This window comes from Diorhabda carinulata, chromosome 5, assembly GCF_026250575.1.
Source record: "Diorhabda carinulata isolate Delta chromosome 5, icDioCari1.1, whole genome shotgun sequence".
NCBI classification, from domain to species: Eukaryota; Metazoa; Arthropoda; class Insecta; order Coleoptera; family Chrysomelidae; genus Diorhabda; species Diorhabda carinulata.
The window spans coordinates 10734266-11285271 of NC_079464.1; the positions used below are offsets into that span (position 1 = coordinate 10734266).

Genomic DNA, 551006 nt, shown 5'->3' on the forward strand with positions numbered 1-551006 from the left:
CCACTTATAGAAACTGTCCATATAGAAGTATTACATATTTGATGTTCACAGTATGAAAACGTAGTGTCCACTGACACGGCCAAACGCATTCGTAACTCACGACTGACTCGAACTTGCAATGCGTTTCGACTTGCGAAATAAGACGCATATAGAGTTGCGCGACTAAAATACTTTTTTAAGTCTATGAATATGTAAACAATCAATTGAAAATCAAATGAAGTCAGTGCTTTCACTACCGGGATTTATGACTCGCTTAGCAGATTGTAACATCATAGTAAAAGCACCCTAAGTTACGGGAGTTTGCCTGCTTGATTTAATTTTAAAATGGGTCATTTTGTTTTAAGGAAAAAGGGGTGGACAACGTAAAAGGGAGTGTCCATTTATTTTAAGGGGGTGTCAATACACCCTGGATACCCTCCGTTGTTGCGCTGCCGGACTGAGATAATAACGAATAAAATGAACCCGTAGTTATTCTCAATAACCACATAAAACGACCTTGCTAATGTAATCCTATTTATAAGATTATTTACATCAATCACTGTTTTCAATAATTTAGTATGGTGTAATTACTTGCTTATTTTGATGACAAGATCTGACAACGTAATATTCTTAACCTTACTTTCAATCGTGAGTTCACAAAACTCTTTAAAGCACACGGTCTCAAGCTTATGCAGATTGCAGGTAAAAACTCGGTTAAGTCCAAGTCTCACTCTTGAGATTGGAAACAAACGTGCATTGAACTGAGCTATGTATCACAAGTATTAACAGTTTTGATCTAAATGGAAAGCAGCTAATATAAATATGAAATAGTTGCTAATAATATAATGTCAAAGTTGTCAAAATTTAAGAAATTGAATCGTGTTTGAGATTACATGTATTATTTTGCGTTAAATATCACACCATGGAACCATGAAAATTAACTGAATAATTTTGTTTCTTTCTACGCTTTATGTTATGGAAAATATTGAAATTTTGTTATCAGAACAGAACATTTCAGCCGGAGATGCTCAACTTTACATAAAAAAATCAGGTATGTACATTCATTATTAAAATTTCTCCTAATCTAAAGCTAATAAATTCCGTAGGAAATAATGAAATAAACCACGTTCAACAATGCGGATCTATTCCTTTAACCTTCCAAAGTGTAATTAATTTTATTCGTGAGGTTTTTTTACCTTTTGGATATCCAGAAACTGTTAGTGAAGATTATTGGAACTATCAGCTTTGGGACACTGCACAAGCCTTTTGTAGTACTATTATTGGTGCCTTCACTACCAGATCTATATTGAAAGGAGTCGGTGTTGGAAATAGTGAAGCAAATGCCCTATCAGCAGCTGTAACATGGATTTTGAAAGATGGAATGGGGATGATAGGAAGAATATTTTTTGCATGGTGGAAAGGGTAGCTACTAAGGTTCCTTAAGGTTTATTTGGGCTTATTTTCATAATATAATCCCAAAATATAAATTAGTTTTTTTGAAAGGTGATTTTTTAATTTTTAGCAACCAATTGGATTCAGATTGTAAAAAATGGAGATTTTTTGCTGATATTTTGAATGATGTTGCTATGACTATTGAACTGATTCTGCCCTATTTCTCCACCTACTCTATGGAAATTTTGTGTCTTACCTCAAGTATGAAATGCATTGTAGGTATTAAAATAAAACCTTATGAATAATTATTCATAAGATATAACATTTTATTTTAAGGTAGGGGTTGCTGGTGGTGCTACTAGAGCTTCCATAACACATCATCAAGCAATTAAAGATAATATGGCTGAAATATCTGCTAAAGATGGTACACAAGAAACCCTTGTAAATTTGATAGGAAGCATAGTTAGTCTTTATTTGCTGACAATTTTTAACGACACACAGTAAGTATGCAGTAGTAACAACAAACAACTACAGCCTTGGTAAAATTTAATAAATCATTCGACTAGACAGTCTAACTATTCATCAGAATTATTTTAACAACCTCTTTTTCTATTTGCAATCTGTAAAATTTACAATGAGCAAATGGTTCAAAGCAGTCATAAGTTATCCTGTAGAAAGATTGCCCAGTGGCAATTTCCTTTCACTTAAGGAGGCTCCCATGTGAAATGTCCTGAAATATGATATATATTTTTTTATAGTATGAGAGTATGAAGTACCCCTCTTTATATGTGTTATTGATTTATATCGAAAGAAAGTTCAAAGTTAGCTTCTTTATGCACAAAATTTAACCATTTTTACAATCACAAACTAAATATATTTCATTGTAATAAACAACTATAATAACTGATGCTGTTATTCATATACATACAGAGATGTCTACATAGATGATGGTCCTTATGCATTGAATCTTTTAAAGACAGCAAGGCATTATACTTTGATGCTTCAATTTTCAGCTGTTCCTTGTACAATTTCTTTGGAGGATGGGTATTGTAAATAGGTCTACTTTGGAGCAATGGAGTCCTTTCTTCACTATGTCTGAGTTTGTAAGAGATTTTACCATTTTCATTAAGAATAACCCGATATTTGAAACTGTAGGATCACCTGTCTTTTTCCCTGGCCTAACCAATGAAACATTGTGTGGAACTGTGCGCTGTGAAGTAATGTTCTAATGATGACTGTACAGAGTCTACTTCCATCATAGTATGACCTATTCCAAGTATGATTTGTTCAATTTCAGTTGCTGGATTTAAAACTTTGTAATTTGCTAGCGCACTCACTAGGATCTTATTTTTATTTTGATATGCGCATCCATCAGAAATTAGGATAACTTTTTCTGGTCCCATAGTGCCATCAGCTTCATGCTATACATAACAGTGTGTGTCCTTGTTATTATTTATCTGAAGTTATGTATCTTGAGCTTCTGTTTGTAATATTGTTTAAATACTAATAATATCAAAGTAGAACCCGTTGCGCATCCGTTATGATCACATTGTTTTATCTGAGCACAATGAAGATATGAAGATCATACTCTATATCGATATTAACAGTGATGAATTCAGCACAAAAGGGTACTTGCATTTTTTGAAAAGTATTTATTATTTTATTTATTTTATAAGTTCTGGATATTAAGTAATGTTAAAAAGTAACATATTTCAATAAAAGAGAAAAAATAATATCTAAATATTTAATTGAAAATCGCAAAAATATAAAATTTTTCTATATATAAGAATAAAGTGAATAAACCTTTTATAGGTAAATTATTACGTAATAACGTTGAAAATTAGAAGCATAATAAACTTAATTACTATAAAATATTGAAATAAGTTAAATTTAAATCTTACTTACATTAAAATTATCCTGGCAAACAAAATAACTACATCTTGCAGGATCTTCAAAACGACCAACACATTCAAACCATTTTTGTTGTATATTCGAATTTCTTGGTATCATAAAAAAAGTTAATCAGGTGTTTTAGTCGTGGTATTTTTCATCCTGGTAGAAAACACGATTTATATACCATATATACCAGTGTGTCAATTTTGGTATCACTTTAAAGTTTTAATTTTTAACTGAAAGATGAAGATGGTCGTTGTCATGACTGCATTGAAAATATGGTCGATATACTATAATTTATTTTTTATTTAATTTCAGTTCCGAGTGGTTGTTGATAGTAGCACTCATCTCTCTCCATTTATTGACCAATTATTGGGCTGTAAAATCTTTAGTCTTCAGAACTTTTAATGATCAAAGACTGATTTTAGTACTGAAAAGTTATTTCAATATTGGAACTGTTCTGAGTCCAACGAAAATTAATGAAAATGAGAATGTTATCTTGGGACGGGGTATTAACAGTAAGTCAATGTTGTATTTTAATAAATTTTACTCCTAAGCTAATTATAATTATCTTTTTAGTGCAACAAATTTGTGGTTTTCAAGTAGTTATTGGTAAATCGCTCAAAACCATTTTAAATAAATGGACAGCGGCAGATTTAAAAGAGATCTTGACAGTGTATCAAGAATATAATTATTTACTTTTAATTAATTTAAACAGTAGAGAGATTTATATTATTCTCAACAAAGGAGAATCTGCAGAAACTTTAATAGCTGCCTATTTTAATGCAGCCAGTTTAGCCATAGCGACTTGTATATACAACCATATGAATTTGGTAAGTAAGAATTGGGGTAGGCAGAAGTCCTATACCATCAAAACATCAATTTTTACTAAATTTGGCTTAATTAAAGAGACCATGGTGGTTTGATAACAATAGATTTTTAAGGAAGTTAAAGGCGGCAACATGCTGTTTCAGAAAGAGCTGTGGTAACGAAACTATTTCAGGAAAGGCAATAGAAATAAGTAATCAAGTAACTCATTTCTTCAATCAAATGGTTAGGTAATGAAATTGTTAGAACACCTGTAACAATTCAACTCTGACATAAAACAGAAAGCAGGAAATCTCAAACTAAATGCTGATGCATCATCAAGATGATTTTACAGAAATCTTTACGTAAATTACCAGGAGAAATTGAGACCTGTGACAAGGACAACTATTGAATTAATACTGCCAATCCCAAAATGATGGATTTGATGTCACCAACCACAGCAAGAAATAAATGCATGCATTTCAGATGTAAAATCGTATTGAAACCAGTGAAACTTCCTGGAAATAAAATTAGTCTTATGTTTGGAGACTTTGAGATTAAGAATTATCAACTACATATGATATTTAATGAGTTATGTGTTGGGTTAGGGGAATTATGTGAAATATATGATGCAATATGATAAAAAGTCAGTAAATGATTCTTTTGGGGAATTAGAAGATGTAAGGAAGCGGTGTGGCAATTGTGAAGTATGTACGAATAGATTTGAAAATATAATAGGCCCCTTTCTGATACTATCCCCATTTTAGAAAAGTAGTCACAATGGATGTTTTAAATAATATGTCTACTGACAAGTGACAAACAAAACCACTACTTTTTTCGATCTTTTGACAATATGGTGTAATGGATTACCTAATTCATTCATTTGTTAGTCATGGTAGGGGATCTTGTGTGGCTACATAACCCGCATAGATGTCACAGTCAAAGTCCCAAACTTCAGTGACAATTGGAAAATCTTTTTACAGAGTTGAAGAAAATAAATCTTGTTGCTTATTCAATCAACAATATGCCCAAGGGAAAGCCAAAATTTGTATATAGAAACTAAGAAGTACGCCATATAATGGTGAACCCATTGATTTCCATGATTTAAAAAAAATGATATACTTTTAGTACACTGATAGAGATTATTCCAGTCGAATTCAGACTCGCATTGAATTCTTTTTAATCTTATATCAATATGGGTGCTTTAAGAGGTAATTTTATTTTCAAAAAAAAAAACGCTCCATATAAAAATAAGTTTTTCGTATTTTCGGCCATGTTAGTTATGCATTATTGTGGTGGCTGGAGATACAGAAAGTACCCCGCTGATTAAAAGTCTTAACGGACACAAAACTCCAAAACTACTGGAGAGTTTTAGGGTACCATATGTAGGCAGATAATATTTTAAGAATATGTGCTGGCAATCTTACATGAACTTTTTTGATTCTTTATCAATATAAATACGAATGTCAAGGATAAACTTTACTTATTTGTTTACGGAATTTCATAAAGAAAAGTTAATCGATATTAGTGGTTGCCAGTGTCGGAAAAGTAGATGGACCTTTTGATGAAACGGTAGTGGAGGATTTGATATTACAAGAGGAGCTAATCCAGCTGAGCACTAATAAGGAGCTGAAAGCGACATTTAAAAGAGGGTATGAGAAATTTTGACTGCAAGTAGAAATACCCGAAAAATTGTGCAAAACTTCTGATCGGGTTTCCCTCGTCATATCTCGTCGAAAAAAGTTTTAGTGCCGTTACAAACTTATCAACAAAAAAGTAGCAGATTGAATACACAGAACTGGAAGATTTGCGGTTATTCCTTACGGAGCTCAAGCCAAATACTGATAATTTGCTGTCAATCCATCAAGTTCATCCCTCTCATTAAAATTTAGTTACATTACCGTTATAAGTGTTTGATTATGATAATATGACGACTGTTATAACAATAATAATTTATATAGTTCAATAAATACCCACAATACAAGAAAGTATACTATATTTATTTTCACCACTACGAATGGGAAGTTTTCTAAATAACATTTGTTAGAATTGATGGGCTCTTGTGCTGCGAGTCACTGTAGATTTCAAAAAAGTAAAATTGAATGGAGTCACTTTTTCCATTAGCAAACTTTGCTTTTTGATATCCACTCTCAGCATAATCAATCAAAATTTATTTGAAAATTTGTTTATTTAGTTTTATTATCAAATAATTAACCCTATCAAGCAATCAATTCTGACCTTTTTTTCTGAAAACTGTTAATTCGTCGTCGAAACTCAGCCACAAAGCAAGTTTCCATAGATGTATTTAGTATTTTTTTCGAGTTTTGGAAATTTGTAACCCGCCGCACCTAGCAAAATTTTGAAAGTGGTTTATGGAACAAAGAAGTTTGGGAACCAATGGTTCAAACTATTTATCCTATGTTATTATACATGATGGGAAGTGCAGGCATTGTACACCTTACTAAATTATGTTGAATAAATGTTTCTGATTGTAGAAAAGTTTATTTGGAGTAATCTAGTTAATATTTTCCATTTTCTACAAAATGTTTCAATAGAACACACTGTAACTGAGTGAGGAGCTTTAATTTATCTTTTTGGCGAAATTTTGATATTCTAATCTAAAGAATCAACAATTAAAATATTAATAATTGAGTACCCTGTGTAAGAAATATCTTTGACTTAGAGATTAAGAGTTACTTTCAAAATATGTAGGAATATAGTAATAATTATTCATCACTTAATTTTAGGATTTACTTGACAAAAGACAACGTAATCATCGAACACCAGTTAACAGGCTGCAGACTTTCATGAAGTCCTATCAAACGACGTCTAATTTAATGAACATTCCTTATAATAATCTATTGCAATTTCAAGAGTTTGTAAAACAAGAATATCAGATGTTTTACACCGCCCTCCAAATTAATGGTAAGTATTGTAATGTAGTTATTAATAAAAAAATTTATATCACAAAATGGTTGGGAGAATTTATACATACATCTTACTTATGTAATTCATCTATACAATAACTATTAATCAACACTAATTTGTCGGACGAAGTGCGACGCTTTTAAGCCGTTGCGCATGCGTCACTGCTAGTGTTCTCAACCACTGGGGGATAACAAATACTCCAAAAGAAATATCTTCCTCTTAAAAACAATTTTAAAAATTACAACAAAAAAACATTGAATTTTTAAATTATGAATTTACAAAAAATGGTTTACTAATTGTATTTTCAAAAAAGGGCATTAATTAATTTTTCAAATTAATAATTATTTAAAATGTGTATTAATTAAATATATCAAAGTGTTAATTTTTTGATAAATGTAGTCATTAATTTTTATATAAAAAAATATTTTACAAAGACTTCAAAGCTAACACAGTGTCATCTATATTGTAACTATAACCTAAATTATTTTTAAGACCGATTGAAATTTTACTTACGGTTTGTGTTCTGCAAAAATATTCAAATTTCTTTTTATCTTTTTGCTTAGAAGTATGATATCCTAAATCATTAGTAGATTCAATTGTTAATAAAGTGTCATGATATTTATATTTTTTTACAACGAAACAATGACATTAGTGAGCACTTTTTAAATGATGTATTAAAATTTTTACTATTTTTAGACCTACAATAATTAAACGCACTGGAGCTTTACTTATTTATTAACAAAAATCAAGGATTGAAAGAATAAAATTTATAACTTTGTATTATCATTTTTCCATGTTTTTCTAAATTCATAATTTCACCTCTAGGATACCACAAATTATTTAATAACCAATTACATGGTAATAAGAAGAACCTAACCAAATGAATAATTGATTAACTTATTAACTAATGTATTTCTTTCAGGGTGGAACTTGAACTCGCATTCATTAAATATGGGGCAATACAGATGTGATTGGAAGTCCTTCAAGAAAAATGAATAAAATGTATCCTACTATTCAACTAATAAATTTTAGTTCGTTTAATATGTAGTTTTTAATAAAAATTAACTACTACAATTTAATCAATTTTATTAAAAAAAATGATATTATAATTGGTCCTTTTTCTATGTACAATAAATATAATTTTGCTATAAATATTTGACTATTCTCATTCATTAACTCGTTTTCATTATTGAGTGTCCTATTTGTTTTTGTTTCAATTGTAATTCATGCATATATGCCAGAAAGCAGCACCATACTAAACTGCAAGCACTGACAAAAGGTACTCGATTCTTCTCAGGGATATATAAAAAATTTACTGTTTGTACAACAGGCCAAACACAAATTCCAACCTGAAAAAAGAACAAATTTGTAAAATACGTAGTCACATATACATTTGACGAAAAAGACTATAAATATATATAATATATGCACGAATTGAAATTTTTGTACTAGGAATAAGATTTATAAATATATAAATAAATACATATATATATATATATATGTTTCTAAATCTTGATTTTTAGGTCTCTTCGTCAAACGTCAAATTTTCATCTGTCTTTAAAACATAAAAAAACTAATTTTAAATCAGAAGAGACTTAAATAAAATAAGAACATTTAGAAGTATAAACATATACATACTTTCCATGATGGAAAAAATTTTTCTCTAATTTGAGTTTCAGCCTCTTGTATACTTTTTCCTTCCAAAATATTCATGCCAAAGAAAAAACATATCAAGGCAAATGGACCATATGTAAACTGCTCCACTATGGCCTATAAGTAAAAGAAACATTATCTTATTACTATGAATTTATCTAAAATATCATGATGAAAAAATCAAAATGCAAGTCTCAACGTGTAAGTTCTGTAACGTAATTTGCACCTCTTTATATTCTACTTCTCTGCCCCCTATGGGGCAGAGACGCTTACCCTCACGAGACAAACTGCAGGAAAGATGAGAGTGGCGCAACGGACAATGGAAAGGGCAATGTTGGGAATTACGAGAAGGGATAGAATTACAAATGAGAACATAAGAAGAAGAACAAACGTTAAGGACATTATTGAAATTATAGCCCAAAAGAAATGGAAATGGGCAGGCCATGTAGCCCGAATGACGGATAATAGATGGACGAAAAGAATATTGGAGTGGAGGCCAAGAATGGATAAGAGAAGTAGAGGCAGGCCGCCAACAAGATGGAGTGACGATGTAAAGAAAATTGTAAGAAATTGGATCCTTACAGCTCAAGATAGAGATAGATGGTTTAAACTAGAGGAGGCCTATATCCAGCAGTGGATGGAAGATGGCTGATAGATGATGATGATGATATTCTACTTGTCCACAAGCTGAGATATATACATTGAACATATTAATTGTACTTTATTCATTGATACATTTTTCTTTTGTGATATATTACGAAATTTTCTTTTGAGCAAGTTATTGATAAATTGACTGTTCGGCTAACTTAGCAGAGCAATGGAAATTAAATGTACAAAATTAATGAATAATTAAAGTAGAATGTTCAATAATATATTTTTTTTTATTCTTTCATGGACTTTACAGATAATGAAAAAGATTCACAAAAGAAATTACTTCTTCTTAGTGTTCTCAGCAGAACACTATTATTGCCGAGGAATTATAGACAAGTGTGGTCTTTTGCTAAGTCCTGAATAATTAATTAATCGACCAATACTAATTAAATGCTGAGGAATAAATGAAATTTTTGAAGTTTTCACAAAATAACACGATTTTTCCACCCTTGTAAAGTTATCCACGAATTTCTACCACAATTATTTTTTTACAAAATAAACTGAACTTTTGCGAAAAAATGTCAATAGAGGACATAAAATGACATGATAATATGCTACATAATTTCACTACCAAAAAATGAAGATATTTTTATTCAAATATAATTATTACATAATTCACATAAATGTGTACGAAACGTCACATGTTTGATATATGTTACAAGAAACATTTTATTTGTTCTATTTATCATAGTATAGGCATTTGTTGATATATCATCTGTGTTTAAATAAATGATGACTCAAGTATTGACTGTAGTTATTCAGGCTAAAATACATATCTACAATATTTTTAATAATAATATCAGCGTAATATACTATATACACTCCACAATTCCAGGTATCTTGTTGAATGGGATAATTACAATGTATACTTCTAAATTCAAGATATCTGCCGTTTCTTCAACACATGCTATTATCCTTTCAAAGTAATATTTTGCCTTTTTACTGCAATTGACCAAAGGGTAAAAACAAAATAACTTCCATATTTATATGAAGTAAACATTATGAATTCTTTTTGACGTTATAAAAAATACTTACTTCACAATGTGTCATGTTAAAGTTAGCAAATCTACAAATTTTTGAAAAACTTGCACATCGAAAAATTTCATAATATGGCACTTAATTTTGCGCTTATTGTTTTTTCTGTCTGCTCATATTGTTCCGCTAACTATAGTAACATTTTAAAAGCCTAGGTATAGAATGTCATGAGTCAATTATAAACGACAAGGGCTATTCATTAATTGCACATTAGTTGCTTTAGAAGATCTTACAAAAATTTTAAAAATCACCATAGATGAATGAATATGTTTCTATAATATTAGTATAAATTATAATGAGTATATAAAATAAAAACTAATAATAATAAAATAATCCAATTCTATATATTAAAATAAAATTTTTTACTCTTAATATGAGATACAATTACAGTGACCTAAAATAATATATTTGAAATAAAATATTCATATAATAATCTGATATAAATTAAATTCTTTGATTTTCAGATCGTAATATTAATTTGTGAAATTTTTGTTCTCATAATAGAATTTACTATTTGATAAATTCCTTATTTTAATAGTTAATGGTATAAGGAATTCTATGATTTTAAAGTGAAGTGCCATTTTAATTACAGTTTGATAATTTTGATATAAAATTTAGAATATTCATAAGATCTGTGATATATTACTTAAAATAAATATAGTATACCTTTGTTATTGATGTCTTAAAGGTATTTTTAGGCCATATTGCTGAAGATAATCTTATCCATCCATATAAAGTTGGTGCAGTAAAGAGTCCACCATATAAACTAAACCTTAGCGCATGTAGCCAGTCATAATTTTCCCATGTTTTACCAGCAATGGTTTGTTGGATAATACAAGATACGGGCCAAATTGTTCCATATGAAAGCATTCCCCTTATAATGGGGTGTCTATTTGTGAAAGCCACAAACCTAGAAAAAACAATCATTACGAATGTTATTCAATGACATTGTATTATTGATTATATATTAAAATTATGTATAAAAATAAAAAAAACGCCAATTATAAACCATTTGCCAAAACTTTAAACTTCAACCTTGAACCATCATTGTGTCACAAAAAATCTTTGTTGCTTTTCCACGTGCCAGTGGATTCTAATTAGTCATCACAACTCATAGAATTACAACCTAAACAATTCCAAAAGTGTTCTGTGACAACTGAAAGTAAAATTTTTTATTTGTTCCATTAAGAAATCCCTGACCAATCGAAACTAATTAGGACTGCAAACAAAGCTATAATCATGTGCTAATGCTATAAATTTATGCATGAATATTCCATTATTCCGCTGAAATGAATTAATTTGTCATTGTCATTGGCACAAAACCACAAGTGATATTAATAATATGATAATTATTACCAAAAATTAAAAACTGCGATAAAACAATGGACGTAAGCAAACCCTATCAAAATTTAAAATAAAACAACTCGTTTCTAAGATTATATACTCGATTCGTTCTACGCAAACACAGACTTCAAATTGGACAGAATTCCACAAACTTTTCTGACGATTCAAAATAGTTCGAAATCAATTCAAATACTTGTAGGAGTACTGTGCATTAGGCCGGCGGCCTATAAAATAATAATAATATAATGCGTGAAAAATTTATCCTTTGATTAAATGTTGTACAACTTATACAAATTTCAAAAAAATTCGCTTTTTAACTGTTGTAAAACAAATAAGTTAATAGAGTTATGAAAAAATATAACCGTGCTAACAAATATCATTGTTGAAGGAACATATTAACTTTAAACTTTCCATTCAAATTAATTTACCTGTGCACTATGAAAATACCATTGAATTTAAAGTGTAGGAACTATTTATATACATGAAGTCGACAGAAGAAGCCATCTTAAACATTCAAATATGAATTATTTTATTTTGGTTGATAGAGAGCACCAATTTGTTTTTGGAAATTTTAATTAATTTTACAGTGGAATTTATATATTTGAATTTATATAAGTATCCGCTGGGATCAATTCGATAGTGACTGAAATGTTAAAACATTAGTAATTAGATTACAAACAAAATTATTTCCTAATTAGTCTTACTTTTATCATCTCATATAACTGCATACTATTATTTGGCATAATACAAAGGTAACTATATTTAAAAAACTTAATAAGCGCTCCTTACTATACAATCGGCTTCTGATATATCGCATACAACTATTTCTATTCGTATAATTTAACGTTTGGTACTTCACAGTGTACTATTTCTACTTTTTAAAAATGGTTTAAATAGAAGTTAAACGATTAGTTCAAACTGAACGTGTGTGGTCGGCCATACAATCGCTTCTTAGAAAGCTATATGCGCATGCTTCCAATGGTCCCGGACCATTTCTGACTGTTCCGAAAGACCGCGGAATCTTTTATTTATGTACTGTTTTATTGTTTTAGTATAACTCGAGTATATAATCTTTGGTATAACGTTGATAAGTTCGAGATAATATGTATAAAAAACTGGCAGTTTGCTCTCTTCTAATTGCCATTATTGCTTTAATATTACCCAACTATGTAAGCAACGTTATCGGTACCATTATAGGCTCATACTTATTTTTTACCAATGAATCTAGCAATTCCGATGGTACCATATTTACAAAAGAAGAATTGAAACTTTACAATGGTATAGATAATACAGAACTTTATCTATCAATTTTAGGAAACGTCTTTGACGTAACTAGAGGCAAAAAACATTATGGACCTAATCAACAATATAATGTGTTTGTTGGTGAGTACATTTAATGGTTTTAATCATAAAAAATAGTAGGTATCGATACTTCTTATCATTGTGGGTAACTATCTGAGTATTCATTTTCATATTTAGCTTTGTCTTAAGAAAATAGCTGCATGAAGGATAAGTCCAAAAGTAATGAAAATTTTAACTTCGTAATAAATTTTTAATATTCATAGAACAATACAAAACAATATATTTATCACTAAAGGTGAGTATTTCCTGTGATAAGAAAATGTATACTACTTTTAATTTATATACAACTAATCTTTGTAGAAATGAATTGTTCTAGAAATTGTAGGATATGAACAAATTACTGTTAAAATCTTACCTAAGGGATAGAGAGATCAGAACAAAGTACTTTCGGTAATCATCCAATAAAAGCAGGAGTTCCACAGGGGAGCATCTTGGGGCCAACTAGCAATTACTGAAAGCATTATGGTGACCTTTGCCAAACACACTCATATTAGTAAACAACCAAAGTCCAATTGAAGCTTCCAGGATTCTACAGACACATTTATATGACACCTAAACGTGGCTGAGCAAATGGAAAATCAAGACAAACAAAACAAAATCTGTCTAAGTGACCTTCACTTTATAAAAAGATCAGTGCCCTCCTGTTTATATGGACAATACACACATACCACAATCTACTAACATGAAATACTTAGGCATGCACCTAGACACAAGGCTCTTAAGGAAAGACCATAATATTGAAAAACACAAACAAATTGACCTGAAAGGAAAAGATTTATAGTGGCTAATTGGGAGGAACAAATTAACACTTGAAAACAAGCTTCTACTCTATAAACCTACAATCAAGCCTAACTGGATATATGGTGTTCAGTTCTAAAATTGTGCAGATATATCAAATATAGCGATCATACAGAGAATACAGTCCAAAATACTTCCCATGATAACTGATGCACCGTCGTATGTGTCAAACCTAAACCTACATAAAGACTTAATTCTCCGATTTGTCAAAGATGTCTATAAGAAAGAAACATGAAACATCATGGACGACTGGCTAACCATAAAAACACCTTACTCCATCCACTTATAGAACCACAAGATGGTAGAAGACTAAAAAAATTGACCAGGAGACCTACAAAATGGGTAAAGAGGACTTGTCATTGGAGAAGACTTCATCACCTAAAATAGAGTTTATGTACTCTGAATCCATCCCAATAGCATAAAAAACTGGATATGCTTTATTGCTACTAAAGTAAAATGAAAAATAAAAAAAGATTTTCAAAGCCATGCTCCTTTCATATTAACATAAATTTTATCATTGCTGGAAAAATTTCGTTTATTAAATAATGTCCACATTCTAAAATTAGTTATTTGTAGGGTGTGATGCTTCAAGAAGTTTTGTCACTGGTATGTTTGGTAAAGAAGACATTTCTGAAGAAGTTATAGATTTTAGCAAAGAAGAATTGAGCTCTTTGAACCATTGGGTGAAGTTTTATAAGAAGGAATATAATCAAGTAGGTAAAGTGATTTGAATTTTATTTCTGATTAAAAAGTTGTCTACAGAATCAAAAGCTTTGTTTTCACAGGGAAACTTGTCGGAAAGTACTATTTCCAAGATGGCAAACCTACTCCTTATGGAGAGAAGGTGAATAAACTGATAAAAGAAGCAGAACTAGTTAAAGAACATGAAAAGGAACAATTGAAGAAATTTCCACATTGCAATGTTGAGTGGGATGCTAATCAAGGTTCCAAATTATGGTGTTCAAATAAAAGGTACTAACACTTTCTTATATATTTGAAAATTATTTTTCTTTTACATTTTCCAGCGCGCAAAATTATAATTTTTTATTGCAAAAATTAATGCATAAAATTATCAATCAAGCATTTCTGTGAAAACATGATATCAGATATAAAGATGTTTCTTCTTTTTCTCCTCCTCCTCTTCCTCCTTTATCTTTTCCTGTCCTGTGCCAGTATGATCATCTAATTTTTTGTATCTGCTATTCATTCATCCATGTTTTTCTTGGTTTCCTCTCTACTCCTATAGTTCTTGCTTTTCACTATAGTTTTGTTAATCTATCTTGTTCCATCCTTGTTAAATTTCCAAACCAGTTTAAGATTCTCTTATTTATTTTTTCTTCGATTGTATCTTGTTGTAAGTTGTTTCTTATTATTTTATTTCTCAATCTATCCATCCTAGTTTTTCCTTGTATTTTTGTTAGTAATTTATCTTGATTACATTTACTATCTATTTTATTGTTAGTTACCTTTCATATGTGCTGGAAGTGTTACTGTATTGTATATGTTCATTTCTATTTTCTTTGGTTTCTCCTTCTTATTGAACACTGTTTAATCAATGCATAGTATATATTTGCTACTTTTTTTTATTCTGTTACCTCCGCTTTTATTTGCCCTTTTTTGTGATTACTGTTCAAAGATATTCGAAAGTTGAGACTTGTGTTCTATTTATGTGTCTTTTGCTGTTAGTCCGACTACGTTTTCATTTTTCATTATCATTGTTTTAAATTTTTCTATGTTCATTTCCATTTGTAGTTTTTCTATATCTTCTATCCAAATTTTTGTTATTGTTTCCATCTGTGGTGGTTATGAACCGCCGAGGGTCAAAAAGACCAATATGAACTGAGTTGAACTGACGCGAGGACAAGGTTGATATAAATCAAAATTATATTTTTCAATATTTTGTATCCGTATCTATCTCTTTTTTTCTGTATACTGTTCTATATGTTTGATTTATGTTAAGTTACATCTTATAGATTTGCACAATTTTATCAGGTACATGGGCTGTTTTTTCTTAATAGTAGAGTCATAGTTATTTTTATACAAAGTCACCATGAAAATTAGGGCATTTGTCATAAAGAGATAATAGCTTACTTATATCCTCTGCAAAGAACTCTGACGCCATTGAGAAACCACAAGAAAACTTGATCATTTTGCATTAATATTTTTATAATTATTATACTTTGACCACATTTTCAGTTTCCGTTGATGAATATATAATTATGCAAAAGTTGGGAATATAAATATTAAAAAGAGTATATATGTATTTTTTACTAAATGGTAGTAATTTTAAATATTGATGGATTTTTTGATAGACCATTATTTTAACGTTTAGACCTAATTTAGATGTTTTTAGTAGATTAAATTACACAAATAATTTTTTATAAAGTTTAGATTGTTATTCCTGACCGGTACGGTTTGCATGATCCTCACTACTGATTGCATCTTGAATGTTTTCGGCGATGGTGTATCTCGATGTTTCCACTCGTTAATCTGAATGATTTTTAAATGGGCGAGGGGTGGAAGCAAACGGATTAGCCCTCGTATTGTGTAAATTCTGAAGAGCCTCTCGTTGTCCGTAGGCTGGTTTTGCTACTCCAAGCAATTCGTGATGATGATAATGGTGGCTGTGGACCAATATTCGACTTAAACTCATAAATTGTTTTATATACAATAAAGAAGACTCATATTAACGTATAATTATTACTGTACTGATGTTTTTGTTTTGTAGTGGTGGAATTTCAAGAGATTGGGTCGGAGTTCCAAGACAGTATTATGATGTTAATACTAAAAGTTACCGATGTGCTTGCATCAAACAAGATCAGGTGAATAATATTGGAAATATTAAAGAGTATGAGGGTTGTGATAAAGGTTCGAATATTTGTTTTGTTAAAACTTAAATCTATTTATATTTGAAATAAGTATTTTATTGTGTAGGTTGTTATTTTTAATATAATTATGTTATTTAAAATTGAAATTGACTTCATTATCTAAAGATACAAAAATTCAGGATGTGTACTTGTACTGACCTTTGGAAGTGACCACAGAAAGATAAAAAAATTCCTTAATCTATATAAAATGGGCGCATACTAATAACGAGAGAAATAAAAAAACAAAACATATCTAAAACCACCATTTCTCTAGAATAAACTCTTAAAACAATTTTTTGATCATAATATCACTTATAAGGGAAAATAGACATGTTATGTAGATAGCACAATGGAGAATAAAACCAGTACTGCCAGTATGCTATGTCTTCTGAAGCTATTGCAAGTAGTTCACAAACCTTAGTCATTCAACAGTAAAGTAATTTGTCGACCAAAGTGATAACTGTTGGAAACGCCAACGCTGGTACTGGTCTAAATATTTCTATAAACGCAAATTTAACCATTATTTTCAATAATTAGTTTGTTGTATTTTAGTTAATTGTTGGTTTTTATTTTTTGCCATTAAATAGATATTATAATATTTGTCAATGTGTTATATTTTTAAATATAAAAAATATTCATCAAACAGATGAGAAAAATTTTTACAATCACAATATTTTAGAGGGCGGGAAGTGAATACAGCAAATGAGGGCGGTAAGTAGAGGTGTGTAATATGAAACTTTCTAACCTTCAATGACGTTAATAATGACAGCATTGCATAAATGGTTGTAAATAAAATTATATTATTACAATATTCAAGTCAGAAGATTATCGATAGGAAATTTGATTTTTGCAATTAGTAGACTACGTTGTATTTTTAGCGACAATTAGACCTGCGTTGCTAACCAAACTTTTGAAGTAATCAAATAGCTGTCAATTTAATTTTGTGACTTGATTTAAAAACTTGTGAACTTACTGGTTGTTTAGCAGTTATTTTCAATACTATAAAGTAAAAAATGTCTTATTCCGAGTTTTCTTTGACTTAGTAGAAGTATACACTCACAAAAATGACCGAAAATTTACGAAACCGACTTTTTAAATAAAGCTCCCGTTGAAATTTATTTAATCATCAAGGTTGTATTTGGGCAGGAGCTTGTCGAATTTGTGGAATCAACCAGATAACATTAGATGATATTGAAGATTCGGGAACCTTATCAATTGTGAAACTTAAGGAAACAAAGATTGATGTAAACAGGAGATTTTTAGTTACTGAAAATATGTTAAACCGCATTCTCATAGACCCTCGTCTAGCAGCTGCAAATGATCGCCGCATAATTTATGCATATCACAATATATAAGGTTGTGGGTAAAAATCAGTTTTATAAGGTTCACGAAACTGTGGCTGATTTTCTCAATCTTGAAAATTCTTACTCATATACAGGTTATTCATTTCGAATATCATCTGATCTACAATTTTTTTTTATATTATCTCCAATGGCTCGTAATTGCAGGGATACGTTTGTAACCACTGACTAGTTTAGAAGTTAATACGTCTCGTCAGAAATGCACCTCCCTGATATACAGATGGTTCGAAGCTAGCGCAAGGAGCTTCATTGGCCATTTGTGGACCAAAAGGCAAGCTCTCCATACCACTAGGAAAATCAGTCACCATTTTTCAGGTAGAGTTGCTAGCAATAAATAAATGTGCTCAGGAGCGTTTGGATAGAAATCTAAAAAGCACGTTCACATTCTCTCAGATAGCTAAGCGGCCTTGAAGGTCCTGAAAGCTATTGATTACACATCCAAATTAGCGTGGGAGTGCAAAACAAACTTTAAAAGCACTCACTAATACACAAATAGTAACCCTAATTGGGCTGCCAGACCACTAGGGGATAACAGGCAATAAGGAAGCAGAAAACCTTGACAAAAAGGTTACAACGACTCTATACTTTGGAGTAGTACATAAGATGCCACATCAATAACGAATTGAACAGAGGGCTAAGGAATTAGATGGAGTCTCGAAAAACAGTCCTGTCCTAAGACAATCCATACGATTCAAAACCATATCAGCTAAGAAGTCTGTGGAATTTCTCGTGATGACCAGAAACCACATCAAACTGTTCTTCTGAAAGGTCACTGTCCCGTCAAATACCACCTTAAAACTAGGCATGACAGAGGACGACAACTGCATATTTGGCGAATCAGCCATGGAAAAAGCTTCTTTGCGAATGTCTTGATCATTTCGTTAAAAGGCTAGATAGTACTAATACCTTGGGAAGTGGGACACAAAAACCCCAGAAAATAGCCTTCTTTGGGAGGAGTTCACGTATTTTGGAAGCAGAACAATGAGATGTAGAGTCTTGTATAAAATAATTTAGCTTTAGTCCTTATACTCGTTGTTTTATTTACTACAAAAATAGTGCACTTCATGACCTATAAGAATGAATACTTCTGGGACTAAGCAGTTCTCCTAAAATGACACCAGGCAATATTTCTGAAGATCGTTTACTCCCTACATACTAATGTTGATACAGACATGCGCTCTTTAACAGACGTAGAGTTCTTTACTGTAACTGGGGAATGTGAGGAAACGTCTATAGATCCTAGAACATAATTTACGTTTATCTGCAAACTAAACCGGTTTTTCCGTTCTTGGCGGCTTGCCCTTTGCATGTGTAAAACACATAATTGGCTAGTATGTATCAGGTGTGTCAAATAATATTTGAATACAGACTGCAATATAAATGTTTGGTACATTCCAAAGAATAATATGTTTTTATAGATATATGAAAATGTTGAGGTCTATGAGTTGGAAAAATTCAGTGATTATCAAACGGTTTTACGTAATTCCCTCATCGCAGAACGCCACTGCATTGCGTCATGACATCGACGCGTCGTTTCACGTACTAGTACACTTCCCCCCACAATGGCGTTTGTTCATTTTCGCAGTTTATAAAACCGCCTAAAATATCTTCAAATAATCTTTTAATAAAGTGAAAATAGTGTTTTTCCCTTAGCGTTAGATGAAATTGACACAATAGCGCATATAAATTATATTCACACAAAAACAGGTAAGTTACATTTAATTTCACTACATAGAAATGCCATAAAAATTGAATTCACTATTGATAATGGTTACATTACGACAATCTCCTTTAATTTAATCAATTTTTATCTTAGATTTATTGTTTTTATTAAGTAGTGATATTTTGTATTTGTAAACAAATAATTGGGAGTAGAGTATCTCAAATCGATATGATATTAGGTCAATGTAAAATAGAGAACAGTCGTGGTTAGGCACACAAGGGATGAGGGCGAATAGCACGTCTCCAAAATAAGCGAGGGATCTTTTGTGTCAGTGTGATTTAAGGGATCGGTTGTGGCCGACAAGTGATTATCGTGATGATTTTCGTTTTAAATACAATTTCTCGAAGGGTCATGTGGTGAGCCAAGAGAAGTGATGTAATTAATAAAAGGATACCTTTATAATTAACGCCTTATACATATATTGCAACATGAAAGAATAGTTAGAAATTGTTATATTTATTAGTTCATTTATATGAAAGAGGAGCAAGAAAAATAAATGAAATAGGGAATAAATAAATCTGTTTTAAATTTAATTTTCGCAAAACAAACTGAATTGATGTAAGAATGTTTTGTTATTTTTTGATTTGAAGTTCTTATAGGAATGTTCAAAGATCCTCAATTTCCTCAATAATGCTCGCTTATTTTCGTGTTCAAATGAATAATGAAAATGTTTAAAATTCATGATATGTAGTTCATTTCATCTCTAGCATTTTTGAATCTTTTAACTTCGTTTATTAACAAAGAATAAGTCGTTATATTGGGACAATTAAACATACAGTTTCAGACAATAATGATGTGATTACATTTCATAAGTTATTAAGGTATATTTTTGTAGATTTTCAAACATAATTTTACTTCTGATAGTTAATTTAACTCTAATTAATTTTAATTTAAGTTTAATTATTTCTTTCGAAATATTAAAATTTTTTATAAATTCTTCATAAGAATTGAAACTACAACTAAAGTATATATATAAATCACTCACAACAAAGAAATTGAGATCAGATTTCTTCTACTAACCTATTTTCCAAAATTCTCCCAATATTGTTTACACTCAATACATGCATTTTAAACCAAATGTATCGATGAATAATTTCCGCAATTTGTTTGTTGTCTTGCTTTTTATCCTTTCCGGAAGCTTTCCCCTCTTTTCATGTTCGATTTTGGTGTATCATACTTATTTCTGTTCTATTTTTTCTTCATTTTGTTATGTTTATATTTTATTGAAAATTTTTCTGAAAAATATTGTTTCAAATGTAATAAATATATGATTCCGCAATTTATCTTGTATTTTTGTCTTTGAGGTTGTATTTTGAGATAATTTAAAACGAGTCAATTTCGTTTTTTTTTTCAGAAAAATTTGTTTAGACTTTTAAAGATATATCCAATAACAATTGACATTTCTTTATTTTCATTTTTATCACCATTTCATCAACATTTTCATCTTTCGCATTTCCACATTCAGCATCCATCCAAATACGGACATGGATCTTTAACTTTACAAATCTTTAAATTCGATGTATTTATAATTGTTTTCCATATTTAATATAATCAATTACTCCTAAATGACATCTTTGAACACCATAATATAAATATTGTTACCAAAAAAACACATAATGTCTTCAAAATTTAGCATGTGTGGAATTTCGATTGACCAATTATACTATCTGAAAGGTCAAAAATTGGTCATAAAAGATCAATTGGTCTTATTAATTGGTCAGCGTTGGCAACAAAAAATGAAAAATTCCCCAAGTATATAAAATATTTCTAATTTAAAAAAAAGTTTGTATAAAATTATTATAAAAGCCAGTCGACTATTATCCCCCAAATCCCATGCATGCACGTTGACCTTCACACATTTGTCCTATTTCTTTTCCACATATTTACTAGTAGTAGATGTGTAAGTCGTTTCTATTTCCCCCACGCCGAACTCTTGCCCGTTTAGAAACACTTTGAACAAACAGTCGATTTACCACATTCATATTAATTTTTCATCACCAATCTGATAACTCAAAAAATCGGGAACACATTTTTTAACTTTTTTCCAAAGCAAAATGACTGTTTATAAGGAGTTCTTGTCACTTGGTAGTTTGTGGTAACAGTTTTTATTCTACCTATGAACAATCACATTTAGTTTCATAATCTATACCAATAAAATAATTATTTCAATTGGAAAACTACATTAAAAGTTTAACTTTACATTGAAGCAAAAATAATATCTATTTAGCAACTCTCGGTTGTGGTAACAGCATTAATAACATGAAGAGACATTATTCAGTCTTATCAAATAACAAAGTGAAGTAATTTTCAAACCAGTTTTCTAACTACATATAGGACTTTTTCGTTTTCAAAAACATGTTTAATGAATCACAATCAAAATAATTAAAAATAAACCAACAAAAAAATTTAAAAGTAATAAGCTACTAATCAGAATGTTCATCATTAGTAGTACATTTGGGACACAAAATCATTTTGTGTTCTCCACCCAAACTGCTGTTGGATTTTGCACAAAAATTGTTGCCCTTCCTGTCCTTTGAAGAATTATAATAAATGCACCTTCTTTTCTGCTCTAGATTACTTGTTATTGTAGTAGCTAACGATTGTGGCCGTTCCTTGCCCAATATGTCTCCTATTGCGAATCGCAATTCTCTCGAAATGCGTTGATTCTCCAGACGTTGATTCATATATGGCTTTTGAGGAAGTCTGCACGTGCATGACTGAGAATTCTTCACAATCTAAGTTCCATTTGAATATTACAAATGCATTTACACTTGCCATGTCGAGTATTCCAAAAAAATATGCCCAAACCAACGCAGTATTTTTACCCTTACTATATAGCGGATTTCTGGCCATATAACTTGGTGAAATATAATTTGATGAAATCATGATGGAAAATCAAAGAGATACAAACAAATTACTTAAAAATATATATATGAAATTTGAGGATTCCAATCCAAAAATAAATATATGAAATTACAAAATTCACATTCTTAGTTTTATCATTTTCTATTTGAGTAGATTTGGTTCCAGAAAGATGTTTGTTCTATTGACAATAAAGAATAAATTCAAAATTATTTGGCAGTGACTTCAAATAGTAGAAGTATTTCTCCATGTTTTGTGGTTTATTTGGTTTATTTATATTACATTGGTTGCGTTGAAAAGTTACAAATTTTAACGAATAAGGGACAAAATAATCTAACAATAGCTGAAGAGTTGAGAAATATGAGTTTATCTCTGTATACTGAATAGATTTGCATAGTGTTTAGCTGAAAGAGGTGAATTATCAGTGCCCTTTTGACTATTTTGTTTGATATTGTGCTTCATTTAGTTTGGTTCAGTTTTTAGAATCCAAATGATTTTTTTCTAAAATTACATCTTTTATGATATTTTTGTAACAAATAATCTTTTTATTTCTATGTATTTACAATAAATGTCCGTACTTCTGTGGTCTTGACATATACTTGTTTTGATACTGATCGATTTTGATTCTAAAAAGTATGGTACTTAAAGACTCAAGTAGGAAATCAGTGGAACAATTAAGTTATAATTTATAGTGACATTCTAATGTTCCGTGAAATTACGAATTTTTACCAAAGCGAGATTATTTTTTGACTCATTTACATATATTTGAAGAAGAGTTTAGAATTGTGATTTGTTGGTAATACGACTTATTAACTATTCTCCTATCATAATGACTGTTTCAATTTTTCATTTATTTACCAAAATTTTTCTTGTTAAATAGCGACAATAATGCAGTTAGTATACTAAATAATATAAAATTTTCTTATAACTGAAAGAAAATTCAGGTTTTTCAAAATTTCAGTTTTTTCATTGATGAGATATTATCGAATTCGTTTGTTATGCGAAAAATAATAAGCGCCACTAAAGGATACACTGTATAGGTTCACAGTTACATTATGAGATTTGCTTATTAATCTATTAATGTGAAATTTTCTACTTCGCTGATAGTGTAAGGCGTAGACATACCACTAAATGTGTTAGACAAATGAACTTATTTGGAGGACCTTCTGATAAATTTCTCATAATTTTATCTTTTTAAATCATTGGTTATCATCAGTTTTATTGTGATATATATGTGACTTTATATGGACATATCAATAAAATGACAATAAGGCAGGTGGCTTCTTTTCCAAAATACAACCATAAACAGTATCAAGGTAATTATTAGTTTCAATACCATATCAAAATAACATAAAAAAATCAAAAGAAAGACTAGTGTCTATACAAATGCATATATTCTACGAAGTTTTTGTTTCTTGTTAGTAAACATTCTGAAATGTGTAGGTGAAAATTCGGTATGCCGTCTTTGTTAACGATTATTTTTCGAAAAAATAACGTGTGATTTCAGCATAGTCTGTGAAGTGCTTAAAAATCCAATGGAAAACAAGATATACGTTATCCTTTTCAACATCATGGTCTATGTATTATGGGGTGGAGTTTTCCATATCTAATCTTTGTCCGCATATGACAGAACCTACATAAAATCTCTGTTCACTAACTCACTAAATTTAAATTATAGAAAAAATTTGTATCAAAAGTATTTCGAATTTGAATTTATAGTTTTTGATTATATGTTTAAGAATTTAATTACTATGTTTTGTTAACAGTTTCCTAGTGATTTCTTCCTAAAAACCTATCATAATGTAAGTTTATTAATTGAACAATTCAATTTTTTAATGTTAAAAATTATGTCTGTGTTATATAAGGGGGCATAAGAAATTTAGAAAGGCTTGGCTGGGGCATGGCACAAAAAAGGGGAAACACTAGTTTAAACGATTTTTGCCAGGTTATTCATATTTAATGATAATGTGCTACGTAAAGTGACTAAACTAAATCTGTTCTTCCAAATACTGAAGAAGAAATAGGAACATTTGAAATCTGATAGTCAGACACTAGAAAATCTAGATCTAAGGGTGATTAATTTAATAAATTAATAGAAGTTTTTCTTGGAAATGCAGGAAAGGAATATATCCGATTTTTACCATCAAAGCTTCAAATTGGCTGATTTACTATATTTTACTTTTTTACTTTACTTTTATAAAAAGCATTTATAGGTCGATTCGGTTTATATTCCTAAAAAATAAACGAGCTGGTGGGAAACGTTATTTTCACGTATGTCGGCTTTGAAATATTTCAATAAAATTAGATAAAGATTTTTATATTATGACAATTAATCATATTAGATTGTCAAATTTACACTCCTGTTATGAATCAATGTTATTAATCAATAAGTCTGTTAACAATTAAATCATTGTGATGTAGCTACATATTGATTACCAAATTAGCACGAAGGAAAAATTTATATTTATCTTCAGAAAAAACTTTTTGTTAGTTAAGTTGTTATAACTTCCTTTATTCTGCCTTCAAAATATTTGATATTAACACCATATAAGAATGAATTTTTTAATATTCTTTTTTTCCTTCTACCATAAATTAAATTCGTCTTTTACATTGTTATAAAATTTATTGATGATTCTGTCTTATGAAATAGGGTAAGTCAGGTCATAGCACACACAGAATTAATGTTCAAGGAATTAATTTCCTATCCAAACTATATATAAGTATCCAATTACATACTACTTAATTATGCATTCTGTATAAAAATTATCATTCTGCTTCCATTCTTTATAATAAGAAAATTAATTGAATTTAATGGAAAAGACAGGTATCTAAGTATAATTAACCCTAAACACTGTCTCTCTTACATTCTTAATCTATTTAAACTCTTTACACTACACTTAACTAACTTATAATAATTATTTATCACTAACACTTGAATAACTTTTATAATTTATTTAAATTCTTGGGTTACTCTTCTTTATCGTTCCGTTCACTATGATTATTTATTATAAACTAATCAAAAATTCTAGAAAATAAAGAAACGAAAAAAATTAATAATTAGACTTCTAGAAATTAATTGAAAAGAAACAATGTAAACAAATCGCCTGATATGATAAATAACAAACGTATATCAAACGTGCCGAGTCTTCGGCAAATTTTGGAATTCTCCTATAGCCGAACAGGACCGGCTTCAGGACCCATAACGTGGAATTGTTCGTAACAGTAAGCCTGACTGGAACAACTAGGTCATTAGTGTGTATATTTAATAAATATTTGATTTCGTTAACTGACATATTTGTGGTCCTCCCATATTCAACAGTTTTAAATAGATTTATGCTTGTTATTGTTATTATTCATAGTGTATATTATACTGCGTACGCGTATTGAAACATGAAAATACAGTTAAAAAATGTGAAGAGATTAGGAGAAAACGTCGTAATAAATGACACAGTGTTAGCAGAAAGTAATTCCTAAAGATGAAGACTTAGAGGTTGAATTCAATATGTTTTTCTTGTCTTTGGAAACAGACACCTTATCGTAATATTGATAATTTCCCAATTTCAGTTGCTAACTAATACTAATGAGCTGCTAATTAATTGATGGCTAGATTATTTCACTTGAGCACATTCCTTCCTATTAAGGATTGAAATATCACATTTTACAATATTGATTTAATAAATCAATGAAAAACCAGGAAAGGTACAATGATAAGTGATAAGTTTCCAGAGATCATCAACTATTATTTCACATTCCGTACCAGCTCGTTATGAAGGGCTACACAAACCAATGTCAAACATGCAGAAAAGAGGAAATGAAACTCTATGGTCACTTTTCGGAAATATTACATTTTCATAGAATATCCTAAAAGTAAATTCATATGTTATTATCAGGATATACAAACCGATGTATGAAATTGACAAAATTTTAGATCAACATAATGACAATAGTTTGGAGATTGCATCATATCACCTTGATTTTAACTCCATTGAACTTGTTTGGGCGTCTCCTAAACACCACACTTAGATTATGCAATATCATCTCAAATGTGAAAGAAATTTTGATAAATTGGAACCAGTCGAAGGTGTATCAATACATCAAATTATAATAAATCTTGACTAGGATGAAATTCCTGATAATAGAACAGAGTTTTCCCCAAAATAATATTAGGAACATTTGAATACTTTCACAGTGGATGTAACTTGACGTGGTGGAAAGGCTTAATTGCTTCTCATAGTATTATTAGCTACTATGAGTAATGTCGACTAATGTTCTTACATAAAAAAAATAAGTATGTTTGAATCAGGATCAATTAGTGTGATACAGTTCAGTGCCACTTTCATCCTTTGAGATATCAATTCGAACATTTGAGGGATTAGAGCCATAATTAGTCTTCACATTTTCAAATTATTCGAAATCTTACAGGGTGTTCCATAATGCTGTGCCATATCGTAGTCAAGTTTTTTCAAATGAAACACCCTATATTTTATTGCATACTTAGAATCAACTTGACTTCTCCATTACAATATTATAAGGTTATGATGTGTTCTATGCGGTATTTAAAAAGTTATAAACAAAATTTCAAGTTCAATACGCAGTACAGAATAAGAGAAATTCAAGAATGAACATTTGTTGCAACCAAAGCATTCGAATAGTAATAAAAATTGTGGGAAATTATATATTTAGTTAATGTTCATTGAATCTGATACAGGGTGAATTCAATTAATAATATATTATTTTCTAGGGTTTTTCAAATTAATAGTAGTATTTTATGTAAATTTTAAATTAAGTATTTCACTTGAGTATCGAAAAATATCACTAGCATACTTTTTTTTATCAAGCATTCCCTATACCTATAATTATTCTTGAGCTATTTTGATTTCTGTGTGCAAACAATAATTTTGCTCCGTCTATATCTAATCATTCAACAAATAATTGTGACTTGGCTATTATTTATTTGTTAAAAACTGACATTTTATTATTGCCGTTTGGTACGGTAGAGGTTGAATTGCAAATACAAAGAAAAAACGAATAACAAATACATACAAATAAATTACGGGAACAAAACAGTAAAAAACTATCACATTCATGATGTAACATATATTACATTCTTGGCTTTAAAAACACACCTTTTCTCGCGAATGCAATCAAATGTTTTAAATATCACTTTTTAACTGATATCATCTAAAATATCTAAACGTTTTCATATCAATATGATAATTATTGAATTTTTAAATAGTCTGTATTTGTGTGAAACAAAGATAAAGTTTGAATTTTGAATTATGCAGTCTAGTATTGACAAGGTAAATATTTTTGAAAAAGTCTTTTTCTCCAGAATTTCATGAGCTATTTGAAATATGAAACAAATAACAAGAAAATGATAATTATGAAAAGGACAAAATCGGCGTCAACTTGCCTGATACTTGAATGTATTCCTCATATATCAAGTCTATGATGTTATTGATTATAATATTGGATAAATGTGTTAAAAAAGGTTATGATTAACGAATATAAAATTTTTGACCTGATTTGAAACTAATATCTGATACTGAACACATTGTACACTGCCATTATCTGATGTGAGTTACAATAAAAAAATTATCGTCTTCAAAGATAATTTTCACTTTCGGTATATAATTTGGTATGATTCATAATTGATAAATTACGATGAGGTTCTTAGAAATAGTTATCTTTTATAAAAGTTGAATCATTGATTTTTCAAAACGTCTCTTTTGATTCATTATATAATATGTTTTATGTCATATTTGAATTTTTACAAACTGGCTACATGCACTTACTATTCATAGCTTTTAGTTACCTATTGATTGTTGTTTAGTTATTACAATTATTTAGCAATTATCATGGCTGTTTCAGATTATCACAAAAACAAGAAATACTCAAAACGCATTTCATGTGATTAAGAGGGAATTAGAATCAGTACATCATCTTAAACTTCTCATTTCTTTTTAGAGGCCATCAGGACTGTGACTCTATCAATTATAAAAATGTTCTGTAATAAGGTGACCAAAAGAACACGGTGGAAGATGGTCATCAAGGGATGTAACCGTTATCTTAGTTTTAAAATGATTTTTCACAGAAATCTACCAAGAAAATGTTACTAGTAATATATGCTCACTAGCACACCGTTTGCAGTACTAATACACCAACACCAACAATTACATTCTCTGATGTGTGTTTGCATAACGACGTTATTCAGAAAGAGTCTTCAGTCTTTGAAGGTGATAAATGGGTAATAGAAATGCGACTCCATTAATAAGCCAGCATATCTAATATTGATTTTTGATTTTGCAATTTATTTACCCAGTATATTGATATTTTTTTTAAAAGAGTTTTGCTAAATAAGTAGATGTTAACCGAAAGGCCGACCTTTGGAAGATTAGTCATAACGATTATTTCCACGGGGTTCACAGAAATTTTTATTTGATTCATATGAAGATTGTGTTGACGTATTGAAACACTTTATGAAAAACCTTCATCGTTTCTACTATATATCACAAATAAAATGGATTCAATCGATCAACAAATAATTTTTCCAACGAGACTAAACTTGTTGAAATTGAGTCAATTAGAATAACAGCTTTTTATCAAAAAAACATTTTACTACCTCTAATCGCATTATATATAAATATTTTTTTTGGAAACATTTACTTGGTGGATTTCAATAAACTTTTTAATATGAAGGTAATGTTCTTAATTACCATTTCAAAAATCTGGAAATATTGTCCATGGTCTTTTTTTGCTCTATGAATAATAATTTTCAAGATACAAATATCTTATCTGGCCAGTACATACTGTAACAATAGTAAGAGCTTTCGTGTGATCATTTTAAATTGTGAGAAAGGTTGCTTTTTTTTTCAAAATAGCTACAATACTTTTTAGCCTCTAAGTCTAAGTTATCGAAGGAAAAACTGAGTAGATTCAGAGCCTTCGACTTTAAAAGTTGATGTTACGATGGTATTATCATTTCAATTTATCTTTCTATTATTTCAAATGTCTCGTAAAACTTTGTTGATGGACGTGTTTTATTTTCATTTCAACGATGCTCGTTTTTAGATGACATGGTAATTAACTATTATTTATTTTATTTTGCGAATGGAAAGAAATGATTAAAAGTTTATTTTATCGAAATATTATTTATACATTCGCTACATTTAGAATGGCATAATACTCCAGTCTCACAAATCATTAATCAATTATATTTCATTGGAAACCTCGCCTCTAAGGATAAAACTATTGCATTTGACACCATTGTTACTTCCAGAGCTGCTACCTTTACATCCTCCGTTGAGAAGTTGAGAATTAACTAAAAAAACACTTCTAATCTAACTAGCAACTAGCAAGTTATAACTCGCTCGGATTTTCCCTTGTTCCCTTGTTCGAAACAATAAAATTACTCATTTCCTTCACACACCCAATTCCCTCTTTCTTATCCCAAGAAATCAATTTTAGATTCACCGCGAAGGATATCTCTACATAGTGGTGATATTGCATCAAGCTATTAAGCTAGATATATCATAAGCTCCTCTTCACCAACAACTTGGAAAAAAGTATATTATAAATTGAGTATTTCAATAAACTCAACCTTTTATATAATTTTTTTCAATTTCAATATCCACAATACTATTTGGTTACCTAAACATACATTTGGGGAAAAATTGTCGGAAACATTTCACATATTTGGCGTTTGTCTATTAAATACTTTCTCTAATACACATTACAATACCTTCTCAGGTACAGACACAAGTATCTGCAATCTTAAAGAGCTTTTTTTTGATGATCTGATGCAACTACGTTTCCATTCTCATTTCCAACCAAGAATCAATTATTCGTAAGTATTGGAATTCTTGGAATTTGAAAACTTACCGATATCATGATCTCAGTAGCAAGTTAAAGCAAGCAAGGTAAAACTGTATTATCTGCTGTATTCCTCCTTTGAATATATACTCAGTTAATCCAAATCTAGTCGACCTAGAGCTCCAGCATACTGCACTTAAAGTGAATGCTAAATAAAAACAGTTTTCGTAACAAAATTATGTCTCCTAACTAATACTAATCATAATCAAGCCTGAAATAAAATTCAACAAAGGCAGGGCAACATCAACAATATTCCCTACTCTTTCTCTTTACCTCCAATTGGACCGGACAATTAATAACTTTTAATCAAACAATATTGCAGCTTTTTCATTACATAGCAACTTATACTGAGATATACAAGATGGCATTGACAGAATTTGTAAAACAAAAGAAATGTGAAAACTTTGTTGTGAAAATATTGGATAAATCATTTGCTCTATAAAAGCGGACATCTTCAAACTATGCCGTAATCAAGGATCTGCACTCAGAACATATATTCACGATCACAACCAAAAAAGAGGAAGACATTTTCTTGATCGTCGACTCACATGGCAGAAGCCCTACATAATAAATATCCCGCAGACCTACATAGGGATAGGTCTGATAAGTCCAGTTTTTTATTAAAACAGAGGAGTATTCAAGACCGAGTTATTTGAACAGACACTATGAAAGCGTCATTCTTGAACAAGAAATAAACGATAAATGCAGGAAGTCTACTACTAGTCTACAAATCAGTAGAAATTATACACCACATCACAGAGGTTTATCCCGTTCTTTCTGAACGTGCTTATCTGTCCCATCATAAACAAGTGGCAAAAATTATACATAACGAATTAATGAAAAACATTGTTTAAACAAAAACCTCTTTTCATAAATATATGCTAGAAGTTTTAGAAACAACTAATTGTGTTCTATACTGGGACAGACAAAAACGGTGGATAAAAATAGGCCTGACGTAGACTTGAAACTCGAGAAAACTGCCTAAGCATGAATATAAAAAGAAACTGAAAAGGTCTTAGAGTTTGAAAATTTTGCAATCGAAATTAAACGTACATGGAAATTGAAAAGATATAAACTATGCCTATAATGATTTCTCTTTGTGAAGTTATAACAAAACATCAATCGACTTGATCTCTATGATTACTTAAACAAGAAGAAACTGTAATTCTCGAAACGTGCAATTCGATAAGAAAATTTTCAATTGACGTAGGATAAGATGAATTTTTCCCTATTATTGAAAATTATATTAAAATACTAATGAGAGCTGTGTAATAATAAAGCCCCGCGTGCTGATCGTGTCGTGAGCGGTCTTTCTATTATGTCTAAATATGTCAACATCTGCCAGCCTGCGGTAAATCCGTTTTCGCTGTATCTGATGTCATCGTAGTTACAACGTTACCAGTGCATTTTCTTCAATATTTTTCTATATTTCAGGAACAGTTGATTGTATATATACATAATGACCATATTAATTTATATCTAATAATTGTCCATTCCTACTATACGAAAAATAATCAACAATTTTGTTGGTAATGATACTGTAACCATTCATTATAACCCTAAGGACTTTTTGGGATAAAAATGATTTCAAAGGCTTTTTAAAAAAAAACAAACCGGTTACATAAATCATCCTGATTGCAAATATCAGTATACAGTATATATTCAAAGTTATATTAGTATAAATGTGAGTGAAATTTTGCATTATATAATTGAAATTTACTATTATATGATGTGTATTGTAATTCAGTGTTATTTAATGTATTATGTTAATTAAAATCATCTGAAATCCGTGTAATGATATCGATGTAACGCTTACGTTTGATTCGAAGAAGCCCTACTCATCATCACGTTGCGTCTGCTGGTAATTAGGCTCCGAGTACCTACCAATACTAACCTGTCGATTTATGAAATTATAATTGTAGATGAAACGATGGCCATCTTCACTCTCTGCTCGTGCTAAATCAGTCCTCTCTCAACAAAACATCAGTATTATTAGGTGTTGGATAAATATCTGCCTTAATCCATATTTTTTGTATGCTATTAATATCGTCGGATCACCTTATTGGTGGGCGTACTTTACTATTCAATTTCGATGATAACATAAAAGATAATAAGCATAGATGATGCTCTTTTCTCTGATTAACATCAATTATTACCGACCTTCAGAAAACTTTATTCCAAATCTAATAAATTGGGAAGAAAAAAAGACAGAAATACGTTTTAACATATTGACATGGACCCTGTATAATTGTAATCTTGAGAATGCATAAATCTTTTATGATAACATAGAATTAACAGAATGAATTATAGTTGTCATCATCACCGTGGAACGGAAAAAAAGAGATAATAGAAAGGAAAACAGTGCAATGACATGATTTGTGGAATCGTGGATGCCGGTGCCAAAGGCGACATTACGGCGCTACAGACGCAGGGAATGGCGCCAATTTGGAGGAGTTCGGCGCCAAAGTGCCCACATTTTTGTTTTTCTTCACAATGTAGTTGTACACTCTAAAAATCATCTAGAAGTTAGGAAACTGTGTAATAAAATAATAAACAATAATTACTGAGGCAATTTGGATACATTGGATACTTATTAAACATTTAACTGACATGTTATTAGAGTTACTTATTCGATAAAGAATAAAGTTATGAATACGAGGATAAAAGTACAATGCAATCACACCCTACTTTGGTACATATTTCCTTTTAATATGATTATAAAATCAAAGGAAGAATTATATGAATCATCTGGTATTTCCTTCTTTGGGCTTTTTTCGTCAAGTACGCAATGCTAAACATTGTTTTTTCTTTTCCATTTATTACTTCTCCTTAAAATGAATACACTTGTTAATATTTAAAAAAAAGTATAATAAAAATAAGGGACTCCATATTCAAATAGGTATTTGATATTGTTAATATTATAATATACTCTCGACTATTTTCTATAATGAGCACAAAATACGTAAAAACAAGTTAATAAACTATTCTGTTTGTTTATGAATAATAATATACTAAAGCTAAAAACTAATTCTATAGGCTCTAGGTACCAGCCAACCATCTAATTTATTCATAAATCTAGGTTGTAGATGAGCTTTTAGTACATTATTTATCCCATTATCTTTGTTTTCAGTAGAAATAAGTCAAGGACATTGATAATTCTTCGAAAAAAATTTATGAATATTTGAGCATTTATCAATGTTCGAGGGTTATTCGGATAGCAAATTTTTTGTTAATTGTATAAAAAATACAGAGCAAAAAAAATTTATTTGAAAGTGCTAACAAAACAACAATAGTTAACTGATAAAGATGTATTTCCAATACGTATGCAGTTAATAATTTGATTATGATGTAGTTCGACAATATTCAAGTAGAGTTGGCATTGTTGTTACCCATAATTTTCGTAGGCTATTGCTCTTGTACACCACTTTTGTCCAATCGACTAATAGTAGTCAATCATTGGAGGGATTAGTAATTTTTTTCATTGGTATTCAAGCCAATCGCTTTGGCATATGATTTTGTTTAATTTTGAATGGTATTTCTTCCAATGGGCAGATTATCATACCAGTGATTATTGGATTTGTAGTGACGATTCAATCTTAGAAATAATCTGTTGATTTATATATTTGAGCCCCTTTTTGATATCAATTTTTTAAATAATCTCTCAGGACAAACGTTGCTGTCGTTGTTTTCTATTGAAAATTTTCTATTAATACAAATTTTTGAACCACCTTGGTAAGTTTTGCTAAATACAGGTTTATATTCAACTCGATTTGTTACAGAGCCATCGTTGTTTGATTCGATACAATATAGTCAGTAAAGCAAGCAGCATCTTCCCCATCTCGCCAAGCTAATTCTATCGCGGCTATGTGATAAAAATGCCGTTGCAGCTCTTTAGGGCTATTTTCATTCCATAAACAACACTATCAATAATAACTTTCATTTATTTATAATATTTTTCTTGCAACTACTCACTTGTTAGGTTCCTTCACATGCTCACAGCCTAATCCTTTAAAATCAACGTCAATTCTTCCGCCGTCCGATTTTCATCTAATTGATACTTTCTATCGTTGCAAAAGTCCATGGGATCTGTTTTGAGTATAATGTTTTACTGATGGTATGTTTTTGTATTTTTGGTTATGAGCTTCATGATTGTTAAGAATTTTCTTATCAATTTTGTTTCCATCTCTAAAAATTTATTATTCATGTTTTTTCTGTATTCAACTAGGTGCATAACTGGCTTCACTCCATACTGTTCCAATCTAAATTGTATTTTTCTTGTTTTCAGCCAACTGTCTTCCAATTTTTTTGGCAAACGACGAACTGAGGTTCCGAAGAATAAGGTGCAATGCTACAGTACTCTGTTATTGTGCCACCAACAATACCAATCTTCCTGTACTTATGACTACGGTAAGATACAAGAGCTTGTTCCAATGAAAATTTTACTATGCGTATTCAAGTAAACAAATATCATTTGGATTTATCCTAAATATTACAATTCCTCTACTTTTTTCCAAAAATGACTTTAAGAATTTCGAATGGCTTTTGGATTAATAAAATGTTAAGTATAAAGGATGTATTACGTATACTATTTTATGTTGATGATAAAACATTTTATTTAAGAATTCCACTACTAATCAAATATGCCGTTAACAGATTTTATTGTGAAATATTGATTAAATGAATAATGAACGTTCTGTTTGTTCACGATGCATTTTTCTTATCATTGAATTTCGAAGCTAAACGTATCCGACTGATGTAACAACATTGTTTAGTTGCAATTGTCTTTTTGAAATTAATTTTTTTTACAGCAGTTAGTAGAAAATAAATGTGAGGGGGGAGAATGGACATGTTCACCTCCTAAGGAGTGCTGCAAGCAAGGCTGCTGTTTCCTTTTTAATCAACCTTTTGCTAAAGGATCCGCAGGAGCTTCTCTTCAACATGGGACAGTTTTCAACCCTCTATTTCTGGGACATTGGCAAGTAACTTTTTAGAATTTTACATTTGGTTGTTGTTGTCGTCAAAGATTAGGAGAAGGAGAAGGCGAAAGAAAGGTAGAAAAGATTTACATGAAAGCTATTTGAATTAATTGATACGATATTCATGATATCCAATTCTCATTTTTTGCGTTGATTATTACTTAAGGGAAAATCTTTTGAAAAATTTTTAACCAGGACAACTCTATGTATGTAGCTCTTTATTAAGATAAAAAAAAACGTTTGAATGGTATAATTTATACCCTGTGTCACATTTGAGATGTGGTAACTTCTTATTTTCAGTGATTAAAGGAATTCAGATTTGAATTTTCCCACAATAATATAATTTGATGGATTCCATTTTTATGATAATCATTTATAATTTAAAATCGATTTATGTCTAAAACGAGCCGACAAATAGGACCAATTCTTACCGATCTTCGCGTTAGAGGTATCGCAAAAATGTATTGGAAAAAGTATTATTTTTTACTGAGATTATTTTGTAGAGGAGCAGGTATATAAAAAAATAATATTATAAATGAGTAACCGCCCTCAAATTGCTATTTATCTGAATTAATTCTAAACTGAAAGCATTTTTCAATCCTTCTATTTCTCAACAGACTATACGCCTCTACTAAGTAAGCATTATTTTGTCAAAAAATGTCTATCATTTAACAAATTACCTTGTACCCACTAGCAATAAACTTTTATGAGTATCGCATTCTTTTTGAGTATCACGTAAAAAGTTCGGTTTATAGAGCTTAGTCTTCCAGTTTATTATTACCCTATCAATATCAAATTACGAAGAAAATTGTGAGGTCTCATACATGGATTGGCGCGATGTGCCATCAATAGATAGTTATGATCAAGACGAATCTGATAATGGATATTTAGCTTTGTTGGCGGGTTAGATTCTAAATTAGTTTGTAGACCGATCGTATGTGCAAAATTGTCGTTCGCTGCGGTTGAGAAGACAACAATAATTTAGAAAGTGCGAATGATGTTATGTCACTCCGAAAAATACTTTTTAAAAAGCGAAAAATCACAATAAAGACGTTTATTCACTAAATTACAAACAAATAATCTTGGTTTTTATATAACGTAATTGAGGAATGCCAAAAGAAACGAAATATTTTATTAGTGCTTTACTTATAACGACTGCGTATTTTCCTGGAATTAATATTGCCTGTGCAAATTTCGTAAAAGCATCAATTAAAGTTAAAAAATTTTTTCCATCAAAAATAAAAACATCCATATGTTGGCTTGGTGGCTGTTTCTGTCACCGTAGGAGGAACGTAAGGATTATGTCTTGAATATTTTTATTTTTACTATTGTTCTCATTTGCTGAGTGTCTAGTTTCATCGTCAGAGTCGTCTTTCGAATCATGTTTTGTCCAAAAGGATTTGGGGGTATTCAAGCAATTACTATCATTATCTTTTTGAAAATTTGGAGGTTGTATTTGAACATACATAATTGTTTTTTTTTTTAAATTCCGATTTGTCGAGCTGATCTTTCAAATTGTGTTGTCTTAATCTATCAAATACAGATTTCAATTTCTCTAAGTGTGCCTGAGGGGATGTGCTATGTATTAAAATAAACTATGCAAGTCTCGTTAGTCAAACCTCGTACTACGTTATCCATGACATTTTGGAAATTAGATGGACTATTTTTAAGTCCGAAACTCATACGTTTGATGTGAAAATGTCCTTGTGGGGTGCTGAAGGCGGTTTTGTCAATATCTTGCGGATCAATTTCTATTTGATGAAATCCATTAGCAAGATCAAGGTTTGTGAAGTAATTAGCTCTACCTGGTCTATCTAGTATTTCATGTATTCGTGGAATGGGATATCGATTTTGAATAGTCTTTTCGTTCAGTTTTCTATAGTCGATAACAAATCACCATTTCTTCTTGCCAGAAGCGACTTATTTTTTTGGAACAATCCAAATTGGTGAGGAAAAGGGGGATGTAGAAGGTTCAATGATACCTTCATCTAACATTTTCGTGATTTGTCTGTTTACTTCTTCTCTATGAATCTCAGGAATTCTGTAAGATTACGTATATATGGGTGTATCGTCAGTCAAGTTTATTTTATGTTTTATTTCATTTGTAAAACTTTGTGGTATACCGTTATGGTAGGAAGTTCCATATGCTGTTTGTATATTGAAAGGTTCTTGGAAAAAGCGTTGCTTATAACATTTGTAAGCTAAATCTGGAGTTTCAGAATTATCATTTATTTGTTCATTAAAATCATCAATAGCTTGATTGAAATTTACTCATTAGATATGAATTTAGATTTAGTATGAAATTTACCTGTGCCCGATGATGTGTCCATAGGTTCTGGCTTATAATTTTGTGAATTATTAGGTCTATTAACTTATTGTCTAGGAATGTTTTGACTTTGACAATCTAGTTGACGTTGTTGGTTTTGGAAATTCGTTTGACGGTTGGAATTTTGGAAAATCTGTTGACGATTTTGATATTGGAAAAAGGGATGACGCAGAATAGAAAAATTATTATTGGCCGCCAATTGTAAGAATTATTATTATGTTGAAAATTCAGTCTAAAGTGATGTGATTATTACTAAAATTGGCTGAAGAGATAGGCATTGGTTGTCTATAATTAGTTTTAGCAGAGGTCATTCTTAAACTAGGCCTAAAAGTAGTGTTTGAGTTTAATTGATTACTTCTTTGAGTAGAATACATGAAGTTTCCTTCCTCAGTAACTTAACTCATTGCTTTCTCTAAACTATCTAGTACTCTTAATCTAACATTTGTTTGTAAAGGTAAAGGGAATCCTCTTATATAAGTTTTTGAAGTCATTATAATTTTCTAATTGAATTATATGTTGTTAATATTATTCAGGGAATTTAATTTTGAAATAATTAAACTGCGTGCATCTTGGCAACGCATGCCAAAATTATATGGTGGCTCATTTTTGAAAGGTTTCAAATTAATTAAATCTTGAACAAGACAATCAATATTTCGTTGATCGCCAAAACTTAAACTTAAAGCATCTTTGACATCTTTTCATGTTCCTTAACTCTATATCTGAGCTTGTCCTATGATTTTTCCTAGGATAGCTTTTAATAAAAATGTATTTAAAGCTACGTCAGTTTCACTAGCAAAAACTGATATTAGACTTTCACAATTTCCATCGTCAGACGGAGTTGAATCTAAGTAGAGCTTTAGTAATTGATAATTAACTGGTGTAGAAGGCATTTCTAAATTATTATTACTATTATTGAGTGCTGATTTTGCAGGACTATCTGTTTTACTATCAAAAGTTAGACTTCTTTCTAGAATTTTTCTAAATCACTAATATTTAGGTCACTCATAAAATTACTATCGGAAAAGAAAATTAAGGAAAAATATTGGTACTTACAGGAGGACAACTTTTTTCATCTTTTAATTCTACTTCTTAATTCTAATTCTTATAGGTTTAATCGATGTAGTATTGAGCCCAAGATGTACTCTTCGTTTTTCTTTTCTTCTTCAAAGTGATTGATCGGTTCTGAACTATCTGGTTATTTCTGATATTCCCTCGAACAATACAGGTAGCTCGAATTAAACCGGTCAAAAGTTCGATATTTTCGGTTAAGCGTTAATACGAAAAATTAACTGCTAAAAGTTGAATCCCGAAAATCCTACTGACTGCGCCATTGATTTTATGACCGATCTTTGTCGTATCTTAACTTGCGCATAATTCCATTACTCGCGGATGTTATGCCAGAGTGGTCGGAATTATAATTTCGTGTAGGTATCAGATGAGTCTTCCCTTTTTCCTTCGAGTACATTTCGAGTATACTGTTCACTACCATTTTACGTCGACTAAAAGCTTTCAGTTGAAGAGATATATTTCCGAGAGGTCGAGAAATATGGTACAAAAATTGTTGCAGTCTGTGAAGTATACCATATCTGACATTTGGAACTGTTTGTTGGTAAGAATATTTGCATAGAGCATATTTGAAACTGAGACAACTGCAAAATTAGTGGCAGAAAGATTTCTTATTTACGGCGGTAATAGAATGGAAATAGGAGGTAACTAGTTGGGAACTTACTGAAACGACGAGTTTCTCATACCGCTAGTAAAGATAAATATTACAGATTATTTCTAGAATACACTATAGGAATAATTTCCATGAACAATGGGTCAGAAATTATATACATAATATTGCTACCGAAGGGGAAAGAAAGATAGTACCTCAGTAAATTATGTGCTAGTGTTATAAGACGGTCGTGGTGGATCATGGTTCTCTAGACATTCTAGACGTTTATGACACTCCAGTTTACCTGTAGTCTCGTTTGTTATAACACACCGAGAACCTTAATAGTGGGCTTACAAGAAGTATTTTGGGTATATGGGGAAAAAAAAATAAAAACCAGATACTTCTGTATTATTGAAGACAGAATATTTATTTAGTTTGTTCAAACTCGTTAGCTTCAGAACTGCTGTACTAAAAAGCGAAGTTGGAAGCCAAATGCTCACTTCTTCTTATGAAAAAATTAATTTTACAATTCTTCTTCTTCTTCTTCCTGCTGTGTATAGGCATCATTGCCTGTTTTTCTTCACATCATTGCCTCTGCTCAGTCACCTGGGAGGTTGTCACTCCATCTTTTCCTAGGTCTTCCAAGGCTTCTTTGTCCCGCTGGTGATTTGTCCCTTGATATTTTCACAATTCGTTCTTCCATTTTATCTTTCTATCCAGTACCCAGTCATTTCATGTAGCGAAAATTATGATTTTTAATAATGATAAATAACACATTGAAAAAGTGACGTAAACTGTTCATCTTCAGTCTCTGAAGACGATACTTGGTTATCGAAATGCGCGCCAGACAGTGTAATTGTGAGTGTTGGTGTAGTGATAGTGTATACAGTGTGTTTAGTATGAAAATTTCTAGAAATGTTTGCAAATCAGTAATTTCACGAGCCACATAACAAAAAAGTGAGGACTTCGGTCACTCAAGTCTGATTTTTTTCAAGATAAATTAACGAATGAATGTACCAATATAATATATAACTGACTAGGTAGAGATCAGTTGTGTTGACTGTATTAGATGTCATTTGGTTAGTAACGTAAGCTAAATGGCAAAACTTATTAGATGATTTAATTTATCTCCATAAAAACAACGAAATAAATATCGTACTTGAGATTTGTTTCGAAATCAAATTGTAGAAACAAAAATGTATTCAGCTATTAGTAAACTACATTACTTAATAACAGATAAGAAAATAACAAAAAATTATCTTGTAGCATCAATAATTCCAAATTCTTTATTAACTGGTCTATATCCAAAAATTGAATAAATTTTTAGGGTTCAATAAGTTATTTCTTGAATCAACTTGAGGTGATCCTATAGCAAATTATTTACATATGTATAGACTTAGACAAAGTCAACCCAAATCATTTATTTTTTTTTAAAGAATACGATTATACTACAAATAATGTCTCTCATGTCGAAGGCAATCTCAACGTTAAACTCAGAATTTCTTTAGGATAATTCAAACCCTGAATTCACAAAACGAATGAGACCAAATCTAGAGATTCAGAATAAACAACAAAATATGTACAATCGTTCTTCAGAAATTATAGCAAATCCAAATTCCAGACCCAAAAGACAACCGGTAAATCGTACCAACACTAATTTGAATCAACAAAAAACTTTTCGTTTTAACAGAAATCATATTTTCAATGAAAATTCACTTCTTTATCAAGAATATTTCCGTGAGGGGTTTCTGATTATTAAACTAACTACTGCCTCTAATTCGTATAATGGTGTATCAGTTTGCTATAAAAATGGATATAATAACAACAAGTCGGGTTTAATTACAATAAAAAAAATATTTATTATATTTTAGTTGCATTCCACTAACTTACCGGTTTCCACAAATTCAAAAAATTTATTATATTATAAATTATCATTTTCCTTGAACCCGCATCAAAACAAATTTTTGAAATAAAATGCAAATTGGTCAATACTAATACTATACTGGTAATTCAAAAAATAGGGAAACTTACAATTACCAAATACCTTGAATAAAATAATTGTAATGGGAGAAATTTTTATTCCAATATTAATTAACCTTTAATAATAGAATAAAACATTCTATAAATAAACAACATTTGAAACCCACATACGTGAAATCATTTAGGTCGCTATATCTATAAAAAAGAGGTTAAAGGTGAGATCGATGAAATGCTTTGATAAAATACTATACAATCCTGTAATTCTCCTTGGTCGTCACCCATATGGGGAGTTCCTTCAAAAACTCGACACTGTTCTATCCCAGCGTTTACCCATGTTCCATCCAGGTAGTGAATTTTTCTATTTTCTTCACGAAATTTCTCAATTTCAAATTCAAATAATAAACTGTTCCTTAGAACTTTATCCACTGTAGGTAACTCATTTTGAAACGCTAGTAGAAAAATAGGAAATTACATTACTATTTCGTTTATTATTGATTAGCTCATCCCAATTGTTTTGAGCTTCATCATAATCATCATTGATGCTTTGTTGTTCAAATTAGTATATATTTTATATGTCAAAAAAATAAACTTATTCATTTTAAAATCATCTTACCTATCACATTCAAAAAATACCGATCAATTTTATTGACATATTACCAGAATAAATGGTTACTTTGATTTTTTGATATTTCATCCACTGTGTTATCACCACCATTATTTTCCAGTGCTATTTCATTTTGTATACTATCCTATTCTTAATTTTCGTATTACTTTTTCTGGTTTAGTAATGCCTCGAAATTGTCATCTCTCATTTTTCAAATTACATTGTGTTCTGACTAATTCTGTAATTAATTGTGGCAAGGTTCAACCAATTATACGTCCTTCGTTTCAATTCTCTTCTCTATCTGTATTATTTTCCCCCTAGACAGTAACTAGCTTTCTTTGTTAGCCACAATCCCTCATTCTTCATTTCTATTTATTTTCTGCACTACTTTTCCTACCTTTCTTGGTTTTACTTCGAATACTCAATTTCAAGCCATTTTCCTCCAACGTCCTGATTTTACATAATATCACCGTAGCGTTCGTTTTAAGTTACCTGCTTACTTTACCTCTTTTTTTCTCATTAATATTTTTTTTTTCACTTTCAGTCTCCCAAAATTTCTATATGTTATGTTTTTAATTTGTATGCCTCGTTCTTCATTCCTAGTTTATGATTTGTATCTTGCGATTTTTTATTCCTTCAATATTTGCCAGTTGCATTATAATAACATGAAGATTTATATAATTTATTTATATTTATATTGGTCGATATATTTGCACTATATTGCAAATATATCGATATAATAAATCTATTTCCATTAACAAAAGTGGATATCTCCTTTATCAGCTCCTATTCTGTTGAATAAGATTGTTTTATAGAATATATAGTGAATAGTCAACATCTTTTCTGTCCTGTCCAGTTCAGTTTAAAAAGTTTTGTTTTTTTTATCATGCTATACTAATGTTTTAGGTATTTCTGGCTTGCTGTGACAGCAACGGTAGCTGGTATTCTCTGCGCTTGCTCACTTTGGAGGAAGCACAATCAAGGCAGATTCTGTTGTAAGGATCATAGTCGAGATGAAAGAGCTTCTGAACAAGACTCAGTTACTTCGTGTTGCCCTCCACCTCAATATAGTAGATGTAATAGCTTCCATCAAGCACCGCCGCCTTATTCCGAGGTATTTGCTCATTACCATATAAATATCTTTTTTTTCATAAACATATCCTAAAATTGGACGTGTCTGACACATTTAAAGAGAATAATATATAATACTTCTCATTATTATTTACTGTATGATTCGATTTAACAATATCCAATCATTCTGAGGATGAACAATTATTTTTATTCATTTCAGGTGACCTCCAAACCTGATTTATACCCTCTAGTTATTAGCTATAATGCTGAACCAGTAACAAAGAGTAACAACAGTTCTACTGGCTATTTGATGGTACAGTATTTTAGAAATTTCATCGTGAGGCCTGCCGGTAAGTACGTATTTAAATAGAATTTCACAAAATTCTTGTTATTAAAAAAAGTTTGTAATGACTACCCTCAACTGCTCACGGTTTTTAATTTTTTGCCCATTCAGTCCATCGATCTCATATCATTCTGTCGACGCGGTCTCTCCAATATTGTCGTCTCATACAATATCCGGAATTTTCAAATTTTCTCTTATAGTTTTGCTTCTTATTTGGTCTTTAGACTGACTTCTTCAATGGTTGTTAATGTTTTCTTCTCTGCCGAACTCATCATGTTCTTTGCTTTTGTTTTTTTGCGCTTCGAGCTTCCCCTGCATATGTGAGTATAGATGTTACGATTGTTTTTTAAATGCGTACTTTACTATCGGTGGATATATATTTGTTTTTCCATATGAGATTCCGCATAGCCAGAGAATCTTAAGGCTATTTTTATTTCGGTTCTCATGTCTTGTTGTAAGTTTCTGGCACTCCTAATTATGTACATTGCATACATTGGTGAATGAAGTTGTCGTTCACAGCTAGTTTACATCTTGTAGGCCCTTTATATTTTGCAATATTTCACATATTTACAAGAAAATGATTTTTGCTATTTATTGAGTTTCAAGTTAACAATAAACCGTTTATTTTTTAGGGTCACTGTCGGCAACCAGTACGATAGACTCCCTAAGCTCCAGTTTTCTATGCAACGCTGTTAACGAGGTACTATATTAAAATAATGTGAATTTTACAGAAATATATTTTTTAAGTTTGGGAATTTTGATAAAGACCAAATTTGAATAGAATTAGAGACATTAGGTATGATTAATTAATTAATCAAGATAATTATTGTCATATATCAGGAATTGTACTTTAACTACTAGATAAACAAAAAAGTAATGACTCATAGTATTAAAACAGTTAAAAAAATAAATACAGGTTTTTGAATTAACATTTCCTCATTACAGAATGTAGCATCAAATGATAGTCTAATGTGTCACAGTTGTAACTGTAGCAAATACCTTATCTATTATCAAAAGAAGTCGGTGGAGTGTTTTATATTTTTAACTTGCCTCCATGAAATGAAATCCGAAAACTGCATCGATAAAAATGGAAATATTCTATTTTCGATAATTTATTACAGCTAATTGAAAATGTGCTAAAGTATTACTAGTCACGACTATTGAAAAAATAGGAACCCATTACGGGATTTCCACAATCTCACTAAACACATTTATGTTTCATCTATAATGATGGCCCACGGTATGGAACAAATGTCTATTTTCAGTATCATAATAATGAAAGTTAAAACTGTTCACTAGACTATTATTGTGGAATTTAGATTCTGTTTCAGTGACCATATTAGTGACAATATTAATTTAAAGTTCTTCCTCTGCGACTCGATCTAGGACCCATAAGCAAAATATATAAATATTTGTCGTTCATAACTGATTTGTTTTGCTTGGTGTAAGCAGCACCACCTGCAGCACGAAATCTTATTAGCGGTGCAAAATAATGTATTACTAACAGGTTTCTTGAAATCTGAAAGATTTCAATTTACGATGAATGAGTATTTTAAACTTTTAAATGATCAAAAATATTCAAATAATGTGCTTATCGGAGGTATAATCATTTAAGCAGCATTAGGTTATAATATGCTTTTAAATAGCTTGTTCTAGGAAAAGTAAAAAAGGATTGAAAATATAAACGAAACAAAATTGTGTATGTACCTGAAACTACACATGCAAAATTGTTATCGATATGGTCAGGGTGGACATTTTAAGAGAGTCTGATAAAATGAAACTGATATTTGAAATTTCCTTTCATCCACCAAAATTGAAAATGGTCCATTAAAGGTACACTTGAAATAAAACTTATACTATTCACATCGAATCTAAGCGACACAATAAAGTGAATTGAAACGGTTTATTTCGGTTTTTACATGTGGTTGATACTTGATAAATTTTAGACGGCTCATATATAACCAAAAATTATTAACGTTCATGTTTACTCTCGATTCCAGGCGAACTCTATTATACCTCCTCCTTATTCTCATATGGGTAGCTTAGAAGAGATAACAACTGAACATCTAATACAAAATGCACAACAACCGCTAAATCAACGAAATTTACCACGTTCTGCATCTTCTACATCTAGCAGGGATTACTTTCAGGTAAGAATCCAGACAATTGAAATTAAGTCTGTCACTCGAAGTTCACCCAATAAAGTCTTTAAATAATCCAATCTTGTTTGCTTGGACAATTTTTTCTCAACAGTTCAACAATTGAGAATTATGAAAGTAACGATTTTTGGTTACTTCGTTTTGAAAATTAAGCGATTTAAGATTTTTTGTGTGAATCATCCAATTCCTCTTTGGAACACTCTTTCGTCTTTCGATTATCCAAAAACCAACAATATAGGAAAAAAATGTTTTTCGTCTGAATAGTGGGTATATTGCTATAAATTATAATGTTTGGATATTTTATCTCATACTTTCCATTACATGTAACTTACTCGTGAATAAACAGAATTATTATTTGCCAATAAGAAAAATGAATATGTATTTCATCAAAAACACCAAATGACATGTCAATCTCCTCACCCGTCAATGTCTTGTCACATTTTTAAACCTAGGAGTGAAGTGGTTCAGAAAATAGAGACCTAGACTTTGATTAAAGTTCGAAAGAAAACTGCCCTGTAGTCAATAAAAATGTGATTTAAAAAAATTGATATATGGCGAACTAGTACAAAAAAATTAAAACATGTATGGAGAACCTAGAATTTAGAGTTGTGAGAAAAATACGAATTTGAATTAATATCAGCCCTTGACTAGTAATACACTTATCCCAATATTGAATCCATGACTAAAAGCATATTAGAAGGTTTTTTCTGGAATGACTTTTATCACATTTCTTATTAGCGAGCAATGAGTGGATGTATGGGAAAGTAAATAAAAGCTGGCTGTTCACATTATCCACTAGAACGTATATAGTTGCTGATTGACAAACTGAAACAGATTAAAATTTGTTTTCAATTATCTCAAAATATGATTTGTATATAGATAGGGCCCATCTAGATCAATCGTATGCAGCGTGAATAATTTCTATTATTAAAATTCATTCATCGTATGTTTTTAGCACATATTATGGAGTTCGATTATTGACTTTCACAACAACTAACAAATTATTTAAATGAATATAATAGAACAAGTCATATATAATCAAAATATTCCACTAAACTAAAATCTAGAAAACCCAAAAACAAAAGAAATAATATTGTGTACCAAAGTACCTCATCTTAATATTGGAAAAAAGATTGAAAATTCATTAATATGGAAGAAAAAATAAAATAGCATTAACAAAATGATAAAATAGAAAAAAAATACATTCAATTATAAAAATTTAAGAATTCTTAATACAGAATCAAATACAAAAAAAAGAGAATTTTTAGAAAATAGGAACAAAACAGTTATCAATGATGGACAATTTGAGTGAAATATGTCAGACTTGTAACTATTAATAATTTAATGGAATATTTCAAGAAGTATCAAATAAAAATTATGTAAAGTGTCGTTTTCTTAGTGGCAAAGTGAAACAAGAAGTGTACATTTCATTTATTTAATAATTTTATCCTCATTATTTCTTGACGATTCTCAAAATAATTGGTTTATGAAATAAAAAAATATGATTTATAAATAAAAATTTCAATTTGGTAACCAATTATTTTTGCTCAACTGATTGTTATGTTTGCGTTTGTTGTCGCTTTTTTTGTAAAAAATGCGCTGAAAATATAATATATACGTAAATGGTTGAAGAAAATATTTAAACGTTTAATATGTATATTCCGAGCTTTCAAATACTTATTTATGTATTCATAATCGGGATTGAAATTAAGATAAAAAAATTGGTTTTCTTTCGAAAAGTATCATACTCATATAATTCAAAAATCAATATTCAAATAGACACGTGACATCAATATGAAGTTTGTTGATTCTTGTTGCTATTCTATTTGTTTTCGGAAAAATTCAATGCTATCTAACCAACAAAAATTTATACCAATTTGAATTTCAGCAAGAATCAACAAACTCCATACTTGGGGTACCCGAATATTAATTTTTCCAAAAGAAAAAAATCAAATCAACATGTGGACTTATTTCTATAATACAGATTAGTGTTGATTTTTAGTTGTTCAGTTTCTTAGGTATCCTCATCGAGAATAATCCAGAACCATTCGTTGATCTCATGCAGGTAATCTGCAATTTTTAGAATTGTAGATTTTAATTACAGATTACAATATGAAACTATACTGCAAATAGATCCACATCTCCATTATACTGAAGCTTAATTTATGCTAATCGCCACAATTATAGATAGATATTTATCCCATACGAATGTGAAAACTTAGAACATAAAGGACTGCTACCTATCAAGATTATATGCTTCAACATTTCTCTAATAATTTTTACTAGGTATGACACTACGTTTTCAATTTTACATTTAACTCATAATCATAAGTTAATGGAGTATAAGAAAATAAAGAAAGTAAATCAAATATTGGTGAATTTCATTCACAGAGAAGTGAATGGGGACTGAAACATTTTTAAAAATATCGAGAACCGATAATTATCGAACATTCTCTTACTTTTTGAACTAAATGTTTTTTCAAAACTACCTTAATTTTGTTCGATTTTCTTTATGTGTTATTAACCATTAAAACCCCTTAGCTTAGATTCATAGCATTTAGATAATAAACAGTTTACTTAATAAAACCGAATTTTTCAGCTACAACAGAATTCAGAAAGTCCCAATCCGAGTTTATATTCTCAATCAAGCACTCCTTGCTTAGCACCAGTTACTCCAGCACATCAATTATTGAGAACTCCATCGCCAAAACAGCAACAGCTTCCACAGCACCAGGTTCTCTCAATACGAAATAATCCTTGCTACGTCGAAAATAGCACAACGAATAATACCTTGGATACATCTAGTTCAACAGTGCCAAATAATGAATTAGGTATTACCAGAACAGGTACAACACACATAGTCACACAATGCACCTACAAGAAATTACCGAAAGGTCGGTATATACAATTACAAGAATCTATTGTTAAATCTTACGCATGGTATACCTAACATACTCAGGTTCTTGAGAAATAGAATTTTTGAATGAGTAGTTGTCGTTCATGACGATGAATAGAAATATTATCAAGTGATTTACTTCAGTAAAAAAGGTGATCTATTTAATTTTCTATGAAGTTAATTGAGTCCAATATTGAAAATAATTTAAATTTACTTATTCCTTGATAAGCATTATTTTGATTTGTTTGGTTTGGTGAAAAAAGCTAATACTTCCGTGATTCCGTTTTCAACTGTCGTTGCAAGAAAATCGTCGTTGACTACCATTTTTCTCTTGGTTTTTTTAGTCGCAACGGTTTTTCTAGTAACTTTATATGAGATAGTGTTGAGACGTGGTATAGATCATCAAGTTCAAGCCATATGTTTTTATTATTTACCGTCGGTTTATATTCTGTTTTTATTGCAGTTTTTCCTGATTTTCCTGAAAAGTTTAATATTAATAGTGCGATTCTTTTTTTTGAATTTGTATAGTTAGTTATCAATTGCTTGGTACCTATAATAATTTATAACTAATTTTCAAAGTACATAAAGTTTTTTTAATAACATAATTTGACAGAAGAGAAATATTCAATTTAATTAAATGAGCATCAGTTGAAATTAAAATTTCAAATTAAACGTTTGATTAAAAAATCAAGAAGGTGATTATGTCCCTTGGTGGCCATTGTGGAAAATCAGAAATAATTTTCAGAAATTTCTCTTCCCCATAACTTTTGTACACTTCCCGACAATTACTTGTCACAATGGGCCGACTGCATTTTTGAATTAGCCGACTTGTATATATACCTACATTCTAGTAGACACATTCATAATTTTATATGCAATAGAAAATTTTGGATTTGTAAGAGCTTCGATATTCTTGGCTCTTCGTCAAATGTAATGAATCCAAAATTTGTTTATTGATAATGGTTGACTGATCCAATTGTTGCCACCCTCTTATTAATTTACTTAACTTTTCTTGTCTTCTTCGCGAATATCTAGTCATTGATCTCGTCCCAAAAATTTTTTTAATCACAAAATCTGGCGTTTTTCGCGATTTCAGAAACCTTTGAAAATCGAATCAACTTTTTCCATATCTTTAGTAGAATTATTCCGACAGGTGTCGGGTTAGGTGTAAAACTAACTTCTTTGTTTACATCTGGATTCTATTCTGACTTGTTTAATGTTTCTATATGTGTTAAGTTCCATACGTCCTAAGAAGCAGCTATTATTTAAATTGTGATGATCAAATACGATAACCTCTAGCAAGTGCTAATACGACATGTTTGATGAATTTGCTCTTATTTTTTTTATATTTTTTACTTTGTAGGTAGAATAGAAAACAAAAGTCAAAATGTCTGTGATGTTCCGGCTATCGCTTCCACAAAAACGAAGCAGCTGCAGAGACACAAAATAACCAAGGAAGATTCGGAAAGTCAAGAAGATGATCCCAACTTTTCTGATCTATTGAATCTATCGGTGTGCTTACCGAGTAGCGTTCCGCACTTTGAAAATCCTATCCAGACTGTACCCGAAGATCTTCAGTATAGTGTTACTAACAGTATAGGTAAAACTATTAGAATTCTTGTGTTTTTGAGATATGATGTATTGAAATATCGGACAAATTTAGCATCGCGCATTAACAGTTAGATCTTTACTTGTTTTTAAATTATAAATTTGTTCACATTATACGTAACATATGATAACATGTTGGAAATGATTTAATTTGAAGTTGTGTTTCATCGATTTTTTGAAGAATAACTGTGTTTTATATTTCGGTTCGCAAATTTAAGTATAAAATTATTACGCGTCCTGATATAAACATAAAGATAAAAATATTGATAAGGAAACTTTCTATAAGGATACATAAATGCACAGTTTTTAAAATATTATTAGACCACAATTGAAAATATTCAATTCAAAATATTATGTCTGATAAATTATGAGTAAATTTTATTTATTTATTTCAGCAAATCATATGTGGGTAAATAAACAATCTTTTAATCCTACATACATTGCATTAAATGGAACTTTCTTTTTTAAAATGAATGGAACACGTAAATATGTGGTATCGTATCTAAATATTACAAAACACATCAGAACAATTTCTAGAATGATATATATGTAAATTTCCAACCAGACTGAAACAGTTTTTGTTTGCAATTTTACAATGGAATCGACAACAATATAAAATAGGTATAATTATTGGGCAAAAATAGAAAATTTTTGAGTTGACGCCAAGTATTTATTTTTTGGAAATCCAAAGTTTTAATACCTGTTTCTTTGGTATTTCGATTTGTGTTTTTGCATATAGCCACGGCATAACCTGGTATTAGGATCTTAGAATAGAAAGTACGATCTTTAAAAATAAAACAATAACAGTTAAATCAACTCTACAATAGTCTTGATTAATGGCTAAGCTGCTAAGAAAAAAAATATAACAAACACACAAAAACCCGGTAAATACGTACCACTCTAACCTAATCTCAATCTCCCAAAAAATAAACTAATTGTCAAATAGATTTTCAGATATTTTGAAAGGTGTTATGGATTTCTTGGAGATAATAAAGGAGATAAAAAAATTCATTCAGTTTAGACAATTGTATTGAGCAATATTATAAAAAAAACTTACAGACATAACTGTAAGAATTTACTTAATTTGGAAAATACTCCAAATAATACATATTCATTTAACTATGGCATAAAGAACGTGATAGAGAATACGTACTCATTAAAAAGACTATACATATAGCTACATATACTGTATATATACATATACATATACCAAGCATGTTAGCATATGCTACATATAGCTGCTTTTACTACACGCCTAGCTGTACAAGCACTTACACCTAAGTAGTCTCCAACTTGTATTAAAAAACTTCCAGTAGCATAGAAGCGCAGCGTCAGCAGCAATTGTATCATGGGAGACAATGGTTGGTTTCTTAAAAGTATTTATAATTATGCATATAAAATGAAAGAAAAACATAAAATTTAATAACATTATGAATTTAACAACTTACCTATCACTCTCAAATTCCAGAACTCGTTCTATTTTCTCCGATGTTTGCAGAGCGGTATTTTTGCTTATTCGGAAACGTCGAAAAACATCAATCTCTTCAAGAGTATCAAAATAAATTCCCCCGTGGACGAATTATACGTTCTCGCAGCTCTTCATTATCAGATTCTGAAGAATCTAATCTGTCAAAGTGATCTAGAAAACGGGTAGTTCGTATATTTTCTCTAATAGAACCCAATAAGTCAAATACAAAATAATTTTAAGACACTCAAGTCAGCAACGACTACAAACAAAACAAACGAACTTTTGCGGTTAAGTATCACCTAAAAACTTTAGGAAAGGTTGACAGTTGTCCTAAAGTTAGGTATTTCTTACAACTGTTAAGTATTACTTAGCGTATGGTGCAACGCAAATTTCATTTAGGAATTCCTAAATCCGGTTTAGGCATTACTTAACTAATATCAAAATATTTTATTACTCAACAAATTCTCTTCTTAATTGAATACATTTATTACAGCAAACCTGCAACGTCTCTAGACCTTTAAAAAAAGTTTCTTCTTGTTCGGTAATCCTGACCTTCACAGCTTTTATTACCTCCTCGTTGGAAGAAAATTTACGACCTTTTACGACGTCAGACGGAGCCATATCTGGTGAATAAGGGGGGTGTTCTAATAATTCAAACTCTAGATCACGAATTTTTTGCTACCCTTATCCAAAAAATCAATCATGATTACTCCATGGCAATTCCAAAAAACTGAAGCAAGAACTTTTTCAGCAGATTTTTGGACACTAAACTTCTTAGGTCTTGGAGAACCAAAGTGTCGCCATTCCATCGATTATTGCTTTGTTTCTGGATCGTAGAAATGTACACAAGTCTCATCCATATTAACAGCGGTTTAAGAAGTCTCGTTTTCAAATCGAGTACAGATCGAACGCTTTTGGTCAACAACGCATTCGTATGAAATATTCAGTACTTCAGATATCCGTTTTAGCGCAATTTGTCGGTCATGAACTACATCAATATTTTAGGGAACTGACTGACATCCTTGCATATTAAGAACATCATTGTAATATTACAAGTACGCATGAATACACATAATAAAACAACACTCAATGTTGGTCAGAGTGTTACAATAACACTAATATGGTGTGAAAAATATGCGCTAGATGAGAATAAAATATATACCTTTGTTGACGTTCTTACCAAATATACTAACTATTACTAGTTAAGTGGTGCTCGTGCCATATACACACAGTCTGTGCATATGAGTTCAAATGGTTTCATCCTCTTGAATCCTCTTTGATTCAGTTGATTAGTTAACAGGAAGAGAGAATTGAGGAAAAAATTGGCTTTATTGTCGGTTATTGAAGACAATTCTTTGTGAACATTGAACTTTGTATTGAAATCATTTTTGTTTTGGTAGGTACAGAGTACCTACAATTTATTCTCAAGACATTTTCTCAGAGACATTTTTCAGGACCATGAATCATAATAGCGAATTGAGAGTTTTTAGATATATTTTTGTCTACTCAATCATTGTTTCTAAGAAAGGTGATACGCAAAAAGTGTATGAAGAAATACTTATGGTTATTTTTGATATAATTGAAAATGATTAGCCAATAGTAAAGGGACGTAGCAGCATTGATAGGGATGAAGATCGAGTCTTACTTCTGACTTTGTTGGGTTGTACGGTTACCTATTTAAAAATTTACCTAATAGCAATATAAATTGAACTTATTTTCTAGTCAATCTAAATAACTCTCTTCGTTTTGTTGATAATAGACTTCTTTCATTATTTTTTTGATTTCAATAGAATTTTCGTTGAAAATTATTTGTTCTAGTACAATATAGAAATTGAAAATAAGCTTTTCAATAAATATGTCAAGTTTGAATAGGAAATAATGAATGAAGCTTTATTGTAGAGTCAATCCACTTTGGCTTGTTACTGGAACGCAAAGTTGTTTGGACAAATGGAAAGTGCGAGGTTGAAGTTGGTGGAAGAGAGCCCTTTTCTATTGATTTTACGAATTTTTACTTGTTCATTTTCAGGTTCAGATATTAGCAGTTTAGCAAATATGGGTTCACCAGGATCTCCGCCGCGAGCGACTAGTCCCACTGTTGAAATGAGAGAATTATTGGACAAAATTCAACAATTGCCCCAACAAAAAAGTCCAATACCTCCACAGCCTCAAGCTAATCAACAGCAGGCAAGAAACTATTTTCATAAAGTGAAATCAAAAACGCTTTATATGCCTTTGTGCGATGAAACTCCAACAACATTGAAAAGTATTTCAAACGGTAAGTTATACATTATGTATTTTTTTACAGCACGGATAAAATATTTTATTTGATAATGATGGTGACGGTGCTACCTACGTAACCTGACCTAATCTAACCAATCAATCAAATTCAAAAGTTAGTTATTTTGATAATGAGATACTCATAGATCAACTACATCCTATTCTCGTTTCAGCGCCATCTCTTGATTCATTAGCGGTATTAAACGTACATGGAACAACAGTTTCCTTTCTACTTTTGGCGGCATATTACAAATTTAAATTTTAAATTCATATCTTTCGTCCAGTTATTTTTCGAAACAAATCAATAAAGTTGGATCAACCAAAAAGATTTTGAATGATATAACTCTATTATGTTTTACTGAGTCTAATGTCTTGAAGTGTCCATTAAGGCGACAGTAGATAAATACATAATCAGAGAGCTGTTTTTAACAAGAGATCAACCATGTTTGAATCTTTCATATATGCCTTTCCAAACTCTATTCATTTAGTTAGCTAGTTAGTTTGCTTTTTAAACGTATTATGGTCATCACAAAAAAGAAATTAATTATTGTTACGTGTTTTACCTATTGATAGTCCAACTGGAACCGGTACTTCATCGACAGCTTGGGAATCTAGGCACTAAGCCACAAGTGCAGTTTCTGTGACACAAAAAAAGGAAAATGGAGTATGCTCCTCACACAATATGTGTGGAAATTTGAAGGTTTACATTAAACGTAATGGAGTCTTTGAAGAGTCCATATACTCCAATAGTGCCGAATGAAGTACTCGCAATTATGTCTACAAATATTAATAAAGATAGTTATATAGACATTTACAACTTCTCTTATACCTACCTTCAATTTTTTCTAGTTTTTGAACGATTTTTTGGAGTGGTGCTTGTGGTGGAAACTACAATTTATCGGTGGAGTCTCCAAAAACTGCGAAGTCCACGAATAGTTTATGTATTTTTGAACTTAAAGAAAAATAAAAAAATACCTTACTTACACCGCACCCTTTATTAACTCCAAACAAAGAGCTGAAACATTTAGCCATATTTTCGAATTTCCTGTTATGTTGCCCAAAAAACCGGCTGAGATTAGCCAGATAGTTTTTAATTGAGCATCAAAAGGAAGAGCAAACCTAACATAATTAACCAATACTTCCCTTTTATGTATTATATAGAAATACAGATTAGTAACTATTTATATACTTACGTTTTTATTGTCTGACCCCAATTTGACACTAAATACAACACACTCATTTCAGGTATCTGAATAGGTCTGTACGTGAATAAAACGAAAAAGCTTCTTTCTAACTGAACACATGCTACATTGCTACAACAAATAAGTTGTTGATCAAATACGCTTCTACTACGTTATATCAAATGTCAATGCTGTTCTGTGATTGGCTGGAAGTCATAGCCCGTACTATTAACTACCGTCATATTTATAAACGTATTAGTTGTACTAAAGAACCAAGAGAGTACGCTACGGTTCATTTCCCCTCCCCCATCAGCGAGCACAAAATAAAAGAAGTTGTTTTCAAGGAAAGACACCTCAATATTTAAAAAATATATTAAAAAATAATAATTCAATCAAAAATAAAACCGTATTGAAAAATCATGAATTAATTAACAGTAGACATCGATGTTATTGATGTCTACTGTTATTTTGTCTGTTATTTTACTGTTATTTTGTCTGTTATTTTTAAATATACGGATTTCATATTTAATACGAAATTAAGATACCACAATTTTTATTTATTTAATTCCCGATGAATACATTGGTATCCGAAAACTAGGAATATGTACTGAAAAAAATTTAGTTGGGTTTTTCATTGCCACAATCACATTCCTAAAAAAAAATTAGCAACAAAAACATATAAAAGAGTCTACGAAATAAGAAATTCATTCATTCTTACTTTATTTCAGTGTTTTCAAGAAGTTGGTTATCAAGATCAGCACCATGCACACCGTGTGGTAATTTTGTACCAAATTTCCAGGTTAATCATCACAAGGGTAGCCAAAGGGGCAGCAAATCTAAAATTTCTGACGGCAGTCCCCTACTCAGGGAAGAAGAGTCTGAAGATGAACCTCACCGCGACCCTAGGTCATGATGGGGTTTTAATGTAGATATGCATATTTTATAGATCAAACGAATTTTTTTGAGCTTTGTATTATTACCAAATTGGGATAGGAGAATTTCTTCAGAAAAAAAGCAGATTCACTATAATTTATACTTTAATTATTCGAAACTTCAATATTCAGAACAATTTTATGTATACTGGATGCGACAATCATAATGTGTTTTTCTTAAAGTTACTGTATTTCGACGTATACATTTCACATACACAGATTGTTCTCCTTTTCCTTACCCTCCATAAAACAGTAGTTTCAATAAGAATTTATATTTTGCGTTCAATTACAATAATTTTTCATTTAACTTTTACAAATGAACATATTCTACGCCAAAATTCAAATAGAATTAAAGACAATTTGAATGAAGTACTTACATGTTACATTACTTTGAAAAAATTAACTGAGTTGGAAGAATTAACTAAAACGCCGAACAGAAGATTTTAAAGCATCACAAGTACAATTTAATTAATAAAGTATGTCACGATATACTCTTCTGATATTTCTGCAAAATCATATGTTATTAATTTTTTTTGCTCTTAATGAATAAGAATTCAGTCATTCCATTACATATATGAGTGTCCTTCTATCATACACGTACAATTCATTCTGAAAGAAATATTTTTTCAAATAGGAGCGCTAAACGTATTGATTAAGTATAAATAGATACAATTCGCATGTTTGAACGAGCTTTTTTAGTGCCGTATTTTTATCGCTTGAAGTACCAAGAAATTGTCCCATTTACAAAAATGAATCTAAATAGCCTCTAAAAAAAATCAGAAAATAAATTTTAAAATGAAACCCTTTCATATATAATATAAAGCAGGGGTGCTCAAACGGTCGATCGCGAGTGCTTTGTGAGTAGATCTCGAGAAGAAAAAAATTTTTAATAAGTAGGTAGGTAACTAAACTACAAAAATGTATTACGTAATAAAATAACACTGCTTGCGGCAAAAGGCGGCTTTATCAAAGGAACGCGCGGCACTTGTCAATGAAAAGCCGCGTTGTTTCTAGACTTAGACTGTACTGTCTAGTTTCGGGCGGCGCGTTTGACGGGAACATTCGAGACTTTCTTTCACGCCGATATAAATGTTGCGCCTGCATGAATTGGAGTCATTCTGAATTGTAACTTGATAGCGATACTACGTCAATACAAAGTTTATTATTAAATAGTGGAAAATGAGTGCAGTGAAGAAATCTAAAACGTATCATTTTAATAAGGATTGGGAGGAAGAATTTTTCTTTTGTATGGTGAAAGATAAGTGCATTTGTGTTATTTGTCGTGCGTCAGTTGCAATACCTAAGCGTGGTAACTTAGAGAGGCATCATAAAACGGTTCATAAAAACTATCAAAAGGATTTTCCGCCACAGAGTGAATTAAGAAAACGAAAATTAAGTGATTTTATATCTTGTTTGAAAAAAGAACAACCCATGTTCACAAGACCAGCCAAACAATCAAAAGCTGCTACGATATTGGCGAAACACAAGAAACCATTCGAAGATGGATCGGTGGTGAAGGAAGCATTTATTGAAGCGGGTGAGACTTTATTTGGAAATTTTAAAAATAAAACAGAAATCATGTCTGCTATTAGAGAACTTCAGTTATCTCGTCCGACTGTCACAAGGCGTATTGAAGTCATGAGTCAGGACATCGCAGATAAACTAAAACATGATATTATGGAATGTACATACTTTTCTTTACAGTTCGACGAATCCACCGATATGACAGACACTGCCCAGCTGTGTATTTTTATTCGGATAGTATTCAATGACATGTCGGCTAAGGAAGAATTTTTGACAATCATTCCTCTGAAGGGGAAGACCCGTGGCGAAGATATATATGAAGTTTTCTTTAATTTTGTAAAAAACTACGACATACCAATATATAAATTAGTGTGCATTACAACCGATGGAGCACCAGCAATGACTGGAAACAAAAACGGTTTTGTGGCATTGTGTCGAGCTAATGAAGAATTCCCTTCATTTTTTTCATTCCATTGCATTATATATCAACAAGTTTTGTGTTCCAAAGTTTTAAACACTGAGGAAATTATGGGCATTGCAACAAAAATTGTGAATTCCATCCGTGCACGTAGCTTGCAACGGCGGCTCTTTCAGTTGCAGTTGGAAGATAGGGAGTCAGCTGAACACACTGATTTAATTCTTCACACAGACGTCAGGTGGTTGAGTCGCGGAAAGTTCCTACAAAGGTTTCAAGAATTATTGCCCGAAATAACAGCTTCAACATCCAAAGCCACTCTTTAGTTAGGTTTAACACCATATGTAACTCTTTTGTTTTGTAACAACCAATAAACTCGCAATTTTGAATAACTATGAGTTTTTTCATTGATATTGTAGAGAAGAACCTAACTAAACCTAACCCAAACCTTGACTAAAATAATGTACCTATATTGTGCAGAAAGCTAATATCTATATATGCTACGGTACACCCTTCCTAGGTAGGTAGGGTGTATCGTGTATGTACGACAACCCTGCATCACACATACTTGCAGCCTCTCAGAGTCGATCGTAAGTAGTCTAAAAATATTGAGGTAGATCGCCAGCAGTTCAAGTTTGAGCACCCCTGATATAAAGTATTGAAATAATTTGAAAGTTAATTAAACTGATTTCGGTGTTCTGAAATCCAACTGTATTAGCATAATATTATTACATTTTATAAAATATACAAGAGTACTCTTCAGCATGTTTATAGAGCTACGTTTTGTTTTGAGCGCTAAAAAATTAGACGGATATGGTTATGATATGTATCAATATTCACACTTAGACAAAAAATTAGCATTGATGCTGGATTGATTTGAAGATTAAAATATATAGGTACTATCTTTAAAAAATTTTTTTTCTGAAGAATTTCTATATAAAAGTTCATTTACAGATTTGTTGGGCCTAATCAACTTGTTGATATTATGAATTACAGTCGTTCAGCGAGTTATCTGTGATATAGGTAACGTTTTACAACACAGATTCAATACCTACATTTAATGTATACATAGTAAAGTTCATTCGATATTGATAATATGTGTGCTTGTCTTGATATTTTGAGTATTATTGCTTGGGTTTGCTTCCGAATTAGCTTAAAGACCGATCGCATGTACACTTTAAAAATTGCCATTTTCGGGTGAGGGAGAGTTGGTAGAATTAATCGACCGACAAACAACAATTTTTGAAAGTGCTCATGCGATTGATCTCTAAACTGATTCGGAATCAGAACTGCGAACAAAACGTATTAGTCTGTAAGAAAGTAAATCGATTTTACGTTAAAAATCGAATCAACCAGAGATGTATTAGGAGTATAAATACGTTTCAATAAAAATTCGCGGATGAAATTAGTTGATAGAATTCAACACTTTGAATTTTCAATTTCAGTTCACATGGAATTTTATGCTTGGAATGTGCTATTTTTATTTTTATGTTCTGATTTTATCCAACTAAGTAACGAATCTTGAAATCGACTTATGTTCGATTATCCAACCTGAATTACAAATAACAGATTCAATTCTTTGAATACTGAGGCTTAAAAAAATGTACACAATTTTCTTCAAAAACATCGATATAAATAACAAGCTGAGTAATGAAAAATGGTTTAGTACGAGTACACTAAACACGAATCTGTTTAGAATGATTCATGAACATGTACTGAAATGTATTTTTTGAGATACATTTTGAATAAAAAATATTTACAAATACATACGGAAACCACTTGTTTTGTGTTTAAATCCAAGGTTAACACATAGATATGAAATGTATAAGGAAATATCAAAACATCATTCTCCTGTTCATGATTTAATGATTGTTAATAATATTTATGATATTGAATTCTCATAGCCTCAGCTACATGAATTTTTTTGTTCTCTGAAAGGCATATTGGGTCTTAAAGGTTAAGTATATATAACAGGATAGAGACGGTTCGTTCTACTTGATATTGTTAATAGCATCAAATTGAATCAGCTACCTGCTAGAATGGCTTCAAGGGTATGGTTGTGAATAAGTTTATTCTTCTTGTAGCCAGGAAATTCGCGATAAATTCTATAACAGGCTTCCAAACTTAATTACATATTACTTTTTTGAATGAACTTCACTATATAGTTATTTTTGTCATAGAACAATGGCCTATAACCGGCGTGTCAAAAAAATATATAAAGAAATAGATAACAGTTGAAAATAATAATTGTTGAATATTCATTAAAAAGCTTATCTCTAGTTATGGCTTTAGAGATAATTAAAGAACCCGCACTAGAGGTATTAATTAATCGAATATAGATTTATATTTTTAAAAAGTTATTTTGATACAATGGATCTTGGAAAGGGCGAAAATTTTTATGAATCCTAAAAAAATATACAAAAGCTTTGAATTGTGAGAGTTAGAACTCATTAGAATTATTGGAAGTAACGAGATTGACGACTTTGATGTAATATATTTTTGTAGAGGGTAAAATCTTAATTTCTTAATGAACATATTCATGTAGTTCTTACTAAATATGGCTTAACTTAATGAAACTAACGGCATAAAGGTAAGCTGGATAATATTAAAGAAAATATTAGAAACAACTTTAGTTCTATAAACATTTATCTTCAATTATAACGTTGATGTACCAAAAAATCATCAGTGATATATCATTAACATTTATTTAACAGTTACCTTTTTGCTTTTACTAAACACAAATACATGACAGCTCTGGTAAAAATAGACATATTTTTAATTCTACTTTTGAACTGAAAACCTGTATAAAAGGCGAAAGTATTGCCTTAGTATCAGATAATGAAAAACTCTGTTCTCTTCAAGATTTGTAAAATTATTTCTTGATTATTTATATTTATCGCAACAGTTCTAAACTACTACCATTTCGTTATCGACATTTTTCCATAATTTTTAAGCCCAATTGTTTCCAAAATAATTTTTAGAACTGTTTTAGACATTTTATGTGTCAGTCGTCCTCTAACAACTCAGTTATGTGTGGAATCACAGGTAATATTTTACTTAAAAGCTTTTGTACATATTCGGAAAAATGTACTGATGTTGACTTAATCAATTATTGTCAATTTTGTATGAAAATTCTACGTCTATTGCACCTATATGCCCATGAATTTTTTTGACAATACGATACTTATAGATGTACCAAAAAATAATAAATAGATAGAGTAGTTTTGCTTTATATTTTGTTTTAAGGTAGTTTTGGATATTAAGCTATAAAAAGTAATGTCAATTTTGTAGCTCAAATTTTATAAAACGCCTCGTTTTAGTTCCTAAGTAAAATACGTTAACAACACTTTAGAAAAATCGCATAGTATTTTCTCACCAAACGAACAATCAAAATATTATGGAACAAACTACCCCCTTAATAAAACATATTTTTTTTGTATCTCATAGGTATTTGATATGTTTATAACTTTCTCGGGTTCAATATATATAATGTCACAAATAATAGAAGAATGTTGACGGGGCAGTGATGGATTTTACTTTTATACTTACTCACATATCCATTTCAAAGAGTCAGTTCTACATATTTATATATATATATATATATATATATATATATATATATATATATATATATATATATATATATATATATACTACATTACTCTTCTCGGCTTGCAACATCCACTTACTTTAATTTTGAAAACATGACTTTGACGCTATTATGTGTGAATATTATTGTATTTTAAAGAAAATATTAAAAGTTAGTTATGGTTTCTACTACATAATTTATTATTGCGTTCAAAAAATTATGACGTGTGGGCTTAAATCAACAATACAGAGTAAAGTTACAAAACACCCCATATGGCCAAGGATAAAAGAAAATGTACAAATAGGTTAGATACTGAAGTCTTAAGTTATTTCTGTACTAACTTTGAAGAACTAATAAATACTATGTAGAGAATATTTGACTGAAGCTAGTAAGACATATATCTAGAGAGAAGAGGAGCTGGGTCTCAATTTATCTACTCTGTTATTTAATAACGTATGTAACAAAAGTTTTCAGCAAAAATTTGTAGAGCAATTTCGAAACAACAATATAATAACAAATAGTTAAGAAGAAACAAAATTTAAATTGTACATAAAGGGCGTAATTTTTGCTTAACGCGTTGCATCATATGCTGGGGTGCTATTGATAATTTAACGAATTTTTGAAATATTTTACACTTTCCTACTCAATGTTGCTTAAAGCTCTTCAATAATATAATGATAATAAATAAATTCAATAATAATCTCTGTTTATTCTGGCGTACTAACAAGAGACTAGACGTCGTGTGTGTATTGATATAATCAATCAAGGGTAGACCCTTCACTTACCGGATATAAGGACACGTATTTATGTGTGAAATGCCTACTTGAGATATGACGTAACTTCAAATTTCTTTTTGGATTTATAATTCACTTCATTGGGACAATTTTCTACGTCATCTGGTAAAATCTATCATTGACTTTAAATTCTGAATGTGATAAGGTGGAATATTTTTCATCATCCATAATCACAACTCGGTTCTTTGTGAAGTGACGTCTTCTTAAACCACGGCAGATATCGAGATTTTGCGCAACTGATCTTTAATATATTTTGGGCATTTCTTCATTATCTTTGGTTTCGACTGATTGTCATATGGGAAACCCGAAATCGGCGAGCTATCCTTCGAGTTGATGCTTTCAATTTGTCTTCTGCACATTCCACCAATATATTTGACTGGGCATTAGTCTAAATTTTAGCCCGCCCACTTTTTGGAAGGTTTATACGTCATCCATGTTCACATTCACTTTTTGCTTTATAAACGGTCGACACTGCACTATTCTGCTCTCTAAATATATTCACAATGTCAATTTTTGACAACCATCCAACTGAACTGTATAAAGTTTTTCGGATTCTAACTTGTACGCCATAACAGAGTTGAAATTTGACAAAAATTGAATTTTTTCCGAAAACTTTTGTTATATCCGTTACAAAAATTGATAACATTTTCTGAAAACTGAATTCATATGTATTATATAGCTTTTTGCCGCGTTAGACCACCAATAAATAAATTCAGTTAGTTGAATTCATGTTAGATTGTGAGAATAGTATCCTTCAGTTGCATAAATTCGCACAACTTTGATGTTCATTTTCAATTGAGGTGTGGCACTAGTTTAACAAACAGCTGTACTTTATGTGATCATTAATCATATGGAATATAAGTGAATAGTGAATTATATTAGTTTCCGAAAAAAAAAAATAGATTAAATTGAACCAGTTATTGTTACTCGTCAGTAAATGTAACATGGAAATGCTTCGACCAGGATAGGAGCGTTTAAAAAAGATTTAAGGTGAAAAAAATAATAATAGGATGAAGCTCATTGGACAAATAAGAGAATATAATAATAATGAAAGGAAAAATAATTTACTGGTGATCCGAGGTCAGGAAGAGAAAGGGGTGAGCTTTTAACGGCGAAAAACAGTTTATCCAAGTTAAAAAGTAAAGTTGTGGGTAATAAAAAGATCTACAGTTTTTGTATTCATACTGTTCTCACATAACCTCAAAATTTATGTGAAACACACCGTAATTTATTTCATTTGTAACTTTTGTTTTTGCACGTTATTTTGACTTAACATCGAAAAACCCCCCATCATTTTCAATAGAAAATTGTTCCGTCAAAATATCAGATTTTTTTTAAAAGTCGGTGAGTTTTTTGTTCGCTGAAATCGCTTTCTGATGGTGTGGGAAAATATTACCATCAATATAGTGAATTATCCCAAAAAGGTGAAAGAAACGAGGTTTCATTTGAAATTTTTTTAAGCATTACGTACAAAGTTTATATATTTATTGAAATTATAGATTCTAATTATTCATGTTTATCAATGTAACATGAAATATCATGCTTTTCTGTAAAATTTTAATAAATAACTAAAAATTTTACAATTGATTAAAAAAATTTGTATGCCAGGTTTTTCGTTTTTCTTGCCTTTTCTGAGAAATTTTACCATGATGGTGGTAAGTAGAGATTGTTACATGTTTTATAACTTGTTAAATTATAGTCAGGACTTTATAAATACTATTTTATTAATGAAACATATATCATTTACAAGATCAAAGATAAGCGCAGGAGTGCCACTGACGTTTCTACTTGACGTCCGTTCTGCTGCCACCTAGTAGTCATGTGTAATTGATATAGGAGACCATACACTAGCCATCTAATGCTATCTTATGTAACAGAGATTACGAGGCTGGCCCACTTTGAAAGTATTGACAGCATCCCAGTTTTTTGACATCATTGAAAATACCAGGGGTGGTCTACCTAATCCCAAGCGTTATTCTTTTTTCAAATCATCCAAATATTCTTAACATCGTGCTGGTCAATATATAATCCTCACCTCTGTATCTACCGAGTTAGAAATATGGCTTCGACGTACTTTCAGATTATGCAATTCGTGGTGGTGCATCTTGTTGAGGACATATCTGTGCAATTTGGAGATTTCCTGGATTCGGACACAAACTGTCCAAAGATGGAACGACATGGTTTCCAGTAAACGATGTCTTTATAGGACAATTTTTCGTAGATATGTAGTAACAATTTTGACACTTAAAACACTAATCAGGAAACTTTTTTCAATAATATAGTTATGTAACGGGTCCACTATTCGCCCATGCAAATATGTTTCCTATCAAATTTCCACGCCAGCATTTTATATGGATGGGGTGCATTTAGTTACTTCTAATATTTTGTTTTATCTGAATATGGCTAACGTTCAATGTTCTGAATGCTTGTCACCTCGATGTGTGAGGGTTTTCCTCAAACTCAAGTATGACATCTAATTTATTATCATTATTCGGTGCATTGGAAACTCCATATTTATTTGCTTAATGTTTCCAAAATTCGTAAAACCTTTTATCCATTTTATTATTTTTTTTTCTTATGATGTAGTCCTCAAATCCGAAAATTTCTCATGAAATCACTAAGATTTTATAATTATAAAGCATTTTGCTAGGTTATTCTTAACAAACTAACTAATATTGCCACAGAATCTGCTTAATATGTTTTTGATAGATACCAACCAAATAAAACACTGTATGCTTTTAACATAAAAGGAAAATAGGAGCTGAGAATATTGAAATATGTTTAGAGGATATTGCTGCTAGTTTTTATAATTAGAATTTTTTGATTTTTGCAATAAAACGATAATTTCGAAATAAACCAAAATTAATTGTGAGAGAAGTTGCATTATATTTGAATGATTGTCAATATTTTTTATTTGTTGAAAATCGTTTATCTGAATTATGTTTTGTTGTATATTACTACTTTGTCAACTGGCGATATTCTCATTTCAATTTCACTGTTTGGAAGTAGGAACTTGTAAATGTTTCAAAAAATAAAATATAGAGTTCCCAATCTTTATCCTTTATGTATTGTAGAGAAAGTTATGAAGTATGTTTTGAAAAAAATTCATGATTTTCATTGCATTGTAATTTATTTTGTATACTATTCTTTTAAAGTATAGTGAAAATCGTGTTAATTACATTCAAATAAATGTTGAAATTACTACAGAAATCAATTTTTTGTTTTGTAGTTATCAATTATAATGTCCTCAAACAAAGTATTCTGGCTTAAAATATCAAGTTGACACAAGAGCTTAACAAAAACCGTCTTAATTTTGATGTGTGCAAAAGGAATTCTTATTTTTTGCAGCGGCTCAAAATCATTTTTTATCTTGTGTGATGTGTAGAACTGTAAGATTATATTTTGGTCAATTTTTCAGACTAGAACCATATTTAATATTATCTCTATCTTTATATTTGCAGTCTCAAAATACGAGCTTTATTAATATACTATGAAATTGGAAAATTATCAAGACACCAAAACGGATGCCCTCATTTCAAACATAATATAATCATGGAAACAAATTGAAGTAGATAAATAGAATCTGTGAATGTTATAGACATATATTCATTGATCGGGTAGATACGAACGAAATAAATGAAATTTTTAAGAATATTCATATTACGAGAAACTTATTTTTAATAATTCAGAAATTAGATAATCTAGTAAGAATGGATAGTCAAAGGCAGATCAGTAGAAAATCAACAATTCTAAAAAGCATAACAACTAGTGTTGCCAGTAAAACACAAGAGAAGAAAATTTACAGATGATTAGTGAACTTTTCATTGTTCAAACAGCTCAAAATTTAATTCGTAGTATTGTACGCACAATAATAGATAAATTAACATTTAATTTGGCGATTCTATATATGTTTCTAGGCCCATTAAACTGAGTCTAATCTGATTGGTGGTATACAATTGAACAACCTCCTAACCTATGTTATGTTGAAAATTGTTTTAAATGTATAAGGTGAAAACGGAATTTCTCACTATTCTATCATCGAAAGATTCAAAATCGACTTAAAATTAATAAAAAAAATACTAAATGAGAAAGCTTCTAACTAGTGTAACCTTCCGATGGATAATAATGTGAATGACCTAGTGGAAACCACTATTCAACTCTCAATTGTTTGAGCTCTGATCCCTTTATATCTTCAATCCACTATTTTATTGTCAGAGCATGAACAATACTAGATCAGTTAAATCACCAAAGATAACGCAAAGATGTGAACCCAACAGAAATGTGAAGAATGCCTCATTTTTGAAGAGTTGATATATATTTTTAACAGAAATTGACTATAAATATTTTTCAATATAAAAAAATACTTTTGAACTATTTGTATAGAACAACCTAGAAAATGTTCAGAATTAAAATTTTCCCCAAACTCCTATCATTCATGTTTTAAATAAATATTTCCGTTGGTGACTTTTTAATTGGTATTAGTATTCAGAAATAAAAATGTATATTGAATGTTTTATTTGGTATTTAAGTAGAATTTTGTATTGTACTATATAGAAAACCTGAATTGAATGGAGGAAAATAATTTCTATTTCTGCAAATTTGACAAATCTCGTTACAGATAGTAGAAATATTGATCTAAAAGAGTGTAATATGGTTTGACTAAGTGGTCACGCAGAGTTCAAGCACACAGATACAAATTGAGACATTCGAGAGTGTAAGATTTAGATAAAAATAAATCTAAGTTGATATCCAACAATTTACATTTTTCTTCCTTTCTTTTTTGCTTAACCGACATCAATTGTATTTTCGTTATTTGATAATTTCAAAATACTCCATGGCGATAGATTGTGTTATTATAATAATAGCTATTAGAATTAAAGAATTTAAAATCAAAATGAAATAATGAAATTATCTTAGAGGCCAATTCAATATTTTTACTTGACGTAGAGGTGAATAGGGGCTTTTTGCTAATAATAAAAGCACAAGAGAATTACAAGAAATTTATAATCAAAATAATGTTATGTGTTCTGTCTAATGTTAGACAGTCTAGGCAAATAATTGTTTTAGAAGTTTGCTCGGAGGTGATCATTGAGTAATGTTTGGTGCTTTTACAGATATATTTGATCAAACTATCCAATGAGTGAAAAACGTGGGCGTGTTCCTCTAATGAATGTATCAGGATATGCTACAAGACTTTCTATCTCAATGTAACACTGCGATCGCAAAATTTTTCTTTATTGGAATTTGATTTTTATTTATATAATTATCGAACATTCATCACAGAGATGAAAGTCTTTAAGACATGTTTAATATAAAAAGAAGCTTGATTTAACTTATTTTTGAAAAGTATTGAATTCTTCCCATTTATTTCATTGATTTAGTATGGGTTTTCATATCAAAGATTTAACAGTTTTAACAACCATAATACTACTTCATTATCTTTAAAATTGTAAACAAATAGAGGGAAAAGTGAAAAAAGTTTCATTTCTTTTCATACTTGAATTTGCATACATTTATTATAATTATATTTTGATAAAATATTCAATTAACAAGGTATAATTGATAATATCGACAAAATCTTACAAAAAATAATACGGGCAATTGAGTAAATGAAGTTTTTTCAATAAAACTCAGACTTCATATGATTTCTTGAGTTAACTGTAGTAAATAGGCTCATCATCATTAGAAATATACATCACATTGTCAAATTATACCAAATGATATAAATTATGTGCCCAAGGTGAGGAAAGACAATTGGATAGGCATATGGCAGATATAGATATAAGTAAATTGTTGTCTTTTCAATTTGTTGATTTAGTACCAATACCTCTGTTAATATTATGTCATTAATCCATAAATATTGAGCATAAGCAAGCGTTTTGTTTGATGAACAGGACAGCTGGTTTTGCGAATTTGTAAATATAGAAATTATTCTGATAGTTTCTCGCTATAAGATGTTTGCCTGTATTTCCAATATACATACAGTCTACATATTGAGTATTTTTTGTATATGTATTTATTGTTGAATATGATAAGGTGACCTAAATGAAATAGATTGTATTTAGTAATTTTTGGAGTTTTTTTTTGTTGTTCAATTTTAACTCTACCTATAGCAACATACGAAAACTTAATTTTTAATTTCAAGATTGATATAGTCTGGTTTTTGTAAATTAATTTGTTGTATATGTTCAATACCCGAAATTCATATCAACCTCACAATGATAATTCAACTACATTCCATTTTATACACCCCACTATTACTTAACATTTGTATGATATCTGTTACAATGAGTCGACTTACGTACAACATATCCATCTTATGTTATTTTTCAAATATATGCAAGGTTAGATTTGAATTATGTAAACAATTAACGTTTCATTAATATTGAACGCTATACGATATTCATGCTCCAGGTTATCTATTGATTAATATAATTAAGACCGAAATAGGACGAAACTACGAATTTTTTATGAGAGAATCAATACAATTTCAGGAATAATAGTCCAAGAGCCAGCTTAATGGAACATTCGTAAAATCCATTAGAGATTTATATTAATACTCGCGACCGTCAGCTGCGACTCCGTGGGTGGAACGGGCAGTGTCAGCCTCCTTTGCATGGACAAAAAAAGCTTAGTTATTTCCTCCTGTCTGAAAATTTGTCAGATTTTACTTTACCTACTATCTGGAAACGGAAAATCAATGTCTGCGTGTATAGTAAAACATGATTATATGGAAAAATAAAAATATGAAAAAATAATTGATTCCTTTGTCAGGAATCGACGTCGGTAATGAAGCCCCAGAAAACCAATCAAATTCGACTTGGTTGAATTTGGTGAAAATAGGTGGGTTTATAACGCAACTCTAAGAGAGAGTGAAACTTGTTTTATTGAAATCTGAAGCTTTTACGGAGTGTTATGTACGAATTTTGGAGCCATCGATGAACCGGGAAGATTTATTTGTCAAAATTCAAAAAAGATGTATGATCTGATGTATGAGTTAAGAAACATGAGCGACGTTAGTGTTGCATTATTCCAAAAAACAAATTTTTGGAATTAAAATCTAGTTTCAAAAGAAAAACTTAACCATAGTAAGAAGAATAAGAATCGACTACTCAAGACTAACCGATTTAATATCTTTCACCGCCAGACCCATTTGTACCAGCTGTAGTTTCAATTTAACGATAAAGCACATTTCGACTGAATGTCTGAAATACGCCTCCCAATTTACAGTTTCATATAAAACATAATTACAAAAACATCCTAAATCACTCGTACTTCGTACTTTCAAGTTCTTAAGGATGTGAAACTTCACCATAAATTATAGAACAATTGTGTTTTTATAATGTGATATGTACAGGGTGCGGCAGCATAACTTCCTTATTTAAAAAGTTCGCCATTTAGTCGGTAGATGTCGTAACGGAGTGCTAGTGGTCTCGTTCGAGAGGGGGGACTATAAAGTTTTGTCCCGGCACAGTTCAGTCGCCATCATGCGTTGGAACAGTGAGGAGCGTGCGTTTGCCGTTGAGGTTTACTTTTCGAGCGGATGTTCTGTGATCGCAACCCAGCGCGCCTTTCGGAATCGCTTTAATTTAGCCCCCTTGGCCCCTGTCCCGGACCGGAAATCAATTGTTACGTGGGTCACTACGTTCAGACAAACTGCAAGTGTGACAAGACGAAGAACTGGAGTCCCTCGGCCCATTAGATCACCGGAGAACATTGAGTTAGTTAGAACTTCAGTGTTGCGATCACCACGGCGTTCTGCGCGCAAACATGCGTCTGCCCTTGGACTTTCCGATCGTTCTGTGAGGAGAATACTTCATGATGATCTTCATTTTCATCCATACAAGATGGCAATTGTGCAGGAACTTTCTGAACGGCTAGATGAGTTGGACTTAGGGGACACTTGGTTCCAACAAGACGGAGCAACGGCACACACTTCAAGAACATCGATGGCTGTTTTGAGGGAACACTTCCCAGAGCGCCTTATCTCAATTAGGGGCGATTTGGAGTGGCCAGCCCGCTCTCCCGATTTGACCCCTTGTGATTATTTCCTATGGGGTTTTTTGAAATCCCGTGTGTATGTGAACCGTCCAAGGACCCTACAAGATTTGAAGACGAACATCCAGGAAGAAATTGCCAACATAACGCCTGCTATGCTGGCAAGAGTCATGACAAACGCCAGAAATCGGTTTACTCAGTGTATGGAGAATGGGGGACGTCACCTAACTGATTTGATCTTCAAAACTCAGTAAAACAAAACTTTATGTATGTGCCTGTATTATAAAAAACGGATAAAAATTTTCTGATTCATACAATAAGTTTTATTAACTTTTGAAAAAAGGAAGTTATGCTGCCGCACCCTGTATATATTAGTATATTGTTATCGCAACTGTGTAAGTGGCTATAGTAGGCTAGCACGTTAAAAATAAATAAAAAAATGTCTCTTCATTATCTATTATTTTAGGGTAATGAGTACATTATTTGGTATATTTTCTAATATGTTGCGTATAATACAGTAAGTTTGTAATATTTGTATGTTGACGTATCGTATTGGCTCTTGGGGTTTTTAAACGCCAAAAGTCTGTTCTGTAAAAAACAGGTCTCTTATTTTATTAAAATAAAAAAAAATTATTTTATAACAGAATATATCTAAAATCAAGACGATTTAGAAATATGAAATTAAAGAAATTTATGTATGTATGTAGATATTGGGGTGTCATATATACTGCGACCAACAGGATTGTGTCTCCTTTTCTTGCTGTGATATTGGGTAACACTGGGTTCCCCAATAACAGCCGATGTGTTAATCCCACTCTGATGAGAAATTTTAGAATGTGGGGTGGCTGTAGCAGCCAGAGATCTTCGTCTTCTATTTCATACGCTCTCAAGTGTAGTACAATGGTGTTCCTTAGTCTTCGCACCACATTATCTGCTAATTCTTGCGTCTTCAGGTGTCCATTGAGGCAACAGTGCCTCTATAAAGCTCTTGTTAGTATTCGTAGATTGTTCTTACTCAGTTTGATACATTCGGTACATCTTCTGTGGTTATTGTTTCCCAGGAAAGTATCTATCTGTGTCAGCACCTGTAGGTTGTCCCAATAATTTGATTTTGCTCTTATCTACTTCTTTTACAATGCTTTTTCTATTATTATGTAGGTAATACCACAGAACGGATCAGGTTCTATGAAGGGTTTGTCTGTCCCTGCTTTAGCGAGCTTGTCAACTATTTCATTTCCTTTCACTCCGGTGTGTCCCGGAATCTATTGTAGGGTAACTTTATTTTTCTTACCGAGCTCGTTTAATTTTTCTAGGTTGAAATGAAAATAGACTTTTAACAACTAAAAAGGAAATATTAGCGCGGGAAATCGTCCTTACAAGTGCGGGAAGTCGTGTTTGGCAGCGTAACCTACCTTATTCTTGCATCTTATTACCACTGACCCGGCTGTCGATGATAACTCGTGGCAGTGTCGTACTTCAGGCGTGGCAATGGAGTAGAGTAGAGCAAAAGTTTGTTGTCTGTCTCATTTGGACTGTAAGATTGTCTCAATACTTCAATGTTATTGCTAATATACATAGTTATGCTAATTGATATCTAATATTCACTTTTAATCAATATAGATCACAATACAAAATAGCAATATCTTAAAAATTGTAATTTTAAACAATGAATTTATTTTATTATTAAAGTTATCGATATGGAAACTTGTCGTGTTCAAATAAAAAAAGAAAACAACCTGTGTAGGAATCATTATTTATTCACAATTTGTTATATTTCAAGATATAATTACAAAAATGTAACGGATCTGATCAATAAGACAAGAATTTGTAAAATACGATCCTTTTACAAAATTTAAATAATGAAGAACAGTTAGCATTAAATTATTAAGCCCATGAGAAGTTTCTAATTATTTTAATGGCACGTTAGGTTGAGAAAATATTTATAGTAATAGAAAGCACCAAAAGTTCATTTTCTCCAAAGACAAACTAGAACGATATTTAGTGGTTACTGCTATTTAATTTTTTTAGGTGCATTTGTAAATGGATACGAAAACAGGTGAATATTTTGATCTCAAACTGATACCTTTAGTAAACCTTCCAGCTCTGGTCATATTGGATATATTTTGGACATTAGTGTTGAGGTCCTTCACCAAGTTGTCCTTCAAGGTTCTTATTGAAAATTGCCATATGTTGTTATATAGCTGGCAAAGACTTCTTTACAAATCACATACAAATATGGGATACTTCTAAACCATCTCGAAAACTTATTGTCAAACAATATTCAAAAGAAAAACCAGATAGTATATTATATTATAAAGAGTTATTCAGGATTACAAAAAAGTAATTATGGCTGCATCTGCAATGGAGACTGATATTACGACAACTTGACCCAAGCCGAAAGAGAGGCGCTAAGGGACACAGAGATTGGGAAAGTAATGTCTATTTATGAGTTAATAGTGGGCAAATTAGGTCCAATTGGCAAACCTCTTATAAAAAGTTAAACCGGGACCACTATCGATCTAGACCTATCCAACCAAATAGCGGAAGTGCTAACAACAGTATTCACATACTTTAGGAGACTCATTGAACAGCTCAGGCTCAGGCACAGCAGATAAATACAAGGCATATGAAGCTAATGTTTGCTCCACGCAGATAAAGATTTCGGAGGTCGCTGATTTAATTAAACAGGGAAACCTTGCTCCAAATTCCTTGTCGCCACACCCATAATCATAATCATGACCTGCTTCAATGTTCATTCGATGAGGTAAGAACAGGAGTTAAGGGACGAAACATCAAAGGGAATAAAAAGGTCTGCATCTGGAACAATTAGAGGGTCCGGTCAAGATCAAAGAATACTTGGCCAAAACAGTCTGATTGATTATGGACTGAACAACCTACACATTCAACTAATGCAAGGAGTAACTTTCCCACCTGAGAGTCGTACGGGGGGGCTCCTATGGTGGTCTATGGTGCAAGCAATATTATTGATAAATGAAAAAAGATACCATAATAAGATCATAAACGCAATCAGAAATTCCCTTCAAATGTTACTGACGAAGGAAGAAGTAATAACAGTATTAAGATCCGCATTAAGTAAAGGAGAGGTTACAGGCATTATGAAGGAGCTAGCGGACTTATTGATCATAACAAGAAAACGCAACGTATCAAATCAAATGGTCCTTCTCTGAGACCCCAATGTAAGCCTAAACACGACTGTGATAAACAAAAAGAAGGTGCAATACAGGATATACAGCAGGACCAACTGAACAAATGAACCAAGTAGTATTTCATACTATTTGGCCCAAAAGGGCAGAGGCAACAAAAAAGACTTACAAACTAATACTCTTAACGATATACTGAAAAATGGCTCAAGCTCTTCTCACAAAAATGTTGAGAAATGCTGAACCTACCTCAACAAGTAGGCCAGCTTTCTCAGAACAGAGATCTAGAAGCTTTTCCACGGAATTTCTACCTAACTACCTAAAAACGGGGAAATCGGTAACAACATATAGCAGTGATCCTGCGAGCCTGCAATTTTCAATAAGGTGGTGAAAGACCTCAACACTAATGCAGTAATTATAACAAAGTGGTTCGTTGTTCAAGAAAATACTTTGGTAGACCCAGACTCTGTGGGTATTTGTACGTATGAAGAAGGAATTAAACTGCCAAATAGAAACTATACAACAAGTTGCACTATTGGGAGCTCAAAATTTGAAATGTTGTCATAGATGAAGAAGTGCACAGATAATGTCAAAATATCCTTCTGTAGTATTTTCCAATATTTATCAAAACCAATTTTATATTCTTCACTGGTTAGATTTGTTTTAAAATGGCACAATGTTAAAAGATAATCAATAAGTTAGCGCATATTTCGAATTGACATTTCGATTATAGAAGAAAAAATTATAGTAATTATAAAAAATATACATTCGACTAAACACATGTACACACGCACACTCCATGAAAATAAATTAAAAAATCGAGTCTTTTATTCGTGTTAAGAGGCAGTAAGTCAGCTACCAAAAATTTCACTTTTTCCTAACTAGCTCTCTAAAGTGCTTCGTCTCCGCTATGGTATCCATTTCTGTTCAACGGTTGTCTTTCTGGACCTGGGGCTGGCCTGTTTCTCTTGAAGAAGCCACACTATAAAAATATAATGTCAAGTATTTTATGCTAAATAATATTTATAAATACATTAAGGTTAATAGGAGAATTTGGCGATATGGAAGTTAATCGAGAATATAATTAAAATTAAAACTTTTGTTGCACAAAATATGAACATTTATTGTTGAAAAATATTTTAATGTGAAATCCGCATAACCGACATTTGGTGATCTAAAGCGTTTTAGGGGTGTGAGTTGAAATTGTTTATTCTTTTTGTCAGATACTGTGGGTAACGAATTTCTTCAGGATAACGCTGCCTCAAAAAAAAATCTTAGAGTTGGCTATTAAACAGGGTTTTTTCTTCTAATCCAATGAACATGAAACTTGTTGAGAGCTTCAGAACGATAAGGAAACAGTAAAATTCAGCTTGATGTCGATGAGTCCATTTCAATTGTTTAAATGTTATAAGTGGTGGTATTTTAAAAGTTAATTAGTTTGTGAACATTTATAATGTAAAGAGTTACATCATTGCTGAATAAAACGTTCTTTAGTTTTTACTGTCTTCGATGTTATTCAACATTTGTATGGTGAAGTCAATACAAATAGGCTACTTTGCTGTTTTAGTAAAATTATGAAAATATGTAATTCAAAACGCAAAGGAAAATAATTTGAATAGTCGTATAACCATTTTCCAAACTGTTAACGGCTTCAGCTAATAACTATATACACGTGGATATCCTTCAGATTTCTCAATGCAAACTTCTGGTTTCCTTAAACTGCTTCAACAAATATATAGTTTTGTGTATAAAAACACAACAAAATGAGTATTGACTACGTATATTTTTGTGTAAATTGAAAAGTATAGAACAATTACAGTAGATCAGATATGAGAGACCTCATAGGTATTGAATATGCCCATTTTATTTTTTTTTCAGGGTGTACAAAACCGTAATGAGATAAAAAGTTCAATCTAGTTTCAGTTTAAAGAAACCCGTAAGTCAGGAACTGTACGCACCAAAAACTAGTTTAAAGTTGAAAGATACTCACCTTACTTAGCAGCCAAATTAATAGTAATAACATCACGATTCCAGCTACTGCTGAAACAATATAAATCCATAATGGAGCTACTTCAGGTATCAATTCGACTTCTTTGGCAGGTATTTCGGTAAATATTTCGTGCTGTATCATTACTTGTTTATTTTTATCTATACGTTTCAAAAATGGAAGTTCTGTAATTGAGCCCACCATCATGGAAGATAATTTTATACTTTGATCTTTAGCAGGAATCTGGAAAAAAAATGATTTTCCATATTCATGACAAAAATTCAAGAAAATTTAATAAAATGGCAAGACACATAATCAATTATTATATATAGTATTTTAAACATCAATAGAAAATAGAGTTAGATCTCTCATATGTGAAATAGTATAGGTTTCTTGTTTAAATCTTTAGTATATTGGAGAAGCATAATGTTTTATTTATTTGTTAATATATTCATTATGATAAAATTGTTTATTCTTTAAACATGGCACTTTTTTTGAACAACCGCGACTTCGAATGTGAGTACACTTATATACACGATTTGGTATGGGACGTAAGTAATTCTTAATTGTCATCATAAGTTTCGAACAAAATCTTCTAATAATTGCAAATACGCCAAATTGTCCAGTGACTACAGTCCAATTAGAGCCAAAATTCACGAAAATTGGTTAGGTTAACATCAAAATTTTAGCCGCTAAGCGATATATTTTTGTTTAAATTTTCAAAATTCCAAATTTTGCAAATAGCTCGGAATTTCTGCCGAATTTTGAAAAAAATGAACGGTTAAAAAATGTAGTTCAAAAAATTTCCTGCAAAAAAGGTTCCCTGTGGTTTTTTACTAATTTCAAAATTACTTTTACAAAAAGCAAATTTCGTGTTACTGCATTTTTCAACATTTTTTGCGGATAACTCAAAAAAGACTTGAAATTTAGAGGTAAATTTCTAAAAAAAAATGCCGAGCAGGAAATTACCTTCGAATAAGCTCAAATAAACACGGATGAGAGTCGTCGGCCTCAAAACTTCTTAATGCTCATAAAGGTTATAGTAAAACAATAGAGAAATAGAGATATAAGCGTTCATACAATGAGAACCCCGGAAACCGGATTCAAATATGCTGAAAATTGGAAATAAAGACTATTCAGGATCAAAATTGGTCTGATTATCAAGAGGAAGCTTCCCAATTTTAGGGTTCGCTATTTAGAAGTTTGAAATTCGTAATAACACATTGAAAAGTTGGTACAATGAAAATACTTGAAGCAAGGCCAAAATTCCTATTTTCTGATCAATTTTGTGAAAGAGAGTCTTTACAAACTCAATTTAGCTTTGTTTATTAAGATAATAGCTCAACGTCGTAGAGTTGACCATTCAGAAGCTAATAAAATGTAAAAACACATTGTAAAAGTTGGAACAATGGGAATAGCTGAAAACGTACTCGAACAAAGCTAAAATTCCTATTTGCTGATCAATTTTATAAAAGAGAGTCTATACACACTCAAATCATCTTTGCTTATCACGAGAATGGCTCAACTTAGTAGAATTCACCATTCAGAAGCCCTCTAAACCCGTAGAATCTTCGGCTGATGTACTGAAGAAACTCTCACAATAGAAAGAGGTTTCTTTTTTGTAATGGATATCTATATCCATTATGGTAACTGTGCTCATCCGATTCTCTATCACGTAAGCTTCCCCCCATATGATGCGTTAAAACCAAACCCTCGAAAAACGCAAAAAGATTTAAGAAAAAAATGTTGTTTTGGAGCTTTTGGCGAGTTCTGAAATTTTTTATGGGAAACCGAAGGTTTTACGAAGTTATTTGAGGAGGAAATTGAAGTTCGACAAGTCAGCCACAAAATGTATGCTTTAATTTTTTCATTATTTTGCGAAAATGGATATAATGGATACATTCAATAACTTAAAAAAAAGTAACCAAACTTGTCAAAAAAATCTAACATTAGTAAAAGTAGTTTTTTTTCTATTACAGAGTGAGTTCAAAGGTATATTTGGTCTCATATTAAAGGTAATTGTCTAATAGACGGACGACCTTAAGCAAGGGTTCGTAGAGTGGAGCGGATTCTCAGACACATGTGTTTTAAGTTCACCCAGGTAACCAGCAAAAAACAATCTCGTTCGTGTTGTTTTCCAAGTCAGATTTTTTTGCAGATACAGTTGAAAAGCAGAGACTCTAACGAGCCGGGGACATAATTTCCCTAAGACTCTATGTAGCGCGAAAACTTCTCAGTAAGATCCGACTCCGAAGTTTGAGCGCAATCTAAAAAGAAATGACAGGAAAAAATCACAGAGAACCTTTTTTGTTGAAAATTCCTCAAACTACATTTTTGATCCCTTCACTTTTTCTGAAATTTGGCATAGATTTCGAGTTATTTGCTAAATTCGGAATTTTGAAAATTTAAATAATTTTGATGTTAACTTTCACTGTATCGGTAAAGCAGCCTGAAAACTACCTAAATCCAGAAAATGAGCGACATAACTAATTTTCGTGGGTCGGGAGCTATGATCACTGGACTAAAACTTTCTCGATTAAGTCGAAGTATCACTTGAGTAGGTACAGTGATTACAAAAACTCCCTTAAAGATAAACTCAACTAATACTACTTCCCAAATTGGCGTTTAATTTCTTTTTCCGTTAAAATGAACTATATCAATGTATGATCATCTAATTAATTCTTCAGTATTTTATTCATATCTAAAATTCGTCTCAATGTAGTTTTCTTTGAGACGACCTTTATGGGACTGCTTCTTGGGGAAGACCTTGATGTAAATGTTCTATCAAAATACAATTTATATTATTTGTTGTTCATAACCATTAACGATTATCTTCAAACTTGACATAAGTGTTTGGAATAAAAATGTCTCTTTAAATACTCAATATCTGAAAATTTCGAAGAGTTGAGAGAATAAAGGAGATTTTATATTTGATTCAGGACACTCAGTACTTACATCTTTCAATGCTCTCACATTAAGTCTTGATCTCAAAGCAATATAAACGTCCTTGTTCTTATCCAAAGCTCCTACGACGCATCTGATGTAGATACATTCAGTAGATTTACATTTAACAAGAGCTTTGATGTATTCATACGGATCGTCCAACGCTTGCCTTTTGTCTCTCGATTTAGAGTGTCTGATTGGTTCGTCGTTAGCTACATCACTTTCTATAGAGTTGTGGAAATAAGTGGTAGGCAGCTTTCCACTAGTAAACGAGCTACCCTCTGATGACCATTCTCTTCTGTAGGTTCCCGATCCTGAATCCGAATTTCTTTGGCCGTAACCCCCACTACTTGTAGCACGTGAACTTCCTCCATAGTTGGAACTACTTGCATAGTTTGATGTTCTGCTGTTGCTGCTTACGCGTGATTCTGCACTATTCTTGTTATTTGAATCGCCGTTACCTCCCAAATTCAAAGTTTGAACTGTAAAACCAGATCCTAAGTCATCGAAGTTGCTGCTAAAAGTACGGGAGTCACCGGCTGTGAATTCTATTGGGTAAGATGTGCTACTTTCTACGACAAAAGTCTTGTTGAAGATAATTTCGTCTGTAAAATGAAAAAGAACTAGTTACAATTTCAAGAAATACAAAGGTGATAAGGAAAAGTGAAAAGTACTAAAAAAATTGTTTGGATGATAATACCTTTTTTTATCGAGAGACTAAATAGAAAACACAAAATTTTGCAAGAACAGACGCATAAACTCTTAGTAGAAATACGGGTAAATCGTCAAAACCAAATGAAGAGTTTGGTTTTAATTTTTTGAGTTTAGATAAAACGTCATACTTAGTAAATATGGAGTGATCCATGGTAAACTTTTACATTGGAAAATAAGCAAAAGCATTTACAATTTCATCTGGTTGTTGTGGTTGTTTAGGTGGTAAATTTGTAGGGAAAATATATTAACACAAAAACCAAACCTTTCCTATCAGTCTAGACTTCAATAACATCAACTATAGGAAGCTTTTTACTTATATCTCACAAGTCAACAGAGTTGGGACTGTAATGCTTCCTCAATACAAACAAAACTGAGCCACTACTTTTGGTATTGGTTGATTTTAAATTTACGCTCTGTCCTGAAGGTAACAAAATTGTCAGTAAAAAGTTCAGATTCAAGCTCAGAGGGATTTCCGAAATAGCGATTAGATTGGAGGAACAGACAATAGAAGCCTCGAACATTTCAATAATACACACTGTTTACATTATCATCACTCCCACTCTCACAATTACACTATCTGACGCCTGTGTGGGTAACGAAGTCTTGGTTTCAAAGAATTGACACAGCACTTTAATGATTAAAAGGAAAAAGGCATGACTTTTGGTTAGGTATGTTATACAAAATGTTCCAAGAAGTTTTATGCAAATGGAGAAAAACTCCATCTTATATTTCAGAAAAAAATTATTTTTTATGATAAGTACTGCATGGCTTATAGATCCATACCAGACCCAAATAAAAATAATGATTTGATTAAAATATAATATTAATTAAATAAGAGATAATGATGAAGTCATTAGGATACAATTAAGAGTCTTTCATTTTAAATGATCCTTTTTCGTCCCTGGGAGGTTAGAGATCTTTGGTATCTGATTTTCTATCATCAGAAGTAGTCCATCCGAATCATTAGATGCAGAAAGAACTTATGAGTTCACGGTTTGTAGTGCCTATGCAACGGACACCGGACTAAGCGAAACTTAGTCTCTTCTCTGTACAATTGCGGTTTTAATACTACTAATATCAGAATGGACACTTTATAAAACATTATTTCTCTTCTGATAGTATTTGAATTAACATAAAGGAATCTTTGAGTTTTCAATACAGTTGTTATCATTTTACTCACTTGGATTATTTGAATCATGATAATTCCCTTTTGAGTCAAAATAACCCGTAACGACTCTTCTATTACCATATTGGTCATAACTTCCAGAAGTGAAACCTGTTGAAATAAAAAAATTGCAATGAATGTCTATTCTTTAATTTCTATGAATTCAATCGATTATCATGATTTCTAATGTTAAATAAAAAATGTTTTTTTATGTTTATATTCTCAGAAGAATTCCAACAAATCGGATTACTAAGTTTCATTGTAATGGTTTCAAAGAAAATGACTAATACTATCACATTTTTGTTTAAAGTCATTTACTCTATTAAATTTACTGTTGTATAAGTAAGAGTTGAACAGAATGTCACTATTCCTTAATTTTTAATTCCACCGGTAGTTAAGAGTTACTTCTGTTACTTTTTATCCACCGTTCATTTGATTTAAACAAAACATATTGATATACAATATTAATGTGAAAGAAAGTACCTCCAGAGTTTTCAGCATGTTCCCTTCTCCTGACTTCTTCGAAATACCTCCTTATCTGTTCTTCCGTCCAACCGTTTTGTATCATTCTCCTTCTCTCATCTTCTTGTCTCGCTCTGATTTGCTCCTGTTGTTTTCGCCATTGTTCTAATCGTGCTTGCTCTTGTCTTCGTCTTTCTTCAGTAACTTTTATTTGTTCTATACGTCGTCTCTCTTCTTCTCTGCGTTTTTCTTCAGCTCGCCTATTTTCTTCCTCTTTTCTTCTTTCTTCATCGTACCTAAGACAGAAGATAAAAGCTAGGAAAAGGAAAAGTCCGAATGGAAAGCGATTTACCTATTTTGATGTGATGGGAATCTATTTGCATTGTACCTCGCTTCTTCTCTTCTTCTTTCTTCTTCTAATCTTATTTCTTCTTCTCTTCGTCTGGCCTCGTTCTGGATCCTTATTTCCTCTCTTCTTTTTTCTTCGTTCTCTTTGTTTATTCTTGCTTCTTCCAATCTCCGTCTTTCTTCCTCTCTTCTCAATTCGTCTCGCCTACGTAGTTCATCGATTCTTCTTCGCTCGTCTTCTAGTCTCTTTTGTTCGGCTATTTGTCTGTTTGTTTCTGCTAATCGTTTTCGTTCATCTTCTAGTCGCCTTTCTTGCTCTTGTTTGAGCTGTTGTCTTATTTGGTCTATTCTCATTTGATCTTTCCTCAATTGCTCTTGTCTTCGTAAATCGTCTAAGCGTTTTTGTTCCAGCTCTTCTTTTCTTCTCATTTCTTCTTGAATATTATAAATATTTCCACCTGAAAATAATCATAAATTTAATCGTTATGAAATAATTTATATTCACGACACTTACTCTCGTTAATAAGTGTAACTATACCAGTGTTTTCATCCCAGTAATAGCTCCTCAAAATATTTCCATTAGAATCTGTTATGATGGTTTTATTTTGCCAAGTAGTATGTGCGTTTCCGTTTTCATCGTACGTGATATGGTAATTAGCTTGTCTGTGTTCAAATTCACCTTGCTTCAAGTCAAATTTGTAGCTTAAACTGTCCATATTGTTACCGTATTGATCATTTGTGTAATCGTTGAAGTATAAAGTTCTTAGAACGTGACCTTGACGATCTCTTATAGTTGTGGTGTTTTCCCATGTCTTTACTGGTTGTCCGTTGATGTATCTCTAGAAAACAATTTCAACAAATGATGAGATATCGTTTAACAAATATTAATACAGTAATAGTGATATATCATACAATGCAAGTTTTTTTCAACATTATTTTGTTCCCTTCCTAAAAAGTAGATAGTGGCTAATTAAAAAATTACTGACATTTGAAAAATGACTCATGAAGTAAATTATATTTTATGCAGTATAAATTGAATCTGCAAAACCTACAATCTTCTGCTCAAATTTCCATTCATTCATTAGAAAATAGTTGGTTATTGCGTCTTCAAGAATGATTTGAATAAGATAGTTAGCCTACAAACAATATGTCATTTCAGAAGTTTGACTAAGGGAATACAGAAAAACGTAATGAGAAATCTTACCATGCATACTGCAGTAACAAATTAGAAAGATTAAGAGAAGATAAATTTTTTTAGAATAAATTTTTAGAATAAATAATAAACTTACCGTGAAAGCTTTACTAACTGTTAATTCATACTCCCCATTAGGATTAAGCGTTCCCCATGTTCTGAAATCAGTTGTACTAGTATCCGTTTCATTATGTCTTTGTTCCCAAATACTAGAAGCATCACCGGTAGTTTGATTAACATCTAAATTGGTTCCCTTGTTAACGACACCTATTCCGCTTGTTATACCGGGTCCTATCTCAATCGTATTTTCTGGAGGTTTCTCGCCAGTTATTTTTTGAGCACTGTTTCCGACTACAAATGCCGAAATATCTATGTGATATCTTTCCCACAGGGAAGATGACTGCATGTCTTGCTGAAATGAAAACAATGTTATTATAGAAATGTTTTATGTTGACACAGAATTGTTAGGTTCATATTTAATAGTTGGTAACGTATATCGATGTCTTTGACAAATGTAAAAGAAGTGATCAGATAGATAATAGCTAATCCATTGTGTACAAATTGATTAATGAAGAAAGAAGTATTGCATGTGTATGAGGTCAATATATTGTAAAAATGAATATTACACGTTGCTTTAGATTATGCAAGTTCTTTACCATTGCGACATGGCTTCTAGTAACAAAAATTCCATAATTGAATTAAACAAATACCTTAACTAAGATTTTATTCAATATTTTGTGATTGGTTTAAGTTAACTAACCTTGACTTTCCTGTAATTGACCAAAGGAACGTGATCGCATTTGACATTTCCTTGAGTATGTGGTTGATCCATCAAATACAACAAGTCTTCGTTTCCCAATGAAGTAAGGGGCCATAGAATGAAAACTTCAGCTTCTTGAATCGGAGATGGACCTTTGTTGGTAACGTAATAGATGTGGACAACTTCTGGTCCGATTTCTGTTTCTTTGCGTACTTCTTTCATTGTTTCAGATAAGGATTCATTATAATAACTGAGAGGTTGAAGTGTTGGATAGCTTTGTCTAAACAAATGGTCGTACAATTGAATTTAATAATAATTTCAAGTTTGGTTCACTTACCCTTTGACGTCCAAAGTAGCATCAATCCAAATATCTATAACAATATTTTTCTTATTATCATCCCAAGTTTCTTTTGGTTCAGGATTAGTACTGTTTACTAAACAATTGAATATGTAGCTGGAGGGTAATCCTTCTTGGTGGTAAGGCTGAAATAAGACTTTGAAGTTTGCCTAGAATCAAATAAAAGAATCTCAGACATTAGCAAATAATATAGAATGGAATAAAATAAGAAAGTAGTGATCAATTTAATTCCATAAATCAGCAAAACGAAAAAATAGAGAAATATATCACCATATTAGAACCTTCCAACCACAATAGTAAGAGATTCTTAACTCAATTACTACCACTAAACCAACACTCAGAATTACACTGTCTGACGCGCGTTTCGATAACCAATTTTCCGTCATCAGGGACCGATGGTAAATAGTTAACCTTAATATCATCCATATTTCTAAATTTTAATTAATTAATAAGAGAATCGATAAAAATGACCAAAATAAATGTTTCCTATATAATGAGATTATAAATCCGAGAAGGTCGCTAGAAGTATGAAGAGATCTTATCAACGCGATTAGATCAATAGCTCAAATTATTTTATTTACATGTGGCATTCTTAAAGCTCTATACATTTTGTCAACTATCGCTCCAAAAAAAATGATAGAGGACATTATATTCTATTTTTGCAGTAATATATTTTTCCGCCGAACCAATTCTTCAAATTTGGAACAATAAATTATCATTCGTGATAAGCCAGATAAGAGAGCATGTCGCTTTTTTCAATGTTTCCACTCAGAAATAATAGTTAGCTGCAGTAAGACTCCACATCATACTGTTTTGGTACGTAACTAATTAAACAACGTTTATCCAAACCCATAGATAGGTCTAGAAGGAACAATGAAATGGCCGCCTAGTTGACCTGATTTACTCCACATGATTTATTTTTATGAGGATACTTGAAACATAAAGTGTACCAATATTGACCACAAAATATCATTGAACTCAAAAAAGGATTGAGATTGCATAAATAAGTCCTGAAGTTATAGAGTAGTTCGTCTTTCTCATTGTATTTTAACTGAAGGTAAACAGTTGGAGCACCAAATTTAAGTTTCGTTGTATTTAATGGATAATATAATAGTCTTATAATAAAAGTTGATTAATTTTTTAGACATAGACAAACATCAATTACTCAGACATATTGATATGGCTGGATTGTTATGAGAAATAACTTACAAATAATGTATTACAATACCTTCCCACATTTCTATTTTAGCGTCATCTTCATCATGCTCACATAGATGACATCAAAAATAAAAAGGTATCCTTACAAATAGCCTGTATAAAAATAAAAATCGACGGTTTCTAGGATTCTTCCTTAAAGTCACTGGTTTACGATATAACGAATCGTGAGTCTGTATATAATATAGAAATTTGCAGGTAAATAATACAGAATAATCCTCTCATTTGAGCCCACTGTTATAAAGAGGCATCATAAATTGATAGAAATTATTAAATATTATAAGGAAAATTTTCAAAAGGAAAATATCAGAAGATGTGTATCTATCTATCAAACCTTAAAAAGGAGCTGCTGCTAAAAAACGTAAGTCATTTAGAAATCATCTATAGTTTATGAGTTATAAAATGACACACATACTTTAAAAGCAAGGGAGTGAGTTAATTATAGTAGTGATAGTGGTGCTATTGAAGGCAATCCACTCGTCCTCTCTGCTGACGGATCTAGTGTTATTTCGACAAAGTTCATATGAGATATAAAAAAGTTAGGTAATACATTTGGGGCAAATTGTCTGATGTATAATGAACAAGTGTGCATTTTCCCATCCCTCCAATGTAAAATTGTTTTTTATGGCCAAAAATATAGAAAAATTGTAATAAATTCTCCATAATTATCAAGTTGGCAAAGACCTTTGAATTAGGTACGAGGAGCTGAAACAGGAAGTGTTTCTTTCCATTGAAATTTTTTTAGTTTCCCATCATATAAATAAACTATACCATGAATTTTTTCGAGTATCTTCCATTCTTGTATTCCACAATTCACTTTTATAAATCACTTTTTTACAATAGAAATAGAAGTTTTGGTATTCTCAAAGTACTGTTTAAGCTTTTGTCTGGGTGATGGTTATAAAATAATGCTTACCAAGCACCAAGCACACTTTTCCTATTTTCTCCTCACATCAGGAGTTATATTAATAGCTGTCAAACATGAACTAAACAAAGTAAATTGTTTAAATTTCAACAAAAACCAAATAATAGTTGCCACATGTGGAGTATTATTCTCTTTCGACACAAATAATATTCCGTGGTCAGAAATATCTTTTATATCATTACTCTCCCAGACCCCCAAATAAACGGCTAATAGTCTAATCCACTGCTACGTAACGATCTTTTCCAAACCAAAAACAGTCAACAGAATTATTTGCTAGTCTAGGCTCAAATTTAATTGATATAATTATATTCATCACCAAGTGAGTATATGCATGTATAATGTGGTGCTTTCAAATTTGTTCATTTAATAAAACATTGGTTCTCTGTTTTCAATATGATATATTTGAAAAAAAAAACCGTAATTTCTAATTTCAATAGAGTAATTTGATTATAAATTAGATATCTTAACATTTTAGATAAATCTAACATATACAATCAGATACAATCAGATCGAGAGATCGTTTTAAATCTTCTTTCACCTTGATTTAAATTTTGTATTACAGTTTGGAATTGTATCGCTTATGCAGAAAAAGGAATAAAGATCAATGGATATACTCACAATTTTCTTACTAGGTAATGGGTTTCCAATTTCGCATAAAACTGTTCTGTTTCCAACATCATTGCAAAGCCAACCAATTTTCTTACTCCATCCTTTATAAAATACTCCTTCAGGATAAGTAATTTCGAAAGTAGTTTCAAAAGCGTCTTCTCCGAAGTTCGATACTATAACGTCAAATTCGATTGTCGTATTTGAACCAAGAAGATATTTGTCAACATTTCTGAAACATAAAATGTATAAATGTCTTGTAACCAGTTCCTAAAAAGAAGCTTTAAATCAAAAAGAGTTGCAATTATTTCAGAAAAAATTAATTCTGAATAACATTTTCTATGCCAAAGAAAACGAAAACGGTAACGAAAATGGACAAAATGAAGCAAATGGAATAGACAAAAAATTTAAGATGGACTAATCAAATAACCAAATGTGGAAATACCTTGAACAGGAAGTAAAATGTAAATAAATGGAGGAATATATCAGAAATACATAAGTGAGTGAATAGCTAATATAATAATAGAAAATTAGTTCCCACTACTTTCAAAACCAATTAATTCAATTTCTGAGATCAATTTTCGGGATCTGCAAACATATTTGTGAGAGAAGATACCATATTTGTAAGTTGTTAAAAATTAGGACTTTCGATGTGTTGGTTGTGATTTATAAGTAAGAGATAAAATCAATAGAATCTAGAAGTTGGATTTTTTTATTATTTAAGCTCTTGATGCGGTGTATGGCTGTTTGGTTGGGAACCATGACATAAACTTTTTTCTCCGTGACTTTTGATCTTTCGTTTACTTGGTTTCCCTCTATAATTTATACCTGCCATTCTGGTTTCGCGAACGTTTTTTTTTTTGGTTTTGTTTTCGAGCATCCGGCATATGCGTCTAAACCGTCTAAATTATGCTTCATATATCTCATCTCTAACTGGTTTTATTTTCAGTATTTTTCTATATGTTTCATTTCTTATTCTATTTTTTTTGTTTTATTTTTTATTTTCCATTGCATTTATACAGTCTACTTGATTTTGGTTTAATATCTCATAGCTATAAAGTATGGTAGGCTTCACTACTTTTTTCACAATTTGTATTTTTATATTTTTGGATACTAAAAATTGTTGCACTTATTTTATTGAATAATTTACGCACTTTTTCTATTTTGTCATTTATTTCCTGCGCTAGTCTGGATGAATGAATAGAATAGATCAGTCCTTTATTGGAAAAGAAAGTTAATACAGCTTAAACATACTGATATTTGTTAGTAAAATTTGACTAGAGTAATTTTAATCAACATTTCTAATGTTCTTGATTCTTTGAATGTTTCCTTCATTATTTTTCTCATTAATGTCCTTATCAGTTCAGCTGTTTCTACCCAATATTTTTTATTTTTGATTCCTGCTTAGTTAATTTTCTGACAATTTTTGTGTCCCATAAGGCAGTATATTTTATTCGACAGCTGTTCCACTCGTTTCTATACATCTATTTTCCCATCTTCTGTCAAGATATTCGCATGTCAGTACTCTTTCGTGTTGACATTTCTAATAAATTTTTTTTCTTTGTTATATTAGTCGTTTTTATTCTCAATTATTACTATGACTTTGGTTTTATTGATATTAATGTCCATTTTAAATGTTCTATATCCGTAGACCAAACGTAACGTGGAAATCGCTATTGAGAGAACATCGTTACCATAAGGGTGATTCCGTTCTAACTGTGATTTTTTGTATTCAAAATTTCAAGATTTTAAAATTTAACTTTTCTAACTTTTTTATGCATATTATTCATCTATTTTACTGTAAAAATAAAACTCTAAGAGGAATTTACTACAACTTCAAAGTATCACGAGCAAGACACAAATGTCGGATTTTGAGTTCCACGGTACTGACTCATTTATCCACGGTACTGACATGGTAACTTAAGATATTAAACAACAAGTGCATCAATTTTCCTCAGTTTGATCATAAACATTAGAATTTATAAGGTAATTAGTTTAAATCATTTGTTACGACAAAAAAAATTAATAATTTATCGGGAAATTCTAGGAATGGACATGACACGGTACTGACATTCAAGTGATGTAGTATAAGTTTTCTTTAAGTGGCAAGTTATATTGTATAAAAATAATGTTTAAATATCTTAAGAATTATTCAATTAACACAAAATTTTTATTAATTGATTATTAATTAATGACTAGTACAAAAAAACAATACAGGACATTGAATATCACAGTTAGAACGGAATCACCCATATATTCAATTGTTGAACAGAGGTAATCACATTGTCTTTTTATATTCTTGATTATGATCAGTATTAATAGTCATTGTTACTTTGATGTATTCCTCATTGTAAACTTTTCCGATGTTTTCGATGATCAAAATATTTTCAGAAATAGTGCTTTTCCATATAACTTCATAATCTCATCAAAATGAATATTGCCTTATCTAAATTATAGTTTACAAGTCCTTTTTTAAGAAGATATTGCGCTTCTAGTCCATTGAAATGTTACAATTTAAGGACTGAATATTGCATTTTTTAGAGGATGCAATTTTATTTTTGGGACATATGTGGGGGGTCAATAGAAACTTAACTTCAAGTTTGTGGGGTCGCCAATCTTGTAGATGATCTTTTGAGGAGCATTATTCTCTGTATTTTTTTTAATTTTATTCATTTAAAACGCTGTTCGTCAATTCTCCTGAGAATCCGGTCAAAACGAAATGTTTAACTTATTTTTGATTTTTTTTATTGTAAATATATTCTTAAAAATTTTTTATTACCAAATTTAACTTATCGAATGTTGAGTCGGTAGAAAAGGTCTGAGTTACTATATAATAATCTATAATATTGGCAAATTAAAATTTATAAAAATTATGGAGAAACATCCTGGTGGTACCTCGATATTCCTGAGTGAGAAACTAAATCCATCTTTGCTCACTCTTGTTAGCGAACGTTTTTTTGTAGTTTTGTACGGCGGTAATAAAGACGACTCAAGACGGCTTATGATACAAGCGATTTGCCAAGACAGTGAGTAAAGTCCATTTAATTTATCATGGCTGCCTCCAACACAACATATAGCTCGTTTTCACAGTCTCCAAGTATATCACCAGGTCCAGTCGTGAATCGGAAGATATCAAAATCCTGAAGATTGGGGCTGGAAAAAGCATGCAAACATTTGGATGGTAATACAAGCTTCCAAGCCTCCAGTACCCCCCGATCTCATGAAATTAATTTTATGCAGATACAAAGGAAACTTGGAAGCATGTGTAGGTGTAGAAAAGAGGCCCTGAAATGCTTTACAATATGCCTCTATTGTTCTGGTGTAACATACAGTAACATCATGGAAATTATAACTCCAATTTTAACACCTGTCATTCCTCAACCTTTCACATTTGACGGTGATTTAGATTCTTAGCCACATCCTGGACCATCTAAGAAAAGTAGATTAGAGTAGCTAGCTAATAAGTGATTGAAAATGTTGTGATGTTGCAGATTACCTTATAAGCAAGATGTCCGTGGAGTAGGCCTACAGTTACCACAGACCCTACCTTATGGGTAGCGGGGAAAAGAGTTTGCGATGAATAAGTAAAGTTGTACGAATTTAACAAAAATTGTTTAGAATATATTTGCATTAAAAAAAAATCAAAAACAAGTTAAACATTTCGTTATGACCGGATTCTCATGAACATTGACCAACCCGGTCAACTTTGGACTGATGTAACAGCGTTTTAAATGAATCAAATTAAAAAAAATTGCAGACAAAAATTTTCCTCGAAACATTATCCGCAAGATTGCTTTGAGGTAATTTTTTCGTAAAATGTATAGAAAAAGTTATAGAGCAAAAATTTTGATCAAAATTTTATAAATTTTTTGCTTATAACTTCTCTACTTTTAAATTTAGGGCAAAGTTATATTTGTAGACAAAACAATTTGCAACAAATTATGTTTTCACAAAGTTTTTGTAAGACGCATAGTTTCCGAGATATCGCGAAAACGGTGTTTGCACCACAAATTTGAGGTTAAGCTTCTATTGTTCCTCCACACATGTCTCAAAAATAAAATTGCGTCCTCTAAAAAATGCCAAGCTTATGTAATATTTCAATTGACTATTCTACAAACTTCAATTTGGACAATAGAATTCCATTAATATTTTTGGCGTGGCAACGCCTGTCACCAGATTAAAATCTTACCACCTGAGTGGGAGATGATGTTAAGGAGACTATCAAATTTACATCACCTAGTGATGTATAAAATTTCTTTCGAATGTCATATTTTTGTTCTTGATATATGTCATTACCAACAAATCAAAATCGATAGACGTAATAATAAATGTAATGCTTCTAATATCACTAAATATATAATAATTCCGATTCATGCATTAGATATAAGTATTTTTATTTCGAGTATTATTCAATTTTTGTTTGAATAACTTTTTATTATAATTTTATTATGGTGAATAATAGCAACTAATAGTTACAATTTTTAATACTTACGACGTAACATTCACATGTAAATTAGGTATACATATATCATCCGGTCCACAATTCTTTTGAATAGTAATAGAATCTTTTCTTGACGGTGGGTTGTTCAAGTCCAATATCGGTCTCAAAATTGATTGAGGATCTCTAAAGTTATTGGCAGTGGTAGATTCAATCATAAAAAATTTGACTTCGGCTTCTAAGGGAGTCAGTTTATCTTTAAAATCATTTTTCATGAACACTTCCTCACGTTTACAATGTTCTTTGGCATTTATAGCCAGTGAAATTGTGTTGTTAAATGTGTTTGTTCCATAGGATTGGAAGCCCATTCGAGGAGCACTAACTAATGTATCCAGGATGTATTGAACATTTAAATCTGTAAAAACAAGATTTTTTATGACAACGAGACAGGAAGAACCTAATAAATGATCTAAAATAGTATCAGATAAACATAACATAAAAACAGTTGAAATTAGTTTCAAAATTGAATTCTTTTTCAATGATATAGCCCATTCAAAAAGACATTTCATTCATTTAATTTTTAACACATAAAAATTATTGGAAAAAGAATTCACTTTTGTGAGAAAATGCCAGTTGAATATTTAGATTATACAATTTTTTACGAAACTTACACAATATGTATGAAAATAATACTCATTAGCTATGAAATAATAATCATATCTATCTAGGTGTACAGCATAAAACACAAAGAAATCTAAACGTTAATAAATGAAAGGTTATATCAACGTTATGTATTGTACTTGATTGAAAGTGAATAAATGCAGAAAATTTTGAAATAAATACACTTTAAAATATGTAAAAAATACTCAAAAAAATTACTAGGCCATAGTAGAACTATTGTGCTACTGCACAAGGTAGCAACTATTTTAATAAATACTATGGTACATTTTTATATACGGAAGAGTGATAAAACCCAATTTTATAAAATTTTAAATAACATTACAGAATCACCCGAATATTTATTAATATTTTCATAAATGTATCTGAACTAATTCAATTTTTATGCTTTTTATTGGTCTTTTCTAACGATACCGTCCAACAGAGAAAGATTTTTACAGACCAAATCCTTGTGTATTAAATATTACATAGCCGCATTAAAATATTTTTTTAATAAATAGGTACCTATTTGCGAATAAACGTTGGAAATTTTGTTTCAATTCCAAGAATCTCTCCCCAACAACTTTCACCCAAAATAGGTTTTTCCATTTAGTAAGGGGGCCCAAGTTGTAAATTCTTAATAATTTGGTTTAGTGGCGGTTTTCAAAATGCATTTGGTCTTTCAATAGTTAATGGAGACACATCAATATATTATCGTTGTAAATCATTTACAGACAAACATTTATGTAAGAGTGTTGATGGCACAGTGGAATTGATTGGTAATACGCTTAGTGTTAGGAAATCTTCAATTTACAGAGTTATTAAAATAAAGAAATGTGGCAAGTTTCGAACAGCACATCATTTGAAAAAGATTCAAAGTGAGTACATGTGTTCTGAATTACCTAAGCACTATAAAAGAAACCAAAGAAGGAATATATTTTATTTGGATGAAACATGGATCAAATACATTTTGTCAATATGAAACTGTTAATAGTCGAAGACATCATTTGAAAAAGATTTCGAAGTGAGTACATGTGTTCTGAAATTAATAAAATATGGAATTGAAGACATTTCAGAAAATCTTGGAACGAAAGTGGTCAGATTACTATCATATCATTGCGAAGTAAATGTGATTGAACTGATATTGGCACAGATAAAGGGATAAGTTTCAAGAAAAAATGTGAAAATGAGTGATGTTAAACAGTTGTTTTTGATGGCGTGAAATAATGTGAAGTCTAAAAACTGGGAAAAGGCAGTAAATCAAAGAAGAGAAAAAATGAAAGCTGGACAATGATGGAATGATTGAGCCATTTATTGTAAATCTTCTGATTCAAATGTTCTTAAGATATCTTTTAAAAAAATGGAGCATTTCAGTAAAAATTGCACTTTTTTAGCTGTTTGAATGTTATAAGTAGGTTAATTAGGTATATAATAACTAAGTATACCTAAGAGTACACCTGACGTATTATTTCATATATATCATTTCAATAATGGTAATTTTAATAATCAAAATGGTATCGGGCTATTAAATGGGATCAGATAGTTAAGCATAGTTTGATACAGCGAACAGAATCAAAATTTCTGGGAGAATTAACGTATGCTATATGTAACCTGCATGAGGAATTCGACATAGAAAGGTAATGATAGTATCTGACCAGTCTTTTAGCCGTAAATATAGCTTTTATAATTTTATTATTCATACCGCAGATTATGTTATACATTAACATTTAGGTTTCATCGATAAATGTTAACACATAATATTACATACACGTAGTAGCACAAACATATCCTAATAATGAATAAGATTTAAACGCAATATCCCAAAACATAATTACTGGGTTTTTCAGAGAACCTTTTATATATTCAAGGTAATTAACTCAAATTAGCTCCTTTATGAGACTAAGTAAGAACATTATAAAGCAAATTATGCAATATTCAAGAACCGCTTATAAAATATAGAGAGTATTACTCACAAATATGATCAGGTATTCCTTTGCCATAATATTTGATACAAAAATCGATTGATGTACAGGTCCCTTCTTGACCATTCGGTAAATGACAGTTTTTCTGTTTCAGATCTATTTTCTTGTTGATACTCTGGAACTGTACGTAACTATCAATGAAGACAACAGGCCTGGATCTGAAGAAGAATGCGGAGTTTGATAAATAAGCTCCAACAGCCATATCCGGATACTCATTGTCATCTAAATCTAATCCACCTGTCAGTGAGAATCCAAAGGTTGTTAAATATTGTCTACCACCGGAAATGGCCTCTGCGTATATCACTTGACCGAACTTTTGTCTTATACCTTCCTTCGAACCATAATATATATAAACTGCTCCACGTCCATTCGGTCCATCATATGGAGCACCAACTGCAAAATCTGAAATATAATAAAAATGTGAATTAAACGAAAATATTTCACGCCTAAATATCTCACCATCAAAACCGTCCTGATTTAAATCTCCGAGGGAAGCCAAAGCATGTCCAAAGCGACCTTTTGAGTTTATTCCATCAAGGAAATGCGATTTATTGAAACTTTCTAAGAAATTGCTGCTTTGATAGAATACATACACTCTACCAACATCATATTTTCCTTCGGTATTAGGTTCTGTGTGCATCGGGGCTCCTACGATGAGATCTAATTTCTTGTCTCCGTTTACATCGGCGGCAGCTAGTGCGTATCCAAAGTACGAACCTATTTGTTTACTAATGGTGATGTTTTTGTAATTTACCAAATCCCAAGTGAACAGCAGAACCTTGAAATTATTGAGTTGCAGTCTATATGTGTATTATAATAATGAAGACAAGGACAAATTTAATGGATTAATTCTAAAGTGACAGACTTTTTATCAACTTATTAAGCGCTCATGAACACACATTTTTTCTTTCTTTGAAAATTAAATGTCGTCAATGATCTACCAATAACAGTACGCAACAATTTGAAAAGCAACAAAAATCCAATGAACTCCATATTTAGTCACATATTAATTCGAATATTGATTTTTGATTTTTATGCACTTGATAATATTTTTAAATTAAGAACAAATTGATTCTCTTTAAAACTACAAATTCGAATTTTTATATAATACACACAAGAAGATTAATCATACATATCTTCAATATCAATTTTTTACAGAAATATTGTTGCTAATTTTGCTTGTTTCAATCCAATAATTGTAAAAATTTCATTTTTATATATACAAAAAATTTCTAATTTAAGTATTGGAAAAAAACATCTTGAAAGTCAACTATTTCATAGCTCAAATATAATAAACATTAAAGAAAACTTTGATATGATTGTAACAGTATATCACACAAGAATATCCACGAGTATAACAGCTAACATTTTTTCTCAGAAACACTAAGATACATTATATTATACGGCTAGGTAGGTACTACACAATTCAACTTACTTTTCCTCTTAACTTGTTTCCTCTAGGCATCCCTACGGCGATCCCTTCATATTCCTGCCCTTGTTGAAAATGTCCTACAACGGTGGAATACCCGATATAAGAATCATCGTCTGGAGCTTTTCCTTCTCTTGTTGAAAATACAGCTGGTCTTGTTTCTAAACTTTGTTGATGTACAGAGCCTGTAATTTTGTATTTTTTTAGAAAAGATGCAAAAAAATCGAAAGAAGCAATCAACTAGTGTAGCTGTGAGTAAGAACATGATATGATGAATATTGATAAGCTGCCTGAAAAGCTATTTCTATAACTAAATGTCCACAAAAGCGAAAAGCTATTTATTTTACATATTATTAGGACTGTTTTCTGTTTTCTATTGTATTGAATATTGAAGTCAGTAATGAATGCGATGAGAAAACTATATCCACCAGAGCTACTCATAAAAAATAGTTGCTGAAGTGTGTGCAGCCTTTATGCAAAAATTCACTACAGTGGCAGGGTGCGTATTCAAGTCCGTTCTTTGTATTTTTATATCCAAATTATTCTGTTGCAAGTATTTTCTAAGATTAGAGGAGCTGAGGAGGTCAAGACCAGCATTGAGTGTATTAGTGTCAACAGTGATCTTAATGGTAAAGATATTACTTTATTTTCTACTATACTATATTCTACTATTAATCATTTTATATTTTTTTGTTTTAGCTATTCATTTCCTCGAAAAATTTCCAAGGAATAAGCAAATTGAGGCCTTGGAATCAACCAGGAAAAACGAGTGATTCTTTGCGTGGAGTAGACAGATTAAGACCAAGGAATCGGATCACCTCTTATCCATGAACGAATAACCTCCCTTCTCTTGATAATGGCTCCAAAGTGAGAACCGAAACGTCGAGAATTTTTAAAATTTCAACTCGGTTCAACCTAGTTCTTTTGTTCATATATTCATATATATATATATATATATATATATATATATATATATATATATATATATATATATATATATCAAGAGGTTTCTTATTGGAAAAATAGCAATGAAACACTTATGTATTAATCGTCCGGGGCTGATGAAATTATGGTCAAATACAATATACATTTATACATATTTCTTATGTAAGAAATATTTCCATCAAAGTTAATTTATAAAAATATTGAATTTTGAATCCTGTGAATTTAAGAATATTTACAAGAATTAATACAATTCAAAACCACCGGCAATCTTAATGAATTAAATTATATATATATATATATATATATATATATATATATATATATGTATCACCCTGTATATTTTTCGCTTTTCAAAATTCTTAAGAAATACTTAGTATTTCTCATCTAATGTTTTTTAAACCTAAATTGCATAATTTCGGAGTTGTAGCTACATTTGCGTAATCTTCGCCGAAGTTAAAATAATACATTAGATGGCTGCGATTGCTATAATAACAAAGTTGATGTTTCAATAAATTATTATTGTAAAAGTTCATTGGAAGTCACAATGGATCGTTTATCTGAAAAAGAATGAATTGATATTCTAATGATATTAGAAAATGTTTATAGACGTACAAGTCAGCAAGAAACGTATATCTTTAATCATTTTTATCCTAACCGAAATCCCATAACAAGATATACTGTCAATAAATTGATGGAAAAGTTTAATTAAACTAGTTCAGTAAAAGATTTATCGAAATCAGGGTGTAGGAAAACTGCATCAACTGAAAACAAATCTTTAAATATTTGTGTTATGGTAGAAGATGATCCACATTTGAGTACAAGACAAATATCCAGGGAATTTGATATTATATTATACAAAATAGTAAGTTTAGAATTCTTGTACATAGAAAGTAGCCAGTCGAGCATGAACAAAACATCTGAAACATAAAATATCAGTCAAATTTACTCATATTTATAAGCCTTATCAAAGAACTCAAGGGAAACCAGACTTGTTGATCCCATTTCTAGTAACTAAATGCAAATAATATCTAAATAATAAAGGAAATTGAAATCCTACTTAAGAATTTATCATACAACAATTATTATATTCGATTGCCATCTTGCAACCCTATTGCGGATATGTGGATAAAATAAAAAAAAAGTGAAAATCACCATGGAAAAGTAGGGGTTTTTAAAAATATAAAAAAATCAAGGGGTATAAAAAATAGTTGTCAGCTTCTCAGATCTACTGAATATACTTATAAAATTACATAAAAATTTAAAAATCGGTTAAGCGGTTTCGAAGGTAACTAACATTGTGACACGGGAATTTTATATATAAGATTTTTCCAGTTACATGGTTCACTGATGCTTCGCTCTTATTGGTCGCAATATGATGTTATATAGCCTAAAGCCTTCGTTAATAAATGGATTATCCAACAGAAGAAGAATTTTTCGATTTGAACCAGTAGCTCTTGAGATTTGCACGTTCAAATAAACAAACAAAATCTTCAGCTTCATAACATTAGATAAATTAAGGATTCAAAGTTATAATTTTATTTCATAAAATTTCATCTTGAAAAACAGGAATATTGAAAAACATATTTGATTAGTCTATTGCAAGTGCATAGAATTTAAGTTTCTAGCTTTACTTAAATTTTAGAAAAAAATTATAATAAAAACTCAATTTTAGTCACCACCTTTTAAGGGTGATATCTCGGGAAAGGGTACGCTGAAGAAATTTTGTAATAGGAAAGACCTTCATTTCATATAGCAATCATATCCTGAATTTTGTCGCGTGAATTTAGAAACATTCTATATGTAACTTAATTTTTAGTATTTTTTAACCATATTTATGTTATATCGCTTTATATGGAAGAATAATATCTATAAGTCAATTCTGTAAACAAGGTTTATAATTTTAAAGAGTTATGATTAAGTTAACTATAAGCATAATGTGAATGTTAAGAAACCGAACGGAGTGCTTTATGATAGGATTCTTACTATCCTACTATGCCAGTGGGTAATGCAAACTCCTAACGGGTCGTCGATTGTTTTCTATTTATTCAACTTCAAAACTTATTCATTCAGGTTGTTGAGGTTTGTGTTTTTTCACGCTTCTTACTTAATTCTCACCTCACGTTCCTCGAATTCAATTTTTCTCGCTGTTTTAGTGAGTAATGTAGTTGTTTTTTCGTTTGATGAACAACAAACCATATTTTTTCCAAATAATTTCCGAGGGAAATAGTAGAAAACATATTTTGATATATTGTCCCCACCTTATATACCCAGAAAAAATTGTTGATGTTGAGTTTTGATTTGGGTTCAACATTTTTTTAAAAACCGAAGAGAAATGAAAATATTAGCCAAGTTATGTGACTTAATGGACACACTTTATTATGAAAAAAAAAAAATACATTTTTCGTCCAATTCAGACGAACAAGTATGTAATACCTAATACTTCTTGGAGATGTCACATAATATAAACCATGCTTGCTTATTTTTTGAAGAAATGTAACTTTTGTTTCGTCAATATAATTAAGCTGTCTATTGCTAAGATTAAGATATGTAAGCTGCACAAAAATACGAGCATTGTCTTGTGAATGCGTTTATCAATAGATTTATTGGAAACTCACAACTATAGGTTTTATAGTGATCCAACTTGAATAATATTCAAACAAAATCAATCAATAAAAATATGACAATTCATTCATGATGATTTTATATTAACCAGCCTCGGCAATATAGGTAAGTATAAGTCCTTTAACCAGTTTAATATTTGTTAAATATTGAATTTAGTATAATTAATAGTTTTTAATATTTATATTAGTTACATTATTCAGACGTCACTTTGGAATATTGAAAGTGGTCCTGCATATAAATATAATTGCTAAAAAAGTTAGCATTGAAAAATTTAGGTTTACACTATTTACTTTCAAGCTAGTTTGATTAACAAAATGTGGCGGTTTCATTATTGAAAAAAGAATCTTTCATATTCTTGCTATGCAGGAAAAAAATACTTAGAACTCATACATTTTACGATTTCTTTTTTTGTGATAATTTTATTTTGCACTTATCAACGCATTTTTGCAGTAATGTCAGTTGTTTGTGAAACCTGATTTTCTCGGATATCCTAGTGGCTATATACAAATTCTACTGGATTTGTTTCTCTTCAATTTGCATGCAGATATCATTTTTTTCATTTATCATGAAGAACTTTGCAGTTGACTTTTCGCTGGGGTTATGCATTCTGTATTTATATCCCTTCATCACATTAGACATGGACTTCCGGAACTGATACGGACATTAGTTTTATTGTTGAGTGTTAATGACATTTCATTTATTCTTGTTCATATGAGTAAATAAAATTAAGTTTTGTTTTCTGAGATTCACCAATAAAAGTAGAGGAATTTGTATTTCGGAACAGGCATAGAAAAGTATAGCTACTTTATTGCATTATTGTGTTCAGTCGATAACGCAATCATGCAGAGAAAAGATAATATAACATAACAAAACGGTTTTCTTAGTAAAAAATCGATAGAAAAAATGGAGAAAATACATGTAAGAGAAAGATTACTAATTAATACATAACTATATTAAAGTATAAAATATTTTTTATTAATCCAGTAAGTCTCTGCCACATTCGTTTTAGAAAGGTTTCTCAAAAAATAACTGCTAAAACTTATCGTCAAAATTTAGTTCTCAAAATTGTAGGAGTGTTATTGTGTTCGCATTAATCATATTTTATAACTTTTTGCTTGATAACTGAAATTGACAGATGTAGTTTAATGTTCTTGAAACAATAAAGAGACTAGACTTTTATATTAAATGATGAGTGGAATATAGAAGTAACAGGGCATATCTATATAATTTCACTACATTTAGCATAAACACTAATTTGGAGTGTGCCTAAATCAATGCAATATATCTATATATTCAGGTTTATAATTTCAGGTCATTTAAAGTAAGTCGTGTAATTGAAACGAGAACATTTTCTAACTTCAAATCAATTTCTTCTTATCTAGAAATTCCTATTTCAATAAAAATATAAAACAAATGATTGATTTTACTGTATTTTGATGTTAAATTCCTAAAAAAGTATTAAATCAAATGAAAAAAGATACGAAAACTTTTTTGTTGCGTTTTGTATGTTTTTATACATTAATTTTGAACATAAAACACAGTAGTGTAAATCTAAATTCATCGTAGAAAAAAAATCGTGATTAATTCATAAATTTGGTTTAGTTTTGTGTGAGGAGTGATTAGATGATTGTTTTTTTTTGAAATTTTTTCATTGGTACCTTTGGCGCCATAGCCCAAATTTCCGAATATTCCAGGGGTATAGTTAAAATGGGCATGAGCATCTATGGAATACATTTGGCCTGAAACAGAAGAGTAACATTGTTTGGTTCATGTTCAAATATTTGAACAGATAGCGAACTAGGGTCACTAGAAGCCTGTGAAAATAGAATTAATATCACTACATTTCCAAAAATCTTACCTTGCCAATAGTAACTTCCTGGAGCACCTACATAGAGACGATCACCTTCCTGTAACAAGGCCATATGTAAAATGAATTGAATACAATCTCAATACTAATTCTTTCTTTAAGAATTACATTAATTAACTAATTGTAATAATCGTGGTGTGCAATAGTGAGATGAAATATTAACTTCCTCTGCTCCAAGAAACAACTTTCAAAATTGGATTTGTTACATTCTGTTTATATATTTTGTTTTTTAAAATTGAAATCCATTCAATTAAAAATTGTTATCAAATGAACTTACATTTTTATAGATTTTGTTTCTTCAAAATCTTTATCAATCAAAATCTCTTTAAGATGAATACTTTATACTAAGATTATTTAAATCAGCTGATGATATTCTAGTCATCTTCAGCAATATTATGTTGTTTCTGAAAACAAGCGTTTTCGGTAGTTATTTTCTGCTGTTAATGGGCAGATATATTATCCATAGAATGGCATTCTTAATATACGTGCTCAGCAAGTTAACAAAATGTCATCCAATTGTTAAGTGACCTTTAGATTGACGAAGTGTTTTTTGTTACAATTTAAATAAAGACTTTTGACAACTATGTTAGTCAATGCATTAGTTGATATATTATTTTTCATTTGAATATAAATTGGAAGGATTGTGTTGTTTGTCGAAAATATTCATATTATGTCGTTGAAAGATTTCTGATTCTATTTATGATTGAGGAGTATAAACGAGGAAGATATCATAGTCAGTTATTTATCGTCAACTTTTTGTGTATATTTTTGTTGAGCTCGTAGGTTGATATATTGATTTAGAAAAAAATAAAAATTTAAAAACATATCAACCTACAAGCTCGATAAATTTTATATTTGTTAACAAGTCGTCTTGATTATTGTTTTATTTTTCAGTAACTTTTATTGTAAAAATGCATTAAATTTGTAATAGATCTGAAATCAAGACTATTCATCAACTAAAATATATTAAAAGGCACAAGAAGTGAGAGATTTAAGAAACTAATCACCCTAGACTAACTTCAAGACCTCATTTTTTTGTTTACTTCTTAATTGATTGATGAATTTTTCACAGATTAACGAATTCATATATTTCAAAATCACACTTTTTTCCACATTTATTCTTCGTTAAGAAAACTGAAACTTACAAACTATAATAGATTTCATAGAAATCCAAACATTTTAAGACAATTTGGTTACTGATACAAACAAAATTAAGTACCAGTCACATTTTTGTGACTATAATAACATTTCCTATACGATAATAGAAATGTTCATTGTCGGTATTATAAAGTATTATAAAAAGCATTATTTAATACCGATATCGCAATGATGATGTATTTGTATTGTTTGTAATCACCCCATTAAGATAACAAATACAAGAAAATTCTTTAATGTTTAATGATTTGAAGATGATATATTTTATTAGAAAATCTAATGGTTCAGAAAGTCGTAGATAAATCATCTAGTTAGTTTCATAAGATGACCCGGAGATTATGAACTATTTCTATTTTGTTAAGAACTAAAAATACATGGCATATGTGAAGAAGCGATACACTGAATGAATAATTTGAAACAGAAACTGTTTCTTTATACAATATATTAAATTAGAAAAACAATGTTTAGGAATTACCACTGAAACTAAATATTGATTCAATATTTCACAGTTCAAGATTTTAAATATGTGAAAGCATTCCTGGAATGTTGATGAAAATTTTGATATATGAATCCGTATTTGCGTTGGAATTTCTGAAACCATTGGTAATATTCCTACTAAATACCCTATTTACGCTACCACTACGCCAACACTCACAATGACGGGCGTTTTGATAACCAAGTAATCGTCTTCAGGGAATAAAAATAAACTCAGTCTCGAGAGTGTATTGATTTTATGAATATTAAGCGTGTTTTTTCCACCTTCTGGACCAAAAGTCTTGCGTGTCTGAAGTGTTTTGTTTAATTTGTAAGAGATGGAATCCATCTCTTAACTTGCGTATATGCGTTTCAAATTAAAATCACACCAATAAAATGAAGTATAAAATATTTTTAGGTTTCAACTTCCAAAAAACATTGTGAGAAGATATTAGGAGGAAAATTTTACTAGTTTCACATAGTTCGATAATAGATTTGTGAAGAATTATAACATTTCAACTAATTATAATATAAGTTTTCATGTTTTGCATCGTTACCCTAATCATCATATGTAAGGAAATTGAAACTATTGAAAAAGTATAACAAATTGATAATAATAAAATATTGTGTTTGTGAAATCCGATAAAGATGAATGCAAAAAAAAAGGTTCAGTGTGCGAAATATACTTATTTATTATATATATTTCCCTATTAAAATGTAACATCTCCTTTTTCATTGATGGTGATGAACTGTTTAGACAGTTATCTTTATTATTTTTGATTCCTATTGACCATTTTAATTAAGAATACAAAGAATAAATCTGTATTCTGGCTTTTGTCGTCATCTGTTGGAGTATTTGAAGCTTCTTACTAATGAAATCATCATAATTTTTTGATATCGTTCCAATAGATCGTAATCTCTGACTTATAAAAATCAATGTCAGTTGTACCATCCAGAAGTTGTTTCAAAAGATATGAAGGACATAAGTTTTCGTAGAAGAGTTTCTCCAATATCCTTAAGAATATTGGATTATGGGTTTCTAAGAAGTCAATTTCTATGTTAACAGCCAACTAATATCGGAACCTTTTACGTTCGGCATCCCCAAACTGTAAAACAATTCCAGCATGATTATTGTGTTGAAAACAAACAAGTATTTAAGTGGTACTCAAGATGTCCATACGGTTTCGAATTGTTTTCTACAGTGTATACTGTTGGTGTATTCGAAACTTATTAAAGAAAGCATCATCCGTTGTGAAAAACTTTGTCGATATATAATTTTGATTCCGAGGATCTTCCGGCTAATTTATATCTGTAAACAGAGTCTCATTTACAGAATAAGTAAATTAGTTTTCAATAAGGTAACTTGTCTGACGTTTATAATATTTGATTTGGAATTTTTGATTGTTAGGGATAGTTTATGTCTGCCGATGAGAAAGCAGCTGAATGCAACATTGGTATGAAGTCGATGAGGTATAAAATAAAGTTATAAATGATCATGTAAACGGTGATAACCACTATTATGTAGAGTTTTTATTAAATTTATCACGAAGATCATTTGGAAGATGGCAATTGAAAAGCTTCGATGAAATTTTTGTTAGAATGTTTTAGACAGCTTCTGATGTAACCAGAATTGAGTAAGAATATTCTTCTCTCACTGTCTCGTTTGGTCATTATGAAATATTACCTACATGAACTAACAGTTTCTGTAGAATTTTTCTTAACAATCCATCACAAAGCTGACGGACAAACAGTCGTGAAAATCGATATATGAAATTTGTCTCAAAAATATCCGACGTAACATATTTTTTTCCATAATGATTTTTGTTATAAATATGAAGATAATCGATGAAAATAAATAAACAAAATCCAACGATTATAGCAATCTTCATCTCATGTCCGGACAATGAAACCGCTTTTGCTATAGCGAATGCATTTTTTTGACATTCGGGTCCCGTTTTCTATTTTTCTAACCCTAATCAGGCGATCGTCCTGTGCAATTTGGGGACCTTTTTGATGATATCGCTGGTTATTCAAGTTTTTGGCCGTCTGAACGATCGTCGTCAATTAATATGATACGGTCACATTTGAATTATTGTACCCAAAATTTTACGGTCTTAAACAATGGTGCAGAGTCTTTATATACAGTTTCTAGTCTCTTAAGTTTCAGGAAAATAGCCAAATTACTTGAGGTTCTTTGTTTAACTGACCATAGTAGATGCAAAATATCGTAGGTCCATCCTTTTTCTGGCTGATTAGCTTAGAGAACACTTATGGATAAGTATAAAGTAATACTTTCTTCTCTTTCATTGCTCGAATTATTCTCTTCGCTTCCTCTCTCTTAATTCTTTTATCTCATTTATCGAGATTTGATTCTCAATTTACCCTTTTTGATAAAAAATTCGATTTTAGATGCCAGTGGCAATGTTATGTTTCATTGATAACCTATCGGTAGAATCCTTCTCCATGTTAGCATAAAGATCGTTTTCATAGTTAAATTATGTTTGTTCATGTTAAAATTGAAGTAATCGGTTTTGTAAATCGAAATGTTTCTGGATTCAAGGGGTCACTTTAAATTACCACTTTCAGTCTTCCTATTAGTTTATTCTTCTTTCTGAACGTTTTCTACTGGCAGTTTTCCAATTCTACTCTTAGTTATCAAAATGGGGATTCATACAAATATCATATAGGTTATCGGAGAAGAAGCCACCGGATTTACATTACCGACGTTACCTTTATGAGAACCAACGAATACACTCAGTTAGCGGTAGGTAAAGGAATTTATGTTGGTACTTACCAACTACATTTGAAATGATAAAATCTACTCTGATTCTGAATTCACTATATGCATCACGATCAGAAGACGGATGACAGAATTCACTTCAAATTTATTCTCTGTTACTAACAGACATTCACAAGAAAAAACTAAATATAAATATTGAAAAGTACCGAAAAATCGTCGAATTAAATAAATAAACTGAATATATATAAAAGATTTATTTCCTGAAGGATAATCATTCATTTACATATTTTATTGAATTGGACAAAATCGGTAAAAACTGAAAAAAAAAAATATTTGTGCTTTTTTATTCAGCCACAATTATAAGAGATTGATTTGATTTTTTGACTGTATTGATATCTAGTTAGCCTAGACCAGTTCCATGCATAAACAAAATATTGTATTCCCATAGCAACGGACAATAATTTATTAGAAGTGTCAGTGTAAAGTTTGCCGTTAAAAAAGTAAATCAGAGTTACGCAATAAACTAAAAGAAAACAGATGTCCACCGAAATTGTGAAAATCGAAATATATTTAAAAGGGTTAAGAGGTAAGCGAAATTACGAAGATATGCTTACTACCCTTGGTGATCAATGTCCTTCGTATGCGACTGAGAAAATAGGACTGCAAGCTTCAAGAGAAGTAAATTTTCCATTGAAGGCCAGTTTCTGCGTCAGTCCCCGAAAATATCGATGCAGTTCATGACATGATTTTATCAGACCATCGAATTGGGCTAAAACGGATATCTGAAGCACTGAATATTTTATACAAACGCGTTCATCATATAGTTCACGTCAATTTATATATGAGAAAAATTGCTGCAAAATGGATCCCCAAATGTTTGAATGTTAACCAAAAGCGTGTAAGGGTAGAAGCATCGCGTTCGATCTGTGCTCGATTTGAAAAAGATGTAGACTTCTTAAACCACATTGGATGAGAATTGGGTACATTTCTACGATCCAGAAATAAAGTAAGAATCGATGGAATGGCGACACTTTGGTTTTCCAAGACCTAAGAAGTTTCGTGTCCAAAAATCTGGTGGAAAAGTTCTTGCTTCAGTTTTTTGGGATTGCTATGGAGTAATCATGATTGATTGTTTGGATAAGGGTAGAACAATAACTGGAGATTACTATTTGACATTACTGACCACTCTACGGGAAAAAATTAGAGAGATGAAACGTGGGAAGCTTTCCAAAGGTATTTTGTTTTTGCAGAACACAAATCTCATGTTGCCATGCAAAAAATTCGTGATTTAGGGTTTGAATTACTAGAACACCCACTTTATTCACCAGATTTGGCTTCGTCCGACTATCATTTCTTTCCTCAATTAAAAAAAAGTTCAAAAGGTCGTAAATTTTCTTCCAACGAGGAGGTAATAAAAGCTGTGGAGGCCTGGTTTGCAGAGTGAGAAGAACGATTTTTTTTAAAAGGTCTAGAGACATTGCAGGATCGCTGTAATAAATGTATCCCATTAAGAGGAGAATTTGTTGAGTAATAAAATATTTTGACATTGAAATTTTGTTTGGTTCTATAGTAGGCTAAGAATTTTTCAATATATCCTCGTACTTCAAATATATTTATAAAGAAAATGACACTGATGATACGGAGATCCAAATAGATCACGTCTTAATAACAAAAAGAAGATCAAAGATGATACAAGGTATACAATCATACAGAGCAACAGGTGCTGCGACAAATTATCATTCAGTTATAATCAAAATGAAATTAAGAATGTTCAATATAGTACACAATACGATAAAAGGCAGAAAATGGAATGTGTAGAAACTGGAAAGATGTGAGGAAGAATACAGGAAAAAAATAGAGAAGCGACTACAAAAGAGCAAATAAAAATAGAATATTGATGAGAAATCATGAAAGAGATTGAAAAAGGTGTAATAAATGCAGCACAGGAAGTAATCGGTTCAGAAGATACAAGTAATTATAATGAATGGTTTGATTAGTAATATACAAAAACTATTAAGAGAAAACAGAAGCTAAGTTAAAATGGCTACGAATTACGAAACAAGCTTATTAGCATAAATATAGATAAATAAGAAAATATATCACAAAGATAATAAAAACAACACCTTGGAAAATGATAATAATGTGAAGTTATATCAACAAAAAGAAATGGGGTTAATATTTCGAATATTTATTAGCGAAAGAAATGGTATAAGTGATAATGGTATAATACTAGAATATAATAAAAACCGACAGAAGTGAAATGCAATGTCATAATTAACAAATTAACACACAACAAAACAGACGAAATATTGAATGAGCTAATGAAACACGGGGGAGATAATCTAAGGTATAGAATATTAAAGATCTTGGGAAGAGTTTGAAGGGTGGATATCCCAACATACTCAATGTCATATATAAAATACTAACAACAATAATACATGAAAGACTGAAAAAGCTATAGGGACTAGAAATATGAGTGTTAACAAGTTGGAATTTCTGGAACCATTGAAACATTCATACTGAAAACACTGTTTATATTACCTCTACACCAACATTTACAATAACGCTGTCTGAAGTGCGTTACGATAAGCAAGTTATCGTCTCCAGAGACTTAAAGTAAACTAGACCCTATTAACTTGACGTACCTATTGATACTAAATTATTCCACCAATGCACTTGCTCCCGAGAAAAACAATTACTGCGGTAGATCTCTTGGGTCCCTAGATGAACTGTTCTTACATTTAAATATCTCAGTAGTTTCAAATACATCCAACAATCCATTATTCGATGCATTTTTCGATAATTCAACATTATTATGGTATCAGGTATAAGGTATCAGAACATAACCGTCGAGTACAGCTACATCCTCAATAAAAGTCCTTTCCCCATTATATCTTTCGATGTTAAGTGGAAAATGAATTAAACGATGTAAAAGGAAATGGAAACTGGAAATTTTATATTGTATGCAATGAAAAGAATCAGATGTACCTGCACGTAACGGTGTTTTTCTTAAATACGTCAAATTCAAAAAACTTTGACCTTCAAAATGAAATGTTCTACATTTGCTTTTTTCTTGTTAAATATAGCGTTTATAGCATGGGTCCCTTTGAAAAGCAGATTAGTCTAGATTATGTAATCAAGAGTGTTGGTGTAATGGTAGTGTAAACAGTGGAGAAAGTGATTGAAAAATTGCAGTAAATAGCATAATAATGGCATGCATTATCGATGGAAGTATCATTAATAAATCAAAACAAATAATAGCGTATGTTGATGAATTATGTCTAATAATGAGAGACCAAAAAAGTCATAAGACACATTGTATGTGAAACAAAAAAAGAAAAGAAATTACGGAGAGACAAAATATATGGAAATTTAAAGAAAAGCTGTAAATTCAAAAACCAGAAACAGTATATATAAGTACCTGAACTTTGAAGTAGTTGTCTTGTCACCCCTAAGTACCTAGAAACAATTATGACAAAACAAAGATTTTACGAAGTATATAGTACTAAATCATAATGCAGAGTGTCTCTTACCCTGCACTATATAAGGCGAGCAACCAAATTGAGAGAATTAAAGACTGTGATGAAACCAGTAGCTACATACTCGGAAGAAGCTATGAGATTAACAAAGGATATATGAGAGGCAAATAATTAGGAAATTTATGGGCTTCTGAAAGTTGGAGGAGTACAGAGGACTTATGAAATTAAGAATTTATTAGAAAATGAGGATATTAAATATAATTAAAGCAAAAAGAGTACAAAAAGGATGGGAAAACGACAGGATACAATGAAAATTACAACTTGGAGACCCATTGAGGAAAGACTGACAGGAAGACCAAAAAATGGATGGGAAAATCAGATTGTACAAGATATGCAAATTCTAGAAATACGTGACAGAACCGACAAATACAGAAATATAATATAAATAGTGTTTTCAGTATGAATGTTTCAATGGTTCGAGAAATTCCAACTTGTTAACTTCCATATTTCTAGTTCCCATAACTTCGTTCATGTATTATTGTTGTTAGTTATACGGCACTGAGCATAATAATCCCTTAATAATTGCTCCCTAAGTTGGGATTACCACCCTTCATTATCGATATAATAAATCTTTACATTGTTTCTGATTTACAAACTCTTCCCATGATCTTTAATATTCTGTACCTTAGATTATCTCCCCCGTTTTTCATTAGCTCATTCAATATTTCGTCTGTATATTTGAAGTATATAGATCACAACATAATATCGAGTAAATCAAAAGCTTGTGGCATTAATCTGACCGCCTTGACAATTTTATTGTTCTAACCCTGATAATATAATTCTCTAGAATAGTCACATTTATACTCCATATTAATTCAAAGAACTTAGTTGAATACTCCAATTCAATAAAATATGTAAATGAATTATTATCTTTCAGGAATTAAATCTTTTATTCATTTAATTTATTTATTCAACTCGAAGATTTTTCGGTATTTTTCAATATTTATATTTATTTTTTTCTTGTGAATGTCTGCTATTAACAGAGAATAAATTTTTTAAAGTGAATTTCTGTCATCCGTCTTCTGACCGTGATGCATATAGTGAATTCAGAATCAGAGTAGATGTTATCATTTCAAATGTAGCTGGTAGAGATTTTTAAGTACCTACCAACAATTCCTTTACCTACTGCTAACTGAGTGTATTTGTTGGTTGTCATAAAGGTAACGTCGGTAATGTAAATCCAGTGGCTTCTTCTCCGATAATCAATATGATATTTGTATGAATCTCCATTTTGATAACTAAGAGTAGAATTGGAAAACTGCCAGTAGAAAACGTTCAGAAAGAAGAATAAACTAATAGGAAGACTGAAAGTGGTAATTTAAAGTGACCACTTGAATCCAGAAACATTTCAATTGACAAAAACGATTACTTCAATTTTAACATAAACAAACATAATTTAACTGTAAAACAATCTTTATGCTAATATTTCAACTATTCCTATATAAGATTTTAACTATTTCTGCTAGTATCAACGAAATTTAAATTGTACTTTTATTATGGACAAGGATTATACCGATAGGTTATCCATGAAAAAAGAAAAGCGTGAACTGAGAATCAAATCTCGATAGATGAGGAAAAAATTAAGAGAAAGGAAGCTAAGACAATAATTCGAGCAATGAAAGAGTATTACTGTATACTTATCCATAGGTGTCCTCTAAGCTAGTCGTCCAGAAAAAGAATGGACCTATAATATTTTGCATCTACTATTTCCAGCTAAAAAACGAACCTTAAGTAATTTGGTTGTTTTCCTGAAACTTTGAGAAATTACATTTCAACCTATCCAATTAGGTTTTATAGTGCTGAGATTCATAGTACTCTTAACACACATGAAACACACAAGTAATATTTATGCAAAGGGACTGATAAGTCTACAAATTTTCACACTTGGGTGGTTGTTCGAGAGTTAGCAGACCATCAAGTACTGTCGTTGTTTTCCAATTATATCATCGGCCGATTACTAATTCTTACATTGCGTGAACTCGCATTTCCGTGGCGATCTAACTATCGACCGATCAAAAGTTTGCGATGTGCGCCGTCCTCATTAAAATATTAGATTATATGCACATTCCAAGCGTACCCTGTATAAATTCTACTATCAAATATTTGCATGCTCCCGCTCATCGTACTACTTAATATTTAAAACAGTTTCTCTTATTGTCATCTCATACAAATATTTTACTTTTATTGGCGTTAAATTTGTTAGCTACAACCCGGTTTAGTTAAGTCCATTGTTTCCATGACAACGACTGTAAATTAATTGCAGGGTTTTGTTCACGAACAGTGTGTGCATTTCCATTTCGAAAAATACGACTCTTACCGTCTCTTAGCAATTCAATAACTATTAATTTTCTGGATTTTATTTTCTCCTACTACGTCACGAAAATGTAAAATGATGGTGTATTGTTCGATGATGGTAACGATAGTTATTATTCATAAGGATGAGCTTTAAGGAAGATTAAACGCTTGTCTATTGTAAATCATCTTAGTCGGTACATTTATAATCATTTTAAGTGATACAAGATGGCTCAACGGAGCTTTCTTTACATCTGGTAGGTTTCGCGCCTCAAACCAGCATATGTTATATCAAAGATATGAAACACTTGGTATATAATACATAATTAAAAAAGAATCGTATAATAGTATATCGTATCATAAGGTTATGGAAATTTCTTGTTAATTAGCATTTGAAGCGGCGTTTAATTTTATTTATATTTTCATATTTATTTTGATGTCTATTATAAGAGCGTATCTAATGTATTTTGTTATTTTGCAATTACCGAACCGCTCAAGAGCCTAGCGAAGACTATCTTCCTTCCTTAATTAACTTCCTTAACCTATTTCACAAGATATATTTTTCGTAAATGATGATGTAATATCAAATACCATTTTTTTACGATTGTGCGATCAGTAAACAAATTGGATTTCACATTCACATAATTAGGGCACAAATTACTACTAGTTGGCATCAACAGTTTGTAGAACTGTACAAATATCTTGTTCCAGATGTTCATATGGATATCATATGGATAATTTATTATTGAGATTTGCCCTATCTTTCTATTAAGGCGAATCGCCTTTTTCTTGACGTCGTTAGTCTGCACTAACATGTTGTCTATCCAAAGTTTTCGACGGCTTCAAAAACTCCTGGTACCTAATGGAAATTTGTCGAGTGCAATCCTTTCCATCTTCTGTCGTCCATTCTAATGATGTGCTTGTTTCGTTGTCTCTTCTAGTTCCATTTATTAACATTTTATATATTTTATATTTTTGATTTTCTTCCTTTCCAATAATTATTTCGTTATTCTGTGGTACACTCTTATTTCGGTTGAATCTAGTAGCCGCCTTGTTTTTTGCTGTGTCGGCTTGCCGTAGCTGAACACGCCTTCTACATGTTATAGGCATCACAGACGATACAGAATCTCGCTAGTGTATGGAGGAGGTAATTGCTAGAGTATCGGTGATTCCCTAGCACTCATTTCACTCCTATTCCGAGAATATTTGCAGACTTACAATAAAATGTATGATTTTTTGATATCTCATTGTTTGTTAATGCATTTTCATTATTTCTCGTATTGATGACTATTAAGAGAGATGCCAGCGTTATCATTTTTACTTAAAACTCAATGTATTACTTCTTATTTTTTGATGACATAAATATTAATAATGTAAAATTGTTAAAAAATGTATCCAACAATAAATTGTTGGATGTATTTGAAAGATAGATATGAGGGTAGCTTAAATAGGGACAAAGGGTGAATTCCTTATAGCTCACTCTATAGTTTAGTAGTCAAGGAATGAATGTGCCCCGCCAACGAGTTTTCCCTGCTGGAATTAACTTTTCACGGGAGAAGATTATTTATGTCAAAATATTACTTTATCAAGGAGTATATTGGTCACCAAATTTGAAAAAAAAATTCTTGATTTATGGCAAATTTTTGATTTTGATTTAAAATTTGGAACAACCTATATCCCAGCAACTAGGCCCCGTAAGAGTCGTATTCCCATATCAAAATGAATCATTTATTGAGATCTCTCTGTGATAGAGTGTTGTCGGTCTAATATAGAAACACCTTGTATATTATATTTTGATTTTAGCATTTGAATTTGGTATTTATCATTTTTTTAAAATAATTGTTTTAACTCAATGAAGTTTTCACTTTTTCAATAACTGTACATCTAAAATTAGAATTTGGTAGTTGGCGGGCTCTATCAGGCAAACTTTAACCGTTTGAGTACATTTGACGAGTGAGACTCGTCATGTGTTTACTTGGGCGAAGTTACGGTGGACGAGTCTGACTCGTCATCTGAGTTTGATAAGTAGGCGTTGATTTTTGCGACACCCCCGCTAGTTGGCGTTGATCGCAAACAATTGCCTAACGATTTTTCGACATCTTACAGTTGCAAATAAGGTTAATTCCATTTATTATTATTTTATCCCTGTTTTTTTTTGATACGCTATTTTAAGATGTCTGAATTAAAAAATTCATTGAAAGCGATAATGATAGTTCCGATGAAGTAGAATTGAATCTGTATGATAACAGTGATTGCAGTGAATTAGAGAATGAAAATGATGAAAACGACAATGAATTGGAAAGTGATACCGACAATAGTGAAGTAATACCAGTACGTCGAAAAAGCGCGGCTTTTATCGAGCGATATTGATTCTTCTATCGAACAATTGCAAGAACAATGGATTTGGGAAGAAAAAGAAAATCTTGCCGATATAAAACAATTTCAAAAAATAGCTGGAATCAATGCTTTGTGCCTGCGCAAATTAGGTGATAATCCTACACCTTTGAAAGTGCTAGACCAAGTTCTTACTGAATTTTTTTGGAAAATGATAGTAGAAGAAACGAATAGATATGCCAGTCAAATAATTCGAAACCTAAAGTGGTTTCCAGTAACTTTGGATGAAATGAAGGGATATATTGCATTATGTATTATTATGTCTCAAGTAAAAAAATCTAATTTGGGTTCATATTGGTAAAAAAAAAACTATTATAAATACTCCACTATGTCACTATATAGTTTTTTTGATATCTCAAAATTCCTTCATTTTACAGACAACGAAAAGTAGGATAAAAATGATAGAATTAGGAAAATCAGAAATTTAGTTGATTATTTAAATAATACATTCGATCATCTTTATACTCCAGAGAGCGCAGTATCACTAGATGAATCTCTTATGAAGTTCAAAGGACGTTTGAGTTATATTCAATTCTATCCATCGAAACGAGCGCGATTTGGAATAAAAATCTATAAACTTTGCGAGTCTTCATCAGGTTATTGTATTCGTTTTAAAATCTATGTTGGAACAGATAAAATACCGGGAACTGATATACCAGCGTCTGAGAGTGTTGTCCTAGAAGTAGCACAACCAATTTTGAAAAAAGGATACACACTATACATGGACAATTGGTATTCGTCTCCACAATTATTTTCAAAATTACTGGAACAGGATACGAATGTAGTTGGAACTGTGCGAAAGAATAGAAAGCACATGCCAAAAGAGCTTGCTTCCCTCAAACTAAAAAAAGGAGGGGCCAAAATGTTATCATCTCACGGTTTATTAGCGCTAAGATGGAAAGATAAGAAAGATGTATACATGCTTAGTACAAAACATTCAAATATTGATTTAGTTGAGACGGGGAAGCGAAAAAAGAAAGATGACGATTTTGACAAAATTATCAAACCGTCATGTGTAATCGAATATAATACAGGTATGGGAGGCGTTGATAAACAAGACCAATTGCTAGCATGCTTTCCTGTTATGAGAAAATGCGTGAAAGGTTATAAAAAATGGCGTTTTATCTAATAGACATGGCTATTTTCAATTCACACGTTCTATATAATAAAGTCAATTGTGGAAGTAAAACAAGCATTGTCCAATTTCGATTAAAACTTGCTGAAGAATTATTGGAGCAAGTGGTCCTGCCAAATTATAGTACCCGTGGGCTTTCTTCAAATGCCAATACGCCACAGCGTTTGCAAGCAAAAAATTGGGCACATTTTCCGGAGAATATTCCGGCAACACAATCAAAGGAACATCCGACAAAACGGTGCCGCGTATGTTATAAACATAAAATAAGAAAGGAAACCACTTGGCAATGCAAACAGTACCAGGTACCTTTACATTTACCGACATGTTTTGAAAAATACCACACGGTACAAAATTATTAGATTTTAAGTTAGTTCTTGTTCTTTATAAATATTTCTATTTTGTTACATTTATATATTTATTTATATTTTGTAATTAATATGTACTTTCAAAAATATATTTATATCACCAATATAAGGATATTCCAAATAAAATGTATTACTCTGACATATTAATCCATATAGCAAAAAATTAAATCCGTTCCATATGCATAAAAGTCTCCAAATAATTCCGTACTCAAAGGGTCTCTGATATTTTTTGATAGATGTGATAACATAAATGGAAGTTTACATGTCTTCCATAGCAAATTGGTTCTGTATGACATAGTATTATGTTGTTGAGAATTCTGTAATTTAATTTCAAGGAAATTCAATTAATTGTTTAGTCCAATCTCGATAATTATATCTAGTGTTATAGCATAGTGATGGAAGATCATGAGGAAACTGTCTCAAACAAACTAAGAAATAAAATACATATAAACCAAATATTAAATTCCGATATAATGAAACTTTAATTCACAATTAAACAATATAATAAAGTTAATTACTACTTTCATGTCATCATATATAGAATTAATAATAACATAAAAATATAATGGTATATAAAAGCAACTTGGTCCTCAAGATAACTTCAATTCATGTTATCTTCTCACAAAAAGATCAGTAATTATTAATTTGAATGAAGGATACAACGATGAGATCCTGAATTTCGTTGAGTGCCTAATGAAAAAGCAAAAACTGCATTAGGAGAAAATAATTATACCGAGAAAAGAACATGTGTGAAGGGAAAAAGTAAAATAAGCAAAAATTACTCTGTTTGATGAAGAGGAAGATAGACAAGGAAAGAACGGTACAGATACAGAAAACGAATATGAAACCTTGCCAACCAATATGTATATTACCTGCAATAGTTTTAAGCATAGAAAGAACATAAAATTACGTGATACCAGGTACTACTACGAAAAACAGAATAGATTATGTCTTAGTGACAAAAATAAAAATCAGAGAAACAGAGGAACAGGTTTTGAGATTGATGTAACCATAAAATGCAGAAAATGGAGATTAAATAGAAAAACGCCTACAAAAGAGTTAAGAAAAATATAATATTGATGGAGTGATGGAAAGAGATTAAAAAAATATAATAAGCAATGTAGGGAAAGTTATTGGTACAAAAGATACAAAAAAATTATGAACGATCTTGTATATTAAATTAAAGGAAAAAGAAGCTAAGTGAAAATGGCTACGAACTATGAAAAAAGCTGATAGAATAGAGTATATGAAGAATATATGTAATAATGGCACAATGCTTGAATATTTAGAAAAGATTAAAATGACATTGAAACACAAGAAATTACATGGGTTAGACGGAATACTGCAAGAGCTAATAAAAATGGGGTAGTTCATGTATGGAAATCAGAAACAATGCCGATAGAGTGGTCTATTGGAATGATTATACCAATAATGAAGTTAATCCCAATATATGTAGCAATTATAAAGAATTAATTTGCTTAACGCCGTATATAAAATACTAACAACGATACTAAATGGAAAAAAAATTGTGAAACTGGAAAGAAGGGATATCGAAAAGGCTTTTGACAAGGAAAATCAATAGTGGATGGCCATATATATTATAAACCAAGTTATAGAAAAATGCTAGCGTAATTGGAGTGCAAATTCCATTAATTAATTCAACATTGACAAAGCAGTTAACAGAGGTCAGTTATGGAGGACATGAAACAACTAAAAGTACCACATAAGTTATTACGACTGTTGAAAACTATGATGATAAATTCTTGGAGAAGAGTGAACTATGGAATTATAATTGATAAATCAAAGCAAAAAGTAGGATATGCTGATGATTTAACTCTAGAAAGCGAGAAAACGTGAAAGTTTTGTAGAAACATATATGAAAATTGAAAGATAAAAGGAAGTTCACGTAATCTACGGCTTTAAGAACTTATAAAACCATTAACAATAAACATGATACAGAGAACAAGATAAGCCAAATAAATAAATTAAGAGTCTACAAAACTGCAATAAAACAGTAGTTACGTACGCGGAGGAAATTATGAGCTTAATAAATATAAACGAAGAACAACTAAGGATATATGAACAAACAATAATTACGATAATTCATGGATCAGTTAAAGTAGCAAATAAAGAATATCGAGGACAATGAGAGCAAGAATATGTGAAGAAATAAGGATACAGTAAACAAAATTAAATTAATAAAGTTACGATTGTATGGAGGTATTGTGAGCGACATATGTTTGAATTTGAAATTTTCAGTGTTTTCTATTGAATTATTATTAACTAGTTTGTGTTTGCTCTCTATCATTTCTATGAAAATACGACGTATCTGTTTTATCGATTCAATCCATCATACTCATTTCTATTTAACTCCTCCGACAATATGTCCGACATATATTAATACGTCAAAAAAGTAATTACTAATAATAATAAAATTCTATTGAACCGAAACCCCTTATGAGTTACATCCATTTAAGTCCTGTGTATAATATACGCTTCATTAAAAAAATCACTGAGTCATAACAGTGCTTAACTTGATTACCTTTTAATAAATATAATTAAAAGAGATGTTACTACATCCGAAACTGATTTAGTATATGTCTTGTAGCTCTTTGTTAAATACCCTCTCATTTTATTCTGCGGCGAGGAGTCATGAATGCCAATCACCGTTAAAAGATTAAAAGCAGTTTTTAGTTGGGATGACTATAATGTTCTGTAACAAGTTGGTAACTTTTTATTGTGAACTGTACAAACAGATTACGAGAAAAATTGTACAAAGCAATTTTGACGCTTGAAAAGTTGAAAGAGATGAGCCGAAAATGAGTTAATTGTAGGGTTATGTTCGAATTTTTTTCTTTACATTGAATGTATTGAGTTTCATCGGCGGCGGCGTGGATACATCTCTATTGCTATATGTATATGTCCAGGGTAAATCACTTGTATATATACGGTCTCTAATGGAAAAAATTCGCCCATATAGTCATTTCTCACTAAATACCGTATGTACAAGGTGAATTGCTCGTATTCATACATACTACATAATCTTCTTGGAATAAATTTCAATAGATTCCAGTCTAGTAACAATTTTAGAAATAACCACCCATAAGTCATCTGGAAGCAAATCTTTCATGATGATTCGAACTTTCATACATCTCAAACCAAAAAAAAAAAAAATTCCAACTGAACCAATGAGTAGTCAACAAACACATTTATGGGAAACTACACTATGAGTACTCAATAGAAAGAAGAAAATTCAGACTTTCTCATGATACTTTAGACTATGATGATACTATTGAAAATTTTGAAACGAGGAGACTCAATAAATATAATTGAAATCTGTGATATAACAATTCCATATAGTTTTCAAATAAATTAAATAAAATGAAACACTATCGTGTTTTCAAGCTGTGTTAGTATGCTATATGAACAAACAAAAGTTTACCTATTCTTATGTTATTGCTAATTTTATATAATGTGACATCAAGAAAATTGATTTTATTATTTTGATCGATTTCGATTGTAAATTGAAGTTTTTTATGATAAGAATTGAATTTATGTTTTCAATTTGATTCTTTGGTACGGTAGTAATACAATCATCCACATATCGGAAAAAAAAGGAATATTTATATCAACTTTGCTAAGGACAGTTTCATCGAGATCTTCTATTCCTAATAGATTGTTTATTTCATTTTCATTTTTAAAGTACGTTGTCTTAAATGTGAGTTCTAGAAAATTCAATAAGCCAAAACTGCATTGAAAGAAAATAATTATCCGGAAAAAATGATAAACAACATATACAAGAAAAAGATAAACAGATACTACAATCAATTTAAAAACATAACAGAAACGAAACATCAAAACATAAAACATTTTTCCTTACCATTTGTACAAGGACTTTCCCAACAATTATCGAATTATTTTAATAAATATGATATTAGTGTAAGTCAAAAAGGATATAATACGTTATCCAAATATTCCACTAAATTGAAATCTAAAACACCAAAAAACAAAAGAAGTAATATTATATATCAAGTGCATTGTACTAATTGTGACGGGCAGACCTCTCAATATTTAGAAAATAGACTAAAAGGTCATCAATACGATAGGAAAAATAAAAATGCATTAAAAAACCATGAAATATCAAAAAAAACATAAATTCAATTATGAAGATTCAAAAATTCTTGGAACGGATTCTAATATATGAATTTTTAGAAATGGTTCACATTATATATATATATATATATATATATATATATATATATATATATATATATATATATATATATATATATATATATATATATATATATAGTATCTCGTCAATGACAAGATATTGGGACCCAAATTAAATATTACAGCTACAAAATTAACAACCATAATTGGCCTTCCGTTGATCAAAAAGTTTCACCTCATTATTATCTGTATCCAAAAATGCAACAATTTATGCAACCTCTCCAATAATAGAATCAAGTCCACTAAAAGTCTACTGAATGCCGGGAAACAAACAAAGTAAACAACTATTGATTGCAGAAGAAATTGAGGAAATAAGAGATGAAGTGCTACAAAGTCAACAAACGAAATGCCATCTATAAATTAGGGGTAAACTAACATTCCCATGAATTATTAAATAACTTTATAAAATTAATAAATAACTGGAAACATATACACTATTAGAATGAGTTATCAATCAATTGAAGTGTTTGAGGTCGAACACTTCAATTGGGCTGGTGGTAATACACATATATCAGACATTTGGACCAATAAATGATAATGCTCTCAGGTTTGACATTACAGAAGGAGATATTATTAGAATAAACCTCACTAAGAATGGTCATGAATTAGTTAACATACATTATTGCACCATGAAAGAGTCACTATCAATATTTTAAATTGTCATTACACAAAAAAATAAATAAAACATTATTAAACGCGTCACAAGTACTAATGTACCAGATGCCAGACATACGGTTATGGAGGTGAGAAAGAAAAAAATACCACAAGAAAACTATTACTTACAGCTTACATCAAAAGACATAACCAACTTTCATGCACTACGCTTAGGCAAATGATGACTCCAAGAAATGTTGAGTGAAGCAAATTGGTACACTTTTTAATTTACTCACGTCTTCAACAAATTAGTTCAATGGTAAAAAAACTAAAATACAAAATTGCCACTTAGTTGTTATAGAAAATATCCTTCTAAAACCATCATAGAACAGTGTTGGCAAGTATCAGTGTATCAGTACAACTAATCAGAGTAAATCATCTACTGCTATCCGAACCAACTATAGGACCCATATAAAATTAATGTGAAAGCAGAAATAGATTTATATAGAGGTGATAACGTCAAAGTTGATTAGTCACTGAAGTAATACACCACAAGTTATATTTTATCAAAACAAATGCTTATTGCCCAATGGTAGACAACCCTAAGAGCTTGAAAAAAATCTAGTTCGGGGCTTAAATCAAATTGAAGACCACCTAAGATCAGTTAAGATATTAGCTTTGTTCGTAGTTTGTTACGTCAATGTGGACGAAGTCATTATTGTCTTTAAAGAATTATTTAGTTATATTGCACCTGTTTTAAAAAAATTATATCCCGAACTTTTTTATTGTACTTTAATATTACATCCTTATTATCTAGTTTGCACAAAGCTTCGACTGAATTGAAGGTAGATTAGTTAGTTTTCATTCTTGGGACTAACGAAGAGACTTTTAATACCAATTGTGAGGTAAATTTTCATAATATACATTATTCGTCTGTTGAAAAGTACGTAACTCAGTATCAAGGATGCTGTGGTGTGAATCTTTAGTGTGGTACAACTGAAGATTCGTTGGATAAGAGGACCAATTGTCAACATTCAAAATGTAATGGTTTTTCTAGATTCATCATGTGAATTGTGTGCGGTTTGTATAATTATTCTAAGCATCAAATATACTAGGGCTGCACAGACGTACGGCATATAAAGGCCCCGGTTATAACTTAATGTAGTGGAAACTATAGTGTCGGGTACACAGCCACACACCACCTGACGGCTGCTGATAGAATAATAGAAACTAGATGAATTGAGTGATTTTTTTTTTCATCAAAAAATCACAATCCCTGGGAGTGCGGTAGTCGCGTTAGTATACCTATTTAAGATAATTCAACGTCGTAGCTGAAGCTATTCTAAACAATGCACTTTACAAACCATTTCAGAGGGATGAAAAAATATTTTGAATGCTCAGAACACAACATACGTACTCGTTGTTCAGGACCCAATTCACGACCAAAAGACAGAAGACTGACGAAACCTTATAACATTTCCGACATCATGCACTTAGGGAAACTGGCACTTCCATCAATATCGGAGGTTGGTAGTGGAAGTTTTCGCTGATTTTTGAAATATCGAACTGCAACAAGAAATGTAGTTTGCCTAACTCAACACTATTGAAGAAGCACTAGCGAGAGCACTGCAGCGGTCAAAACAAGTCTAACCAAAAGATACATTGAAGGTAATGGAAGAGAATGTTGATGTCAACGACGCCTAACTTGTAAGAGATACCTCTTTGGATCGAAGCACCGAATTATTAGTTCAACTGACTGAACTCAACAAGAAGCTAGTTGAAAAGGTTGAAATTGAATACTACAATTTCTAGAAAAGATAATGTAGGCTTCTGCCTCACCAACAAGGCGGTAACAATAAAGAGAACCAAGAAATATTAAGTTAGTGGTAACTTATTAGGCCCAGCTATTCAACTAAAATTCAACTATCATTCCCATTCCTAAAACAAAGACTGTTGCTCACGGAGATTCATGGTGGTATTAGCGGACTGTACTTTGGGGTGACTAAAGCAATGAAAAATAAGGAAAAATGATTCTATTGGGTTGGAAACAACGACGACGTATTAGATTGGTGTCTTGGATGTTCCAAGTGCGTTGTTAGTAAAGAACCCAGAACTAGATCATAGGAAACCGTGTAACGTATTATAAGGGGACATATTCTGAACGGATAGGGATTAATGTATTACGATTTTTCCCACAAACGAGAACTACTCAGTAATTATACGGAAGCTTACGCATCAAGTTAGTATGAAAAGGGAGGTTGTCGAAGCTCCAAAATGACTAGACGGTTCTTTTACGATGGTTACATGAATCAACGACGAGGTCTTCAGGATACGATGCTTCATGACGAAGATAAAGATCGTTCATTCAGACCGGTCACTCCCTTTCGTCAGTGAATACGATAAATTGTGGACGGCTCCATCTATTATTGGGTAACTATTGTTATTAATGTTTCTGGAAGAAGAAGTTAGCTGAAACTAGACAGAAGTTTTTACAACATTCTGAAACTATTGCAAAAACATATCAAAATCAGAAGCTCATAGAAGAGCTCTTAGTTGGATATTACAAATATTACATGTTTAAAGTGAAGTGATAGTTAATAAATTATTAGTAACATTGTGTTGTAATTGGTATCAGTATATTTAATATGGAGACGTGAGGTTTACATCATTATTTTTAGTCTTTAATCCAATATATTTCTGTGTATAAAGTGAGCACAGTTTATTTAGATTTTAAGAAAGAGATTATAACATTATAACGTGACTTGACATACTCGTAAAGAAAAAAAACAGATTTTGGAACGTAAGATGGAGATGAAAAATCTTTTGGAACAAAACTTTCAATTTTTTACAATAGGTGTTTCCGAGATATTCCATATTTTTGATTTCAACTTTACTTGCAAGAGTTGGAAGAAAAAAAATTTTACTGTATGTCCAAAGAAATTCTCTAAACAAAGTTTTTTTAAATTTGACGTAAAATCGTCAATGCGTAACTAATTAGTAATAAGATTAATTAATCTTCTTGAGTCATTATGTTCATTAACCCTGAAAGATTTACAAAATTTTTCGATATAAATAGCACTTGCACCCAGTTTTATCGTTTATCTACTATTTTCCTTGAACTCCATGAATAGCTGAGATAACAATATAGATAATGAAATTATATCATTATTATTAATTAAAGAGTATAAATGACCAGTGTTTCAATAAAAATGATGAAGAATTGCTTATTATTCTGAATTATAAATATAAATCTGTTTCTCTAGGAGATGGGATTTGTCACATGTGTTCTCAATAAAATTTATATTTCCGCATTTGACTAATCCGTCGAGAATGGCAATTCAAAATTGTAAAAAGTTGTTCCCGTAATTTTAGGCATCTGTTGGTCATAATTCTTTATTCATGAAATTTAGTTCAGGATGCCAGAATGGATATGGTGAAATTAATGAAAAATTCGTAAGAGGACATCTAAAAGATAATATACGATATCTGAAATAGCTCAAGGAATATTGAAGCAGCAAATAATATTTTTCAACTAATATCTCTTATACCTTCATGTGTTAAGATAAACGATGACAAGTTTGAACACATTCCAGCTTATAAGGTGTTAAGAAAAAGTACTATAGAAACTCAAGAAATATTAAAATTTGTTTACGGCGATAATGTAACTGTTTATGTAAGATTTTAGTTCGTTATGGACGAGGAACGGCCGAGAAGACCTTCGACCTCAAAAAAAAGATAATAGATGAAATTTAAAAATTTTTTACATACCATTAAAAATGACAAGTTAATTCGAAAACAAATATTTTTTTAGTTTTACATTTTATATTACAAAAACTATTGGAGCCCTCCAACAAAAAGAATATGCATATGTGTGACAATAGAAAAAAGTCGAAAATAGATGAAGTTTAGAAATTTATTTAGTTTTAAATATGGATACCAACACGAAGAAAACACACGAAGGAGGGTCACGATTTAAAACAGAAAAATATGAAAGCAATTAAAAAGAAAAGGAACAATTTTATTTTTATACTTTACGAAGTGAGATAATGCATTATATATCTAAAAAATATATCAATTGGAATAACGATGACAATATACGAAATGAAACTATATGAAGCTTCCCAATGTCATTCAATTCCAGGTCTAGAACTGTGAACTAAACATTCACGTTTTCGTTTTCTCCAAGTGGGGTAGAGAGACCAAGTAAGAAATCATCTAGGAAACAGAGGTGTAAGGCAATTCAACACTACACTAAAACAAGTAATTTAGCAGTTGATTGAGCAACTAGCCCGTAGCCAGTCTTCTGTAGAATTGTAGTCATTTACGTTTTCGTTCTTTCCCCGTGGGGTAGAGAGTCCAAGTAAGAATTCATTTGGGAAATCGAAGCGTTTGGCAATTTGACACTAAGATAATTCAGCAATTTGATTGAGCTAAATTAGCGTTGCTGTTTAAAACAACACATCAATAATATTAAGCTGGTACCCGTACCAAAAGTTACCTGTAGTATACCACTGAACGCTAACCTTTATAGAAATGGTAGATAGCCACAGTCGGAGTCCTCTTCGGTTACAAATTCTGGTTGGTCCTAGGCAACAAAATCATTCCAGTTAGCCTACAGATCCAGGAGTAACGTCATGAATATCATTTATTCTTTCGGTCTAGGTATCGAACATTCTTAAGCTGTTATCAATTGCATTATCTACTCAAAATAACCTTGTAACTAAATCACGAGTATATCCAAAGTATAGAGAGAGAGAGAGAGAGAGAGAGAGAGAGAAGGGAGAGAGATTGGCCAAGCATATAATTAACGAAATAAGCGACGCAAAATTTGTATAGTTTTGATGCTCCTGTTTTTAATGCAATAAAGGATTATACCATTAGAACAGCGACTGATATATACCTTTCACTACTTTAAACAATGCATATGAAAATTTACTTCAGGGTTTCGAAATCCTTCAACTCGTGAAGTTTTTGACTTTCTTTTGTCGTTGGGGATTTAACAAAGTATTTTTCGTATTTATACGTGTGTGCGTGGTCATAAGACCTAGATACCTGTTTTCAGCTAGGCGTTGGAACGTAAGCGATCTCGGAGCGAACGTAAACGCGAGCGCAAGAGTTTGTGTTTATTAATCACACTTCGTCATTTGTTCAATTTTTGTTTAACGCGAACAAGCGCGTCAGTGCGTATGCGAGCGTAAAAGTTTATAAATTGATCTTGACATTGCCGTGGTATTTCAAATTAATTGTCTAGCTCGTGGATTTAAATATCATTTTGCATTTCTTCTGTAATCTCGAATAATCCAAATATCTTATATGATAAGTGATAAATTATTATAACTTGTATAGATAGTACTTGTTTCTAGGTTTCCACAATCGAGTTAATAGCATATTTTATATATATATATATATATATATATATATATATATATATTCAGCCTATTTTTTATTACATACTGAAATATTTGGTTCCACTTTATTGATATTAGTTTCATTTATATTTCTCTCTTTCCTGGACCTAATATCATCAATCTTCATTTTGATGTAATTTATAGTTCTTGTGATGTGTTACATTATTGTGTAAGCGACTTCTTACTATTTGTTAATTTGATGGATGATGAAAAATCTAACTATCATTATGTCACTCATTCAAATTACCGGTGATTGAAAACAGTAGGAGATCAATATCTGCATTTCGGTTAATTTGAACAGAATATATTTAATTGATAACTGTTCCACTTCTGTAAATAGAAAAGCAATTATTAATACCATACCCAGTGTTAGCTGTATTCTTATTAGATCTATTGTAAATTTTACAGGGATGCATTCAGATCACTGTTACTTAAATTTTATTGAGAGTTTAGCAAGCGTGCCTTTTTTCTATATTCAAATTATGAGTGGTCCTAAGAACCAATTAAGAATCGATTATAGGAATCCATAAGGCTACCTCTTTTTCAGTTGGGTATGTAACAAGACAGAAAATGAGAGGTGGAATCTACAGGTAAAAACAGCAGGAGTCCACCGTTTGATAGTTTAACTAATACATTACTTGGGAAAAGAGAGACCGCCCAAAATTATTAAACAGAGTTATATTGATACTTACTAGTGATTCTCCTAAAATAGTGAATGTTTCAATTATTCTCGCTCTAAATCAAATAATTGGAGAATAATTTCAATTAAGAAAGTATATGTGTATTCATAGAACAATCAAATGACAATATGACTCCTACTTGAAAATCGCACATATGAAAAAAAAACAAAAAAAAAGACCACGAGTAAAAATTAAACGTTACGATCTACTTCCGTCTTTATCAAAATATGACTTGAAAATTTGCATAATTATATAATTCAATAGATCACCTACATTATGAATATCTAAATAAAATCAAAATATAAATCTGTTTTAACAAGAAAAATTACTTTTTTATTAGTTTCTACATCTCAAAAAAATGTAGCGGTCATCAGTTAAATTCTTGCTTTAAAATTTATAAAATAGAATTATAAATTTCACTTAAATTGTTTACGTCTTGTTTACCATTTGTTAATGTATTCATCACCAGGAAATTAATAAATTGAGGATTGTGGGTTGTTAAAATTTATTATAACAAAATTATGAATTTAATAAGCTTTAAAAATCAAAATTCGAATTGACTCGATATATATAATTTTCCTTAGCTTTCTACTCTTAGAACTTCCTATATGTTTTTTGTGATAATTTGTCTCGATTTCAGGACCTTTTTTTACTTCTTGTTTTTTATACTCTAGTAAAGGTTGAAGTAGATATTTTCGAAGAGATATTAAATAATTTTAATTTCTTTAATTTCTTACTTCTTAGACCTTTTGATATAATAATGCTTCTAAATGTTTTTGATTCAGGTCTCTTCTGTTTTAAAATGTTTTTTTTTAATAATTTTTGAAAGATTGATACAAAATTAACGTTTCGACTTAACTTCACTCTTTATCAAAATATTTTAATTATTATTAAAATTATTATTATATTTTATATGATATTATTATCAAAGAAAACCAATTTTAAAACAGAAGAGACCTAAAATCAAGAACATTTAGAAGCATTAATAATTTTAATTCATATATCGCCTATTTCCACCTTATAATTTCAGTTATTTTTGATAAACAATATTGCTACTCCGTGTCTGAGTTTCCGGAAATTAATTTTTCAAAAGTTAATGCCACACATGGTTCACAATCCTATTCAATTACAATAATTTCGAATGGAATGCTTTTACTTTATATACATACAGCCATTTTCAGTTAATCATTTTTTTTTTCGAAATTGTTTTCTCTTTGATGTTATTAATTTATAAGGCGTAGTATCCATTCATTCGACCATAAACTTTGTACAGGGTGTTTCCTTATAATCGAATGTTCATAATAATATGAAATCTTTGCTTACACCTTCAATTAGAGACTATAATTTAGAATACTTAATTGAAATGTACGTATTTATTATTTGATAAAAAATAAATAAATCTTGAAAAACAAGAACAAAAATTCCAAGAATGGAAAAAATGTAATATAATGGAAATATAGTGGCAGGTAACAGTTTAGACAGAAGAGATAGAAAACTACATCAAAACATGATTTTACAATACCAAAAATATCCATAAAGAACCAGACACTCTAAATTAAAATCTTACTATAAAATTTACCACATATTTTTTTTGTTTAAAGGTTTTCAGTTGTATCTATTTAATATACCTGGGATAAAGCTCTTGAGTTGTACCAATGGATGGTAACAAGGTCCACTCTGAAATATTATACATGGTGCTATCTAGTATCGTCAACCACAACTATTCCTAAGTTGGAATTTCTGGAACCGCTGGCGATATTCATACTGAATACACACTGTTCAAACACTCTCGTGAGTGTTGGTGTAGTGGTGGTGTAAACAGTGTATTCAGCACAACTATTCCGGCTTCCAGAGGCAGCAATAATTAATAAGAATTTCTTTGGTGATCATTTAAACATATGGTAGGTTATATACGTTTTTTTAGGTTTGACTCGGTGTCTAAGTCGATCTGAGCAAAAACATTGGAAAGGGGAACGGATTCATTGAAGCAAGTAAAAGATTCAATAGGTCAATTGCCATTACATTTGAAATGTTTGTATAAGAGAAGAAAATTTGGAATCTCAGTAAAACTTTCATTCAACAAGAAGCAAAATAAGGAAATATGGTGGTACCTATTAGATATCTGCATTCAATTTCATTTTTTTTAACATTTTTTTTATAGCAAATTCTATTTTTTTGTTATTATTTCACCAATTAGAATATACTATATCGAATAAAAAGATAAACTTACAATCAGACTGAATAAATTGTGATTTTTAGATACTCATGTGATTTCTGGTTTTTAAGTATTGGTCTTCATATTTAACCATGTAGTCACTAGAATATGTTTTTAGAGAACAAAAGCTGCAGATGATACAAATCCGGAGCTTTAATCGTACTAAAGGTATATTTCTAATTTTGATTTTTTAACATACCTGTTTTGACATACATACCACGAAAACAAACATATTATCTTGATTTTAGAGTTCTTTTAATTATCAATGGAGTTTTAATAGATAAAATTATTCAATAAGAATTAGACAATTGAAGAAATTTGTTATATTTAAATTGAGTTATGCGCAATATACAAGTTACTTTCTAGTTAATCAATTTTAATGCAAATGGTATCCATGTACAGTAAATGTTCAAGTTGGATGTTCCCGACATGTTTTCTAGAATGATTCAAGATCTTATCTTGTCTTGTCAGTCTAGAATTTTCACTAGAACATTGGCATTAATAGGCGAAATACATTCAGATCCTAGATAACTTGATGCTAAAATAAGTAAAATGATTTATTTCTCCTTATGTATGGATGCTTATAATAGTCTATTTTGACCAGCACGTTTTGGCTAAAATCAATAGAGAAGGGATTCATGATAAAAATAGAAGGTACAAAGAGATTTCAGATCACTAAACTTAGATCAAGTGTAACAATGTAATGCAAATATATGGAACAAGCTCGATCATGACTATTATTGAAAACCATAGAGTCGCCTTGTATATTAACACTACTTCAAGAATTCTAGGATAACCTGTCATAAAGCATATAACCAGAGATGCGGAAAATTATATGATAAAAATTTTTCTTCTCATAATCGCAAAACTTAAGTACCGGTGCGATTCTGATATTTTTGATCGTTAAAATACCAACGAATAATAAAATTCTTGTTTTGAGAGACGCTTTCTCTCCTTCTATGAATAAATTTGCATAATTCGAAAACTGTGAATGAAATCGTAACAATGCAGGAATTTTTAACACCTAATACTGAAAAATTAATCACATCAGTGCTGTAAGATTGTGTAGGATGAAACTGAATGAGCTTACGTAGAAACTTTCTCAGATTTTTTCACATAATATGATATGAAAATTCGATTCTACAGATATATATTCAGTTAATTTTGTGACATAATATATTACTAATTCTTGTTGGCGTTATTTTGTGCAATTCGATATAATTGATATGGCTATATTTTATATTCGAACTGTCCCTAGAGTATAAGCTTACGGCTGGTCCTTATTCACTTATATATGGCATTTCTGCAAATATTTTTCTGATAATTGCACTTGTTCCCAAGTTACATGCACAAGGTGCTTTTTCTTATGCCCCTACATTTATCATTTCTTGACGAAACCAGTCTGAAAATTATTTTCACCCTATTCTTCTGTTTATTTTTATTGTGTTATAAATATAGTTAACAATTTTGGTACCATACTGAGCACACATTGTTTATTTTATTCCTATAACGCCATTATTCACAATTACACTGCCTGGATGCGATTCAATGAGTTATCGTCTTTTCACAGTAAAAGTGAGAAAATATCATCTAATTTTGTATATCTTATACATAAAAATTTCTCTGTAGCTCTTTTCACGGAAAATATTACCTGCAGGAACACCCACTGATTTTAAATTTGATTCTTAACTAAAAAATTATTAGGTAGTACTTCTGGAGAGTGGGACATTTATATGGGCGTTAGTCTTAGATTTGAGGATGGTGATGAGGTAGCACAATAATCAAAGTTTGATAACTACCTAAACGTACTATATATACATGAACTAACAATATACCCAAAAATATACACAAAAAGGAAAATTAAAGTAAATCGCGTGTGCCGAAACAGTAAGGGTAGCATAGCTCTGCAGAGATCTAGGCGTTCAAGAGCTGCTGGCTTCACTCTCCCGAGAGAGAATGAGTTTCTCTTTGATTCAAAGATTCAAAACGTCTCGTGTAATTGTGTTGGTTTCTCCTAAACCGTGTACCGGGCGAATCAGAGAAAGAGAGAGGAATTATAAAAGAGAGCTGACTTGGAATTCCCAAAAGGAAGTAGCTTGGAATTCCTCGGATCGAAGGATTATTGTTTTATTAAGGAAGTTGGTCGGAGAAATGTGTACCTGTATTATGTATTTTTAAATGCGAAGGCACATAGCGTAGTCGTCATTTTACAAGACTTTGGATTGCATTGAACAATATATTTTTTGGTAATTTTTCTATCAATGATATATTACTCATTGTATATTTATTGTATATATACATGTTTATAGTTCAAATGCGCTATCTGCTCCTTTGAATCGAACATAATTTCCTCACAATTGCTGGAGCATTTCGTAAATACCCCTGTTTTTCAAAATTCGATATTGTATATTTAGGATCACCCAAAAATATGTAAATTCATTTCAAATCTACTCTATGTAGATAAATTTTTGCAACGTTGGTATAAGCAGGTGTAAATGTATAAAAATAAATTTCTCTTGTCTTTCACATAGATGGATTAGAAAAAATTACTTCGTCTCTGAAGACAATAACTGTGCAAAGTTGTAGTAAAGTATTAAGTATAAATATTACTAATAGTTTTAGAAACTCCGTCATAATTGCTTGTCATTATTTTTAAAATTTTATGGAAATATTTATAATTATTTGTTACTCACTCTATTAATAGCAGCACTAAAGCCAGCTTGGCAAGATCCTTGTCTATGGTATCCCCAATTCACTGAAACAAAAGTAAATACATTTGAAATTCTATTGCGTTAGGAAATATTAAAATGGCATTCGCTTAGTATACCATGATAGTTCAAACAAACTTACTTATTGTTATGATAAAGAAGGAGTTCAATCAATTATTAGGTTAATCGGCAGATTATACAGGTATTTCGTTTTAATATAGGTAAGAAGAAAGATTAGCCCATTTAAGACATATCTTTATACTCTTTAAAAAAATATGTGGTACAGCGATAAAAATACATACTATAAAAATGAAAATGATAACAATTAATTCTATGTAAATTCTTCCACTTATGTAATTATCTGAAAAGGTTGATTTGGTAAGAAAGATTTAGGAAATTGATCAGTGAAAAAAATCGCACCAATGTTTTTTAGTCTTCACAATATGAATATGCTTTTACTACTTAATCTTTCCAAGTACATTTTCAAATATTATAAGAAAAGTTATATTTTAAAATTTTTCAGTTTTTGATAAATCTCAACTTTTTAGTGTGCAGCTTCTCTTAGGAAACTTTACCTGCCAATGTGAAATCATAACCAATTCACTTAAGCGTTTAATTAGTTGTTTTTATACATTGATACTGAACACATTGTTTACACCACCACTATACCTTTACTTACAATTACTATGTCTGACTCGTGTTTCAAAAACCTAGTTGTTGTCTTCAGAGAGCTCTAGCCTCAGTCTCCGAAGACGATAACTTGGTTACCAGACTGTGTGAATGTTGGTATAGTGGTCATCTATAGTACGAATATCCCCAACGGCTCCAGAAATTCCTTCTTATTTTACATTGAAGTTACAATGATTTAGAGTTTTCTCCTGTATAACCGTCCACTAACCTTAATGTTTAGCTCACATTTGTAATCATTTGGAGTCAATTGATTATAAATTTATAGTTTTTGTATTTTATCCATTATATTTTCAATAGTCTACGTTGTCTATATAATATAATACCAATTTCTGTATCCATTCATCGTTTGTGAATGTTGTGTCTTTATTCATCTCTTTGATGCTTTTATTATAAAATATAATTGCTGATGTTACTAAAAGAAGCAAGAAATTCCTGCTAGGTTTATGATTTATTCCACTGTTACAACTATATAAATGTACTTGTATCTTCATGAAAAGTGTCTTATTGAACTAACATTTCTAATTACAGTTTATCCCCTATTTTCACTTAAACTACGTTCATGACCAGTCTATATTGTTATATCTATAAATAGTATACTGAGAGTCTCAGAGATGTAATGAGAATAAGTTTCATGAAAATCACACGGTACCTGTGAAATTAAAGCACAACAAGTTTGTAATAAGGCTCTCTTTAAATTTTTCAAAAATAGCTATTCACACATGGTTATAAATAAAAATATACACAGGGCTTGTCTGCGACGAAAATACATCTATATATCAACACTGTTCTTGTAATTGATTCCTGTTTCATGTTATGTTTAGCTACCAGACCCAATATAACCAACAAAGTGTTGGATTTCATCTTCATGGGTAGTAGTCTCTAAAAGCCCTTATTTGCTTATTTAGATTATGTCAAGACAGATCCTAATGAATGGAGTACGTTTTTTCTCTAAGAGTACCATGTGTTTGTATGAGAAAATCATTCATGTAAACAACAGTAGCGGTACCGAATAATTAATATTTGAATGGAATAACCCATATCAATTTTCAGATGGAAATGGAGCGCAAAATATGATATTGCTAAGTAGAAATAGAAAGTAGAGTCAAACAGAAATTTCTCACGAATAAAATAAGGATTACCCTTATATTATACATCGATGTGTTAGAGATATGATTGCTTCGCCGTCTTGAGACGCTTGAGATGATGAATTTTTTTACGATTCCAAATGCCCCCCCTGAGTTCGTGTAAGTATGGAACAAAGGTTAGGTAGAAGATTTTTCGTTTTCCCCAAAGTCAGGTATATTGTGGTATATTTGCAAGCTCATATGGCATGGTCGCCAACCCTATTTGAAGGTATTCGTAAAAGTTACAAGGTCCTTCTTGGTTTTTAAATAGTTCATTACACTGATTCGCTGTTTACATCGCTAGAATCGCTAGTAGTCTCTCAACAGATATAGCAGGTATACAGAGAGAGTTTGCACACTCCAAGAGTAGGTTCTGATGTAAGAAGCCCTACTACGGCCAAATCTAAACACTTTTTTTAGAGACAATCCAGTCAATCAGCTGTTGAGAAGTATAGTATAAAAGAGGCAAGGAAAGACTCGTACGTCATTTTGAGAATTGACAACCAATCGAACACTATGTGTCAGATTGAGAGCAATTTGGTTTTATATGCTCTGTCAAACTGTAACAGCGACTGGTCCACTCGTCGGGCTTTCAATGGATAACAAGGAGAAAATTTTTTTATACTCTTTATACTTAAACTTTTTCAGTTTGAGAAATTCCAATTGAATATCTGAATTAGATATATAGAATACAAAGACAAATGCAGTCAGTTTAAAATTATATTATTATATAGTAACTGATAAACAAGGAAGGAAAATGACCAATTTAACGACTTTTGTATTTTTTGCAGGAAAACTATTGCCCCTTTGATGAAAGTTCAAATGAACATAATACGATATTATTTTTCGAACATTTCAAGTATTTCATATTTGATGTTAGTTTTATTTTATTTCAGTTTTACTTAAGAATCGAATTTATAATACTCTCATATCTAAATTATTTTGAGTAAACATTTTTTCGCATGGTGAAGTTGTCAACATTTGTAAAGTATTTGTACATTTGTAAAATTTGGATGGTTAGTTTATGTTCAAGTTGAATATTCCTAACTATCTTTATAATTAAAAATCCAAATATTAAACTATTAACTTAATATTGACTTATTCAGTTAATATCGTCGACTTTATTTTAAATCCCTTTAAAATTGAAATAAGTTTATGATTAAAAATGCAGGCTTTTTTAAAAAAGTCAAAAAGTGTGCTTTCTCATTAATAACTAACCTAAAAGACTTCATCGACTGTTTAATTAAAATTTCAAATGTGTCGGAAAATAGAAAATACAAAGAGTTTGTTTATCATCCATATGGTTTAAATCGATTAAAAAACATTACCAAAGTAAGAGTAGGATCAATTGAAAAATATAAAAATCTAGAGACTTATACGTTCAAGTTGCCCAAAAAAGTATTGCTATTTATTTTCTTAAGACCACTTCCCTCAATCACATGATGTCATTTCAGTCCGGCATTTTTAGAAATAAAATAACCAAAACGAAAGATATTATCAAGTATTCAATCCAAATGTTTGAAGAATCAGGCATCAGGACGGTATTTTGCTCAAAAAGGGTTTTTCGCAACCACCATTCACAGCAGAACTCTATCAGCAACACATAAGAGGATGTTACATTGCACAAATTTTGTAACATGGACACCTTAAGGTTCCAATTTCTGATGAGCTTTCAGATTATGGCTGGAAAGAAATCAGTAACCAGATTAAATTCGCAAAATCAATTGTCCATATCAATATTCAGCATAAAGAAGGTAATGATAGTTTTTAACATTTTCATTATACTATACAGTAGATCCCGTCTCCACCAGGTGGAAACTGCAATAGCCTCAAGATCTGTGGCTATTTGGAGATGGGAGGAAAATAGTTCACTAGAATCTGAAGAAACGCTTTTGTTATCAGAGAGATCCTCAGAATTAAGTTGTCTCTTAAGTTTTTTCTGGAGTCGAGTGAGACGGTTTTTCAGAGATCGCTCTTTTGTTTCAGCATAAAGAAGTGATAAATCATTTAACAGTCCTTGGATATTAGGAGTAAATTATAAAGTATCATTGAGAGGATCAGAACTACCGTATGAGTTTTCTAAAAATGCCGTGAATTGAAACAGAAGAAGCTATTTGCAGTCCGATGTCCTTGAGAGCTTTTTCGATAACATAGTGTGGGATAGTAGGGGATACATACGATATTAAAATGCGTTTAGCTGGTGAAATTAGTCTTCGAATAGGAATTATTGTAGAATTGATGCAAATGTTCTGGTGAGTTTTAAGAAGATCATCTAAAATTGCTGTTGAGGAAGATATATGCAAACACGGTTGTTAGAAATTCTTGATGCGAATGTAATGTTTTTTGGGGAAATGATACTCCTATAGATTATTCATTATTTTATGTATTCGAATAAAACGGTGCTGGGGATAGAGTGCATTATATTTGCTTGCTCGCGTTTAGGAAAAGTAAGGGGAGGAGGCTTTGTTAACGTTGAATCAACATATGATTTTGGACCATGAGATGAGTTTTGATGAGATAAAGATGATTGGGTTATTTTATTCACTGTAGTCATTTTTGCGAGTAGCTTTGGATACCAAAGCTACAAGTTCCAGGTTCAGAAAGGAATAGGCGCCCGAGAAGGACCTTGTGGAATAGATAGTAGGAAAATAACAGTTACCTTTCGCACTCCTACGACACTGGTGGATTTCTTGAATTATTTGCAGTTAATAGTTTCATAAAACTAAATAAAGGGTCGCAAATTGAATTTTAATGATCACATGTTGATATTTGGTTTTTAATAGAATTCAGTATAATAAAAACGTTAATATGAAATTAGCACGAAGATAACAATATTTATCCAAATAGAACAATATGCGTGTGCACTCGTCGGCTATCTGAATACGAATGAGTTATTTTTTAAATAATGCTATCGATGAAGTTTTTTAATTATTAAGGTTATAGTTGTATTTTTAATTTTTCATCAATCTTTCAAAAATTATTAAAAAAACTCATTTTAAAACAGAAGAGAACTAAAATCAAGAACATTTAGAAGCTTTAATACATCAAAAGAATTAAGAAATAAGAAATTAAAGAAATTATATATATATATATATATATATATATATATATATATATATATATATATATATATATATATACTCAGTAGTATAGAGATGTTTAAAATTCTAATATTATAATATTAGGGGCAGACAACAATAAAACGGAATTTAACGGTTGTCTAATTATAAGAGTGGCGTCAAACTTATGTATCGAATACATTGCTATTAAATGTAACCAAAAAGCCAATCACGTCTTCAAAAAACATTTTTTCATATGCTTTCAACGTGTTCCGGCCATTGAAAAATCGTCATACTGAAACCGAAAGAAACAAATTGAGGATTATGTTTGTAACGGTTAAGACAAATACTACTACTATTAATTAGACTTCGTTTGGTGCTGAAAATTTTGGTTTTATCTTTTCGGACTCACTTTTTTCATATAATCACTATAAAACAAGGGATCGAAGGGGGTGAAGCAGTCGTTGTTGGTGATAGTTTTGTTTTCACTTCATAGATTTCACAGGAAAAAGACACTCAAATATCATGGATTTATTCGAAAAATCTCTTAAAATTTGTCTGTTGCTTACAATTATTATTACCTACAGAATATCATTATTTATTTGGTGGCTAAAGGTGCCATTATGCATACATAATTATACATACATACCCCTACATAATTGTGGTCCGTCTTATTGAAAATATCTCTTGAGTAGATTCACATTTAATAATAGAATTACAGAGAAATTTCTAGATATTTGCGCACCCATTTTTGAGAAAGGAGTGATCTAAGAAGTCGATCCATTACATGAACTGGTAGTATATACAAATACTTTTCTTCATCATGTTCTTTTCTATTTAGACCTTTATTTCAATCAACAAGGAATAAGTAGTATTTAAATAATATTTCACCCAATGTACCAGATTTTGATCTAATTTTTACCGTGTAGCGGATATATGGCGATCAATCTTACAACAGATGTTCTAGTGAAACTTTTACACGTCCACGCGACGATTCTGTGCAATGGAGCGTGTTTCAATTTCGGTAGCAAACACACCATTACACATAACTTTAGAAAATTAATAAGAAAATCTACAAATCCACTTTTTGGAAATGTAATCAAGATTTTCATCAAACTTCAACCGAAGTTAGTTCATTTGTCATTACCTTCCGATTCTAAACCTTAAGATCTGAACGTCACAATTGAAGCAAAGTATCCGGCATTGATTAACACGTGCCGCCTATAAACATGTCCATTACAAAGGTCTCACATGCCGCGCACATGTTCCCCTTTTTAGGTTTTCGGATATAGTTTAATTTGAAATTTAATGCTGCTCTAACTCATAAAAAAAGCCCTAAAAAATTTATTGTTACTCTCAATACCGGATGGATGTCCGCCTCGTTAACACCATAAAATGAATGTGGCAACACATTTGTCGTAAATTAATAAGACAGTAACAGAAAAATACAAAGAGCACATATGAGTCGAACTGGAGCTCTTTCATATTTAAGTTGCGTTGATCAACGAAAACGTTTCATCAATCTGCATTTCAAAGTTTTATTTAAAGTAATAAAAATTTAACTTTTTAGTTTAAACTGCCATTTTTTCACAGAAGAGATTATATTCACTGAAATATTTAATAACGCTGAGGCAATATTATTTTGTTATAAAAATTTCCTGGATATCTAAGAATATCGGAAACTAATGAATCACGGGAAAGTAACAACTTGCAATATTTATTAATAAAAAAACCTCAAATTTTAAAGTGAAGACTTGACAATGGGATCCTTAGAAAAACCAATCGAAGAAGCATGGAAATATAACGCCTTCATGTTCCCGAACAAGAACAAGTTTTCGTGCTCTTATTGGTTTTTTATATTCATAAGCTGTACAGAACAATAGAAAAAGGTTTGAGGTGGTCAAAAGCCATGTGTCTCCTCCCTACAAATTTGACCGAAAATGCAATTTTAGGTTTAGGTCCAAGTTGTATATCCTTAGCAATTCAGTTTAATTTCAGCTTGCAAGATGAAGTCTGCAATCTTTTGTGAATTCTTGTGTAATTTTGGAAATTTTGTAAGGATCTCGTAAGCGCCGAAAGATCGGCTCTTTAACAGTTAATGAAAAAACATCAATATTCTATTGTTTTAAATCATTCACAGACAAATATTTAAGTGAAAGTATTGATGGCACAGTGGAATTGATTAGTAGTATGCTTGTTTTTAGAAAATCTACGATTTACGGATTTATTAAAGAATAGCAATTTTCATCAATTTTCTTGTCGCGGGTCGAGTCGAAGAACCCTATGGAAACTTTTAAAAGAAATAGAAAAAAACTACATCGTATGCAGAAGGAATTACCTAACGAATATAAAATAAATGAGAAATCAAAGAAGAAATAAATAAATTTTGGGATAATTAATTTGCTACAAGTCGAATACAGGGTTTTTCAAATAATTCATTTTCTGGTTTGTCCCCACCAACAGGAAAGGGGAGCAGTTTGATAATAGTACACATAGGCAGTTCAAACGGTTTGTTAACGGTATTTATCGACTTTTGAATCTACTCGTTCCGGTGACTACCATTAGGACATCATATATTACGGTATTCTGAGACACATGTTGACTCTTATAAGTTTTTACAGAGACTGCCTTGAACGATAGTTACATTTATACATATTGGACACATCGTTGCTGTGGTTTACCAAAATAAAAGACCATAAACAAATGTTGATGTTTTGAAGAAATGGTTCGAACAATTGATAGATCTTTTACCTCAGAACTGCATAATAGTAGTGGATAATGCAAGTTGTCACTCGAGATTTTTAGAAAAATTACCAACAACCAAGTGGTTAAAAAAGATTTACAGGATTAGCTAAATTCAAAGAGTATTAAGTTCTTTGAAAGAAGAATTGTATTTTTGTGTTCCCTTCATAACAAAAAATTTAAAAAATACGAAATCTATGAAATTAATGGTTAATGGTTAATAATTCTTTGATGAGTGAAGTTAAACAGTTGTTTCTTGAGGTTGTAAATAATGTGAAGACTGAAAACTGGGAAAATTTAGTAAATCATACGATTAAAGAAAAGATATGAAAGTTGGACAATATTACTCATTGTGAATATTAGTTGCAACAGTTCATCTTCTGATTCCGATTCTGATTTGGATTTGTAAGATGTAGCTCTACTGTAGCTGTACTGTTGAGTTTTCATATTAAAATCATTCTTTCTGAACGTAAGGTTTTTTAAAAATCAAGGTTTAAACCGTTATACCTAAATACCAGTATGACATAATGTTCTTCATACCTTGTGGAGAAATGGAGCATTGTAAAATTGAACTTTTCCACCTTCAGCTGTTTAAAAGTGGAAATATAAGTATACACCCAGTATATTCACAATATTTATAGAAATGTTTCATACGAACATACTCGAGGTATAACTTGGAAAAATATTTTTACTTTCACCTATGGATTACAATCACCTGTTTTTAATGTTTATTTCTCTCTAATAATATTAATTATTAAACAACCTTTTTGATTTTGTAGAGAAGAAAGAAAGCACAGTCTTATAGATGCGGCGAATATAGTGGCTGAGAGAACACTGGAATCATTTCGAAATCTAATACCTGCGGCACACTCAACGTGCAATAACAGAGTACATTGTCGTGATGCAGCATAAATTGCTTACAATGTCTTGACGCACTTTAATGACATTTTTTCGAAGTCTATCAAGTACTTTCCGATAGAATTCTTGATGCATGGTCTGTGTAGGCGTAATTATCTCCTTATGGACCAGTCCTATGCTGTCAAAGAAATAGATGAGCATGTGATCGAGCAGTGTAGGAACACTGTTCTCTCTGCCTGTTACAAACAGTTTTCTGCAATTGTAATTCGACGTGGTTTTTGATCTTCTCAAAATTTCTTTGGAATCATTTTTGCACAGAGCTTTCTCATCACGAAATATTGAGTTGAAATCTGGCCGCTAGTTTTTCAGTAGATATTTAGTTCGTATGCTTCTACGCACCTCCTTGAATGTTTCATGCGGAATACTTCTGCATTGCTAATAGAGTAATCACCAATCACTTTCAATGCTTCTTGTGCTGAGCTGTTCTATCGTGAACATCAGTCGCCTAATCATTGATTGATTTTGCTTCTTCATTTTAGTGACGAGTGCAGCTAACACACATCTAAAAACTATTTACTGAAAGAGATGTAATAAACGAATGCAACAGGAAAAAAGTATGTGTGGATGAAGCAGGGTTACTATATTATGCGGTAGTTCCAGGATTACTACAATGCGTAAAACAATTATAAAAACATTATTATTATTGAAAAAATATAATTAAAAACTTTATTAGTGTTTCCATTCCCTTAAAATGTTGCGGAGTTAAACCTCGACAATTATAATGTTTTTTTATTTAAATCGTGGCTTTTGGAAACTAACAATCATAATTTATTTCCGTTTAAAAAATTTGTTAGATACGAACTTACTTGTCCTACACGGAGAATATTCTTCAAAATTATCAAAAGCTCCACTTGACACAAAACAAGTTCCCACGGGGTCTCTGCGATTCAAATCTTTTGTAAACCATATATATCTCGGAGCACAAGCCTGTAATGAAAAGAAATCATGTTCAATATCATAAATATTATTTAAATTTTCTATTATCATCAGTACTGTAGAGACATGAACAATTTAGTACAATTGATATTTAGAATCATATACACTCCATTAAAATGATTGAGATCATACTTTTGCAGCTGGCCAAAGTAAGATTGAAGCTATGTTGTCTTGTCTGCTTGTGTGAGTACGTGAGTGCTGCATAGAGTATGTATTTTAGGTCAGGTGTGAATTAATTCTGTAGATCAAGTTTCTCTTAGTAGTTGGGCTTCAAGAAAAATTGGGTTTGGTATTTATCTTTAGATTATACCGGTCTATTAAGCCATAAAATATATTTTAGGATTTGCAAGAGGTAATTTCCTTTCTTTTAAATTCGGAAACTATAAGCTAATAAGGTTGATATTAAGATTTTATTTTTGATTTATCATTAATATATTTACAGGCAATGTCAAGGATTAAGTAGATTTTTGGTAGTGTTTGTATTAGGGCTTTAAGGAAACAATTCAGATATTCAGAAAGATTTTTTCTTGTTCTAGAAAAAATGATGCTGGGATTACCCATATTTGTAAATATTATGATAGATAAGGAAAAAAACTAAGGTATGCATAGAATACCCATATCTTTAGTGAAAAATATCCAGGCGGTCGTCAGTTAAAGTAAATAAAATAAAGTTGAAAATGTGAAATTAGAACGATTTTTTTGTGACAAGATATGTTTAAATGGGTTTTGTGGCAATTTCAAAGACTTAGTCTTAATGCTATCTTATAGGGCAATGAATGATGATGATATCAAAAACTTCATTCAAAAATATTTATTTTGATTTGTTTTACAAGATCTGTTAGAGTTAGAAAAAACTTTTATATACTCTTTACTTTATTTTTATCTAATTAATTTTCAAATTGAATGGAAATTATTTTCTTATTGTATTATTTGTGAAGAAATCACATAAGTCAGATGACATGATTCTATCGACAAGTAGATTTAATCTTTGTAGTTTACTTGGATGATTGTCTGCAGTTAAGTTGTCAATCATTTTTTCTTTTCAATACTATCATCATCAAAAAAGACAAAGCAAAGTTACACTCATTAATTGACTTCTTAATTTGTGTTGGGCAGCTTCTGCAATACCCTCTAAATCAATCTCTATCAGTTTTAAGTTCTTTTAATAGCTGAAGATTACACTGGCCGACCTGGCCGACAAGATTTTCGTAATACAGATGAAACCTTTATTTTTAAAATGGAAAATAACACGTACCACTTTTCAATAGCTTAATTATCCTTGTTCACATTAGCAGGTAGGTAATTTTATATATTCTGTTGAATTTCATAGTAAGTGGTTCTCTGTTCATAGTGCAAAAAGTGATTATAAAGGCGAAAATGTCGAGTCAAACGCGCTGCAGTTGTAAATCTTCTCCTGACAAATTTTGTTATATTTGTGGAAAATTTCTGGTGAATTCGCAAGCCACGCCATTTTCCGAAAATGGAAAAAAGCATATTTCAAATATTTTGGTACTTTAATTTGAGACCAAGACAAGCAGTGCCTCTCCCCCCATGCGTGCTATGTTAGTTGTAGTGTCATTGGTCACTATTTATTGACTCGTCCAAATACAGTTTAAAAGCAGTGTTATTACACAATGGAAATTTAAAGCCGTGTATACCAGTTGCTCATTCTGTGAAGATTAAAGAAAATTATGAGAATATTCACTTTATATGGATCCAAATTACCAACAGTTAGTTGATGAACTTATAGACGCCTACAAATCCCTTGGTGCATGAATATTATTGAAAATTCCCAGCTGACATTTTTTCAGTGGGAGCTGTCAGTGATTAGCAGGGTGAAAGGTTCCTCCAAAATATTAAAACAATGGAATTTCAGTATCAAGGACGATCGGATTCGGCCATGATAGGTGATTAACTGTTGGTTTTTAAAAAGAGAAACTCCAACCTCTCATAAAAGGAGAAAGTAAAGCTAATTAATATTTAATGAGATTTTTTTTATTTTTAATAGATGTGAGGCATGTTTATTAGATGTAAAATATAAATATTGTCAATATATACGATTTCAAAAACGTGAAATTATCTTTTTAATAAATATTAAATATTTTACCAATGAATATGGTTCTATGAATGTAACTTAAAAGCCTTACTTGTTACAATTATTTTTTATATATTTTCGTATTTGTATAGGACCATTGTATCACAATATGCTATTCATTCTTGTGTTAATACAAAACATTTTTTTTATGGATCAGAGTTATTGGAAAGTGCTTCTATAACTAATAGAGACTGAAATGTGGTATGAATAAATCAGATTTCATGGAAAATCTTGTTCGTATTACTACTTGATTCGCAATGCTCATTGATAAATTCTATCGAATTTTTTTTCTTTTTGGGTTTTCTTTAATTTTTCAATGGCTTGAAAATTTAATAATTAAACAAAGCATCCAAAAACTCACCTCATCATAGCACCACACTACGTTTGATGAGAAAATATACGTAAACCACATATTTCAGCAATAAATAGACGTTCTATGTATCGTTGTATTGTTCTCACTTCAAAATATATTTTAGATATATTTTTTACGTTTATAATAAGTTAGTAGAACTAAAATATCACAAATAAATAAAGAAAATGATTTCTGTTCAATATAAAAATTAATTAATAAAAAAATAAACTTTTAAATATTGAAAATTAGAATTAATATTTTTTAATAAATTTTATTTTCAGTAATCTACATTTAATGCTCTATAAGACAGGCTTCTGAAACAGTAAATTGCAGACTTTGAAATTTCTAGTTTTTTATGCCATGCAAAAATCGTTCTAAGTTCAAATTAATTCGCCTAGAACACTTTTAATGTCCCCTTGTAACTCATAAGTCTCTATAAAAAAGTTATTCGTCTGTCAATTTTATAAAAATATAGTCATAGATCCCAACAACCTAAAGTTTTTAGTTAACGAACTATAAATAAATTAATATCTAAACCATTTTTGACTCTATTTTCTATACTTCAATTAAAAACCGCCAGGCTATTTTCCTCTAAAATATGAGTTTTTTATGCATATCTTATTTTTTCATCCAAATCTACTATATTTTCAAGTACGCAAACACAAAAATCATACTTTGCTTTTCCGCATATTCTATGGGTTATGTAGATTACATCAGGTTGTTGATTTTAGTGCTCTACTTAAAATTTGTTGTCTGCTATTCATATCTTACTACAAGATCATACTATATCATATCATACTATAAGAATAATAAAACAGTTCTTAATTCATTTCAACAAACTAACCATAATATGAGTTATCATAAGTGTATTTTATTGCGTCATGTCAGAGTAAAAGTTATTATCGCACTGAGACCTTTCCAGGTCTATTGATTTGACACGTTACGTATTGTTCTATTGATATTGTCGCGAAATCTAATGAAAACCTTGGTATAGCTCTTCCAGTCTTCTCGGATCTCAAATTTTCATATTCGTCAAGTATTTTATATTTTAATTCTCATTTTTATAAGTTATTTTGCTTAGTACTTAATTAATAGCATTTATAACACCCATAAACACTTACACCTTTTTACTGAATACACTGTTTACACCACCACTACACCAACACTCACAATTACACTGCCTGACGCGCGTTTCAATAACCAGGTTATCGTCATCAGAGACTGAAAGTAAACTAAAATCCATATATCACTCTTGACATACTAAATGAAGGTATTGTGAGTACATATTTCTTTTGACTCTTTTAACTCCAGTTTTGGTTATAGCAAGTAGTACTGAACACACTGTTTACCTTCAGTCTCTGGAGACCACAGCTTGGTTATGGAAACGCGCGTTAGACAGTGTAATTTTTAGTGTCAATGTAATCACAACTTACTTATACTTTTTGTTACATCTATCGTGCAAGACTTACTCTGTTTCTTTTCATGTCCTACCCGTCCCATCATCTTTTTGTAGATTTAAATTATTAAGTTTTTGATTTTGATATTACGATATTTCCTACCGAATATCCTACCACTCTATCAATATCTTTCTTCATCTGCGACTTTGAATTTGCTTTTAATTTCCCTAATTATTTTAGTAACTATCCCACTTACTTCACATCATGGATCGCCATCAGATCGTTCTTAAACAGATTCTGATATTATTATCTCAACATACTAAATTTTCTCTAAACTCGAATCACTTATCAAACATTTACTCTTGAACTGTCAATTGCTTTCTCGATTCTTGATAGTTTAGGACTAATTAAAATATTTGCAGGTGAACTGTTTCTGAGAATATTTTTGTTTGAGTTCAAAACTTTTGTCAAATATCACACATATACCTTTTTACTATGGAGAATAGAGGTAAGGAAGAGAACGTCTTATGAGAGAAAAATGTTCATCCGTAATCAGCAAATTATTTTTCGAAGATTTACTTCTTTTCAACAGACACGTTTCGATACATTGAGATGGTTCTCCTTACCTCTACACCCCATACTTTGTACAATCAGGTTACAAAACCACATATAACTCACACAGTGAAAAGAACCTAAATATCAACTTTCCTTTTTGTTGATTATCTTTGTTTTTTCGATTTTTATGAAGTTTTAAGTGAGCAATGTGAGTGAATATTACAGAAGAAGGTACAGAAACTAGTTTTAATAATGAAACAACCCGACTTTCTTCTTGTTCTTAAATTAATTATTTTTTGATGTAACTATACGAGGAATGTGAAATTTAGTAATAACATTTAATATTAAATATTGGATTTCTAATCTAAAAGTTGTTCGCCAGTAATGAATATGCCTTAGATTTTTTTATAATTACTGCACAAAGCATAAATAAAACTGTTTATACCATTACGTTTGGATAAACATGTCCACCATTACAAGCTACTACTTGTTAATGCGTTACTATAAACTTCTAAATTATGATTATGGTATTATAAAATCAAACATGGTATCTTTCACAGTTACTTAAAGATGTGAAGCCGGATTCAAGTATGTGTAGACATCTTATTTAGACCACCTACATTTTCACAGTGATGTAGAACTGTCGTATTTGTTAAGGATTGGTGACTGAATCGTATATATTAATGATATTGACAATTTACAAAGAAATCCATTTTGAACAAGATCATTTCATACCACTGTACATATCCCTTTGTTTCTATAATTCGTTTTTATTTATGATGCTCATAAAATCAATTATTATACATAAAAACAGTTTATTGACTCTATGATATACATCTTACGCTATATATGTAATCAACATTTAATTTTTTAAAAATAGCACTCCTAAAGCGAATTTTGCATTATTAGATGACAGATCAATATGATTTGTATATATCATTTAAATCAATGTCAAATTATAATTTATTTTCTGTCGAATAGTCCCTAGTTCTTACCATATTTTAAAAGGTATTTTCATTTATTTTGTTATATTGTTTATAAAATCTACTTCAATCGAAGATTTTGTGAAGGAAGTCGAGCCTGAAATGTTAGAAACAATCTTTATTAAGAACATTTTATTCATAACAAATAGATCAATTATTGTTCACTATGTGATTGTGAGAATCCTTAACACGTTTTAAAAAAATTAAGTTATTATCCATTGAACGTGTGATTGTTGCCTGTACGTATACATATTCAATTTTATGTACTCGGATATCTATAATACTGTCCAAGAGAACAAAGAGAAAAATCAGGGTTGCACCTGTGAAAAGTATAGCAGCTGCTAAACATATATCACAGATTCTAAAAGTTCTATCCGAAAATAGAAACTTACCAAGGTAAACACTACAGTATAGTGTCATGTTAAATTTCAAAGTCAAACTTTAATTTGTTTTAATTTGATAGATTATAAGAAAAGTACGTATTATTAGGAATCAATATTGTTAATTATGATATTATTATTATTATGATGATTTCTTTATTAAGTATGCAATTTTTATTTATATCACTCAATTTGTGTTATAGAGTTGTTAGAAATTTATTTAAGTGAACAGAACTAAAGAGAGATATAACATCTAAACCTAAGAGAACATGATTCGGTGGTAATAATATAGTTTATTAACTTCTTTTTAGTTTCTTTGTGAATTTCTTTTTTGTTAAGAACTTTTTTAATAAATTTCAAGAGCAGGATTATCAGTAAGTTCTTTATGTGATATATTATTTCCAATTAGTTCTCCAGATAAACTAAATATTGCAGTTTCTCCATTATAACTGTGACATTACCTTTGTTAAATTGTATGACTATCAAATTTAGATTTAACTTTTGAATTTGAATTTTGAATAATTATAAAATGTTTGTTATTATAGCTATAACGATATTTCCTCTTTTTAATTTGTATTAAAATGGATATGTATCAATATTGGCTAAGACAGTTTTGATTGAAATATCTTTAATAATTATAGGTTCAATAGAAAATTTTGGTCCTAGTTATAGAAACTGTAAAATATCCCTAGATATCTGAGTATATTAAATATTTTTAATCTTGGTTTTGGAGAACTGAATAAATTTTATTGTTAATAAGATTAATAAGTTTATTCTTTTGTTTGTTTTTGATTTGATAATTTATTATAAATAACTTGTTGTCTTCAGTTTTCAGAGTGTTCATAAATAAATTCATTAGTTGTATCAATTAGTTGGTTTTTCAATTTTAAAAGATAATTTTCAAGTTTGATTATTGTTTTTCAGTATTTAGAAGTTTTCATATTAACCTATTATAGTTGATTATAGTTAGTCTATATTTGTCTGTTGTTTCTGGAGTATAAGTCATTTTTCATATGTTTTATATTATTTTGTAGAAAAGTGGGAAGAATGTTCTATTTTCGACATTGTAAGAGGAAGCATCTTCTATTATATTCTTTCGTCATATTCAATTTGATTTTGAACCAGGATTTTAAATTCTTAACAGTAACTTGAGATGTTTTGGAAGTATTCTATATATGCATGTAAATCGGAACGAAGTCTTTACCAACTATGAGAAAAAGATTTCCTAAATTTTCTAATCAAATATTTCAAAAATACTTCACAAACTTTTATATGAAAACTTATGTTCTTCATATCTTACTATATATACAATAAGTTACTCTTAAACTCTCCGGAATCTTTGAAGAACATAGTTTGAAGCTAGCTTACAAACAAAATTTCCATCGCATTTACTAATATCAAAGATAGAGCACTATCCAATAAATTGCCTAGCATAGTTTATGATTGTGATTAAGGAGTACATCATCTGAGAGGTCACTCACTTATAGGATAATCTCTCACAAAAGTGACAGCAAATTATATTCAGACAGATGTTCGTTTTCTATGAAGGTCATTCTATGAATTGTGAATCTGTGACAGTTATGACAACTACAGAAAGTGTTTGTTCTTAGAAACAACATATATTGCTCAAAATGATCATTGTATTAATAAAAAATTGATTTAAGTAACCTTAGTGTAATCTGTGCATATCTTTAAAATTTTGAAAATATTCTACGAAAAACTCAATGTCATAACCCTACCTAACCCATGAAATTCAACTTCATTCATAACGACCTATCCTAATCTAACCTATAAAAATTTAATGTCATTCATAATCTGAATAATAAATATTAAACTTCGTTCATAACGATCTAGCCTAATCTAACCTACAAGTAAATTTGAATAGCAACAAGAATCAATTATTCCTAGTTGCATAAAATTGTTCAGGACCTTTTTATCATTGACAGCTCAAGTATGTGAAGTAATTCTAAAAATTCTCTTTTTTTATTATATATATTATTATAACTTGCTTGTTGCTGAAATATGGCGATACTGTCTTTCTCTCGTCTATAATCTCTTAAAAACATGATTCTTCTTTCTGTGACACATTGCGATCGCGGGCCTTATTGAAGGACCCAGGGGCCGGAAGCGGCCCGCGGGCCGTATCTTTGACATGACTGATGTCAACAGCGTAACAATCATTACAAATTACTTGATATATGATTCTTCAATTTATACTATATATTTTCGATATGTTTCAACTAAGGAAACATTATTTTTTTTTTTTCGAAAAAAACAGATTTTTTTATATTCATGTGATCTATTAATCAATATGATGCAAATTTTCAATGGCAAATCAAATTTTTCAAAATTTGATAGAGACCTAAATAGACCCAAACGTCAATTTTTATTATCTTTTGAAAATAATTTTTCATCAAATAAGACTTAAAATCAGAAAGATTTAACAAGACAACATATAGCACGGTCTAAGAAGTACGACAAATTTATATAAGTCTCCAATATCTCCCTAGTTTTATATAACTAAATTTCTTTATATAATTTCTTTAACTTCTCAGTTGTTACAAATGCTTTGATTGATAAATCGTCTTGATTTCAGGTCTTTTCTAGTTAGCAATCGGTTTTAAAAACAGATAAAAATATTAAACAACATACATCCAATTATAAAAATTAGAAAATTCTTAAAACATATCATCATATTCCAGAAAAAGAGAATGGTCCCAGTTTTTTATTTTGTAGTGAGATTAATCACAATTTGTTCATCCACTGAGTATTATCACATCAGTGTCAATAACATTGGATAAACAAAACTGAATAGATTCAGAATTAGCTGATGATTCATAAATATCTATTTTGAACGTCTTACCTAAAATTTCCTCGAGCCTAACACTGTAGACACTTCTTGGATACTTTCCAGTTTCAAGAAAAACAATTGATCATGGTCTGTTTATAGTAGGTGCTAGTACAAAATAATATTTATGAATGAGAAAATCGAAAGATTGAATAACGATAACTTTTATTGGCGCAACAAAAAAATTTCTGGGTTCCTTAGTAACTCTATCTAATGAAAATAATTTAGCTTGCCAATTTTTTCATGTGTTATAGGTTTTACTATAAATACGTCAACATCTAATAATACATCACCTAAAAACTGCTGGTTATTAAGTATTTTATTGCATACTGTATCATATGGTATTTAATGAAACACGTTCCAAAAGTGATGAAAAGGAATTTTTCCATTTTGTAAATAATAATATGCATCAAAATAAGAAATATGAAATATCTATGGAAACAATTTCACAATAAGAATTTAATCCAAATTTAAAAACAATCATGGCATACAAAATAATTCTTCATTAAGAATTATACGTTGTATAATATTACGTTGTAATAAGAATTAGTTACATTACTTATTGTTTCGATACGGTTTTAATAAAAATGTTTAGTTCTATGTCTCATATTTATCAAACTCTAATCTAAGGCTAATCGCCTCGTCGAAACATACTAATCGTACAGTAAAAATTCATTTAGACGAATTTAACTGTTATGACAAAATGAAGCATTCAGTCAATAGGTAATACAATTAAAAAAAATTATTAATTTAGAGTTACAATACAATACAATTCAATACATTACATCATAGACAAAGATATAAAATTTGGGATGCTCTTCATATATTTTCTTAGGTTGTAATGAAAATATTTAGTAAGAACATTCATTTTCATAAAAAAGGTATAGTAAGTGCTGCTATACCTTATTCTACCTACTTTTATGGATACTTTTGGTCAAATATAATTTTAAAAGATGTCTTCTACAATTTTCTCATAAAATGTAAATATATTTAAAATTAAAGATGATTTACTATCTACGAATGGATAAACATGAGTTTTTTGTATCAATAGATTCAATTTTAGATGATAAATTGAAAAAGTTTTGAAAACAAACCTCAAAAGACCAAGATTCTAACTACGAGGTTAAAAATTCCAATACATTAACTATGTTTGATTCACTAAAGAATTTACCTTCGATAAGAATTCTCGACATTTTACATGAAAAAATCAACACGATAATTTCTTACCGGCCAAGGGGGTCATCATCAAAGCCATATTTCATTCGATTTTTTACAGTTCAACCATGGCGAAGAACTATGCTGAATACGGTTAAAATACCGGCTCAAACATAGATAGCTGCTTACATTACTTCTGAATTAATTTCATACAAGTCTTTCAATAGCTTTTGGTATGCCGCGCCTCCATAGCGAGTGTTAAAGAGACCACAGATTTACATGGCATCACTTTTAGGTGTTGAGAAATTTGCGATGAGCACAACACAGAGTCGTGACCATTTTTTTGATTGAGGCAAAATTTAATAAAATGGAAGAAAATGTTAAATGGGTTCTAACGGTTTAATGGCAGTTTGAATTCTAATAAACTAGGAACTTTTTCCTAGTTTATAAAGAATACCCATACGTATCTCCAATCGTTCTACAGTTATAAATACTACCAAACATAATTTATTTTTTTAATCAAAAATGTTTTATCCAGGTGGTTTATATTAATGCTGAACTTTACTTGAATTAGAAATTAATAAGAATAACTATTAAGTTGTTTGAATTGACCACCATCTACTGCAATACACAGTGAAACCCTACGATGAAATTATAATCTGAAATCTCTTCAAATTTCGGGTGTAATTCAATAAACAAATTACTAATTTGAATTTTCATATCATTGGGGTAGGCGGAGTATTATATACTGTACTATTCTATACTAACTGCATGGACCTCCCCTTCTTCTCCATCAATTTTAATGAAATAAGTCATCTATCTGCGGCCACAGCTTTACTCTGATGTTAAAGGGATTATGTTCGGAAAGATCTCCGAATGAATTTTCATCCATTCAAGTGACTTTTGAAAAAAACAGATACCTATTAAGTTATTCTCCATAATCACACCAAAGACATTTATGCTTTATTAATTCTGACGGTTCACAGTGTAGACAAGTATCAGTCATAATAGTAAACGTTACGTATATTCCCTAGACCATTATGATGAAAATAATAATTTGAAAGTACATTCTTCCTCTCGATCAATATCCATAAGTCAATAAACCTATAATCAAAAGCATATTTTGTGGTGAATCATCACCTTATAAACACTGATGCAGGTGAATATAATACGGATGGTATTTGTGCTTTTTAAGAATCCCAGAAACACAGGATTGACTTAAACTTGTATATAACTCAAGTTTTCTGGTGCTTGTGTTCGGATTGTCACCTACTATCCTAACATCGAGAATTAATTCATTGTCTTCTTCGGTGGTACCTGTTATCGTCTTCTTTGCTTCGTGTATGCAACACTACTTATAGCACGAAATCTTGACCAGAACCATTTTAAATCTTATCTTTTGCGGTTGGTCTGATTCAGGATACTTTTGTGCATATACCTTACATGTACATAAAGTTGGTTAATTCTTTCTACAAAGTATTGTCGTTAGAATAAAAACAAAGAAAACTAAAATTATCTACCTAAACTATATAATATTGTAACTAGAATGAAAAATTTTTTTCCCGGATTATAGATAAAGACATAAGCAACGGTAGATATTTGATTATACAATAAAGTCCTTTATATCGAAAGTGCAATTATTGAATGTGCACTGCATGAATGACACGTTTCTTGAACTATTCGGTACAATAGTCGAATTTTAGTTGAAATTATATTTCTTCGGTAAAATTAAACATATTTTCCAACTACAAATCTCCTGTTTTTATCATTCTTTGTTTCCTTAAGTTTCACAATTAATAACATTCCTGAATCTTCTAATCTAATAAGCTTTCTTGAACTTGTAACCTTTCCCATTTTGTCGATGACTTTTGTTGTTTTACCAGTTTCGAATAATAAGCCTATAGCATCGTCTCCGAGAAAGAACTGCATGTTTCTTTTACCTTCCATTTCATGAATTATGAATACACGATCTTGCACATTTTCTGCGATTTATCTGGCAATAATATTTGTAACGTTACTTTGGCTACTTCTACTTATTTTGGCGGTGTCCAAGAAAGCTCGAAATCAGACAATTTCCAATTGAAAATAAGCAATAAAATTGACAGCTATTTGATTACTTTAAAAGTTTTCTTAGCAACACAAGTCTAATTTCACATCGACAATTTTCTGACTTCAATATTATAAAAGATTTTACTTACTTTTTCTCTTGTAAAATAAATAACTTTATTTTGAATGTAGTGTTGATAACTTCACAACGGTTACAAATAGGTTGCATTGAAAATATAAAAGTTCCAATCGAAGTAAAGTGAACTTCACTTGTCTAAATTAATTAAACTCCCCATTCTCGCAAAAAATCGAATATCCCAAGAATAGCACAACATCCAGAAATGTTATAAAAATAAATAGAATACCATTCAAAAAATCGTATATTTGGTTTGTTTAATTATTTTTTGGGACATCCTATATGACTCTTGTTACCCTATATATATTAACCAAAGAAAAACATCCGTCTGATCTTGTTAACGTTACATATCAAAGCGCTACGACATGTTGATTGATATCCTTTATTACTTGTAATATTCTTCAGGTATTTTCTCATGTCTTCCAATAAAAAGTCGGAAACTCGTACTGACGTTAATTTATTATTAATTTTGTATCGTAATCTCAACACACATTCTTCAAATGTACAAATGTACCAAACCTGTACATACTTACACACATGTATCAACTGGATCAAGAACTCATTCTTTTTTATGACACTTAACGCTAATAGCTGGTTGCCAATCTGATATAGATGAATCAAAATGATACACAAATTTTCACACTGATTATAATAAATATATATATATATATATATATATATATATATATATATATATATATATATATAAATATATACATATTTGATATTTATAAACATTTTATTAATATATTCATAATGTTGTCCAATAAATCAATATTTCCGATAAATATATTAGTCGCACCTGTTATAACTCTTAATTAAAGTTTTCTGTAAAATACCATACATTTACAAAGCTTTTCTCTACAAAACTGTTTTATGTATGACGATCGATTATAATTAAAATAATTCCTTCATTAGGGTCGATAATGGCAAAGAGGTAATACAATAATCATAAAAGTTCTCAAAACTTTTTTGAAACAGAAAAGACCTATATATATACATATCTTGAATTTTTTATTTCCTAGACCTTTTAATATAGTTATGTTTTTTAGTTATTCTAATAATTTTTGGATAGATAAAATTGACGTTTCGACTTTTCTTTAAGACTATGATATTGACACTGACATTTTGCGTATTTATATTGATCAATAGATCACCTTAATCTTGAATATCAAAATAAGAATAAAATCAAAATAGAACTTTGTTCTAATAAGAAAAATCTATTTTTCCCTAGTCCTTACATCTGAAATATATAGCAGTAGTCAATTAAATTATTATTATTAGTTTTATTATAATTTACAAAATAAATCTTTAAATGATAAGCAAGACCTAAATAAATAATTTAAGTAAAATTTATATATATATATATATATATATATATATATATATATATATATATTGTTTGTAACAAATTACTGGTTTCGACGTTATTACGTCCCATCAGAGTGGAGTAGCAATCCTTGTTCAGGCTTGATACCCAAACCGAAGAGTGTCACTATTTGGTTCATGTTAAAATTTCCCCAGCGAACGCTAACTGGCACTAGCGTAGTCGCTATATCCTTGGAATTCCCAAAAGATGACAGCAGTCAAGATCATTATTTTATTGAGGAAGTTGTTCGGGGAAACTGTCGAAGGATGATAAATGACGTAAATAAAAGCTTACCTGTATTATGTATTTCCAGCCTCCAACAAGGGATGATGACATGATGGGGGTAATATGGAATGAATTTCGGAATGTTTCTATAGAAATACTTCGTGATGTGAGTAAATCTTTCAATTATCGCTATCAAACATGCATACAAATTATCTGGAGGTTATTTTGAACACCTATTGTGATAATAAATACGTTTACGTATACTGTAGTAAATGTTTTTTATTGTTACGTTCCTGTGATTTATTTGTCATATACTCGTTTTTTCTTTGTATTTCCGATTCAACCTCTACAGGTTGTTAAACACTTTTAAATACCTCATCAGAATGCTATATTAGAGTAATGGAGAAGTCAAGCTTATTCCAAATATAGAATAAAATATAGGGTGTTTCAATTAAAATAATGTAACTTTGATAAGGCACAAAATTCTGTAATACCCTGTAAGATTGTGATTCAAAATGATGATGGCTATAATCCCTCAAGTTTTCAAATTTATAACTAAAAGGACAAAAGAGGCCCCGAACTTTATTACACTAATCAATCACCCTGTATGTATCATCAAAAATAAGACTTTTCACTCCCACTTTTGTAACTTCTATCTTGTTTTAATTATGTTGGCCACTGGATCTTTCGAGAACGACATACCTTTCGGTTTTTCAGTAATTTGATTTTAATTTATTGTAATTCATTTTAATTTACTGCCTATTGTAAATTCTCTCTTCTTTTTCTTTCATCCTTTCTAGTTTGTAGTCCACGCTCAATTTTTGTGAAACATTCTATTTATTCATTTAACCTTTTTTGTTAATTTTTTTATGAGAAAGAAATCATTTTATGACTGAAAATATTCAGAATTCTTAAGAATCACTTTTGAAGCAGTGGTATTCTTAAATTGTTAAATTGACAATCACGTGGAGAACCTCAATTAGCTAAAATACCCGCGACGATGTTGAAATTAGTTGAAAAAAACTCGTCCAGTGGAATTCTCCGAGTATTTCTGCATTATTTCTTGAATTTAATCAAATTGTTGTAAAAACTTGACAAATTGTGAGTAATCATTATCATTATCTCCCGCTGTTTGAAAAGGTCTTTCAAAGTGCCTTTTGTGGCCTGGCTCTATCAACATCAGGTACGGTTTATATAGAATAAGGGTAAGACAAATCCTACATCAGTTTCATGTTTCCAAAAGAAATATTTATTGTATAACCACATTATTTCCATATATATTACAAGGAGTTTTTTTTTCTGAAAATGTATTTCTCATAAACCGTAAGCTACAATTATTGGAGCGTTCATAAAATTTTACTTTTTTATACTAGGGTTGCTACTTTAGTTTTGAGATAAACAAATGAAAGCAAATATTTATAATGGGTATGGCTTTAATTATATTATCCATTAAGATCAATACACTTTTTTATGTGTTTGAACTAATTGTCCCAGCATTTTTCCCATTCCAATTGAGCTACCTCCAAAACATGTGATTTGAACGCATCAACCGCTTTTTCAGGTGTTAAACCTCGCAATTTATTTATTTTTGATCTGCGGGAATAAGAAGATATCATTGGATTCCAAACAAGGACTGTACGGAGGATGACCTATCAATTCGATGTTCTGACTGTTTAAAAACTATTTTGTTTGAACTGATGTGTGAGAAGTTAAGAGTTTCTATTGTCGTGGTGGAGAAAGATACGTCTTCTGCGATTGGTTTCCTTAATTTTTCGAACACTACTGCCAAACAAATACTGATATACCATTCAGCATTGGCCGTTTTACGTTGCTCTAATGGAACGGTGGCGAAATGTTCAAATATTTTGAAAAAACAGGCAACCATTTGCTTCGACGTGTTTAGTACATGAGCAACTTATGTTGGATTTGACTCGTTTTGAGCGATTGTTGAAATATGCCAAAAAATCTTTTTGACTGCCCAATGATCATGCAATATTGAATGTAATTCCCAATTATGCCTCAGTCTCATGGTATGTCACATGACGATTTTGCAGGATCAGTTTACGAATAGCAAAGTTTTCTGGTACATCAACCAATTTTGGATGACATTCACGAAATTCGACCAAGATTCAAAACGGAAAACCAGTGAAACACGGTGGCTCGAGGTAGTGCCTCATTGTCAAATGTAGAAGACATTTGATCGGCACACTGCTGTTGGTTCAATCCACGTCGATAGTCATATAAAATCATCGCACGAAAATATTTGCGATTAAATTCCATTTTACTTTATGTTATATGAAACTTGGTGCTTGTGAAACTGTCTAATTCGCTACCAACGAAAATGTACATTTACATAACCAAAAGATACCTAACTGACTGATTTAAAGGTTGATTCCATCGAAAACAAAAATGGACACATTAATGGATCGATGCAACCATAAAAACCTGAAATCAGCAAATCATTCTGTTAAAACAATTATAACCGCGTGATCATTGTCACTACCAGCATATAAACGATATAAACGCGTAAACATTGTTAACTAGTTGATTCGGTCGGTCGAATTACTGAGAAATATTGACTGTAGATCGTTTTACCGAAGCCGATGGATTAGTATGTATATGTATATAACCACATTCATCAATTTTTATTTTATTTAATGATTCTTTTGTTTGTATTTGAAATAAGTATCTTTCATGAGTTTCCTAACGAACAACAAAATATAGAAACCACTGAAGTAACAAACATATATATGAAATTTTTTTTCAACTTAAAAGGTTGAACCCTATCAGCAAACTGCCAAATAAATAAATCTACATATCAAAAATAATATCTTTTAACATAAAAATCTATGAAATTACCGAGAGGAACGTCGATTTAAATATCAGAATGTCGATCATCTTCCCTACTTGTATGCATAATCCACCTTTATTACTCAAGCTTATGGCTCATTTCGATTTATTTGTTTTGTGAAATTGTATAATTGTATTTTATGTGTATACCATCATTTCTGAATCTCTCGTTATATGTAAAAAGTCAATTTAGTAAAACTTGCGACTATATTTGATGTAGTCGTTGTGGAAAACTGAAAGTAAATAGTTTACCTTCAGTCTTTGAAGATGATAACTTGGTTATCGAAAAGCGCGTCAGACAGTGTATTCTCTATGAATATCACCAACGGTTCCAGAAATTCCAACTCAAACCAGAAGATATGAGGTGATTGGACAATAATTTCTTTAGTGATGAAAATTTTATTGTGTATTTGCTTATTATTTTAATACTTTTCAAAGCCTGAAATATACGAGTACATTTTAGTTCATCATGTTCAATTGAAAAATGTGTATCGAAAATAATAATAAATTAATACGTGTTTTGAATTTGTTATAAACTTTTTTATTCATTCAAATTTATTTTAATACCTTCAGAAGAATCTCTATCCAAAACATCATCTACTTTTTGCCAAAAAATAATTCCTGAGAGTAAGGAAAAAAATAGTGTGCAAGAAATTTCTTCAAATCTGCTTCGTGAGACACAACACAAAATTAATCAAGTGCAAGCTTTGTTAACGTTTCAGCGTTTCGCTATTTGCAATAACCAATGTAATCAATGAGAAACAAAAATAAATGAAATGATACATTATTTGTGATTATTTACAAATGAAATCGTACATTAATCAATCCACCTACTTCTTTCCTTCGTGGTTAAACCACGAGAAAAATTAATTATTAACTTACTACTGTCTTAACCCTTCGAATATATTCATCTCGGCTTTTGACTATTGGTATGTAACTATTTTTCATTATTCAAAGCATTATAAACATTCTTAACAATGGTTTTATTATTTTATAGATCGTGTTTAGGAAAATCTCTTTTATTTGTTTATAAGGTCAATGTAACAATGCAAAAGAAATCAATCAGATTGAGATATCGTCAAATGGTTATAAACATTAATATATTGAAATACAATTTCATGTCAATTCGAGGTGGATTCAGTATATTTTTGAATCGTTTTATGTACCATCTCATTTTTGTAAAACAACTTGACTAAATTTCAGTCTTATTACCTCATATTGAAAAACCCGAAATATTAATTCATATGTCTTATATCACCTATATCAAAATTCAAATTTTGAAATTGTATATTTGAATTTCTAAAATTATAAATTACCATCAAATTGTTCAAATGTCTTTTCACCATTAACAGAGATTTCCCATTTCTACGTACCTACTTCAGAAGTTTTCTGAGCAATAATTTCCTTATTTTATTCTATAAGCTTTTGATGTTGTAGTGACAGTTTTATTAACGTGGTAAAATTTCTAGATGTGTGTTTCTTTTTAAATTATAAAAGAAAAACTTTATGAAGAGAAAATAATTATTCCGGACATATTATAAATAATATATTTAGAAGATGGATTGTCAAATATTATAAACAATAGACAAATTACAACAAGTTATAAATGACATCAAAATATTTCACTACATCAAATTTAAAATACAACAATAATAGAAGTAATAATATGTCAGGTTTCTTGTAATAATTGTGATGCTGTTTACATAGGACAAATACGGATATTTCGATATTTAAGAAATAGATTAAGAAATCATCAAACTAACACTACATTAATTTCACTATGAAATATCTGAAAAGCGGACATTCAATTATAAAACTACAATAACTAGACCTAAATAATTTGAAAAACGTATTTTATAAATTTGAAATTTTATTTCATTCATGAAAAGTGTATTATGGACTTTCAAATAACTGTTTCCAGTAAACGTAATTTTGTAACTTAATAATTTTTCTGAGATTTTCGTCTACAATTCCAGTTTTTGAGCTTTTTCGATTGACATGCCGCATCACAATGATTTTATCAATGATGGAGATGGTTTTTTGTATATACGCTTAACATTTTTTCAGACGTACTGTTGCCAAAGTGTCATATCCAGATAGAAGCTAACCCAAAGTTTTGCAAGGGTTTTCCATAATTTAAGTTGAAAATAATTTATTAGTAAATCTGGGTGGTCGTTGGAACCAAAACATAAAGGTGATATTTGGATTTGAAGAGATTAAAATTCAGATGCTAGCTGACGCCATCTAGCAGCAACACCCTCGTTTCTTCATTTCTGAACAAAATTTGCTTTCAAGATATCTCCCAAGGCGATTTTGCTAATGAATTCTCTACAAATATATCGATATTTTGATGAAGAAAGTATTCAATAAATTACTAGAGAGGAGAAAACTCGATCGGTGTGGAAGTGAGATGATTAAAATAATGAGTTAGATTTGATTATTTGGATTATAGGCAATCAATAACTCATGTCGTATGTTCGGTCCAATTTAAATGGAGACTCTCATTCATTCTATTTTGTGAAATACTTAAAGTAATATTTTAAATGACAGCTGTAACAAGGAACATTTTTATTACAGGTTAGGACTCTACATAAAATTTTGCCCCTTACTTTTTCAGTTCAGAACTGCACTGTGATTTGCAGAAGTACAATCACCACCCACATACTATTTCTAACAAGGAGCAAAGAGATCTATTTTTGTAAAGTGCAATTTGTTTTGTATACAATAACGTGGAATAAGTTTTATATGTGAGAGTGGGTATGGGGGGTTAAGCTGCTTTAACTTAATCATACCAAAAATAGTTCCTTTCACAATGCAATGTCTATTTTCTTCAACTACAGAATGAGAGAAACAAATACACAAGAGTATAAAATCTCTGACGTAGGTGGCAGGACGAAGTTTAGGTTGAGTTCATTTATAAATATGTCTAAGAAGTTTATTTTTAGAATTATTTCAAAATATCTGAATTCCGAAAAAATAGTAGTGAATGTAAATGAAAGGTTGTTATTTAATTCAAAGCTGAGAGCTTTGTTGACATAAGTAATAATTGAAAATGAAATTTTTCAATACATTTTTTAACAAAAAGTTATTCTTTGTTTAACTCAAGTTTACTGTTTAGGAAATATATGGATTTATAGATGTTGTACATGAAAAGGAAACATTCCTAATTGAACTGTATACTGTCGAACATCGTGTTACATACATAAGAAAAAGTGAAATGTAAAAAGTTTAGTTGGTTAGCCTACAACTTATCTAACAAAAAAGATTATAGTTCCTTGTGTTTACCGGTGTTGCATATACCAAGCTTTTCAGATATCCCAAAAAAAATGAATATTTAATGAATATTTAATTCAGGGGAATATATGTAGTACACATGTTTGTTTATTTATTAATTAATTCTCTAATAAATATTTGATTGTTTAAGTATTTGCAATAAATAATTATAATTTATGAAAATTATCTTCTGAATGTCACTTTATGGAGAACGGTTTCCTTGGCATATAGGTACAATGACCTAAAAATCTCATAAGTTACACAAAGAGTACCTTTTCGTTGAAAAATTGATTGAAAAAATCATTTTCGCTTTTTTTAGATTGTACAGGTTGCCACTGAAAAATTTGTTAATCATTGGGCATGAGCCGCCCCTGAACTTCAAATAGTAGCGTAGATTTATTTAATCCTTCCAATACTGTAGGTAGTGAGAAATGCTTTATTTTCAAAAAATAATTACTAAAAAACAAACATGAAGATATAAATGAAATAAAATTATAGGTAATAGTCATAAGTAATAACTAGGTAATAATAAGTATATAAGTCCTTAGCAAAAGTAAACCAGTATGTAGCATACCCGGAATTAAATATTATTATTAGAATAGAAGTCGTTTACAGAGTAAAGGTCACTTTCCATTAAATATGCCGTCAAATTATTGCCGAATGTGGGAGAAGATGATATCGATTTTATTTCAATTGGCAAATGATTGTGCATTTTTTTGCATTGTAAAATATTGAGCCCTTAACTTATTCTGACGTGGAGTTAGTAGGTAAAGGTCGTGCTCTGCCTTCCTAAGTGGATAACCGTGCAACGACTTTTGTGAAATTGGAGAAGCGTGCTTACGAATTAGGCAAACGGATTCAACGATGAATAAGGAAGAGTCAGAATTTTCAATCTTTGAAAGAAGTCCCTGCAGAGAGCCCTGCTGTTTAGTCTCAGTAAATATCTATCAGCTCTCTTTTGTAGTTTAAAGATTCGCTCAAATTGAATCGCACCACACGTACTACCCCTGAAGGGGAGGGCATATCGGAGATGCGACTCAATAAGGGCATAATAGACTGTTAAGGAAGTGGATAAGTTCAGTTGTAATATGTAGCTCCCATTTCAAGGAATTGTTCATAACAAGCCCTAAGAATTTTACAGATTCAACTACGTCAATAGTGGTGTTATTTAATAAAAAAGGCAGTAATGTATTTTTATATGATAAAATTTTGGTTTTAGAAACATTGAGACAGAGAAGAAGAATCGCACCATGATTTAAGGGTGATTAGGTCACTAGATATGGTCCTATGAAGTGCCGGGGCTGATTCAAGAGTAATGGTAAGATATGTCTGTAAATAGACATGGTAAGATATGTCTGTAAATAGATATATCTTACAACTGAGAAATAGGGCCTATTACTGTGCCTTGGGGCACTCCACATTCTATTGGCTTTCAAGAAGACATAGTTGTGTTAACCCGTACAAGCTGACTTCTGTTGTTGTTGATGGCTGTTAAGGCTGTTTGGAGTAGATATTATTTAGTAGAGAGAATATAGCATCATTTGTGCATTGATTACTTAAAAACCCAAATTGATGGGTAGTAAGTAGTTCATATTTAAACAAATATGATTAAAGCCTCTTTTTGACCAATCTTTCTATGATCTTAGATAACGTGGGAAAGAGTGCAATTGGGCGATAATTCGATGCTTGATTTTGATCTCCTCCTTTATGCAGAGGTATTATTATAGCCGTCTTAAGGTAATTGGGAAAAGTGCCAATGTGAAATGAAACATTAATTGAAGTGGTGAGGTAATTTAATGTGGAATCGGGCAGACTCGAAAACAGTTTTAATGTAAGCCTAGTACATGGACATGTGTATTCATCCATCAAAAATCCATAATGTTCGAGTGTATAATTTAGAAAATATAAGTTCTGATTCCGCAGCTTTAAGGACCTATAACTCAAAAACGAATGATATGAGAATGTTTTTTTATTTCACAGCATTATTTTTACGTCATCTACTCACTCCCGAATTTTTTTCGTGAAGTTTCGGAGCACCCTGAGGTCTCATTCCTAGTTATTGACCAGATATATAAGTGGTATTATCCATGATTATTGGGTGACCTATTTTTATAGTAGAGAAATTTACAATCGATAATATTTAATTTCCACAATGACGGAACAGAGACCCCAAACAGATTTTTTTTGTATATTCTATTTGTGCTAATTTCAATATAATATTTGACAGCTTCCAGAAATGTCATTCATATTCGTTATACAAGGTATCCGGGAAGTATCAAAAATATTATACAAAAAGAAAAAAATCCTCTGATTTCATTCATCAAATACCAAAACTCTCAGGAATTACATCCGAGTAAAAGTTTTTTCTAGTAGACGAACCTCACTAGACAATTCTGAAAATATGCAGGGCTTTGGTTATTGAGAAGTTTTCATTAGCAAAGATCATAAAAAAGAAAAATATCCTCTTTATGAAGTCCCATGAGTTGGTTGATGATCACAGATCTAAATTCTTTTTGTACCTGCATAATAAATCAATACAATTATTTGAATTAAAAGTCTATTGATAACGTTTCAATTTCGGAAAAGTCGTTTAATTGGAACAGGCATATTCACCTGCGAAACACTCGATATTGGTCGAATGATAACCAAATTGGATGCAAGTATGACATACACAAAGACCATGAGAATCAAATCAGACTGAAATTGCACAACGTGCTGCTATGCTAAGAATATATAGTCATTGTTTCTGATCAATTGAGTCTAAATATTCATTATGAATTTTTATCAGTTAATATTTATTTATGTGGTAATTCATGCATGCTCTATCAATTATTTTGTAAATAAACGAATGGACGAATTCCACATCGACGCCATAATTAGCATGACTACTAATTCAACTCTAAGTAGTTGTTATACTCAATCGATTTACTGAAAACCATTGACCCACATAAGAATTTATATCGCCAATAAAAGTTCACTTTGAAATTCTGTTGAGGCGTTCCAAATATATTTATAGATCTGAATCACATTTTCATTCAAAATCTTCTTTGAACTGAAAATATACGTCGGTGGTTCGTACGCGAAATTCATCGATATTGTTAATCATCAAGGTATCAAGTTTGTGATACAATGGAAAATTAAGTATCTGGAACAATTTTAGTTAGAATAAATACATATAGACCAAATATGAAAAAGTTAGTAACGATTAATACCTGTGACTCATATATTTATGATTGTTTCCTAAATATAGAATATGAAATTTGACTCACCTAACGAATTGCTGTACTAGCAGGTGTGTAAAATCATTTAGAATGGAAGTATATGATCTGAAGAGACCCAAATGTTATATTAAAAATGAGGTTTTTTGAAGCACCGCGTTTCAATTTTTTAGCATATAACAATAGACACGCGCTTTTTTGAGAGATTATTAATTTATGCAGTATCCAACGCGAATAGATCGTTTTGACAGCCAAATGTTTCAAAATCAGTTTATGCACAGCATCGATATTGTCTGGCATGACTACGATTGAAATTGGAGAATTAGGGAAACTTGAGATGGTACTTCACCAAAATTCGAAACGAGTTGATCACTGTTGTTGGTTTAATCCACGTCCAAAATTGTAGAAAATCGTGATTTAATTCCATTTTTTCATTAAGATGAATGTTTCAAGTATCTGTAAACAACTCAACTAGCACTCGTATGACAACACGTTTTGAGTACATTCACCAATAAAAATGTCAAATTTTATGATGGCAATATCATATTTCACATATTCACAACAGTGTTACCATATCTCAAAATTTATGTAGCAGTCCTCGTAGATGTACGGAATGGAAATATTTTTTTATTCAACTACCGACACTATATGGCCACCCATTTGTGTGTAACATGTGAAAAACAATTAATTGATCATTTTTCCTATGAAAGTAACCTAATAGTTTTTCTAGCGATTTGTTTACATCTCTTCAAAATCAAAATTATTGAAATTGGTTTATTTCGATGTGCATTGACAAATATTTTTTCATATAAAAGCTTGTATTATGCTTTATTATGTTAAAAGTATGTATGATATTCCATAGTATCATAAGCAGTTTTGTTAATTGAATTCATATATAATCGAAACTCAATTTCTCACATAAATTTTTTTTCGAATTTTGAATGTGTCAATTATTTTATTCAATTCTATCAAATTAAACGTGTAGTGCATTCAAATTGGAATGCATACCTAACATTAGCTCCACCTCTTAATAAAAAAGATATGTTTGCTTTAGCCTAATTAGTGATGGAACACCATAACCTAACAATTCAGCATACCACAATTGTGGTATCCATTGATCACAAAAAAATCTGGTGTTGATGCGACTTTCTATACAACATCGTCGAGATGTCATTATATTTACCGGGAAGGAGAAGGCTATAAGAATTATAAAATAAGAAGAAATGCCGAGTAAGAAGATCGATTCTTGTGGTGTATTGACATTGCCGTTGACGAGGATCGTTTTCGAACAGGCTTTACTGCATTTTGCAGCATCACCAGTCGATATATGTCCGTATTTGCCGAGAATAACCGCACTTTTTTTATAGTACCAGGGCTTTATCAATAAATCATTTGCAGAATTTCGATACTTTAGAGTTTGCCATTTGCGCGTAGGTAATAATAAAAAAATTATCAATTTATTTTTATTAAGTTAATTGTGAAAATAATTGAATACAAAGATATTATGACTAGATTATTTTCAATACACATAAACATCAATACGTTTTATCGAACAATTGGAACAATTTGAATAAACATGAAACATTACTTTTTGGAGGATTTATTTTTAACAAAGTCAATAAATTATTAATTGATTATTCATAATAAACCAATTTCATTTCATGGAATAATAATTGAACAATTACTTCTAGCTTATTCCCGAAGATGTTCCGTGTTGCCCCTGATCACAAACGTTAGATTTTATGAGATATTTTAATTTGTTTGGGAGAAGATGGACAGTAAAATATTTTTATAGTTATCTCAATTGCGTTATTCAATCTATCTTCTATATATTCTTCTTTATGGACTTGTTTTTTTTAAGACAACAGTTGTTTAAAAGCGATAACTTATAGAGACAAAACCACCGGGTCAAGGTATATTTATTTTTTAATAAATTTTAGATGATGTGAGTTTATTTAGAATTGTACGAAAAATGTTGTGCGTATTTCGTTTATGAAATTCGTGTTTTTATGGGCACATTCAAGAGAATTTTTAGCATCGATCTGCGGCCTCGCCAAAAAATGAACCGTCTCCTGCCCCATTACAAAAACACTCATTTTATGCACTTAATAAAGAATAACTATTATCACTATCAATTTGGCATAAACAAATTCAGGAGAAAAATATAACGAGACACTAAAGAACTAGACTATCGGTTTGTATCATAATTCAATAGTCCCTTGTTTTTGCGTAGTATTTCCAAAATTAAGCAAACCGCTACTAACTAATGTTAGAACATCAACTATTTATTGGCGAGATACATTTTCTTCAGTGGAAGGAAGCTGTACTTAATATCTTGTAAACATAATCTGACAAAATTCTGCCGTCAGTTTTATTAATTTCGTTTTCGAGTTTTTTTTTCGAGAACCGTGATCTTATTTTAATTTTTTCAAAAATTCTTGTTTGACTACATTACTCACTCGTATGACATATTTCACGATCAATCTTAAGTTTCGAACTTTCCGTGGAAATAAAGTCTGGAAAATACTTAGCAAGACTTTTCGCTTTGAGAGAATACTTTACGATTTAACACATACTATGTCAATTTCAAATATTATTCTTAGACCATTTCCCTCCGTACTATAAAAGACATATTGGTTATTCTGAACCTCGAACTCATCGGTCAGCAGTACTGCTACATTGCTACTTTTATTTCAACAGAGTTTTTTAGATTGATGCGTTTTCAAGAGTTTGTAGATATCGAATAAAATCCTAGTGAGATAATAATAGTTCGAATGGATCCAGGCATTTAAAAGAAATAGAGTATAAATAAGTAGGACAGGTCTCTGAATAATACTATTTTTGTTTTACCTACATACATACAACACATTTTCTGATCTGTTGAATATTTTCAATATTAGATTAAATTACAAAATTAGATCCCATTATTGAGTAAATAAACATTATAAGGGGAATGAAATTGGGCTTTTCCAGTATTTTTAATAGTAAAATTTGTTCTATATGTCCTCTCAAAATGGCGAGTAACAGTTTTATCAGCTCTCGTTTCTATATGTCTGATTTCTAGAAACTATCAATATGAAAGAAAACTAAAATCAACTCAAAATGGCTAAAGAATGTAACAGAAGATGTTTTCTCTTACAATGTCGAAAAAAGAACATTCTTCCTACTTACCTATAGCACAATATCAAACATAATGTAATGTTCGTATGTATTTAAATAGTTTTTAATCAGAAAACGGTGAAATGAATTTATACACTGGGTGTATCTAACTCATGAAATTTATTGATACACTTACTATTTCCTAGCTTACACTCTAAACCCGAGATTGCCAAAGTAGTCCAGGTGGACCACCAGGAGTCTGCGGGTAACTCGACAGGGGTCTACGTTAGGGATACACAATCTTAAGCAAGTGCCCATGAAAATTTATTTGGTATCTATAATGGAAAACTAAAATGTTGGCTTCACTTGTTCTATCAATATAGGCAGATAATAGTTTTAAAATCTCAGCGACTGTTCCTTGTAAAAACTTGAATATTCCATAATCAGTACAACGCGTCGAGACTTGCCGTTGCCGCACCGGTCGTCGTTCCGTACGCAAAACTTGTTCAGATATGCAAATCAATACGACTTGTGGTGTATGTGCTTGCAATTTTGCACGATTTTTCACCAATATAAATACGACTGTCAAGGGTAAACGTAACTCATTCCTTTTCGAAAAAGTGAATCTATGTTAGTATTTGTCAGTGACGGGATTTGTTTCTAGACTTTCAAAAGAAAAGCGAATTGATATTAGTGATCTCCAGTGAAAAATAAGTACCTATCTGCTTTTTTGTTATAATCATATATTTTCTCTTAATCTCTCTCAACCTGCTATATGAGATAGGTAAATTTATAATAAAGTATAATTTTATGGAAGTAGGTAAATTCAGTATTTAATTTTCACTCGTACCTACTACACGGAAACATTACAAATACATTATTTGTTACAATATAAATTTTATATTGTAATAAGTATATGTTTAGTATTGAATTTTGTTACATATTCATATGAAATAACATTGAGCAATATAAATTATTTAATTACTCCGGAATTTTTATTCAAAATATTGTTTACAAGTTTCTATAGAATTTACAGAATTATATTAAAATATAATAAATAAAATAATAATTTGACATAACATTAAAATAGATCCAGCCGCTTTCATAAAACTCTATTATATCTTAGCGATATATTGCTTTAAATAATTAGAAAGGGTTTGCCGCCGGAACTGTTTATTGATTAATCATATTCCCGATGATTACAACATCGTTGTCGAACCCGAGCAAATTATAAATGTTGTATATATTATATATTCAGTATAAAAATCTTTGATTCTGTTAAAATAATTATATCCTATTAAGTTAGACCGTTAGATTAGAACATCTAATGAACAAACTGTTCCTGATCTGGTTGCTGGAAACCACCGGCAAGCGATACACACAAACTGCCTTCATAGGGGCATCCAAAGTATTCGAGACAGTATAATCGAACTCGAAATAAAATCGCTAATGCTGATAATTGGATTTATTACTGGCTACTGGGATAAAGCAAAGTATCTCAAGTCGATGAGCATCGCGCGAGATGATCGATATCCAAGATACGAATATGGGAAGGAGTCTCCTCTTCACGTATTTTCCCTCCCCGGGATGTTCGAGACGACATCCTTTGAAGGAATGTGGAAGAGCACATCGAATTCAAGAAGACAGATATAAGTAAGCTCCTTCCTAAGTAGAACTACATAATCTCTTCTACAACCCTTAAATTCATATAATAGAGTTGACACTATCATTCAAAATTTTTGGGAAGCTAAGTAGTATCAAGTATAGAAATAGAAAAGCACTAATGATTTATCTAAATGCAACATTCATTTTTATTTACCGTTTATTGTGATTTACGATCTATTGATTTATAAATCATAATTGACACTGTCAGGTCAAATTTGAGCTAAATTATATTAAAATTATATATACCATATCCACTCAGCTTATTCTTCAAGTTTTTAATATTCGGAATGTTCTATTAGAGAAAAGTGACTTCGAGACCTACAGGAATGTGTAATTTCGTAACTATATTATAGATGTGTTGAAAATATTAATTTAGAAACAAATGTCAATTCATGTCGAATGTCGAAATGACAAAAATATTTTATTTTTCAAAAGAGACAAACTCCATAAATAATGTGTTTTTAAAAGAAACAATTTTTTAGATTTGGCAAAGAGCCTACGAATATTTTTTTGAGAAGTACCACAGAGAAAGAGAAATCGAGAGATAATTCTCGAAATGATCAACTTGATAAAAAAAGTACAACAAAAAAGGTCATGGCGTGGAAATTTGTACTATCGATTAATATCAGTACCAAGAATCGAGTACCTACATAAGCGATTGAACGTTCCAATTTATTTATTACGGTCCCTTCTTCCATTCTAGTTTGTCGTTGCGAGGTCTTAAATACCAAATGACATAATTGCAGTGCCGACAACGCCTTACAGTTTTCATAATGTAATTATTTGGATGAGTACACTATTTAAGTGTAATTGTTAAATCTCAAATATGGAGGTACAGAGGGTAGAGTTGATCTGTTACATCTTCTTATTATTGTTAAGATATTATTCGAGTATGAAGCAGCGATAGACTAGTTGTCGAATTATTGAAACTCGAAACAATATTAGGAGTGAAATTAGTAATTATATGTAAATATAATTACTAATAAAGTGCATATCTTCATTATTTTGTGAAGATGTAAAGTAGGTACTACATGTATATATAAAGCTAAATATTTTTTTAATGAAATGATCAACGGAGATGATAACGTATACCTTCTATTCGGTTCACCAATGTTATGAACAAAACCTACCAATCATGAAAATTTTCAACTCTCGGTCTTGGTTAACTTGCATTTCATGTAATGGAATATATTGAGAAAAGAGAGGAGGAATGTGGGGGTTAATACTAATATATGGAAAGTCAACATTAAGGATTATACTTCATTTACTTGACAACTATATTATTGCCCATGGTAACCTATCCGATTTGTTCCCTCCAATGAAAATGATAAAGAAAAAATCCAATCATATCTAGCAAAACAACCCTAGCTACTTAAAACGACGTAAGCTAATCATTCAGCAGAAACTTACGAACTTTATTCAAAATAAACTTTAAAACTAATTATGAATAATTTTCATTCCCCTTTTGGTCTGCCGTTTTAACCCTTAGTTATATGAAATTTTTCTCTTGTCCTGTAAGTATCAAATTATCGAGAGTCGACATAACTGTCTACTATTAACAGTTCTTCACTTCGCACGTGAATGTATTTCTTTCTTTATGCAGTAACAACGTCCAAACAGGATTTAATTCTGTTGAGAAATGTACTTTATAATCTTGTCTGTTCAGTTATATATAGGTAATGTGTAATGTTTTGTTTAAACGATTTCCACTATTTGTTCTTATAAGATGAAACAAACTCAGGGTACAATTTTTTGAAATTTTTTATGCCACCCAATAAATTTGAAAAGGTCTTGTTAGTAAATATGCAAATCACATTACTTCACTGGAAAACATTTACCTGGTAGGTTTTATATACAAGTAAGTTCATAAACAGACTTGCAATCTTATTAATTTCATATAACCAAATAATTATAATTTTATATTTAAAACAATTCTTCATAATTCTTAAGATTACTCCCTGAGTGTTTAGTATGGAACGCTGAAGTTATCTATAATCTTTCACGATTTTTTATAAATTTTGATATTTAACGGTCTTTAATATGTCCTATGTTATTGTGTTGTTTACAATGTTGAAGTTTTCTTTCCATAAAAATATACTGAAGTTTTTATTTCAAATAGATCACCAAAATTTATTTTTCAAACATTTATTTATTGGTAACATTTGTTCATATTATAATCCCTGTAACCAATTGAGATAATTTCGGAATTATAGCTACATAGCAATATCTCCGTTGGCTTTAGCATAATACACTGAGATGGGTATACTATTAAATAAACTAGTTTACTATGAATATTCAATAATATATTCCAAATTAGTAAAAAAGTTCTAATAAACTGAATCTTCTTCAAATCATGCTGAAGAAAAATTGCAGCAACTGACGATAAATATCACAGGTAAACACTGTTTTTGTCCCACGAACTTTGTGATGATTTTTATTTGTTGTGATGAACCCTCATTAAAAAAATTATTATTTTGTTTCAATCACATATAGTTATTTTGCGACAGCCATATATTATTTTCTGACCTCATTTACGTGTTTTTGTTTGAATAAGTTAATTTAGGCGACTGTATAACTAAGTTCAAACACACAGTCCAGTACCCAAACTTGTCATCGGCCAACAGACCATTCCTACATAGTGCCGAACGGCCTGTGCCAAAGCCTCCAACTCAAACAGAAAGCCAGGATTCCGCATCTAGATCGGAATTTGTTCATAATCAACCCGAAGTTAAGAACCGTGAACTTCAAAAGAACCACTTTTATTGATTCAAAGTGATTTGAACGATTTAGTACGTGATTTTAATTTGTCTCGAAAACAAGCTGAGCTTTTGGTGTCTAGATTAACGACTGGAATTTACTTTCCCCTGGTACGAAAATTTCTTATTGCCGACATCGTGACGATGAAATGAAACTTTACTTTTCTAAAGCAGATGATTTAGTCTATTGTGATCCAAGTCACTGGCGATTGTTCATTGTTTCCTCAAAAACAAGCTTAAAAGCATTGTTGCTATACAACGGAAACAAATGTCCTTCAGTGCCGATTGCCCATGGTTCTGATATTAAAATAAAATTAGATACAGTGAACATGTTTGGAAAGTTTGTGAACATTGTAAAGTCATTGATCTTTTGTTGGCGCTTCAGCTTTGTTACATAAAATGTTGCTGTTTCATTTGTGAATGGGAAAGTCACTACACAGAGAAAATATGGCTAAAGGGTGGATTACTTACTCCAGGGCAGAAGAATGTTAAAAATGATTCATTAGTGAAACCTGAAGACATACTAAAAAATTTTGTAAAAGCTAGCCTAAAGATGGCAGTGGATTCTTTCTTATACCTGAAAGAGAAATTTTCCAAACTCAGCGGGATAAAAATTAAAGATGATAGAAGATAAAGATATTAATTGATCCACAAATACGGGAACTAATGAAGGATACAAACTTTGAAGGAAAGCTGGATGATCTGGAAAAATTGCCGCATAGAGCGGAAAATTAGAAAGACTTGATCAATGAGCTAATAATTTCATACAAAGCTTTGGGATGTCTTTAAAAATACATATGCTGCACTTTCATGTGGATCTCTTCTCCGAGAATTTGCAGTGGACGAACACGGCGAAAGATTTCATCATGACATTTTCTTAATAGAAAAGCGCTATCAAGGGATAACAGTCCTGGAATTCTAGCAGATTACTGTTGGAGAGTCACAAGGGACCTACCAAAGCCAAACATTCAAGAAAACCATAGCTATATATTGCACATTGAAGATTATTTTTTCTAAGTGTACATTTTATGAAAATATATGTCTTGATGTCACAAATGTGTTAATTTATTCCATCGATATATATATATATATATATATATATATATATATATATATATATATATATATATATTGTTTGGTGGTAGTACAATAAAAATTTGGTATAGGTTTTCGTGTAACAAAAAAAGTTCAAAAGTTTTTTCACCAGTGTATTTATACGTTGTTAAAAGAAAGAAAACATAATGTCAAGGCAGTTACAACAGATGTTCAATATGTTGTCCGTTAACTCTCAATTATACATATAGTGCTTAATTCTACTACTCTCTGTAGTCATTTAATTTTTTAATTCCGGAATTTTGGCAGATTTTGTTTTATGAATGTTTTTCAAGTAACTCGACAGGAAATAGTCTAAGAAATGGATATCGTAAACCACACCTTCCAATCTATCTAGAATTCCATTTTGGTGCAGCCTAACCTAATTATTTGGAATATTTTTATTGTCTAGAAGTTTAAAAAAAAGAAATTCCCGAATTAAAAGACAACGGGAAAACTTATCTGATAATAATCGAACCATATTAGGTATAATATTATTTACGAATAAGTATAGATTTCATTATTCTTCTTTCTATAGGTTTCTATCAGTAACAAAGGAGCCAATTGATTATTAAAATTTCAGTTCGATCCGTTGTGACCTTCAATATATATAAAAATTAACAATTTATTGAGATATAAAACTACTTACATACCAGTAGCAGTAATAGTTATCTCCGTAATCATGGTATAGGAATTATTATAAGAGAAACGAATAATATTCATTATTTCTTTAGATTTCGAAAACAGAAGAAATATAATTAATAAATGAAATAGAAGTTCATTGTTTTTAAGGAAATGGAACGTATGACATCATGCAAGGCGTTTTTAAGACAATTAGGATATTCTATTATTATGAATTACTTTTTCAATGGCCCTGGGAATAGAAGAAAATGGGTAGACCTATTAAAAGATTGATAAAAGATGCTTAGGTCTCACTTCCAAGTTCTAGTATTTGGCGAATTTGGAAAAAACAACAAATTGAATCAATAAAACAATGACTATGCCTTTTTGATAGAGGTCAAAATTGTGCCAGCATGCTCAAAAACATTTTCATGAGAACATATAATATTTTTTCACGTTTAAGGTCAACTTTGGTATTCATCAAAATATCAACCAACATTCACAACCCTGATATAAATCAATACATCACTTATGACATGAATAAATACTATCTGCTTCAACTATATGAAACTCTATGTTTTTCTTTGTAATTAATGAAATGAAAATTGTTCAAATTATTAAGGTCTGCTTAGGTATGAATACAAAGCCGAACGTGTTATACGAATTTAAGAAATTGGAGATCTATAAATTTAATATAGAATAACCTCTTTTATTGAGAACATTTGTATAGAAATTAGAAAAAGTCTACAACCTTCCATTGCCTATATCTTCAAGACAGTTTTTGGACTCATCTATATAGTCTCATTATGCTACTTAAACGTAGGATAAAAATATAATAGAAAAAAAATTAATGTTATCTATGGTATCATAAATATTGCATATATTTAAGAAAGTTATACTTGTCAATTTAGTATCTTTAGTATGCGAAAAAATAGTTATTTGGTGGAAATTTACGATATAATAGCTAAACAAGTGATTTTTTGGATGGATCTGATGAATATTCATGTTTTTAAACAAGCAAGCTTATCGAAAAATTATAATTTCTTTAAAAATTTGATCAATTTAGTGATAAAAAAATAGCTCACCACAATAGGACCATCCATACGCCCAGATGAGCTGAGTGTTGCTCCGAACCATTGCCCACTTTTCTCATCGATAGGTATGTCTCCAAACCCAACATTATCTGGAATATGAAATATTTATAATCTAAAGTATATGTGAGGCTTTTTATACAATTGTTCACACTGTCATTTTTGATAGAACAAAAAAAGATTTCAATATTTGAAGCTTATAGTAACAACACGCAGTATGACTTTGAGCAATTCTAATGAAAGTAACACGATATCAAAAGGATACCAATATTCATTCAATGATACACCCTACCCAATCATCAAATCAAAACGCTATTGTTTTGTGATAAGTGAACTCACAGGTTCTTTCAATAAAAATGTTAACTTTGGCTATTAGTCATTCCCTACGAATAACCGGAAAACTACCATTCCTGAAAAATTCCCGCTACTCGTCGGTGTTTCAGGTTCTCTGTAAACTGTAAACTGGTGAACTGGTGCATCAACCAAATGCCAGAGAGAGGAAATAATATACTTATAGCTGTACTCCCTCCTACGTACGCCAACCAGTTCAGCACACACCATCGTAATGTTTTTATCAACCTATTAATTCTTTTACGTGCGTAGTAGGCAAATGGGCACACAATAGGCAATTTTTCCTACGTCAGAGTCATTCCTAAAATGAATCATAACTAACACAAACACCCACACAAAAATATCCCTATCTCTCCAATAAACAATTACTGCATAGTGCTACTCCAGAAAATGGGGCAACTTGCTGAGTTTGAGAATTTGAATTAAAGGTGATGACTTAGTGCGGATTGTGGGGTATACACTACAGAACATATTTAAGTCAACCATAATATGTTGGAGATCTAATCTAGATGATACAATTGGAATGAAACCAAATTATTAAAATACTCGTTCTGATACTCATATAATAAAATAATCAACCGTGTTTCTAAAGCATATGAGTTTGTTTGGTGTATGAATATAAGCTTTGATTAACTTGAATCTCAGCGTTGAATTGTAGGTTGAATCAAAGCTATCTAAATATACTGAAATATCATGAAATTTGTCACAAGGTACAAAAAAGATCTACTTTGCAACATCCGTTTCGGTTTGATTAAAACATAATCGGACATTATCTGATATAAAATTGAAAATTACTTACGTTAATTAGACGATAATAATTTTGCAATATCTTTATATACATATCACAATTTATATATTTTTATATAATATTTGGACCATAAATTCAATCTCACAACAATCACTAAAATATGATATGTAAAAAAGTTTAACAATATCTCCTTCACAATTGATAAAACTTTCAATGATATGGTGTTACCACAGAATTATATTCTCTTAAATTTATAAATAATATCACTTTTCAGTAATTTTCGGTTAAATATAAATCTATAGTTTATTTCCGAAAGGTATAGAGTTATAAAATTAGGTATGTAAAGGGACCATAGATTGACCCAACGAATATTCAAGCCACTTTCATAGTTTGGCATTGATTTCATTGTATTTTTTTTAACAAGTGCAGGTAGTACCACCTGGGTTGGGGTCAATATATGGGCTTAGCCTATTGTTATCCATTCACAAACACTGAAAATACTGTGCCAAAATCGTGCCGGTAGGATATTCGTAAAAAGGAAATAATTTTATTTTATTGAACATTATACAAAAAATACATTATACAGAAATTAAATTATAAAAAATTATAATATTCTTCGTCATCTGAGGAACTGTCATCTCCTCTTGACGTTATAATTAACGGGTCGACGGTCCGATCGATCAAGTAGCCAAGATCCCACATTTTCTCCTCTTCTTTAATGACTGCTTGATCAAACAGTAGCTTAACGTCTTTCATTTTGAATGTCGTGTTGTGTCTTGCTACAAATCCTTTCACTTGCGCCCATATAAGTTCTATAGGATTAAGTTCGCAATGATATGGAGCAGCACAGTTAGTTACACTATGTTTTTCTGCTATATTTTCCACGGCGTATTTCATAAAATGATGTTTGTGTAAATTTGCTATAGCTAATAGTTCTTTTTCTATTAAATTATCTTCAAATTCAATATTTTTGGTGGTTAACCAGTCAATAATTTCTTGTTTTCTCCAAGATGAAGTTAGTGTCTTCTCTAAGCGTCGAGAATAATAACGTGCGTTATCCATAACTACTACTTAATTAGTCGGAAGATATTTTATCATTTCACCAAAATAATCTTCAAAAACAACCGAATCCATGTCCTCGTGGTAATCTCCCATATGGCACGACTGAAAGGTTAGCAAACCTTCTTTTAAAAATCCCTCTTCGCTTCCAATATGGACGATTATTAGTCTTTTCCCTTTACCTGAAGGTACCTTAATACCCGTTGACAGGCCTTCCATGAAAGCTTGCCGAGCACTGGTTATTTTCTTTCATAATCTGTAGAATGACTTTCATAGAAAACATATTCTGCTAAAGAGAATCTGTCTGGATATAATTTACTATCACTTTTGTATCCGATTGACTAGTGATCTCTTAGACGGACCAAAGTACTTCTTATCACAAATTAAACAAGGAATTTCAAAAACTATGTTAGTCGATGGTGTTCTATTTTTGGTTTTAGAAAAGGCAGATTGAATTGTCAATTTTTTTCTGTTTGCTATTCTTATTTTATGTTCTATAAAGGTTCCATCATATCGGGTCGTTCTCCCCAAAGCATCATGCGGATATTACGTGATAGAAGTCTTACGCTCAGGTTGAGCAGTTGAAAACGATGGCTTGGGTTTTATGAGAATTTTACAAAAAAATTTTTGGAATCGGATGTTGAGAGATGTGAGAAGTGTATGTCTGATACGGAAACAATGAGTGCGGTATCATCAGCATATAATTGGACTATCTAATAAATAGAACATCTTACAGATGTTTGTGTTTGCTTAACTGTATGGGAAATGTTTTTAAAAATTTTATTAGTGTAATACATATCATAACAATGAAACATGCGAGAAGATTTTCAAAAATGCAGTAAAGCTGGTTAATAGTGGGGCAAAACTGATGCTTTGTGTATCATAGTTAGGAACTCTGTAGTTGGTATCAATTGATGCAAAAAATGCACTCAACTCAGCTTCTTGCATGGGGATAGTACAAGCGCTCCGTAACCGAAGTATATCACCATATTTAGAATACTTAGTGAAAAGCTATCTTCATAAGATAGTCTCTTGAGCTCTTGATTGTGTGGGAATATCATATGGAAATGAATAATGGAGTACCACAAGGATCCATCTTAAGTCCCACCTCATTGAACCTCTATTATGACAAAATTCTCAATTTATAGATGCCGCATATTTCACCCTTATTAGTTATGCTGATGACCTTCCTGTGGTAATAACCGGAGTATCAAAACTGACTGGTAAGTCTGACAGATATAGGAGTATATGGAAGAAATGAATCTGAAACTTGCGGAATAGAAGAATGGAGCGGTTCTCGTGGTCAACCGTAGGCGGCTACGCAGGTAATCATAGAGAAGTGAAGAGCACACATGTCGCCACTAAACTAGTTTCAAAAGTACAGCAACATGCTTGAGAAAATTCAAACAAAACTAACCATTAGTATCTGCAGTACACACCCCTCTCCAGGAAACTGAACAATTTATTGTCAGAGCCCCACAATTTACGTCTATATTGACGTATTATTTCACTTTATCGCAAATAAATTCAGTTGAAGACGTCTGATAAATAAGTAGAAATTTATCATTTTTAATTTGAATGAACTTCATATAATTATTCTTATTGATTGGAAAACAACAGTTAATGATCGAATTATTATAGTAAATAACAGTAAAAATGTCTAACTGAAACAAATAATTTGTTTCTTCTCAACAGCGTTAACATGGTATGGAATATTTATATATTATATTTGTTGTTGTTTTTGATTGACGTGGATTTTCTTCAAAATAAGAACATAATTCTTAGTAGCGACATATTTTGCTTATGACTTATTCCCTATATGAAAATGGAAATGTAATTTTAACATCTATTTATGGACTAATCAAAATTAGATCCAATATGGGTAGGAGACGATTTTCAAATATTAATGGATGGTATGTGGTACTACATGTGTTATTGGATCAAAATGGGTCCAATCAATGCTTAATCTAGTGACATTGATAGGATTGCATTAACTTGAAACATCGTCAAATAAGTGAAAAAATACTTTTTATAGGTGTTTTCAATCAAAGTACAAATGAAATACCCGACGGTACACGAGGTTTTACAAACGAATAGGAACCGATTGGTGTTCGTAAAGTTCGAGTATCAAATTAAAAAGTCGAAAAAATTGAAAAATACGTTTCCGAAGGGCGTTCTCATCTATGGAATCAAAATACTAATTGAATACTTAACTGTAAAAATGAGTACTAATGAGTATTAAGGATGAGGGGCAGAGCTCTTATCGTAAAATTCAATTAACGCACGAAATACCGAGTCAAGTGAAAAATAAATTGTATAATTGGTACTTACATAAAAATGGTTACAAATAATGAAAACCCGAGTACTTATATAACGCATGAAATAACTGAGTCTTGTTCAAAATAAATCATAAATTTGTGTCTAAATGATAGTTTAGGAAGTCAATACTCAACATTACAAATAGGTAAACTAAGAAGCAGAAAATCTATATTTTCTTTTTAACCTGTCTTAACAATTCCATGTCTGAGTAGAATTTCACGATAAGTATTCGATTCTCATTGGTATTCGTTTATACCGTTGATTGGTACATTTGTATTTCAATCAATAGATGAAAATCCCTTCCAGAAATTACTTCTTTTCGATTGTACCCACTTTCACCACCTTGTTTTGTATCTTGGTTTCAGGGATGGGAGTCCCTCTTGGGATGTTATTTATTTACTAGTTTGTCAATTCTGTAAGGTAATGTGACTCTATTTATCATTAATCAGACATGTTAGTAACAATGAGTTAAGCAATTATATCAAAGTAACCTACTATATATAAATTGATATTTGCTTTTCTAACGTCTACCTTTCCTCCAGATCCTACTCTGATACAGTTTGGTAAAAACGGCTATCTTTCAATTTTCATTGCTGAAAATCTCCTGTACTTGAGAATGTTGCTTACCCCAATTTTGCATGTTATTTTCGTAAGGGAAACAGTTGAGAATTAAATTCGGCTACTACTAAGACGTATATCCAAATTGTCGTTGCAAAATCAACTCCTTGTTTACAAAGTCGCCTTCAAGCCAATTGTCCACTTATAAAGGACAGCAGTCAAATCTCACCTTGATTATCGAGAGGTTTCAATCTAAGTATTACGCACAATCACCGAGGTTCTCCAAGTGAATTCTGTCAAAGAAGAAATAAGTGCTTACAGTAAAGGCTACTTAAACAGACTTAACAACCATCCGAGCTATGACTTGACAACAGTGAACAAACACAAAGATTAAAAAGAACTGAACCATTGGATTTGCCGTATCGTTTTTAAGTGTATATTTATATATGTTAAGTTATATTAGTTCCTACATATAATACAAATTATCAAAGAAAACAGCGAGGAATTATGTCGCTGGGCATACTCATAGGAGTACTGCATAACAAACAACCAACTTGTTCATAGTAGTAATTAAAGTATATATGTATATTTGCAATGTAGGTACTGATTGCATGTTGAAATAAGCAGGAGGTCTCTAACCTATAAGATATAAATGATTTTAAATACCCATACCAACGTAGTACAGTCGAAAGAAAATCATAAAAAATAATTATTGTTTACCATATTATCAACTTCCCATAGGTACATCCTGCACCATTTTATGAAGATTTGGTAGTAATAAAGTCTTTCCATAAGTAGTAGATTTTGCAAGAAAGCCTATTACGATATTTCAGTCGGTAGCTACCTGTATCATACGGAATATCGTAGGTAACTAATAGCATGGAAAAGTGGAATACAAATCTGAAAGCATTCAAGAGTTGTAGAATTTTAAAAACAGTAAGTAGAGCAACTAATCCCATTTCAACTTGAAAGATGACTATTAGAAATAATCTTTTTAGAGAGAGACGAACCAAAACCATAAACTTAGTCCAAAGCTCAATTCTTGCAATAGTTACCATCGCTTTAAATACTGAGTATTTTTGGCCCAATAAAAATTTCATATTTTTTTTCTAAATACTTTTGTAGCTTGTACAGAACCATAATAGAAGTGTAAGAGTGTCCAGTAAATTTTAAATATTACTTTTGCATATTTATGCATTTATTAGTAAATTATAAAATATTAAAATCTATTAGATAAACATTTATTATCCCAATATGGTTAAAAAATCGAGTACATAAATAAAAGTTTCTCCATTGTATGCAGATATCTACACGCTTACTCTATATATAGATAGGAATATTTTATTGAAACGAATTTGTAGATTTCCAAGTTAGTGCCGAGAGAGAAGACTTTTGAATGCTGAAAAGATGAAAGGGGTCCAGCCTCAACAGTACCCAGTTTGGAAGAAATCCCGCATTTTTTTGAGTTGACATGTTACAAGGATTTCGCATCGTGATTCGCGTCCCTTTGTGAATTCTCGCCGAATAAACATGCATTCGATATCGCTTTGTTTCAATCATAACACGAATACAGGGTAAATCTTTAAGCTATTCAACAAAAATTCTATCAAAACTAAATATTCAATACATTGCGAGCAGAACTGGAGAATTATTCAATTATATATTGTCCAACTATTAAACTGTAGTGGGCTGTAAGGAAGAGTCTTTGTATAAACAAGTCATACATTTAACAATTTTCTTATTTTCAAATGCATCTAACACTTTATTGTTGAATACATTTTTAACAGTTTCACATCCTTTATATTTATTCCATGATTATGACTGACAGCACGCTCGGCAATATTTAGTTTTGATCAAGATAGTTATTGTCACAATCATTACAATTATTTGGAAATACCATTATTTTCCAAATCTAGTACTTTATGCTTGGAATACTCAATAATTATTTCAATGTATTGTTGTATCTACAACCTAATTTCAAATCTGCAAAATTTGCAATTTTCTCATCATAACAGTTAAGTAATGCTACATCCTCAATAGACGTTCTTTCTTTAATGTATCTTTTAAGTTAAGTGGACAATTAAACAAACGATATACCAGGAAATTTAGACTGATCATTTTATGTTGAATACAGTGAAAATAATTAACCGGAATGTAACTACATGCAGCGGTGTTCCTCTTAAAACATCAAATTCCTACCTATTTGTATTTTCAATTACTACGGTTTCTAAAAACGGTAATTATCCATTCTCTTGCGTTCATAAGTAAATATCACAGATAGATATTTTGAGTTAAATTCTATGTAAAGTCTGCCCCATATACAATTTCATTGAATGCAATATTCAAGTGTTTTTTCACACATGTGATCATTTTACTGAATGATCCTGCTTCGATCAAAGTTTTCAACTCTTTAGAAATAATCCATTTTGTCAATTTTGAAAATCCTGTTTACTTTGTCGGCTTTTAAATCGAAACAATTCTTCAAACTTTTCACAAAATACAAATCCTTTTTCTTTAGGAATACATGCTTATTCTTAATAGTAACATTTAACGAGATCTGACTTCTGAACAACTTTCAGAGGAAAGTTTTGGCATCATTAGGAAAATACCGAACGAAAATTTTAATGAATTTCTAAATTTTCGCAGGTTTAAAGAAGGAACATTGCTTATATTTAGAAGCAGAAAAAGAAATGGAATAGAATATTATATCCAAATGGTTATCAAAGTATTTTCTGTGTCAAAACTTAGATAGGAGAATATAATAATTAAAGATGAGGAAATTTTAATCTTACTTGATGTAAATTCCGTATTTCTTAGCATGCCAATCCCATAAAACTTATGGTATCTTGGACTTAACTCTAATGATATTGTAGCTGATATAACAGCAGAATAACTTTGATTAACTAAAATCTAAATGAATCCAAACTATTACCAATACAAAAAGGAATTTTATAAACATGAAAGAACAGCTATATGAGCCAATAATTTCAGTATTCTACCAGAGTAGGATACCAATGTAGAAAATTTCCGTTTAGAACTCAATTAAAAATGTATCTGTTTATAATTTACTCAAGAATAAGACCATTATCATCATAGGTTGATCATTTTTATTATATACAACATAAAATGGTCTTCATTTCCTGGTATATAGTTCCATTTCATCCTTCATAATGAATTATAGAATACGGAAAGGATTTCTATTGACGATGTACCTATGGCTGTACTTAGCGGATATGAAAAAAAATTGTAGATAAGTTAGTTAACCGTTATGGTTTAATCTCTTTTTGAAGTTACCTTTTACCAAAATCTAAACGAAAAGCAGGAAAGATTTGCTCTGATACCTTTCAATCCCGTCAAACTAACAGGGTAGGTTCCAAAATGTATAAATCCAACAATATATTGAAACAATTTTTGGATAATGAGTTAAAGTATTTGATGTGAAGAGGTTAAAAAATTGGGTATGTTTTGCCGAGAAACTGTTACAAAATGTATTCAACAATAAACTATCAGATACATTTGTTAGCATTGAGATTATTAAATATAAGAATAACTTGAAAAGGATTCTTTCCTAACCATCTAGTATACTTAAATACATAGTTAAATTATACTTGTAAAATGTTCAAGTACAAAGCTAATCTCATTCTTTTCTTTAAAATTGACGTATCAACAACATAACACTTCAAGAATTAAGAAATCTTTACACCAACAGAAAGTTGGATTATAAAAGTTCCTACTGTATTAAAAATTCACTTCCATTAATTACAAAGTTATTTCTGGTTTTCTAATAATAATACACTAGTGTGAATTCATAATTTTATCTTTTATTTCTACGGCAACGGGAAGTAGCTGTTACAGTGTTGATATGGAAATAATAAATATCTTTACTGAATAAAAAAACTTCACTATGTAACTATCTATTTTGTTACTGTAAGAAGGGCAATATTTTTCTTGGATGTATCACGTATTAATCAGGAAGTTTAAAAACATCTGATATGCAAAATCAGTTTTGACCAAAAAAAAAACACTTCTTAAATGAAAAGGAAGTAGAAGAGATAAGTATGTTCGATCCATTGAAATTTTCAATTTTTTTATATCACTATTCTATCATCAAAAAATATTCTGAAAATAAATATACCATGCCAAATTCAGATATAAAATTATAGAAAGTCTTTATTATAAAAATTTCCTCAGTTCACCCTCTACGGACATATAAAAACTACAAAATGATGAGTAAAAAAAACTTTAGTCTCCTAGAAAAAATCAGTCTAAGCATATTTGAAAATATCAAATCCTATCTGTACATATGTTAGGGATAACAGAAATAAAAAAACATATTATAAAAATAGATTAGTTCCCTGGAATCAAAAACCCTAAAAAAGATACATTATTATACAGGATGTTTCAAAACTTATGCATGCGATTAAAAATGAAAAAGCGATTAATATCAAAGAAGACCAGAGTAATAAGCAAAATTGATGAACCTATTTTTTCAAGTCCAGATATATGTGTATGAATAATTCATGTCTCAATATAAGTAAATGGATACATATTATTTTTTGATATTATGCATTGAGTAATATATTTATATGTATAGGTTATCAATACCTAATGATATTTTCATAAATCGTACAGTTATGCCAAAAAACATATTGATCCAATATAAAAAACGTATTATTATTCACATAATTTCCCTCTAATATCAAAAAGCAGTTTTATAGTCGATGGAAAGCTTGATGCAATCTTTAAATCCAATTGATGTCTATAAAATTAGTGACATCAGGTTAAACTTCATATAAAGTAACCAAAAATCTTCACCGTAGGCGTGGTAATGAACTAAATGTGTGGAAAAAGATGCGATGCAATAGCTGTGTGGCTATCTATTACATTGCAAGAATCTTAGTCATATTCTAAAATATGTCGCAAATTGTCCTAGATCAGTTGTCTAGTGCTAATTTTTTGGACGAACCGAAAAAAATCAGCTTCATGTTCTGAATTTTATCTAAGCAGTTCAGTTTCCAGTATATAAATAAGAAAGAATAATGCGGAATTCCGCAACTGACCAGTTTTTATAAATAATACTACTCTATTTCAATAAAACCTTATTATTTTTAAAACTATGTCAAACATATCATTTCCAGAATGAGAGAGGTCCATTGACATACTTTAGAAATATGAAAATAAAAATAATTAATGGTAATAATTCCTATGAATTTTAAGCGTAAGTATATTCATCAAACAATATTTTCTTAGTTTATTTGTCTCTTTAGATTATTAATATTATAGTGGTTAGATTATTTATACGATTTCTATTCGTATGGTGAATTTATTTAAACATACACTTCACTACACTACAAGTAACTCATGATAATTCACTTATCACTAACAATCAACTACCTTAAATAATTTATTTCAATTCTTCGATTACCTAACCTAACGTAACCTGATCTAACCCCCAGCAGCTACGCTACCATCATGGTTTCGCTTCTTACAGGTAGAACAGTATCTTCCTGTACAGCTGCCAACACCGTGTTACTCTCAAATGGATGAAGGAATACTTCTTCAGAACCCACTTTAATGGTTCTGTTTCCAAAGTCCAATTGGAAACCATGAAGATTCATTACGTCCATCTCCAAAATCATATCTTCTTCAATATCAGCTACGATAACTTCATGTGTGTGAACTTTTCTCCACCAATGGCCATTTGGATTTGTGTTTCTCGCAGAGTATATTTCTACCCATTCACTTCTCCATCCAGGTATACAATGTCATTGCAACATCTAAAAGAAGCTAGCAGTATGACAGGGTGTCCTGTACATGCCGTAGCTCTCCACAATTCCAGCATCGAATCTTCCTTGGCTTCTTTATAACCATACCTTTTACCAAATTGACGATTCGATCAACTTGCTCTCGTTACCCTCTTCATGTATAATTCTGACCTTGTGATATGCTGTTATCGTAGCTGCTTCATATACAAGAGCAGCAGTCAGGGCACCAACTAAAGTTTTTGGATTGGTTAATCTAAACGTCCTCTGTATATCATGGTCACGAAGGTCATCAATGAATTCCAGGATGCGCAAGCATTCTATCATGTTCTCGGGTCCTGATGGATCAGCGAATCGGACAAGTCGGGCAACGTCTGGAGTACATCTAAGGCCTCTCCTCGCAGTACAATGGTTATGTTATCTGACAAATTATTCATTTCAACGGCTGCCTTGAACTGTTTAACGTAATTAGTCCAAGTCGTCGTACCGCCAAACGCTTGGGCCTTCACTCGTATGAAACTGTCGATCTCTTCTGTGTTGAGTTGTGCTTGTATATTGCATGGTTTTATATGTTCTATCTTCTTTTCTTTTGCTGGAATGTCTTGAATTTGCAACGTTTTCTCTAACTCTTTGATTTTCTCATCCATTTTTGTCATTTTATTCTCTATCTTTATCTGATTTTAGAGATGACATTTTGTTTTCCACGTCAGCGATAATGTCGGTTTTCCGTGATAGTCTTTTCGTCAATATTGGGCAAAATATCATTTTTCATAGTTGAAAAATCGTCCTTTATGTTCGAAACTTTTTCATCCATATTGACAGGAATATCGTTTTTCAATGTCAAAATTGACGAGATCAAGGTGGAGGACTCGTATCGAATAGATAAGTTTCTGGATCAAATCTGTCACTTACCAGTGCCACTTTGAGTCTTATTACTAACTCACTCTTCTTACCGGACGATTATAACTTGCGATTTTCCAGTTAGGCTCTCAGTTCCGTCACTTTCAGGTCACATCTGACACTAATGTAATGTTTTTCTTATTTATTTATATGATTTCTATTCGAGGGGTGAGGTAATAAACGTTTTTAATTGATTTGAACACTATACACTACACTAAACAAACTTATAATAATTCACTTATTACTAGCATTTAACTAACTTCAATAATTTATTTAAATTCTTCTTGTTCTTGTGAAACAATGTAAATAAACCGCTTGCTATAATAAAAACTATATATAAAATGAAACATCAAGGATGCTACGCCCTGCCGGATTTTAGAATTCCGCTAAATCCAGGCAGGATCGGTTCCAGGGCGGAGACGTGTTCGTAACAATATTATATTGGATTTGTAATTTTTCATTGTAGTTAAAGTTATGTCTTCACATACAAATCGTTGTTTAGTTAGGAGAAAAATATTGTATGACTTACATGAATTATAAACAGTAAAAAATTATAACTTATGTTTTTGAAGCCTATTCATTAATCACCCTTTAAAAGTGAAAAATTGTTCCATTGAAATGTGTTTCTGTTATACTGGTGTTGGAAGAACAAATATTTTTTAAGTAACAAAAGCATGGATCAATCGACGAATTTGGAAATACGTCTGGAAATCCAGCACAAATTTTTCTAGACGATTCTTTGAAAAATGGTATTTATAGAAAACTAAGCATATTTTTGACGAATATGATCCGAATAACAATTTTTATTGCGGTAGGATAAGATAATGCTAGTAGAAAATAATAAAATTATTTGATGGAAATATTTGTGGTATTCTTCTGGTATTTGAATCGAATAAATGAAAGATTATCATGGTTTGAAAATATTCTAAATGGAATAAATGTTTTTTGTGGTCGTTTTCATACAAACAATCAAAAACGCCAAAAGATAAGATGACATCTAAAACTGACTTCATTAAAGCAGTAGTGTAGTAAAGTCTAGCATATAAATATTCGACAGCTGAGGATAGGAAACAATAATAATTTTTAATCCAAAATAGAGCGAGAAAAGGACTTATGTGCCACAATATTACGCTTCGTTCAGATATTAACCGACCACTAATTCAATATTCTACTGAGCTTCTGGGATATAATAAAGCTAGAACCGTCCAAGAAAAAGGTAACGATGACAAACCAGATAAGTAAAGTGATTGCGAATTTACTTTAAAATAAAATGTGAGTTTTTTTAGAAGCATAATATCAATTTTTTTTATCATGAGCTGCCACTGGATTATAATAAATCAAAGCAGTATTGACAAATACGATAAGTACAATATTTCCATAATTTTCTGATATGATGCCTTGAAGTATCTATAAATGGATAAAACGTAAGCAAATGTTTTATAAAAGGAAAAGAGAAAATACATACTGCAATAGTGCAGGTAATCAATAATTTCTTCAAGACAGAGAAAAAAATATGAAGACTTTTTTAATATACAACCGGTAACGATGATTTCATAAAATGATTAAAGTTATCCTGTTAATTTTATATACACCTATTTTTTACCAGCCGTGCTTCAACACAAACTTATCTGAACCATATGGTATTCATTATAAAACGATATTAAACAGAATTTTTGATATTTATTATATAAGGGGAAGCCACACGCAATCTGTTACCAACATCAGTCACATTTGTTAACGTTATTAATGTTTACAAACAAGATTTAAAAGTTTTTTAGACATTAATTAAGGTTTACAGGATGGTACTATGGTGAAAACAAAATAAATCTTTAATTTTATAGGACAAAGATAATATTCAAGTCTGGTTGCATTATTAAAATAATAATATAAGTTCAAATAGTGTCTATACTCCGTGGCCCACTTTGAATATATGTATTCGTGCTTTAGTTTAGCTGAAATCATTAGAAGAATTGTATTTTTTCACATGAGAAGACTGACCCATTATCAAGTATTCATTCAAATTTGTTTAGTTTTTCGTAAAATAGTACTGGAATTCTGCCAATAATCTGACGATTTGTGTCCAGCTGTGCACATGAGTGGCTGTAGAATGATGCTTCATTTTACTCCTGTCAGGAAATGATTGCTTTATATGCAACATAAATATTATTGCCAAATCTAATCGCTCTGGTGTAACACCTCAAGAAATTAGAATCAATGAGTTCGAAAATATATAAACTGATTATCTACTTCGTAAAACCGGTCCGCGGGAAGTTATTTGCTAATAAAACTAATCAATATAATCAACCAAAAAATTTCACTCACTTTTTGAAAAAGTCAGTATGAATGTCAAGAGAATCCATAAATTTCAACACGGTAACTTTAGTGACCACCGTTTTAATTTAAGAAAATTTGTAAATTTCAAAACCTTCGTTCTTCTAGGGGAAAAATCATGTTCTATAAGATGAAATAATTTCAAATATAAGCTGAGTCAATTATTTAATTAACTTCGCATGAACAATTGACTTTGCAATTATAAAATTAGTGTAAACAGTGGACAGCAGGCGCCGACAAATGGGTGTGTTAGATCGTAACAACCAACTTAATGAGAAAGGTCATCATAAATTACAATTCCACATTCCAACTGAGATCTTGTTAGGTAATAGATTTCAAAGAGGTATGATCTACCCACGATTTGGTCGACTGTATTAAGAAATTTGTCGTATATATTTCGATAAAATGTGATATACGTGGTTTGTAAAGCGTAATAACACAATGAGAATAAATTAATAAAAGTCTAGGAGTTACACATTTCAAAAGCTCAAATATTCAATTCAGAATTGGAGGCCTATGAATTAAACATATATCAGACATAATTCCCTAACTATATATTGGAATAATATATAATCTCAATGATTTATTGCGTATATCCGTATTAGACTGTATCCTGAGGTCCAAAATTAGAAAATTCTAATGTTTGGTCCATACAGCTCCAGTGCACGTAAGAAACTGAATAGTGAACAAACCAATGTTCCATTTAAGACCGACCCTGATTTCAAAAACGATCGTTTCATCAACACTGACTAACGATGTCGCAATATTTTTGGCACAAAATTTAGGAGTTTAAAAATAGGTTGTAATAATACGATATCAAAATAGCTTTGTAAACAACAATTTTTTTATTTTGTTGACATTGGTTTAACAACTCCATTTTTATGCCAGTTGCATTAGAATGTCTTAAAGGTGGGAATAAGAAAGAGCATTCTGCCTGAACCTCTCAAATAGTGGAAAACCAATAATTTTTACCCAAAGTTGTAAGATGGGAGAAAGTTTTATTTTAATATTGTAATCAAGACCAAAATAGATTTTTTTTGAAAAAGACACCAAATATAGTAAGAAACAAATGGAAAGTGGATTTAGTACAGTATAATAAGTGAGAAAAATGTGATTGAGCATTTTAAATGAAAGTTTTAAAGTAATCAAGTATGTACATTAATTGCTAACAATAAAATATGCCGCGAGTTGTGAATGGCACATAAAAAAAAGACATTGTCAGATCAAGTTTTGGAATTTATTAAATTCATTTTTAATATTGCGTCCACCATCTCATCAAATAATACGCCTGTTTATCGATATAAAAATTTTCTAACACACACAAATAGTGTTATAAAAAATTTGTTTCTAATATTGCTTTTAAATGGTGATATCTTTGAGTGTATTTGTACTTAAAATTGACTAAATAAATAGTTTCATATTTCATTTTGTTCCTCATTCGCTAATCGATTAAAGCGGCTTCACTTTGTTATCGAAGATCCATTCTTGTAGTGCCCATATTGGGATGGAAGGGAATGAAAGATTAAAATACAAAACCGCTGTTTTGTTGAAACTGAAGCGGTCAAGATACTTGTCAGATCTTGACGACAAATTTATTTATTGATGTATCTTTTTATAGGAAATAATTTCTTATCGCGATATCGTTTATGCTTATACAGTTTGACGTCTTTCATGTTTACCTATGAATATTCATTTGAACAAAAAAGTGGAAAATATGTGAGAAAACGACTAGGATACATCCTCATAATAAAAATTTAGTGTTCTTTCTTTTGTTTACTGATCAAACAAATGCAATGATTCGAGACATAATCAATGATAGTTACGCTACAACATAGAACGCTATACAACAACGCTATAGAAAAGTAAATTTTGGAGTCTGAAGAATAATATTCGTACATCAGAATACATGATGATGAGTTCCTGGCCCAACAAAGAAAACAAAATAATTTTTAAAAAATATATTTATTTTTCAACGTATTCTCCTTTTAGCTCCCCACACTTTCCCCCTGATGTTCAATAAGTTCGATACTCTTTTTATAATAAGAATCGACAAGCTCCTAAAACAACCATTCACTGCCGACATCACCTCTTCATTGTTGGAGAATTTTTGAACATCTACCACTTTTTCAAGTCTGAGAACATGAAATAATCTGAGGGGGCTAAATCTGGCGAATGGGGTGCTCGAGGTAGCATTTCAAACTTTAATTCATTAATTTTAGCCATTGCAATAACGCATGTGTGAGCTGGTTCATTGTCTTGATGAAACAATACTTTCTTCTTAGCCAAATGCAGCCGTTTTTGATTGATTTTTTTAGCTCAAACGTTGCAATAAGTTCGCATAATTCGCATAGTTAATGAAAATTATCGTACGCGTATCCCAAAAAATGGACGCCATAGCCCTGATTGCAGTTGGAACGGTCTTGTCTCACCCAGAGTCAAATCTAGTTTAACTTTCATATTGGTTGAGCTAACGTCTTTCAAATAAAAGTATTGTATCGCATAATAATAAGAAATAATACTGTTTTGATAACAAAAGAAATTATAATCTTTGGTTATACCTCAACATATAACAAGTAAAGAAAGGAGCAAATATACAAAATAATTCGAATGCGTTTATGTTAAAATTCGAATCTTCAAACTTTTATTATAAAATTTCGAAATTCAACTTATATTACTCAATTTCTAACTTTTCAGTCTCTATGACTTTATAAGTTTAGGCTAATTTTTCAATTTAAGCTTGAATATGTTCTGGGTTTTATGCTTTTCTTAAATATCTCCAAATTTTTTCAATTTTTGGAGCTTCCATTTTTTTCCAAAATCTCGTTTTAGCTATTTTGTGTTGAAAATTGGACACTTTTTTACTCGAACACTATAAATACATTATAATCGAGTTTGCTCCAAATTGAATGTAATATATTTGTATTTGTTATTCATTTGGTCAACCCCGTGAATTTTAAAAGACGTTATCTGTGGCAAAATAACTAGCAATTGCAAAGGAATTTACAGTGGTCTCAGGAACCACGAAGAAACCTTTGCTCCATTTTTATCAACAAATACATTTATCCTCGAAATATCGACAATACAGTTGCAAAGAGGATCCGATATTTAACAAAGTATTTTTTTCTGAAGAGTTGACCCTACTGAAAAGAATTAATAAGCAAAATTCTCGTTCTAAATGTGCACTCACTATTCCGTTAAACTAAACATTTAGAAGAGCATAATAGAATAATTAGACCATAGGAGCTATTAACTTGAAAGAGTTACATAAATTTGTTACAGAATTTTTTTATGCCTAAATTTTTCCTAATAAGTACAAGATTATTTTTATATTCGCACAGAAAAACAAGTAGACGTAGCATATTGTGTATAACACAATGATACAAATTAATACATTTCAAGGAAAATTGTAGATAATTACTGTGAGTAAGCAATTAAAAATCAATATTTTCAACGTTCAACAATCAAAAGGTCTTATATTGCGAAATGACAAATTGAAAAAGTTACATTCGTCTCTAGGATAGATAGAAAATTGAAAAATATTTGGGGATTACTCGGTAAAAAATTTTCGTAGCGCCATCCGAATTTAAGTTTAATGACGTTGAAGAAAAAAAATATACACGTTCTTTACGATTTTGCCGCAATTACTGGCAAAATTGTATTGAAATTTCATACGAATATGTTTTGGAAGCTGATACATCTAATGAATTTGGTTTTATGTCTCACTCTCATAGACGGCGCTAGTTACACGGTTCGTACCAAGTAGTATTGAACATAATTATTTCAATATTAGATTTATTAAGCAAAATTTCAAGTGAACTTAAATATCATTTTATTTTACATCAAGAAGGTACTCTTGATAAAACTCGATACTGTGTATCATTTTCGGAATATTTTGCTTTGAAAATTATGAAGTAATATCCGATGCGATTGTCAAGTATTGATAAAGTTATTATTATTATTATTATTATTACTATTATTATTATTACTATTACTATTAATTAGTAAGCATTATGTGAATTGAAAATTTTTTGTCGCGTAAAATATTTAAAAAAAAAATGGGACTGAGAGCTTTCGTTTCTTGTAACGTTTCACAAAAATCCAGTCTAATCAGTATAGGATCTTGTTTTTCAAAGTTAAATAAGTATGGGCACTAAGCTATTGGAGGCCTCAATATGTTAGTATGAAATAATGTTATTTGTTAAATTAGATATTATTAATCAAACTGTACTAAAATTTTGAATATATTATCAACCTTAGGCGAGTATTGCCGTAAAGAACGGGTATATTTTTTTCTTCAACGCCATTAACCTTAAATTCGGATGGCGTTACGAAAATTTTTTACTGTGTAAACCTCAAATATTTTTCAGTTTTCTATCTATCCTTTTCTTAAAACACCCTATAGAGTGTATAAAAAGTGAAATATGGAAGTTTGATATATATAAAGGTTCTCTAAAGCTTTATGGAAAATTCCAATATGAACGTATTTAGTAAATTTCAGCAATCACGGATTGCTGGTACGGATGGTGGTATTTTTGTATTAGAAACAACTACAAGATCAAATATCGAAAATGTTTATTATTAAAACCAAAAGCTACGGAACTCTGGAGGAAGTGGTCGTATTGGTAAATCGCGCTTAAAACAAGAATAAGTGGAAACGAAAGAAAGCTCTGTTGCCTGATGCCTGTATATTTACTCAGAATCACCCTCTAATCATGTTTACTAACATGTACCGATTTATTAGTATCATATAAAAAAGTGTCTATCTCAAAGTATAATCCTATTTGAGCACTGATATTTTACATGCCTATGTTTCACTTACTTGTTCTGTCGAAGGGTATCTGTTCACATACATCATCACCTTCAGATCTACATTTGTAGACAGTACCACCTCTTCTAACAACATTCGCGTCTTGAAAGATTGATTGTCCCTCTGGGGCTCCTACTAATATCCTGTAACAAAATTCATATATGAATGAATGTGACATATTTTCATTCACTTAGACTCAGTATTAATTTTTGATATGAATAGATCCCTCGTATTTAGAATAAGAAGACATTCTTTAAAATGGAAACGAGGCAAAAACATCCTACATACAATGTAAGATATATTTTTTTAGTTATTAGATCTCAATAAATATAACCTAACAGATGTTTACTTACTGTACACGTATTTTATGAAGCAAATTGTATATATTATAAATCTACCAGAGTAATAACAATGGAAAGAAACCTCTGTTCTTAGAAACAATATGTATTGCTTAAGATGATCATTTTAATAATAAAACAACTTAAATAGATAATCTAAGTGTAATCTATGCATATTCTTTAGATTATTAAAAAAAAACAATTTTAAAATATTTCGTAACAAATTTTAAACTGACATATCTCAGTTTGAAGAAACAATTGCAACAACAATAAATATATCACAATCAATAATTTTGTTCGATATGAGTTTGTAAATTGTTTTTGTAACTTATATGCATATAATTTTATTATTTTATAAAATATTACTGCTATCAAGCACCAAACTGTACTCTTCTTAATATATATTCCGAACTTTCGAACACTGTTTATCAATTTTCCAAGTTATGGAATATGGTAAAGTGAAAAACTTTGCAGGCAGGTTCATTCTTGTCAGGGTTACATTAGCCAAACATCATGTTGAGTCTTAATCAATGATTGAAAACAGAAAAATACCATTTATTTAAGAGCATTTGGAACAATACTACGTTAGGCATAAGCAAAGTTGTAAGAAAATGATGAGACGATGTTACGAGAATAATGGATTTTTCCTGAAACAACTCTTTTGGGATGAAGATATATTTTATTGGAATGGAATAGTTAATTAGTACAATTATTGTTTCTGGAATTAGGAAAACTCGCACTGGGTATGTGAAGCTTATACACATAGTCCCCATAAAATGAATGTACAGGCATTAACATCAGAATACCAAAGTATTTTGAGAAAAACCTGAACGTTACTCAGACATTTTTAAGATTAGTTTGCTCTAGTTTCTACACACATAATAGATTTCGTGGATTTGGTTGCAGGTAATGTGTTCATTATCAACAAATACTTCTAAGATAAAATCAAATCAAGTGCTTTTGCGTTTTTAAAGTTGAACAAAAATAATTTAATAAAATTTGATGAATGGGCATACATTTTGTATTATTGTATAACAAAAATTGTCCTGTTTCAGGAATAACTCGATACGTATAAAACTACATTAAACATTACTTTAGAACCTTACTATATATACTATAGGATGGCCACCTATATGTATTAATGTTTGAACTACAGATCATTATAATAAAATTTAAATATCTCCTAAAAGTAATATTAGAAAAATTAACAATGTACAAAGTGTGAGACCTTTACGACCGTAACAGTGTAACAATAACAACATCAGTTCATTATTGTAGTTGGAAATCTGTGAAAACAAGTCATAAAACATGACAAATTGACCATAGAGGGAAGAGCGAATCAAGTAATCATTTCAAAATAGTGTGTGGGCCATCAAAGAATAATATATTCAGACCTACACAGGTAAAAGGAAAGTTTAAGAAAAACAAAAGTTATTAATTGAACAATCTAGCTCTTGACATAGTGAAATAAAAATAACTACATTTGAAAAACAAGGAGATTATCGTATTCATATATTTCACACAAATTAGCTTTCGAAGGAACACCGATAACAACAAATTTTAATTTTACGAAAATATATTAATATATACACTAAAATTAACTCAAAAGCCTTGATAACAACAATCTATAGTATTTTTGAGTAGTTATTTGAAACAGAAAAATATTTATATTCACCAAACAACAACTCTATCTTATTTATGAGTACTTTAATTATATTCAATATTTAATGGTCATAATATGAAAGTTTTATCAAATCGTCCATTTAAATGTATATAAATCCTATAAAATTCTCTTTTTTGTATTTGGTTTTGTTCGCTCAAATTGCACTCTTTTGACCCTGTATTTTTGTGGGTGGAGAGCTCATATTTTACCCTATTTAATTACAGCTTAAAACATTTGCAGCTTGGACTATTGTTCTCCATTTTTCTCTGTCCTGTATCTGTTTGTTCTAGTCACGTACTCCCAGATTTTTCATATCTTTTTTGGTCTACCAGCCAATCTTTTCTCGTTCGGTCTCCATTCTGTGATTTCCTTGTACCCTGTCGTTTTTCCATTCTTTCAATGTGTACGTGCCATTGTATTCTTTTAGCTGTAATTGTATTTACTATATCCTCATTTTTTAATGTATGCTTAATTTCATAGTTCATAAGTCCTCTATAGTCATTATTTGCAACTTTCACTGGTCCATGAATTTTTCACTTCACTACTAGAAGATATCATTAAATGAGAGCTGCCAACTGTACCTTCAGATTTAAAAAATAAAAATGTTAGAATAAACCAACTTATATGTATAGTACTTTATCTAACGCTCTTCACAGGTAAACAAATATTACGTTTCTGAAAATAGATTAAAACCTTCTATATACTAGTTACTACTATATTGTAAATAAAATAAGTTCTATGATCATGAAAATGCGAAAATCTCTTGCAGCTATGGAACCTTGTCCCACTGACTACTAATTCAACATAACAATAAGGTATACTACACGCCGAAGTGAGCTGATTTATTAGGTATATGGGAAGAGGAAAAGGTGTGTCTATTAATATAACCCTAACTGCAATATGTTGATAAGTGATGATATCAATATTAAAATTCATGGCAGTCTTCTTTAATAAACATTAAAATAATACTCTTATAGACATGGACTGACGAGGCAATGTAATTTTCGAAAGTAGGTCACTAATGAGGTCACTTAATTTATTCTCTTCAAGAAATAGTAAATTAGAATTGTTTACTTTATAGGTATGGAAATAACGAGAACAAATAAAAAGAATTAATTAGTGGTACCAGCATTTACAGATTAGATTCAATTAAGACCATTTGCCGGATGAAGAGTACAAATGATATTTCCAATTTTAAGAAATATTTACGTTCATTGTATTCTTATGTTTCAAAGTTCAAAACCTATTTGTACCATATACCGCATGTCCCTCAATATTTTCAAAGTATGACTCCCGGTAAAAAATACATTTTTTATAAGTTTTTCAAAAACAAATGCTGTGATACCACATCATTCCACCGTGCTGTAATGATAATAGGGGCTATTTATTTTGCCTAAATTCATAAAGCAATAATATGTACTCAGTGTTCAGATCGCTTAGATCGCTATGCAAAAAAGGAATCAACATAAATTGTCGAAATTCATTATTGCTATTTGGAGCTGTTTCAATAACTGTGGTGTAGTTATAATAATAAATTAATAATATAGTGAAGGCACAGAAATAATAAATAATTCAGATTGAAACAGGAATAGGTATAATTTTAATATAAAGAGTAATGAAAAAGAATAATGAAAAAGAATAATATAGGTATAAAATATGTTCAAAACAAGGTTTAGTCGCATCTGATCCTGAAATACGGTTAATTTTTATTGTTGAAATGTCACTAGAAGATAATGATAAACCTTTTTTGGAAAAAAAAACATATGAAGAGATGAAAGTACATTTTCTAGTAATGTTATTTTTAATCTTAATGATTGTCCATATTAGTCGAAGCAAAATCAATTAATGCTAGAAACCAATTTTCAAATAATATAATATTTTTTATGGTTTGTTATTTGATTGGGAATTGCAGAAACTTTCAATTGATTAATGTGCGTAATTCCTAATTATCTTCCAATATTTTTAGGTATACATACGAGTTTATAATGTTCACATTATATGACCATATTTTTAGTCCCTGATGATAAATAGTTATTTGAAACATAGGAATATATACGAAAAAGGTATACTTTAATATTTTTTGCCACAGTCCCACAACAATTTCATACATAATATTTCTCAACTAGATTATGAACGTTATTGATATGGACTGTGGCAATCAAAAACGAAAGTGTCCTTTTTAATATATATTCCAAACTTTCGAATAACTATGTATTCATCATCAGGGACCGAAATTGTGGTCAAAATATAATGCAAAAATTTAAACATTGTCTATAAATGAAGATGAATACAATAATTGGAAGTGAATATATTTTCCATGGAAATTTTAATTCATTTGGTTCAAAAACCAACCTTCAAAATTAAATATGAATATTGAATATGGAATTTGTTGATTTCATTGCTATTGATATATTTTTTTGGAATGGAAATCCTTCCAATAGAACGTTATGTTAGCTGAAGTGGTTATGGATAATGTTGAATTTTAAAAAAATTGGTTTTTTCACATTATGAAGGATATGCATTTTTTGAGCAATATATATTGTTTCTAAGAACATGTTTATTGTAGTTATTTTCAGTTGTGAAAACTTTGATGGCTTTATAATCCATAGACTGACCTTGAACACGTGCTCGGCAAACAAGCTTCTGTCAATGTATAATTGGATGTCACTTTTAAGAAAAGTTATTCGATTGGTGAGTGACCCTTTACTTTGATCAATATATTTCATATCATAATTTAATCATAATTTAATCAAGGAATATATATATATATATATATATATATATATATATATATATATATATATATATATATATATATATATAGCTGATACAAACTAAAAAAACATAAAAATAACTAAATGAAGATATAAATAAAATAAAAATTCAATATACAGAAGAAAACCTCAAAATTATAAGTAATAGTAATAGGTACTATTAGTATATAAGTCGTCGAATATGAGTCCATAGCAAAAAGTAAACAATATGCATTTATAAAATTATATATACGAGGATGTATTGATATCTAGTTAGCCTAGACCAGTTCCATACAAAAACTAAATATTGTATTAGCATAGCAACGGACAATAACTTATTAGAAGTGTCAGTGTAAAGTTTGACGTTAAAAAAGTAAAGCAAAGTTACGCAATAAATTAACCTAACCATTCTGTTTTTCTGGAGTATGACTCTGTTTCAAGAATTTTCTAATTTTTATAATTGGATATATGTTTTTTGATATTTTTATCAGTTTTTAAAACCAATTTTTCACTAGAACAAACCTGATATCAAGACAATTTATCATACAAAGTATTTCTAACAAATAAGAAGTTAAAAAAATTTATTTATATACGAGAATATATTGATATCTAGTTAGCCTAGATCAGTTTCATACATAAACAAAATATTGCGTTACCATATCAACGATCAATAACTTATTAGAAGTGTTAGTGTAAAGTTTGACGTCAAAAAAGTAAACCAGAGTAAAGCAATAAATTAAAAAAAAAGATATCCCTCGAAATTGTGGAAATCGAATAATTGAAGTATCGAGCCATCATCAAGTACCTGTATTTCGAAGAGTTAAAAAGTAAGCAGATTTACGAAGATATGCTTAATACTTTTGGTGATCAATGTTCTTCGTATGCGACCGTGAAAAATTGGACTGCAAGCTTCAAAAGTGGTAAATTTTCCATTGAAGATGATGACCGATCGGGAAGGCGGCCAGTTTCTATGTCAGGTTCATGATGCAGTTCGATGCAGTTCATGACATGATTTTATCAGACCGGCGAATTGGGTTAAAAGGATATCTGAAGCACTGAATATTTCATACGAACCCGTTCATCATATAGTTCACGTCAATTTGGACATAAGAAAAATTGCTGCAAAGTGGATCCCCAAATGTTTGAATGTTGACCAAAAGCGTGTAAGAGTAGACGCATCGCGTTCGATTTGTGCTCGATTTGAAAATGATGTAGACTTCTTAAGCCGAATTGTTACTATGGATGAGACTTGGGTACATTTCTACGATCCAGAAACAAACCAACAATCGATGGAATGGCGACAATTCGGTTCTCCAAGACCTAAGAAGTTTCGTGTCCAAAAATCTGTTGGAAAAGTTCTTGCTTCAGATTCTTGGGATTGCCATGGAATAATTGATTGATTTTTTGGATAAGGGTAGAACAATAACTGGAGATTAGTATTCGACATTACTGACCACTCTACGGGAAAAAATATTTGGCCAGATTTGGCTCCGTTCGACTATCATCTCTATCCTCAACTGAAAAAAAGTTTAAAAGTCCGTAAATTTTCTTCCAACGAGGAGGTAATAAAATCTGTGTGTAGGTCTGGCTTGCAGAGCAAGAAGAAACATTTTTTTTAAAGGTCTAGACTAGTCTAGAGACTTTGCAGGTTCGCTGTAATAAACGTATCCAATTAAAAGGAGAATATGTTGAGTAATAAAATATTTTGATAGAGGAAATTGGTTTGGTTCTATAGTAGGCTATTAATTTTTCCAACTATCAAAGTATTTTAATAAATATGATATCAGAATGTCATAAAGGACATAATACTTTATGCAAATCTAAAACACCAAAAATCAAAAGAAGTAATATTATATATCAAGTGCTTTGTACTAATTGTGACACTGTCTACATAGGGCAGACCTCTCAATATTGAGAAAATAGACTAATAGGTAATCAATACGATAAAAAAAAAATAAAAAATTTAAAGCTCTATTTTGGAAATTTTAAAAAAACTACAAATTATTAAATTGATTAAGTACTGCTACATATTTGAGGTGTAGGGACTGAGAAAAATTTTTTAATTAAAAGTCTTTTGATAATGCTTCCATTCCGAAGCGAAACGTAGAGGTGAGATAACAATTTAATAAAAAATTAACATCAAGAAGTTTTAAAAATAATTCTTAAGGCGGAGTCTTTGCTGATTAGTTAGAACAAAAACCAATATATTGGAGCTTACAGCAAATTTTTGTAATTTATCATTCTTAGACCTTTTATTTGGTTTTATTGATAAATTATTTTGATTTGACTTTTTCATAAGTTGTTATATCTTGAAATAAGAAGCAAATTTCAATCAAATTATTCATGGTTGCATTCAAATTTATATAATGGAATAATAATTTTCTCTTGAATTGTTTAGGAATTCTTTATAATTGATTACTGTTTTGTTTATATATATATATAAACCAGTTTTAATTTTTTTTTGTATTTTGATACGTTTCAAGAATTTTTTATTTTTATAATTGAAAGGATTTTTTTATATGTCAAGGTTTGTTAATGCAATTTCTTTATTATATCGATGACTTTTCAATCTTCTTTTCAAATGTTGAGATGTCTGTCCTATGTAAACATTAATTTTTCAATGCAATTATTTCAATCAATCAAAAACGAATCATGAGTCTACGTCAGTACACAAAATATAATGTTTCTTTCTAGACTATTCATCCTCCTCGTAACAATTTCATTGGATAAATGCGACACATTATCTTATTAATCTCAGCTAGAAATATGGTTGTTGTTTTTATTATGTTAAATGAAGCATTAGGTCACCTTTTACATCAATCTATATACATAAAAGAAAGTTGAGTTAGTTACACTATTCATAATTCAAGAACGGTTGTACCGATACGGCTGAAAATTGGTGAGGAGGTAGCTTAGAGCCAGAAGACGGAGATAGGATAAATTGGAATAACAAAACGCAAATGACAGCTATGTAATGGACGTACTGATGCGGAGACCGTCACTGGTAACGATGGTTATCCGCTGTATCGGCGTCGATCACCAGATGACAACGGTCGAACTGTCACAACAAAAGTAAAAAGAATGGATTTCGTTGTCGACAACAGTTGGATTGTTCCATATTCGCCACTTATTTCTAAAACGTTCAAGACACATTGCAACGTTGAGTACTGCAATTGAGTAAAGTCTATAAAATATATTTGCAAATATGTCACGAAAGGCAGCGATATGGCGGTTTTTGGATTGTAATCCTCAAATATTGAATGAATTGAATTGATGAAATTTCACGCTATCAAGTTGGTCGTTATGTGAACTGTAATGAAGCGATTTGGCGTATATTCGCATTCCCTATTCACGAACGTCATCCTACTGTAGTGCATTCGGCGGTGCATCTGGAGAATGGTCAACGAGTATATTTTACGGCTTCGAATCCTATGCAACGTGCTTAAACACCTCCAGCAACTACATTGACCAGTTTCTTTGCGATCTGCCAAAGCGATCCGTTTGCACGAACTTTGCTTTACTCCGAGATGCCACGTTATTATACCTGGAATGCTTCATCGAAGAATTTTCAAAGACTGCTCTTGGTGGTATGTATACAGTTCATCCAAAGAATGATTAATGTTTCTATTTGCGGTTGTTACTGGTAAATGTGCGTAGGCCAACGTCATTTGAGACACTACGGACTGTTAATGGTGTAATATTCCCAACATATCGTACTGCATGTGAAGAACTGAACTTATTAGAAAACGATACCCATTGGGATACTACAATCGCTGAAGCCATTATCTCTGCATCTCCAAGTCAGATACGCACAGTATTCGCTATCATAATTTCGACATGCTTTCCATCAAACCCATGTAACCTATGGCACAAATACAAGGATAATATGTCAGAAGATATTTTACATCAAATTCGTTGCCAAGAGATAGATAATCATACTGAATTTACTATCATGTATTAATTGATCGAGGTATAGAAATACGAGTTACGGAGCCCGCTTCAGCTTTACATAAAAAACTCACAAGTCGGGGCAGTTAGATCAGATGTAAACAATTAATAGTCTGAATATCAATATTTCTTTGAAAACAGATCTCGAGATCACGGAAGCGTTTGAAACATTCACATAAACAATCCTAGATATTTCCGAACAGAAATTAAGTCTACAAAACAGCTGAAATTTTAGTTATAATCTTTCAACGCACGCGCAAATATGTTTCCCTTCCTCGGCATGAGGAAAATTTCAAAGTACTGAAGATAATAACAAATGGATAACAAATATTCCATGGTATGTGCCCAATACATCATTGTAAGACATCTAAAGTTCTCTTGGATAGAGAATAAATTTGAGTGACCATTGAAAAGTCCATTAAAATACTTCAGTCTCACCCCAAGTAACTGTCCAAAAACCTAGTGTGTGAACCTATTATCCGACGTAAAAAGATTTACCCCGTACAACATCGCCGACAGATTTTCACATATTTTATTAAGTACTGTTCACTTTATGTTCACTATTAGATTTCACCATATTTAATTTGAATTGACTGTACGTGTAAATTATGTAATGCTCTCTATGATTACTTTTAACTGTTAATTAAATTTAATAATTTCGATATTTATTTCTAATATATTTAACATACATGTTTTGTCATAATGGGTCCCTAGTAATTGCTGCAACTGGATATATATTTGGGAAATATAAAAAGATCGCACACAATGCAAAATAAAAAATAACATAAAAACTAAAAATAGAATGGTATACAAAGCCAACTTGGTCTTCAAGATATTCAAACTTCATAATTAATACAATTCTCAGTCAATTAATGTAAGTAATTTTATATATAAATTGTTAAATAGTTTTGTCAAAATACGGTGTGTAATAACCAAATTCGATAGTAAATAAATGAGGGCGTGTTGGAAAACATTAGGATACGTCGATTTGTACTTTTAAATGCGCATTGTTTTCAAAAAAAAAAAGAAGTGTCATGCGACAGAGGCCAATACCAACTTTCATTATTTTGTTCTCCATTGTGAATTGAAGTTTTTTTCGAATTTTTAACTTTTGTTTTCTGTTAAAATACAGTCATCTACATAACAAGAAGAGGATGGAATGTTTATATTAGGCTTAAGACATTTTCCTCTAGATCTTCTATTACTAATTGTGCCATAACACTTAATATAGATACCCCCATAGTAGAATCATCAATTTGATTTATATATTTTATTCTCGAATGGAAAGTATATTGTTAGTTCTGAAGCTTTGATAAATTTGTTAGGAGGTATGTGAGATATATCCACTTCAATTTTGTATTATTTTTTTATCAACATTTCTTTAGAATTGTACTAGAAATACTTTTATATAAAGAAACTACATCTATCGAAATCTCAGAACCTTTTATAAGTATAATTAATATTAGAAAAGTATAACAATAATGTATCAAATACGAGGAAAGTTGTGTAAAAAATATTATATATAAAATCCTAAAAGTGATAAATCGCAAGTAGTATTTTTAAGAACTTTCTATCTGTTATTATCATTAGATCTAAGTAAGCTCAACAAATTTTGTATTTCAATTTCGAATCCTCTTATATGTTGTTTCGACAGATGAGACATGTGGTTAGACCCTCTTTTGGTTTAATCGAACATCCAGATTTGGTGACATTGATACTTATCTCGACTCCGTTGATGCCTCTTTAATTCCACTTAATTCTATTTATGAGTGTAAAGACCAGTCTGTGATAGTAATGCATTTAAATCTGGAGTTATTTCTCACGTACTTCTATTTTTAAAAAGATTAAAGCAAAAAATTAACATAAACAGGGGATCTCACACACCTGCTTTATAATCATGTTAACACTTTTTGAATAGATTAGATTAATTTACAAATAAATAACTGAAATTTTTAGTTAATAACATGATCTTACTTATACAGTGAATACCAGTTTTTAATCGACAAAATCAAAAACATAAAAAGTAGGAGTTTAATAATTAAACAATACCTCAATATTAAACACGAATATACAGTATGTTGTATCCAACTTAAAAACAACTTCCTAATTTCGTTATTCATAAGAATTTTCACTGAATAAGCCATTGGAATGCAAAATTTATATGCTACTTGAGAAATAGGGTCATTTCAGGGATGGAGATCATTTCCAAAAAAGATCGGTTTTTAAATCGATTCGAATCGTAATCTGATGAATCATAAAAAAGTCAAGGTCTAAGAGATCGATTTCTAGAAAGTCGATTTTTTTTTCAAGTTTGTATTTACAATGTAAATATGAATTGATTTCATGATAAACATATGCCATAATAAGCAATTTCTTAGTTCAGGGAATTTGTTAATAACAATGATTTTCATATCACCATATCAAATATGAGATCAGCTTTAAGAGGAATCAATTATTTTCGAAATGTATTTGTTACATTAAAAAATAAAGACAATAGATAATATAGGTTGTAGTTCCCAATGCTCAATATCGAAACTTTTCAAAAACAAAAACAAAGTTTTACTGGGATCTGAGCGGTTGTGCTCATAGCTTCAATGTTGCCAGCAATTGGAAAAAGGCATAGATCGTCCCATAATACTCAAATTTATCACGGATATTGAGTGAACATAGTGATAATTAGAGTTTTTTGTCCCTCTCAGCAAAATATAGGATCAAACATAAGTGCATCACAGGTAGAGTTTATTTTTTATAAGCAACGGAAAATATGCGAACAGCCATCTCATTTGAATCATTACCGTTTAACCGACAACACCGTAATTTTAAGTACATTCATCTAATTGTAAATAAGTTTATGGTTTTTAGACAAACAGAAAAGATCGATTGTTGATTTTCAAAGGTAAAATATCGATTCACTGAATCGATAAAAGCTCGATTTATTTGGTCCAAGTAATCGATTCATCGATTAAACGATTTCAGATCGCCATGTCTAAGTTATTTCTCATTTTGCTTCTTGGCATGTCAAAGAATGCGTCGATTTTCATGGGAACATTCTAGTTTTTAGTTTTCTTATTATTTTGATCTTTTTACCAAATTATTTCTTTCGACTCCGATATTTATAATGCCATAAGAAGATGAATAGTCAATAAACCGTTTAGAGGAGTTGCTATCATCAACATGGACTTTATCCTCACAAATTAATATTAGAAACGATAAAATATTTCGTTCATCACAATATTTAGTCCTATAAACTGTAGTTCTTACAAATACATTGAAGTGATAAGTTTACTGCTAATAACACATTCACTACCAAAGGGAACGTATATTTTTAAAAAAAAAATGTGTAGTTTGATATTTTAGGTGATTGAATAATTATTTGAATATTCATTTCAAGACAAATTTTAGGATACAATTCATGGGGCCACATGATAGGTATTTTCAGGATTACTACCCCCCAAAATGGGAGGGGGGTAGTAATCAGCATTTAAAAAATAGATGGAGAATTACTTGGGAGAGAGAGAGAGAGAGTGCGCATTGAAGAATGGTTTATATTAGTTTATTCAATATTTAATAATCTCATTAGAATTAAATAGCTATTCATTTGTAAATTTCACACAAATTTGCAAATATATGACAATATTGAATTGTCAATATATCAAATTATTACTTTTAAGGCACACTAACTGTAAAAAATAAAAATATATTCGTGTATTGTTCAAAAAAAGTGAAATTTTTCATAAAAATTCTTATGTAGATAAAAATAATAATCGATATCCATATTGTGAAATAAAAAATCGGTATACTTGTCATCTACTACAGGCCAAGAACATTCTAGACATGAGATACATCGTCTGTCTAACACACCTTTTTGGGAAGTTAAACTTGTGTAGTATATGATGACAATTTCAAACAAGAATCAACTATTGTAGTTCTGAAAATGCAGAACCAAACAGTAGATTTCCAAAAAAATACTCTGTTATAGTAATAGCCCATTGATCAAGTCATGATGAGAATAAATATTTTTTTTTAATATTTGAAGATATGAGATATTTGTTTCTGCTTATATCAATGCATGATGCAGCCTTATTTAAAAAAACACATATTAATGGATTAATTTCCGGTATTTCTTTGATATTGGGTCAAATTAAGAAGAGACAATATCATTTTCTCGAAGAAATTACTGATTTAGTGGACCATAACCTGTGAAATATTAGTTTTAATTGCATATGGCTGATTTCGTTATACTTGTATATATATGGTATCAGTTAAACTTGACTTCAATAGGTTTCACAATACTACTGTCCTTCAAGGAAACGTAAATGGAATGTGAAACGTAATGCTTAATAAAATTCTATAAATTTTGCTGAATGAACGTTCTTGAGTTTTATTGTTAAAATTAATCATAACAGTGTAAAATGGGTTAAGGTTACTTACATCGATCTGAACGAAATTATTCTGTGTGCCTAATCAATGAAGTACTATAAATAGAGATTGAAGGGAATCTTGTATTATCGACCATAATACTACTTTTATACCGAATTTTTATTTAAAAACAATAAAGTGAGCTTAACTCATCAGACTTATGACTTCTTTTTCTATCTGATTAATATATCGACTGAGATTTGTTGATTAAGTTTCTGTTAGTTTAAATACTCACACAAGAAATTTGACATTGTCATATACAATGAAGACCTCGATAATTAATAAGAAATTTTTCACTTGATACCACTGAAATTACGAAAAATTCGCAGCCAGACTTCAATATGGTGCGCAAAATTGACAAGAGCTAATAAGATGGAATCAGATGTTTCTCTAGAAGCTAAGTTTTGGTCTAGCATCATTCTAATAAAATTCCTGTTAAACTTCCTATTTGTGTAACATCTGAAATGAAAATAATAACCTCAAAACTAGGAAAGAAACAATCAATTCATATAGCTGATCATATAATTGAATAGACCAAAACACAGCTATTGTGAAAAATATTAAAGATTAATGTTTTGTATTTGAATCATATTCATGTTTTTGAGATTTTTTTATCAAATAAAATAAGAGAAAAAATGACTTACCCTACTAAAACATGTACATACCATTAGCTACGTTCAATAGATAACAAATTAAAAGTAATAATTTAAAATAGAAAGTATATTCATTTGCCTAATTTTATTTAAAAAAGATGTTTGTTTTAAGTTTATATATTCATCACATATGTAGTTATGAAAACAGAATCTAAACCCACTTGCAGAATATCAACGTCATCGACCCGTATTTGGCAATGAATGTTATGTTATTGTGTGTAATAAACAGCAACGACCTGTTTTTTCTTTGAAGTTAGAATGTGACTGATTTATATATATGTTTTGGATATAACCTATGCCCATAACAGTGTATACCCACGTCCAACTCAAATATTTCCTTCTTTTATTTTAATCTCTATTTGGCAAAGGATCCATTTAAAGAGTTGGCAATATTAGTCTATATGAATCAAATATTAACCAAATAATAGGTAGATATTTATATGAAACAGTATAATATTTTGAGAAATATAATGAGATCTCCGTGAGATGTTAGATAGCACAACTCATAACCAGTTCAATACCGTATGTGATATCGACGTGACTTGTTCTCTTCGTCTGTTGTAATTTTTTTGCTAGCACTACTTTTGTTTTTGTTTCTTTTTTTATGATGTCAACTCCGTGCAATTGTAAAATTTTGTTTCGTACTCAGTAAAAACGCTGCTGAAACTTGAAAACAAAAACCAAATTCAAAGATATGAGGAATATATTAATGAAGGAAATTCAAAAAGGAAAATTAAAAGGTAATACCACAGGAAACTATAGTGAGAGAGACGACAAAGTTTTTCTCAAAACATCCATCTATTCTTCCAAATGAAATACTGCTTTTGAATCTAGGAGAGTTTGCTGATGCTTTGAGTAGTATCAAATCTAAAGAGTCCGAGGACCTCAGGAATGATACAGTGCGTAGAGAAAATCACACCTTACGTATTTCCAGGAGTAACAATCGTCATTTACTAATAGAGTATAATTTCCCAGTATATAAAAAAGAACCAAACTAGTGCTTTTAGATGCGAGGCGATTTGGTGGTATGCGAGCATTCGACTTCAAGACACATTGATAGAATTATAATTTTTTTCCAGTTTATTGTTGCTAGAATTAAGGAGAATCATCTGTGTATACGAATAGGTGTCCACCGGAATACGTTGAATATCTTTAGAAATGCGAGAGAGGCTGAGGTGAACCATTTTTTCTGTTTTAGGATTCACGCACACTTTCATAATTTTTTATAGAACAAATTTTACCCATAACCGTCTTATTATTCATATATTATATGTTAAAAAATAAATAATTGCCCAATTTACAGTTTACGAAATATCCTTATGCTTAATAATTGCTGCATAGAGACTTTATATTAGATTCCAATTTGGTTCGCTTTAGTCTCAAGTCTTCACATAGTGTTATTTTTTTTAGCAGTAAATTATCATTGGCAATAAATCTATAATAAATATGAAGATGGAAATATGAATAATGGAATTTTTTAATGGAATTTTTGCACATTTTGTTGAATTTCGGAATTTGATTTCTGTGTCCTCACCAAATCATACCATCACTCATTTTATATTAAATAAAGGTTTAACTGACTCATCATTTTGCAATTCTGTCAGTTTTTCCTGATACTGCATATTTGATATATCTGATAAATCTACAATATCATCCATGTTGGTAAATCAATTTATCTTACAAGGATGTATTGATATCTAATTAGCCTAGACCAGTTCCATGTATAAACAAAATATTGCGTTACCATAGCAACGAACAATAACTTATTAGAAGTGTCAGTGTAAAGTTTGACGTCAAAAAAGTAAACCAAAGTTACGCAATAAATTAAAAGAAAAAAGATGTCCACCGAAATTGTGAAAATCTAAAAATTGAAGTATCGAGCAATCATCAAGTACCTGTATCTAAAAGGGTTAAGAGGTAAGCAGATTTACGAAGATATGTTTAATTAATACCCTTGGTGATCAATGTCCTTCGTGTGCGACCCTGAAAAATTGGACTGCAAGCTTCAAAAGAGGTAAATTTTCCTTTGAAAATGATGACCAATCGGAAAGGCCAGTTTCTGTGTCAGTCCCCGAAAATATCGATGCAGTTCGTGACATGATTTTGTCAGACCGTAGAGTTGGGCAAAAACGGATATCTGAAGCACTGAATATTTCCTACGAACGCGTTCATCATATAGTTCACGTCAATTTGCTGCAAAATGGATCCCCAAGCGTGCAAGGGTAGAAACATAGTGTTCGATCTGAACTCGATTTGAAAACGATGTAGACTTATTAAACCTAATTGTTATTATGGATGAGACTTGGGTACATTTCTACGATCCAGAAGCAAACAAACAATCGATGGAATGAAGACACTCTGGTTCTCCAAGACCAAGTTTCGTGTCCAAAAATCTGCTGGAAAAGTTCTTGCTTCGGTTTTTTGGGATTGCCATAAGGGTAGAACAATAACTGGAGATTACTATTCGACATTACTGACCACTCCACGGGAAAAATTAAAGAGAAATCTCATGTTGTCATAAAATAAATTCTTGATATAGGGTTTGAATTACTAGAACACCCCCCTTATTTTTTCCTCAACTGAAAAAAAGTTTAAAAGTTCGTAAATTTTCTTCCAATGAGGAGGTAATAAAAGCTGTGCAGGTTTGGTTTGCAGAGCAAGAAAAAACATTTTTTTTGAAAGGCATAGAGACGTTGCAGGTTCGTTGTGATAAATGTATCCAATTAAGAGGAGACTATGTTGAGTAATAAAATATTTTGACTTTGAAATTTTGTTTGGTTCTATAGTAGAAATAGTTCAAACTAACACCAACTGTAAGCTATGAAATACTGTAGTGATTCCGGAGCTTGCCGCGAAGCCATTTGTCGGCCGTAGGGAAGTTTACTTGAAGACGCCAAACACTGGGAAACACTACTCTAGATGGTCATGTTTTCAAAATAATTCTTTAAGGTTATATTTGCTACAATATCTTGTGCAACGCAAGTTGCAATTTTTATTAATGAACTATTTTATTCGACAATGATATTTTCAGGCATATTTCAATTGACCCACAATTGGTATGATCACACCATACCCTTTTCATTTGTGTTTTTATTTTGTTATTTGTGTGTTTGTTTCTTAGTTTTTCAGAAAGATTTTCTTGTGTACAAGATTACTAAAAGAAAAATTCATTTATTAATCTCAAAAACATTTAATCCTGTTTAATTACAAGTGATTAGAACAAGTCATAAAGGATATTATAATACATTATTAAAATATTTCACTAAACTAGAATCTAATATACCCAAAAACAAAAGAAGTAATATTATTTATCAAATATCTTGCAATGATTGTGAAGCTGTTTACATAGAACAGACATGTTTATATTTGGATAATAGATTTAAAAGTCATCAATTCCATAAAAAAATTGCATTAAAAATACTAAAAAAAACACATGAATTACAAAAATTCAAAACTTGAAACGGAATTTAATACAAAAAAGAGTTTTCAGACATGGTTCACATATATAGGAACGAAAAAGCTGTCAATGATAGAAAAGACCTGAAACACTATTAACGATAAAAAATGTATTGTGGCGAAAACAAATTTTTATTATGATAATCATTTTATAGATGATCAACTGATCAATATAATTGAAAATTGCCAATGTCAAATCATAGACCGAAATAGATGGAAACGTCAATATTTTACCTGTTTCAAAAACTAATTTATAATCAGAAGAGATCGAAATCAAAAGGATATATACGGGGTATCCCATTAAGACTCTTTTTTAGTCACTATCTTCCATGATATTAAATTTTTAATAGCATATTAACCGTATTCTTTATTAGAAAACCAATAACGATAATAAGGTGTGGTCAATTCATAATGGGTAACCATGTGAATAAATATTTAAAACTGTTAGAAATGCTGATCGACAACAAAAAATATGTTTGTGAATAATTATGATATGTTAATTTTGTTTTTAACAACGACACAAATCTCAATTCATCATTGATATCAGAGGAGTGTTACTTTTATATGTGCTTTACTATTGATTTTTTGTAACAGTATTTATGAAAATTGAACTAAATAATTGATTTTAAAATGTTCTTTTCATAACATAGGTACTGTAAGTAATATTGGTAACGTCTCTCAATTCAGCAAAAATGGGTTTTGACTATTCTTCATGAATCAATTAACAAACAAAACAGATCCTAAAAATCAAAATGTCAATTGCTATTATCAAATGTACAAGAGCCCTCTCAACAGCTATCAAATTATTCTAATGAATATGAAACGAGAGCAAGTCACAGAGCACTATAACACACTAAAACAATATTTCACTAAACTGACACCTAAAATAAAAACTTTTATAAAGACTTGTGATAAAAGCTTTTTACATGGGGCCACCATCTTAATACTTAGGAAATAGTTTAAGTAAGCATCAATACTATAAAAAATAAAACTGTACTAAAAAATCAAGTAATGTCAAAAAACTATAAAATATAAAAATTCAAACATCCGAAGAAAAGAAAATTTTTAGGACTTGTTCATTCGAAAAATTTAAACAAAAATTATAATTCTCTTTTATAAATATGAATTTGACTGTTAATAATTTTAAACAGAGGTTTGGTTTTTTCTTATACTGAAATTTAGAATGTGCCAAAAATGTCTGTATAATGACGATAAATTATTTTAATATTGTAGTAGTTGATTTATTGAATGATAAAATTACCGGAGTCAGTCAGTCAATTTGATAAAGACCTATGATATGGTTTACTCTGGATTTTTTATATTCGATCAAGTATCTATGTTTTACAAGTATAGGTTGCCGTGGATTCAAATATTGAAGAATCGTAATTTATTGATTTAATTTTTCTTTGAACGATTTTTTAATTTATTGATACACGCATTCTATATTTTTATCCTCAATTATTCAATATAACTTTTTATGCTTTTCGTGACCTATTTCGTCATAATCACTTCTAAATCGAAAAATTGTTTTACTCTTCCTACTTCCTGTTTTTAGGTTAAATTAATTTGGAATTTAACCGTGAATTATTCTTATTATTTCAAGATCTAGAAAATTCACCTTACTCATCAGTTATTGAATATTCTCATTATATATACAGGTGAATATTTTATATATTTTATTATCAATGTTTGTTTCAATGAAATTATTGACATAATATAAATACATCGTATCATTAATAAATACCACCAATCTATAGATTTCAATTCTTGGGTTAAATTCAAATTATCAAAGGAATGAAACTTTTGATAGCGTAATTACAAACGACTACACATACAAATTGAAAATCAATGTGAAAAAAAAAATAAATAAGTTACAAGTAGTAACAAATCCGTTGTATCTCAGGGTCGTTGGTATAATCGGAATCAGTGAAGCACTTTAACACCTCTGAAATTATACTAAAAGCATATGATAAGTCTGAACGAGTAGTAGTCAAATAGAGCAGGATTACAACAGTTTGTCTATAGGGTACACACTTCACCAATAGTGGTCCATTCTTCTCACGAGACCATTTTTCAATTGGTGTCTTTACAGGATTTAAATTAATCGTTTTATTTGCATTCCAAGAAACATATCCAACGTGCCAATTGTGATCCTAAACTTAGTTCTTAAATTTGATAGAAACAGGTCTACCTCAGATCTATCCCCAACCAGAATCCCATCATCAACATAGATGCCAAACCATCAGTTTCGGCCAAGTGCACTTCTTAATAAAAAGACATGAAACACTTGCAACCATGCTTTGAGATCCCATAAAGTGAGCAAACCTTTGGTTCCATCAGTTGCATCAATCCATAAAGGCTGCGCTTGAGTTTTTATACACGACCACTTTCATTCTGAAAACCAGCTGGTTGATTTATGAACACGTCTTTCTCAAGTTTACCATACAGAAAAGCACATCAAACTGACCCAAATCGTACCTTTCAGCAGCAGCCAGATTCAACAGAGCTCTCACTGTTTCAAATCGAGCAGCAGTGCTGAAGGTTTGCTCAAAATCTACACCCTCCTCCTGGGTGTACCCCTTTGCAACAAAACGGACTTTATATCTATCTATATCGCCATTCGCTTTGCGTTTGACAATATCTATCGATTACCAACAACGTTCTGGCCTTCGGGCAGTTTAACGAGATCCCAAGTATCATTTTCTGCCAATAAATTCAGCTTTTCCTGCATACCTTGTTTCCATAAGTCGCACCCATCTGACTCTAGCGCTTCTTTTACAGTCATATCTGTTTCTGCAATGAGCACATAATTATTAGTACGGTATGAGGGCAACCGCCTGGTGCGACCACTCCTGCGAAGCTGAGGTGACGTCATTCCCTGCTTCAACCTGATCAACCTCAGTTCAGTTCAGAAACAGAAATCGGGGTCCAGCTGAAGAATTTTCTTCTGAGAGTGCTGCAGGCACATTGGATTTCTGGCAGGCACGTCTTTTATCACAGGCTTGACATTGGAAGACTTAGTAACTTGATCAAGGGAGTTTCTCTTTCAAAAATAACATCACGATATATTCTTATCGAATCCTTTTCAAAGTTGGCATGATATACATTTCTTGTCTATTTTCCGCCACTCCTCCTCATGCATATGCGCGAAGCATTTCGTTCCAAAAATCTTGAAATACCTAGTCGATTTTAGAAGGTGGGCATTGCATCCACATTTCAATCGGCGACTTGCTCTGTCCAGTCGGTCTAGTTCTGTTCAAAACAAAAGCTGCAATATTCACCGCTTCCGCCCACAGTTTAATTGGCAAATTCTTTTGAATGAATTATAGACCGTGCAGCTTCAACAAACGTGTGGTTTTCTCGTTACGACGATGGTGTGGTTGTTCGCATACGTATTCCATTCTCATTCATCAGCTTTTGAACATATCTACTTAACAAAGTGTCCAGGATTTTTCGCTTCATTAATAAATGTAGTCAAGCAAGCAGCCTCGGACTTCTACTTCAGTAAAAATACCCGGCGAAATTTGAAGAAATCATCCTTCAAGCAAAGAAAGTAACGAGACCTTCCGATGGAATCATCTTGAAATGGCCCACACACATCCGTGTGAATCAATTCACCGCATTTCTTGGGGCTGTTCTGACAGTCATGAAATGGGCCACGATGTTGCTTCCCATAGACACAACCTTCACAGAGATCCTCATCATCAAGCGAAGCTAGTCCAATCTGTTTGACAACCAAACTTATTGTCAAAGAATTGATAGCCCCTTTCCAACGAGCGACTTACAGAGAACAAATTCTGTTTCACATTAGACAGGTACCATACATCTTTCAGGTGGTATGTCTACCATTTTTCATTTCAACATCCACAAGTATGTCCCCCTGTTCGTATGCCTTGATAACTTCATGGTTACCAACCCGGATCTACCTAGATATCGGGCAGTGTTTGGAGGAATTGAAGTATTCTTTGAAATTTGTCATATACTGGGTTGCCCCAGTGTCCGCATGTTTACATCTGGTTATTCACTTTCGGATCTATTCTTCCGGTGATTAGGATAATCGCGAGCCCAATGACACTTATTACACTTGGATCGTGTAAGTTCCATTGCTACTTTCTTTTTGGCAATATTCAATTCTGTCAGGCTATAGTGGGTTTTGTCTTCAATAGGAACACTTTTAAAATCAAAGTAAGGGAGAGGGAGTTTTGACATGATTGGCCTCATCAATATAATTCGGACAGTTCACCCTGCTGCAGTCTCTTCAATTCGACATTGAGCTCATTGAAATCACGCTAAAGGCACGCAAAATGATTGACAATTCCATCCTGAGCATTCATGATTCCTTAAAAAAAGAAAGATTCCAGAAGCCTATCTAATCTCTGACTTGAGCTCAGGTCTTACACAAAACTCAACTTGGCCCAAATATCCTTGGTCGTTTCACAAAAAGACGTGAGTTCCTCAATGGTAGCATTCAGCGTATTCACCAAAAAAAGATGTGCAAGCCAATGTCAACTTTACAACATCCAAAACCTTTTGCTTCAGCAGTAAGGTGATTTTCCTTTTCCAACGTGACCAATGGCTTTGATTCTCCAGTTTCTCAATAGAAGTCTTGAAATCAAATGATTCTGACGTGCTCATAATCAACTATCACACAGTCACACACCAGTTTACAAAACAAACTTGATTAGGGCACGTTCATGTATTCAGCTTCTACAGTTCGTGTAAATCTGAACCCATAATCTCTTGGGTTAAATTCAAATTAAAAAAGGAATAAACCTTATGACATTGTAATTAAAAACGACTAAGTACACATACAAATTGAATATCAATGTCAAAAAAAATTAAATTGGCTACAGGAACGTTTCCGTGACACCAATATTCAAACGGCAAGTCAATTGTTGTTGTCTTGTGTTTGACCAAGTACGAGGTAGATACCTCCGAGATAGGTAGCTCCAACATCATTAACCTGTAACATCACAATAGATGCGACTATTGTACCTATCAACACCATTGACTTGTTACCTTATATTATTTAGAGTAACTGTTGTAATACAGGTATTTTATTATCTTTAATAATTAAAATGTTTTGATCATTCCATTATTCTGTTCTTTCGCGCAACAGTACAGGATGATATTTGAAAATAACAAGAATATATAACTAGTAGTTTAAAATCAGAAGGGCAACAAAAATAATTAAATAACTTTAAAATCTAAGCTTATACCTAAAATGTTCCATAAGTGGACGATAATACCTGTAACTTCTATCTGTCAAAGTTGCAAAGACTGTCTTGTATACGTAACACCAGGACCATGAGAAAATGCACATCGGCTTTACTGGAAGAGATTTTAAATCTCCTAACTCTTTATGAATTAGTGGATAGCTTGGAGGGTAAATACATAACTAAGATGAAAGAAGAAAAATGTTTAGCTTCAAGAAAAAGCTAAGGAGTAACAGTAATCGGTACAAGAGAACCGGGCCCAGTACCGGAAATTTAAGTCCACTTTCAGTCTCTGAAGTTGTTAACTTGGTTATCGAAACGCGTGACAGTGTTAGGACCCTATACCAAATATCTTTTGAATGTATCAACCAAAGTAAGAATTTACGAATATCAAGATGAGTTTTTAGTTTTGACATCAAATTATTAATGCAATAAAAACGAAATAAATCACTTATACGTGAACTGTTCACAGATAATAATATTGTGTGACAGTTTTAAGTATTATCGGTACTGAAAACTCCAGCTTGAATGATGAATTTCAATTATTCCACGATAATACCCCGAAACGTGCTTTTGACAAATAAATGATTGTCTTCATTAAGTCTACTTTTAAACTTGACATCATATTTGATGAAGCACATGTAAGAACAGCTAAGGCGGTGCGAAGAAAATATTGGTTGAGTTAAATTGAAATAGATTCAATATTTATTTTCTTTTCAAAATCAAATCACCATCTTGTTTCTTACAATTTCCTTAAATGTGTTGGATTTTACTCTTCTAGAACAAATGAAAATGAAATTAGAGATAAAATTTTAATTCTTTGAGGACAGAGGAAGCCTTACATTAATTGTATAGAAATATTCTACAAGACACTCATAATTCATAATCATACTACTGACATAAAACACAGGAAACGTAAATTTCAATTAGTTAATGTCGCGTTTTCAGTGGAGGAAGAAAAACAATTATATAAACTTATTAAAATATAAATTGCAAACGTGTTGTATGTGTGTGGTCTTTAGCGTGTATTGATTTTAAATGACATCTTTGACGCAATATACCAAATAAAACATCGGATATTTTTGTAGAAGCATCAACGTTAGAACTATTGATTCAACCTGGTTTTTCACCCAGATAAATTAACAGCGTAGTTGATTACTACTATTTGAATAAAGACGGACGTATTGGGAAAAAAAGAGAGCTGAAAGTTTACCTTCAGTCTCCGAAGACGATAACTTGGTTATCGAAACGCGCGTCAGACAGTGTAATCGTTAGTGTAGTGGTGATATGAGTAGTAAATTCAGTATTCAAGATTATGGTAATAATAATAATAATTTGTTATATTATTATCATATTTAAGCTCATGTTTTTAAAATTTCGGTTTGATCTTTCAGCTACGACTATTTTTATATCGAAGTTACTAGGAAATGTACACTGTATAGGAATTGTAGCAAATAGCGAATATTTTATACTTTTCAACGCCTGTAAATTCTAATATTTCATTTCAATATAAAGAAATATCATTAAAATGAAAATATAATACTACTAACTAATTGTGAAAATGTCTATGTAGAATATCTTTCCAAGCTTGTATTTGATTTTTAAATGAATTTATCACATTTGTCCGGCAATACTCCACTGCGCCGAAAATACAAAAGATAAACAGCTTGTTAATGGATTTACTTATGATTGCTGTGACGTTTTTGTTATTTACTAATATTGTCATAATTTGAACGATTATAAACTTAGTTTTGGTTTCTCAAAATAAAATTATTCAAAAAATTTGTGAAAAATAAAATATTCAGAAAAATAATTAATTTAAGTCAAGGGAATATTTTCAAAAATTAGAGTAGAGAAAATAACATAAAATATACGTTATATGAGAAATCTAAATATCGGGAAATATGTAGGGTGTCACGCAGTTGTGAGACGCATAATAACATAACACAAAACTTACCCTGTTTACAAGTTAATTAAAATAGAAAACAGATCAAAAATGCCGTATCAGTTAGACATTGAGTGTGTGTTAATGGGTTTCACTCACATTAATCTTCTAATTGAAGCATCCTGTGATAAAAGTTTCTGATTTTGTTTTTGTTTTTGACATTTAGACAACAAACAATCAAATACTGGACTTTGTAATTTGTTAATTAATCGTCATAGCGTCAGAACGGTCTACACGCGATCCGTTGGGATCATCGCAGCCCTCAGAATGAGCATTTCCTCATCTTAAAATATTTATCTGAAACATATCAATCATATGTTTTCATATCCATTGGGTAGTTTTCGTTAGAATGTGAAGCAAGCATGATGAATACAAAGCCTAATTTCAATTGTGAATTGTACAATCTTATAAAAATACTTCTTAATTCGTATTAAACTTGAAACATTTTATCTTGCGTGTCGAAGATTATCTCGTTGTTCATCCGTTCGATAAGCTTGACGATTTCTCATCAGTTGATTGATTCTGATCTGAAATAACCCAGATTTGAGAGTAGACGTTATTTGTTCTTAATAATCTTTTATGTTCCAATATCTTTCTAGTTTAAATTGCAACAATTTTATTTCCATGATTTCTTCTGATAATTCAATGGTTATTGTAATGTTCTTTTTATTCATTTAAGCAGTTTTTAATTACAAAACATTGAGGTGAATTTATACACACGGTGTATTTTGCTTATGTTATTTATTGATATACTAACACTTATCAGTAATCAGTAACACTTATTATCTAATTTATCTAACTACACTTTTTATTTTTATTTTCATTATACCTGCAAACAAACATAAAAGCTTTAATTTCTATAAAAACAGTCACAAAAACAATGAAGATAGGTCACAAAAAATCATAATATAAATACAAATTGCCGGGACATCCAAAAAACTTGAACTTCGATAATGACAAAAATATATTTTCTTGTTCTCTAATTTCTCTTTTGTACCGCCTCTGATAGGAGCCTGAATGAATGAATTCCAATATATCAATAAGCGTTCATTTTTAGGTTGCCCCCATAGTAGTTGATGACATAGATTATGTTATCAATTAGTTTCCACGTTCTACTATACAAAACACGCTTCTCTCTACAATATACCCAAAGTATTGTGTGACAACTGTTAATGTAGTGGTGAAGTTTACTCAGTATGAATCGTCCCTTCATTGTATGGTACAGGAGCTTTCCACTTCCTAATTGAGAAAATTTAAGCTAGTACGTGATTTCCGAAAGCCGTTTGAAAATAATATGCCAGGGAAATCCATGATTTCAAATTTCAAACGGTACGCGATCAAGTTTTGCAAGAGACTCAGGAAAACGTCAGTGGAGACTTTCGCAATGCTTCACGGGGACTTTGGGAATGATTTCTCTGGAAATCCCAGTCGTACAGATGGCCCAAGATGTTCCGGAATAGCTGGAAAAAATACGAAGACATTTCGTATTTCTGCCATCTGTACAAACGGTTACTGTTCAATTTTTCCGTGCTACGAAAATAAAAACAAAAGATCCACGTGTCAGACCAGAGATCACGGAGTCTTGAGAGCTCTGACAATGTATCCTCTCAGTCGGTCGTCCTCTTGACATCGTCTCTCTAGATTTCTTGTTTTTTGTATTGATGCAAGAGGTCGTATTTCGAATACTTTTGACAATAAATGACAATGCAATCAATAGATTTTGAAATCCATGCCTTGACGCATGGATTTCAGGACCATACCCTCATGGTTGAGTTTAAGCCTCGGTTTCCAAAGTAGTCATATAAGGACAATTTTATTTTATTAATTGATTTATTATGGTCATTTTAGATGTACTAAAAGCACACGCAGCCACTGTAGGCGAGCTCAATAGGCTATTGTATAAACTGTAATGGTGACAATACATAATAAGGAACTATATCCACGCTAAAGATTGATATTTCCGCCATTCCTATTATTTTCACACCTAATTTCCATAGAACAAGGCAGGCTATAATATCACCAGAATTCTACCGTCCTACCATATATCCCTTATAATTTACTTAACTTTCAATTCATTTATAATTGAACTTCTATTTCTAAAACCTAGTTAATTTTCAAAGACCACTTAATATACATCACCAAAATATTACATTACTATACAACAATTGTGAGAATACACATTGACGCTCAAATAACAAAAACTTCTCTTCTTCAATGCATTTTCAAACAGTGCCTTTCGAAACAACTCGAAGGGCACCCGCAACGGTGGGTGTAGATTTCTGCATAATGTATTGAATTTATGCTACTTAATTCCATAATGACATAGGTACAACATAATCTTCTAAATATGAGGAGATATCTTTTCCACTAATACTAACCTAGGTACTAACTAACACAATGCTTACGTCTTTGTAATTGTTAAATTGCTCAAAAAAGAGAAACAAGTCTTTGTTGTTGCTAATATATGTACTGGTGGTGGCTATATAAAATGAATATAAGTTTCTAAAACATCAAAAAACCAATAAAAATTCAGGGGATCCTCAGTTTTTCATGAAAGTGAAGCCTCTGGTAGAAATAAAACCAATAGAAATATAGTGTAATAAAACGACGACAACAACTAGAAGAAAATAGATGGAAGTTGCGATTCAAGATATTGCTAAAAAAATATTGACTGGGATAATCTGACAGTGAGAAGAGAGGATCTTTCATTTTCTAGTGTTTGATAAATATATGTACTGATGTTATTGCATTGAATAGTTCACCACATCTGAATGGTATCCGTAAATCTAACTAACTAAGCTAGCCTAGCTAACTAAGAGTGGTCCGTAAATGAATAATAACTATTCATCAAAATATTAATATCTCCTACATATATTTTGAAAAGTTATTAACATCGATTGTATTAATAATTTTGCAAGGTCGAGTTCATTATTTGTTGACATACAATATTTATAACTCCGTATTACGTTATTCACAAATTCCAAATTGATCTCAATAAAAAATGCCAATAAAACCAATTCGCTCCCAATAAATTAATTGATGAAAAAATATGTTAAAATTGAATGTGATGAACAGTACATCTGATAACTTTATTTATTATCAATTCCAATTGAAAAATTACCTCAATATGTACGAAGATCATTAGTGAACATAAATTTATATCATTATCAGACATTTTATTGCCTACGTCTCAAATGAATCCTTGCTAAGTTAACGATACTCTTCAAAAAACATCTTGTTAAAGTCTTCATCAATAAATATCAACAATGTCAAGAGACGATAAGATGCAACCAATGCAACATTATGATTAATGGTGTTACGGTGCAGGGAGAAGATACTAAATACCTAATGATTCTACAGAATATGTATTCAGCAGAGAATTCTATACAAGTACCTATATGTTATGTATACCTGTATTCTGTTATCGGATGTCAGAGAAACCTAGATTATCGAAATTCAAATACACACACAGATTTGGTGAGACGGAAAAAAGGCCAAAAAATGTTTGGGTAGTTAAATCAATATATCCCCATTATTAGAAACAGTTAATTATAATCTGGTCACTGAAATATATTTGGATTAAACGTCAACACAGTAAGCTATCACGACAGTTACAGGTTTCAGAAGAAAATGATAATATGTATTTTTCTCACGACACTATAGGAACGTTTATTCAATCTAAAAGCGATTTCGAACGTAGAGCATTAAATGCTAACGCACACGTACTTAGGGTGACTTTATCAGAGGTTTCTGGCAACTTACGCGCAATTCAAATAATTTAAATGCAAAATTGTTTTGCAATTTCAAAACTAAAATAATTAAGTAAATACCTAATATCATTAGATATATTCTATTTATAAGGGGCTGTAGTCTATTAAAATATGAATATGGAACATTATGATTAGCAGCGGTGCACCGAGAAGATAAATAATGATCCTACAGAATATTAATTCAGCAGAAAATTATACAAGTAGGTATATGTTATGTTTTTATACAATGGTAAAGGTTTTTTTACTCATTCTAAACTAAGTCATTTCCATTCTAAGCTGGAATGTCTGGAACCACACAAAATATTTTTCAATACTAGCTTGGCTCTGTATCGTACATCTAAAAAATAACATACATTACGAATTACTCACTTTCTTTCATCCATGCCGTGCAAAGCTTCTGATATGCAAACAGTCATTGAACACTAACAGCCTTTTGTTGAACTACTAAACTGCCAATCAAATTTTGGTAAAATTAATGCAAATTTGTTGTTTTTTCTTGAAAATAGCTTATCCATAGAGGTCGATGGATATCTTAGCATGGAACGCATTTTTTAATTTTCTCATTTCTATGACATCTTTTTGTGATGTGGAAAAAATTTGAAAATAAGGTGAATATTGAAGCTTTTTCCTTAATCACACTCTACAACCGTAATCCAAAAAAATCATACAACTAATAATCAACAAATTCTAATCCAATTAAGGTTTAAATTAAGGTTTTAAAACTGATTATTTCCATTTTCCACGTTTCTGGTATTGTCTTTTGTTCCCATATACTGCTTATTAAATGATATACATATTCTCGTCTTCGGTGCAGTTCCACTTTAATTCTGGCTCTATTTCGTCCTTTCTCGGGAACTTTGCTCTACACGTTTTCATCGTTGTTCTTCTTTCCTCTTCATACAGTTTTTTATCTTTATCTGTTCCGGTCTGTAACATTTTCTGTTTAGCTCGTTTCCTCTTCTCAATTTCTTCTTTACATTTGGCACAGAACCATCTGTCCCTTTTTTCCTGCTTCATTTTCTGTGGTATTATTTTACTTGCCGCTTTCTTTATGGTATTTTCTAAATGTTTCCATTCTTCATTGATATTATAGCTATGTTATTCTGCTAGGGCTCTCTCCAGTTCTTCTCGTATTTTTTCTTTGTTGTTGTATTATCTTTTTCGTGCGATCTTTTGATTTTTCTTTTTTTGTTTACTATTTTCTATAGGTTTTATGTTGCACTTAAAAACTAGTGATATAGATTAAAAAATTTTTTCTTTAATCTATAGAACTTGTTTTGAGAAGATGAATGACAGATATTCCATTGTCCGTGACAATATTTGTCGATATAATAGTTGAATTAATCAAAACAGTTCCAGTTTGTCAGTAAATTAATTAAAAGTTACCATTTCTTCTTAGACATTACCTACGTAAATGGTACTTGCAATTGCAAGCACATACTTTATCAATTTATCTACTCAATATGTCACAAATTTATAATTTCTAATCAACTACTCATTTTTTAACAGTTTTGAGATTATACCATCTATCATGATTTCGATAACGCGCTGCAGATGGTGTTGGTGTAGTGCCAATATGAATATCGCCAACAGCTCCCGAAATTCGAATTCAGTTTTAATAATATATATTTTGTTCAATCCAGCCAGTCGGAACCAGTAACTTTTATTGTAACGCGCTCTAACTCAAAATAGTGAACAAAATAGCAATTTTGCAGATAATCCATCTCAATTATTAGAAGTTGTTACAAAATATGTGGTCAGTACATAACCTCTCAATTCCATTAGGTTACTGATTTAATTTTTGTTCTGTATTGGCACTTTCTTTCTGAATCCATTGCTATAATAGTAATCAAATACTTGCATATCCCAAACCTTTACAAGATTTGATAAAAACTGGGACATAACCCACAGTACATTACGTAATAGAGAATGTGAAAATCTCTTCTTAAATCTATTAACTTTGACCATTGAACTTGGTGTCGAGTTTCTAGACTATTCATTTCATATGATGGCTTCAATATGTATACAGAGATTGAATAGATTTTAAGTGAGATTCCTCAAATATATTACGGGCAAATACTATGAATGCACACTTTCTAGAATAAGACAAGTAGTATTTGTAAAGGAGCAAATAAATCTAAATGAATGTAAATATCACAGATAGTCTGACATATTTTCAAAGAGACTTTTTGTGGTTTGCTGACAAAAATATTTGTAATGTAAAGAATTTAAACCCGAGCCGTATTTATTTAGAAGAAATTAATGACTACACATGTGTCTTCGGATAATGTTGGAGCTATTAAACTACAAATAACTGTGGTAATAACCATTTATAGTTTAAATACGTTTACTATAACATATAATATAAATCGCAACTCGCAAATTGTATATTAATGCATGAGCTTACAGAAGATTCTATTCTATTTTACATTTCTTAAAAAGAAAATTATAACGATTTACTCTAAATGTAAGGATAAGCTACCATATAATAATCCTGGTAGAGATTTATTTGATTCTTGAGACATCTAGAAATTTTTAAAAGAGCCTTTTCCAAATTAAAAATATAAAATAAATATAAATATTTTTGTTTATAAATCGTCTTTATCAAAATACTTTGGTAAAAACGGAAATAGATTGAAACGTCAATTTTTTTTTGTAATCGAAACAAATTTTCAATTTATCAAGAAATTAAAAAAGTTGAAGAAATTGAGTAATAATTTTATAGTCAATCAGCTCAGATCCAATTGCTAAAAAATCCAAGTACTCTCCACTACACACCTGAAGTGGAGACAAGATAAGAGATCAGTAGAGATCACCTGTATTCTGTTATCGATAATGACTGAGAAACCTAGATTATCGAAACTTAAATTTACAAACAGATTTGGTGATACGGGAAGAATATATCACTATTATTAGAAATATTAATCTGGTTACTGAAATCTATTTGGTTTAAGCGTCATAGCAAGTTACAGTTATAGGTTTCAGAAAAAATTTTAGGCATTTTTCTCACTACACTATAAGAAAGTTCATTCAATCTTGAAGCGATTTCGAACGAAGGGCGTTAATTGCTAACGCTCACGTACATAGGGTAGAGGTTTCTGACAAATTACGAGTAATTCAAATAATTCAGTTATCAAACATATTTGGTGTTTAATTCTCTCAGTTTATATTGTTGTGCAATTTTAAAACTAAAATAATTAGGTAAATACCTAATATGATTATATACTGTATATTTTTAAGGAGCTGTAATCTATTGAAATATGGATATGAATTACAATAAGTATGGAAATAAATAAAACAATTATTAATTTGTAAATATGTGGATTGAAAAAAAGTTAATGGCATTGTGAGGATCGTGTGTAAAATATTGTGCTTAACTCGCTGGAAACTTATTAAAACATTCCCGTAAAAATTCCTATTCATATTTTAAATGTTAAGAAACGATTCAGTACCAAGAGATAGAAGATAAACGGAATATATGGAACATCTTAAGTCGGTAGTAATAAAAATTATAAAATTTTAGAGCAGAAGAAAATCTCTTAGTGTAGATATTGTCTAAAAATATTCCCACTAGATTTGACCTCGAGATACTAACCTGAATTTTAATGCAGGACGCCAACGTGTTTCGATCATAAATTATTACAATTAATACAAACAGATTTGCGTCATTGAAATAAAAAAGTGTATCAAATATGAATATCACATAGAATTGATGAAATTATTATTTAGAAATCTCTTATGGACTATCATAAAATTAAAATAGAAATCTGTTTTAACAGGAAAAAATTAATTTTTCCTTAGTTTTTTCATCCCAAAAATATGTAGCAGCCATTTATCTAATTGTTCGTAATTTAAAAATACAACATAGAGATATATATTTTTTTATCATTGACAACTATCTCATGCATATGAATGAGAACCATTTCTAAAAATTTTCTTTTTCGTTTATTCGATTCCGTTTCCAGAATTTTTGAATCTTTATAATTATCGGGACTATTAGTAAGAAACCTATAACAAAAACTTGTAATTATTTTTATAACGACGCGCATCGTTCGTTTTGAAACCAAAATCCTGAAATTTTTTAAATTTTCATTATCTATTGCGAAGGACATTGAATAATAATAACAAAAAATTATGATGTTAGTATTTTTTATAACGCCAAAAAAATTCATAAACTTAACGTTTGAGTGCTGACGTGCATCGTTCGTTTTGAAATCGAAGCCCCAAAATTTGTTCAACTTTTATCTAATTTTGGCAAAAGACACTCAATAAGGAGCCTGGTAACAAAAAAATTTGAGGTAAGTATTCTTTATAACACCAGAATTCATAAACTTAGTGTTTGAGCGCTGACGAACATCGTTCCTTTTGAAATCAAATTTTTTTCAAATTTTATCTAACTATTGCGAACTGCATACGTGTATATATATATATATATATATATATATATATATATATATATATATATATATATATATATTAATGTATCTAAATTGCCAGATAAAAATAAATTTGACGTAAATCAAATTGAAAACATAAATAAAAAATTCAATTCTTATCATTAAAATTTTGAAGTCACAATCGAAATCGAGCAAAATAATAAAATCAATTTTCTTAATGTCACATTATGTCACAAAAAAGATAAGTGACATAAGTTTTGCTTAATCAAATCCTGAATTTAGATACTTAGCTATTCAAAAAGCAAAAACTGCATTGAAAGAAAATAATTATCCGAAAAAAATGATTAACAACGTATACAAGAAAAGGATAAACAGATTCTCTAATCAATTAAGAAACAAGATAGAAACTCAACACAACCTTGTAATGGTTGTGACGCTGTCTACATAGGGCAGACATCTCAGTATTTAGAAAAAAAACTAAACGGTCATCAATACGATAAAAAAAATAAAACTGCATAAACGTAGCACGGAATATCAAAAAACATAAATTCAGTTATAAAGATTCAAAAGTTCTTGGATCCAAATCAAATACACAAACTTTTTAGAAATATGCTTAGTACGAGAAAGTTGTCGATGATAAAACAGACTTAAATAATTTAAGTAAAATTCACAGCTCTATTTTGTAAATTGTAAAACAACTACCAATAATTTAATAGCTGTTACATATTTTTGAGATGTAAGAACTAAGGAAAAAGTTAATTTTTATTCTATTCTATTTTTATCTTTCATATGTCTTTAAAAAAATATAAAAGAAACTTATTTTAAATTTTAAAATTAAATTTAAAATATTGAAGAAGAGACCTAAAATCAAGAACATTTAAAAGCATAAACAAATCAAAAGGTCTAAGAAATAAGAGAAGAGAGAAGATTTTGGATGAAATGGATATTGATGTAGTGTTTTTCAAAAGATACGATGACGACTGTTGAGCGGTAATTCCTAGTTACAAATGCAATACATTTCTTGAAAACTTGAATAAATTTAACCCAAGAATCCATTTCACTTTAGAAATTGAAAACAAAAAAATGAATTTGTTAGATATGACACTTATTAAAACCAATAATAAAATAAAATCTTAATATTATACAAAAGAAACATGGTCTGGAAGATATCTTAATTATAACTCATGCCATCCCAAACAACAAAAAAGCGTCGTTATAGAATTAACTTCTCTAGAATATCACCGCGAAGTAATAAAAAAACACTAAGAAATCAAATATTATATATTCCATACCATATCTGAATTGTCCTAAGAATTATATGGGAATGACTACACAATACTTGGAGAACAGAATAAATGGTCACAAATACAACTAAAATGCATCGCCTGCTCTACACAAATATGAAAAAAAGTTACATCATGAATTTGACTTGAAAATACAAAAGTGTCAGCTCAAGACACAAACTACCAAAAATTATTAATCAAAGAAATGATATACATAAACCAAGATAAATGTTCTGTGACTGCTAGACAAGATATAAAAAACCTCAGCCAAATTTACCACAAATTGATTCATTAGTTTATTTCATTTTACCTGGTATAATATCGTTTTATCGCAAGTTCGATTCTAATACTCTGTTTTTCATAATGGTTTTAAGATATCTTCTAAAATGTTTTTATCTATTCTACAAATATTTTAATCATCAAATATTAATTATTTAGAAAATGCTCCCAATGAAGGAGCGAAACGTTAAGTTATACATATCTAACATAAAAATGTGATATTTCATCCAAACAACCTACGAACCCAAGAAATTAGAAAAAAAAATTAAATTTATACTCATCATATCTTCTTATTTTGATCACTTGGTTGCAATAATTTGTATCTGATTCCGTTCAAAATATTTCTACTTTAAATTGTTCGAGAATGAAAATTCCTATTCTTAAATGAGCTAACTTTGGAACTTTTTTGTAAACAATATTGTCGACATAGCCCAATGTGAAGTAATCCTATAATAACAAATCACGTAATCGTGCTAGCTATTACATCTGTCTTCGATTTCCTTACAAGCAATTTCGACTAATAGCATAGTCGTTAAATGTAAAGTTACATTCATTAGGAAAAAAGCTTCAATGGATCACATTATTTTCTAATATTACCATTATTTGGTTCTGAGATGGTAAGCTGCCTTTTATTTCTTTTTAGTGTAAAAATCGATTAATGGTTACGAACTGAACATAAGTGGTGTTTCTCGATCGATAGGGTATCACTGCTTACTTTACTAGTAGATATTTAAGTAATTATAATATATTTCTAAAAAGCAGAAAAATGCATTTTGTTCAGATAACCGTTTACTGGGATTTAAGGGTCAAATATCGACATTTTCTGTCGACTGACGACTATCTAAAGCAACGTTTAAAACAAAAGTAAACTAAACTTCATACATTTTCGAACAGTTTCTCATTTTTTGAGCCTGCAAAGAAAATGATGTTGCGTGGAATTTTCAATTCTTAATGTTTCTAATAGCATAATTAAGAAAACTTCGCAAATATACTGAACACACTGTTTACACTACCACTACACCAACACTCACAATTACACAGTCTGACGCGCGTTTCGATAACCAAATTATCGTCTTCTGAGGCTGGAAATTAACTGCTAAACAGTTCAAATTACATATTAAATGTATGATTATATCAATGGAATAAGATAATATACAGAGTGTTTGAGTAATTTGTTTATGAGACATAATAGCAGTTGCCTGTGAAAACATTTACTGAAAACAAATTCGAAAATGAGAAAAGAATCAACCTTATCAGGCACTTTTTTGACTTCCATGTATTATCATTATGTTTTCTTAGTTTATCGATTATATATTGTACAAAATCTTAAAACCTGTTGGAAAGATGGAAAGATGAATCGCTTGAATAAAGTAATTATAAAACTGACATGGTTATTTCTAAAAATATCCATTGGGTAACTACTGACCCAAATATATCTACCAAACTGAGGAAATTATGCACATAGGGAGGAAAATGCAATCAACATTCCACTTATAATGTACTAATTCTTTATGAAAAATTTTATTCAAGTATATAATCCATAAACTCACAAGACAGTATCAAATAGGAGTTCAAATTAAAAAAAAAAACAGACGTAAATATATAACTAGAGTATTCGCTACATATTCGGAAAATAGAGATCATAGACTATATTTAATAAAAATATAGCCTACCTGCCCTCACTTCGCTTTGTCTTGGGTCAGACTGACTGTATGATGTAGCTAATCACCGAACAACTTTTTGGTTTGGTCTACTCAAACCCTTTCTGGAGGTTCTTTTGCTTTACTGCTTTGCTATAAGCCATTGTAGTTCATCTTCCTCTAGCAATTTGGCTAATATAAGTGAGGACATATCAGTTTACAATTTTAGAAAACTGTAATTTATTAATCAGAAAAAAATAAAATATACAATTTCTCGATAATTCTATAGTACTATGCTCACTTCAAAGAAATCCTTCCTGTTTCATTGAGGAAAATTCAAATTTTATAAACGGTGAAAATATATGTATAATGTGTTAAATTTTGTACTGGAAATCAAGTTAACTCACTTGTTCAAATTATTGTCCCCCAACTTTGCAATTTGCATAATTTATAATAAGGTACTAAAAATTATAAATATGAAACAAAATTCCAATATATCTAGGTGAACAGTCTAGACCTCATATAATTTCTTATCCACCTAATGGAATAATTTTTGATGTATTTTCTACTTTTGTTCATGAATATTTACAAATGGACAAAAGCACAGAGTTATAAATATTACAAAAATTATCAACAAACACTTTCTAAAATACTAAACAAAATTTGACCTATTCCTATAATGGTCACGTTATAATTACAATAACTTTTTGCCAATAAACAGATGATTTTCGTGGTATGAAATTATTCTCTTAGTGACACTGTTATCCCATTAAAAATGTTACGTAATAAGAATCATTCCTAAACAAGGTTATGCTAATCAAATCTAAATGCGGATTATATGAATTAATGAAGTTGAAAACTTGTCTTGACTGCAGAGTCGGACTAATCTATATACAGGGGCTGTCCTACACATTTATAATCGTAACAGCGTTTGATATTCAGTGTTTATGTAATCATTTATTGGTTCTGCTATTCTGTGTTATTCGTAGATTTTAGGTCCTGATCAAACTGCTCTTACAATATTACAGTCACGTTAGTATCGAATAGTTTATATGCAACTGCTATTCGGTGCCTCATACACTGGGCAACTTATTAAAAAAATATCGTAGGTCCATGTCGGGTTATTATTAAAGTTTTCGAATCTTTTCTCTTATCTCTACAATATGCTTTTGAGTTTTCCAGTTGTTTTTTACCTATTTCTTCGGAGGTGAGAACGAGCTTTAGATATTTTCTTACATCATTTGGCATGTTGAAATATAAAATGTAACAATATGTTACTATTTAATATGATCTACCAAATCATTGCAGCATGTATTTTTTGTTCATGCAAATTGACTATTTTTTTTTATTATAATTAACGTGCATGTGACAACTGTGCCATTAGCACGAGTAACAATACATAATTTAATTTTCTGAATATTATATTTTGGAAATTAATTGTTCTTCTACGAGGAACTGAATCACTTTATTCAGTTCACATACTGAATTTAAAGTTGAATGAAAGTTCAATTTTATACCAAGCTGATGGGGACTCCTGGCGTAATTTGGACATTCGGAGAAAATATGTTTTACTGTTAGCTCCGTTTGGCAATTTTGGCAGTTTGGCGGAGAAAATCCTGATATTAGACAACTATGTGTGAGATAAGTGTGGCTAATAAGCAATCTGCGAATGTCAGCCATATTTCGTCTGGATAAATTAAACTTAGTGGATTTATAAACTGTTGGTTGAATGTCACATAGAGGCGAGGTAACTTGATCCCAATGACTTCACCAGGTGTTACGATTTAGATTGTTTTAGTATGCTTTTAAATCTCCAAAAATTTGGAGGTTAGACATGGCGGTGACAGAAGTGGCTTCTTTTTCAAGGCAATCAGCTCTTACCTCACCTATAATACCAACGTGAGCAGGGTCCTATATAATAGTTATGGAAGTACTTTGATATCTCAAAAGTTTAATTATGTTATGTATATCTTGGACTGAAGGATGTCGGGTGAACACTACAGAAAGAGGAGATTTTATAGGATCTGATATGTTTTTCTAATAATGTTACAAAGCATTTAACTCCAACTTCGGTCTTTGAGGCATCCGTGTAGAGGACCATGTTGTACTTTTCTCTACTCAGCAGTTCAGAACAAGCCGACCGCAAAACATATGAACTGGTTCCTTACTTATTGAATTACAGAGGGAAATATCAGATTGAGGTAAAAATTTTAACCAGGGTGTTACATTTGAAAATAGTACTGGTCTAGTATGGGAAAGTTTATATTTTTGATTAAGGTTTATACTAGCAAAGGGAGAGGACGTGCCATTAAATTAAGTGGATTGTGATGTTGGGATGATATTATCAAAAAATGCACCGGATTTGACAGATTGGATGAGATAGAAGCTGCGTAGAAGAGAAGGTGATATTGTCGTCTGAGTCAGAGTGGGGGTTCATTGGCCTCACAATAAAGGCTTTCAGCGGGGCTAGACCAGACTGCACCTAAACATAGTCGGATAGCAGTATTGTGTATCGAGTTGAGAGTTTTCAGTTGGGCTTTATTTGCAGTCATGTAGATGAAGCTACCATAGTCGAATTTAGAGCAATTAGCGCTCTATATATTTCCAGTAGAGAAGTTTCTTCTGTACCCCAATGATAATGAGAAGAGTTTTAATAGCATTAAGCCTTCTAAGACATATTCCTTTAGTTTCTTCTGCTAAATTTCATAACTTTGGATTTAGTGTGGAAGAATCAGAGACCAAGAGCTTTGTTTTGAAGGAGATTCATTGCGCGTTGAAGGATTTTGAATGTGATCATAGTGGATATGCTATGACAGAACATCAAATGTTCATCTGCATATACTACACATTTTATTTGAGAGGGTATTTTGGAACATAATTTGTTTATAGCAAGGATAAAAATGATAGTGCTTAGAACGGATCCCTGGGGAACACCATCACATTGAGTTCGAATAGAAGAGAATGAGTTGTTAGCACGAACCTTGAATGTCCTAGTTATTAAAAAAATTTTATAATTGCGTAGATATATCCCGTAAGATTACATTCAGTCAGACTGTTAAGTTGCAGTAGTACAAGATTGTCAATAGTTGAGCGCTGTCGACGGAAGCCAGACTGTTCCTTTGAAAGTTTGTTGTGTTTTTCAAGGAACCATAGAAGTTTTTTGCTGATCAACTTTTCTAATAATTGTACAAGTAAGTGAAATAGATCTATAAGATTCCGGTAATGTAGGGGGTAAGTTAGGTTTAAGTACTAAGATTATTAGAAACTGAAGCCATTGTGAAGGAAAAGTTTGTGAGGTCCAGATGTAGTTGTATATGTTTAAGAATTTACTGACTATTTTTTTTAAGATATAGGATAATGGAAAATATAGAGTTTACCGTGCTTTCTTCTCAATATTGGGTGGTCGATATCGTCAGTACGTCAATATTTTATTCGTTTAAAAAATCTTTACAATTTAATATTTGAGCAGCTAATGATGCGATTGAATCGGTGGTTGATGTGGCCCAGTCTCATCGCCCGGTATGATACCACCGCCTGGGATCTAGGCAACATGAATTGGCACTAAGGGTTCCAAGTTTCGTCTCTGTGTCGATGGGTCCGGTTTCCAGGGTGGTTAAATAGCTCCACCTTATACATTCTGGATGCGACTTACACCCGATTCAGATATAATTTTGGACTCGCCGTCTTAGTTAGGAACGACATATCTTGCCAGAGGGAAGAGAGAATATTGAGCCTTCAAAATTCGATGTAATTTGGTTTAAAACAACGACTCGAAGAAAACAAAATATTTTGCTTTCTATACAGACCTCCTAGTAATACCCGCTACCAGCAGTTATTCTCAAACCTTGCGGATGAAATCGATTGCCTCCAGATATTGTTATCTACAATATTGTTACATTAATGTTATATATCAAGTGCCTTGCCAGCTTTTACGGTGCTAGTTTCTTTATTATTTTATGTATCACTCCTGAAGTGAAGCTTTGGAAAATATTCCAGTTAAAATGATTGTGGTAGTTGAAAGGTACTATTCTAAAAAAATAAAATGCTTGATTTGAAAGTTATGTTCATCTTCGATCACGTTTCAATTTCAAACCATGTTGATACTTCCCTTCATGTTTGATAGAATTAAGATTGTTTAAACGATTTTGCGAAAAATTCAACAAACTATAAACAATAAATCATAATGTTATGAAGAGAAAATACCGTATAGTAAAGACTCCCATTTATGGTATGCAATTTAATTATTGCTTTTAAAACTATCGATGGTAACATTATTTATTACGATTCTCGTTGTCTTCACCTCTCGATGAATTTGTACCTACAACTATTTAACCTTTCACGCCACGTTATAGTTCTTATCATTTTCATATATCACATCCACGGCCAGGTAAAATACTGTCGAGATTTTATTTCTGGGTTGTGTGTGTGAGAAAATTACTAAATAATTTATAAGAGGCGATACTCATATTAGGTAAATGTGGTAAATGTTCACGGCTCATGAAAAAGAAACAATTTTACATTATGTAAAATATTGTAATAGTATCTATTCGCTCAAAAATCCTATCAAAATATTTTAAATCGTTGGTAAAAATGAATTATATGAATATGAACCATTTCTAAACGCCTATTCATTTTTTTTTACTTTGACTTTTGTTCAAGAATCTTTGAATATTTATAATCATTTTATGTTTTTTATGTTTCATGGTTTGATTTTTCATTTTATTCTCGTATTGATGACTTTTTAAACTATTTTTAAATAGTAAGATGTATGTCCAAAGTAAAAATCATCATATTTATCACAATATTACTACTTCTATTTCTTTGTGTTTTAAATTGTAGTTCAATATCATATTTATTGAATTAATTTTAAAATTATTGAGAACGTCCTGATACACATAGTAAGAAAAGGTACATTTCGATGTTTAGGATCTGTTTCGTTGATTTTTCTGAATTTGAATCATTTGATTTTGCATTCTCTTCTCACACTTACAATCAAATGTCATTTTTAATGATTAACAGAGCCTGGATATGTTGACTCTTATTGGGGAGGAAACGATAATGGAAATCGTGACTTAGATTCTAAGAGAAAAAGTACAACAGGTTATCTATTTATGTTGTGTAATAGATGTACAATATGCAGGGACATGGAAAGACAAGCATCTGTGGCAGGTTCATCTATAGAGGCTGAATATATGGCGCTGTATGAAACTGAAAAAGAGGCAATGTGGTTAAAGATTTTAGCATCAGGTATAAACCTTCAAACTAAAGAAACTAAATAAAAAACCTATCTTAATATATAATGGTACAAACTACAAAAGATCTAAACATATTGACATCAAATATCATTTCTCTCGGCAACAATGTGAGGAAAAGACTATAATTGTTAAAAATAGTTCAACAGGTAAGCAAATTGCAGACATGCTAACAAAGCCACTACCAAAGGTCAAATTCCTGGAGTTGAAAGCAAAATGGGATTGGAAAATTGATTAATAGATAATATCTATATATAATATTATAATTGTAATTTTAAATGTTTGGTCTTATACAGTTTTTTCTGAGTTTCCCTTATCGTGAAGGCAGATGTTGGATCACTATATAAGCGGTTAATAATAACCGTCCCAGACAAAGAGTTAAAAAAAATTTGTCAATTGACATCTTTTATAATATTGATTTTAATATAAATAAGGTTTTCTACTTTAAAACATCTGTTAAACACATTTTAACCTTGTCAAAGAATATTATTTTGGTATTTCCTAAAATAAAGAAAAAAACAAGGTTTTCAAGCTACAGGTCATAAAACCAGGTATAGGTTTATGTATAGAATTGATAATAAAAATCTAAAAATGTATTAAGGCTAGAAAGTAGGTAGTTTAGTTTTCTCCGAGAATTAACGTTGTAAGGACATACCTCCAAACCTCGAAGTGAAATAAAATAATCTTCCAGTTGATAACGTATTCAGTTTTTTTTCCACAAATACACAGTTACCTTATCCATAATCCTAATAACAAATTTTTCCTATCGATGTTCTAGCATTGCTTATGCGTCTGGAAAGAAACATTTTTCAATCTTCGTATACCACTGATTTACCGCACTTATAACGCTATTTTTCGCAGAAACTAATTTTCCCCACACCCAGTTTTTATTAAGTTTTGGAAGCAGTCAGTGAACCGTAAAGCAGGCTTATGCCTTAATTTACACAGTATAAATTTTTACCAAGGAATGAACGGAAACCAAAAATTTATATTTAAAACAGTGTAAATACTCAAAATAGGTACTCGAATATTCATTCATTAATCAACGTTCCAAAAATTTGAATAATAATAAAAATAATGAACCTATCAGTTCGAAAACATCGATAATTTAATAGTGTCTGGCTTGATAATGGTCTTATTAATTGTTATAGTAGAAATGCGAAGATTTTCTTCATTATACTCTCATAACCAATATACTGCATTTGGCTTGATTTCTTGTATTTGAGATCTCAACAGATAAATGCCGCAGTCGGTCAAAGCTGACAAACATCAAATTAAATAAAAATTAAATGACAGTTCCTGTCTGCTTGGTTACAGCGCCCATAATAAGACGTCACTATCGTTCCTCATTATTTTGTTACTTGTACAATGAGTGTTCATCATTTTACTAGTACAAGAATAGGTTATTTCTACGATCTGTGTTGCCGAAAATATTATAGTATAATAATATGATACGCTTGAAGAAAACAATAATTTTTATTCAAGAACTTAAACAAATTAAATCGTTTGTTTTTTTTCTTTGGTTACTTAATTTTTAGTGACTGGCTTAGGTTATTCCAATGATGTTGAAAATTTATTCTGAAATTGAGAATTTAATATGATGGTTAATGACAAATTGGATTGAGTTCATTAATAATTTTAATCGATCCAAACAGTCTGCTTAGCTTGATCAGGTTCCTTTAACAACTAGATTGAGTTATTGGTCCCGTCGTAATAGTGTTGTTACATATCATAGAAATTCGGTGGCATAAAAAACAATACCATCAGCTTACAGTAAATCACTGATTATGGCTCAAAGAAGTGGACCATCTCAATTCAGACCTATACTAGCTGGTTGATGCAATAATAATTAGAGAATGAAAAATAGGTACTAATAGGCACCTGGGTGATTCCATTATAACTGTGATATTCAATGTCCTGTATTGTTTTTTTGTACTAGTCATTAATTAATAATCAATTAATAAAAATTTTGTGTTAATTGAATAATTCTTAAGATATTTAAACATTATTTTTATACAATATAACTTGCCACTTAAAGAAAACTTATACTACATCACTTGAATGTCAGTACCGTGTCATGTCCATTCCTAGAATTTACCGATAAATTATTAATTTTTTTTGTCGTAACAAATGATTTAAACTAATTACCTTATAAATTCTAATGTTTATGATCAAACTGAGGAAAATTGATGCACTTGTTGTTTAATATCTTAAGTTACCATGTCAGTACCGTGGATAAATGAGTCAGTACCGTGGAACTCAAAATCCGACATTTGTGTCTTGCTCGTGATACTTTGAAGTTGTAGTAAATTCCTCTTAGAGTTTTATTTTTACAGTAAAATAGATGAATAATATGCATAAAAAAGTTAGAAAAGTTAAATTTTAAAATCTTGAAATTTTGAATACAAAAAATCACAGTTAGAACGGAATCACCCACCTATTAATTTTAGATTACCGAAAGACGCCTATATATCTGGTAAAGCGTAAAATACTATACCTGCTTTATGTTCACTTCAAATTGTATTTAACATCAACGCTTAAGAAAAATATTCATAAATAGTTAGCAAAGTTAAAATCCCATAATTGGTTTTGGGATACCTTATTCAACCTACTAAAGCACCACCATAAATTGACTATAGTAAGTATAGTAAGGCTCGAGAAAAGACGAAAGTGATTACTGATAATAACACCCGTAACATTTTCTTCAAGACAGTAAAGCTGAAAACACTCGTAAAATATAGATCTATTTCAACCCATGGAAAGTGACTAATAACCGACCTGATAATGGTGTAGTAGATAAGAATTATCTTCGTGAATATTGCTGTAATGGATCAAAAATATGTCGAAAATAGCAAGGATCTTGGTATTGAGATAAGTTAAATAAGGATGTTGATGATAATGCTGATAATGGTGAGGTGGATAAAAATCCTCCTCGTGAATGTTGATGTAGTGAATAACAAATTTGTCCTAAAAAAATACAACAAGAAAATGGCAGAGATCTTGCTATTGAGATAAGCTAAATAAGGACGTCTGAGGCCGTTTGATTGTAGTAACATCTACATATATATCTCACACAAACTTATGGTATAACTTAGACAAGCAGGGTCTCTACTCGTATAAGAACACAATCACTCATCATATGAAAATTTTTTAATATTGGGTAATTTTAAGCTTAATTCGCAATAATTATAGATATCATGTGATTAAATGTAGAAAAGATATATTTTTAAATACCCGTATACTACTGAGAGTATAAATGAGGTAAGTTATTCCAATATGATATTATCATGAGAATATTGTACCCATTTTCTCAATAAATAATTCAAAATTGTTGGCAATGTTGGAGGGTCATTTAATGTCAATATTATATTTACAAACTTTTTTACTTTTTCTATATTTGATAGAAACTGAAGGCTTTAGACATTTGGCTGAAGGATACGCCAGATGTAAAACACATGTTGCAGGGCATAGGAATGGCACAAACACAGAATAGAGCAAATTTACGGCATAGGCGTCCTATTTAATCATGAAAAAATCCTAGGAAAATAATTTCGAATAAACAGATTAATGCCGAACTGTTTTCAATTAAAAATTGTGACAAATCAAAAGCGAGTAAACAAGAGTAGGGCAACTATAAAAGAAAAACGTGCGTCAAGGAGCTTCAAATATATTGAATTTTTGAGGAATCGATTGCGAATGAATAGTATTGGAACAAAAATTTAAATTTTTGTATTTTTATCAGTCCGAAATTAGGTCGAAACGTCAAAAATGTTTTCTTGTAAGGTATATGTTCTTTTGAGGATGTCAAGTATATTTTGATAAATATGAAAATAAGTCAATATTTTTACTTTCTTTAAAAACAAATTTTCAGTGACAAAGAACCAAACAAATACCATTTACCAACAAAAACATATTATAAAAAGGTTTAAAAAGTTGGAGAAATTTATACATATTTATTCTACTAGAATAATTCATTATTTCTTATGCGTTTATTGTCAATTTCTTTACATTGTCAATGGATATAACAATGTGTAAAAGATTGTAAAATAAAACTATTTGATAAAAATATTTGTTATTATTACATAAATCACTCCAAATTGCAATATCCTGGTTTAAAAATTATGGTACGTCCCTGCAATGAATAACGTGTCGTTTTCGATTGTTTTGTTAGTATTTACTACCACTAAAAATGTCACGAAGTACTGGATGAGGAGTACTCAGAGAACAGTAGTGGCAAAACCAAAATAAAACAGCCTTAGCTGGAGATTTATTATGGGCATATGCCGTGCCGTTACTTTGCCCTTCTTTGAAATATATTATTATAACATGTTGTAAACCCTTAAAGTGAAATTATTTGAGGACTACATGTGTCACTGTCACTTTTGGACATATCGCAGAGATGCAGATAAGGCATTTTTATTGCTGTTAACACCAGATATATATATAACTAAAAATAAAAAGCATGAACACTGCTACATTTTCATCTAGATAATAAAGATGGAATTTTATTTAAGAGATTTATTCCATATGAAAATCAAACAAAATTTTTAACTTAAATGGATATCAAAAAACAATCTGTTTCACCTATATGAAGATCAATTTAAATTATTCATGTTTAGATAATAGAATTAATAACTTGGACCAATTCACCAATCTTTTTATTGACTATGTTTAAGTATTTCCATCATTAAATGTAAATTTTTTGATTTTTCAGTTTTTATAGTTTGTATTTTGTATGGTACTGAGAGCATCTCAATAAATATTTTAAATATTAAAATGCCGCTCCTATATTTACCTCATATTGATTGAATTTATTGCCCTATTAACTATTTTGTTCTGAAATTCCAAAAGTATTGATATTGTTTGTTGCTGAATCAGCACGAGTGAAGAATTAATTCTTAACATTGAACGTTATTTTATAACAATAGTTGAAGATAAGATTTTGCTACCACCCAATTCAATTATAAAAATAAAAGTTATTCTATATTCTAACGAATATTACTAATATAGGATAGAACAGAAAGGTTACAAACCACAATAGATACACAAAATGTAAACAAAAACAATATAAGTGGATATTCATTTAGTAATAAAAACTGACAGAATGGGAAAAAACGTAATGACACAATTTGTGAATTCCATAAGAATTTTAGTTTTCCAGCCTCGAGACATCCGTATCAACTACCAGAACATACATATTACAGATTAACCTTACATTCCCCTGTGAAGAGGTGTTTCATTGTCCTTTCTCTATATTTTGGCCCTTTAAGGATTGAAATAAGCACTTAAACGACAATCCATGTGATCACATCTTGCCTTTTCAATCACACCAAACTTACTCATCCAAACATATTCCTTTGTTAGTTTCTTGTATATTTTATATATGTTTGATATTAATCTGTAGTAAAGGGGGGTAATGTTCTGCTTACGACATTGTATGAGGAGCATCTGTTTTTTAGCCATTTCATTTCTAGTTGGCAAAGTTTTTTCCAATTTGCATCTAAATATTTTGATAAAGACTTTTTTATGAATGTTTCAAAAATCATTAAAAAAAACTAATTTTGAAGACAGAACTGACCTAGAATCAAGAACATTTAGAAGAATAAACATATATAAAAGGTCTAAGAAATAAGAAATTGGAGTTTTCTTTTAATAATTATCTTATATATTAAAAAAATTGATGATTTCCATTCCGAGTCCGTTCAGGCGTTCTACCCAACAGATTTGCTTAATTTTTGTTTTTCAATGAAAGGTATTGATGCACAGATCAGCCATCAACCATCGGATTTCATCTAATTTTCACCATTCTCAAGTTATACTCAAATGCGATTTCCCCCTGTACATTACTTATGGGAGTTTTTCACTTACACACGTTCTATCCTCAATATCTCAGGTTCTATTAAAGATAGAGACTTCGTTTTGGTTTAAGAACACTCGCTGAAACACCTTCTTTCTTTTGAGTTTTTGAACACTTAAATCGGTTGAGTTGGAGAGGAGCTAGGCGCGGACATTCAATGTGGAGTTATGGATTTTTGTAGGTTTTTGGCAATTTTTCTACATTCAAAGATCTATATCTCAGGTTCTAATATAACTACAGAGCTCGTTCTTTTCTATTATAATGATTTCTGATACTTATTTAATGGATTCGATGCGAAGTCGCGGGTAAAAGCTAGTAATTATTTAAAAGAAAGATTATGATATGATATTGACACTGTCAATTTGCGTATTTATATTAATTGAAAGATTGATAAAATTGATGTTTTTGATATGTTTATATTTCTAAATCGTCTTGATGTTAGTTTTTCTTGGATTTGAAATTAGTTTTTTTCATAATTTTTTAAAGACAGATAAAAATTATGCAAAAAACTAACAGTGAAGGTGAAATCGTCACTTTAAAAACCTGTCATCACTTTTATTAAATACTTGGTATAACAAAGCATTTCTCCATATAGATAAGAAATAAATTATTTTAGCTTACTTCATTGTTTTTATAAAGTATAGAGCACAAAATTACCTGGAATAAGGTACGATATTTTAATATGAAGGTCGCAACCCTAGTCCCATCATATTTTCATAATATTGTAGATCAAGAAAACTTTTTGAATGAAAGGTGACGAGTTTTACTAGTGGTTTATAAGAAAAAGTAAAAGTCACCTTGTTTATATGATTTTTACTTAATTTCCTGCGTGAAATTTCAAAGTGCAGGAAGACAGAGAAAGACGGAAATCGAAAGGGAAATAGACGAAACCATGATTCGAACTGTTTTTAACGAAGCTTGAGTCGGTGAGTGTGCAATGCACTCCTTCGCTAAATATATTTAATAGTATCGGGTGTGTCGACTTGGCGCTAGAAACGAAACGTGAATATAAAGTCGACTCGCCTTGGCAAAATGCCACGCTTCAAACCGATTTATTATGTAACATGGTTTGAAAAATCCGCTTAATAAACCTACCTCTAGTCTTAAATAATTTTTTATACGGGGTAATTTATAAATTTATCTTAACGGAACAGAAAGAAATATGAATTAATAAAAACAACATGATGGGACTCAAGAAGGTGTCGAGATATCAAACTAATTAGAAATTAAAACCCTCCTGGTTTGACATTATATAAAAAAAATTGATTATATCAATTAATGTTAAGAAAATTGAGAGAAATATGTAAAATGTTATGAGTTTTTCTATAGTATATTTACATTTCCTTGAATTTTTTTAACTTGTATATTTTTCCAGAACTGTTTATTTTTAGAAATATAAATTGAGATGTTAGTATTGTTTAGTTCATTATTCATCATCCGGAATGAGGACAGATTTTTGTTAGAATAGATATTGTTGGATTTTCATTGTATTTTTCAGTTGATATCGTGTATGTTAAGCAATATTCATAATATAAATGCGTGTAATCTGAGTTTGTTCCACTTCAGATATTGATAGCCAAAGAAACCGCCAAATTATTGAACTATTTCCAGTTATCTGCTTGTAGCTGGAAAGCGGTGCATTGGTCAAAAAATAAATTTTTAATTAAAAATACACAGAACAAAATTTTGCGTCAATTTACATATAAAACTGACATATGTAAACAATCAAATTCAGTTAAGTGGTAAGGCCGAAAAAAACTTACAAACTTACATATTTTGAGAACAGATACTCCAATTGTAGAAATACGTGGAATAAAAGTAGTAAGTATGAAATTTTATAACTGCCTCAGTTTTTCAATTTCCTCAAATTTGAAACACTACAATTCGCATCAATTGAAAATCTATTTTTTTTAATTTGAGAATGGCTCAAGTAAAAAGTTACATAATCCAAAGTTATTAAGTAACCATTACATGATGCGGCCTCAACTACAGTAGAAGAAAAAGGAATAGAAACATTGACAAAAAGAAGCATAACAAAGAAGGATGAGAAGCACCTACAACTTCAGGGTCTTGCTTGAGTTGTAATTCACGATAGATGTAGGAAACACTATTCGAAGGAAAAAAGATGTTACGAAGAAAACCCCAAAAGGCATTACAGGAATTTGTGACTAAAGAAAGCAAGAAACCTCTAAACAGGCAAATTACCGTGGAGTCTGTGTCAACAATTGATTTACAAATTCCTTCTGGCTGCAGGTGAATAGTAGCAGGTTGAAGAGGTGTTTAAAAGAAGAACGGATTGTCAGTTAGCCAGCCTAAAGATAAAGATGTGTCCCTAGCATTCAACTATGTTTAAAATACATGGAAGAAAATAAAGAACAAAGCCAATTCACTTTCTCAGAAATGGAAGACCTCGAGGGCATTGTCCCAACTTATAAAATCCTGATGAAAAAACTGAAAACAAGCATAGTGAAACCCGCCGTTGCTATTATCCGTTAGGATATGAGGTCAATTATTTATCCCCTTGAAAATGACAATTCAGAAACCCTTGTAGGGTCAACTGTAACCCCACTAAAGGAAAAATATCTTCCGCTAGGCCTAAGCAAAAAACGAAAACTTGTGCTATTGCTCACGCCATAATTAATGCTGCGAGACCACGGTCCTTCCTATCCAGACTGCTCGCAAGACTTAAGTTATTAGGAAATTTATATTAATAATTATAATTATACGATTTAATGGTAATACATAACATTAATAAACTTAGTATTGGTTTTTATTTCTACTTAAGTTAAGCATACTCCTTTAACATTGCAAAGCAATGAAGAAGTGCTGTTTTGATGCGAAATTTACTCATAACGACGAATAAATCGATTTCGACTTGATGTCAAATTTCGAATTTTAAATAAAAGTATTTAAACTTTTATTCCACGTCAATAGGAGTACCTACCAAAATATATAGACTAGGAAAGCCGCAAAATGTAAGTTTGCAACTATATATGATTTCTTTTTAGGTTTCAACATTCGATTTTGGCTATACCACCAAACCGAATTTGATTTTTTACATATCAGTCGATGTAGAATTTAGTCCTCTGTATTTTTAAATAGAATGACATTCTCCTTACGACACAATTTTTTCCAGGTACAATCAAAGAACTTAAAATATTGTAATAATTTGAGGGTTTTTCGGCTATTAAAAACTAGCTCATCACCTGAGATGGTGCAAACTCAAATAACACTTATTTAGGACCAAATAGAGGTGTTAAAATGATTTCCAGCTTGCTGGAAATTTATTCCTCAAAACAAATTTTTTTAACATAATTTTACTGACCTAATAGAAATATTCTTTTCTAAAGCATATGACGTCGTCATTAATTGGAATTCTTCTTTCATGGCTCTCTATCTTGTATTTTTTATTTCACAAGTAAGGGAGAAAATTCATTGATTTCGTTCTATGTGTAATAATAATTCTTTATTTCTGTAGTTAAAAAATAAATAGTCAAAATGTGGTATAGATCCGAATAAAGTTATCAGTCACTAGTAAATATAACAATTTCAATATTTATCAGAATCTCCTAAAATTTATTTGTTTGAGTAAAAGGACTAGTATTACAATAGAAAAATGAAGATTGTGAATCAAAAGATTAAAAATGTCGAGTATATACGTTCGCTTCTTGGCCTCACACATACATTGAACAAGTTGTCTCCGAATCCCATCAATCTAAAAACTAGTTCCTTTGACAAATTTCGTACAGGCTTTTTTCCTTTGCGTTTCATCAATGAATTATGGATCTTAAACAGAAATAATGTTATTGTCTTTTTCTGGTTGGAATTGTTACGGTTGGTAAGGCAGTGGCTGTTGACTTACACCGACACACAGGCAGGTTCTTCAGACTCTGATGGCAAGGGCACCTTCTGTTGCACACGTGTTGAGAATTTTCAATGACAAATAACTAAAGATTTTGATTCGAGAGACCGAAATATACCACCAAATATTTTCAAGCCAATCAAGTTCAAACTAGAAACATTCTTTAACATGAAATTAAGATCCCTACTTTGGACCTCCTTCAAATGAAAGGTATAACCACGGATTGAAAATGAGGTATCCTTGTTTACTCTTTATTTAAAAGGAAATTAAATTATCTGCTTGTGAAAATGTGAAATGAAACCATAACAATGTGTATTATTTTTTATGAAAATCAATAAACATACATTTAACAGCTTTTGTGGTTATCTTATTTTGCTTGATTTTAACTTATTAGATTTATTTTGAAAGGAATATGAGTAAAAAAAACTTGATTCATATTACTTAAAAAGAGCAAATAACTTTTGCGATCATTCCTGATAAGTTTATTGATAATATCAGAAAACGTTTTAATTTGAAATTAGGATATTTTCAGAACCTTTGCGATAAACATGTTGAATACTTACTTCCTCAAAATTTACAGTTTTTTTGTATTTTTTAGTATTTAGAATGAAAAAGAAAAGAAAGTCAAGTTATAATTTTATTTTGACATTTTTCCCGATTTTTTTTTTATAATTATAGTATAGCGACGGATATAAGAATTGAGTTATTAATTTGGGAGTTTGACAATGTATTATTTCATTCAGGTTTATTTTCTAGAATATTGGTAGTAATGAAATAGCTCCTAAGTTAGGAATTATTTGACTTGATTTTTCTGCCTGTGACATATTTTTGTTTTTAATTACAATCAAACAATTTCCTTTGCCCGCTGAATGTATTTGGTAAATCAAACACACCAATTTCCTAATTAAAGAAGTAATTTTGTAAGTGCGATATGAAATTGCATGTAATATAACTAAATTTATTTTGATGATTTCTAATTCTACAAACAGAAATGGAATGCTAACGGCGAAGTTAAATATCATAAAATTACCATTGCAAGATCAAAGCAGAAGTTTTCAATGAGAGAACAAATAACAAGATAAAAAAATATTAAACATTACAAAAATTAAAACATCAGGATTTTCTGAAAGCTTATAAGAACAAAAAATAATACACACTGTTTACTATACTACAAGGACACTGACAATTAGGTACATTGTCTAACGCTCTTTTTGATAACTAAGTTATCATCTTCAGAGACTCTTCAATGTTTTCAATATGAATATCACCAAATGTTACGCAAATTCCAACTTAACCTTAAAGTAGTGCAGTGATGGATATCTTTAAATCATAATTACTAGCTTTTACCCGCGGCTTCGCTCGCATCGAATCCATTAAATAAGTATCAGAAATCATTATAATAGAAAAGAACGAACTCTGTAGCTATATTAGAACCTGAGATATAGATATTTGAATGTAGAAAAATTGCCAAAAACCTACAAAAATCCATAACTCCACATTGAATGTCCGCGCCTAGCTCCTCTCCAACTCAACCGATTTAAGTGTTCAAAAACTCAAAAGAAAGAGGATGTTTCAGCGAGTGTTCTTAAACCAAAACGAAGTCTCTATCTTTAATAGAACCTGAGATATTGAGGATAGAACGTGTGTATGTGAAAAACTTCCATAGGTAATGTACAGGGGGAAATCGCATTTGAGTATAACTTGAGAATGGTGAAAATTAGATGAAATCCGATGGTTGATGGCTGATCTGTGCATCAATACCTTTCATTGAAAAACAAAAATTAAGCAAATCTGTTGGGTAGAACGCCTGAACGGACTCGGAATGGAAATCATCAATTTTTTTAATATATAAGAAGATAACTAGTTTATAGAGGTTTATAGTAAAATGTATACAAAGCTCGCTTCAAATGTATTAAAGGGTAAAACTATATTTAAAATAATTATAAATAGGACACGTTATAAGTTTATGGTATATTGATTTTGATAAGTAATTAAAGTTTGAATATTGGTCCATTAAGTGAGAATTTCTTTAAACATATTTCGCCATTGTTCCACTAATCTAATATCTATAAATTATACTATTTATTTTTAAATCTAATAGTATTATTGCATGTAAGTTGAGAATATTACATATATACATATTCTGATTGTTGAAGGAACCATAAAACGTATGTTCTCGAGTATCAGTGATTGCATAATATCTATTTTAGTCGAAGGTAATGGTTATAATGCAAATAACATGAATAACTTGAGATGTTAGGTTACTTTTATGTGTTTACATTTAAAAAAAGCTAATCGATGATTAGAAATTATTGTTATGTTACTATTTAAATATCTTCTATTATGAAAAATATCACCTCTTTTTTTCAGAGTAGGTATTTTATCTACATATACTTTTGCTAGGTACATTGGCATCACGTTGTCGCATTATCCATTTTCACGTACCCCAAATTATTAACTGTCAAATGATAATTATTTGCTAATAGGGCATTTTACTATGATGACAAGTTTGAATGTTGCGATAATTATGACATGTGACACATTTTACATTTAAAGAAATAGTGAATAGCTATCAGCAACCGAATGATACGGCCGAAGATATTGTCGATATTCATGCCAAAAATATTTGATTGTTATAATATTTTGCATGTTAATTATATAGAAGTCAAGCACATCTATCAAAACAAAATTTGTATTATACTAGTATAGAGTGTGTACGTCAAACAAGTTGAATAATTTAATGGTTAATTCAGTCACAATTCTTGATCCCTCAGAGAGGTAAATATTTTTTTCATTGTGTTGTCACACCTGTTTTTTGTTTTGTCGGCTGATAGTACACGTGATAAACCTTCTTTCTATTCATCAAGTATGCAATGAGTAAACATTTGAATTAGATATAAGGACATGGACAAAAGGCTCCGTCGCTTCGTTAAAACCGTATTTGGATATAAAATGTATTAGATACTATTCTATCCAATTTGAAAAAAATCATGTTTTTTGCAAGTTTGAATGTAGTTGGATCTATGAAAAACATTTTATTATTTATTATTATTTATATTATTGTTGTAATATGTGGATAGAATTTTAAAATGTTTTTACATAAATGAAGTGGAAAAACATTACTTATATATAGCTCATTTTTCTTAAAAACGTAGGCCTATGTTTTAAACAAAATAAACTGTTAGTTTATATTCGGCTATTTATATTTTGTAATGGAATTTATGGTGTATACATATATGAATATATGAATTATTTAAATTTTTTTATCTTTAGTATTGACGAGGATTTTGTGAAATGTTTTAATAGTTATTGAATCATAAGAAAATATTTACAATGTGACAACAAGTTTACATTACAAACTGAAACAACAAGGTCAGTGATAAATTGCATTAGGTTTCTTAATATATATGTGGATCCTTTAAAAGAAGATTAACATAGGTATTTGTAATCTGCGTTAGAGGTTAGTTACATCACTTTAAAAATATCTTCTATACACTAAAAAACATAATAACGTGATTCCATTACAACAATTATTTAAATATATGTGAACCATAACATGGCAGTAAACAATATTGGATTAACAAACAAATATTTTTTTCATTGCAATTTTTGCCTTTTGAAAAGCTAAGCATCTAAATTGATAGTTGGATAGATCTAACATCCTTTATCATAAAAAATATCAGTGAGTTAAAATGCTTATCTATTAAAAAAGCAAAAACTGTATTGAAAGAAAATAATTATCCGGAAAAAATGATAAACAACATTAACAAGAAAAGGATAAATAGATACCATAGATAAATAGATACTATAATCAATCATTTGAATAAATATGATATTAATATAAGCCATAAAGGATATAATACGTTATCCAAATATTTCACTAAACTAAAATCTAAAACACCCAAAAATAAAAAAGTGATAATGTATATCAAGTAACTTGTAATAATTGTAACGTTGTCATAGAGCTGTAAAATAGAGCAGACTTCTCAGTATTAACGAACCACGAAATATCACAAAAACATACATTCAATTACAAAGGTTCAAAAATTCTTGAAAAGGAATCAAATATACAGAAAAAAAAAGAGAATTTTTAGAAATGGTTAGATAAGATAAACCTGAATAATTGAAATAAAATGTATACTTCCATTTTATAAATTTCGATACAACTAAGAATTATTTGATAGATGGTTGCTACATATTTGAGATGTAAATATTAATTTTTCCTGTTAAAGCAGATTTCTATTTCGATTTTATTCTTAAAAAGTGCACGAGTTCTAATATATTTCTAAACTTTTGAATACCTGTGTATTTATCATCAAGGACTTAAATTATGGTCGAAGTATAATGCTACTTAGCTATATACCTATAATATGCCAAGAATGAATCATCAATTTGGAGAGTTTTCGAAAGATTTTTTATTATGGCGAGGGAATATGGAAAGTGCAGTAGAAGAAAAAAGAAAAATTATTTGTTGGTGGAAAAATACATTCGACCAGAGTAATATTCTGACAACAAGGGAAGCAAATTTGGATGAAACATCGGTTAAGGTAGTTTTGCCTACGAGACGAAACGAACTTTGAAAAATCTGTCTCGTCTCGAGTATCATCTCGCAATAAAAGTCTCGTTCCATGTATCGTACGAGAGTCTCGCTAATTTTGAATGTTTCATATCTCAATAAAATACACGAACAAAATCAGTTAGGAACCTTATTTGAATTTCAAGGATACATGAAATGCAAAAATTGATGAAATCACCTCTAATTTTGCTATCAACGAACAAAAACAAAATACAAAATAAAAACATTCATTAAGATATAACAGATTATATCTCCCTAATATCTCAGTTATTAATAATATGATTTTTTCTTCAAACTTCGTTGTATGCTGGGAATGGGAAAATGAATAAATTAGCAATTACAAATGGATTCATGTAAAGTGTATTCATCTAACTCATTGACAATATTTTTATTTTTAATTCAGTTATTTAAACATGAAATTCATGTCATGATTCCGATGTTGATATATCTAAAATTAATATGCTGCAATTTTAAAATAAATTTCAATATAAGCACGTATTATCACCATATTTATTACCTTTGTCCAATAGTTCTAGTATAATAGTAGTACTCGTAAATCTCAAAAAAGTAAAAATTTCATACACTGGTTGCTTGCTATTATGCGACTACAAAAAATATTTGCCCTTTTTATCTGCTACTTTTTCGAATCTCATGTGAGATTTAATACGAGAAAGTGTCGACTTCTCTCACAAGTCTCGTCTCGTCTCGAAAGCGAGTAACATGCTTAAATTTTTCTTTAAATACACTTTCGCATTACTAGGAAATTATTTATTTGCAAACTCTGTTTTTGTGCCCCTAATAACAAGGCTCTACTTTAGTATATTCTGAACACACTGTTTCTAGTTTTATTATCACTAAACTAATAACCATAATCACACAATTAGATACACAGTAAATGGTGAAAATAGCATTTTTAACACCCAATAACGCAATAAATGGTATAAATTTGAAATAACATAATATACATTTTTGAAACTATTCAAAAAATAATTATTTTTAATTTTATCATGCCGTTTTTGCTTCTAACTTTTGGTATTGGCTGTTGAAACCACATTATCTAATTACAAAAAAAAATGCATGAATTCCGCTGTTATCAAAAAATATGAAATACAATAAAAAAGGCAATTTCGATAACATTACTGATACTATATACCATACTAATTAAGTCGTTTAATACGAATTATTTCCTTTTACGAAGTGTTGCTAATAACGAAACATTAGTATGAAATGTATCCATCGCTTTCAACTTAGTATGAACTCCCTTTTCAAATCATCTTATATATTAAAAAAATTGATGATTTCCATTCCGAGTCCGTTCAGGCGTTCTACCCAACCGATTTGCTTAATTTTTTTTTTCAATGAAAGGTATTGATGCACAGATCAGCCATCAACCATCGGATTTCATCTAATTTTCACCATTCTCAAGTTATACTCAAATGCGATTTCCCCCTGTACATTACTTATGGGAGTTTTTCACTTACACACGTTCTATCCTCAATATCTCAGGTTCTATTAAAGATAGAGACTTCGTTTTGGTTTAAGAACACTCGCTGAAACACCTTCTTTCTTTTGAGTTTTTGAACACTTAAATCGGTTGAGTTGGAGAGGAGCTAGCCGCGGACATTCAATGTGGAGTTATGGATTTCAAAGATCTATATCTCAGGTTCTAATATAACTACAGAGCTCGTTCTTTTCTATTATAATGATTTCTGATACTTATTTAATGGATTCGATGCGAGCGAACCCGCGGGTAAAAGCTAGTTTGTATTTGTTATTGACGTTAGTTATTGCGATCCCAGTGGCAATTTAGAAAGTGAGTAAGTTGTGATAGTGAACGTTTAAAAGAAGCAAGTTTTTGCAAAACTGGAAATCACCCGAGCAGGCTTAAGTTGGATGATTTTTTATGACTTTAAAAAAGTCCTTACTCAACAACGATGCATAGAATCCCTTTGTGCAACATTTAGAAAAGATAGTTAACAATTGGTTTGTGGAATTTCGATATGTTCGTGCGTCCGTCTTCAATGAATGTCGCCCAAAAACGATTGTTATATCGATGCTGTCGAAATTGAAGATCAGCATGTCACTTACATACAAATATCGCAATATAATTTTTCGCGATTTTTAAATGAACATTTAGGGGTAAGAAAGATATGCTCCAGATGGATTCTGCATGTCAGTTCTCAAGAAGCACGTCAAACAACTGAATATTTGAAGGAGATTAACATCGAATTAATGTCTTAATTCCCGGATTTACCCCATCGACAAACAAAAGATACGCGAACAGCACTTTTCAACACCTCCAGAAGTTGAGGAAGATTTTCAAAACCGTGTTTTAACTTATCAGTTTCAGGGTAGGAAAAGTGTTTCCAAAATTGGTTTGAGCGTATGCTAAAATGCTTAGACCTTGAGGGCGAATATTTCGAAAAGCAATGAAACACTTGGTTTCGAACTTATTCGTTTCTGTTTTCTGGGCTTTCGTATAAACGCAACTCTCGAATACACGGTCAACTCAGTTACATATCCAAAAAATCTTACAGTAAAAGAAAACTAATATTTTTTACATCACACTTTTATCAATTACTTGACAGTAATTGATCAAAATAATAATAAACATGACAAACCAGTAGCTTTTCGATTACTACCATAAATGGTCACAAACATCATATTGAGAGTTTATGATTGGCATATTGAATTGGAGGGAGCTGTCAAATTTTTTCAAACACAAAGCTGATTAGATACTGATTCTTACTGATACTCAATATCGTTATTTACTGTATTCGTATAATTTTTGTAAAACATTTGAGAATAAATCTTATAAATAAGAAGGTTCTATGTGTAGAACTCTTGTTTTCTACTGTATATATATATATATATATATATATATATATATATATATATATATTTTTTTTTTAGTTTATACTCTGAGTCAAACGTTATGTAAATTATGAACATTATATGTTTATTGGCCAAGGATTCAGGGTATTATAAATATACACATCCTAAAAATAAATATTTCGCCATTGTGAATTATGAATCATAAACAATTGACGATTGACAAAATGTTATGACCACATTGCCAATTTTAATTTTAAATATTTGACATTGATCAAGTGCAAATTACATTACCTAGAATATCGCGATGAGTCAAATGATTTTAAGAGATTGAGATGGTATATATTAGTTGTATAGAAAGTAGCGGAATTGAAGCGTCTAGTTAGTTTATTATTATTTCAATATATACTTTACGTAACGCAGTTTACCTCATATATTTGAATTGTTTTTATAAAAATTGATGGTATATATTTGTTACATATTAAATTTTATCAAAACTATATTTTTCTGTTCTTCTTCCATGTTTAATCTGAAATACGGGGGTTGCACTTAAGTTTATATATATTATATATATTTATAATTGGTATAGATGTGAATAATTTTTTTCCATTCCGATATAGTACTTCCAAAACAAGTGATTTGAACCCATCAACCGCTTTTTCAGGTGTAGAAAAACGTTGACCTCGCAATTTATTTTTAATCTGCGGGAATAACAAGAAATCATTATTTGCCAAACATAGAATGTACAGCGGATGACCCATCCATTCGATGTTTTGACTGTTCGAAAACGTTTTTGTTCGAACTGATGTGTGAGAGTTCGCATTGTCGTGGTGTAGACTGATTCGTCTTCTGCGATTCATTTTCCTGATTTTTTCGAACACTTCTGATAAACAAATGCTGGTGTACTATTCAGAATTTACCGTTCTACGCTGCTGTAAAGGAATGGTGAGGACATGTTTCGTTGTTTGGTTTAGTTTCTGGTTCAAATGCATCAATAATGCATCGCTTGTCACGAGCTTATAGACGTCTTTTGAGGGACCGCGATTGAATTTTTTCGCCATTTCTTTGCCCCAATCGACACCAGCTTTTTTTGAGCTATTGTCACATGACGATCTTTTAATATCAAATTACACACTCATCGATGTTTTCTGGCAGAATCGCCGATTTTGGGCTAATTTCACAAAATTCCTCCTGTAGCGAAGTGCGACCATATGCGAAACACGGAGACTCGAGACATCAGAGTAACCCTCGTAAAAGTTTCCTATGCTTTATTATATTCAAGTTTTTAATTAATATACATCAGAAAGTCATTTTTTGTCAATGAGATACTACTTATGTTTCTCTCTTCCCACTATTTCGAATTCATCATTAAAATACCCTTTCTGTGGCGGTAGTAAAAAGTAGAAATGAAATTGGGGAAGTTATGCAAAGTACTTTTTAAAATATGCTGCCATTGTTACCCTGTGGTTTTTCCAGTAAAATAGTGACATTCTTTTATTTTTGCAAATATTTCATTCAATTATTAATCAATGCTTAATTTTTCACGTAATAAAAAAATCATTCGAATTTCATAGCTTTTAGTGGAGAATTGAGTTGTAGAATTTGCAAAATATTTTGTTTCAAAAGAAAAAAGATAACTTTTCGCTGTTCTAGTTATGTAAAGGTTAATTCTCGGCACATAAAGACATTACATGCCCGGCTGCTTCGCCCCCTTTCCCACAGATTTGTAATTCTCAATGTTTCTTATTGTCATTTTCATAAGGTGTTTATTTGAGTGATAGTGTCCTACTAAGAACCCTGTAAGATCGCGAAGGTTATTTCTAAGTAGTTTTATTTATTTAAAATCTCACTTGAGTACTATTTTCTTCAGTTCTGCTTTTGGATAACTACGCCCTGGGAAACAGAACGGTTTTAATCCATTCCGGGTACAGCTCTGCCGCTAGTACACGGTGGATTCCTATTTATTCGGAGTATGTTGATACTTGATCCATATACCTACTCCTACCGTCGGTCCTGTTGCAGTTTTAGGAGCAAGAGTGTTTTAGTTCAGTTGAAGACTTCTTGTATAATGTATATAAATCGCAGTATGCAGAGCTAAATCCCTTCCTCTTGCACGCTTGCATATGTTGCACACCATATTTGTTGAAGTCTCTGGTAGGCCAAATCGTTAAAACTATGTTTTTAATACAAGACCGATCGGTAAGCTACATCTGTTGCATAATACAAGAAAGTTCTTACTCTTATAATCTCTTAAGATAATAAGGTGAATTCGATAAGTATGATTAAAGGTTTCAGAAAGATAATGATCCTCAAAACAAGTGAGATACAGTAAAATAATGAATAATATTTGAATGAAAATTATTGTAGTAAATAGAACTCATATCTTTTATCTGTAAAGATAAACTAAATCTTAGACTTGACTAATCTGAAGTTTTCGGAACAAGATTAGCTGGAAAAACTAAGGCTATAAAGGCTATTTATAAGACTACAAGAATAACTCAGAGTGGGATGTTTCACTGATATGAGCAATTTCTGTAAATAAATTCGATATATTCAAATTTCCCATACCATATACAATCAATATTGATAACCAATTCAATAGGTTTCCTCATTACCATGCCGCAAGCTGATATAAGATTTTCTTGAAATAAATCAGATCTTCCTAAACTTAAACATCTTGTTAGCTCGTAGGAGCAGATTTTTAAAAGGAAGTATTCACGTCGGTAGTCATTTTAAGCTTCTTGACAACCAATATGTAATTATCTCACCTTGGTTTGCTCGTACAACTCGCTTAAATGTTTACGTCGCGTGCTACATGTTTTCCCAGTGAAATTCAGACCAATCAAGGATAGACATTGTTATGATATCATAATAGAGAAATGTCAAAACTACGAGTAGAATCTGAAATTTATACTCTTTGCAACATATAGAAATATATGCCAAATACATAATCAGAATTTAAACTTATATGTTAATTTTAATTTTTTCTCTATATATTTTCTTAATCGCAACTGTCATACAGTTTCTCAGGAATGTTGCTTAAGGAATTTATGATACAACAATCAATTTCACTGCTGCATGGTAAAGATGAAAAGATCAGAACAATCCTACTGGAGTCGTGCTTCTGCAAGATAACATTTTCAACGCTTTTAAAAATATCTATTTCAACATCTTCTTTTCATCCCGAACTTGGCGCCTCCTACTTATCATCTGCTTATTGCAATGAAGAATGGTTTGAGGGGTAACGTTTCATTGTCGATAAAGAACATAGAAGTTATGTTATGACACATTGGTTGAAATTGCACACATTTCTAAACAGAAGAAATCTAAATTTGTAAGACGGTACCTCAAGTTTTTGGATATAATCGGATAATGTTGATATATTTTTCAATTGACCTCGTATTAATAAATACGGCAATATTCTCTTGAATTTGTATACAATATTCAAGTTCCAATACTGTACTACTAACATCAATAACAAATAGGATATAATTACCATTCATAATTATGTACTTCTCTATGATCGGACGTGCCCACGCAATTTCGCCCACGCTTTATATCGTCACCTTTTACTTTTTACGCAATATCATGACGAATTCATAGAGTTTGTTGATTAATTTTCGATTAAAGTATTTCATACTTATTAAATTATTAGAATTTAGGGTTTTATTTTTCACGAAACTGGGAAAATAAATGGGTTTAGATTAAATTACTTAGAAAATAAACGGAATATTACACTAAGAAATTCAGAAAGAAAGCCAGATAAATGTAATAGCAGTAATAGCATCATCGATCTACAAAAAACAAAGTTATGGTAAGTGTAAAAACTATAGAGGAATGGACAGATCAATACTTTATTGGATATTCACACCAAGACAATATAGCAGAGACAATAGCACACACCACCAAAGGACATAAAATATGGAAAATATTGAGGCAAAAAATTTGTCAAATAACTGATAAATATGATTAAAACGAGGAAAATGAGATTGTTATGAAAATAAGCTGTGAATCAAGGAGTATTGAGCCCGTGAATATTTATAGTAATAATGAATATATATGATAAACTGAAAGCAATCGTTGTTTGCTATCGACGCGACGTGCTAATGTTCGCTAATACAACGGAAGAAATAACCGAACAAGAGCATTAAGAATCTCAAATATTTGAGAACAACAGTAAGATAAGACGGAAGGATTAATAAAGAGATATCCTACAGAGTAGATATCAGCCCTACTAACTTCCTAAAACGATTTTTTTGGTCTTCCTCTTCTTTTCCTTCATCGTCTCTGCCTTTCTGTACTCGTTTTACCTATCTTCTACTCTTCCTAGATATTAATTGATGGGTTCTACTTGGGTATCAATCAATTTTGCATAGTAAGTAAAAAATATCAACATAAGAATTCTTAATGAAAGTGAATTAAGAGGAGATAATAGCGGATATAAAGGGGCTGTAACAGCGAATAATAAAAGCAGTGTTCTTAATCTTTTTATACAATAATTATTTACCAAACCTACTTCAATATTTTTCCAGTATCCCATTAGACAGCGTAGTGAAGTGAACTAACGAAAATTCTCAGTGTATTTAATGGAATTGATTTGGAAAAAGATGTTCTTTTTGTTGGCAGATAATATTATTTTTATTTACTTATCTTATTTATGTCCAGCCATTTAAAAAATTTTGTTATAATTATAGCTGTTTTTATCACTATATATTCAATTCAAAACTTATCAATCGTATTCGAATAAACAGATGAAGTTCCATGTATGGAAAACCGCTCATTATCTTGGAAACAACTTTCTATAAATTTAACTGTGTAAAGATTTTTTTAATAAGACCGAAATCATGCTGGTATCTAAATTGTTATCAGATCTTTCGTTTTCTGGAAATATAAAGAACTTTCTTATTTCGAGTGCATCCCCTTGTATTTTTCTATTATTGAAATATTCAAGAAATTGTAACTAATTTTTTATTTATTATCTTAATAAATTATTGATGCTGTTGTTTTTTGACATTTATGATGGCTCGTTTATCTGATAAATGATGAATTTAAATTTTAATTATATGGAGATGTACATAGAAGCCAATAAGGAATTTTTAATATCGTTGATAGTTTATATATTAACTGAAGCCCGATAACATTGGTCTGGCGTATTTGAATTTATTATTATATACTCGTAGATCATATCTACATTGACTTGGTTATTTCCATGTCCAAATAAGTAGTTCAAATTGCTATTAATTTAGAAATTTTATTTTTTGAAACTTCCAGACGTTGACAATATTCCAAACACACTATTTAACTGTTGTTTGAATGGAACAAGATGAAGTTTTGTCTTGATAGACACATTATGTGACGTCAACTAATCCCAGAAAATGGATTGGAGGGCGTAAGTCGAATAGCTTACTTGATTACCCGGAATGGCCCTCCAGACTATTTTTGTGGGCTCACTTAAAAAATAATTGTATATTAAACAAAACAACTATCAAATTTCAGGAATTTGATTACCACAAAGATAAAAAGAATTGAGCAGTCAGGGATGTTATCAAATGTATTGAAAAGTTTTAAATATTGCATAGCTCGTATTGAAAAAACATTTCAAGGATCTGCTGTAACCGCATTTACTTTGTTTTATAAATTTTATGATTTGCTTACTACTCAAACGTAGTCCTTTGATGAAGACATTATCATCTGAGGATTCGTTTACAGTTATTACATATAATTTGCCGCAATATAAAAAAAAACATAGGGTGATCTATTTGATACAATAATGTTTACTTTATTTCTGAATAAAACAGTATTTCGAAACAAATTGTCATAGTTCTTTTTAATATCAGCTTTATGCATAAAAATAAATTATATTATTATACACAAGTAAGATGAATAACTAAAAATAGTATGTAATCAAACATATCTGAAATCAGTTACAGTGGAAAGTAGATAATACCGTGAGAATTTTGATAATAAATATTTATTAGTTGGAATACATTCATTTGTCGAGGGTTTTGAAACTAACGAATTTGTATCCCCGAAGAAGATCACTTGGTTTCCGAAACACGCGTCCGTGTGTTATTATGAATATTGGTGTAGTGATAGTATTAGTATGTTCAGTGATAACAAAGCAGATAGAATTTCTTATTTCCTAGACCTTTTGATATATAAATGCATCTAAATGTTTTAAAATTAGTTTTCTTTAATAATTTTTGAAAGATGGATGAAAAATTGACGTTTCGACTTAACTCCAGTCTTTATCAAAATACGATAAGTGAAATTTATTATTCTATTTTGTAAATTCTAATAAATTTACAAATATTTACATGATTAATGCTACACATTTGAGATGAAGGAACTAAAGAAAAATTATTGTTTTTTATTAGAACAGAGTTCTATTTTGATTTTATTCTTATTTTGATAATCATGAGAGCCTCCCGGTTACAATACTTATTGATTTAGTTCATGAGCAGCAAATTACTAGGTACCCACGTCTCAAAACTGTAGAATTTCTATAAAATGTTCTAAAAGATGTTTGGAAATTAAATTCATTCAATTTTTTTGTATTGTGGTTCAAAAAAATAAATCAAATAGGAGAACTTTCCACAGTTCTGAATACCTACAAATCATAATTTGGAAATGAGTAAAAAAACATACATTTCATGAATAGGCGGAAGGTTAAGAGAGGAAACAAAATTGTTGGAATCCCTAAAAGTATACATACAGAAAAAATACGAATAATGTGGATGGAAGTGAATCCGTGAAGTTGATATGAAGTTTGGCTTGCAAAATTAAGCAATAATATTTGAAATACAAAATTATAAAAATGGCAACAAGACTCTAAACATAACATCGTTAATACTAGATATAATTATTATGAACGAAACAATTTATTCGGCATAGTTAGTCTTATCAATGCAGGGAAGGCACAATATTAAAATTAGATTGAAGCTCATACTATTGTAATGTCGTTACTCATTTCAATTTGAAACCAAAAGTTCGGATGGTTAGTTATGCAAATCTTATTTATTTAAAAACAATAAGGATTGTCTTGCATCGACTTGAAATTTAATTTATAGCTCGTCTAAGCTTATCGCTACGTATGGTTGTCTAGATTTGGGATGATAAAAATTCAAGTTTGCATTTGAAAATAAGTGAAGAAAGCATGGATAAGGTCAAATTAATAAATTATTATACAGTAATCAACAGAAAATATACAAGTAAGTGTGAAACTAAAAATAAATAACTAGAGAAAAAGCGTTAATTATATGATTAGCCCAGGTTTTGGGCATGTATTCACATACGTTTAACAAATAAAAACTAAAATGAAGATGAAAAAACTGAGACACAAAATATCTGATATTTATTTTATGCTGTTTGTAAATAATTTAGAATAATGAATTATTCTGCATATAGTTAATTAACTTAATCAATCAGAATCACTCCGAATCAAGTTGAATCTGATTGACCAAGATTCGGCTTCGAGCGCTCCGTTTAAATGTGAAGGGACTCTTTTCCCGCCTTCAGACCGGACGAATCTGGTTCAATCAGGTTTGATTCGCACTTGATTCAACCTGTCAGATTCCTCGTCCGGTCAGTCTTGAATCAACAACCATACGAGATGGACGTGGAGTTATTAATTTTAAAAGTTAAAGAAAATAGTGCGATTTATGACGACTACGAAACACTATTGCATTTAAAACAACTGCGTCCATGATGATAGCTCAAAAGCAACTAGAAGAAGGAAAACAAAAAGAAGATGAAAGGATTTTTTTATAGATCCAGGTTGATTCAGCTGGTGTGAAAGAGTGGAGATGACGAATCAGATTCAACTTGATTCGGAGTGATCCAGATTGATTCGGATTCGTTTGGTGTGAAAGGGGCCTAACCTAACCGAACTCGCATCAACATTTAACGTCATTTATTACTTAGTCTGTTTACAGTGCTCAATTTAGATTTTCTATGTATATAAATCGAAGTCTTTACCAGCTAGATTATGAGCATTTTCATATTGGGAATGTGGCAAAATTAAACACCAAAGTGCACTTAATAGATAGGACTGTATTTAAATTTAATAGAATTAATTCTATCAAGCGTCAATTTGAATACTGAATTTTGAAATCCATGAATTTTATGTGTTTACAAGAAACTACACAATTTAAAACCGCTGAATCTTAACTAATCATTTCCCAGATGATGAATATAGCTCGCAAGAGAAATTAATTTTTGTTTTTAGACAGATTTATAGTTTGATTTTTTATTTATTTTGATATTCATGATCTATTGATTGATATGAATACAAAAATTGTCATATTTTGATAAAGACTGAAAGTAGTCGATATTATATGCTTTTCAACGAAATTTTAATTGATAAAGACCTAAATCAAATGGAAAAGGAAAATATATATACTATTAGTTTTTTGTTTCTTGGGTTATTTTGATTTTAAAGAAATTGAAATATTCTGGTAATGTGTTATGTCCGTCCTGACTCGCTCCAATTTCTAATTAACTCAAATAATTTGATAGTCGCTAAGATAATACTTAACTAATAATAATAAAGATGAGTGTGCCTTATTTTGATATTTTATGTCTACTTTGTAGCATCTTTTTTGATCTAGGTAGTAATTGGTTTTCTATTAAGGGTCTAATAGATCAGTAACACTATGCTCCTCACTTATTAGGAAAAATATTGAAAATATTTACTACTAAAGATTCAAGTAACCTAAAAAAATTTGTAGTTCCATTTTATTAATTTCATTATATCTATAAATTATTTCAGTAAATATAAAATTAGACTGAATGAATATATCAGTTAATCGAAAACATACCTAAAACTGAAGAAAATAATATGATATATATTAAGATCTTCCAAGCAGTATTTGGTAAAGATATTAAGAGACCAAGAATAACATGAAAAGCGACATTTGTTTTTTGAATTACATCAATTTTATATTTTATTTACATTGAGATATCACAATGCTCGGTTGATCAAATTTCCCGATAATTGACAATAATTAATTAAAATTTCCGGTGATTTTTGATATTGTTAATGCTTGAAAAAATTTTTATACTCATAGAATTCAATATTCAAATTGACGTTGATAGAAATATAAAAAACTACTCATAATATAGCTGGCAAAGACTTCTTTACAATTCATATATATACATATATTTTTGAAAGCTCGGACTATACATTGAAAAAAGAATACTTGGGTATTCTATTGCTGCCACAATCCCACAACAATAATTTTCATATATATATAAACATATTCAAAAAAGGAATTCCTTACCAGACAGGTAATTATTCTGTCATTAAAATACAAAAACATATTTTTTTATGTGTATTCCGCGCTTTAGAATATTTATATATTCATCTTCAGGGAATTAATTAACCGAGAATAGTGATACTACAACTTTGTTATAAAATATCAAATTCAAATAATTCCAAATACAACCTTCCAATTGACAATGTCATAGTTTCTAAACACTTTATATTGAGCTAGTAAATAAATAGTATTAATTTTGTAAATACGTTAAAAGTAAATGTTTGAATTAATTCTAGTCGTGTTGAATAGAAAGAAATACATTCTGAATGAATGTTTTGGAAACTCAATGGCATTATCATAAATGCTTGTAAAGATTGGTAAAAACATTTAAAATCAATGTCATATCAAAATTGTTGAAAATTATATGATAAAATCTATTAAATAGAACATTCCATAAATTCAAATTTGGAGTGAAACTTAACAATATATTTACACGTTTCCGAAATATTTTTTTGATAAAAATTAATGTGACCTACCATCCCCTGTGCCCTCTGTCTTTGTGGACGGCTACGGTGAAACCAAACATAGACCTGTTATTATCCACAGGTTCATAGACTGCATAATTTTGTTGATCTATATTAAAACAAGTCACAATCGACACCAGCATAGCACAAAAATAAATTAACTTACACTCACACATGATCGAATGTTTTCAAAAATCGCGACAATTAACTTGAAAATTTCGGCTATTTCGATTAAGACACACAGTTTTATTAGTAAATGTTTAATTTATCGCATTATTTTTTGCAGTTACACCGATTTGTTTGTAAAATATGAATTGTTATTTAATCATTCATTATTTTTGTTAGCTGAAAGTCATACTCTGAAAAAGTATTATATAAAGTACGCGATTTGACTTAGCGATAACATGCGACTGACTTCCATAAGGTTTTAAATGTTACAATACCGCCAATCCAATTTTACTTTCAACGACTAACCATAGCAGCGACATCTAGTGATCAACAACAAAATGTAGCATGTAGCCTTCCTACAATAGCTTATATTAAATATACTCCAAATACAGAGGGAGCAGTAATTATTCTGGATATTTAAGCATTAAAACAAAAACTTTATTCCTAAACTTTCACTTAATTAATTAATTTAGAACAGACCTACCAACATTGTGATATATAATAAAGGTAACAAGTCTTTTATTATACTTTTCCACTGCCTACAAATGTGTCACATAGTCGTAGAAAGTGTTCATAGATGTCAGGGAACTACTCTTAATAATTTTGGTGAATTGTTTACATTTCATTTTTTATCACCCAAATATCGTGTATGTAATTAGAAAATATTTTAATGTAACAAGACGTGCATCTTACAAGAAGCTAAAATATGCCAATCTCCAATTTCTAATGAATGTTTGAAATTATAGGTTAGAATAATTGAATACCGAACATGTCAAGAATACTTTTCAAAGCAGACATTTTATGAAGTGGTCAAAAAAAATTAAGTGTATCAAAATATTTCTAGATTATGAAAGTTTATTATTTGCGCAAGCCTCAAGCATTGTTTTTACACGATTCGTGAGTGTCATTTTACTGCAGCCTATATCAGATATTTTTAGGGGATGTTAGGCAGTTCTTTGGTATTTCATGTGCATATACTATTGTTTTCACTTGGTGTTGTGTCTACTTTAGGTATGTTTTGGTAAAATAAAATTTTTCTAGGTATTGTTTTCAGGCATCTGAATTATTGATTTGGATTCTAATTTGACATTACTAAAAAAGCAGAAATTTTTAAAAAGATTAAAGCATACTTTTTCTGCCTTCAACTATCTGAAATAATTATATTATGTAGGATTTAATTACCCTAAATTCTTTTAGTTTCTTTCAACTTGATCTGTTTTAAGAGTTGCGTGCCTTTTATGAATTAGTATCATTGGTGGTTCTTGCAAAAAAATTAGTTTTTTATTAGTAATATGTGTAAAACTTGAAGATGTTTTCCACAAATTCCTAAAATGAAAAGATTTATGGTTTTGCTCAACAAACAACCACCTAAGGGAAACCGGATCTTAGTTCTTGACAATCATCATGGTGTATAAGAACTATTATTATCAATTTGTATAAATGATCTATGTATATCTGTTTAAATTATGTGTATACATTTTAACCATCGTTTTATTAGTATTATCAAATGCAACTTTTGAGAACACTTTCTGTTAGGAGTGAAACTTGAAAATAGAATGGAAATAAACAAATAAATCACTTATTATTATTCATTAAAGACAATTGAAAATAAAGACCATTTATTCCAGAATAAAAATGTGTTAGCTGTTAAATATGCAATTGATCCATAGTCTAGTTTTGATCAAATGATTGTTCGGAACAATGTTAGTAATGTCTGTTGGTCAGTACCCCATTCTTTGTTTGTTAGTGTTTTCAGTAAGTTTAATCGATTGTTGCAAGCTAGGAGAATATTTCTAATAATATGAGAAATTTTATTGATGTTTCCATTTTCATTTATCCATTATATAGTTTCAATATGTTTGGTATATTCTTTTGTATTGAGAAAAGAATATAGCGAGCCTTTGTAGTTGAAAAAGTGAAACCAGTTTTTTGTGACCACAGTACTAAGTTATGGATAAAAGCCTACCTTTTTCAGAAGAGATTTTTAATATTTTTGCTTTACAATAAACAACTAAATCATCTGCATATAGTCGAGCTCTTACTGGCAACTATAAGTTTTTTAGGATGCCGTTGATTGCGATGATAAAGAGTGTGGGACTTATGATTGATCCTCGAGTTATATCATTTTCGAAATATGTTTTTTCGGAGGAGGTCCTGTTGGTTTTTAATTTAAACGTTCGAATTCTCAGAAATTTTTTGATAAAAACCAGGCAGTGACCTTGTATATTGAATTCGTTTAATTTCTTTATGATGTTATCATGCTATGCAATGGCAAAAGCTCGGTTAATGTCAAAGAAAATAGCCAAACAGCTGTTTTTTAGGGCGATTGGTGATTTGATTTAATTTTCCAAGTCTACGACGATGTATTGATATCTAATTAGCCTAGACCAGTTCTGTGTCAGTTTCTTAATTTGAGTGCCTATTTATAAAATATTGATTGATCCTCGCATAACTGTCTTCTGCAATTGATATTGAAAGAACTATAACAAATTCACATTTTTGGTATGAATGTATGAGATTCTATTTGTCTCTGAGTTTAGAATAATTCCAAAAGTTTCTATCTACAGTTTTATAAATTTTTAGAACTGTGATAACTATCCATAAAGAGTTCTTTTTATGGGATCTGACACTTTCACTGTTAACTTTACAGTTACCAGACCTGTCTCCCACAATATTATTGTTGCTAACTAGTATTTGTAAATTGAATATGAGATAATTTTCGATTCATTAAATTGATTATCTACTCATTTTTCTTGGAAAATTTTTCGGTTTTGCAATGTTTCGAGGATGTTTTCCTAATTCTTCAGGTTTTGTTTCGTTTCATTTATTTCGTTCAAAAAAATTTAACTAAAAATATATTTAATTTTTATTCAATAAATTCCCATTGACTCTAATATCAGAGTTTCAAGATAATGATTGTTATACAGAGAAAATAAAATATTATTAACTGAGAAGTGAGGTATACTTAAATTTAAATACTCAAAAGTTTAATTTAGAATGATAATAGGAATGAATATACATATTGAATGATAAGTATAATGTTTCCAAACTCAGAAAGTAGAAACTATCATGGTCATTGAACTTGTTATAATGTAAAAAAAAAACTTTTTCCATATTCAATCTTTTCGCGACACATAAACTTTCGTCTTATTTTCATTCTCAAATTGCCGCCTTTATAGATTCCTTTTTTTATGTAAAACGCAATCACAAGTAGGACCACCCGGGTTGCGGTCAATATATGGGTTTAGCCTATCCATTTATCCATTATCCATTCACAAACAATGGAAATAGTATGCCACAAGCGTGCCGTTGGGATACTTGTAAAAAGGAAAAAAAAATATTTTAACGGAATAAAAATTAGGCATTATGTACATAGTATTAGGTACACTTATTTTTTATTGAACATTATACAGAAATTAAATTATAAAAAATTATAATATATTGCGTCATCTGAGGAATTGTCATCTCCTCTTCACGTTATAATTAACGGGTCGACGGTCCGATCGATTAAGTAGTCAAGATCCCACATTTTCTCCTCTTCTTTAATGACATGGCAACGACGCACACTGGAACAAAATACCGATTTTACGTACATTGCTTTCTATGTGCTATGCTACTAACACAAACAAATTTCACTGTATTAAAGGACAAGCCCAGGAATAAGGGAAAAACATGGAATTTTAAAAATAATTTGTTACTTTATTTATTTATTTTTTTTAGCAATTTGTAATGTGAAGTGTGCTGCCTACAAAGAAAACAGATAGAGATAAATATGTTTTATTTTGTAGAAATACACATTTTTTTACAATATGTTGTTTACCACCTCTCTATTTACAAACAGCCAAACATCGCTTTCTGTCTTTGTTATTGTGCCCAAGGTTGCAGGTTGTGGCAGCTAATCTCTTCGAATAATTCAAGTAGAAAACCTAAAGAACACAATGCAACGAGTCGATTTTCGCCAAAACTTGACAGAAAAATTACAAGTGAGATTTTATCCAAATAACCCATAATTTTTTTCCTAAAAATATTTTCGAGGCGATGATTTTCTTTTGTTCAAATAAGGTCTATAAGTGAATTGAATAGAAAGGAACATGGGTAACACCATTTTATGAAAATTTACTTTTTTTCGGTTGAGGTATTATCCCCGTTTATATTTTATCCTCAAAAAATATTAGTTAATTGATACTTTTTCAAATTTTATATCGAGTAAATATTCTGTAAGGGTTTAAGAAGGAGTTAATACAAAAATTAATGAAAAAAAATTTTGTTTTTTGTCAATGTCGCGTTTTTCCCATTAGTCGTTCCAGTGTGCGACGGTTCGATCGATCAAGTAGTCAAGATCCCACATTTTCTCCTCTTCTTTAATAACATGCTGGACTGCTTTTCGTCAGTTCTCTGGTGTCACCTCCTTAATGGCTTGATCAAACAGTAGCTTAACGTCTTTCATTTTGAATGTCGTGTTGTGTCTTGCTACAAATCCTTTCACTTGTGCTCATATAAGTTCTATAGGATTTAGTTCGCAATGATATGGCGGGGTGCGCAGCACAGTTACACTATGTTTTTCTGCTATATCTTCCACGGCGTATTTCATAAAACGATGTTTGTCTAAATTTGCTATAGCTAATAGTTCTTTTTCTATCAAATTATCTTCAAATTCAATACTTTTGGTGGTTAACCAGTCAATAATTTCTTGTTTTCTCCAAGATGAAGTTGCAGTCTTTTCTATGCGTCGAGAATGATAACTTGCGTTATCCATAACTACTACTAATTCAGCCGAAAGATATTTTATCATTTCACCAAAATAATCTTCATATACATCCGAATCCATGGCCTTGTGGTAATCTCCCATATGGCACGACCTTCTTTTAAAATCCCTCTTCGCTTCCAATATGGACGATTATTAGTCTTTACCTGAAGGCACCTTAATACTCGTTGACAGGCCTTCCATGAAAGCTTGGCGAGCACTTGTTATACTTTTGTCTTGCCACATTTTTGGTACAGTATAACCTTCATTAATCCACGTCTCATCAATAATTTCTTCTGCTCTGTTCTGTACTGTTTTATACTTCTTAGGTATTTTCGTCGCCAGCAAACAATTTCATCGCTTTCCAGTAAAAGTGCTTTACTGTTATGCTTTTTCCAGGCAAAATCCATATTTCTCAAAGTGGACCAAAGAAGTTTTTTAGTTATCAACGGAATACTGTCATCCTGGCCAAGCTCCATTAAAATCTTACCTAGGGTGTGTTTTTATTTTTTAACATAAAAAGAGTGAACTTTTCTTTGAATTACACTTTTGGTGTCTTCATAAAGGACTTTTACTGGTCTGACAGGACTTTTCTTGGGAGGTTCCACTTGGCCTGTTATCTTTCTCCCCTGGAATAATTTAAAAACGGGGTACTTTCCAATTCCAGTCATTCGGGAACATCGGTCGACAGTTTCTTGTACAGTAAATTTCGGGTAAGTTTTCAGTCACTGATCGTGGAGAATTATTGGAACATCTTTTCGTTGGTGTAAATGTCGCCATTTTATTACTAATCTTATAATACTGTGAACACTATTTACGGCTTAACAGCAAATACTGAAGCGTTAAGCTAAACAAATGTACTTAGAAAGGTCTAAAATTTTTGGGTAAGGCTCCATTGCCCTTACGGCGAATGGTCAAGCCGAATCTGAAATAGGGTTGGAATTAGGAAGAGGCACTAAGAGACGGTTAAACGGTACCTGTTAAACGCAAAACGTAATTGTATAATCTACTACCTAAGGAATCCTTACACAATATTTCAAGACCTACACCTATGGCCGGCACCGAAATTGAGCCGAACTGGACGGAATTCCCCATTTTATTGCTCTATACCTTTCTGAAATAGACTATAGTTCCGTATCCATCGACAAATATTTCTTAATTTCTCTTTGCATATCTTTTAAAATGTCTGTGTTAATCTTATTAACCACTTCATTTTTTGGTGCTAAGGCCCGTGATGAATTTTTTAGACATACGCTTTCATGACAGTCACTGAAGGTACCATTGTACCTAACCTCAAAAATTCCAAACAGCTGAAACTATAGTCAATTGTATAGCCTACTATAGAACCAAAAAGAATTTCAATGTCAAGGATTTTATCACTCAACATATTCTCCTCTTAATTGGATACGTTTATTACAGCGAACCTGCAACGTCTCTAGACCTTTCTCCTTGCTCTGCAAACCAGACCTCCACAGTTTTTATTACTTCCTCGTTGGCCTTCCTGATCGGTCATCATCTTCAATGGAAAATTTACCTCTTTTGAAGCTTGCAGTCCAATTTTTCACGGTAGCATATGAAGGACATTGATCACCAAGGGTATTAAGCATATCTTCGTAAATCTGCTTACCTCATAACTCTTTTAAAACAGGTACTTGATGATGGCTTTATACTCCAATTTTTCGATTTTCACTATTTCGGTGGACATCTTTTTTCTATTAATTTATTGCGTAACTCTGGTTTACTTTTTTGACGTCAAACTTTACACTGACACTTCTAATAAGTTATTGTTCGTTGCTATGGTAACGCAATATTTTGTTTATACATGGAACTGGTCTAGGCTAACTAGTTATCAATACATCCTCGTAGATATCGATTTAACTTTCGGTAATATGATACGTCGATAATATAGTATTTAGGGTTTGAACTGTATGTTAGATGGCGCTGAAGTAACAAAATGTTGATATTTTTTGACAATTTTTTTTTGTTTTTGTAAAAAATATTTTTTTTTAATAAAAAGCATACTATGTTACTTCTAGTACCTCCCAGAATATGTGTACTAAGTTTCATGATGATTCGTCAAGTAGCTTTTGCGTGAAAGCGTAACAAACATCCACGCTTTCACATTGATAATATTAGTAAGGATTTCGTTATTTGTATTAGTCGACATATTTATATAATCTTTATCGTCTTAACAAATTGTTTCTTTTAATAATATATTTATGTTTCAGATATTCGGGATGTTGTATTTGTTATTATTAGCCAGAATAATAAATATAATCTGGTATTGGCCGAAAATTTGAAGACTTCAATACTGAATGAATCCAAAACTTTATATAATGTAAGTATCTGGATTGTTCACCAAGATAGAAATTTTAAGTTTCTCGACGTTTTGGCTTCCAGAGAATGAGGTTAGGGGGATTATTCGTTCATTGAAAGAAGTGATCTGATTCTGAGGTCTCAATCTGCTTATTTCACGCAAAGAATCACCCCTTTTTAGTTGATCCAAGGAATCAATCTGTCTACTCCTCGGAATTACATCAAAATGAAAGCTGAAAAAAATTAAAATGATTATAATATAAATAAAAGAAAATATGCTCACCATAGAGTGGACACGTAGCCGTATGGACCTTGTGAATATAGGAGACTTATTGGTGTATGGTAGGTATGGTATGAATAAGAAATGAGTGGAGTTCGTCTTTTCGGGAGGTTTTAGAGGAAATGTTTTTATTAGCAATGGAGCAGGCCGAAGTGGCATTGGAAAGGAGTGGATAAAGAAGATGTTTCCAGGTTGACGGTAATCTTTGGCTATCGCTACTTGCTCTTCAGCAGTTTGGATAGCTACTCAAATCATTCTGGACTTGAAGGAGCGAAGTAGGCTGTTCCATTGCCCTTACGGAAATATTTCGATATATTTGGCCCAATGAGGAACTGCATGGTGTTCATTGGAAATTTTATCTTTGACAGATCTGATTAGGTGGGGGAGTTTCTATATGGGTTTGAAGATTGTTCAAATACTGTGGAGTTTTACTAATTCTGACTATTTCAATCAGTGGACGAGGATGGAAGAGTTGAAGATGAAAATTTATGGAGGATTTGTTGTAACCATTCTGAATCAATGTTTGTTTCAAACAACTGATTTTAGATTATCGACAGGATACGTCAGTTAGCGATATGGATCGTGATGTGTGTATGACTGACAGAGTTAAGATGGGCCTGATGATGAGACTTGGCAATAAGAAAGCTGTTGTTCTGAGTGGATTTGCGATAGACGGGATAGGAGAAAATATGTGAAGAAAATCTTTTCACGTTAAGAAATGGTACGAGATGAGTCTTGCGCCACATGCATCGTGAACGTTATACGGGATATAAGCCATTTATAAGAAGTATGAAGGAATCTCATGGAGCCAGACGACTAAGTGTTATCAAAACATCGTAACCAACAGCCTGGTCGAATTTTTGAGTAAATCAATGAAATGATAAGAGTTTTGGCGTAGGATTAAAAGTTGGATTTCTGGATTTTTGGAAGACTATATGCGAAAAATACGGGATGGTTTTTCTCGAGGTATGAGTTTGGCTTTAATGTTCTAAACTGGTTTACTTTAGTCTATGAAGACGATAACTTGGTTATCGCAACGCGTGCTAGACAGTGTAATTGTGAGTGTTGGTGTAATTGTGGTGTATGAATATCACCAACGGTTCTAGAAACTCCAACTTAATACCAACTTAAGTTTGAATTTGTTGATATGAGTTTTTATTATCGTTTTTAGATATGTGCTGCTAATGCTATTATCTCTCATTGGGGATATTTTGACTGAACCACTAGCAGTGATAATTAGTATCCACCTTTATCTTGATATTTTCTATTTATAATTTTTTTTGTGGGATTGTAGAAATCGACCACCAAAGTGTACTTTTCTTGATATATATTTCGAGTTTTCGAATACATATGTATTCATCATCTGGAACTGAAAATATGGTGAAAGTACAATTTAAAAATATGTATATTATATTAAAAGTATAACAATTTAAAAATTACTTAGTTAATCGATAATTGTAGTGTTTTGAAATTTTGTATGATTGATTAAATTCACGCGATACAAAATATAATTTTCAAAAAGACACTTGACAAATATGGAGGTTGTTTACTCTTGATACTATTAAAATGTATTTTAAATTTGAAATACGTAAAATTTTAGAATAGATTCGGTTGTCTTATAAAGAACTCAACGCAGAAATGGAATAGCGCAAATATCCTCTTAAAACATAAGAAAGGCAGTAAGGAGGACATCAGAAACGACCGCCTAATAAGCCTTCTACCAGTAGTATACAAAATATTCACAAAAATTATTAACAACATAATACAAAATTAACTAGATGCTTCACAACCAAGAAAATGGGCTGGATTTATGAGTAGCTTCTGTAATATAAAGATAATCAGCTGAATAAAAGAATACGAAATACCATTTTAATTGACTTCATTGACTTCGAGAAGGCATTCGATTCATTGCAATAGTTTCAAAACAGAATATTTGATAGGGAGAGTATGATATAGGAATAACTCATTAAGGACATAATATATTGAATTTTTTCGCTGAACTAAAATCTCAACTCAAAAAAAGTAGTAATATCATATATTACGTACCTTGTAATAATTGTAACGCTGTTTACATAGTACGGACACTACGGACATGTAATATTTTTCTTCTAATTTATTTCAACTCTATTTAACATGTGCTGAATTTATACACACGCTTTTTCTTACTTATTTAATTCATTTATACTCTTACACTAGATACATGAAACTATGTACTTAACCCAAACTTGTTTCTTTTTTCGATATTCATGTTATTGATTCTATTGATTGATATAATCATGCAAATTGTCAATATCAAATGATGATAACCAAAATTGGTCGAAACGTTAATTTGTTCTTATTTACCATCAAAAGAATCCTAAAATCATGACGATTTATCAAGTAAAAAAATATATCTTAATACAATATGTAAGTGAAGTTCATTTGTTCCAGAAACATCCAGTGATTCATATATCTTGCAAAGATTTTCCAGGCGATGGCGGCTGGACTATATTACCTCTCATTACACCGCTGTCAAATTTACACCAACATAATGCATCGTGGGTATTCTTCATACAAGACTACACAAATATAAGATTGAATGTACTTTTATCAGTGTTTGAAAAATACAACCATACACAGGTGAGTAATAAAAAAAAACTATAAAAATGCGGTTATACTTTGATGAGTAACATCGCAGGCTGTAGAAGTTCCCGTGAGGGTTATCCAGATTCCTCATCAGAGTATACGAATGTTTGTTGAAGTTTATTGTATCACGAATAAGTGTCGGTAGGTCAAAAGACAATATCGTGTATGAATCATGGATCAACGAATTTGGAGGAAACAATAGATATCACTTTAGAAAATGAATGAATGCTGACCTCACAGACACGAAGGAAGAAATAAACAAAAAAACTTGAGCACAACAGCACCAACCTATTTAGATCCAGGGATAATACAAGAAGATATCAAACATCAAAAGGGCGAAGTACTAAACTCACTAAAGTATGAGTTAGGAAAGCTAAAGATCACTTGGAATTGATGGCTTTACAAACTTCTAAAAAAGAATTTATAGATATCAAGCAAATAAACCAGTCAGATTATATGAATATCTATCAAAAAATTATATATATTCCCAGCAGAAGCTATGCGTTAAAAATACGTATGGGAACAAATAAAAGAGTGACCTAACCTAGCTCTCGAAGGTACTTTTCGACATCATGTAACCATCGTTTGCGTGGCCGCCCAGTCAGTCGCCGGCCCTCGGGCTTCTGCCGGTACGCTTTATACATCCCCTGCTCCTTAGGTATACGTTCAAAGTGACCTAACCATATGAGTCTGGGCCTCTTGATTTCTTTTACCAGGCAGGAGTCTTCATAGAACCGGTATAAATCGGTGTTTGTACGCCTGCGCCACACGCTCTGCTCACACACTGGTCCATATATTCGCCATAAGATCTTTAGCTCCTACGTGTTTGAGCAACCGCTCTCGCTAGCGTACATGACAACCAGGCGGATAACTGTGCGATAGATCCGCTTGTTCGTTCTCAAGTCTATTTGATATAATTGAATAAAAAAGAAGAAATCCTGGTGTATGATGCTAACAGTCGGACTTTGACCCGACTGAATATAGTGGAGTCTGATTTAAGTAATGTGTCTGTTGATGGAGTACATTTCATTCACAAATTTGGACCATAATGGTGATGCGTGCTTTATGTGGGATTGCAACCATGAATTACTAAGCAGTGAGGGACATGCAGAAAATTATAATGCTACCACGTGTAGAAATGTTTTAAGATGTGTGGCTCATGACGTATTTTATAGCGTATCATGAAATATTCGGTAATTTGGTAATAAAAGTAAGTTTTTATGCAACGGTCCGCCATGAGGGACTGAGAAAGAAATAAGGACACCGTAATGCAATGTATATGTTTCCAGGAAACCCATAAAAACTTTTGTTCTTTGGCTAGATAATTGTTTCTCGCAAAAAAATTGTTTTGGTTATAAACTCCCAAAAGATTACTACAGATGCAAGAATAATTAACTACTCTGATTCACCTAGCTGAAAAGCAACTCAAATACAAACGTAAAACTTGAGATTTATTGGTTGTAGTGATAAAGAGGTGTGCACAATGGAATATTTTGGTTTCTTCAACTGATATGATAACTAGATATGACTTCACAACACGAACTGAAAACCTCTTCTAACAGGATTTATCTGAGTAATATTGTATATGATAAAGCTTCTAGAGATGATTAGGATGTTGTAAAACGAACTGCGACGAAGTGAGTGGTTGCAGAGAATATCGTTTACAAAAAGTGCGATAAGGGAATAACGCTTCCTACTCCTCACAATTTTCCGTCTGGGTTTCCTCATGAGAAAAAAAAAGACAGTGTCTTAGAAAATCTTAAAGAAGCCTTACCAGAGAATCGTTACATGTTTTGACGTAACCTGCCAACACCATAAGAAAACTAAGCTAACTTGTATACCTTTAAAAAAAGTTTCAAATTTTTTAGGTGGAATATCTGATTTATGTGTGTTGTATAAGTATTAATTAGGGTTATTAATAATACTTATACTAATGCTTAATCTATATGAAATGGTTTGACAATTGTTTGTTATATAAGAAATAACTGGCTACACTATTTAATGTTTCATATAAATTATATTTTTTTATTTCTCAGCCAACTTAAAAAATGTGTATCTAATGATATTTTTTTCCATACCACCATTTGTATGACTACAAGGAGGTAAACTCAGGATAGTGTTTCCTCAAAAGTCTTTACCATACTTTATTTCCTACCAGTTCATGACTTGGTAATGAAGTTTTCTATATTGACTGTTTAATCTACTTTCTAAATATTGGAGTGTTTGCATCAACAGAAAAAGTATAATTATTTCATGAACAAATTTACTTTATAAAATTCAAATTGAAATATACTTTGATATATTTGATCATTTTTATACAACATTATAAATCTCGTATGCACTCTTTATGAAATGTTTCTTATGGAAAATATTTTTGACGTCGTCTCTACCCAACTTCGGTCTTTATTAACTCAAATTGTTTGGGCTTTTTTTACCATTGTTAGCTTTCTAGTTCCTAAGAACTATTTCAAAAAATTTTGTCTCTTGTATTTGATTGTATTTAATTATTACCTATTCTCTACATAGTTTTTACTTTTTTCGGATATTTGGATAGTGCCACCAGCCAACCTAATAATCACTTTTTTTGTGTGTTATAGTAGAATATAAATTCAAGTTTAGATATTTTGAGAACCAAGTTGATTTTGTATACCATTCTATTTTTATGTTATCGTCTATTTTAACAATTTTATAGTTCAGTTATAACAAGTGACCTGTCGTGCTGAAAAAAAATTGGTCTTGAAATGCAAAATTACGTGAACGACAGAATTGACGGAAATCAAAAATTAAATGTGTTAAAATTTATATATGCATTTAGATTAAATGTAACTTGCCTACTATGTGAAGGACTTCTCTGACGTCTTCGGTTCTAGCAAAGTCGTCTAAAAACCGTACATTTTTCAAAAATTTAAGAATTTCATACAGTAACGTTAAAATTCGGGCACAATATTTCACTTTAATGTGATAATTCTGAGGATGTAATTATTTATGTACTCGAATCACCTATGAAAGTGTGATGCTTGCAATTCTTTTCGGCTTTTTTAGTTGCCAGACAACAACAGCATTTCAGCTTGCTTTAAAAAGAACTTAAAAGTTCTGAAGGATCTGGGTGCATTTTAGTATGTGATTCAAGTACGTAACAATTACATACTCAGGATCATCGCATTAAAGGGGAATATTTTGCCAGAATTCTAACGTTACATATCAATCAATAAAAAAATTTTCTAGGAAATGTTTCACATATCTCAATAGCAAAATATCATCAAATAAAATGATATATTTTAGATTTATGATCATTAGTATAATGTACTTTTTAGTATTTTTGAAAATAAATATGTTCCGAAGACTTTTAAAAATAGTATGAAAAGCTTTTTTCACAATAATGCCACCTAATTATCCTGTTTGGCTACGTACAAAGTAAAAAGTGAAATTTTCTAGGAAATTTGGTTTGGGAACGCCCTCACTGACAAGGTGGCTACCATAATTCATCATTTCGCTTTTTACAAGGATCCGTCATTTTTCAGATACCCAAATTTTGCTTCGGGATTTTCTATCAGCATGACCCTTATGATCAAGTAAGCATTACATTATTTTTGTTAAATATTACACATAATATAAGATTTTTAATTAGAAAATCAAAAAGATAAAACTAGTATCTACTTATTTATTTCTTTACATTTGACTTTAACCAAAGGTGTAAAAAATTGGACTATCGACTGGGTTTTTTAATGTACCATCGGTATTAGTGTGTTTCAAACTGATACTTTTGCAGTCAGTACACCAAAAGAGCCTTCCACAGATTTTGTTGCTTTCCACAATCTACTGATAAAAATTCTTCTATTGTTAGTAATTAATTCTCTATGGTTGATGGTTAATATTTCAACTAATATATCAACTACCACGAATATGCCATCTGCTACTTCGAGTAAAATAGTACTACGTACCATTCTGATTGTATATGTACATTTACGAAAGAGCTTTGCCTGTTTTTTTGTTTTAACTACAAAATTATTTGTATTTCATGTCTTCATATTAATTAATTTATTTTTGTTGTGAGAGGACGTTATACGAAGAGATGGATCGTAGGCTAAAAAGAGTGGACCATAGTACTTAGCTAGTCACCTTCAGTTTTTGGACTAATTCCTCATGTCAACGTAAAGAGATAACATTATTGCCGAAGAAAAGCTACTACCCCGATATAGCATTTTTGTCGAATAAGGAGGCACTTAATGATATGCAAAATATGCGCTGTAAAACGGAAATATAGGAGATCCAATACTTTTTTACTCGCTTATTCGAAAAACATCAGCTTTCTCAACATTTGCTCAATCAATAGGTTTCCCATGAAAACTTTATCAAGTACCCCTCAATGGATACTTTGATTATATTAGGCTAAGTCAAAATTGGAAGTTCCGTAAGGTTTATCTCAAAGTTGCATTCAGTTTCTTATTATTCAAGTCAAAATAATTCTTGCATATTTTTTTCTGTTTTTTTTTTGAAAATTATGAATTAATTTATCACCTAATTCTATTCAGTTACTCATTTTCAAGTTATCCACTTGTTTTTTAGCCACAATGCATGAACCCAAAATTTTCTGTTTTTTTTTTGAAGAACCCAACATAACTTTATTATCGGAACTAGAAAATATCTATTTTTTTTATCTATAATCTGGCCGGTGGAAGTGGAAATACAAATGACAAAAAAGCAAGAAGAATACTTAAGAATTGTTGAGAGAAAAATATTAAGAACAATATTAGGACCAGTAAAACTAACAGAAAATGAGTACCGAAGAAGAATGAACCGTGAAATAGCACAAGAAATTAAAGAGGACATAGTAAGAAAAATTAAACAACAAAGAGCAAGATGGCTGGGACATGTATGGAGAGCAGGAGAGGAAACAGTAGCGTACTCAATATTAGATTGGACCCCTGGAAGTGCTAGAAGAAGAGGAAGACCAAGGTCTACATGGTGGCAAGAGGTAAAAGACGACCTTAAGAGAATTGGGATGTGGAACTGGCAAGAAAAAACGAAAGATAGACGAGCCTGGCAGGATATGTGCCACAAGATATAAACAGAAGAGAATGGGGACTGATCTACCCCGAAACAAAGAAAAAAAAAGATCTAGAAAGCTCGTAAGAGCGGCGTTACCCCATCTGGGGTGTTTAGCCACCATATATATATATAATCTGGCCGGTCGGTAGTGAGAGCAGTAAAAACGCGTGATCGGCTCATGGGATGCTAGTTGTACCTTTTATAACGATTCGTATTGGCTGAAGCAATGTCTGAGAAAGTCAAGTTCACACAGCTGCACGTTACATTAATTTATTATTATTATATTCTAAAAATTTTATATTAATAATTATTTTAAGCTTTCGTTTTATTATGTTATTTATTTACTTTGATAAAAATTAAAAATTAAACTACATTTCTAAGATGCGCTTTTACAGTAAGAATTATGTGACTGTATAATAGCGCATGTTAAACATGTACTTTAATTTTTATTATTCTTTAATATGTGGTATTATAGTTATGTTATACATTGACTATCCTCTATTTTAAAATAAATTTTATTGTTAAATGTGGCTGTGATATTCATGAAATTAAATTTAAACTGTCTATTTACGTTATTCAATCTGAAGAACAATCATTTCTAAACGCGTCATTGCTTTAATACTTTTAGAATTTTGACAAAATGCATCTGAGGATACAAAGCATAATAAATATTTATTATTTATAAAAACTGGAGCGATTTTCCTCATTGCAACCAAGTTATTGTTTTTTATTGTAGTTGCAATCTTTTGGTTAGTGTGGGTAAAAAAATATTCCAAGACTATAATGTTTACATATGGGATAAAAGTGGCACTGTTTTTAAATTCCACCAATAAAACGCTAAGACGACAAGAGTCACAATGACAATGGAATGTTATCATCCGGTGGTCAACAATTACGGTTAGGTCATTTCCATCCCTAAAAATACCGATAAGTTCCTTCACATCACGATCTTGCACTACCTTCGGGGACTTGAGGAACTTGAGGACGGATCAGTCATTGTAATGGACAATGCATCCTACCATTCCAGAAAACTAGACCAGTGTCCCACAAGTTCCACAAGAAAAGCGGACATACAACAGTGGTTAAGGGAACGAAATATTAATTTTGAAAACAATATGGTGCGGGCAGAACTATTGGCATTGGTTAAAGAGAATCGGCCATTAGTCGAAAGATATGTCGTTGATGAGATAACATTTAGTAGTTAACTAAGTGAACGAAGATTTTAATGTATGAATATTAAAATAAAGTATTTAAAATTCAAATAAAAATGTTAGTTTGAAAAAAGCATTTAAAATTCAATTCAAATTTGCCACTAAATACCTTTTAGTGTTGTGTATGGTGTGATTCAGGCTTACAATTTCTCTCTCACGCACTATGCACGTGATTATTCTCTGTAATGAGCGGCTCTAGTATAGCTGGTAATCACAAATTTGTAGCCAAAACTAGCACATGCCATGTCTCCCTGACGTCTGTGTCTTGTTCTTATCACGTCCATTTTTATTACTATAATTTCCATTAAAATAAGTAACATAATTAGTGAACAATTATAATATAAACACACATTATTCATTCAGGTTGTCAGATCAGTGGAAAAATGGTAAAGTAGGAAATTCCAATTTTCACATTGACAGTAGCCACGAGCTCTCGAAATTTGTTTGGAGTGATGGTGATGGACCGATGATAATACATGAAAAAGCCTTATGTAGTAGCCCACTCGAAGAAAACTCCTCATACCAGTGCCTTTCGATACCAAATGCTGTTCCAACTTGTGTAAGTTTTTAATAAGTATCAAATTTTTTATCGACTAACCTATAGAATAGGTGCTGTTAGCATATGATCTCTCAGATCCCCTGTGTTTCTTCTCTTTTATAATACGAATAGGGTCTTTAGCGTACAGGGATTTCAAAATTGACTGAAAATATAGTAGCACAAATAATCAGAAATAATTATTATAATGCGTAGATTTGACATATAATAGATTTAACCAGCTGACCCGACAAATGGTGTTTTGCCATATACATTATTTCTAGGAAATATTTTCAAAAATAATTAATACAGTAAGTGTGTGGACATATAATTATAATTGAAAGAGGAATGAACTGATAAATAAACCGTGCAATGGTTCAGGTGGTGTTTCCCTTAGTTGCACGTCTCCTGATGAGCAGCATATCCCGATTGACTCATTCTTAAATTTAAGTGCACAACAATATGGGCATTCCTTGTCCATTACACTTTGTAATGAGCATAATATTTAACATTAGACTCATACTTTAATGCTAGTTAAAGAAATTATTCTGATGAAGAATTTTTTAATGAAAAAACTTGTTTCCAAATAAACTGATGTAATAGAAGCGTTATTGTAATTGCTGATTATTGTAGAATTAATTAAATTCTTCCTTTAAAATACGAGGGTTGCTATTTAAGTTTTGAGATATGGCAACACCGATGTGAGTATATCAAATCTGACATTGCCATCATAAAGTTTGACGTTTTTAAGTGAATGTGTTATCCCAAGAGTGATAATTGAGTTGTTAACAGATGCTTGAATAATTCATCTTGGTCTTTAAAAAATGGAATAGAATAGCGAACATATTCGTGTGATAATTTTATATGACTTTCAATGTGGATTAAACCAACAGCACTGTGCCAATCAACTCGTTTCGACTTATAGTGATAAAGCACTGTGTTTCGCTGGTTTTCCGAATTCAATCGTCGTCGCTCTGCGCTACCTAATTAATTTGGTGATTGTCGTCCAAAATCGGCTATTGTACCAGAAAACATCGATGCTGTACGTAGTACAGATCTGATATTGCAGATCATTATGTGATCTACCGTGAGATCGGCATATTTTGGTATTAGTTCCACTCGGATACATTCAATATTTCCGCAGAATTTGACAATCGGTCAAAAAAAGCCCGTCTCTATCGGTGCAAAAAAAATGCTGAAAAAATTGAATCGCGTTTATTAGATCGTGACAAGCGACGAATCATATATCCATGCATATGAACCCGAAACAAAACTACAATCGAATGTATGGGTATTCCAAAACAAGCCAAATCCATAAAAAGTTATTCGCGCACGAAGCACTTAGCAGCAAATGGTAGCCTGTTTATTCGGAATAACTGGACATGTCGCCACCGTTCCATTAGATTAACGTATAACGGTCAATTCAGAGTGGCACACCAACATTTCTTTGCCTTTCTCAAGGAAACCACTCCCAGAAGACGAATCACGACGGCAATACGTGCTCTTGCACATCAAACAAAAACATTTTTTAACAATTAAAACGTCTCATTGATGAGTAACACCTTAGGATTTTTTTTCCAGTGAGGTCAACCTTCTTCTACATCTGAAGAAGCGGTTGATGCGTTTAAATCGGAATGGAAAAAGTGCTTCGACAATTGGTTCAGACGCATGCCAAAAAGTATTGGTCTTAAAGGAGAATATTTTGAAAAACAATAAAGCTATATCCAATATTCGTTTTTATTTGCCTATCTCATTACTTAAGTAGCAACTCTCGTATTAGCTACTTGGCTAAGAAATCCACAATTTTATTCAATCACATTTTTGAAAAATTATGCTTCCTGTTCTGCCTGCTACATTTTGAAAAGCTGCCTCAGAGTGTTTTAATAGTTTTACATTTCGGGTTAATGGCGATGGACAATAGGTTATTACTTTAGAAACAAAGGGATAATTGATTTTTATAAATGAAAGTTGTAGTTTTCTTCAGTTGTTTTCAATTTTCGCAATAAAAAAGTGGCCTCCAACCAAGTGCCCCATCTTGTAATAATAGGTTGAAGCGTAACAGTAGTTTCAAGGAAAATTTTTTTCATGCCAGAAATTAAATTATTTACAAGAGCATAATGTTTCCTAATCTCTTCAGCAACCCTATTCAAATGTTGGGTGTGTTTAGTTTGGGTAAAATATTCAAATTTTCTATCTGTATCTGACTAAATGAGTCAAAAAGTATCTCCAGAAACGGTGCTAGGAAGAAAAAATGGTTGATAGAGTCTCTTGTACAAATCAGGTCGTAGTCAATGTTTTTTCTAACTTTTTAGAAGCAATAAGGTAATATTTTTGCAGAATGTCGTCGCTAACAACACTTATCAATAAATAAGCAATACAACGTACTCTAGAATCGGTGTTTCCATCAATACATATGTAAAAATGTTTATTCCAAATTTTAGCTTGATTTTTGACAATTATCTCCGAATATCAGGAAGTAACGTCTTTTTTTCGTAGTATTCATTTAGATTTTGATTTTGATTACAGGGCTTTAACCATAGAATATTTGATATAGGTCGCGGGTAAATATGTGGACATGGAATGGAAACATTACGTTCATGTAGGTTTCCAGATATCATCTTACACAATTTAGCAATATGAGCAGAAGTTTTAACTTGTTGATCTATTTTAAATTATTCATCACAATAAAAAAAAAAAACAAAAATTGGAATATCAAATTCGTATCAAATAAATTCAAAATTAGAATGAAAGTGCCCCGAGTGCCAAATTGATTAGAAATCAGTCGATATCTGTTATTTTTAGAGATTAAAAAAATGTATACAGATAAACAAATAAAAGCTAAAACACCGTAGCAAACGTGCTTCTGAATGCCAGATTGTACAATAAAAAATCACGGCTTACACTTTTAATTTGAATTGAATAACTATAACCCCTCCCCTTCTGTAATAAAGAGTACCTAATTTTAAGGTAGATTTAAGAAGATAATAATGAGATTGAACTTGAAACCATTTTTTATGCTTTCAAAAAACACACGAAATACTACATGTATAAATATAAAATAAACCTGTCCAAGGTATTATAGTCCCAGAGCTGGCTACAAAAAACAGGGTCGATAAGGTGCGTGCCAGTTCAGCTTGTAAACTGGCGGCTCCCACTTAATACATCACCGAACGCCACTTCTTAAGGTCAGCACAGGTCGGATATGAAAATGCTAGCCGGTTTTCCCGAACGAAAAAATTGGCTGAAAAACCTCATAACGGGCGCGCGTGAAACCTTTAGTAACGTGGGGTTCAAACCTCAAATAAGAGCGGTGTAATAGCGCAAGAAGTTTTGCAGGCCGGAAAACCCTCGTAAGAAGTGATCGAAAGTGTCGGAAAACTCATCTGAAAAACCTCATAACGTGCGCGCGCGAAATTTTTTTATTAGGTTTTTGGGGTCTCAACTAAGAGCGGTGTGATAGCGCAAGAAGTTTTGCGGGCCGGAAAACCCCCGAAAAAGATTGAAGAAAATCGGCGTATATTTGAAATGAAAATTTTTCGTATTCGGCTTAATGGAAAATTATTTTTGATGTCTCCATTCAAAATACCTGTTTGAGCTACCCGAAATTAAAAAAAAATCATCAAGATACGATGAAAACTCGCTGAAATATAATCATTTTTTACCGCGCGCTTGATTTTATAGCGCTTACTCATTTTCCACCTACTCGAGCCGCCGCCAACAACGCAAAAACGGGCTTCTAATTTTTTTTTTAATTCATTTACTGCGCCAATTATCAAGTGATTTTGATCAAATTTTTTTTAAAACTTCTGGGAATGGTTATACTTTTTGATAAAGTTCGATCACTTCTTACGAGGGTTTTCCGGCCTGCAAAACTTCTTGCACTATTACACCGCTCTTATTTGAGGCTTAAACCGCACGTTACAAAAGGTTTCGCGCGCGCACGTTATGAGGTTTTTCAGATGAGTTTTCCGACACTTTCGATCACTTCTTACGAGGGTTTTCCGGCCTGCAAAACCTCTTGCGCTATTACACCGCTCTTATTTGAGGTTTGAACCCCACGTTACTAAAGGTTTCACGCGCGCCCGTTATGAGGTTTTTCAGCCAATTTTTTCGTTCGGGAAAACCGGCTGGCATTTTCATATCCGACCTGTGCTGACCTTAAGAAGTGGCGTTCGGTGATGTATTAAGTGGGAGCCGCCAGTTTACAAGCTGAAATGGCGCGCACCTTATCGACCCTGTTTTTTGTAGCCAGCTCCCCGTCTATTACAATCAGAAAGAAATCGTTGCCCTTGTCGGTGATAAAACAACAATACTGATAAACTCTCCGTTTACTCATTTTGTATCAAGCTCTATTAATATTATTCTTCAATTAATGTGACTTCTATTAATGAATCTCTGTTGAGTAATTAATATTTTGTATACAACATATTGTATGGGTGTAAATTGTGCAAGTAATCGAGTGATAAGTTTTTGGAGTACACACAAGGTAAACTAAACTTTTGGACTTGATCTACCTATTTACTACACTAAATTATATTATGGGGTAAGAGAAATAGGCCCTTTGTCCCTATTTAAATTATTCTTATATTCAACATTCTCAATACTTTCTAATGCACCCAACAATTTATTGACTATTGTACAATATTTATATTTATTCCATCACAGTATGCTTGTCAATACCCTATTTTCCTGTCCGTTCATATTTTAAATTACCTAAGTACTCTTTAAACCGGACATTAACAGATCTCTTAGTTTGGGCTCACACAATCATCACACCTAATTTCGTAAATACAACTATTTCTTTTTGAATTAACTGTGTTCAAAAGTAGCAAATTTTTCCTGTTTTCCGTTTTGATTTTGGCAAAAGGTGATTCCGAAACCTACGAGGATTTATCAACTGAAAAGTCCTTTCCTTGTTTTATTTTTCAAAGTTAAGTAAAAAATTGATCAAACAATGTACTCAAACATGAAGAGCGGCACTTGTGTAAGCGGTATTTTTCTTCAATACATTAAGCCTATTACTATTTTTAATTATTAAGGTGTCTAAAAATGGCAACTGTTTATTATTTTATATATCATGAACAAATTTTACAGATGGACATTTTCAATTGAGTTCTAAGATGAAATTGTCTACATTTGCTTCTTTCGTATCAAGAATAGCGAACATGCCCACATACTTTACCATACCCTGGAAAAATACTAAAACTCTTGCCTAATCAGCTTTTCAAAACATGAATAATTCGGCTATTAAAAGTGAATCAGTTGCCAATAGCTGTTTCTTCATGTTGTACGTAAAATCCATCTGAAAGGATGTCATATTAATTTTTTTTCATGTTCGCGTCACTATACAGGGTGATTCATTAAGAATGTCCAATCTCTGAACTGTAGATTCTAGACCTCCAAGGTTGAAGATGATTCTGCTCAACATGCCTCATGCAAATATTGCTAGTTTCCGAGATACGGAGTGTTCAAATTTAAATTTTTATTGATATTGATTTTAATAAAATTTAAACTAAATTATTTTTCTTTCCATAACATATAATAGAGAAGTGTTGAAAATCTCTAACCTATTATTGAGAAGTGTACGCGTAACATGAAAATCTAGACACTAGAAAGTTCTTTTTTGCTTTATGTTTGTAAATAATGAAAATTAGCAAATATTTACGTGTGATTCTTATCATTACAGGATAATTTAGTGCCACGTCAAAATATATACTTTGCCGTAAAAACTTGTAAAAAATTCCACCGAGATAGAGTTCCTATTGTTAAAAATACTTGGGGCAAGTATGCTACCGTAATAAAATTCTTCAGTGATACCGAAGGTAATTTAATTGAGTACTCACTATTTTTCAAATATATAACAGCCTAATTTGCACTTTTCATTCTGGGCAAACAAAAACTGTCTAAAAATTTATGTTTTTAGATAAGTCAATTCCTACTGTGAATCTACGTATTCCAAATACTGAAACCGGTCATTGTGCTAAAACTATGGCAATAATACGATATATTATAGAAGACATCGAAAACAATAATGACATTGAATGGATCATTATTGTTGATGATGACACTATTCTGGGGTGAGTAAAAAATTAATTGTGAAAATAGTTATAGTCAACCCAGACTAATTTCAAAGTAATAACTAGCAACATATTTTCATATATATATATATATATATATATATATATATATATATATATATATATATATATATCTGTTTAAGCTACAATTCTTATTTTCGTCTCTCCAGCAATTGCTATGGTTCCGATTTGGTTCAAAATTAGCATACATGGCTTTTTTGGCGGCGGATTGATGTTATTAGAGTTTGGTTGAAAACAAATGGTTTTTGACCTTTGCTCACCTCTGCAGGTCAAACGCGATTGAAAAATGAAATTTCACATGTAAGTTCAATTAGTTGCGAGATAATTTCCTGTCTAAGGTCGAAACTTTCCATCTCCACCCCTCTCCATTTTATGGTCATTTGTTATATTTTCTGGCCAGAAAAAGTTTAACTAGAGGTTTCGAACTTCGCATGCAAGTAGGGGTGATGTTGAAGAATTGTCTTTCTCAAGTTCAAAGTTTTCTTCTTCAGTTCTTCTAGCACAAAACGACCGAAATCATTTTGATCGTTGTAATTGTTGAACTGGACCGCTTCCTATTTAATGAATAATACGAGTATAATCATTGCTGGGTGATTTTTTTTACTTCCCATTTTCGAAATTTCTTGTCATTATGATAATTTTTTCTTTGTTGTCAATTGGAATTGAACAAGAGGGTTCGAGACCACCGGGTCTATTGAAATTATGAATTTTCATTCGAGAGAGAGAGTTAACTTGTGAAATGAAAATTTATTGAGGAATAGCAAATTTTCCATATAAAGAAATAAGATTGAGAATTGATATCATTCCCAAGAAATTCATTTTATTTATTATATTTGTTTGTGTATTAGTTAAATTCTTCATTCGACGAAAAATTCGACTTTCGTGATGAAGCTCTGCTGCTCACGGCTTTTTATATTATATACCTAACACTTTTTCACACTTTTATTTCGGTAACCATAACAAGGATGTATGTAATTGTTACTTTATATGAATTATCTAAATTTTCATACCATCGTTTGAAAATCAAAAGCATAATATTTGATATGTGCTTATATCCATATGTATCCATAGGATCTTAAAAACGAACGATTGTTCGAATACGACGGGGTAGCTTGTTAATAGAGTAATATCTGTTCTCAAGAAATAGTTGATGCTACATTTTTTATATACTAGCACTATTAAAATTAAGCATTCAAAAACTGATATAAATACTTGACATCACATATTATACATACGTCTAGAGCGTCCGAACAAGAACAATGGTTGAAAATGGAAGTTTCATATAGCATCTAAAAGAGTGTGAATGCTTTTTAAATGGGATAATCATTGTAACACTTTTTTTATTTGTATATTTATCAAATTAACTTAGATAATTTTGTGTTGTGTGCTCTGTCAGAGGTTCTGTAATTGTAATAATTTTGCACTGTAATCAAGAAATGTGAAACGTCATCGTCATTTTGTGAAATATTTTTCAAATTTTGATTGATAAAATAGTGATGGTTAAGCTAAATAAACATGGAAGAAGAATCTGATTGCACTCCTCCTGAAATAAAAGTAGACCAAATTAGCAACGGAATAGCGAAAACCGCATATCGATATCTTTTTCGATATGCTCTTATTTGAAGAGATAGACTAAAATCAAATATACGTTGAATTTCTTGAAGAATACGATAATCATAGTTTGAATGCATCTTAATTATGCAAAATTTGTAAATTATTCATTTTATAATTTTTGGTATTTAATTAAGCCCTCCAGCGGTGGACCTACAACTCTGTAAATAATTTCCAGGATTTTCTCGAAGTCACTTTTGTTATAAACTGTTTTTTCTCGAAGCTGCACTATAAACGGTTCTCGAGATATGGCCGAGAGCCATTCTTATTAGGATACCCGGTACATTTAAAATAATAATAACTATTTACGACTTAACAGCGAATACTGATGAGATAAACTAAACAAATATACATATAAAGGTGTGAAAATTTTGGGTAAGGCACCATTGCCCTTACGGCGCATGGTTAAGCCGAATCTGAAACAGAGTTGGAATTAGGCAGAGGCACTACTAGAAGGTTAAACGGTATCTGTTAAACGCAAAACGTAAAGTTGGACTGCGAGCTTCAAAAGAGGTGAATTTTCCATTGAAGATGATGACCGATCGAGAAGGCTAGTTTCTGTGTCAGTCCCCGAAAATATCGATGCAGTTCATGACATGATTTTATCAGACCTTCGAATTGGACTAAAACGGATATCTGAAGCACTGAATATTTCATACAAACGCGTTCATCATATAGTTCACGTCAATTTGGACATGAGAAAAATTGCTGCGAAATGGATCCCCAAATGTTTGAATGTTGACCAAAAGCGAGCAAGAGTAGAAGCATAGCGTTCGATCTGTGCTCGATTTGAAAACGATGTAGATTTCTTAAACCGAATTGTTACTATGGATGAGACTTGGGTATATTTCTACGATCCAGAAACAAACCAACAATCGATTGAATGGCGACAATTCAGTTCTCCAAGACCTAAGAAATTTCGTGTCCAAAAATCTGTTGGAAAAGTTCTAGCGTCATTTTTTTGGAATTACCATAGAGTAATCATGATTGATTTTTTGGATACGAATAGAACAATAACTGGAGATTACTATTCGACATTACTGACCACTCTACGGGACAAAATTAAAGAGAAAAGACGCGAGAAACTATCCAAAGGTGTTTTTTTTTGTAGAACAACGCCCCTGTACCTAACCAAAAAATTCGTGATTTGGAACTTGAATTACTAGAACACCTTATTCACCAGATTTGGCTCCGTCCGACTATCATCTCTTTCCTCAACTGAAAAAAAGTTTAAAAGGTCGGAAATTTTCTTCCAACGATGAGGTAATAAAAGCTGTGGATGTCTGGTTTGCAAAGCAAGAAGAAACATATTTTTTGAGAGGTCTAGAGACGTTGCAGGTTCGCTGTAATAAATGTATCCAATTAAGAATATGTTGAGTGATAAAATATTTTGACGTTGAAATTTTGTTTGGTTCTATAGTAGGCTAAAAATTTTTCAATTTATCCTATATATATATATATATATATCGAAAACGAGCTGAAAACAACAAACAAATTTGTGACTTAGAATACTTAATGCATTATAAAATAAAACTGGAACCTCCAAAGCAAAAATGAGAAATCCCACAATCAACGTTGCGGTCACAGTAAAAAACTTTGTCAACGTAAATAATGCTGCATAAAAAGCAGTGGTGACCAACCAACAATACAATGTCTTAGAAAAGAAAGATTGACGTGCATACTATGCAAAGACAGTCTGGCAATCTACCAACACCACTTTTATACAATTATAATCTTCAGAGAGAAGTTCCTTCCCTCTAAGCATCCACCCCCGGATGGATGCGAAGAACAACATACCACCACCTCCTGTTATCTTGATAGTCCCAGTCGCGTCGCAGTTTCGCGCGTAGACTCCAAACCCAATAACTTAACCACCAATAAACCCCCCCTCCCGCAAAAAGCAAATAATTGCGACGGGAAATTTCACATTCATTCTTTTCGATGAGGATGGAGGAGGAATGGCATTCGGCTCCCACTTCTCGGACTTTTTCTCTAATGTACATTCCTCAAATAAGTCAAATTTGGAATATACATACCTTTGTTTCACCGATTTCCAACAAAATCAATCTAAGCAAGTTATGTGTACAAGAGAATAAATTGTTGAAAAAATAAATAAATGACTAGTATATAATTTGTTCCATCCGGTTTTACGTTTAGTTTACTATAATCGGTGTATTGTTTTCACACATTTCAGTGTTGCAAATCTTCAACATATTCTGGCCTGCTATGATCCATCTGAAAAAATAGGATTGGGGGAAAGATACGGCTATCAACTTCATTTTGGAGGATACACTTACATCACAGGTGGAGGAGGAATGGTATTCAGTAAACCACTTCTAGAAAAATTAGCACGAAACTGTAAATGTTCAACTTTAAATGAGCCCGACGACATGATTTTGGGACTTTGTATGGCTAGAATGGGAATAGAGGTGACACATTCTCCTGCATTTCATCAGGTGGGTTAAAATAGACTGCAGTAAAAAATATAAATAACAATCACTAAATGGGGCTGTAAGTCTATGTTGAAGAGTTTGTATTTAATATAATGTTTGTTTTGTAGGCAAGACCACCAGATTACAATCCAAAATTCTTGGAATCATACGAAGTAGTCTCTTTCCACAAACATTATATGCTAGATCCAGTAGAAGTATACATACGGTGGTTTGAAGCTAAAGATAGAATGGTAGAACATATTGGAAACGAAACTGTCATCCATAACGAGCTTTAATACATATATATATATATATATATATATATATATATAATTGTAAAGAAGTATTTGCCATGTTCCCAATAAAAAACTACTTTGATATTGAAACTGACAATTTGTATATTTATATTAATCAATAAATCACCTACATCATGAATATCAAAATAAGAATAAAATCAAAATAGGAATTTGCACACCTTTTTTCGGCTGGTTTTTAGTTCTCTGTTTGAAACTCCGTCTATTCCTGGTGCTTTTTTTTGCTGATACGAACCTAAGTAATTCTTTCACTTCCATCGGTGTTCCAAATTCTAGGGTTTCTTGAATCTCGTCGTCAAGGTATTCGTTTATGTTCTCTTCTAACATGTTTAGAAAATTCATGTCTTCATCGTGATTTTCGTTCATGGTAAACTGAGTTCTATTGTGCACTTGAGCTCTTCTGCCTTGTTTTCCGTGTACGCCATCCCAATGCTTCCGTGGATTGGCGGCATAGGTTTCCTTTATTCTCTTAAGACTTTCGATATATTTCATATGCCGGGTCTTTGCGGGTCTAATTCGTTTATCCTTCTGTTATATTACTCGCTCTTATGTTCATGAATTTCTTGTCTTATTTCCCACACTCTATTTTTTTCTTCCGGGTTTCATGTTCTTTGAGCTCTTCTAGCAATTTGATTTTTTTCTCTTATCAAATTTTTCTGATCATCACTTATATTATTGAATTTATCGTATTTGTCTGCTACGGTCGTTGTGGTACTCCGTTCTATCGCTTCTGATATTGTTACTTCGAAGAAACAGACCTACTCCTCCGGCGTTTCCTCACTGATTATTCCCGTAATCGATCCTAACAGCTGTCCTGTTAGTCTTCTAAATTTTAACCAGTCGGTTTTGCTCACGATCGGTCGATCGGTGTGTGAGCATTGCCGCCGTCTACGGTCCTGATGTCTATAGGTTCCGCCAGGCCTTCCTACTTGCGGTGGGTAGTGTGTCGGTCTTACCGGTCCTATTTCTTGATACGATGGGTTATCTTCTGCAGGTTTCTTCTTTGTCTGTTTATTTTTGTGCTGTACCACGCAGGGGACTTGGCATACAGGTATCCTATGATGATACCTTTTTTTACATCTGGGAATACCGCTAAACGTCTTTCCCATATATAGTGGTATCAGACCGTACGCATGCCGATATTATTCTGAAATCGCCACTTGTAGTTTTGATGACTACTATTTTCGCCTCCATGCTAAGTAGTCCGTCCGGTGTGTTTATGCGATGTTGGCCCAGCTCCTTTTTTTACGACAACTACTGTGCCTCCGAGGCGTCCATTTATATCATTTCTATAAACGTTTTAGCAAGGCCAGGTGAGTCTATATATGTCTCGTTTCTTGGAGCGAGAAGATATCAAAAACTTCTTCCTCCAAGATCACTCACATGGTATTCCGATTTGTTCACAGTTCTCCTGTATTCCAGGAGCCGATCTTTATTTAACTTGGAAGGTTGTTCGCCATTTTATTTTGCCTGTTTTGCGATCAGTGTTGCTACGAGCATCTGCATATTCTGCAATATACTGAATGGCTCAGGTGTTTCTTGCGTTTTTTGCGCTGCTGAAGCTGGTGTTTTCTTGACAGCTTGAGCGTAGCTACCTCTTGTCTGTGCTGTTTTCGTTACTGGTTTTTTAGCTTCAGCCTTCATCGAATTTTTTGGGCACCACCTATAATTGGCTGGATGCTCTCCATCGCGATTTTTGCATTTGGGCTTTTCTGAGAGTGCACTCCGCTGCCCTATGCACTCCCGCGCAATTTACATAGTGCGCTTTTATGTTGCACTTGCTCTGTCCAAGAGGGAACCCTTGGTACCTGTAGCATTATACAGGTTCGTCGTGTTCTTTGTTCCACCACACTTATTTTAATGTGGCATAAGTATCTCAATTTTTCATATGCCTGTTATTCTCCAGGCTGTATAACTACCATGAATAGTAGTCAGCGGCTGTTGTCCTCGTTTTTTTGGGTCCGGCTTGTTAAGTTCCGTACTTTTTTAGGTTAAAAACCTTAGGCTTTTAGGTTGCCAAGCAACTCTCAACTTTCGTCGTGGAGGTGTTTATAGTCAGTCTTTGTATGACTAGCTTCCTCTCCTTGTCTTCTTTGTGTGTGAAGGTATACTACTCTATTTTCTTATGGTCGCTCAGAAGTATCTTCGTTTTATTGAAAACTTCCACTCACTGCGCGGTGATTTTTCCATTGTAATTGCCCACCTTACACTGGGCGTCGATTTGTCTCTGTATTAGATGTTTTCTGATAACAGTCTTCATGAGTGGTGACTTCAATATGATTGGAGGTGGTCTCCTCTCTGGTTTCGCTTGTTTGTTTTCTTTTTTTCTCCTGATTTTTTTCAGTTGTTAGTGTACTTCTTTGCTTGGTCCATCGATATTTTCTTTTTCAGCGGTTTTTCTCTCCGTCTTCTCCCTTTTCTTCGTATTCCCCACTTGCTTGAATCCTTCTTCTATTGGAGAGTCATCCATTTAACTGTTTCCAGTGACATTTGCTTCTATCATGTCAATGATCGTGCTTTCGCTTCTATTTCCATTTCCTATCTTCGATGATAGATTGGACGTCTTCCTAGAGATATAGGGCTGAGAGCACGCGGTCACAGCATCCCTTCATGTCAACCGGTGCCACCGATCGAAAACTCACCATATATAGTTGATCAACCATCAATAAATCAATTATTATAAATGTTGTAAATGTCAATTTTTATTAACTATTATATTAAATTTTATCAATTTCTTCATGCATTAAATCGATATCTATTCAATAATACTGATAACCTACTGAATATACTGTTTACATCATAACACCAACACTAACAATTATACTGTCAGACGCGCGTCTCGATAACCAAATTATCGTCTTCAGAGACTGAAGGTAAGCAGTTTATTCAGTGTGAATATCACCAACGGTTCCAGAAATTCCAACTTAATACTGATAACCGTTTCTGCGCTTTTTAAAAAGGGAAAAAAATCATTTTGAAAAGTTTTTAAGAAACTGACAAATTTGGATGAACTAGCTGCAGCATTCAAGGAAAAAAATTGTTGGGCCCAGAGATTATTAGAGAGTGGAACTGAAATCTTTTTGGCAGTCTATAATGCTCCGAAATCTGTGAAGTCTCGATCATCTTCGTTATATGCATTACGTCTACAAAACTTAATAAACCTGTAGCTTTCAAATATTCCACCAAGTGAAGCTGCTCATCAACATTTCAAACGTGTATATTATCAAATTCAAACTTGGTTAGGGCATGATTTGGAACTCCAAGTATGGGGTTGGGCAATGTGAAACGATTTTCTTTCTATCATGACAATTTTACCACTTGCTCCACAAGATTTTCTAAATACAATTTTCTGAAACTGCAAGAGTGGTTCGCGATGCGGATGCAGGCAATGCTCTTTAGCTTGTGGTCAATGTAATGGGCAAGTTTGTCTCGATGCTCTACCATAGGAAATGAGATATTTACAAAAAAATTGCAAAAAACCGATTTTTATGACCTTTGATCTTGAAATTTATTAGTTGCGTACACCCTACCATATGTAGGTTTTGAGATAACTTTTTGGGTGTCAATATACAAGTATTTACAGACATACAGCTGGGTATTTAGAATTCCGACGTGAACTCACTATAATGACTGTACTATTATTCCGAACACCAAACAACTATGTGTATATATAATATAATTAAGGTTAATATTTTGAAAAGCAAAATTGTTTGTGATAAAATACTTCGTTAGTTTTTTCTATTTTCAGTATCACATAGCAACCCTCGTATCAGTCAAAATCGAATATAAGTAGCTACCTTTCTTGAATGAATTTCAAATTAGGCGTAGGTACATTTCCTTTATTTATATATACAAACCAAATTGGAAAACTGTCTACTGCCGATTCTGCATGTTCGTTAAGTTGAGAGCTTCTTTAAAAATTGAACTATCAGTTACAATTTTAATGTGGTATTCTTTAACATCAGTTGTTTTGATACTATAGAAACATGCGCCAGTGTTTTATACTATTATCGTATTCGATCCTAATTCTAGCCAAAAATAAGTATGTTGAATAATTAGACTACTTATTTTTTTATTACATTTTTATTTATTTATTATATTTCTCCGCCATACGACTCGCTGGAGACCAGTATTCTTCCGTAATGTTATTAATATAATAATAGTAATATTTGATCCGATCATAAATCGCTCATATGAAGGGTAGGAAATTCAAACAAAGATCTTAATATCAGTTACACTTTATTTTAGTATATTACAAGATATCAAAGAATCTACCCATGACTCTTTTGGATTGTTACTCCAAGAAATAATGATTCGAACTTTGCAACCTAATAAATGCGTTGTGATATTTATCGACGATTCTTATTTGCATATATTTGACATTAGATGGTTTAAAAGATTTGGTTTTCTTCTAACTTTTATCGTGGTAAGTAATTTATAGAAAGCTATATGAAATTTATTGTAGCATTTAACTGTGGTAATAAGCCTTATCCAATTTTCTATATATTATATTGGTGTTTTTTCATAATAATCTCATGGATAATTATTTCGATTCTAGATCATTTTATCATTGTGTCATAGTGTCTCCATGGCACTGCGTCTCGTTTTTTTGGTATAAAAAAAGAGATAATATTGAATTATTTTTAGAGATATAATAAAAGTACAACATTATCACGCTATTATTGTTAATTTTTTTCAACTGTTTTGTTCAAGCAATGAAGAAATAACGACAATACACAATATCACCAAAACATTACACAAATAATACACAATCACTTAGTGACATTAAACATACCTAACACAAAACACCTAACAACTTGCACAGAAATCTATAACACTATTTTTCATTTAAAAACAAAACAGCTTAAGTAATGGATCCCATAGAAAATAATTTAATAAAAAACTTATCTAAACAAACTTTAGTGCAACTCGCACACATTATAAACTACGTTCTTAAAACAGGACACTACCCCGATATACACAAAATTATCAACATCGTACCCATTATCAAAGCCAATGAACACCAACCATGCTAAGTGGAAATTCATAGACCTATATACCCGTTAAATAATATTGCAAAGATGAAACACAAAATACTTTTTAAAAGACATACGAGCAATACCGATACAGAGGCGGTCACAGTACAACTGCTCAAATAATAAGGATCTTCAATTCCATTCATCGATATTCAAAAAGCCTTTGCCTCCGTACTGATAAATTTGAATTTACATAACTATTTAATTAAAATTTTTCATTTCTATTTGATAAATAGAATATTTTACATTTTAAATAACGAAAGCATAGGAGGACCATACCCCATCAATGCTGGTGTACAGCAAGGGTCAGTTTTATTACCTTTATGTATGTATTTCCTCGTCATAGCCATATACGCTAAAACTTACACATATTTCCACCTATATTCTATCCCCACAAAAAATAAAACGATAGTTATCCCACCTAAAACCTTTCTGGCAATGCAAGGCAATCAGTACGAGTACGAAGACGAAAAATGTAAAAATGTTCACCAAATGTATTGTTGCCCCAACGAGAAGTCCATGGTAAATACCAAATCCGAAGAATGCATCCACCAATTGTTGCGATCGAGAACCGAAGATCATCCGAAATGAGTACCAGTGCTGGTAATTTTCAAAAATTAAATAATTCAAGGTATAAATTCAGCACACTACATCACAGTATTTCCGGAAGAAACTAAAAATAAACTAATAGGTACCTACTACATAGAACTACTTTGGAGCTGTAGCTTCCAAAGACCGAGAAATCTATTTGAAAATCATGAAAAAATTATTTCAGCTTCTACTACTTCCAGAAATAAAAATAAAAAACGAAGGAATATTTCATCATCTATTCCTGAAAGAAGAAAATCGAATGAAAAAAATTAGAAATACCTCAATAAACTACTCCTATACCTGGTTCAGTTTTTAAGCTAAAATCTAGATGCCAACATCATCAGACAACTAAAAGGACGTGTTGCGAAATGTATTGCAAAGTTTTAAAAATCGCATGGCTTATTGTATTGAAGTAAATGGACAACATTTTGAGCATCTGTTGTAATCGCCTTCACTTACTGTAGGTTTTTTAAAATTCGTAATTCTTCTACTTCACAAATGTGGATCTACTTCTAACATTACACAATCATTGAAAGATTTTTCTTCAGTTGTTGTAAGTTTTCTGCGCCTTGATCTGGATAAATATTTCACTACACCAGTTTCGTTAAACTTTTTACTAACTTACTGACACTAGACCTTGTTACGAGATTTGTAGTAGCACATAAATTATTGAAGAATATTCAAACTAAACGAGTTTATTCAATCGTAGCCAATGTTTATTGTAACTTTGGTGGAGATACTGTATATGCAGCTATAATAAAAATAATCATTACTTCTTAAGGATTTCTAAAAACACAAAATAGGGTGATCAATTTGAAATAACAAAGTTCGTTATTTATCCGGAAAAAGGAAGATCTGACAACAATGTAAATACTACCATAATACCGGCACTATCACAAGACCCTTGTACGCAAAAATTTATAAAAATCGTAAAAGCCGTTTCCGAGATGTTTGAGGCGTTTGAGTCCCAGAACTACTGGAAACATTAATGCGAAAGTTACACACTTGATAAATTCTCGAACATCAACATTTTTTCCTCAGTCTTTAATCTGTACTTCCTTTTGTCATAATTTCTGTTTGTTTCAAGTTGTAATAAAAGCTTTGTTTTACAACTGAATGTATTCCACATTACAAATGTTCTAATTCATGGAAATATGCTCATTGGTAAGAGTATTAAAAAATTTGCCTTTGGTTGGCCGCTGCTTTTCGGGAAACATTTTCCGCACTTCGGAGCATTTTTCGGATTCTAGCGTTTCACTCAGTTTATCGATTGATTTTGGGAGAAATCTGAATGAGTCCACAAATTTTATACCAATTGTTTTTGGAATAGTTTTTGACTTTTTTAACATTTCTACAATTATAGTCTTTGTGAAGAATGTATACCTCTCCTTATTTTGTGCTATAACAATCACATGTTCACCATGAAAAGCCAATTGCTTGATAAATAAAAGGCAATCATAATTGGTGAGATTGTGAGAAAAAACTGGTATATCATTTGACATTTTATAGTTCAGATTACAATTATGATGGACTGCAGAAAGGTATTTTCCTCTCACATGACAGTGATCACGTATTCTAATATCACCGTGAATAAAAGATTTTTCACAAATATGACATTGGGTTGCAGAATCACTTAATGCTTTTTTTGATTGGTTAATGGAATCATTGACTTAACATGTTTCAAGTGTTTATGATGTATTTAGTTAATCCAATATTTCAACAAAGACAGCTTCTGCATTTTGCCGTCGATAAGTTATAAATTTAGAATATATATCATCAAAATTACACAAAATATAGTGCAAAAGAGTACGCTCGGTGCTCACAAACTTTACTAGTAAATGATTTATCATTACTTGGCTCATTTTAATTAATTGATAATTACACACTCTCTTAGTCTGCATAAATTATAAAAAGGTACGGTTAATTGATTCCGAATGTTTCAAAATTTTAAAATATTTTTCTTTGGGATCTCACCAAAAATATTTATTCGAGGTTCTTCGGTAGATAACAAAAATGTAAGTACAATCGTTTTTTTTTATGTTTGCTAAGGTTCTTACTGGAGGTGAAAAATTGTAAGTATCCATCGCTTATAAAATGTGCTCGTTTACATTAGATTTTTTTTCTGACTAATCGTGATATGGAAAGTACCAAACCGGGTTTACATCTGGAAAATCTACAATAGATGCTATCCATACGGTCAAGCAGATAATGGAGAAAGCGCATGAGTATAAAATGGAAGTGGAAATACTCTTCATAGATTTTGAACAAGCGTTTGATTCGATAAAAAGAAGTAAGCTCATGTCGGCACTAAAAGAACTGGGAATACACCCCAAACTAAGAAAACTAATACAGTGTACAATGAAGAAAACAACAGTCACAGTAAGGACACAAGTGGGGAACACAGAAGAATTTGAAATAAATCAGGGTGTAAGACAGGGGGATGCTTTATCAACGACGCTGTTCAATTTGGCACTGGAATATGTGATGCGTAAAATAGACAAGAGAACAATAAAAACTAGAAGTGGACAAATAGTAGCATATGCAGACGACATAGCACTTATCACAAGAAGTCGAAACACAATGGAAGAAATGCTAAAGGAAATGGTACTAGAAGGAAGTAAAATGGGTCTCAAAATAAATGAAAAGAAAACAAAAATAATGAGGCTAGATAAACGTATTATAGGAGGTAAACAGAAAATAAAAATTGGAAATTTTGATTTTGAGGAAGTAGATACATTCAAGTACTTAGGAACAACCTTAAGTAGTGACGGAAATAAAGAGGCAGAAGTCAAAGAAAAAATAACAGCAGCTAACAGGGCATATTACGCTAACAAAAAACTACTGCAAAACAAAATACTAGGAAAAAGTACAAAAATGAGAATATATAAAACAGTTATTAGACCGGTCATGATGTATGCTGCAGAAACTATGACTATGACAAAAAAGCAAGAAGAATACTTAAGAATTGTTGAGAGAAAAATATTAAGAACAATATTAGGACCAGTAAAACTAACAGAAAATGAGTACCGAAGAAGAATGAACCGTGAAATAGCACAAGAAATTAAAGAGGACATAGTAAGAAAAATTAAACAACAAAGAGCAAGATGGCTGGGACATGTATGGAGAGCAGGAGAGGAAACAGTAGCGTACTCAATATTAGATTGGACCCCTGGAAGTGCTAGAAGAAGAGGAAGACCAAGGTCTACATGGTGGCAAGAGGTAAAAGACGACCTTAAGAGAATTGGGATGTGGAACTGGCAAGAAAAAACGAAAGATAGACGAGCCTGGCAGGATATGTGCCACAAGATATAAACAGAAGAGAATGGGGACTGATCTACCCCGAAACAAAGAAAAAAAAAAAAAAGATCTAGAAAGCTCGTAAGAGCGGCGTTACCCCATCTGGGGTGTTTAGCCACCATATATATAATCGTGATATGGAAAATGATATGTACTGGAAAAAAATAAGATTTACCATCATTATTCGATAATAACAATAATTGACATGAGTTGGCATGCGATTAGAAGTGAAATGCAAAGGATTCACTACTTGTACCAACCTTTTTGCAGTTTAAAAACGATCACAGAAATATTGTTGAGTTTTTCGAACATTGCAATATCTTTCAGTTTTACTGGAAACTCAATAACAGAAGAGTTTAATATTGTGTTAAAATGGGGGTATGATTGTAAATTAATCGGATCCCTATGAGATGGAATTTTGGTGCATTTACAGACCACGTAAAAAATAAATTATCGCTGTTTTTTATATTTAGAAATGTACTTTTTTCCGCAATCTGTAGAGACAATTTCATGTAGGAGGATGCTGTTAAACTATTGATTGATGTTTACATCTAAAAACATGAGTTGCTGCAAAGCTATCCTTTTCTTGAAACTCTGTCGCTTGCTTCATAATCTCTTGCTTGAATTCATTATAAATTTGGTCCAAATTGGAGGATTCTGTAATAACTCTATTTTCTGTATTCATTGATTTTATGTCAGAAGATTCCTTTGTAGGTAAAACATATAGAACAAAGTTTATGTTAACAGATTGATGTTGTTAAATGTAATCACTTAATTTTTTCAAAACCTTTGGCTTAACATCATCCAAAAACTGTGTTTAATTTAGTTTGTTATTACCGGTGAATGGATGCTATGCGATTTTCAAATACATGGTGCAATTTAGTAATATGTACTACCATTTAAAACTTCCGTATCCTTAAGTCTCAATCTCTTTCTTGGAATGGGGCTTCCACTATGACTTTAGTGGCGCGGCAAATCATCATTTATAGAGAACAGTACCATATTCTTCACATATAAAATCGATGTTACAATTGGTTTTTACAGGTGAAGCCTGTCCCCGACATGATTTTAATTGTTGTCTACGTGTTTGCGCCCAGTGGCCTTAGCCTTAGCGTTGACCTTAAATTTATTCAAGGGATTTTGGTCATATTTGGAAATTTTTTATCGTTTTCTTGTTTGATTTTTGCCTTCTTCTACGTATTTCGTTTTTAATTTATTATTTTAAAGATTCGTATATTGTGGAAGAGTTTAAATTGTAATTAAGGTCACTTGATGTCTTAATATTTGTTTAGTTGTTCATATGTCATTAGAATGCTACGTATAATTATTATACTGGGAGAAGGTTTGTCAGTAGGTATAAAAATAGAAATTGCCATAGGATTCAAGAATATCATTTTTATTAGGATATTTGTTGAGTACCTTAGTAAATATCTATAATCAAAGGTGTTTGTTACGTATTATGATTATTCTGTGAAAGTCTATTCCTTTTAATTTTGTATTTAGTGGAATAATGCCCTTTCTGTTTTAATTCCATTAGCAGGAAAAATTGTAGCCTTGCATGAGTTGGGAACTGATGCGTTTTTGATCTTTCATACGATACCTCAATATAGCTATCGTCTAAAATGATAAAATTCCTTATTTCTGTAACATATTTTTCTGTTTAACTTGAGAAGTGTATGTCTTTAAAAAGAATATATCTCTGTATTGGCTGGCTTTCCTCTATAACTAGCGCACTCCGCTGTTTTTTGTTTTTTGAAATTCTGGGACCATGTGTTGACCAGTGGAGTCCTACCATAGTTGGATATTGGGCGTCCCCACAATTGATAGATGAGACACTTAATAATTGGGTTGTTTGTCTTCAGTGTTTCCACTGGATTCTAGTGGGATCGATTACTCTTACAATTTTGTTTAAGAATTTGATCCTGTCACGAGGTTGGAGAACGAATTTAGTTCTATTATTAGTTGCCTGCAGTGTATGTTTCATTATTTATTATTTCGGGTAGTGAGTCGAATTTCTAATGGATTTCAGTTCTCAGAGGTTGTTTAATTATTTTATTCAATTATGTATTTCTTTTTGGTATCATGAAATCTGAAGGCAATTTGAATCATGTCTTTTTTCTTTTAGCAACGTAAACTGATAACGCTATTTTTATATTTTATTCATTGTGACCACCAGAGATTTGCGAGTTTGCAGATTTGCGCTTTATGATCATCTGCTTAGATGGATTGATTAGTTGGTAATCAATTTTTCTCTGAGATGTTGTCGTTAGTACGATATCGTATGATATCTCTTTCCGTGTTTAAATTTATTTTCCTATCTATGCAGTCAAATTTGTCCGGTGTGAAGGTTCCGTTTTTATTTCTTCTTCGATTGGCTGGAAATGTAAGCTTTATGCTTGATAAACTTTTAAGTATTGTACTGTGAGATTTCCTGGACTTTTCAGGTTTTCTTGACTTTTTTCTTTTGTGTGTTTTCTGCATACTAAAATTTTTGATTTGAATTTGAACAAGACACCTGCCATTAAAATAATGAATATTATCGCTAAAAGGCTTTCGATTATTGTTATATGACTCTGTGTATTGGAAATTTCTTGGATCGGCTTCAATTTTCTTGACAATTCGTTGATTTGGAAAAGATCATCGAGATTGAGATTTGTTATGTTATATTTTTCGTAGTGTTTTGAAGTTGATAATTTGTTTGTTTCTAATTTAGGCAGGACAAATGGTTTACCGTAACTGATTTCGTCGTTATTGATGTATCGTTGATTATTGATCCATAGCTCACAATTATTGTACTGTGAGATTTCCTGGACTTTGTTGACAATTTTTATCCTCACTTAATGAATACTTATCGTAGTTCCAGTACGCTTTTATCTTAATTGTTTAGTTCATTCAAGACATGTTTATTTTATTACATTTCTAATCTAAGGATGTAGTCTCCTGGTTTAGGTAGACGGGTTTGAGGTAGTTTTTATTTGTGGGTTTCAATTTGTTTTTTTTTTCTCTACGAAATATTTATTTTGTTAGTATGAGGTAAAAAGGGCTCTGAGCTTAAAACACTCGTTTTTTCTTCACTCCAGTTTCTTGTACAGACCATTATTCATGATTTGCCATCGCGTATTAGATGTTTTCTTCTGTAGATACTATATCCCCTCTAATGTTTTACTGTTAGTTGCAGAATATTCCCTTCTCACTCGTATATTTTTTTTGTTATTCCATCGTTTCAGTATTTACTTCATCTTTTGCATCCCCTCTCATAATAGTTAAAACTTTGGAATTTTATAATACAGCAAACAATATACGTGAGTTTTAGAATGGAATGACTTTGTCTTAGTATATATTCAAGTTAATAGTGATTTTTTTTATTAGATCAAAGTTAATGAATATGATGATTTATATGCTCCTGAACCAGAAATTCAATTCAGTCTTTTGAATTCCAAACTTAATGGTTGTCAACTCTATATAATTTTAATATCTAACGGTATTCAAATGCGGAGATTGCTAAAATATTGCGATAGGTAAAATGAGTATTTGTATATTATTTCGTTCCACTTGTGCTTATATGCAAATTTTTTGTAGGAATCGAGCAATAAGTACACTCTCTAAATATATCTTACTTTACGACAACCGTTTATTTCATAAAGAGATGATATATCTTTGGAAAAAGTTGATAAACGTTATATTTATTAAAACACATAATGGAAAAAGAACTGAAGATGAAAATGAATTCATTTGGTTTGAAATTGCAACTGTACCTTTTCCTCTACCTATTACGAACACTTTATTACTAAAAAGGCTAGATATATGGACCCAATCGAAATTTAGAAAAGGTAATATCAGATTTAAAAAAAACAGAAACATAGGAAAGTAATTCTCAATTGATTCGTGTAATTCTGTGAATCATAAGTAATCAGCTTCCAATAAGTTAAATGTATATGTACAGGGCCCTTCACGACGAGCTGAATCGATGTGCATATGGGAGAGTACTGCGGCTAGTGTTCTGAAAATTTGCTTGAAAGGGTTTTCAGCTCTTAGTGTAGTGTTTTTAAATATTTTTTAATGAACTGAAGTATTTTAATTTTTAATACGTTAACTTTTGTTATTCGTTGTTCGCCATCGGCAGGTGAGCAAGTTCCCACAAAAACCTCTAATTTGAGATAGATGAATTTACTATCGAAGTTCCCTTAATTTAAAACGTAAAATCCAATGGCAAAGAGAAAAATAGAGTTTGCTATTTGAAAAAATTTAGTTTTTGAAGTTTTTAGATAGCGAAACTCGGCACCATTTTCTGAACACCCTATATAAATTTTCGTCAAGATATTCACAGATTTTGAAAGCTGTAAGTTTTATCTGTCCAAATCCCAAAAATATTAGACCTGACTCACTTAACCTTAGAATTATAATTTTTTTAGTGGAGGGCTGCATGTGTCCAAAAATTTCGAAAATGTGAAATAATTAAAAAATGGTGGACTTTAGGCATACGATGCCTTATATAAAGTTATATTGAAATTTCGCGTTGATTCGAAAAATTTAATAAAAACGTTTAAAATAACGAAGTTTGGGTCCAATTCCGGCATAACCGAAAGTTTCAGAAAACTGAAATTATTTTAGCTCAAACAAGCATTTCGGAAAAGCCTTTCATGCAAATTTTCGGAATACTAGTTCCAGTACTTTCTCATATGCATATCGATTCAGTTCGTCCTGAAGGACCCTGTATATTTCATTAGAAAGGCAAATATATTAACAATCAGGGAAGAATCAAAATAAATGAAAATTTCAGGAAAGTGATCAAAATTCCTCCATCAAATTCAAAGAAACTTGAATATTAAACAACTTCCCTGTGTTAGTTTCATTCGGGAAGTATTCAAACGACAGATCTAAGTTGCTTATTATATTTGTTGGAGTAAATCAAAACGAGATCTATTAACATTATATGTTCTTAATTTTTGGAATATGATATAAATTCTCGGAAATAAATTATGTTGAGCTAGGTCTCCCTTAATGAATCATCTTTTATTAAATTTATTCTTGTTTTGATCTCATTTCGTTTTTTTATGAAAATATGATCTGACGTTAACAATTTCGATAATTACATCAATCAATAGATTACCTATTACATAAATATCAAAATTAAATCTGTTTTAACCATACCAACAATTTTATCCTCAATTGTCATATTTAAAATCAAAAATACAACAAAGCAGTGAATATCCTTTGGGATGCTGCAAAGTTGAATTATCTTTATTAAGGCTGCATCAAAATCCTTTGTATGACTGGGAACAGGTTAACGCTGATTAAGATAAACCATCAAATCCTTCAAAATTTAGATGATTTTATAAACGATCTTTCTAATTTCTTAGATCGTTAGAGAATAATCAAAATGTCAAAAATGTCTCTACAAATTATATCTTGGAGCATCATTTTTGAGTACCGCAAAAAATTGACCCTTTTGCCAAAGCGATCACTATACTCAAAGCTGTGAAGATGGTCAAAAATGTACCGTTAATGATATAACAATATAACATTGAAGTCTTGAAATTATAGTTTGTTCCTCGCAAAACGCTTTCTTTTAATGATCATGTATTTTTGTCAACTGTTTCTTTCCTGTCAATCGCCTGTCAGTGCTGATCATTGATTACTTGACATCTTATAGACGTTGGACAATGGGAATTAGCAAATTATGCTAATTTCACGCCCTGTCACAAAAAAAAAATTCGGATGGATGGTAGAAACAGAGAAATGTATGTTTCTATTAACTGAAGGATCAAGGTGGAACTAGCTTTCTCTACGGTGAATTAGAATTACAATACATAATCTTTATGCTAAAAAAATAGTTCCAAGTATACACAAATGAAATAAAAAAATCATCGGTACTTCTTAAAGCCAAATTTAAATTATTTGTTTGAGAATTTTGAGGCCTACATTCTACAACTTAGAAAATAATGCATATGTACATCCAGAGTTTATTGTGTAAAACCTAAAATTGTGTTTTGATATTACACCAAAAAACTCATCAAATAATGTTGAATTAAGCTTTACCTATTTGACTAGATAACTATCAATTTTTTTCATAGGTAACGATTTGTTCAAAGACAAAACAATAGATCTCCAAAATCAAACGCTAAAAGTTGTTGCATTCGCTCACTTGCCGGGAATACAAAAAATTAATTCAACGAAGACACTACGAAATGCTTTGCAAAATACCGAATACAATGAAACTATCTATTTTACTGGTACGGAAATTGGAGTAAGTAGATAAATTTTAAATAATTTATTGTATTTCAAATCTGGCCTGCATTAGCAAAAAACATGACAAATATTTGTAAATCGAACGGCAATAATGAATTTATGTAATATATGAAAAAGGTAATGAGATCGAAAAGAAATATCCAATACAGGGTGTTTCAAAAAAGGTGATCCCGTCTCTAGGATAAATAGAAAACTGAAAAATATTTGGGGTTTCCTCAGTAAAAAATTTCCATAACACCATCCATATTAAAAAAATTATACACATATTTTACAATTTTACCCCAACTACTGGCATCATTGTATAGAAATTTTATATTAATATGTTTTGGAAGTTGATACATCCAATGAATTTGTTTTTATGTCTGACTCTCACAGAGGGCGCTAGTTACACGGCTCGTACCAAGTAGTATTGAACATAACTTTTTCAATACTAGATTTATTAAGCAAAATTTTAAGTGAACTTAAACATCATTTAATTTTACACTAAAAATTACGATTGATAAAAATTATAAAGTAATACCTATGCTGGTAAATGTATTAATTAAACAAAAAATCACAAAATGTTATAGGGTTATTAGGTTATCAAAGTGAAGTTGAATTCTGTTTTTCAATTCTTGAGGTGAATTTACCTCTGTAGCATAAACTTTTTCTTTAAGATATGACCAAACTAAGTAAAACAAGTGTTTAAAATCGCATCACCAAAGAGGCCAATGTATCGGAGCTTCTGCACCTCTACCAATCCATTGATTCGGAAAATGGTTACTCAACCAATTACGATACCTTGTATTAAAGTGTGGTGGAGCTCCATCATACATAAAAAATAGAGATTGTTTAAAAAATCCAGGTACATATCACCATTTAAATTTTCAAGTAGAATGTGATAACCTATTAATTTGTTACGTAAAGTTGCTGCCGAAACGTTAACTTTGAATGAGTGTTGGTAATGTGATACCCTTTCGACATGCGGATTCTTATCACACCAGTAGCGTAAAAGTGGCCCAGTGTATAATTTTTTTCTTCAACGCCCCGTTATCTTGAATACGGATGGCGAAAATTTTTTACCGAGCAAATCCCAAATATTTTACAGTTTTCTATCTATCCTAGAGACGGGAATGAGAGGCAGATTCGCATTCACGTTTTTTATAAAAATACTCTTCTCGTCATCAAAAATATTCATTCCACACTTTCTTCTCATTAGTTGTTGTTGTTAAACATATCAAAGTCCTCTATTTTGCATTTTCCACACAATATTTCTCCATTCCTCTCTGTTCACAGCTTTTTCTCTCCAATTCCGAACATTATTTTTTTTAGGTCTTCAAAACTCATACCATCTCTTCCTATGTCGCCCTTTTTCCCTATTGGTCTTCTTTGCAGTACTAATTTTCGCACCCTTCTCCAATTAGTCTCTCAACATGTCCCAACCATCTCACTCTCTGTCCCTCAATAAACAAGCTTATTGTAGCTTCTCCATAAAGTCTATGTGGACTTCTCCGTCTATTTTCTTTACTTATTTATATATAAAGAGGGTTCCGCGAAAGGAAATAAGCTCAGTTCAACACTTTGGAAGCCTTTATTATATCGATCACCCTTTCTTTATGTCTCTTCTGTTTACCACACTCTGGCAACAATGTAATTAAAAATGAACAGAACCTGACTCTTATCTCGGTCTAGGCTTGATATCGCAGACTGTTTTTTGAATTTATTAATTTAATTTATTGTTTAGCATAAATATTCAGACTTGCCTTTGCTTTTTCACTTGTTTTTAATTTCATTTAATTACTTTGATTTTTGACTGCACTAAGCTAATATAAATACACAAATTTCAGTGTCAATATCATACTTTCATAAAGACTGCATTAATATATCAAAAGGTCTAAAAATTAAGAAATTAAATATATATATGAAAAGTAAATAGACAAGTTGGAATTTTAGCTAATATCCCAGGACAATAGGCAGCTGGCTGATGGCGCGCCACGCATTCCTATTATCCCGGAATATTAGCTAAATGCCGGACAATAGATTATTCATCGAAAAATGATCAAGTGTTTGTCTAGTAAAGTAAAGTAAAGCTTACAATACTTACTATCATTATGTGAATAGGTATGAACTATTGCAAATCGAAAATTAATGTCACGTACTCGTAAAAAGAAAAAAACAAACAGATGCTGTTATTTGCTGTGTACCTGTAGAAGATTATTATGAGAAAATTCTAGAAGCTCATGCTCAGACTGGTTAGGTAAACAATGTGGACCGAACTGGTGTTCTTGTTTTAAAAATAAAATAAAATGTAAATCACAATGTCACCAAGCCTCCACGTATTGCAATAAATGATTGATTGACATACAAAAAATAAATAAATAAGACTTCTTTTATTCTATGTTTTTATCTTATTCTGTAAACCCGATAGTCTGTTATCCGAATTTTAGCTAAAGTCCAAGGAGATAGTCAATCGCTTGGTCATTTTTCGACGAATAATCAATTGTCCGTAAGTTTGTATTGAAAGATACTTTATTTATACTTTATTTAACTTCTGACGATTGACGTGACGAGTGAAGTTTACAACTGATAAGTAATTGTACGTACTGTTAATATAACAATGAATACAGAACGAAACTATCGTAAAATCATAACACAGTCACACAGAGTTCATATTATATTACTTTTCACAGCATTCACTTTTCTTATCAACCTTTCAATCTTGTCATTATCTAACGTAAGTGAATTCTTAACGAACTTTTCTTTTGAAAGATTTTCGTAGAATCGATTTCTTCACGCTTCTTTGACGATATCAGCCATTGCGATCTGTAAACGTACACAGCAGTTAGGTTAGGAGCAGATTGACCTTGACTCCGTATATTTCTTTCTACGAGCTTTGCTCTGTCATTCTATGTATTGCCTAGGCAAAGCATATAACGTGGATATATTATATCAATTGCCTACCATAGTTAGTCATTTCCTGAAATGACTAGGCATTATATAGTATGCCGGATTATATGCTCTGTTTTTTATTGGGAACGTGGCAAGGAAACACCAAAGTGGACTAACTTCAATATATTTTCCGAGCTTTCGAATACTTATGTATTCATCGTCTGGGAAATAATTAATTAAGATTTCCGGTGATTTTGATATTATTAAAGCTTGTAAAAATTTTTAAATTCATTGATAGAATAGTGTAAATTGATAGTGCTCAATTTTTAGATTTTGCAAACGATGTCCCAATGGATGAACTTTCAAGTTAAAATCTATGAACCCGAGAACATTGAAACGGAACTATGGGGAAGAAACTTAATAACTGGTACATATACTGGAATCATTGGAGAAATAGTCAACACCGAAGCTGATATTGCTTTAGGAGAATTATATTATACTCCTTATTTATTAGATTTAATGGATCTCACCATACCTTACAATACAGAGTGTTTGACGTTTATTACACCAGAAGCACTAACGGACAATTCTTGGAAGACCTTAATTTTACCTTTTAAGTAAATATAAACATTTTTTCTCATTTGAATCTCCTTTCAAGGTAAACTTCAATTTCTGTATTATCTATATAAGTTTCGAAAAATTTAATTAGTTCAATACAATGTGTGGAGCACATTCGAAGGAAGAGCAATTACAAACTATGTAAAAAATGGATCCAATTGAACTAATATTGATAAATATAAAACAAATCACAAATTAGATCGTTGATTTATATTCAGTAAATTCAAGGTATAAAAAGCCGATAGATAGGTACAACAAAGAAAAAAAAACAATGCCGAGCCCAAGATTCCAAGTCGATGAAATATATGACTTAACTAATTTTATCATTCGTTAAAATAATTTTTTTGGATGGCATATTCAAAGTATGTCCTGAATAAAAATTGGAAATAGCCACGATGCACCTTTTACTTGTTCACTCAGATTTTAACTTGACAGCTTTTAGAGGTTGTGGTTTTAAAAAGAATAAAAGTAAAATACGCCGTAGAATGGATAGAATTAGTTTTCATATGAAGGTTTTTAATTATGTACCCTCTCATGAAAATGAGTTATTTCGAAAAATTGATAAAGACACTTGTAATTGGATTAAAATTCTTACTTTGTACTTTTGAAGAGCTGTAACTTTATATACACATTCATACCGAAGTAAATTAGATTCAATCGATTTCTTTTTCCTCGAGAATATGCGGATTTTAATCGTGAACGACATGTTTGTTAATGCAACAATTATTTTGTTTCATTCAATAATATGATCATTATAGGGGCTTATCAAAAAACATAATGGATCGTTGAAATTTCAGTAATATGTATATTTGTTAATATTTTATTATTCGTCTTAGTTACATAGAATCGATTATTTTCTAGGCCGATATTATGGACAGGTGTCTTGGTATCTTTAGTAGTTACTATCCTTTGCTTTTACTATTTATCCAATTTTTATGCAACTACTACATCGATTGAGAGAAACAGCGAAGATACTCTTTACAATATAAACTCTAGTTTAAAGCATAGAAAAGTTATAACAGTCTCCATCAATCCAAATCCAGAAAAAATCAATGAGAATGAAAAATACACTTTGATGAGAGAAAAATATCAACAATCAAAACAAGAAGAACCAAATGGGCTTTACCAGTTTAGTGAACCTATCAACAGCGCACTTTACACTTACAGCATGCTATTATTAGTTTCTCTACCGAAATTACCAACCGGGTGGTCTTTGAGATTATTAACTGGATGGTACTGGTTGTATTGTTTACTTGTAGTGACTGCTTACCGCGCTAGTATGACAGCCATTTTAGCTAGACCCTCCATTGCGTAAGTAATTTTTATACTAAACAGAAACTAAAATATTTTGTGGGATTAATAGGTTCTCCTTCGGCTCTGTGCATCGTTTATTGATTGACTCAGTTACTTCCAAATCAAAATACATCGGTCAATTTAAAAGGTTACTCACTAATCGGATTTACATTTCACAAAAGTGGAAGCAAAATATATCCTAACAGATGTTAACTTGCTGAACGTGAACACGTATTTTATATTCTATGGATTATCAATGGGTTAGTTATTACAAAAAAGGAAATTACTCTTAAAAACCTTTAAATTTAAAAACAATATATATTTCTCAAAATGATCATTGGATATTAAAAAACAGATTTAAGTAACCTTAGTATAATTTGTACATATCTTTCGAAAAAGAAATTGTATAAAAAGTTCATTGATCTAAGAATTAATCCAATTCTTAGTCTCAAAATACCTACTACAACCAAAGAATCACTCCTAGTGACTGATTCCAAGACTTTAATTATTATTAACACTTAATATTTTCAGAAATGGTTTTCGAAAACGTCTTAAAAACGTTTACAAAATAATTAAAAATTATATCCAAGAAAACATTTGGCGCAAGAAATGAAAATATAGAATAGATAATCCTGGTATTTGCTTATATTTGGTTTTCATTCTAAAATGGCAGAATTTTTAAAATCAAAAAATCAAAGTTTACAAAGTACGCAAGGAATGTGTAGTTGATGAAGTACAACAAACGAAAGACGTTTAAACTCGAATCACTCCACAATAAACAAAATTAATGAATTCGTCTTAACCTGTCGACAAAGCAATTGCTTAGAACGTTGTTCAGGAGTGTTATTCTCATGAACTTTAAGCAATTTTTTCTTAAAACTTTTGTTTTCGCCTATCAACAATTTCTATATTTCTATTCCTTTGGCCCATAGACTCAAATAATACTATAAAATTTTAAACAGAAATTGATCCCATTTACTCAAGATTATACAAAACGAACTTTTAAAGGTATCATAAAAAAATAAATATGAGCCTTTTTCACTTTTTATTTTTGTAAAAAAAAAAAACAAAATATGGTTTGAAGTTAAATAGTATAAGATTTTTTAGAAAACCCTGTTATCGGTAAAGAAGTCTGTTAACATCTGTGATTAAATTAATAGTATTCAGACATTTTGGAACTTCCACTTATGTTACTTATTTTTTAGGGTTAAAATTGACACTATAGAACAATTGATCAAAAGTCGATTGACGTACGCAGGATGGGGTGAAATCAACGAACATTTTTTTAAGACATCAGCAGACCCTTCACTGGAAATCATTTCAGATAATTTCGTTCTTGTGAACGATTCCGAAGAGGCAGTAGATAAAGTGGCAGAAGGATCCTTCGCTTTTTACGAAAACACTTATTTCTTAAAAGAAGCTTTGGTTAAAAGACAACAACGATTCCAAAAGCAATTCTCAACAAACGAAAATTCAACAAATCAGTCCGAAAACTTAGTAAATGTTAAAAATGATAGAATTCTTCATATTATGGAAGATTGTATTATAAAGATGCCAATTTCCATAGGTAAATAATATATTTTGTGACTGAATGACAAGGTGATGTGATTATTTATTAAAATTAAAATGATTATTTTAACAAGAATAAAATATTAGTTGGAAAAAATGATTTCAATAGAACCTCACGATAAATGATAATGAATCAAAAAAACTGTTCAGATATATGTATATTTTGATAAAAACCAAAATTAAGTGGAAACATCAACAGAGTAATTTCTAATAAAAATACAAATCTAACCATAGGAATTAATATATAATGTGGAGAGGTTCAAAAAAAACCTTTACAAGACGTTGTGCCAGATTCGATCTTATTCGATGTTGTTGAGGGATCGCCTACCGACTACAAAAATATTCCTCTTCTAGCACTACCTCATACCGGAAACCGCTCTCGCAGTGTTTCAATGTTATCCATTAAGTGTTATGTGTATTATCGCTACAAAACGGTATGAGATACTCCATTTGTTTACGTTTACTTTTTTTCTTTGATTTCTATGATATTTTTATATTCTTGTTCAAGTCTTCTCATCGTTCGACAAGGCTATTACCGCCATTAAGTATGTTTATCTATCAGGTATTTGAATTGTAGGTCCAGTGTCCTTTTTGGGAGTGTGTCCATCAATCTTGCCACATTTGCCCATGGTTTTTTTGGGCGTCTTATTAATGCTGGTTGCCGTATCTCGCAGTTGTTTCTTTGGTCATATCAGCAAATATTACCATTGCATTCAATGATATGGATTGGTATGCGCTTATTATTCTAACGGCTAGAAAGATTTGTATCTGGTGCATTTTTTGTAGCAGAGATTTATTTTCTGTAATTGCGTGCCAGGACTTATATATTCATCGCCTGGGAAATAATTAACTAAGATTTACGGTGATTTTTGATATTGTTAATACTTGTAAAAATTTTAAACTCATAGAATTCAAAATTCAATATTCAAATTGACGTTGATAGAAATTTTGATTTTTTTATTACTTTTTTTTTAAGGTCTTCAAAAGAATTCCCCTTTAAAACCACGCATAGACAAATTCATCAGACAAGTATCAGAAGCTGGATTTATAGAAAAATGGTTAGACGATGTAATGCAAAAAGTGTATACCACTGAAATACAAATAGAAGATTCGGGAACTACCAAAGCTATAATGAACTTGAGAAAATTTTCCGGTGCTCTCGTCGCCTTAGTTTTTGGCTATTTAGTTGCTTTAATAGTTCTCATGGCAGAGAATATTTATTTTTATCTTATAGTTTCTAAACATCCACATTTTAATAAATATACAAAACAAATTGTTACTAAATCTAATTAAGTGTATAGTATATACTATTGTTGGTAAAATATATCGCCATAAAGATAAAAGTCTTTCAAATTCTAAGAGAAAAACCTCTGATAGACCTATAATAATAGCTAGAAACCCTTTTTTAAGCCATAACGAGCTCAGTATGTAAATGTTCAACAAACTGTCATCTTGTTGTTTCAAATTTCTTTTATTAATTTACATTTAGTTCATTACTCGTTTTCTGATTTTTTTTATTTTCAATATTTTCTTCAATTGATATTTGTTCTAGCACTTAATTATATAGTACATACTTACTCTTTTGGAAAGATATTAAAGAACCAAATTTAAAAATGTCTATATAAAGATATAGACTTATTTAAAAGGTATTTTCAGATTATTAATAAATTTTCGAATTGTTATTTATTAAAAATAGTGGAACCGAAAATAGGTTCAATCACTTCATCACCCTTGGGCCACTATAGTTTGTGTTGAACGTTCTGATTTTTCATCCATTCTACATCGTTCGTTCGTAATGAATGAATCTCTTAGTCGCCCTATTTTATTGCTCTCAAATATATAAGAATTGATGTGATTCGACTTCAAATGGCGAAAATAGACTTTGAAAATTTTCAATCAACACAAAGTGACATCGACCTCAATCGGCTTCAATCGAGTAAATCGACGATATCTGACAAAAGTAGGTGCAAACTTACCTAAATATATGGGAATTGATGTGATTCGACTTCAATCGGCGTCAATAGACATAGACATAGACAATTCAATCAACATAAAGTGACAATCGATCTCAGTCGGATTCAAATATATAAGAATTGATGTGATTCGACTCTAATTGGTGTCATTAATCATCAGAAATTTTCAATCATGTAATTAAGTGCCAATACACCAAAATATATAAGAATTGATGTGATTCGTCAATTGTCAGTAGTTGATACAAGGAGAGCTCTGGACCACTTTCGAGTATTCTAGAACTCTCCTTGTATAAGGAGAGTATGTGCAAAGTGAGTACAGAAGCGTGTGGGGGTGCGAGAGTCAGAGGGTTGTTGGCGTTGCGTCGACGTGACAACAAAGCTGCGACGACGAGGGCGACGATGACGACGACGACGTCAACTATGCAACCAACAACCTCGTTCAACGTCACATCAAGCGATAATGACTAATATATGTGATATCAAAACTCCAGATTTTATGTTTCTTGCATCAACTCCATCATTCCCAAATTTCCGTCTTTATATTGGGTACAACAGATTTCTATGGAAATTTCAATTATTTGACATTCATATTCCTTGACATGCTGAATACGTCAAAGATTATCTTCCGCAGGGGATACAACTCGAACCAATATCGCACATTTTTCAATATTCTGCAGGCAACTTGTTTGCTTTTAATGAAAATAACGGTGATTATTATACAGCATCTTTCTCATATTTGACTATATTGGAAAGAAACAAATTACCTGTGCCAACTAACTCTAAAGTCGATGTTATTTTTCGAACAAATAGTGGTCAAATTTTTGTGTTCTATGATCAAGCATATTACATTGAATTCAATGATGGATTTCAAAAAGTTTTGTATAGAGGTCGATTTAGCGATCGTTTTTTTGGACTTCCGAAAAATCCTAATGCTGCATTCAGACATATCGATGGAAACATATACTTTTTCACTCAAGACACCTATTACAAATTCAGAGAATATTCTAGAAGTGTTGTATCACCGGTACCATTTGATTGGAATATCTTTGGTATACCGTGTACCGACACTAGTCTAAAGGAGCAGCTGAAAGCACTTTTTACTCGTGTACTTTCTATTTATGAATAATAATGATAATAAATGTTTTACTTATAAAATAAACAACGAATTAATAGTTTTAAACAATCATCAAAAAATTATCCAAATTTGTATGTTTTAAATTAATTATTACACCAGTCAAAATTCGACTCTTAGAAGCTGAACAGAACAACCAAAAATTAAAGATACAATGGATGTAATTCATAGGAACTATGATTCAAGATTTGCCACACTCAATACAAACTAAATACAAACGCCAACAAAAAAATATGTAGATAACGCAATAGAATCGAATCGTCAATATATACAGAACAACCTCAAAAAAACGAAAGATACATTGGATGAAATTTATAGGAATTATGATATAAGGATTGCCACTCCAATACAAACACTAATCCCACTAATGCCACTCCTAATCAGCTTCTAAGGTACGAAGAAATTCAACAAATATGGATATGGAAGGTATGGGGTTTGTATTTCCTTTTAATGGTAAAATTGAAAGCTGAAAACACTATGCTTCTGATGAAAGTGTTTTATTGAATAATAATATACTTGTAGAATATCAGTGTCATCAGTTAAGTGGACTTAGCATAAAGGAGAACGAAAAGTAGAATTTAAATTGGGTAGTAGAGATTATTTTTGTATGGATTGATCTATTTGTATGAGTGATCTATTGATTGATATAAATATGAAAATTGTCAGTGTCAATATCATATTTTGATAAAGACTTAACGAAAAGTCGAAACGTCAAATTTTATCTTTCTTCCAAAAATTATTAAAAAAACTATTTTAAAACAGAAGAGACCTAAAATCAAGAATATTTAGATGCATTAATACATCACAACGTCTAAGAATAAGTTAATAAGTCTGCACATAATAATATAGTTACTTTATTATTTTCTTCGGATACTTCGTCTTATTGCATCAACTGAAAACCGTTTTCTTATTGGTTTGGAAAATTTCTCTTCAACAATGATTGTACTGACAAAAGCCGCTAAGTTAAATACATGAATGGTTTCATCAAACAAATCTCTAGACATATTTACAATGCCCTTTTAAAAATTTGTCCACCAATGCCCTTTGACTCTCCAAAGGGTATTAATCCTTTATCTTTTGCTTGTCGACATTTTTTCATACTTTCCATACATCTAGCTAGTTTTAATTTTGAAAAATTATTAAAAAATACCTAAAATGAGCAATGATGTATTTATATGATTAGATTCCTTTAAACAATCTCCAAAATTCATAGTTTTTTTTAGTCTCTCAGCACCAACCAAATCACAAAAATTAAAATTAATAATATATGTCACTACTACACTACTTGTCGATGATTGTACCAAATGTATTGTAAATATAGTGATGTGTATCGTGTGAATTAACTGCAGAAGATGCGTAGTTGAGGTTGTAAAATTTTATAAGCTTTTAAGCCTCCAGTTACATGTAAATAAGTCAATTTATTTATATACGCTCTTTTATCTTTGGACTTTGAGACGCCAATTTACATTTACATAAATTCATGTGATTTTACATCAATCAACATGAAGTGACAATTGGCCTCAATCGTATTTTAATCGACAATATCCGACAAAAGTAGACGCCAACTTAGCTAATTATACATGAATCGATGTGATTCGAAGCAAAAATCCCAATGTGGTGAATGATTAAATTTCATTAGCCAAAGGTTGATAATTGAGTAAATTGGTTCAAAGACAAATGGGATTCTCATTCTGGTAGACGATTAAAAGGTCTTATTTCTTTAGCTAAATGTTGACAATAGTGTAAATAGGCTCAAAGAGAAGCAAGAACCTCAATTTGCTGAATGATTAAAAAGTTAATTAATTTTTGAAATAGAAAATAATATCAGTCTTTGAAGTTATCGAATTTTTCTAGTGTAGGAAGAGTAGTTACAATAAAAATGTTTCATATGAAAAATCACATTTTATTTACCAAATATAATCTTAACACTAACAAAATTTGTACATGGACTTATTACAAATACTGTTACACTATTTATTAAAAAAATGAGAAAAAATAATTTACACAATTAAAATAGTCAATTCAATTCTATATTAGCGATTTTCCAAAAACTCGTAGAAATTAGTTTCTAAAAAATCACAATCAGTCATTTTTCTACAATGTAATGTACTATTTTCTATAATATATTTTAATGAACTGTTACTACATCAGGATACCTAATTTTTATAAAAACACGCATTTATACTTCTGATTAATATATGTATATAAGTATATCACAAATTAAATATTTACTCTAAATTGTTCTAAGAACAACTATATTCACCACCTACGGGTAAGTACGAAATTCACTGAATACTGAGTTTTTTCAATTTATAGGTACAATGTTTTCCAATTATTTTTCAATAAATCACACAAAAGTTTATGTTTTACTGTTTTTGTATTTAACATATAAAAATACAAAAAACCAACTTCACATAATTTCTGGCTGCTAGAAATCACAACCCCGATCGCTTCTGCCAGCATTTTGTAAAAAAATGATTTTTGTTCATATTATTATATTTTCATTAACATGATAAATATTTGCAATTTATTTTCGGGGCAGGGCGAAAACTATTTTAAAAAATGCAACATTTTGATAATCCAACAAATTTTAGTTTTGCTTTCCATAAGTTCAACAGTATTTTTTTTTAAATTATAAACTTATGCTTATAACAAAAAAAGGTTCGAAGTTACTTAAGAGTTGCTTCTTCGAAAATTTTTGCACGAATGCAACAATGCAACAATAACTAGTGCACACTACTGAATGATAAAATACTCAACAAATAAAGAAATGATAGAAAATCAGCATTTTTACCTTTTTACATAATAATAGTTAATTTTTTGTCTGAATTTCATACTTCTAGGGCAGAATAAGACTTCTATTAGTGAAAATGTTCGATTTACGCTAAATCTAAACTTCATAATGAGGACCGCATTTGTTTTCGGTACTAGAAAAGCAGATGTATAGAAATGACTCTAAAATATCATACCAACTGTCATTATTTAATACCCAACGCCAGAAACCAAATATTTTCAACCATGTGAATTTTTTTAGAGGTATTGTTGTCTCCGCAAATCACTACAATCTAATACATTGAGGGTTTTGTGCTTTTCAAAAGTTAAAACTTTTTTCCATCTAAAAGGAATTGCACAAATGTTCTAGGCGCCAACTGGTGAGCATTTGTACCTGTCAAAAACTATTGATAAAATATGAATAGAAAGAATATGTTTTGATACCTAAGTATGTCGAAACTGATTTTCATTAAAAAAAGACATAAAATTAAGACAAATTATCACGAAAAACATATAAAAAGGTCTGAGAAGTTAAAAATAAAAGAAAACAAACAACTTCACTGAAGAGAACTTCCACAGGAGATATTTAGTAATGTGAAATTAGTGCTATTGAAGTACAATATTATTTATATATTACCCACTCATTATTATTATTGTTACCAGTGAAATAATTGTATGAAGGATTGGTGAAATTAAAAGGGCATCAGTAAGCTTCAAAGTATACATATACAAGTTGGCTCAGAATTATATTCGTTACATTCTAAACAGTATGTCCAAAAATAAGCGTGCACATTAGTGTTCTACTTTTTTCTAAAATTGAACAATAAGGGAGATACAAATGGATGAATAAAGAACCACATTTCAAAAGTACATCTCAATAGGTTTTGATTATGAAGTTTATTTTTTGAGAGAGACTATAAGACATTGGGAAATATGATTTCATGTCACCATCTACCCAATACCATATCGATATCTTAGAGGATAAATGAGCTATGTCCGTTTCGGACTACTGTTGGAGAACTCGTTTTGATACGTGCATAACTTACTAACAGAGCTCAATGCCTTTTGATGTTTAGTAATTTTATAGTCTGTAACCTTTTCACAATATTACAAAAATAAGTTTTCTCAATATGGAATCTGTTTCCGATTCATTTATTGAATGGAATTAGCTCAATTATACTCTAAGACATCAATATCAATATGTCCTGGCGTAGTGGCCGAATTAGCTAAGGCAGCTCCATAAAAGCTTGGAGCACTCATCAAGACCAAAAACCTATATGAATCGTGATTTGTTAAATGGGCATCAGTCATACATCCAGCCATTTTGAGTTTTTGATTTTGTTGAACCCTATATGAGTCGAACTATCGTTTCTTGTTAAAACGGCATATGTCCTTGCATTTACAAGCTTGCCATGGGCGCGCAAAAAGATCATATTTTGTTATAAAGGCATCAGTCAGTGACTCATGCCGTTTTAACAAAATTGTTCTGGCAACGTCACGTGGAACTGTTGTTATGATTCTTAGGTTAGGATTTGACTGAAAGTTATCATTAACTTGATTACAATCATTATTTTGTGATAAATTATCGCAAGAAATATATGAAAATGATGGAAAGTGAGAGTGATGTAGGCAGTGATACTGAAAAAAATAATTCACGCAAGAGAAAATGCGATCCAAGCAAATACGTTAGAAATAAGATTAAGGATTCTAGAACTAAGCCATAAGGGAAATACCGTCAGAGTCCAAGTTTATCTTGCGGGTAAGTGTACAGTGTTTTTTTATATTTCTCAATACTGTTTTTCCTTTGTTTACATAATAGGTGTAAAAAGAAATGTTTGGAGACTCTTAGTGAACATAATTGCATCGATATATTCAAGCCCAAGAAAGGACTCTCCTAGATTAAAACACTGCAAGTTTTAAGTACCACTTACTGCAAGACTGTAAACGAATTGAAGTATGCCTAAAAGCATTCACGTCTGTTATGGATATTACTACAAAGCGGCTAAGAAGAATAAGGAAACTAAAGCAAGAGGGGAGAATTCCAGAAGACAAAAGAGGTAGATTTGTTAGTTACAGCCTTCCAAACACATTGCCTCATTTCCACTAAAAGAATCGCACTAATCTGGACAAAAGATTTTTTATTTGAGCCCTGACCTTGATTTAAAAACAATGCATAAGTTGTATCTTGAAAAATATCCCGACAAGAAAGTTAGCTACTCCTTTTACCGATCTTTTTTTTGCAGAGAATTTTAATTATAGATTCGGAAGGCCTCAAGTTGATACATGTTGTACATGTGAACAGCTCAACTTAAAAATAAAGACACCCCATTTAAATGAAGTTGCTAAACGCACTGCAGTGGCTGAATTACTAGTTCACAAGCGCAGAAGTAGAAAATTTTATTCAGCCTTAAAACATGAAGCGTCGGATGATGGTAAGAATGAAGATAACGTTCCTGTAAGTACTTGTAAGAAAGTAAGTTCCTGTTCAAGAACTTTTTTATTTTCGCTAATTAACTGTAAAGTCTTTGCCATCTCTAATATTAAGGCTAACACCAGTTTTCTGTATGTATACCACGAAGGTGAAAGGACGAAAGGGCCTGACGAAATATGCTCATTTTTGCATGACTACTTAAACCAGATCCCAAAGGAAATAACTGAACTGCGTCTCTTCTCTGAAAACTGCTCAGCTCAGAATAAAAATCAGGCTATTATGAGATATATGCTTTTCCTCTCAGACTCTGACACATTTAAAATTCAACATTATTTTCCGGTGAGGGGATGCAGTTTTTCACCCTGTGACAGGGATTTTGGAATTATTTCTCGAAGACTAAGGAAACATTATAGAATTTTCAACATGCATGAAGTAACTGAACACATTATTTTAAATGGCAAACCAGGCAAATTCCACGTCAAGGAAGTTAAACCGACAGACATTTTGGACTTTAAAATGTGGTGGAAAGATTACTATAAAAAGACTGCTGTTTCTGAAGAAACTGAACACAAACCAAGGAAGGATAAAATACATTTTGCAGTGAGTACTCTGTACCAATTTGTTTATGACCATCAGATGAAAAGGTACATAAAGGCATTCCCTGCGATCAACGGCCTCCTTTATCATACCTTTTTTATGAGCCTCCAAAGAGATTTACCTGACCTGCCTAATAGGTGTCCATACCCGACCGGAAAAGTTCTCAGATTAAAACATAAAGTAACAAGTAAACAAAAGTAAGAGCGCTAATTTGAATCGATACCGATACAACCACGACAGATGCGCTTCTGAACTGTCCAACAAAATCCTACCTAGAGCAGCATTTGTAAGACCTATTCGACAGTGCAAGCCTGTAGAATCAGCAACTAGGACACGTCTTTCTCGAGCACTACAACCTACAGAAGTTCAAGATCAATATCCACAGGCATCTCCACACGCCTCTACTCGAATTACTCGAGTACAATAGGGTTTGCCCTCATTTACATAAAAAGAAAATGGTGTAGATTTGGAGTGACCTGGTTATCATGTTACATTTATTAAAAATTCCAATTATTTGAAGAAATTGTTTGTGCAGCATTTTGTAAACCTAAATGATCACTTATTTTTTGTAGGTCCATAGGTAACCCCTTGAAGTTAAGCAAAAAAATTTACATCTTATAATGAGAAAATATTGAATTTCCATCAAACAGATTTACTTAATTCGAAAAAATACAATTATTTTACTGTGATCGTTACATTTTAGCAAATCAAAACTTCCCGTATGGGATAAGGAGGGTGGCATTAATTATTCTTATATCTTGTAATTCCTCCCAAAATATAAAATCTGCGTTGGCAGATGTATAAGTTTTCCAATTCAACCATTTTGTATCGCTAGTAATTAAATTCTAGAATAAAGTTTTATAAAGAGAAATACCCTTATTTTAGAACATAGTATAAACTATTAATACAAATAATACTCGACCATCTTGTAGGTAATTTGAAAATTAAGTGAGTTGTATCTAAATGGTCAGGAAATATTTACCAAAGGATGAATAATATCAGTTGAATATACTGTTTCAGTTGGAATTTCTGGAACCTATCATGATACTTATATTAAACACACTGTTTACTATGAACACTGACTGAAGCGTATTTCAATAATCGAAATTTCAACTTCAGAGACTGGAAGTAAATTCTGTAATTGCATTCTCTGAAACGCACCTCAGCTAGTGTTGGTGTTTTAAAAACATTGCATAATTTATAGAAAATTTTGAATGTAGAATTTATAATACATCTGATCGCTTTATTTTTATAATATATTTTTAAGTCGACCTTGCCGTGATTGTCCCAAAAGTTTGAAGTTAAATTTTGCAAACAAGGTGGATTAACATCATTTGCCATATGTAACTTATAATTACAATATCATCTACCTACGTTTCACACAACATCGAAAATAAAACAGCATTTTTTAAAAAGTTTTGATCAACAACTATTAGTGTTAATTAAAACTTAATAAAATCACAAATCAAACATTTCTTATTATAAGAAATCCTATTTGAACGAAAATGATTGCAAAATCCCCTTACGCATGTAACAGCCATGAAAACATGGGTTATATATCACAATTGCGAGATTTAAAACAAAAACAAAAATATTTATGAAATTAATTTGTTCAAGTTGTGAGGAATTTAGATGTTCTGTGAAAAACACCAATTACTGTATCATTTTTTCAGCAATTTGTAAATTTCTACAAAATATTCATAGTTAATTGTGGACAGCCAAGGGGCCGTTGAGCACATTGAGGTCTTTAGATAGGCCATCGTGCCCCGCTGACGTGACCAAATGTCGATGTCCTTTGAGAAGCCTATCAGGCGCTTTGGCTTGAACCCTTTGATATTATTAGGCAAGTTGTGAGGCTTTCCCAAGTGTTTAAACCGCGCAGTTTCGTGGTCTGCGGTTGTATTCTCCTCCATACACCAACGGCACTCTGATGCGTCCGTGATGCCCATGGTGTTGGGGTGGTGTCTTAGATGGCAGTGTCCTGTTAGAAGTCCAATGACTAGTCGGATTTCGCGCCTGTTTAGTTGGAGCAGTTGTTTGGTGTGAGACGCACAAAATCCGATCCCAGTTTGGCAAGTGATCTGCCTCGTCGTTGTCTTCGTTGCCCAAAGGACCAGGTTCTACAAAATGTATACATGACCATTTATTGAAAGGTTTTGATTATGAATGAGAAAAATTATCTAGTTTTTTTAGACTGAATAGATATGGAAAACCAGATAATCATGAAATCACACTGTTTACTACCACTATAACAACATTATACAACATATATTCTCAACTAATACGTTGGTAGCGAGTCACTTAAATGTCAAATGTCTGTATATGTGGATGGGTTTTGTGTGTATTAATTACAAAGATTTTGGTAATATTTTACTCATTCATTTCGGTAAATAGGGTTCAATAGCGGCGCCAGGTATGTGCAAACTATGCGACAGCATAGGGCCGTAACTAACAATTTGTATGTTTAAAAAAGCTGTGAAGGTTTTATCTTATATTTTCTCTATTCTGAGTTTATTTTAATGTTATATTTAAAATAAGTATTATATGAATAAATAAATATGTATATAATTATTGTTTACATGGCTTTAATGTTTTAAAATTGTCTGGAGTACCGCAAGTTTTAAAATATCAAATAAAACTTTTGAATTCGCAAAACTGTTATGCTTCTGCTACTTGACACTTCAGAAGTAATTCGGGGACTTTTAAGAAATATGTACGAGTCCACATTTTAAGCATAGCGTTTCTTAAGTTCTAACAACTCTAAGTTAAAAATGATTACTTTTCAGAAGAGGCTTTTAGATACAAATCCAAGAAACCCCCATAAATTATAAAACTAAAATATTCAAGATAATTTCTAATATATTTGAAATCTCTTATATTTTTAAATTTATATTTAAACTCAAAACATGAAATTAATGTTATTCACAGAACTAACAAACAAGAGAAAAATATTTTCGTCAATGAAACTGGTCCCTTTCAAATGAGGAGTGAGGGTTGTAGCAAATATTTAATAGTGAGGAACCAAGGCACAATTTTTACATTTACCACTTTATGTGATGACAGCTGCTTACCATAATGAATAATGAATTTGCTAAAGCTACTCCACATGTAACAAATTCAATATTTGTACTTTTCGTATACCGACTGTTCTTATTTTATTATTATCCTAATCTAACAACTATATCATAATTTCTCATAATTTTTAGTTCACTCACAGAATCCATCATTGTTTTTATTAAATTTTCTTAAATACCCTATTCTAATAATAAGTATTAAGATTTACTTTCAACCTGATCATTATTTATTGTTGAATTATAGTAATACTGATATTGCCACGAAAAACCTTAATTATGTTAATGGGGCGTTCTTCCTTTCTACCGACAATGACGTGTCTCCTTTCGAAAAAAGAATGCTGTTTGTATATAATAATACTAAAATCCCGTTTTCATTTTTTTTGCTTTTTACAAAATCATTGTGACAGAATTCGAAATGTGTGAGGGGTATTTTACATACAAATAAAATGTGTATTATGCCTTCTAATATTACAAAATTATCTCGCTTAAAAAATTAATATATAACTCTTTAATATTTATAGAACTTTTGAAATATTACTATCATTGAATTAATTAGAACAAAAAAAACGTAAAGGTTCATACTATTAAACAAAAAAAAATTTTGTCGTTGGGTCCGGCTATGTATCTTTTTCTTGTTGTCTTCCGTCACGCATTTAGAAAAACAAAAAACGCTTCTTAGCTATTTGACCTTCAAAACTAAGCAATAGTAGGGTTTCCTCTTGACACTATGGCGTTCCGCCTTGAAGTGCCACCCGGAAGCGAGCCAAGTTAGCCGCCTGCAGGAAGCAAACAGAGGTGCGTATGGTTTCGGCAACCACTCTGGCACGTAAGTTACTAGTTTGAATTTTTAGGCTAAAATTCTCGAACACTGTTATTTTACACTTCTGTTACAAATAATATGTGACGGAGTGGCATAACTTGTAACGAAGTGTTAATTTTTGTCTGGACTTTGCTTTAATTGATTCTTACAATATTTAAATAATATTTTTTGTGTTTTATATATATTAGATTATTAATTATGTTATTCATTTAAGGTATTATCATCGAGCAAATAAAAAATTGGTGTTATCTACGGAAGAAAGGCAGCAACATTGTCGTGAAAAAAAGAAGCAAGACCTCCAAAAAATTGCAGAAGTGAAACGAAAAGTTACCATACTCGTAAGGTAGTCAGAGATTTGACACCTAGAGAACACAGACAAATGAAAGAAAATGGCAAGTTAGAAAGAAGAAGAGAAAATCTCATCCACTGCTATAGCAAGGGGGGGGAAGTTAGATGAGACAGATCGAAAATGTTTAGACACAATATGAAACTTCAAGATAATGTAAAAGAATTACAAAAAAATACTTCAACGTCAAAAAAACAAAAAAGATAACTATTACATTATATAACCAAAAATATAAAAAGCCGTGAGCAGCAGAGCTTCATCACGAAAGTCGAATTTTTCGTCGAATGAAGAATTTAACTAATACACAAACAAATCTTTCCATAAAATGAATTTCTTGGAAATCAATTCAATATCAATATCAATTCTCAATCTTATTTCTTTATATGGAAAATTTGCTATTCCTCAATAAATTTTCATTTCACAAGTTAACTCTCTCTCTCGAATGAAAATTCATAATTTCAATAGACCCGGTGGTCTCGAACCCTCTTGTTCAATTCCAATTGACAACAAAGAAAAAATTGTCAAAATGACAAGAAATTTCGAAAATGGGAAGTAAAAAAAATCACCCAGCAATGATTATACTCGTATTATTCATTAAATAGGAAGCGGTCCAGTTCAACAATTACAACGATCAAAATGATTTCGGGCGTTTTGTGCTAGAAGAACTGAAGAAGAAAACTTTGAACTTGAGAAAGACAATTCTTCAACATCACCCCTACTTGCATGCGAAGTTCGAACCCTCTAGTTAAACTTTTTCTGGCCAGAAAATATAACAAAAATGACCATAAAATGGAGAGGGGTGGAGATGGAAAGTTTCGACCTTAGACAGGAAATCATCTCGCAACTAATTGAACTTACATGTGAAATTTCATTTTTCAATCGCGTTTGACCTGCAGAGGTGAGCAAAGGTCAAAAACCACTTTTTTTGCACTGCGACCCCTCGAAATATTCATTTGTTTTCTACCAAACTCTAATAACATCAATCCGCCGCCAAAAAAGCCATGTATGCTAATTTTGAACCAAATCGGACCCATAGCAATTGCTCGAGAGACGAAAATAAGAATTGTAGCTTAAACATATATATATATATATATATATATATATATATATATATATATATATATATCATGTTGATGACCTGAATTGATGACAATGGAAAAATCTTTGAATTAGTAAAATCAGATGTATCAGATGTGATATTTGAAAACTTGATAAAAATAATTCCTAGTCCTAAATAAATGAAAAGAGGAAGGCGTGTTTATTATGAAATTGATAAACTAATAGAAGTATTTGAAGAGTAGATTAAGAGAAAAGAGAACATTAGTCTGATTTTACTGTACCAAAGAATGGTTCTACCACGAAATAATGTATTATGTAGCTTTATGTTTTGTTATCATTCTAAAAACTAAAAAATGTTAAAAAACCAAGTTCAAATGTAGGCTTATTAATAACTACAACTCTATTACAATTTTATTCCTCCTTTAATTAAGCGTCAATTTAGCATATGATTCAGTTTATTGAATACATATATACTAAAATAACATATATTATTACATATTGACAACACACGGTAATAACAGAATGTCAACTATGTTTATTTCATTGTATGCAATTCCTCACAAAATCGAAATATTGCATAGATTGATATTGCACGTCGCCTGACATTATGCAAGTCACTTGCTATTGCATCATGACTGCCATTTACTAAAATTCCATGAGTAACAAACAACATAACATAGCCTTACGGGAAGTCAGCTGATCTAAGTCTGGCATTTGGTGGTTAAGCCAAAAGTAACTAGATTTCTTCCTAGAACTGCAGCTTGCAGGCAATAAAAATAGAACAAAACCGATAATGTTGCAAGTGTGAGATCTTGCATGAAACAATCAGCTGAACTTTATCTGCGCATGCTTTTGATCAAGAAATATTGGAACTTTTAATGCATTGCACGTTGTATTGCATCATGTCAAGCGGCATTAACGAACAAAAATGTGACAGAGTTGTATTAAATATCATTTTTAATATATTTGTAATAAAAATGATAATAAATTGAATTAGATAAGAATAATAAATGCTTGTATTCTAGTTGAGCAAAGTTAAAGAAAAACTGACAAATTATTTTACATAAAAACTAATAAGCATATATTTGTTTGTGACTAGGCTGTTTATTTTTTCTTAATATTCTGATAAAACTTAAAATAAATTAATGGTATAAATAGAACTTCGAGGATGATAATGATTGTCAGTAGAAAAATAGAACGCCCCTAGTATAAATAAAATGTAATTATTGTACTATATAAAGTATGTTGAAACATGTAAATACACTCACATGGCATAAGCTTATATAAATACGTATTCCATCATAACATTATAATAAAGCGAACCATATTTGTGGCTTTTTCTTTTCCTCTAGTCAGGCAGTTTGCAGCCTTCATCGTGAAGATCACAAACTAATTAATAATAAAAACTGTAAGCGAACATATTTTCATAATTTTCTACACATCTACAATTAATAAAGCTGTCATCGCTAAAATTGCCATCAGTCCACCTCCATTTAATAAACAAGAGTGGTAAACGTTTTTCAACATCTGGTTATGGTTTAACATATAAAATGAAATTCAGTTACTGATTAAACTGACATTAATCCTAAATATGAACATCAAATGACAGTTATTGACATAATAAAACAATATCTGGATCATATAGACGTTGAAAAAAATATATAGATGCTATCATAACTAGATGTAAAAATTAAACGTTTATTACAATTTACGAACTATTCGAGCTTACAATTTATTGAAATAACCACAAAACATTTTGCATTGTATAAAAATCTAACTACAGCTTAATTTATGATCAAGTTCTAGCCAGATCTTGATAACACATTATAGTAATAAAGTAGTGGCAGTCTTGTATTGTATTTTAAAAACAAAACACTTAATAAACCTTAAAAAGATACACAGGCAGGAAATAATGAAGAATTATGTACAAGTTTTTTTATATCACCCATTAGCTCTTTTGCTTACAAAAAAGATCACCGAGAATTTAGTAATCGTTTTTTTTTTTCTAAATTCTTGATAATGTGCCTAATAGTTGATTCCTTAATGTTGCAGGATATATGTCCTCCGTCTTTTGTTATTCACAGTCCTTTCATATTCTAATAGTTCTTTTTGAGCTAACGCCATCTCTACTCTTAATAATTCCTGATCATCTTCTATTTCTTCATAGTTGTCTGATACCTGAAATAAATTAATGGCACTCCATATTATTTAACAGTCAATCATTAATAGTTGGAGTTTGTGATACACTACTGATGGATTTTCATACGATTTTCATCAATAGTGATTCATGAGAAAGATTCAAGTATATACTTCAAGTTCTATGTAAATGTAAGATTTCGTCAAAAACAATGTCTGATTATACAACAAAACAATGCGCATAGTGGGATATTTCTTTTTCATATATTTCAAAAAATATAGTCAAATAATAAAGTCAAATACATAATTTAAATAAATCCTCATAAAGAAGCTGACAATTTGTAAATAAATAATTGAACAAAATATTACATTGTTGTAATAAGCATATATGTACAATAAACTTTTAAAAGAATGAGGGTGAATACGTTTTTAAAAAATAATATTCACCTCTATATCCAAATCTGAGATATCTTCTTCTTTAACTTGTATATATTCGTATTGGGTGCTAACAACGTTTGCTTCTTCCTCAACATCCTGTTCTGAATCTGACGCTTCACTCTGTTCTTCAGCACTGCCGCAAGAATCTCCAAAGTGATCGGTCTCGTCATATGAACAAGAGAATTTCATTTCGCCTCTTTCTAGTGCTTCAAGATGTTCTATAACAAAAAAACCATTATCATTATCTATTCCCAAACAGATCAGCCAGTAAGTTAATAAATAATGTATTTGACAAAGCTAACTGGCTACAAGGTGTTGTTTGGAGAATATATCTCCATTACAATGCAACGGAAGCAAGCTTTTTTTAAATTCAAAATAATTTTTGGAAAAATTTTTAAAATTTTTATTACCATAGACCGACAATTAAAGAATGAAGGACACTAAATGTACAAAATAATAATTACACCAAACAAAATACAAGGAATAAATATATTACCAAATTTTTATTTTTAAATTAAGACTTGATATACATGGAATTATGGTTAAAAATTATCAGTATCTAATCGCAAACAAAGCAGTCAATACATAGTTAAAAGTTAATGAATGAAGTATTGCAAAGCAAGGTGTGTTATTTTGAGAATTTATCTCAATGGAAGCTTTTTTCAAGTTCAAATCAATTTATTAGACAAATTTTAATAATTTTTACTAACATAAAACAACAATTAAGGAATGTGGGACACTAAGGTACAAAATAATAATTAAACAAAATACACTTTTTACATTTCCACTTCAAGTTTTTTCTGGAAAATATGGACGCTTTAAGCGATGACCAAGACAAGCGCTTTTATCAAGATATCGCAAAAATTGAAAAGCGTTACCAAGGCAAATGGGATTCGGCTATTCTTGAAGACTAATGTTGGTCTTTAATTAGACACTTTGGACTCCAGATGTAGGAGACTTTAAAATGGTCTAAGAAAACATGTTTTTTAGTGCTGATAATAACTGGAGTTTCATAAATATAATACATAATAACTTTATTTCTCACAATAATGTGACGTGACCCATTTAACTTGTGAATTCTCATCCATCCGTCTGTTAAATACTTTTAAAAAAATTTGGATTGATGGTTTGTACTGTTTCACAAAAATCCACGATTATCGGTAGATCATCTGGCAAGAGTTCTTGGAATTGTCCGTTACGATATGAGTATACTCTTAAGTATCCTCTAACTTGAGGAAGATGTATTTGTTTGTCTTGATGAATAAATTAACATTTTTATTTTTAAATTGAGAATTGTATACGGAATTTTGGTTGTAAATACGCCAAAAAACAATTATTTAAGCTGTGGATGCTTTTAAATATAATCGGCGATTTATAAAGAATATGTATAACAAAATATTTGCTTACCGGGATTAACCATTGCCCTTTTGATCCCGTGAGGATCCTTCCTCGACCATTTTTGTACTTCTTCATCCATTTTACTAATTTTCGCTGGATTCATGGCCCACAAACAGCCTTTCCGTTGAGCTCCATTCAAAGCGGGTTTTTCTATTTTTTCAAAACATTTATTCAAAGACAAATTATGTCTTACAGAATTTTTCCAGCCATTCGGTGCCGTTTTAAAGTAAGGAAAATGTCTACACATAAAATTGTATATTTCCGATACAGGTAAACTACCAGATTTACTATTTTTTAGAGCCATTGCTATTAAACAGCTATAACTATAAGCTGGTTTAGGGAAAGTACGTTCGTCGTCCTCGTATATCGGCCTAGAATTTATAACTTTACGGTTGATTGTAGGTGGCGTTACTGTTCTTAACGTTGTTATATTATTTAAATGTGTTACGTTGATGGAGGGACCTAATGTTCGGTTTACAGCATTTCTAAAAAGAATAACAAATTTGTTTAAACATTTTTCAATAAACTATATCAAGATATTAATTGCAGTATTGAAAACTGTTTCGTAGAAGATTTTCAGTTTAATCTCGTATCAAATTATTCAGGTATTCATTTATTAATATCTTTTATCAATATCATACCTAAACGTAAGTATAGTTGGAGTCTTGCCAATGGTTTTAATAGCTGGTTTTGCTAATATGGGTGTCACTTTAGTAACAGTTTTGATCACAGGTTTCTTCTCGATTTCTTCTAATCTTTCTGTTAAATCCTTCTTAATTGAGGCGTTATCTGGTTTCAAAGCAGCAATTTTGATGGTAGCGGGCGAAAAGGTCAGATGACTTTCTTTTAAGGGAGGGGAAGGTGACCTAAGCAAATTGTCAACCATTATTGTCACGATATTTTTAGCTTGTTATGAGTGAGAATTACCTGATATTTTGAGTTGAGGACATAACTGGCATAACAGCGTTGGGATTGACCATTGTTGGACCGTCGTCTCCACTAAAATCTAAATTTGAATGATTTGAATTCGAATTGAACCATCTAATGTCATGTACGTCTTCAATTTCTAAAGGAGGCATATCGTTGAAGTTGAACCCTGAGAAATCGTTATGTCCTCCTACTAATGTATCTATTTCGGATTTTATATCGATATCTAAAATATCTGGGAAGGAAATGGAGTCCGTGGCGCTAAGAAACATATCCATTGCTGCCGACATCATCTAAAAACATACATCTATTTATTAAAAACATAAGTTGAAGGATGAAATAGTGATTATGGACTAAAACGAAATGAGATATTTATGTATATACGAGGATATATTGAAAAATTCCTAGCCTACAATAGTACCAAACAAACTTTCAATGTCAAAATATTTTATTACTTAACATATTCTCCTCTTAATTGGATACATTTATTACAGCAAACCTGCAACGACTCTAGACCTTTAAAAAAAATTTTCTTCTTGCTATGTAAACCAGACCTCCACAGCTTTTAATACCTCCTCGTGTTCAAGAAAATTTACTACCTTTTAAACTTTTTTTCAGTTGAGAAAAGAGATGATAGTCGGACGGAGTCAAATCTTGTCAATAAGTCAAGTTATAGTAATTCCAACTCTAAATTATGAATTTTTTGCATAGCATCATGAGATTTGTGTGCAGGGGCGTTGTCCTGCAAAAACAAAACACATTTGGATAGCTCTCCGCGTCTTTTCTTAATTTTTTCCCGTAGGTCAGTAATGTCGAATAGTAATCTCAAGTTATTCTTCTATTGATTACTCCATGGCAATCCCAAAAAACTGAAGCAAGAACTTTTCCAGAAGAAGTAAATGGACATGCTGAGCATCTGCTGTAATTGCCTTTACTGTATGTTTTTTAAAATTCGTAATTTTTTACTTCACAAATGCGGATCTACTTCTAACATGACACAGACATTTAAAGATTTGTCTTCAGTTGTTGTAGGTTTTCTGCTCCATGATTTGGATAAATATTTTACTAACTGACACTAGACCTTGTTATAGTTCTTCCAATATCAATCGCAGGTTATAAAAACCAGTAAGACTGAGCCGGTAACACTGAAAGTCCCCTCATAGCAGAATCAAAAAAAAATTATTCAAATAAATAGAGCATAAGTATAGGAATAAATTAAGTTCGGTGTACGTGGATTCCTATTGCCGAAATAATGTATAAAAATTATTAAAAAAATGGAAAAATGTTTTAGCGTCATCGCGGATATTAATTTTTTTACGTATTCGACAGTAAATTTTATTGGCTTTTAAAAAAAATCACGCAAACCACTTTTTCTTACCGGAAGGGTCTGGCATACCTATTTGAAGTGTGTGATGAGAACTAAAATTTCTCCATCATGCCGGAAACTCTTTTTTTATTTTATTCATTATTATGTAATTTTCAAAAATATCTTGGTAAGCGCGCTCAAAAACTACCGGAAAAATCCCGCATACCGTCTTGAAGTGAATAAACTATATTAGCATCTACTCCAAAATGTACGACGTTCAATACATTTATCTTGGAGAAAATGCTTTTTGTCGAATAAGATGTCTTCTTCTCTGCTTAGATTTGAAAGAATATGAGGATTAATATGATTTAAGGAATAATAGGAGAATTTTTATTTTAGATAATTGAAACAATAAATAATATTCAAATAACTGACAGTTTTCATTTTCTGATTCTTCACTTTCTTCTTCATTTAATTGGCCACTAAAAATTTTTGAAGGTGCTGCTGGGCCTTTATACCACGATGGCTCCAGCTTATTTTCTTGATTCAATTGCCATCCACATTCTGTTGATTCAAATGAAATACAAATTGGCTCAGTGGCATTTGCCACATTGCATTTATAATTTTTTGTTTTCCAGCATGGAGGAATATTGCTACCTTTGTAAAATTATTCTTTGTCACTAAGGCTTGCAAAAGATTTCAAGAATAATTCAAATCTCTCACTATCAACATTATTTTTGTTTATATTATATATTTCGTTAGTAAATCTTTGGATAAGATCTGTTTTCTCTTCGTCATTGATGTCTTCCTGATCCGTCAAATGTTCAAACATATTTTGGTATTATTCATTGTGTATTAAAATGTTGAATAGTTTGATTTTTCCTTTGCGAACAAAAGCTGCTGTATAATCAAAACCTGTGAAGGCATGGAAGCCCGGAAGAGCTCCACAAACTGATGGACCTAATTCTCGTGCAAGATCTGTACAACTTATATAATTAATTTCCTTACCTGAATTAGAGAAATGTAATAATTACCATGGAGACTATATAGTCAATTCTCCTGTACTAAACTATATTATGTATGAAAAAAAAACATTCATCAACAAGAATAATTTTACAATAAAACATAATTGTTATTGATGTAATATACGAAATCATAATAATTATTTAACAACGGTAATTCGACAAACAGCATTTACTCCAAAATAAATGTATTGAACATCGTACATTTTGGAGTAGATGCTAATATAGTTTATGCACTTGATGATGATGTGCGGGATTTTTTCGGCAGGTTTTGAGCGCGCATACCAAGATATTTTTAAAAATTACATAAAAATGAATAAAATTAAAAAAAGAGTTTCCGGCATGATGAAGAAATTTTAGCCCTCATCACACAATTCAAATAGGTATTCCAGACTCTTCCGGCAAGAAAAAGTGGTTTGCGTGATTTTTTTCTAAAAGCCAATAAAATTTACTAGTGCAGTACAGTGTTACCAGCTCTCCGCCTATTATATAAAAACCCTTTACTTTTAAGAAAATGTATATCTTATGCGAGAAAGTATTCGTTAGAAGGCAATTTTTGATTAAACAACGTTCAGGAAATACTGGTTGAGATTAAATTTTTCTTGTATAGTTACTGTATTATATTTTATATTTATTCCATTTATTAAATTATATCTCAGTTTTAAAATCATTCTCAACACTCGGTATTTTCTTTCCGAACTTAAAAAAACATTGATTTTATTTCCGACAATAAAATCGGATGTGATTGACCTCTAATAGTCCGATACATTGAATAATTCAGCTAAAAATAATTATAATTCACGAACCCAATGAGCCAAGATATACTCGTATAATGCATTTTTAATAAAAGTTTCCAAAAATGTGTATTTATAGATGCATAAATAATTTTAAATATACGTGAAATACCCATCAATTTATATAGGAGAATGTTTAATTTTGATTTATCAGTAAAATCCATGTTAGATAAACCAAAACCTTTTATTCTATTTACATTACAACACGTTATTATAAAATTCATCATCATGTTGTAATGTCAATTGGTTGATTCTGATTACGACGAAACACAAATTGGGACATTAACAAAACTAAATTCTCTATTTACAAAAACATCGTGTTACTAGAGTAACTTGTTTATTTGAATTCGGTGAAAGGATTGTTTGGAAGAAGAAGGGAACTATCAGAATTCCATGTCTCCAATTTCGTATATTAAGCATTTCTTCATAATTTACATTAACATATAAATAATAATGCCACACTTATCCGAATAGCACTGATAGTGAATTTGGAAATAATAATTAGCCCTTTGTAAGCAAACGTCTTTAAATAATTTTACAAGCTAAAAGATAAATTGTGTTTGGAACGAATACGGGGGCTGCTCGATAAGTTATTTTTATAAAGTGCAAGCATTCTTTCGTATTTTAACATAGTTTCATGAAGTGGAACGAGGTGAGTTCGATATCAAGGTATTATCTCACCACTCCTTATGGGAACCACTACGATCTATTTATCATGTAGTTAAGTGATACAAAGTGTCCCTTATTTTACCCTCCATTAACGTGTCGTCGCGGATTACCTTATTTTTGTCTTATATTAATGTGACTGTGAATGACCATAAATTCACCTACCTAATATCTAGTTATTATTAAATAAGTTTAGATTTAAGGCAGCTTGTACATGGCTACTGTGTTCTTGATAGTTTTACATCCGTCGAGTAAGATTATTTAAACCACTTTATTTATTTATTTATTCTTGCTCAATAAATAGATTTTTACAAAGTTGTGATTTGAGTTACGAGTATTTAACGTTTTTTAGCAAAGGTGTCTCAATCATCTCAACGAAACATCATTTATATGGTAGATTGGGGAATTGTTATAGCTTTTCAGTCGCTCTATACTTATGCCTAACAGATACTTTGTACGTGACTCTGCATCTGAAGGTTCTGCTTTTAAAATTTGTAGACTCCTCCTAGAGTATGCTCTAGTGTCCCTATGACTTGCTAATAGAATCTCCAGTTGTTCTCTGTCTTGCCTATCGTCTTAAGGACGTATTTGACAAGGCAGTGTCCTGTCGAAAGATCTACCACCAGTTTAATGTCGTTTCTGGACATGACGAGAAGTTCCTCACTCTTCCAATAAGACTTCATTTGATTCTTCAGCCATCCATTCAATTTGTTAATGTGAAATCATGAGGTCACAGTGGAGCTCTGATCGAAAATATGGAGTCGTTGTCCCCTTTTTGGAAGGCTGTGTGCTTCCTGATTATTAGGATTACATTGTTTCTGTTATCTAGTGCTTTTAGAGTTTGTTCGCACTCTTACTCTAGCTTGGACTTCAAACCCCCAAAGTCTCTTGGCTAGAGGAAAGAATGTAAATGTGCTTTCTAGAGAGGTTCCTATTCAAACCTACCTGAGCTTATATTCTTAACTCTTCCTTTGGGTGAGTAATTTTCCTAAGAGTATGGAGATCTTGTATTTTGATTCAAAGATGACCAATTCGGTTCTTTGCGCTAGCCTTGAACTATATGTATACCGTGGAGACGCATTTTGAGCGGGGTTCAACCGAGAAGAAAATGTTATTCAAGTTGCTAAAACAATCGAACATCGTATGGACAATGATTTATTTAATATTAAATAATTTTCTTTACACTATCTGTATTTTAAATCGATGCAGTTGTAAGTCCACCTTCAATATCCGATGCAAGGTTGTTCGAGGTATGCCCTGTTTGTTTTTTAGTACCAGTCCTGCCGGTTGTTTCAAAATGTTTAAGCAATCATTTCATTGTATTTAACTTGGATACTGATTAATTTTTCATGAGAGAAACAAGTATTCTCAATGGATAACTTAAGAAAGTTTATGCGCCTTTCGCTATTCTCTAGCAACTATTGAACAGGGTGTAAGCTATCATATTTCACATAATTTCAAAAGGCTTGGTGCGTTTTTGAGCCTGTAGGCTGTGTCTTGATTAAAGAGAAATTTTAACATTTCATTGTTTATGTGATTATGAAGTAGTTCTTCGTGACCTTCAACAATATTGTGTCTTTTCTTTCACTGTTTTTATATAGAATTCCCGGTGTAGATCTTCATTGAGAATGTACCACGAGACGGTAACTGTATTTCTTAGTTTTTCAGTTTAGGACTTTCTGAAAACAATCATATCTACTTTCACTAATACAACCCCATAGTTGTTAACTATAAGTCTATAACGATTTGAGTATTTGTATACTTTCACTTTATTTTTAATAGTAGTTGTAGTTTCTTCCTAGTAACCAATATATTTATTTGAATTACTTCACTTTCTTTTTGATATGTTCCTGTCACTTTAGAATGATGTCCATATGTAGTCTGAGATCTTTGACTATTTTCTTATAAGGGATAATCTTATTGTTCAATGTAATTGGAGATTGTTTATCTTTTCATAAGTCGGTATGAGCATATTTTCCTTCATTGATTTTAATACGTTATTTGTTAGTCTAGATATCTTTTTTATTGAGTTTAGAAGATTATGGACCGCCTCTACAATTCATTCTTCAACAGCTAGTATTGCAGTGTCCTCTGCAAATGTAGCTAGTTCAACATTTACGTAAACGGGATGACACAAATATATATAAAAGGTACAGTATTGATCCCAAAACACTGTCTTGAGGGATTCATGCTATAAATTAAACTGATTAATATTATGTAATTTGTAATACGATTGAAATACACGACGAGTAATGACGTAAGCATCATTGATTTACTCAGAACGTAGTTTGTTTTCCTGTAAGAGCGAGGAACAGAACGAAAGTAGCTCTAACACCCCCCCCCCCCCGCCGAGCGGGTCTTACGCTAGTTAAATAACTCAATTCACAAGTTAGTAAAAACTATTTATTAACATAAAATATAAATAAAATGGTTTCAATAATGTGACAACGGTACTCGTTGGATGTCAAGACTATTAAGGACACACTATGCGTATATATGCTCCTTTAAATACTAATCCAATTGTACACAAAAGCTACAATCAATTATGTTTATGGTCGTTAGAGCCAAATCATTACAAAAATAAGGGTAAGTAATTTGATAAGTTGATGGAACTTCAAGTGTCTAAGGGACATATGGAATCACTTAAGTAAAACTTTGGTTCCGCAGGGGACAGTCAGTTTAGAACTAATCTTAACGAATACGATAGAAAGTAGAAGTTGAATAGGTAGATTTATGATTCTTTACAGTCACAATAATATAAGACAGAAATTAGGTAATCCGAGACGATACGTTAATGGAGCATAAAATAAGAGACATATTGTATAACTTAATATACGGTTATATTAACAGGTATTAAAAGATATTAAATTCCCATCAGGCGAGATAATTCGCTAAACCGGTTATAAACATTTATGATCCACTCTGTATTTTTGAAAATATGGTCTATGATTTTTTCATTTGAAATGAATATTTTACAAACACTTTGACCTTGGTATAGAAAACATTTACATAAAGAACTAATTTGTTAATTCGCATTTCAGCAGGTCAACAAACTTTATTTAAGAATCTTAGGAATTAAATATTGTAAGTATACCTACTATAGTTATTTCTACAATTAGATATTCATGTTATATCGGATAAAGTGCGATATGAATAAAATGTTTGTCATTTTGTCAAGTTATATAGGCGTAAAGTAAATAGTGATAATACGAGAAACATTTTCTGCATGTAAAATTTTTGTAATTATTAAGAATCATACGAGAAATGAACATCACCTATAAATAATTATTATTTATTAACTTTTGTTTCAAATCTAATGGAAAAGCAGGAGGATAGAACAATAGATGAATAAAAAAGAAAATAAAGCAAATAAGTGATAGAATACAGACAAGAATATTTCGAAAATTGATATAAATATACAATTTTACGCAAAAATACAAAAATGAAATTGAAACAATTTAATTAAATTCTCACCTAGTCTATTTTATGTACGAGAATGTGAGATAGCCTAACTTCTAATGGTCATTTTAAATATTTCAAAATAATGTAAATAAGTTTTCGGTCTATTATAACCATAAGCTATAGAGAACAATAGAAAAAGGTTTGGGCAGGCCAAAAGACCTGTGTATTGAAGATTACATAACCGTATATTTTTTTGAATTAGTATCTATTTGTCAAGAAAGTTTAGAAATTTTGTTTTATTTCAATACCAAGAAACTCTTTCCATAAAATTTCACCGAAAATACGACTGTAGATTTTTCCATTTAGTAAAGATGCCCAAGTTGTATATTCTTAACATTTTAGTTTAGTAATTAGGTGCAACTTGCTTTACACAGTGTGCAGTCTATTGTGAATGCTAGTGTGATTATGGAAGCGCCACGTAAACGCGTAAAAATCTTCCAACAGTTAATTGAAAAACATTAATATTCTATTGTTTTATTTCATTTATAGAAAAGCATTTATGTAAAAATGTTAATGATCCAGTGGAATAAATTAAGACTTTGCAATCGAGCATAATCTCTACTTCACCAGATAATCTTAATAATTACTTTGTGAATGTAGCCAAAAATTTATCAAATTCAATAACTTCCTCTCATGACCCGCTTTCATATATCTCTGATGCTAATGCTAACTTACACAGTTTCTACTTTAAGCCCGTAGTTTTAGCAGGGTTTTGCAGTACAGTTAATGACAAAAATAAACACTCATCTGGAACTGATGGACTTACATTAAAAATGTTTTCGAGTTTGCCCGATTGCACATTAAATCACCTTACCACTTTAATGTTTCATTTCAAAATAAAACTTTTCTTAATTGCCTTAAAACGGGTGCATAAAGGAGGAGATAAAAATTAAGCATCGAATTATCACCCAATTGGACTGCTTCCCATGTTATCTAAGATCATAGAAAGATTGGTCAAAAAGAGGCTTTTATAATTTCTGTTTAAATATAAAATACTTACTACCCATCAAATTGGCTTTTTAAGTAACAAATGTACAAATAATGCTATGCTCCTTCCTAAATACAGGGTGCGGCAGCATAACTTCCTTTTTTCAAAAGTTAATAAAACTTATTGTATGAATCAGAAAATTTTTATTCGTTTTTTATAATACAGGCACATACATAAAGTTTTGTTTTACTGAGTTTTGAAGATCAAATCAGTTAGGTGACGTCCCCCATTCTCCATACACTGAGTAAACCGATTTCTGGCGTTTGTCATGACTCTTGCCAGCATAGCAGGCGTTATGTTGGCAATTTCTTCCTGGATGTTCGTCTTCAAATCTTGTAGGGTCCTTGGACGGTTCACATACACACGGGATTTCAAAAAACCCCATAGGAAATAATCACAAGGGGTCAAATCGGGAGAGCGGGCTGGCCACTCCAAATCGCCCCTAATTGAGATAAGGCGCTCTGGGAAGTGTTCCCTCATGTTTACATACCGGTGCGAATTCACTGTCACTGTGACTTCATTTTCCTCAAAGAACCAGGGACCAATAATTCCACGTGAGTAAATTGCACACCACACTGTGACTTTAGGTGAATGCAAAGGCCGTTGATGCAATTGTCGAGGATTGGTATCAGCCCAGTAGCGCATGTTTTGTTTGTTTACGGATCCACACAAATGAAAATGGGCTTCATCACTAAAAAAAAACAATAGCGTCCTCAGGAACGACTTCCAGAAAAACCTCACACGCGTTCCTCCAAGAATTGAAGTCACGTTCAGAAAGTTCCTGCACAATTGCCATCTTGTATGGATGAAAATGAAGATCATCATGAAGTATTCTCCTCACAGAACGATCGGAAAGTCCAAGGGCAGACGCATGTTTGCGCGCAGAACGCCGTGGTGATCGCAACACTGAAGTTCTAACTAACTCAATGTTCTCCGGTGATCTAATGGGCCGAGGGACTCCAGTTCTTCGTCTTGTCACACTTGCAGTTTGTCTGAACGTAGTGACCCACGTAACAATTGATTTCCGGTCCGGGACAGGGGCCAAGGGGGCTAAATTAAAGCGATTCCGAAAGGCGCGCTGGGTTGCGATCACAGAACATCCGCTCGAAAAGTAAACCTCAACGGCAAACGCACGCTCCTCACTGTTCCAACGCATGATGGCGACTGAACTGTGCCGGGACAAAACTTTATAGTCCCCCCTCTCGAACGAGACCACTAGCACTCCGTTACGACATCTACCGACTAAATGGCGAACTTTTTAAAAAAGGAAGTTATGCTGCCGCACCCTGTAATATCTACTCCAACCTATACAGTCATCACTCCACTGCAACAGCTTTTTGTGATTTTTCTACGACTATTTTGTATTTTCTATATTTCTGTATCAACATCGTCTATCTAGACATCAGTAGTGAAATATATCTTTTTGCAGACGATACTAGTTTCTCTTGGAGAAATCCTAATTCCACGGCATTTCATAAGACTAAATTTAGTGACCTAATTACGTGTCTCAATATATCATATAGAAATACATTGCAACCTTTTTTGCCGTCATATCTGAAAAATTAAGATCCTCCTGTTTTGTGCTAAGATCAGTTTCCAAAGAACTCAACTTATTCACCTCCGTAACAGTTTATTATGATCTTATTGAGTCGCATCTCCGATATGCCCTTCCCTACTGGGGTACGTGTCGTGCGACTCAATTTGAGCGAATGTTCAAACTACAAAAGAGGGCTGTTAGATATTCACTCGTACTAAACAGCGGGGCTCACTACCGGGACTTCTTTAAAAGATTAAAAATTCTGACTTATTTATCTTTGAATCCGTTTGCCTAATTCGTAAGCACGCTTCTCGCATTTCAGAAAGATGTTTGCACAGCTATCCACTTAGGCCTTTACTTTACCTAATGCACGTTCAGAATTAGTTAAGGGCTCAATTTTACAATACAAAAAAAAGCACAATCACTTGCCAATTGAAATCAAATCGATATCATCTTTTCCCGCATTCCGCAATAAATTGAGGGCATATTTACTGGAAAGTGCCTTCTACTCTTTAAACGACTCCTAATCTAATAATATTTAATTCCGGGTATGCTGCATAATGGTTTATAGCACTAAGTGCTATACTAATTGTTACCTATTACTATTACCTATAATTTTGTTATTCATTGTTCATTTCTTCTGTATATTGAAATTTTGTTTTATTTTTATCTTTATTTAGTTATTTTTATGCTTGGTTTTTTAGTTTTTACAAAATTTTCTCTACAAATTGTAACAATTTTTTGACAATAAAGAATTTCTCTCTCTACAGAGTTATTAAAGAAGAGAAATGTGGCGAATTTCAAACAGCACGTAAAGCTCCCTGAAAACCATAGTTTCAAATAGAAAATCATTTGAAAGAAAGAAAAAAAATGCATGCGTTCTTTAGGTTCCGACAGTAGGCAAAGTTCTTACGACGATTTTAGATGATAAGGAGTACCCTGAAATGAGTGGAAGCACACTATGGAAACTTTTAAACGAAATAGGTTTTCACTGGAAAAAGCATTCCAAAAAGTTTTAATAGAAAGAATCCGATTCTCTTGAATAGAGAAAAAATTACTTAATCGATAGTGGCCTGCCGCAACTAAAGTTGCAAGACAATTCAAATTTTTCTAGGAATATAAGATTCAAGTTTTGGTTATTAGAAATACTTTCAATGTTAAAAGGGGTCTCTCAGGTAACGACTGAAAAGGTGGTTTTGTTGACAAAGCTATGTGACTCATAGTGAAAGCGGGTTGTTTTGAGAAGAATAAGGATAAGGGTAAGGTACTTTCTCTCTAACAAAGCTATTAGTTTTAAGTAGCTCATTAATCTTTTATTTTACTATTTCGAAAAAATGGACAACAAAATTTCATGTTCAAAATTTTAATGCAACTAAAGTGGCTGCTCGGCTCTTAAGTGAACTAACTTTTTTTAGGAGAAACTAAACAAGAAAACAACTTTTTTGTATTTTGCTATATATTTATCATATAGTCCGACAATTCTTCAAAATTGATGCAAATACCAAACTAGACACCACCGGGTTCGGACAAAGGGCTGATATAGCTGATTAGCAAAACAGCCAATTCCTCACAAACTTGCACAGCGGAATATTTCGTAAAATGGCACTTAATCTTCCGCTTATTGCTTTTTCTGTTTGCTTGTATAGTTCAAACGGCTCTGTTAAAAGTGGTTCATTGACTTGCTAGACATAAAGCATGCATTCAAGAAGGTCGTTTTGTATTTCTTTGGATGATCTTTGAAACATTGTTGTTTTATTATTCATTCCTCAACTAGTTCTGATCTACAGCCTATTTAACCAGGTTAATAATGCCAAAAAAATATTTCTCAGAAAGAACAGGGATAGGTCGGGAACACTTGACAAGCCACTACTCTAAATATCTTTTCATTAGCTAAAGGTAACTGAGGTATTGATATAAACATTTAATAATAATTAACGTTTTCTATTATTTTTTCATTAAAAACGTCAAAATAAATATTCAATAAGTACTATTATAAAAATCAAATACACAGGGTAGTTTAACACTAACATAGAGAGGATCATCGCGTTAAAGATTCACTACGTATACAAATAAATTTGCTCATTTATAGTAATCTTAGACTATTTAATCAGTAACGAAATACATATGCCTTAGACCTTGCATATACATCGGAGAATATTTCAAACTATACCTGTATAAGGTTTTTAATGAAACGGCAAAAATGCTTCTTATTATAATTTTACAAAAATAATTAGTCTAAACCTATTACCTAGTTAATATATTGATGATAAAATATCATTTTAAATATTCATCACAGTTACATTACATTCTAACATTTGTGTCACTCTGTATATTCATAACTTAAACGAGGAACTGCCCTTGAAGGTGTCGATCATATTACTATACAAGAATTAAAAATATGTTAATGACCTCAAAAATCTAAGACATATCTATCTATCTCCTTTTTCGTTCCTATGTAGTATTAAAAATTAAACATAAAAATATAACATTTCTTCAAAGCTGAACTAAATTAATGAATTCATAATAAATTCACTTTCAAAATCGATAAAAGCAGCTACACACCATCCGCATCTGGAAAAGGTTAACGAGAAATACAAATACACGAAGAGAGAGGACATCCTCATACCGGATTTTCTTGGTCGGAACTGTACCTGGCAGATGGCTGCTTTTCACTTAATCGAGGGGGAATAGGAATACAAGAAGGGTGAAAGAGCCGAACAGTTACTTAGGTATATTTATAGAAATTTAGTTGTTTCTGACCTTTATTAATTATGTACAAATTATTTTAAAGATTCAAAAATAATATATATATATATATATATATATATATATATATATATATATATATATATAGACGTATTTATTTATTAATAATTGGGATATATCTAATTGATAAAAAATGAAATGAGTTAACTAACAACTTTAATATATTGCTATCAAGTATTAGATTTTGTGCATTAGAATTTGAGAATTCATTCTATCAACAAGAAAGTAAAAAATGAATAATAGGCATTCAGGCAAGAAATTCACCGCCTCTTTAAGCATCTGCTCCATGAAATTTTGTAAAAGTTGACAATTTTGCAGGTAAACGTCATTTTCTATTGTACATTTGAAGTGATTTTGTATAGTATACACGGATAACGCAGTAGTACTATTTATTATAGTCAGCTAGTTTAGGAGGGCAATGCTTCTTTTTCAAGATGCATCGATTTATATCAAAACTAACTTCCATTTGACCTTGAAGTCTCGATATTCTTCCCGCCTAGTTGTAAAAACATATCATGAGACATTTAAACCTCCAATACAATTTTCAATATGAAAGAAATTAATAAATACCATAAATAATACATAAACAAAATAATTCAACAATGTTTCTATAGTAAGATAAATGAAAATACAAAACTAAGTGGGTGTACCCTGTTTCATTAGTAACCAAAAGAAATTGTTAGATAATTGTTTATTATATTAAGGAACCAGTTATGTAACAATGTAATACACAAATATAAAAAATTACGTTTCACAAAGAAAATCTTCGGTGTATTTCCGATAAGATAACATGCGCTCGTTCAAAAGAGCGGGATTCATTCGTTAGGTCGAGTCCATTATTGTAGTAATCATTAAAGAGAAACAATTTACGTCGTTTTTTGCGTTTTTTAACAGAAATGATTGTAAGAAAAAAATAAAAAATTAATACTGTACTTACCGATTCAGATTATCTAAATTTTTCGTTGTGTCTAATAGTATTTTCATCAAAATAGAACAAAATAAGTTATATTCACTGACAGCACTGTACACCCAACGATTGTATACAACAAAACTTCTAGGTAGTCAACAAGGCGAAGAGGGAATTCAAATCGCTCGATTTCTATAGGCTACCGCCAGTCACGAGTGTTTCCCGCGCAATTGTGATTGGTAACCACGAATAAACCGACATGATGGTCTACTACATCGAGCTACACATGCACATGGCAATGGCGCTTGATATTTAATTTAGTCCAGGATTCCAGTAAAACTAAACTAAATTGTTTAATTTAAATATTCAATGTTATGTAATTGTAGACAATTTGGAATAAATATTATATTATTTCCCGAAAAATAAGTACTGCCTTTTAATTTATTTGTAAACTTTACGATTTTGCCGGGAACGGCTATAAAATAGTGTCATGGCAGCAACGGAAATTGGAAACTACAATTAAATAACATGATAAGTAAAGTCTACGAACTTTCCGTAGTTGAAAAATTCGTATTATATAAATAACACAACAGTCATTGAAAAGTAATGTATATTACCGAAATAGAATTAAATTACTTATTAATTTTGGGAAAATCGATTGGTTGAGTCCATTTTTAGATATATACGAGGGGTGTCCTTTACATTACTTGAAAAAACCTGATAGTGTATAGATGCCTAGTGTAGGTAATTTCATATTTTATGACCAATAAAAATACACAACTTTGTAACCGATTACGATTTTTCTTTTATAAACAAAACTGCAAAAATGCAGATAAATAATATTTTAAACGTATCAATAAAATGTGATGATAAAAAGTATCAGGCCTTTAAACATTTAATCGAATATGATTCATTATTTCGCATAATGCTGAAAAATATACAAGAGAAAAAAAAACTATTTATTGATACTTAGACATCTGCGAAATAATGGTTAATGATATGTGCATTATAACTTATTTTTATTAGGATTGGGATTTAAAGGAAATAAAAAATTAGCTCGTTTAAATTTTAATTGAAATCAATTCTAATTTTAGAGATCATAAATAAAAAGCCCGTTCAGATTCAAGTTTATTTTTAATTGAATATTATTGGTGATAATTAAATTACGAACTTTTTGAAAAATATCAAACTTGTTAAAAATGTAAGTAAATACAAAATAGACATAGATTAAAGTATAAATATATAGAAAAAGCAAGGATTGAAAATGTGGAAGATACAGCTGAGTCAAAGGGGATAAAATGGGAAGAAAGGAAGAAAATATTAAACAAAATATAAACAGAGGAAAATATGAGATCGTAAATAAATTCTTTCAAATTCAATTTTATATTTAATTCAATATTATTAGTGATAATTAATTTGTGCACTTTTTGAAAAATAGTAAAACCTATAAGATTTTCGCTAAAACATAAAATAAACTATAAATATATAACAGAAAACATTTATTGAAAATGTGAAATAAGCAGCTAAGACAAAGGAGATAAAATGGGAAGGAAGAAGAGATCCTCCAAAAGATAGAAAGATACATAAAAAAGTATATGCCCTAACCCCTTATCAAACACCTAACGGTAATCTGGCTTAAAATTGAATAGAATAATCAGAATACATCAAAATTTGTGTAAAAAACAGCAAATTGTCGATAGTAATTGTAAACTACCTTTTTGAAAAAATATCTAGATAAAAGAATTAAAACATAATAGAATTATACAAGTTGTCTTAAAATGGTACCCGGGGTTCTGCTTTTGTATTGATCTAAAGGGATATAGTTGGAGTAGCATCAAGAATAATCCTGTGAATATTTAGAAGCAGCGGAGGTCTCTTTTTAAGGATTTCTGAATATCAGGAAACTGTACTCGCATATATAGAAACATAGAAGTTTAGATAAGAAGAAACATCAAAATATACCCTAGATAAGAATGCTAACACGAGATATTAATAAACAACCAAATATTGATACAAAAGCACATAAACACTCGAAGATAATGTAAAAATATAGAGTTATAAATATTAAGAATGGGGTCCTATGCATATATAAACCAAATGTAGAGAAAAAAAGTATTTAAGTAGGAAAAAGAGTCAAATAAATTCGATAAACATATGGAAGAAATTGGAATAATTAGGAATGGAACAAAATATGATACAAGAGGATCCTGAATCCTTCAAACATTTTATACGGATATCCAAAAGAGAAACTGCAGTTAGAAGATAGAACAACTTTTAATGAATAAAAGGTGAGTTGAAAACTTGAGATGATGAGTGTACTTATTTTAACATTTTAATTATCCAGTCCACTTTCAAATATTGTTAATCAAAGTATTCTAACTCTGCATACCTTCTTCCGCTTGGTCTTCCTTTTATCTTGTTCCTCCTTATTCTATGTCCATCATTTTTTTGTTGCTCTAAAATCTGGCGTTCTCTGTACGTGACTTGGCCACTATATTTATTTGGATCTTATTATTTTGCTTAGTTCTTCTTCGAATAGATTCCTTATTTCATTATTTGTATTCCTCAGTCATACTTCTCCCTCCCTTTTACTTTCTAGTACTCTTCTGAGTATTTTTCTTTCCCATATATATATATATATATATATATATATATATATATATATATATATATATATATATATATATATATATATATATATATATATATATATATATATATATATATATATATATACAACTTCTCTTCCTCTGCTCTGTTAAGAATCCACGTTTTGCCTACGTAGCTCACTATTGGATTCTCTTATTATCGCATTCAGCACTCCAAACTGTTTACTTCCCCTCGTCATCCTGGCTTCCAGATTTCCTCCCTCGTTACCGTAGTCCTTGATAACCACAAAAAAAATATACCATAACATTTAACTTGTTCTAAGCTTTTCCTTTTCTTCGTTCAGTTGTATTGACAAACTTCTCATTGCTCTTTTGCTTTGTGGTGTCATGTCATGAACTTCGATTTGAAAGAAATTACCTATAACTAACAAAAAAGTTATTTCTTATGTAAATTGTAATTTACTTACCTGGAGAGAGGAAGTCAATTTTGTATTATGATTGGAATTATTTCAGTTAAGTTATCACACCTTCCGCTCACTCACATACACACACTCTTCCAGAAAGATCTTTCAAATAATGTATTCTCTATACATATATCGAAAAATTGAAGGATTTAGTGACAACGCAACAACACGGATTTTACTCCTATGGATTAATAATTTTTGGGGATTCATCTGGCACTGTTAACTACAAACATAATAGTATATTAAACACGGGATTCGATTTGAATACTTAATAAACTTTTGTGTCCTTTTTGTAAAAATTCTACGTGTCTTTACTTTAGCTTCAGACAATGTCATCGTGAGTGTTGGTATAGTGGTAGTGTAAACGTGTGTTCAGTAAATTTCTGTAACAATTTGGAACACTTCAAGGACTCGATAACACTATATCAAACTTAACTTAAACTACATCTTATTGGAGAGAGAATTTTTATATATCCGTTAAAAAGGAAATCAATGGTATAGTTCAACAGGAGTTGAAACAGTTGCCGTAAGAGGGAAAGATACTATTACCTTTTCATTGTGTAACTTATACACTCTCCTAAATACCGGCCTACGACAAAAGAGATTACTGAGCTACTAAAGCAAATTCCAGCTCCTCAGTTAATAATAGGAGATTTTAATGCCCACAATCATATCTGTAAATGTAAATAACTCAGCAGCAGCATTAACTAGTGACTGTTGATGTAGTGTAAACAGTGTGTTCAGTATGAATGTCACCGACACAACAGTTATAGAATTTCCAACGTAGTTGTGATTTCCACGGTCAATTATTTGGTTTAATTAATCATGCCGTAGGTTAAGTGTTTTTCCAGGTTTTATAAAAAACTGGCGTCATCAAGAGTATGGTTGCAGATATAGTTCGTTAGTTTGCAAGAAAGAAATGGTTGGATCTATAAATCAAATACCTTTACAGGATCCTTGAAATAGAAGCATGTGGGCTTTACAAAAAACTAATGCATATATTAACCAATTTAGAAGAGAGACAAATTTGAATCTTTCCTGGCTTTTCAGATATTGAACAACGCATTCAAATTAAGTTCATCCCATGTTGTAAAAAATACCAAAGATTTTCTTTCACTGTGAGGGCACGATTCCAAGAGGTATAAATATGAAAGAGTTTTCAAGGAGATACTGAAACTTTCAATAAAATAATGTATGAATAGACTTTAAAACTATTGATTCGCGGGGAAACTACCTCTCAAATTGACTGGAATTGATACATCCATGACAGAAATACAATTTCGACTCCGAGATGTGGGAAAACTTCTAAAAAGCTTGAGCATGAATAAAGCGACTTGCCTAGATACAACCACTAAACGTATAAAAGAATTGCGAAGCTGAACTAACAAGTCCTCTATGCAAATTCTTTTATCTATCATGTAGAGTCGTTAACCATAAAATCTTGAGCTTGGCTCCCAAGCATACCCTGAAGATGCTCGACTCAATACAGAAGGTAGCAGTTCGACTTATAGGCGATCCAGAGTTGACCAGAAACTTGGACAGCTTAGAGCATAGAAGAAAGATCACCGACCTGACTCTGTTTTACCGTTATTACCACGGCAAATGCTCCTCCGAGCTGTCCAACATAATCCCGTCTAGAGCAGTATTCGTAAGACCTACTTGACAGATTCCATTCTCTTCTTGAAAATAAACAGAATGTTCTAAAAGGAAAACGTTTTGACATCATTCTTGGCATTACGAATGTTAAGACAGATTGGATAAAACCTATTTCAAAGGAAACCATCCAATCATAGAGTAAACGTTAAGTGCATTGCTTCAAATTTTTACTTTGCATTTTATATAATAATCTATCATGTTTTATAATCACTGTTGATATAACTGATACTCTATACTGACTATGACATAATAAATATTTGATTTGAAATATCAGGAAATGGTTTCTTTATACACAAATGTGTTATTGACTTGTTCAGAAAGATTATTAAAATTTCCAAGGTACAGCTGAAAAAGAAAACACTTTAGCATAGTAATATTTCTTTAATTTGAATAGTAGTAATTTTTAAGAGGAATATGGGCGAATTGATTCGGTTCGAAGGTTATATATGAGAAATAATGAAAAAAAAAGGATATTAATTGCAATTAACTACAGGTGGTACAAGGTAGAAATTTATATACCTCAATAATTTGTGTATATGCAGAATAAGCTAGGTCTTAGCTATATGAGAAAAAGCCCAACGTAGTTTTAATCCCATTTTTCTTTGGTAGTTTATATCTTTCCTTGCGGTGCATATAATGAGAGTTCCTCTCAATTCTCTAGAAATAAATTGAATTCTATTGTAGGTGTAATTTTGCTGGGCACTATTGACCTAAAATAATGAAATATGACTAAATTAAGCCACTACAAAGTCATAAGGTCTAAACTAAAATAGAGACAACTGTACTAATAGTATAAGAGAGTTACACTAGAAACACAATTTGCAAATGTCTTGTAAGTATGAAATTGCACTCCCCATTTCAATTGACGCATAATAGGGTACTTGCATTTTATAAAAGTATTCAATTTTTTGTTTATTTTATAAGTTCTTGATATATAATGTCAGAAAGTAAAATATTTAATCCAAAACGAAAAAATAATATCAAAATATATAATTGAAAATTGCAAAAATTTCAAATATTTAACTACGTAAGAAAACGATTACATTTCATTGGTTTAACGTTGTGACGTCATAGATTTAATAAAAACATTGAGCAGTTATCTGCTTGATGATTACGAGGTTATCGTTGCCGGCAACACAGCGTGTGATGTTGTTATTTATTAGTTACGTATAAATAATTTTTCTATATATATGAATAATGTGAATAAACCTTTTATAGGTTAAGTTCTTACATTATTACATAATCTCGTTCAAATTAAAAGTATAATAAAATATTAAAATAAGTTAAATTTGTATCTAAGTTAGATTAAAATGATCCTGGTAACAAAAATAACTACATTCAAACCATTTTCTTGTATATTCGTATTTCTTGACACAAAACACAATTTATATACCAAAGTTTAATAATAACGCTTATTTTAGAATAACCGAGAGAGTAACCCTCGTATTTGTTCAGTGTTAATTTGATACCTATGACGTCTCGCAATATGGCTGCCTACTGAAATGTTTAAACTACCTAAAAGTGTTTAAATTTTCAATAATTTTTTTCTCTATAAATATTGATCAAAGAATTTAAAAAAATATATAATAAAAGTTGTATATAACCTATCCAAAACTATTTTTTTCTTAAACCTTATTCCGATTTTCTAGATCTTAAAAAATATTGGAATGAATTTGAGAAAAAATTATACACTGTGTAAAAGACTAATGGAATAAATTAATTATTTCAGTTACTGTATTTATACGTGTGTATGTGTATACTTATATATACAAGTACAAGCCCCAATTTTTTAAATGGGATGTACAGACCATTTCTGACGCGCGTTTCGATAACCAAGTTATCGTCTTCAAAGACTGAAGGTAAACTAAAACTTGACTTACCTATTTTATACTAAATTTTCCCACCAAAAAACATTTTCCGCAAAAATTAATTTCAGCGGGAAAACCTGCTTGGCGGGAATCTTTCTTTAGCTACTAAACAATAGAGTGGGCTGTAAGGAATTGGCCATTTATCCCTATTTAAACTGTTGGTGGCATAACATAAAAATTTACTGGGTTGACAATGACTACTTATGTCTCATCAAATTAATCACATTTTTACTATAAATAACTGAATGCACTAAATACTACTGCAGTATGCAAATTAATTTTATCGTACCTTAAAAATCTTGTCCAGTAGAATCACATTTTCAAGCGTTTTTCGTTCTTCTTAACATATCCAGTGAGGTTCCCAATTGTTTCTATAATCTTTTCATAATACAAAATGCCCTTCAAAAATGTAGCTGTATTCAAAAATTCATCGTTTTCGTGGGCGAGTATTGAAGTATTGTTTATTGGGGAGAACCCAAATGCAGGGATACCTATCGCTCGAATATAACGGGAGTCAGTTCCTCCCGTGAAAACCTGAGGCTTAAGAGTCAAACCGCTAGAAAAAAAGAGGAAGAAATGGGGCTTCCTTTTGTATCGTTCAAGAGATATAAATACATATGATTCTATAGCACGAAAGTTGACATAAAAGCGACAAGTATTTTCATTGTTTAAAATTTGCGTTTTATTTATAGTCGTAGCTTCACCGTGTTCGAATCAATAAATTTTTAATCAAAAAAAGTTTTTACATAAATTAGTCAAAAACTGTAAAAACAGATCATAAAAAACTTCAAATATATAATTTATTATTCAACCACAAATAAATTACTACAATCAAAACAATCTTTAAATTTTACAATTCCAAAAATATCATTTTTATATCTCGTTAAAAATATATTAGTATAGTTATTATCCAGTTTTATCTTCAACATTGGCGATTTTAATAATTATTTTAACATAAGTTTCAATTCCTTTCAAAAATACTTCAGTGTTCAAAAATTCGTCGTTGTCGTGCAATAATACAGGAGTATTAGAAATCGGCGAAAATCCAAATGCGGGAATACCGCAAACTCGAATGTATCTACTGTCCGTACCACCAGGGAATACTTGGGGTTTAAGTTTAAGGTTGCTGGAAAAAAATTAGAAAACAAAAAAATTGATAGGATAAATGGTAAAAATGGTTCAGAGTAATGGGAAATAAATTATAAGAAATAGAGAAAACGCATTTGAACGGATCGATACAAACACAAAAGTACAATGATGATTATTAATGTAAAAATTGATGGTAAGTTAGGTGAGATGAAATATTCAGCTTCATAGGATAGGTGCTATGATTAATATTACTAAATATTTCTTTTTTTTTTTTTCTTATTTCTCATACCTTTTGATATGTTATGTTTCTAAATGTTCTTGATTTTATGTCTCTTCTGTTTCAAAGAATTACAATCTGTCAAAACGTCAATTTTTATCTATCTTTTGAAAATTATTTAAAAAAAACTAATTTTGAAACTGAAGAGACCTAATATCAAGAGCATTTACAAATATAAATTAATAAATATTTATATCTTTACAAATATTCTAGTTTTTTAAAATTGCTATAGACAAATGATTATTCATAATTTCGATTCCTGAACAGGTAATGACATAAAAAAATGCTCAAAACTGCTTCAAGAATACGAAATAACTGTAGTAGTAAAAGTAAAGATAGGTGTGAATATTTCTGGCTTAAGAAGAGGGGCTTTCTTTTACAAGAATACATTTCAATGAATTATTTTAGTATATTGTATATTAGGGTACCATCCACACCACAACCCTATTGTATTCCCCTTTCTTGCTGTGATAGTGGGGATACTCAGTGTTTAAAGCTGATCTGTTAAACCTCCTCCACTTAGAAAATTCAGAATGTAAGATGCCTCTAGCTGCCAGAGATCTTCGACTTCTATTTCATATGCTCCCAGATATAGTACTCTGGAGTTCCGTAGTGTCTCACACTTTGAAAGAATGTGGATAGAGGTTTCGTCCTCTATGAAACAGAAATCGCATGCTGCATCCTCTGCTAAGTCAAGCGTCTTCAGTTGTCTATTGAGACGACAGTATCCTGACAGGTCTCCTATTAGTATTTTTACATTGTCCTGGTCTAAAATAATACATTCAGCATATATTTTCTATGGTAATAGTTTCCTATGAGTGTCTGCCTATGTCTTAACCTCTGTAGATTGTCCCAGTAACTAGTTTTGTATCAAGGTATAAAATCCTATAAAGGGTTTTTCTGCCCCTACTTTAGCAAGTCTGGCAGCTATTTGTTTCCCTCCACTCCAATGTATCCCAGAATCCAATGCATGATAACTTTATTTTCCTTGCCCACCTCGTTTAGATTGTCCAGGCATTCCTGATAAAAATTGCTTCTATATGACATATTTTGATACTAATAAAACAATAAAAGGTACTCAAAGAGCGGAGTGGAACAGTTGAATTTAACACTTCTATTGAAATTTTCATCTGAAACAGATGTATGGCGAGCCAAATTTGGTGGCGTTAATCTGAGGTGGCTGGGACACGTAGAGATGATGCCTTCTGATCAATACCTTTGCAAAGCCATCTATGGAGTTCCTGGAGGACGGCGACTGAAAGGAAGACCGCGCCTTCGCTGGTTAAAGGATGTTAAGGCGGACCTGATCCAGCTAGGGGTTCGACGTTGGAGTCGATTATTGAGAAGGCCCTGGTTCTCAAAGGACCGTAGCGACAGTTAAAGAAGAAGAAGAAGAAGATTTAAATTTTCTTGCATAAATTACAACTAAATTGGTGAAAGATTTTACACTGAAATTCTTATCTGTCACTGTAATTTTTTTTTGAAACTGTAAATTAAGAACAAAATCTTATACACATTATTACAGTTCATCAATAAGATAATTTTTTCTTAAATGGAAAAATTGATATTTGAATTATATTGTTTCCAAAAAAAATTCCTTCCAGAATTATCATATCAAAAAGTATTTGGATCTCAACAGAAAGAGCTATACCTCCCCACTCGCTTCTTTAATGATGACTGCAAATTCTTTGGTGGAGGAGAAAACTTCAAATCATCTAGTTTAAAAATGCTTAGTCATTGCAGGTCAAAATGCTTTGAATAAAAAACTTCTGGGAACAAGAATCCAACCTACTAGAAGACATCATAGACAAGTTTATTAGAACTAGTAGGTGACATGTAAGTGTCATAAATAGGTCAAATATGGAAGCGGTTGCAGGACAATGTAATTATATCTACTATCTATTTATATCGAGTTTAAGTTCGTTTCTTACGATGCCATCTGTTCTAGCTACCAAATATTTTGTTTAGAAAATATGTTACAAACTTTTATCTCCAATAACACCATATTATTATTCCAATGAAGATATATATTAGTTCTTTTTTCCAATAAAGTAATTACCATTATAAAAAAACTCACTTATACTTTGAGCTACATTTTTGTATTGGAATAAACAGTTTCAAAATGCAATTTGTATATTGGAGTGTTTAGCATGCCTGATTCAATAAATAAATGCAGTTTATACCATCCTTGAAAACAATTAATTTCAACTAAGCACATATTATGATTATTTTTATAACCAAATACTTATTGTTGAGAAATTTTAGTCTAAATGTTAAAAAGCCTACAGTGATAATGTGTACAAGATTATCTAGTAAAAATACTTCAACTATTATTACATATTATCAAATCACATTTCACATAAATAACCAATGATAAGCAAGTATTATTAATATGATAGTTAGTACTCACAGCTCGTCGGTGGCTTGTTTAAATGCCACCCAATAAGGATTCGAGTTGTCCACTTTTGTTGGCTCTATTAAACTCTGCTTCTGTTCATATTCAATATATACACCTTGTCCCGCATCTCTGCACCAAGTATTTAACGTTTCCTCCCATTTTTTAAAATCGACTGTAATTGCCAGCCGTGAATCGACTGTCAAAATAAATTCGGGAGGTATAACATTAGCTTGAACTCCACCCTTAAAGTGATAGAGTGATAACAGCACTTGATTTTTATAATTTAAATAATTATTTACCTTTACTTCTGTCAAATTGACGGTAGTTACATCTCCAATAGTTAAATTAGGATTATCTTTCAATTTCTTTTGCTGTTCTTTTCTAAACTCATATAACTTATTTAAAATATATGAAGCCTTCTCACCGGCAGTGTTCTCTAACAACAAAGATCCATGTCCGGGATGACCAGGGCAATGAATGTGCATTTCTAAAAGTAAAAATATTAATGAATGCAGAATTTTACGTTTATAATATAATGAAATAAGAAACTGTATTTTTCTATATGAACAAGTTTAATATGAAAAATGTTGGAATAACTTTGAATATTCATAAATTCACTTACGCCAAATAACTCTTTCCGCGTAAAACACGGGATATTCGTTATTGGGACTAGCCATACCTTCATCTAATGCAAAACCAATATTTAGATTTTTAAAATCATTTGTTTTTATAAACGCCTTCATTCCATCAACGCCTCCAGTTTCTTCATCTAAAAATTATGATAAGGTATGTAAATTATAACTGAAATTTTTGAAAATTTGTTTCATAAAACCAGAATAATTAAAATATATTAATTTAAATTTTTGAAGCTATTAAAATGATTATTTATCTAACATTAAAACTTCTTTCTAGACATTAATAAGATAAAGCGATTCAAAAAGTTGTCTAGAGTTCATGAGGTTGAAATAATAAGTACATTCAAATCATAAACCTGTGAGGTTCAATCACTTCTTGTATTATCAACTAATTCAGCAGCAGAATAATGTCTAGACAGCAAAGATCATTATCATATTAGCCTAGAATAATATTTAGAACCATGAAGATTAATATGTCTTTATATAACTGGACAAACCGGCTTCAGGAAGAACAATTTCATGGAATGTAGCTGAAGAACTATGCTTGATATGTTTTTTAAAAATCATATGGTTATGAAATTCATGTTCTCAAATGAACAATTCATTCTAATAACATTATAGGCGGGGAAAACACAATCTTAAAAGTGCACTTACACAGATTTAAAAATTTTTCATATTAGGAGATAACTAATCGAAATATTAATAAAATAAGCCCAGTATAACGAGGTCTTTACTGGCACAATTTTTTTATTATCAATAAACATTTATAATTTGCATTTTATTCTAAATTTTATGTACTTTCAGAAAAAAGTGGTAGGATAGACATTTTCGCCATAATAGCAATACAGTTTTTTTCTAAAAATACATAAAATTTACTATATTCACTATAAGGTGAAGAGGAGACAGGTTTAGTATCACCTCTAGGGCTGTGATGGGACATCTTGACATTGCCTCTGTAATACCTAGACAGATTAGCCTTTGAACCTTTTTCAGTTTTTTTTTCATTTCATCATGACTGTTTGGTATATCCAGAATACTACCTTAAGCTTGTCTTGCCAACAAACTTACAAGTCAATATAGCCGCAGTGGCTTTTGAAATTACCCTGTCTAGGTGATTATTCCAAGTAAGTGTTTTATCCTAGACATTTTGCTTCTTTGGAAAGTATCAATTTATTTCAATTAGGGATAGGTGCGCACATATTTGTCTTCCTTATTGTAAATGGGACTATTGTTGTTTTACTGGGGTTGATCGTCGCTGAACGTCAAAACCATAACTTCACTTTTCTAAACAGATACCTTGAAAAATGACTTCTCTGAGTGAAAAGCTGATAGAATTTATATGTGCTCATGAGCGTTTATCTAATCGACAATCGAGTTTTCTTATCGAATGTTTTATTGAGTCTCTGCTCAATAAACTCAAAAGTTGATCATATAACCCCGATTAATTCTTCGGTGTTTAAAAAATTCGTCTGGATCTATTTCGTTTTTTTAATATCTTAGTAAAGTAACTGTTGATATTTCTATTCAAATTGAGGGGTGTATTTTTAGCATTTATGAACGTCTATAGCGCATCATAGTCGCGATCATTCTATGCATTGCTTAATGGTGAAAATGTTACAATATTAAATAGACATGGAAACTGGAAATCAACTTATGTCTCTGAAGGGTATATTAGACAATTCACCAGCAAACAAAATTAAAATTGTCAAGACCATACAAAATTTATTACTATTGTTATTATTAATATTACCTACTTTTAAAATAATTTCTATACAAATATTAATATAAGCAATAATTAGAATATTCCTAATTTTGTTCTATAAATTAATGATATAAAGAAATGTGCATCACTTATTTTTATATTAATGTTAATAACTAATCAACATGGTTGCCGAAAAAAAATATTGTATTCAATACTATCGAAAGCTGTTTTTTTAAATGAGTAGACAAGTACTTTCCAGACTTGTACATAAATTATACCATAAAAGTATATTGAAGAATCATTTGAATCTAGATGATATACTTCAGATATTAGATAAAATCAAATTTTGAGTCTTGAAATCCATTACAACTAGTTCAAATTATACCAGCAAATTGTAAATACTTAGTTTGAATAATATTTAAAGCAAAGTCATTTATTGATTTTAAACCTTTCCCTTCAAGGTCACATGAGAGAAAGTCAAATATCTCCCAGAAATAGATAGCCAAGTTTCATGTTCTATTAACCATCGCACCTTGATTAGTTTAGGGTTGGGATTGAAAATTATTCATGATTCATCGATTCTTCTGATATATTTATAGTCATTATAGAAACAACAAAAAAATTATATCGAGCACAATATTTGAAAAACAACAAAAATTTCTTACTTGTCAATAGTTTTTTTTTATTTTAACCTATAAACAACAGTGTTGTAAATTGGTTGTTATTAAAAAATATATCAATTCTAAATCTGTTAATATTATCGTTGCAGTATTAAAGCTTCTTACTAGTTTCATTTATTGCCTACAAATCAGATAAAATTGCTTACCTGGAACAAAACTAACATGTATAGTTCTTCTTAAAGTAACACTTTGGAACTGAAGTCTTCTGATTGCTTCCAAATACTGTATTCCGACACATTTCATATCTTGTGCACCTCTTGCATAGATATTACCTTTATCATCAATATGAGCACTGAATGGTTTGTATGTCCATTTTTCCTTTGAAGAAAATAAGTGTATTGTTCAAAATAATATTTTTCTAAGGCACATAGGTACTACCACTACACCAATTACATTATATGACGCTTGCTTCATTACGCAAATTATAACTCTTCACCTTCAGTCTATGAGGAAGATAACTTATTTATCAAAACACTCATCAGATATTTAACAGCATGTTCAGTATTATAATCGCAAATATTCCAATATATTCCTGCTTAGTAATAGTTTGTAACTTAACATCAATAATTAATTTCGAATGGTGTTACGGGATGAGGAACCAAAATAAAACTGTCCAAGAGTTTTTGGTAATGCCAACGTTTCGATCTTTTTTTCGATTTTTATCAAGACTTTTTAAATTATTATTATGACTGACATCTAATAATTAAAAAATCCTTGATAAAGATCAAATAAAAGATCGAAACGTTGGCATTTAAAAAACTCTTGGACAGTTTTATTTTGAGTCCTGGGTTTTTTAAATATATATAATACAAAGGTAACTCGAATGTTGAAGCCTTGATAAAGAGCAAATAGAAGATTGAAATGTTGGCACTTTGAAAAGTTCGTACACAGTTTTATTTTGAGTCTTCAACCCACAACACATCGACATTAATAAAGTTAATAAAATAGCTAATCTCAATTTTATTAGTATTTTCAATTCAAATTGATCTGCTATCAATTTAATAAATTTGTTAGGTATACACAATTAGTTTGTAATAATTTGGAGGTCAAAACAATGAAATTGATTAAATTATTAACTGATTTAATAAAATATGTTTCTGTAGGGTGCAAATAATCTTAAGCAACCTCTCCAGAAGAATATTTTTCTTAAAAAATTTCCTGCCAATTTTTAACATTCCAAATATATGAAGTTTAGTTTGAAATTTTTTTTATAAAGAACAAAGATTAAATCATTATATAAAAGGTTATTTTGATAACATGCTATTTTATGAAATTCAATATTTAACAAGCAAATATGTGGTGTAACATATCAAATAAAACAAAAAATATTCTCATTATCACAAGTTTTCAACATTAAAGAAATAAATGATAAGTCTACTATAAGAATTTTAATAAAGTTATTTAATTATTAATTATTTAAACTACATTTTTCATACGACACAACATATATATTGGAGTACAAAATTCTAAAGTAAAAAAGAAATGTTTTTTAAGTAAAAAAAAACCTAAAGTAGTATTACTAGTTGTTATAAATCTGATGGTATCCATCACTAATTTTGAGTAAACATAATAATCCACAAATATCCCATATAAAATCAGTTGAAACAAATTTAGAGAATATACGAATATCAGAAATCATTATAACAAAATAACCACAGCTTAAATGTAATAAACTAAACATAGAATTTTTTTCAACTTCCTAGCTTAGTTTAGTTTTAGTTTGGCTTGCAGGTCATTATTTTTGAAAACCTAACAAGATATCAGTTGCTTACCTCAAAGACAGGTACAACATCCATGTGGCTGTTAAGTAATATCGAAGGTAAAGTAGGTTCTTTTCCAATCCATGTTAATATCACAATTGGTTTTCCAGGCACTACTGATATAACCTTTACAGGTAGTCCCAGACTACTAGCTTGTTTTTCCAAAAATTTAACACAAGGTTCTGAAATTAGTACGGTGTTAAAATTATTTAATATACAGAAACCTTTAAAAAACAAAGATTTACAGAAACTAGTATCAAACAATGTCATTATCTCTTATTTAAAAAATGAAGTAATTTTCTTCAAATACCATTATCTTTAAAATTAAAGCATCTCAAATGTGTGCAATGGGACCTTCTCTATTAAGTATTATAGCATAATTAGTAATGAAAAATCTTGAAGAAACTGTCTTAAGCAAAATAAATATAAATATCCCATTCTTTTCCCTTTATGTAGATAGTTACATTACTGCTGTACCAAAAAATCAAATTGAAAACTTAAATCAAAAATTCAATTCCAGCAAATTATAAATACTTAGTTTGAATAATATTTAAAACAAAATCATTTATTGAGTTTAAACCTTTAGTCTACATAGGACAGACATCTCAGTATATAGAAAATAGATTTAGATAATTTCAATAATTTAAGTAAAATTTATAATTCGATTTTATAAATTTTAATACAATTATAAATAATTTGATTGATGGCTGCTACCTATTTATGAGATGTTGAAAATAAGGAAAAATAATGATTCTTGTCAAAACAGATTGCTATTTTCATTTTGATATTCACAATGTCCTACTACTGATATATTGATTAATATAATTATGCAAATTGTCAGTGTGAAAGTGATAAAGACCAAAGAAGGTCGAATGTCAGGATTTTATGCTTTTAAACGAAATTTTAATTAAAAGATACCTAAAATCAAGATAATTGATCCAAAAACCATATAAATGATGTCTAAGAAGTGAAGAGTTGAAGAAAAATGAGTAGTACACATTTTTAACGTACTTTTCCTCTAGGAAGAAACAAATTAATGAAATGGGTATAACCTCATCCTCAATATCATTATTTGAAATAGAAGAGACCTCAGTAATATATTTGATTAAAACCTAATGAAAATAGAAAGATGAAGGCTAGAAAAAAGTGAACTTAATTATATGCCAATTTATAGATAACAATTTTGTTATAAGATATTATTTTCAATGAATGTTAAATATGTATGTTCAGAGTATCTTATCTAGGGATTATCACTTATAATAAGTAAACTCTTTCTTGCATATTATACTCTGTTTAGTTGATATTTCAATGTGGCAATCGAGGAAGAAATTATTAACTTTATAATTAGACAAAGCATATAACAAACCAATTTGTCACAATATCCCAATCTTGTAAGATCATGATTCAATACAACCACAAAATGAAATAGGTAGTGACGTATCAGAACTTATTATAGTTCTATAAAATTTGTCTCTAGTATAACTTAATATATAAATCCTCAAAAATAAATCACATGATTCCTTTTCAGAGACTAGCTTCAACACTATATGGAACAAGTTCAATAAATTTGTAATAACATGAAAAAATAACTAATTGTGTGAACTGAATCAAGAATTTAAAAATAAAAAATTGAGTTTCATCATTGTCTTAACTGAAAAGCATGAACAATATCAATTTCTTAATAAACTGATCCAAAACGTTTATAGCTGAAGTTCCACTATCCAGAATATAAAATTATATTTTACTAGATTCATTATAATTTAAATTGCTTTTATAACTCACCATTCTCAAGGTACAATATCTAAATAATTAGGAAAAATACTACACTAATATCACAGAGAATTAGGAAATATTGAACAAACTCCACACCCACAAAGTGAAGCCAAGCCAAAGAATTTACCAAACAATTGACAACCTTCGATACGTATACGCATTTGTTTTTTATACAAAAAAAAACATCTTAATTTTTACAAGTCTAACATTACAGTGAATATAAGATATAAACATTTTGTGTTTGAACTTACCATAATTTACATCTGGGTGTACTGAAGGAATTTGAAGATATTCACGAAAATTCTTGACAGCTTGTGTATCCAACGCTTGTTTTTGATCAGCTGTTAATGAAGACATCTTTCGACTTTTTCACGAAATTATTTGAAGTAAAATGTAAAGCACTTTAACTCCTTTTCAATAATTTTGTAAATCCCCACTCCGTTTTATAACTTACAGGAAGAGCTTATCAAGAAAATAAGTGTGATTACTTGATCTAAAACTAGGCCATTATGCTATTGAGTTTCATTATTGTGCTATTATTGTATTTAAAGTCAATAACCAATTGAAAAACATGTTTTCCTCAATTTCGAAGAATATTGCGGTTTTCTTGATAGTATGTGTTGTGGTAATCACTTTGTTTTTAAAATTGATGAAATAATCTAATACGAAAGATAGTTTGTATTATTACCTGCGGTTTTCAATATTCGTCATGGAAACATGTCATAATACTGCATTATTTTGAAATTGCCGCGCATATTCAAACACCAATCAGCTGATCGAGCCCTTTCGACTGCATAACCAGCAATGAATCATTTCGAAAGAATTATACTAAATATTTTAAATTATAATTACAAAATAGGTGATCTGTGTTATAGTTATAGTATATTATATAATTATTTTCAATAATTATTGATTTATGCGCGGGCAGTATCTTATTCCAAATGTACTTATCTTTTATTTTTCAGCATTGAAAGTTATGAAAACAAATATTATGGGACGAGAACAACTCATAGGCAACTACCAGTACAGTATAAGCTGAAACTGTAATTAGTTAACTGTGTATGTTATTCATATATGTAATACTCTGATATGGTCAGTTTCTATAAGTGGAAGTTGTTCCGACTAAGTGACACAAATAGTGTATTGTTCTCTCTCTTCCTCGGGCGCTAAAGTGTCACGAACGAGAGAGAGAATGAATATTGTCGGCACCGTAACGTAGAGACGTTTTTTCCCCATAAGATTACATATATTTTTATTTATTATTATAACAAGTTTTTTTTATTAACAATCAGAATATTTTTTACATTATATGGGTTAATTTGCTAGAGAGTGTTAGATAATCAAACATCTATAATGTCTTGGTGAGGCTGACCTCATTTTGGCCAACTTCTTTTCAGTCTTTTCGCGTTTCGTGGCATTAACAACTCCTCAAGTAGTGGAATTGTGTGGGTTTCTATTGTTTTGTGATATTTGGTGACCCTCTCTTGGATAACTTCTTGTACAGTGGTCACTCCCAAGTCCACGTGAATGGTGTGATTTGTTAGATACCATGGAGCATCTACTAATTGACGGAGTATTTTAGATTGGGATCTCTAAATAATATTTGTAAACTTTGTTTTCACTTGAGACTTTGAATTTCCTCCCTATCAACCAATGTAGCTCTCTTGCTTTTATATCAAGTTGTTTTCCTTTTTTGTGATGTGTTGTTTTTTGTCTAGGTGAATTCCTAAGTTTTTAGTACTATCTGATTGTGGTATTTCAGTATTGTTTAACTTAACTGGCGGATATGTACCCTTACCAAGGTTGGGCCAATCCTGGCGTGGTTCGAGTATTTTCGTCCGTCGGCAACCATACTTTTTTTTATTATGGGTCTGATCAATACGATCTCTAGTTTATTCAGTGTGTGTGTTTTTTACTATTTATTACTACTAAAAGTAACTATGTCTCATGCGTATCTTCGAGTTCAAAGATGGCGCGTGCATTGAATAGAGAAAAAACTAACTCAATTGTGATTGGGCAAACCTTAAATAATTTAAGTGTGAACATCAGCTCTGTGAGTGAGGTTAACGACAGTAGCACAGACTTGTGCAATCTACAAGTGTTTAATATTTTTATTTAACTAATTAACTGATATTTTTATATTGTTAATTACAGTAAGAGTAAGATTAAATATAAAAATTTATGTTTGCTTATTTTTAAAATAAAAAAAATTATATTGAATAAAAAATAAATAAAGAGATGAAATAAAGATAAAGAAGAAAAAGTTATGTAATGAATAAGTCTAGGTATTTAATCTTGACCCAGCCCTGGTATTTAAGCATGGCCCAGTTCAGCAATTCTGGAAGGTCAATTTTTCACAATTTTGTGAAGGAATATCAAGTAAGAACATTTACGTATAGTCGAAGTAAGTGGCAGTCATCAATGTTCGAGTATCTTCAGATCATCTGCATAAAGGAGAACATAAGAATTTAATCCTCAAACAATCCGTTTATAAATATTAAAAATAATAGTGGCCTAAGTACTGAGCTCCATAGGACGCGTTAGTTTCTATGGAGTTATAACCATGGTAAGTAACTAAGTTCTCTATCCATGAGGTATGACAAAGAAATTGGTAAATGAATCGATCAAAAGCTTTGGAAAAATTATAATATAAATTCGTGACTGTAGATCTACCATGCTATTCATTACTTATGGATAGTCTACAACCTTATTATTTTTTTTTAAATGGGACAAATAATAATGTCCTTGTTAAAAGTTGTACCTCGGATGCAGTGGTGATGGAAATGACTCATTTGCATTTTTTAGGGGAGGGGTGAAATCCATCCTCATGAGTTAACGGATCATCATATCTGCTTACTGGAAATTGATTCTGACTGAAAACTACATCAAGAGTACGATTTTGAGAGTTCATAACTTTGTTCAATTGTTTATTAAAAAATTTCGTGAAGTTGTTTAAATAAGTTATAAACCTATCATCTTTGGTTGAATCAACATGCGTCCTATAGTATTGGGGAATATTAAAATTGCCTATAATAACCAGACCATCATCATTTAACAAGTGAACACAGTTTGTGAGAATGTTATAGATAACAAACGAAACAATACCAATACAGACGACTAGTGACAAATTCTGTGCTCAAACCACACAAAAGTAAAGAATTAAATGCAGGGTGTCAAACCAGTGGCGTGCCAGCGGGGGGAGCGGACTCCCCGAAGAGCTAAAAATATAATAATGTTCAATAAAAATATTAAATCTTGCAAGATATAACTAGAATCAGTGTTCACGATAAGTTCCTTTTATCGATATACAAACAGTCCTTTGTTAAACATTTATTAATTCAAATAGCAGGTACAAAAATCTGTATAAAATGATAACTGTCTTATTTAAAGTCGTCTCTACAACTCGCTTTTTTATCAAACAAAAAATAAACATATGATACAAATGTGTAATATTATGACGCTAAAATTATTGGCTAATTCTAATAATATCATTTTAATGTCACATGCTAATATTAATTATGTAGTACATTTATTTTTGTTAACTTATATATAGCACTCTTTGAAGGGACAAAACAACACCATTAAAAGCATGTTCAACCCCCTCAGACCTCCAAGAGGTTACATGGACTCCTGTGGGAATTGTACCCAGCTAAAAGTAAACTTTTAATAATAGGCAATAAAACAAATGTATTTTATGAAAAATATAATTTGTAGATAAACACAAGTAAAAATGACAAAAAATATGATCATACATTTAAGAAAGTGTACTACATTCTCATTAATTAACTAACATCTATCAGATGTGCAATTAGTGCATAATTTTCAAATATCTTAAAAATATATAAATACTGTATTGTATTATTGTAGAATTAATTACAGTTAACCCAGCTTTATATTGTTTCTAAGGCAGATTTTCTTTGTTATAAGTCGTAGCATTATAAGGACTGTCAATACCAAATGGACTGTACATTTTTGTTGGTGTCCGTCCCAAGACTTGTTTCACATAAGGAGTGTTGGTACAGTTTGGAGTCATTGGACCTTCTTCTAATATCTGTCGTCGTTTGGTAGATATTTTGAACCTCTGAAAACACATTATGATCTTTAACTTAAGGTCAACTACACATTTTAAGGCTTGAATAAACATAAAAAAATAGCAATATGTTTATAAAATATTTCGTAGTAATTTAGGAATAAGATTGAAAAATATATAAAGCTTCACTCACTTGTGTAAAAGTCCCTAATGATGTTCTAAATATATTTAATGTTTTAGTTATTCTTTCTGCTCCATTTCTGAGTGTTTTTCTAGCATTATCATTAAGGGATAATACTCCTAATACTGATCTGTTTTCTTGTATTCCAGTTTTGTCATTGAAATTATCTTCCAATTTTCTCCTGCAATTCTGCATACCTGTACTTCTAATGGAACATCGATTAACACTCTCCCCACTATGAAAGGAGAATGAGTCACTTTTACCTGGTAACATGTTTATGTTTATTAATTAGTTTCCTTTAAAAGAAAAAAGTTTGTTTTCAAATCACAAAAAACCGTTATTTCAAATGTCACCACTTTCACTCAGAGATACCATCCATCCTTATGAACTTTGTTAGGGAAATAACAGTGTAAAACTGATTTTCGTAGCTAAACCACAGAAGTATAAATTATAAACTTTGTGGCTGAACTTTTGCAGTGTCTTACTAGAAAGTTTTTTTAATTATTTATTTCTGTGTTGAATATTCGAAAACAAGTACGAATAATCACGTTAAAATTTGATATATAAATACTCAAAATAAATATTAATAAAATGATAAGTACTTAAAATTATTAGTATAGTTTGTATCTAATCACAAAGACAGTGAAGGCCTCAAAACAGAAGATATTTCGCATGATCAACAAATATGAACTTTTCCCTGACAATCAAAGTTGTCAAAACAGTTGGCAAAATAAATGAATAAATATTCTTATGAAAAATGGCTGCAGCATTTTCCTATGAAGGTTAATATTATAGTATATACATATATGTATATATAAATATATATCAAACAATAAACTTTCTGATAAAGTTCATTATTTGAATCTTATTTATTTTCATTGTAGATCTGCGAAAGCAGGCAAGGCAACTAGAAAATGAAATCGACCTTAAGTTAGTAGCGTTTAGTAAATTAGGTGCTGGAATTAAAACTCCTAGTACTGGAAATCCAGACACTATACCCCTTTTATCTGGAGATGACACTTTTGAAGCAATGTCTGTGGAAATTGAAGAGCTACTAAATAAAGTGAGCACATAATTACGATTTTCAATTATTGCTACATTTACATATAAGTAATGTTTGAGGCTTTAAATATATTTAAAAAAAAAATAAAAATAGTAATTACTCAGTCTTCTTATTTTCTTATGTTTTATGGATCCATTTTTTATTAATTAGCCCTCAAAAAATTCACTTCATAAAAATTTCGATAAACGTTTTTAATATGTTTGTTACATGCTTGTTATTATAGAGAAAATCTAACAAAATGATTTAAAAAGTATTTGTGAATATAATTAGGTCATATTACATATTAAAATCTCAATTCAAATTACATTGTATCTTTTCAGTTAACACAAATAAATGATAGACTGGCAGAGCAACCTGTAACAGGAGCTGCAATGATGCACACTTTACAAAGACATAAAGATATATTAGCAGATTTATCAAGAGATTTTAGGAAAACAAATTCATTAAGGGAAAGCCAAAGACAACGAGAGGATCTTTTACGAGGTTCAGATAATTTTAGAACAGATGGAGTTAATAATAGAAGAGATATATATTTAAAAGAAAATCAGCACATACATAAGTAAGATTTTTATGAGTTTTATAGAAATTCTTCCTTCCTTCTGAATTTTGAACAGACTGAATATTTCAGAAAGGATTACAATATTACTCTCCATTTACAATATAGAAATTGTATGATTATTTAGTAATTGATTCAACCAAAAGGTATTTATTAGACAATACCCTAATTCAGTGTTTTCCCAACCTTTTTTGTGCCATACCCCACCCTAGCCCTTCTAAAATTCTTATGCTGTCTTATGTAACATATTTTTAATATAGAAAAATTTAATTGTTCAGTTAAGGAATGATAGGTTTTAGGAAGAAATCACTAGGAAATTCTTAACAAAACACATTAAATAAATTTTCAAAACATAATAAAAACTAAAATTCAAATGCACAAAGATTTTATGCTAGGTTCCATTTTGGTTAGCTTCAGTCTCAGTCTTCCAGTTCTGTTATATTCAGACGATTTTATTTTTTACCAGTAAACATCCAGCTAAATATGAAGATGGGAATGGTAACAATAGTTTTATTGCACCTTAGGTTAAATTTGGGTATTTGATATCTCTTTCGTCACAAAGCCATCACTCCTTTTTATATTTAATAAAGTTTTTTAACCGATTCATCATTTTACATTTCTGAGAGTTCTTCTTGATATTGCTTATTTGATATATTAGACAAATCCACAAAAATTGGCTGCATCATCCTTGTTGAAAAATTAATTTGTTTTAATCAGAGAATTTTTCTTTTAAATAAATGACAAGTAGAAAAAATGGAGAGATTTTTAAGAATGAAATATTCAGAAGTGAATTAATTTGCCTATTATTTTAGAAAAAGTTAGAGAAACAATAACAAAACATAACTTACATAAATTAAAAGCAGATCTTTCTTCACCCCTTCAACTCCATAAAAATGTTAACATCAATTTAAAAATTAATACATAATACACCCGTGACTGTGAAGAAAAGGAATTCTTCTTAGTTGGCATTGGTCAGCTGACCCTTGACGTTTGAGACTGATCTTGGCTTACAGCGCCACTTGTTTAACTGCTTCTTTTTTAGATATGCATAATCGGACCTCAACTTACTTTCTTCAAAAATTGAAGTTCTTTGATTCAGATGCGAACAACTGTGTTGTTTAGCAAAATTCTAAAGCACCAGGGGGTCCCTTGTTGCAAGAATGTTAATTTGACGATGCCAGAAAAAAATTTGTTATTGTCAAACAATTTTATAATATTTATTTGCCACAATTATTTAAGAATTTGCTTGTTTGTTTTAATTTTGACCTCGAAATATAGCATTACATTTAAATGGACCTGGGTAAAAGTCGAGTTCATTTTAGAATTGCTTCCCTTTACAATCCCCACTTTGGGGAGTGGGCTCCACGTTGGGAAACACAGCCTTAATTGGTTTTGTTTTTTTATTTCCTTATAATTATATATGAATTAATTCTATTGAATAATTGTTGGCTTATAATGTACTTGATGTTTTTAAAAAGTAATTTCAAAAACTATTGTTTCTTCTAATTATTCTTTATTTTTTTGTGAATGTATGTATTCAAAATCAATGTTTTTGCAGTTCTGATCGTCTCGTAAATGATCAAATATCAATAGCAATGGAAACAAGAGAACATTTAACATCACAGAGACAAACCTTAAAAAGGCTACAAACCAGATTCAATGATATTTCGAATAAGTATCCTTTAATTAATAGTTTAATCCAGAGAATTAACATTAGAAAACGACGAGATTCTATTATTTTGGGTTTGGTTATATCTTTTTGTACAATTTTAATGTTAATTTATATTTTCAGCTAAAACAGCAATATTTAAGATAGTATATATTATGTTCATTGAATAATTTCAAATTTATGGTATGTGATAGGCTCAAAAATAATCATTTATAAGAATTCTTTATATATTTACTATAATAAAACACTAATAGCATAAAATATTTTATAGCTTTGAACAATTATTGTCTTTTATATATATGAAGTATTTTATGTTACTCAAATTTCAACGACAATCATTGAAAAAATTCATCTTCAAATAAAACTTTTTTGTATTCTGATCAGATCTTTATTGTGTACATTCAATGATGGTCAAACTACATGAGAACAAATCTGAAATTAAAAAAAATTATTCCAAATAATTTCAGAGATACACAGTTTACTCTGAAGATGATAACTTGGTTATCAAAACGCGCGCTAGCAAGTGTAATTCTGAGTGTTGGTGTAACGTGTATGTTCAGTATGAATATCACCAATGGTTCCAGAAATTCCAACTTAAATTTCATGAAAAATAATATAATATTGGAAAAATTTGTAATTTTTTTAAATTGATATCCCTGCTGTTTCATAGCTGTCATTTAAAACTATTTTAGAGTTCTTAAAATTGTGTTGAATGTCCTAAAAACAATGTTATTAATTGATAACTTCTCTAAAACTTGAATTCATCATGGATTCGGAAACACAACCAGCTTTCTATTTTCATTTGCTGTTAGGAGCTAGGTGACAGATTTAAAAAATAATATAGAAAAGTTAATTACATATTTCTTGATTTGTTATTATAGACCAATGTGTTTTTAAAGTTTGATGAAGCATAGTTGCAAGATAAGTATAAAATAGAACAATTCTTTGTGAAAACACCCAAAAAGAAATCCAGAGAGAGGAAGTAATTTCCTACAAAATGGAATTGAAACAAGGACGCAAAATATTCATAAGATTGTTTTCAAATTAATTATTAGTCTCATTTTTATTATTTTAAACAAGATCTCATTAAATTTAATATTCTACATCTAGACATCTTAATAGTCTATAGCATAGATTATTTTTCGATTGTACTATCAGTTTCTGCTACAGATACCAAGCCAAAGAACTCTACACTCTCATCATTTCTACATGTTAAGAATATTTTTTACCACTGCAAAGAATTGTCATTTCAAGATGTTGGATGGAGTAACCATGCAAGTCTAAAATCTAATTTACTTTCTTCAGCATGTTCAAGTATCTTCAGGAAATATAAGATGCTCAAGAACCATAGTGATATGTGATGCCTAATAAGTGAAAAAGGTGACCACAAACTTCATTTTACTGAATCATCTGCCAACTTGAAAAGTGTGGCATGCTGCATTTTTGCAAATTTTTAAAAATTCCTAGAATAGGTTGTAATTCACCTAGAGACAAGAGGCAAATTGAAAAATATTCACTAAAAAGAGAAGCTGTAAAGAGAGAATTTGTTTAACTAATTTAAAATAATTAATTCAGGGAAGGTATTTAAAGAAGGCAATGTTTGGAAACTTAAATGTCAGTTTAAAATACTATGATGGAAAATGCAGAAAAACATCTCTTGGTTTGAAATCATCATTAATTCGTCCAGGATTTGATTGTTTAGCATTGAATTGGAAAGTTTCTTCTGATGACATCATAAAGAAAACAATGCAGGGGTGGTTCCAGTTCCAAAAGAAGATCATTCTTTAATAGAACATAACATGATCACTGGTTATAGTATGTGGTGAACTGTTCTATAACGTGCACACTGGAGTCAATAAAACATCGAGAAGGGTAAAAGCTTGAAGAATGCTGTTCTTGAAAATATACCAAAAACAGTTCTTGTGAAAGAAGTTCTGGATATGAAACGTCTCCTTATGTTGCCCTTATGCAGAAATATCGTGTTATGAAATTCTACATCAGTGTATCATAATCAACAGTCTCTGGCTACTGATAATGTTAAAGATTTTGAATTAATGGTGAACCACTATTGAGTTTAAACTTTGTTATTTTAGATATTCATTATAATTAAGTAGATTAGTAATAATAAAAATTTGATTATTATTAAATGAAGAATAATAGTAATAATACTAATTTACACCTTCTTGTAGACCTACTAGTATAAAACAGGGGTTGGAATTGAAAATGGTCTATTCGCGAAAACTATGAAGTGGGTGACATCTGTTGATTTTCTGCCAAACAAAACTTTTTGTTTTTGTTCTAACGACACCAACACGTTTGGGAAATAACGGAAATCACGAAAATAGAGCAAACCTTACCAAAATCACTAAAAGAACATAAAAAAAACTAAACATCATCCAACACCCTTACAGATTGTATTGTTCACCGCTATGGTAGCCAAATTCAGCGCCATCGAGTGGCACGTGGTTTTCGCCAATAGTACATTGACAATACCTGTTTTAACATTTATGTAATACTCCTATATGGACAGTTCTGATGGGAAAAAACTTGTCTACGTTACGGTGCCGACAGTATTCATTTTCTCTCGCGTTCGAGATACTTTATCTATACTGCGCATGCTTGAAAATTCACTAACATATCAGTAGTGGGAAAATAATAACTAACTGAAGCGGTCGGAGGAGAGAGAGAACGATACACTAGTTGTTTCACTTAGTCAGAACACACTTATAGAAACTGTCCATACAGGACACACATGTGTTTTAGCCTAACTATTTAAATGAATATTTTTGTATAAAAGATGTATTATTTATCTTTGTTTCAGTAAATAGTATGATTTTGCCATTATAATTTGATACTTTTATGCCTGTAAAAATGGAAATAGCTACTCAATTTGTTATTATTACAATTTGCTGTTATGATTACTGTTCACTAACCTAAATTACACTGTTTTAATATTAAAGTTATTATCTTAGAGATTAGTGTGTATCTCACCAACGGTTTCAGAAATTTGAGCTTCAGACGTTACTCAGCAAATTATAAATCCTAAAATACAAGTTTTTCAATCTAATATATTATGCACAGAGTGGAGTATCAATCATTTACTCACAGTAAGTAATGAGATAAATATTTATCAATCATTTTTGAAATTAGCAGTTAACGAAATAGGGTATAGTGAATTACACAAGTACAGATGTTTTTAAAGGTAAAGGTTTGGTCGTACTTTTCAATAATTTTGTTTTTAATAAATTTATAACCGTTTAAATTTGAATGTAGTATTTTTTCTATCTATTTTTATAAATTATTAAAAACGCTATTTAAAAAAAACTTAATACTTATTAATTATATTATGTAACTAAGAAGACCTAAACTCAAAATTTTATTTTCTATTTATCAGTAATTCTGTAAATCAAAATAAACTATCCTTCCCCAACAAGCTAACATGCTTTGAGTTTAATGATATAAGAATAATGTGATACGATTCATTTTGCAATTTTGATTTTTTAAACAAAAAAAATTAAAATCTTTCCCTTCCTTATATCGATATGTAACTGATCTTTGTTTAAAAATAAGAATCTCAAGTGATGTTGACTCAAACATGAATACAAACGGCGTAGCTACCGTCATTTGTCAAAAATTTTGAAACTTTCTTAAATACAGAAAAATCAAAAAGTATGAATTAATAATCATCTATGATTTACAAACTTTGTTGTAGAAAAACTCACACATACCTTAGTGTATGTTCTGTGAACTCACCTTCATGAATTATATCATTTATCATAAAGGATTGTCTCTTATAAAAACAATTTTACAGCGAACTTTATTTTCTCAATATTTTAATAACATAATTTACAAATCATACAGTGTGGGAAGACTGATTGGATTATAATTTAGTATTTCAGTAAATCTATAATAACTATAGAGAATCCTGGAACTCACTTTCTTTAATACGTAGATGAGATTTCTACTTTCTACCTGGTGACAGGATTTAAAATTTAGAAAACAAAATGTTATTCTTGTGTTACTTTATTATTTAATATTTATAATTTAGTTTCAATAACTTCATTAATTACGTACCTATTTATGACACTTACTTAACTATAACGATTGTATTGTATTTTCTTTAATTTTTTCTTTCATCCAAAAAACAAAAGAAGTCATATTATTTATCAAGTGCTTTGTACTAATTGTGACGCTGTCTACATATGGCAAACATCTCAGTATTCAAAAAATAGACTAAGAGGTCATCAATACGATAAAAAAAATAGAACTGCATTAACGAACCATGAAATATAAAAAAAAAAACAAATTCAATTATAAAGATTCAAAAATTCTTGAAACGGAATCTAATACACGATGCTCTTGATTTTAGGCCTCTTCTGTTTCAAAATTAGTTTTTTTTTGATAGTTTTTAAAAGAAAGATAAATTTTGACGTTTTGACTTTTCTTTAAGTCTTTAACAAAATATATTATTATTATTAGTATTATCTTTTAAAACATCTACTCTTTAGTTTGTATTCTAATACATGCTTTGATATGAACTAGAAGCTTACCCCCCATTTATAGTTTTCCTTTTTATCTTGGTTTGCTTTGTACATTTCTTCATAACATTGAATTTATCTTTTCTTTCGATGCTTCATACTTTTGATCATTCTAAGTTTCCTTGTTTCATTTGGTATCTCTATTATTATACTACAATTTCTTTCATGTTCTCTGCATCTTTTCTCTTTTCTTCCATTCCAAGTTGGATATTTATATTGTTTTGTCTTTTCTACATAAATAATTAGATACTTTCATTTCATTGTCTTTTATTAGAGAACTAAATAATGATCTTCTAACTGGTCTCATATTAATATTCCCTTTATTTCTTTTATAATTTTTTCTTAATACAAATTTCCTTGGAACTTGTATATTTTCGCTTCAATCACTTTTTTGTTCATTTTTATTAATTTTCCTGTTGAAAAATTAAATGAAAGCAAACAATTGAAACAAACAGAGCTGATCCAAACGAAAACTTACAAAGGATCAAAGAATTATCAAGATCAGTATAAGAGTTCATATCCTAAAATAAAAAGCAACCTTAACCTTGGAACAATGTGAAACCAGGTTAGTCAAATTTTAGTCTTTAAAAATATTTCTGTAACATACATAGAATTACAGTCATAAGTTTTCAAAAATAACTAAAGTCGAACCAAATTATATTGATAAAAAAACAAGGGAACAAGTAACACATTGCTTATATAATTGTCTGAGAGTTTGAAGCTTTATTACTTGCCCTAGGTCCCGCTTTTAAAAAATGAATTACAATTTGGGTGTCAGCATTAAAAATCAGCATCAATTGTTGCTGAGACTGATAACTGTGGATACTTTTGCGAGTAAAGATTATTGAATAAATAACATTTATATTGAATACAATATTACAATTTAAGTTTATAACTATAGATTAAATACATTTATGTATGTTAAAATCATTTGCTATTTTAATAAAAAAACATACTTAATTTTGTCCCCTTTCACAAATAATGTCAACAACACTTGGTTCCATTAAAACTGGTTCCAGACACCTGTGTGCAGCGGAACCTAATATTTCGTCTAATAAGAAGTGGACTAGATTCTCGTCAGCCACAAATCTCCAAAGATACAACTGCAAATAGTGAGTATCCACTTGAATTTGTTGTAATCCATATTTGCTAAATGTTTTGAGACGAACACATTCCATAAATGTTTTCAAACTGATTTTTATAATTCCAGTTAAAATTGAAATCTTATTGAATTGTACAGATGAAAATATATCTATTCTTTCACTAAATAGTCTATGCATGTTGGAGACTAAGGCAGAATCTAAAGGATTTGGAGTGTAATTTGACCAATTAGAACGATACTGATGTCTGGGAAGAGATATGCTATGGGCTTTACGACTAGAATCACTGCTATGTTCTGTACCATTATTTCCTTGGTCTTCATACAATTGAGATACTGTTGAGTCTATCACTGCTATATCTTCTACTACTCTCTTCATAACTGCTCTAACTGTTCTTGGTTCAATAGTATGTAACCAATCCCTAGTTTCTACACTCTTTCTAAGCATCTGAGAACAGTTAAGTCCTTGAATTCTTACATAATAATTCAACAATTCTTGTGCTGATTCTTGCATTGCATTATTTATTTCAGTTTCATTTGTAAGAGAAAGATTATCTTTTGAATTTATATTAAACAATTCGTCAGTTTGAGATAATATAAAATGCACGTGTCCATTTTGAAAATCTATACAAAATTTAGATAACACTAGTAACAATGTAGGTGGCATTTTTGGATCTGATGCTCCTTTAGCACAAAAACTCCTTGCAGTAGCTGTTAAGTGATGAAGAAAGCATACAATTAAACCTTCTCTTACATTATCTATACAAAAACTATCTTTAAATTGTGGTTTGTTTGCAAAATTTACAGTTGGTTCAAGGAACACGACTAAATCTTGTAATACTCCTTTTACTTTTTCAACAATTGTGACAACCAAAGAATTAAGTAGTTCATTTAAATTTTTAGTTGATTCTTCTTCATTGATTAATTTAGGGGTACTTAATGTTTGTCTAATTTTTGTTAAGGTGTCGGCAAAATGCATTTTTAGAATTTGCAGATGAGATTTACATTGCTTTCTAGCAGCATTAATAACAATATCTGCTGCAACTTTAGCAAAGTCTATGTCTTTACAAAGGGTGTTGCTTTCTATTCTTTTATAAAATCTATCAAGAGCTTGTACTAATATGCTAGTATCGCCGACATCTTGTTCAGAATCTACTTTATTCTGGACTAACTCAAAATACTTTTTCATATTATCTTGCACAAAACTATCCAATTCAACAGCAGCAAAATTTTCAAAAATATCACTATTTTCAATACTCTCAGTATGTACTCTATTTATGAACATATCATGAAAAGAAGCAACAATCAAACATAAATCACTCAAAAATCCTGAACAACCAAGGTCAACAAACTCTATGATATCACGTTGTTCACTTTGATCTTTCAACATAACTAACTGTTCGGCAAGACGTTTTTCAGCACATGACAAGAATTCCATACATAGTTCTTTTGCTGGTTCATCTAATTTTAATAACAAATCAACTGCTTCTGTTAGTTCTTTAGCTGAAGCATTTGGATTTGAAAACTGTTTCCTTAATTCTGTTTTTAACTCATTCACAATTAATTCACAATCACCTTTAATTCCCTGAAATGAAGGCATATCACCATATTGTTGCAGGACTCTCTGTGCATGAAGATAGTCTTGAGTTGCTAAGATATAGTTTCTTTCTTCCATTCGAGCTTTAAGCGTATTTGGTAACTTAAAAAGAAACTGCAATTTTTGTAACAAGGCATGTACACCAGATAATTTGCTAATTTTTTGACGTGTGTCTTTTAAAGTATTATTTATTTGACCAGAAAACGATGTAATAGAGGCCATATTTGAAGCTAATAAATTCATTTCAGTTTCCATTTTTTTGAAATCATATTTCATTTTCTTGATAGTATCTGTTGCTGATATAAACTTATTGTAATTTTCGTAAACCAGTGTCTGCATATCAGAGTGTAGTGTTTGGGTATCTTTAACAACTTCACTTTCGTGATCCAATATTTGTTTTAAAGTGTATTCTTTGAATATTTTTTCTAAATACATATTCGGATTAAAATTAGGTCCATTAATATCCAAACAATTTGCCTTTTTTTCAGCCATTTTATCCTCTTAAAAAGTAAATATTTACGTTGTTGATTGATTACTATTCTCACATAACATACCCTAAGGTTATGTTCTGTGACTGTTATTTTTCATAAAAATCCGTGTATTATTCGAGTATACTATGGGTGCATTCCACTGTGCACTCATGACAATCACGTTCACGACCATGATTTTTCCCGTTCCACTTAGTCCAGATTGTTATAATCGTAAATCCAAGTGGAATGGCATTTTGGCCAAATATTAACGAATGGCAAATCAGAAAATAATTGGATTTTTTAGTGGAGTGTTAACTATTTCCATTAAACTAAACTCAAAATATCTTCTGCGGCGATAGTAAAATAGTTGGTGGTGCGTCACAAAAATGTTTCAAAAGTACTTATAATATCCCATACCGCATCCAATAATGAGATATATTCTCATGGTTGCAATCTGCGTTGCTTGAGTTTTGAAAATTTCGCTGCTCACATCGACCCACTTCTTGACAAGGATAAACGTTACTCGTGACGTTCCCGCAGCGACTACAATGATCGTAGTCGCTATGTAGAACGCCCAAAAAAAGTGTTTCTGGCACTTTGATCGCTTAGTGGAATGCACCATATATTTGACTCGAGCAAATTCACACTATATAGTTGAACGTTGAAACAGATCGATAGTGTAAACAAAAAAACGTAGTATTAGTTCTGTTGTATAGACTATATTATAAATAGTATCTTGAAAAAAAACCAAATCTTGGATCATGTGACATATGTCAGTTTATTTTACTGCCAATAAGGAATGGGTGTTCATTTAATTCCCATCAGATTTTTTGAAAAAATCCAATTTGAATAATATTTCAGGCAGAGGTTTTTAAAAAATGTATTAAATTATATTTCGTGGAATCCGTTAAATATGGGAATAGTACATGCTAAAGTAAATATAAATTCCATAATGCCACAATTTTTTTATTAATAACCTTAAACTTTTAGGTTGATGATAATGTAACAGAAACACTTAATTTTAAAAATAAAAATATATACAGAGAACCATCAGACAGGGAACAAATAAAGGAAATCGATTTAGAAGGCGTTAAAGTACGTATAAGTTTATTTTATAATATAAGGAAATACTGTTCTATAAATATCGGTGATTTTAGGCTAGAGTTGACAAAATACATATAGATGGGCTTTCGAGGACGAAAAACGATATCGTAGAAGATTGCATAAAAGAGTTATTTAAAGCGAAAGATTTTCAAGATGTTTTGTTGAAAGCACATAAAGTTAGTAATTTTCGAGTTTTTAAATGTATTGACTAAATTTAACTACTTACTTAATATTATTAGGCACGTGTAAAATTAGATGAACTGGGATGTTTCAAGAATATATCTGTGTTCATTGATACCAGTAAAGGATCTAAGGCCACCCCAGATGGTTTAGAAGTAAGTTTTGATATTATATTCACTTAAATATTTATTGCATTTTAAATTATTTAAGGTAACATTCAATGTCAAAGAACATAAGAGAATAACAGGCGGTGTCAGTACTCATGTAGGAAACAATGAAGGTGTTTTGCAGATAGGAATGAGAGCTCCTAATATTTTTGGTCGAGGAGAAAGAGTACAAGTCGAATATAGTCATGGTTCAAAAAAATCTAGTAACTTTAATTTGGCATTTATCAAACCTTTTAGAGGAAAATATCGCCCAACGTGAGTATAATAAACAAAGCTTAGTGTATACTGTCAATAGCACTCCTAACTATATATTAATTTAGACTAATTTTCTTTTTATGTTTTTTGAGATTATTTGTCTTGATTTTAGGGCTTTTTTTTATAGAAAAATCAGTTTAAAATATTAGGTAAAAATTTGACATATTGACCTACTTCTGTCGTTATTAAAATATGATTAGAAATGTAAATTTTTGAGTTGGTGACAAAGTAATTTCGGTTTTGTAGTGTAAAATAAAACTTTTTTTACAAAGAATAGTTTTTAATCAATTATATATCTTCCATTCTGCTCAATGACCTTTTGCCATCTTTCTTTCAGCTTCATGATTCCACGCTCACAAAATTTCTGGTCTTTATCAAAAAACAGAACCAGGTGCAATTGAAGGTCATCATCATTTGTGAAAGTTTGACCATTCTGCAAACCTCAAAATAAATGGTAATCAGATGGTGCCAGATCAGGGTTGTATGGGGGATGTGGCATCACTTCCAGACAAACTCCAATAGTTTCCCAGAGTTGCCAAAGATGTGTTGGGCCTTGCATTATCATGGTGGAATACTAAACCTTTCTGATTTGACAATTCTGGCTATTTTTCTTTGCTTCATCCAGTTTCATTAATTGTTGACAGTAAACATCTGAACACCTTTGTTATCTCACCAAATTGACAGCACGAGTTTTTTTGTTGTTTTGCAGCTTTCAATGTGGTTTATGCTGGTTCATCATGTTTGCTATATGATCTTTTTTGAACTATGTTACTGTACAGGACCCATTTTTCATCCATCCAGTGATGAGTCTTTTTAAAAAAGGGTTGGTTTCATTTTGTTCAAGGTGTATATCACAAATGTTGATTCTATGTGTTAATTTTTTTCAATTCATGAGGTACCCAAGTATCAAACTTCTTAACTTGTTTGTGATACATGTGGCTTCTCTCTTTGCAACCACATTTATATGATGATCCTCTTCAATTATTACTTTGATTTGGTCATCATCAACTTCAGTAGACTGACCAGAACGTTGCTCATCTTTGAGGGAAAAATCTACAGAAAGGAATGTTTTATACCAATTCTGACACGCGCGCTCTGATAAGCAATCAGCACCATTAATTTCACATATTTCTTTATAAAATATACCGAAAATGTTCGTTTCTGCACTCTATTTTAAATTAACGCACAACTAATAGCTTTAATAAAAATCACGCTCTATTTGCTTCTAAAGTTCATACAGCACTATTATAAGTTATTCTTATTCACTTCTCCTTTTAGAGGAGTAGTTTGTTTGGCAGTTTCTTACAGTATACTGGTTAGTTTGTTTGATGCTTCTTCTACTTCCGAGTCATTTTTCAGGCTCACATTTAAATTTATGTTACTGTTTATCACGTTTTTATATATTTCTCATTTTGTTTTAGAACTGCTCAGTTGAGTAGGTTTCTTTTTAAAATGTAAGTTCAATTTTGGGAACAAAGGTTTTCATCTATATTTTCATAAGCAGTTTTTACAGAGGCCATAGAGCCTTATAAGATGGCGGATACTCTACAAGGATATCATTGTCAAAATAAAATTTTTAAATATTGTGATATATATTATAAAAACGAATTTGGCTGATTTGCTTAAATTTTCAATATCTTAGTATCTTAATTATAAGTACTTGTTATAGTTAAGTTTTATTTTTAGGTTAACATCAAGTATATTCCAGTCGAACACCGAGTGGCCTGTTTCTGGGTATAAACAACTTGAACGTGGATTAATATTTGATTTAGGTTTCTACTCTTGGTCCTTAGTAAGTTTATTAGTAAAATATTGATTTAGCTGTTTGATATTTTACCTACACAGCAGGAATCATGTCAAAACATATTATTTTATGTGATTGGTACAAATTTGAAAAATTTCTGAATACATAATAGTTTTGTTTTATTTTTAGTTGAAGCATAATCTCCAATGGGAAGCAAATATTCGTGATTTAAGTGTTTTAACTCGTAATACCTCATTTGATGTTCGTAAAGAATCTGGACCAAGTTTAAAGTCATCTTTAAGACATATTCTATCACTGGATCTTAGAGATGATTTAATATTTCCCACTAGTGGTTCTTTACTCCAACTGACTTCAGAAGTAGCTGGATTGGGCGGAGATGTTGGCTTTTTGAAAAATGATATATTTGTACAAGGAAACTATTCCATTGTGGAAGATATAGTGAGTTTTTTTAAATTCTGTATACATTATCTATTTCACTATATCATTGATTCCTGGAGTCTAAGTTAAGTTTGATATAGTGTTATCTAGTTCTTGAAGTGTTTCAAATTGTTACAACCGAGATATACTGAAAATACTGTTTACACTACCACTACACCAACACTCACAATTACACTGTTTAATGCACATTTTGATGACCAAGTTATCGTCTCCAGAGATTGAAGGTAAACAAACAGTTTACATTCAGTCTCTGAAGACGATAACTTGGATAGGTTAGGTAGTGTATTTGTGAGTCTTGGTTTAGTGGTAGTGTAAACAGTGTATTCAGTATGAATATCACCAGTGCTTTCAAAAATTCCTACTTAACCACAGAAGCTTTCTTAATAATTGTAGTTAATACTATAATAGAAATGTTGAGGATCTTGAATTACAATTGGAAAATAAAATAGCTCAATAATTAATTTTTATAATTCTCCCTGAATGCATTATACTTATTTTAGGTTTTGCAAGGATGCTTCTGTACAGGATACATGACTAGTATCAGTAACAATTTAAAAATCAGTCTGTCCGATATGTACTTTTTGGGTGGACCTCTATCAGTTCGAGGTTTTCAGAGCCGAGGAGTCGGTCCACATTCAGATGGAGATGCTCTTGGATCCAAAGCTTATTGGGCAGGAGGCTTACATATTTTCACACCATTACCTTTCAGACCAGGTAGAGGCGGAATCGGAGATTTATTTAGGACTCACTTTTTTATTAATGGAGGCAACGTAGGAAATATAGAAGGTAAATAATTATCATAATTCAGAATCATTACAGAAACAAAAATGCCAAATAATCTGCCTGGTGTTTGAAAAAATGTAGGAGAAGTGATTTTATTAATCACAATACATATTTTTGTTATTCCCTGTTTTTTATTCTGGACCATTGAGTAAACTTTTATTTTGCAAATTTACAAACGTAATTGTTAAATAAAAAAAAATGTTATGGAGTTTATTAACTGGAATTAGTATTTAATAAAAAAATGCTTTTACAAGATGACACAAAAAGATAATTAAAAAATTATTGAAATTATTTCTGAATATTGGATTTAGTCTATTGAAATTCTTTTCACATTACATATATTTCAGTTGATATATAGTACTGGGAATCAACAAATTGCAATCTATCAATGTAAGGTTTAATTTAAGTCACAATCAATTTTGTTGAACTTAATTGCTTTCTAGGATTTCAAATCCACTTTAACTGAGTTTGGTGGAAACGTGTGAGTGATGATCTATCTTTGGTTGGGGTTTGCTCTCTATATAAGTTGATATCTTGTTATTCCTAAAAGTTCATACAAAAGATGAAAAAATGGTTATTTTGTTTTAAAATACAAACATTCCAGGAACTATTTCCTGATAACAATATCAAATTGATGGAATTCTGTAAAATTGTGTAAAAAAATTTTTAAAAAATCAAAGGTTTCACAATAAAATAATTTTTTCGCGTTGTGCAAACAAATTCATGTCCAAATAACTTTTTTGGTATTATTCATCTATGTAGCTTTAAAATGAATTGAAATAAAAAGTAGTCCAACTTTGTGGAAGAATAACAGTTGATGTGCTGCAAGATATGAGACAAATTTTTACTACATGGTTTATAAGGAAATATTTGTTTACTGATATTATTTGTTTTTCAGTTCTCAAAGATGGCAATTTGTTAGATTTCATTCAAAATAATCTGAGGGTGTCGTATGGACTTGGAGTTGCATTGAGGCTTGGCAATATGGCCCGTTTAGAAATAAATTATTGCTTCCCGTATATATATGACAAAGGGGACCAAACTCATCCTGGTGTTCAAATTGGAATTGGAGTACAGTTTCTGTAATAAAATTTCAATGAAAAATGTTTTTAGTTTTAATAAGTACATGCTGTTGCAACGATTCAAATCAAATGTATATGTACCATAGTAACATAAATGATGTTATTAATTAAAAATTGACATTGTTATTAGATATTTTTTATAGTTATTAAAAACTACATCGTTTTTATAGTGTGGGAAAAAGGAAATAAATCGGAGTTGAAGCATTAACTGGAGCTCTAATTGTGGACAGTGTAAAATATTACCATTGTACTTTGATATGGACACTCATTTTAATATAAAAACTACTTTTATACAAATTCGAAAAATATCATTGTCTAGTTGACAAACACTCCAAGCTAACACTATAGGAGCCCTACAATAAAGAGAGAATACAAAGCTCTCGGCACTTATAACAGCCGAACTATAGGTCAGGTCAGGTTATTGTTGGATAATTGTCCTGGGCATCCATCGGCAGATGAAGTTATCTCTGAAAACGGCAAAAATTTTGCAATGTTCCTGTTAGTGAATTGGAACGCAACTAAATTAGTTTCTTTTAGTGCCCGTGTTTCGCGACTGACGTTTTTGAACTGTCAGGTTGTAACCAGATTTTTCAAATTAAATATAACTTTTATGATAATAAAACGTACGTTTAACTCCATACCACAACTACGCAATATTCTTTTAGTTTCTGCCACCTAATACCACGGCGTCTATACAACCAAAGGATCAGAACGTTATACAAAATGTGAAGTTAAATTACCGCAAATCACTTTTTGTTAACTGTCTTGCATTATCTTCTGAGAACCTCATGGGCTCGTTAAAAACGATAACTTTAAAGGACACAGTTGTTTTTGTATCTAATTGCTGGGCCAATGTTAAGTTATCGCTAATTAACAAATCGTGGAAGAATTCATATCCTGGATTTCTTACTCAAAACTACAAATCTCCGTAGACTTAGAGACCGGGCTTTTGAAATTAAGTGAGAAAATTATGAAATATTATACAAGACAATAATATTAATAATCATATAGAATAAACTCTCGGAAAAAATTGTAATATACAGAAATCTTTTTAAAAATTTAAATGACATTAATATATTAACAAAAATATTACCCATTTATAATTTTTGTCGTTAATTATCCGAGTGGTAGATGTGATCTGTTTGCAAAATAAAGAAAAATAACAAAAACTATAGCAACACTATTTTGGGCGTCACAATTGAATATGAAGAAATTGCGATTTCAATATTAATTCAATTTGTTAGTTTTTCAATCGACGGGTTTCAGGATTTTTTCTTAAAGTCGCCGGTTTACGAAATAACGAATTTATTCCTTTCATTTGCACCATACTGTATACAATTTTGTTAATGATAGTTACAAACTTTGCGTAAAATGAGTAAAAAAGAACAACAATGACAATTTGTACGAGAATTTATAATTTAATTATGCTGATGTTGCATCTTCGCATCATTCTTGACGTGAGGCTCACATTTCTATAAAAACAAAACCATCTATTTTTGTCACATAAATTGAATTATGTTTACGCTCAAATTTTTTTGCTCTAATTACTCTTAAGGATTCCACTTTTTAATAATGGAGCTGAAAGTGATCGAAACTTTATTTTAAAAAAATAGTACAAAAGATGGTACCTATTAACGTAGTACATTGCACCATTGACTAGTGAGCCACAATAGGGTACTTGCATGGTTTAAGAAAAAAATAGTTTTGGATAGTTTATCTAAAACTTTTATTATGTATTTTTTTATGTTTTTATTAAACCTTTAACTTTACAACTGAAAACCAATGAGAATACTTTTCTTATGTAGTTAAAAATTTGATATTTTTGCGATTTTCAATTGAATATGAATTTAGATATTTTTTCACTGTTGATTAAATATCTTACTTTCTGAGATTATCACATATCAATAACTTATATATAAGAATATCCAAAAAAATAAATACTTTTAAAAATATGCAAGTACCTTATTGAGTAGAGAGCAACTATATGTAATTACAGTTGAAACCTACACCTACATTCATAATATAAAACAATTATAACGAAAATTGACAGGTACAAGTAAATGAACATTTTTTAAGGTTAAGATCAAAAATTAATATGTTTAAAACGATAGAGGATGTTTTTAACACGTTAGCGGCAGTTTGCAATGTCAAGTAATATTTTGATAAAGACTGCAACAGGTCGAAACGTCTTTCAAGTGTCTGGATAAATTAGAGAAATATACATCTACACATATAAAGCAAGGTGGCGCATTTTCTGTTTGTAGTCGCTGCAAGGTTATTCAATTGCAACATTTGTTTATTTAAAAACTTCTAAAAAGCCTAACGGTAATAAACGCTCTATAGTCTCTCGCGCTGAGAGTGCGACAACTTTTTTACTTGTTCTATTTTTTACCGCGAAAAAATGCCTATCGATGATCTACATTAGAAATATGAAATGAGAATTTTTTGGATATCTGAAAAGCAGGAATAAACTATATCTTTTTAAATATGTAAGGACATAGTTTTGCAAAAAGCAACCAAACTACACGGAATTTAGTTATAGATTTGTAGCACCAATAATACAATAAAAGGGATTTTCTAGGTTTTTGAGTTATGATACTATTTGGGATCTGCGATATTAATTTAGTAAGTTATTCACGATAAGATTTTAGTAAAATTTTACATTATGATACATGAGGGAAATACTGTCAAACAAAGTCGAACACTGAGTTTAATAATCAATTAAGTTTCTTCATATGAATTTACAATACAAATAATTTATATATAAAATTCTATCGACTTTAAAATATAACAGCCTTTGTAACTCTTCTAATTTGTTATGTTTGACATATTTGATGTTTCAACACACCATGAATTAACATTAACTCTACATTTAATAGTTTTTTAATTTTACGCTAAATCATAACCTAATATTTCTTCAAGACTATAACCAAATAGTTTAAAATCCGCTTCGTACAATTTATACAATATTTCAATTTCATAAATAGATAACTGCTGGAAATAAAATTTCAAGCTATCCTTGGTTCTTTTAGACTTGGTTACGGGAAACGTCAACCTTGGCGCATTTACCATTCTTAAAATAGTCGAAGAATCTTCAGTGATTGTCTCATAATGGCTAATAAATGTGTAATTGAGAGTACAAGGTAGACAAAGGTTGTAGATGGGTGTCCAATGCTCATTTGAAAATACTCCTTCATTGATGAGGTATTGAATAAATTCTCTAAATGTCACATTAGCACCTGTTTCAAGGTCTTCCTTTGTAGGATTTTGGCGATATTTCTGTATTATGCGTTTTCCATAGCGCAACTAAAAATTTAAAACAAAAAATATAATTTTCGAATGGATAACAGATCAAAATATAACTTAACTCTTTATAACGATTTTTTCCATATTAAAAAATGAATTTGAGCCAAAAATTGGAGATGGAAACTATTTATGGCTCTATTTTGTAAATTCTAATAAAACTACAAATAATTTGATTGATTAAATACTGCTACATATTTAAGATGTAAGGACTAAAGAAAAAATTAATTTTTCTTATTAGAACATTTTCTATTTTGATTTTATTATTATTTTGATATTCATGATTAAGGTGATCTATAGATCAATATAAATAAGCAAATTGTTAGAGTCTATATCATATTTTGATAAAGACGTGAAGAAAAGTTGAAACGTCAATTTTTTCAATTAAAATTTTCATATCTCTTCTTCGTGCATTTCTATCGTTATATAGATCACTTTTAACTTTCCATAGACACTCTTGTTCCTTGTACAACTTAAAAAATCATGAAAGAAATTTTCCGCATAAGCCCATTTTCGATATTTAAAGTTATGAGAAAACAAATTTTAAAACAAGAAAAGTTTAAACAAAACGATCATACGGCTAAAATGTTAATCCAATCAACACTGCTGTACTGCAGCAGTCAGCCTTTTCTGTTTGCAGTCAAATCGTACGATTTAGTTGGATGCAAGGCCACACACGATCCAATTGCATTCGATTTAGTTGGATGCGACGAAATTGTACGACACCGCAGTACCGTGAGTGGCCAGCTTTAGCTTACAAAAGATGAACATGCCACTTTGTCTCGTTTACAAAAGGTGAACATTTCAATTTCAATTTATTACAGATTGTTTATTGTTTATATTTGTGCTTTTCAAGAAGTCGCTGACTTTTAGCCATGCTAATTACATAATTAAATAATAGTATTCATTTGAGATTTAAATTGATCTCATGATAAAGCTTTTGGGAAAAATTAAGTCCATAATCTTAAGCCAGTTATTCTTAAACGTCCGATATATCGTAAAAATAATAAGAAATTATGTTAGAAAATATCTATATACTTTTTTCATTGTTAAGTGTACATCAATATAAATAAAATTGTAGAATTGATAAAAAAAGCAAATGTAGTTCTTAATAAAATAAAAGCAAAAATGGAAAAACTCCAATTTTCTATAAAGATCTTGTAGACAACTTTTTAAATAAAAAATGAGTCTTTCCTCAAGCGATAAAAACTTTCATTATGCTAAAAAATTTATATTAAATAAATAATGTGAAAAATAGTAAAACTTAATTTTCACAACATTATACTATTGTTTACAGCACGTAACAATGCATCTTCACTCTTGCGCTTCCAGTTACCCGGAGCTAGAGTCGTTCACAAAAATCATGGCAATCTCTGTTTGCGGTCTTTGTCCAACTGGCAACCATGGATTTTCGTATTCAATATATATAGAATTTTAATTTTGTATCAAAATTAACAAGAAACAGATGAGCGAGGTTAATTTAAAGAAATATACCTGGCAACCCTAATGGCTGAGAGCTGGCAACTATTTTTATTTTAATTTGTTACATCATTTTCCTTCAAATGATTAAAATCGAATGAAAAACATATAGCTAGTTATATGAATAAAACTCTATATTATTCTTAAAATTAAAACGTAAAAAGATTATATTTCATAAACATGTATTAGCATTTATTTTAATATAAAATAGGATTATTGTAAACAACCTTTCAATGAATGTTAGTTAATTCGCTTGTGAGATTAATTATATTTATTAAACTTTATAAAATTATTATAATTTTGTGTTTATTAAATTTTTAAAAACATTTTCGAACCTCGAAAATATAATTAGCTGCAAGTTATATTAGTATATTAATTACTTAAAATTACAGGTAATTATGACTAATTTTTACAAGGCAACCTATTCTTAATCCGTTCCATACATTCTTGGGTTTCCTTTAAAATTAATTTTATCAAAAAAACAGATACCGGCAGAATCAAGCAGTGGGATCCTGTACTATTATGAACTACCTGAAAGAAGGTAGAACAAAAAATGTATGAAATGAGAGAAATAAAATTTTATAACCGAAGCAAGAGGCTATTTTTAGAAATGTAAAAAATTATAGCCTGATAGTACCTGGGCATACTTAAAATCTCATTGCTACCAGACTAGTAAATCATCATAATTAAGCCTTTCAATCCTTTGGATTATGGCTATGGCTTATAGCGCTTTAAAATCCTTTTTTTGAGGTGAATTATTCCCCGTTTTCTATTTTTGTTTTTTTTTTGTAGTTTATCGTTTGTCTTGGCTGCTTTTGTTATTACTTTCCATTCCTTTCGGTTCCGGTATTTTGCCCTCCAGTTCTCTATATTAAGTGCTCTTATGTCCTCTTTATTTCGTTTCTCCAAGTCTTTCTCGGCCTCCCTCTTCTCATTGGCCACAATGCGGTCCATTACGTTATTCTTTTGATCATTTTAGTTGGTTTTCTTCTCATTATATGCCCAGCCCAGTTGAGTTTATGTGCTTTTATGTATCTCACTATATTTTCCTCCAGCTCTTTCTCTATTTCTTCATTTTTTTTAGCTCTCCTTTCTCCCTCCTGTGTTGTGTTTGGACCTGTTATAGTCCTCATTATTTTTTTCTCGGTTCTTTTAAGTTCTTTTTCCCTTTTGTTGATTATTGTTGTTTCCATCGCATACGTTATTACTGGTGTTATATGTTTTTTAATAGGTTTTTGTTTCTTCCATAGGCTTGATAGTCGTTTTGTAACCTTTCCTTTATTCTGTCTCTGGTTGTTTGTCCCAACATTATTCCTAGATAGTTAGTTTTCAGTTGGTTTTCTCTCCTGGTATATTTCCTTTTTTTCTACATTTATTTCCAGTCCTTAATTCCTTGCTTCTTCTTCTAATTTGTTGATCGCTTTTATTTTCTTCTTCTGAGAACTCACGGAAATACAAAATAAAAGGGAAAATCGGTCTAGTTACATACAATATTAACTGGAACAGAAGAAGAAGTCATAATAGAAATGGAGAAAAACGATATAAATATATTGGGAGATAGCGAAACAAAAAAAACGGAAAAGGAACAATGATGATACAGAACAAATACCATATACACTACTGAAGGATGAAGGAAGGTCAAAAAGCAATAAAGAAGGACCTGAATAGGAAAATAACAAATATAAGGGACATATCATCGAGGGTAATTTACGTAAAATTAATTTAAAACAAATATTTCACATCATATAAATATATGCACCAGTGGAAGGAACTAAAGAGGAAAAAATGGAGGAATTGAGGAATGCCCGAATAGGAAACGACGATATAGGTTTAGGATGCATAGGAGAAAAATAAGAAGAAATAAAAAACAGGAATGAGAGAAGAATTATTGAAATCTGTACATGCAATGAATTGATAGAGTAAAAAAAGTACAGCATAAATACGAATTTATAGCAGAAAGAAGAGAAGTAAAAAGTATAATAGATTACATAATATGCACAAAGAAGATAAAGGGAAAGATAATTGGGAGACAGTAACAATACCATAAGCAGAAATCATTGAAGTATAAGTAATTGAGGTATATAAGGAAATACACCGATAAGGAAATAGGGGAGGAGCAAAGTGCATTTGGAAAAGGGAAACAAATTAAGCAGCTTAATAGAAAGAGAAATATAACATATTACTTTCATCGATTTGAAAGCTGTATTCGACTCAATAGACAGAAAAATGGTACGGGATAGTATGAGGAAAATAATAATCTCTAGAAAAATAACAGATAACAAAAGGAATATATGAAAACGTAAGACGGATTGTCAAAAAGACGGAAGTTTAGGATGGAGATGGGTGTAAAATAAGGAGATAGTCTTAGTCCTCTTCTATTTATACTTGTCATGGATAGAATCATAAAAACAACAAAAAAAGAAGAACTATAAACAGGAAACCTAACCTAATGTTACGAACTTGTCCATGACATGGACCGTGAAGCCGGTCCTGTACAGTTATAATAGAACTAAAATTTGGCGAATGCGGCGGCGCCTTTAATATTGATTTTGATGTATGTTTTTTATGAACCTCCGCAAGATGTTTGTTATTTTTAAGACGCAATTGTTGAAAATAAGTTTAAATAAATTTGGAAAAAAGAAAAATAGTACAATAATTAGCTACAGAAACCCAGAACCGGTAGAAACAGACGGATAAGTAAAGGCAGACGATATAGTAATTGTAGCAGATACATTTAAGAAAATAAGAGAAATTAGACACATGGATAAAGACAAAAGAAGGCATTAGAATGGAAGTAGATATCAAGAATGCAAAAGTATGTTCATGTTTCCTAATGTCAACAATGTAACCCTCCATATTAATACAATCCCGTAACATCACTTATCCCTAACCAAACGTACACCTTGGTTTTATGCAGCACTATTGTTCTATATACTAAGTAACATATATATTTATACTGAATATACTGTTTACACCACCATTACACCAACACTCACAATTACACTGACTGACAATAACCAAGTTATTGTCTTCAGAGACTGAAGGTAAACTGCGCGCCAGACAGTGTAATTGTGATTGTTGGTGTAGTGGTGATGTAAACAGTGTATTCAGTATAAATATCACCAATGGTTCCAGAAATTCCACCTTAGTTAACATATATATTTGACAAACAGGTTAAATCTGAACTAATGTGAAAACAGTATATTCAATCACTGGTAATCTTCCAGTCCAAATGATCTCCAGCAAACTGAAGTCGTACCCTTTGATGTGCTGGGGTTAACGGACGGAGTCCTTATTACTTCTTATTGATAGTGCCATACAAAAATTAGCCATGTAAAATAGAATTATTTAGTATACTAAATTTTTCAAAATCTGTATGAGTCAACCTCAACTAAAAGCGATTAAATGTGATAGATAAATTTTTAACTATAAAATTTTTTCCTTGGTCCATAAAGTAGATATATCAAATACCAATAAAAAACGAATTGTCTCTTATGTGTTTGTGATTATGTAAAAACCTTTGTCTCAAATGACAAAAAATTATTTACCTTAAAATACTTATTTTTCTGTGACTTGTCCATAAATTTATTCCTATAAGCCGATAGTAATCTTTCAAAAGGATGTCTTGCTACCAAAAACAACGTGTAATCTTGTAAACATTTTTTTATGTCCTTATAATGTAACTGGGATAATTTTACAGTTGAATTTTCCAGGTGAGCATCACTCGCTGATATTTGAATTGGATTAGTTAAGTTCGATTCTCCAGTCAAAACCATTAGAATCTAAAATATATTAAATAAAAATAAAATTAACAAGAATATACCTCCCTCCAACTCGATTATCTTATTAGCGTTACAGTATATTATTTTCAACTTTTTTTTGAAAATGAAATTCAAAATCTATTTTTTTTGTTATTTTTAATCTTTTAAAGAAGTCCCGGCAGTGAGCCCTTCTGTTTAGTCTGAATAAATATCTAACCACTCTCTTTTGTAGATTGAAGATTTGCTCAAATTGAGTCGCACCACACGAACCCAGAAATGAGATACGAGTACAACTCAATAAGGGCATAATAAACTGTTCGGGAGGTGGATAAGTTCAGTTCTTTGGAAACTGATCTTAGCGCAAAACAGGAGAAACTTAATTTTCTAGATAAGGCGGCAATATGTCATTTCAAGGACTTGTCCACAACAAGCCCTAAGAATTTTACAGATTCAACGACATATAATAAAAATAATAATATTCAATTCAGGACATGCTGCACACTGGTTTAATTTTGCTATGGACTATTCTAATTATTATCTATTACTATCACCTATAATTTTGTTACTCATTGTGGTTTTATTCTGTATATTGAAATTTTATTTTAATTGTATCTTTATTTAGTTATTTTTATGTTCGTTTTATAGTTTTTATAAGCTTTTGTCTACAAATTGTAACAATTTTGTGACAATAAAGCATTTCTCTCTCTCTCTCTCTCCCTCTCTCTCTCTCTAAAGTGGTAAGATGGTTTAATGTGCAATCGGGCAAACTCGAAAACATTCAGCAACAACAAGTCCATCAGTTCCAGGTGAGTATTGATTTTTGATGTCATTAATTGGAAGTCCACATCACCGGACAGCATGTTCCAGTTAGTTGTTTGAGAACCGTGTTTCAAGTTTTGAAAATTTCTCTTTAAAAGATATGGCATTATTTGTGATGAACATTTTTAGTACTGAATTTTACCGAAAATGTTTCATGATTGAAGAAACTGCATTAAAGACAGTCCAGTCGATGGATTCTGAATCATACAATGACACGACATAGTCTATGGCACTACAACTGGTTTTAGTTATTCTGGTTGGCGCCATTGTATGCATGCCATACCAAAAGAATTAAACATTGACTGACTAATTTTGTAAAGTTTTTGACAAAAATAGGATCATTATTATTTAACCAATGTTCAGTGATGGATAATTAAGCTCCATTAGTAAAAGATACAGTTCATCTGTTTTGTGTCTTAGGGATTGAATATTAATAAGAAACAGGCCGAGCATGCTATCGTTCAGCCTTTCAGTGGGTGCTTGCTTCTCTGATCGCGTCATTTTTACTAAAAAATTTTACTTTTACTAGGAGAGCCACTGGAACAATATTTTCTATGACTTTCCATAATTTTTTGAATCATGAATAAGAATTTAGTTTAATTTTTTGAACAAAAAATTATCCTTTTGACTCAACGGCGTCAGTTAAATTTTTACATTTATGCTTTAATTTTGAACTATTGTGTTTTAATTGCTCATCCCAATCCTGATGATAGTCATTAAGATATTTCAAGTTAGGTAGTTAGTAGTACTACTTAATATTGTAGAAGTACAAAAGAACTTTTTGTATATTTTGCATACAAGTAAATACTTACCCGTTTCCAATTTGTACAGGCCACTTTAGGAACATAACAGTAGAGTAACTTATGATTATGATCAACTAAGATATGATCCAGCTTATTTATACTCAATTTATTTTTATATCTCAAACCCATTATATCACAGCTTTCTATTACCTGTTCCTGTCTAGAAATTTGGTCTAGCCAAGGATATTTTTCACTTTCCAATGCTAAAAAAATATAATTGAAAGTATGTACCTATCTATATTATTTTTCATAAGAATATACCTGGATATGTAAAATGGTTTACCTGTTAGTGGAATAATAAACAAGGCTATTATTGGACTCCATTTTAAGTTTACTTTTTTTAGCATTTCGTGTCAGCATGACTCACTCTTTGAAGCTTCCTTTCTTAGTCTTTTCACGAATCTGATTTGGGATTTATTTACAATTCCTGAAATAAAAGTGTATTGAACAATCGAATAACATTAGAAACCATTTCATATTTTTTTCTATAAATAATATAGTAATAAGTATCTACAAATTACTTATATAAATGTATAAGTCCGGTAATTTACACATTCGAAGTTACATAAATTCCCACCAAGCTAACCAAGAAAATCAGTAAAATTGTTTAAAATATAATTAATATTAATATTTGAAGGTTCCTCGTCATTCCCGTATATGGAAAAAATTAGTTTTTTGCGATTTTTAGCAAATCGGTAAGTTTTATTATAAAAATACCTTAGACAAAAATTGAAAATTGTAGATCATAAAATTATCTATAAAAAACGTATCAATATATTTTTTCCTTTGAGTCACTGTTTCTGAGATATAAAGATTCAAAAAGTTGTAATCATCATAATATGCACAATTTTCCACGCCACCTATGAGATAGTGTACTTAGCCCGTTTTTTTTAACATAGTTACCCCAGTAGCCTATCTCGTGGGTCTGTTGTGATTATGTTTAATTTGAAACTATTGCAAAATAATCGAAATTAGCAGAGATTGAAAAGATAAAAGCGATTTAAATTAAACAAAAATTGTGAAATTTAATAATCCGGGTCATAATTTTCAAAATCTTTTCTTATTCATTTTGCCATTTCGTCAAAAGCGATAGATCGCATGTCGCCTCGTTGAAATCAAACGGATTCTCCACTGTTGGCCAGAGAACAAAACAGTCCGACTTTTTCGCAACCACATTTAGTGTGGCAAAAAATTGTGTTTTTTTTTTTCGGTGCAGATGGGAGTAATGTTTGAACGGTTTCTAATGTATTGTTATACAACTTCCAACCCTAGTCTATAGGGTCCAGCTGATAACCAAGTCAAATTTAAACTTAATAATATAACCGAAAAAGATGCTGATAAACAGCAACTGAGGTTGGAGGAAGACAAGTCAATTCAACTTGTTTTTTACCTTTACCATTTTTAATGAAATATGGATGTCGATACGTATCTAAGCAGGTATTTTTTTAGGAGCTCCGTAGATAAAAAGAAGAAATCGAATTCAGCGTGTAGCTTCACTCTTATTTTTTGGCCTAATTTGGCCTAATAACCAAAAACTAAAGTAGATAAAGCAACATACATAAACAATCTTAAAAAATCTTCAAAACAATTGATATGAATGATGTAGTAGGCTGATGTCATTTAGGTATTTGCAATTACTAAAAGACGTCAGTATAATATTTGTATAATTTAATTATGGCTCATTTGTCCGAGACTCGAAGAATAGACATTTTAATTATGATTAGTTGTGGTAATAAAACGATAATTCAAAAGGAGTTTTGTGAAATTTTTGATAATAAATATCCTGGTCAACACGTTTCGCAGTCTACAGCAAAATTGCAAAAAAAGTTTCGTAAAACTGGACATGTAAAAACTATTGAAAAACTAGGTAGAAATTTTCAATTAACTGATAAAAAAAAATTAGATGTACTTCTAGATTGAAGAAAATCCACATAAGACAACTCGAGAACTTGCCGCCGACAAAAAATACTACCCTTACAAAATTCAGTTGGCTCAGTTAAATGAAGATGATCCTGATAGAAGGCCCCATAAGGGTTCGTATTCCTATATCAAAATGAATATAGAAACACCGTATATATGGAACGCATAACAATTAATAGAATCCACAAAACAAATGAAATATAAGTACAGCATATTGATTGAAATAAATAATGTTACTTACCATAAGCAGACACTTCTTTCCTATCATCTTTCATGACCTGACCGGTTTGAATGTTTTGAAGGTAGAATGTCCTCCAAACATACCTCCAACTAATTTTAGTTTTAATTCTTTGACGTTGTTGTTTTAATGTGAAAGTTCTTCTTATAGCCTTTTTTAAATCCAAAACTGTTGTTCCCTTTTGGGGTATCTAAAAGATCATTATATATATATATACGTTAATTACTAGACTAATATCAACAAATATAACAAAACAAAAACAAACTTATGGTCTGTAGTAATAAATATCAACATTCTATTGGTATTAATCTACATAATTTGTGAATGGTTCTAAACTTGCCCGGATCTATTAGGTTTCTGCCTAAATACGACCCTGCCTGTTGAGGACAACAACGGAGTATATTTTTATTCTTAATTGTTTTTTAATTACTCAATTAACATATTCTGTCATGGTCACTTTCATGTAGAAATACTGGATAATCAAAAACATGAACTTAGTCATTCAAAATGATGAGAATCTGCAAATTATATTATAAAGGGTAAATAATAAATAAGTTATGCATTTTACATTGCATATATGCTCTTAAAGTAACATATCTTCCTATTATTTTGATTTCTATTAAATTTATATGAATTTTTTTTTCGTAGAACGATGAGTGTTATCAGTCTTTTTTTGTCATTACGATTATCACGTTTTGTGCTGCACACAAATTTTTATATATCACCAAAACAAATATAGCTCAGAAAAGATAAATCGGGAGATCTAGCTAAACATTTCGTTTTGCCTCTTATTTCTCGGAAAACTTCAGAAGTTTCCAAAGTTTATTTCCTCATAAACCACTTTTAAAACTATAACTAGTTTTAGTTGATACATTTACATCATATTACGAGAATATGTTGAAAAATTCTTAGCCTCCTATAAAACCAAACAAAATTTCAATGTCAAAATATTTTAGTAGTCAACATATTCTCCTCTTAATTGGATACATTTATTACAGCGAACCAGCAACGTCTCTAGACCTTTAAAAAAAAATGTTTCTTCTTGCTTTGCAAACCAGACCTCCACAGCTTTTATTACCTCCTCGTTGGAAGAAAATTTACGAACTTTTAAACTTTTTTTCAGTTGAGGAAAAAGATGATGGTCAGACGGAGTCAAATCTGGTGAATAAGGGGGGTGTTCTAGTAATTAAAACCCTAAATCACGATTCACGAATCACGATTTTTTGCATGGCAACATGAGAATTGTGTGCAGGGGCGTTGTCCTGCAAAAACGAAACACCTTTGGATAGCTTTCCGCGTCTTTTCTCTTCAATTGTTCCCCGTAGAGGGGTCAGTAATATCGAATAGTAATCTCCAGTTATTGCTCTACCCTTATCCAAAAAATCAAACATGATTACTCCATGGCAATCCCAAAAAACTGAAGCAAGAAATTTTCCAACAGATTTTTGGAAACGAAACTCTTAGGTCTTGGAGAACCAGAGTGTCGCCATTCCATCGATTGTTGTTTTGTTTCTGGATCGTAGAAATGTACCCAAGTCTCATCCATAGTAACAATTCGGTTTAAGAAGTCTACATCGTTTTCAAATCGGGCACAGATCGAACGCGATGCTTCTACCCTTGCACGCTTTTGGTCAACATTCAAACATTTGGGGATTCCATTTTGCAGCAATTTTTTTCATGTCCTAATTGACGTGAACTATATGGTGAACGCGTTCGTATCAAATATTCAGTGCTTCAGATATAAGTTTTAGCCCAATTCGACGATATGATAAAATCATGTCATGAACTGCAACGATATTTTCGGGGACTGACACAGAAACTAACCTTCCCGATCAGTCATCATCTTCAATGGAAAATTTACCTCTTTCGAAGCTTGCAGTCCAATTTTTCACGGTCGCATACGAAGGATATTGATCACCAAGGATGTTAAGCATATCTTCGTATATCTGCTTACCTCTTAACCCTTTTAAATACAGGTACTTGGTGATGGCTCGATACTCCAATTTTTCGATTTTCACAATTTTGATGGACATCTTTTTTCTTTTAATTTATTGCGTAACTTTGATTTACTTACTCTAGACTAACTAGATAAAAAATCTCATTCAACTATGGAAATTCAAGTACACTACTAATAGATTTTTCCGTGAACTCCTTGACTACTTTGGGAATCACTGATTTAAATGAAATTTAAATATATCCTATCGCATCTATTCAATATATCTAAACTTGACACAGAGAAATAATTCATGACATGTTAACTGCCAAAATCTGCTCCTTTAACAGGGACATGATTTACCTTCTGAGTCTTCTCCAAACCTCTAAAAGTTATCAAAAAACCAAAAATTCAAGGAATATCAGCTTATTTGAAAACCTCCCTACAGAAAAAAATATCATAGTAGCCAAGGGTATCTAATGGATTCCTATTGTTTTGGTAATATACGGCTTCAAATCAAGTATTTGATCAGAAATCAGATAGAAGTTGAAATAAACAGATTGCCGCAAAATTATAGAGCATAACAGTGCTCCATATCATTGGATTCAAACTGTAATAAATTATCTACGCCAGCATGACAATATAACAATCTGTAGAAATGGGACAGATTCGAGACCTCCTAGGAGTGCTGATTTAAAGCCGATGGACTTTTTTGTGGGACACTTTAAAATATAGGGTATATAAAAATAGAATAACTATACAGTGGCAGAGCTGAAAGAAAAAAATCGAGAGGAAACTAGTTTTCTCAAAGTGGTGCAGTACGAGAGAAAAACCGAAGCATGGAGAAAATGGGGGATACATAGAGAACAAATTGTAAAATTCCGGTCTTTAAATATGATTCGGGTATTTTAATCAAGTATGTTTTATTAATTTTCTGCATATTCATTCTTTAAATTGAACGCAATAAAATATCTATAGGGTGTTCCATTTAAAATTCCAAAGTTTATGTCTATGTTACCGGAAATGTATGTAAACCGTCATTGTATACAATTCTTACGAAATGTACGTAATTCCTAAAATCGCACGGAAATGTGTAAAATAAATTATATTAGACACATTTTCCTAGGAAATCTATACATTGTCTAAATAGTAATCAGAAATGTAAATATTTGAGATGGCTACCGAACCACGCATCGCGCTTATGAAAGAACACGCTAAGAACACTGCTTATATTGAAGATGAACCTTATAAAGGGTTAATTGAAGAAGTTTCCATGGCAAAAATAACAGCTAGAAAGAATTCTCGTGATTATTGGTCATTGCGGCGATACAATTTTATATTTTACGATATGACTGTTACCTGAACGTTGTTGTCTCAACGAGTGCTTTAATAAAAATTATTATTCTCATTTTAATAACGTGGTTTATTACAGAAAGTATTATTTCATAATAAAATATTGGAATTATATACAATTCCTAGGACATTTATGTATTAAATAGTTTTTGAAACAATATTTTATACATTTCCTAAATAACTTATATTATATTATATAAATTTCTTAGGATTTGTATACAATTCTTAGGTTTCGTACATTTCCGGTAACATCTATACTGAGGAATTGGGATACCTTGTATAATCCAAAAGTCAATAATGTATAAGCTCCTTTAAATACAAAGAACTTTTTTGATTAAAGTTTTTTCATAACTCTTACAGGTTTTGAGAAAAGTATATGGGTCACCTTACGTTTGACACCCTGTACATATTAAACTATAATGTCAATGTCAAGTCACATTATTTTGATAAAGACCGAAATAGGTCGAAACTTCAATTTCTTATCTATTTTAAAAACCAATAATCTAAAGGCTGTCTTAAACTGGAGGGTAAAAATTTTTTTTTGTTATTTCAATTGTTCGTTAACTGTTTTTTAATGTTCGATTAAAAAATCTTTTTGTTTTTTTTAATAAAAATCAATTTTGACCCTTAAGTTAGCGCAAACTATAGATTTCTTGTGTTTTCTTTTTAAAACTTTTTAACTATTTATTCGTGCGATTAAAAAAAATATCTGTTCGGCCTTATTCGTTTTATTTTTATTTCTACACCAATTAATATTCTTACTGCACGTGCGCAATATAGAGCAGCGTGACTCTTCCCTTGCAATGATCTCCAAGTAACTATTACATTTAAATTGAAATCTACATTTAGAGATAAATATATGTAGAAAAATTGTTAAATGTAATCAAAATAGTTTTGTTGAATAAAGAAACTATTTTTAAAAACTTTTATTCACAATAATACAACAATTTTTTAATTTTGAATGAATTACATTACTTTCAAGAAGCTGAATGAATATAAACTCTAAACTACTAGAATATTAATCCACCTGGCTTTAGGATTATTCACCCTGTTTCGAGAGTCTATTTAGCCCTTCATTAATCTATTTTGTACCATCCTAACTTACATTGAAACAGGTTAGTTAAATATCTAGAACACAAAAAATTGAGCCTTTTATTTATAAACCTATTAACTACGCAATTTCAGTTTTGCGATAGAAGATGCTTTCTCCGTATAACGTTTTGCCTATTTATTTGGTTTTTCACAAATCCACAAAGACTTCTTTCAACTATTCAGTAATAATTAAATAACCTTATACTTACAGACGTAAACGAAGCAATTAAAAATAAAAACCCAACTGACGTGTTCAATTAACCACTACTTAATAGCTATTCAATATATCTCGCACTGGCAAAACCCAATAATAAAAATAAATGATGTAATTACACACTCCACATTCACTAACAAGTTTTAACCAATCTTGACATACATGCTAAAATATATTTTATATGCAAACACGAAACAAATCTAAAGGTCAAAGAATATTTTATCTAAACTTTATCGAACGATTTGACAGAAACGAATTGCTTTTTTTAAGTAGATAAATAAAATAACAGTTTTTTAAAATTATTCCACAAGCACTCAAGATTCAGTCAACTGTCCTTATAGATAAATCATTAGAACCTATTTTTTGTAAGAACATATATCAGATAAACTAATAAAACAAAGTCTTTAATAAGGTTACTTTTATAAATATTCTATGATGTAAGAAGGTAACAAATTGAGAATACTACCAATCGAAAAATATATAGAAAGAACCAGTATATTATTATTCGAAAATTATAAGATATCTGAGCAGCAATCAAAGCATTCCTTATAGTCTCTGAAGCTTGGGGGTATGTACCATAACATTTTGAATAAAGTAAGAAAAATAATTTAGTCGAAGTACAAGTCGCTAATTTTCAGTATCCTCATCCCTATTTCATTCCAATCTGTATAATCTATAGAATATTTTTTAGTATATCAATTTTGTAATATGAATGTAAAAAAAATTAAAACTAAAATTATGTTTTATTTTATATATACAATGCGGTATGTATGGAATAAATTCAATTTTAGCGTTATTACGTACTATGAGAAAAAAACCTGAAACAGGTCGATTTTTATTCTTAAATTGACAAATTGAGGCATGAAATTATTATCCCCCTCTGAATTATAAGCATCCCCTCGAAAATTTTAAATAAGAAAGGGGATCGTGTGGCACTTTGTTGGAAAGGGATTTCAGTTCTCGGTTCAGCAATACAAAGTTTTTTTTTACATTTGGTGCAATTATAACTTAGGAAATTACTTTCTAAGAAGTAAAATTTTATTAATGCCTCTATCTCAAAACTTTACATAGGAAGAAGATATTGGAATTCTCGTACAAAATTTTGTATGACCTCAGGTATCATTAATAATAAAATTATTGGCCTTTTTTTTTGAGGGCGCAGTTAATGGTGAGGTTTATCTAGATTTTTTTATTAACTTCTTAGTGCATTACATTACAAAGACTTTTTCCTGATATTAATCATCCAGATATATTTTCTACCAACAAGACGGAGCTCCACCGTATTTTGTACGTACTGTTAGAATTATTTATTATTATTATTATTATTATTATTATTATTGTTATTATTATTATTATTATGCGAAAGACTTATACACTACTCAGCTTAGAGCCGGTATTATTTACCTATCCCGGATACAAAGTATCAAAATGATTAGGCTCGGTTCACATAATGAACTTGCGCACTGTGTGGCAAGTATTCAGTATTACAGCCTTCTGGATATCGGCGAAGGTGTTTTTTGGTAATCTCAGTTTGGCGATGCTATCGTGCAGGGTCTTAGGCACGACGCCAGTTGCTGACATAATAACTGGGACTATTTCCAAATTTTCGCTGTGTCACATTTGTTTAATCTCAATTGCGAGATCCCCGTATTTGGCCAGTTTCTCCTGGTGTTTGTTGAGAACGTTATGAGTGTTCGGTATAGCTACATCGACAAGAAGGACTGAATTGACTCTTCTATTAACCACCACGATGTCAGGTTTGTTATTCGTCACCTGTCTCTCGGTGATAATGGACCTATTGTAGTAGAGTCTAAAATTGTCATTTTCGAGCACCTTCTGCAGCTGGTACTTGTAATACGGTGTATACGTATTGAGAAGACCGAACTTGTTGGCCAGTTTCTGGTAGATTATGTTGCACACTTGGTTATGCCGGTGTAGATAGTCGGTATTAGCTAACACACTACAAGCAGATGTTATATGTTGGATGGTCTCTGATGTTTGTTGGTACTTTCTGCATTTGTCAGATTGAATGTTCGGATCCTTAATAATATTTTTCTTGTAGTTATTGGTGTTAATCCTTGATCCTGGATAGCCATCATGAAGCCTTCAGTCACTGAAAAGAGATTGCCGCTAGTAAGCTATGTGTTTGAAGCTTCCTTGTCAACATGCAGTTGGTTGAGGTCATGATGATGTCTACCGTGTCCACTGTTCCAGCTTCTCGGTGTCCAATACTATATTTAAGCGGAGTTGAGACTTCAGATTTAATATGAAAGAATTCACGTAGTTTCATTACCCGTCGAGAGTGCAGGTTGATAAGGTCGATCAAGCCTCTTCCACCCTCGTTTCGGGGTAATGTTGTTCTAATAGTGAATGACTTCGTGTGGTGGTTGTTGTTCTTCGTCATCATTGTTCGTGTCAACCTCTGAATACCCTCTAGATCTGTTTTCGTCCACTTCAGGATTCCAGAAGAGTACGTTAAAACAGGTATGGCATAGGTGTTGATTGCCTGGACTATGTTGCCTGCGTTTAATTCGGATTTCATAAGTGACTTCACTCTTTTGGTGTATTGATCCTGGATTCTAGCTCTTGCCTGCTTGTGGTCCATCAGCTAAGCCTGTTGAAATCCTAGGTATTTGTAGGTTTCTCCGTTTTCCATTGCCTGTACGATATCTCCGTTGGGAAGTTGCACATCTCCGTTCATGATAATGCCTTTCTCGATATGTAGAGGCTTGCACTTAGACAGTCCAAACTCCATATGTATATCGGTGGAGAATCGATGTGTTATATCCAGAAGGTGATTGATTTGATGCTTATTATTATTATTATTATATATCGCCTCGGTTATTGTCAAGAAGTCAATGGTGGACATTTTGAACATTTAATTTAATTGTAAAGTACATTAAAAAATACATTCTAAATATTATGTGACATTATTATCTTCATTCTTCTTAAAAAATTATGATAGAGACATTATCAAAATTTTACATCTTAAAAATTAATTTTCTCAGTTGGCATCAAATTCAACAAACTTTATATTGTTGAACAGAGGACTATAATTCCTTTCCAACAAGGTGCCACACGACCCCCTTTCATATTTTCATACTGTAAATTGTCAATTTAAGAATAAAAATCGATCTATTCCAGGTTTTTTTTCACATAGTACATAATTGTAAAGTCTTCGCCAGCTGCCAGCTATATTATGAGCGATTTCTTATTGGGAACGTGGTAATGAAACACCAAAGTAGAATAACTTTAATATATTTTCCAAGAGTTCGAATACTTATTCGTATTAATTCATAAGTTTCAAAATTCAATGTTCAAATAGACGTTGATAGAAATATATAATTTATAATTAAGCTACTGATTTTTAGATTAATTGAATCAATGAGTTGAGATATAATATCTCGTGTCTAAACTTTACATTATCTTTATCAATTCACGTTTCCATAGGTAAATGCTAGTTATACATATATAACTGTTGATAAGTTTGGTCATATAAATTTAAGGCATTTATCCATAATTTTGATGATCATTAGTCAGGTAAATACTATAGGAAGTTATGCAGAAAAATGGGATTACATTAGTCAGGGTAGTATTTTTTTGGCCCATGTATCAGTTACAGAAGATCATTAAACTAATACTGGAGAATTTGATTTCAAATTTTAAGATTCATGAAATGTTTATTTTGTAGATATTTTCAAGTTGAAAATAGCATTTCACAATGTTTATTCTTATTATCTATGAGTGTTTTGTTGATTACTTAGACATCATTATCAATATAGAGGGTGTTAAATAACTGAAGAAAGCCCTAATATTCGTATTCTATGGTTTTAACCCAACATTCTGACTGGGCTAGAATAAATGCTGGATGTGGTAAAAGTCCAATACCACCAAATTCTTAGATCTTATTCTGGGTAAATTTCGCTGTACGTTTAATCGTCAATAAACAAAGAGAGAGTGATGAAAAGTTAAGCAATTGTATTCTTCATAAAATTAAAAATAACAAGTTACAAATGTTAAAATTAAGGCGGAGGAATTTTCACATATGAAAAATGACTTATCCTCAAATAGAGCAGAGTGCTTATAAATAAAGCATATCTGGAAATATCCATTAATCGTTTACTTTCCGCTGGTGTCGAATGCATTATCACTATTACACACAATTTTATAAGTATTTCTCATTTGCCAACTTCATGTTGGAGGTATGTTCAATATTTCTGAGACCTTCAAAAACAATTTTATTCACTTAAACACATCACTATTTTTGCTGATTCCTAAGCCTCCATAAACTATTTGAAATCTACTGATTATTCTCTCAACAACTAAACACCAATCCTTTTGTGGTACAAAAAATATCACACATCAGCTTTGATGAAACTGCTTACCTACATGTCAAAAAAGCTCTCTCATTATAATACAATTTCGACAAGACATGATTGAAGACCTTGAAATAATCTTTTGTTTAAACAACTCGCCATTTCATTACAGTACTATCAAACAATAGTATATTAAATTTGAGACATCAAAACATAAAACATTTTTCCTCAATATATATCCAAATATTTCACTAAATTAAAATCTTAAACACCAAAAAACAAAAAAAGTAATATTATATATCAAGTGCCTTGTACTAATTGTATTTAGAAAATACACTAAAAGGTCATCAATATGATAGAAAAAAATAAGAACTGCATTAACGAACCATGAAATATCAAAAAAACCTAAATTCAATTATAAAGATTCAAAAATTCTTGGAACGGAATCTAATACACGAAAAAGAAAATTTTTAGAAATGGTTTAAATTCATAAGAACAAAGAAGCTTACTATTTTGATGTTCATGATGTAGGTAATCTATTGATTAATATAAATATGCAAATTGTCAGTGTCAATATCATATTTTAATAAAGACTGAAGTTAAGTCGAAACGTCAATTTTTTATCAATCTTTCAAATATTATTTAAAAAAAACTAATTCTAAACAAGAAAATTGCAATATCAAGTCTAGTTACACTACACAAGGAGAATTAATAAGTATTGCAGTTAATAATAAAAGCTAAAATCCCAACTAAAGAAAGTGCTGGATGGAAAAGATGTATTGGCTAATGGATGTTAGAAAATACTTTAGGTACTTTTCCAATCAATTGTTCTGAGTAGCAATAAAAGATCTAATTATGGTAATGACTATTGACTATGAGAGATGACCCTTAAAAAAATTCATTTTTAAGCAGTTGGATTGTATACTGGTGGCCTACCTATACTAATAAGAACCATTAAGTTACTTTGATTAGATTATATAAAATTATATTATATATATATATATATATATATATATATATATATATATATATATATATAAAATTATATAAAATAATACTTAATAATATCAAGATATTACTTTCAAGTGGCTTATTTCAATTTAAAGTGACAGAATCCTTTTTTAAAAAATATTCCAAGCCATGTTATTTGTTAACAAATAATAATAAAGTTGCCATGTTTTTTCAAATAATTTAAGAAATTAATAAATTGTATCAAAGTAATAAAAAATTCAAAAATTTAGAAATTTTCAGGTGTAGGACAAAATTTTGAATAACATAATTTATCAATATTTTCACTAATACAGTTATGTTACCTCAAGGCTAGTGAGAAAATAAATATTCAGAAAGGTATTTTAATATTTTTAAAACTTAATTAGTCAAATTATAAAAAATTATTTTACAAACAATTACATGATAGAAGGTCAGATTTGTTCATATTACCATAAGAAGAGAATAAAATAATTTGAATAAATTACTTACGACAACATTTAAGGGAGACTCTGAATATCGGTTAACAGTGACAGTTATTGACTGACCCTGGGCAACAGCAATTTGTGCTAAAACTTCTTCAAAAGTAGCATCGGGTGGTAAATCACTAAGTAGTGGATCAGATGTAATGAGTCTCCTTATACTACTTTGTGTAATCTCTAAAAGATCTTCATGAGACAAATTTTCTGTTTCTTCGTCCCAAGTTGATTTGTTTTCAACTTCTTTTTCGCTCATGCTTACAATTGAATTCTAATACATACTCAATACACAACTTGTTTATAAAAAAATAGGTACGATGTTTTAACCCCACTTCCAATGAAAATAAAAATTAATACTTTGAACTTTGACACAATATGTTTGAATAACAACCGAACTTGTGCAGATTAAATGTGTACCAACCTAGGAAACTGAAAATAGCCAACGCTATGACTCTGACGGACTGTTTTTGGATGGATAATTGAGACGAAAGTTTCACGTCATTCCAAATAGATGTATTTAGGAATATAATATTGAAAGTTTCTAATAAGAGCTATTGGATGTTAATTCTATCCCAAATTGTATCATATACAGTTGTAGATATTATCGAAGATCAGTAAATGGTACCGCTACCACTGCCTAAAATATCTAACTATAAACTGTGCCTCTACTTACTTTACATCAGAGAGATTAAGATTTGCTTGAATCACATGAAAAAATTTTGTAAATACACACTCTCAATTGGTTATTGAAGGATCAAAAATGATCTAGGAACAAATTTATTTCCAAATAAGTGTTCGGATTACAATTCTACCTGAGGTTCGAGCCTATGAGGTAGGCCACCAACCATACATCTTCCGCTTAATGCCATACATCTTCGATTCATTGGACTTTCCAATATCAAACGGATCTATCAGATTCTAATCTCTTTCAGCACACAAACGGTTTCTACTGTTAACCTTCTAACATATTATGTTCTTTCCTTGAAGAATTATTCAACTTATCTTGAGCATACATACCTAATTACATACCATTACGTCATAATCTTTAATTATAAGTTCATAATATTTTTTCAAATTCAATTAATTTTTATTTCTAAACAAAAAACTTATTTTGTTTAATTTTTTCAGCTTTACATTAAAAATAATATATTTGATTGGAATACTATTAAATTACTTTCCTCGTTAACTAATAATAGCACAATTTTTCAAAGCCGAATCTGTTCCAAAGAGAACGATAGCCACAGAATAATATACTTGTGGTGTTATTCTGGGCTAAAACCGGTTTGAAATTCAGTGAGATCCATTTTAGAACAATTTCTCACTAGTTTTGTATTTAGTTATCGTTTTAAAAAATTGAAATACTTTAAATTTTGCTCATTCAACGTACTAACGTTAGTGTGTACACTGAATAAAACATTGTACCTTTTTGGATTCATAAGATACGTATGCTTTTATTACCATATCACAGTATTATGTTTTCTCATTTGTTATTGGCGTAATAAATATTTACTTTTGCGGAAATATACATACTAATAATAGTTAAACGATTACCACACGTGAAAGGATATCATTTATGATAATCAATGAAACTAATACTCACTGAATATTTTTTGCTGTGTTAACTATACTATCAAAAAATATAAAACACTAAACAAATACTAAAGCATGAAATATTTTACAAGAATACTGCTCTACAAACATGTATTGAGTTAAATTTTTTACTGCCACACGATATTCATAAAAATGGTGATGACCTTAAAAAGTCGACTGAATATTCGCCGTTTTGGGCTACCTTGGTATTTGGTAGGTCAGTACATCATTCAAATAATTTTGTGTGAATGTAATTGGAGTTCAATTAGAATTTGTATGGAGTAATATATATACCACAAATAAATATCTACACATGTCAAGCTTTATTTGGTATACTTTCATGAAATGGTATATCATATATTTCATTTAAATATACATTTAACAATCTACCGATTAAACCAGGATAATTATTAAGTGGGTATGATATACATCTAATTTATAAATATAAAAGTAAATTCGATTCAAATTTTAAGATTGACAGATTGATTCGATAGGGGCGCTGCGTCTTAAGTTTTATAGGATTGTAATTGCGATCACGGCCAAAATAAAGGGTAAAGAACATTGTATTAAATTGGATTAAGGTTAAATTAATACATAATGTAAAGTAGTAAGTTAAAACAAACATACAATACAAAAATATTTTAATTTTGAATTTGTTATTTTACATTATTCTAGCTACTACAACATCAATGATACGACACTGAATTATTATCAGGGGGTGGATAGCGATCTCTTTTTATCTTATAAGAATTTGGATCTACTTCTCTTATCTAGATGTAAATGTCCCGCCATGAATAAATCTTTAGAAACCGTCTATAGCACATATATACAATTGATTATCTATATATGATTAATGAAAACAACACCTAATAAAATCATCAAGATCACAACTTAGCAATAAAGCCGTCTTCTAAAGCATACATATTTCGGAGAATTTCGATATTACGTATCTAGTTAAAATCGCCATTTTAATTTGTTATGTTTATTTAAACTTTAATTTTACATTAAAACTGTCTTGGAAAAAATAGCCTCTTTCCACCTCAGGCTCGAAATTCTTTCGTTGCTAGATTCTATATGCTTTCCAACCAATCTGAAATGATCTTTGTTAAATCCCATTATCTATTTTTAGGAACTTTCGATTTCGCAGTTGGAGGCATTGAATTGTATATACAGACATATTTCATTTCCTTTTCAGTTGGGGATCAGTGTTTCTAAACGTTCAAAGGAAAGTTTCATGATTGTGATTGTGGTATCGGTTTTTAACGAAATTATATAAAATCTATGTGTGTAGAATCGTTTATTTACTTCATTTCCAACAAATAATTTAAATATCGCCATGATCGTAGATCAAATAGACGCCTTTAAGACATGGTTAACAGCTGTTCTGAGGCCTATGTAAGATGACCCCCATTTTATTTTTTTTTAGTTCAGATAATTATGACAATATTTTTATATAGAATCTCATTCTCACACCAAATTATAAAAATTAACCTATGTGGGTGAACACTAAAAGAATTTATAGTTAAAGTAAAGTGGGTGTATAAAAATTTCTTAACGCTTGCAAACCTGAAAAACTTTTGTTTTATGTTACACGGTTAATAATATATAATCTAAATGTTTCATTATTGGTATATCGTTTTACTTTGAATTGCAATGAAATATTTCCTATTTTATTTTTATTTTACATTTCTAATGAACTACATATTGTATTTGGTCTATATTATGATTTGGTTTTTAATACCTTAACTTTAATGTTTTGTTTTTACGTGAAAAAAATAGTTTTTGGTAGAAGCTTTTGAGGGATAAAAAGAAAGTTATGTAAGAAATATTTAGAAAAGTGAAAATAACAAAGACAAATAAGCTATAGAGTAGTAAAGGAAAATCCAAAATTAATCTGTCGCTTCAAAATATGAGGCTTGGTGAAAAAGAAACAACCCCGATACTAACAAACCAACAAAGGAAACAAATAAATAGAATTAAATATAAAATACATAAGGTCATGAAAGTAAGTTGAAGACATAATGAGGTAAGGAGACATTATGAGAAGTGACAAGATAACCACCAAAGACTAACCTGGGAGAGAAATATGATCTAAAAATAGAATAAATGGCTGCTAACATATTTAAAAATGGGAGAGAACATCATGCATATTCAATCTCAATGTAGAACTGTTTGTAGCTCAAACTAAACATAAACTGAAAAAGATGACTACAGAAATGGATTAGATCAGTTGTTGCAGATCACAATTCATTTATATCCCTTATAAACTATATAAATTTGTAAATAATGAAAAATAACCTTATATTAAGGTCCGTTAAGACTATAAATAAAGTTCATTTTGTATTTATATATGAGTTAGTATAAAATTTGCTTTCATTCTGTGTATGAGCAGTGGCTTAGAGGAATAAGACCCAACTTCAAACCCTGGTCTTGACTATATCGAAAAATAAATTTGATCTGCCACCTGCCAGAAGAACTAGTTATGGTCACTTGTGTCTGATTATGAATAGTAAAAAAAGAGGAATAATTTCTCCACAGTACCACATATACTTTATATAGTTAATCCTTTTTTGGTTGAGTTGAGCTACCAAGAACCTTTACTTGTTAAATTCCACATCTTCCGTGTTACTTTTCTTGAATGAATGGTAAATCAAGACTTTACTGTAAGAAATATTGTTGACTAAATAATGTTTTTATATTCCTTATTTCTAGTTGTGAGGCTGATCCTGCTGCATTAGCCAAATATGTTATAGCCTTGATAAAGAAAGATAAATCTGAAGATGAGCTTCGAAAAAGTATGATTGGACAATTGGATGTTTTCCTAGAAGGAGGTTTGTATAAATATTATATTTAAAAATGTTATTGGGAACAGGATATAAAATGACAGTTGGGTCATTTTATACGAAATCTAAACATTAAAAGAAAAAAAGTTACTTGACCCCCTCAGAATTTGGTATGAAGATTTTCCATATAGAAATTTATAAAAATGCCATTTTTTCCAACTATCTTTAACTGTTTCAGAATTACGACATATTTTAAAATCGTCATTGTTTTTCTCCTAATTGAGCTAGAGAGATGGGAGTGGTCTCATTTTACTCATTTTTGCCAAATCAAATTCAAAATTTTTATTTTGATTAACTCAAAATATTTAAAAAAATTCTATAAAAAGAATAAACTTTTGGTGAGTGATTTTAAAAATTTTCAATGAAGGACCAGTAGGATGCAGAAAACTTACTTTTAGATTATATTCTTCATTATTCTCATCTAACACATATGCCAGCCACCACTTTTGGTCATATATCCACTAACTTCTGTCATTTGTAGTTTTTTACACTTGAATTTGCAGGTTTATAAGCATTATATTACCGTGTTTCCTTAATACTTACTGATTGTTTGAAACAGTTGTTCTGAAATTTCTCAGACTAAAGATAATCTTCTTGTATGAAGGAGGTGAAATTAATGCCAGATAAATTTTCAACTGCTCATTCATAAAATTGGATAGGTTTTGGTCGTCATATGTATGTTGTAGGCTTGTTTTGGCAGCAAGCCTCTTTACTGTGCCCTCAACACCATCATATGGCTCTTTTCCATGGGCAGTAGAGGAAAAATGCCATTCCAGCTCTACTAATCATTCCATGGACGACTATGTTGAAAGTGCGCATGTGATTAGTCCCTAAACTGAGTGTGAGTCTGTCTCAACTTGACTGTATCAGACTCTGCTGATTGTTTTTTAAAAATGTATAGTTATAAAGCTATATAATTATGACTATAATTACCATCTTCAGTAATAAATAAGGTTAGGGTTCATTTAATAAAAATTCTACAAAAACTTACAAAACACTATTTTTTAGAATTATCTTTTAACTTTGAACCCTTTATCCGTCCACTTTGATATTTTTAGAATCACTTACTAAAAGTATATTATTTTTTATAGGAATTTTTTGAATATTTTCCAAAATACACTTCTTGAGAAAATCAAAATTTTTAATTTTATTATTCAAAAATACTATATCACAAAAAGAGAACTTAAAACTGAGTGAAATGACAATTCTCCTAAATCTCTAGTTCAATTAGGAGAAAAGCTATGGTGAATTAAAAATATCGCCATAATTTTTAAACTGTTTGAGATATTTGAGAAAAAAATTAGCATTTTTTAATTCCTATATGAACAACCTTTATACCAAATTTCATTAAATTCTGAGGAGGTCAGGTTTATTCCCTATGTTGATTTGATATGGAATGACCCGGTTTCTAAAAGAATTGTTGTAAATTATATGAGGATGTATTGATATCTAGTTAACCTAGACCAGTTCTATGCATAAACAAAATATTGCGTTATCATAGCTATGTACAATAACTTATTAGAAGTGTCAGTGTAAAGTTTGACATCAAAAAAGTAAACCAGAGTGAAGTAATAAATTAAAAGAAAAAAGATGTCCACTGAAATTGTAAAAATCGAAAAATTGGAGTATCGAGCCATCAAGTACCTGTATTTGAAAGGGTTAAGAGGTAAGCAGATTTATGAAGATATGCTGAATATCCTTGGTGATCAATGTCCTTTGTATGCGACCTTGAAAAATTGGACTGCAAGCTTCGAAAGAGGTAAATTTTCCACTAAAGATTATTGACCAATCTGGAAGGCCAGTTTCTGTGTCAGTCCCCGAAAATATCGATGCAGTCCATGACATGATTTTATCAGACTGAATGGCGACACTCTGTTTCTCCAAGACCTAAGAAGTTTGTGTCCAAAAATCTGCTGGAAAAGTTTTTGCTTCAGCTATCCAAACGTGTTTTGTTTTTGCAGGACAACACCCCTGCACACAAATCTCATGTTGCCATGCAAAAAATTCGTTATTTAGGGTTTGAATTACTAGAACACCCACCTTATTCACCAGATTTGACTCTGTCCGACTATCATCTTTTTCTTCCAACGAGGGGGTAATAAAAGCTGTGGAGGTCTGGTTTGCAGAGCAAGAAGAAACTTTTTTTTTAAGGTCTAGAGACGTTGCAAGTTTGCTGTAATAAATGTATCCAATTAAGAGGAGAATATGTTGAGTAATAAAATATTTTGACATTGAAATTTTGTTTGGTTCTATAGTAGGCTAAGAATTTTTCAACATATCCTCGTAAGATGATTTTCAAAGCATTATATTAAAAATTGATTTAATTATTTTATTTTATTTATAGAGACTGGACCATTTGTTGATTTAGTGTTCCAAACATTAGCCACAAAAGATTATATAAATTCTCCAGTGATACCAAATACCAATCCTCCTAATCCAAACATTAAAACTATCAGCAAGGAACCAATCAAGGAATCAAAAGTAATAATACCTCCAAGTGAATTACCTAACCTAAATGAAACTGTGAATGGAAATGCAAAAAAAGATTTGGAATTTAGAAGGGAAAGAGAAATTAAGAAAAATTCAGATGCTGTAAGTAGATAATTGCTTATACATTCTTTCTCACATTCTTGTAATCTAATTGATAATGAAGTATAATAGTAAAGATCAGGAGTTTTGAAATACATGGCAACCTGACCACTCATGTGACTAGATATATTCTTTTTTTTTATAGGAACGAGAAGATCGTCCAGTTCGTAGAAGATCTCCAATTAGACATCGTTCTCTTTCAAGAAATCGAACTCGGTCTCGATCTAGATCGTGGGACCGAGCTAAGAAATCTCGATCCAGAGAAAAATCCAGAGAACGTATAGAACAACACAGGATAGATAGGGAAAAAAGGGAAAGGCCAAGAGCATGGAGAAATAAATCCCCTCCAAGGAGGTACGATAGGAGAAGGTTGTCTCGAACGCCATCACCCATAAGAGCGAGGTCGAGATCAAGGAGTCCTCGACATTCACACAGGAATAGGTGAGTTAGATTAATAATTAATTTTTCTTGGGTATTTAAAAAGTGCAGCTATTTTTTGAACAGTTTAACGAACTTAACATGGTAGAATTTGATAATATAAACACAGAATAAAACTAAGTTACATTGAAATAATAATGAACACCTACTAACCTTAATTTGCCTTTTTTTCCATAAAAGTTTGTTTTTGCTAGAAATGCATAAATAAGCAATCATACCTCCAAATTGAAAAAAAAATCAGTAAATGAGAAAAAATGTTTATTGGTCAACCCTAAAACCTCCTCTACTTCTTATCACTGCATTCATGCCTCGCGGCATGCTTGATATCAAATGTTCAGGAAAAGCTTGCAGTATATTCTCACATTCTTCAATAGCGACCTCTATGAGTTGGTGTGATTAGGAACTTAGGGGGACATCCCATAGATGTTCTATAGGATTCATATCCCGACTATTAGGTGGCCACTATGATAAAGTGATATTGACATCATGTAAGTAGTCAATAACCTGTCTAGCCACGTGGGGACGAGTGTTGTCTTGCATTTATAAAAAATTAGACCCAACAAACCGAGCAAAAGGCATTACATATTCAATAATAATGTTGTCTAAATAATATTGTTCATTCATAGATCTCGTAAATATAGGGACCAATGGACCTTCGCCAGACACGCTCACGTCCATTTGGAGTTTTAAGGGCTAACTCTAGTTTTATATGAGAACAGAACCCATTTCCAATCACTGATGGTCCAATTCTGGGCGTAGTCTTCCAAAATTTAATCTCTGAACTTTGTGTTCTCTGGTAAGCAAGGGATTTAATGGCTGACTGTTGCTTAATCCTATTTCATGTAAAAGTCTATCTATTGATATTTCAAATATCTGATAATTTATTTCAGCAGATTGCTGATGACTCTCCTGTTTTTGAGAGGACATTGTCTTAAAAAACAATCATTAATTTGATTAGTGTAACGCTTTCGCCGTTGTCCTGGTTTTCGATGCTACAAACCCGTTTTATTATGTCACCTCACTATGACTCATGCTTCATAACAAACCAGCAACATATCGCATTGAATATCCTTCATTTAGGAAAGTGAATGCTCGCACTGCCTCCTCCATTAACAAATATCTTTGACAGTTTATTTTTTTACCTGATATACTCCCAAATTAACTTCCAAACGTGCATGTAATAAAAACAATTACAATCAACACAGCTTGTCTCTACCAGAAAATTTGCTTTAATCAGCACTTTTTAAGAAAATATTAACACAGTTTTAGTCTAAAACTTTAATACGAATTACTGTCAAAACAAGATATGTGATACTAACAACTTGAATAACAACTGTCTCTGTCAAACAAGGTCCATGGCTGTCAAACAAGATCCATGGCCTACTTGTTGTGCAATAAGTTATCAATAAACAAAGAATATCAAGAAAAATATGAGTGGCGAGTTAATTTTGTCCAGGAGTTTATATTACAATTTCTTTAATTCATATTAATTTCATAATCATATCATATTTTCTCGAAATTTTGGCAAAAATGTATTATTCACATAATTTTTTAATTTCATTCCCTATTCTATGGAATTCAAAGTTGAAAAAATATACAAAAAGAAAATTGAAACAAAATCTTTAAAACGATTAAAATGCCTATATCTATTATTTTTTCTGGTATTAATAACATCATCTGGGCAAGCTTCTATTTTCATTTTTGAGTTCATTTTGATCAAATCACTCCATATTTTAATTTAAAATATAAACTCGTGTTTCATCTCATTTTCCACAAAATCTGTAATCACACATGCTTTCCACTTCTATAAGTGACTCTGTCCTGGTATAGTATTTTTCACAATCTAAGAAAGTGCCTTACTATAGGTACATATTTACTTATATAAAATTCGATAAGACCCAAAAGTTGTAAATTTATTTTTATTCAGTTCTCCTTTTAAGTAATGAACCCCTGGCAAACAGAATTGTTTTTGTCCAGTGAAATAGGGGTTAGCACTCTACAGGGGTATGATATTTATTTTGAGAAGGTTCATTTTGAAGTTAAGTGTATTAGGATACTTTTATTTTATAAGGGCCATTTTTTTTACATTTGTTCAACAAAAGTATTGAGAAGCTTTTATCATTCGTAAAAATATATGTTCGCAGATATAGAAATAATAGAACTTCAATTAGCCGAAGTAGATCAAGATCGTTAGAAAAGAAGGATCGTAGAGATTCGGCCAAGGACAAAGACTGTGGATCTAGACCCGCAACTCCGTCACAAGAAATATTGGATACTGATATGAGAAATTCTCAGAATTTACCTAGCGTTGTTGTAGCTACACCTGGGAAAAAGAGATGTAGGGATTTTGATGAAAAAGGTATGTGTCATACATTTAATGTTAATATGAACTACTTTTTTGCTAACTTTAAAATTTATATTATTAGAGAAAATAACATGCTAAATCAGTATACTTTAATAATCTTTTCTTCAAGGGTATTGTATGCGTGGTGAAATGTGTCCATTTGATCATGGAATTGATCCTGTAGTACTAGAAGATACTGCTTTAACAAGAGTTTTAACTTACAATCCCAATGGTACACCACCTGTTGTACCATCTGGAATTGTACCAAATCCAATTCTCAATGCTCCAGGTCATCCTATGATGAATCAGAGGATGCCTTTGAGGGCTGACAATCCATATAACCCTCAAGCTCCGCATATGTGGAGGGATGGAAGATTTAGAGGACCCCGACCTATGGGCATGAGAGTAAGTATTTTTCAATGTGTTTAGCAATAATTCAGTATATGTATTCTTGTTTTTTTCAAAAATGCTTTAAGGGTTTAATTTACTGTTTGGATAGCTTTCAGAGAATTTAGAAGTTTTTTTTTACATTTATGAAATGAAAACAAAATCAGTATGTTAATAAAAAGAATTTTTTGTAGCCAATTTTAGGCTCTATAATATTCTTGTAAGATCTCCAGAACATTTTTATAGAACACAAAATATTCAATATCTGCATATCTGAATAAGTATAAAAATTATGTGTTATCATAATTGTATTAATAACCTACCTGTCCATTATGTCTAACTTCATTGCATATACTCTTATTTAGCAGGTTCCACCAATGGGTCCTTTCATTCCTCAACCAAATCACAACCGTGAATTGATACCAGTACCTGTGATGGATAACAAACAAACAGAAACTTACAATCCTATGTATAATCATCCTCCGAATTTTGTTAATAATGTAGATCATGAAAATATGTACAAGAAAAAGATATTTGATTTCAATCGCCTAGGTCCAAGAAATAAAAATCCGCAAAATTGCTCTTTAGAATTAAAGAAAGTACCGCAAGGATTAAATAGTATAACACATCTCAATAATCATTTTGGGAAGTTTGGAAAAATTGTAAATATACAGGTTAGACTTTCCTTTTCACTATTATATGATCTTGAATAAGATTTTATTTATTTGATATAGGAATTGATGCTAAAAATATAATTTTTATGCAGGTGCAGTATGAAGGTGATCCGGAAGCAGCTCTTATAACTTTTTCTAGTCATGCTGAAGCAAATGCTGCATACCGTAGTACTGAGGCAGTTCTCAATAATCGTTTTATTAAGGTGTTTTGGCATAACGTCCAACCGGCGGTTCCGGGAGCAGCGGGAACAGGTGAAGGTAAACAGGAGAACATACCTCCCGCACAACAGCGCCCTGTTAAAGAGCGTCTAGGAGGAGGTAATTCCACTGTAGTACCCAATACTAATAAAGTTTTGAATCTAGTTCAACCCAAAGCTGATGAAACTCAACCCCCACAAGGGCCTGAAGAAGAAAAGAAAACTATTACTAAAGAAGAGAGTAAACAACAAGCTACTGAAGCTATTAAGAAAAATCAGGAATTGATTGCAACCCAAGTGAAAGTTAAGAAAAACCAAGATGTCCAAAGAAAACAAGTATTAAAGATACAGAGTGACTTGAGAAAAAAGAAACAGGAGTTGCTGGATAAGCAATTGGCACAGCAGAAGATTCTAATAGAAAAATTGGAGAAACGTAAGCTAGTGTTTCAATATAAATCAAACTATTTCTAACTTAATAACATTGACGTTTTGATGGTATTTTATTGTTCTTGAGACATATTTAAACTTTTATTTTCTTTCTAGTTCCTGCTGGTCCACAACGTGACGTTGTTAAAGAAACTATTAAAAAATCACAAGAAGCTATAGAGGAAATTAAAAAAGATCTGGAAGCAGCTACACTTGCTATCAAAAATACCACGCCAGTTAAGAAGACCAAAGAGGAAACTCAAAAAGAGCTGTTAGATACAGAATTGGATTTGATAACAAAGCAACAAGAAGGAGCGGATACTTCAGAAATTCAAAAGAAATTATTGGAACTTAAAGCCCGTGTGGCTAATGCCAAACCATTGAGAGGGAGAGGTATTGGCAGAAGATATGCTCCTATAGTTAGCAGGCACCTGTTATCAAAAAATAACTTGAGTAAGAATCGAATTTTTTTTTATTTACTCATTTAGTGAGATCCATTTGATTTAAAATATGTAACACATCACTCAATAACACTAACTGAGAGAAACATATTTTTTTTGTGAAAAATTGATTTCATTTGTCATTGTAATCTCTTTCAATAGCAATACAATCATTCCAACCCATTCTCGATACCATGCTTGTAGAAGGATTCGTCTTTTGCCTCAAAAAAGGCTTCAGTTTCAGCAATTGCTTCTTCATTTGAACTGAATTTCTCATTGGTGATCATTTGAGATCAGCAAATCATCAGTGCATTCATTCATTTATTAATTCATATATCGTCTTCAACTTGTGAATCAGTGTGTCTGCATTGTCTAGGTGAAACAGTGGATTTTTCTTCGACATATAAGGCCAGTTTCCCTTGATTTTTGCATTCAAACCATCCAACAACTCTATGTAGTGTATGTTATTGATCGACTCTCATTTTTGAAGATAGTCTATGAACAATATACCATGCTCATCCTAAAATACTGAAGCCATAACCTTCCCAGCTGACTGTTGTGCCTTTGAACGCTTCGGACGTGGTTCACAGGCTGTAGTCCACCCAGATGATGATCGTTTGGATTTCGAGTTAAATGTAATCCATGTTTCATCCATTGTTACATATTGACATTCAATGCTTCCAATCGAATACTTCTTTATTATTTTTAGAACCTAAACCAGTGCGTAGCATAAATCGTACTCCTTCGACAACATCTCTGACGGCTACGGCACCTGCTGTTACTACTGCTTTCCAAAAACATACTGTAGATCATCGACCAACAAGACTTCTTATATCAGGATATGAGACCGATGAACAAGATAGTGTGTTAAGTCATTTCCAGGTAAATATTTTGATATAAAAATATATAAAAAAAATAAATTATTGGCTACATCCAACAAACCCAATATAAAATTTTGGATTTTTCAGATAAGTTCTCTTCCAGTTGTCATGATCAGTCATTATTTTTATGTTCAAATATGATGTGACATAGTTGTGATTGAATTTTTACAACTTGAATCTAAACAACTTGACAGATCATATTTCTTGTGTATACACGGTAGCTCACTCTAAAAATAAGCATACTTCGTTATGTACATTTTTTACAAACTGATTATGAAGCTCATATTTTGGAGTGATTATAAAATATTAATATACTTAATATAAAATCTTAATATAATTACTTATCTTAGTATAAAATATTAGGATAAGTAATTTCCTACCACCATCTACTACATCCCCAAAATTAATTAAAATTTTGATCTATTTAGTATCAAAGGTATACCTGTTTTTTTACTGTAATCAAATAAATGGCATAATAATCCCCATTTACTCTCCCATTCATATGGGATAGGTAACTGGTGATGTGACATTAATTATTCAAATGTCTTATTAATAACTTACTATTTAATCATAACGGTTTGGCAGAAAAACAATGTTCTTAATTCAATTATTTAAAGTTTCAGTTATATAAAAAAGTGTACATGAAGAATTATTCTTACTTTTTTATGTCTGATTGGCTCTAAAAATTAATTTGTGTAATTCTCTCGTGAGAACATTAGCAAAAACGCTTTTATTAGACCCAAGTTTTTCTTTAGTGTAGGAAAATGCTCCCGTGAGAGTTTTGGAAGAAGGAGGCAGTGCCTTTCTATACTTGATAACTATGAAAAGTGTCTTGGTTCTTTGACAATTCAAATAATAATTATATATAAAACCAAGCTACTCCGTCTGAATAACTTTAGGGCAATGCTGCATTATACTTTGGACAAGAAAACCTGTAGTAGCAATGATCTTACAACTTGAATCCATCTTATATGCAGGAGTTCATTAGAACTCTGGAATCGCGAGCTGTGGATGTGAAGAACAGCTTTGATGGAGGACAAAATAAACTTTATGGCTGTAGTGCAATGTGCAATTGTTGGTTTCAATTTAAGTATTAAGTATTATAAAATCCGGTTTTGATAAGTTTAAATTTCTAAAGAGATTATGTACTGGGTTTACATAAAATGTAATCTCCTCTGGTGATGGAACAATATAGTTTAATAATAGGAACTCAAGCTTCTAAACAGATTCTTGTAGTTTATATTTAATATTCAAAACTCAATTTAACAGCAAATATTTCTTTACCAAAATAAAAGAAACATTATTTTAATTTCTCTTCACGTTGACAACTATTGGGTTCTTGACGTTGTGTCATGCCCTTAATCCAGATGTTCCAAGTGTATGTAATAAGCACACTGTTATGTAATATTAGAGACATTAGAAAATTTCTTGTGGTGTTCCGGACTAATTTTTATTGTTTAATTTTCAACAGCAATATGGAGAAATTGTGGATTATGAGGTAGATTCTTCTCTACCAAGTATAACTTTGAATTATAAAACAAGAAAAGATGCAGAAATGGCACTGCTGAAAGGGAAGAATTTCCAGGTAGGTGAAAATTGCATTATGTTAGGGGGGCCATAAAGTAATGATTAAATGAAACATAATTGGCAGAACTTTCTTACTAGAAAAAGTGGTGAATATAAAGAAAATCCGATTGATTAATTTCTGGCAAGTATAGTGGCAATGCTTTCAGGTTTGTTGCATTTTTTTTCAAGACACATCTTAAGCAGGTCAGGAACTAGTACCCTTTTGCGGGCACTGTCGTTTAAAAGTGGGACTGGGCCAGTTTAAAATGACCACTTTTAAGTTACACAATATATGTTTGAATTTGTATATTTTCATTTCAAAAGAAAGCATTGTAACCTCGAAAAAATTTGTTGCTGAGGTTTTGACGGAAATATTAGTTTCGTGATTTTTTTTTATGATTTGACCAAGGTTCAGCCGAATTTCTATACCTACCTATTATGGTATGTATGTACATATATCATTTTGAGATTTAGACTTAAATACCTTGTGCTCATGGGAGTCGTTTTTAGCGTATATATATTACTGGAAGTTGAAGTTTATTTAAAGAGTTCAATCTCAAATTTGAGCATCAAAATGACAGAATAGTAAACATGTCTTTCAAATAAAACTTGCAAAAAATTAAATTCGAAGTAACTTTCGTTTGAAACATTTTTCAGAAACCTTTCCGTTTTTAAGATAATAACTAAATTTGAATTTCTGGAACCGTTGGTGATATTCATACTGTTTACACCACCACTACACTAACACTAACAACGTGTTTCGATAACCAAGTTATCGTATTCATAGAGTGAAGGTACACTAGAGTGGTAGTGTAAAAAGTTCTGTACCAAATAAATATTTTACATTTAAAATGGTGTCCTTTATTCAACTAATTTTTAACAAATTGATATTGATATATTGTTTTCTATTTGTTATGTGTTTTTTGCTATTTTTGTTGATTTTGGTGGTTTTCATTACTATCTAATAATCGATATCACAGAAAGCTAAAACTAACGTTTTAGCCCATCCTATATATATATATATATATATATATATATATATATATATATATATATATATATATATATATATATATATATCTCTGGGACACTAGGGGACACTGGGACACATATATATATATATATATATATATATATATATATATATATATATATATATATATATATATATTCGTTTGATAAATTGCGAGATGTGTTCAAAGGAGATGTGCCAATCGGCTTTAAGAGAAAAGCCTTTAACTAATGCATCTTCCCAGTCCTGACTTATGGCGCGGAGAACCTGACATTAACTAGATCAATACTTAAATTGCAAATTACTCAGCGTAAAATGGAAAGGTTTATGCTCGGCATCACTATGAGGGATGGGATAAGGAATGACTAATGGCGCAGATGATCTGGAGTTAAAGATATCATAGACCAAATACTGAGACAAAAATGGCGGTGGGCAGGACATGTTGCAAGGATACAAGATAACCGATGGACAAAAAGAATTCTAGATTGGAGAACAAGAACAGACAGACGAAATCCAGGAAGACCCCCTTGGAGGTGGACTGACGATATTAAAGAATACGGACAAATTAGGTAGCAACCGCTCAGAGCAGAGAAAACTGGAAGCATTTGGAGGAGGCCTATGTCCAGCAGTGGACGAGATAAGGCTGAATGATGATGATGATGATTATATCGACTGGGTGTCAAAGGAATGAATTTGGAAAGAAATATGCATCGTTAATTATAGCAAGTATATGAATGGTGTTAATCGTGTTGATCAATACTTATCATACTCCTCGATTATTCGTCTTACTTAGAAATGGGAGAAAAGAGCTATTATGTATTTCATTCATTCTTTACTATTTAATATCTTGAAGAGTTTTTCAAATTTTAAATGCAGATTCGAAAAAACAAGGATAAGTTTTCACATGATATCACAAAAGAATGGATAACTACTGAATATATAGATGATCCTGCCCCAAGTACATTCACTAGATCTTGTAGAAATGATCCTCTAGGAAGGTTATCAAAAGATGCCAAAAAATAATTAGTAAAAATTACTACAGATGGCAGAAAATTAATATTAAAAATACCTAGATGACATTGAAATAATAAATCAAAGAAAATATATTTTTTGTTTACATTGTAAAGCTCCCGCTACTCAACATAGTTGTGTGTGTTTGATTTCTTTAATTTCATAGGTGAAGATCTACCTTTTCTATTGAATACTTTTTTAATAGCATCTTTGATAGTATAATAAACAAACTTAATATACACATTGTACATCATCTTTGAATCAATAATGTATCTGCGGTATCTATTCTTTTGCAGGATCGAACTTTATCAATAACTTGGAGTAGCAACAAGCAGTTGACCAGACAGAAAAGTAGTGGTTCCATTACCCGTACAGTACTTTTGTCAGAGACTGACGAAGATCAATTAATAGATTCTAGTCTTCTTGATGGAGAGGAAGAGGTAAGTTATTTGAATTTTATCTTCTCAGTGAATCTTCAAAATAAGCATGAATGGAGTTGAAAATACTATTCTAGACAAAAAATTTTAACTACAATGAATTATTCTTTTATGCTGTTAGTTGTCAAGACCTCATTCTTCATGTTCTACTCCTTTTTCGGTTTTATAAAATGGAAAAAAAATTAAATTCGCGGTTTTTGTTGCTTTTATAATATATACTGATTAAATACTGAAGAAGGATGGAACTGTTAGTTTTTGAAAATGACAGCTGTTTATTGCAGTGTTATCAAAATGGAAAGAATCATAAAGTTGTGATTTAAAAAAAAGTTTATCAATGAAAGGATTACCATCTGAAACCCCCAATCTTAATTAAGTCAAACTATCTTATAGTGAATAATTGAATAATGTGTTTGATTCAACTTTTAGTTGGGTCCGGAGATTTCCGAAGAGACTCTTTTACAAGATGACGATGATGAGGATGAAGAAGACAGATCATGGAGACGATAGTAGAAAGGACATTTGTCGAAAAGAATATTTTTTTTACCATATCGACAGTATCGCTTATATATTAATTGTATGAAACTGTCGAATGTGATTAGGTAGCGATAGGTTTGACTGTTTTTTACTGGCTATTTGTAGCCATCTATTTTATGTACAAAGATGTTTGTTATAGTATACAGATCTTTATTTTTAGATTTATTATAGCAGTAACGAACACTGTAAAAATTATAATCATTGGTGACCGAATATATATTTATATTAGAAATAGTATATATTTAATTGCTCGACTAAGAAAAGATATAAAAACTATTCACATTATATTTCTGTTTTTAACTAAAAAATAAAAACAGTTATTGATAGCATAGAACTATACACAAAATATGGAATTTTGTTTGAATCAATCATCAGACTCCAATCTTTCCAGGTAAAAGAGATAATATGGGCTTTTTCATCATTCATTGCTTGTGATCTACATAAGAAGGTATTCATTCAGTTTATTCTACCATTTGTTTTATGTTTTTCTATGAAATTACTCAATCTTTTTAGCTTTATTATTTATTAATAGAAGTGCAATTCAAATAAAACATTAAGTGTTGTGCGCAACTTCATTATGCTCTGGTAGAAAAACCTTGAGAGTGGTGGTTACTAGCGATTCGCACAAGCAAAATTGTACCGGCTCCTAAATAAGCAGTGACATTTGACATTTAATTTTTGAAACCTAATTATACACTAGTTTCTAGTGGTAAATTCAAATGCGCTGGTCTTCAATAATTCCAGGAATCTACGATTCTTATCCTAGAGTTTTTGTTACACTCTTTTCATTAGTATTTTACTTGTTTGTAATCTCACTTACAATTTTTTTCTGAATAAGCCGCTTTTTGATCATTTTTTCAAGTTCAAACTTTTTTATACACAAAAATTTGCATGATTTGAAAATACGTACTACCCAATTTTTATATTTATTTATTTATTCGTATAATTTTGGAAATTATAGTATTTACCTATAAGGAAATAACTGTATTTAAAATATTTGTTGTCACAATGAAATAGATACCATGCTTTCCTGCTTCAAAGAAATAATTTTCGTTTTATAGATTTTTTTTTATTTATATTTTTACAGATTTCGTATACTGCTGTAGTGGTAAAAGTTGTAAGTCGAGAATCTTCTTTTTTTGATTTAATTTGGGGTGAACGATTCTCGGTAATTTTGTTTGTAAAAATTGTGTAGTATGTTGAAAATATAATATAATGATAAGAAAAAAAATAGACAAGTGTCCCCGCAAAAAATAAAAATACAAATGAGAACATTAAAAAAGAGGGTATCAATAAAAATAAAGAAATCAACATCATCCCATAAAAAAATACATAAAACAATGTTGGAATTTGTATATTTTGTTTTCAAGTAAAAAAAGGGGACATAAAAATTTCTCTTTATAAAATTCGTACTAAAAGCTCACAAAAATTGGTATGAAAAGCTCTCTAATATTGTTTTGAATCACCAAAACAAAACATGCTAAAAATTGAAGAATATTCGGTAAGTATTATTTTATTAATAACTATTCAGTTTATTACAGGAATTTGGCTGAAAACGGTTAAACGAAGCATTGAATGTGTATTATTTATTATTACTTTTAGGCAGACATAGTTTCATTCCAAATGAAATTTAAAATTTATTTTCTTTTAACTCGTATTTCTATATGGTAGCTCCGGTACTAAGATAATTTCTTATTTCCCTCTTCACAGAGGAACAGCTCCTTTGTGAGTACGAGGCAATTCATAAACAAATAATACTGTAATTACATTCATGCTTTCTAAAGCTAGAAAAGGTAAGCTGCAAAGCTCCAAGGCAGGTAGTTCACTTTGCAATGTTGTTGCTACCTGACTGGTGAACAGTGTTAGCGAGGAAGTTTCACGGCCTTTACGTCCTAGCTCCTATAATCTACCATTATTTGTGTTTTTTATATGAAAACTGACGTATTCTAAAAGTTTCGCAGTGATAAATTGATTCTACATTCCTATAATGGGTGTCCCACGACGAGTTAAAATTATCTGTATATGGCAAAATACTTATAGTAAAATCATGAAAACTTCTACCTTTGAGTTTTTCGATAAGATCTTTTTACCTAAAATATTTTCAAATATGGCGGACTGCTGGTTCTTCGGAAAGTCCACTGTAACTTTGTTATTTTAAATGGAACACCCTATATATTAATTAATACATAAAACAATACATATAAACTTTGAACACTTTTTATACACACCCTGTATAAAATGAAAAAATTTTCAACGTAGATTCAAATCTGACCTTGCTAAAAGCAACCGAACAGAAACCATTTTCATGTCTTTAAGGGTATCCTTATAAAAAAATAATTTATAAGGGTCTGCAACGGTCAAATTTTTTACAAAAGAATTAATAACTTAAAAATTATGCATTTTTCGAAAAAAGTTTTTAGACAAAAGTATACTAAAATTTAACGTAAATTTCAAAAATGTATTGATATACATGGTGTTCCATTTATAATAAAGTTACAAACCAGAAGTCGGCCATCTTTGAAAATATTTTAGGTAAAAAGATCGTATCCAAAAACTCAAAGATAAAAGTTTTCATGATTTTACTATAAGTATTTTGAAAATATTTTAGTTAAACATATCGTATCTGAAAACTCAAACTTAGAAATTTTCCTGATTTTACTATCTGTATTTTGCCATATACAGATAGTTTTAACTCGTCGTGGGACAACCCTGTATAAATTTTTATGTAGTATATTTTTTAGGGTGTATCGAATATTTATTATTTTGAACGTAATGGAATGATTTGGAGTTGTATAATTACAAGGACAATAAAAATAATTTGTTAGAACGTGCATTATGAATCTATCTGGTTTTATACAAAGAAAATACTGTCCATTACTGAATTTTTTTCTGATACGTTATTTTTGGACGATATTATCCAATTCCAAGACAACAATTTCTACAGTTTAATGAATGTCTTACATTTATATCCATTTTGGTTAGTATTATACTTAAATTGCAGATACACGGATATTTTCTCTAATTTCATTTTGTACATTTGCCATAAAATGAAGACTGGTAACTGCTAATTAAATAGGACTTTGTTTGTTCTTCACATAATACTTACATATAAGTTTTAATACTGCGAATTTCAGATGAACAAAAATAGGTGTTCATTGCAAAAAATTTGTCAATCATAACGGCATCAATTTTGGGCAAATTACTGCAGTTTGTTTTGTTAAATCCTGATTCCATGGCAAATTATACCTGTCTTTCAAGATTAAACTAAAAACGAACTTCATTAATTTAACAATTTAACACTTTATACGAAAATGACAGCTAAAATATATATATATATATATATATATATATATATATATATATATATATATATACAGGGTGATACATTAAGAATGTCCAATCTCTCAAACTGTAGATTCTAGACCTCAAAATATGATGATTCTGCTCAACATGCCTTATGCAAATATTGCTATTTTCCGAGATACGGGGTGTTCAAAATTTAAATTTTGATTTTCGCAATAATTTTTTATGTTTTCACAATTTCTCTTTGAAAATTGGCAATTTTACGTTTTTTGGCATGAGGAATCATAATTTGCACTCTAATTTAACATTGCTAATAGAGGGCGCTAGTTACACTTGTTTGTGTTAATTAAATCAAAGTAAACTTTTTTTGGGCTAAACTTACAACTAAAATAATAGAAGAATATTAAAAAGACAATTAAATTCTTCAAAAAAAGTTACTCTTCTTTGATTCGTGTAACTCAATCGGTCGGTTATAGAGTTATTTGCTTCTAAAAAGTTCAATAAATTTTAATTTTTTCATAAAAAAATTTCATTATTCCTTAAATATGTAACAATAACAAATTTGTAAACAAAAATAAAAAACTTCCAAGCAAATGCTCAAAATGCCCACCATTTATTACAATACACTTTATGATCTGCTTTCGTAAAGATCTCTTAATATCAAATAATCCTTGTCTTTTATTTTTAATTACATCCGCTGCTTCTTCTATTTTCTGTCGCAGTTGTGGAAGAGAAGAAATTTTGTTAGTCGACTCCTCACTGCATGTGCATAGTTGGTTTGGTGAAGCGAGTTGTTTTGTGATGAGGTTTAACTGGGTATTCGTTGTGTTAAATTGTTATTCGGTTTTGACTTTCTGTTCTTGTTCTATTGTTCTTGGAATGTTTTTGATAAAATTCGCATCTCTTGTAGTTTTCTGGGTTTGAGCCACCACCCAGAGCACATGTTGCTGGAGTGTCCTTGCTTTTTTGCATACCTTAGTGTCACGTGAGCCTCGACATTTTATGCACATAAACGTTCGGTTACAGTAAGATTTGGTATGTCCATACATTTGACATCATAAGCTTTGGGCTATTTTTTTGTCTCCTCTGGGTGGCTTAACTGCTGTTATTCTGTTCTGTAGTCCCTTTATTTCATATATGTCCTTGTTATTTATAGCTGGTTCCAGGTCTATGAAAAACATGTTTAGTGGTTCTTTGGTTTGTCTATGTTTAATGTTCACAACATTTCTGACTTTGTGGTTCATGCCCTCTAGAACAGTTTTTATATATCGTTTCGGTCTGTGGTGTTATGAAGATGTTTGATAACTACTCTGTAGACCCTGCTTTTTTGGGTTGGTATGTATAGTGAACTATGTTCGACTTATTTGCATCAGTGGGTTACCCTGTATAAATATTGGCTGCTCATTGTTATTTAAATCCAGCGAGGTTTCCTTGTGTGTACATATTTATTTTTATAGTTTATTGGTATTGTTCTTTATCACTTCACAATTATCGCAAGAAATTCACATTTCTATATGATCCTTCGAAAATCATGTGAGAACTGACCGTGAGAGTTGTGAATATTTTCATAATTCTATCTAGTCCACTAGTAAATTAAATAAAAAATCTGTAATATAAATCAACATACTTTTATTTTTATAAATTATACTTCTTTATTTCATATATAAAGTTTATTATAAAATAATCACAATTTTCCATAAAATACTGCATGTACCAAAAACAAAAAATTCCTATTTTTTATAACAAGAGCCGCGGGAAAGGGTCAAATTCCACGTTTTGACGAAGTACAAAGTTTCTGATTGATTCACCGTAAAAAAAAAATATTTTAGATCTTATATAAATGAATAAATTCTAATAATATATAGAGAAAAGTACATTATGTTACTAGGAGTAGAAGGTATCATTATTGTTCAGCCCAGATAATACTTGCACTTCGGAGACATTAGCCGAGGCTGTGCAAACTGGACGAAATATATAATGGATCTTCTGCTCCGAGTACATTATTTTTTCTTCAAGTGGAGGTGTACATTGAAATTCTTTTTTGAGACATTTTCACAATACACTTTTCAAAACTGACAAATATCAAATAAAATAAAAATATAATGATAGTTCCTGCCTAGTAGGTTACAACGCCCATAATAAGACGTTCTCATTATATTGTTGTTTCTACGATTTATGGTGCCGATAATAATGTAGATATTATTATACGCTCGAAGAAAAATATGATTTAGATTTTCCGGAAAGTGAACTTTACTTTTCCCCGCGATTCTTTAATTTTTAATTGGTATAAGCAGTATGTTAAATTCTAGTAAAATTTAGCATCAGTCGAATACAATACAATTATTAATATTTTCGTTTACATATAATTGAGTCGCAGAGTATTATCATTTTATAAAAATACATATTATAATAATGATCCTTATTGAATGTATTGAACTGTATAAATATTTAGAATTCTTGACCAAGAAAATTTAACTATGAACATGCGAATGTAGAAGATCTAGCTAAAGTTTTGATTATAAAATAACTAAGAATGAGGATTCCCTATTTGAACTTACCAGCGATGTAGAAATATATGAAATGTAATGTCAAATTTCACTATTTGTTTGGGCATAATCGTCAAGTTGTGATATTTTTTAAAAATACACCAATGTTTTGAAGGGGTATAGTTATAAGTAGTTACAAATCGCAACTAACTGCATTAAAAGCTTTCAGAAACCTTTTTTACAAACGAAATCCAACCTAACTTATTCCAAAGTTGTTATACTCTTCAATATGGAATACCTCTATCATGTACAAATGATGAAAAAAATCATTCACGATAGCTGACTAATTAACATGATATCCACATTTTGGTAGATGGCCATGTTAAATTCAATGAAGGAAACGGTTTTTATGTTAATCTGTTGAAATCACTGTTGAGTTAAGTCTTGAAGTAGAGTTGTCGAAATTTTTTCTTAACACATTTTAAATATAAATCGTTTCCTAGAAACGTGAAAGTACGATTTAAGATAATATAAGTTTAGAGCATATAAGAAAGGTCGCTGGCCTGACTCTTATTTTACTGATACTACTACAGCAGATGCTCTTCTGATCTGTCCAACAAAATACCATCCAGAGTAGTCCCATCAAGACCTACTCGACAGACGTGGCTCATGATCACAGAATTCGTCAACAGGACGTCCAGGACGTTAATTTATCGGGACTCCTTTCTTTGGAGAAGTGCAAGCCTATTGATTCAGCTACCAAGGCACATTTTTCCTAAATACTACAAACTACACAAGTTCCAGATCAATATCCACAGGCATCTTCAAACGCAGGCACCACTCGAACTACTTAAATGTAATAGGGTTTACTCTCTTGTGCTTCCTTTCTTACATAAAAAATATACACTGTTTAGTAGGTCCATTGGGTTGACAAAAAAACATAAATTTACGAAAGAAGTATTGACATTTAGCATGTCGTTTCGAAGACAAGAGCAATTTTGTTGGCAATAATTTAATAGAACTGAAGATTGTTAGAAATATCGGTTTTGATAACATTTGCAACATTTCCTAATTTTTTTAATTTAAACATATTTAGAAAAAATTATATAAATTGAATATGTAATTGGTATTAGTATCTAGTACTAGCGCCTATTGCACATATTATTGTTCTTTACTATTTCGCATATACTTCAACAGTTGATGGACAAATTGTAAGCAACCATTTGTAGTTTGCAAGGGGATAATATTGAAATTAATTCTCTAATTTTAAAAAAATATGTTTTAACCTTAATCTAAAAATAGTAAAATCCTTTGTTTATCAGAGAATTGAAGCAATTAAATAATACAGTTTTGAGTGACATACCCTTTCTCTGAGAGCTTAAATAAAACCAGTGATAATTTCCTCAAAACTGCATTCTAAATAGATATTCGTTTTTATAAAATGTCATTAGTAAGTGCTTATTGTTGTTCAACATCCTGAGCATTTCTATTAACTACAATATCTTCGTCCACTGTCCCGTATCTTCTACTACAAATACAACTTTTTATTTTTAAAAGTAAGGGATATCCGGTTATTCCATTGTAAATGCACATTCCACTTAGAAGTACGACAAAACCAACCAGCTGAAACATTTCATCAATACAATTTTATCAACCTTAATTTTAGCACTTTCATAAAGAGGGTGATAATAATTGGTAGTAAACCAGCAGTAATATTTGTTTTGTTATTTAGATCTTATAATTAATTGATATTATTATTTTAAGATTTACTCACGTTCAACCAATGGAAATCTTGATGAAAGAACGCTATACTGAAAATCCACACGAAAATTGTTCTGACACTATCCAAAACCATCCGGGTAGTAGCTGAAAGTTCTTTCGTAACACTGATACCAGCAAAATTAAAGAAAGCGATTGATATGATAGTACCTGAAATATTATGTAATGATAAATAACAATAAAGATTTAAATTTATGTGAATCGAGTCATTTATGTATCTATAACCTGTTCCAATGAAGTTATAAACAATACTGAATATAAAATTTATATAATATCTTAATAAAATGTAATACAAATTTCAAAATACGAAAAATAAGTAACTATTCATATTATTTATAATTACATTGAAATTCATAAAATAGAATTACAAATTTTGATGCAATGGCTTTGCTAATTTTTATAATTAAATGTATTTTTTTGCTATTCTGTAGCATTTGTAAATGCAGCTTTATTTTCTATTATATTAATGACTTTTTAATCTACTTTCTAAGTATTGATATGTTTGTTCTATGTAAGTAGCATTACAATATTACAAGAAAGTAACTTAATATTATTTCTTACTTATTTCATTAGTGTTCTAGATTTCAGATCACTGTAATATTTCAATATCTTTTCTTGTCTATATAATAACTGAATAGTTTTCTCACGCCCTATATCATTATTTTATCAAGCTGAATATTAAATATTTTGGTTGTATTCTTACCTAATATTGCAGTTGTAAGTTTTCCACTGTGACCCATTTGAACAAAAGCATCAATGACATCTTCTAATCGATCTCCAGAATTTTCGGTTACCGGTGGACCGGCTCTAATGAAATAGAACGGTATTTGGAGAAGGGCTAGTATGCTGAATCCAAAAAATCCTGAAATCAATTAATCATTTAAATAAGAAACCAAATTATTATTGTTATATTTATACTATAATATTTTGGATCGATTGCAGTTTGTAATTATATTACAAAAAAATTTATAAACCTAACCGTTACGTTCAACTTTAGATTGAGATGAGCTATTTCATTCAGCTTTAGAGGTACTGACAATTTTCACCAGGAATCGAAAGAGAGAGACGGTATGTGAAATTATTTTTGTGATTGTGATTACATTTAGTATTGAAAGTAAAATATTGACAAACACTGATATACTGTATACACCAACACACACAAATAAACTGTCTGTCGAGCGTTTCGAAAACCAAGTTATCGTCTTCAGAGACTGAAGGTAAATTAAGTCATTGTTACTGTTGGTGTAGTGGTAGTGTAAACGGTGTATTCTGTATGAATATCACCAACGGTTTCAATAATTCCAACTTAGTTGACAGATAAGAAAGAGAGAGAGAGAGAGATTCGTTGGATAAGGGAAAAATTTTATAGGGGGAGTTAACCCGGATATAGGATTTGCTCCCCTGCAGAGCTTGGATTGTGGTAGTTGCGTGGGGTTGTGTTGTCCTAGCTGAAAGAAGGAAAAGGGATCGACCATTGGCCAGAAGAAAAAGCTCTAGATAAGTAAAAACGGTTCTTCTCGGTTTGGGGACATTTTTCTTCATTGTCTTTTTTTGAAACAGCCGCATTATTCTCTACCGTCAGCCATTTGGCTGGTGAACCGGATTACAGGAAAACCGTAGAAGACCTGCAACACCGACGATCTAGTTGACAGATTTGATGAATCAAAAAGAGAATACAAACATAATTTACAAAAACCTAGTATTTTATTTCAAAATCTTCAGAGATCGAGGATATAGTACTTGAAGATCATTCAGTAAATTGGAAATTTGAATAAATTATATACTAAGTGTTGTAGTAACACGCCTCTAAAATATAATATTTTTAGTCGAATTTTTCAAGGAAATCTGTTTAAGCTACAATTCTTATTTTCGTCTCTCGAGCAATTGCTAAGGGTCCGATTTGGTTCAAAATTAGCATACATGGCTTTTTTGGCGGCGGATTGATGTTATTAGAGTTTGGTTGAAAACAAATGAATATTTCGAGGGGTCGCAGTGCAAAAAAGTGGTTTTTGACCTTTGCTCACCTCTGCAGGTCAAACGAAAAGCGACTGAAAAATGAAATTTCACATGTAGGTTCAATTAGTTGTGAGATGATTTCCTGTCTAAGGTCGAAACTTTCCATCTTCACCCCTCTCCATTTTATGGTCATTTTTGTTATATTTTCTTATTTTTTGGCCAGAAAAAGTTTAACAAGAGGGTTCGAACTTCGCATGCAAGTAGGGGTGATGTTGTAGAATTGTCTCAAGTTCAAAGTTTTCTTCTTCAGTTCTTCTAGCACAAAACGCCCGAAATCATTTTGATCGTTGTAATTGTTGAACTGGATCGCCTCCTATTTAATGAATAATACGAGTATGATCGTTGCTAGGGTGATTTTTTTTACTTCCCATTTTCGCAATTTCTTGTCATTATGACAATTTTTTCTTTGTTGTCAATTGGAATTGAACAAGAGGGTTCGAGACCACCGGGTCTATTGAAATTATGAATTTTAATTCGAGAGAGAGAGAGTTAACTTGTGAAATGAAAAGTTATTGAGGAATAGCAAATTTTCCATATAAAGAAATAAGATTGAGAATTGATATCATTTCCAAGAAATTCATTTTATGGAAAGATTTGTTTGTGTATTAGTTAAATTCTTCATTCGACGAAAAATTCGACTTTCGTGATGGAGCTCTGCTGCTCACGGCTTTTTTTTACCTACATAATTTCTCATACTGAACCGTCAAATTATTTCTCCATTTAACAATAACTTAATCTTATACAGTTTAATATTTTCTAAATAAAAGATAAAAATATTGATCAGTTAATGGAGCTTTTATTTCAGACATATTTAATTTCCATGTGTATCTTTTTCTCACTCGCGAAAATCAATTTTACTAGAATTTCACATTATAATTTTTTCGTCCTTAGACCATAAAAGTTAACTTGTCCATGTCTAAAAAAATTTTTTTTCCCCGAGGTTTTTTTTACATCCAATAAATTTGGTAATAGACTATAACGTCTCTCAATTACTAATATTCTAGTACTTATTGTCTGTAATGTGGGTTTAGAGATCTTTAACCCATCAAGGCCTAGTGTTGCCCAATGGCCACAGTAAATATATAATTTTACATCGCGAATTTAAAAAAACCTTTGAAAGTATTGGATAGATGGCAGCATTCTCCCCCGATTTGACTCCTCTCAATTACATTTTATGGGGTATTTAAAATTTAAAGTATATTTTAAAAGACAATATTGAGGGGGTGATAATTTATTTCTATTGTAAATTGTCAATTTGGGGAATAAAAATCTACCTGTTCCAGGTGTTTGCCATATAGTACATAATAACGCTAAAATTGTATAAAATTAGAATTCCATGTGTCAAATAACAAGAAAACTGTTTATAAATTTACACTTAATAGTATCAATCAGTTAAATAAACAGATAATAGGTGATTTGTTTACCTTGGTGATTATTATTGAGAGATAAAATTGAATCTATTCAAGTATATCAGTAGCTAGATCTTTATGATGAGAGAATGAGATTTTGATTTATATTAGAAATATTTTACAATATAGTAATTGATTTTATTAGGAATATATATTTTTGATTCATTCTTGATATTTTATTTTACAAGATGTTTATTTCTTTTTCTTCTTCTTACGTTCGCCAGGAGTAGTTGGGATGCTGAGGACCAGCTTTCATACCACCTTATAGGTGGTCGTCCAGGAGGTCGAGCTGTGTCTGGTTTCTTTTCCTTTGCAATTTTTACTAACCGTTTATTTGGCATTCTGTCAACATGGTCTCTCCATTCTCTTCTGCGACTCCTTGCCCATCTTACTACATCCTGAATATCGCACATGTCCCTTATTTCTTCATTTCTCTTCCGATCGAGTAACGTATTTCTGTTGTTCTTAGGAGCCGTTTAGTGGTTTATTGGTGTTTATGTGGTGGTTTATATGTTTATTTGAAGAAAGGGAATTGTTTTATAAATGAAAAGAAATTTTTTCTTGAATTAACGTTTTTATTAAGCCTGTTTCTAATGCATGCGACAAAATTCTGGAGGTGATTGCCCCTACGATATTTTGATGAGTTTTTCCTATAATTCCTTTTCTTGATATCACTCTTAAAAGGTGGTGACTAAAATTGAGTTTTTTTCTAGAATTTCAGTAATGCTATAAACTTGCCTTGTGCGAGTGCACTAAAATTATAGAATTTCAAGTTTCTAGCATTATTGAGATTTTAGGAAAAAAGCTCAATTTTAGACACCACATTTTAAGGGTGATATTTCTAAAAGACGCGGTTTAATTTCATACAAGCAATTTCCTCCAGAATGCTGTCGCATGAATTTATAAGCTGTATGTTTAGGATTTATAAAAAAAATTGGTGAATGAAAAAGTGACTGAATATTTTTCGCAGATTTTTGATTTGTTAACCACATTTTGTCGATTTTTGGCACACGTCAAAGATCCTGCGATTGAGTTTTACTCCCCATAAAGCGCGCGAACTACATTGTGAACACGATTATGAACACTACCAATGTGAAGCCACAAAAAGTCTACGTGCTTTTTGGTTGGAATTTTGTGTTTTTTAATATAATATATAAATAAATAAATATATAAATAGAAATCGCAATGCTTTCTACTACTCAAACCAATTCTACTACTCAAACCAAAAATATAATGAATAGCTCTCTTTTTGTAATTTGAAGATTGATTCGAAGAGGTGCAAACTACAACACACTCAAAAAGGCAATTTTACCGAAAATGCGATTCGAAAAACGAGTATTAAGTTAAAGCACTACGACAATCGAGCTGTTCCCATACAGATTTAATCGCAAACCAAGCAGAAGATACTTTTTTTGCCAAAGTGTCTACATGTACAGACCATTTAAGGGCACCATCAATATGAGGTCCAAGAAACTTGATCGAATTTGAGTATCGTAGTCATTGCTGAGTTTTAAAGCTGGTAAAGCTCCTCTATAGGTTAAAACTAAAGTTTTTTCAGTGCTCAGAGACTGTTCGAGTTCGACTAGGACTTAATAATAATGAGATCTTTGCATATGGTAGAATCTAAAGTTTGTATATTTGTACCACTTCAGGTAACACTTGTGTCATCTGTGAATAAAGTGAATTTACCATTAATTCGTAAGTTTAGGCTAGCTGACAATTTACTTGAAACTTTGCCATTAAGTCTTAGCAATTGTTTTCGACATTCAAGGTAAGATACAAACCATTTTAAGAGAATACCTCGGATGCCATAATATTCTAGTTTGTTAATCAGAATTTCATGATCAACACAATCGAAGGCCTTAGCGAAATCACAAAAAACTGAAGTCGTATAAAATTGATTGTTAAGTGAGGCATATATTTCATTGAGAACAGAAAACGTATCGTCTTTCAAGGGTAATAGACGGTTTTTCATTTGTCGTTCAATTAACTGCGATAGGATTGGTAATAATGCAATAGGATGATAGTTACTAGTGTTATTTTTCTCACCACCCTTGTGCAGGGAAACAATTATAGCCTTTTTTGAGACAGCTAGTGAAAAAACCCGTTTCAAAGGATTTGTTAATTAGATAACATAAAACGGTATGGTTTGCTCTAACTCAAATATATCTACAGGTCTGAGGAAGAGACTGTCACTGATTATTTTAGAAGGAACAAGGAAAGAAAGTGCATCATAACTTGAAGATATTTTAGAACTAATACTCTTACTTACGTTCACGAAATAATTGTTAAGTTCGTCTGGGTCGAGGTTAAAAGTGTTTGATGAATGAGGTCTTCGTATGCTGTTGCTAGCAGCCGGAGGGGCGGATAGGGGAGTTTTCTCTTGGGCTTTGAGCCGAGGGGCCGTATATTGATGAGCTAGGGGGCAAGAAAGGTTTATTTGGCAGCGGATTTGTTTGATTCGATGGTATGAACCGCAAAGCAGGCTTGGAGATCATTTAGACGTACATTGATGCCATATTTATACAATAATGATTTTATGAAATAACTTTTTACTTCATTTTTTGATTCATTTTTTATATACAACAGTTAACTTACCGTTTACCGTTTTTGATAACATGAGAATTCCAGAGTCTATTCACACGGTAAGACATGGTTTTATAGATGATATTACTTTACAAACACCTGTTAACGTAAAACGCTTAGTAGTAGATAACTTAGAAAATTATGAGATAACAAATCCACAAGGAAATTTTAACGAGTGAGTTATTCGAACAGAACATTTGAATTCTGAGGAGAAACAGAAGATTTTTAAATTATGTAAAAAATTTAAAGACATATTTTATGACGATAAAACGAGTTTAACGTTTACTTCCGCTATGAAATAAAAACAAAAAACGAAAATCCGATTTACGTTAGGAGTTATAGATACCCTAAGTAAAGCAGGAAGAAATAGTTAATAGTTAACAAATGTTAAAAAATAAAATTATTAGAACTTCTACATCTTCTTATTCTGCACCCGTATGGATCGTTCCAAAAAAGCCGATTCCTCCGGTAAAAAAAAATTCCGAATGGTAAGTGATTACCGAAAACTTAAACGAAAATACGATAGACGATAAATATCCCATACCAAAAATTGACGAAATTTTAGACAATCTAGGTAAAGCTACTTATTTCACAACTCTTGATTTAACCCAAGGATTTCATCAAATCGAACTCCGCCCCAACAGCCTTTACTGTACCACATGGTCATTTCGAATGGGAATGAAGAATAGCACAGCGACATTCAAAAGTTTAATGGACAATATGTTGAGACCCTTCCTATATAAATCCTGCTTTGTATACATGGACGATGTAATCATATTCTCTAAATCCATTCATGAACATCTCGTTCATATTGTCGCTATTTTCGAGGTTTTTAGAAAGAATAAATTCAATTGGACAAATCCGAATTTTTTAAGAAGGAGGTTGCTTTCCTAGTACATTTAGTAACCGTCGATGGTATCAAACCAAACCCTACCAAAATAGAAGCTATTCAAAAATTTCTTTTGCCAAAAACTGTTAAATAGATCAAATCATTCCTAGGATTATTAGAATATTATCGGAGATTCATACCGAACTTCGCTAAAATCACATCCCCATTCACCAGATGCATTCGAAAAGGAACAAAAATCGACCCCACCAATCCCAACTATTTGGATTGTTTTGAGAAATGCAATGCAATTATTAGTTAACGCCCCTGTACTTCAGTATCCCGATTTTTCGAAATCCTTTGTTCTAACTACAGACGCCTCGAATATAGCCATTGGATCTGTACTTTCACAACACAATCACCCTATCGCCTATTATTCCAGAACTCTAAACTCAGCAGAACAAAACTACTCCACTATAGAGAAGGAACTCCTTGCAATCGTAGATTCTTGTAAGCATTTCCGTCCTTATCTATATGGTCAAAAATTTTTAATCAAAACAGATCATAACCCTCTCGTCTGGATCTATAAAATCAAAGACCCCACTACTAGATTAGCACGTTGGAGACTCAAATTAGAAGACTATAATTTCGAAGTAAAATATAAAGTAGGAAAAGAAAATCAAATAGCCGATTCTCTTTCTAGAGTACACATAAATGAGCTTACAGATAGTTCAAACTGCGCTGAACCTCCAGACAGCGACGATATTTTTGACATTGACGAATTCGATAAGCACCAATCTTATGACAATACACAACACACTTCAATAGAAAATCCTATCACGGGAATCTTAATTTCTGAAGAACCCATTAATTTATCGACAAATCAAATAAATTTCATAAGTGAATCACAGAATCATGATATAATTTACAAAAAAATATTTAATAAACATAGATACACGGTAAATTTAACTCAAAATTGGCAATCTGAAATAGTAAATACTTTTAAAGACATTTTACGACCAAATCAGAAATTTGAAATAAAAATAAATCACGAATTTAGACCTTACTAACTACTTTGGAGAAAATTTTGATTCAACAGTTAAAGCTATTTTTTGCACGTCAATATTAAAAGACATCGAAAATGAACAGAAACAAATAGAATGCGTAAAGATATATCATTCTGAAAATCATAACGGAATATTAGAAACTTATAAACATTTACGACATCAATTTTATTAGCCTTCTATGCAAATTTCATTAATAAATGCGAAATTTGCTTAAAAAATAAATATAAAAGACACCCATATAAGCTTCCGCAATTAGGATCATTACTCAAAAACCTTTTGACATTCTACATATAGATTTGTAACAGAAACCTATATTTGACTATTCTAGATTCATTCTTAAATTATGGACAATGTTATAAAATACCAGATAAAACATCAATCTCGATATTAAGCAAACTGCGACACTATTTTTCACATCATAACTACCCAAAGAAAATTGTAGCAGACAGTGGTACCGAATTCAATTCATCTCTTATGAAAGAATTCTTGAACATGCATAAAATCGAAATTCATTACACGACAGTAAATAACTCTTCTTCGAATTCTCCAGTCGAAAGATTCCATTCAACACTTTCCGAAAAAATAATAACTTTAAAAGAACAAAATCCAAACGATCCTTTTACCCACGCTGTATTGATTTATACAACTATACACCCAAAGAAACAAGAAAAAACCAAAATCATTGAAAAAACCGGAAATCAAAAAGACACTAGTAGCTATCTGAAGTTTGTTAAAAGAATCCGACAATTGACTGACAAAAAAACTCATGACACAACTATAGATTCAAACTTATTGGTCGAAACCTTAATTATTGATCCAATTAATTTCTTCAAAACTCCTATCTCACTCCTATATGCCCAATATAATCACCTACGTGAACAAGCAACTGATGACCTTCATAAGATAACGCGTAAGCAAAGGAAAGCACTTTTTAATTTTCTTCTCTCTCGTTCGGTCAATCCTTATATACTAGATTTAATAAATTGTTGATGAAAATAAATAATAATAGCATTGCAATTGTATCTGCTGATTTAGACGGTTGTATTGCTCTTCATAATGAAATAATTAATCTTCAGAACGTAAACGAATTCATTATTAAACTAATTAGAACAATCACCCTCTCCCATTTAGATATAACAAATATTGAATTATTCACTTTAAAAGAGTTGCAATTTACGCCAGAGATGCCCTTCTTATCAACGATGAACAACCCCATGAACTCATAGAATATTCTAAATCTTTTTCTTTTATCTGCGTAACCTCCAATACAATGCTCATAATAATCAAGATCCCAATCCTTTATATCAACCCTTATCCTACATTCAGAATTTATCCTATACTCAATGGAGATCACATTATGTTGCTGCCACCTGCTAATTTCTATGCCAACAACAGATGGTATGAAAAATGTATTGGTCGAGACGAAAATATTATTTGTACAAATCCTATATCATCGAGATGCCTAATTCCAAAAGTTAATAACCGCACCAAATGTAAAGCAACCGAAAATTTTGTGCAGGAAACATCACAAGTCATATTAATAGGAATAGTCCATCCTATTAAAATCCCAGATCAATTGATCCGATCAACCAGTGTCTTGTTAACTGAAGAACCAATTGTTATTTTAAGGTGTTCTTTACACGAAGAAAACCATCCAAGAAATTTTCGTTCCAGAAGCCGTACCCATGAAACTCACATCAGATCATAAAATCAAGATAGAAAAATTGAAAATTCCAGAAACTCATGGTCAAATTCAATCAATAGAGCCGTTGAATAAACTACCCCAGATTTCTACAGGGCTCGGTGCCGCATCTATTAATTTATTAATCTCTGTTTTAGTAATTTTATTGAAGAAGAAAAGAAGAATTTTAAAATTCCTTTTTGGACCCAAGCTGCAACCAGCCCAGGTCCAAGTATTAGAAGAAATATTACAAGACATTTCGAAGACTTCGAGGACGAAGTCTTAGCCAAAGGAGGGAGGGATTAACAGAACAAATGCTTTTCACGACTTTTGTAAGTAAGTAGTAAGATCTTTATTGTAACCTTTGTTGTAGTAAAATCTATTTAAGTAGGTACTATTCAAAATCCAAAAAGTTTGTAATAAGTGAATTTTTGAAAATAAAATATTTTTAAGAATATATAAAGTTTTGACAAGTTTAATCTCTAAACAAATTTTTCCAAGACTTACCTTCCCAACCGACAGCTTGTAATGGTGGAATATCCTGTCCAGAAACAAATTTTTCTTCTACCACCATTTGAACAGCTTGAATAATTTGTGCTATGATTATTAACATGTCACCTAAAATAAACATGTTTATAATATTGTAACAGATAAATACTTTTAAGAATTTTGTATGGTGTGAAATGATATTGATTGAAACTATTTGCTGAGTAGGTTTTTTCAAAATGCCAGTGATAACAAAAATAATGCTTGCTGTAATAAAATAATTTGCTAAGAACTAACTAATTCTAGATGTGGACTTGAGGTTTAAAGAACATTTAAAGATACTTTTGCAGAAAAGTTATGCTAAGATGAAACTCTTGTATATGAACAGGTCTATTCTCAATTTTAATGAGCATATTTTTAGCATTTAGCATGTTTTTACCTACTGTAATATGTTTACTATCCTTGTCTTCACATGGCATCGAAAAATCGTATGTAATATGTATAAAACTTGTGTTGTAGATTTATTTTTAAGCGAAGAAAGTATGACCATATTTTGGACAAAATTAAAGAATTAAATTGGTTAAAAATGTCGAATGTTGCGAACATTCATTTTATGTGTCTTCTTAAGAGAGTGTTAAAACATTCTATACCTGTTTATTTGAGAGAAAAACTAGTTTTTTGTGCAAAAATTCATAATGTACATGTGAGGCATAAAAATCTGTTAACAATGCCTCAGCATAAATATGTGCTTTTTTAAAGAAGTTTTACGTGTTTTGCTGTCAAAGTTATAATGCTCTCCACGAGGAACTTAAATTGTGTGGTTTAAATTCTTTTAAATGTAAGTACAGAGCAATTTTGTTAAATAAGTATAACTAACTTCTTTTTGGGTTTTTGTAATTATTTAATTAGTTTATAGTTGAAACTGTACACAGTTCTTCTGCATAGATAAGTGGCTGGAAGTGATTTGGTGGAAGAATAACATATATCTTAAATCTGGCTACTCCAGTTGCATTATGTCTGTATATTGAAAACTTTGTTAATTGTATTGTGTATACATATTAGACAAAAAATAAAAAAAACTGGTCTATAATATATATGAGACACAAAATCATGAAAACAAAAGAAACAGAGGAAAGAACGAGACATCAAAATATGTAGGTCACAAAAGGGAAACAAGGACTGAAAGCAGCTGAAGGAGAAGTCTGGCTTCAGCTAGGAAAGATAAAAGGGTGGGTTTTTAGCTGGTAGGCGTTCGGGCAACCGAACGAATCCAGCACACCTGAAACCGCTTCCCAGGAGTCTTTAGATTTTCCTACCCGCAACAGAAAAAGGTTTATTCAAAATAATATTTTTTACATAGTTGTAGTGTATAAAAATATATCTACAAAACAATAAAACTCACCTGTAATAACGTCGTTTGTTCCATGACTACTGTTTGTATCTTTATAAATAAAATCGGCTGCACCGACCAGCGCCAATCCAATTATAATTAAAACTATACCCGACCATTGCTTTTTGGTTAAGACCCTTTGTAAAAATGCAGTACTAAGTAACCCTACAAAAACTATCACAGATCCTCGGAACATTTGAAAACTTGATACATATGTTAAATTCAGTCCTATGTACATAATTGATGTCGCTGTCATGTCGCACATAGCAGGTATGAAGAGAATTAACGGATTGAAGTTTCTATTGCCTTTAGTTAATTCGTTCACATCTTCTGTACCATCCTAGAAGATTTTGAAATATATTTTTAATTGCGTATTCAAATTTTTTTCATTTATAACAGGGTGATTGATTGCTGTGTCATATCAAAGTTACTTTTTTTTAAATGAAACACCCTATATTTTATTGCATATTTAGAATTACTTTGACTTCTCCATTACAATATTATAGGGTTGTGATGTGTTCTACGGGGTATTTAAAAAGTAATAACCAATTTCCATAAAAATTGTAACAAGTTCAATGTAAAAGAAATTCAAGAATGAAGCTCTGTTGTGACCACAGCATTCGAGTAGTAGTAAAAATTATTTATTCCGTTACTATTCATTGATTCTAATAAAGGGCGAATCAAAATACTAATAAATTATTTTCTCGGTTTTTCCAAATGAATCACCCTATATTTCAAGTGAGTATCGAAAAGTACTATCAACATAATTCTTTTCTTATCAAACATTCCCTATACCTAAAATTATTTGTTCTTAAGATATATTGACTTTTTTGTGCAAAATGATGGTTATATATCTACGAGGGTTGGCAACAATGACGTGAATATGTCAAATTTGATATTGCCATCATAAAGTTTGACATTTTTAATGGTAAACGTACTGACAACGTGTTGTCATACGAATGCTATTTGAGTTGTATAGAGGTACTTGAAACACTCATCTTAGTTAAAAAACAGCAGCGAGCCGATCGCCTCGCTTCGACTTTTGGTGATGAAGCACCACCATCTCGAGACACCGTGTTTCGCTGGTTTTCCGACTTCAATTGTGGTCGCACTTCGCACATCGAGTATACATCGATGTTTTTCTATTCAATAACTATATTTGTCTCTTTTAATTATATTCCTTAGCAATTCCTATTGGAATACTGGAATAATGATAATCCACTGGAAATTTGGAAAGATTACAAAGTAGTTTCCAATATTGCATAAAATCGCCTTTAAATATCTAACAATTATGGGCACATCTTTTCCATCTGAAAGACTTTTTTCGCAAACGGCGCAGGTGATGACTCAACAAAGAAACAGATTGAAGAGCAAAATAAACTTTTTTTATAAAGTATTGATAAGAAATATTAGGATATTTAAATAACTCATAATTTTTTTATCTTTTTTGTCTACAACTTATTTGTCAACTTTTAAAATGTAAAACCTTTTAAATACAGACTGATTCATTTAAAAAAACCTAGAAAATAATGTATCCACCCTGTATCAGATTAACGTAATAAATAATTTTCGAGAATTTTTACAATTCGAATGCTTCGGCCGCAACAGAGCTTCATTCCTGAATTTCTATTACATTGTATAGGGTATTGAAGTATTGAAGTGCAGGGTATTGAACCCTATATTATTGTAATTGAGAAGACAAATTTTCTGAATGGTATCTCGAAGGACAAAAGAGACCTAGCAGATAATGCGGCGTGCAGATTGTGTTGCACAAAGGACGATACCTCTATCTACATTCTCTCGAAGTGTGAAGCACTAAAGAACTCCGTAGCACTACATCTGGGAGCGCTCGAAATAGAAGATGAAGATATCTGGCAATTAAGCCATTCCACATTCTAGACTTTTTGAAAGGAGTGGGATTAATGGATCAACTGTAAACACTAAGTTCTCCAGTATCGCAGCAAGAAAGGAGGACACAATAGGTCCTTTGGGACCTATTGTGTATTGAGACAGTATGAAACTTTTGAAAAAATTGTTCTAAGATTGAGTTAATTTCAAAAAAGGGAATAGGTACTTTTATAAAATAATAAATGAAATTTAATTAAAATTGTATGTTCAATTAATTGCTGAAAGTGAAAATAAAAATTGTCAATTGAATTAGAGTTAAAGAAATCCTAGAAAATTTCATAATTTATAAAATAGTATAATAAATAAAACAAATTTATTTTCTGCAAATATACCTTTGGACTTTAAACTTTTTTATATCGATATTTTATATCAATCTCTGCTTTATGTGATTAGTACATTAAAATAATATTATGTTAATCAGATAAAATAACAAACTACTTAGAATATCTAACAATCCCATTCTTAAATTGTCCTCTATAGATAATACTGTGTCAAGTATATTTGAAGACTTTTCTAGTATAAAAAATTACAATCAAATACCAACGATAACATTGGGAACTACATGGAACCATTATGATATATACATAAATTTTAGTTATTATGTATTTTGTGAAAAAAACCTGGAACATATCGATTATAATTCTTAGATTGAAAATTTACAGTATGAAATTATTATCCCCCTCCAGCATCTGTGTTATAAGCACTCACGCGAATTTTTTTTTGAATTTGGTGCAATCATAACTGATTGCACCTCAGGGGTTATTTTGTTAGTTTCTTCCGTTATCCTAACTTTCAAATCAGCATTATTGTCTGGTCCATTAAAATATACTTTAGAAATAATCAGGTATTTTCGTATCTGTTCTACTAAACATCAGGAAAAAATCTTTGAATATAATAAAATATCATTCAAAATTAATTTTCTCAGTAATGATTGCATCAAATTTAAAACAACTTTATACAGGGCGTTTCAAATAAGGTGATCCCGTCTTTAGGATAGACACAAAACTGAAAAATACTTATTTGGTGTTTGCTCAGTAAAAAAAAATAACATAAAATAGAATTCAATTAGAGTATGTGTTCAAAATGTTCTCCGTTTTCACGAATACACAAGTCTATCTTTTTTTCTAAAGAATCCATTAATCCTCTAAACGGTTGGGAATTAGCTATGAGGTCATCAAAGTGACGTTGAATTCTGTCTTTTAATTCTTGAGGTGAATTTACCTCTGTATGATTTTTAAATCAAAATATTCCTAAACGGTACACAGTATCGAGTTTTATCAAGAATACCTTTTTAGTGTAAAATTAAATAATGTTCAAGTTCACTCGAAATTTTGCTTAATAAATCTAGTAATGAAGAAGTTATGTTGAATATTACGTGGTAAAAACGAGCCGTGTAAATAGCGCCCTCTATCAGAGTCAGACATAAAAACAAATTCATCGCATGTATCAGCTACCAAAACGTATTCGTATAAAATTTCAATACAATGTTGCTAGAAGTTGCGGTAAAATCTTAAAAAATGAGTATAATTTGTTTTTATTCAACGCCCTTCATCTTGAATACGAAAATTTACTACTGAACAAACTTCAAACAGGTATGTTTCAGTTTTCTATTTATCTTAGAGACGGGATCACCTTTTTGTGAAACACCCTGTATTTATGTGTATGCCGGTATAGGGGTGTATACATTACTTAAAAATTACAGTGCAGTCGTATAGTACCGAAATTAATCTAATATCTTATACATTGGCTCTCTTGTTCATGTACTATAAATGTAGATAAAAGAACAATAAAATTTCATTATTATTATTATTATAATATTAAGAATACAAAGCATACAAAGCTCTTCTTAATCAACTGACTTTTCTTCCAGAGAAAATATTTGGTATGAGCTGAGTAGAATGGTCAACGATCTATATAAAAAATATGTAATTTTATGTGCAAAACTGACCCATTTGAATTATTTCTTCTAAATAATACCTAGAAACTTATTTTATCTTTCACTTCTGGACATCTACTACCTATTATCAGGTGTTGCCTAATTTTTATAAATAATATCGATCTAGAATATTTGAAATATCGTTGATTACTAAATATCATTTAAATGCTTAAGAGTCAGAGGTTATTAAAGCCATATAAAATAAAAAATTCTGATCAATCACTACAGGATATTTATGAGTTTAATGATACCGACCATAATTTTATCTAATATTTATGAATTGATTTGTATTATTCATAGTACAACCTTTTAGCCATTGTGAGCAATATATGTAAGTTGCTATTGCTTTATAAATTTCAGAAAGACAAAATAATTTTCATAAAACTATATATTTACTAAATGTTTCTCAGAGAATTTAATATTTTGACTGCTCATTAAATATATTTTATAATAATTAATTTACACTATAATTCTATTATTTGGACAAATGGCTAGCAGAGTCAAGTTGAGCAAATCTGTAAATATAAATTTCATTAATCAGAACAATAATAAATCCCCCTAGAAACCCTGAATCATTAACAAAGAAAAGTTGTCTCACAACCTGTCTGCACTAGTATACATAAAATCGAAAACAGAAATTTCAAAAAATAAAAAATAAACTATATACAGTTGTTGATATAGTAGTGATAATAAAAGGGCATAAAGATATAATCTCTACCGGGATATGAACAGTCCTTGATTCAATTATAAACTGGGGTGATAAAGAGCAACTCTCGATTAACCCCAGTAAAACATCACTAGTCCCGGAAGAAACTGAAACATATTCAAAGACTAATCTGTCTAGGTATTACAGAGACAATATCAACCTGCATTACTACATACAGCCTTAGAGGCGCTTCTAAGCCTGAGTCTTCTTTACCTCATAGCAAAGAAACATGTATTTAGTGACTCTTACAGGCTAATCCAGATAGTAAAACTACAGCCAGGAAATCTGATAGATCATCTAGGGATTCTAGAGCTAATAAAGCTAGAAATCCATGACAAACCAATGAGCCAAATGCATAGCATATTGGACAAAGATACCTCATTCGAAGTGGTAATCAATGACCACCAATCATAGGTCAACAAAAACCTTCTACAATCTTGATATGTATCAATAGATTGGCATAATTCAATTTAGTATAAAGTAAGATATTATATGTATTATAATTATTATTATTATTAAGCCAAATTGTTATTTTATACTATCTAATATAAAATTGTGGCGCTTTGTCCATAAAATTGTGAAATTTTCTAATAACAGTAAAACTTCTCTCTCTCGCCCTCTCTCTCTCTCTAGGAATACCACTCACTAAAGTTGCTAGCAAGAAAGAAATGTGCTAAGTAGTGCTTGAATAGAAAGCTCTATGTGCATTTTATATACATTCTCTCAGATAGCCAAGCTTCCAGGCCACCAGGATATACCAGAAAATTAGGAAGCGGACATCTTTACCGAAAAGGGGCAACAACTCCATACCTCCAAAGCCCTACTGTGGCCCCAAGAGATGCCATATTAATAACAAACTGAATGGATGATCAGAAACGACATGAAACTGGTGGTCACTGCCCCGTCAAATACCATATTATGGGCGACGATGGGCATGGCAGAGGACGGCGACTGTAGATTCTGTGAACAACCATGGAAACAAGAGAGCATCTACTCTGCGAATGTCCTTCCAATTTTGCTAAAAGGATTAAGTACCTTGAAGGAGTAGTACTACCACCACCTAGGGAAGTGGCCTCCTTTTGGAGGAGTCTATGTATTTTTGGAAACATAACAATAAGATTTAGAGTCTTGTACAAAATATCTTCTAGGTATAGGTGCAGAGTGGCTGTAAAGCATGAACAATTTCCCAAAACAATCTACAAATACAGTTATTTTACTTATAAAAAATTATCCTTCAAATAAGAGTAACAAATACCTAATCTTTATTTGTAGATGCAATCCAGGTTTGAGGCTCTATATTCAAGTATCAATGGAACACCTAGTAAAAGTAATTTTTCCAATATCAGAATCTGGAGTCTCATGTGCTCAATACTTGTATTCACATTTATACAAGCTTAGTTTATATTATTTTATAATTATTCTGGTTTTGAAGCCTCTTATGATTTCTTAAATAAGCTCAGAATTTTCCTGTCCTTGTTGACTATCCTGGTTGGATAGTCAAAGACAGAAATATAGTCTAAGGTAAACCAATTACTGAAAATTTATTTGGATTTTTGTAATATTTTAATTTAGATTAAAATTACTGATAGAAGTATGGATCAGATTTCAATGCTTAAAATGACATGTAAATTTAAAAAAAATGCAAACTCACCGCTCTTCTGCTATAATATTTGTACAAGATTTTAAATGCCAGCAGACAAGTCAGTTCTCCTATAAACATACCACAGGCTTGGAAAAATGGATGATTAAATAACTTTTCTTTTCCATACCTGTCTACGGATTTTATTGTATCAGCCCATCTAAAAATATAATTATTATAATGGAATCCCAACCCTAAATAAATAAAATAATTATAAGCCACAAAATTAACATAATTGGGCGTTTTTTAATAAACTGGGCAACTCATTGTCCCAGGCTAATTTTGTTAAAAAAAATAAAAGAACGTAAATATTTCAATTCCAAAAATCAATACCTTAATCTCTACCTTTGCTTAACATAAAAAATCCACTAAAGTAAATTATTATATTAAAAAAACGTTTTTATATACAGTCTATATTTTAAATTACATGTCACATAACCGAAAGGTTAAACAACGCCTTTTATGCGTGTAACGAAACGCAACAAGTTTGAAGTTTGCGCGATTACCGCCATTACGACCCGAACGCTAACTTATTTAGTAGTGTTCGAGCGTCCATCTGTGGAAGCCGTGTTGTAACCTGACAGCCAACAGTCCTCTGGTAAGGATCATTTTAATTCTATTTATGTATTTTATATCAATTACATTTTGTACTACAATGAAATCAAATTAAACAGTCCACTGTCTCTCTACAGGACAGGGAACTGTTACAACATCCAGGGGACTGTCTAAATTATATTTGTTATTGTTTTAGTTTTGCTTTGAATTAAAGAAGAGATTCTACAAAAAAAAGGGAACAAGAGCTAAAAAGATATGAGAAAATTAAAAACGACCCTCAGAAAAGGGAACTAGAAAGCTTGTAGAAAATATGACTCCATAAGAACACATAAATGCCAAGAAGTGGAAAGAGTATTGCACCAAGTATTGTAATAAGAAAAAAGTATTAGCAAATATTACTAAATCATTTATCAAAGAAAATACTTTAGATTCTGATGTATCTTCTTCATGTCAAATGACAACACCTAAAGTTGCTGAAATAATTGATAAAAATAAAGAAAAGATACTTAAATATAAAATAAAGAAGAAAAAAGATGAAGAAATGCAGAAGAAAGTGTTGAAGTACAAAAAACGTTTATCACGACTGAAAAAGAGTATAAATCCAAAGCCTAAAGATACACCAAATTCAAAGTTACAAAAAATGGCAAATACTCCAGAATCAAGGAAAGATCTAGTCAAAAAGCACTAAGGCTGGACCTAGTTCTGCTATAGTCAAGTATTTAAAACTGGAGATTATATTGTTGTGAAATTGCTTGGCAGAACAAATATGGAATATAGAAATGCGATCATAATTGACAAGATTGATGAAGAAGATGGCGAAATCCGGGTTATATTCTTAAAGCTCTGTGATAATAAAGGCCGATTATTTAGATACGATGATGATGATGTGGCAGACATTACAAAGGACCAAGTGGTACAGAAGCTGTCTAATCGCAATATAGTTTTAAAAGGCAATAGAATGTTTTACAAGTTTGATTCAGACATTAAATACTGTTTTTTTTACCTATTTATGCTATATTTTAGAAATAACTAATTATTTTTTCGAAACTGATACTCTAGTGTAAGTTTCAAAGTACAAGAAGTCCTTTCATATATGTGATTTTAATTAATAATAAGTAAATATTAAGATTACAGTGCTAAGTACAATATTACAAGTACAAGATAGTTGATTCTTTAATTTTTATTATTTAGTTAATTCTCCAAAGTTTATAATAGTAAAAAACATTTAATTTCGATACTAAATTTGTTTTTTTTTTATTTAAGTCCCCTGGCTTTAACAACAGTCCCTTGTATACATTATTCAGAAAATGCATAATATTTTCTAAAGTAATGGGAATATTTGTGGTTCATCTGCTCTATATTAATAAATAGAGGGATACTTGTTCCCTAAATAAAATTTATTATGTTATGAGTAACAAAGTTGCCTAGACAGTTCCCTTAGAACAAGTTACCAAGTTTACACAGAAACGCCCAATTATTCACCTTGATATATGGGTGATTCCATTATAACTGTGATATTCAATGTCCTGTATTGTTTTTTTGTACTAGTCATTAATTAATAATCAATTAATAAAAATTTTGTGTTAATTGAATAATTCTTAAGATATTTAAACATTATTTTTATACAATATAACTTGCCACTTAAAGAAAACTTATACTACATCACTTGAATGTCAGTACCGTGTCATGTCCATTCCTAGAATTTACCGATAAATTATTAATTTTTTTTGTCGTAACAAATGATTTAAACTAATTACCTTATAAATTCTAATGTTTATGATCAAACTGAGGAAAATTGATGCACTTGTTGTTTAATATCTTAAGTTACCATGTCAGTACCGTGGATAAATGAGTCAGTACCGTGGAACTCAAAATCCGACATTTGTGTCTTGCTCGTGATACTTTGAAGTTGTAGTAAATTCCTCTTAGAGTTTTATTTTTACAGTAAAATAGATGAATAATATGCATAAAAAAGTTAGAAAAGTTAAATTTTAAAATCTTGAAATTTTGAATACAAAAAATCACAGTTAGAACGGAATCACCCATATAAATCAATATTATTTTAAGTAGTAATCATTATTTTTTGTTATTTGCAATATTTATGCCAGATTTATACTTGGAATTTAATCCATTGAAAATGTTATTTACCTATGGCTTTTGGTAAAGTGCTGACCATTCTTTTTATTACTGCCATACCAATACTCACAATTACACGGTGAAACACACATTTGGAAAACTAAGGTCTCTGAATATGATAACTTGGATACAGAAACGAGTGTTGGAAAGTGTAATTGTGAGTGTTTGCGTGAATGTTCAGTACAAATATCAGCAATGGCCCTAGAATTTACTACATAGATGTAATGAGATTGTCATTTAATACAGGGAGTTGAAATCAATTTTATCACTCCCATAATTTTTGTTACTATAAATGTTAGTGTTTTTATTTGTTTTGTTGATTCATACTATATGTAAATGAGCATTGCTAATTTTAAATTAATTTAAAAACTTTTTTATTTTAATTTACTTGAAGTTTTAATCACATTATCAAATATTAAACTTTAGATGATTTAAATTTTTAGTGAACTTTATTATAGTATTAAATTAGGGATACACCTAATGTCGTAAGAGTTTTTGATATGATCCAATCAAAATGTGCGAAAATATTTGTCTTAATTCAAATAAGCATATGAAATTAGGATTAGATTTAAGAAAAAAATCTTATTCAATATAGATATACCTAAATGTTTTTATAATAGTATTTACATTCAAAGACGAAGAAAAAATAGACAAATCTATTTATTTCTATGAACCCTGAAATAATAGATTGTTTGTATCATTTTCAACTTATTTATTTGAAATTAGGTGGATGTTAACATTATAATATTACTAGAATGCATTTCCGAGAATTTATCATTGATATCAGAACAATACTTCCCGTCCTTCAAATTAATACAATAATTTGTTGCTAAGCATTTCAAAAGTTTAATTGGGTTCAAAATCATACATACTTTGTACTTAGTGAATTGATACTACCAGTTATAACCATAAGCAAAGTTAGCAGTATTTGACGTTTCGTCCATGCCATCTTTTTGACTTCAATCACTCTACCTCATAAACACAATAAAATTAAATACTGATAAGTGACACTAGAGTAACATAAATATATATAAAATTAGAAGTTACTAAACACAATAGCAAACCCACTTAAAAGTGTTTGTGTTATGTCATTTTTGTCAATTTGAACAAGTGTAAAGTAGATCGCAGCAATTTTTTTAATAAAATAAATTTCACCAATAGATGTCGTGAATAAATAACAGCTCTGTTACAGGTCTCTTTATTATTATGTTACCTTTATTGATTAATGCAGAAGTCAATTAATAGGTGTCGGGAGCTTCTTTGAGATAGCAATGCCACTTTCTTTAAAATTTAACCTGATGCTAATGTGGCGCAACCCTTATTTAACTCATGACAGACTCTTTTTCATATACACAGATTGTTCTCTTTCTCACTAGCCTCCATAATTATTATGTTACCCTTATTAACCAATGCAGAAGTCAATAAAGAGGTGTCGGAAGTCTTTTCAAACTCTGTGAGATAACAATACCGGAATTGCTGTATTGTATTAAAGGTAGAGGTAAGGAGAACAATCTGTGCATATGAAAAAGAGTCCGTCGAAATGTGTTAAATAAGGGAGATGCAATATTACCATTAGGGTAAGTTTCTATTGGGTTATATTTACTACATTATTTTGTACAGCTCAAATCTTTGCAATTTTTGCTTGAGTCAAAAATTATATTCATTTTTTAATTCGACATACTTTCAATTCATCTAAATATGCTACAATCATAAATACGACATACATACATTTATCATATTCAGGTGGACACTTTTTCTACTTTTTTTTCATAACTAATACTCCTCGTTATCTCTACCCTCCATTTTCTATTACACTCGTTATAATACAAACAGAACTATTTAATTAAAAAAAATTCAAATCAATTGGTTTTGACAACAGGATAAAATAGTGATAAATGTCGTAGTAAAGATACTAAATTGAAGATTTCCGATAAGCTGATTACAAATATTTAGTCAAAAAATTTAATTTTTAAAAGCAGGATGTTTCTAAATTCAGGAGATAATAGATGGTACGAAATTAAGATAAGTCTTTCCTATAACAAAATTTCCTCAACCCAGGCTTTTCCGTGATATCACCCTTAAAAGGTGGTGACTAAAATTACGTACGATCACTGAAAAAACATTTTGAAAATGGTGCTCTATAATCTCACGGGGATTCTCGTCTGCCCATAAGTCATTATTATGAAAATTTCTGATAGATAGTTTTGAAAAATGTATTTCTTCGTAAACTATATATTATTTAAAAATTCATGATTTTGGCGCATTTCGTTCACAAAATCTTGCTCGTTGAGGAAAATCTTTAAATAAAAGAGCTTGAGCCCGTTGGATGTGGTAACGATATAACTGTTTTAGGGTGAACATCAATTTCATCTAAGAAAGTTTGTTCTACCATCACATTTCTAACTATCCGGAAACTATGAGTGTTGGTTGAATTTCTTTTTAACTTTTCAGTTCCGGATAAGCGGTTGTGAATAAGTGCGAATATGGAATGATGAGGTGTTATTCGTTAAGGATATTTTTCAGCAAATATAGACTCTTGCTGGTCGAGAATTACATTGAGTAAACACGGTAAATGAATTGTCGAAGTGACAACTATTCTAAAACTTTGTAATTAAAAACAATGTAGAGGTGGTTATTTCCAGCATTTATTACGAATAGTATTACATTTTACATCTTTACTACTGTTTTCTACTCAATTTATTTAAAAAGTTATAAACTATGACGTTTATTTTCTTTCTCTGCAGTTATTGATTTTCGGATATAAATTTTTCATTCTCAAGTAGGTAAACAATACGCATAAATATGTTAAATGTACATTTTTCTGAAACGCTGAATATTTCTTTTAAAATCTGGCAACCGTGTTTCTAAGACACTAAGCAAGAAAAGTTTATCGACAAAAATTGGCAGTTTACTAGTAAATAAGTACACATTTTTATTTTTTTCAGCATAATTAGTACTTTATCTTTATATGTGCAATTTATCCAATATTTACGTAGATTTACCTGCAAAAATAATATTTTCAAATCATCCATATATGGTTTCGTGTCCATTATTATCAAAAACGTACATTTTATATTTAGCTCGGTATGCATTTTGAGAGACATTTATATGATATATTTATTTTCAGAATGTGAGCTAGAGCATTTTACGGCAGTTCTTAGTATGTAGAAGATATACCAAGTGACGAGGGACGAAGAGATAATGATTCAGATGAAGAATATGTGTCGTTTTCTATGAAACAACGTGTAAAAGCTGCCGTTGTTACCGAATCAGATAGTGATATAAATTCATCAGACACTGAATCAGAAATGGGCGTCGAAGCTCCAATCACCTCAAAAACAACCATAATACTAAACAAAAATGAGATTGGTATCAAAATTAAAGAATTGTGATGAAAGGGAAAACTTTGTTTCCGTATCATTAGAGTGTTCAGAATTAATGCAAGGATTTGAACGGATGGAGTTCGAGTCTATGAGAATATATCAGCAATTATTACTTGTATTTGCTACAGAAGAGTATTTTTCTATTGATGAACGAATAGTACCCTCAAATAGTACAACCCTAATAAACCAAAGAAGTGAGGATTCAAGAATTTTGATCCCAGTGGAGTGTTAGGTTTCAGTTATGATTTTGACATATTTGCTGAAAATCAAAGTAATGTTATTCCTGCCCGGAACACCAGATCTTGGAACGTAGTTACTAAACTTACTATTATCGTTCGCAGATATCAAAATTATATGTACTTTGACTTTGATGCCAAAGTAAATTCCCGCGAAAATTATTTGTAATATGTCAAATCTATTATTTTTGATGAGGAGTGGATAAAGTATAGTATTTAACACGTAATGTAAATATATTACATAGCGACCACGTGAGCTATTTACAACTTTATAAACCTTAATATACTGATAAATGATTTATTAGTTCATAGAAAATAAATGAACATTGAACAAAATATTAGCATATAATTAATATAATTGACTAAATTTGAAATAAGTTGTTGCCATTTAATTTCTTGTTTATCTACCATTCCAATACACCAGGAATATACTTCTCAATGAGTTTCTCATAGTAAGGCCACAAACTTTCAATATCAGGTACTTCACTGCTCTTGGTATACAAATCGTACTGACTGAAATCAAATAGAAATCATTATACAATAAAATAATTCACGAAGTTAGTTTTTTCATTTCACAAGTGTTTTACGAGAATGGCTCCCAGAAGTACCTGGCCTGACCTAGAGCTGCTTGAAAAGTACCACTGTATTAAAAAGTACACAATCTATACAGCGTATGTTTCAAGTTTGAAAAGGCCACATTGTCTAGTATTTGTTTAGCAGTCATCAATAGTGAACGTATTCCAGTGAATTTGTAAACGTGGAAAAAATTGGTCATCGTTATGTGATACAAAACTTTTATTTGAAAAGCATTAGCCCAACCAATATAAAAGCTGAACTAGATTCTATTCTGGGTGAGATTGCTCCTTCGTTACCAATAGTAAAATATTGGGTAGCAAAGTTTAACCGAGGCCATATGATATACGAAGACCAGCATCGCAGTGGTAAACCAAATGAGGTGACGGCTCCAGAAATGTTGAAGAAAATCAACAAAGTGGTACTCGATGATCGTCGACTGAAAGTGCGCGAGATAGCAGACCTAGTGGGTATTTCAAAAAGTGCGGTACATCGCATATCAACTGAAAATTTGAACATGAGAAAGCTGTGCGCAAGATGTATGCTGAATTTGCTCACAATGGAATAAAAACAGTCGTAAAGATGTTTCCATCGAATGTTTGGCAATGTTTTACAGAAAGAGAGCCGAATCTTTGCACCGTTCCATAATCATGGATGAAACGTGGGTCAATTACTTCATACCCGAAACCAAAGAACAATCAAAATGAGATGAAAAGGGAGAACCGCCTCCAAAGAATGCAAAGACCGTTCCATATGCAGACAAGGTCATGGCGTTGGTTTTTTGGCATACGCGTGGGATAATTTTCATTGATTATCTTGAAAAAAGAAAAATGATCAACTGCGAGTATTGTGCGAAATTATTGCAACGTTTGAGAGAAGAATCAATGCAAAAAAACGGCCGCGTTTGGCTAAGAAGAAAATGTTGTTCAATCAAGACATTGCACCAGTTCATATATCCGTTGTTGCAATGGCCAAAATTACTGAATTGCTACTTCATGCATTTTATTCGTCAGATTTAACCCCTTCGGATCATTTTCTGTTCCCAGACTTGGCTTGGTGGTCAATAATTTTCCAACAATGAAGAGGTGATATCGGCAGTTAATTGCTATTTTGAGGAGCTTGACGATTCTTATTATAAAAAAGGTATCAGACATACTGATCATCGTTGGGAAAAGGGTATGGAGCTAAAAATATATTACGTTGCAAGCTAAATATATTTTTTTTCCAAAATTTTTGTGTTTTCTTTGTTGTGCCAGGTACTTTTAGGATCAACAAGTAGTTTACATGATTTAACGAAAATTAGCTAAGCAATTTGTTTTAAAACGATACTTTGTTTAAAATGGACTAACAAATAGATAATCTTTTTGTGTATATCTTGGTACAATTGGTCTTTAAAGAGAATAATTTAAGTACAGACATAGTAATACTAAATTGTGCGGTTCATAATGAAAAAATATGCCAACTTAAAAAATTAATAGCCTCTGCTCTAGGAAAGATTTTTGTTTCACTATGTGAAGGCGATTTACAACCGTTCATAATGACCGCTTTATTGTGTCAACAATATTAAGAAATCGCCACCTTAATGCCGTTCAAATGCAACGCCAGCTCCGTGAAGTGCGAGGAGTGACTATTAGTAAGTGAGCAGTAAGACGAAGACTACAGGAAAATAACCTGACCCATAAAGCACCTGCGATTGGTCCGAAACTCACTTCAGCTCATCAGCAAGCAGGACGTTCTGCTCTATTCTCAAATGAGACTAGAATATGCCTGCATGGTAGCGACCTAAGGAAAGTGTACCGAAGACCAAGAGACCGATTTGCAGATTGCTGCTTTGAAGAGTGAAGTGCTTATGGAGGTGGTTCCTGCATGATGTGGGGTCCAATTTATATAGTAGCACGAACCGATCCTGTGTTCATTGGTAACGGCGACCGAAGAAGAGGCTTAACGACTGATAGATATATCGAGGAGATTTTAGCAATTCATGTGTTACCTTACATTGTAGACGAATTTACCTTTATGCATAACAATGCAAGGCCGCACTCCTCTAGAATCGTGCAAGATTACCATTATTAAGTCAATTTTCGGGTTATGGAGTGGTCAGTATACAGTTCCGACCTAAATAACACTTATAGGATGAGCTAAAAAGAAGAATTCGAGCTAGACTTTCGACCCCAAACTCGATCCTAGAGCTTATTGCAGTAGAAGAAGAGTGGCTTAACATCCCACAAGAAACAATAGCTAATTTGATTAGATTTATCCATAATCATATGAGAGATGTTATTAGAGCAAAAGAAATTAAGTGTTAAGTTTTAAATTGTCAATAACCCTATTTATGTCAATAATAAAAAGTTTAATTCGCTTAATGCATTAATTTGACTATGTTAAACATAGGAAGTCTAAATAAATTTTCATAAATTTATAATCACATTAAAGCATATTAAATTGTCTTGAAAACAGCATATATGTTTTGATCCGATGAATAATTTGAAAAAAATATATAGTTGAAGTCAAAAGTTTACAGTGGGCCGATTTCTATACACGCAAGTATATATTGGTTGAGATAATTTGTACTTCAGAATTACAATGAGTATGATTTTTATGCCAGAAAGGCCAAAATAACATAATCTTCAACTTGAAAATGTACAGAATTTGAAAGTAGATGGAGTATTTGTTACGATGAATTTCCAATGATTTCTGATTATAGCATAGAGTGTATACTTTGAACTTACTTAAAATTTAATACCCATTTTTTAATGTCTTTATCTGATTCAACCATAAGATGTTCGTAATCTCCACCAGAATGCCAAGGATAGAAACTGTGATATCTTATCATGGATAATGCTTGTGGTGGAAGTTTTGTTTTGTTGTGTATCAGCATTCTGTATAGATATTCGTCATGTCCCCAAGATATCATCAGATTTTTTAGACCACAGTTAGGTTTGTAGATACCATATTTTGTACTGCAAATAGATATTTGTGTTAAAAGGATAACATTATAAATTTCTGAAAAAAAATTTTGTCTAAAAAGCTAAACGAAGCTAGTACATATAATACTAAGTGTCAAAAGTTTTTGCCCACCCCACAATCCATTCATTTAACTTCGAAATAATACACTTCAACAAATTTCTCTTTTATGTAGAATATTACACCGTCAAATCTCACAAACCAACCAACTTTATACGAAAGTACTGACTGATTTGTTTTATTATTCTTTTACTATGAATTATTTCTCCGCGGTTTATGATTGTAGTTTAGTCTCAGTTAGCACTTTGAAACGCAACAAAGTACTATGATTTATACTTTTGGACCAAGACATCTTTTTATGAATTCGTATATGAATTGTTTCCGTCCTCCTAAATTCAGACTTGTGAATTTTAAAATGGACAAAACCAAGGATTTATTCGTCTTTATAGTTTAGATAAAAGTAACCGTACAATTACCGCCGATTTAAAAACACATCGAATTATCATGGATTAAAATGTAAACAAATATGCATCCTCCCGAAGCTTTCGCGATAGCATATATAGATAGACGTTGCAATGGGCTAAAGAACATCAAAATTGGATACACAAAAAGTGGGAGAGAGTTGAGTGATGAGTTGAAGTTTGAGACTTTTGGATCTAAGAGAAGAGGCTAAAAGAAGAACGGATGTTAGGTCCATGTGTAATCTCGACTGTAAAACAAGGCGAACGCTCGGTGATAGGTTAAGCATGTTTGGGAGAAAAGCGACTGGAGATGGGATTGATGAGATTTTGAAGAAAAAAGGCTGATCGGCAGAAAATTTATCTTCAATCATGACGCCAATCCTAAGCACTCTTCGAGTCTGTGTAATTGTATTTGTAATGATTGGAAAGCAAGAATGTACATCATGTGTACATAAATTTTTAACAAACTTGGGCATATATTATATCTATAATGCTCAAGGTATGAATAATTCAATTTCTTGCATCACAAAATGAATCATAAGTTAACTAATTATGAGAAATAATAACATAACAAACTCTTACACAAAAGACTCTAATTCTATACTAACTTGTACTTTGGATTTTGACCATCTACATTGTTTTTGAATGAAGTATCTCTGTATACAATATTTTCACCCCATTCGCATCCTACTACGAAGGTGTCTCCTACTACACACCATTGAGGCTCGTCGAAAAATGCCAGAACCTGCAAAACGACTCGTTCTGATTAGATGAACAAAAACAAAACAGATAATTGCGAAATTACAAAGGCATTTTAGTATCTACTTGATAATTATATTAAATAATGCTCACTAAAAATCGTTTATCTAAATGTTATAAACAACGGCTAAACTTTAGATTATGGACTGTCGAATTGGATGTGTTCATATTTTTATGACAAAAAGTCAATGAGGTAATGGGTTTATATACGAAATTTTAAATTTAGAATATGAAATAGCTTTTGAGATTTATGTGAAACGAAACGTTACTCGTTTGAGACGTCATTTTGTATACATGGCGTGTGCAGTGTTGCCAATAATCTTTTCGGGGTCGGATTATGTCTCAATTAATGAAATTTGCTCAAGAATTCTATTACAGTTACGATGTCATGTTTAAAATACTGCTTAGCCCGAAATTTCGGCACAAAGCTATGAACATTATAGCGAGTCCTTTTCAGTCATCGCTTGTTCGTCTTACAGTTGAGGAAGTTAGGTTAGATTGCTTAGGTTAGGTTAGGTTGGATTATGTTAGGTTAGGTTAGGTTATTATTTCTATATATTATTATCAATATAACCCAGTTTTAAATTATTTAAATAAAGGTTCCCTTTACGGGTGTGGTCTCGCAGCTTTTTCCGAGGTCGCTGAGAACTCCCTTATACGTTTGCAATTTATACTAGTCAGTACTGATTTACACTAGACACTAGAGCTCAAACTTTATCTTCTAATTAAGTAAAACGGGGGTTTTACCACATACTTTTCCTGCGTCGTGAATTAATCCTGTAAGTTGGAACCAATCATCATCTGGATAATCTTTTCTTATTCTTTCTGCTGTTTGAAAAGCATGTACTATGTTTGGAATATCGACATCAGGGTCACTTTCATCTACCAAATCATTTAATTTAATGAGAGCATCCTTCATAGTTAGTTTGAAGTGATCGAATTTCGTCCATTTTTCAATTTTTTCTGAAAGGATTCATAATTTAATATTATGATTCAAGCATTTATTTATAGAAACTGATAATACAATTGTATAATATATAGTAAGAGTTGCAAGTACCTCATTAGGCCCACCCATTTGCAGGTAGTAAAAAAATTCAGAAAAAATATTATTTTGTACATTCATTGCGTGACGTTTATTTTCATAACAATATAAGAAAATGTGACTTATTTTATGGGAAATTGTATAATGTGTTGCCGACATTTCGGGGCATGATTCGTTAAATCCAAAATACTTTGTTTTTTAATATGTTTTTATTTAAATAAATCAAATAAAATCGTACGTGAATAAAAATTATTTCATTATTCTAAGAAATTTGTTTTCTTATCAAAGAGTACGTGAATGTTTTGACAACTGAATATTATCGTTAAAAGTGATTTCTTAATTAGCATGAGCGTAGAATATTTTTCTGGAAGTATATATAAATAAATATATAAATAAAAGTTATTAATAAAATTGTTATTATTAATAGAAACATAAAATGAATTTAATTGAATAGTAAAAAGATGGGCTCAGCCGGGATTTGAACCCGGGACCTCTCGCACCCAAAGCGAGAATCATACCCCTAGACCACTGAGCCTCAGTAATGGAATGAAAAAAGAAATAGATGAAAATTATTATTTGACAATGATGAAGAAACTATCTTCTTTCGCAAAAATCAAATTGTAAGGTCACAAGTAATTTGGACATTTGATCGTATTTTCAAAAGTTCAGATGTTTGTCATTAATTTATTATGAATAGAGTTGAGTAATGTATATTTTTTTAGACTGTTAGGTAAAACTATTTTTGTTTCAGAATATCTAATGAAATAGTGTGAAATAGCTATGCCTGAAAGATCCAAAAAAGGTCAGTTTTGCCAAAGAATTTTTTCTTTGACAATAATATTGCTTGATCTTCCAAATAAGTAAACATATATTAATGTTTCATAATATATATTAAAAAATCTCTTTCAAAAACACACTTTATAAAAATGTAAAATTAACCAAACAAGGACAGACTGAACACACTGTTAACACCACTACTACACTCACAATTACACTGTTTAAAACGCTTTTCGATAACCAATGTAAACTTCAGTCTATGAAGCTGATAACTTGATTATCGAAATGCGCTTTAGACAGTGTAATTGTGAGGGTTGGTGTAATGGTGGTGTAAATAGTGTGTTCAGTATGAATATCACCAACGGCTCTAGAAATTCCAACTTAGTAAAATAAAGACAGGATATTAGGTGTCCTGCATATGAGGTTAGTGCATATGACTTGGTATGTATGATATAAGAATTTTGTAATAATAGTCTTGAAAAAAAAAATTATTTATTTGCAAATTTACAATTTAATTCTATTGAGTAATAAGTGAATGGTATGATGCAGGTGAGTGTCTTATGACAGGTACCATCCATTAACTCTAGTTTATCATACAGAGCTTCGGGCCACTGTCTTTTTAGTCTTCTTTGCTTTGATTGTTGTATTTTTATATAATTAGAATTTTGTTTTCTATTGTTAGCTGTGCTTTTCTATTTATTAGCCAATACATATTTTTATGTCCAGATATTTTCCTTTGGCCTTTATGTGTGCGTTCCATGTCAGTCCTCGATCTAAATAGAGGACTAGATATAAGTCTATCAGTTTCTTGTAAGTAGAAGCAAATTACATAAAGTAATTAAAACTTCGAACGAATTTAAATTCAAACAAACGAATATGATAACGAAAATAACTTATCTATGAGAAGAAGCTTCATTTATTATTGTATTATTATTGAAACACCATAAAACTTAACGTTAAATGTTCTGTTACACCTTACCATAAGTTAACCTTATTTCAAGCTTCTCTCTACAGTTCAAGTGCCTGTTCCCTGTTTTCATACTTCCTGGTTATTGCCAACTATTTATGTCATACGTATCAGCATAGTCCGCCATGACCCCTACCCTGGCCTTATTTTTTACTTTTAAATCTTTATGGTGGGGTTTTTAAAAAACTTTTTCCTTCTTATTAAGTTGAGACAATGAATGAGCAGTTGTAACCGAAGTTTTCTGTATATACTATATCCTCGTAGTCCATTTTTCTAAATGTACGCGTTTAGGTGGAGATTGAAGGAAAGAATAGAAGTGAATTGAAAAATTTTTTTATTACTAATACATATACTGTCATAAGGAGTAAATAAGCATTTAAACTATTAACGGGAAAAATATGTGTGTGGTATATGTGTGGTAAAAATATTTTACCTTGTACAAATTTCACAGTCTGATTGGTGTGCATCAATTCGTAAGTTTTCCTGACTCGTTCTTTAATTGGGTCATTCTCGTCTATGGTATAATCTCTAAATTGACCAACAGGTTTTTGAGCGAATTTTGGTTCGGGTCTTAGTAATTCAGATGGGTCGATAATGTTAACAGATCCAACTTTTTTCTAAAACGACATCAGATACATTTATTTTAGTTTAATCTAATTTAGCAGACAAGTAAAATAATCACAAACATATGATATATATTTAGTGTAAAATGTAGAAGGCTGAATAACGAGACTTGTCTAAAAAATATTAATTTCCACGTAATAATGCTTATTTTAAGGAACTATTGAGGCTCAAGTGACCATATTTATTCAAAATAAAAAAAAAAAGGAACAAATAATGAAGCAAAGTGACTGACCCAGCGAATTCAAAGCAGCTTTTTTTGGGGATTCCAAATTACCTTCATTTCATAACCTTCTCATTTTTCTAACAGCGTGCAATTAACTTAATACTTTCCCATATACCTGGTAGCACGTTTCTTTATTAACCAACATACTTATGCTCCTCTACATTCCACACCGTTTTATTATACGTCCTCCTATTTTTCACTTGCACGAGTCCAACGAAGACATTTTTCGAACCACATGCTGACCGAATCAACCGTACAGTTTTCTTGTAGTTTTCTTTGATATATGAATTTTGAGTTGTTAATCGAGAGTTGATTATTGTGTTACCTTTCCCCCATCCTCGCGCACTTAGATATATGAACGCGAGAGAGAGAGAGAAGCTGCGGTAATTCTATTGAGGGAGATCGGGACATTTTTGTGTGGATTATGGTTTATTTTGGGAATGGAAAAAAAATCTTCACAGGACTGGGAGAAGTATTTGAGAAAAGAGAATAAAATAAAATGGCTCGGAAAATAAAATCGTTGTTATGTGATAGAGAGTAGTTAGAAGAATGTCGTCGTCGGCCATTTCGCTAATGAACGATTCACCAGGATACAAGAAAACCGCTAAAAACTGACGAGCTCTATGGTTACAAGATGTAGAGAGAATTTGTTTGCAATTTGGATGGTGATATTATTTATGTGAAGCGAGGGATATATTAGGTTTGGCCTTGATATAGGAAAGATTCCTGTATCGGCAAAATTCGGGTAAGCGGATACAGCTACGACTGTACTATTTCCTATCATCGGCTATTTCGTTGGTGAATCGGTTTACCAAGTTACAGAAAAACTGCAGAAAACATGCAACATCGACGATCGATGAAGTGGGTTTTGTACAGGGTTTCACCTAATGGCGATAGTGGGATTGTCAAGAAATGCAAGGTAGTTTTTAGGGAGGTCTTGGTATGTTGTTGCTTATAGCCGATGGAGGGAGATAGGGGAGCTTGCTCTTGGGCTTTGTGGAAAGAGGCCATCTATTAGTGATACAGGGGACGAGAAAAGTGTTTTTGGTAAAGGAATTGTTTGCTTCTATGATTTGAATGACGAATCGGGCTTGGAGATTATTTATACGGTTCGAAATGGGTGTTATGTCAATATCAACGGTATTGAGACTGAGTCGGCACTTATATTGGCAGTACCTGAGAAGGGACTGTTCGCAAGACAAAAGTTTTTTGAGATGGTCAGGTAAGGGGTAGTTGGCTATATATTGGATTGTGGGACGAATGTAGGTTTTATACGTATAAAATAAGGTAAGAGGGTGGGTCGTCTAAATTTTCCCCCAAGTGCCTTGATACGGTCACAACGGATGGGGATGTAAAAGTCTCACTAAACCACACCCCTCATTCAATTAATTGTATTTTCTCAGTTTATATTTTTTGAAGTGGTAAATTTAATCCTAATTTTAATATATTAAATTGATTAGAGGTACTATGCTTTGTATTTTTTGTCAATTATTATAAAATTAGATGACTAAAATTGATTTATTACTATAAATGCTTCTAAATGTTCTTGATTTTAGTTCTCTTCTGTTCCAAAATTAGTTTTTTTTTGATAGTTTTTAAAAGAAAGATAAATTTTCACGTTTTGACTTTTCTTTATGTCTTTATCAAAATATGAATTTTTAGAAATAGTTCACATTCATAAGCTATAAATGATAAAAAAGATCTAAATAATTTAAGTAAAATTTATAGCTCTATTTTGTGAATTCCACTAATTTTAATATATTTGAGATGTGGAAATCGAGGAAAAATAAATTTTATTATTGGAACAAAGTTCTAAGTTGATTTTATCCTTATTTTGATATTCATGATGAAGGTGATCTATAGATCAATATGATCAATATAAATAAGCAAATTGTCAGTGTCTATATCGTATTTTGATAAAGATTTAAAGAAAAGTTGAAACGTCAAAATTTAGCTTTCTTTTAAAAACTATTAAAAAACTAATTTTGAAACACAAGAGAACATTTAGATGCATTAATATATCAAAAGGTCTAAGAAATAAGAAATTGAAGAAATTTATATATATATAGTACAAATTACAATTTTCTAAATGACGAGGGTGTACATTGTACAATGCGAATATATTAAGCGCGCACTTTTTTTGGTTATCATTTATTTTGATTTTAGTGACCTAAAATGAATAATAAGATTATAAATAAAAAAAGGCTAAGAAAATAAATATTGTGCCTTATATCTATATAGATTCTCTTGGTAGAAAACTTTTAAGTACCTATTAACTATTATTTTCTTCCGCATTAAAAAGTAGAATTCAGTCTCTCTAAATATAATAAACTTGTATTATGCTTACCAGGTCCCTCATTTTCACACGATCCCGTTTATAACAAACTACACTAATGCATTGCTTAAAATTCGTTTAAATATGTCAATATCAATATTTCATTAAGAGCTGATAGATAATTTTTATGCCGTACGAAACAGTTTCTCAAAATATTTCCAATTTTAGAAATCAGTAGCGTCTCTTTTAACCCTAAATTACTAAACTTATTTTACAACGCTTACTGCTAATTTTCGTCGTTCCGACTACACTTTCAAAACAGATGTTTTATTGACAAAAATATATTTTTAAATTTATTATTAACAGTAATTTAACAACAATCTCGTTCAATTAAATCACACATTTTTTATACAGGGTGTTCCGGGACTTGATGCAAAAATATTAACGAGTGAGTAGATGACATGAAAATAATACTGTTATACGCCTTTGAAGTTGCGAAATCAGAACTTATATTTATGTATATTATTTTCTAAATTATACATTCAAACATTCTAAATTTTTAATGTTTGACGGAATAAATAATTCTTAACTACTATCTGAAGGACAGAGGATGCACAACTTTTACAGGGATAACCTGTACAATCTAAAAAGCAGCATTTTTAGATCGTTGTATCTGCCGAAGAAAACCGTTCGCTATAAACAGACTTTCTGAAGAAAATCATCATAAATTGTAAATATTTATTGGAAATACTTACAGGAGGTATTAACACACAATTAAACATTTTTAAGCGAACTGCATCCTGTCGAACATCGGAAAAAATTGAAATGTGGAAAAATTTATTTGTTTAGCTTACAACTTATCAAATACAAACAAAAAAAACTATAATAAATGTTTGAAGTGAGCACCTCGCACTTCTTCACACTACATATATCTTTGAACTTGGAAGAACCTTCCAAGATTCTGCCTCATAGCGTCACAATAGAAGTTTATTCAATCGATCATTTCGTTCCTTGTGTGTATCGGTTTTGCATATACCAAGCTTTAAAGAGAAAAAAAATTAATCCATTGTATTTAATTCCGGGAAGTGTGGTGGCAATGCAAATGGACCTCCACGACCAATCCACCTATTACGAAAAATTTTATTTAGATGATTTTTTACATTATTTAGTAAGTGGGGAGTGGAAACTAGTTTACTCAATTTATATAGACAAACCTGTTTTTCATAAGTTGCGATCAGTCGGGCATAATTCTGCCCGGGAATTATTTTCAATAAATGATTACAATTTATGTATGTCCCTTTAAGGCGAACGGTTTCCTTGGCATGCACAACAATCTAAAAATCTACCTTGGTCTCCTCAACCATAAATTTTATCTAGTTAAACAAAGAGTAACTTTTTGTTAAAAAACCAGTTGAAAAATTCATTTTTGCTATTCTTAGATTGTACAGGCAGGTAGTCCCTGTAAAAGCTACGGATTTTTAACCTTTTTTTTTTTTTATTTCAAGCTAATCCGCTTCCACCCAAGGTGATTAGCGGGGTGTATAACAATATACAATATTAGATTTTGTTTAGTAGATTAATGTCCTTTAGGAATCCCAACAATTTATCACCTAAGAGTATATTTAAGTCTGTGGGTAGTCTATATTTTAGCCGGTACGTGTCGAACTTAGTGCAATTGATCAGGACATGTTTCACTGTTAAGTGTTCTTGACATGAATCACATATAGGAGCATTGTCATTATTGAAAAGATAAGTGTGCGTAAATTTGCAATGCCCTATTCTAAGTCTAGTAATAGTCACTTGTGCTCTGCGTGATATTTTTGGATGCTTCCACAGTGTCACTGTTGATTTAAATTCGCGAAGTTTGTCTTGCGATCGCTGCCAGTCTTGTTGCCAGTGGTTGTGAACTTTTTCCCGAATAAGTGTTCTCACGTCACTCACCACGCACTTTGTTATGAGTTCAGCATTAACGTTTACGACTGCGTTACACGCACATAGGTCCGCTTTTTCGTTGCCTCTGATGCCAATGTGAGCAGGAATCCAAATGAAATCGACAGATTTCTTGTCGTTCTGGATATTGTGAAGCAGTGATTTGATTGATTGTAATATTGGATGCTTGGGATAGAGATGTTCCAAGGATTGAATGCTACTTAAGGAATCAGTTAAAATTAGGGTTTTGGGATTTGGGAAGGAGGTAGTTACTTTAAGGGCATGAAAGATAGCATAGAGTTCTGCCGTAAATATGCTTGTGTGAGGGGAGAATTTTATGCTGTAAGATTCAGTTGCGGTCACTACTGCAGCACCCACTCCTGCCTCCGATTTCGAAGCATCCGTGTAGACTATGTTGAAGTCAATGTAGTTATGCAGTATCCTGTTGAGTTCTGCAAAGATTTCATGGCGATTTGTATCCCTATCAAACCCGGTCAAGTTAGTATGGCAGCGAGGGGTAGAGATTGTCCACGGAGCTGGATGTTCGACAGTGGATGGAAACATTGTTGGGAGCTCTAGGTTAAATTTCTGAAGAAGATCTCTAATTCTGGCATAGAATGGCTTTGATAGATGCGGTTTTTTATCAAAAAGATCTCTATATATGTTGTTGAATGTCTTATTGTAAACTGGTTTTCCAGCATTAGTGGATATAGCAGCCGCGTAATTCAAGCTCAATATAGAGCGTCTGTAGTTTAATGATGGTTCACCAAGATTTTTAACCTCTGGCCATTAGATAGTACTCTACTCCTGAACTTTATTTGCATCACGTCCCGGATCACCCCATATATTCAGCCTTTATACTGCTCTTTTCTTGGAGGCCATATTTTTCGATATTTTTTTAATTGCTTGCCCATTATAAACAAAATACTAAGGAGTATAAAAAAATTTCTTTTTGAAGGCAAATGATTACCTTTCAATGTTGGAGTTAACGTAAGAATCCAGATAAGAGCTCTAACCTCAATAGTATATCTGTTAATCTCAGAATGGTAGATACATTTTTGTATTTTTCAGATATTATTGCAATTTAAGCATTGGTATAAACATCATCTGCAATAAAAGATGAAGAGCAACACAAAATTTAAATCATTTTTGCATATGCTTGTAGCTCCAGATCTAATATTCACATGTTACTTGAGGCTTCTTGACTTTGATTTTAGCTTCATGAAGATGCATTGTTATTTACCTGAACGTCTTAATTTGGAGGTGGGATGTTGTGGCAAAGAAGAAACCTCTTCACCATCTGATTAATAAGTCGTGTCAACCGTCTAGAGGAAAAAATAATATGTGGGAGTTGCAATGGGTAGCGACGGCGTTGTCGATTCGGTTGAGGTTAGTTCTCTTGAGTTAAGATAATGCATCCAATGTCAGATTACTGTTTATACAGATCCATGGCGAAATTTTTGCATAAGAATAGATTACAATCCAAAGGAAATGTTGAAAATGCATTACGACTGTTTTTTGCAACTAAGCACAAAGAAGAGTTTTACCAAGGTCTCAAAGAGCTTGCTGAACTTTGAGTTGAAACCATAGAATATTATGGGCTATATTTCGAATATTGAGGCTTTCTTTTTGTTTGTTTATGCAATAAACAAAGTTCGGTGTTGATATTCTGAAAAATTTTATCTATATGGGCCAGTTCCACTCGTGAGTATATTTTCCGTTCTTTTTTCTGTTATTCAGAAACTCTTTTAATCCATTTTCTTAACAAAGCTGATAAATTTTTCCATTTCTATTATTTTTTTCTATAAACTCCGGTTATAATTATAATTTGACCAAAGTAGGGTATTAAGTAGTTCATTTGATTTTAATAGATATGCAGGAGTATTTTCCAATGAAGACACCCCTTTAAGGTATATAGTAATATATCAAAATAACAATTACTGAAGACTATACATTTTGATAAGCCTTACGTAAATCTGTTTACCAAATTTAATTGAGTATAACCTTATACAACAGCAGTTTGTTTTCCAAAGTCATTTTAGATTTACGGCCAATCGTCCAATACATTTGTTTAAATTTAATGCCAAGTTGTTTCCTTTTCATAAATATATGTTTTTGCCAAGTTAAACGTCTGTCATGATGAATACCCAAGTACTTTGTTTAACTGGGTTAATTGTGACTATTAAGTGTGACTGATGGACATGTGTCACGCTTCATTGTGTGAGTTATATGAGTGGACTTAACTTCGTTCGCTTTAATCGTCCATTTTTGCAGCCATGTATCTATTTTGTTTAGGTTGTCTTGTAGGTACCTTGATGCAACTGCTGGGCTAGTGGGCCCTAGTACACTTCCTTGAGGAAACCCAGCGTTGATCGAATACAATCCTGTGAATTCATCTTGTTGTTTCACTAGAAATGTCTCTCTGTTAAATAGGATTTTAGGATAGATAAAAAGGAATGTGGTAACTGTTTATAGTTTATATATAAGGTCTTCATACCAGACTCTATCGAACGTTTGGCTATCGTCCAGGAAAGCTCCTCAGAGGTAGGATTTACTTTCCAGAGCTAAAGAGATCTTTTTAACTACTCTATATACCCGTTCAATAGAGCTAAAGGCAGATCTAAAACTCCTATTATTAAAACAATTATTTTCATTAGATTTTACTAAATTATGTTAGATTTACAGGTAAGCTCCCCCAACGAGTCGCCTCTGCTATGAAAATTAATTAGAGGTCATTTCATTTGGCAAATCAATCAAGATGAATGTAAATAATTGTCGTTATATAAAAAGAAAATAAATAATGACGCATATTGACAAACGAATTAGATTGTTTATTTAAATCGGTATTAAATATTTTAATCTAGTGATAGATATTGAATTCATTCTCTTTAAAACCAAAATACTAAGTATCAATTTGATAAAGTGTTTACTATCTTTCATATTTCGACTCCTATAGAAAATTTAAGAATATGCGAAGGAAATGTATTATTTAGCCACTATTTAAATGACAACCAAGATTTCCTAAATTATTGGAAGCAAATTTAAGTACAGACTACCAGTTCAATTTTATTCACTTAATAATACTACTCCCCCATTTCCAATAATACTAGGTCAATCGTCTTTGGACACTCTATATGATTTTCCCTGAAAAATTATGGATTCTTATCACTTCAATAGTGACAATTTTGCTGGTACATATGCTCATTATGAAAAAATAGAGGGAGAGCTGGCTACATAAAAAAGTTTATCATAGATACATGGATGATTCCAACTTTAAAAGCTGTAATTGCGTTGACTGAAAAACCAAATTTCGATATCTGAGAAGTATCTGCTACGCTTTAAGACACGATTTGTTATCTACTAATACATCTGGATGGATATATTGGATAATTTCTTTCTTCTTACGCCAGTTTAACCTCTCGTGGTTTGAATAAAGATGTTGAAAAATATTTTAATTTATTGCAAGATAGATAACCGATTATTATACGAAAAGTTTGATAATTTTCCGATACAATAATCTATAATTATTGATACAATTGTCTGTTTTTAATATACAAGAGTGATCTCATATTCTTGGATGAAGGATATTTTCCTTTCGTAGTCCGAAAATTCAGAGCCATTGTCTTCAAAAAAATCAATTCAATCATTTGTTAAACATTATTTATCAAATTTGGTGAAGTTAGTTTAGAGAAAATTCTCACCAACTGAGGTTTGTTTCTTAAGAGATTTACAAGGTATTACAAATTTGGGAAAAACTGCTTTATACTTTTAATTTTTTATTTATTATATGGGATAAGCTTTTTATGCAGTTGGTGTATCTAGAAACCTGGACTGAGTAGATGTAATAGGCCTCCTAAATACTAATTATATTCGAAATTTGAGGCTTCTATGTCTACTAGAAGTGCTTTAGAGTTTCGAAGATCGATCAGTCAGTAAGTGATAAAATTAAGAACTTTCACTAGTTATAATTCTCAAGCTTCTAGTTCTAATTGAATGATATTTGAAATATATCGTGTTTACACAACGCTTGCTTAGTTACTGGAAATACAGGCTTCTTATTAAATCCTCAACAAAGTTATAATGTGTCACAACTGGCCTGAGCTGCTCCGAGAAAAGGATGGTACGAGCGTACCGTTTTTTTGCCCAACCTGGCGGGGACACTGCCCTGCTCCCAGATGATCAGTTCAATCTAGTTTTTATTATCTTTTTTCATTATTATTGCAACATGTAGAATTATGATAAAGTAATGAAGAAAATTTATGAAGAGTGTAGCGTTTATTTGAAAAGAAATTAAAAAATATGTCACATAAGAAAAAATTAATAAAAAAACTTACATAGTGTTTTTGGTTACACCTCATATTATATCAATTTAAGAAAATTTCTTCAGAATATTTTTAAAAAGATGCTTCTTTCGGAAACAACTGAAAGTATGTTCTTTTGTACATTTCCTATGTTATCTCATTATATTCCTAGAGGCTGGAATAAAATGGAGATATTTATAAAAACGCCAGTTTTCGTCATTGGAAGGTATATACCTTTCAGTAAAAAGTTTCCATTTTTAAAACAAACGGTTTTAATTAATTTTTGATTCGAAGATTACTAGAGTAATGCTGGGTTGAGCCTTTAGGGCCCAAAAGGTAATGCCAAAGAAAGTTCACAAAGCTACCTTTGTTCTTTGTTAGATAAACTAACGAAACGTTGGCAACGGTTGTAGCATGGACGAGGTTATCGGGGTAGTAGAATGATAATTTCCCCCGTGATTCACTCGTTGTAATCCAGAATAAGTTGGATGTTGAATTTTAAAAGCTTCTCAATTATCTCTTCTACGAATGATAGAGGGAGATAGTCTCGTTCTAGTTTTATAAAAAATTAGAATCACTGAATTGCAATTACAATTACAACATCCCGAGAAACGTCAATTCTAAATAGGACTTTCAAAAACTCATCATCATCATCGGTTTAACCAGATCAGACTTACAAAGCAGATAACCTGAAGATCAGGATACTCGGAAGATATTATATTTATTTGCTGTCACATGACTCTTAAGACAAGGCAAAAGAAAAAAGAATGACGGCAAACCCATTAGTATGAATACGCTGAAGCGCCATGGTGGATGGAAGAGTACCACAGTTGATGAAGGATATTTGGACAAAAGTTCATCATCAGAAAACAAGGTTTTAAGGATATTGGCATTTAAGGGGTTAACGGTTATCTAGCATTCTATTATAACTGGGGACTCTTCTAGGTGTGATGATTTTATTGAAAAAGGGCCTGCAAAATCGTTTATGATACGTTTAATTTCTCATAAAGTATCAATAGACGAGAATCCTAGTCGTATTCTAGTGTAGATGTTTTCTTTGTAGTACTAATGTTGTTCAATGTTAAGCGGATTATAAAATATGTTCGTTTTGCTTATAAGAAATAAAAGTTATATAGTCTTCTTTCGATTCTGATGGGTTGTTTGTATCAAGACTTTGTTTTGACTATTATATGAGAAACAGTAAAGTTGTGTCCAAGCCATGTCGAAAAAAACTTTTTTTAGTTCTCAACGTATCATGATGTTCATAAAAATACTTTATTGTTTTGATTAATTGTCAAAGAAAATTGGTTTATTAAGGCAATGGTCATGCCAAAGGAAAAACTACGAGAAAAATGAGATGTATTATCATAATTGTGATCTTGAGTAAGTTTTTTTAAACAGTTATTTTCTAAATTCAGTTTTAAAACCTAGAATCTATTAGGACAACTGAATAAAGGTCTACAAACATGTAACATCATGGAAAAATCAACGCACGAGATGATATAATAAAAACCAAAGGTTTTACATTTGAACTTTTAGAGATAATTATCTATGGATATAAAAAAATCGCTTTTAAGATTTACTCTTCTTGTTAAGAAAAGAAATGTTATAAATGGGTTTTTGGTTTTAGAATAAAAAGTCATTGTTCCACCATTTCTTATAAACTTAGGGTTAACGAAGCAATTTGTTAAGGCTCTTGATTGTCAATGATTCCCGTTCACTTCTAGAAGTACTGAAATATTAAATGCTTGCGAGGAAATGTTTTGTAGCAGTTCTATAACATTTCTTTGGAAAACATAAGGCTATGTAGGATTAATCAATAGAAGTTATATTGAACACTTATATAATCGTTGACTACTTCTGGAGAATCGTGAAAGATTGGCTAAGTACATTTTTGATATCACCATATGAGACAAGCTTGAAATCTAGTCTAAAATCCTTGGCATCACAATGGTTGTAGGCCACTGTAATCGAACGCGACTTGAGGAACTCTAATAAAATCTTGTACTAGCTTAGGATCCGTAATCAGCTGAAAAGTGATTTATCTGCTCCGGGATCATCGTATTCGAAAAAGCCCTGATATCAACATCTCATTGATTGATCTGAAGGGAGTAATCTCCGTATTTCGGTAACCACTGTGGTACCAAAGACCTTAATTACATTTTATACTTTTTGCCATCATCTATTTTAGTTTGCTTTTGACTTTAATTTTTATATAAGATAAACACAGCTCATATGATCCCCAGTAACCACAACATATAAATTTAAAGACAGTATTAGAGATTTAGTAAGATTATTATATAACCTGCAATCATAATGAGATATAAGAAGAGGCAGATAGGTCAGGAAGAAGATTGGGGAAAAGAGCTAATTAATAGGATTATATTAATACAGAGAAAGTTAAAAGTTTGAAACGTGTTATCTCGAAAAGGGGTTGCAGGTTTTAATATATTTTAGTTTGTAAGGGATTTGGCCGATATTACAACATAGTCTTGTACAGTGGCAACGGTCTAGGTGAGGAAAGTCCTTCAAGAGCAACTATGATTTACTGGTATAGAAAAGGACCGATATTGCTCAAAACTGAGACATATCCTGTTGAGAGAGTACGAGGGTTACTACTTAAGTTTTGAGATACAATAAAACCAGACAACAATGGTCACACTTATAAAGTGTGACATTTTTGATGGTGAACATAGTCACAATGTGTTGTCATAAGAGTGTTATTTTAGTTGTTTTCAGATATTTGAAACGTTCATCATGGTCAAAAGATAATTTGATAATCACTCAAAAAAAGCTTGTGTCGATTGGCGTGAAGAAATGCTAAAATAATTCAATAACTGTACTTCAAAAGACCTCTATAAGATCAAGATATGCGACGAATTATGGGTCTATTCATATGAACCCGAAACTGAACAACTGTATGGTCTGTATGGGTCTTCAAAGACGAGCCAAATCCAACAAAAGTTGCTCGCGCACGAACCAATCGCAGAAGACGAATTATTCTCCATCACGACAATGCGAGCTCTCACACATCAGTTCAAATCAAAACGTTTTTAAAAAGTCAAAACATAGAATTGATGGGTCATCCGTCGTACTGTCCTTGTTTGTCACTTAAGGAATTCTTCTGATTTGTGCAAATCAAAAATAAACTGCGATTTCAACGATTTTCTACATCTGAAGAAGCGGTATCAACCAAATTACATGCCTTGGAGGTACCCCAATCGGAATGCAAAATATGCTTCGACAATTGGTTCAAACGCATGCAAAAGAATTTTGATCTTAATGGAGAATATTTTAGAAAACAATAAAGTCACATCCAATTTGTTTCTATTTGTGCATCATTAAGGATTGGTATTGAATCCGTAACAGTAAATCCAATTTAGATGTACATGTGAAAAAATTTGGGGGCATAGGGCTCCACATGACAATTGTCGATTTCCAAAAGATTGACTGAGTAAGAATCGCACATAAAACTTTAAAAATGTTGAATAATGGTAAACATCGTATTCTTTCTAAAATAGTAATAGGTGAGTAAACATTTTTACAAAAAAATATTGCAACAGTCATTGACATGAAACAAAAAATATTAATTTTATGGAAGTTTTTTGTGCTTGTACCTTATCGTGATTTTCTAAGCTCTAGATACGTCTATAGTCTGTAACAATTGTAAACGGTATGGTCGTAGTTGTTAGCATTTCTTTAAAAACATTCAAACAGTTAACACTGCCTTCCTGATTTGTTTGCGCTACGAGTAGACGAATCTCTTACTCGTTCAACATTCTCTTCACTAACTCTTGGTTGTTCCGTTCTCTTCCCTTTACAAAGGCAACCGGTATCTTGAAACTGATGATGCCATCTACAAATGTTATTATCTAATCTTGCCTATTATATATATTAAGATGGTTATGGCTGTGATAATGGGAACAACTTTTCAATAAACTATTAATTTTGGTTGTTACTTAAATGACTAATGGACGGGCTAGAATAATATTCTACCAAAATGCTTCTCTTTTTTATTAATGTAAATTTATATGTAAATAGTATTATTATATGCTTCGATGCTTACTACTGAAATGTAGGATTTCTTTAACGTGACATGAAGACCTAGAGATTTGTGTTGTTGCAATTTGGTAAAATAGCAATAAGATATTACGTCACAAATATTCAGCATTTCTTAAGGTTTATAAAAATACAGATAAAAAGCTGCTATTTTCGAAATAACAGAACACGATCTGATATGACAACAATGTAAATATTATCATATTATGAAACCTTTAACAACCAAAGTTTATAAAAATATTAGAAAAGGTATCGAACATACGATCAGAAACAAGTACCGCTACTGATCCACCGCAAGGTATCTGTACAACTAAATGTATGATCTCTTTTCTTTAGCACCACATTTAATTAGTAAAAGTCATGGGCAGATGTTCCCGTAAAAGATGAAACGTATTTCAGATCTAACTGTATATTACATCACCAAACATAAATCCATGCCCTTAGGATGCGATTTTAAACAGTAGGCAAGACTGAAAATCTTTTTGTAGGGATTGTCAATATTAATTACAATTCCCCAGAGTATTCAAAGGGAGTTGCCAATTGGAAAAGTACTTTTTAACCTTTGGACTTTGGAATTATGTAGAATTAGATGATCAAGTTGACTTTGAAGAGTTGAAAGTGATTAAGAGGAGTGAGAACAAATTTCGGAATAACCACGACAAAGTGGAAAATAGACACTATCATAATTATCATCTATTTGGTTTATAAGTCTTATATATAAATATAACCTAACCTAAATTTCTTTAATTTCTTATTTCTTAGACCTTTTGATATAGTAATGCATCTAAATGTTCTTGATTTTAGGTCTCTTCTGTTTCAAAATTAGTGGTTTCAACTAATTTTTTAAAAAGAAAGATAAAAATTGACGAAATTTTCTTTGAGTCTTTATAACAATATGATATTGATATTGATAATTTGCGTATTTATATTGATTTCGGAAATATGAAATAATAAATAGTAAAAACCATAGCATTCCGTCTAAAATAATGAAGTTTGGGTCCACATCCGGTATAACTGGAAGTTTCAGACAGCTGAAATTATTTTAGCTGAAACGAGCATTTCAGAAAACCCATGCAAGAAAATTTTCAGAACACTAGTCCAAGTACATTCCCAAATGCATATCGATTCAGCTCGTCGTGAAGGACCCTGTATATTTATATATATATAAATTTGCAATAAAATGAAATCTAATAATATAAAAATATTTTCAGAAAGAAGTTTCAACTTTATTTAATTCGGATTTATCTGAGGAAAGTTATCTAATCAATAAATTCGCAGACTAGAAATAATATCAATACCATCAAAAGTTTTTCTAATCTGTTATAGAATTTTGTTCATTTTGATATCTGGATACACATAAATTTAGATTATAAAACAAGCTATCAGTGCCCTGATGACAATATAAGAGATATTTTACTACAACGATCGCTTTTTAAATAACAAACAAGTTGACAAAATTGGACAATTCGGACAATGTTATTTGTACTACTATCTATACGTTGGACGATGGATTAACTAGAAGTGTTAAAAAATACCCTTTAAGTGAACAGAGCCCAATTGCTGACCGTTTCATCGCAGGAACTAGGAGTTTAGATCTATCTTTAGTTGAATGTTTGTGTTCAACATACATCATCTTATTTAATAATCAACATGATTTAATTTTCATTGATATTTGTTTATTAATTTCACCAAAATAAATTTTAATCTCTTGTGGTATTCGAAGAGCGCAATTTCGATTTAACATCGTCGGCAGTAATAAATAATGTCTAACAGACACTTACATAATATTAAATTGAAATGAAGACCATTGAGAGCTGACCCTTGAGGCCCTTTTCAGAGGGTCAATTGTACGATCCTGAATTACTCTTTGCCACGTGACTGCAGAACTTAATACGTCTAAGACCCTTTCTTCATAGTATCTCTCCTTACTGTTGTAAGAATCATGACAATGCGATGTTAATAAACTGGTTGTCGTAATATGTTTTGGAACGTTTATGAGAAATATGTCTAAAGCATTTTTTGCAGTCTGTTCATATTCAAGACGATTGGAATACTTGGAATATACGTTCCCGTTCCTGTACATATATATAAATTTCTTCAATTTCTTATTTCTTAGACATATTTTGATATATTAATGCATCTAAATGTCAAAATTTATCTTTCTTCTAAAAACTATATATATTTAAATGAATTGCTGTTCGTTAGTCTCGCTGAAACTCGAAAGCGGCTGGACCGATTTGGCTAATTTTGGTCTTGAATTATTTGTGGGAGTCCAGTGAAAGTTTAAAAGTTAAATAAATATGAAAATGCTCGGAATTAAATAAAAACAACAATTTTGCTTTTCATTAATGTTTTGTCACAAATTTCGCAACCATATTATTTGACATTTGACAGCTAACTAATATGTTGATCCATCCTCTATGTCGATAGATACCTCAGACAAAGAGTGCATCCTTCTATCTTTGTGAGTGACGACTACCGCTACGTGGTGAAAACTTCGGTGATCCTTTATTATGGTGACATTTCAAGTTATGTACTCTTTTTTTGTTGATCTTTTATACTAGGTGTGATAACTTTTATCATTTTTATTAATTACATTTGACGATACCGAGGAGAATTAGGTCGTCGCAGTCAATCAAATGTTCGAAGAGCTACATCATATGCTACCCGCACTGATGACCAGAGAAGGACGAATCAAGAAAATAGTCGTAGTGCTATGTCAGAATTGCGAAAAATCATATAGGGAAAATACAAAGGAGAAGATGTCTTGATCCCGCGTATACCGATGATTCTAACGGATTTACCATCCGATTTTAAACGTGTACAATTTCCGGCCTTTACGATGACCATATTTATTCATTTCATATAGAATTAAGGACTTGTTCAAACTAGTCAGATCATCCATAGTAGGGGAATAAGCTTTTGTAACTAATAATGTATTTATCAAAGTCTATTTTTATAAATCAGAGAATAAGAGAATGATGAAGTATTCGTAATTTTGACAGATTATAAAACTTTTTCTAGTGCTCTGTACTGTGCAGGAAGAAAACTTACTGAAACTTTTGAAAATCAAAACCATCAGCTGTGGAAAGCACCCCTAGTTTTTGTACAACTCTCGGCGGCAGGGTGAAGAAGCTTTACGCATAATATGAATCAGCCGGTACCTGCAACTTTTCGGCTGATAATAGTTACGCAGAAAAAACAACCAACTTTGAAGGGAATAGGTATCAGCAGCAGCTTAAACTCCGCAACAGCAGCCCGTCGACAAGTAACCACACACGTACGCAGACATAGAAAAACACAATTTCGTGACTTAATAAAATAAATGAGGCTTATGTGGGCCTCGATCCTAAGATTACCGCCAATAGTTGAAACAACTTTAAAGAATTATTTGTGGCACAGGAGTATACGATATACAAATTTCAAGTTAGTTAATAAAACAAATAGATCAATAATTTTTTTCATCTTCAGTTATTGACAATGAAGATACAAAAATGTATTCTTCAGCCAAAAACTAACAGGGTCAAAAATGAAGAAACATTGAATTGAAACTATAATAGGAATTAATTTGATGCACATCAATCAATACAAATGTATAGATGTGACAATATGAAAAGATAAACAAATATGTCGTCTTTAAGTGCTTAAAGGATAAGCAGTAGTAACGTCCTTATTATACTATAAGAGATAAAATTAGCTCACCACTATTTGTGGGTATAATTCGTGGATCTGAGTCTTTTTTAACAGCGGCAGTTGTTATTTCAAAATTCAATCATATTTCTTGTATGGAATGTACGAGTGAAACAGCTTTTATTTATGAGTTTCCTTTAGGATTTTTCCGTTATTTCGTTCGCTTTTCCACTTTTGCTAATTATCAAGAACATTTTTTCAAGTTTTCCAACAGTTTTGATGGATTGGGAATATCGGATAACCCGGGGAATTCTACTGTAATGTATACTTTGTTACCAATAATAAAATATGTAAATCCATTAAGGATGGGAGTCAAACATGAACGGATCCAATTTTTTTATGAAAAGGATATGGAATTGTGTTTTATAATATTTAAAAAAATTATGATTCTAGTTTTTAGAAAATAATAAGATTAATAGATAAGCTACTTAAGTCTTGAGGTGTGGCTCACATTGATTTGAATATGTCAAATGTGACATTGTTATCATAAATTTTGACATTTTTAATGGTAAACCTACTAGAACGTGTTGTCACAAAAAATGAAATTAAATAGCATGTTCGTGCGATGATTTTCTATGACTTTCGACGTAGATTAAGCCAACAGCAGTGTGCCGATGAACTCGATTCAACTTTTAGTTGGGTTTCCTGAAGGTTGTCCAAAATCGGTTGTTGTGGCAGAAAACATCGATGTGTCGATCGAATTGTCATGTGAAATCAAACATTAGGCGATCAAAACGATTTTTTCGCGTTGGATAGCACATACAACAATCGCTCAATAAAGGTCGTGTCGATTGGTGCAACTCGAAACTAAATAGCAGTATGGGTCAAAAGTGTATTGATCTTAATGGAGAATATTTTGAAAAATAATAAAGCCATATCTAATTATAAATCTATCTCAAAACTTGACCTGCAACTCTCGTATTTGTGTATTTATTTCGTTGTTTATCTCTCTTTATTCCCCAATTTTTCTTATTGATATAATTAGATAAGTAGCTCTGGAGAGATAGAAAGATTGCTAATATATCCTTTGTTATTTGTTTATTATTATATTCTGACAGAAAAGTAGCGATCTTTATGATCGGAAAAAAGAACACTGATAAATAACAATCATTCAACTGTGAAATTTTTTTCAGGGTAATCAGATTTTGAATTGGATTAGAGAAACCTACAGCAGTTAACTACAGTCACATTGAGTGACTAGCTTCAAGATAATGGCTGCAATTAAAGTCGCTAAGCAATGTTATTAATATCACACCGGGTGGAAAGATAATTATTTACAGCAGCAAATAAATAGAATGTTCTATACGAGCCTTGAGGATGAAATAATACAGATTAGAAATCAACGTACAAAAAAATATATATAAAATTGGCCAGTGATGGCAGACTTTTATGCAATGTAAACAGCATTAAAAAAAGAGAAGAAAGTGAAAATAGTCGAGAATATTCTGAGCAAAAAAGTCAACTGTGTAGGGTATATAATAAAAAGATCATCAAATATAATTAAGAAAGTAAAACAAAGAATTTTATAACCTCCAAAGAGAATTAACAAACCGAGGAAGATCTAAATGAACGAAATCGAGAACGATATAGATTCACTAAGAGTTGTAGACGAAATGCAGGTATAAGAAACTATTATAAATGCATCAAGGTTTAGATAATAACTACAGAAAACAAAAAGTAGAAATAAAAGGCTTTGCTCCAGATCATGTTGATGATGTCTAAAAGATCTATATACTTTATTTATATACATATACATACTGAAACTTTTTTAAATTAATACCAGTATAATTATTATAGTGCAATCTCTATAGTATATTTAAAGAGCATGGATCATATATCAACAAAAAACAATTTTTCCAACCTTTTTCTGCCAATTTTCTACGATTTCGTAGATCTATAATTAAGCCTGTTCTTCTGATTCAATGCACATTTCTTCATTAGATTAGACATATTTTTCCCTACAGCTTTTTATTCGGGTCTAGAAACAGCCAATAGTAGTCTTTAAAGGCTAAATATGCATAAAAAGTTAGGTATGCTTTTGACGGCTTTCCCTACTGTTTTGATTTAACCTATGTAGTGGTGATTTCAGTTTTCTTTCATGGTCAAATATCGATGCAAAAATCATTTCTATATTGACTCCTATTACCGCTTTCAATCATCGATTTATTTTTGTTTCTGTAAGGAAAAACGGTACCTGGTATTTGAAAACAAAACTTTTTCTGCTAAAAAGCTCATATAAAATGTCTACTTATCCTCTCAATTTCACTTTGCAATTTTTGAAAACTTTTCAAATGATTTCTAGTTTAATATTCTCTTCTCTATTTGTTGAGCATCATTAGTGTGATGTGTGAATGATGACTATTTGGCAATGATATATTAAAAGCCTAAAATGATACTAATAGCAAGATGATTAGGATATATTACAAAGTTTTCGCAGCAGAGAATTGTAAGAATGATTCTGGAAGGAGAAGAAGATGGAAAAAGAAGAAAAGAGTGACCAAATATAATATGGCTAAAAGAAATCAAGTGAAATATATATATATAAATATATATGTGGTAGACCTGTAGAGCTAAATATCTACAAAATTATTGAACGAACCTGCCATAGTATTGTGAATTTAGTTATTTAGGGATATTTGAAGAATTAGACCACCAGGACTAGGAAGTATTAAAGCAGCAGACACAAGAAATTTACCAGTAATAATAATGTTGGACTTCAGTTTGAGCACCAACTGTAGTGAAAGCATTAACGTATTCCTTTTATTTTTGTTTCTCAGTTCTTTTTGTTTGACAAATCATAAACCTTTAAAATTTTTTTCGTTTCTAAGCAACAACCACACACGTTACCCGAAATGTGATGTTACAAAGTAACATCATGGCTTAAATCATTACCTATGGTGTATAAGTGCCTCTAATATCGTTATTTGAATACTTTTGAGTATATACTTGTGTACTGGCTAAAACATCGCATTTAAATTACATTTTGTGTCAACTGTATTTGCTAGATCAGATACTTTTCGACCAAAACTGATTTTTAATAGATTTTCAGCTAATATCTAAAGTTTTTATACCAGGTATATTAGTTAAGAGATTGGTCAACTTCAATTGACTTCACTTGCAATCCTGATTTAACGAACGCTTCTGGTGCTATTCGATGCTCCAGATGCGACGTGATAGAGATCCATAAATGTTTTACTGTGTCATTCGATAGCGTTTTGTTTCTAAATTTACGTTAAAAATTGATGAGATATGATAGAAGCATTCTAATAAAACTTTAGAACTTCACATGCACATTTAATAAACTTTTCGTCATCAAATTTCTCGTTTCGTTAGGTTTTGTTCTCAATTTAACGATTTTTTATCCTTTCATTGTTTGAAGCAAGTGTATATCACCTCTATCTATACGATAAACCGAGTGAAAGCACTACTGATTTTCGTATAAATATAAAACTACTCACTTTATATATATATAAATATAAGTGGACCAACTTTAATATATTTTTCCGAGCTTTCCAATACTTATGTATTCATCGTCTGGGAAATAATTAATATTTCTATCAACGTCAATTTGAATATTGAATTCTATGAGTTTAAAAATTTATACAAGCAATAATACTATCAAAAATCACCGAAAATCTTAATTAATTATTTCCCAGACGATGAATACATAAGTATTCGAAAGCTCGGAAAATATATTAAAGTTAGTCCACTTATATTTATATATATATATATATATATATATATATATATATATATATATATATATATATACTGGTTCTGGTTTATTATGTAATAAGAGGCGAAGAGAAGAAAAGAAAACTCGCAGCAATGCAAATAATAGATCATGCGTTAAAAACTTTTGCTGGAGATTTTTTTTTCTGGTGTGGGAAATGTATATACGCACAAGTGTTTGACTATGAAGTTCCTAGCTTCCCCTACTAACAAAACCTCTTTCAAACACCAGTCTGGAACTGTACAACATATTACTTCACGGTCCTGTCTAGGTCAGCCTTTTTGATGCGCAAAACTCCTTAAATGTATTGAGAAAAGAGTGGTTCTTCTCTTAATATCTTCACTTCTGATATTTCGCCGGGATGCGACTCCAGCTCTTCTCATATCACCGTCCATCGTTCACAGTAGAAAAACGTAGACCCATGTTTGGATAGAAATTGTATGAGGTATGTTTTACTAGATGAAGAATCTTCCAAATAAAAGTGGAGCTTGTCAGATTTGCTTCATGCTTTTGTAGTTGTTGACAACAAATTTTAGTATAATTGAGGAGTGCATTATGCATATTCAGCATAGTAGCAATATCGTCTATAGTTACGTATCTGCCTGGCTTATGTTTATAATAAAAACACACTATAACGTTTTAGAGGTTATAGAATCCATTTATCGATGTCTCGGAGATCGGAAATTAGTACTTCTAGTACCAATAATTGCATTGGTTAATATTCGTTTCGGTGTTTTGAACTGGATTTATTTATATTTTGTCTTGAAACTATTTTTTCATGTTGTTGAGCAAACCAAAGAATAGATCTATTTTCTGGTTAGGTTAGATTTACTTCAGCTTTGGTTTGGTTAGGTTTACTTTAGCTTAGGCTAGAGTATCTCCATTGGTCAATATTTCTCTATGAAATACGATATCTTTTCAGAATCAAGAGGAACCGCCGTTTCGTGTAATTCCTATATCCAGTTCAAAAAGCTAAGCTGAAAGTCAAACAGTCTAGTTTACAAAAACCAGAATTACTAATTTCCAGCACCTCGATAAAAGGATTTTTTAATATGATTCTTAACAAACCAGATTTTCATATATGGAATTGGTTGAATGTTCATGATTTGAACCTTATTAAAGTTTGTATGGTTAGCTTTCATTTGGAAACTTTTGACAAATAGAATCCACGTTTCAGCATCTTATAAGTTATCAATACCTCAATCTACTTAGTCTCTGATCTTGAAAGATGGTTTGACACTAGTTATTTGATTTAGTAGGCCATGATATATGATTTGTTCTCTCTGCAGGGCCTGAGCTGAGATATTTTTGAATGGGGGTGTATCTGGGACTATATAAGTACAGTACTGTACAGCTATTGTTGAAAATGGCTCGTTTTACACTTGGCTTTGCTATTGATTGGATTAAACAAAAAAAGAGAAGAAGAAAGTAGTGATGTACAAATACTTGTGCAACATTTAGAAATATAGGTTGATGTGATATGTTATGTGTTTAGTTCGCATGCAATTGATAAATGTGTTGTTTCCATATTTTGATATCTTATATTTATAACAGTATTACCAATACCAAATGATATTTTGATAAAATGGTGCTTGAACGTAACAGAATTCATTTTATTGAAAAAACACGTTTTTCATTAAATTAGAGTTTTCTGGTATAGCGCCTTGTTCGTCGAATTATATTTGCGGTGGATTTATTATCCCTCACAGGAATGTAAAAATAAACAGGACGAAAATGTTCCAAGTAGTATCAGGATTTTCATTCAATTTGCCCGAGGATAGAAATTATGGAAATGTACATTTACAAATGAAAGATTTTTGCTTGTATTTTCAATTGAAATTTTGAATTTTCACTTGGTATTTTCCCACACAAAAAATGATAAATTTCAAGAGTTGTTTTTTGTTACATGTAAATCGATGTTTGCTTATTGTTTGCATTATTTTCATCAAAAATATATTGCGTGGTTCTATAAGCAAACAAACAAATTTTGAGCTCAAGGAAATAACGAAACCTGAAAGAAAAAATACATTTTTGGAATAATTTTTTTTCAACAAAAAGAAAAAATAATAAAAATGAATATAATACAGGCGTACACCGATATGTGAAAAATGACGAGGTCATTTTATTCATTCTGTTCAAAGTAAAAAAATAGGGCTTGCGGTGAGATTACCTCATTTGCAAATCATCTGTTATAATGGTTTTCTAAAATTAGTACGAGATTTTAATAGATTGAAAGATCGTTGATCGTACTCAGCTGAGTTATTTCAGGGGCGACTCGTGGTAAAAAACTTTCTGCATTTCGGCAATGTATCCAAAAAAAATTACTTTGTAAATGCTTTGCAGTCTTTGTCAAATTTCAATCGATTTTATTGACATGCTGAAACGATGAATTGTTGACACGTTTGACACTTACGAAAAATATGAATTAAGAAGCACTGCTCTACGTCTTTACCGAGTTCGTTTTTATATACTTCTAATGTCTTTAAATGAAAATTGAATTTTCAAAAAGGGTTGAGCAATTTAAACAGATTATTCTTTGACAATAGTTTGAAAATGTATCGCTTTCTTTATATCCGCTAAAAGCTAATTGATATGCACCAGAAAATTGAATTAAATCGCCAAAATGTGAGTGGGAAAAACAATAAAATGGACTTTTTCTAGTTGCAACCACAAATTTTATTATCGATATAAATATCTTGAGCAAATTTTCTCGTATCTATTAAGTTAAAAAAACTTCCCTACTCGCTCTCTATTATAGTATATTGTTATCCAGTTCAAATTGTCGTAAAGAGACAGTTCGGAAATTGCTATTTATATTGATTTTCTAGTTTTAAATCGCTGTAACTATAACGTGTGTCATCGTAGATCATGGAAAGAGCATGTATAAACATTTTTGCACCCCAGATGAATAATAATACTGCAACTGTGTGACTATATGCAAATGGTCGACTTTATTGCGAAATATTGAAAATTTTCGATTGCATAAATGATAGTAAATCTAATTTTTCCAGTTTTTTTTAAACTCAGCAGTATTGCAGCTCTTATGCACTAGCCGCTCCTTGTTCATAACACCTAAAAAGAGTGTTGAGCACTGAATTCCTACCATAGACAGATTTTAATATTTGTCGAGCTTATGAGTATATAACATAAAATTTGAATTAGCTTTTTTTGATTGCTCCTCAGCAAAATTCACACTCAATTTCATTTCAAGCAAAAAATTACTAGATAGGGGTGGAATGAAGGGATGCTGAACATAAAATTTAAGCATTATTATTATTATTATTATTACTATTAATAAACTTGCCGTTACTGCCTGAAATGTTGTTATTCTTTCTGACGTGTTTACTGCTTTTTATTTTTGTAATATATTTGTGTTTTTGTTTGTAATTTGTCGACGATATTATGGAAAAAAACGAATATTGGGCAAAATCAGGTGACAAACGCAAACGGATGTAATTGGCTCTTTATTATTACTACGAAAGTTGCTACGACCGGCCGACGGAAAAAGATAAAATTCGTTTATAATGAAAGTATCCAACGGCAGACGGCGACGTCAAACGGCATCTATAATTGGTAAAATGCATTTCAATGTTTTTAATTTAGTAACAATAAACGTCAAAGTTTATGAATCGGCCTTATTTATAGCTCGACAACATCTCTACTATTCAATTTTTGTCAAAATCCTATAAGTGACTACAGTTAAGTCGAGGCTGTTAATTTTTTATACAAATTATCGGATTCCTATATTTTCAAGTAATTTTGAAAAATTTTTGCGATATGCATTACAATCTATCAAGACAAAATTTTTTCCTAGAAAGAGAGTTAGGCGTACGACACCTTTTTCTAGCATTGATCTCGCAAAAATCGGTTCTAATGCATCAGTTGGCCCCAACATTAACAATATTGTAAATGTTTACATTTTGTACAGCAGCAAAAAGGTCTTTGCAATATTAAGTTATATGCAAATGCAAAGAAGGAGGTATGAATACGATCTGCCAATTTATTCAGTCTTCATAGGTTTCCAAATAGCTTACGATATTTTGAACAGAAACCATTTGTACAGCATTACTAACGATCTTAGTATTCCAAAAAGTCTTAAACTTGAACATTCAAAAAGAAGATAAGAGGGTAAACGCAAATCAAAGAATATCAAAATGTTTCCAGACCAAGACAGGACTAAAATAGTGAGATCCTTTATCCACTATGCTGCTTAATACAGTATTAGAATGAATAGTACGTAAAATCGGTTTGAACAGAACAGGGACAGTAAAAATAAGAATAATGAAACAACTGGTTTACGCAAATGTAGCAATCTTTTCAAAATCAGAAAACGAGCTCAAGGAAACAACCTGCAGAGCATTCATAGAAATTGCAGACAGTGAATCTACGGGTCAACGAAGATAAATCGAAGTTCATGATAATTACAACGCCACAAAGGAAAAGAACAATAAGAAGTTTCTCAATACAACTGAACGAAGAAAAGGCAATGAGCTTAGAACGAGGGGAAGTAAACAATTGGGAGCTCTGAATGCGATAACGAAACGTGGATTCTTAACAAGGTAGAGGAGGAGAAGTTAGGTATATGGGAAAGAAAAATATTTAGGATACCAGGAGATAACAAGAAGGCAGATTTATAGCCGAGGAGAAAAAATAGTGAAATAAGGAAGCTATTTGGGGAAGCGGAATAATAAGATTCGAAAGAATAGAGTGGCTGGGTCACCTACAGAAAAATTCCAGATTTAGAGCAACAAAAAATGTAAGTAGAACAAGTAGGGACAAGAAAAATAGGAGGACTAAGGAAAATATAATACACAGATGTGATGGAAGAGAGAGAGAAACAGTGGAAGGGAATCACTTCCATGCTATAGGCTATATATATATATATATATATATATATATATATATATATATATATATAATTAATTAAGATTTACGGTGATTATTGATATTACTAATGCTTGTAAAAATTTTTAAACTCATATTTTATGAGTAAAATAATTTAAATTTTTAATTATTATAATTAATTAACATAAATATAATATCATATTTTGATAAAGACTTAAAATTTATTCGAAACGTCAATTTTATCTATCTTTCAAAAATTATTAGAAAAACTAATTTTGAAACAGAAGAGACCTAAATCAAGAAGAATCAATATATATTTGACGTCAAAATAAACATTTTGGACTGCCTATCAAAAGAACAACAACGAGGGCGCTACTGTGTTGTAGAGCGTAATATTTTATGTTTTTATTGTTTTAATATGAACTACGATACATTTACCAAACAATAATTTGTGGAAACAAACAGAAAATAAAGGAAAATCGTACATTTCAATTGCACGTCTTAAAATATTGATAGCTAAATTCTTGAATGTTCCTTAGGGCAATCAATCGATTTTCCCATGAACATTTAAAGTTAAATTTTATGTACAGAAACTTTTCTTTCACCTGAAACAACACAACAATAAAGATAAACATTTGTAAAAACCCAGTGGGGAAAGTTGTGTAGAGAGTGGCAGGTAAAATAATACCACATGAGTCTTAGATCGATCTCGTACAAGTTTAATAACGTTCCTATGAGAAATCCGCCTAATTTTAAGGCACGTGTTGTTTCAATCAAGGTTATCATAAATTGATAAATATCGAAATAAAGTTATTTTTAGTTATAAGTTTTAAATTAATTCAACAGTCTTATAAATCAAAACTATTTCTTACAGGAATTGTTAAAACTGTGTCTCCCCGGTTTACTACTTGCCATAAGACAAGACAATGATAAGCATGACTTACAGAGATTTAGGTACTTTTAGGTATTTTTCCAATGCCTAACTCTTCTTTTGCAGATTTTTTTATGCTGTATGTTTGTTATATTTTCATACAGTGCATCAACTGTTAGATTCTACGGTTCTTGAAGGCAGGACTGAAATGTTCGTTGGTTCAAATATCGTGTACTCTCATTCTATTTAAATTATATTTTCTATTAACTATTGATTTATTTTCTGATTTTTTACACGTTTTGTTGTATTGGGAAGAATATTGCAGTTTTGAGGAAGTTATGGTCAGAAACGTCGCAAACACCTCTGTACGCCCTAACATTTTCGACTTTTAGTATAGTTTGTCGTTTGGTTTTTACGTAAATTATTATTGATTTTAAATTCCTTGTTCGCTGTATCCATGTATGCTTATGTATTTCTTTGTGCCTACAAAAGCCGTTCCTAATTGTAAGTTGGTTTTGATCGCATAATTCAATGAGCCTTTCTTTGTTTTCAATTACCGTGTCTTCTTGGTATCTAACCAAAATGTTTTTGCATTTTCCTTGATCGACTGTTTAGATCACCAAATGTGATTATTTCTCTAATGTGTCCGATTTTTGCTATTTCTTGGTTCAGTTCATCGAAAAATCTTTTTTATATACATTTTCATCATTTTATATTCTATAAACTCTAATTACAGTGAATGCTACAAAATAACAAGATTAACTCCAATTCAGTTTTTACTAATGACTTCCCATTCTGTATTTTCTATTTCATGTCTTTATGGATTATTATAGGTACTCTTCTAAGTGCATGTTGGTCTATTGGCATGCCCCTCTACAAATGTATATAGTTGTGAAGCATTTCTGTGCCATTTCTGTGCCAATGTGGTGGTGCACCTATAGTTCCAATAAAATACTAGGATTCAAGTTTTCTCTATTATTTGGATTTGGTAATGCGGCAATTAGATCTGAAAGTATTGTTATGTCCAAAACAAAACGTTTCCTCGTTTGAAAATACTACACTATTCAAAAAAATTAGTTTCTCATGAGATTTATTCTTTTAAACGTTCTTGATTTTAAGTCTCTTCTGTTTTAAAATTATTTTTTTTAATAATTAAAAAAAAAAGATAAAAATTCACTTTTCGATTTATTTCAGTCTTTTTCAAAATATATTTTGAAAAAGACTGAAATTGATGCTACAATGGGTCTAGCTGATTGAGTAGGTTTGTGAATTTTTGGTAAACAGTAGAATTTAGCAGAAATACCATTATAGTTATAGTTTATCAATATCTTCTGGGTTTCCTTGTCAATTTGTTTTTTTTTAAACTTTTTCTATTAATTTGTTAAACTGCTCTGATGAGACGTAAGAACGTCGAAACTAGTCAGTAGTTACACCCTCTACCTGCACTTGTGAGCCATTGGGGATGTTAATATCAACAAAAAGGTCGATTTACATCACGCTCTTCAGTGGGGCTGTAATTCAAAGCCAGGAAAGTCGTTGTTTTTCTCTCTGAAGAAGGGTTTTTTGTGATAAGAATTGAATTTTTTATTTATGTTTTTAATTTGATTCTTTGGCATGGCAGTAATCCAATTATCTACATATCCGAAAAAGAATGGAATATTTATATCAAGTTTGCTTAGGACAGTTTCCTCAAGACCTTCCATTAGTAATTGTGCTATAACACTTGAAATGGAAGCCCCCTTAGCACAACCCTCAATTTGTTTGTATATTTCATTTTCATATAGATCAATATAAATAAGCAAATTGTCAGTGTCAATATCATATTTTGATAAAGACTAAATATTAGTCGAAACGTCAATCTTTTGAAAATTATTAAAAAACTAATTTTTAAACAGAAGAGACCTAAAATCAAGAACATTTAGAAGAATAAATCTTTTTCCTCATTCTAATTTCTTGAGTTCGTAGGTTGTTTGCATACAATAATAAAACTTTGATAAAATATCACATTTTTATGTAAAACTTAACGTTTCGTTCCTTCCTTGGGAGCATTTTCAAAAGAATAATTAATATTTGATGATTAAAATATTTGTAGAATAGATAAAATATATTAGTAGATATCTTAAAAACATTATTAAAAACATAGTATTAAAATCAGTATAAATAAACTAATTGATCAAATTATGGTAAATTTGGCTGAGGTTTTTTATATCCTGTCTATCATTTACAGAACATTTAACTTGTTTTATGTGTATCATTTCTTTGATTAATAATTTTAGATAGTTAGTGTCATGAGCTAAGATTTTTGTATATATATTCAAATACGAAACGGTTGAAACTAGTGAAATATTACCTTAATACGAAGAAATTTTATTCAAAGTCTTTTGCCGCAACAACCAACCACAATTTTTCAATATTTGAACAATGAACCATATCCAATGCTTCTTTATTGTATTTTTGCCAGTTGGCTTGATTCTATCAGAAGTGTACACCTCATACGCTATACACACGGGGACTCGTTAAAATTTAAATAAAATAAATCAGTTTATACGAGGTATGGACGTACTCATCAACATCACCATCAACTTTCCGCCAATAGGACAGTGTTTGTTTTCCTTTGAGGAGGTTTAACGGATGCAATCGATTGTTTCGAGTGTTTCTTGGTCATTGATGCGTACCAGTGGATCAATGTTCCGTTGACTGTCACAACAGTGAGTGAGCCAATGGGATACCTATCGTGTCGACAGCTTTCACATGTGTAAAATTTCATGTAGGGTAGAACCCACGCGATCTTTTGGAATACCTACTGCATCAGCGATTACGCGCACCTTCAATAGGTGGTTTGCCGATACGATATCATGAATTTTCTTCGTCATCGAAGGAAATGAGCCACCTTACACAGCATCCAAACGCGCTTTGATTTCTCTTCGAGTTTTTCCTTACTAAAACCAGAACTGAATCGCCGATCGATATTGCTCTTCTATTATTTTTCTTAAATCCGTGGACACGCGTTCAAAACAGAACTACCTGCCGATACTCCAGCAATATAGATAATATAATTACTTATCGGGTTGTCCCCTTATATATTTAGAAATATATACCCGTTATTCTTAATAAAATAAGGAAAATTGTGCCTTTAAGAAAATTATTCTGGCAATAGTATCTCTATTAGTCAATGTCTCAATGTATATAATTTGTTGGGTCATTCTTACCATGCCGTAGTGTTCCTTTGGGTCTACAACGCAGGATATAGCATGACGCATTGTGTGCAGTGTCTCGGTCTTCAGGGGGTCGTTGAGGTGTAATTAGGGAGCTTCTAATTGAAACTGTACTGAATTGTTCTCATATTTTATGGACCTTCCTAAATCGATATTTTTAATTAATCACTGGTTAATTTATTCAATTGTTCAAACTCGTGCTATTTGAAGAGTGAAGATTGAAATATTAGTACCGAATGTTTTCAGTTTTTCGCTGCTTAAACTCGTTGAACGGGTATAATAATACTATATTAGTTTTTGAGTTTTTGAGCGTTTTTAAACAAATCTGTAGATGCAATTTTTTGCATTGAATCTATAAATTTCTATGATATAAAATGCCAATATTACGAATGTTAATTAAAGTACTAAATGTGCTCCTATTTTTATAATATTTGCATATCTTATATTTATTTTCCCCTCAATGATTAGGCTTGTATGTATTTTTAGAGCGCATCACGTGATCTCAACTCTCGGAATCCTTACCCTGCAGAATAGCTGAAATCCCAATTATTCGCATAGAGCTAATATTAAAGATAGAGAGACCGAGGTATATGTGCTTTTACAAGTAGACCCGAACTTATGATAGAGAAGAAAAAAGATCAGCATAAAACTCCATATTTCCCCACTATCATTATTTTTGTCTTCTCTATATTGATATTCATGTTTCTCAATTATAATGCTTATTTCCATGTTTCTATATCCTACTTGTATCCGTTTCACTTTTGTTTTCACTTCTTTCAATACCTCATCCATTATCATTATGAATAGCACCGGACTTAGTACTCCCCTCCCTTCTTAATTCTTCTTTAGTCCTAAAATTCTCGAATTGGTCATTATATTGCCTCGCCTGGTTTCTTATTGTTTTATATATACTTCGATATTGTTTTTCAATTTGACTCTTGCTCCTCTTTGTTGTAAGCTACTCCATATTCAGTTTCGTCGAACGATATTAAATGATTTTTGGATGATAAAACCGAGGTATACTTCTTCCTTTCCTAAATCCATTCTGCGGTTTTTCTGTTTAGTTGTCTATGATTTTTTTTAGTTTGTTCTCTAAAAGACTCTCGTGAACTTTAGACGCTTATGCCTCTATAATTATTGCAGTCTGTTTTGTCTTCTTTTCTAAAAAGTGGTAAAATTATACATATTTCCAAATCTGTCGGATTTTTTTCTTCCATCTATATTCGCTGTAGTATTCTTGTTATCATTTGTATATCTCTTTCTTCCAAATTTTGTAGCATTTCTGCTTTATCTCATTTGAGCTTCAGTACAGCTTGTTCAACTTGTTTTTCTTTGTATTGGTAATTTCGTTTTCATCGTTTTCTAGTTCTAAATGCCTAATTTTGGAATCCCAGTTCTTCCTATTCTTCTACATTTGATATCGGCACACCATTAAGTAGTTTTTCAAAGTATTTCTTCACTCGCTCTATAACTTCAATAGAACACCATTTTTATTTTATAAGTGTTATATTGGTCGATTTTCCATTTCATAGTTATTTTAGAACTTTGAAAGGGAGTTTCTGATTTCCTCTACTGTCTCCTTCTATTTTTTGTCAAAATCTTCCCATGCTATTTTTTTCGCCCACACAACCATGTCTTCAACTTTTTTTCGTTGAATTCTATAATTTTCGTAAGCTTCAGTCGTTTTACTTCGTAGATGTGCTCTTCATTTTATTCTGGTTTGTTCTTGTATTCTGTTCCACCCTCTCGTTACTTTTTTATTGCCACAGTTCTGGTAATGGCACATTCTTTCTTGGAAGATGAAATATCTAACCACACATTTGCTGAATGAAAGGCACTACAGAATTTCAGAACTCAATACGTGAGATCATACTGAATTAAACCGGTCGTTGTCGTCAGGAATAAAACAACTATTAATTTCAGAGATATAATCGGAAAATGAGAAGTGAATCGTTATCCCATCAAGCATACGAAATTGAACAAGCATATGAAAAGTCGAACAAGTTATATCAGAATACATTTAATAATAATAAAATGAATAAATTTTGAGGATTATAATACACATGTTTTGAAATTCTTTTAATTATGAGAATTCGGTAAGATTCTGCTCATAAATTCAATAATAATTGGCAAGTCATTTTCAACAGCATGTAAAAATTCCACCAAGAATATTTTTTTGATTTATTATCACAAGAAATGGAAAAATTACAATTTTATCTCTAGGTCAAAGTCAAAAGTGAAATATTTCGAAATTTTTATCACCAAAAACGAAACGTATTCATTAATTTGCATAAATTATACATTTTTTCCACTCCCATTTAATTTCTAATATTTCGATGTATATAGGGCGAGTTATAAATATAGAACATCTAATTATTACTGAAACGGCTTGCATGATTTTATAAATTTTTGTTTGTGAGGACATTTCTGATATTATGGTAGTATTTACATTTGTTGTGTATGTACGTTTCATTTTTATATTATTATATTCCTATCACCATTTGTCATGCAACAAAAACAACTTTCATATTTCAGTATTAATATTGCTTATTGTTACAATCGATGTTTCATTCGAGAAAGAACCAATTGAGATTCCAATAATATATATTTGTAGAAATTAACAAGGAACGTGGGATATGTTTAATAATTTATATCCTAATCGAAGTTGGTGAAAAATTTTACCACAACAGCCGAAAAAGTGTGCTCTAGGCTAGCGCAAGGAAGTCCTACAAAATTTGATGATGATGACGGCTACAAGATCTAGTTCGTTTGGTTGGTTTGGTTGTCTGGTTACTCAGAAAATAAAGACAACGACGAGGCGGACTCACTCGCCAGACTGGAATCGGCGAAATCATCGATGGGACCAGATTCCATCCTTGGTGCAGCTAAAAGTGTTGCTATCGCGTCTCTCAACGCGAAATCCGTGACTTCATCTCTTCACCACGGATAATCCGGAGGGCCGCTGCTGCATGGAGGAAGATTGAGCTGCAAACTATATCATCTGTGAGTGCCCAGTACTCACATGAGCGCGGCTTAAATACATTTATCAATATATTGACGTAGGGAACTGGTACTAAATGAAAACACATCTTTATATGTTTGTTTCATGGAATACTGGAGTTATATCCAAATATACCCGGAATTGGATATTTCGTTAATCGTGATAATAACAAGGAAGCAAGAGTTGTCAGATTTCGAAAGACGCGAAGAGTTTGTTGTATCGAAAACAAGTTTACAAACGAAACGTCAGGTTTCTAGATTTTCTTTTGAAAGTAATAAATTTGTTGCTCTAGCTTTATTATTCTGGGTGTGATATAAAATCAGATCTTTCAGAACAGAATATTCATCAAAGAGGAGAGAAAGCTTAATCAAATGTCTCGGTAATACAAATGGAAGGAGCCGGTGTGTATTCAGAGGAACTAAACATTCAAAAGTCGTACATACGGAAAATTGGATATCGTTCAAGCAGACATGTATGTAATAGATGTTGCCAGTCTCTCGGGGAACGCAGTTTATCAAGAAGAAACACCACAATGTACACACGTAGCCTTGAAAGGAATAACATCAAAAATAACAAAATTGATAGTGGTAATGAGCTGTCGCCAGGTACACTCCTGGATTCGTGACACTAGAGTAAGTTGAACACTATGAAGATAAGCTTGCAAATTGTTGAAAGAAGGAAGAGGATTCCGAAGAAACAGTTATATTGCTACTACTGATTTTGTTGACAGAGTCAAACATCAGGATATGTGATCGAACAGAATTGATTGCGAGATATCCAGAGGGATTTGACCAATGCTCAATGAAGAGAAAACAAAACACGTAGCATACAACCATTATAGTAGTAAGAATTGGAAATAGATACTAGGTCAACTTAAAAAAAGAGCTACAGAAAAAATTAAGTGCCTTCGATTAAGCCACAACAAATGTAGGTCGAAGTTGTCTGTGCAAAACTAACCTAACCTATTAGGTAGATTTTTTTCCGACAAGATTCATTATACGTATCACAATCGGGCTCTTCGCAAAAATGTAGATGAATTCTCTTCAGTCGACAAATAGTTCGTACGTTAATTTCTAAGAGCGCTCGGATTAAATATAAATATAAAACTGGCACTTCATCCTTCAAACAACTGACCCTGCACTTCATTACATTTTTAGGTAAAAAATGTTTGTACAGCTCAAATGAGTAGCACTCTTTATTGAAAATTATTATTTTAAAAATTGAAAGGTAATTAAAAAAATTGAGAAGTGCGCATATTTTTTGAAAATTAACTCTTAGAGACTAAATAATTTTATTGAAGCAAGTTTTTCTGAAAAGTCACTTAGTCAACAATTGAAATATATTAACAAAATTATATTAAGATGAAAGAAAGAAAAAGAAAATTAAATAACTTAATAAATAATGAAATATGTGCAATCAATATAGAGTAAAATTGAAAACCTGATTCTAAATACATATGGTGGTCGGTATTTGAAAAATAAGGAGCTCACTTTAGTATTCATTACAATCACTTTCATCTGGATAAACCAAAGAGCAATTCTGCAAACAAAGATATTGACTGCATCCTTTGTAAGTACATTGAGTACGTCTTTCCAGTGTCATTTCATTCCAACGAAATCAGATAAGAGACGTGTATTGGAGGTTTAATAATAAATAAGAGTAATAAGTCAAAATTATTAAATTAATAAGAAATTAATTTGGTTTACTGATTCTTGTATAAAATGCTTTGTTGTGAATATATTCAAACACATACTTTGTTGAAAGGTATAATTGGTTTCATTTCTACTATTCCTTACTTCATTCATTTCATTAAATTACTGACTAGCTCACGGCGTTGGCTACTTTAAACTTTATTATTAATTTTAGTCTTAAAGTCCATCTTAACACTTTGAAGTTAAATCAAATCAACACAAAACTGAGCTTACTATGTCGAACACATTTCAAGTTAACGTAAGAGAGAACCTCCGTTGGTTGAAAATACAAGTAGTATTTCTCAAGAACAATTTCGAACGAATTTGGTATCATTATGATACAAAATTAAGCAAAAAGCATATTTGTTCATTAATGGATGAATGTTTACATCAAAATAGTTATTTCACCATGAGATTGGTCTTTGGAAAGTAATATCATATAGTAAAAAGATTCAATATCCATCAAAAAACAAAATCAACGATGGGAATTCTAGGAAAGTCTCATATGCCTCGTCTTAATTAACGGAAGTTTGAAGGCAAGTAAATATTTTAACCTACTACGGATGAAAATTATTAATGTCTGTTGACTGTTAACTTTGGTTCTACTAAAGTTATTCCGCTTCACGATAATAGTTAGATTCAAAATTATTAGGAAAATACTTTTAATAATAATTTAAATCTTCTAAAAGAACTAATGAGTGTTGATGCTTGATCCATCTCATTTGGGTGCCCGGTCAGTCATTAACAAAGACAATGACCATGTCGCAGGACAAATTTGTGGAGAAGGATGAAAACAATTGACCTTCTGCTTCTCTTAACGATCAAGGGCTCTAACTAAAATCAACACGAGATTCGACTGATCATAAGTCCATTTTATAGACATCCAGAATGCCTACGGTACATGGAGGAGGCAGCAGTTACAAGGGCGATGTTAAAACATTTTGGCAAACCTTTCAGTTGCCAAGTGCCGTTCAAAGGTTCAGTCCAAAGTGTCTGATTAGTTTTTCAAGGGATGGTTGGTAGTTTTAGGTAGGGCACGACAGTCTTATATGCGCAATGGTCCCACTCACCTAAGAATGAACTATAAACTATCTTCAAATTATTTTTTTCTATTTCGCATCTATAACATAGTACGATACGCAAACGGATGTACTGAGTGATGACCTATCACTGTTAAACAAAAAAAGTAAATATTTTGATGATCTCTTCAACGAAGTGGCATAAGCATTGATTTAATCAACAGTACCTATGATGGTTTTGACAAAAATAGGTAGTTTGTAGATAGTATAGGCAGCCGGCAACGAGACAGCGACCAATGAAAGTCGAAAGCATTATCTCAAAATGTCAGGTGGTATCACACCTTTTTTATAAGAAAATTTTGTCGCACTCGTTGTTTATAAAGCAACGACAGAATAGGGTGTCTTACGAGGGTTGCTACTTGGGTTTCGAGAGAGACAAATTAAAAAAAAATTTTTATATAATTGGATATGGCTTTATTGTTTTTCAAAATAATATCTATTAATATCAATACGGTGCTACGTTTGGTCAGTGCTTCTTTACGAGATGGAGGGTTGGACCCTTAAGGTAAAAAACATCAACAGATTAGAGGCATTCGAAATGTGGGTATATCGTAGAATCCTGAAGATACCATGGACTGCCAAAGTGAGGAATGAGGATATTCTCAGGCGTATCAGTAAAGACCGTGAACTCTTTAACTTCGTGAAGAAACGAAAGATTGCATATCTTGGCCATATAATGCGAGGCCATAAATATCAATTCCTTCAGCTGATAGTCGAGGGCAAGATTGAAGGTAAGAGAGGATTGGGACGGAAGAGGATGTCATGGTTGCGGAGCGTGAGGCAGTGGACGGGTATACAAGATATTCAGACATTGATCTATACCGCTAGAGATAAAGAAGCCATGAAAAATATGGTCGCGAACATCCATTAATGGATAAGCATTAAAAGAAGAAGAAGATCAATACATTTTTTCCATTACGATTTAGATTTAGGAAACATGTGATTTGAACCGCTTCTTCAGGTGTAGAAAAACCTTGACCTCGCAATTTATTTTTGATCTGCGGGAATGAGAAGAAATTATTGGTTTCCAAACAAAGTCTGTACGGCGAATGACCCATCAATTCGATTTTTTGACTGTTCAAAAACGTTTTTGTTTGAACTGATGTGCTAGGGCTCCTATTATCGTGGTGGAGAATGATCTTCTACGATTGGATACCCTGTTTTTTCGAACAATTTGGTGTACAATTCAGAACTGATCATTTACTTTGCTTTAATGGAGCAGTAGCGACCAGTTCAAAGTGCTTCGTGCCCGATCAACTTAATTTGGCTCATCTTGAACGACCCATACAGTCTAATATTGTTTAGTTTTGGTCTCATCTGCATAGATACATGAATTGTCGCCTGTCACGATATTATAGACGTCTTTTGAAGCACCGTGATTGAAATTTTTCATAATTTTCATAATTTTTTCAAATTATGTGGTATCCAACGCGAACAAATCTTTTTGACAGCCAAATGTTCATACAATATTCAATGTATATGAGCGGAACTAATGCCCATTATAATTGTATGTCACATGGCGATCCTGTAATATCAGTTCACGAACAGCATAGATATTATCTAGCACACAGCCGATTTTGGACTACCTTCGAGTATATAATCTTAGACTACCTTCACGAAATTAATCCCGTAGCGAAGAATGACCATGATCGAATACGTCGACGTGCAACGATCTTTCTGAAATTGTTGAGTGTTTTTTAATTAGACAAACGGATTCAAAGATGAATAAGTCAGAATTTTTAATCTTTTAAAGGAGTCCATGCAGTGAGCCCTGCTGTAAGTCCGAGTAAATATCTAAGAGCTCTCTTTTGTAGTTTGAAGATTCGCTCAAATTGAGACGCACCACGCATACCTCAGAAGGGAAGAGCATATTGGAGATAGGACTCAATAAGGGCATAATAGACTGAATTCAGTTCTTTGGAAACTAATCTCCGCGCAAAACAATCTATTTAAGTTTATTTAATACATATCAATATAGCTACGAAAGAGCTAGAAATATTAACGTCTTAAGGGGAAAAAATACAACTTTGTGGAAGAATTAAAATTAAACACGTAATTTTTCGTCATTATGCAAAATATGCGAAAATTTTTTGGAATCACAGAATTTTTAGTTCAAGCTTTAAAGATTTTGTATCATATATTAAATTTACTTTATAATGTAGCCGTAATTTATTTATTGTTCTTATAAAGTTCTCAGCTATTTTGGTTGAACTTTGTTGGATACAATATCGGCGACTTTATGATGAAAAACAAATTTGTTTATTTCTCAAGCGTAAAAAGTAGGTTCTCCAGTTAAAACATTGTGAATTTTTTACCAAGGTATACGCGTTTTAATTATGCCAGTGTTGATTTTGTGAGACAAAAATTATAACATTGCAGATTAATATAATTTTGATCTGATTGAAAATTTATGAACAAAGCAAGTATTTCGATTCGCTTGCTGGTTTTGTTTGAAAAGGTCGTTCATTACGTTCAGTCTGTTTTAACAGAATTTTCAAGTTTACATACACCGTGGAACGTTAAGCTACTGGTTTGACTTGATACTTTTGCTTTTCATCCATATACTTTATTGACATAGTATTTCTTGTCGAAATTCAGTAATAAATCATTCTACGTTCTATCAACAATATTCATGTATGCTTAGAAGGGTTAATTCAACTCTATTATTATGCACTATTTTTTAACACATTTTTATTAGTTTCACTCGGATGCTGAATTTTTGCCTCGATTTTGTTCACTTAACACACTTGTCAAAGAATAGCGATAATGCAATAATACGATCAAAATATGTGATTATCCTGATTAGATTAGATTATGTATAGTATAAATAGGAATCTAATTAGAATCTAATATAGTATTAAACTTACAGTTTATATCGTATTATTAGTTTTTCACTTTTGTTGAAATAAATTCGTTTCCAAAAATTTTAGAAAACGGAAATATAAGTCAATAGGATGAATTTCCAGTGTTGTCGTTTCAGGAAAATATATAGATCAATCTGGATAATGAGCTTCAAATGCTGTCGCTCAAAGAATGTTCTTCATTTTTTTAAACTTTTCATTTTAAAAATTTTAAAAATTCAAATCTCGAGCTTCACTACACAAACTATGTAGTATGGAATAAATTCAATTTTATCATTACTATGTACTATGTGGAAAAACCTGAAACAGGTCGATTTTTATTCTTGGATTGAAAATTTACAGTATGAAAATATTATCGCCCTCCAGCACCCCCTCTGAATTATAAGCCCCCTCAAAAATTTTGAATAAGAAAGGGGGCCATGTGGCATCTTGTTGGAAAGAGATTTTAGTCCTATGTTGAGTTGTTTGATTTTGATGCAATCATAACTGAGAAAATTAATTTTTAAGATGTAAAATTTTGATAATGTCTATCACAAAAATTTACGTACAATTAAGATAATCATGTTCCATAATACTTAGAATGTATTTTTCAATGTACTAGTTTCTTAAAATATACTTTAGATTTCAAATAACTCCATGAGAAGTAATCGAGAGGAGTCAAATCCGGGTATTTAGCCGGGCATTCGATCGTTTCATGTCTTCCAGTCTACCTATTGGGAAAAACCTCGTTTAAATAATTTCTCACTGTACGTGCGAAATGCGGTGGAGCTCCGTCTTGTAGGTAGTGAATAAATAGATATATCTCATTCGGATGATTAACATCGGAAAAAATCTTTGTAATCTAGGATTAAGAAGTTAATCAAAAAAATTAGATAAACCTCACCATTAACTGTGTCGTCAAAAAAATTTGAGCCTGTAATTGTATTGTTACTGATACGAGCCCAAACGTTCACTTTTTTATGATATTGATTGTGAGCCTCTGATCCAATATCTACAGTTGTATTTGTTAACCGTTTCGTTTAAATGAAACGTCGCTTCATGAGAATAAAAACTAATTATGAACTACAAATCTGCGTTCATTCGGTCCATCATCAATTCACAGAATTCTTACCTTTTATTCATCTTCATTTAACTTCTGAACCAACTGAACTTTGTAAGTGTGGTATTTTTCTTTATGCAAAACTCACAAAATAGATGATTTACATACATCATTGTCGGCGGCAAGTTTTCGAATTATCTTATGCGGATTTTCCTCAATCTCTAGAAGTACATCTAACTTTTTTTCATCAATAAAATGAATATTTCTACCTGGTTTTGCAATATTTTCTACATGTCCAGTTTCACGAATCTTTTTTTTTCAATTTTGCTAACTTTAGACTGCGAAAGTGTTGTCCAGGGTATTTATTATTAAAAATTTCACAAAGCTGATTTTAAGTCTCGGAAAATGAGCCATAATTATTCAATACGCGGACAAATATTTTTCATTTGGCTTTTTGACTAATATTTTAATATCTTTAAAATTTTTTTTCTAATGTTTAGCAGAACATATACAAAAATACCTGATTATTTCTAAAGTATATTTTAGTAAACCATACAATACTGGTGATTTAAAAGTTAGAATAATGGAAGTAATTAATAAAATAACCCCGGAGATAATACAAAATGTACGAGAATTCCAAAATCGCCACGGTTATTGTCAAGAATTGAATGGTGGTCATTTTGAACATTTCATTTAATTGTAAAAGACATTGAAAAATGCATTTTGAATATTATGCCACATGTTTATCTTCATTCCATAAAGACATAATCAAAATGTTCCATGTTTAAAATTAATTTTCTCAGTTATGATCGTACCAAATTTAAAAAATTTTATATTACTGAACAGAGGACTGAAATCCCTTTCCAACAAGATACCACACGACCCCCTTTCTTATTCAAAATTTCGGAGGGAGTGCTTGTAATTCAGAGGTGTTACTGGAGGGGGATAATATTTTCATACTGTAAATTGTCAATTTAAGAATAAAAATCGAACTGTCTCAGGTTGATTTTATATAGTACATAATTACGCTATCTTGAATTTATTTCATACATATGGACCGCATTGTATATAATTTGCAGCTGTCATTGGTCACGTGACATTAACTGGAGCAAGCAGAAATGGATTTTACAGAAATCAGACCTCCTCGTCTTCTTTGGTTTGAGCAGACTGTAACCAAACCCATATATGGATAGTAGCAGACTTTTTGGGATAGGTTTAGGGAGAATTTGGTACATACGATTGCGTAATTGGGTTATTCCTTTTTCGCAGTCCTTAGTCGAATTCCCAGATGTTTTTTTCTCTCATCAATGCGTGGTACTGGAGGAATGTGACAATATACGTGAAGCAAAATATTTTAGTTGCAATTGAAACTCTCTATTATGGAAGATGACCTTTAATGAATTATTACTGATATTATTTGTATTATTACAGATCTTATTTTACCATCCAAGCTTCTATAAGTATAGAAAAGAAAAAATAAAACACACTTAGTGAATATATCTGTTTCTATGAATATTTTATTTATTTTCAGTATTTGTAGTTAGAATTTATTGAAGCATGTATTGAATAAACACTAAACTTAAATAAACATAAATCGATTGATTGACGATACAAACACGGAATTCGGTGATTAGTGTCTTTGAAATAATTCAAAATTTTTTTAGTTTAATCTATAAAAACTTTAGGGCTTTGGTAATCATTGTTTACTTATGAATACGATAAATTTGCGACGACACTCTCAATTATAGAATGAAATATTGGGGACAAGTATTTTAGCGAATGAAGTGTATTATACAATGCGGTCCATATGTATGAAATAAATTCAATTTTAGTGTTATTATGTACTAAGTGGTAAAAACCTGAAAAGGGTCGATTTTTATTTTTAAATTAACAATTTACAATATGAAAATATGATTCCCCTCCAGCACCCCCTCGAAAATTTTAAATACAAAATACAAACTTTCATATTGTCTCCATCATGAATATTTACGTAGAATGAAGATAATAATGTGGCATTTTTCAATGTTTTTTACAATTTAAATGAAATGTTCAAAATGACCACCATTCACATCCTTACCCTAACCGAGGCGATTTTGGAATTCTCGTACAACATTTTGTATGACCTCAAGGGTTATTTTGTTAATTTCTTCCGTTATCCTAACTTTTAAATCAGCAATATTGTCTGGTCCATTAAAATATACTTTAGAAATAATCACTTCTTATTTTCGAACATTTAATTTAACTGTAATGCGACATTATTATCTTCATTCTACGTAAAGTTTTGGGATGAGTCATCATCAAAATTTTACATATTAAAAATTAGTTTTCTCAGTTATTTGATATAAAATAAATTTGGAAAAACTTTATATGGGTAGAGGACTAGAATATCCCCTTTCTTATTTAAAATTTTCGAGGGGATGCTTATAATTCAGAGGGAGTGCTGTAGGTAGATAAGATTTACATACTGTAAATTGTCCAGTGAAGAATAAAAATCGACCTGTTTTAGATTTTTTTCACATGGAACATAATAACGCTAAAATTGAATTTATTCCATACATATGGACCCGCATTATATGTAATATGTAACACAACTTTAATATGAATGTAAACCTGATAACACTTGGGTGTCCAAAAGGATTTTTTATTCTGAAAATAAGAGTAAATAAATCTGATTTATCGTCTTTTATGTTATTAAGCAAAATAAATCTAATTTTAAATACTGTACTTCTTGTTAATACTCTATCTGAACTAAAATTTGTAACTAGCTGACCCGGCAAACTTTGTACCGCCTAACAGTCGATTCTTTAGTTTTCAGTTTTTTAATATTTATTCTGTTATTCGGGAAGCTCAGTCTTCTAGTAACATAGAAAAACAAAAAAGAAAGTCAATAAGTCAACAATTACATTATGTCAAAAAATAAAAATTATAAAATGTCTTATATATTCTTCTAATAATCAATAAAAAATTACAATGAAAATTAAAATTTGAAATTTTCAATTATAATACCTTCTTATACCTTCTTATTATATTTAATTTTATTCCTTCTTATTCTAAATTAATTTTTTTTATTTTTATTATCGTACTTTAAAATACACGATATATTTTGTTCGTAACCAATTTTGGATCATAGACAAACAGAGCAACACGGTTTTCCAACACGGGAACAGGCAACATACAATTTACCATACGAGAAAACAAACCGTACTGGAAACTGGAGTCCTTGGGATGCGGGTTATCAAAACGTCTTCTCTCTACTTTCCTTTTAATATTGCTTTGAAGACGATAACTTGGTTATCGAAATGCGTGTCAGATAGTGTAATTTTGAGTGTCGGTGTAGTGGAGGTGTAAACAGTGTATTCAGTATGACTATCACCAACGGTTCCAGAAATTTCAACTTAGTAATTTCCCAGGTGAATAATAAGTACAGTATTGGTTCCACAAGACTGCATTGAAGAAAAAAATGAGAAAAATTTCATGGATTATTAAGGATATATATAGTGATTGGAATTAGTGTACAGTTAGTGGTTTTCAAGTAGACGAATCTGATAAAATGGAAATAAAAATAAAGAACAAGCCAGGCAAGCATTTTTTAAACTTACACATGATTTTGTCTATGAATATACCTTAAATGATCTTGCATCGAGAGCAGCGCTTGGAAAAAGTTCACAAAAAGGAGAAGGATCAAGAATTGATAAAGATTTATACTTAATGGTTTAGCGATGATAAGTATTTATCATGAATCTCTAAGTGCAAAATCTGTAGTACCTTAGGAATTTTTAGATTGTATTTGTATTTTGTTGTATAAGTTTCATTATATTTAAATATTAAATGTTTTTTTTTGTTTTACAGTACCTCCAGTTCCTTATTTCCAACATAGGTAGAGTACAGATTCGGTGTTTTATACCCTCTTTAGCACAACACCTGGCGCTTTTGGATATGCATATTGATCTAAGTTATCATTGTAAAAAGAAAACGATTCTTTCCAAGTAAATCAATTTGTGATTAACGATGGAACAACAGTTTTTAAAAAGAAATCTACAATGTCCGGACTATTATGTGAGAGAGACGGCAGGTTGAGAGCCGGTAAGAGAATAGAAAATGGTAATGGCCGCTTAATGACGGAGTGATACAATATTAAATATCGCATGTCAGTTGGCACTAAATGATAACTACAATCGTTAGATTAGAGCTCATGATGCGATGTCCACTTTCTATGGAACCTTGACACGAAACGATCTAGTGTCCTTTGTTTATCTCCTTTTCTGTGTTCGTTATGCACAGTTTTCACTTTTCACGACAACTTTGAATCATAGTTTATAATAAGTGTGTAATTATATAATCATTAAGCGCATCTGGAAAAATAAGTCAATATTTGGAACATAATTGTTTATAATATTTGAATGGAAAACGATTGTCAGTAGATTAAATAAATACGTTAAATTGGAATAATTTTTTCATTATAATTTAAAAACTTTTAAAACTAAAAAATATTCATTTTTTTTAATTTTCGTATTTTTTTTATAAATCCGCCGTAAAATGAAACATTTTGAGACCAAGATCATTAAAATCCATCCATTTTACGATTTTCTAGAGCCAACCCAACCTAACCTAACCTAACCTAACCTAACCAAAAAACCAGGTGACCGCTAAAGTGTATAATTACCATAATTTTTTGTAAAGGATTATTTTGCAAAACCGTTTTTTTTACGATTTAAAACAGTAAAAATATGAGAAATTTTCATTCCAGCTATTTCTACTAATTTTTTTTATAAATCCGCCGTAAAATGGAACATTTTGAGACCAAGATCATTAAAATCCATCCATTTTACGATTTTCTAGAGCCAACCCAACCTAACCTAACCTAACCTAACCTAACCAAAAAACCAGGTGACCGCTAAAGTGTATAATTACCATAATTTTTTGTAAAGGATTATTTTGCAAAACCGTTTTTTTTACGATTTAAAATAGTAAAACTATGAGAAATTTTCATTCCAGCTATTTCTACTAATTTTTTCTTATAAATCCGCCGTAAAATGGAACATTTTGAGACCAAGATCATTAAAATCCATCCATTTTACGATTTTCTAGAGCCAACCCAACCTAACCTAACCTAACCTAACCTAACCTAACCTAACCAAAAAACCAGGTGACCGCTAAAGTGTATAATTACCATAATTTTTTGTGAAGAATTATTTTGCAAAACCGTTTTTTTTACGATTTAAAACAGTAAAAATATGAGAAATTTTCATTCCAGCTATTTCTACTAATTTTTTTTTATAAATCCGCCGTAAAATGGAACATTTTGAGACCAAGATCATTAAAATCCATCCATTTTACGATTTTCTAGAGCCAACCCAACCTAACCTAACCTAACCTAACCAAAAAACCAGGTGACCGCTAAAGTGTATAATTACCATAATTTTTTGTAAAGGATTATTTTGCAAAACCGTTTTTTTTACGATTTAAAACAGTAAAAATATGAGAAATTTTCATTCCAGCTATTTCTACTAATTTTTTTTATAAATCCGCCGTAAAATGGAACATTTTGAGACCAAGATCATTAAAATCCATCCATTTTTCGATTTTCTAGAGCCAAAAAACCAGGTGACCGTGAAAGTGTATAATTACCAAATTTTTTACCAAGCAAACCCCAAATATTTTTCAGTTTTCTACCTATCTTAGATACGAGGTAACTTTTTTCAAACACCCTGGATATACCTAAATATTCTATCACAAACAAATATCCAAACGCTGAAATTTGTAGTTTCATTTCTTCTTTTTTTGTGACATATTTATGAACTGGTAATTAGATAAGTTTGATAAAAATAACGTGCACCAGCTTCACTCGAATTTCGAACCAAAATTCAATTTAACGAGCACAAGTATCCCGAGGATACAGCTAGTCCATTCATGCATATTATGTGTATTATCAATTACATCATTACTGAATTAATGTAACCGTCCGTATAGATACATATATGCAAATACACTTTAAATTCGCCGGTTTTCAATACAGATTTAAATAGGAGAAAATCGATGGAACAATGTTTGTGGTACGCTATATGCTAAAATTCGGTAGGTATGTGTAATATTTACTAAAAATATGTTTGAAATTTGATTATCCACAATCTGCTCGATTTTAATTTACTGCTTGCACGAACTATCTACAGTTTTAGAATGTTACCCTATTTTATGTTAAAATAATTAGAATTATTTACATTAGTTGGATATTGTTCTGAACAAAGTTCAAATTCGATATATTAGAGCCCAGAAATATTTTACAGCTTTGCATTTTTTACTATGTATCAACTTCAAAGTTCTTAAAACAGTTTGACAAATTCACTTCTACAATATACAAAAAAGCTTTTCATAATAAATGATTTCATGACTAGACAACTGTTCCTTTGTACAAACCAGCATAATCCAATCTATTCTAATATACTGCAAAAACGCTTTAAAGCTCCACAAACGGATTCGCAATTTTGTATAAGATCCTGTCAAATTCTTGAAGAATTTTCCATGGGATGCTTTAATCTCCTTTCCATTAAAATTAAAACTACCCTTCCATGGTTGATCATTATCCCTCCCACTTCACTGTGCAAAATTAAAAATGAGAAACTCCTAATACTCTAATTAGGAAAGAATTTGCTTATAGACTTGTAGGTACAAGGTCATGTGCCGTCGCGCTCAAAAATACAAATACGTAACATACTTTCATAAACGACATTTTTCATCTTTGACCTTGCCACATTGTCCTAATAATAAGTTGGCAGCAAGTTTCAGCAAAAACCAACATAACTACATCCCTCTACCTTCCACACGGCTTTATGACCCCCCCCACCTTTTCCTTACTTACACGAACCCAGGCGAGACGGTTTGGATCGAAGTGTTAAGGACATCGAATCAGTTAAACTCCTTTTATTTATCTAAATATCATTTACTTAAGCATAGTGAGAGGACGAAGATCCACACAAAGAGACGCTGAGAGTTCTGCTTATAAGTCAAGCGGTATTTATGTTATCCGTTTCATATAGAATTTAGGACTAGTTTCAGCCATGTGAGATCTCCCGTAGTAGTCTTAGTTTATCAGAGAGAGCTTTTGTAATTAGTGTTGTCATATTTATTGAAGTTTATTTTAATGAATGAGAGAGTAAATAGATGATGAAGCAATCGGGTCAAAACTTTCTCTATTGTTCTGTATAAAGCCCAAAAACTGGTATTGGGTAAATTTATTTTAATTTTAGATTGGTAAGTAGGTTTTATTATTCTCTTGTAGTTAAAAATGAACTATGACGCTTCGCTTTTTATAAATCAAAATTATTTGATGATACTTGAGGACAAATGGACAAAAAATTTGAATTCCACTCATTGGCGATGGGAATTGATATGCAGATGGTTGTCTTATTTTGCTTCTTCAGCTCAAGAATGTCATTATATTATACGATTAATTAGAGTAAAATTCATCAAATAACTAACTAACTGACCGAAACCTGACCCAGGGAATTCCAAGTAATCTTATTTTGAGAATTAAAAGTCACCTTCTCTCTGATATATACCTGGTAGCGCGTTTCAGGAAAAATCAACGTACCAACACCCCCTTTCATCACTTAACACCAACACAGGCGGGACGTTTTGGATCGAGACCGCAGCAAACCTCGAAGGCCTAGTTAAGCTGTTTCAAGAGATTAGGCAAGTGCGTCCAAGTGTTTCTTTTTACGTTTTGTATATTGTTTTTTTTTAGTATTTATGTATGTAGTAAGTTTAAATAGTAAACGAACTTTTATTATTGTGCTACCTACCTCGCCGTGTGCCCTCGCATAAAGAAATACATAATATAGGTACACTTTCATTTACCTTTTTTATCTTTCGACTATTTTCTCGATTAATTTCCTAAATAAAACAATAATCCTTCGACCCCTGCCTGACCGAAAGTTGACCTAGGGAATTAATCTAATCTTATTTTGGGAATTAGAAGTCACCTTTCTTTTATAACTTTCTAACAGCTTGCATTTAAATTAATCCTCTCCTATATAGCTGGTAGCGCGTTTCAGGAAAAATCAACACACATATACTCCCTTCCATCACTTACACGAACCCAGGCGAGGCGTTTTGTATCGGGACAGCGGAACGAGAAGACTTAGAAGGACTAGTTACGCTGCTCTAAGATACTAGGCAACTGCGACCAAGTGTTTAATTTGAAGTTTTGTATATATTTTTGTGTATATTGTTTTGATTGGTATTTATGTATGTAGTAAGTTTAAGTAGTTAACGTATTTTTACTATTGTGCTACTTCTTCTCGATCCTCGATGCTAAGACTAGCGCACATATAAGTTTCTATGATTTTACTTCGCATTTATAGATGCATCTAAAACCACTGACGGCGTATGCTTGAACGTATAAAAAATCACACTACATTTCAAACTACCTGAAAGAAACAGCGTCTGTACTGGAGATCTATAAGTTATTCTGCAAGCAGTCATTCACAAAAAAAACACACAATATCCCATAAATCTCATAATAACTTAACTGAATCCATATAATTAGCCATTATCCCACACTCCCAATAGCACTTCATGTCCAAAGCTGAATTATCACAGTTACTGGTTACATACTGTTCTTCGAGAAAACGAAGCTGACCAAAACGCTTGACAAGCAGGATTGGTTAAAAAGTTCAAAAACTGTGAAAAAACTACTGCAAACATCCAAATCGAAGCTACTTGATGTGAAACCGGAATAGTGAAGCAGAGGTCGCAGTGAAAGATCACTCCAAGTTAAATTAGCTAGGTTACAAATAAGCCGCATAAAGCTTGTTCATAGCTAATTAATTACCAATAGTGAATACCCAAAATGTGAATTGTGCAAGACACAACTCACTTTAAAACAATCAGACAACAACTTTAATAATATAAAACAAATAATTGGCTCAAATTGTGATACCCAGAATCTTTTTAAATATATAAATGGCATAAGCATATTTATTTACAACCATATTGAAGGCTATAAAGTGTCTTATAACACACCTCTACACCAACCCGTGTACCAATTCTTCATCGGAGGACATTTTACTCAATTTATTACTCGCGAACTTAGTATCCATCCGACTTTATCTAACATCTATTTATATTGGTGACAGTTGTTTACTACATAGCTATATTAATAATATATAGGTACCTGCTTAATTATTCTGAGAAAAATGCCTCGTAATTTTTTGTTAAATGTAATATTTTAGATATGTTCAGAACGAAACAGAGATTTATTAACTTTGATCGAAATATGATGGTTGTAAATAAAATAGTATACAAATCTCGGTAGGAAGTTTCATTCCTGTCTCGAGATCATAGCTAACCTCGATGCTTCGCGTCTTGGTTAACTATGTCTAAAGTCTCGACAGTAATAAAATTCTTCTCACCTAATGAAATGATAAGATTCAATACAATTTATATTAATTTTCTGTTGACTTTGCGTCTTGCTAACATCCACGAGTATATATCAGATGACCATGTCTGGTCTACATTTTGTATAATCAACAATGACTTTCCTTATACTTTGTGTTCATGATAATATTTCGATTTTTGTGAAATTTACAAAATAATATTAAGTCGATTAGGAATGTACAGAGTACTCTAAAATATTTTATTAATATATTTTTTAAATTGGTAGATTCTGTATATATTTCCATTTTTCGTAATAGATAGAATTAAAAATACGAGGGTTGTTTAGAAAGTTTCTCACTTCAACCTTAAAATGTCAATACTTATCAATATGAGTTGGTAAATATATTTGCGCAAGCAATGAGAGATTCTCCTTAAATCATATATGTAATCATACAATCGTATAAGTGTGCAGCTCTGAAGATTTGTTTGAAAATGAGAAAAATTGGGTATCAACCTGTCACACTTTATTTTTAGCACCGTGTACGAAGATACTGTACAATTGTAAAATTTTGGGCAGATGAAATTAAACGTGGTCGAATCAGCTTTACTAACGATTAGAATTTGACCAAAAAAAAAATACAACAACCGACAACCACCAAATGAAACAGGTCAACTGTCGAATTAAGTTGAGAGAGATATAAATCTGGATATATTACTACTCCCCTGAAAAGGAAAACAATCAAGACAGAGGGGTCCGATTTGTGAAGAAGCGATCCCATTTGTAGAAAAAGAACGCGCTTTTTAATCAATACCATGCACATTCTCACACTTTGCTGATCGCTATGGTCAAAATACACGAATTGCACTTCGAATTAATTGACCCCAAACTGTATTCTTACAGGAGAGAGATTTAAGTTAAAGCATTGTATAGACTCAAAAGAAAACTGTATCTCAATCAGTTACTTAAATAAAATGGGGTCACTTTATACCGAAAAGCGCTATACAAATCTAATTAATTTTGATTGGATATTTATTATACTGAAATTTATTACACGAGTTTTATCTATTATTTTCCAAAGTGCCATTTACTAGTTTGAATATCAGTTTTTCATAATATCTGAATATAATTGAATTGAATTCCATAGAAAATATTGAATTCGGGGTCGGTCACGAAGTAAATTTCAATTAAATGGAGACGGCATTTGTGTTTTGGTCATGAACCGGCCCATTCTTTTGGAACAGCGATATACTATATCGGTATGGAATGCTCCCGTTTTTTCATCCATTTATTTCCTCTTTTTTAACAAACAAATGCTTGTCCGAACTGCAGTCACTTTTTTTTATTAAAATTTACATTTATATGTCTGGTGGTTGATTGACGTTGAAACTGAAAATATTTTTTCAAAACGCTTCAAATAATGCCTCGCTATAATTTATTATCGTGCACTATAATTTTCATTGCAAAAACGCTTTTCGAGTTATTTGGGTATTATAATGATAAATATGTTTCATGAAAAAATATGAGAATTTAGATTAATAAACAGAAGATTAACCCAATTGCCAGCATTTGTAGATACAATGTTAATATAGCAAACAACTTTTGTACCAGTTTAGTAAATGCAGTCAGCTCCTAAGTTGAAACTTTCAATTTCTCTTAGAAAATATATTTCGACAGAAAATGTCTGATGAGAATTAGAAGGCGACCTTCACAAAGAGCGAGACGAAAATGTGTGCTGAAAAAACAGCAACTTAACTCAATTGCTAACTTCTTCGTTTAGTTCAGCTGGTAGGATTACTTGTTCCAGTTCAGTGAAAGAGGCGTTCTAAATTTCCAGTCCAAAAAAAGCAGTCAATGTCGAAATAAAGCAACAAGTCGTACATCTTCGCCAGCCTCCGTATAGTTACGACATAAGATGACTTTTGTATCTTTTCCAAAGTGAAAATACCCCTGAATCGGCACTAGTTCTATTATGAAAACACTAAAGGTGAAAACACTGGAGGATACCAAACACTGCATCAAAATGGGGAGATTATATTAAGTTTGATATTTTTAGGACAAACCTTGTAATAATTCTCACTGCTTTTTCCTTATAAATAAACGAATCATAACCCGAAGAAGAAATCATTTTTTATGAAGTGAAAATGATTAAATAAAAACAATTCGATTCGATGAAAATTCAGATACGAGTTTTCTAAAAATTCGTTTTTATGTTGTTAAATTAGTTGAGTTTCTTTATATTAATTTTTTATGAACAAACAAAATTTATGCGTTATATCGTAATTTAGAGCTTGTTTCATACATCTAAAATGTAAAGTGTAATGTTTTCTATTTCATAATTCATGCTCAAACAGAAAATATACACAGCAACGAAGGAATTTATACGAATAACAAAGTAGAACCTAATATTTGCTTTATTCTGTTTGACAAAAGAAAATCAGAAACGGCATTTTGGATTTACGCAACCTTCGGTTTTCTCTTTGAATATTTCGGCTTCTATTTACATTTATTAATAATAAAATTTTCATCATTTTGGGTTTCTTTTTTTGTACTTTAGATTTTAATCGTGAATAAAGTTTTCAAATTATTGTCTAAAAAGACTTAATGATATCTGGTACACCACGATCTTAATCATCGTAACCATAAATAAGTTATTGAAAATATTCATTAGAATGTTTATTTCAAAGTAATGTATCTACATATTGTATCCCGCTGAACCGTTCAAATCTCATTTAAATAACAAGAGCTTCTACGTGCAATTTACTGCACTAGAGGTATTTTTTTAATGGTGTCATAAATATCTGTAAACCCGGAATACTTAGTTTTTTGTGTTGGTACTTGACGCATAACGGTCCTTAACTATCACTAGGAGTGAAATACTTTTCACATCAAAAGATACATTCTGATGCTTCAAACTTTTTGCCTCTCATAAGTTCCGTCCAAATTGATTATTTTTTGTGAGCTCGGTCTTACCGTTTGATTTTCGGTCTTCCTCTCGGTGAACTTTCTATTGATCTCCACTTCATGGATTTTTTAAATCATCATCACTATGCGTTTTATGATCTATAACATTGGTTCCCAAACTTTTTGTTTCATAGACCAGTTTCTAAATTTGGCATCTCGAAGAAAAGTGAAGATTAGATCTATTTATGGAAACTTGCGTTGTGGCTGAGTTTTCCAAAAAAGGTTGGATTTGATTGGTTATAGGGTTAATTATTTGATAATAAAATCAACTGAACAAATCTTCAATTAAATTTCAATTCATTGTGCTGTGAGTTATATCAAAAAAGCAAAGTTAGACAATCGAAAAAGTGACACCATCCAACTCTACTTTTTTAAAATCTACTCACTGCACAAGAACCAATCAATTCTCACAAATTTTATTCAAAAAACTTCCCATTAGGAGTGGTAAAAAGAAATATAGTATATGTTCTTGTATTGTAGGTGTTTATTCAAAGATATAAATTATTACACTTACAAATATTATTGTTATAACAGTAATCGAAATTTAAGTTATGGGAACGCTTGTAGTAACCCGACACCGCTAAACTGTTGAATTGCAATCCCACGGATTCCTTTCATCATAAAATTTTTTAATATTAATATTTATATTTTAGTATGAAAATAAAAAAATTTTTTTAACCAATTTAATTTTAAACACTTATTACGTGAAATAACTTCTACAATGATAATTACAAAAAAATTGTTTTTATGAAAGGGATGTACTTGATGACAGCAAATTATCAATATTTGTAAGGAATAACCGCAAATCTCTTATTTCTGTGATTTTAAATCTGCTCCTTTTTTTGGTTAATTATTTTGTAACGGCACTAAAACTTTTTGCTTATTTTAGACACTTTATTAGTTTCTCTGGTATAAAACTCTTAGCTTTTTGGATGGATAACTTTCGCGTTGGCATTGTAGGAATGCCTGGTAGGTTCATATAATTTTTTAGATGGATGTTATGGTGAATATTCACACCAGTATACTTTTTAGCTTCCAATAAAAAGCCTATAGTGAAGACGACTTGTACTTCTTGTTCACTTCAGCAACATTATGTGTTGATACTTCCTCTTTGGTTTTATAAGTAGCAGAATGTCGGACTTGCGGCTAACGCCAATATGTTGGGAGGAGCATTTCAAATTCATCAGAAGCACTCGAACTGATTGTAGTGGTCATTTTGTCCACGACACAAACTAAAGTCATGATAGAAATTCACAAAAAACACAAAAAAGAAAAATTGATTTTTATAAAACTGCCTCAAATGTATTAAATTTTAACATGACTTTTGACATGAGGATTCCTTGATATTTTTTATTAACCCATATATCAAGGGATAGTTATGGATACAAATATCATATTTACTGTTGTTACGATTCCAACATTAAATTATGTTCTAAAATATGCTTTTCTCTCTGTTTCCATTTAAAACTTCTTAGAAAATATTTTAATTCTGGGAACAGTAATTCCCCGAGGGTTGTTAGCATCGGCCTTTTTCCGCCATGTTTTCACTATTTACCGAGAATGCTTTGTTTACCGACACAGAAGTAATTTTTCCAAAGAGAAAGAAGAAGACGGTAAAAGAGCGCAGTAAAAATTTTAATAACCGTATCCACTTGTTTTTGAAATCATCTTGAAGTTCACATTTTAACTTCATATCTTAAGTTAATATCTTTCGAAACGTTTAATAATGTTCGTAAAATGATTTACAGTAGCGTGAATAGAAATTCGAAAACGGTATGGGAATAAAATGACTAATTAAAATTAATTTCATTTCATTACATTGTTACGTGTCTTATCATATATTCTCATCAATATTTCTGTTGTTTTGGGCTTTAGTTTTTCTGTAATTACGATTTTATCGCTTACATCAATCAATCCTACTCAATTTATCTTCTATTTCAAAATTAAAAGTCTTATTCAATAGTGTTTCCTTCGATTCTAATGCATAACGTTGTAGAGACCTTTGTGTATTCTGTTTGCCACTAATATATCATTAACTAACTCAAAGGGCTTCATTCTGTTGAGTCTCTTCGTCTAATTCCTATTATTGACGATCTTGATGGTCGCAACATTCATAGTCATAGTGAAGGTGTAACATTATAGTTATATCAAATAGTGACGTTTCGTATTTGTACTTCCAATATGCTCATGTGTTTCTTTTTCTTCCACACAATGCATTGGTTGATCATGATTTATAATATGGTATGTTATGCAATGCAACAACACCAAAAAGACTAGACCATGGGTCGACATGCGAATTCTTCAATATTGCGGGTTAATTTCGAAAAATAACAAACTGGATTTTAGATAGAATTTTCGTTTTAAATAATGTCATTAGGTATCTAACATTTTTCTTCACCCATTTCTTGTGAAGTTGAAGTTGACGTTCAGTGAAAGTAGTGAATAGTGACTATCAAAGAAGTATGAAAGGTGGCAATAAGAACTTGAATTGTAGAGAGAAGCCTGAAGTATGATTAACTTATGGTAAGATATAACAGAACGTATTAGTTTAGAACAAGAGTTCGTATAGGTCACAAATTGTGAAAAGACAATTAACGTTCAGTTTTCAACTTAAAAATAATTTAGTCTTCAGTTTAAGGATTTCAGTAGTAGGGCAATAGTAGATAGAGTTTAAATTCTAAGCCCAGTAAATTTACTGATTAGTATGGGCCGTACTCGTTCGAAGCTAGGACATTTTCAATACCTCCATTCAATTTAGTTCCAACTTATGCTTTATAACATGTGTTGTGGTTGAAAAAATTGCTATAATAAAAATTTTAGTATTATATAATAGACTAAATTTATATCTCCGTTATTTTTCAACGTAAGAATATAATTCTTTTTCGTGTAAAACTAGAAAATGTTGAATATAGTTCTTTCTCGAAATTACTATTTACAAGACTTTTATTCTCTCCCGCGCTCCAAAACTCAAGGGATCGTAACCAAGCCAGCCTTTCACATCGCTATAGATGGGTTCTCGTTCGGGGAAGTCCATTCGCCCTCCTCATCGATGCAAGAAGCCAAACAAGGAATACCAGGTAAGTAGAAATATTTTTCCCAACCGGAAAAGGTCCAGCGGATTCGTAGAAGAGAAATACCGAGTAGATTAAGTGTCCGAAATTTTACAGGTAGGTCCGTAATAGTGTTTGCAACAACCGCCGAAGAACGCACTCCACTGAACCGCTCAGGTTAATATCCGAGGTGAATTTGTGTTTAGCATATTTATGGGATTGCTGGTCTCCGAGTTTTAGGTTCCGTGAGTTAAGGAGCTATAATTAATTTATGTTTATGTCAAACACAATTTTGAAATTCTTTTTATGCTAAACTTTTTATGAACACCTCACATATTTTTCTTAAAAACTTTGTGAACACTTTTGGAAAGAATCGGTTCATTTGTCCATAATATAATATATTATGGCCAATTTATAGTTCTTCAAATTAATGAATCGTATTAAGTGTTCAAGTTATTTTATTGATTTCACACGTTCATTGCACATTATGTCACATCGACCTACTCAATTTTCCTGAATCTACAACTTGCATCCAATTAATAAATACTTTAATGTTTAGAATTCCATAACATAAAATATTCAAAGAATTTTTTTAGTATTCCTAAATGATATTCTTGATGTTAACGACCTTACACCAAGAATTTTAAAAAATTCGCATGTGTGCCACACTGGAACGTTTATGGTAAGTTATATCATCACCAGCGAATTTAATAATTCTTTTTCGGCCAGGTAATTTGGTACATAGATATTGCACTCTTCAGTGAAACACTGTAATAGACGACATTTTTTATTTTATTATCAAGTGCATGAAAAAATAACGCAGATGGTCTTTCGATCCACATGCCACTTATAATTAACTAATATGAAAACATCGATTTTCTAGATACAGATCACAAACTTTCAAAGATTGCTCTTGTGATTTGTTAATGATTATGGCGAATGAATCGGATCGAAAATTGAAGTCGTTTAAACTCAATGGACAAATAGGTTGGGATCATCAGGATTCCCGGAAGTTCTTCCCCACCTTCGAATTTTCCTTTGAGTATAGTATATGTTCACCAAACGCATTCTGTTTTAGCTGGCTTATGTTTAGAAGCATGATTACTACTGATTTAACTTTCAGTCCTTCTGCGCTGGTAAATCTGACGCATCCAAATAAATAAGTACCTTGAATGTCGTTCGTTATAGAATTTTATTTATTCGGGTGTTTCCTTGTCTGAAATAACAGTAAGAGCTGAGTTACGACCAGAAAATATGGTGCAGATCATGATGGAAGCAGATTTTAAATGGAAAGCTGTTGAGAGTATGGTGGAAAAAACACAGTAGACAAAGAGGTCCAAACACACAGCAACATTAGAAGATAATAGATAGACCCGAACTCCTCATCCCTGCATGCAGCAGGGGAAGGGAGACGTAGGGAGCAAAACAGAAAAGAAGGAATCACAAGAAAGGCAGCTCATCACTATGAAGAAATATTTGTTAATGGTGCCATAATGACTAATGAGCGTAGTTCAGATAAAAGCGACTAACAGAGGACATACAATCCGTCCGAGCCCCATCGCGACGCAGGAACCCGCAGTGGAGGTGAAAGTTTCCCAGCAAAACTATTTGCTGTGGAAGTGCGATAAGTCGTTTTTTTTTTTAAAAAAAAAGTTATATTGGAGTTTGGTCTTGATATCTAGTACTTCTAACATCCGAATTATTTCGTCTACTTAATATCTTTCCACCAAATTAGGCCAAATAGTTTGTCTTTACTTGATTTTAATCTTAGTATTATTTGTCTTAGAAGACTCTAACGTTTTCAATCAGATAGTTCTGATTAAAAAGAATACTAAATAATACATAATAATCATCATTTTTCAAGTTAGCAAAATTAATTCTCTTTGTTTCAATAAAGAGTTAATCTTGTAGCAAAACAAAGCGTTCTATATACGCATATTGTTTATTTGTTAATCAAATCGGATATCGCGTGACATAGGTAATCTCAACCTGCTAGATTTTAAGCTAGTGTAGACGCGTATCCCTATCGACAGACATATTCGAATGATTTCAATTAATTGACAATTGATCCCCGAAACGCCGACACACATTGAAACAATATTTATCTCCTATATTTAATGTTTGAACGATCGTCTAACCCTTCACGTGTTTGAAATTATTGTTTGTGCTGAATTTGTTATGTAAATTGCCGCATCTTCAAGCAGGAGAATAATTGAAAGCCTTATCTTGCATAGATTTCAATTCAGATATGATACACAGTATTACTTTACAAATAAGTACCTCAATGGGGATATAGCCATCAACTTTCTCTTATGAGACTTTCATCAAAAAATAACTCCCAGCTTCATCTTCCAAATGCGACAATATTTATTGCTTAACCTTCAAACCCTCCAGTTAAGATATGGCAAAGCCTTCCATTGAAAGACGGATGCACAGCATTACCTCAAAAATAAGTACTTCAGTGGAGATATAGTCAACAGATTTTTATTACAATACCTTCGAAACATGGCCCAAAGCTTCATATTTCAATGAAGTTAACTTTGTGAATATACAGACTTTTATTTGGCAAATACTTTCATCAAAACTTGTCCTATAGCTTTATATTTTAGAGACTTTGAGTCTCAGCTTTTTTTTACGAGTACTTCAATGAGATTACAGCTGTTTCTTTCAAAAAGTTTCATCGAAACATGACCTAAACCTTCATCTTCTATTGAAACATGGGCCCCAGCTGAATATCTTAAATGTCTTTAATGGCGACTTGATTCACAGCTGTGTATCATACAATAACTTTAATTCTTTACTTAAAGACTACAAAAATTAAATCTTGTATAACCGGTACGCCAATGATTAAACATACTTCAGTAACATGGATATTGTTTGTTAATAGTTTATCTGAAATTGAACATCTATTTCCCTTTTGCACGTTTAGCTACAAACATCGGTGGAATTATCGATTGTAGGATGTTGACAGATTTTGATATAATCGAGAGTGTGAAGCACCTTTAGTGAGCCGAATAGAAGCCATTTTGCAAAACAAATTATTCATCATTAGGAATGGACATGAATAAATTTCATAAAACTGTATTAGAATTGTACAATAAATACAAAAGAAAGATCAACTTGATAAAGTTAGTTGATCATAAAAATATATTATACAGGTTGTGGGCACCTGTCGTTTATGATAATTAAAAACCAACTACCTTATTCATACCTCTGACGATGAAAAGTAAACGACAGTGACATCAAAGTCAACATCCCACGACCTCTCCTATGCGAACAACTTGATTCTGATTCACTTTCACTACGTTGAAGTATAGTCAACCAAAGAAATATTCGATATGTATTAAATTCTCTATAACGTTCAGAAACAGTAGTTTAATTAATTCAACAAATATGACCACGTTGATTCAAAAATATTGTCTTTAAAACAAAGTATTGTGTAGTACTTATCAGAATTAAGTAGATGGATCTAAAAGCAACGGTAGATGATGACAGATTTGCGACGTGAGATCGAACCTAGCTTTTTTACACTAGGAACATTCCGAAAGATTTTACTAGAGGAACATTTCTGCTCTTTCTTTTGAAAATAAAAGCTGTTCTCTACTTGTCTGCTAAAAATCATGAAATCGAGAAGAGTGTGAAGTTGGGTCGTGTTTGGTTGTGATGACCGAATATATATAAGACTACTAACAGGGCCGGATTAAGATTTATAAGGCCTGGGGCTAAAATAATGACGGGGCCTTGTTAAGGAATTCGAAAACCCGGAAAAATTCACAAAATAATATCAATACGTTAGATTTGTGGTATCAACACATCAAAAAATACAGAATGATTTCCAAATGATGGGGCCCTCTTGGACCTGAGTCCCGGGGCTATAGCCCCCCCAAGCCCCTAGCTTAATCCGGCCCTGACTACTAAACATCCTTGATAGTCCTAAAGATGTCTGATAGGATTCTAAAAGGTCTATATGCATATTTTTGTGTAAACATCGATCTTTCAGTTGAATATATGTTAGCTTGTTTCTGTAAAAAAACATAAAGTACTGAGTAACGATAAAGTCAAAGTTTTAAGCTCTTACTGTGAATCAATTAATACAGAATGGGGAAATATATTATGAAAACTTAAAATGACATAATTGCTTGGTGAAAATTGGAAGAGCTTGAATTAAATGTGAAAAAGAAGTAATTGGATATGAAACTAATACATTTTTCTCAACCTCTAGGGCAAAACTTTTACGTGAGGAACGCTATCCAAAAAAAAATATTTGTAGATAAAAAAAAATGAAAATGATGCTCATCTTGATATCACATAAAAAATACACGTTTGAGTTGACAAATGTCAAATGAAACTGATTTTTACTCTAAATAAAACCTTCAGTAATGAGCTTTTGCCTTTAAAGCAGTAGACGTAGATAATTCGGCTTCACAAGAATTAGATGTTGAAAATATCGGTAATATAATATATATATAATACATAAAAGAAATTAATTTCTACAAGGGTTGGCTTTTTAAGTTTCACAATCGAACTATAAGTTAATGAATAGGAGCAGGACGTTTGTTGTTGTGAAAACAATGGCAATTTAGAAATTGACTGAGTAAATTTTCGATAGTGAACGTTTAAAAAAGCAAATTTGTACAAAAATTCAAATCACCTTTGATGGCTTAAATTGGATAATATTTAATGATTTTAAAAAAGGCTTACTTCTATGCACAGAATCGCTTCGTGCAGCTTTTAGTAGCACCATCAGAGAAGACTGTTTATTAGTATGCAGAATTTCGTCACGGTCGTGCGTCTCTCAGTGATAAGTGTTAGCCAAAATGTGAGTTATATACAGATACAGGCGCTTCTTAGGATATCGTAGACTGCAATCGTGCAATTTATTTTGAATGAACATATAGGTGTAAAAAGCATGTTCTAGATTAATTCCGCCTGCCCCCATAAAGTACGTCAAACAACTAAAAATTTGGAGAAAACATCGAATTAAGGTCTCATTTCCCATATTCACTCGATTTATCACCTAATGACATAATCGCAAGAAGCTGTTAAACACTTTCAAAACCATGTTTCTACGATATCAGCTCAGAGTTGGAAAAATGTTTCCAGGAACACATTTGTATAAAAATCAGTTAGTAGATTTCGTACCTTAATGACGAGGTATTAATTTTTACCGGTTTTCCACGGATTCGTCTTATAAAAAAGAGTGCTAGTTGTGAAAGAAGCTGTGCTGAAGACAGCTCTGGTGTCTTGGTGAACTGGATAAGATCTGAGGTGAGTAAATCTCGTAAATTCGTTACCGGTCGATTTTTATATTAAAAGCTATTTGATATTTTATTAATTAAAACCCAAGATCAAACATATTTTTGGGGTGACTTGTACTGTCCCAAAGCTTAACTCTCCTCATAGGAGCTTTCTTACTTGGAGATTCTCAATATCATTCATTCTCATCAAAATTCTCAATTCTCATCAAAACTTTGTACATTCTTGATTCATATCACTTTATCTATGAATATTTATTCTTCTGCATTTGAGAAACCTCAAGAAGAAGTTCGAAATAGATCCCTAGTTTTCTACCAAAGATACTTTATAAAATTGTATACATACATGGCTAAATGAGTTTATTATTCTCCTATGTTTTTCTATCTACTATATCTAGCAAGTAGCTCAATTTTTTCACACATAAACCATCTCGAAGCTTTTTAGATCCGGGCAGTTTTCTCTTTCTAAAATAGCAAATACATAATAGCTTCCGAGACTTTTTCTTCAAGCCTTAATCCATTTTAGATGTGACAAAATTCATTGTTTACTCTTCAACTCTTTATTAATTTATTTAATTAAAATCATATAACTTGCATAACTTGTATGAAAAAGGTCTCTGCACTGGATAATTCGAGATTTCGTGTAGCTTAGCGTTTAGTCACCCAAACAAGCAATATACTATCATATAGAATTCTTTTCTAATTGGTAACAGTGCCGAGTGGTGCAACAGAGATGAATGAAATGAACTGAATGATTCTGGTATAATTGAAATGATATTTGTTCCAAATAAAAGATGATAGTGCTGCGACAGGAACCAGTTATGACTCCCACTGACGGACTGGTGGTATTGGAGGCAGTGCCACGGTACGTTAAGAAATAAACCAGAGACAACGCCAAGCGATACTCTTGCACTTAGACGATGTTATGACATTACTGTAAAAATACGATGTTCTACTTCAAAGCAGAAACCCTTGGACAGTTTTTTGAATTTGAAAATGTCTTTCTTCTAAAGCTGTTAATGTATGTATGCAGTTCAATATCTACACATTAAATTTGACTTTGTTATAAATCCGAGTCCCAATTACCTCTACCATCATATCAAATAATTATTAAAATGGAGTTTCCACATTCGGGATTACGATAACGGAATAAGGAGTTGCTATCTTTTTTAAAGATTATTTTACTAGTACAATAATGCGTTTCTATTATTATTAAAAGCTTGAAGAAATACTTTTTTTTTCATTGGTTACAAAGCAGAGCTATTTCTGTAATGAAACCAAAATAAATTTGTTTGTATTCTGTTTAAAGTTAAAATAACGTATGATAGAACACAAAATAAGGGTAAATTGAATCAATCAACTTGACCGTGTAAGGATTAATGTAAAACCGTAAAATTCGCTACAAACCAAAAAGAATTTTTCAATTCCATTACAACCAATATTTACTTGGTCCACCCACTTGTTCTTGCAAATTCCTTTTAAGTATTTTTTAGTAGATTTCTTGTTTTTAATCCAATAGTATAGTTGATTTCGCGAGGTGTTGTTTTTATAGTTCATAAAATGTTTAAGGGTTTCTTACTAATTTGTTTGAGTGTAGTATTTGTAGAAAGTCATCCGACTATGTATCGTATGAATGACAACAATGCCTTAGAACCAGGTATGTGTGTCAAGGTTATAACCTTTTATTTTGTTGAAATGAATTTCTGATTATATTGAAAGATGATTGTTTATAAAGTTATTTTTGTTATTACAATATTGATATAACTTACAATAAATAATCTGTAAATTTCTATAATAGAATATCATCAACTGAGATTAATTAAATACAGAGTGTTCCTGGATTTGATGCTTAAAATATTCTCATATGACCCCTCGTTTCTGAGTTATAGGCATTTAAATGTAAATTCAACTATATTTTCTAAATTATATATTCGAACATTATGAATTTTCAATGGATTATTACGTATGTCCATGTAGTTTGTGCGACAGAACAAATAATAATTCACATTACTATCTGAAGACCAGGGCGGCTCATGTTCAATGGTTAACAATCCGTAACTTTTACAGGGACAACCTGTACAATCTAAAGATAGCAAAAATCAATTTTTCAATTGATTTTTAACAAAAAGGTACTGGTTTAACTTGATAATATTTATGTCTTTGGAGATACGTGAATTTTTAAATCGTTATACATATCAAGGAAACAGTTCGCCATAAAGAGATACTGAAAAGAATTTCTATAAATTGTCAATTTTAGGCACTACATTTTAGGGGTGATATTTTTTATATGAAAGACCCATCTTTCATATTTCATATGAGCAATCACCTCCTAAATTTTGTCGCATAAATTTGGAAATACCACTAATTGTATAAACGGCGAATACCAATACCAATACCACCAATCTGCTTTTAGTTATACACCATGTTTTTTGACCACAATATTTAGATTACATTTATTTATAATCATCTAAACTGTTATAATCGACACAATCGACTTAGAAATAAAAATGATTTGAGATAGAATAAGAAAAATAGAACTATGTAAGACCGTAACAGGGAAGGTACAAATAGACAGAAAAAGATCGAGAGAATTTAAAAGAAAAAAGAGAAAAACTATGACTTGGAGAATAATTGGTTACTAGAAACATGAAGAGGATCTAATAATGAAAGGACAAAGAATAGATAGAGTGATCACATTTGATTATCTGGAAGTCACTTTCTCAAAATATGGAGAAATAGATATAGAAATAGCGAACAAATACTATTCTATAGATAAGTCAATTTTCAAAGAAAAATTATGTGAAGATATTCGATTGAAGGTATACGACTAGATAATACTAACTATTTAAATATGTGGAAGTGGAATCTGGCCAATGAACAAAAAGACACAGAATATAATAACAGTAATAGAGGAGAAATAACTGAGAAAAATATCCTGGAAAATGAAGATGAACAGAATGCGAAATAAAACCAAATAGTTGAAAGATGTACTGGTACGGACACATTAAGAAAAGAGCACCTTAAAGCCTAATAATAAAAGTGACAGATGTAAAAAGACATAAGAAAAGAAGGGCCCAAGTACTACAACAAATAAATAAGGCACTAAAAGTAGGAAGTAAAAACTGAAACCTCAACACTTTGACGCTAGAAATGGTAGAAAGTTTTAGAGAAAAAAAGGACAGAAGTTGAATTATAATCGCAATCACAATTATCCCATATTATAATTCATCATTTTCGTCTCCATTTTGATCCCAACTAAGAATTTCTTCAGTTTTTAATCGTACTACAGGGCTATTACACCTTTAAGGTTCCAGTTTATAATTTTTTGTAAAATATAACATCACTCAGTAAGTCGAGTGAGTGACAAACAGACGGCGCCGCAATTGTCAATCTATATTACATTTATGAAGTATCATCTTTCAAAAGACTATGTGTAAAATTTCATTTCATTTCGATTGGTCAGAAAAAAGTGACAGCCATTAAAGTGAAGCTACTTTTGTTATTATCAAAACAATGGATTTAAAACAATTTCTTGTTTTGATTTATGATCGCTTCTTGATGAAATAAAAATAATGTACAAGCTAAGCAATGGCTTCAAATGTGTTATCCAGACTGATTACATTGATGAATAAAATCGATTTTTGGCAAAAAATGAGTTTTTCTCAGTTAATCATACGATATAGTGATTGATGTTAATTGGGGGAATTCGGTGGAAAGTTACTTTATCATGCTTATGTAAAATTTTTCTTTATCATCTATTCTTGTATCCAGATCTTGTATCATTCATATAACTTCATTCGAAATTCGCTTTCTACGTTTTTCGTTCAATATTTTTTAAAATCGTTAATAATTTATTGCGGAGTAGTAGTCACTTATGTTGTAAATTCACTAATTAATATTTAAAAGAAATTGATTCCTCGATTCCTTATTTTCATTGCAGCATATAATTTTCGACCTTTTTTTCCTTCACTACAATTAATCATCGGGCTCCAATTTATAACCACCCAGATGGAACGAAGACTTGATATTTAATTTAACACAACCAGCCTTTGACAGAAACGAAAAAAGGTAGAAGCATCTTTAGAACTTATCTCATATTTTGTTTAAATAAACTAGGAGTTGCTTTAAACAATAAAAAATATCTCAGCAGTAACTAGAATTGAATTAAATTGAATTAAACCTATTATGAAGGTAACCTCTCACACATCTTTCTTTGAACTAAGCGTATTCGACCCCCTTAAAACTATTCACAAAGCTAAGACTCCGAAAATATGAGGTTAGTGAACAAGTTAACGAGTTCAAATTTCAATCAACTTATCATTCATTACAGTTTAAGCAAAAATTCAAAGTAGGGGAGTAGTGTTAAAAACCAGTCCCTGATCTTTTACATTGAAAAATTAGAAATACTCAGAAACCATAATGTTTATCTGAGAAAATCAGAATTAACAGCTTCATTGCTACACTCTATATTGTTTAATTTTATTTTGTGAAGATATCATTTGAAACTCATTGTACTCGTAGTTACGTTAGGTACTTCTCCTGCATAAACTGATCCAAGTAACGATTTTATAGGGATATTTTTACAGTTCATAAATTGCGCAAATTTTGTTTATTCCATTTTCTCAAAATTTATACAAATATGGAACAAATATATAATTTTTTACTTCAATTCTCGTTTGATATCTATTTTGTATAAAACTGGTTGTTGTGGAGTAACCTAACCTAACCATGGCTTGATTACACTGCTCTGGCCATTGAGGCACTCTCAATACGCGCAAAATCTCATGTAAACAAAATACAGTTATGAATTATCCATGAAAAATACGTTCTGTAAGTTTATTGATTTGCTGTTTATTATTTTCAGTACTCGTACCTATTTCTTCAACTGTTATACCTCTACCAGTGTACAAATTGACCTATGGAATAGAAGCTGGATCGCCCAATCACAAAATTAAAAAACCAGAAGGACCAATTTATTTAGAAACAGGTTTGTATTTTTTTTCATAAATAAAGAAAGGATTATTTAGATAGTACTTGAAACGAAGTTCTTCAATATCTATTAATTCTGTTTTCCTTTTTTCATCTCTATTAACATTAACCACTCCTCTCCAATTGAATTACATTCGAAGATTAATTTCATTTTTTAAGTCCCAAAAATTCTATAGAAATCCAAGTGAAAAATATAATAAATGATATATTCATAGTATGTAGAATGTGCCACTTAACTAATTTAAAGTCTCAGTCAAAGCCCAAACATGACATAGTTTGGACTTTAAGTTAACAATTTACTTCAAATCTGAGTGAGACTAATTTAGTCAAGCAAACTTCCTTTAGGTATCAGAATTCCCAAGTTTTCAGCAGTAGAAGGATAGTTTTTTAATATCAATGTTTATTGTTCAAATGTAGTCATAAGTGAAATAAAAAATTAATCTTTGTTCCTATACTATGTTCCATTACGTTAGATCCTTTACATTTAATGAAGAATGAAGTCTTGACGTCCTAATTTAGATTTTTTGCACTACTTTTCTCTCCAAATAAAAAGAAAGTTGGGTACGTCGGCGAAATAAAAAAAATCTTTTTGCATTATTCCCTGAATTGATTTCTACAAAGCCGCTCTTGTAATTTCAAAGTTTAGCTGATACCATTCGAATAGTTGATACTAGTGTGATGTATTATAAAAAAATTTGAAAAACCAATTGAGCTCTGTGAACACTATAGACAATTAAAATTTATCACCCAGTAAATTAATGAAGAAGAGCAGTTGACACTTATTAGGGGGGACTCTGTACATGTAAAGTTCCTCAAGACTCACTCTGTATTATAAACATTTCATCTGAATTTTTTTTTTGTACAGGAACTACTCAAAGATAGATACTGAACATGCGGATATTTAATGACTAGTTATTTATAATGGGATCGGTTATAGTACAATTTTCACCTGATACTAATACCAATAAAAATTATTTTTGTATACGAGCAGTTTTTAAAGATTACTTTAAGAAAAAAAATGTTATCCACGCCAGCTGCTATGAAAACCTAAGGAAAACCCAGGAAAATTAGTATTTTGCCAATAACGTGGAAGGGGTGCAAGTTTCAATACAATATGTATGAATATATTTGTAGAACGTGAAAATTTGCTCAAAAAAGGTCTCGAAATATTTTTTCGAAAAATGTTTCTTTTACGAAATAATCTCTATAACTCTCTTCTTTTTAGTTGAAAACTCCCAAAGTAATTTTCAAGGTAAATTCTTCAATAATTAATATATACAGCGGGCAAGTACCATCAAAAGTGGTTTTTATTTGTTAACCAAAGCTGAAATAATTCTGTTCGCTAAATAAACAATGTAATTTTACTAGTTTTTTATTTTTTTTCACAGGTTTATTTCGACAAAGCAGAGCTTACTCAAAGATTCGATTCAGTAAGTCAAAATTGAACAAATGGGATATAACATTCATTCCCACCTTCCCGTCTTTGGCCAGATTCAATCTCTAAACACGTTGTTTTTTAGTTTGTTCATTTTTCCTGATCGATGTCTTTACGATAGATGCATTTCAAAGTAAAAATTCCTAGGAAAGGCCACTTGTCATTCTAGTTCCAAGACCATGATCCTTCAAGATATGCGTCTAAAAATTTGCGATGAGAAAGTTCTTCTTCATATTTTTTTACACTTTCCAGAAATTTACTAAAACACATGGAAACTCTTCTGATAAGGCTAGTAAGGCTGTCTTATTGCAGCTTCTTCAGTATGAGAATCCGTATTTTAGACAGTGCAGTGACTTTCATTGTATTCTAAGTAATCTCAGGTCAGCTTTATTTTGAAATGCCAAGCAACGATTTCTCACACGCTGATGATTATGATAGTATTGATATTTGAATAATTGAATGAATATGATGTACTTTGGGCGATTACTTACTTTATACGATTGGCAGTATTATGCGGTCTGCCTGCATCTTAGAACCAGCCTATATATCTGCTTTTTAAATCTATGTGTATAATAATAACATAAGTATCATATATAAATTTCAGATTTGCCGAAATAACGTAAATTTGTATAAAATTAAAGGAGCTTTGAAATTATATAGAATATAGTGGGAAACGGAATAAGTGTTTGCTATTAAAATTTTTCTATACAAATAATTATATATTTTAAGATATCAAACGGCAGTTGAAATGATATGATGTGTGCTACTATACTGTAGGTCTGCGGAGCACTGGCCAGTCTTCAATCTGATTATTCGGTTTTATACTCATTATTTTTTTATTTTTCAGTTCATACGAAGAAGAAACCAATACCGTTTACAAAATCTAAACCATCAACTTCACCGTCATCGACTAAAGTGGCATAAATAATGGAATAACTGACTAAAACCTGCTATTATTGCTAATATCAATATATAAAAATCAAATAATTGTTACCATTTACTGTTAAATGATTATGTATTAATTTTCGAAATTTATAACAGGGTTCAAATTAACATGTACCTGCCTAATTGCAAAATACTATTATAATATGTTTGTGAGCTTTTCAATAGTATAATAAAAAGATTTTAAGTTCGGATTTACCTAAGTCTCATTTTCATCATCTTCTGCAGCAGCAATTCCGACGCCATTTAGAGCTCGATGTGTAGACCTCCCAACACTTGTTTTAGAGCAAGAGCCAGTGACCAATAGGCTTGTTTCCACTAAGAATAAATCGGGTGCCTTTGAGTTTCTAATGATTAACCGTGATAATTAGTAAATAAAAAAACAACTTTTCTACAAAAAATAATAAAAGATTAAGATATTTTTGGAAGATAAAATCGACAAAATGAGGCGTTTAATTACATGACATTAAACACCAATCAGAAAAGCGTAACATCATACCTCGAGAAACCCTATGAGGTAGCTGTCATTTTCGTATAAAGTGACCAGGTTATTTCGAGTTTTCAGCAATTATTGTTAAATTAATAAATTTCGTTTTTAGTTTAATCTTGAGAAACAGCCTCAAACCGATAGAGAATCCCAACTTTTCATTCATGCCTTCGAAATGTAAAGTAATAACTATAAAAGTACGTCACAGGTACAGGTAACAGCAAAAGACCTAAGAATTGTTAGTCTTAATAGAAAATAATATTACGCGTTTTAATATTTTCCCATAGTATCCTTGACAATGACCTAGAGAATATCTGCGTCATAATTACAGAAAAATCTTTCAAAATGTTTCAGAAAATTAAGAAAAATCTATTGCATTATGCATCATTTTGAATCTACGTCCACAAATGCCTAATAAGCGCTCCCACTCTAACTAAAAGATTTCTTATTACTTTCTTACATGCACTCTCACGGACATGTTTTTCGCTCTGGCAAGGTATATTATTGTTTATTTATTTTATTTATTCTGTTAAAATATAAAGACTGATGAAATAACAGAACTGGATCTTTTTATAAATATTTATAGCGTTCTGTCAACAATTAGGAGAAATGTAAATGCACTGACAAAAATTCCATGAAGACAAAATACTGTCGAATTTTATCTAAAATTTTATGACTAATACTAACTAAAATAAATCTTATTTCTTCCTACTCTCCTTAAAATTTTTGGACCACCTAAAATTGGTCACTGTCTTTTGGTCTATTTGAATTAGCTGATTGGATTAAAAATACTGTCGGCAATGAAATTCGTTTTCTGAATAAAAGTAACGTTAATCTAAGTGAAACTTTTCGACAAATCAGTAAAAACGGAGATAAGTGTGAAAGAGGCTTCTAAAATATTTTAGCTTCGACGCTTTTAACCGTTCTCCGAACTGAATCTATCCATTTACGTTTGTTTCGGCATCTTAAGTCATACAGAGGTACAACAGCGATGAACAACATCTTATTTCATTGTTTAATGCAGAGGCAGAAAAGTGCTTGGGATGTATGTACTAGAGCTTTATCAAAAAATAGTGTAGAAGCAGTTCTTTTTTTATTTCTTATTACAACATAGCTTACGAACAAAACAATCCAATTATTTATATCATAATTGAAATATCATCTTCTTCCGTTGTTTACAGGGGGTGTTCTTTGAACTTGGAAGAGCCTTCCAAAATTCTGCCTTATAGCATCACATTGAAGTTTATTCTATCGATAATTTCGTTCCTTGTGTTTACCGGTATCACATATACCAAGATTTTTAGAAATCCCCAGATAAATGAATCTATTGCATTTGCAAAGACACATGGTTCATACGTGATGGAGCCCTTCCCCATTTCCTAAATAATGAAAAAAATCATCCTCATAACATTTTTGATTATAAGTGGATTGATCGGGGAGGTCCATTCGATTGACCACCACGTTCCCTTGATTTAAATTGTTTTTATTAATCTTCACATTAATCGATGAATTTAAAACCTACCGGCAGCTATAAGTAATATTTATGTTAGAAATTTATTTTGCGGGCTAAATGTTTCTGTCTTCTAGTTAAAATTGATTATGTGAAAATGTATTGTTTAAAAAGATATTGCTTCAATGTTGTTATCAGTTTCAAACGAATAAGTTCTACTGTAATTGCAGGAAATATACAATAAAACGAGTCTAAAGAAATCTACACATTTTATTTAAATATTAGTGAAAGTTGGTGTTTGCGGTTGTAGATGAATCAACTGCCTTGTGCGATAATAATTTATGCTATGTATAAGTTAGTAAACTTTTAAAAACATTTAGAAGACTATTATACTTCGTATCATCACTAACTCATTTTCAATTTAATTAAAATGAACGTAGAAAGGTGCTGGTTAATTGTATCTTTCATAATGGTTTTCACAAATTTGGGTAAGTCTAAAACATTTTTTTCTACATTTAAATATTTTCTACGGTTATATTTTTTACCTTACATATTTATCTAGTAGAAAATTGTTTCTACTTTGTATTTGTCCTATTATCTATTAAAAAAACCCTTTAACTCAAGATCTTTCGGTGAAAACGATACAAGTAATTAAATGAATGCTGTTTTTTCAAGATTGTAAAATAGCCGTTATGGAAAGTTATAACAAATATAATGAAATTGCATAAGAAATAAATCGAGACTCCTGCCGATTAAAAACGATACCTTAAATTTCTAACTTTCAATCTATTGGGCTATTATCTACTTTTTTTTCTTCTGAGATCCTTGGATCTTCCATGAGTTTTAGTTCTACCACGTTGTCTGGTGCGTGTCCCATATTGATTTCTGTTATTAACCTAACGTTTATATATCTTACACAGTATTTTTTGGAGAATCACACTCACTTACTATATTTGATGTTTTTCCTAGTACTTCTCTTCTTCTCTTTCTTCTAAGAATTTACGTTGAATAATAGTTAATTAGTCTATATTCTCTATTGTTACAAATTTTAATCTATGAGTCTTTTGGTCCTTGTTCAGTTTCTCTTACCCATTATTGTTTCTATTTTTTCAATCTTTTCTCTCTCCCGTATGAGCAGATCTATTGGTGATGTTCCTGCTGTGAAATCGACTCAGTTGAGATTGTACATTGATATGATCCTGAATGTAACTAGTCGCTGTACTTATTGCAGCATCTTCTTATCTTTTTCCAATTTCGAAGCATTTCAAATATTGCATACACTAAACTTTGAAAAGTGAACCACTGATTCCAGGACTTTCCTTTTGACATATTCTGGTCCTCTGACATTTGGTATCTCGCGCCATAGTATGCCCACGGTAGTTTATCCCTTTTTTATTGCTTCCATTTATTTTATTGTACATGATTTATGAATGATAATCTCTTCTTAGGTTAAATTCCCGAGTATTTTAATGGAGTTTATGTTTCTAGGACCTAAAAATTGATCTATCACTGCATTGATATGAATTGAAATAGTTTCTCTCATATCTTTGGTTTGGATTAGTATTGGTAACTCTACGCAAAAAAATTTTTTTCACTAAGTTATCTTTAATGAAAATTTTCTCATTTACCATGATTAATGACTTAGTAACTAAAAAGGTTAACAACTTAACCTAAATGGAGGAGCCCGTGCTCCTCAACTAGGTGTAATTTTCTGTGAACAACTCTCACTAGGTCTTGGGAGATTTGAAGATCTACTTCGCGTATTTTTCTAAAAATTCTACGTGGTTATTGTTCTTCATTTTCAGCTTGCCACCTCCATCAAACAGTTTACTAGCTAAAAGTTGGCCACAAATCAACAGGCTTGAGGTAAATTACGAGAATTATCTTGTTTTTCAGAATCTACAGCTTCCCTCTTAATCTACCCACGTAAGGTTTGGATAACCTTCTTGTCGAAATCGCACACAAGGCAGAACTTTATCAACGAATTTTGCTTTTTCTTCATATTTTACATTGTTAGGATACTTTTATATATTGTTTGTATGAAAACCATCGTTTCCTTTAATTGACTCTCATACGCAAAATATATTAGTTGATCACAGCATGGTGGTATCTGTGCTAATTGGTTTGAGGTATATTTAAGACAGTTTAGTCTTTTTTGTATTTTTACAATTTCTTGCTAATTTCCGCGTTACGGTACTCTTTGAAATATGGTTAGGATTCTGTCTTTTACTTTTCTTACCAGTCTTTTTGCTCTTTCTCGGGTAAATGCGGGACGGGACGTTCAGACATTCGGCTATAGCACGATAAATGCTTCTGTGTAAAATATTTTCGTTTTGAAAAATGCGAAGTCAGGTTTAGGGATCGGTCCAACCAATGTATAAATGCTTTTCCATATTTCCAACATATAAGTCATTTCAATGCAACTGACATAATAAAGGTCTTTGTTATAAAAACTCTGATGGTATATTAGGATTTTTGAAGCATTACAGAAGCAAGTTTTCTTTTTGCATATATTTTTTTGATAAAACAAAAACACGTGTACTTGGTTACAACCACAGCGACAGTTGACAACATATACAGAATAGCAAGGTGTTGCCAATTTTATGAAGATAAAAGTACTTAGGAATCAACAGACTTATCTAATTAATATCAAGAAAGTAAACAGCTCTTGGTTTGGATAGCCATTTTGATATTGTATTATCACAACCTATTTATAGACTCTTAAATTCTGTGCCAAACCTATTGTGATATACGAGGATAAATTGAAAAATTTTTAGCCTACTATAGAACCAAACAAAATTTCAATGTCAAAATATTTTATTACTCAACATATTCTCCTCTTAATTACCTTTAACGTCTCTAGACCTTTCAAAAAAATGTTTCTTCTTGCTCTGTAAACCAGACTTCCACAGCTTTTATTACCTCCTCGTTGGTAGAAAATTTACGACCTTTTCAACTTTTTTTCAGTTGAAGAAAGAGATGATAGTCAGACGGAGCCAAATCTGGTGAATAGGGGTGTGTTCTAGTAATTCAAACCCCAAATCACGATTTTTTGCATGGCAACATGAGATTTGTGTGCAGGGGCGTTGTCCTGCAAAAAAAATACCATTGGATAGCTTTCCGAGTCTTTTCTTTTTAATTTTTCCCCATAGAGCGGCCATGATTACTTCATGGCAATCCCAATAAACTGAAGCAAGAACTTTTCCAGTAGATTTATGGACACAAAACTTCTTAGTTCTTGGAGAACCACAGTTTCTGGATCGTAGAAATGTACCCAAGCCTTATCCATAGTAATAATTCGGTTTCAAATCGAGCACAGATCGAACGCGATGCTTCTACCCTTGCTCGCTTTTGGTCAACATTCAAACATTTGGGGATCCATTTTGCAGCAATTTTTCTCTTGTCTAAATTAACGTGAACTATATGATATCGCGTTCGTGTGAAATATTCAGTGCTTCAGATATCCTTTTAACCCAATTCGACGGTTTGATAAAATCATGTCATGAGCTGCATCGTTATTTTCGGGAACTGACACAGAAACTGGCCTTCCCGATCGGTTATCATCTTCAATGGAAAATTTACCTCTTTTGAAGCTTGCAGTCCAATTTTTCAGAGTCGCATACGAAGGACATTGATCACCAAGGGTATTAAGCATATCTTCGTAAATCTGCTTACCTCTTAACCCTTTGTAAATTCAGGTATTTGATGATGGCTCGATATTCCAATTTTTCGATTTTCACAATTTCGGTGGACATCTTTTTACTTTTAATTTATTGGGTATCTCTGGTTTACTTTTTTGACGTCAAACTTTGCACTGACACTTCTAATAAGTTATTGTTCGTTGCTATGGTAACGTAATATTTTGTTTATGCATGGATCTCGTCTAGGCTAACTAGATATCTATACATCCTCGGACGTTACATTTTCATTGAACTTTTAGTGCATTTTCTACAAAAAAAATGCACAGCGAAATCTCTTCACAGGAAGCATAATAGCTGATTTTTAAAGTTAATTCCTATATGGTGGGAGATGTACCGAAACGAAAGAAATTTTGGGAATTATTAGGGAAAAACTAATCAAATTAACTAAAATGTGACCCCATTGATCCTATTGGTCAAATGACATGAATTGACTTGAATCGACGTCAATAGACATCATAAAGCAGTAAACAAAATGAATGCGAGCATGATGCGGTTCAGGCGTTCATAATTGTGAAATATAGTTAACCATCTTTCTACTTTTTAGTTCACTATTCTAGTGTAGTTTGTAGTTCTAGATATCCTGAAAAATGACTTCTCTGAGTGGAAGGTTGATAGAATTTGTACGTGCTCATGAGTGTTTATATAACAGTTGGCTGGATACAAAGAAACTAAATTTTAAGAATCATTTTCCCATTTGAGAATTCCATGACAAAATTGTTGATTAACTTCCTGATCTAATTTCTTATGGAAAGTTCTGTTGAGTTTCTGCTCAATAAGTTTACAGGTGATTATATAAACCCCGATTCATTCTTCTGTATTTTAAAAATTCATCTTGATCTATTTCGTTCATTTTAAAATATATTGTAGTGAAGTAACTGTAGATAGTAATTCTACTGAAATTTGGGGGTTTCACCCACCAACGTTGTGTCAATTGACTCTTTGTATATATTCTTCTACATTTCATACAGTAAAGTAAGTATATAATAGAATAATAGATTATAAATAATTCAAAATCGTTATTCACAGTTCAAGTTTCTTTATATACCTACATGCACTCTTATTATTATGTTTACTAGCGAACCAGTGTCATATTCGCGCTCATTCTGTGCATCGCTTAAAATATCAATTAACATCAACAAAGTTTGACAGCATCAAGTTCATTAGAAATAACGAAATTGATAAATTTATGGAATGAAAATACCCCTGAAGGGCTGCAATGGAAATTCTATCACATAACCGCTTGAATGACTTTTTTTTGTATCGAATCGAACAACGATAGCTGTGTAACAAATCGAGTGGAATGTAAATCTTTATTCAGGAAGACTTACCAAGGTGGTTTAAGAATTTGTACTTAAATTAAATTTCTAATAAAAAACAACGACAGCAATTTATGTCCTGTCAGATTATTTAAGAAATTGATGTCAAAAATGATCACTGGTATGATAATATGCCTATTGGAAAAAGTATGATTCAAAATTAGATAAAATCTTCTGCCAAATAGATTGACTTGAATACCCAGGAAAAAAATCACTTATCACTCCATAGATCGACCGCGGTTGGAAGATTGGCTAAAAGTGGTATACAAGAGCAAGAGCTTTTAAATATGACCGGTCACAACAATGCCAATTTAATAAAACCCTACTTGAATATTGACTAAAAACATCATAATCAAATTATTAACAGCATGTGTATTGCTTTGTTTTATAAATTAAGATTTTATATTTATGACTGCTAACGGTAAAAACATGCGCTACAGTCTTTTTTACTTGTTTTATTTAGCACGTATATGTTGCTTTCTCGGAAACATTGGTGTTATTATTATTATTATTATTATTATTATACTTGGGTGATTCCGTTCTAACTGTGATATTCAATGTCCTGTATTGTTTTTTTGTACTAGTCATTAATTAATAATCAATTAATAAAAATTTTGTGTTAATTGAATAATTCTTAAGATATTTAAACATTATTTTTATACAATATAACTTGCCACTTAAAGAAAACTTATACTACATCACTTGAATGTCAGTACCGTGTCATGTCCATTCCTAGAATTTACCGATAAATTATTAATTTTTTTTGTCGTAACAAATGATTTAAACTAATTACCTTATAAATTCTAATGTTTATGATCAAACTGAGGAAAATTGATGCACTTGTTGTTTAATATCTTAAGTTACCATGTCAGTACCGTGGATAAATGAGTCAGTACCGTGGAACTCAAAATCCGACATTTGTGTCTTGCTCGTGATACTTTGAAGTTGTAGTAAATTCCTCTTAGAGTTTTATTTTTACAGTAAAATAGATGAATAATATGCATAAAAAAGTTAGAAAAGTTAAATTTTAAAATCTTGAAATTTTGAATACAAAAAATCACAGTTAGAACGGAATCACCCACTTATCATTATGAACATCGGTTGGCATTAACTATTGTGGCTGAGGGATACGTCATAAATCCCGAAAAGAATAAGACGTGTGTGGCTATTAAATAACGAGACTGGTGATATAAAACATTTTATTTTGATATTATGTATAAATATTCATTATCACTTTCAGTATATACCTTTCACCTATCCCTACATCGCTCCATCTGAATCTTCCATTGTTTGAAACAGTGCAGGTCTTTTTCTGTCAGTTCTTTTAGAACGCGCGCCTCTTTGTGAGAATGTGAGGATTTTAGGCACTTCTCGCATGTGAACATTTTCATCTAAAATTTGCCGCACGCATTCTTTCTCAATTCCTATAGATTCAGCAGTCACGTGGAAGAGCGATATGAACGTGAATCATCTTCATCATCTTGGATGGACGCGACAAATATTCTTTGTCATATACTTGTTTCAGTTCCGGTTTTTCATATGAAATTCCACAACAATCCATTGTTAATTAGATCATTTTTACAGAAAAACAAAACACAGCCTCCATACAAAACGAAGGCAACAGCTACACTGGTTTGTCTACAGACACGGTAGACATCGCATTCGAAAGAGTAGACTTCAGGCTAAACAGCTAGCAGACTTTAAAATTTGGTGCACACGTGCCTTTTCTGTAGCAGCACTAGTCTCGGTTCTTAATAGCCACACCTCGTATATTACAAATGAAATATAGAGTTCTATAATCCGTGGATATGAGCGATAGTTATTATTTTCTTATCAGTTTGTCTGAGCTATGACCTACATTACTACTCTGCGAAATGGAAAACAACTACTTTTCTATATATATACATCGACAGCAGTAAATTACATTCTTCATTGAACGCAAGTAAAATTATTATTTTTTACAGTGAATGGATTGAAATGTTTCGAATGTACTTTGTCAGACATAAATTGTGCAAATCCAATCAGCAATAACGTGTCAATAGTAAACTGCCGTTTATCCATATTCACAATTCATCCGGAAAATCTCCAATCTCGGTTAAAAGGAATATTTGAAGAAGCGAATTTTCAGTGTTTGACAACGATTGAAAGTGAGTTTATAGCTTATTTTTTTCAATAATTTTCATTACAACCAAGTGACCAAAGTTTTCATCAAATTCAATGTTACATAAATACAAGGTGGGCTATCATTTCTTTTACTTTTGTAAACGAATTAGTGCAGGAACCGTGCAGGTAAAAGGAATCGCTTTAAGGGAAAATAACGCAACGAGCACGGAGAACAGTAGGAGCAAGAGTATAAGACAGTGGCGCAAGTAAATACGTTGTTTACCCTCAAGATATACTCCGGCATTGAAGTTGGAAACGAAATAATATTATTGATAGTTACATTGTTACATCTCTCAAAAAAACTATAACCTAAAGTAGACACGCTCCTAAAAAACACACAAGCATTGAGATGTAGAACAGAAAAAATACGAAATAAATGAATGAATTAAAAGAAGACAAAATTCAGGAAAAGGATTACATAGTACAAATCATTAAAACAGAAATTGCAGTATATGTTATATCAATAATTTGTTTTTTAAAAGCTAGAGAAATGAATTCAGCCATACCTAACATCTAGAATACCTAAAATAAGAATAGCTTTTCAAAAAAGTGCTTCTTAATCAATAGGGTATTCAATAGAATAAAAATAATCTTTTACCCCAAAGTTTACGTCGACCTACCCTATTTATGCTTTTTAGGTCTTTATTCAGTTTCCTTTCCCTTCTTCTTCTATACCATGGATACCATTGTAACATTACCGAAGCTACTGCTCTCGAGACATTTTATTTTTTGTGCTTTTATTGTTATAACTATGTATTTTTCTTTAAGTTCCTCGTTTATTTAATAATTCATCTGCTATCTGGATTTATATTACTCACTATTAGTACTTTTTCTGATTTTGGGTGTTTTATATTTTAGTTCAGTGAAACATTTGGATAATGTATTATGTCCTCTATGAAGGTTTTGATGTTTAGTTTCTGTTTTGTTTTTTATTGATTGTAGTATCCCTTGTATCATTCCTTTTTTGAATATGTTATTTATCATTTTCTCTGGGTAATGATTTTAAAAAAATCTTATTTAGATGAGGAAAGACCTAAAATCAAGACGGTTTAGAAGCATGGAGAATAGATACCAAAGAAGATAGGATACTCATATGATGGCCGACTACTGCCGGGGAATCATGTGGGATTACTTGAGTCAATGCCAATAAAAATATATATATATTGTAAAAATTATTTTCTATGACTATCACGAGAATTGTAGCCGATATAAAAAAATCGATTTTATTTTTGATATGTATGAATTTAAGCATGTAACACATGCTTAAATTCAGATATAAAACTCCGGGTACCAAAATAGTAGTATGCCATCGTTATTTGAGATTAATACTTTTGAGACAATCAAAACTATAAAATACGATTTAGAGCACTTTTATCCTAGCATTTCTCCATTCCTGAAATGTCAAAAAATTATTTATAGTGATCTGGGATTAAAGTTAGATAAATTCGAGCAAACGGACTTGGAGAATCTATTATTCCTTATTACATATACATATGAATAATGTGATAATGTAACCGCATTATCAAAGGAATTTTTATCTTTATATCCTGTGCATAAGGAAATCAGGGTTATCTGTAATTAACATTTCCTGTAAACTCCCTACAACAATCACAAACATTTTAAATAGAAATTACTTTATTTATTATTGTCTTACTATGGGAACAAATATTTGACAACCAGAATAGTACACATTATGATTGAAATTGACTGAGATTGTTGACGTAAACTGTACGTGTGAATGAAATCGCAAGTTTTTTGTTTCCTGAATGAATTTGAGCACCATATTCCAATTAGTGAGTGTCTGTCAGATATATGTTTGCGAACTGAAACGTTTGTTAGGCGATATTAAGCAACGAGTTTGCTTCAAATCTTGTATCCAATTGAATTACGGCTACGGAATCATTGATAATGTTTCAAAAAATAATGAGAACACTATAAATGGAATAAATAATAGCACCTCATTCAATCAGTACATCAGCTTACATGATTCTGTTCCACTTTATTATGATCTATATTACGGTTTGTTTAATAATATGCTATTATTTTTATTTTAGGAATGTCTGGGAAGCTCTATTATACTAGAAGATGTGCCTTAAAGTCAGAAAAGACAATTTGTGATCACATTTCAATGATGGACAAGGAATCTCGAATGGAAAAATGTTCGTTATGTGAAAAAGACTACTGCAATTCGTCCACGTCGTTAACATTAAGCTCAGTCTATTTTCAATTATTGTGTTTAATTTTTATGTACAAATAAATTGTTTAATTTAATGTAGATTTTTATTCCATTGATAATCTTCTTAATGCTCTTTCTTCGTTTTTGTTTTGAATTGATTTCAAGTTTAAATTTTTTTCTTATAATATTATTCCTTATGTTTCTGTGTGAGAGCTCGTATGTCAATATGGGCATGGTTACTCTTTCATATATTTCGTTTTTAATTTGTTCGTTTATCTCTTGTTCTAGTCCTCCATCTTCATCTAATGTTATCTTCGTTGTTTCGTTTTTGATGTTCCTGGCCTTGTTCCTGATTTATAGTTGATTAAAGGTCTAATTGTTGCTTTGTAAATTCGTATCCATTATTATGTTGCATCACATGGGAATAAGCAAGCCTCCTTGTCTAATATTACTGTTGAATGGTACCATTAATGCGAACCTGAACAAGTCTGATTATATACTTTCGATGGTCTAGATCAGATTGATAGCTATGTTCATATAGTTCAATAGGTGAATAACATGTTGCACTTTAATACGATCAAAGGCTTTTGTGAGGTTAATAAACTATGTGAATCTTGGTTTATTATATTTTATGGATTTATCAACCAGTTGTCGTAGAATAAACACTATATATATACGCAGGATATTTCTGAGCTGAATCCTTGCTGTTCGACTTCGAGTTAATTTTGTTGGTGAAAAGTTTTGTAACGAGCTTCATTATTATATCCAGCAGATTCATCCTTCCGTAGTTAGTCGGTTCCTTTTTTAAACAGTACCTACCGGTACTGGTTCACCATCTCTCTGTTATTTAACAGTGTACCAATATTTTGCAGGTAAGACTTGTAAGTTCATGTGTGAGATGTAGGCCAACGTACTTTAGTAGTTCATATAGACCATCCTGACAAGAAGATTTTCTTTTTCTAAAGACTTTAAGGCTAGAATGGTGATCTCCACATTATTCCTTATGTGCAGTATGTTGGGTTTTCGCAGTATTACCTTGTGTTTTGAATAGTTCTGTTACGTTATCTATCCATTTTTCCTCTGAAAGAAATATGAAGACTGCTGTTGAATTATCGCTCTTCATACCTCATTCTGTTTTATATCATTCTCTTATCTATCTTGCTGAACGTACTTAGTAATGTGATATATCTATAACGGTTACTGTTTCTTGATTCCACTTCCTTGTATATTGGTGTAATTATACCTATTTGCAAATTTTTTAGCTCTTACTCTGTGTCATATGACTCCAATATAATTTTTAGTTCCTCTCTTATTTCCATTTCTGCCTCTTTTGCTCCATAATAATGAGAAAAAAACTTTTCATGACATTTAAACAGGGTGATTTATAAGGAACTTTACATACTTCTTTAATATGTAAAATTCCTTAGGGAGGATATCATGTGACTACTTAAAACTGTAATTAATTTATAGATATATTTCGAATGGTATTAGCTATATTTATTAATTCCAGGATAGGCAGTGGAAAAAACAATTCTTTTGAATATTGCAAACTGTTACAATATTTTTTCATATGTAATAAGTGATTTTCAAACTATAAATAACCAATGAAAACGACGTATTCGATAATGTTGTTGCACTTTTGTTCAATTTTTAGTAAATTTTACCAAGAATAGAACAACCATAATACACAATCACATAATAAGATATTTATTCAAACAATCTAATATGTATGTATAAAGTCAATTATAAGTTACTTTCACTTTGTATTATCTCTAAGAGAAGAATGAATTGTTGTTCAATTTCGAATTTTTAAACAAAAATTGCATTTTCGATAAATAATAAATTAAATTAATTGAAAAGTGAAACTTCATGTGTATGTTAATGTGTGTTGATTGTTAATGATTTAATATTTATGTAAAATAATAATAAATTATATCAACTGTACCAACTAAAACTAACGAGCAGCGCTAGAGTTTTGAGTTTCAAAATCAAGATTACTGTTGACCGTTTGACGTTTCTTGATATTTTATACCCATTGTCATCATTTTCATTATCAACCGTTATTCTTGTATATACTATAATACTTATTTCTTCTGTGTGTCTCTACGTTACGTACAATTTTGTTAGCTTTGGTAGATCTATGTGCCGACATAATTTTTGTTTATAGTTTCTGTAATAGTAATGGTAGATCTGCTGCTACTGAATATCACATTTTCTAATCGTCGAACTCCCAGTTACGCAAGATCTGTTACTATAAACCCTACCATAAGTAGTAGACAAGTCTAGAACAAGTCTAGACAAGTAGAAGTCATCTGTTTATCATATTCAAATGGTTCAGCGACTACATCGTCGGGATGAAATCTATAAGTTGTAATATTGTAGATGGATAAACAATCATCTACCAACGCTGTATAGGACACTAAACATAAAGCCCAATTTACAAGAGACAAGATAAATAATTCACGTAATTCACAGGTGTGGGTAAAAAAAACTGATTGTTGGTTAACGTGTTGATTTTTTGGATATTTTTTTTAGTTCTTATTTATGCGTCTTCACTACATAATTTAAGTTATTGTTTTAAAATTGTTGCTAGTTTTTGTTATTACTGTTACGAAGGTGCCTTTGACTTACTTTTTATGAACCGCTCGTTTGATGTTTGTTTTTTATTTCCGTTTTTATAGCAAACGGTTTATTTACATTGTGTCTTTTGAATGATTCCTTGGAAGGTTTATTCATTTATTTATTTATAATTTTTAAGAATTTATTTTGGATATATATAATAAATAGCAAAGTAATCGAAGAATTTAAATAAATTATTTAAGTAAGTTAAGTGATAGTGATAAGTGAATTATTATAAGTTAGTTATGTGTAGTGTATATTGTTTAAATAAATTAAGAACGTAAGAGACAGTGTCTATTAATTCAGCCCACGAATAGTATTCGTACAAATAAATTAGAAAAACATTACATTACCTACTGTTTTTTGTTTTAGTTTATAATTTTAGTTAAAGAACTCGTAATTTATAACATTTGTTTAAATTTATATATTATTAAGTGGTTATTCTGCGTAAAGTTCCTCATGAATCTCCCTGTTTAATTATACATACGAATTTTAAATATGAAACTAAAAAATTAACCCGGTTTATATATCAAAACGCTAGAATTTGTAAGAACATGAAAATAAACGTAATTGACTGATGAATAAGAATTGCTTTGACCGTGGTAGAAAACTACAGATCGCTTATAGAAGCGTCAAACTTAACTTTTATAAAGGTAAAAAGAAAATTCGCCAAAAATAAGAGCTTGGCGCAGCCACCGTTTTTTGAAACAATGCAAATTAGTATCTAAATTTTATGTTTGTATACCTTGACTACCTTCAAAACCTAATATTTATTCTGAATACTTTTTTCTCATGTACTTTGTATGCATCATATTATAAAACAAGAGAATATTCTGTAATAGAAACGAAAAACACAGAATACTAAAATTACTGAAATAGAGTGAATCCGATTTGAAAATACTACTCATGAAATAACGAATTATGCAAATATCTTTAACAAAAACCCGCAGCTACAAAAATCGAAGTATTAGTATAAAAAGTTATGTACACTTTTAGGAGATTGATAATAAGAAAAAAAAACGAATCCGCATTGTTAATGGTTTCAGTCTAACTTTCTATTTTTATAATTATTATTATATATTCTAATAAAATAAAAGACCAAACGATACAAAAAACAATAATGCTAACATAGATATGCTCCATTTATCGGCTGAATTGCAAAGATCAGTATCACAAGTTTTGCAACTGACAACTGGGCCAAGTAGTGATCCTACTGATTGCGTTATAGCTTCACAAATATCTAGACCGTTAACTTGCTTTGTCACACAACGTCTCATTGTGAAATTGTAATTTGTAGATGATAAACCTAAAAAAAATGATAAACGATAAAATTAGAAATTGATAGCTCAAAAGTAGCCTCACGCAGTAATAGAAAAAAAAATAGAATAAAAAATAATGTTGTGGGTGAGACAGAACAATTTATGATTGTTTGAAGTGGTAAAAAGCTTCTGTGCTAGAAAGCATTATAAAAATGCATTAATGTTCAACATAAATCAGGATAGATTCAAACCACTACTCATGTCCTTCTGATAGTCAACAGTTTCTCCAACTATATAGATTACACTACTTTCGTTCATGAATCTATATATGTATATATATTTCTTGTAAAAATTTTTAAATTATATATATATATATATATATATATATATATATATATATATATATATATATATATATATATATTTGGCTATGAAAAAGCTGAGGGAAATCTCCCTTATCAAGGGTGAGTTTTATCGGAAGATCGTCGTTCTCGACTTTATATCATAAGACACATTTAATGCTGATATATCCGAGGCGATCATTTGTGCAGATCTTGCTCTGAAAAAAATACAAAATTTTCAAAAGTTATTTTTTATTTGAGAAAAGTGTTCCCGATAAAAGGAGTTGTTGAAAAACTATGTGCTTCACATTTACAGTAATAGTAGAAAAAGAAGTCAAGAAGATAAATGAAATTCAATACATTTATTTTAATGTGCATGAAACTACCGATTCTTGTGTATTGTAAATGTAAATTTATCAATAGGTTCTAGGCAGGAAGACAAACCTAATTAATCCTATTTAATAGCAAGTCTATAGTTAGAGAAAACTTGACTTTTAGATATTTTATACACGAATGTTGTATATTCATTGATGTGTCCATTAATCATTGTTGTCAGAAACTCTCTTGATTAAGCTATATAACAAAGTTTTGCAACAAAAATTAGTTTTGATAATTTTATAATGTAAAATATTCTTAAATATTTTCAATTTAGCTCTGTACAAATGAAAGAAACTTTCCTAGACCAGATTTGAACCCGGAATCTGCTGTTTGAAAGCACGGAGCATTAACACTGAGCTATTAATTGTATTTTTCATACATGTTTTTCAACATACATTGGTTTTTGAAGCAATTTATAAATTGAAGTACCTTTTGAAACAATATAAATTTGACTCAAACCTATCAATATTATGATGTACCTAGATTTTTCAGTTTTTTGATATTTTATGTTAAATTATGTTAAGAAACAAACTGAAAATTGATATAGAAAATAGAAGTTACTTCTTGTTAACACCACCAAAAATAAGAGAAGCTGAAGAACTTATTATTAACTATAAAACAATATCATGCTTTGGTAACATCAGATACTCAATATTTAGTATAATATTGAAGACAGTACTGTTTATCAAAATGCATTACAGTTTTGTAGTAAAAAATACAAACAATTCAGAAAAATAGAAAATGTCTTAAATAGAATCCGTTAAAATTGTTGAAGGATTTGAAAAAATAATCAAAAACTTTCAGATGAAATTGGTAATTGAGTAAATAAAAAATGTTTAACCGTTTAAAAAACCAGTGGCTTCAAAACCATAAAGGAAATCTACAAAATTTTGAATGGAAACTTTGAAATTGATGTAGGTATAGAGTTTTCAGATTTGAGTTACTTTAAATTTATTACAATTACTTCAGCAGATATTGAAAAGAACTTTTCGAATTGTAAAAATATATTGTTAGATAAAAGGCAAAATTTCCGGACAGATAAGTTGGAAAAATACTTTGCCGTAAATTATAATAGAAAATTTTTTGAGTTTTGTTAGAATAATACATAAATTCCCCATTTGTAGGTATCTGCAGCATTCTAAATAAATTATATCCTTTTAAATATAAAAAGTGTGCATTTTTGGAACTGCTTATTTTCAGTATATTTCTTCAAATTAGTTTTTCTAGTGCTAGTTTTAACAACAGCACGATGTGCCAACTACTTTTATCTGAACATCAAATATATCAGTGGTAAATTCTAGTTTTAACAAGGGCATTAGGTAAAAATTATTTTTAACTGGGGAAAACGAATTCTAACGAAAAACTTTAACAATACAAACAACTGCCGTTTACAAATTTGGAAAGGGTTATTACGGAAACCATTCAGACTATAACTCCCAACATGATTAGAAATGTGTTAAGAATTTTGTCGTAGAACGGAAACGTGTATTGAAAGAGTAGATGGGTACGTTGAGGCAATTTTGGTTTGATAATACAAAAGCTTTTATCATTTTTTATATGTATAGCTAATAAATAATTGCATTTTATTAATGTTGAATTGTAACATAAATAAATTTTGTTATGTGTATGGATTTTTTAAAATATCAACAAATTTCTGCAACAAAGAAGTTGGAAAACTAAAATAATATCAAATTTTTCATAGAAAATCAGTTTTATTTTCGTTATTAAAAAATATGTGTGTTGCTTTTTAGTGGAATTCATATTTTTTAACATTTTTTAACTAAAAAACTTTTAAATCGGTTGGTTGTATTTTAGTTTTTAAACCATGCTGAGCTTTTCAAGAAGAATAACTTTTGTTCGTAATATTTCTAAGTTTCTATGGTCTAAACTTAGGTGGACACAATGAATATGCGCATATTCATACAAATTTTCACATAAAAATATTAATTTTAATAACTTATAATAAAACAACTTTCACCTCACTGCCACAGTTGCTAAATTCTTATGAATAGGTTAACATTGCACGTTACGGTGTATTTGCAGTGCAATAATTTTTGTGGCAATAATGTCCAGGTCATTAAAAGTTAAAGCATTACAATAAATTGGAAGGTGAATAATAATGTTTTCATACTTATCAACAAAATAATATTCAGGCCCATGATTTTGTAGAAAATTGTGAATTACTATGAGAAATAAAAACAGATTTTGAATGGATTCAAAATTTTTAAAAGTACTAATCTGCTACTGAACTGTATTTTTAAACAGGTTCATTCAAATATTATTAAATTTGTACTTTGAGGTCTGTTCGATTATCAAGTACAATTCGATAGAAGCTTCTATGCAATACTTCATCTTTCATTCCATTTGCATTGATACGTGATCATAATTTTCAATCTTGTCTCTAGCAAACTGACGCTGACACTCGAAATCGAATGTCTGTAACTACAGCTGACTAATTTCATTCTTAGTTTGTTACACTTTAGTTTAGACTTGGAATTTCTGGAACGTTGACGATTTTTATACTGAGCTACTCCAATATTTCGTTTTGATGTGATGTGCTGAATAGTATATTCAGTGTTTCTGTATATATTATCAGGTAATTTCCTTTGAAACTTATACTTACTATTTACACGATACTTCACACAAACGTAATCATTGTCAGAAGAAGAGTATGCTGAGAACTTTTCGAATAGTTGAACGGTTTTTTCTTCCCATTCAGTTACACCTGTAGATCTATAACTGCTAAGACTGGAACAATTCATAATAATCGCATTTTTATAGTTGAAAGGATCATTACATGTAGAATCACTGCAGCTCCAACATTTTGACGTGCCAGTAACTGAAAAAATAGTAGATTACATTACACAGGCCGAAAGTTGAATTTTCGTTTTTTCGCCTTTGACTTCATGAGGTGCAGCACCGCGATTTCAGCTTTTGATCCGTGTAGTTTATACGATTTTTCTTAATAGCCCGTCGACAGTGCGTATTTTCGTGCAGGGACGAGATTATAACATTTACTCCCTGTGAGAACTCCCCTCGAGTATTACACTATAAGGACCACAAGTTGAATTTTCAGATGATACAGAAATAGATGCAATTACGTTGGAATTTCAGGAACCGTTGGTGATTTCATACTGAATACACTATTTAAACCACCACCACTAGACTCACAATTTTTCTTCAATTTCATTAGCTGGTGTAGTAGTGATGTAAACAATGTACTCAGTAGAAATAGATGAAAGCAAGCAACAACAATAACTGAAGCAATAAATGGAATACTGTGGAATACTGAAATAAAAAACAAAGAAAATTGAGAACCTATAGTGCGATTATTAGGAATACGTTGGTATATAGATTGGAAACGGAAATGGATGTCTTAAGAAGAGCAAATATAACATCAAGGCTAAACCCTGTTAGAAACGACACAATAAAAGAGTAAATTAACCTGATAGAAACAATTATAGAATATATGGCGGAAAAGTGGAAAATTTGATACGGGCACGTGCAGAAAATGGGAGAGGAAAGATTGCCAGAAAAATAATAATGCGGATCTCACAGGAGTACAGGAAAGAGTGGCAACTAGGCATCGGACAATGTCGTAGGACGTTTCAAGCCCAAATTCATTTTTGATGATTTTTCTACCAGTTCACCCTTTTTAAAAATTGTTATATATAAGATTGCTGATGGTAGATGTAGGATAGTGGGATTGTGCTCAGTCTGTTATCTAAATCAGCACGAGCTTAAAACCGGGTACGGACATCTAAAATTGTAAATTTGGACGTCACGTATCGGAAGGCAGTTACGAACTACCAATAGTATAAGGTCTAGACAGCTTCTCAACATATAAGATTTGTTCCGTCGTTAAACTGTAGATCTCTTCTCTCTGTGGTAAATGAAAAATCACCTATGTCTAATGAACAAAATATATAAGGAAGAAGAAGCTGGTACAATTTCAACAGCACAATCATTCTGCAATCGATCAAAAAGTGTTTTTTGGTTTTGAGAGATCAAGTTATTGGTTTGGAATACTCTTTTGTTATTATATGCGTTTAATCAGGTATGATCTGGAAAATATTTTATAATTATTTGAAAAATTTAAAAACTCACCGTCTCTTGCAATGTAGAATAATAACAAAATTACTGCTTCTACAATAGATTTCATCTTTTTGATTTCACTCTTTGAATCTACTTTTTCAATTTCCAATATCTTATTGATGAGTATTATGATGAATTCAGTATTTATAAGGACGACCAACCCATCAATGGAAATTTTATGTGTTTTTTATGTTGTTATAAAATCTAGTACAACAATATCAGAGCGGATGTTTGCTTACGATCAAATAGTAAATAAATAGTAAAATGTGCCGACCATAACCCTAGAAGTCGAGTGATTCATAGTGACAATAAGAAGCATTGGAAAAAAATGATATCATTTTTTCAGTGAAAGACTGATTACAGTTGAAATATCTTCATCGGATTTCTAACGAAATTACATTACTGTAATGTATCTCGGGTAAATGTTCGTAAATAAAATTGTTAATTTAATACTTAAAACTCAATTAAATTCCGTTAGATTGAATCATGGCCGGTGCTGTTAGATGGAGTGCGGCTGTTTACCCGATTATAGTTTATAAAGCTTAATGTTATTCCACATTTCTCAATTGTTTGGACTTCGTATTGAGGAATAAAGTGGAACATTATATATATATATATATATATATATATATATATATATATATCCCAGAATGGAACTGCACAAATATGGATTGGGGAAATAAATGCAAAGCCATGACTCGATAGTCTGGGATAAGGATTTTTAGAATTGTGGGGCTGTCCTACTAGTACATTTATTACATGTTCTTAAGACTATCAACGCAACCTATTACTACAAGTTAAACTTCAGATGAGAATGTCCCATCCGGAGGTGTTCATCCTCCAGTACTATGCCAGACCTCACATAACTGCTGTAAAGTAGTACCTGGTGGAAATTAATTAGAAAACACTTGATGATCCACCTTAGAGTCAAGTTTTTTCACATATTTGAACCACTCAAACAAGCAATTTGACCCTCAAAGAAGCGATTTGAGACCAACCATTAAGTTTAAACATTCGTACGCAACTGGTTATATACCTTCAGCTTCAGTCTACGAGAACTAAATGAGAAAATTGTCACAACGTTGAGAAAAATATACTAAAAATATTTTTTCTACGCCCATGTCTGTAAAAGTCAAAATCGCACTATCAACATTCCTTCTAAATGACATTTAACAACAAAATGCACGTAATGAGATCAATTCAATTAAATTACAATCAAATTTTTATTTACGTAAGACTTTATTTGTTCTATTTACACAAATTTAGTCAATTAGAAAACATAAAAAGTTTTAGCATTAGCGAGATATATTTAGGATTGAAAGAGTGATGCCCCTAAATGTAGACAGCACATTATGCATTTTCCTTCAAAATAGGGCAGGTTTTCTTAAGTATCATGCATGAATGGGCGTAGAAAAAGTATAGTACGTTACACGAGCTGTAAGCCCATTATGCACTCATAAAATTTTTGACTTCGTGCGTAATGGGTTACTTACAACTCTTGATAAATAATATTACGTAATATACTATTATAGAAATGTATTCAACTCTGTAAACTAAATTTTGTATAAACAAGAGGTTCATTTTTAATTGATTGTCCCGAGTATCATATGCCTTGGAGCCTTCTACTCCTGTCTCGCTGTTAAAAATAACAAGCATCTCCTTTCTCAAGTAAAAATAGACGATGCATCTAAAACTGAGTGTGGTATATGTTGCACAGTTAATTCAAATCATGAATAAATCTAGAATCTTTTCGTTCACCTTCAATTAGTTTCTCTTTCTTCTAATCAGTAGTTTGAAATCATTTTCACTAACTATCCCTCAGTCCAAAACTATATTGGATGTGCCTCTAACAACACTCCAAATTCATAGTCCAGCTTGTAAATAATCTCAAGCTTAGCCACGTACTCGTATATTATCTGATATTTGAGAGCGTCGTTGTGTTTTCCATGTGTATTTTGCTACTATGACTAGCACATAGTCACCAATTGGAAGGAAACGGTTAAATGCCTCAATAAGATCAAGAAAGTTTTAAAGTTTATTGTTTTTCACAATATTCTCCAATAAGATCGATATACTTTTGCATGGGCTTGACCAAATTGTCGAAGCATTTTCCATTCTGATTTAATTACATCTAAAACATGTAATTTGGATGCATCAACTACTTCTTCAGGTGTATAAAAACGTTGATCTGTGGATATAAGAAGAAATATTTTCAGTACTATAATAGTCTTATCATTTATATAATTTGAATGAAATCTAGCTAGTAGTTTATTATTTTATTTTCTTTTGCGTATAGTAACAATAAATTTGGAAAGTTAAACGAGTCGCTGTATAATTAATTATGAACTTGTTTGCTCACAAGATTCTCTTAGAGTTCGAAACAATGCCAAGGGTACATAAACAATTTTTTTCCAGCTAACTGATTTTAAATGTGGTCGTATTATTTGCATAATAGAGATGGCAGTTTCGCTATAATCGTCATCTCGAGATTGAAATTTTGTTGATCAACTTTAAGTGAACACAGCAGCATTCCGCGCCATTACAAAACTGAAGCAATGATTACGTTTAAAAGCATAAATGACATCTTATTTATGTCCTATTCTTTTTGGTCACTTGATACGCCAATTGGTCTGATGAAGAAGTTCCACAACGTCGCCCTGGGTCTGGACGTTCCAGAGAATTACAGATCACGAATAACGTAGCTTAAGACTTTTGGCCATAGGTGAAAGATTTTCAACAACTTTAGTTGCAAATGATTGGATGAGAGCTGTAAGACCCAGAATATAATGTCATTTATTCAACTTGCCTATCGTCCATTTTTATTCTTATTTCCACTACTTCGTCGTCATTGCTGAATTTCATAATTCCGCAGAACCGGCTCCAGGGCGAAGATAAATTCGTAAATATAATATCAGAAAAACATTCAAGTGTTGGTGTCTATAAACTTAGTTAAATGATATTTTAGTGTTTAGTCTACAATCATTCATAAAATTAGTAATAATTAAATGTCGATTCAATTTTGCTTTGAACTCTATACGTAATCTGAATAATTCTAACAAAAATTCCTAATGAAATTGAGGAAATGGAGTCGTAATTCACACATGAACAAATGAAAAGTGATGTGGAAGACATGACAGCAGAAATAAAAAGAGAAATTGAGGATGTCAAATGGAAAGAATTAAGAAACGGAACAATAATATTTCTACTTAAATTAAAACAGGAGAACGTAAGAATAAGAAAAGAAAATGAACAAATAAAAAACATAAGAAGCAAAAATCGAAGAAGTTGTGAAAGATGTTTAAACGTGCATAGAAAGGATAGAAAAAGAAGGAAAACACAATAATACAGTTATGAGCGGCTCATTGATAGAAACAAAAAATCAAGAAATGCGGAAAGATCGTATGAAAAAATGCTTGAGACAATACATAGAAGTGGAAGCTCATATTAAGTCGGTTAAAAAAGTAGGGCCCAAAAATCTGCTTGTTACAACTAGAAAGTGAAGAGAACAAAACATTATGGAGAATGGAGAGAAAAACAAAAACTAATAAGAGATATTAAAACCGTTATACAGAAAAAGTAAAGAAATTATGTACTTGAAACATTAGAACAATAAGAATAGGAAAGATGCAAGAGATTTGCTTGCAATTAAGGAAGTATGAAGTAGATATCGCTGCTTTACAGAAAAAAAGATAAGAGGAGAAAAGAATTATAGAAAATAAATAGCTTCCGATATATAATGCAAGGCCAATATGAAGTATGATTCATGATTTTTGGAAACCGAGTAATTTTATAATGAAAAAGAATGCCGATCATTCTTATCAAAATTCAACAGTTCTAAAATATTAACTAAAGTGTTAATTATTATTTTATGGTGAAGTTATATTAAAAAACGTGAATTATTTTTTGTCTGGAAGCCTATGGCACAAGCTATTTTTGTTAATTTTATTTTTCAATTGTGCCAATTCGGTAAAAAAGAACCACATTCCCTGGAAACTACATATCTTTTATAGATGACAAGAAATAGATCACAAAGAATAGACAATCAACTCGAAAAACCTAGTCTCAAAAAAAAAATTAAACTATTTCACCAACTAGTTTACCAACTTACGAAAACCTACGTTGAAACAAAAATGCTGATTAATATTTTAGATAACGTATATTCCCATTGATACAAACTAAAAAAGGTGACAAATGTGTCGTGAAATTAGAGTACCGTATCGTATTACAAAATAACTCACTGAAAGCATATGTTTTTAACAAGGTCATGCTGGCAATATTTTATTTATAAGAGACAAATGACTCATAAAAAATCAACGGATTCGATTTCAAAATTTTCAGAACTATTCCAAATATGTAAACATAGATAAGAGTTTAATGTGTCGGCTGTTATAAGAAACCTATAATAAAACTCATGAATCATAAACAAATACTATGAGAACACTTTAGAAACATACACATATCTTATCAAATAACACTAGTTTACAAAATTTAACATTTTGTCTTTTGCCCCCAATTTTTTGGTTGGTACTGTTCAGTTGTGACTTGTTTTTGTCAAATCTACCCTCAATTTTTTTTATCTACTCAAGTTATTTCGTTTTCACTTAAGCGTTAATTTTAATCTATAGCAGACTAGTGCAGGGTATAGTGGCGCATTCGTTTGCCAAATTGTTTTAAGTCCTAATTATTGTTAAAAATGTCCGGGAGGTGTTCCTGATTTTAAAAGTCTAAGATGACACTTAATATCTTTTTATGTTATTGTTTAAACAACGACAAAGTAAATAAGCCAAAAAAAAAGCATTTTTTGCAATGAATTATTTTTTTTTATATTCTTTACAAGATCTCGAATGAATAAAGACCTTGAAATGTTATAATTTTTTATCAAATATTTCAATTATCTTAAACAAATTAACCTAAATAGATTTGAGGAATTTTGTTCTTTTATATAATAAGATAAGTATAAGTAAGATAAGTTTTTGCATCAGTAGTTCAAAAAGATCATTTTTGCTATACAGAGTGTTCCGGTACTTAATGCAAAGAATTCGAGAGTGAGTAGATGACGTGAAAATAATGCTGCGATATAAAAAACTTTTCTCATATGACCCCTCGTTTCTGAGTTAGAGGTCTTTAAAGTTGTGAAATCACAACTTACATTTTCTAAATTATACATTCGAACATTATGACTTTCAATAGATATAATAATTCTACACTACTATCTGAAGGCCACGGGCGGCTCATGTTCAATAGTTAATAATCCGTAACTTTTACAATCTAAATATAACAAAAATGAATTTTTCAATCGATTTTTTATCAAAAAGGTACTCGATGACTTGAAAAACTCTATAGAATTTATGGCTTAAGAGTTATGTAGATTTTTTGATCGTTGTACATACCACGGAAATCGTTCGCCATAAAGAGACAATCTGATCAAAATTATCATAAATTGTAATTATTTATTAAAAAATAGGCACAGGAGGTATTAAAATACAATCAAACATTTCCAATTAAACTGCATACTGTTGAACAACGTGTTACTTACATAAGGAAAAAATTGAGATGTAGTAAAATTCAGTTGGTTAATCTACAACTTATCGAATAAAAATAAAAAAACTACAATAAATGTTCGAAGTGGACACT

At 31.0% G+C, this 551006-nt stretch overlaps 20 protein-coding genes, 2 long non-coding RNA genes and 1 other non-coding gene across 51 annotated transcripts; 12 read left to right on the plus strand and 11 right to left on the minus strand.

Annotated features, from left to right (window-relative positions):
- Positions 1-456: 456 nt before the first annotated feature.
- Positions 457-8040, plus strand: LOC130894007 (RUS family member 1). 3 transcript variants are annotated; one of them, XM_057800505.1, is made up of 8 exons: positions 464-1030; positions 1086-1401; positions 1502-1650; positions 1712-1871; positions 3583-3782; positions 3844-4097; positions 6819-6996; positions 7922-8040. In XM_057800505.1, exons 1-8 carry the CDS (start codon positions 955-957, stop codon positions 7996-7998), a joined length of 1410 nt encoding a protein of 469 aa, XP_057656488.1. In that variant the 5' UTR covers positions 464-954; the 3' UTR covers positions 7999-8040. The 3 variants fall into 3 exon arrangements, with proteins under 3 accessions (XP_057656487.1, XP_057656488.1, XP_057656489.1); XM_057800506.1 differs by having other exon boundaries at positions 469-1030; positions 1502-1646; positions 1708-1871; XM_057800504.1 differs by having other exon boundaries at positions 457-1030; positions 6819-8040.
- A 28-nt stretch (positions 8041-8068) lies between these two features.
- LOC130894009 (mpv17-like protein) lies at positions 8069-11798 on the minus strand. Of its 3 annotated transcripts, none has more exons than XM_057800510.1 (4): positions 11695-11798; positions 11005-11248; positions 8638-8769; positions 8069-8348 (listed from the first exon to the last, which is right to left on the minus strand). In XM_057800510.1, exons 2-4 carry the CDS (start codon positions 11206-11208, stop codon positions 8172-8174), a joined length of 513 nt encoding a protein of 170 aa, XP_057656493.1. In that variant the 5' UTR covers positions 11209-11248; positions 11695-11798; the 3' UTR covers positions 8069-8171. The 3 variants fall into 3 exon arrangements, with proteins under 3 accessions (XP_057656493.1, XP_057656492.1, XP_057656491.1); XM_057800509.1 differs by lacking the exon at positions 11695-11798 and adding an exon at positions 11348-11491; XM_057800508.1 differs by having other exon boundaries at positions 11005-11749.
- An 819-nt stretch (positions 11799-12617) lies between these two features.
- On the plus strand, positions 12618-16816 carry LOC130894008 (neuferricin). The gene is made up of 4 exons (XM_057800507.1): positions 12618-13065; positions 14419-14559; positions 14628-14814; positions 16571-16816. Exons 1-4 carry the CDS (start codon positions 12786-12788, stop codon positions 16737-16739), a joined length of 777 nt encoding a protein of 258 aa, XP_057656490.1. The 5' UTR covers positions 12618-12785; the 3' UTR covers positions 16740-16816.
- Positions 16817-19628: 2812 nt separating this feature from the next.
- Positions 19629-56793, plus strand: LOC130894006 (uncharacterized). Of its 12 annotated transcripts, none has more exons than XM_057800498.1 (12): positions 19834-20168; positions 23763-23971; positions 34813-34934; positions 35339-35502; positions 42977-43184; positions 43362-43491; positions 44117-44184; positions 45485-45634; positions 48243-48474; positions 49903-50139; positions 53642-53890; positions 55802-56793. In XM_057800498.1, the coding sequence occupies exons 2-12, from the start codon at positions 23917-23919 to the stop codon at positions 55984-55986; spliced, it is 1800 nt and encodes a 599-aa protein (XP_057656481.1). In that variant the 5' UTR covers positions 19834-20168; positions 23763-23916; the 3' UTR covers positions 55987-56793. The 12 variants fall into 12 exon arrangements, with proteins under 12 accessions (XP_057656483.1, XP_057656484.1, XP_057656486.1 ...); XM_057800496.1 differs by having other exon boundaries at positions 19836-20168; positions 35336-35502; XM_057800500.1 differs by lacking the exons at positions 19834-20168; positions 23763-23971 and adding an exon at positions 19629-19777 and having other exon boundaries at positions 35336-35502; positions 48243-48537.
- Positions 56794-57184: 391 nt separating this feature from the next.
- On the plus strand, positions 57185-58270 carry LOC130894514 (general transcription factor II-I repeat domain-containing protein 2A-like). The gene has a single exon (XM_057801395.1). It carries the CDS (start codon positions 57185-57187, stop codon positions 58268-58270), a length of 1086 nt encoding a protein of 361 aa, XP_057657378.1.
- Positions 58271-72068: 13798 nt separating this feature from the next.
- On the minus strand, positions 72069-259904 carry LOC130894004 (integrin alpha-PS2). Of its 2 annotated transcripts, XM_057800484.1 has the most exons (22): positions 259476-259904; positions 191556-191686; positions 172703-172800; positions 139373-139493; positions 130019-130080; positions 100093-100141; positions 99893-99973; positions 94674-94852; positions 93698-94016; positions 93230-93640; positions 90654-91014; positions 86174-86393; positions 83395-83564; positions 83058-83337; positions 82395-82709; positions 81620-81944; positions 81110-81563; positions 80779-81053; positions 80311-80406; positions 78429-79021; positions 75477-75716; positions 72069-74468 (listed from the first exon to the last, which is right to left on the minus strand). In XM_057800484.1, exons 1-22 carry the CDS (start codon positions 259637-259639, stop codon positions 74376-74378), a joined length of 5037 nt encoding a protein of 1678 aa, XP_057656467.1. In that variant the 5' UTR covers positions 259640-259904; the 3' UTR covers positions 72069-74375. The 2 variants fall into 2 exon arrangements, with proteins under 2 accessions (XP_057656467.1, XP_057656468.1); XM_057800485.1 differs by lacking the exon at positions 99893-99973.
- Positions 259905-260272: 368 nt separating this feature from the next.
- Positions 260273-309710, plus strand: LOC130894005 (uncharacterized). Of its 2 annotated transcripts, none has more exons than XM_057800486.1 (13): positions 260273-260642; positions 266604-266713; positions 269402-269590; positions 273032-273168; positions 276220-276415; positions 282078-282213; positions 282315-282468; positions 286295-286556; positions 286661-286783; positions 305218-305504; positions 306367-306816; positions 308004-308365; positions 309344-309710. In XM_057800486.1, exons 1-13 carry the CDS (start codon positions 260573-260575, stop codon positions 309658-309660), a joined length of 2793 nt encoding a protein of 930 aa, XP_057656469.1. In that variant the 5' UTR covers positions 260273-260572; the 3' UTR covers positions 309661-309710. The 2 variants fall into 2 exon arrangements, with proteins under 2 accessions (XP_057656469.1, XP_057656470.1); XM_057800487.1 differs by having other exon boundaries at positions 260273-260528; positions 273118-273168.
- A 14068-nt stretch (positions 309711-323778) lies between these two features.
- LOC130893643 (uncharacterized) lies at positions 323779-341203 on the minus strand. The gene is made up of 6 exons (XM_057799900.1): positions 340949-341203; positions 327471-327763; positions 327185-327409; positions 326553-327028; positions 325155-325363; positions 323779-324749 (listed from the first exon to the last, which is right to left on the minus strand). The coding sequence occupies exons 2-6, from the start codon at positions 327761-327763 to the stop codon at positions 324612-324614; spliced, it is 1341 nt and encodes a 446-aa protein (XP_057655883.1). The 5' UTR covers positions 340949-341203; the 3' UTR covers positions 323779-324611.
- Positions 341204-345801: 4598 nt separating this feature from the next.
- Positions 345802-358920, minus strand: LOC130893644 (aminoacylase-1-like). Of its 8 annotated transcripts, XR_009059232.1 has the most exons (10): positions 358518-358698; positions 358081-358291; positions 356069-356238; positions 354443-354614; positions 351902-352048; positions 351579-351766; positions 351292-351521; positions 347805-348071; positions 346167-346357; positions 345802-345992 (listed from the first exon to the last, which is right to left on the minus strand). XR_009059232.1 is itself a non-coding variant. In XM_057799904.1 (9 exons), exons 2-8 carry the CDS (start codon positions 358184-358186, stop codon positions 347828-347830), a joined length of 1257 nt encoding a protein of 418 aa, XP_057655887.1. In that variant the 5' UTR covers positions 358187-358328; positions 358518-358730; the 3' UTR covers positions 346005-346357; positions 347805-347827. The 8 variants fall into 8 exon arrangements, 7 of the variants coding, with proteins under 7 accessions (XP_057655887.1, XP_057655885.1, XP_057655886.1 ...); XM_057799904.1 differs by lacking the exon at positions 345802-345992 and having other exon boundaries at positions 346005-346357; positions 358081-358328; positions 358518-358730; XM_057799902.1 differs by lacking the exon at positions 345802-345992 and having other exon boundaries at positions 346005-346357.
- A 2594-nt stretch (positions 358921-361514) lies between these two features.
- Positions 361515-362402, minus strand: LOC130893966 (uncharacterized). Its single transcript, XM_057800429.1, has 2 exons — positions 362053-362402; positions 361515-361910 (listed from the first exon to the last, which is right to left on the minus strand). Exons 1-2 carry the CDS (start codon positions 362311-362313, stop codon positions 361731-361733), a joined length of 441 nt encoding a protein of 146 aa, XP_057656412.1. The 5' UTR covers positions 362314-362402; the 3' UTR covers positions 361515-361730.
- A 319-nt stretch (positions 362403-362721) lies between these two features.
- LOC130894141 (Golgi SNAP receptor complex member 1) lies at positions 362722-368590 on the plus strand. Its single transcript, XM_057800744.1, has 4 exons — positions 362722-362822; positions 362925-363103; positions 363424-363662; positions 365218-368590. Exons 1-4 carry the CDS (start codon positions 362798-362800, stop codon positions 365453-365455), a joined length of 681 nt encoding a protein of 226 aa, XP_057656727.1. The 5' UTR covers positions 362722-362797; the 3' UTR covers positions 365456-368590.
- Positions 368591-370707: 2117 nt separating this feature from the next.
- LOC130894138 (vacuolar protein sorting-associated protein 51 homolog) lies at positions 370708-373549 on the minus strand. The gene has a single exon (XM_057800740.1). The coding sequence runs from the start codon at positions 373052-373054 to the stop codon at positions 370823-370825; it is 2232 nt and encodes a 743-aa protein (XP_057656723.1). The 5' UTR covers positions 373055-373549; the 3' UTR covers positions 370708-370822.
- A 131-nt stretch (positions 373550-373680) lies between these two features.
- LOC130894139 (sorting and assembly machinery component 50 homolog A) lies at positions 373681-378937 on the plus strand. The gene is made up of 9 exons (XM_057800741.1): positions 373681-373966; positions 374023-374127; positions 374190-374312; positions 374376-374471; positions 374527-374738; positions 376425-376530; positions 376672-376941; positions 377442-377727; positions 378623-378937. The coding sequence occupies exons 1-9, from the start codon at positions 373946-373948 to the stop codon at positions 378808-378810; spliced, it is 1407 nt and encodes a 468-aa protein (XP_057656724.1). The 5' UTR covers positions 373681-373945; the 3' UTR covers positions 378811-378937.
- A 1432-nt stretch (positions 378938-380369) lies between these two features.
- LOC130894140 (carbohydrate sulfotransferase 11) lies at positions 380370-401886 on the minus strand. 2 transcript variants are annotated; one of them, XM_057800743.1, is made up of 6 exons: positions 395717-395903; positions 391133-391319; positions 389255-389398; positions 388981-389174; positions 387137-387370; positions 380370-382112 (listed from the first exon to the last, which is right to left on the minus strand). In XM_057800743.1, the coding sequence occupies exons 3-6, from the start codon at positions 389316-389318 to the stop codon at positions 381696-381698; spliced, it is 909 nt and encodes a 302-aa protein (XP_057656726.1). In that variant the 5' UTR covers positions 389319-389398; positions 391133-391319; positions 395717-395903; the 3' UTR covers positions 380370-381695. The 2 variants fall into 2 exon arrangements, 1 of the variants encoding a protein (XP_057656726.1); XR_009059295.1 differs by lacking the exons at positions 380370-382112; positions 395717-395903 and adding an exon at positions 401517-401886 and having other exon boundaries at positions 387276-387370.
- A 2355-nt stretch (positions 401887-404241) lies between these two features.
- On the plus strand, positions 404242-420263 carry LOC130894142 (zinc finger protein swm). 4 transcript variants are annotated; one of them, XM_057800748.1, is made up of 14 exons: positions 404244-404488; positions 405806-405924; positions 408281-408528; positions 408671-408966; positions 411108-411322; positions 411438-411712; positions 412063-412368; positions 412461-412626; positions 412732-412998; positions 413109-413444; positions 414141-414313; positions 415784-415897; positions 418198-418341; positions 418765-420263. In XM_057800748.1, the coding sequence occupies exons 1-14, from the start codon at positions 404430-404432 to the stop codon at positions 418843-418845; spliced, it is 2799 nt and encodes a 932-aa protein (XP_057656731.1). In that variant the 5' UTR covers positions 404244-404429; the 3' UTR covers positions 418846-420263. The 4 variants fall into 4 exon arrangements, with proteins under 4 accessions (XP_057656728.1, XP_057656731.1, XP_057656730.1 ...); XM_057800747.1 differs by having other exon boundaries at positions 404249-404488; positions 412060-412368; XM_057800745.1 differs by having other exon boundaries at positions 404242-404488; positions 412060-412368; positions 412461-412998.
- A 1434-nt stretch (positions 420264-421697) lies between these two features.
- On the plus strand, positions 421698-426641 carry LOC130894144 (uncharacterized). The gene is made up of 2 exons (XR_009059296.1): positions 421698-421849; positions 426426-426641. It is a non-coding gene; the product is annotated as an uncharacterized LOC130894144 (long non-coding RNA).
- Positions 425385-447895, minus strand: LOC130894143 (solute carrier family 35 member F6). The gene is made up of 7 exons (XM_057800749.1): positions 447654-447895; positions 444103-444250; positions 437914-438241; positions 436533-436643; positions 427144-427302; positions 426436-426590; positions 425385-426284 (listed from the first exon to the last, which is right to left on the minus strand). The coding sequence occupies exons 1-7, from the start codon at positions 447728-447730 to the stop codon at positions 426120-426122; spliced, it is 1143 nt and encodes a 380-aa protein (XP_057656732.1). The 5' UTR covers positions 447731-447895; the 3' UTR covers positions 425385-426119.
- Positions 444632-444879, plus strand: LOC130894145 (uncharacterized). The gene is made up of 2 exons (XR_009059297.1): positions 444632-444688; positions 444842-444879. It is a non-coding gene; the product is annotated as an uncharacterized LOC130894145 (long non-coding RNA).
- A 2720-nt stretch (positions 447896-450615) lies between the features above and the next one.
- Positions 450616-461356, minus strand: LOC130893884 (inositol oxygenase). Its single transcript, XM_057800323.1, has 6 exons — positions 461138-461356; positions 458377-458560; positions 455912-456120; positions 455007-455143; positions 453703-453933; positions 450616-450913 (listed from the first exon to the last, which is right to left on the minus strand). Exons 1-6 carry the CDS (start codon positions 461147-461149, stop codon positions 450805-450807), a joined length of 882 nt encoding a protein of 293 aa, XP_057656306.1. The 5' UTR covers positions 461150-461356; the 3' UTR covers positions 450616-450804.
- On the minus strand, positions 456663-456734 carry Trnap-ugg (transfer RNA proline (anticodon UGG)). The gene has a single exon. It is a non-coding gene; the product is annotated as a tRNA-Pro (tRNA).
- Positions 461357-519497: 58141 nt separating the features above from the next.
- Positions 519498-525578, plus strand: LOC130893957 (uncharacterized). The gene is made up of 3 exons (XM_057800416.1): positions 519498-519678; positions 522886-523008; positions 525293-525578. The coding sequence occupies exons 1-3, from the start codon at positions 519582-519584 to the stop codon at positions 525367-525369; spliced, it is 297 nt and encodes a 98-aa protein (XP_057656399.1). The 5' UTR covers positions 519498-519581; the 3' UTR covers positions 525370-525578.
- A 2125-nt stretch (positions 525579-527703) lies between these two features.
- On the plus strand, positions 527704-536775 carry LOC130893967 (uncharacterized). The gene is made up of 3 exons (XM_057800431.1): positions 527704-527812; positions 534306-534488; positions 536559-536775. The coding sequence occupies exons 1-3, from the start codon at positions 527755-527757 to the stop codon at positions 536759-536761; spliced, it is 444 nt and encodes a 147-aa protein (XP_057656414.1). The 5' UTR covers positions 527704-527754; the 3' UTR covers positions 536762-536775.
- Positions 536776-537877: 1102 nt separating this feature from the next.
- Positions 537878-545474, minus strand: LOC130894515 (uncharacterized). Its single transcript, XM_057801396.1, has 4 exons — positions 545385-545474; positions 543901-544116; positions 540428-540605; positions 537878-537923 (listed from the first exon to the last, which is right to left on the minus strand). Exons 1-4 carry the CDS (start codon positions 545437-545439, stop codon positions 537878-537880), a joined length of 495 nt encoding a protein of 164 aa, XP_057657379.1. The 5' UTR covers positions 545440-545474.
- Positions 545475-551006: the final 5532 nt, after the last annotated feature.

Coding starts and splice junctions, on each gene's coding strand:
- LOC130894007 (XM_057800504.1), top strand. CDS start 955: ATGGAAAATATTGAAATTTTGTTATCAGAACAGAACATTTCAGCCGGA. Junction 1,651..1,711: donor AAGTATGAAATGCATTGTAG/GTATTAAAATAA, acceptor ATTTTAAGGTAG/GGGTTGCTGGTGGTGCTACT. Junction 4,098..6,818: donor TATACAACCATATGAATTTG/GTAAGTAAGAAT, acceptor ACTTAATTTTAG/GATTTACTTGACAAAAGACA.
- LOC130894009 (XM_057800508.1), bottom strand. CDS start 11,265: ATGATTGTTTTTTCTAGGTTTGTGGCTTTCACAAATAGACACCCCATT. Junction 8,770..11,004: donor TTAAGACATCAATAACAAAG/GTATACTATATT, acceptor TTTTACTTATAG/GCCATAGTGGAGCAGTTTAC. Junction 8,349..8,637: donor AATTTTTTCCATCATGGAAA/GTATGTATATGT, acceptor TTCTTTTTTCAG/GTTGGAATTTGTGTTTGGCC.
- LOC130894008 (XM_057800507.1), top strand. CDS start 12,786: ATGTATAAAAAACTGGCAGTTTGCTCTCTTCTAATTGCCATTATTGCT. Junction 14,560..14,627: donor GAAGGAATATAATCAAGTAG/GTAAAGTGATTT, acceptor TTGTTTTCACAG/GGAAACTTGTCGGAAAGTAC. Junction 14,815..16,570: donor TTATGGTGTTCAAATAAAAG/GTACTAACACTT, acceptor TTTGTTTTGTAG/TGGTGGAATTTCAAGAGATT.
- LOC130894006 (XM_057800488.1), top strand. CDS start 23,917: ATGACAATAAGGCAGGTGGCTTCTTTTCCAAAATACAACCATAAACAG. Junction 34,935..35,335: donor TTCCTGTACTTATGACTACG/GTAAGATACAAG, acceptor TTTTTTTTACAG/CAGTTAGTAGAAAATAAATG. Junction 50,140..53,641: donor TAGTGTTACTAACAGTATAG/GTAAAACTATTA, acceptor GTTCATTTTCAG/GTTCAGATATTAGCAGTTTA.
- LOC130894514 (XM_057801395.1), top strand. CDS start 57,185: ATGAGTGCAGTGAAGAAATCTAAAACGTATCATTTTAATAAGGATTGG.
- LOC130894004 (XM_057800484.1), bottom strand. CDS start 259,639: ATGTGTGAGTGTAAGTTAATTTATTTTTGTGCTATGCTGGTGTCGATT. Junction 94,017..94,673: donor GAAACAAGTTAAGAGGAAAA/GTAAGTTGAATT, acceptor AATAATTTCAAG/GTTCTGCTGTTCACTTGGGA. Junction 93,641..93,697: donor AAATCAGGACGGTTTTGATG/GTGAGATATTTA, acceptor ATTATATTTCAG/ATTTTGCAGTTGGTGCTCCA.
- LOC130894005 (XM_057800486.1), top strand. CDS start 260,573: ATGTTAGGCAGTTCTTTGGTATTTCATGTGCATATACTATTGTTTTCA. Junction 276,416..282,077: donor CAAATGCTGTTCCAACTTGT/GTAAGTTTTTAA, acceptor TTATCATTACAG/GATAATTTAGTGCCACGTCA. Junction 308,366..309,343: donor AAAGATGCCAATTTCCATAG/GTAAATAATATA, acceptor TTTTTTTTTAAG/GTCTTCAAAAGAATTCCCCT.
- LOC130893643 (XM_057799900.1), bottom strand. CDS start 327,763: ATGATGTCGGCAGCAATGGATATGTTTCTTAGCGCCACGGACTCCATT. Junction 327,029..327,184: donor CCAACTATACTTACGTTTAG/GTATGATATTGA, acceptor TATTCTTTTTAG/AAATGCTGTAAACCGAACAT. Junction 324,750..325,154: donor TCTCAGATTTGGATATAGAG/GTGAATATTATT, acceptor AATTTATTTCAG/GTATCAGACAACTATGAAGA.
- LOC130893644 (XM_057799903.1), bottom strand. CDS start 358,186: ATGTCTTCATTAACAGCTGATCAAAAACAAGCGTTGGATACACAAGCT. Junction 352,049..354,442: donor ACATGTTAGTTTTGTTCCAG/GTAAGCAATTTT, acceptor CATAATTTTTAG/ATGAAGAAACTGGAGGCGTT. Junction 351,767..351,901: donor CGCGGAAAGAGTTATTTGGC/GTAAGTGAATTT, acceptor TTTTACTTTTAG/AAATGCACATTCATTGCCCT.
- LOC130893966 (XM_057800429.1), bottom strand. CDS start 362,313: ATGTTACCAGGTAAAAGTGACTCATTCTCCTTTCATAGTGGGGAGAGT. Junction 361,911..362,052: donor CATTAGGGACTTTTACACAA/GTGAGTGAAGCT, acceptor ATGTGTTTTCAG/AGGTTCAAAATATCTACCAA.
- LOC130894141 (XM_057800744.1), top strand. CDS start 362,798: ATGGCTGCAGCATTTTCCTATGAAG. Junction 362,823..362,924: donor TGCAGCATTTTCCTATGAAG/GTTAATATTATA, acceptor TTTTCATTGTAG/ATCTGCGAAAGCAGGCAAGG. Junction 363,104..363,423: donor TTGAAGAGCTACTAAATAAA/GTGAGCACATAA, acceptor GTATCTTTTCAG/TTAACACAAATAAATGATAG.
- LOC130894138 (XM_057800740.1), bottom strand. CDS start 373,054: ATGGCTGAAAAAAAGGCAAATTGTTTGGATATTAATGGACCTAATTTT.
- LOC130894139 (XM_057800741.1), top strand. CDS start 373,946: ATGGGAATAGTACATGCTAAA. Junction 374,128..374,189: donor TCGATTTAGAAGGCGTTAAA/GTACGTATAAGT, acceptor CGGTGATTTTAG/GCTAGAGTTGACAAAATACA. Junction 376,531..376,671: donor GTTTCTACTCTTGGTCCTTA/GTAAGTTTATTA, acceptor TTTTATTTTTAG/TTGAAGCATAATCTCCAATG.
- LOC130894140 (XM_057800743.1), bottom strand. CDS start 389,318: ATGCTAAAAAAAGTAAACTTAAAATGGAGTCCAATAATAGCCTTGTTT. Junction 389,175..389,254: donor GTTTATTATTCCACTAACAG/GTAAACCATTTT, acceptor ATATTTTTTTAG/CATTGGAAAGTGAAAAATAT. Junction 382,113..387,136: donor AGAAAAATAAGTATTTTAAG/GTAAATAATTTT, acceptor TTAAATTTTTAG/TTGCGCTATGGAAAACGCAT.
- LOC130894142 (XM_057800745.1), top strand. CDS start 404,430: ATGATCGTAGATCAAATAGACGCCTTTAAGACATGGTTAACAGCTGTT. Junction 404,489..405,805: donor ACAGCTGTTCTGAGGCCTAT/GTAAGATGACCC, acceptor CCTTATTTCTAG/TTGTGAGGCTGATCCTGCTG. Junction 412,999..413,108: donor AATAGAAAAATTGGAGAAAC/GTAAGCTAGTGT, acceptor TTTTCTTTCTAG/TTCCTGCTGGTCCACAACGT.
- LOC130894143 (XM_057800749.1), bottom strand. CDS start 447,730: ATGGCATGGACGAAACGTCAAATACTGCTAACTTTGCTTATGGTTATA. Junction 438,242..444,102: donor AATATTATAGCAGAAGAGCG/GTGAGTTTGCAT, acceptor AAAATCTTCTAG/GATGGTACAGAAGATGTGAA. Junction 426,285..426,435: donor AAGATTTCCATTGGTTGAAC/GTGAGTAAATCT, acceptor GAAATGTTTCAG/CTGGTTGGTTTTGTCGTACT.
- LOC130893884 (XM_057800323.1), bottom strand. Junction 453,934..455,006: donor GGTCAAAATCCAAAGTACAA/GTTAGTATAGAA, acceptor ATCTATTTGCAG/TACAAAATATGGTATCTACA. Junction 450,914..453,702: donor AAATGGGTATTAAATTTTAA/GTAAGTTCAAAG, acceptor ATTTGATTTCAG/TCAGTACGATTTGTATACCA.
- LOC130893957 (XM_057800416.1), top strand. CDS start 519,582: ATGTTTAAGGGTTTCTTACTAATTTGTTTGAGTGTAGTATTTGTAGAA. Junction 519,679..522,885: donor CAACAATGCCTTAGAACCAG/GTATGTGTGTCA, acceptor TATTATTTTCAG/TACTCGTACCTATTTCTTCA. Junction 523,009..525,292: donor ACCAATTTATTTAGAAACAG/GTTTGTATTTTT, acceptor TTTATTTTTCAG/TTCATACGAAGAAGAAACCA.
- LOC130893967 (XM_057800431.1), top strand. CDS start 527,755: ATGAACGTAGAAAGGTGCTGGTTAATTGTATCTTTCATAATGGTTTTC. Junction 527,813..534,305: donor AATGGTTTTCACAAATTTGG/GTAAGTCTAAAA, acceptor TATTTTTTACAG/TGAATGGATTGAAATGTTTC. Junction 534,489..536,558: donor GTGTTTGACAACGATTGAAA/GTGAGTTTATAG, acceptor TTTTTATTTTAG/GAATGTCTGGGAAGCTCTAT.
- LOC130894515 (XM_057801396.1), bottom strand. CDS start 545,439: ATGAAATCTATTGTAGAAGCAGTAATTTTGTTATTATTCTACATTGCA. Junction 544,117..545,384: donor ATTCTACATTGCAAGAGACG/GTGAGTTTTTAA, acceptor CTATTTTTTCAG/TTACTGGCACGTCAAAATGT. Junction 540,606..543,900: donor TGTGAAGTATCGTGTAAATA/GTAAGTATAAGT, acceptor CATTTTTTTTAG/GTTTATCATCTACAAATTAC.